At 39.5% G+C, this 494,815-nt stretch overlaps 2 protein-coding genes, 6 long non-coding RNA genes and 1 pseudogene across 81 annotated transcripts, besides 19 other annotated features; 5 read left to right on the top strand and 4 right to left on the bottom strand.

Moving 5' to 3' along the window:
- Window positions 7,899-8,483: an enhancer, noted in NCBI's record as "OCT4-NANOG-H3K27ac-H3K4me1 hESC enhancer chr18:5684410-5684994 (GRCh37/hg19 assembly coordinates)". NCBI's record gives its function as "activates a minimal SCP1, AML or CMV promoter by ChIP-STARR-seq in primed H9 embryonic stem cells {active_cell/tissue: H9 hESC(primed)}" and the evidence as "EXISTENCE:reporter gene assay evidence [ECO:0000049][PMID:30033119]".
- Window positions 14,274-14,775: an enhancer, noted in NCBI's record as "NANOG hESC enhancer chr18:5678118-5678619 (GRCh37/hg19 assembly coordinates)". NCBI's record gives its function as "activates a minimal SCP1, AML or CMV promoter by ChIP-STARR-seq in naive H9 embryonic stem cells {active_cell/tissue: H9 hESC(naive)}" and the evidence as "EXISTENCE:reporter gene assay evidence [ECO:0000049][PMID:30033119]".
- Window positions 62,037-62,266: a silencer, noted in NCBI's record as "silent region_9263". NCBI's record gives its function as "represses an Ori minimal core promoter by ATAC-STARR-seq in GM12878 lymphoblastoid cells {active_cell/tissue: GM12878}" and the evidence as "EXISTENCE:reporter gene assay evidence [ECO:0000049][PMID:35858748]".
- EPB41L3 (erythrocyte membrane protein band 4.1 like 3) lies at window positions 62,231-300,508 on the top strand. 61 transcript variants are annotated; one of them, NM_012307.5, is made up of 23 exons: window positions 148,897-148,981; window positions 203,700-203,893; window positions 214,456-214,653; window positions 247,650-247,754; window positions 249,014-249,056; window positions 254,784-254,859; window positions 258,773-258,991; window positions 259,338-259,425; window positions 264,429-264,581; window positions 268,535-268,632; window positions 269,341-269,516; window positions 273,017-273,183; window positions 276,516-277,076; window positions 282,275-282,328; window positions 285,158-285,193; window positions 285,926-286,117; window positions 294,751-294,873; window positions 295,468-295,836; window positions 296,562-296,693; window positions 297,187-297,285; window positions 297,747-297,827; window positions 298,101-298,217; window positions 299,416-300,508. In NM_012307.5, exons 2-22 carry the CDS (start codon window positions 203,711-203,713, stop codon window positions 298,209-298,211), a joined length of 3,264 nt encoding a protein of 1,087 aa, NP_036439.2. In that variant the 5' UTR covers window positions 148,897-148,981; window positions 203,700-203,710; the 3' UTR covers window positions 298,212-298,217; window positions 299,416-300,508. The 61 variants fall into 61 exon arrangements, with proteins under 61 accessions (NP_001371629.1, NP_001371627.1, XP_047293328.1 ...); NM_001384685.1 differs by having other exon boundaries at window positions 272,963-273,183; NM_001384700.1 differs by lacking the exons at window positions 148,897-148,981; window positions 276,516-277,076 and adding an exon at window positions 62,231-62,517 and having other exon boundaries at window positions 203,733-203,893.
- Window positions 62,703-63,207: an enhancer, noted in NCBI's record as "H3K27ac-H3K4me1 hESC enhancer chr18:5629686-5630190 (GRCh37/hg19 assembly coordinates)". NCBI's record gives its function as "activates a minimal SCP1, AML or CMV promoter by ChIP-STARR-seq in primed H9 embryonic stem cells {active_cell/tissue: H9 hESC(primed)}" and the evidence as "EXISTENCE:reporter gene assay evidence [ECO:0000049][PMID:30033119]".
- Window positions 67,570-68,071: an enhancer, noted in NCBI's record as "NANOG hESC enhancer chr18:5624822-5625323 (GRCh37/hg19 assembly coordinates)". NCBI's record gives its function as "activates a minimal SCP1, AML or CMV promoter by ChIP-STARR-seq in naive H9 embryonic stem cells {active_cell/tissue: H9 hESC(naive)}" and the evidence as "EXISTENCE:reporter gene assay evidence [ECO:0000049][PMID:30033119]".
- Window positions 129,736-150,065, bottom strand: LOC107985145 (uncharacterized). 3 transcript variants are annotated; one of them, XR_007066440.1, is made up of 4 exons: window positions 149,835-150,065; window positions 148,517-148,600; window positions 134,758-134,798; window positions 129,736-132,399 (listed from the first exon to the last, which is right to left on the bottom strand). It is a non-coding gene; the product is annotated as an uncharacterized LOC107985145 (long non-coding RNA). The 3 variants fall into 3 exon arrangements; XR_001753334.2 differs by lacking the exon at window positions 149,835-150,065 and having other exon boundaries at window positions 129,736-131,579; window positions 132,362-132,399; window positions 148,517-148,883; XR_001753332.2 differs by lacking the exon at window positions 149,835-150,065 and having other exon boundaries at window positions 148,517-148,883.
- Window positions 235,987-236,487: an enhancer, noted in NCBI's record as "H3K4me1 hESC enhancer chr18:5456406-5456906 (GRCh37/hg19 assembly coordinates)". NCBI's record gives its function as "activates a minimal SCP1, AML or CMV promoter by ChIP-STARR-seq in naive H9 embryonic stem cells {active_cell/tissue: H9 hESC(naive)}" and the evidence as "EXISTENCE:reporter gene assay evidence [ECO:0000049][PMID:30033119]".
- Window positions 296,262-297,461: an enhancer, noted in NCBI's record as "CDK7 strongly-dependent group 2 enhancer chr18:5395432-5396631 (GRCh37/hg19 assembly coordinates)". NCBI's record gives its function as "activates an origin of replication core promoter dependent on BRD2, BRD4, P300/CBP, MED14 and CDK7 cofactors, with strong dependence on CDK7, by STARR-seq in HCT116 cells {active_cell/tissue: HCT116}" and the evidence as "EXISTENCE:reporter gene assay evidence [ECO:0000049][PMID:35650434]".
- Window positions 300,509-318,142: 17,634 nt separating the features above from the next.
- On the top strand, window positions 318,143-339,089 carry LOC105371970 (uncharacterized). Of its 3 annotated transcripts, XR_935111.3 has the most exons (4): window positions 318,143-318,570; window positions 327,832-328,030; window positions 338,045-338,139; window positions 339,000-339,089. It is a non-coding gene; the product is annotated as an uncharacterized LOC105371970 (long non-coding RNA). The 3 variants fall into 3 exon arrangements; XR_001753331.2 differs by lacking the exon at window positions 318,143-318,570 and having other exon boundaries at window positions 327,671-328,030; XR_935113.3 differs by lacking the exons at window positions 318,143-318,570; window positions 327,832-328,030 and adding an exon at window positions 336,568-337,724.
- A 34,988-nt stretch (window positions 339,090-374,077) lies between these two features.
- On the bottom strand, window positions 374,078-382,537 carry LOC107985144 (uncharacterized). The gene is made up of 3 exons (XR_001753330.2): window positions 382,442-382,537; window positions 381,129-381,257; window positions 374,078-375,643 (listed from the first exon to the last, which is right to left on the bottom strand). It is a non-coding gene; the product is annotated as an uncharacterized LOC107985144 (long non-coding RNA).
- Window positions 382,419-382,668: an enhancer, noted in NCBI's record as "active region_13056". NCBI's record gives its function as "activates an Ori minimal core promoter by ATAC-STARR-seq in GM12878 lymphoblastoid cells {active_cell/tissue: GM12878}" and the evidence as "EXISTENCE:reporter gene assay evidence [ECO:0000049][PMID:35858748]".
- Window positions 395,837-396,522: an enhancer, noted in NCBI's record as "H3K27ac hESC enhancer chr18:5296371-5297056 (GRCh37/hg19 assembly coordinates)". NCBI's record gives its function as "activates a minimal SCP1, AML or CMV promoter by ChIP-STARR-seq in primed H9 embryonic stem cells {active_cell/tissue: H9 hESC(primed)}" and the evidence as "EXISTENCE:reporter gene assay evidence [ECO:0000049][PMID:30033119]".
- Window positions 395,837-396,749: a biological region, named in NCBI's record as "H3K27ac hESC enhancer GRCh37_chr18:5296371-5297056".
- ZBTB14 (zinc finger and BTB domain containing 14) lies at window positions 395,841-403,872 on the top strand. Of its 10 annotated transcripts, none has more exons than NM_001243704.2 (4): window positions 395,841-395,882; window positions 398,893-398,922; window positions 399,567-399,650; window positions 400,690-403,872. In NM_001243704.2, exons 3-4 carry the CDS (start codon window positions 399,648-399,650, stop codon window positions 402,034-402,036), a joined length of 1,350 nt encoding a protein of 449 aa, NP_001230633.1. In that variant the 5' UTR covers window positions 395,841-395,882; window positions 398,893-398,922; window positions 399,567-399,647; the 3' UTR covers window positions 402,037-403,872. The 10 variants fall into 10 exon arrangements, with proteins under 10 accessions (NP_001230633.1, NP_001137295.1, NP_003400.2 ...); NM_001143823.3 differs by lacking the exon at window positions 395,841-395,882 and adding an exon at window positions 396,874-397,081; NM_001243702.2 differs by lacking the exon at window positions 395,841-395,882 and adding an exon at window positions 397,168-397,242.
- Window positions 395,960-396,119: an enhancer, noted in NCBI's record as "active region_13055". NCBI's record gives its function as "activates an Ori minimal core promoter by ATAC-STARR-seq in GM12878 lymphoblastoid cells {active_cell/tissue: GM12878}" and the evidence as "EXISTENCE:reporter gene assay evidence [ECO:0000049][PMID:35858748]".
- Window positions 396,330-396,749: a silencer, noted in NCBI's record as "silent region_9262". NCBI's record gives its function as "represses an Ori minimal core promoter by ATAC-STARR-seq in GM12878 lymphoblastoid cells {active_cell/tissue: GM12878}" and the evidence as "EXISTENCE:reporter gene assay evidence [ECO:0000049][PMID:35858748]".
- Window positions 396,830-397,769: a silencer, noted in NCBI's record as "silent region_9261". NCBI's record gives its function as "represses an Ori minimal core promoter by ATAC-STARR-seq in GM12878 lymphoblastoid cells {active_cell/tissue: GM12878}" and the evidence as "EXISTENCE:reporter gene assay evidence [ECO:0000049][PMID:35858748]".
- Window positions 396,830-397,897: a biological region, named in NCBI's record as "H3K27ac hESC enhancer GRCh37_chr18:5294996-5295682".
- Window positions 397,211-397,897: an enhancer, noted in NCBI's record as "H3K27ac hESC enhancer chr18:5294996-5295682 (GRCh37/hg19 assembly coordinates)". NCBI's record gives its function as "activates a minimal SCP1, AML or CMV promoter by ChIP-STARR-seq in primed H9 embryonic stem cells {active_cell/tissue: H9 hESC(primed)}" and the evidence as "EXISTENCE:reporter gene assay evidence [ECO:0000049][PMID:30033119]".
- Window positions 397,898-398,585: an enhancer, noted in NCBI's record as "H3K27ac hESC enhancer chr18:5294308-5294995 (GRCh37/hg19 assembly coordinates)". NCBI's record gives its function as "activates a minimal SCP1, AML or CMV promoter by ChIP-STARR-seq in primed H9 embryonic stem cells {active_cell/tissue: H9 hESC(primed)}" and the evidence as "EXISTENCE:reporter gene assay evidence [ECO:0000049][PMID:30033119]".
- Window positions 403,873-446,385: 42,513 nt separating the features above from the next.
- Window positions 446,386-454,794, bottom strand: LINC00667 (long intergenic non-protein coding RNA 667). The gene is made up of 3 exons (NR_015389.1): window positions 453,845-454,794; window positions 451,082-451,195; window positions 446,386-449,300 (listed from the first exon to the last, which is right to left on the bottom strand). It is a non-coding gene; the product is annotated as a long intergenic non-protein coding RNA 667 (long non-coding RNA).
- LOC100422274 (transforming acidic coiled-coil containing protein 3 pseudogene) lies at window positions 451,748-452,631 on the top strand (annotated as a pseudogene).
- Window positions 454,279-454,458: an enhancer, noted in NCBI's record as "active region_13054". NCBI's record gives its function as "activates an Ori minimal core promoter by ATAC-STARR-seq in GM12878 lymphoblastoid cells {active_cell/tissue: GM12878}" and the evidence as "EXISTENCE:reporter gene assay evidence [ECO:0000049][PMID:35858748]".
- Window positions 454,679-454,848: a silencer, noted in NCBI's record as "silent region_9260". NCBI's record gives its function as "represses an Ori minimal core promoter by ATAC-STARR-seq in GM12878 lymphoblastoid cells {active_cell/tissue: GM12878}" and the evidence as "EXISTENCE:reporter gene assay evidence [ECO:0000049][PMID:35858748]".
- On the top strand, window positions 454,865-456,170 carry LINC00526 (long intergenic non-protein coding RNA 526). The gene has a single exon (NR_026849.1). It is a non-coding gene; the product is annotated as a long intergenic non-protein coding RNA 526 (long non-coding RNA).
- Window positions 477,690-478,889: an enhancer, noted in NCBI's record as "BRD4-independent group 4 enhancer chr18:5214004-5215203 (GRCh37/hg19 assembly coordinates)". NCBI's record gives its function as "activates an origin of replication core promoter dependent on BRD2, P300/CBP, MED14 and CDK7 cofactors, and independent of BRD4, by STARR-seq in HCT116 cells {active_cell/tissue: HCT116}" and the evidence as "EXISTENCE:reporter gene assay evidence [ECO:0000049][PMID:35650434]".
- LOC124904341 (uncharacterized) lies at window positions 478,578-483,105 on the bottom strand. Its single transcript, XR_007066439.1, has 3 exons — window positions 482,923-483,105; window positions 481,473-481,516; window positions 478,578-478,659 (listed from the first exon to the last, which is right to left on the bottom strand). It is a non-coding gene; the product is annotated as an uncharacterized LOC124904341 (long non-coding RNA).
- Between the last annotated feature and the right edge of the window lie 11,710 nt (window positions 483,106-494,815).

The raw sequence follows: 494,815 nt of genomic DNA, 5'->3' as shown, positions 1-494,815 counted from the left end.
GGTTCAAGCAATCCTCCTGACTCAGCCCCCCAATAGCTGGGATTACAGGCATGCGCCACCATGCCCAGCTAATTTTTGTATTTTTAGTTGAGACAGGGATTCACCATGTTGGCCAGTCTGGTCTCAAACTCCTGAACTCAGGTGATCCACCCACCTCAGCCTCCCAAAGTGCTGGGATTACAGGCGTGAACCACCACACCAGGCCCTAGAATATTTTATGCTTTTTAAGTAAACTGAAAATTCAAGCACAAAAATACTATTGGAAATGTTCAAGTAAGTTGCATAGAACCCACTGGATATCAGTAAGTGGCCTTCAAAGTGCATATGTAAGAAGGTATGACAGCTTCACAGAGACAGGAAAGCACCATGAACTTGTAATTAGACAGCAAGCTGAGACTGTCCTGATCTGCACTGACAAAACTTTCTACACACAGTTAAATTCCTTGGAATGGGAACAGCAAACACCTTACCCATGGAGGGTACTGCTGGTCAATCATGGCACTCTTTTTGCTGAGTCTGAAGGCAGCTTCAGAGGCCTTTTCAACACAGTGCTGCAGCATACAGTACCCACTGACAAGAGACAGAATCTATATGTCATTTCTGACACAGAGCCATACCTGCAATATACAGATAGTACATTGGCAGATTAAAGAATAAATAAAAGAACTAAATTAACCCTCTGAAAGATGGCACACTGAGTCTGGTGTTACTAGTGTCTTCATTCACACACCATCTACCAACTACCTGAAGAGGACCTACATGGTGCTGGGAATACAGAAATGAAGAAGAAAGACTGAGTATCCACACTCTTGAAGCTTACTTTCTAACATAAGAATTCTATTATTCTCAACATACGCATATAATTGCAAATGAAATAATGTCAATATTTAATAGTTAAGATGGTATGGAAGATGTGCTGATGGGGAATGAAGGAGTAGTAAGGAGAGTTTAACCTATTTGTAGGTCATTTTAGGTCAAGAATGGTCAAAAATCAGTGATTTCATACTGTTTAACACATTTTTTGAGAAAGCGGTCAATGTGGCAAACCAAATCCAGCAGCGCATCAAAAAGCTAATCCACCACAATCAAGCAGGCTTCATCACTTGGATACAAGGTTGGTTCAACATATGCAAATCAATAAATGTGGTTCATCATATAAACAGAAGTAAAGACAGAAACCACATGATTATCTCAATAGATGCAGAAAAGGCCTTAGATAATATTCAACATTCCTTAATGTTAAAAACTCTCAATAAACTAAGTATTGAAGGAACATACCTCAAAATAATAAGAGCCATATATGACAAACTCACAGCCAATATCATACGGAATGGGCAAAAGCTGGAAGCATTCCCCTTGAAAACCGGCACAAGACAAGGATGTCCTCTCTCACCACTCCTATTCAACATAGTATTAGAAATTCTGGCCAGGGCAATCAAGCAAGAGAAAGATGTAAAGGATTTCTAGCACTTTGGGAGGCTGAGGTGGGCGGATCACTTGAGGTCAGGAGTTCAAGACCAGCCTGGCCAACATGGTGAAACCTGTTCTCTACTAAAAATACAAAAATTAGCTGGGTGTGGTGGCGGGTGCCTGTTAATCCCAGCTACTCAGGAGGCTGAGGCAGGAGAATAGCTTGAATCTGGGAGGTGGAGGTTGCAGGGAGCCGAGGTCACACCACTGCACTCTAGCCTAGGCAACAGAGTGAGACTCTGCCTCTGCCCCCATCCCCCCAAAAAAATAAAAGTAAAGGGCATCCAAATAGGAGGAGAGGAAGTCAAATTATCTTTGTTTGCAGATGACATGATCCTATATCTAGAAAACCCCACTGTCTTGGTCCAAAAGCTTCTTAAGCTGATAAGCAACTTTAGCAAAGTCTTAGGATACAAAATCAATGCGCAAAAATAGCTGGCATTCCTATACACCAACAAGTCAAGCAGAGAGCCAAATCATGAATGAACTCCATTCACAGTGCTACAAAAAAGAATAAAATACCTAGGAATACAGCTAACAAGAGAAGCGAAGGATCTCTTCAAAAAGAACTATAAACCACTGCTCAGAAGAAATCATAGAGGACAGAAACAAATGGAAAAATATTCCATGTTCATGGATAGGAAGAATCAGTATCATGAAAATGGCCATACTACCCAAACTAATTTATAAATTCAATGCTATTCCCATTAAACTATCACTGATATTCTTCACAAAATTAGAGAAAACTATTTTAAAATTCAATGGAACCAAAAAAAAGAGCCAGAATAGCCAAGACATTTGTAAGCAAAAAGAACAAAGCTGGAGACATCATGCTACTGACTTCAAACTATACTGTAAGGCTACAGTAACCAAAACAGCATGGTATTGGTACAAGAACAGACATGCAGACCAATGGAACAAAATAGAGAACTCAGAAATAAGACTACACACCTACAAACATCTGATCTTCGACAAACCTGACAAAAACAAGCAATGGGGAAATGATTCCCTGTTTAATAAATGGTGCTAGTCAGTTCTCCCAGTACCATTTATCAAGCAGGGAATTCTTTGAAACTTATACCACATACAAAAATGAAGTCAAGATGGATTAAAGACTTAAATGTAAAACCCAAAACTGTAAAAACCCTAGAAGAAAATCTAGGCAATACCATTCAGGACACAGGTGTAGGCAAAGATTTCATGATGAAAACACCAAAAGCAAATGCAACAAAAACAAAAATTGGCAAATGGGATCTAATAAAACTAAAGTGTTTCTGCACAGCAAAAGAAACTATTGTCAGAGTGAACAGACAACCTACAGAATGGGAGAAAATGTTTGCAATCTATTTGTCTGACAAAGATCTAATAGCCAGAGTCTGCAAGGAACTTAAACAAATCTACAAGAAAAAACAACCCCATTAAAAAGTGGGCAAAGGATATGAATAGACAGGTCTCAGAAGAAGACATACATGCAGCCAACAAACATACGAAAAAAAAGCTCAACATCACTGATCATTAGAGAAATGCAAATAAGAACCACAGTAAGATATCCTCCCATGCCAGTCAGAATGGCGGTTAATAAAAAGTCAAAAAACAACAGATGCTGCCAAGGTAGCAGAGAAAAAGGAACACTTTTACACTGTTGGAAGGGTATAAATTAGTTCAACCATTATGGAAGACAGTGTGGCAATTCCTTAAAAACCTAGAGGCAGAAATACCATTTGACCCATTAATCCCATTAGTTGGTATATACCCAAAGGAATACACATCATATTATTATAAAGATACATGCACATATATGTTAATTGCAGCACTATTCACAATAGCAAAGACATAGAATCAACCTAAATGCCCATGAACAATAGACTGGATAAAGAAAATGTGGTACATATACACCAAGGAATACTATGCAGCCATAAAAAGGAATGAGATCATGTCCTTTGCAGGCACATGGATGGAATTGGAAGCCATCATCCTCAGCAAACTAATACAAGAACAGAAAACCAAACACCACAAGTTCTCACTTATAAGTGGGAGCTAAATAAATAGATGATAATGAGACCACATGGACACATGGAAGGGAACAACACACACAGGGCCTGTGGGGTGGGGGTGGGGGAGGGAGAGCATCAGGAAGAATAGCTGATGGATGCTGGGATTACTACTTTGGTGACAGGATGATCTATGCCACAAATCACCATGGCACATGTTTACCTATGTAACAAACCTGCACATCCTGCATATGTACCCCTGAAGTTAAATGTTGAAGAAAAAATAAAAAGAAAGTGGTCAGTGTTTACCCCTGTAAGGGGGTGACACTTGAACTAATTTTCTAACAATAAGAAGGCCTACAACATTCAGATTCAGGAAATACAGAGAACACCACAAAGATACTCCTCGAGAAGAGCAACTCCAAGACACATAATTGTCAGATTCACCAAAGTTGAAATGAAAGAAAAAATGTTAAGGGCAGCCAGAGAGAAAAGTCGGGTTACCCACAAAGGGAAGCCCATCAGACTAACAGCGGATCTCTTGGCAGAAACTCTACAAGCCAGAAGAGAGTGGGGGCCAATATTCAACATTCTTAAAGAAAAGAATTTTCAACCCAGAATTTCATATCCAGCCAAACTAAGCTTCATAAGTGAAGGAGAAATAAAATACTTTACAGACAAGCAAATGCTGAGAGATTTTGTCACCACCAGGCCTGCCCTAAAAGAGCTCCTGAAGGAAGCACTAAACATGGAAAGGAAAAACCAGTACCAGCCACTGCAAAATCATGCCAAAATGTAAAGACCATTGAGACTAGGAAGAAACTGCATCAACTAACGAGCAAAATAACCAGCTAACATCATAATGACAGGATCAAATTCACACATAACAATATTAACTTTAAATGTAAGTGCACTAAATGCTCCAATTAAAAGACACAGACTGGCAAATTGGATAAAGAGTCAAGACCCATCAGTGTGCTCTATTCAGGAAACTCATCTCACATGCAGAGACACACATAGGCTCAAAATAAAAGGATGGAGGAAGATTTACCAAGCCAATGGAAAACAAAAAAAGGCAGGGGTTGCAATCCTAGTCTCTGATAAAACAGACTTTAAACCAACAAAGATCAAAAGAGACAAAGAAGGCCATTACATAATGGTAAAGGGATCAATTCAACAAGAAGAGCTAACTATCCTAAATATATATGCACCCAATACAGGAGCACCCAGATTCATAAAGCAAATCCTGAGTGACCTACAAAGAGACTTAGACTCCCACACATTAATAATGGGAGACTTTAACACCCCACTGTCAACATTAGACAGATCAACGAGACAGAAAGTCAACAAGGATACCCAGGAATTGAACTCAGCTCTGCACCAAGCAGACCTAATAGACATCTACAGAACTCTTCACCCCAAATCAACGGAATACACATTTTTTTCAGCACCACACCACACCTATTCCAAAATTGACCACATACTTGGAAGTAAAGCTCTCCTCAGCAAATGTAAAAGAACAGAAATTATAACAAACTATATCTCTGATGGTAGTTTGTATTTCTGTGGGATCGGTGGTGATATCCCCTTTATCATTTTTTATTGTGTCTATTTGATTCTTCTCTCTTTTTTTCTTTATTAGTCTTGCTAGCGGTCTATCAATTTTGTTGATCCTTTCAAAAAACCAGCTCCTGGATTCATTGATTTTTTGAAGGGTTTTTTGTGTCTCTATTTCCTTCAGTTCTGCTCTGATTTTAGTTATTTCTTGCCTTCTGCTAGCTTTTGAATGTGTTTGCTCTTGCTTTTCTAGTTCTTTTAATTGTGATGTTAGGGTGTCAATTTTGGATCTTTCCTGCTTTCTCTTGTAGGCATTTAGTGCTATAAATTTCCCTCTACACACTGCTTTGAATGCGTCCCAGAGATTCTGGTATGTGGTGTCTTTGTTCTCGTTGGTTTCAAAGAACATCTTTATTTCTGCCTTCATTTCGTTATGTACCCAGTAGTCATTCAGGAGCAGGTTGTTCAGTTTCCATGTAGTTGAGCGGCTTTGAGTGAGATTCTTAATCCTGAGTTCTAGTTTGATTGCACTGTGGTCTGAGAGATAGTTTGTTATAATTTCTGTTCTTTTACATTTGCTGAGGAGAGCTTTACTTCCAAGTATGTGGTCAATTTTGGAATAGGTGTGGTGTGGTGCTGAAAAAAATGTATATTCTGTTGATTTGGGGTGGAGAGTTCTGTAGATGTCTATTAGGTCTGCTTGGTGCAGAGCTGAGTTCAATTCCTGGGTATCCTTGTTGACTTTCTGTCTCGTTGATCTGTCTAATGTTGACAGTGGGGTGTTAAAGTCTCCCATTATTAATGTGTGGGAGTCTAAGTCTCTTTGTAGGTCACTGAGGACTTGCTTTATGAATCTGGGTGCTCCTGTGTTGGGTGCATAAATATTTAGGATAGTTAGCTCCTCTTGTTGAATTGATCCCTTTACCATTATGTAATGGCCTTCTTTGTCTCTTTTGATCCTTGTTGGTTTAAAGTCTGTTTTATCAGAGACTAGGATTGCAACCCCTGCCTTTTTTTGTTTTCCATTGGCTTGGTAGATCTTCCTCCATCCTTTTATTTTGAGCCTATGTGTGTCTCTGCACGTGAGATGGGTTTCCTGAATACAGCACACTGATGGGTCTTGACTCTTTATCCAACTTGCCAGTCTGTGTCTTTTAATTGCAGAATTTAGTCCATTTATATTTAAAGTTAATATTGTTATGTGTGAATTTGATCCTGTCATTATGATGTTAGCTGGTGATTTTGCTCATTAGTTGATGCAGTTTCTTCCTAGTCTCAATGGTCTTTACATTTTGGCATGATTTTGCAGCAGCTGGTACCGGTTGTTCCTTTCCATGTTTAGCGCTTCCTTCAGGAGCTCTTTTAGGGCAGGCCTGGTGGTGACAAAATCTCTCAGCATTTGCTTGTCTATAAAGTATTTTATTTCTCCTTCACTTATGAAGCTTAGTTTGGCTGGATATGAAATTCTGGGTTGAAAATTCTTTTCTTTAAGAACGTTGAATATTGGCCCCCACTCTCTTCTGGCTTGTAGGGTTTCTGCTGAGAGATCCGCTGTTAGTCTGATGGGCTTTCCTTTGAGGGTAACCCGACCTTTCTCTCTGGCTGCCCTTAACATTTTTTCCTTCATTTCAACTTTGGTGAATCTGACAATTATGTGTCTTGGAGTTGCTCTTCTCAAGGAGTATCTTTGTGGCGTTCTCTGTATTTCCTGAATCTGAACGTTGGCCTGCCTTGCTAGATTGGGGAAGTTCTCCTGGATAATATCCTGCAGAGTGTTTTCCAACTTGGTTCCATTCTCCACATCACTTTCAGGTACACCAATCAGACGTAGATTTGGTCTTTTCACATAGTCCCATATTTCTTGGAGGCTTTGCTCATTTCTTTTTATTCTTTTTTCTCTAAACTTCCCTTCTCGCTTCATTTCATTCATTTCATCTTCCATTGCTGATACCCTTTCTTCCAGTTGATCGCATCGGCTCCTGAGGCTTCTGCATTCTTCACGTAGTTCTCGAGCCTTGGTTTTCAGCTCCATCAGCTCCTTTAAGCACTTCTCTGTATTGGTTATTCTAGTTATACATTCTTCTAAATTTTTTTCAAAGTTTTCAACTTCTTTGCCTTTGGTTTGAATGTCCTCCCGTAGCTCAGAGTAATTTGATCGTCTGAAGCCTTCTTCTCTCAGCTCGTCAAAATCATTCTCCATCCAGCTTTGTTCTGTTGCTGGTGAGGAACTGCGTTCCTTTGGAGGAGGAGAGGCGCTCTGCGTTTTAGAGTTTCCAGTTTTTCTGTTCTGTTTTTTCCCCATCTTTGTGGTTTTATCTACTTTTGGTCTTTGATGATGGTGCTGTACAGATGGGTTTTCGGTGTAGATGTCCTTTCTGGTTGTTAGTTTTCCTTCTAACAGACAGGACCCTCAGCTGCAGGTCTGTTGGAATACCCTGCCGTGTGAGGTGTCAGTGTGCCCCTGCTGGGGGGTGCCTCCCAGTTAGGCTGCTCGGGGGTCAGGGGTCAGGGACCCACTTGAGGAGGCAGTCTGCCCATTCTCAGATCTCCAGCTGCGTGCTGGGAGAACCACTGCTCTCTTCAAAGCTGTCAGACAGGGACACTTAAGTCTGCAGAGGTTACTGCTGTCTTTTTGTTTGTCTGTGCCCTGCCCCCAGAGGTGGAGCCTACAGAGGCAGGCAGGCCTCCTTGAGCTGTGGTGGGCTCCACCCAGTTCGAGCTTCCCGGCTGCTTTGTTTACCTAAGCAAGCCTGGGCAATGGCGGGCGCCCCTCCCCCAGCCTCGTTGCCGCCTTGCAGTTTGATCTTAGACTGCTGTGCTAGCAATCAGCGAGACTCCGTGGGCGTAGGACCCTCTGAGCCAGGCGTGGGATATAGTCTCGTGGTGCGCCGTTTCTTAAGCCGGTCTGAAAAGCGCAATATTCGGGTGGGAGTGACCCGATTTTCCAGGTGCGTCCGTCACCCCTTTCTTTGACTCGGAAAGGGAACTCCCTGACCCCTTGCGCTTCCCAGGTGAGGCAATGCCTCGCCCTGCTTCGGCTCACGCACGGTGCACGCACCCACTGGCCTGCGCCCACTGTCTGGCACTCCCTAGTGAGATGAACCCGGTACCTCAGATGGAAATGCAGAAATCACCCGTCTTCTGCGTCGCTCACGCTGGGAGCTGTAGACCGGAGCTGTTCCTATTCGGCCATCTTGGCTCCTCCCCAACAAACTATATCTCAGACCACAGTGCAATCAAACTAGAACTCAGGATTAAGAATCTCACTCAAAACCATTCAACTACATGGAAACTGAACAACCTGCTCCTGAATGACTACTGGGTACATAACGAAATGAAGGTAGAAATAAAGATGTTCTTTGAAACCAACGAGAACAAAGACACAACATACCAGAATCTCTGGGACGCATTCAATGCAGTGTGTAGAGGGAAATTTATAGCACTGAATGCCCACAAGAGAAAGCAGGAAAGATCCAAAATTGACACCCTAACATCACAATTAAAAGAACTAGAAAAGCAAGAACAAACACATTCAAAAGGTAGCAGAAGGCAAGAAATAACTAAAATCAGAGCAGAACTGAAGGAAATAGAGACACAAAAAACCCTTCAAAAAATTAATGAATCCAGGAACTGGTTTTTTGAAAGGATCAACAAAATTGATAGACCGCTAGCAAGACTAATAAAGAAAAAAAGAGATAAGAATCAAATAGACTCAATAAAAAATGATAAAGGGGATATCACCACTGATCCCACAAAATACAAACTACCATCAGAGAATACTACAAACACCTCTACGCAAATAAACTAGAAAATCTAGAAGAAATGGATAAATTCCTCGACACATACACTCTCCCAAGACTAAACCAGGAAGAAGTTGAATCTCTGAATAGACCGATAACAGGAGCTGAAATTGTGGCAATAATCAATAGCTTACCAACCAAAAAGAGTCCAGGACCAGATGGATTCACAGCCGAATTCTACCAGAGGTACAAGGAGGAACTGGTACGATTCCTTCTGAAACTATTCCAATCAATAGAAAAAGAGGGAATCCTCCCTAATTCATTTTATGAGGCCAGCATCCTCCTGATACCAAAGCCAGGCAGAGACACAACCAAAAAAAGAGAATTTTAGACCAATATCCTTGATGAACATTGATGCAAAAATCCTCAATAAAATACTGGCAAAACGAATCCAGCAGCACATCAAAAATCTTATCAACCATGATCAAGTGGGCTTCATCCCTGGGATGCAAGGCTGGTTCAATATACACAAATCAATAAATGTAATCCAGCATATAAACAGAACCAAAGACAAAAACCACATGATTATCTCAATAGATGCAGAAAAGGCCTTTGACAAAATTCAACAACCCTTCATGCTAGAAACTCTCAATAAATTAGGTATTGATGGGACGTATTTCAAAATAATAAGAGCTATCTATGACAAACCCACAGCCAATATCATACTGAATGGGCAAAAACTGGAAGCATTCCCTTTGAAAACTGGCACAAGACAGGGATGCCCTCTCTCACCACTCCTATTCAACATAGTGTTGGAAGTTCTGGCCAGGGCAATTAGGCAGGAGAAGGAAATAAAGGGTATTCGACTAGGAAAAGAGGAAGTCAAATTGTCCCTGTTTGCAGACGACATGATTGTATATCTAGAAAACCCCATTGTCTCAGCCCAAAATCTCCTTAAGTTGATAAGCAATTTCAGCAAAGTCTCAGGATACAAAATCAATGTACAAAAATCACAAGCATTCTTATACACCAACAACAGACAAACAGAGAGCCAAATCATGAGTGAACTCCCATTCACAATTGCTTCAAACAGAATAAAATACCTAGAAATCCAACTTACAAGGGACGTGAAGGACCTCTTCAAGGAGAACTACAAACCACTGCTCAAGGAAATAAAAGAGGATACAAACCAATGGAAGAACATTCCATGCCCATGGGTAGGAAGAATCAATATCATGAAAATGGCCAGACTGCCCAAGGTAATTTACAGATTCAATGCCATCCCCATCAAGCTACCAATGACTTTCTTCACAGAATTGGAAAAAACTACTTTAAAGTTCATATGGAACCATAAAAGAGCCTGCATCTCCAAGTCAATCCTAAGCCAAAAGAACAAAGCTGGAGACATCACACTACCTGACTTCAAACTATACTACAAGGCTACAGTAACCAAAACAGCATGGTACTGGTACCAAAACAGAGATATAGATCAATGGAACAGAACACAGCCCTCAGAAATAACGCCACATATCTACAACTATCTGATCTTTGACAAACCTGAGAAAAACAAGCATTAGGGAAAGGATTCCCTATTTAATAAATGGTGCTGGGAAAACTGGCTAGCCATATGTAGAAAGCTGACAGTGGATCCCTTCCTTACACCTTATACAAAAATCAATTCAAGATGGATTAAAGACTTAAACGTTAGACCTAAAACCATAAAAACTCTAGAAGAAAACCTAGGCATTACCATTCAGGACATAGGCATGGGCAAGGACTTCATGTCTAAAACACCAAAAGCAATGGCAACAAAAGCCAAAATTGACAAATGGGATCTAATTAAACTAAAGAGCTTCTGCACAGCAAAAGAAACTACCACCAGAGTGAACAGGCCACCTACAAAATGGGAGAAAATTTTCACAACCTACTCATCTGACAAAGGGCTAATATCCAGAATCTACAATGAACTCAAACAAATTTACAAGAAAAAAACAAACAACCCCATCAAAAAGTGGGCGAAGGACATGAACAGACACTTCTCAAAAGAAGACATTTATGCAGCCAAAAAACACATGAAAAAATGCTCACCATCACTGGCCATCAGAGAAATGCAAATCAAAACCACAATGAGATACCATCTCACACCAGTTAGAATGGCAATCATTAAAAAGTCAGGAAACAACAGGTGCTGGAGAGGATGTGGAGAAATAGGAACACTTTTACACTGTTGGTGGGACTGTAAACTAGTTCAACCCTTGTGGAAGTCAGTGTGGCAATTCCTCAGGGATCTAGAACTAGAAATACCATTTGACCCAGCCATCCCATTACTGGGTATATACCCAAAGGACTATAAATCATGCTGCTATAAAGACACATGCACACGTATGTTTATTGCGGCATTATTCACGATAGCAAAGACTTGGAACCAACCCAAATGTCCAACAATGATAGACTGGATTAAGAAAATGTGGCACATATACACCATGGAATACTATGCAGCCATAAAAAATGATGAGTTCATGTCCTTTGTAGGGACATGGATGAAATTGGAAATCATCATTCTCAGTAAACTATTGCAAGAACAAAAAACCAAACACCGCATATTCTCACTCATAGGTGGGAATTGAACAATGAGAACACATGGACACAGGAAGGGGAACATCACACTCTGGGGACTGTTGTGGGGTGGGGGGAGCGGGGAGGGATAGCATTGGGAGATATACCTAATGCTAGATGACAAGTTAGTGGGTGCAGCGCACCAGCATGGCACATGTATACATATGTAACTAACTTGCACATTGTGCACATGTACCCTAAAACTTAAAGTATAATAATAATAATAATAATAAAAAGAAAAAAAAGAAAAAAAAAAAGAAGGCCTAGGCATGTAAAACGACCCAAAATAGAGTAATCTAGGCAAGAGAAGTGTGGAGATGATGAGGCAGGAATACGCAGCATTGAGAGGTAGATGGGCCAAATGACTGAGTTACAGAGTACCAAAGAGAGCTGAGTAGGAGACACAGCTGACTAGATGGATAGAGGCAAGGCCTCTGCAGTTGTGATGGTTAATACTGAGTGTCAACTTGATTGGATTGAAGGATACAAAGTATTGATCCTGGGTGTGTCTGTGTAGGTGTTGCCAAAAGAGTTTTACATTTGAATCAGTGGGCTGGGGAAGGCAGATCCACCCTTATTCTGGTGGGTACAATCTAACAACCTTCCAGTGAATATAAAGCAGGCAGAAAAACGAGAAAAGGAGAGATGGGCCTAGCCTCCCAGCCTACATCTTTCTCCTGTGTTGGATGCTTCCTCTCCTTGAACATTGGACTCTAAGTTCTTCAGTTTTGGCACTCGGACTGGCTCTTCTTGCTCCTCAGCTTGCAGACAGCCCATTTTGGGACCTTGTGATCCTATAAGTTAATACTTAATAGACTCCCCTTTATATATAATATATGTATACATCCTATTAGTTCTGTTCCTCTAAGAAAACCCTGACTAATATAGCAGTCTTAGGTAAGGGGTATGAACTTCCTTTTAGGTACATTGGATGTTTTAAATGAGAGAGTCATAGGATCTGATAAAAAAATTATTAAAGATGGCCCTGGCTGCTGTATGAGGAATAGATTTAAAAAAGCATGGAAGCAGGAAGATGGTTCAGAAAAGTACTGAAGAATTCCAGGCCAGGGATGACAGTGGCTCGAACTAGGAAGGCAATGGAGAGGCAGGTAAGGCTGGCTGGATTCAAGGTACATTTTGACAATAGAGCTGACCAGCCTCATGATAGTAACAATAAAAATTATAATAGGAATAAGCATAAGCAAAACCCATAAACAAGTATTTTTCATCAAATACTTGATATATGCCAGGTCTGTTGCTAAGCATTTTGCATATATTTATTTTAATTTATCCAAAAATCCTATAAAGTAGTTAACTATTATTAGCTATACTCTGCAGTTGAGGAAACAACTCAGAAAAATTAAGTATCTTCTCCAAAAACATATGGTAACTAAGCGATGAAACTGGAATTCAGCATAAATGTGTGTGATCAAAAGCAGAAGTTCTAGACTATTCTAAGTCCTCAGCATCAAATCAGAAGTCTATGAGGTGTTTATCATATGTAACAAACACATAAATGGGGAGAATGAAGTCAGATAAATTTTCATAGAAGGCACTCCAGAAGTGAAGAAGGGTTGGAGGGAAGGACAGTAGCGTCGGGAACTAAAACAAGAGCTTTAGCAAAGTCCTCCTTCATTCCACCAGCTAATGAGAATGGAACCCTGAAGCAAGTGTGGTTCATGAAGCTTACAGCCTTTGATCTGCTAGTTCCTGGTTCAGTGATACCTAACTAAGCATCAAGATGTTTCTTTTCTTCATCAACTCTTTCCCACCCTATAAATGTGCATTGATTTGCTAATCAAGCAAACATATACTACATTCAGATACAGCCTCTTACCCTACCATCTACTGACCCATTTTCTATAAGACTTAAACTTACCCAGACATGAAATTTAGTCTCTTCCCTACTTTCATCAGAGTTGGCAGGAAAGCATACTAAAATTTAAAGGAAGACCACAATTACCACCAACAACATGCTGTAATATATCCCATTGATTTGCCTTCAATCTCTTTTTGCCCCTGTACACTTCCAGGGGGTTGGATCCAGGCTTATTCTGGGTGAGCATGCTCCTTTATTCAACAGGAGGAATATGTTGAATTTAAGAGAGTTTACAACAAGAGATATAAACAAGAAAAAAGATCACTTGAAATAGGTAGCATAGTTGCAGTGTTTAGTGGAACCAAGTTATCAAAGAGAACAGTTACTTTTGCATAAAAAAAGAACAAAAAAGGAAAGGCTCTTCTTTATCAGAGGCTTTAGGCCTCCTAATGGGTGGCAGGGCTACAGACGGTGAAAGATGCTGAAAACACAGCGGTGGCTGAATATGCAAGAAGCCCAGAGCTGCCCACAGTGCAGAGAGGACTGCAAGACCCTCTCCCTGCCTTCTCTGTAGTAGTTTCATCTTTGGATTTAAAGGACATGTTATAGTCAGTTCTTAATCCATAACTGGCTTATCTCCTGTATGAGTGAGCTACTGTCACCTGCTTTGCACTATTCAGGAGCTGACAGTAGGACCTGCCTTGGAGGGGAGACTAAGTGGAGCTGGGGTTAGTACCTGAGCATATGCACATGGCTGTATCCCATAGTCTACGAGTAATGTATCAGGCTATCTCCTTGAGTAATAGATGCCTTTGTCCTTCAAGAAGAGTGGCATTCAGCAGTGATATTTACATATAACTGAATATAGTCCTTCTTTTAACATTTATTTGCAAACCTAGTGCCACTCTGTTGGGATTAGAGAGAACTGTTTTGTTAAATTGCTCCTCTGTTGGTGTTTCCGATAAATCTGACTTCATATGAAAAATAATGTGATCACCAAACTATCTTCCCATCAAGACTCCAGGTTCCATGCCAGTTTTACATGTTCACATCAGACAGCAAAATTAATTAACTCACAGCATTCAGAGGTCTGGGAACTTGATGAGTCAAGGGTCACGGAGAACTCAAGAAAACCTTGATTATAATGAAATGTTAACAGCTAGAGATACATCTGAACAGGAAAGATCAATGTGACACTGCAGAGGCTCATTCTCTAATTGCCTAGTGGAGCAGCAAAATGCTCCATAAATGAAAGTGGCAGCACACAGACATGATACTGGGAATGTTGCTTCTAAAAGCAACCGGAAGGTGCAAGGCAACAGAGGCTGTTAAGCAACATGGGTTTTTACCTCTGTCCTATTGCTGACCGAGGCACTTGGGCAAGGCACTTATCCACTCAGCATGAGCTTCTTCATGTATAGGAACATGCATAAGTCAATCTAGTGATATGCAACCATCAATTACAATCACACTGCAGCAAGTCATTGACCTTTATATGCTAGGTTGTAGGAGCTTGTGAAGAATGCGGCTTCTTTTTCAGTTGTCTGTGATTTTTATAAAACCAAAAAGAACATTTTAGTCTGAATCATCAAAGGATGTGCCTTCCCTCAATTGAGAAAGAATTGCAATGGAGGTGGCACCATAACATTAATCCCAAATAAAGCCTCTTCATGCATGTAATCGAGACCAATTTGCCCCCTACTTTTGTAATGATGGGGGAGAGGGCTGCAGTGAGATTAGCTGTAGCAAATGATTCCTGAATAAACCTAGGTACCCACTTATAGCCCTGGAGTCAGCTCTGATGTGTAGTGACAGAAATTCACGAGGCTTACGGTAAACATCTGCTGCTTCTAATGGAAACATCTTATTTTCATAACAATGCTCAGCTTATTGCAAAGTCTCTGAATAAAATGGACCATTCTAATAAAGCTTGCTAGGTGGCTCTGCACAGCAGCCCCGCAGAAGCTCCACAGGACTCAGTTCTAGATGGAATGCTATATGCTCAGTCAGGGTAGGCTAACTGCTGAAATAAGTGACCCTCAGACCTCAGTGGCTTTGCCCACAAAGGGCCTCTTGCTAACTCCCCTCAAAGCATTTCATTAGTTGGGTCTTGTGATGCTCCGTTAGAGGATCCAGCCTCCTTTCCTCTCATGGCTCCACCATCTCCTAGGACAGGGCTTCTCAAACTCAGTCCTACTGGGCTGGATGATTCTTTGTTGTGAGGGGCTGTCCTGTGGATTGTAGAATGTTTAGCAGCACCTCTGGGCTCCACTCACTGGGTGCCAGTAACACCTCTTAGTTATGACAACCAGAAATGTCTCCAGACATTGTCAAATGTCATTTGAAGGTCAAAAGCACCTCCTGAACTCCTCTGCCATGGGTTAACAGCCATTGCCCTAGGACTTGGGTGTCCTCCACTGAGACCTCTATATTTGGGCAGCAAATAAAGGAAAAGAGAGAAGGCACATCCACTCACAGATGCCTCAGCTCTGCAGTGACACACCCTGTGGGCTCACATTTCGCTGATGAGAAACTCTTCACCTGCCCTCACCTAGAATCAAGGAGGCTGGGAAATGTATTCCAGCTGAATGCTCAGGAAGAAAAGGAGAGCTGAAATCTGATGGGTGCTAGCTGTCTCTGCCACAGACCATACACAAGCAAGAAATGCAGACACCGAATAGGCATATGGGACAGGGAGAAGGTTATTAACAAGCAAGTCTCCAGGTTTTCTGGGCACCATGATCTTTGTTCATTCCATTCCTTCCCTCCCCATCCCTTTCTTTTTAAAAAATAAATTGTATTATGTACATTTAAGGTATACAACATGATGTTATGGGATATGTATAAATAGTAAAATGGTTACTGTAGTAAAACAAATGATCATATTTATCATCTCACATAGTGACCCTTTTTTGCTTTTGTGGCAAGAGCAGTTAAAATCTGCTCATTTAGCGTGAACCCCAAATATGGTACAATTCTATCAGGTGTAGTCCTCACGTTATATATTAAATCTCCAGACTTGTTCATCCTACATATCAGCTACTTTGTATCCTCTGACCTGTATCTATCCATTTCCACTCCACCCATCCTGTCTCTGGTAACCACCGTTTTGTTCTCTCTCTCTGTATATTTGTTTTTTTTTTTTTTTAGATTCCACGTATGAGTGAGATCATTCAATATTTTTCTTTGGGTATGGCTTATTTCACTTAGCATAGTGTCCTCCAGATTCATCCATGTTGTGACAAATGGAAATATTTTGTTCTTTTTTAGAGCAGATTTATTCTGTTGTATATATATACATACCACGGTTTCTTTATCCAGTCATTCCTCAATGGACAGTTAGCTTGTTTCCATCTCTTAGCTATCATGAATAATGCTGCGGTAAACATGGGAGTGCAGGTATCTTTACAAGGTGATGATTTCATCTCCTTTGGGAGATGAAAGGGATTGCTGAGTCATACAGTAATCTCATTTTTAATTTCTTTAGGAACCTCCTCATTAGTATAGTGGTAAGTAACCCTGCCTGTCCCCATCCTTTTCAAGAAGGGTTCCCTCTCAGCCAACTGGTTTCTTCATCCTTCTAGATGCAGAATTAAGGGACAAGAAAAGAGGTTAAAAGGAGAAATAGGCAATCTAGGGCTGTGGAAGAAGTTTTAGGTTAAGCAGCTTTTCAGAAACTATGAGGGAGAAAGAGTTGGAAGTACCATGGAATGTGAAGAAAATAGATGTGAGAGAAAGAAAAAGGAATTTTACAACGTGATCACTTCATGATATTTGAGAAAAACAAATGTAATTCATGTTGAAATTACTCTTTAGTTGCTGGACTATGTTCCCTTGACCACACCTCATGGGTATGCCTTCAGTAGGGTTACAAATCACTAGGATTCAGGTGTATGTAAAGACTGAAAGAGTTACAGCAGTCCAGTAGAGAAATAAAAACAGGGAAGGCTTGGTCCACGACTAGAAGAACATCCATTTCCCTACAGTTACTGGGCCCAAAGGAACCCAAGCATGTGGGAGCCAACATGCAAAGGCCCTTGTTAGAAAGTGAAGTGGAATTTTGGTGGTCAAGTCGGATGTGTGCACAGAATCTCGGAGGTCAAGTAGGCTAATACCTCCCAAACTTTCAGATACATATAATGTGAATCCACAGAGGATCTCCTTAAAACAAAGATTTGGATTCAGTGTGTTTGGGATGGGCCTGAGGATCTGCATTTCTAATGAGCTCCGGGATGATGCTGAGGCAGCTGGCCCAGGAACCACACTGGAATGGTGAGGAAGTCGGATGACAGATGAATTCAGTATACAGGAATGAGGTAGATCCTGGTGAAAGAAGTCATTTTTCCAAGTAGACTCAGAAACTTCGATATCTTTCAGAACTGGAAGGAATCTCAGTTCTTTAAACAATTTCTGTCTGTGTTAAAGGTGGTTCCAAGGTTTATGAACATCTGAGCAACACAATATCCCAAGGTGAAAGCGAAGGGAAAGGGAGCTGAGTGCCGAGTCTCAAGGTAAACTGGAGAGCAGTGTAAAGCGACAGAGCATTTTTATGAATAAATGCTGGAATGACATGTTCTCACATTTCCTCTTTCCCAGCAACAGGTGTTATATAGTTTTAGAGCAAGATGGCACTGCTCCTGAATACACCAATCTGCTTGCAAGCCTTTATGACTTGAGTACTCACCAAGCCATATGAGACCCTGATGATACAATGAATACTTGATATGCCAAAACTTCTACCTCAAATTCTCATGTCACTGTGACTTCAATTTGCCATTGGAGAAAAAAAAACTGCACTCCATTATTAATACCTTTAGCCATTGCAAGGATTTCACATGGTTAGCATTTTTAATGAACAATTATAGCTATTTGCTCATGTTTAACCTTTCCTTTATTAATAAAAACATTAGCACCAGATTCTATTTGGTTCCAAAGCAATTATAAAACAGTTAAACACTGTTATCCTAGGGATGTTTTCCCAAATGTACTCTGAAATTGTCCATACTCAGAACTATTATGAGAATTTCAATCATAAATATTATACTTTCTAACAGGCCAGCTCTTTATTTGCCTTTCAATATCAGGGGTGATGATTCCTATTCCCTCCTCCTAGGCTAATAACTGATCCATTTGTCGTAAAGATAAATTGCAATTATTTTTGTCTGTGTACCCTTATTACTATGCAAATTTCTCTCTTATTTATTTTCAGTCAGTGACAATTGCCTGGACAACCCAGATGAGATAATATCATTGCCACTTACCAGAACTGAGTGATGTTAAAAATATGTCTTGTAAAAGCAACAAAATAAAATCAACAGAATAAAAAAAGGCAAAATCTTAGAAAGCCCTATTAAAAAACAGGAATTCTATGCATAGGTGCTTTGCTGAAAAATGAAAGGTAGCTCCAATATGAGTGATTACAAACTTTGGGGGCAGAACAGCTTCTCTTTGTGCTCTGAGAATATTCCCTCCTTGTTCCATCAACAGAACCCAGAGATTCCGACAGCTACAGAGGAGGAAAGAACCCACAGCAGCTGATGTTAACTAGTTCAGCTTCTGTGCATCTCTCCTTTGAATGTCTTGGGAGATACACATTTGTGGTGGTGCTGTCACAGGGAGAACCCCAAAATTGGGTTCTTGGCTTCTCACAGGAAGAAATTCATGTGTTGGTGGACAGAGTGAAGTGAAAGCAAGTTTGTTAAGAAAGTAAAGGAATAAAAAGGTGGCTACTCTGTAGGCAGAGCTGCCCAAGGGCTGCTGGTTGGTTATTTTTATGGTTATTTATTGATTATATGCTAACCACGGGGTAGATTATTCATGAGTTTTCTGGGAAAGAGCAGGCAATTCCTGGAACTGAGGGTTTCTCCCCCTTTCACACCACCTAGGGTAACTTCCAGAGGTTGCCATGGCATTCGTAAACTATCATGGCACTGGTGGGAGTCTCCTTTAATATGCTAATGTATTACAATTACTGTATAAAGAGCAGTCAGGATGGCCAGAGGTCCTTTTCCTTGCCATCTTGGTTTTTGGCAGGTTTTGGCTGGTGTCTGTACCACATATTTTATCAGTGGGGTCTTTGTGACCTGTACCTTGCAAAACCAATCCTGCCTAATTCCTACCTCAGTATCAGGTTTGAAATTCAAAGATATTCCCCATTTCTTTTTTTTAAGTTTAACTTAATATGATTTTAGATTCAGGGGACACATATGCTTGTTTGTTACATGGGCATTACATTTGTAATGGTGGGGATTGGGCCTCTGGTGTACCCATCACTCAAGTTTTGAGCCTTGTACCAAGTAGATAATTTTTCATTCCTCACCTGTCTCACACCATACTATGCATCTATAAAAAAGAACAAAATCATGTCTTTTGCAGCAACATGGATGGAGCTGGAGGAGGCCATGATCTTAAGTGAACTAATGAAGAAGTAGAAAATCAAATATCACATGTTCTGGCTTGTAAGTGGGAACTAAACAAAGGGATGTAAAGATGGAGAAGAGAGACTCTGGGGATCCAAATGTGGGGGAAAATCACAGAGAATCAAGTTCCTGTTGGCTTAAACCAGCACTTACAGAATCTTAGGTTTGTGGCCACATTATAGTATTACTGATTATTTGAAGTCCTGGCTGTCAAATTACATGATATTTTTGCTAGCTGTCTAGTTTTATGTTAACAACATTTAATGAACACCTTAGGATAAAGATATCTAGATCTATAGTGATTATTAAAACAAGTTCTTGGAGTTTAAAATAATTTTTATATTATCTATTAAGAAATAACTACAACCTGTTTTTAAAATTAAAAAAACCTTTAGCTATTTAGGTAGCTAGTAAGGAAAATGAATCCCAGGATTTTGTAATAGCTTTAGCTTTTGTGTATATAAATACGACTTAAGAAATAAAATATCATTTTGTTTACAAATTGCACAGAAGGAGACAGCAATCTTGAGACATTACCAGGACAAAACAAGAACCAAGGCAATCTCTTTGATGAATATAAATAAAGGTATAATATCTCCAAGTGTTGGACAAATTCTCTTTTTGTGAGAAGGTAAAACCCTGAAGAATTGACATGGTACCAGATACCTCTGAAAATGTTATAGTGTAATTCCAGACCTCTTCAGGAAATTTGGGGCTTTGGTTAGCAATACTTTTCCCTTTCTAATACAAGATAGATAGATTAGCTAGAAAAATGGATTATTGATAGATAGACAAATAATGCACGTGCACGTGCGTGCGTGCGCGCGCTTGCGCGCTTGTGTGTGTACATATTATTTTCTTTGAATTTCAGCAAGCTTGAGAATGGCTGCATCATGGTGGGATATGACTTACAGACAAGTAATTTTCATAACATTTGGCTTGAGTCTTTTGTGATTTCATTTAAATTGTGGTTTCTTCTAGTGTTTTCCGTTAATTCCAATCCACAATCCTCATTCTATTTCAGAAACTCACCTAATAATAGCAGTAACTAAAACCTTCGTATAGTTAATGTTATTTGCCCTTCTCATTTTGGGTTTCACTGTCTTCATTAAGTTGCAACCAGATGATCTCAACGATTCTGAGCCTATAATTTTATTTAGGTTTGAAGCTATAGATGGGGAAAAGAGGAGGGAAATCTAACTCATGTCTTTGAAATGATTCAGCTTCCCTTGGCACAGCATAACCTGGCCTTTCAGTGTTCTGGGTGGGGGAGCAGCAGCTGAGGCAGAGGGAGAAGAAGGGCTTCCTCTGACTGGTTCCTAGGCCTATTATTGGGCAAGTAGGGAGAGCCATTTTCGGGCATTGGCAACCTAATATAGAACCTTATGAAATATTTATTGTGCTTTTATGGTGCTGTTCTGGGTGGTGAGAGAGTAACCTCAAGGAGTTCACAATCCAAGGAGAGAAACACATAAAATATTTACCTTTTTTTTTAGACAACTAACTCTAAGATTTTAATCCTAAAGAAAAAAAAAAAAACCCTGAAAGGAAACTGTTCTCAAATGCCAATCACAGGGTCTCATTTCTTCTGGCTGATTGTAGATTCCCTTGTCAGCTAGTGCTTCTTAAGCACCTGCACTGCACGCAGCTCTGCGAGGCTCTGTGGGGCTGGGAGTCCAGAGTAGGGGTGGGTTTCCTCCCTGAGGTCCAAGAGGTATAGCACCCCGTCCCCTGACCTAAGCCCATGGCAGCACTGAGGCCTGGATGCTAACGGCTGTCTACTGGACTGTCTCTCCCTCCCATTAGGGACTCTCTGAGGGAAAAGGCTTACCGTTCCATGGGTGTGTAGTCCCCACGCCCCACACCCCAGTTCAGAGCAGGATAAGGGAGGCCATCAGTAAATGCTGTTGAGTTGAAAAGAGGCGTTTACTGGCCTCACGTGTCTTTCTGCTGATGACCAGCATTCTGGGGCCGTGGAAAAGGACCTGGGCTCTGCAATCAGGAGACCCGAGCTTAAGTTTGTCCTGCTGATGGCCGTGTGATGCACTCATGTGAGCCAGCCTCCCTGAGTCTCATTTTCACAGTCTCTGACACAGACATGGTAACAGTGACACTCAGTTGTGAGAATTAAATGAATCCGAAAGCACTTTAAATCTATAAAACATCATAGGCATATGAACTCCACAGATAGGCACTTCATCAGACCAGAGGCTGTGCTTGGCTTTCTCTCTGGGATCAGTGTCAGCCCAGACGGTTGTGTTTGGTGGTGCCAGGCCCTGACGCTCAGAACTATTACAGAGGGTGGGATTTTTGTCCCTCATGGGGTTTATGAAATAGAAGAAGAAATAGTTGTGAGTTGTTTAAAAGGGCTAATGTAGCCTTTGCTATCTGGAAGACAAACACAGCAGAATATATAGACCCTCTTCACTCCACCCACTCCATTCCTGTAAGCCTAGCACGCTTGGAGCCAGGGGCTACTGTGATCTTGCTCTAAACTAGGCATTATCTGTACAGTGGATTATTCCCCTATTCGGACAGAAGTTATATAGGCCAGCTCAATAAAGATTCACAATCAAAGTTTGAAATCCTCTTGTGGACTTGGATGGGATTAGAAGAGGAATGAGAGCAAAGACAAGAGATATTTTTCCTTGAGTTGAGTTTGAAGTCTAGATTTTGGAATGCGGGCCAAGATGGTGTTCATGCTATATACTACTTAGGAAAAAAATGAATCCTCACATACATGCAGGATAACAAGTAAACTAATCTAGCTTTGAACTAAAATTAGGAGGAAAACCATTTGACTTCCATCTACACTGAATCAGTCTCCATCTTGATGTGAACAATCAACGTGCATTACTCTTTCAAGGCTGGAGCTGACACTTTGGCCTGCATAGTTCATCAGATGATTGTGAACTGTCTGTTCTTCACTAACCCAATCTGGTTCTTCTTCAGAGGGCTTGTCTGGTTGGACAAGTCTCAGTGGGAAAGGAGTCCTGTTAAATACAAAGTCATCAATGCATTGCAACTAGGTTCTCAACTCTCTGGGGATCCACGCAGTTCTGTACCCAGGCTGGGAGGAGCAGAAGGCATCCTGAAGCAGAATGAGTGACTGATTCTCACTCATCCTGACGAGTGAGAATTTCCAGGTTCAGATGGCCTGGATTGCCATGGAAAGCCTCCTTGGAATACAGCTGACTCCAGACGCACCCATCAGCCCAAAGCTTGCTACATTTCTGTTTGATGATGACACTTTCATTTATGCAAATTTCAGTAAAGTTAATCACTGTCATTCTCTACCTTGATCTTATCCCTTGTAGCCTCAAAGATTTTTTTTATTAACTCCTCCCTAAATCCTATTGCTAAATATATTAATAAGCTTTTCCTTTCAAATGGAGTATGTCTGTGAGCCATCAGGTTCTCCAATTATACCCATTCCTAGCCTCTTCCTAGGGGGGACAGCGATCAGCCTGTCATGGGACAGCTGCATGAGATGGGAGTGAGGGCTCCAGGACACGCCACAGGGGGATTCACACCCACTCCTCTGAGAAAGCCAGAAGCTCTACTGACAGATGATTCCTTCTCCCACTCCAGAGCCCAGTTCCATGCACCTTGCAAACATCTCCATTTTTTGTTTTGACACAATGTCTTGCTCTGTCACCCAGGCTACAGTGTGGTGGCACAGTTATGGCTCACTGCAAACTTGAACTCCTTTTACCTCAGCCTCCTGAGCGTCTGGGGCTACAGGCTCACATCACCACACCCAGCTAATTTGTTTTTTCATTTTTAGTAGAGACAATGTCTCACTGTGTTTCCAAGGCTGGTCCTGAACTCCTGGGCTCAAGTGACCCTCTAGCCTTGGCCTCCCAAAGTGTTGGGATTATAGGTGTGAGCCACTGCATCCAGCCCTCCATGTTCTTTGGATGATAATTTGGATACACGCACTCGGGGACTCTGGGCTGAGGTCATTTCCTCTCTCCCCACCCCAGGAGACATTACTGTGCCAAACTCAGAGGGGTGAATTCTGGCAGTTCATCTGAGAGTAGAATGTGAGATAAAACCCTTTCCTCTTTTCCCTTTAAGATGATTTTTTTCTCTCTTCTATTTTTGTTCCCTTCCTCCTTCTCTCATTTCCTCTCATCTTTCTGTCCAAACTTCTTTTCTCTTTCCTGTACTTTCTTCCTTCCTTTAAGCACTAGAGCCCTTAATTAAAACAAAATTGCACATTTCAAATACATATGTAAAGTGATTAAAAATAACTGCTCTGACTAATGCAGTGAGTGACAAGTTGTCAGCTTCCTTCTCTTCCTGTTCTCCCCTCAACCACAGTATGCATACCTGCAAACACACACACCTATACACAAATGCACACCTGCACTCACGCACACAGCTATACACATATGCACACCTGCACTCACACACACAGCTGTATAGACACACTCCTGTGTACATATGCCCACCTACACTCACACACATACCTATACACATATGCACAACTGCACTCACACACACACACCTATACACATATGCACACCTGAACTCACACACACAGCTGTATAGACACACTCTTGTATACATATGCCCACCTACACTCACACATACACCTGTATACATATGCCCACCTACACTCATACATGCATTAACACATATGCACACCTGCATTCACACACACTTACAATACACACCTGCACACATACACAACTGTATACATGTACACACCTGCACCTCACACACACACCTGCAATACACACCTGCACACATACACAACTGTATACATGTACACACCTGCACCTCACACACACACCTGCAATACACACCTGCACACAGACACCTGTACCCATATGCACACCTGCACTCACATGGACACCTGCAATTCACACTTGCACACACACAAGTGTACACACATACACACCTGCACTCACATACACATTTTCAATACACACCTACACACACATTACACCTGCACACATATACATGTGGGTACACATACACATGTGAACACACACAAACACATGCACATGTGCACACACATGAACACACACATGCACACATTCACATGGGGACACATATACATACATGCATATTGTGCAATGAGACCTGTGAAGGCTCGGAAATCCGAAGGACTTCTTGAAGCCTAGTCTGAAAACCACACTTTTAGGACATTTTGGAAGTGCCACTCAGGGTCATTCCCACTAGGATTTGGGGATACAAGCATACCATGTGTTTTATTGTGCTTTGCCTTATTGTACTTTCCAGATAATGCACATGTTGAAGGTTTGTGGCAACCCTACATGGAGCAAGCCTGAGCACCATTTGTCCAACAGCCTGTGCTCACTTCAGGTCTCTGTGTCACATTTTGGTTATTCCTGAAATATTTCAAATGTTTTCATTATTATTACACCTGTTATGGAGATCTGTGATCAGTGATCTTTGATGTTACAACTGTAATTGTTTTGCGACACCACGAGCCATGCCCATAACAGATAGGAAACTTAATTGATAGATGTCATGTGTGTCCTGACTACTCCACTTACCAGCTGTTTCCCTATCTCTCTCCCTCTAGGGTCTCCCTCTTCTCTGAGACATAACATCATTGAAAGCAGGCCAATTAACAACTCTACAATGGTCTCCAAGTGTTCACGTGGAAGAAAGAGTCATACTTCTCACAACTTCAATCAAAAACTAGAAATGACTAAGTTTAGTTAAGAAGGTATGTCGAAAGCTGAAGAAGCTAGGCATTGTGTGCCAAACAGGTAGTCAGGTTGTGAAAGCAAAGGAAAAGGAAGGAAATTAAAAGTGCTACTTCAGGGAACACACGAATGATGAGAAAGCAAAACAGACTTACTGCCAATATGCAGAAAGTATGAGTGGTCTAGATGGAAGATCAAAACAGCCACAACATTCCCTTCAGCCAAAACCTAACCCAGAGCAAGGCCCTAACTCTTAAAGTCTGTGAAGGCTACAGGAGGTGAGGAAGCTGCAAAATAAAATTGGAAGTTAACAGAGGTTGGCTTATGAGATTTAAAGAAAAAAGCCGGCCTGGTGCAGTGGCTCATGCCTGTAATCCCGGCACTTTGAGAGGCTGAGGTGGGTGGATCACAAGGTCAGGAGATCAAGACCATCCTGGCTAACATGGTGAAACCCCATCTCTACTAAAAATATAAAAAATTAGCCAGGTGTGGTGGTGGGCGCCTGTAGTCCCAGCTGCTCAGAGGCTGAGGCAGAAGAATCGCTTGAACCTGGGAGGCGAAGGTTGCAGTGAGCCGAGATCACGCCACTATACTCCAGGCTGGGTGACAGAGAGAGACTCCATCTCAAAAAAGGAAAAAAAAAAGAAAAGAAAAGAGCCACCTCCATAACGTAAAAGTGTAAGGTGAAGTCAATGTGCTAATGTAGAAGCTGCAGCAAGTTATCCAGAAGATCACTGATGAAGGTAGCTACACTCAATGACAGATTTTCTGTGGAAATATAACAGTTTCTATTGGAAGAATGTGCCATCTGGCCTGTCATAACTAGAGAGAAGGCAATGCCTGGCTTCAAAGCTTCAAAGGACAGGCTGGCTCTCTCGTTAGGGGATGACACAGCTGGGGGACTTTGGAGCCAGTGCTCATTTACCATTCTGAAAATCCCAGGACCCTTAAGAATGATGCTAAATCTACTTGCCTGTGATCTAGAAATGGAACAACAAGGCCTGGATGAAAGCACATCTGTTTACAGCATGGTGTGCTGAATATTTTAAGCCCATGCTTGGGACCTACTTCTCAGAAAAAAAAGATTCTTTTCAAAATATTACTGCTCATGGACAATATATCTGGTCACCCAAGATCTGTGGTGGAGATGTACAAAGATATGAATGTTGTTTTCATGTCTGCTAACACAATATTCATTCTGTAGCCCATGGGTCAAGGAGTAATTTCAACTTTCAAGCCTTATTATTTAAGAAATACATTTCATAAAGTTACTGCTGCCATAGTGATTCTTCTGATGAATCTGGACAAGGTAAACTGAAAACCTTCTGGAAAGCATTTACCATTGTAGATGCTATTAAGAACATCCGTGCTTCACGGGAGGAGGTCAAAATATGAGGATTTACAGGAATTTGGAAGAAGTTGATCCCAACTCTCACAGATAAGTTTGAAGGGTTCAAGACTTCAGAGGAGGAAGTAACACAGATGTGGAAGAAATAGCAAGAGAACTGGAAATAGAAATAGAGCTTGGAGATGTGACTGAATTTTTGTAGTTTCATGATAAAATTTTAACTGATGAGGAGTTACATCTTAAGGATGAGCAAAGAAAGTGGCTGGAATCCACTCTTGGTGAAGATGCTGTGAACATTGTTGAAATGACATCAAAGGGTTTAGAATATTCCTAAACTTAGTAGATAAAACAGTGTCAGAGTTTGAGAGGACTGACTCCAATTTTGAAATAAGTTGTACTATGGGTAAAATGCTATCAGACAGCATTGCATGCTACAGAGAATCTTTGGTGAAAGGAAGAGTCAATCAAGGTGCCAAACTTCAGTATCTTATTTTTAAAAGTTGCCTTGGCACCCCAGACTTCAGTAACCACCATCCTGATCAGCCATCAACAGGGAGGCCAGACCCTCCACCAGAAAAAAAGATTAGGACTCACTGAAGGCTCAGATGATCATTAGCATTTTTTAGCAATAAATTGTTTTTCAATTAAGGCATGTACATTGTTTTTCAGACATAATGCTATCGTACATTTGATGGACTACAATATAGTGTAAATATCACTTTTATATGCACTAGGAAACCAAAAATTTCATGTTACTTGCTTTATTGCAGTGCTCCGGAACTGAATGTGCGATATTTCTGAGGTATGTCTGTAAAAAATTTTGAATGAATTTGTTTTAAGTTGGATAACCTGCTCTCCATTCATGGAATCCACTTTTCCTTAAACTAGACAAGGCCAAATCCACACACAGCCATATGGAGTAGTTAGAGTCACAGATCTGTCTTCCAGATTTCACAAGATATGAGGGCATCGCACATATCACAAAGCCAATGGTCATTGGAAAGGCTCACCCATGTGATGAAGTTTTCAAGGAACTAACAGGTTGATCCCGGGGCGGCTAAGGTGTACTTGGCAGATTCTGCTGTGGAATCTGGCTCATCCATTATCTTCCTGTTTTCCCAGACTTACCTGTAGCCCTGAGCTAGGCAAGAAATTTGTCAAGAGCGACTCCTTCCCTGCACAGGGGATTCAGGGTGCAGAGTGCATTACTGGTCCTCCAGGACTAGGTTACACAGAGAAATGGGGCCTCCCTGTCTGTGTTTAAAAGCTCCAGCTCCTACAAATGAGGTAAATTTAGCATTAAAAATGCTGCATAAAACATACTATTAAGCTTGGTTCCCTGGAAAAACTCATAAAGATGTGTTGCAGCTTTTTTCTTTTTATCTGCAGCATGATATTGCAGTGAGCATCTTTTACATTCCATTCTAAACTTCAGAGAACAGGTGGCCCAATACTGAAAGATATATCATCTTATTTTTCATTAGGTCATGTTTTTAAGAGAATATGCAGAATTTGCAGAAGAGTAACTTAAGGTCTTGTTTTTATTTCACAAGAGTAAGTGGAATCTGGACCTTCCCTAGAGGAAGCCCTGACTGCAATAAAGTACAGATAAAATTCATGACAATGACTGAGATGGAGGCAGAAAATCATGTATGCCAGCCTAATGGGTTACCCTCAAAGGTATCCAGCCCAAGTTACCATCAGTAATAGTTCCTACACTAACAGTGCCTGAGCCTCCACAGTTCTCAAAAGCAGTAGTAACTACCAATCTCTCCAGCTTCCTCCCACCCATAGCTTTAGACTACTGATTTCCCTTAGTTTCCATAACATTGGCTTGTATAGGCATTTTTCCTTCCTGCTCACCCCAACAGTGATGCTTAACAGAATTTGGCCACATACTCCCCCCAGGCAAAGGATGCCTTGCCCCTGTCCAACTCAGATCCCAATTCTCAGATTGCACACTCTGGTAATGGGGATGTTAATTGGTGCATGAGGCAGGGGTGAGAGGTGTTGAGGTGGTAAAGCCACTCCTAACAGAATCTGCAAGGCATTCTTGCTCACATTTTTATTCTGGAGGTGAGGGAGAGGCCTGGGGAAGGGCTTGGAGAGAAGGTGAGAAGGCAGATGAGAATTAAGTAGGCATACATAAAATGTCCTTTCTACGTTTCTTATTGCCAAGCTGACATTTAAGAGATAGCATATAAGAAACAATTAGGGTTCATTGGTTGATCATGGCAAACCCTTTCAGAAGGCCCATGATGAATAGTGTGGTACAAATAGTTTTAACATAATCCAAGAGTCATAAGAGAGATGCAAGGTCACTATATAGAGAGTTGCAGCTGCACGTGGCCAGGAGTTCTGTGGTTGGTTTGAGTGTTGAAGAATGGGTTCAGAGCGCTGGGAGGTTTGTGCATGGAAGACCTTACATGAGGGAACATGCGTAGAATACCAGAAACATAGCATTCAGGGATGAGAGTATTGTTGGTGAATATGCTGCAAAGGTTAAGCAAGGGCTCTATAATCAGGCTAAGTAATTTGAACCCATCATGAATAAAATGGGTCTATTGATCCAGTCTCCATTTTAGAAATACAATTTTAGTAACGATCTAGTGCAAAGTACACAAAGTTGGTGGGCAGTTAAGGGGAAGGAGACCAATGAGGAGATGGCTGAAGGCAGGCCATGCAGGAGTAAAAGACCTCATGGCAGGCAATGGCAAGGTGGGGAGAAATAGGTGTATCTGGGAGAATCTCGGAGAGAGAATCCGATGATGTGGAGACTGATTGAATGAGAGGTTTAGGAGTGAAGGAGGAGTTGAGGATGACAGCAGGGTGTTTGACTTGATCAACCAATTGTATTTTCTCATCAAAGGCATGGGAGGGAAACTGAGGGAGCACTTGCTCCCTTTTTAGATCTTGAGAAGGACAATGGACATCATCTCCCTTTCCTCACCCTTCCAGAAGAGATACATAAAACCTTTTCAGAACTCCCAAGAGAAAGGGATTCATTATTTTATTCATTCATTATATTATTTCCAAATAGAAAGCAGATCTAGACAGGGGCAATAGCTTTATTTCTACCAGAGGACAATGGCTACCCAGTGAAGTATTTATTACGGGGTCAGTCTTCTTCAACCTCTCATTTCATTTATGAGATGGGGGAAATGAATTAGAGTTTTTCTGCTGGAAATATACACTAGATTTTCTCTTGGAAATAACTGACCAATAAACATTTAAAGATTAAGCCCTTGTTCCCATCAGCACTGCACCATCTGGAGAGTTGGCATTCAGAAAGAACAGGGCCCTTCCTTCCCTGTGACGCTTGGGAGCCTGCAGTTTTCCAGTAATGCAGCCCTGGGCAGTTGAAAGAGTCTCTTTTTGGTTTAATTGTATTTTTTGGCTCAGGAGATCTCACATTGTCTGGTAGAGTCCTGGCTCATCACCAATTACTAATGGACCGTCTTGTGGCTATTGAATGCATCATTGGCTTGGTATGATTGTTCAAGTTTTTAAGAGTTGACTTGTAAACAGGTGGAGGGGAATGTTGGACCTTGGTCCATGGACACAGCCAAATATTGCAAGTTCTTTCTACAACAACAAACTGCTCATGAGGCACCTATTCAGGTGGTTTTGAGCGTCTTTCAATTATTGGTAAAAATGCTATTTGTCCCCCAACTCTTCCATTTGCCACAAACTTTTACATCTCATAAAACCATCTTCTCCATTAAAAATGATTTTATCCCCTTTCTAGTTCACTGTATGAATCTGGGCTAATAGAATAGAAACATCTCTCTTCAGCAGTCATGTTGACAAATACTCCATAAATAAAGATTTTTATAAAAATTTGAAAAAGAGAATATAGTACAATTATTTCAAGTCTGCTACCTGGGTTTTATTGCACTTAACTCCAGATAAATTTTAGTGCTGGGGTCATATTGATTTTTATCCATTGCACTGTGATTTCCAGCCATTAAAAAAGTCTTCATTTTCAAATCCATATAGAAGTCTTGCCTGTTACTGTTCTGGGTCTCCATCAGTAAAGCATGATTTGAATGAGCACACATGTTTGTGAGATCCTCTTAGATAATAAATCCTTTCTCTTGAGAGTTCGGATATCTTTGAAACTGAATACATCTACAATGTTTTTCACACAATCTAGTTAGGGCTGCTGGATTTACCAAGTAAAAACACAAGATGCCTGAAATTTGGATTTCGGATAAATAAATACTTTGTAAGTATGCCCTATGCAATATTTGGGACACACTTATACTAAAAAAAGGTATTTCTTATTTATCTGATGCTCAAACTGGGTTTCTGCTATCTCATCTGGTGAACCTAAACTTTCCATAAATTGAAGGTTAGCATATAAACCCAATAACTGGCTTCCTCAACATTTCGTGTCTTTGCACGAGACAATTTAAACCACCAGACTATTTTATTTTGAAGGATATCTTTTCTCTGTGTATATTTGGAGAGGGCTGCTGATAGGGCCCTGTCATATTAGATTCTTAGTAAATAAGCATATGGACCATCCTTATAGGATAAACCCTAAACGAACCTATAAGAAAAAAAAATACGAGTTTTTAAGGCCACATGGAAAGATGGGTCTCTCTCCATTTCATTCATGGCATGCAAGACAGAATGGGGATCTAATATTCTGGGTCACCAGAGAGGTTGGGTGTAGGTTTCACAGTCATTCAAATGCTAAGGCATTTATCGAACACCATTCTTAGGTTATGAAGATCTTAGCCAGGTCTACAACTAGGACTCTAACATGTTTTAAATTGAGGTCTTTTGTAGCCATTTCTCTAAATTACATTTGACAGAGATGAAGGATTCCACTTACATTCCAATGAAAATTGCTTTACTATTAGACAGACCCTCTTAAGCATGTGTCACTTCACAAGGAGAAGCTAAGGACAGCACTTAACATTCTTTTCATAGGTTTGCACATAGAAAAAGATTCCTTTTTTTTTTCACTTCTAAATTCCTTTGGAAAGTTGCTGACCTTAATTTTCCCTTCTCTCCCAGGATGAGAATATTAAGGAAAAAGAAAAAAACTCATATGTTCATGAGGTAATTTAAATACCCAGGACAGCCCAGTTAATAAAGACATTATATGGCATCCGTATTAATCCAACCCTTAATTTGCTATAATCCTAGGATTACTTCCTGAGTGGTGGTTAGGATTATGCACAGACCGTGGAGATGGAGCTCAATTCTGCTTTCACAGGCGAGGGAACAGATGCCCAAACAGGGACATCCCTCCATGAAAATCACACATCAAATATAAGATCTAGTGAGTGTTGCAAGCAGGTTTCCTGAATCTCTTTTACCACAATATTTTCTGTTAACAATTTACTCTTTATGCATAGATGAAAATCATTTAGGTATATTGTTGCTTAAACACGAAAGCCAGTGCACCCATGTTCATAACAACATTATTCACAATAACCAAAAGGTGGAAGCAACCCAACTGTCCATCAAAAGCTAAATGGATAAACAAAATATAGCATATACAGATGATGAGATATTACTCAGCCTTAAAAAGGAAGGCAATTCTGACACATGCTACAACATGGATGAATCTTAAGGACATTATGCTAAGTCAAATAAACCAGTCACAAATGGACAAATACTATATAAATCCACTTATATAACATATCTAGAGTGTCAAATTCATAGAGAAAGTTGAATGGTGGTTGCCGGAGTTGGGGGAGAGGAAAATGGGGGGTTATTGCTGAATGGGTATAGGGCTGGAGGTAGATGGGTGGTGACGAATGCACAACAACGTGAATCTATTTCATGCTACTCAGCTGTGTATTTTAAAAGTGTTAAAATAGTAAATTTTATGTTATGTGTATTTTATGTGACTTTTTTTTTTTTTTTTTGATGGAGTTTTGCTCTTGTCGCCCAGGCTGGAGTGCAACGGCAAGACCTCGGGTCACCGCAACCTCTGCCTCCTGGGTTCAAGTGATTCTCCTGCCTCAGCCTCCCAAGTAGCTGGGATTACAGGCATGAGCCACCATGCCCAGCTAAGTTTTGTATCTTTAGTAGAGACGGGGTTTCTCCACGTTGGTCAGGCTGGTCTCGAACTCCCAACCTCAGGTGATCCACCCACCTCGGCCTCCCAAAGTCCTGGAATTACAGGTGTGAGCCACTGTGCCCAGCCCCAAATTTTTTAAAAAGAGTCTTCACCAAACAAAAGGAAGAAACCTGACTTTATGGAAGTCCAAGGTGCCCACTTCAAGTGCTTGCTAAGAATTGAGTTTAAAACTGAGAATAGATCTGAAGCATTCATCTACATGGAGGATACAAAAATGGTTAAGAAATCTGTTTCTAGGACAGACATGGATGACTTTTAAGAAAGTAGGATGCAATGTTATTCAGGTGGCCTAGAGTGGGGTAAGCCAGGGAGCTGTAGGCAAGGGCATTGAGAAGGCTATCCAATCCCAGAATATCTCCTTGCCCTCTGCCATTTCATTTGGAGATTCAATTTGGTCCAATAGTTTCACTTTTAAAATACAAATGCCCTAGAAGAGTTCTATATCCCAAAACCCCTGGCACAACACATTTAGCCTTCATTTCCGGACTTCCCAACTGCTCATTCTCCAACCTACCTCCCCCAATCCATTCTCCGCACTGGAGACCCCTGTTTATAACTCCCACAGCATCCCATGCCCTTCCTTTAAAGCACTTGGCAAACATGTGTGTGCGTTATGTGCCGTAGTTATTTGCTTAGTATCTGTCCACTCCAAGCTTAATGAATGTAAGCATGGTATCTCCTTTGTCCTTCTTGTGGCTCAGCACCTAGCATAGTGTTTAGTACAAGAGCAGGCCCACCATAAATAACTTCTAAATGTTTGTGTCAGTCAACAAGCAGCTTAGAAGGCCAGTAGGTCCCTGAAGTTCACTTGGGCAATAGTTAAGTGAAGTGACTGAAGTAATCACTGCAGTTCTCTCATCCATCTGATCAGTAGTTGTAAAATGGGCTGTTCTACCCATGCTTCCATTGAAATATCATATGAAGAACGCCTACCAGAAGCACTAAAAATGAAAAATTAACTTAAACATTAAATTTCCAACTTTTAAGATACTGTATGTCAGAAAAATGAAAAGCATATCTTTTAATTCTCCATATTTCAGTCCTATTTAATAGTCACAAGTAAAACACTGTAAACTTTTCCTGTTCAAAGCCTAATGAGAACCAGCATTTATAAAAAACAGAAATAACCACATCATTCTTCCAGTATTTTAGCAGAATGTAATCACTGTGTGTGTGAATATATATGTTTTCAAAAGACATTTTGCCAATGCCCTTAATACTTGGCTTATTAAATACTCTATGTGAATTAGAATGTCAAATAACAGTCCTTTGCATAATCCCTCTTTGTGACCACTAACATCCTGTAGATTTTCTCTGTAGAAAAGGAACTGTAAGGAAAGAGGACAGGTGATTAGACTGTGCAATGTCCTAGGGCTGAGTTTTGAGATTTGCATCAGCGTTAGAACTCAAGGTATTATACACCTGGTAAGCCTCTTAAAATTGAATCTAGGCCCATATTGTAACTAAAATTAATTCACTGCCTTCTTCCTCCATAGAAAAGCTAAACGAGCTAATGGCTTGTTGTACTACAGTGATTTTAACAGAAATATTTTCCATTTTGTCATTTTTCTCCTATGAAAAAATTAATTATAAAGATCTTTGTCTTAGGCTGAAGGGTTACAAAGCCATTTGAAAACTCTGGTTTTGAAGGTTGGAAATTGAGATTTTTTAAAAAAAAAATTCACCATAAACCAGGAAACATTTAATTCTCTACTTTCTTCCCTTCTACCGAATAAAATACCCAAGGATTTAATAAAAACTAACAAGAACCTAAAATTCCTCTCTAGGTTTAGGAAACTACTAATGAAGATGAAACCAACCAGTCTTTTTTCTTTCTTTCACAGGCAGACCATAACTTAAACACTATGAAGAAACTTCAGATAAATTTTTGATTGGATGAAATAAAATAGTGGCCAGGCACAGTGGCTCACGCCTGCAATCCCAGCACTTTGGGAAGCTGAGGCAGGTGGATAACCTGAGGTCAGAAGTTCCAGACCTTCCTGGCCAACATGGTGAAACCCTGTCTCTACTAAAAATACAAAAATTAGCCAGGCGTGGTGGCAGGTGCCTGTAATCCCAGCTACTCAGGAGGCTGAGGCAGGAGAATCGCTTGAACCCAGGAGGCAGAGCTTGCAGTGAGCCAAGATTGCGCCACTCTACTCCAGCCTGGGCGACAGAGCAAGACCCTGTCTCTAAATAAATAAATAAATAAATAAATGAAATAAAATAAACAAACAAAATAGTGGATTTTTTGTTGTTGTCATTATCAATTGGCTTCATCTTTAATGGACATTTGGTGTTTTTCCCAAGAATTCAAGAATACTTCCTTTCTAAGGACTTCTTGTTTCTGCTCCTTCCCATTAGTTAATGGAGAATCTGGAATCAATGGTTCCTGTGACTCCTACTAGGTTCCATTTAGTCTATGTGCCACCATGAGACAGATCCCAGGAGGTAAAGCTTTCACTGTGAACTATGCTTGAGGGCAAAGTGGGCAGTGCCTCGCCTGGAATTACACAATCTGATAGCATACTACAAGACTTTCCAGTCTGATATTTAAAAACTGAGAGCCAACATCTGCTCTCCTTGGGGTCTAAGTTAATTCCTCTTAACTCACAAAATTACCTTTTCATTCCTCCTCCTAGATCACTAGTTTTTTATAACTGACAAGGAATACTCATCACAATATCTGTAAGGCAACGATTTCTTAATTGATGCTAATGATTTCCAGATGTCCTGGTATCTCCTCTCTTCTTGATCTAGCATTTTAACATTTTCTTCAGCATATTTAGATTTTTATAGCCAAAGTCTGTTCTTCATGAAATGATCACAAAAATTAACAGGGTCAACCTCAAGTATTGCCATCAAAGATGAACTCTAGGTGGCAAGTATGCAATACTTAATTATATAACTCATATCAAGGTGAAAGCCATAAAAATACACAGAAATAATCTTTATGAAGAGAAGTCCTCCCTCAAAAATAATGTGGTGGTTCCGCACAAAGTTAAAAATAGAATTATCATATGACCCAACAACTCCACTCCTACATATACACCAAAAAATCCAAAGCAGAGTCTTGAAAGTATATATGTGAACCCATGTTCACTGCACCATTATTCACAATAGCTGAGAAGTAGAAAAAACCCAAGTATTCCTGGATGACTAGATAAGCAAAATGTGGTATATACATTGAAGGGAATATTATTCAGCCTTAAAAAGGAAGAAAATTCTGACAAATGCTATAATATGAATGAACTTTGAGAACCTTATGCCAAGTCAAGTAAGATGTTCACAAAAGGACAAATACTGTACAATTCTGCTTGTATGGGGTATCTAGATTCGTCAGATTCATAGAAACAGAAAGTAGAACGGTGGTTGACAGGAGCTGGGGAAGGGAAAGGAGATTTATTATTTAATTGGTGCAGAGTTTAGTTTCAGTTTTGCCAGGTGAAAAGTTCTAGAGATGGATAATGGTAATGGGCTCACAACAAAATGAATGTATTACACTACTGAACAGTACACTTGAGGTCATGAGTTCGAGACCAGCCTGGCCAACATAGCAAAACCCATCTCTACTAAAAATACAAAAATTAGGTGGTGGGTGCCTGTAGTCCTAGCTATTTGGGAGGCTGAGGCAGGAAAATCTCTTGAACCTGGGAGTTGGAGGTTGCAGTGAACCGAGGTAGTGTCACTGCATTCCAGCCTGGGCAACAAAGCAGGACTCCATCTCAAAAAAATAAAAATAAAAAAAAAAAAAGAAAGAAATGGTTAAGGTAGTAAATTTTGTTAGGCACATTTTTTACCACAATGTTTTAAAAAGGCTTCCCTCATCACTTTATCTGGAGGAGCGCATTGTACTATTCCAAGGGAGCATGCCCACGAAGTATCCTAGGATGAAAGCAGGAGACTGATGGAAAGGGAAGGCAGGACTGGCTTAACCTGGGCTGGGGAAGGAACATATCTGTGTGTCCCTGGCCAGCGAAGTGGACACTGGTCCAAATCATAAAGCTCAGACACGGGTATGGCGAACTTAAGGGTGACAAAGACAAGTGTTAACAAATAAGAGGAATGGGGAGGATAGAGTGGGGCACAGAAGCAGAAGTCTCTAGATAATAGACAGCCTCCAAGGCTGGCAGGTGGCAGCAGCAGTGTGCCCTGGGACCTCTGGCTAGGGAATGGGGCTCAGGGGGAATCTCCAGGAGGAGACCAGCAGGATTATCAGAGCACGATTATTAGAGTCCCCTCCAGTCAGGCTGGAATAGAAGAGAGCTCTAGCCTCTCAAAAGGAGCCTGATGGAAATCAGGAATTGAGAAAGAAGAGCAAGCAATTAATATTTTTAAGTGTTTGCTGTTTGCATTATATTCCTTATTTTACTTAATTCGCACACCATTCATAACAGCTATCAGTCACGTTGCCCTTAGTAGGTACCACGCATAGTTAACATGTTTTCCATAGATTGATTCATTTAATATTCACACAAATAAGTGAGGTAAGTCCTGTTATTATTGTTTTATAGATGAGGAAACTTAGGCACAAAAAGGACATCATGCTGTAGGTCAGGGGATAGAAACTATTATTATCTGCATTTCAGATAGAGAAACTGAGGGCTGCAGAAGTTGAGTAAGTTGCCCAGGTCACACAGGAGATGTAGAGTTGCGCTTTAAAGCTGGGATACTCATTCCAGAGGCAGGATCGGAATTACTCGGCTATCCTGGCCCTTGGGCAAACTCCAAGGAGGCTTAGACAAAAGCCACAGCTCAGGTACACAATCACTCCCAGGGATCCTTCAGTATTGGGCTGATGACTCCAGAACAAATTCAAAACTCACCCCTGATTCTCCTTTCCTCACTCACCTAGTCCCCAGTCCCTTAGAGACAGAGTCAGCCTGATCTGGCCAAGTCTGGCTCAGGATCTGGGTGGGCAGGGTGCAGGAGCACCCCTAAGGGGAGCTGGAGGGATGGAAACTCACCACACCGTCTGACAAGCACACACATTCTTGGTAGATATCAACATTAACTAGCTGTTGCCATAACATAAACTACTGATTTCACTTTATTTTAATTTCCTTTTCCATTTAAAATTGTATGCCCTCTCATCTAGAAATGGTTCTTATTCCAGGAGGAGGATGCCTTAAGCCTAGCAGTGTTATCAATTTTACTCTATTCATAAATCCTCGAGCCTTAAGCATATATTCGTCTAGCTTACTTCAGAGCATGAATCAGAATAGAATATGCTAAATCTTTAACTAAAATAATTTCTAACACTAAATCTTGTCCTTCTGAGCCTAATGAAAAGAGTCTCTGTATCTAGATTTTTGGCCTATCCCTTATGATAAGGCCTCAGATCATGGACATAGAAAAATGTAAAGAGTTCTGTAAGTGAAAGTTCATTAAGAGCAGATAATAACGTGGTCAACATAGAAATGAAAAAGAGGTGTTCCTCATTTCTCTTATCTACCCCTCTAAGGGCTATTGGATCAAATTCTGAGAATGTGTGACCTATGCCCTCTAATACTGTGCTCGGAATTTAGTTTAAACTTAATGGCCTAAATATATAAAGCTGTAGCTATGTTTAACATTCTGGAAGAATATCCTCTTTTACTGAACAATACGTAGTAGTTAAAATACTTTATATTCTTCCTCTATATGGGTACTGATTTAAAATTTGAGGCACCCGCACAGATATCATCATAACATTGTTTATGCCATTTTGATTATGAAGGACAATGTTATATTATACTTTGTCATATACGCTGTCAATCACATGTGGATTTCTATGTATTACAAAGGACTAATAACCATTATGCAATTACAATAAGGCTCGTGGCCTGAAGAAATTGATTTCAACTTTGTAAGATTGTGAGATATTGATAGAAGTTTATAAAATCTCTCCCTTAGTATTCTACTTTTTCTGATAACAAATTTACCAGACATTCAATACTGGAAACTGTAACATGGTTGGGGAAAAGTTGCAAGCTGAGAAACCACACCAACTGATGTGTCTGGTTCTTATATTCAAAAAATTTCTATGGAGTGTGATAATCTACAAATGTTTAAACTGAAAATGAGAGGCTGACTCCAGAAGTGAAAGGTATGTGGGAAACAGGTCAAGAGTTGGTGTTACTGTTCTTTTTCACAAGGGCCTTTCTACCTTTGCTACTTTCGTCAGACCAAGAACCAACTCTTGAGAAGTCTATTTTAGCATCCACAATCATGGCAAGAGCTCTTTCAATTAGCAGAACAGAAGCAGCTACAATAGTAACGTGATTTCAACCAGAAACCCGATTTGCCTCCAGGGGCTGACAGCAACTCTGTGCATGCTAAATTCTGCATGTGACTAAGATCTGCTTCCCATTTATTGGGTCTGAAAGATAATAAAATGTATATCTGGATTTTTAGGTCCTTTATCTGTCATCAGGAGAATACTTTAATGAGTCTTATGTAATTTTTTAAAGGATGACACCAAGAATAACCTGCAAAACTTACTCGCTTAGACTTGCTCAATTTCATCCAAATATAGCATTTAGCATTATTGCCTCTATCTTTTATGACCTGAAATATTCCAAGTTTGACTTGAGTGTCACAATAAACATTCTTCATTCCGTTATTTCCTTACTTCTGAGCAACTATTTGTTATGCGTTCTTATTGATGAGACTTTTTCTAAGAGTGCCTAGCGGGTGCTTCTAGGATTCTCTTGAGGGCCTTTAAAAAATACAGGAGCCCAAATCTCTACTCGAGTTCAACCGAATCCACATTCCTGTGAGTAGGGCTCAGGCCTGCGTATTTGAAAAAGAGCCCCACATAATTCTGATGACCGCCCTGGTTGAAATCATTGCATTTAATAGTGAAATATTTTTTAAAGCCTTTAACATGGGTATTAGGTAATAAGGTATGATGGGGACAAGTTACTCTTCATTCTTTTTGTGTAAATCATGCCTCTTCTGCTGGTGTGTAAAAACAAGCAACAGTGTGGAGATTTCACTACTATAATATAGCTACTTACTTAAAATTCTAGTTTGAAGTATGATGCCATTTTTGAAGGCCCAATATTGCTTTTCAGTACATCCACAAATGGACTCTTTGAGCTTGTATTCCCAAGGTCCTATTTTCCAATTTTTTCTGTTTGCAGTTTGGACATACAATATATTCTTATAATATCTTTAAAAACTGCTTCCAGGTTCTCTGAACAGGACCCTAGAGAATGCTACAAAATGTGCATCACAAGTTCTATGTGACATAGATTTTCTTTTTAATTTTATGTTGCATCATTGGTTTTTGAAGCAGCTGCTTGAAAAGAAACACTTTGCCTTCTCCCGCCTCAAATAAATAATACGTAAAAGCTATTTAAGACGCTGAGAGATCTGGGGAAATAGGAATCATAGGAGACTTAAATGTCTCAGCAATGTAGACCTTCTGAAAAACAGAATAGATAATTCAACTTTTAGAGAAATTTATGTGTTACAAAGAAAGCTGCTCACCCTCCACTTCTCCCCCGACACAAACAAAAAATAGAATATTTTGCATAGAGTATCACAGTGAAGATGAAACCTATAAAGTGAGCTTAATATGTGATGTAATAATGGGAGATTACAGAGTGAATATTGTGTACTTGCATTACATAGAGGATTAGTAAGCTAAGAAGTCTCACACATTACAACATTAAGATGAATTGAAATGTGCCATCCCTATGTCAAGAAAATTCTTTATTAAATCCATTGTTTTACAGACTCTGAGCTCCAGCTTCTGCTAATGGTAAAATAACTTGATAAGACATAACTTCCTGATACAATTACAAAATCTTGACAAATAAAAAATCAAACAACTATTTGAACTATTTGAAATGGCCAAACACAGGCAGAACCTTGAAAGATCAACTACAGTGGGTGAGATTTGCAAGTGTGTGATTTTTTTCTTGGAGATAATCCTCAATCTCTCTGTATTTAAGTGGCAGAAATCAGCAAACTTATTGGCTTAAGGTGCCAGAGGACAGAGTTAAGGCTCAGAGAACTCAGCAAGTTATGAGGCTGGAAGGAAGGGAGTCTCAGAAAATGTGCATAAAAATCTATGAAGAGAAATCTGATTAAACTCTTGGCAGACTACTAACTAAACATGTATGAGGGAGATCTTAGGGGAGGCCAGACCAAAACCAAGAGCTAGAATCTGAAAGAACTGAGCTGAGATTTCACCTGCTGCCCACCATATGGGAGACAATTGGTTGTTCAAAACCAGCCAATTCAATTGCCAGCTAGAAAAAGAAAGCTGCTCTTCAGAAGAATGTCACAGATTGCAGAGTCCCAATAACTTGTCATTCATAATGCCCATTACCCCATGAAAAATCACCAGATTTGCAAAGAAGTAGGAAAATGTGACATTTTTAAAAAGATAGTCAATAAAGACAGATGCTGAGGATATCCAGATATTGCAATCACCAAACAAAGGTTTTAGACCTGCTCAAGGAGGCAATGTGGTATCATCACATTTCAGCCTTTGAGTGATAATATTGACATGAACAATAGTTACAACTTGCTGAGTATTTACATATATTGTCAAATGATTTCCAACAAGAGTGCCAAAACCATTCCATGGGGAAAATAGTGTTTTCAACAAAAGGTATTGAGAAAACTGGATATCTATATGCAAAAGGATAGAATTGGACCCTTACTTTATATAAAAATTAACCCAAAATATGTTAAAGACCTAAATGAAAGAGCTAAAACTATAAAACTCTCAGAAGAAAACATAGGGGGAAAGCTTCATGACTTTGGATTTGGCAATGATTTCTTAGATATGATAGCTAAAGCACAAGCAAAAAAAAGGAAAAATAAATTGAGCTATATCAAAATTTAAAACTTCTATAAATCAAACAATACTCTCTAGCTATGAAAGGCCTAGATGGCATCTTACTCCAATAGAAGGCTGTTTTGCTCACACTGAATATCTGTTATCCACCTCGCCAATGATCTTAGCTACATCTTCTGGATAACTCGATGCATCTTCTCTACTAGCACTTATGGCTTCACCCTGCACTTTTATATTAAGAAGATAGCTTCTTTCCTTTAACCTCATGATTTAATCCCTGCTAGCTTTGAACTTTTCTTCTGCAGCTTTCTTACCTCTATCAGCATTCACAGAGTTATAGAGAGTTAAGGTCTTGCTCTGGATTAGGCTTTGGCTTAAGAGAATACTGTAGCTGGTTTGATCTAACCACACCGCTAAACTTTCTCCCTATCGGAAATGAAGCCCTTTCATTTTCTTATCATACATGTGTTCACTGGAGTAGTACTTTTAATTTCCTTCAAGAACTTTTCCTTGCATCCACAACTTGGTTATTTGGCACAAGAGGCCTAGCTTTTGGCTTGTCTTGGCTTTTGACATGCCTTCCTCAATATGCTTAATCATTCATAGCTTTTGATTTAAATCGAGAGACACATGACTCTTTCAGTTGAACACTTAGAGGCCATTGTAGAGTTATTAATTGGCCTAATGCTAATATTCATGTGTAAGGGAATAAGGAGGCCTAAGGAGACAGAGAGAGACTGCGGAACGGCTGGCGGTGGAGCAGTCAGAACACACACATTTATTGATTAAGTTCACTGTCTTATATGGATGCAGTTCATGGCGCTCCAAAATAATTCTAATAGTAATATCAAAGATCACTGACCACAGATCATCATAGCAGATACAATAATAATTTAAAAATATGAAATATTGTGAGAATTACCAAAATGTAACACAGTGACATGAGGTGAACACAGCTGTTGAAAATATGGCCTGATAGACTTGCTTAACTCAGGGTTGTCACAAATATTTAATGTGTACAAAATGCAATATCTGCAAAGTGTAATAAAGCAAACTGAAATAAAACAAGATATGCCTGTATTATGTGTATTTTACCACAATTTTAAAATATTTTAAATAATTATAAAAAATCTGTCCTTTAGCATAAGCTTGGATTTGTAAACAAAATTTAAATATCAGAACACATTTTGTGTTTTACTCAAATGTATGAGTATCAGCCATTTTTAAAAGGATCACTATAATTAAAATTCATTTGGCAGAAATGTCCAATCACCCATACTAAATGATGGAGGAAGAAAGGGATTGTAACTCGTTTCCACATGGCTAGAGAAAAACTCTGAGATTACTTTTAATGACAGAACAAAGTTTTGTCGTATCTCTTTTATGTGGAGGCACACAAAGTCTACATACATTTCTGCTTTTCCATATGTAATGAATTGCAGCAAAGCTAAGACCAAGGAAATAAAATACACTGTCTTCCCATTTCCCAACCATACCACCACCAAGATTTCTTCAGTTAATGGAGTGAGGGAGTTAACCGCAAAGCCAAGAATCCGAACCTAGGATCTACCTAGGAAGAAAAACGTAGGACTCGGTTTTCTACAACAGTGGTTTTCAAAGAGTGATCTCCAGGCCAGCAATGCTGGCATCACTGGGAATCTTATCAGAAACTGTGAGTGGGGCCAGCGATGAGTGTTTAAAGAAGCCGTGCTGAAGTTTGAGAACCTGATTAGTGTCAATGCCATTACCCCTCAAGGCGTAAGAGCCTGTGAGGGAGGAGAAGGGCAGGAATTCAAAGTGAAAGCTTGGGTGAAAATTTAACATTTGCTTTTGAAGGAATGAAATGGGAAAACAAATAACTAAAAGTAACAGAAAATTGCGTCAATAAAAAGATCTTATGTATATATTCGTCTTTAAGGTTTGTTTTTAAAGAGCATCTCATTCAATTAATGTTTATATTTTATTGCTGTTTTCATGAACATAACCTTTATTCAAAATTTTAGAATCCTTTCTGAATACTATATTGATAAGCCCTTTACAAATGGCTTTAGGTGTGCACCTCACTTAGTCCCCACAATAACACCATCAGGTGGGCACTACTATTGTTCCTATCTTACAAATGAGAAAACAAGTTTCAGAGGTTAAAGTATCTTGCGTGTGGCTATAGCTGAAAGAAGCCATAAAGCTTGAATTCAAACTGGGTCTATTGACCCAGAGCCTCAGCCTGCCCAGCATGGAGTGCTGCCTGTTGGGTAGACCACCCTGGACAATGAACTTGAGTATAGGGTTAGTCCCTAACCCAGAACCATTAGGGACTCATCTTGCACCTTTACCACTTGAATATTAGGTTGTTGCAAAAGTTACTGTGATTTTTGATGTTATTTTTAATGGCACAACTGCAATTACTTTTGCACCAATTTAGCATAATCTGCTCCTGCCTTCTGTCCATTATTTCTACTGAAAATCCCTACCTCACACCTCCCGCTTCAACCCAGGCTTCATTGTGCAGACAAGTTAGTTTTCCATAAACATAACTTTCAACGTGTTAGAGCCCAGTTCAAAACCTCCTAAATATCCACTCTCACCTCTCTTAGTCTTCATGTCCTCCACCTGTCAGGTCTCACGCTGTATTCATGAATTGAAATTCCCTACACCCTACTCTGCTCCCTCTGACAACAAATCCGTATCTGTTATTCCAATCTCAAGCACATTCCCTCCTCCCTAGACTGGTCAGTCTCTTTCCAGTCTCAGAAACATTCTGTGGCCACTGACCTCCATTTTTTGGCTCCTATTGTCTTTCTGGACTGGGATATTCTCCCCTCTCCCACTCATTTCAATTCTGCCCCTCCTTGCCTCTTGGCTGGAGCCCACATTGATCTATTTCTCCCCAGGCTCCTTCAGCTCTCACTGCCTGCTGCAGGGGTCTCTCAACTCTATTGAACAAGATCCCCACTGGCAAAACATTTATGTATGCCCATTTAAAAACTATATAACTGTACTACCTAATGGGCATTGTAAATGCATATTTTAATGCATCATGAAAATAGAAATCAAAAGATAAAAGTTAAATGTGGGTGATTTTCATATTTTCTTTCTTCATCTCAAAATATTATCTTTTATATTTTTCTTTTTTTTTTTTTTTGAGACAGAGTCTCACTATGTCACTCAGGCTGGAGTGCAGTGGCACAACCTCAGCTCACTGCAGCCTCTGCCTCCTGGGTTCAAGTGATTCTTGTGCCTCAGCCTCCCAAGTAGCTGGGATCACAGGCACGAGCCACCAGGCCCAGCTAATTTTTGTACTTTTAGTAGAGACGGGGTTTCGCCATGTTGCTCAGGCTGGTCTCTTAACTCCTGGCCTCTAGTGATCCACCCACCTCGGCCTCCCAAAGTGCTGGGTTTACAGGCATGAGCCACCACGCCTATCTTGAGGGCCCTGGGGTTCCTGTGTACAGTCCGCAGCCTCTGACCAACGCTTTGTTACTTTATCTTTTGCTGCCAGCTTTCCTTGTTCAGCTTGTCAGGTTTCCTTAGTTCATTTTTTATTTTTAATTTTTTGTAGGTCCTTAAGAGGAATGAACTCTGCTTACAGTGACTAAAATGGAGTGCCATAGAGTAGGTGCCCAATTCATTATTGATATCATTCCATTGATGTCCATGGCACCCAGCTGGCAGCTTCTGGCCATCGTGCAAAACAGGATGGTAGTGGTTTAGGTTCGTCTAACTTCAAAGGAAAGTTAGGTAGTTAATGCATCCAATGTCACTTGGCCAGTTCTTGCAAAACTAAGGATTTCCAAAAGAATAATCTGACGTATAGCCCAAGAGAGAATAAAATATCTCACCAAGTCTTGGTGAGTTAATAATACTGTGGTATTTTATTTTCTTCCCATCTTCCTTGCCTCTCTTTAACCCTGTTTAGATGTCCCTGAAGCACCTAGCAAAGTGAAAGGTGACACTATGAACCCTGACCAACATCTAACAAACAATGTAATGTGAAAAAATCACTCTTTTCCTCTAATAAAAGTTTCAGCTGATCATTGCTCCGAATTATAACCTTTGTTGGGAAGCACAGGGAATCCTATTACTAAGGTGTGCTTTTCTTCCTTTATCCTGAGTGTCATTTTCACATCTTTAAATGTACTCTTATGTTATTAAAAAGTCCTGAAACATGTCTCATTTCTTTCTGTTCTCCCCTTCATGTTTTACACCTTTGTTAATGATCTGGGAGATGGAGAAAGTAGCACATAAGTGAAATTTTCCAGCACTGACAAATTAGATAGTTGCAAAGGCTTCAAAGAGAGGGAGGGAGGGAAGATGAGCAGGAAATAAAAAGTCACACTATTCTTAATAAGTAATGAGAAAATGTCTAGCCACTGCCATGAGTGACTCATCTGAAGTGTTAACACCCTAACTTAGACATGCGATAATAACTGGCAGGGAAGACGAAACTCATCTGCAAGGCCTGTCTTCCAAATTCCCTCTTCCACTTTCAATGGAAGGCAGTGGATGCTTTCACTGACCTCTTGGTGAAAGAATGTTACCAACCAAGACTGTGGTCTTGCATATGATTTTGGAAAGCAGAGTCTGGCCGGGAAGGAGCCACTCTCCTGGCCCCTGGAGAACAAGTTTTGGGATTATTCAAACAGTGGGACCCCTCCCCGTTTACCCCCCAGTCCACTCTCATGCTGAGCATTGCAGAGTCTGGCAGTATCCGCAGGCACCTGCAAAACAATGGGGGTGATCTTAGGGTAAAGGGCAAGTCGAGGGCCAGGGTGGGGAGCAAAGTTGCAGGTGTTTCCCTTTCCCTTAGATTTCTGGAGGTCTGTGGAGGTGAAGAGTGAACAAAGCATCATCATGATCACCATGTGTCTTTTTATTTCCTGTGCATCTTCCCTGCTATTGCTTATTAAGCAACTGGCATGTGCAGAAACTATTATGTCTACTTCTGGCCATCACAGGGCAAGACAGTATTAGAATGCTATTCTGCAGAAAAGAAAGTAGTTCAGAGAGATTAAGTAATTTGATTACTTAATCTAGATTCACACAGTCAGTCGGTGGAAGGCCTGACAGCCTGACTTCTAAGCACAGCCTTTTCCCTTCCCTCTGCTATTTCTTGCCTGCATTATTGAGTACCGACTAATTTGTATGTGCTCAGTGTAAATAAAGATCTACGCACCTTTGCCTGCCACCCACCACATGCTGGCCCAATTCCTCTAATTCCTAAACCCAGCACCTTTCCTTGAAGTTTTGTTGTTGTTGCTGCTGTTGTAGTTTAGTTCCTTCTGGATCTCTGTGGCTTCTCTCTGAAATCTCCAGCAGCAAGCCACTCTGACGGCATTTTTCTGAAATGCCAACACTGTTCCCCCTACCACATTCCCTGCAGAATGATTACCCAAAGGAGGGATGTTTTCTCCTTATTTTGATTGTATGTCAAACACGGGGCTCAAATACCCACAAAGTCCATTAACTAAACTTCAACACAATCAATGGTGGAAACAAGCTTAGTTTTATTTACAGTTTTATCTGCTATTTCTATACCACAATTTTTTAACTACGGCTGAAGACTCTAGTCTTGACAGAGGACTAACTTTGTGAGATGTAGGCGGTGGGAAAAAATAGACAATCTAACTCCAAGAAAAGTATCTTGAAGGGAAAAAACTTCCTTTTTCAAGCACCTTTGCCACCTACACTTCAAGTCAAGCAGAATGTTACCAAATATTGTTTCCTAAATATGTCCTTTGGATGCTTTGAAATAGTAATGTTTTTAAGAGTATAAAAAAACTAAAAAATGAGAATTTATTCTAGGACAGTGGTTTTCAAAATGTGGTCTTGGAAATGCTGGGCAGTGGCTGAGACCCTTTCAGGGAATCTGCGCAGTTAAAACTATTTTCACAATAAAATTAAGACATTATTGCCTTTTTTTACTCTTATTCTCTTATGAGTAGACTATGAAGTTTCCAGAGTCTACACGACATGTAATGATGTCATTGCTCTGGCAGCTTGTATTTAGATATTTTTCACTTTCTTACATTTATTCTCTAATGTGATAAATACTGATGCAATCCACGTAAGCAGAAGTTCTTTGGGGTCCCCAGTAAAATTTATGAGTGTGTCTTGGTTCATTTGGGCTGCTGTAAAAAAATACCATAGGCTGGATGCCTTATACACAACAAATATTTCTTCCTTTCAGTTCTGGAGGCTGGAAAGTCCAAGACTAAGGCACCGGCAGATTTGGCATCTGGTGAGGGCCTGTTTCTCATAGATGGCACCTTCTGTGTGTCCTCATATGGCAGAAGGGACAAAGAAACTCCCTTAGGCCCCTTTTATACGAGCATTAATCCCATTCATGAGGGCTTCTCTCCCATGACTTAATCACCTCCCAAAGTTCCCACCTACTAACAATATCAATTTGAGGGTTAGGATTTCAGCATGTGAATTTGAGGGGCACAAACATTCAGATTAGAGCAGAGTGTAAAAAGATCAGGAGAACAAAAAGTCTGAGAGCTGCTGCTGCAAACATACTTACTCATTTGAACTTAGCCCCTCATGAAATATTCAGGAAAAAGACAACATGTCACCAGGGTGGGGAGCGTGAATGTAACAAGAAAGAATGTAACCTGAGTTCCAGTATTCCTGTAGACTGCTCTGAGCACATCAGGCTGGGGTTCACACCTGGCCAGTTCTCTCTGCACAGAGTAGCAAACTGAAGGCAGGAAAACAAAACAGCAGTGGTCTATTCATGATTTGCACACTCATTCAGAGTTAACACTTAGAAAATATGAGGGGATTCACATGGGAATTCAAATGAAAATGGGTCTGCACACATGTTGGGTTTCCTGGTTCATTTGGCCATGCACAGGTACCCGGAGAGCCATCTGAGGCACGTTGCACGAATCTGCAGTGTCTGTCTGTGCTCTTTGAAGAGAGCACAAACAGAGAAAAAAGGCATGTATGCCTGGCACTGGCTCTTCTTTGCATCTGAATGAAAGACGTGGAGGCATGATGGCTTTACAGAGAGCCCACCTGTTCAATCTTGTTGAGGATGGCACTCCCAGAACAAGTAATTGAGCTCAGTCTCAAAGTTGTCTCATTGCCTGTCATGCAAATGCAGTCTGATTGGTTATTCTGAGTGCAATCAAACATAACAATACACTTTTGGTGGTTAATGTTTGCACCTGAAGTTGCAATTATCTGATAAAATAAGAAATAGCACTGAGGTCCACTGCTTCAGAACTCTGGGACGTGAAGAGAGGAAGAGAGTGTCCACTTCTAAAGGTCAAGTTCTGCAACAACTGTCTCCTGGTATTGATCAATGTCCTTAATACTAGCAGCTTTCTATAAAACTCTCTGCTCCTAAGTAATAGTGTAAAACTCAAAATCATTCTAAATAGTCATCCCAGACAATATCAGAAAGTACTTTATCTGGAATAAAATTTCCAGCATCCAGAATTACCAAGTACTTCTGGTTAGCCGCGTGTTCTCATCAGTCACTGCTGAAGGGAGAAGAGCATCCAAGGAGAAACAAAACAAAACAAAACAAAACAAAACACCTTAGCATAGTCCACGTTGCTGCTTAACTCAAAAAGTTTCAAGCAAGGATTGCACAACAATGTAAATGTACTTAATGCCACTAGGCTGTACATATAAAGTGGGTAAGATGGTAAATATCTATATTATGCCACAATAAAAAAGTAGGGGAGATTTCCCAAGCTGCAGTGAAGAAAAACTACTCCAACTCTGCTCTCAGCTGCCTAAATCAAGACAACGATCAGGATTAGGCAGGTAGAATGTGGCAAACTACATTTGATATGGCCTGATCTCAGCCAACAGGAATCCATACTCGGGCAATAAAATGGATATATACCTGTACTTCGAACAGAAGGTTATTTTAATCGCTATATCTGCAGGTGTTTTAAAAACAACCAAATAACAAATGACAGACTTTTGCACCCTGGACTGCCCTTGATTTACTGAGGAGCTAACCTAACCTAACGCTTTGTAAGAGTATTGCTTAGCTTCCATGTTTGACTGCAACATTTCGTGAGGCTTCGTGGACTGCTTGGACTCGTACTCAGACCTCAGTTTGCAGAGTCAGTATTTCAGCACTTGAGCCCTCGAGAAACAGGATCTAAGAATCAGAACTATGGTTGTTGGCTTTTTTTTTTCCAAAAAGTAAAAATTAGACTTTTCGAACAGCAAAATGTTCACAATACTTATTAAATGAAAATAATCAGGTTAGCACGCAGTACATACAGTAAGGTTTTATTTTTATATTTAAAAATATATACAAGAATAAGAGTGTCAAAAATTTCAAACAGCAAATTTGACAGTGGGTGGGATAATCTGGGGATGGGGAGGTGGGAAGCTGTGGAATAATATAAAGGCTTATTTTAAATAAAAACATGGAACTTAACAAATAGCAAATAAATTGGCTTTTAATATAAAATAGTTCTATACAGCTAAATTTAGCCTTTGAAGGATAAACCAGCCAACAACTAAGGACATTAATTATATTCCAATCTTCTAACCAAAATAGGTATGGGTTTGAGTCACTAAATTAAGGTGTAATTTTATATACAAAAGCCTTTTCAAAACTCAGTAAAGCAGGTAGCTAAGTCATGCCCTGTTCTGAGAGAAACTGCAAACTATTGTTATAAAGCAGAGGTTAATTTTCTTCAATGTTCACTGTGAAGCCTGCATACATATATATATACTTTTTTTGTGATGGGGTCTCACTATGTTGCCCAGGCTGGTCTCAAATTTCGGGGCTCAAGGGATCCCCTGCCTCAGCCTCTAAAAGTGCTGGGATTACAGGTGTGAGCCACCACGCCCAGCCCATATGTATACATTTCATAAAAAACAACAATAGTAACAACAATAAAAACAGAACAACTCTCCAGGATATGATATACCTATATTTTAGAAATACTCAATTATTTTGCCCAATTGTAAAGTAAATAATCACATATCCAAATCATGGCCATTAATATATTATTAGAGAAACCATTCCAACATAACAAGCTACCTTGACCTAAGTGTCATAATGGTTCATTCTAAATGTTGTGAACTAGAAAATGATAAATACGCTGTAATAAATGATGGACTAGTTACAGAAAATAATGACAGAGATGCTTTTAGCTTAAAAAGAGACATCGCAACCATAAACAGCCAAGGTTTGAGTAGAAACAAATGTTCTTTTCACTATTCTTTCTATTCGTGTAATGGATTTATTCACTTAAAGAAAAAAGAGACCAAAAACATAGATAGCTAATGTTAATTTAGGCATTTTTTTCTGATACCAGTCAAGAAGCTGGCAATTTCTCTATGGCAATGTTCCTAATAAATATATTTGTTCTCTATGGCAATGTTCCTAATAAATATATTTGGATGATGGCAAACATTATCTGAAAAAAGGAACAAAATGGCTCTTCTCTCTTTGTTAATTATCAGAGATTTTCCAGGTCCTTCTTCTATTTTTCTATCAAAAGAAGTGCCAAATTTGGGATACTGTGTGAGCCATCATTTTATGCCTGAACTGTGATGGGAAGGCAAAGAAAGTGTCAAAAACAAAATCCATTACAACTCTGAATTGATATTTTAAAAAGTACAAATCTGGCACTTTCGATGCTGTTTATCATATCTTTCTTGACTAAAAAATGTAATTCTTAACTAATTATGTTAACCAGGAGGATTTTATTATTTTATCTATTATAATTATATAATACATATTACTAATATGTATTACATATAACTAATATATAATACATATTACTAATATGTATTATATAATTTAAATCAAGGAATAATTATCCAAAATGAGGACAAAAAATCTATGACAAAAGTAGAATAAATCAATTCATTTTTTCAATAAAAAATATTTATTGATTGTAAGAATACCTTATAATAATAACTAACATTGTTTACCAGGTGCTCGAAATTTTCTTAAGTGCTTTACAAATAAGTGTTAGGTAGTCCTTGCATTGCTATAAACACCTGACACTGGGTAATTTATAAAGAAAAGCGGTTTAATTGGCTCAGGGTTCTACAGGCTTTACAGGAAGCACGGTGCTGACGTCTTCTCAGCGTCTAGGGAGGCCTCAGGACGCTATGATCACAGCGAAAAGTGAAGGGAGAGCAGGCAAAACGGGGGAGAGCAGGAGCAAGAGAGAGAGGGTTGGGAGGAAGGACCGGATCTTGTGAGAACTCACTATCAGGAAGACAGCATCAAGCAGTCTTGGGGATCCGCCCCCATGATCCAAACACCTCCCACCAGGCCCACCTCCAGCACTGCAGATTACAATTCAACAGGTGACTGAGACAAATATCCAAAGTATATTAACATACGAACTAAGCGAAACTTCGTAATTTTGTACTGTGGAAGGAGCCTGTCATTATCCCCACTTGACAGAAAAGGAAATCTAATGGTATGGGTACCACAGTGGTCCGTTTGGGCTGATAAGGAAGTTGACATACAGAGGTGCTGGTCACTTACCCCAGGTCAGAAAGACAGAGCTGGAACTAAACCCAGGAAGTCTCGCTCCAGAGCTGGTGTGATCGACCACAATGTGCCACCTTCTCTCCAGGTGAAGGTCGTCTACCTGCTGTAGACAAAGGGGAGAACAAATTCTCACTGTCTCTGTCTTCACAGATCTTGCGGTCATCTCAGGGAATGTCATGAATCGGCCACTACTGAGTGTCCAGAGCTGGGGGTGGGCGAATATACAGGTTATGTGGAATTTAACTGAAATTGAGAGGTGCAAGGGGAGAGCCAGCTCCCCCTGAGGAGGTGAGTCAGCAATTGGGCTTGAGGAATAAAACAGGCCTTAGCAAAATGAAGAGATGGGAAAGAGGAATCCAGGCAGATAAAACAGCCAGTGAGAAGGCCCGGGGTAGAAAAGAGCTCTTTGCAATCGTAGAACTCAGAGTAAGCCGCACTGGGGCCTGGTGAGGTGAGAGGAGATGAAGCTGCTAGGTAGGCAGGTGGCAATCCCTGCCTGGGCTCCATTGTGCATTTATGCATTGCATCTGCGGGGAATGGAAAGTCACTGAAATGTATCAAGTAAAAGAGGGACCTCTCTGGATGAAATGCGGAGGATAAGACAGAAGGCAGCAGGGGTGGGGAATAGTCAGGAGGCTACTGATAGTCCAGGCAAGAGAAAACAAAGGTTTGGAAACTGCAGGACAGAAGAGGTGGGCATATTCAAAACATAATCTGAAGACAGATCTGGCCAAACCTGATAAGTCTCCAGGTGACTCAGGGTCCTACAGGAATCTTTGCTATGTGCACATAAATACAGGTTTTAAAGTTGAAACACTGGGAGAAATGTCATTTTCTTATAGGTTTTAAATTCTAGATTAGCTTTTAAAAATAAGCATTGTCCCTTTTGTTGACCAATGATGTGGGAAATATGAGAACACTAACAAGTTTACTTAGAATCTGATGACTGAACAATTCTCTGGAGCAAATTCTTCCCTTTAAAGTGTCAGTGATACACTATTTACGGAGGAAACAACTCATAATTTAGTATCTTACAGTTCCAAAGAAACCCTTCATGTTTCTGGGATTCCTGTGTGATGCCTGCATGATACCTGTCTCAAATCCCTTTTCACAACATCGCGGGTCTGGCAAAATCTTGCATCAGCCTCTTCCACTGGGGACAATCCAACCCCCACAAACAACTACATCAAGCCAGGTAAGACAAGATCATAAAAGTGAGGGTTAGGTCAGAGATAGAGACTGACAAGATCTAGGAGCCACACAGTCGAGATTATAGGATACTATCACTACAGAAATCGGCTAGTCTTGCTTTGACCTGAAGTGACCCCAGCTGACTTCATAAGAGTATTATAAAGTTGCATTAAAAGGGTAATAATTCAACCCATGGATTATCCATTTTAGATCTATAGAATGACTGTTCCAGCAAAAAGCCCTTTGTCTGGCCCCTGTCTTGATGAGCTTTGCTTCTTCCCTTTCTTGCCTAAACATTAGTTAAAGGGAACTCAAGTCTCTGCTACCACAAAACCTCAGGGACCACCAGCAAGCGTAGAGTTCCTGAAATCAATCAAAGTGAAGGGTTAACACTGCATAATCAGCTACTGCTAGATGTCGGTGGGACCTGAATATATAGATACATGACTTTAAAGCCCCAGACAATACAAGGGGGCCAGAGAGTGCCAGGACCCAGCCAATTGTTTGCCCTAATACAAGATAGCTTTGTGCCTGCGGGGATTTATTTTCAGAAAAGACAGCCCTTTGGGTTAGCAGTGACCCAAATCCCAAGTACACCTAAATCCCAAGTACAGTAAAGGATATGATCATCACCCATCACCTAACAAAACTGGAGGAGGCTCACACCAGCACAATCCAAGGTAATTGGAGAAAGTGGTTGCCTCCTTTAGAAACTGGGCTTCTGATCCTAGTTTCTAGCTGAATGAAAGATATTCAATGATTTCTTTTAGGAAAAATTAAAATGAACTCAATCTCAGTAAATGAAATATCAGCTAAAATGCATGGATTTTCATGACCAAGAGCATGGCTGTCATTTTAAAAGATAAAAAGCATAACTCAGATTAACTTTCACTCCAGTTACCAGCATTGGCTTAAGGTGATACAGATGTCAACAGCTGCCAACTTACATGTATCAGTCTTAGGTTGTATTTTGAGCATTTCTTGCTTTGTAAAATTTGACAAAGAATTCACTTTTCAGATAATAAACTTCAGCTTACTGCTGAGGTTGCATGCGTTGCTCCAGATCAGAAAATAACCTCACTGGTTTCGGTCTCCTAGAGTGCTCTTTTCAGAGGCTGGCATGCATCAAGCAAAGAACAAGGAAACGACAAGTGCTAAATCTTTACAGTGACTTTACGATCTGCAGTTATGTGGAAGGCTTATTGATCAGTCACTGCTGTTTGATATTTTGCTGCAAAGGGCAGAGCTTACTCTGGAACTTTCTGGTATCAGCAACTTGGTTAAATTTTTATTTTAATTTAGGGACAATTTCAAAGAAACCATTCTGGGGCTAGTTCATGCCATGTCAAATGTAACATGTTCTGGAGTACAGAGAAATCACTGAGAGGTCAATTGTTTTAAAAAGTAGAGTAGGACTTCACTTAGGGAGAAAGCAGGATTGTAGCATCTAGAGAAGGAGAAGGAGGAGGAAGAGGTGGAAGAGGAGGAGAGGCTTCACATTTGAGAGCACTTTAAAACTTCTGTCATTGCTCACCATAGGTAGCCTCATGAGGAGGACGATTGTGAACTTCATAGTTTTCAAAGACCTTTCACCAAATTATTTTATTTAATCCTACCTATTCCATAAGATACTCATTGCCATTCCCAACTCACATAAGGGAATTGAGATTCAGAGAGATTAGGCTGAGATCACACAGCTAATAAAGGAACAGCATGAGCTAATAAAGGAACAGCATGAGGCAATAACTTAGGAGGCATTTCAAGAAGTCTTAGGTTTATTTGACTTTTTGCGTAACATTCACACTTTTCAGTGCCAGAGTAACAGCATCAGGAAGAAGAGATTTATGCTGCAAGGGTCAGTCTCCAGTTTGTGCACGGGTAGGCATTGGACACCAGCAATGAGCTTTGCCAGTCATTGTGTTAGCAGTGATGGCTCCTTTGAGTAAACATGGAAAGGTCTTCCTTGCAAAAGATCCTTAATGCACAAACCAGATAGCTATTTTTGCAGAATCCAAAATTCATTTTGAAAGCTACATACTAATGAGATAAATTTAAAAGAAATAACTCTCTTTCCAACCACCTCAACATTCCGTCAAGGATGTGCTGAAAACCTTTAAAAGTTAGAATACCTAAAATTTGTATCAGAGTTATATTTTTCATTCAATTCATTGAGCTCATTGAAATATCCCAAATGTATAGCTATATATTTGGAGAGATTTATAGAAAATAAAAATAACAACTTTTGCAATTGCAAATATAAGTATCTTATGTGTTGTCACTAAGCACCGTCATTAAATAATTGTAAGACTGGCCTCAGTGAAACTTGCTTTCTAAACAGTTTTCAAATGTGCACTCAGAGTCTTCCAAAGTATGCAGAATGAGGTACATTAAAAATGTGATGACTAATCGATGCTGAAAATTTGTCCAATGTGTATGAGTTTCCATTACATTTTATATAAATGTTTTCTGAGGACTTATGCCTTATAAAGGACCAAGTTGGACCTAGGTCTTTAATAATGAAAGAAGAGGCTTTATTTCCCTTGGTGAACTGAGTGGATGCCTTTAAAGAAAGAAGAAGGTACTAGATTTAAAATTTCCTGAACCCCTTTAATGAGTTCTTTCTGCTTCTGTTTTCATAGCAGAAAAATATGTCTAAAGCCTGTGAATAGAATAGATGATTTTAGAGACTGTGTTTGGAAATATTTCTAGGACTTTTGATTTTAATGCCTAATGGTACATAATTTGGTCTGACAAGTGGTTAATTGATGCCTGATAGCCCCTGTTTCCAGATTACGTACTCTAGTTCATAATCATCAAACACAATGAAGCTCAATGAGCTGAATGAAATGTGTTTTATTCTGTCTTTACATTTTTGATAGCCTTTTACTATACTCTGCCTTTAATGTGTGTGCAGAATTCCTTTCTGTGAAACCTTTCAGGTTAACACCATTTGGCCTCAGACTCTCAAGTCACATTGGCAACCACTTAGCATGGGTATATGTATAGTTACTCCTAAATACATTTCTGTATTTTTGTAATTTCATCCATTAATTTAACCAATATTTATTGAGGATCTCTTATATATCAGGCTCTGCAATAGGCACTGTGGAGTCAGCAGTAAACAAAACGGGCCAAACTCTCCCTTTTCACGGAGTTTATAATCAAGGCAGGAGGGCAGGGAGGCTGCAGACTATAACTGGATCAAGACAATATATAGTATGGTAGACTGTGATACATGCTACACAGAAAAGCCAAGCAGGTGAGGGAGAGAAGGTAAATCGGAAGGAGGGAGTGCAATGCTAAATATGGTGCCCAGACAAGACTTCACTGAAAAAGACATGTTTGAGCAAAGACTTAAACGTGGTGAGGAAGAGAGATATGAGGCTACATGGGGAAGAAAGTCCCAGGTAGAAGGAAGGGTAGGAAAGCCAGCGTGCTGAGGAGGGGACAGGTGGAGAGCAGTAGAAGACAAGGTGAAAGAGGCAGATCGTTAGGATCTGCCCATGTGGACGCCGTTGAGCAAGGAAGTGAAATGATGCGGCATATTTTGAAAGTACTATTCAGGCTACTGGACTGACAATTGTCTTTAGGAAAGTAAGGAAGGGGTGGTGCAGGGGATCAGTTAGGAGACGATTACAAAAGTCCAGACAAGGCCGGGCGCGGTGGCTCAAGCCTGTAATTCCAGCACTTTTGGAGGCTGAGGTGGGTGGATCACCTGAGGTCAGGAGTTCGAAACTATCCTGGCCAACACAGTGAAACCCTGTCTCTACTAAAAATACAAAAATTAGCTGGGTGCAGTGGTGGGTGCCTGTAATCCCAGCTACTAGGGAGGCTGTGGCAGAAGAATCTCTTGAACCCGGGAAGCAAAGGTTGCAATGAGCCGAGATTTCACCATTGCAGTCCAGCCCGAGCAACAGAGTGAGACCCTGTCTAAAAAAAAAAAAAAAAGTCCAGACAAGAGATGATGTTGGCCAGAGCCAGGGAAGTCATGGTGGAGATGGTAGAAAGGGTTGAATTCTGGGCCTATCTGAAGGGAGAGCAAACAGAATTTGCTATAGATTGGGTACAGGATGTGAGAGAAAGAATATTATGAAGGATAACTTCAGGATTTTGACCTGAACAACTGCAAGGACAGCAAAGTCATTTTACTGAGTGGGTGTGGTCAGAAGCTGAGGAGGCAGCAGCAGAACCAGGGACCAAGGAGACATGTCACAGAGGCTGTGGTGGAGCCAGAAGCCCAGGGGCAGGAGGATCAAAGGCGCAGCAATCGGAGCAAGAGTGAGGAGGCGGCTGATGTCGTCAGAGATTGTTATATAAGGCCAGATGGAGCAAATAAGTCAATATACTCAAGATAATGGGAGTCAGGTTTCTCTCTGTTTGTTGGAGAAGAGATTTACAAATATAGAAAGGAGAAAGGCTAAAAAGAATCCTGACGTGTTGGCTTGGAATGGAAGGTATTGATGTGAATCCACAATATAGTGATAGTTATAGAGATATAGAGGTACACATATATTTATAGATGGATACAGATACAGATATCCACACATATAGTAACAAACATACATGTGTATGTGTGGTTGTGTGTGACCCTGTATCATTTATTTCCTAACTGTGTCCACTGAAAGGGCCTAAAAGTCTGACACCCCAGCAGTAGTAGCCAACCAAGGGTCCAGATCGGGTTTTTAAATGCCATCTTCCACTGAGAGGAACCAGGCCTCTTTGGAGAGTGGGGCTGATTTCAGGGCAGGGGCAGGGAAGGTACAAAATGAGCCTGGAACATCTTGATGTGCCACAAAGTAAGCGGTTGCTCAAAACACAATGGGAACATGTCAGAGGGACCTAAGAGCCAGCTTGAGAAGACACCCACTTGCAAAATCTGGGACAATTTGGGTATCAAAATGAATAATGAAAGTAATGGAATGCAACCCATAGAATAGACTAGAAAACCATAAGCCTAGACTACAATAAGTAAATAAGTGCAGGGAAGGGCAAGATGTTCTTTATGGAAGGATGCCGACTAATAAATGCCAAAAACAAAAAAAAAACAAAGGTGCAAATGGAAAATTGCCATTTGGCAGCCATCACAATGGTGACTGATTTAGGCAGGCGCTATCAATGCCCGCCAATACTGGCTGTGTGAAGTTTCAATGTGGACAGAATATGGGTGTAACCTCAGAGCATATTCCAAAATACTTATTAATTACCAGTGGGAAAATGGTGACTTTATAATGGAGAATCCCAGTATCCACTAATCCAGATGTTAAAAGTTAACATCATAATGGTGGTTCTGTTAAACTGATACCACATGCCTTTTAATGTCATGCACTCTCAGTGGTAAAGTATCATTTCTTTGATGTTCTTGATAAGGATGTATGGCCTGGATCAGATATGAAGAAACAGTTGATGTACCCAAGTGGAGCAACAGCTTACAGAATGAAAGGTATATGTTTTTAAAGCCATGAAGGTCATGAAAGTTGGGGAACAAACTGAAAAATTGTAGCAGATTAAAGGAAAATAATAAGACATGTCAACTAAATGTAATATGTGATCCTACGCTGGATTCTGGACCATAAAGAAAAACAGACATTCAGGGGAAAGTTGGCAAAATTTGAATAGATTCTATGGATTTGTGGATGGTGTTATCTCAATGTTGTATTATGCTCATGTAAGATAGAATCCTGGTTTGGGGGAAATACACACACTGAAGTACTTAAGGGTGATGGAGCAGCATGTCTGTACCTGCTCTTAACTGATTCAGAAAAAAGAATATTAATCATGAGTATCTATCTACCTATCTAGATATATCTAGAGACATATCAAATATAAAATAATAAAAATTAGGAAAACTAGGAGAGACAGATATTGAATTTCTTCACACCACTTTCCCCTATTTTTTAAGTTTAAATTATTTCCAAATAATTGTCTTAAATGGACCTCATTAGTCATTTAGTCTAATCTTCTCCTTTTACAGAAAAGAAAACATTAAAGGACAAAACTAGGACTCCTCCACAAAGTTATGCACAAACAGTAACATATGAAGATACATGAGTTTTAGTTCTCAGGAAACTCAATGAGTATCAAGAGTGTGACTTGCCCATTCAAAAGCTACACTGACAGCAGCATGTTGAACTGACGTGTTTTGCTAGGAGGACTGGGCCGAAGCAGTGTGTTTATATTTTAAGGAGGTCAGAGGCAATTTGGAGGGTAAGAGATGAGGAAAGATTGTGAAAGCAGATCATGTGAGGAGAGACCAAAGGGACAGGTCATGTTTAGCCTCAACAAAAGAAGTCATGCAGAGCATCTGTGATTTGTTTTAAACAATTTGGAATGCTTTTTTGTGAAACACAGTTTACACATTTGGAGGACTACCATGAATAGAAACAGAACCAACTGGTAAAAAGGGTAGTGAGACACATTTTACCTTCAACTATGGAAAACGAAATTCCATAGTTTCATATTTGACTATGTTCCACTATGAAATAGAAGACTATTCAGGGGTAATGAGACTTTCTTTTTTATTTTATTTTATTTATTTTTTTTGGTAGAGGCTGGGTGGCGGGGTGGGTTGAGGTCTCACTTTCTTGCTCAGGCTGGTCTTGAACTCCTGGGCTCAAGTGATCTCCTACCTCAGCCTCCCAAAGTGCTGTGAGCCATGACACCTGGCCTGAAGGTAATGATTCTTATCACAGGTAATGCATAGGCAAGAGGGGCATTTGGTGGAAATAGTCTAGTGGCAACAAGTGTTGGAAGTGATAGGTGACCTTTAAGCCCCTTTTAAACACAGCTTATAATAGTAACTACTATTTATTGAATGCTTACTATACGCAGAGCACTGCAGATGCATTATCTCAGTCAGCCCTTACCACAGCTCGGACAGGTAGACACCCTTATCTTCTTTCCGCATATAAAGAAAATGTTTACATAAAGTGTCCCACATGCAAATTCAGCAAAACACACACAGAGGTGTTGGAGAAGCTGTTCCAGGTCTCAGTTTCCACACTGACTTCCTTCACATTCTCTTTTGTCTTCTTCAGAATCTTCAGCCACAGGGGCTCCAGTGTCCACTGATTTCTCCCACTGTCAACAGACTCTCCCATTTTCTCTTCCAATCCTTTCTCATTCCTCCCTCTTTCCTACATCATACTTTCTCATTCACACCAGTCTTCAAGCTCTGTCTCTAATATGAAGGAACATTGTTTTCCTGAGGAAGAACTTTTCATCACTTCTATGCTTGGCACAGCACTCCCAGAAAGAAATCCATCTTGTCTAGTTGTGCCTCACCTGGCTACCAACGTAACAGACACATATCTAGTTTAATAGTCACTGCTACCCCCATTACCCACCCTTCTGCCCCTATTTTTTTTTATCAGCTATTCCTCCAGTTATTGAATCAATCTGGACTTAAACTTGAGCAAGCCACACCTTCATTCTACTCATTGTTTTACCTAATTCAGTTCAAGGTGCGATTCATAAGCAAACATTTAGCCTGGGGTATTGAAATATATGACTGTGAATGCTTTGCCACTAGACTGCTGTCTTCAGGAGTTTCAAGAGGAAAGGCGAGGACTAGCTTGCCTCTTTTGAGAGTGGCCAGAGTAAGCACTTGGCTGCAGGGAAAAAAGTTTGCTTTTAATTTCCAAAGTGGACCCAAGATGATAGGGTCTCATGGAACAAAATCTTTGCTTTGATGCAAGGAACCAGTGGTATATAGCGGTCTTCCAAGTTACTTAGCAACAGTTGACAAGGTGTGGCTTCTTGACTGGTGCCAACTGTTTCCAATATGCCCTTGTATAAAGCCACCTCTGACATCCTATAGAAAGTCTCTTTCCTCTGCCTCAGCCTGCTGAGGATTGCACAAAACACAGGTAGATGTGAGCTGCATGTGCACACTCCAGTCTCACTTAACAGTGCAACACCTGCACTCTCAAAACATAGACATTTCCCTAATGGGCTATAAAATGTGCTATTTGGGCAGTTAATTTTGAAATGTTATTAAACTAATAGGCACTTGGCAATGTACCTCTTTCACATAGATACACCCAAGAGTCAGACGTTTCTGGTTGATTGGATGGCTTTCCAGACTTGTGATTGTCATATTTTATAGCTTTTCCTCCTCCAGAAGGCTTTACCAAATCAGTTTTCCAGAAAGCACACCTCTAGGAGCTACTAGGAGGCAGAGTGAGTGAAGAGTGGCCTGAGTGCCCAGGGACAGACTGTGCAGTGAACTCTTGTCCAGGTCTTTGGGGCAGAAGTGGAAGGGAAAAGAAAGATAATGTTCCTTTTGTTTACTTAGAAGGTCCAAGAGTTGTAGAAAGCACAGATCTCGTTTGTGTGTGCACGGGCATACATTCTGATGGCCTGGACTCACAGGCCACAGAATCAAGCAAACACGCATGTGACACGCTGAGCCTTCAGGCCTGGAAATCCCGTGGGCACCAGTGGGGATGGCTTTGCAGGCCCTGGAACGCCAGGGTCCTCCGCTGCAGGGGTGCAGGCTGGGTGAGAAAACGGTGCAAGCTGCGTCTACACACTGCTCTTCATATTTTGGCGCTTCATGTGAAGTTGGAAGATGCTTAAATGAAACAGCCTCCAAGCCACTTTCTGGCCTACATCCCTAGACTGCCGCTGTGAAGTTAACTCTTTTCAGAGATTGCAAAAATTTAATACCAGCAAAAGAAACCAAGTTACCAGGTCCCCTTAAGGCACACGAAGGGACATTTATCATAGCCTCTCCCTTCCCTCCACTCCCTATCTACACAAAATTGTGTGCGTGTGTGTGTGTGTGTGTGTGTGTGTGTGTAATTCTATCCCTGCTTGCAGAGCCCGCTGGCTATAAAGCCCAGGGAGGAGGCCTGTAAGGAGACCCATACTTTGCGAGCGCGCGGCTGGGAGGCGGGCTCAGGGCGGGGCAGAGCGCGGGGACCGCCCGGGCACCGGGCGCAGCCAACGAGCGGACGGGGAGGGCGGGCCCGCGAGGGCTGAGCGGCGCGGGCTGTCACAGGCGCCCGAAGCGCGCTGCAGGTGGCAACTTGGAGGTGCCGCCACCGCAGCTGCGGGAGGAGCCCGGGTCTGGCGGCCCCTTCCAGCCTCCAGGAGCTCTTTCCCGCCGCCGAGCCCGAGACTGGACCCCGGAGAATTCGAAGGAAAGAGCCCCTGCGGAGGGACCTGTGAGCAGCCCTACCTCTCTCTGCCCTTGCGCTACTTTTTTTCTCCAAGGAAGGTTGTGCCTGCGGGCTGCGAACAAGCTCCGGGAGGGGCCCCAAAGGAAGGCTTCGGTGACTCAGGTGAGCGCCTTTCTCTTCTTGGCAGCCGGGCGTAGGCCGGGAGCGCCGCCTAGCCCCGTGGGCAGGGGCGCGGGTGCGGGCCGCCTGCCCTTGGCTCGAGGTCGATGGGGGAGAAAGCGAGGAAGGGGCGAGGCTGGCCCGACCGGGGGCTGCCTGGCCGGGTCCGCCCGGAGGCGACAGGGACTCTCAGACGGGCACCTGGAGACTAGGGACGAGCAGAGAGGTGCTTTGAGGGGGACAGAGGGCTTGCGCCCGGTTTAAGCTGACCGGGATCGACCGCCTGCGCGCTGTGTTGGAGCTGCCGCGGAAGCCGGGCGCGGCGCCTCTGCGAACCCCAGAGCTAGTGCGCGGGGCCCGGCGAGCGCACCAGTCTTCGGTTCCTCGGAGCCCAAGGCCCTGGAGGACGTCATCCCTCTCCGCTCGGGCAACTCCTCCTCCGCCCCCTCTTGCCTCCACCCCTCCGCGCCGGCCGTTTAGCCTATTCCGAGACTCTGTGCTTTTGCCAGCGCGCGCTAGTTGCTGCTGTCACTCCCCTCCCCGCCCTCGCCGGAGTTGGAGCGACCTGGGGTCTGGCTCCCCGGTCCCGGCAGCCTAGTTGTGGGCTGGACGCGAGTGGGGCTGGCCAGTTCTTTGCGAGGAGGGCAGGAGTGAGCGCGGGCTCTCTCTCTAGTGCTCCCTCCGAATCCGTCCCCGCCCCCCTGCAGCTCGAACCGCTAGCCCAGAGAGCGGAGTCTCAGAAGCTAGACCTTGCTCGCCCTGGGGAAACGCGGGGGAGGGGGGGGCCTTCCGGGAAGGTGCGAACCTCGCAGATGAGGCCAGAGCCTCCGCCTCCATCTCAGCGTTTCAGCCCCTGCTTTCCTGCTTTCAAGTGGACAGTGGCTCTGACCTCCGCATTCCGGCTTGTGGCGTGGGGGGCGCTAGCGGCAGTGTGTGTGTGTGTGTGTGTGTGTGTGTGTGTGTGGTGTGTAAGGATGAGCGAGTGCGATCCTCCGGGAGGCAGAGGCGCAGGAGCCAGTTCCCCCAGCCCGGCGGAGCCGCAGGGACCGCCTCCCCTCGCCGCCAGCTGCGCGCAGCTGCACCCCGGCAACTCCGCGCTGCCGGCTCCTCTCCTCCAGCTCCAGCTCCCGGTACCCCCACGACCAACGCGGAATCCCAGGATTAAAATCATCTGGCCAAAGGGTGCGGGTGGGGGATCGAGGCGTTCCCGAGGCGAATGAGGCTGTTTTTCAAAATCCGGGAGGCGCCCCTCGCCCGGCGTTGCATCTTCCCGTGGCTCGGCTGTAAGGACCTGCGGTGGAGGCTTGGCGGAGGCGGGCCCGCGCTCCAGAGAGAGCGTCACGTCACCCGAGAAGGCGACGCTGGGGGCTGCTGAGCCTCCCAACTCCCTTTGGCGCGTCCTGCTCAGAAGCCGGGGAGCTCCTGGCCGGCGGCTGGCGGGGAAGCGCGGCGCGGGAGGTGGGGTGGCCTGGCTGGTGCTGCGGGAGGGCGCCCCGGGCGCGTCAGGGGCTGCGTGCCGCGGCTGGAGGGCGCGCCGGGAGCTGCGGCGGGCTCGGGGCACCCGAGTGGCGCTGGAAGTTGAGCCGGGGTCCGCAGGGCTCGGTGACCGCCCTGGCGCCGCCGCTGCGGATTCGGGAGCAGCAACCACGCGGCGCGTTCGGCCGCCCCCTCGGCCCGCCGGCCGCGTCTTTCGCTTTCCCTCTGCAGAAGTGAAGCCGCCGCCTGGGCTCGCTCGGGCTGGCGACCTTTGCGCCAGAAAAGCCTGAGGTGCTGGAGGCGAAATCCTCCCGGGAGCGAAGGGCGGCGTCCACAAGACAAGGAAAGGGAAGACGCCGGGCTCTGGCGGGTAGCGCAGTAGCGGGAGGGCGGCGCTGAGCGCCAAGGATCCCGGAGGCGAGGCGAGGCCAGGCGGACCCAACCCAGCCAGGAGGTGCTGCCCCCGCCCTTGGGGCTCTCTCACAGGCACCTGGTGTTAGTTACAGACCCCCGCCCCCGCCAGTCCGCAACTCCCTCGTAATTCCCTCTGAAGTGCGATGGATTAAGACTGGGCCGCGAGAGGGCTGGAAGCCACTAAATGAATGAAAGTAGAAACGATGGTAAATCCCAAATCTAACTGTGGTTTAAATCTAAATTCCACGTGATTAGAAACAGATTCTAACCCGGTAGAGCAGGGTCTATGTGGGATCTCCTATATCGCATTCAAATAATGGCAGTTACCGACGGGCCCCGCAAGACTTGCCCCTCCCAGGCTGTAATTGTGCTGCTTTGCGGCGTAGGAGCGGGGTGGGCTCCAGTGTGCCCATATCGTTACACATAATCTAGAACAAGGAAAGAGTCAAGTTCAGGTCGGTTCTTAAATGACCTTGGGAGTCTCCGTCTTCACTTTCCCTTACTGGCCATAGGCAGTTCCCAGTTGGATCAATTACAGTTCAGACTTAGTGACACCAAGGGGTCAAAGAGCCTCTCTTGTTAACTATTAACATTAGTTAATAGTCTTCTTAGAATGTGTAGTACCTTAGGAAAACGTTCTCAGTACTGAGGAGCAGAGGTATAAAACCGAGTTTGCAGCTAGGCTATGACCTCTCAATCCCAATAATGGAAATACAGCTCTTAGTGGAATGTTAAGTTATTGAGGGCAGGGCTCTTTCTCATTCTTTTATTCCCAGAGTCTGGCATTTAGTAGGTGTTCAACAAATGTTTGTGTAGACCAGGGCTTATAATTAAAGACACTGCACTGAAAATACATTTAATAATTTTTAGGTCAATCATTATTAAAATCAGAATATTAAACTATATATCCCAAAGAGTTTAAAAATAGAATTAAACCATGCACACTGGTCCTCATGAGTTGTGTTTTTAAACTCTTTGGGATTGGTGAAATCACTTCAAATAAGAAGGCACTTAAGATATTGGAAATTTAGAAGTTACAGAGTGGTAGAGTTGCATGGTTAAAGTCCCTTTATAACAGTCTCTGGTTGAATACCTAGAGAAACTGGGATCTCACTACTTTCAGAAGTGTTTGATTCCATTTTAGAGAAATTTTGTATTTAAATGTTAGGAACACGGGGATGAACATGCCATGGTTCACATCTGCCCATATGAAGCTCACATCCTAGTTGGTAGGCCAAAAAGGAAGGAAGCGTTATGATTTTGAGGCTATTGTGTAGATACATGAGAAAGTTAAGGGATCTCAGCAAAGTGACCTCGCACTTTGAACAGCAACAGCAAGGGAACTTCACAGAGGATGGGTCCTGTGGTCTGAATTTGAAGAAAAGTTCTCCTGGAGCACTGCGTAAACAGACTAATGAGAAGTCCGCGGAAGGTCAGCCTGCATAGCTTTCCCTTCCTTCCAGTTCCACCTTCTGAGCTATAACACCCTGCCTTCTCTCTCTTCTACACACCCACCATTTTTCTACTTAAGAGCAGTTTCCATCTCTCTCTGTTTCTTCTTTTCTCCAGGCCAAAGAGCCACAGATTCTTCATGCTACCTCCAATCCCAAATTACCTATTCTCACAATACACTGAACATTGGCATGCTTTCCTCTTGAGGAATTAGGGAGGGAGAAGCAAAAACTCAAGCAGGGCAAGATTTTTGTAGGATTTTAAGTGAGGGAAGTTGGCTGTGAATGGTTTATTAAAAAGATCCAGGAAGTGAGATAAGTCACAGTCCACTCTGGGCAACTACTTCCTTATCTGTAAGGAGAATAGTAATTTTCACCTACCACACTGTGAGAATTAATTTGTGACTTCAGAGTTATCTGAGTTACTTGGAAGCAAAGTGTGAGACCTAGCACATGGGAACATAGAATTTTCCAGTGCAGAGCTGGTTAATCAAGAATAGCAAGAAGCACAATTAGTAAGGAAATATGACTTTCATTGGAGAACTGCTAAAGAGGCTAGAGATTTTAAAAGGTATTGAAACCCGCTATTTATATTAAAGATTAAAAAATAAATATGGCTATTAGAAAATGTGTATGATTGGTCATTTTGTCAGGGAGTAGAGAAAACTGGAATGTAATACTCAAAGTAGCCACCAGATCACTGAAGAGATGAAAATAATTTGTTTTGTTTTCATGCAGTTCAGTAGTATGTGAGGTTTTTATTTGGGAGGATTTGGTGTCACGATGATGTCTTGTGAAAAAGCAGGGCTGATTGATGTCTAGTGTGCATTCTGAAGTGCTAAGGGTCTCCTAGCCCAAAACTAATGCAAGCACCAATGTTCCAGTGGGACTGTGGGAAGAATGCCAGATGTGGGAGCTAAAAGGACACTGTCTTGGAATCCTAAATAATGAGAGAGTGAGCAGCAAGTTGAAAGCAGCGACGAGACAGGGGAAGGGCACTGAATATAATTGGGGCTGATTGGGTGCGATTTCAGTCAAGCAGCATAAATGAAGATCAGAATGGAGAAAAGACATGAATGGACAAAAAAAAAAAAGCATGGTAGAACTTACATTGGGGACTTTGAAATAAAAAGAGAGAGAAAGCTACCATTTCTTTGTGTGGTGGGAAAACAAGGGTGAATAAGAACTTGGACACCTCCCTTCTGAAGTCAGCTCATTGTATAAGATCTCTGAGCCACCAAATCCTCATCAGTGAAATGGGGATAGGAATGCTTTATGGTGAGAAGTCAACAGAAGAACATATCAAACACCTAGAATATGACCTGGCTTTTAGGTGAGCTGCTCTGGCAACAAGCTACTGGTTTTCTAGAACCAAGAGTGTTGGTTGGCTGGATGCATTATTGCCACATCTTTATTTTAACTCTTAGCCTTCATTAGAAATCTAGTCTCACATTTGAAACTGGCAAGGGGATACTTTACCCAGTTATTCCCCAGTCATCTCAAACTGAATATGTTTAAAAATTTCATTCATCAATTTCATACTTTCCTCCCTTACCGTAGGACCACCATGTCCTGAGTCACCTGTGTGGGAGACCTGGTCTTCATTTTTTTACACCTTTCTCTTCTCACGTTGCTCCCTGACAGACACACACCACGGAAACGTCAGGGTCCCCGTGGTGTGGTGGTAACTCCCACTGCCACTTCCTTTCTATCAGATCCCCACCAGTCCTGGCTCTGGCTCTTGCTACCTCCTGCTTGGATTGTTATGGTAATTATCCCAGCTCACTCTCATTCTGCCTTCCTAACTTCTGCTTCCAGTTCAGTTCTTTTACAGTGCTCCTTTGGTTGTATCACTCCCTGCTGCAAACCTCAAGCCACTTCTGTTTCCTAAAGTATGAGTGAAAACTCCTTTTGATTTGTATTCAAAGCCCTGTGTTTGCTCTCCTGTATCTAAGTGTTCAGATCTCCCGAGGCCCCAACAGGAAACCCATGGCAACTCTCCCCAGTTCCTATGCATGCCTTTAGGTTTGATTTCTCTGTCTTTCGCTCACCCTATTTCTTTCAACTGAAATGCCCTTCCTCCCCTTTCTTCACCTTGAAATCCTGCACTCAAACACCACCTCCCTTGTGATGTTTTTCTCGATAATTCTCAGAAGAGATCTCTCTCTCTCATCTTTCCTTCTGTAGCTCTTTGCTCCTTCTGCTCTCGTGGCACTTCTCATGTATTTATTCTTTGGTGTGTTTTACTGATTGAGAGCTGTGACTTCATCCTATTCACCTTTGTATTCCCCAGTAAGTTTTGTCCGGAGTGGGGGCTCCACGGTAACTTGTCACTGAGAGGATGACTGTCTAGAGACATCTGAGGAGAGTTTATGACAGAAGAAGAGAAGAATGTTGTTCCAATCCCATGTCAAGTCAGTATGAGGAAGAAGTAGCCAGGCCTTGATGAGGTCTTTCAAGACAAAGTGGAAAAACAGGCAATTATCTGGAAACTTCAAAAACCACCCTCTACCCACATTGGCCTAATTTCATGAATAATTTATGCCTTGGTAGCTGGAAGAATCTGTAAAATTGGCATTCTTCATTATAGTGATGAGATTATAGTCATGTGAGCTAGACAGAGATTTCAAAAGTAGAATAGAATGTGGAGAGTCTAGCTGATAGTGATTGGGCTGAAGGAAAAATGAGATATGCTGGGCAAGATGCCCATAAAGTACTGAATGCATTCCTAAATACATGAGCGAGGCCAGACACCGTGGCTCACACCTGTAATCCCAACAATTTCAGAGGCTGAGGTGGGATGATCATTTGAGGCCAAAGACCAGCCTGGGCAACAAATTGAGATGTTGTCTCCACAAAAAATTAAAAATTAGCCAGGCATGTTGGCACAGGGCTGTAGTCCTAGCTTCTTGAGAGGCTGAGGCAGGAGGAACAGTTGAACCCAGGAGCTGAAGGCTGCAGTGAGCTATGATTGTGTGCCACTGCACTCCAGCCTGGGTGACAGAGCAAGACCCTTTCTTAAAAAAAAAGTTTATTCATACTTTTAGAAGATTCAATTTCTTATGGTCTCATACATTTTTTTTTATTAAAAATGAAAACATTGCCTATAATCCCAGCGCTTTGGGAGGCTGAGATGGGTGAATCACTAGAGGCCAGGAGTTAGAGGCAAGCCTGGCCAACATGGTGAAACCCTGACTCCCCGACTCTACTAAAAAATAAAAAAATTAGCCTGGTGTGGTGGCTCATGCCTGTGATCCCAGTTACTTGGGAGGCTGAGGCATGAGAATCACTTGAACTTGGGAGGCAGAGGTTGCAGTGAGCCAAGATTGCACCACTGCAGTCCAGCCTGGGTGGCAGAGTAAGACCGTCTTAAAAAAAAAAAAGAATGAAAAGATAAAGCCATGTCATTCCTCATGTGTATACTATATATTTGGGGTCAGGTGAAGAAATAAATTATTATAAGAAGATGACCAGCTTCCATATTTCAGGAATGAAAATGCTTCCAGACTATTGAATATACAATAGCCTTCAAATTGAGAGGATAAATTCACCCTCCTCAAATAGTTGTAAATAGTCCATTGCTCACTAGGAATGAGCAAAAAGAAAAATAAACAGGCATGATCAAGTACCGAGGTTTTGAATAGTTAGGAATTAGATACTTTCACGTAGTGTTAGAATTAGGTACTGAAACCTCCTGAGTTATGAGAAATTGAATGGCTCTGAATGATTAAGAGCTGCTGTATCTATGTTGTATGGATTTTGACACATGGTATTTATAAAATTTACACAAATATGTTACAAAATGGAAAAGATGTTGGCTATCCACTATGTGCAAACATTTGGTCACACGTGTGTGATTCATATCAAAATGCTGTTCCATACCCAGCTCATCTGCAGCTTACTAAGCCTCTCTTGGCCTCAGCTTTCTCACTGGCAAATAGAAATAACAGAATTCCCTGCATCACATACAGGATGAAAAAAATTTAATGACGTCAGCTACGTGACTGTAGTTTATGAGTGAAAAAGTGAGACCGAATATTTTAGTTACTGGTCTGATAGCTAAAAAAAAAAAAAAAAAAAAAAAAAATCAGCATTATGCCATACAAATCTCTCTGTCTCTGTAACTCCTTCAGTATAAAAACAAACATGGAATGTTCACAGGAACAAATTCAAATACAAACAAATGTTTAATCAGAGACTCATATTCACCTTTAAGTAAAAAACATACTTCTTTCCCCCTAATAGTCACAGCATTCTGCAGAGCTAAAGAAGGAGACCAGGAGTCTGTGGGAGCAAAGATCATTTTGTGAAGCTAGAGGTCCAATTTAAAAGCAGTTGCTGCTACAAATTAAAACATATTTGCATTCTGCCTAAAATAGTTGTCTCTTTGAACGTTGGGTGCCTTTTTTAGGTTGCTTTGTGAATAATATGCACAAAATGAAAATGTTAAAAAAAACATGTAGCCTGCAAACCCTAAAGAGCAGAATAAACATGGTGATACAATATAAAATGAGCAAGATTGCCTTACTATTTAGCTCACTGCATACTGGGATGCGTAGCAACTGCTAGACTCACCCTGCTGCAGTTTCAGTACCAGTAGGTACTAGCTGGCTATCTGGCGACAAGTCACCTAAGTTTGTTGAGTCTTCATTTCTTCTGCAAAACAAGCTTAGTAATACACATCTAGCAGAGTGGTTGTAAGAACAAGAAATAATATTTAGAAAATGGCTAGCGTATTGTAAGTGCCCAAACAAGTGTACCAGTATCTTTTTGTCATATAATGCATACCTTGTTAACATTTAATTCAGTCTGAAAGTCCATATTTAATGGATCACGTTTTACTCTCAACATTTATGTTTCAAGCCCTTCTTGGCCCTGACTGTGTTTATTTACTTTTTGATGATTTAAAAAATAAATTTTAGTCCTGAGTATATTTAAATGTAATTTTCTTTTGCCCTTTTTCATGTTTAAAAAAAAAAGTAACCAAAGCAAAATGCAGTTAGGAAGATAAACCTGATAATCCTACTGCAAAATGTTTCTGCATTTTGAAATCAAGTAGAAATTAATATTTTGTTGATCTACCTCCTCTGTATCTGTATCATTCAAGCAGAAAAAGTAATGACTATCATAGATATTTAGCCTTGCTTATTCTAAAGTAATCCATGAGAAATTAATTTATACTTTTTATTCTTGAAGTGATCTACATTGATCATTTAATTACCAAAATAATTAGGAAAAACTGTTACACTTTCATGTTTTCAAATGGACAGGGATGATCTGCTTTCTTTTTTCTTTTGTGAGACAGGGTCTTGCTCTGTCACCCAGGCTGGAGTGCAGTGGCACAATCACAGCTCACTGCAGCCTTGACCTCCCAGGCCCAAGTGATTCTCCTGCCTCAGCCTCCCGAATAGCTGAGACCACAGGCACATGCCACCATATCTCGCTATTTTTTTTCTTACTTTTGTAGAGATGAGGTCTTGCTGTATTTCCCAGGCTGGTCTGGAACTCCTGGGCTCAAGCAATTCTCCAGCCTTGGCCTCCCAAAGTGCTGGGTTTACAGGCATGAACCTGCTTTGATCTGGTTTTTAAAAGAGCACTTTAGTTCATAGTGGATACAAATGTAACCCATGTTTCCTGAATTATAGTAACTACACAGCTTAATAACTTTAATAAAACTGTACTTCTTTGACTCAGTCACCACTCACAAAATAGTCATTCTAACCATAGTCAGATTTCTCCCAACTGGGTTTAGGGATCACTGGAGATCTCTCCCCTGCTTGCAAAACTGAATCCTCTCTGAGCCACTTAGACTAAGCAATTTTTACTTGCTCCGATTTTGGCCACTACAGTGACGCCTAACATCAAATATCTGAAAGGATGCTACTAAACCCATTGTGGCCAGCACCCAGCAGAGAGTCACTAGGACTGCCGGGAAGTGAGTGATGTGTTCTCCTGCTTCCCTGAGGTCTGGAGGCAATAGAGGTTCTGGACCATTGACACCTGTGGCCTCATGAGGTCCAGCTGGCATATGTAAATGTTTAGACAAGGGTTACCAACTTGTAAGCTCAAGAAATTTTAAAATTGATCAAATAGGCAATGGGGAACCATTGAAGGATCTTATTGCAAAGGAGTAATATGGAGAGATTAGATAGGGAAAGGTTACTCTGACTATGGGTGGGGAAAGTTTGATGGCCTAAGAGTACAGAAAACCTTGGCGCCAAGGTTTGTACCTTGATTTCCTTTTCTCTTTACCTGGGTTCTTTCCCAAAAGACTCCTTACTTTTTCTCTAATAGTTAGATATTGGAATATCAAAAGCTAAAAATATATAGATCTTATTTTTAAAAAGGTCAGATGGCATATTTTTAAAAGATCGGATGATGTAGATACTTTCTTTCACAAAATGTATGAGTCCTGGGGAATATTGTCATGTTACAACATCATCTACATTATTATAAAGGATGAGTAATTTGTACTATTCTTAGCTATTATTTGCTTCCTTTGAAAACATATTTTAGATAGAAGAGAATTAGGTAATGCAACAGTGAGTAATATGGCTGAAGTGTATGTGTGACCCAGTTGCCAAATATTTTCACTAAGTGAAAAAGTATCATGACGTTTTGTTTTGTGTCTGGTACTTTAATAGATGAGTATACTCTTTCCTTTCAGGTTACTCCACGTGTATTTTTCTTTAAGTGTAGCATTGGTCTCTGTAGTATACAGTTAGAACATAACTAAGTGTGTTTCAGGAAAAGTAAGCAGCAATGTCATTTTCCAGATTGTGGGTTCATCGTCACTTAATTTCCCTGGATGATAGTTTATTCATCTTTGTGATAGAGTTACAGCTGCTTCAGCTTTCAAATCTACAATCCTGAAGCATTGTCATAGATTAAAAACCTTTTTTTTTTAAACTTGATAACATAGCATACACTTCATGATTGTTTTCTTAGCTCAGGGTTGTTGAAACACAATTTCGACATGAAAAAATGGAAATATCACTTTACACAGGTTTTGCTATGGAAAAATACTAAAGAATTCTTTAATAATAATATTGTTATTGTTAGCTCAGGTAATATAGTTTTTCATCTCTGGATAATTGATCACATTGATCTAATAACAATCTATTGCTTTTCTGAATTAACTCAGTACTTTCACTGTTTACCGTGTTACCTGGAATCTCATTTTATTATTTTCCTTTCCTTTTACGCATCATCATGGATTTGGATGAATTCAAAGAGGTTCTGGGTAATCTTTTCAAAGCATAACAAGAGGATTTATCTAGATGGCTCCCATTAAAATAAATAAAAAATAATACATGGCTGAAGTATAGTACATATCTTAAAAACACTTTCTCTTGACCTCCATTTGGCATAAGGAAAGGGGGTGTTTGTTAAATTTGATTAGCTGTTAGTCTAGAGAAAGATAAAAGTCCACTAGACCTGGCTGGAATATCGCAAGTGGCACATTCCTGCCTGACTCTGACCTGCTTATATAATGCTTCAAGGAACAGCTGAGCTGAATCATGAATGGCTGAATGGCTTTTTGTGGAAGGTGCAGTTAACTTTGTATCTGGAAATGAGTTGATATGGGAAAAAGTGTCTGACCCACAAAATTATTTCTCTGGCTAAAAGTATAATGTTAGTAAGACTAAGGAAAAGGATTAATAATAGAAAAAAAACATAAAAAAGAAAAGAGCCATTTTCATACATTAGACTTCACTGGGCTGCATATGGATGGAAGTGAGTGCTCTGTACCAGGGACTCAACAGAACAAGTTGCACTGTGTTCACAAAAAACTAATCAGAGTGAAATGTGCTCTTCTTCTTTTCTGCCTACTGCTTCTGAACTTCATCCTAACCCCCACCTTCCCTGCCCCCACCCCAACCTCTCTTAATAGTCAAGAGCCCCATTCTTGTGGAGTTGTCCTTGTATTATACATACATCACACAGTAGGGGTTCAGTAGATACAAATCATTACAGTGTGGTGTTGTAAAATAGAACACATAATAATTGTATTTTCAAAAAAGTTTTAGTGGCTGAGTTAACTAGGGTAATATTTTAAACATATCTTATTTAACAGCAAATACCCTGTTTGGTGTTAAAGGTGTAATCAAACTGTATATTGAAGTTGCAGAGAGAGGTTCAATAGGAACCTATTACAACTTTAACACCAAACAGGATGTTTGTGAGCACATGCATTCTACTAGGGCTGAAAATACCAAGTTCTGTTCTAAACACATTATTTTTTTGATGGTGGGATGGTTTTGCTGTTGTAGAGACAAGATGAATTTGTCCGTATGGGGTTGCTTGTTGGAGATTTATGGTGTAGTTTTTTTTTACCACTTTTCATTGACTTTCGTCTGTTCACAAAGATACACATTGAATTCAGAAATTTGTTTTTCACCAATGACCTACTAAAGTATCAGTTTGCACATGATATGAGAAGGAGCATCAAAGATGTGGGGAAGCCAAGGTCAATGACCTCCAAATGTTTAGAAGCCTTTTGTTTTTCCACTGAAATCCCGTGGGGAGAAACTTGGTCTCAGTTCTGTGTGCTCTTTAGACGTAGGTTGAGCAATGTCGCTAAGCTATTCTCCTTCTTTAGTCCATGGTCTTACATTAACTTTTTTACATTTCCCGCATAAGGAATGCATGTTTATCTCATATTTTGGGAGGTATTGGCACTCTCTTTCTGAATATTTTTCAAAGCAGAAGACAAGCAATGATCAAAGAGTAGTTTATGAATGTTGTAGATTTTGTTTCTAAGAGCATAGGAATGCTTCTTTTCTTCAGTCTCTGGCTTTTTTAGCCTTAGGGTGAAAAGACTAGAGTGATAAAAGGCAGAGACCTACTTTCTGAATATAGGCCTTCCCCATTTTACAGCTGAGTCATTTTTTGAAAAGTGTATTTGTAAGTAGTTGTTTGGAATTTTGAATTATTTGCCCGGAGAGAAGAGATTAAAAATTGTGTTTAGGTTTCCAGGCTAGTCCAGACAACTATATTAAACCTATGTTATGAACAGATTTTGGAACTGCAGTATTAATATTACTTATGGGACCTTGGAACAGGAAGCCAAATGGTACCTCCCTAGATGGATAGCCTACTGTGAAAAATTTTGGATGAGTATATAGTGCTTTGCAACTTCCTTCTTGAATCCCTCATCTGTCTTCTAGTGCCCATTTCTTTGGACATACTATCCTAAGTCAAACTGTTTTGCTCATAGTTAGGCTTTCTTACTTTCCAAAATATACTCCTTGCTCCAAATTTATTACATTCTCTTTCTCAAATAAAACTACATTTTTTTGTTCTTCTGATCAAGTAATAGATAGGAAATTAGTGTGATTGAATTAATTATATTTGCAGAAAGGATTGCTGACCCTATAATCCTTCCTTGTTATTTGCGTTTAAAAAATAGAATGACTTGGGCCGGGCGCGGTGGCTCACGCCTGTAATCCCAGCACTTTGGGAGGCCGAGGCGGGCGGATCGCGAGGTCAGGAGATCGAGACCATCCCGGCTAAAACGGTGAAACCCCGTCTCTACTAAAAATACAAAAAATTAGCCGGGTGTGGTGGCTGGCGCCTGTGGTCCCAGCTGCTTGGGAGGCTGAGGCAGGAGAATGGCGTGAACCTGGGAGGCGGAGCTTGCAGTGAGCGGAGATGGCACCACTGCACTCCAGCCTGGGCGACAGAGTGAGACTCCGTCTCAAAAAAAAAAAAAAAATAATAATAATAGAATGACTTGTAACTCAAATCAAATACAGGTTGTTGTATTTTCTTCAGTTTGATATTCATTTATCATCTTTTATAAGCAAGGTACTGTTACACTATGAGAATTTAAATGTGAATAAAATATGGTGCTATCATTTTATAGGGAGGCCAGTATATAAAAACAATATAAAGTGTGATAATGATGAATGGTGAAAGAGAATTTTATGAAAATACCAAATCTTATACATCACTGGAGGGAAGAAGGTAAATTGATACAATAATATTGAAAAACAGTTAGGCATTATCTTTTAAAGATATGCATACTGTCCAACACAGGAGTTTTGCATTTCATTATATATTATAGATAAACTCTTGCACGTATACACAAGAAATGTTTCAAAATTCTCCATAATAGCAAGAAATTGGAAACAACACAAATGTCTATGGACAAGAGAAGATAACTGAAGTATGGCATGTTCACTAAATGAGATACCATACAACCACAAAAATGAACCATAGCTATCAACCAACCACATGATGAATCTTTAATATTGTTGATTTTTTTACATTGCAGAAGATTACATGATATAATAGCATTTTTATAAGGCTAAGAAACTGAAAAACATAACAATATTGTTTAGAAAAATGTGTAGGAAGGCAGGAGGACTGCAGAGTAGAGGCAACCACATTGGTGACGTTCTCATTGTTAAGTGAGAGTTCACAGGTGTTCATTTTGTTATTATGCTTCATCTCTTACATATGTATATGTATTTTAAGCAGTTGTTTGGAATTTTGAAAAAATAAAAACCTAAGGAGTTTATTATGCAATATTATTTATATAATATGTATGCATATGGATATAATATATATAATATTGCATAATAAAAACACTTGTATTGCATCATAAAAACACTTTAGGTGCATTTTTTTAGTGATCGCTCCAGTTCTGGGGAATCATCAAAGAGGAAGCAGTTGATTTTGACTGGGAGACTGGGAAGGATTCACAAGGGAGGCTGAGTTCACCCTGGACTTGAAGGAAAAGTAGGGTTGTGGGGGTCAGGCAATGTTGAGTGCTGGAAAATGGAGAAAGAGTGCAGCAGGCATACACGTAGTGGGCTTGAGATGTAGAACAGTTGGAGTGATTCACGGGCGGGCTGTGCAGGAGCCGGGGTAACAGCTGAATTTGGGAGAGGTGAGGGAAGGGTGGTGCTGTCATTGTTCTATATTTTTGTGGAAGGCAACTATAATCCTCCTGCAAAACCCATGAGATTACCAAGGGAGATTGCTGAGAATGAAAGGAGTAGCACCTGGAGAAATCCAGGGAAACCAGAAGAGAACAGAAGACCTTCCTTCTGGAAGACCCCCAGAAGGAAGGGTTGAGGTTCTGGAGGAGAACCTGAGGGCACAGAACTAGGACTTCCCAGTTGGAGGGGATTTCAGGCCTGTGAAAGGTGGGATTTCATGATACAGATAGGGGTTGTCCTTCAAGAAAAAAGGAGTACTAAGAAGCCATGCTCTCTTTCTGTTTCTCTCTCTGTGTTAAAAATTTTCTTTTTGTATGCATATAGATCACAGTTACCTAAAAGGAAAACAGCTTTTGGGTGACTTATTGTGACAGAAGAAAAAGAAGAGACAGAGAAAAAGAACTACCATTTACTGAGGGCCTACTATGTGCCAATATTCTGCCCTGAGGGCTGGAAATATCTTCATTTCTGGCCTTTCCCACAACTTCTGGAGTATCTAATGTTAAGAGATAAAAACAATCACACTCTTTATTTTCGAATGTACGGTGATGTTATTTTTGTATAGTCACCTTCTAGTGTTCTCAAATAGTAGGTCTTACTCATTCTAAGTAGTTTTTTTGTACCCATTAGCCATCCCCACCTCCCCCATGTATCAAAACATCTCATATACCCAGTAAATGTGTACATCTTCTATGTACCCACAAAAATTAAAAATTAAAATAAAGAGATAAAACCAAGGTTCACAGAGGGTGAGTCACTCACCCAAGCCAAAGTCGATTCATAAAAGACAGACTACCTCTGTGAAATCACAGTTTCTCTCCTTGCTCCATGCTTCTCAAAAAAAAGGAGAAGAAAAAGGAAAATATAAGAAGCAGTTTAAAAAAAAAGTCTGAATTAGATACACTGAGAATTTCAATTTTGTGCTTTTTTTTTCTCTGATATCTTTAGCATTTTTAAAGCTCAGTTCTTTTCTCTTGATGTTTAACCATCTTAGTCTTGATGGGAGGTTCTAACACCTTATTGGTTGCTTCCTTTAGGGTACAGACTGTCCACTCAGTTAGCTATGTTCTAGCAGGTGTCTCTGGAGAATGTACTTAAATAAAATTTTTGCAGTAACTAGCCTTGTCCCCTGGCCATGTTCATACTCTCTTCATACACATAACCTGACCCTGACATAGCTACAGATTTGTCTTTTCTCACTGATTTTACTAATGTATAATTATTTTCTTTTTATTAAAATCATAATCATGCTTTTAGTTACTATTTATTCCTGGAAACTGCATATTAAAATAATTATTTTTATCTTGCTGACACTAAAGTTACAACTCACACATTTCGTAATCATAGCGCATTAATGTTAACTCCAGAGTTTCCTGCCTCTGGTTTCTCAGTGAAGCTGGAAGTGGGGTTTTTTCCTAAGAATCAGGGGAGTACAGAAGGGGTTTGAGAATGGATAAAGTTTGCAACAACTTCAGAGGGCAGAGGTACAAAAGAGCCAATGAGGGAGCACAAAGAGGATTTCTAAAGCAGCAGAGAAGGCCTTCATGAGGTTAGAAAAACCCATCTCTTGTAGAAGTGGCCATGAGCATGGCTCCATTTCCTCCTGCTTTGCGGAGAGACTCCAGAGCAGGAATGAGACACTAATTCTGATTCTACTTGAATGTAGGAGGTATTGGGAGACAAAAGAAGCTCATCTATAAACATTTTCCATGAATCAAGCAGAAACTTGGGTTTTAAAGGCAAGTACAATTCAGATATGCATCTGATCATGTAAGGGAAGTTATTCATTTTGAAAATAATTCTGAGATTCATTATAAGGTGATGAAGATTTATGGATCAAAGTGGTGGAAAAGTAAGGTGAACAATTAATAATTCTGTACAACTATTGCATACAGAGAAAGGGACTATAATTCTAGCCTCCTACACCTGTGGACTATTCCAACATTGCTCTTGGGTAAAGACCAGAATTCTTCCCTTGGCCACATGGTTTGCTCCCATCCATTTCTGCAGCCTCATCTTGTATCATTTGCCCTTCTGCTGTGTGTTCTAGATTATTAGTTCTCAACTGTTTTGGTCTCAGGACCTCTATACATCCTCAAAGATAACTGAAAACTGCAAAGAACTTTTTATACATGTTATCTATTGATATTTACTGCCTCAGAAATTACAACTGAGAACGTTTTTGATATTTATTTTTAATTCACTTAAAAATAACAATAATAAATCCATTTCATGTTAACATAAATATTTTTATGAAGGTTAACTGTGTTTCCCAAAACAAAAATAGCTTCGGGTAAAGGCTGTCATTGCAAATTTATTTAATGCCTAGCTTAGCAGAAGAGAATGGATTCTCATGTCTACTCCTGCATTAGAAACTGAGGGTGAGATATCACACATCATGTAGCTTGTAGAAATTTCTACTCTAAGCTTATGGGAGAATGAAAGTGAAAAGGCAAATAAGGTCTCAGTATAACCAGGAAAGTGGCTTTGACCTCACGGGTCCCTGAAAGGATCTTAGGGACTTCCCAGTCCCTGGCTCCTACTTCAAGAATCATCTACCCTAAACCCATGGGCCTTTGTTTGGTTGGAGGGGTCAATAGGGTGACTGATGGGGATAACGGGAAATAGGGCTAGGAATTTAGGTTGAGACTATAGCATACCTTGTCGCATTTGGACATTCCTCGTCTCCTGAGAAGGAACTGAGCATTACTGCCAAGAGGCAGGCAACAGTTGGAGATGTTCGAAAGTTCACTCTGAATTGACACGGCTTTGTGTTTCTCAAAGGTCTTTTATGGGCATCATTTTTGTTACTGTAACTCTATAAAAAAGCCAGGACATTTATTATTTCTTCCCTCAAGAAAACAAATGTCTAGTGGCTTGGTCAAGGTCACTCACTTCCTTAAGAGATGACTGAACTCCTACCTCATACTCCCTAAGTCCCTCCTCTCTGCAAGTGTGTCCTCTCACTCAAAGATCAACTCACCATAAAAGAGACCCATGGATGCCAGGGACTAGTGATGAAATGTACAGGCAGAAGTTGTTTGGAAACATGCTGGGCACAGTGGCTCATGCCTGTAATCCTAGCACTTTGGGAGGCTGAGGCGGATAATCACCTGAGGTCATGAGTTTGAGACCAGCCTGGCCAACATGGTGAAACCTCGTCTCTACTAAAAATACAAAAATTAGCTGGATGTGGTGGTGCACACCTGTAGTCCCAGCTACTCAGGAGACTGAGGCATGAGAATTGCTTGAACCCTGGAGGCGGAGATTACAGTGAGCCAAGATTGTGCCACTGCACTCTAGTCTGGGCAACAGAATGAGACTCCGTCTCAAAAAACAAAACAAAAATGTGTTTGAAAACAGATATTTATGCTTACCTCCATGACAGTAACTCATTTATGCACCAATATATTCCTTTTTTTCTGCATCTTTAGCAAGTAAAAATAGTTAATTACAAGAGAGGATTAACTGTGCTCTTCCTGGGTTCTCTTCGGCCAATACAAATACAGTCTGCATATCTGCAGTGAGATGAACATTCACCATTCATTATCAGGACTAAGGAGAGTAGGTTAAGAAACAAAATGCTATCTGAAGCTCAAGTTGTTAAACTTTTAAAATATTCAAAGGACATCAAGAACACCTGGCATGGACGCTTTTCCAGGATTCGCATAGAACGGGATGCCACAGGCAAGGACAGATCCCCTGAGGCTGTGGAATGAGTGGGGACATCCCCGCCCATCTCTGGTCTTGGTAGGCATTTCTGTCATGATTTCTTCCAGTGTCTTTTAGGCAACTACTCTCATCCTACTATCTGCTGAGAATAAGACAAAATTTCTTGAATTAATGCTAGGCAGCTTTTTATTCTATTACAAATTGCAGTCTTTTAACACTTTACACCAACTGTTGACTTCCATTCATGCTTTCCTTTCAAGATTGGGTCTACACAGGGTGGCCAAATAGTTCCAAAACCATTCTGATAGTAGTGGTTTTTTTTTTTTTTGCCCTAATTGTGGCAAAATACAAGTGTCATAAAATTTACCATCTTAACTATTTTAAGTGTACAGTTCGGTAGAATTACATGTGTATATATTTTTATGGATTGAGAACTTAACAATTTATTTATTTGTTTTAGATACAGGCTTTTTCTTTGTCACCCAGGCAGGAGTACAGTGGTGTGATCATGGCTCACTGCAGCCTCAAAATCCTGGGCTCAAGTGATCCTCACACATCAGCTTCCCGAGTATAAGAAGTACCCTGTCTCTACTAAAGTACAGGTGTACTACAGGTGCACACCACCATGCCTGGCTAATTTTTAAAAATTTTTTGTAGAGACAGTGTCTCACTATGTTGCTCAGGCTGGTCTCAAACTCCTGGGCTCATGTGATCCTCCCACCTCAGCCTCCTAAAATGTTGGGATTACAGGCGTGAGCCACTGCACCTGGCCAAATTTTATTTATTGTGCTACTCTCTAATGAAGCTTTTCTTGGTATGCATGTCATAAAAGTTCAAAATAAATAGTCTCGGCCTCATTAGTGTATGTTGTTTTACAACTAATCTCCAGAACTCACTTCATCTTGCGAAACTGAAACTCTACACATTAACCAACAGCTCTCCATTTTCCTTTCCCACAGCCTCTGGCAACCACCATTCCACTTTCTGTCTGTATGAATTTTACTACTCTGTATACCTCATGTAAGTGTCTGACTTGTTTCACTTAGCATAGTGTCTTCAAGCTTCATCCATTCTGTGGCATGTGTCAGTATGTCCTTCCTTTTGAAGGCTGAGTAATACTCCATTGTACGTACATACCACATTTTGTTTGTCCATTCATCCATCAATGGACACGTGTAGTTTCTGCCTTTTGACTATTACAAATAATTCTACTGTGTACATGTGCATGCAAATATTTCTTTGAGACCCTGCTTTCAGTTATTTTGAGTTGACAGTAGCATTTGATGGAACTGATTAGTAGTGTACATCTGTAAGAAAGAGGCCCAGGAGGCCTGAGTGGACCTGAGGATCACAGAATTCCTCCAGCATGACCTTGACAAAGCCTGGTTTTCCAAGGTGACTGCTCATGTGGAAAGCTTATGACAGATGAGCTATTTTACATGAAAGCTCAGTTTGGGAGTTCCATCTACTTGACAATATGTTCTATGTGATTTTATGCTGCAAAATTTCTTCCCTGATAGAGCAATTATCATGGTTTGTAAGATTAAAAAACAATGCATCCTAGAAATTTAATGACATGTTAATTATTTTTCCTGGGCCTCTATAAAAAGATAATAATAACTTATTTCTTTTTGGTATCTTCTTTGAAGAATGCAAATTCTATTCTGTGGTTCTGACTGGTAGCACAACTAAACTGGGTTATAATTTATATTCTTTGTGAGTGTGTAATTAGAATTGTTTTAGTCAAATGCTTGTTGGAATGTGTAAATCACTTTATACTAGATTTTCTGATTATTATTTTGAGTCAGCCTAAGTCTATACCTTGCAGAAGTCCCCCCATCCCCATTCTAGTCCAGACTTGTTTTATTTTTATGATCCTGTATGTTTATACAAATCTTTCCTGTTATCTTTCTGGAAACATCTATTGCATATTCAAATGTGGTTTGGGTGTATATCTCTTATTTGCATCTGTTAATGAAAATGTTCATGAGAGATCACTTTGGATGTCTCATGAATTATCTACCCTGTTTTTCTACAGAAACTTTCTCCTTAACTCCCACTGTATTGGCAGTGGGGTGGCTTCTAGAAAGGAGGGAAGTGTCATTCTCGTGCTCAGAATGGGATAAGGTAGCATCAGTTGTTGAACAATGTCTAAAGTATTTTTTTCTCTCTCTTTTTTGCTCACCCTTCTTGTCTCACTTGGAACATGGAATATGGACCTGCCAATCATCTGGAAATACGTTACCTTTGCTTGTTGGGACGTGGATAATGTGGGTGAGTCCTGAAATCTGTGTTTAAGCTGTTGACTTCTCTTTGTTTGGGGAAGAAGAAAACTGTCAGATGAATCGTTTGATGGGAAACTATCTTCAGCATCCCAGTGCCTGTGAGCACACTGCCCAGGCACCTCCAGTTAGACTCAGTCCTCCTGCATCAGAGAGGGAAAGCTCCTGAGGTGTCCTTTCAGCAGCACCCAAACTCAAATGAAACGAAGATGAATCATATTCAATGGCAAAAGTTGCTATTTAGACTTTAGCTGTTGTTTTTTTTTTGGGTTTATACCACATTTAATAATGCTTCTTTATGACAAAGCAACTTGAAGATATCCCACATGTCTTGACACTGTGTTTTCTAAGACTCTTGTTCAGTTGTTTCTATAAATCACACACCTCTTATCTTCATATTTACCATTTGTGGCAGATGCACATGTATGTATTTTTGTGATACTGAAATTGTTTCTAATATAAGTCCATTGGAAATTGTACGTTGTTGATGTGTTGATATAAAATGAGTCATGCATCTTGACATGACTTCCCTGCTCAATTAGTCCTTAGTAGGTGATGTCAAAACTCAAAATAGCAAAACTGTTAAATATTAAATTCTAACTTTGTTCTTCCAAAGCTGAGCAATAATGATGTACTGGACCCTCCGTGGTTTTGCATGCAGGGCCAGGCCTGGGAAGGAGGGTTGTGGTCTGCTGGTAGATTTCTTGCTATAGAATGCAGAATAGACAGCAGGAAGATTTTGAATACAAAAAAATGTTTTTCAATACATATTTTTCTAGTTCTCAAGGATGTGGTAAGAAAGAGTCTAGGTAAAGCGTTTGATTGGTATGATATTATAAAGAGGCTGGTCTAGGATTATCTTCTATACTTTTCTTAAAGGGTTTAGCATGGCTGATTTAAAAAAAGAAATAAGTTGAGGCATACCTCCATAGGAAAATTATTGTCTTGATTATCAGTTACAGTTTCATCCTGAGCCTCTCTCTCAATAAATTTGAAACTGCCATGTCACTGTCTTAGCTGGTGGAGGTAGCAGGATTTCACTTGCTTGGAGCAAACACATTTGTTGTTGCAATCTGTTATTTCTGAAATTTCTAAAAATGTATTGAATGTTAGCATGAAATTTGGCATTGGTGTTTGTAAGATTTTCTATTCTGGTGTAAGTAATTTGGGAATCTTTATCTTAGATGATTTAGTTTCCCATAAATATCCTTAGGAATATGTGTCATTTGAGTTTAATCTGTTGAGCCGTGAGCTGTTGATTCGACACAATTATCACCTAATCAGCTGTTTTGCTTATTGAGTTATGTTATGATTCTTTAGTTCCACATCTAAAAATCTCCCTTTGGGATTCACATGGTGTGTTTTCTTCTGTGTGCACTTTTGGGTCTTCTCATCTCCCCTCTCCTCTTAGGAAACAATAAGTACCTGGATATTTACCCTGAAAAATAATCTAATTTTCTCTTCCAGTAATAATTGGTAGCCAGAGCCTACCCCCTTTAAATTGATTATGAGCCAGGTCTTGTGAATTTTCCATCTGTCTGGGACCTTGAAAGCCTTCTGAAGATAACACTTTATTTGTGAGATGATCAGGAAATCCTCAGAAATCTCTCATCCTAAAAATAGCGAAGTGCAAGAACAACAGGGTTTTACTCAATTATTTTCTCCTCCCCAACTCTGTTGCAGTGTATGATGTGCGTGCTCATGTGCCTCTCCCTCTCTTTTTCCGGACTCTTTCTGTTGAGGGGTCTTCTCATTTGGGGATTGTTTGGTTTTCTTATTTGTTTTTTTGCATGTATACGTTGCTAGCTGTATGGCATAATGCCTACTGGTTTGGTCAGTAAGGGATTGCTTTCTTAACAACAACAACAACACATCTGGTGTGCCCGTCACACTGTCATGGCTTACTTTCTGGGGTGCACAGAGTCGCAGCATCATCACCACCTTCCTTCCACCACCATCCCGATTGCTTTGTCTCCACCAGGCACTCAATTATGGACTTTCCAGGAGTCTCATCTAATTTTCCTACAACCTGATGATACAGGAACCTTTTTCATTGTCTAATATTGTGGATGAACAGACTGCAGCACAGCTAAACCTGCCAGAGGCCACTGAGCAGTAGAAGAAGGGGTCTGTTTTTCATCCAGGAGTCTGATTCTGGAGTCATATCCATTGAAATATTTTCACCAGACACATTTCCTTTTAGCCAGTTTAACATACTTTTGGACTCTTCCTGGCCCTTCAAAGGTAGAATTTTGGTGCATCCCAGATAATGTTTTGCCATGCACATCTGAATTTGTCTTTTATCTGGCAGTTACGTAAAGTTCTTTCATGAGTCAAAACTGACAGTTCCGTGGTGGCAAGGTTGGGGAACAGGGGGGATTATATTAAAGAAATATATGATATTTCTGTCTCTAGATAAGTGAAGAACTTTGCACCTGATGGTATAAACATATTTTAATGGAATGGATGGTAACCTAGGAGTAAAAGTCAAACTGTGTAGAATCTAACTTTTTTCTAAATCCAGACAAACCCTTGTACCTGCAAATTTTATTTAGATTTTCAGCTCTTGTTATTGAGTGTTGGGGCTTCAAAATCTAATTGTGAGTCCTTCTCTAATAGGTAATTCCTGCTTTATTAGTCAGGGTAATATGGCCTTTCTCAAAAGCAGAGGGACATGAAAAGCAGAGAATTATCTTGGTCAGCTCGTCTTGCTTGCCTCTTTCAAGGAACTCGACTGTCAAGTGTAGACACTCATAGAGCCTCGCCGTGGAAGGGCTCAGCCAGAATGAGGCTGTTTTCCATCGCCTGACACTGGGCAGATCCTCATCATATCTTTCCTGAGTTTTGTGACAGCTTGCTAAAGACTTCTCCCAAAACATCTTTATCCCATCTTCTATCTGACTCCAGAGAGACAGGTCCAAGCTATAACTCTGACCATGCCTCGCTCTTGCTTTCGACATTCCAGTGGCTTCACATGGCTTCTAGTAGTTCCTCTCCACGGTAGTATTCAACAACCTGGTGACTGTTGATCATATGTGGGTGTCACGAGTAATGTGTTACTAATAATAAATCTGGTACTACAGTTTAAAAATTATTTTTCAGTAAAATAGACTGGATTCACGTTTACCATGATAGCAATGTTATTCACCCTTTTTTTCCTGTATTATTTCTTTGTAGGGGGTTGAGGGAGAGAGAGAGAGACGGAGAGAGAGAGAGAGACAGAGAGAGAGAGAGAGAGAGAGAGAGAGAGAGAATGACGCCATGGTGGGCAGGTGTTAGGGACTGTGTAAATTCATCAGCCTTGCTTATTTATCCCATTTCCTAATGGTTTCTGGTACACAGCTAATAACTGAGGTTCTCAAGAGCTTCTGTAGTACTTGTGAGTTATGATTTTTACCAGTTATTAATTTTGTCTAGTAATTTTACTAATGGACAATTTCTAGATAAGAAGGAGGGCAAGGATAGATGAAGAAAGCTCAAATATTTATATTGTATTAATGATGCTATGAACATTCTTACTTATGACAAATAGTTATGACCACCAAATAAATAGAAAAATGATACTAAAATTAAAATGTGCAAGAAGATAAGTCATACGAATAAAGGGTTAAAGTTTGTACATTTCCTTTATTTCAATAATAATAAGTAACATGTATACTCATCAATAGTACATTGTTGTTTGCCTTTTAATATTATCTATGTAAGGGAGGCCTAAACAAAAAGAATGATTCTTTTTTTCAAAATAGAATGAGATGTTCAAAAAATTTTATGTGTTGATAATTTTTCTTCTGAAACAGATGATTTCATGTTTAATAGATGTCATTACTCACATGCTCATGTAAAGATGTTATCGATATAACCCACCTGCCCTCCCAAAATGTCTGTGTTGCTGCTCTTTGCTTTATTTTCCCAAATTATTTTGGTGGAGGTGAGGATTTGGAAAAATCTGGAAGTATATGTTGCATGGAAAGGTCATTGGCCTTATGTCTCAATCTTAAAAAAATTGGCCAAGAACCAAGCTCCATAGGATGAAGTGCAAGTTTTTCCCTGATGCTATTACTGCCTACTGGATGCATCTGTCATTTTCACTTTTGCTGTCACTTTCATCCCCTGCTTGTCACCCCCACATGCCCATTGGTGTGTGTGCCATTAGCGTCCCTGGAAGCCTCAAGCATCTGTGATTTTTTTCATCCTCCTCCTTCTGCCTCCAACTCCTTACTTCGTCTTTACCTAGCTTGTCTTTTACACACAGCTCCTACAAGAAGTCAATTCTGATAACCTCCTGCCTCCGAACCCCTCCTGGTACTCTTACAGCATCTGGTGTGTGCCTTTCTCACACAACTTCGCATATTATGGGAGTGATGAATGTACTTGTATTACCTGCCTTCATTGTTTTCTAAAATCAGAAAGAGGTTGGACCTAGTGTCTCACACCTTGTAATCCTAGCACTTTGGAAGGCCGAGGTGGGAGACCACTTGAGTCCAGGAGTTTGAGACCAGCCTGGGCAACATAGAAAGACCTAACAATAAAAAATAAAAACAAAAATACTAAAAATTAAAGAGAACTACTAAAAATAAAATAAAATAAACATCAGCCAGGTGTGGTGGTGTGTACTTGTAGCCCCAGCTGCTTGGGAGGCTGGGGCAGTAGTATTGCTTGAGCCTGGGAGATTTAGGCTGCAGTGAGCCATGAGTGCACCACTGCACTCCAGCCTGGGCAGCAGACTCCATCTAAAAAAAATAAAGAAAAATAAAATCAGAAAGAACTGGGACCTGATCTCTTAGTGATGTCTGTGTACCTAACACTTGAAATTTGGTAGGCTGTCATAGATTGTGTTTCTTAAGATGTCGGCTGTGAGATGAACATGGGTGGCCAAGGTGTTGATTGAGCTCATTACTAAGGAAGAAAGCAGGGCTGGGCAGAGGGAGAAGTTGGGCTGGTTGTAGTCCCAGCAGAGGCCTCAACCTACCTTACCTGGGGAGTACTGGAGTGGGGATGACTTCCAAGTTGTTTCTAATTAGAGTAAGAGGGCTGGAGCATTTCTTCCCCCACAGAGACTAGTCATTTTGGATGTTGGCCCTCCCCAGGAGGAGGTGTGACCTGAGGTAAGCAGTTGTCTTCGGCAGAGGCAATCCCCACAGATGGTTGACAGCTAAGGGCCACCTGCTGGCAGCACTTTTAGCAGCTAGAGGATTATAAATCCTTTATTCCTGTAAGGGGATCTGGGAGGTATATCATAGTGTCCACCATATGGGCGTAACTTTTTTGTGAAATTAGCTGAAAAAAAGCAAAATGCCTGTGGCTTTGGGAAATTAGGGGATAAGGAGAGGAAATGAAACATGGGCTATTTCAATCTGCTTTATTAATAGAAATGGTTTTTAAGGCCGGGCACAGTAGCTCACACCTATAATCCCAGTACTTTGGGAGGCCAAGGTGGGCAGATCACTTGAGGCCAGAAGTTCGAGACCAGCCTGGCCAACATGGTGAAACCCCTTCTCTACTAAAAATACAAAAATTATCTGGGAATAGTGGTGCACATCTGTAATCCCAGCTACTCGGGTGGCTGAGACACAAGAATCACTTGAACTCGGAAGGCGGAGGTTGCAGTGAGCCAAGATTGTGCCACTGCACTCCAGCCCAGGTGACAGAGCAAGACTCTGTCAAAAAAAAGAGAAAGAAATGGTTTTTAATAAAATGGATTTCTCTCTGAATAAAAAGGTATGACTTTTAAAGACCCCTGAAATTTTAGTGAAGGCTTCCAACTCTAAAAGCAGCAAATGGCAAATATTTAAATTTCTGCTACTTATTCTGTAAACATTTACTGAGTGCCCAAAAAGGGGACAGCACCACTGTTGCTGCTATGGGATCATTAAAAAAAAAAGAGTAAGTCAAATACCAAGGAGATTTCAAGCCATTGGTGGGTAAGGACATTTAAACTATTGATCATAATACAAAGCAGAATGAAAGAATGATTCTAATACTATTACAAGCAGAGTATACTAGAAAAGATGCATTACATCAAACTTGGCTGAGTGGAAGTTACATGTGTATTTATGTGTATGTGTGGGCATGTGTATGCATGTATGTATATGTGTATGTCTGTGTGTGTGTGCACGTGTGTGTGTGTGTGGACACTTCTGGAAGGAGATATCAAATGAGCTAAGCTTTGAACTTCCAGAGATTTGAGTTTGACCCTTCCAGGAAATGTTAACTTTTACTTTTCTTACCCAAATAATATCTCATTCAACTTTTTTTTTAAATTTTAATTTTGAGACAAGGCCTCACTTTGTTACCCAGGCTGGAGTGCAGTGGCGTGATTGATCATAGTTCACTGCAGCCTCAGCCTCCCACCTCAGTCTCCCAAGTAGCTAGGACTATAAGCACGTACCACCATGCCAGGCTATTTTTTCCTTTTTATAGATATAGGGTCTTACTATGTTGCCCAGGCTGGTCTCAAACTCCTAGGGTCTAGTGATCCTCCTGCCTTGGCCTCCCAAAGTGCTGAGATTAGGCGTGAGCCACCATGCCCAGCCTTCTTCAAATTTTATAGCTCCTGCAGTTGCTGACTTATATCCATTGAAAGGAGAGGCACTCCTGGCAAAACCCGTAATTGCCCAAAATCAGAATTATCACTCTTCCTCTTTATTCCACTCCCAGACTCTAAAAGTACAATGACCGTCAAGACTTGCAGGTTGGTTCCTGTAGCTGAGCAAGGTTCCAAAACACGGGAACATGCTTCCGTTCCAGGGCTGAGCCTGCAGCCTTGTCCAAGTCTTGCCTTCTGACATTGTCCTCTAAGAACCTCCCATGATTTGGGTTGGAGGCGGGCCTTAGCTCATTTCCACCCAGTCCAAAAGAAAGTGACTTTGTTCATTTTCCTCTCACTTAGAGAGGCTTCCCTTCCTTTTAATGACTCCTATGTATATGCACGTCCTTTGTTTTTTCTACCTTATCTTTAATTATTGCTCAGATGATAACAGTCCTGATGAATAAGACATTAAGTCTCCCTTTCAAAGTATTAATGAAAAGGAAAAAAAATTGAAGCATACTGAATTACAACAGCAAGGTTCTAAATTATGCTTATGAGGCAGTGTTGATGATAGGGAAGTAGTTAAACATTACTTTGCTTAGAAAGAAATTGTTCTCAGGACCAATACTGAGTGTCAGCAAAATGAAAAACAATTGATTCATGAAGTTCTTTCTTCCCTGGCATATAGAGAATGAGATTATTAGCTAGAGAAATTTATTCTAAAATCTATTTTAGTCTGTAGCTTTCCTTATCAACCATTTTCCTGTCAGTCCTAAAGTCCTATATTTAAAAATCTTTAAACATCGGTTACCTATCCTCTTCTTCTGGACTTGTCACCCTAGGTATCAAGGGAGGAGGTGAGGTGAGGTGCAGTGGTTCATGCCTGTAATCCCAGCACTTTGAGAGGCTGAGGCAGGAGGATTGCTTGAGGCCATGAGGTCAAGACCTGCCTAGGCAACAAAGTGAAACCTCGTCTTTACAGGGGAAAGAAAAAGTTAGACGGGCATGGTGGCACATGCCTGTAGTCCCAGCTACTCAGGAGGCTGAGATGGGAAGATCGCTTGAGCCCAGGAGTTTGAGGCTACGGTGAGCTATGATGCATACCAGCCTGGGCAACAGAATGAGACCTGTCTCAGTCAATCAATCAATGAGTGAGAGAGAGCAGAAGACAGAAGGACTGTAAATCTGTGGAGTCCCTATTGATCCTTCCAAGTGGATTAGCATCACCTTCCTGGTATTGTGCCACAAGTAGGCACAAGGTGCTCAGCTTCATCTTTTAGGGAAACAATTTGTATATAAGCTTTGCTATGATTAATACTGGCAGGAGGGATGGAAAACGTGCAGCATTTAGGGGAAAATGAGTTAGTGTGTATACTACAGGACATGCTGCTAGTTCCCCCACACCCCATGTGAAAAACTAATTGAAACACTTGATGTTATTGTAGCAGAAGGTCAAACTTCTTTACCATCAAAATGAGAACTTGGTATGAAAATATACAGAGTTTAAGGACCAATTTTACATGAAAGCTGCGGACAGGCATTGAAAAATCCTACTTAACATAATTTGTTTAATTTGTCCGATCTTTATTTTAGGCAATAAATGGCTGGAGAACCTGAAGCCACAGGTCCTCTATACTAGCTTCATTTCTTTTCAAAAAATCACCTCCGTCATCAAAGAAAATCAACCACTCCGAAGTGCTATTCTTCTTTATCCCTGTTAGTTTTGCTTTTATAAATCATTTATGATAATGGAGTTACAGTTTAATTTAGTAATTAGTTTGCAAAGGAAAAACATTCAGCTTGCATATGGAAAGGATGAGGAAAACATCAAAGAAAATTTGTTTTTCATAATCATTTTAGTGTAACAGATGTAAATACCTACTTAAGAATGGAACTGGATTTCTGGGATAGTTCTAACTGCCTTCATGCTTATCTCACCCCTGATACAACCAGTTTCTTGGACTTTCTGGGGGAAATTTATGTGAGGTCAATGATTCGTACTTGTTCAAAGGTTACTCTGCTGCGTAATTCAGCTGTCAGCAGAAGTTTGTCTTGCCTGGCCCAAGATTTTGTGGAAATCTGAAGGAAAAAAACAACAACACACACTACAAGGTTTTATTACACAGTGAACTGACAGATCCCTGCAGGCTATGTCAGCAGAAGCATGGGGCAAGAGTTCTTGCTGCTGGTCTGAACTTTGCACTTCCAGCAGGTTGGGTTGCAAAGCCAGCCCTGGGATAGCACAGGGGGAGGCAACTTAGCAGCATTGGAGGGAGGTAGGGGTGGTTTTATCCTACAGCAATGACTGATCACCTAAGTTTGATGGTGTTATCTCTGAAGCCTTATCTCCTTCTCTAGTTACAGTCCATTAAGAGTCTCAAGACTTAGAGCCTATTTTTAACTGCAGGTCCTGCTTAACCATAATTGAACATGTGATTTGTTCAGTTCAGAAGCCCTTCCCCCTCCCAACGTCTTCAAATGCCTGCATATTCCTATATATCTGAATCATGGAAAGCAAAGAGCAAAATATCCATGTATTTTGGATATTTTGCCATTTGTTAGTGCTCTGGTGTTTTTTAAGAGCTGTTGTTGTTGTTTGACAACAATGTATCTCTAACTGGAATGCCATGAATTAGCTGAGTACTATGTGCCCTTTACAGCATGAGAGCATTAACACGGTTAAAACATTTTTAGAAGTATCCAGAGAAGATTTTATCTTCCATGCCTTTTACACCTCCGCCCCAACTGAAATTTAATGTTTGCATTGGAATTCAGGGCCTTCTAGCTCTTGACTCTGCAGCGGCAGCTTGGTAACTACTTCTTCTCTGTAGTAAATGTTAATGGTACTCTGTATTCATTTTAATGGTTTTAATGATTAGAAAGAACATTGGTTTTGTTGGTACTGTAGATTTTAAGGATATATTTTTAAAACGAAAGGATGAGTGCCTTTTTTGGTTTTGATTGTAATTGTAATGTTTTTTTCTTCCCTTTGCTTTTTTAAATCTCTCCCAATCTTGGACAAGGGGCTCCACCTAGTGTAAGTTTTAGGTTAAAAAATAATATGGATGTAAGTAGTATAGAAGGGGCAAAAATTAGTTGAATATACTCTTTTTTTATGATGAGACTGTAAAGCAAAAGACTGATATTTTATAAAGTGCTTTTATGGTTCAGATCATTCATGTGATTTATACAGACATTCCTTCTGATTCTCTCATTTCTCCACAGATTCTTATTTTTATCTACTTTTTAAAAAGGCAAAATTACATCTCTTATGTGTCCAAATATAATTTTAGGTTGTAAACATTACCTTTGCCTGTGGTGAATGAATTTAGATCCAATTTTCTAGCAGTATGACAAGAGAAGAATCTTAAATGAGACAGTTTGCCATGCCTCAACCCTTGGTAAACTTAAGAAAGTTACTGCCTGAAATTTTTTTCTTTCTTTTTGTAAACAGGTGCTTAAATTTTAGATCAATGATTTTATTTAATAATTTTAAGAACATCATCTAACTACATTTTGAAAGTTTTTATATTGAATCCAGCCTTAAGATTCAGAATTGTTTACTTAGCAGCCACTAAGTGGAGTGTACTACAGTTGATGGTACAACTTTTTACAGCTTTGAAAATATCACTGTATCACGGTATTCAATTTTTAAATATGTTTTTCTTATAGAGGAGAGTTTCTGGTGCTTATATCTGTTGCCCGTGAGTTCCAAGAAGAGAATATAAATACGTCTCTAAAGGACTGTATGAATCCATGCAGTGCTATAAAGAAATACCTGAGACTAGGTAATTTGTAAAGAAAGGGATTTAATTGGCTCATCATTCTGCAGGCTGTACAGGAAGCATAGTGGCTTCTGCTAGGCTTCTGGGAGCCTCAGAAAACTTACAACCATGGCGGAAGGCAAAGCGGGAGCAGGCACAGTCATATGGCAAAAGCAGGAGCAAGAGATAGAGCAAGGGGGAAGGTGCAACATACTTTCAAACAACCAGCACTTGTGAGAGCTCATTCACTATCACGAGAACAGCACTAAGGGGATGATGTTAACCCTTTCATGAGAAACAAATGCATGATCCAGTCACCTCCTACCAGGCCCCACCTCCAACACTGGGGATTACCATTCGACATGAGATTTGGGTGGGGACACAGATCTAAACCATATCAGGGACTAAATACTGGTCTGAGGTGCCTAAACAGGAAAATGCCCTACCTTGATGATGACATCAACAGCCAAGGGATACAGAGAATTGAGACGTTTCCTTAAGAAATGTGTCCCCTCAAATATTTGGCTTTTCTGATGTGAAGAGTTTGCTCTCACTTTGGCCCATCGCCATTACAATGGGAGTAATATTTCCTGTGTGCCTACCTCAGGACAGGTGTTGGGCATACATGATGTATTTAATTCTCCTAACATTATGTGAATTAGGGACTCCTGAATCTATTTCATAGATTAGGAAACTGACACATGGAAAAATCAAATGATTTATCTAGGTTGTGTCAGAATTTGAACTCAGATCTCTGTTCCATAATACATGTTTGTTTGTTCTCCATAGTACATGTTTGTTCTTCTGCATCGTATTCTGCATGTCAAACTTCCAAAATCCTCATGGCATGAACTCTTCTTTCCTTCTCCAGTTAATCACTGTTCTTATTCAAGATTTAAAATGTGCTAGATTCCAAGGGAGTTGATGCTGTCCGTGTCCTCAAGAAACTTTCAGTTTAACCGAAGAGACTGAGCACAAGTGTATTTTTAATGATCCTATATTCCCTGGTGCATTTAGTTAAGGCCACATACATGGTATACTCCTAGAGAGAATAGCTGCAACAAGGCAGTGATAGTGTTAATTGACAAGGCAGAATTCTAAAGGCAAGGACATCTGCTTTTCTGCCTCTTCTTCTCCAGCAATGAGAGCCTTCCTTCTGGAATGCAGGTGATACAATGAAACCATGGAGTATTATCTAATGTTGAATTCTAATACTGTATTATCTAATATGGAGGTTCTCAGACTTTTGAGGGTTGACACCGTTTTTCACTACTGAGAATCCACAAAGAACTTTTGCTTAGGTAGATTATACCTATTGATATTTACCATTTTGAACATGAAAACTAATAATATTTTAAAATATTTATTAATTCATTTAAAAATAACATTAGTAAACCATTACATGTTAACATAAACGAATGACATACTTTTATGAAAAGTAATTACATTTTCCAAAATAGAACAATTTAATGAGTAGAATGGCATTGTTTTACATTTTTATAAGTCTCTTTAATGTCTGACTTAATAGAAGACAAGTGTATTCTCATCTGCTTCTGCATTCAATCTGTTACGATACACTGTTTTGTAGTATAGTAAGAAAATGCACAGAAAATCCAACTTCACTCAGAAATGTTGCTGGAAAAGGGAAGAGTATCTCAATTAGTCTTTTCGGGCAATTCTTTGACCTTGCTGTTTCAGATAAGGGTTTCAAGGAACCCCCAGGGGTTCCTGGGCCTCAGTTGGAGAACTGCTGGTATAAGTAAGATGAGGCCTACTTTCAAGTCTCAGCTCTTTTATTTCCCAGATCTGAAGCCCTGAGAAGTTACTTCATCTTTGACAGAACTGCTACAGGAATTAGAAACATTGTGCATGCAGGATCTGGGACAGAGAGAGCACTCAAACACGTGGTGGAGATGCCCATGGTGATGAGCTGCTGCTGCTACTGCTGTGGTTTCCATGGCTGGTGCTACTCTCCTGGTCTTGAGTGGTGTGAAGAGCAGCTTCCAGAGTTGGAAAATGAAGTCACACCCCACTTGGGGGTGTCTAGGAGTAAGACTGTGTGGAAGACAGTGATACCATAAATTGACAAGACAGTATCCATCTTTCCTAGGTTATTTGACTTCTGCTGTTCCCTTCCAGAATGAGGCTGATTTGCAGGATTTGCAAAATCTTCCTAAATTCTGAATTCACTACACTTAGAGAACCATTTATAGTGGTTATTATAACAAAATAGAACAAAGGTGGGTTTTATATTGTATATTCATCTCTTACAAAATTCATTGTTTAATGTATAATGAATAATTGCAAATTTTCCTAAAATAAACAGTAGAATACAGTTACCATGGGATTGGGAGAAAATAAAAACCCAGAAATTCTGAGAAGGTTTTACAAATACATTGTAAAACCTCAGAATTTTCGGATGAATACATTGTAATGTAATGCACTAATGGGATGTAGTCAGATCTCAGCAGGACACTGGAGGCTGCTCCTAAGGGAGTGTCCTGAAGCCAAGTCATATCATAGAGAGATGAATTTGGATATTCTGGGTTAGAAAAATCTGAGGTTATGAGACAGATCCAGAATAAGGGTCACTGATCTGAGAAGCAGAATGACTAAGGAGCAAAAACCAAAAGGCACTTGAGGAGGGTCTGGTGGCATGAGGGGGAGATTAGGAACAAATGGTAGATTGAAGCTAGACCCAGATTGAGGTGAGGCAAGGGTGTGAAACAATTTGGTCCAAGCCAGTCTTATAGACTATTCCTTTTCTTCCTTTTCCTTCTTTTCAGAGATGGGGGTGTCGCAAAGTTGCCCAGGCTGGCTTTGAACTCCTAGACTCAAAGCAATCCTCCTGCCTCAGCCTCCTGAGTAGCTGGGATAGACTATGCTTTTATCTATCATGTTGATTATTTATGTGGAGAGCTGGGAGAGGAGATTTCAAAATGCTGGAAAATAAACTCCTTAAAAATAATTTTTAAAATATATTTAAAAGGCTTATGGAAAAATACCTCATTATTAAAACGCTATGAAAATGACCTCACGAAAAGAATCTTCTTATTGCATTGTCAGAAGGATGATGTAATGTTTTTATTTTAAAAGAACATTTTAGCCACAGGAATAAAACTGCCACAGGATATTTATCATTTAGAGGAAGAAAAAGAAAAACAACAGAAAATGTTTCTCAACTTTGCTTGGGATGAGCAGCCATAAAGGTGGATTCTTTTCTCTTTATAACCTCAGCAATATCAGGTAAAACTAGTATTGCCAACAAGTATGAGTGTCTACGGCTGAGACACATTTTTGTGTCTTGGTGTTTATCTGCAAGTTTCAGAAACTCATAGGAGACCTGCTTAAGAAGACCCTGCTAATCATAATGTGGTTAGACCCTGGGCGTCCTACTTAGCTGTTACTTTTGGTGGGTCACACCCAGCTTCTGAAGGCCTCAGTCTACTTTTGTAATATAGGAAATAAGGTTAGATAAGTGGTTCTCAAAGCCTGGTCCACTGACCAGCACGTCAGCCTTACCTGGGACTTGTTAGAAATCCATTCCTTGGCCCCAGGACCTACAGAAGCATAGACTGCAGGGGTGGGACCCAGAAATCAGTGTTCTGCCATGCCCTCTGATGTGATCGCTAGGAACACTTCTAGCTTCAATGATCTAAGATTCTCAGAAGTCATATGGCTCATTCTGGCCTTCAGGTAAGTGGTTTTCTGGACCAATCCGAACAGAGAAATATTCAGAGGATGGACACTATGTGAGGTGGCTCATTCCATTGTTTAAGCATCTCAGGAAGCTCTTATACCTCATTGTTTAAACACAAATAAATTTAGAGCAGTGAATTTTAAATTGCTTTTTGGATTACAGTTACCTTAAAGACTTAAAAACGGTTATAAAGATTCCCCAGAGAATGTGGGGATGGAGTGGAAGATGGGAGCCACCTACTGGAATATACATTAAATTAATATACAATTTTTGGAGGATTACAGATTACCCCCAATAGTATTCCATGATCCCCATGGACCTGCTTAAGAAGCACCGATTTAGAAATTTTTTGGTGGACAGTTAAGGAAAATAAGCACATGTCCAGGAATTCTGAAATGGAGAATCGGTCAGTAAATTTACTACAGTTGCCTTTTTTTAAAAATCAAGTATGTAGTATGTATCAAACACTTACTGATGGGGAAGGCACTGTTTGAGCTGCTGGGGTGGGATGCATCCTACTCTCTGAGCTTTCACACAATTACTGCAGAAGTGGGCACATCAGATAACAAATAAGCAACAGATTCCTTCTGCCAGGAAATGTTCCCAAAAGACATGGCACGTGAGATGGCCCCTAGGGTAGACCTCAAGGTGGAGAGGAGGTACAGGAGCTCCTGCTTGCTGAGAGGATGGCATAAGAAGGGGCTGGAAAATGGAAGGCTGTCCAGGAGACAGTGTATTCCTGGCTTCTGGGGAGGGCGTGCACAGCCCAGACTGATGGAGGAGCAGTCAGTGTGGAATCTGTGGCTCCTGCTAAGCTTTCTTCCAGGGCTACATATAAATCTCTTGAAGGAGATGAAGTGGAATCTTTCCTTCTGCACTTATTTTAACATGGACAGTTGTCAATTCTCTGCTTTAGCTCCAAGGATTCTCTTGGAAACAAAGCATTTCTTTCAATGGAGGGTATTGGATCTTAAACAATTAGGCTGGTTCTCTTTACAGAGCAAGTTATAACCATTTGCCCAGAAGTCAATGCCCAGAATTTTGAGCTATATTTTTACTTCAACATTAGAGAAGCCAAAAGCTGGGTCATTTTTAGAGATCTAACAATGAATACATTGCATATTCTCTATGTGCCTAGTGTGGATTGATTAATTCTGTATACTTAGTAGTTTCTCATAAGGCATTGCCTTATAGTCTTTTAACAAGATTTTTATTAATTCTTGCGGGAAAGATAATTTTCTCCTTATTTTCCGTATGTTTCCTATTACAATTTCAATAGTTTTGTCTTGATAATCTTATGTAATCCAACATCATGTCCTGGTTGTTTAATTCCAGAAGAAATAGGGCTGTGTGAAAGTGGTTTTCCAACTTGATCAAATCTTCATCCTTAGTATTCACTGCTAGACTAGATTAAGGCTTCAGTACTGCCAAATGCTGCTTAAATTCACAGTGAGGGGAGCAAACAATTTAGAAAGCTGGTTTTTTAGTCTGCCTTCTAAAAGGTTGGGTGAAGGGAAAATGATGATATTGCCTAGTCTGAAGCTGGAAGATACACAATCTTAGGAATTTAGGGTGACATAATTAAAAGTTAAATTACCCTTCTTGAAATTACCAATTAAATCAATTTTTATGAAAACTACATGTTATTTTTTTCCGTATATTTTATTACAATGCAAGGCCTTCAGAGAAAAAGTATTTTCTTATGTACCTCTTAAAATGAGGTCACACAGGATAAAATATTCAATAACTTTACTTTGTGTGCATTAAATGTAATTGAGAGGTTTACCAGATTGGTAATGTACCAATGGTGGGTAACAGATATTTAAAATTTTGCGGGGGTGTTGCGGGAAGTCAGGGACCCCGAATGGAGGGACCGGCTGAAGCCATGGCAGAAGAACATGGATTGTGAAGATTTCATGGACATTTATTAGTTCCCCAAATTAATACTTTTATAATTTCTTATGCCTGTCTTTACTGCAGTCTGTAAACATAAATTGTGAAGATTTCATGGACACTTATCACTTCCCCAGTCAATACCCTTGTGATTTCCTATGCCTGTCTTTACTTTAATCTCTTAATCCTGTCAGCTGAGGAGGATGTATGTTGCCTCAGGACCCTGTGATAATTGCGTTAACTGCACAAATTGTAGAGCATGTGTGTTTGAACAATATGAAATCTGGGCACCTTGAAAAAAGAACAGGATAACAGCAATATTCAGGGAACAAGAGAGATCACCTTAAACTCTGACCGCCGGTGAGCCGGGCGGAACAGAGCCATATTTCTCTTCTTTCAAAAGCAAATGGGAGAAATATCGCTGAATTGTTTTTCTCAGCAAAGAACATCCCTGAGAAAGAGAATGCGCCCCTGAAGGTGGGCCTCTAAAATGGCCCCCTTGGGTGTGGCCATTTTCTATGGTTGAGACCTTAGGGATGAAATAAGGCCCAGTCTCCCATAGTGCTCCCAGGCTTATTAGGACGAGGAAATTCCCGCCTAATAAATTTTGGTCAGACCGGTTGCTCTCAAACCCTGTCTCCTGATAAGATGTTTTCAATGACAATGGTGCCTGAAACTTCATTAGCAATTTTAATTTCGCCCTGGTCCCATGGTCCTGTGATCTCGCCCTGCCTCCATTTGCCTTGTGATATCCTATCACCTTGTGAAGCACGTGATCTCTGTGACCCACACCCTATTCGTACACTCCCTCCCCTTCTGAAAATCTGTAATAAAAACTTGCTGGTTTTACGGCTCAGGGGGCATCTTGGAACCTACCAAAATGTGATGTCTCCCTCGGACGCCCAGCTTTAAAATTTCTCTTTTGTACTCTCTCCCTTTATTTCTCAAACCGGCTGTTGCTTAGGGAAAATGGAACATACATGAAATATCAGGGGTGAATTTTGCCCGATATCTGGCTGAATTTCCCCCGATACAGGGACAGGGGGGTGGGGGTGAGGTGGGTGGGAATTATGCATCGGAACCGTGTCTACGCAATGCTAAAAAAGAACAGTAAAAGGTCTATGGTTTTGTCAGTGGTTCTGATCATTACAATCAACTGGGCCCCATTGATTAAGCTAGTATCTCTGCAGATTGGGCCCTGGCACTGGTTTTTAAAGCCTTCTGAATGACTCTCAAGCATAGCACTGCCCTACATGATACCTGCATAGCTGTCATGTTCGGGCAGTGATGTGACTGATGGAAAGATGCTGACAGATACAGCCGAAAGATACAAAGTTGTTTTCTTTTTTAATTGCAATTGATTTGAAGACATCCAGAGACTACGACAATAAAGCAAGATATAACACAGCACTTGTCTAGAGATCTGACTTTCCAGGCCCCCACAGGTCCCTAAGATGATGCACAGTTGCAGTTGGTAACACCCATGTGAAGTGAGGACCTCCCAGGTGCAGGTAGAATCACTGGCCACTCTGACCTGAGCTGTCCAGACTTCTGTCTCACCACCGGATGTCCCAACCCCTCTGCCTCTGTTATGGGAAGCCTGGCTCCATATTTGCTGCTCACATGGTGTAAGTAGCTGGCACAACCCTCCCTCCTCTGCACAGTCCTGGGTATGTGCTACAAGACTGCAAAGGAACTCCTGGGAGAATCCCTTAGCCAGCCTAGCCAGGATTCCCAGGGTGTATGGTCTATTCCTGCCACAGCCAGTTAGCAGTTTATCTGACTTTTATTTTGCGGTGGCTCACACCTGTAGTCCCAGCACTTTGGGAAGCCAAGGCAGGTGGATCATGAGGTCAGGAGTTCGAAACCAGCCTGACCAACATGGTGAAACCCTGTCTCTCCTAAAAGTACAAAAATTAGCCAGGCATGGTGGCATACACCTGTAATCCCAGCTACTCAGGAGGCTGAGGCAGGAGAATCACCTCAACCCGCGAGGTGGAGGTTGCAGTGAGCCAAGATCATGCCACTGCACTCCCGCCTGGGTGACAGAGCGAGACTCTGTCTCAAAAGAATAAAAATTTAAAAATTAACAAAATAATAAAGACTTGAATGACTTTTCTAATTGCAAGTTTTTGTAGCATAACTTTTTAGGTAAATTACTTATTATAATAGTTGATTAGCTCATTGTTTTTTTCTGTTTTTAAGAGTCAAGATGCTGAAGAAATTTCACCATGGTCTAAAGCATTTTTTTGTAAGTCCAAACCATGCTTAGCTTAGAGTTTCTTTATAGGAAAGAAATCTAGAAAGTCCCTCAGACAACAGTTGACCCAGCAGTTGCTTGGCAATTATTTCATTTTTCTGGGAAGGGTAGTGACTATAAAGGATTACATCACATATCTATTTAATAGTGTTCTCTTTCCTGAAAATGGTAGATTGAAATATTTTGAAAGTTTTTGTTGATTTCACTTTACTTTTACTCTTGACATTTCTTGTTTATCCTTTACTGAGGGGTCGGAATAAAGTGAGATTCTCATATGTTTTACAAAAGAAAAATGACACATCCAAAATTTTAGCAATTGTTGCTGTGCTCTTTGAAATTTTATATTCTAATATTTCTTCCACTTTTCTTCCTCCAAGAAAATATCTTCCCTTGCTAGAATCTGAATGTTTGTATTTCCCCAAAATTCATATGTTGAAATCCTAACACCTGCAGTGATACTATTAGAAGATGGGACCTTTTACGAGGTAATTAGGTCATGAGGGTGGAGCCCCCATAAATGAGATTAGTGCCTTTATAAAGTGGGCCCAAGGGAACCCCCTCACCCCTTGCACTGTATGTGGACACAGTGAGAAGGCACCACCTGTGAACCAGGAAATGAGCCCTCACCAGACACCAAATCTGATGGCGCTTGCTCTTGGACTTCCCATCCACCAAAACTGTGAGAAATAAATTTCTGTTGTTTATAGGTTACCCAGTTTGTGGCATTTTGTCATAGCAGCCCAAACAGACTGAGACATTTCTCTTAAGCTTGAAAAGTGAGGCATTGAAGTGTGCAGATTCCATGAATATTTACGAATGGAAAAGAGTAGAGAGAAGATAATATATAGATTGTGTTTTCATTTTGGATATTTAATTGATTCTTTTCTTCCTCTGTCTCTCTTTAAGACATCTTTTTACTTTTAATTTTATTTTTAAAATATAGTACAGCAAATTTGATCTTCATGTCTGTACTTCTGTATGTACAGATTTGTGAGATCACCAGCACAATCAGGATACAGAGCAGTTCCATCACCATAAAAAACTCCCATGTGCTACCCCTTCGTAGTCATACCCATCCCCCACCCCAGCCTCTGGCAGCCACTGATCTCTTCTCCATCACTAGAGTTTTATGTTTTCTAGGGTGTCAAACAAATGGAATTACTTGTATGACATTATATGCAACCTTATGAGACTGACTTCTTTCATTCAGGTAGCACCTTTGAGATTCATGCAAGTTGTTGCATGTATCAATTATGTTTCTTTTTATTGCTGAGTATTGTTTCATTATAGGCATATACTGAAGTGTATTTGCCCATTCCTCAGTGAAAGACATTTAGATCGTTTCCAACTTTTGGCAATTATTAATAGACCTGCTATAAATGTTCATGTGCAACATGTGTGTTTGTGTGTGTGTGTGTGTGTGAACATAGTGTTCACTTCTCTAGGGTAAATGCCCAGGAGTATAGGATTGCTGGGTCTTATGGTGAGAACTTTGTAAGAAACTGCCAAATTTGCAAAGTAGCTCTACCATTTTGCATCCTCGACAGCAGTGTATGAGAGTCCCAGGTGCTCTGCATCCTCGCCACTGCTTGGTATTGTCCATACTTTTTCTTAAGCCATTCTAATACACATACAGTGGCCCAGGATTGGATTTTAAAGGAGGAAAGGAACAGACCCTTGGTACTATCTGAGCTACTGATTACTCTGCAGAGTCAGAGGTGCACTGGGACCTCAAACAGAACTGCTCTCCTTGGGAACCTCTGATATAGGCAGCTCAGAGGTCCCTGTCCTGGACAAGCTTCGAAAGCCCAAAGCGAAGGGGATGGGGAAAGAGATGAACAGGATCAGAGGCCGCTTCAAAAGAATGGAGCAGTGTGTATTGTCCTTCTTCTTTCTCCCATTTTCTCCTTCCTCCTTCGCCCTCAGTGGAAAATAAATGGATGTTTCTCCTTTTATTTCCGATTCAAATTTTAATTTTCACTCCAATTCAAATGTGGAAATTGCTCCTTTTAATTTAAATTGCTTTCTATCCCGAAAAGGACAAAACACAATTTTACTCCACTGAACAGTGATGGAAGGAAAAAGTTCTAGCAAGAAGAAGTTGAAATAATCAAAGGATCTCTGTGTGTTTGTCTAGATCACTGTGCCACCAGCTATGAATCTGATTAATGTCCTTGAAGCATCAGAAAGTCACTCTCCTGCCAGGAGTCCTCATTTAAAACAGCAGCAGACCCCAAAAAAGTGTGCATAAAATTATGAGGACTGGCGTAACTTTTTCTTTTTCAAAATATTGGAATAAAAATATTGGCAAAATTTAGAATTTAGAAAATTGATAATTAAAGCATAGGTATGGGAAGACTGGGGTATATATAAACAATGGAAAGGTTTCTCTTCTTTTCAAACATTTTCTTTTTATAACAGATTTGGATAAGACTACACTGAGATAAAGACTCATCTAAACACAATTAAGTGTGCCTAATGGAGCACCATATCTTCATATGTTTTATAGCCACATGATCAAAAAAGATATATTAAATTACTTGCTTTATTGCTATATTTTTCCATTGTCAGGTCATAATCACCTTGAGTTAAGAGATAAATAACTGCATATTATTATAAAACAAATACCATCCTTAATCATCTTTTACAAGAGATTCAAGTAGTTTAGTAATTTTTTAGGGGTGGGGGTGGTGGGGAGTGTTACCTGGGGAGTGTTGACAGAGAAAGAAGTCTGATATGGTTTGCTGAATATTTTCATGGTTTCCTGTAATCATTAGCATTTATAAGAATACACTGTGTAATGAGTTGACACCATAAAATTAGCTTTGAATTCTCCTCAATGGAAAGAGGAAATTACGGTAAACTCTTTTTATGTCTTTAGTTGTAATAAATCCCCAGTATCATGTGCCTACTCATTTAATTATTTGTGGGAACATAGTGTGCCTACATCCCTCTAAGTGCAATGTAGTACAAGTATTGAAATACACTTTCAAATTAAATACACTTTCTCATCTACAGAGTAATCATTTTTTTTTTATTGAACTGAGAAGTCATAAATCCTTGGGTGCCTGGAAATACATCTGTAATAACTGGCCCTACTCTTTATTGTCTTCAGAAATAAAATCATCATATTTATTAATGCAAGTCTCAAGATTTTACTTAGATGCAATTGCTTTTTTCAACTCATCATAAAGCCTAGACAAACAGGAAACTGTTGCTTTAATTACAGTGGAGAGATAACCTTTAGTTCTTGGAGGCACAGTCCAGGTAATGGACTCTTGGTGTTTGCTCACCACCAAAGCCTTTGTGACCTTGGGCAATATACTTCACCTCTAACACTGTACTTTTCTCATTTGAAAAATGAACATGGGACTAATAATTTGTTGAATAAATGAATGGATGGATGTACTGTTTCTACTTTTCCTCTCAAGATTTATGTGTATATATATATATACACATATTTACATACACATAATACACATAAATATATACACATATTTATGTGTATATATATGACATTTAAAATATTTTTAAATATGTATTGTGTTTAATATGTATTTAAGTATATGTAGTTTGTGTATTAAAACGTTGTTTTAGTGTTATAATAATATACCAGTTTTAGGTTACTCATTTATAATTAGGAAAAGGCCATTTCCACACTATTAAGGGCATGTTTAAAAAATTCCTATTCATATAATTTTGTTGTTTTGAGTTCTATCTTCAGGATACTGGTTCTAAAATTGGAATTCCCAAGTCCCAGGCTGGAATCAATATTCTGGCTCTTACTGACTATTGTGTGGTTGTTTTCCAAGTTTATTGCACTCATTTACAGGAATGTATATGACTCCTTGCAACTTCTGCCAGTGTTAGATTTATTATTTTAATTTGTGTTTCCTAGCTCAGTAGGTATGAGGTAGTACCTTATATTTATTTAAAATTGTGTTGCCTTCATTGTCTGTGATGCTGAATATTGTTTTAAAGTGTGCCATGTTAGCGTTCTTTTGCGTGATCTGATCTGCATTTTACTCTTGTCTAAGTTGAGGTTAGGTATTATCTTAAGGGATTTAAGGTTATTTCTAAAAGGTTTACATTCCTAATATGAGAAGCATTATTGTCATAATTGTATCTGTTTTTATCATCATCTTAGTCCTTATTTTCATGTCATACCAAATTATTTCATTTCATTAAATTAGAGCCATATAATAGATGAATCAAACAAACAAACTCTAGCTGCTCTCTGGAATTAAAATTCTGTTATTCTTTTAACACTTTGTTGGTTGTTGTGACACTATTTGGAAATCATTGTGAATGTCATGTAAGTAACAGAAGCATGAAGGGCAAGAAGGAATTTTATGGCTATTTGTGGTCTATGCTACCAGTGTGCCTTCCCTGGGATAGTCTTCCAAATACAGTAGTGCCCCATTATCCTTGGGGGATGCATTCCAAGACCCCCAGTGGATGCCTGAAACCTCAGATAGTACTGAACCCTGTATATACTCTTTTTCCTATACATACATACCTATGATAAAGTTTAGTTTATAAATTAGGCACAGTAAGAGATTAAGAGTAACTAATAATCAGAACAATTATAACAATATATTCTAATAAGAGTTATGTGAACATGGTCTCTCTCTCTCAAAATAATATTTTCAGACCACAGTTGACCATGGGTCAACTGTGCAAAACTAACGTGCAAAAGCTAAATGTAAAAGAACGTGCAAAAGCTAAACTTTTAGTAAAAGCTAAAAGATGAGAGGGGACTGCTGTCTAACGCCCACGGTCATTTGATTAACTTCTGCCCTTCCCTGCTTCTTCCTGAATATTCCTATTTCCACAAAGCTGCCTAAGATTTTTCTCCTTACAAATTGATTTTTGGCAGATATAGTAACTTATACGAGTTAATTTCCATGCCCAAGATATACATTTGCACCTATTTTAGTAAATTTTGTAAACATGGCAAACTAAAATATGTAATTTATTCATAATTACTCAGGATCTTTTAATATGTTAGGGTCTTACTGCTTATTCATGCACAGGTACAGGGTGAAAGAACTGTGAGGTTTCTGAACAGATTAAAAACTGATGACTATAATTACCTGGGACCCTTAGGGCTCAAATACTGAGTCTGTTTTTCCAACACCTGCCTGTAAATGTGTTATGTTGTCAGGCTTCATAGAGCAAACCGAATAATCAAGCTGCCAAATAGTTATCTTTTGAAATAACTTAAATTACAATACATGAACTCCTATTTATCTTAAATAATACCACACACAGAAAATCACAATATAAGTTTGGCACTGTAGCTCATGCCTGTAGTCCCAGCAATTCAGGAGGCTGAGCCAGGAGGATCACTTGAACCTAGGAGTTTGAGACCAGCCTGGGCAACATAGTGGGATCTCATCTCTACAAAAAAAAAAAAAAAAATAGTCATGTATGGTGGTGCACATCTGTGGTCCCAGCTACTCGGGAGGCTAAGGTAGGAGGATCACTTAAGCCTAGAAGGTCAAGGCTGCAGTTAGCCATGATTATGCCACTGCACTCCAACCTGCATGACAGAGCAAGACCCTATTTCAAAAAAAAAAAAAACAAAAAAGAAAAAGAAAATCACAGTATAATACATTGCTTTAAAAGAAATCATTTAGACTATTTACTTATAATATCTGCCTCTTGAATCTTTCAGCTTCTCTGTCTACTGTCTAGTGTGGCTTGGTCAAATAAATGCCCTTTTAAAAAGTCTGACATATGCCAAAATATAGAATTTTGCTGTAACTGAATTATTGAAGTAAGGAACAAATTTTACTATCTATTGGCTTAATTTCTGGATGTATCAATTAGGACCATCACATCATAGGAAGCAGAGGCACATTTAGCTGTGAGTTTTGGAGAATGGAATGCAGGGAATTTTATAGAGGGGTATGAAAAAAGAAACTGACATTGGTGTTGAGCCCCAAGGGCTAGTAATGGTGGGAAGTTGTTACTGCCCCTAGGGCTGAAATGGTAAGGGGAGGTAATAGTGTTAACTGAGCCCACTAAGAGCTGACTTCGTAGAAGGTCATTTAACAAGAGCTGCCCTTGCCGAGGGATGAGGCCACTGGCAGAGGGATGAAGCCACTGGCAGAAACATGACACCCAAGCAGGGAGGAAGCCTGGGAGAAATACCCCCGCTTCTCAGGCTAATTCTTTAGTCTTCATAGTGTCTCCCATTGGCCAAAGCCAACCCACACCAGAGGGTCAGAGAGCCTGAGTGATGCAGTTCATGAAGTGGACCATCCCCCTAACTCCATAGCACAGTGCCTAGCAAAGAAAGGTAGGAGATAGATCTGGGGACCTAATGGCATAAAATAAGCATAATAGAATTTTTAGGTTCTCTTTGAGGAAATCGCTTGGTTAACACGTTCAGAAGAGCAGCATTCAATAGAATCTTTTAAATAGATCTGGACTTGCATTGCTTGTTTTAAATTACTTGTTGGCCAGCCTGGCCAACATGGCAAAACCCCGTCTCTACTAAAAATACAAAAATTAGCCAGGCATGATGGTGCATGCCTGTAGTCTCAGCTACTCCGGAGTCTGGGGCAGGAGAATTGCCTGAACCCAGGAGTCAGAGTTACTAGTGAGCCCAGATCGCACTACGGCACTCCAGCCTGGGCGACTCAAAAACAAAAAACAACAACCAAAAAAACCATAAATATTTAAGATCTTAAGATCCTTATGTCTTATTCGAGTAGCAGTAACAAGTAGAGACACGATCACACATTAGCAATTGTTTTAGCACAGCTAAAACTCAACATCCACTTCTTGTAGCTTAGAAACACAGATTCCAATCAGAAAAATTGGAAGAACTCAAAGAGAGCAAAAGCTAAACTTCAACTGCAGAAGCTAGGCATGTTTATTTTCCTTTTTCTTTTAAATTTCAGTTTCTGAGTCTTCTTTCTTGAAAAGTATCAGACAATTCCTGAAGGGATTAAAAAGATCATTATGTTAATTTTTGGGAAACTGTACCTCCTCTACACAAGGCAACCATTGACTGAGACAGTAAGAGTCACACAGTCCTGCAATCCAATTTTCTGAGTCATCGTCTCATGCTGTATATTCATTTTTTTATTTAAGACAGTCTTCTCTTTGAAGCTGTATGCCTTTCGTTTCAATTTGCTACAGATTTTCACTTTGAATCAGATGAAATAATTTGATACTTTGGGATGTCTCACCATTGATGGTTGTAAGTTATTTTCATGTTATTTGTTGATTATAGTGGTAAAATTCTTCCCTTTGCAATAAAAAGAAGCATCAATTTTACTCAGAGAAGGTAACTAACATTTATTGAACATCTATTACGTGGCACAATCCTTTTATCTTTTTGTTTAGTCTTTTCTTCATACCTCATTTTATTCTACAAAGAATTTGGGGATAATTTTTGTCAATGGGTAACAAGCTTTAGAGCACCTATATACTGTAGGTACCACTAAATTCACATTACAGTTGAGGAAAAGGTTGGGAAAACTTAAGTAACTTTATAAAACTATGAAATGACCCATCTATTTATGTTAAAGCTTACTGTCTCCTTAATAAATACTAGATGATCTGCTAATGTTAAACTGAAACCATGAAAGCAACAAAATATGACTTTCACCACACATATTGAATGTTTCCAGATTACACTTGCTTCAGACGGGTTACGTTCTGTTGTAGCAAATCCATGCAAGGAATGTTGGATCTGCAGCATAGGCCCTAGCTGATCCTTAGGGATTTAATCTCAGAGGTAAAGGACCCAGCTATTGGCTGTCTTGGCTGTGCTCTTATATCCAGTGGCATTATGGGTAGAGAACCCATACATCAAAGGTGGAGCCCAGGTCAGAAACATGTTGGAGAAGCATTTAAGAATTATTTTCTAGGCCAGGCACAGAGGCTCACACCTGTAATCCTAGCACTTTGGGAGGCAGGCGGGTCATCTGAGGTTGAGGGTTCGAGACCAGCCTGACCAACATGGAGAAACCCTGTCTCTACTAAAAATACAAAATTAGCTTGGTGTGGTGGCGCATGCCTGTAATCCCAGCTACTCGGGAGGCTGAGGCAGGAGAATCGCATGAACCCGGGAGGCAGAGGTTGCGGTGAGCCGAGATCATGCCGTTGCACTCCAGCCTGGACAACAAGAGTGAAACTCCGAAAACAAATAAAAAAAATTATTTTCTAGACCCACGTCCCTTTAAATGGCTAACTTGAAAGTTTCAAAGGCATTTATCATCTGAAAAAAAAATATAGCTCTTCAATTTTAAGATGCTGTATGATTACCCCATCAATTTAATAACAGCATTTAAGGGGAAAAACACTATTGCATTAAATATATGAATCATTTTCACATCCTGATTTCAGACATGTTGACGTATTTGCAGAAAAGTACATGCTAGAAATGAGGAAATAAGAAGTTGCTCCTGGCATAATTTTCTGGAAGTAAACTTTTCCCCTTGCAGTCAGTTGAATCCAGATAATGTTCTGAAAAGAAAAAGGAAGGAAAACAATCAAAGCCTGTTGATTTTGAATTGTGCTACTCTTAATGACCTGTATAGACTGTGGTTCCGGTTAAAGAGTCATGACTGGGGCTGTGGGCTTTCTGGACAGGGAAGAGCTCTTGAATTAGGTAGACATGGATTAAAATTTGGACTCAGCCATGGGGTCACTGAACTTCTCCAGACTTCCTCTATGCAGTGAGTAGCAGAATGCCTATTTCACGAGGCCTTTGTGAAGTTTTGAAAACTACCATCTGTTGAGTACCTTGCCTAGTATCTGGCGGGCGGTAGGGACAGTTACTGTGTTCTATGACAGTTGTCTGACTGTCTCAGCCACCCTACCTGACAGTTAAAATAGTATAGTAAAAATAGTCACAGCATATTATTTTCCTGACTCATCTCTTCAGCTGCGTCTCAGAAATTCCAGAATCTTTCCAACGTTCTCCCACCTCTTTTCACCAACTTTTCCCCCACAGTGATGAGGGCTGATTCATCCGCAGGGTCCCTTCCATCACCCTATGGTAGCTGTTTCCCCAGCCCCTGCTGTGAAGTGATGTCTGCAGTGGCTCCTGAAAGTGGCTGCCCCCACTCCCGGGCATGCCTCACTGCCTCTGCTGACGCTCCAGCTTCTTAAGTTTGCACTGACACTATGTGACAGCCCCTGTCATTCCATGGGATATTTAAATTTTTATGAGAGGTTAAAATATTTACAGTGAAAATGACCACATAGATTCTACTTATAGCTCAGTCATAAACAATTTGTGTAGAATCAATAAGTCACTTAGCCATAGGGGACTCAGTTTCTTCCTTTCCAAAGTGGGAGCTAGAATAGCTCATTGCGTGAGTCCTTTCTAGCACTCATGTTCTCTGTGTTAAAATCATCATGGACCTTGTAAAAAATACCAAGTTTCATTTGTAATATTTAGAAAACATTAGTTTTAGAATATCCTTAAACATATACTGTTTAGCATTTAAAAAGTAAACATCTGTTTAACGTTGGGAGAAATTAAATTGTAGGCTCCAGATGTGGTTCAATTCTCTGTGGAGATAAATATTTAAATCACAGATCTCTAAGCAGCCTTGAGGCAGCTGCCAAGTTCTTGGTCCTCCCCCCACCCCATCTTCTTTCCTTTACCTGTTTTCTTCTAAGATGAGGATTGTGTGAAGCAGGCCCAGCTGCTCCGTTGTCTTCTCCTCTCCTGTGTTGGGCAGCTTTCTAGCCTGGTGTCATGTTACAGCCTCCTCACTGCATTTCCCAAGATATACCAGCAAAACGGAGTGACCAGGGAGCCCCACTGCCTTGAGATTCAATTTGAGAAAAAGCCTCTGTGGTCTTTGAATTCTAAATCTACTCGGGCTTTCTACTAAGATACCATAAAACAAATGTTTCTAGTTCGATGTAAAACGGAACATCCCAAACCTTTATTTATGTTCCTTTTCATCCTTTTGTGTGAAACCACAACATCTTAATCTTTTTTGTTTGTTTGTTTTTAAGACAGGGTCTCCCTCTGACACCCAGGCTGGAGAGCAGCGGTACAGTCATAGCTCACTGCAGCCTCAAACTCCTGGGCTCAAGCCATCCTCCTGCCTCAGCTTCCCAAGTAACTGGGACTACAGTGCATGCCACCAGGCTGAGCTAATTTTTTCATCTTTTTGTAGAGATAGAGTCTCGCTATGTTGCCCAGGATGGCCTTGAACTCCTGGGCTCAAGCAATCCACCCATCTCGGCCTCCTAAAGTGCTGGGATTACAGGTGTGAGCCACCATGCCTGGCCTTAATCATTAAAAAGTTTCATTTCTGTGTTTTGAAGACCTAAACTATGTTTGATGGAATAAGGCAGAACTAAACTGTGGAGTGGGTATGGCTGTTGGAGAAGGCTCACATTCACCTTTTCCCCTTGGAGTAACTGTATTTGGTTCTTATATGTTGAGATATTAAGGGTTTAGAGAGGTTTGAGTTTGTTTGTTTTGCATTTCTTTATTTTATTTCTAACTCTTACCCATCCTACTTACTTACATAAACAAAAAATATTGAAAATGATAACGTATTTACCTTCACATTATTCTCTAGAGTCTCTAGTATCTTAAAATTTAGTTTAACAGACTGTTTTTGTAACTGAAATTAAACTCACTGGTGTACCTTATATTAGACACTATAAGGGTAAACTCCCAAAAGTAAAATGCTCAAAAATAAGATATGAAAAGATAAATTTAGCAAAACCAGATTCTCCAAAAGTAATAATAATATTCTTATTTTTCATAATTATATTGCTATCATTCATTAAACACTGGTTACATTTTAGACTTCATCCACTACATGTTTATGTAAATAATGCTACATTTTTCTTCATTTGGTTGTGTCACACCACAAAGACTTGGTGGATTTTTTGAAAATTAGAAAAATCTGATTTCAAATATTGGCTATTAAGCTTCCTCCAAATTCACTTTGTGTGGCCAATCACAGACCCTCAGAGAGTCACTTAGTCTCCAGAGAGGCAGAAACTGAGATACAATAAGAGGCTGCCATGGCCACTGATGTGGAGGGACAGGTCATGCTAAGAAGGCTATGCTGCAAACACAAATGCTGGTGTGAGTAGCAGCCCCAGAATGGACGTTATGAGGCCAGGTTCTGCAAGGGGTTTACATTTATTTTTAGGTGAGTTGCTTCTTGCGTGGACTACTCTATGTGATATGTGCTGGAGGGAGACGAAGCAGGAAGTTTTAACAACAGTTAATGAATCTCTTGAGCAATGCCGGAAAAGCTAGGCAGCATTTTGTGTGTATTTGTGAATACATATGCATAAGTGTGGGCATTTATGCATATGTGTGTCTATACATATGTCTGCATGAGCATGTATCTATATATATATGTGTGTATGAATATGTGTTGATACTAATGGATATATGATTGTATATGTGCGTGTGCATATATATGTATACTTATCTATATATGTATACATATTTGCATGTGAATATGTATATATACATGTGTGCCTATATGTGCATATGAGTCTGTATCTATATATTTGTGAGTGCATCTATACATGTGTGTCTATATACATGTATGTATATGTATCTATATATGTGTCTATACACATGGCATGAGTATGTGTCTATACCTGTGTGCCTATACACATGTGTATGAGTATGTATCTATACATGTGTGTCTATACATATTTGTATGGGTGTGTGTCTGTGTGCTTGAGTGTGTATCTGTGTGTATAAGTGTATCTATACACATGTCTATACATATGTGTGTATGAGTGTATCTACCCCATTTTTGTGTATCTATACATGAGAGTATATGTATACATATGTATTTATCCATAAATGAGTGTCTGTTTCTATACAGAAGTGTGTACTTATCTTAGACGTTTAGAGCATGGGCAATGGAGCCAGGAGAGAGCCAGCCATCTTTCATCATAATTGTATGACCTTGTGGAAATTTCTTAAGCTCTTTTTCTCTCAATCACCTTACCCTTAAATTGGGATTAATAGTAATTCATGCCTTATAGGTTGCACTGAGGGTCATATTTTAAAATGTTGATAAAACTCTGGCTTATAAGCAACCAACAGTGTCAGTCTTCGTGATCATCATCTTCACCGTCATCTCTAATCCTCACATCCTAAGGTAATTGAGGCTGAGAGAGTGAAACATTCCCATCTAGAGACATTGGTTACAGTATGTGGTAGGTCCAGGATTCTAGCCTAGCTCAGACTTTCTGTTGCCCAGAAGTCTCTGTCAGATTGGTAATATCTTTCTTGTCTTTCTACAGTCCTGGAAAAAATAAGTTTATCAGCTCTGGCTATGACCTATAGACAAGGTCACTCATCATCATGAGAGAATGGGAGTAACTTGTATGGCTTTGGATCTCTAGTTCAGAAAGGAAGAGCTTGGGCTTTGGAGCCTGGCAGGACTGAATTTGAGCTCCTGAAGCATCACTGGATGACTTGGGCCTGATTTATGTTGATTTGTTGTTTTTATCTTGGTCCTTTGGGTGTTTTTAGGACCTCAGAGGTACAAAATTAGATTACTAATAATCTTTGGTTAATGATATGTATTCATCGGTGTTTCCTCTTTACTTATCTATTAGACATCTTAAATAAGAAGCACCTATGAACCACCTGCCAAAACAACAGCTAGGATTTCGACGATAACCTTCATCTCACCATTTGGCAATTTCCTTGTCTTATCCTCTCTCTCCACCTAACAGAGACAGCATCCTGTCTGGCATGTAAAGTATGCCTTTACTTTCCTGTTTATGCAATCTTATTACACTCTGAAAAGAAAATTTTAAATTTTAATTGTGTTTAAGTTTTTAAAAAGGACATCTTGTTGTATATAATTCTCTGAGATTTTTTATTGTGAAGTTTCATCTACATTGTGATATGCTGTAATAACATCTGTTTTGTTCTATTGTTTAATATTCCAGTGTGTAAAACATACTGCAGTTTATTTTTACAATGTCTTCTTGATAAGCATGTGGGTGTCTTCACGATTTTGCTATTGTGGAGGGAGCTGTTTCAGCACTGTTGAAGGTAACTGTAACTCCTATGCACATGTGCCAGTTTCTCTTGGGTGGGAATAGAATTGCTGGGTAGTAGGGCGTATGAATGTTCAACATCAGGAGACAGTACCAAATTGTTTTCCAAAGTGGTTGCCCAGTTTTTCACTCTCATTAGAATGTGGATTCACATTCCTTCCAACACCTGGAATTGTGAGACTTTTTCATTTTTTGCTAAGTGAATGGGTATAAAATTGAGGCTCTTTATTGCATTATGTTCTCTCTCACTGGGGTTTAATTTACATTTATCTGACTACTAATGGTGCTGACCACCACTTCTCATGCTTATGGGCATGATGTGCTTTCCCTGCCACAAAATGTCTATTCTTATCCTTTGATCATTTTTCTGTAAGATTGTCATCTTCTTATTGGTTTGCAGGAGATGTGGGGCAAATTTCTTGGTTTCATCCATTTTCATTTCTGGGTTTTTCTACTAAAAACTGAAAAGCAGAGCTTTCAAATCAGAGAAAAACTAGAGGACAATTAGCATAGCAAAGCCATGAATAACAAACATTTTAAGAGGCATCATGCATTAAAGAAGAATTCCACATTTCCCTAGTTGAATTTACATGTGGATTTTGTTTAAATATGTATCCAATGCAGAGTTATAATCACTAACAGTAACAATTTCTTGATCATTTTGAGATCTTTTTTTATCTGTAAAAATGGGGATGTGGATAATACAATGTTCACTGAGTTGACTTAGGATTAAATTAATGTTTACAAATGGAACTGTAAGTGCTGGCATACAGCATAATAGACAACCAAAAAAATGTTGTTTTTTGCTCTCTCTGGGCCCTGTCCCACCCCGCCACCCCCCCAACCCTGGAGCCTCCTATCAGTGGACTGGCTTGGTTGGAACTGGCCCTCTTTGCTTAGTACAGATTGCTGCTTATCGGTGTGGCCAGTGTAGTCCTACTAGTATTGTTGAACTTTAGAGAATAAAGCAAGTTAAATGAGCTCAGACTCCTTTGAAGGAAATATGAAGAAAGAAAGTACAAGGGGAGAATTTCAATGCAGTCTTTGGCAAAATTAAAAGCAAAAATCAGTATAATTATCCTGTTGATCTCAGTAGCCCTATCTGTAGATGTTCAAAATGTGTATTAATATGACAATTGTGAAAGATAAGGATAACAATATATACATAACTAAACTGAAAATTCAATATCAAGCAAAATGATGATGCTCAGAAGCCAGTGGTCATAGGTGGCCCCATGACACTTTAGGTTTTCTGTTTCTCTGCTGCTGGGATCTACAGCACTTTGCAGAATGCTGCACAGTCATGCGGAGAAGCTACACTGGGAACCAGGGGAAATATTAGAAGAAGAATCTGAAGGACACTATAAAATACTGTGCAGTTATTGCTTCCTGCCCCGGCTTGATTTTTGGAGTGTTGAATTTAAGGAGAGAATCTGGATGTGATAGAAAGCAATTGCTTTTACCTTTCCGGGATCTTTCTGTGTTTCACAGAGAATATTCCTGGAGGAATAGAAGCCGGAGAGTCAATGCTACAGTAACTTTGAAATTGCTGCACTGCAGCATGCCATCTTTCATCTGTCTCTATCTGTGCTCAAAGTCTCTCTTAGGATTTGGAGGTAAAATTTTCGGATTGCTAACATTAATGTATGCTTGTGAGAAGTGGCCATTGTTAGTGATTATAACTCTACATTGGATACATATTTAAACAAAATCCACATGTAAATTCAACTAGGGAAATGTGGAATTCTTCTTTCGTGCATGATGCCTCTTAAAATGTTTGTTATTTATGTCTTTGCTACGCTAATTGTTCTCTAGTTTTTCTCTGATTTGAAAGCTCTGCTTTTCAGTTTTTAGTAGAAAAATCCAGAAATGAAAATGGATGAAGTCTAGCTACAGCATATCTCACCTTTCCCTTTGTCCTTCTTACTTAGTACATGCCAGCCTGACCAATTCGTCAGAAAGTCTTTGCTCTGGGGACATTCACTTGAGGAGTTTGGAAACAGCTTTCAGTTGTGATGGCAACTTCAATTTAGGGGATGGTTAAAAGTGTGAATGCTCTCCAAAGACAAGAATGCCGTGTACTTATGCTTAGACTTTGCAATCCACAAGTTGTAATTCACTTTCCTTTGTGCCAAGAATTACACAGAAGTATAGTGAAATATAATTTCAGTTTATTTTGTAAGTAATTGTAAAAACAACTGGCCACGCAACTTCATTGAAACATGGATGTTACTTAAACCTCAGAGGCATGGGGCTGCCCACAAGCCCAGCTCAGGAACCTATTTAAGGCTTCAGAGTCTTACGTATGGGTCTCTTAGTGGGTTTGCCTGTCTTCTGTTGATCCTTGGGAAAATATATTTCAACAATAAGTGGTATTAGAAGTGGCTAATTAGCAAGGTTTGTAAACATAAGCAGTAGTAAATAAACTCAGAGAGGTATTTCATTAGGCTCTTTTGTTGAAACCTTTTGATCTTGATATGTATTTAGCTAAGGGGGTTCTTAATGTTTCAGAAGGGACTGTTTCTTATCTGTGTCACCTGCCTCATCCTGAGGGACGAGGGTCAATGTCTGGACAGGAACCCAACCCCTTTCCTGCCAACTACTAAGTTGCTGATATCTTTTATTTATTTATTTTTCTGACATTAACTTTCAAAAACAATCCTACTATTTGGGAAAAGTAACTTGTAGTAAGATATTTTAAGTATTATTCCTATTTTATAGCATATTACATTTTCTTTAAGTGTCTAATTTTCCTTTAAATGTCTAATTTTTCGATAATTCTAGAAACTTTAACAAAACTATATAAAAATTACTTTCCATAATGGAAATTACAGAGAAGATGAGCCTCCCTTAACAGAGCTGTTTGACTTTACAATAAACTTTGATAGAATATGCCTTTTAGCAGCAAACTGGTAAGAAATTACTGAAAATCAAAATTATACGTATGGATGTTATTCATATTTGTAGTTGTATTCAGATCTTAAGTGTAAAGATATTGTTTAGTTTGTTTTGTGCTGCTATAAAGGAATATCTGAGGCTGGATAATTTATAAAGAAGAGAGGCTTATTTGGCTCACAGTTCTGCAGGCTGTATTAGATGCTTTTTTTTTGAGACGGAGTCTCACTCTGTCACCAAGGCTGCAGTGCAATGGCACCATGTTGGCTCACTGCAACCTCCGTCTCCTGGGTTCAAGCAATTCTCCTGCCTCAGCTTCCCAAGTAGCTGGGATTACAGGTACCCACCACCACGCCTGGCTACTTTTTATATTTTTAGTAGAGATGGGGTTTCACCATGTTGGCCAGGCTGGTCTCGAACTCCTGACCTCAGGTGATCCACCCACCTCGGCCTCCCAAAGTGCTGGGATTACAGGCATGAGCCACAGCACCGGGCCAACTAGATGTATTTTCTTCTGGTGAGGCCTCAGGAAGCTTACAATGATGGAGGAAGTCGAAGAGGGTGCAGGGGTGTCACATGGCAAGAGAAGGAGCAAGAGAAAAAGAAAGGAAGTACCAGCTGTTTTTAACAATCAGATCTCATGGTAACAAACAGGGGCGAGAATTCATTACCATGAGGGCAGCACCAAGCCATTCATGAGGGATCCACCCTCATGACCCCAACACCTCCCACTAGGCCCCACCTCCAACACTGGAGATCACATTTCAACCTGAGATCTGGAGGGCACACACATCCAAGCTATATCAGCTATTGAGGATATTTTATAGGTAAGGATATTAAGACCAAGAAAGATTGCGAATTACTCACAATTAAACAGCAAGTGGCAGAACAAACAGGGAACTAAGAACAGAAACCAGTTTTCATGGCTGAGAACCACCCTCCCAAGAACTGCCATTCCTTACTTCATAAACCATGATGTAACCCTAGTTAGTAGTGGGCACATGCTCATATCCAGTGGTAAAGCTTGCAGAAGTGATGGTACAGGAAGTGATGAAGGGCTCCTCAAGTTAGACAGAAGAGGCTAGAAATGATGTAATTGCTGTGAGAGCTGTGTCAGGGTCCCAGGTTTGGTGATTGGCTTGGAGGGCTCTTATAGGACTCAGCATATGGTCATACTCACAGCCAAGTTCTATTACAGGGAAATGATACCAAGCTAAGAGAAAAGGTGCACAGGGGCAAAGTCTTGGGGGAACCAGGCACAAGCTGCCAAGGTCCTCTCCCAGAATAGTCATAAGGGATATGCTTAATTCTATAGCAACAAACTGTGATGACACGTGATATGTTGGGAAGCTCATTAGAGACTCAGGGCCCAGGACTTTTACAGGGAGCAGGTCACATAGGCAGAGCCTCTGCCTGGTATGTATCAAAATTTCAGATTCCAAGAAGGAAAGCAGGAGTGTGCAGCATCAACCACATTGTTTAGCATGAGGAGGGGAAACATTCTAAGTTCTGGATATACGGACTCTGAGATGACAGAGGGAATCAAATTAGGAAGATTACACTTAAAAAAAAACTGATTCTACTAAAATAGAAAAATAATAAATAAATAAATAAATAAAATCAGGTTGAGGTAGGTCTAATAAGGTTGAAAATAGAAAAAAAAAAAAAAACTGATTCTAGCCAGGCTCAGGTAGCATGTGCTGATAGTCTCAGTTACTCTAGAGGCTGAGGTTGGAGGATCATTTGAGTCCAGGAGTTCAAGGCCAGTCTGGGCAATGTAGCAAGACCCCATTTCTAAACAAGAAAAAAATCTGACTGTAATATAAGGTTCATATCCATGGTACATCTAGTGTAATCACTAGCGAATTAAAGTAAATTATATGATTAGAGAAATAGAATAGAGAGGGAATTTTGACTTTGTATTAGCTGTGAAGGACACACTGTTAAGAGATAATCTTAACATGAAAATATTAATATTATTAAAAGGTGGTGCGTGCCTGTAGTCCCAGCTGTTTGGGAGGCTGACGCAGGAGAATCGCTTGAACCCGGGAGGTGGAGGTTGCAGTGAGCCGAGATCGTGCCATTGCACTCCAGCCTGGGCAACAGAGCCAGATTCCGTCTCAAAAAAAAAAAAAAAGGTATATATATTAGGTAAATTTTTTGAAGTACCTGAATTCACAACTGCTCATTGAAGTTAGGTAATTCTTCGTCTGAGCTCTCTAACCTATTCTTGACTTTTTAAAAACATAAGTAGTTAATTTTTTCTTATTTGTGTAAGCATAATGTGACTGTAATAATATTTATAATAAAAAATCTCTAGAGGTTTGTTTTCTACATGGGATGAGGGTCCTGATGGGTATAGAAGTAGGAAAGGAACATAGGAAATGGTGTCTGCTGAAGTGCTGAGGTGCCTGCTAGTCTTTGAACCAACCCAGTGAACTGATGTGTGTACCTAGACTTCTAAACATTCTAACATAAAACCTCTTCCCCACTGATGATCTACATATATGAGTAAATGTTAGCTACCTAGGGATATCCCTACCCTGTCTCTAGCCATAGTGGCTTCTAAGAGTCCATATTTATAGTTACATTTCCTCCGTATAGCTACTGAATTATTCTAGTCCTATTTATTGGAGGTATATGATTGCTTTTGATTGGCAATATTACCATTTTACTTAGCCAAGGCAATTTTTTAAAATTCCTCATGTGTTTTGTTTTCTAATGAAGCTGTTCTCTTACTTCTGTGGGTAGAAAATATAGTAACAGGTTTGAGATGACTTTGAATTGCGTCTGTGTGTGGGCCAAGTGGTGATGCAGTAGTATTGTAGTTAGATGAAGAAAACTGCTTCATAAATATGCATTCTGGAGATGACATTCTTATGTTACACAAATTGGATGTGTCAGGATTTTAAATGTCACCCTTGCATTTAATGCAAGAAGTTCCTGACTTGCACTTTCTTGACTTTCCTTAGACGTGACCGTAGAAACTTACTTTCTTCCTTGCTGCCAAAGAGTGAGACATCCTTTATTTCCCTCTTCTGCACCCTCCTGGCTCCCCCTTATTCCTTTTATGCCCAGCTCTCAACATCTCTCTAAATACCAGGGCTCTCAGCAGCAAGAAGTGGGGAGAGGGCATGGGTGTCCTTCTTTCCACCTGGATTCACAAAGCAGAAGAGCTGACAGATACAGTGGCTCATGCCTGTAATCCCAGCACTTTGGGAGGCCAAGGTGGGAGGATTGCTTGAGGCCAGGAGTTTGAGATAAGCCTGGGCAACATAGCAAGACCCGGTCTTTACAAAATTTTAAAAAATTACCTGAGTGTGGTGGTGTCCACCTGTATTCCCAGCTACTTGGGATACTGAGGCAGGAGGATTGCTTGAGCCCAGGAGTTCAAGGCTGCGGTGAGCCACGATGACACCATTGCACTGCAGCCTGGGCAACAGAGTGAGACCCTGTCTCTAAAAAACAAAACCAAAACCAAAACAACAAAAACAGAAACAAACTCAGAAGTTCAAATAAGAAAATCAACTTCTCTCTCTTCCATGTGACTGTTTTGTTTGTTGTTAGTTGTTTAAATTCACATCCCACTTTATTCTAAAACAAAGGCACTCTAGGTAGGCATCCCAATTATTCCAGTAGCATAAATAGTTGACGATGTCAGGATGCAAAGAAAATATGGGAAGCAAAATTAAAGCCAAGGAAAAATAAGTAGGGTAAATGTATATTTTTAATGTCTTTTACAGTTGACAAAGGTGGGTTGGGAATTTGGCTCTTAGATTCCTAGCAGTGAAAGTGAAGAGGAAAACATGAACGTGAAGATATGAAATATCTGTAACATAAAACCCCAAGTTTTCCTAGTACTAAAACCTAAGACAAGTTTCTTCCATGGATGTTCTTAACTGGTAATGTAAAAAGCAACAACTTAGATAGCATCCTTTTCACATGTAGAGTGGGAGACTCCCAAGCCTACTGGTGAGACTGTCGTCTGACTCTGACCTCATCAATATATGGTTATTTACGTAGTGCACAAACCTAAGCAAGGACAAGCAGTTCTGAAAGGGCTAATGATTCCAAGTACGCAGGTCTAGCCAAGAGTGAAATGCAGGAAATTGTGAGGAACAGGCAGTCCCTATATCCTTCAGGCAATTACTTTCATGGATATATTTTTCCCAACTGGGCTTTTGAGAAGAATTATCCAACCCAGAGTCTTGGCTTATAGTCTCTGACTGAAACTTGGAGTGCAGTGTTGCCAACATATTTGGGAATGGAGGAAGGGTGGAGTTATTTTGCCCTGATGAAATGTAAGGACATATCCCTCAATGGATAGCCACTGTGGTTTCTCTCAGAGATGAAATGAAGGAGGATCAACCAGCAGGGATAAAAATCTTTCTCCAAAAATAACTCTGGATCCACTTTAAACCAATGTGGGATATGATTCTAACTCAGGTCGCTTAACCTTTATAGCAGTAATTTGTAAACGTTTAAAATTTGGGTTAGGACTCATGAAACCAACCCACTGCCTAGAAATGAAATGCCATGAAAGCCTATTGTGCTATCCCCACTGGAGAAGTCTTAAACTGTGTCACGCTGAGTACAATTAATCACCTATGAGCAACAAATCCTTAGGAGCCTTGCATTTGGTACAGAATAGGCTGAAAAAAATAAACTCTAAAGATGATGCTTAAATCTTGGTCACATTCCTTTCCATTTCAAAATAGAGACAAGAGAACCTATAGAACATTTTGGGTTCCTTTCTCTAAAGAATAATTTTCTAATAGGCAGGCCAATGTATTTGAAAATAGAATTTAATTCAACATTAACTAATGGTTCAAAGTGAGGATATTATTTAGAGCCAATATTTGTTTCTGATACTTCTTGGAATGCTTTCAAATGTGTTCACAACTACTTTTGGCATAGTACATGGCTTCAGAATGCCAGTTTTTCACTTTAACCTTCAAAGTATGCTAGTGTAATAGAGAAGCCCATTTCAAAATTTCAAAGCAATGCACATAATTATAATTCTCCATGTGTAGTGGACTTATATTCAGAAAGAAAAAAATGTCTCTAAATACTTGGCATTTGATAAGAAAAAAATTACAGACATTTGATACAATGAAAACTATTTTATTTCAAAGATTACAAAGTTAGATGGAAAATGCTGATAAGAGCTTGCTTTCCATAATGACTTTAGTCTGCTCCTTAACCTCTGACATCTCTTGCCACATCTCCGTTGCCAGGCAACAGCAGAGAAATAAAACCTGTGTGAGTAAAGGAAGTTCCCAACATAAGAATGGGGAGTGGGGGAGGGATAGCATTAGGAGATATACCTAATATAAATGATGAGTTAATGGGTGCAGCACACCAACATGGCACATGTCTACATATGTAACAAACCTGCACGTTGTGCACATGTACCCTAGAACTTAAAGTATAATAAAAATAAAATTAAATAAAGTAAAATAAAATAAAAGAAAAGAAAAAGAAAAAGAATGGGCTGTATTCTAGAAGCTGGTGAGCCAGTTGTTTAGAAATTTAAACACAGTTTTTATGTTAAAAATATTATAAATGGTAGTTTAGTACCCAAGACAGCCATTGCAAGCCTAGTTAACTCATAATTCCCTTTAAGTAATGAAAAGCAACACCTTTCCTCTTCAGTATAACTTGATTCTCTTGTGCAAAATGCCATATTCCAGGAAATGAGAAAATGCCACTGAACAGCCAAAATAGATGTTATAAAGCCCTTGTGTTACAGCATGTCCTTCTTACTCAGAGGGAAAGTCAGATGAAGCCACAGACCATGTATTCTCATTCTAAATATAATTTTAAAGCTTACCTATTTGATTTGAGGGGTGACAGAGGATGGTAAAAGGAGGCCTGCAGAAAAAATAAAGATGTGATCGCTGACAGCCTAAAGGCAGGATAGGATAGAGGAGGCAGACCAATCAAAGCACAGTTGTCTGTCGCCTTTTCCAATAAGGTAGGCAGTGCTGCTTACCTGTAGACCTCCTGAGAGCATCACTGTGTAATATCTCCTTGTAAGAATTACAATAACCATCCCATAGCTGACAAAATAGTGCTTTTTAACAAAACTCAGAAGTGTGCATTTTAGAAAACTTGATACATAAATAGCTAACATTTAAAAGAAAACAGCATTGACTACACATTTGAAAGGAGTATGCATTCAGCTCCAAGCAAAGTTCATCGAGCTAGAGTAACAAAAATCCGAGCGTTCTGCAAAGCCAAAGTTTACTATTAAAATACAAACTAATTATACCTACACTTTATAAGATGTTGCCATGGAGAAATATATTATGAATTCCAATTAGGAATGCCGGAAAAACCACTACCCACCTGAAGGCATGGAGAAGTAGCTGTAGAAAGCTGTCTGCCCTTAGCAGAGGTACATAGAAAAAGAGATATTTTCCATGTAAGAGAGAGTCATGCCTCTATGTCAGTCACCAGCGTGTTACCAACAGGGCAGTAAAAGGCATTTGCCCTTAAGGAGACCATGAATTTGTACCTTTCTCATCCTTCCTCTCATCCCTCTCTCATCCCTGAGGTGATCACTCATGTGGCTGCTCATTCACAATGGGGGTATCTCTAATTAGGGGGACTACTTTATATATTACACCTCAGCAACATTTTAATCTAATTGTTCATGAGCCCTGCTGACTCTTAATTACTGTTTTAGTCATGTACACAGCAGCGACAGTAATTCCAAATTAAAAGGTGAGTGATTGGTATTAAGCATTGGATTAAGTTTGTATAATAAATACCAATACTTGCTAAATATACTGGAGCCAGCTGACCACCTCTTTAAGATGCAGCCATCTAACTAAAAATGTTCTATTTACCAAAAGGGAGTTTAATGTTACTGTTTTGTTTTGTTATTTCTTCCTTTAGATTGCCTCTGTATCTGCAGGAATAATTTTGAGTGCTCCTGTTCAGATGACTGAAAATTGTTCTAAAATGCTAGGCAGTCCTGTTGAAGGAAACATTGTCCAATCAAACCTACAGATTGTAATCAAGAGGAATTTTGTAAGATTATATTGATAGAAATGTTCCTTAGAGACTGCATAACCAGCATTAAATCAATCTTCAAATAGTTTCTTAAGTTTTAATGAAAGTTTTGGGTTTCCTTCCCTAATTATTCAGCTTGAGCTTTTTATAGAATTTCTTGAGTTCAGAACATATTAGGGCCATGTGAGGGCTCTTCCAGTATCTGGTGAGAAGTGATTAGCACACAACAAAACATATCCTGCAACAACTTCTAAATTCGGAAAGTTAGGGGTCTGAAACTATGGGCCTTAGGAACAAAATATTTAACCTGCTTCCTCCATTCCAGAGCCAGTGAATGTTTTGAATATCTATTGCTAGGAGGATGCCTTGGGGAAAGTTACTGGAACTTCCTTAGTTTCTTCTCATGTTGACAAATAATCAGTATCACCCACAGACGTGTTGCATTTAATTAGGTCTTGCGTGTACTCTGTGGGGCCCCTAGCAATGTGGCTATACCTCTGGGAAATGGAGATCCTTATTTCACATTTAGTGTTTCAAAAGGATTCTTTGATGTGTCAACAAAGCCTTTGCTTTCTCTCATACTTTTTTTTTTTTTTTTTTTTTACTATCCAGAGGAATTGGTAGAAACCATAGAGAAGAGAGAAGGGAAGCTCTTGGGGAATGGATGGAGATGGTACTCTCTTGAGGACTAATGGTCTTCACTTTTCACTTATGCGCCACCTAAACAACACTGAAAACCTACGTACTGCATGCACATTTTTAAGTTCACACCTAAAATTTTTATCTTAAATTTAAATGATTATATAGCATGTAATTTCAGATATTATATATCAGTTATACTTTTTATGACCAAACATCACTTTTATGTTATCTTTTAAATACTGTAGCAATTTTCTATCCATCATCATATATTTCAGAAGCACAAGAACAAACTTTTCTCTTACAGATATTTTGCATCATTTCTTTTCCTACATAAACTTCTGTTTCCATTCTACTTCCTCCTCAAAATATTACCCTAATGTAATATTTTTATGCTTGAAAATATTTTATTGGTTACCATCTGCAACAAAATGGGTATATAAATTTAAATTTAATTTTTCATTCTATGTGACTATAATATTCTCAGTTTTAAAAAATATTCTCTGGATTAAGTGATTGTTACAATGATTAGAAGTACACACTTAGACATAAATGACACAAACATATTACATATTATGACAAATAATTATTACACATAAAAAGTAAAGTGTTATTGGAAAATAATCTCTTAGTAATACAGGCAGAGCATTTTTTTCCCCACTAGCTCATGTATCTGTTGATAAATATTACATATTGCTAAAATGAAACAGGGTTTAGCAACCCCTCCCTTCCTTCCTTCCTTTCTTCCTTCCTTCCTTCTTTCCTTCCTTCCTTCCTTGCCTATCTCTTCTCCTTTCTTTCTCTTTTTCTCTTTCTCTTTCTCACTTTCTGAGATAAGCACAAATAAACTCGAGGTACAAACCTACAAAACTGGATGGATAGAAATGGAAGGAGAACCATATGACAGCGTACAGCCTCCAATTTGAATTAATTTATGAGTTACTTCATATTCTCCTTCTTCAATTTGATTGAAAGGAGAAACTTAAAATGTATCTACCTCAGTGGCTAACAATTTGTTAATCAGTCATTGAAGTAATTCTAATTATTGAAAAAAATTGTTTTCTCGAAGTCAGCACCAATCTCTTAGACAGTTTCTTCTTTCTGCCCACTAGAGGTGTTGTGTCCTGGGACAGTGCACTGTCTGCCTTGGGGATGGGGCCGGTTTGCGTTTGTATTGCCAAGTGGAAGGAAGAGGCTTGTGAGAAAAGAAAGGCTGCAGATACAGCCACTTTCTTCAGCAGAGCTGTGTGAGGATCCAGAAGCTGAGGCTCTAAAAACTGAGTCTCCACCGGGCAAGGCGGCTCACTCCTGTAATCCCAGCACTTTTGGGGGCCAAGGCCAGCAGATCACTTGATGTCAGGAGTTTGAGGCCAGCCTGGCCAATATGGCGAAACCCTGTGTCTACTAAAAATGCACAAATTAACCGTGAGTGGTAGTGTGTGCCTGTAATCCCAACTACTCGGGAGGCTGAGGCAGGAGAATTGCTTGAACCCGGGAGGCAGAGGTTGCAGTGAGCCGTTGGCGCCACTGCACTCTCAAGCCTGGGCATGAGAGTGAGACTCCATCTCCAAAAAAATAAAATTAGAATGGAATGGAATGGAATAGAATAGAATAGAATAGAATAGAATAGAATAGAATAGAATAGAATAGAATAGAATAGAATAGAATGGAATAGAAAAGAAAAGAAAGGTCAGGTAGTGTGATGCTTCCAGCTTTGTTCCTTTGGCTTAGGATTGACTTGGCGATGCAGACTCTTTTTTGGTTCCATATGAACTTTAAAGTAGTTTTTTCCAATTCTGTGAAGAAAGTCATTGGTAGCTTGATGGGGATGGCATTGAATCTATAAATTACCTTGGGCAGTATGGCCATTTTCACGGTATTAATTCTTCCTACTCATGACCATGGAATGTTCTTCCATTTGTTTGTATCCTCTTTTATTTCATTAAGCAGTGGTTTGTAGTTCTCCTTGAAGAGGTCCTTCGCGTCCCTTGTAAGTTGGATTCCTAGGTATTTTATTCTCTTTGAAGCAATTGTGAATGGGAGTTCACTCATGATTTGGCTCTCTGTTTGTTATTGGTGTATAAGAATGCTTGTGATTTTTGCACATTGATTTTGTATCCTGAGACTTTGCTGAAGTTGCCTATCAGCTTAAGGAGATTTTGGGCTGAGATGATGGGGTTTTCTAGATATACAATCATGTCATCTGCAATCAGGGACAATTTGACTTCCTCTTTTCCTAATTGAATACCCTTTATTTCCTTCTCCTGCCTGATTGTCCTGGCCAGAACTTCCAACACCATGTTGAATAGGAGTGGTGAGAGAGGGCATCCCTGTCTTGTGCCAGTTTTCAAAGGGAATGCTTCCAGTTTTTGCCCATTCAGTATGATATTGGCTGTGGGTTTGTCATAGATAGCTCTTATTATTTTGAGATACGTCCCATCAATACCTAATTTATTGAGAGTTTTTAGCATGAAGTTCTGTTGAATTTTGTCAAAGGCCTTTTCTGCATCTATTGAGATAATCATGGATTAAGAAAATGTGGCACATATACACCATGGAACACTATGCAGCCATAAAAAGTGATGAGTTCATGTCTTTTGCAGGGACATGGGTGAAGCTGGAAACCATTATTCTCAGATTCTCAGCAAACTATCGCAAGGACAAAAAACCAAACACTGCATGTTCTCACTCATAGATGGGAATTGAACAATGAGAACACATGGACACAGGAAGGGGAACATCACACACCGGGGCCTGTTGTGGGGTGGGGGGAGGGGGGAGGGGGGAGGGATAACAATAACATTAGGAGATATACCTAATGTTAAATGACGAGTTAATGGGTGCAGCACACCAACATGGCACATGTATACATATGTAACTAACCTGCACGTTGTGCACATGTACCCTAAAACTTAAAGTATAATTAAAAAAAAAAAAAGAAAAGAGAAGAAAACCTGAGTCTCTCTTTTATTCTTTTTTGGAGACGGAGTCTTGCTCTGTTGCCCAGGCTGGAGTGCAATGGCACGATCTTGGCTCTCTACAACCTCCACCTCCCGGGTTCAAGTGATTCTTCTGCCTCAGCCTCACGAGTATCTGGGATTACAGGCACACACTGCCATGCCCGGCTAAGTTTTGTATGTATTTTTTTTTTTTTTTTAGTAGAGATGGGGTTTTGCCATGTTGACCAGGCTGGTCTCGAACTCCTGGCCTCAAGTGATCCACCTGCCTTGGCCTCCCAAAGTGCTGGGATTACAGGTGCGAGCCACCGTGGCCAGCCCAAAAACCCTGAGTCTCTTCAAACTAGACAATTGCCAGCATATGCCTTTGAGAGAAGCTGTGTGCTCCCAGGGGCATGCGTGCTCCAGTCTGAAGATCATTATTGTAAATAATAAATATTTTGCTATGTGGCCGTTTATTTTGAGGGAAAAGTTCTCATTATGAATTTAGTTGCCCTACAGATGCTACCATTATATTTAAAAAGCCGAATCAGGTAGAGTTCTGGTATCTGTGTGCCACCTTGCATTGTCCAGTATCTCCCCCAACCCACTCAATACACAAGCCTTCATCGAGCTTGTGAGTAGCTGCAGGGAACTGGGGTCCTGTTGGTGGCAGGGAGTCCAGTAGGAGTGGGAGGAGTTGGGGAAGGAAGTGAGAAGTTTGATTTCCTTGGGCACTGAGATGAAAAGCTGAGGTGATACAGTTGACCTATCTCAACTTCCTGACCCATTTTGTAGGTGTTTATTGATAAATGAGCTCATCTTCCTTCTGATTTCTGAGAAGGAGAAGCCCTCAGTTCAAGGGCATTACCTCCGCCTGTGCCTTGATCCCCTCTCCTCCAGAAATCTGCCCTGTGACCCACCATCGGCTCCATAATCCCAACCTTTCCATCTCTGTGATTCCTTTCCCTGTAGTTATGATTATGCTCAAGTCTGTCTTATCCTTCAGAAACAAAGCAAACACAAAAACCCCTTTTCCTTGATTAATTTCTTGCTAGCATCCTATCTTTCTCCTTCCCTTTCCTATTTCCTCGTCTCTAACATGGCAGAGATAATAGAGTTATTGAGGGAATTAAATGAAATAATACCTGCAAAACATACAAAGCCCTATCTTTACCTGTAAGACATCAGTAAAACATAGCAATTATTATTATTAGTAGTAGTATCTATAGTCATTTATATTTAAATATCTCCATTTCTTTAAATCTTTCACTCCTTGATACACAGAATTATTAATATTTATCCCCAAAACTCAACTGAAATCGCCCTGGTGAGGCCGCTTGTGACTACATTCTAAATCTAGTGGACTCTTCTGAGCCCTTCTTTTTGTACAAGACTTAGTTAGATCTGCTGTCTCTCTTTTCGATACTTCCTTGTTGGTCTTCCTCAAGACAGCGCTTGTTCAACCTTTACCTGTTGGTGTTTCCTAGGGCTTCATCTTTGACCCAAGTTGTTCTTTTTCACCATACTGCTTTGGGATGAGTCTTAACTTCTCCCTAGTCTCAACCTCTCCTGAGCTGCAGGCAAATATTTTACGGATTGTTAGAAATATGAATTAGATGCCTCATGAGCAACTCAGCCTTAAGCTGTACACAACAGAATTTATCATTTATCTTGTACTCTTTCAGTCTTTCCAACAACATATTTCTCCCCAATCCCTTCTCCTTTATCAAAAAATGGCACCACCCCCAGTTGGGTGCCATTACCAGCAGTTACCTAAGCTAGAAAGCAGGATTCAGGGCAGACTCCTCCTTTCCTAGTCAGACTGTTGGTGCAGTCAGCACTAGTGCATTGAGTGGAGGCTATGTGTCAAGTAATGGGACGTCAAGTCCTGTCAGTTTTTTCCTCCTGCATATTCCTCAATCCATCTTGCTTTTTCCCACCTCTACTATTATTGCCCTAAGAATAATTTATTCATATAATAATGATAATAACTTCTTTGTTACTATTAATATTATTATTTCTTGCTTAAAGAATGGCAAGACTCTCCTACTTGGTCTTCCTGCCACTAACCAGTCTTACATTTCTCCAGTCTTTTCTCCAGAATGCTGTCAAAGTGGTAGCTCCAAAATACAAATAGAACTGTGTTGCTCCCCTGACTACAATCCATTGCCCACAGGGTAAAACTCAAGGACTTATCTCAATGTGCATAATTGTCAATCACTTGGGCCTTACCTGCTTCTCTTCAAAATGTTCCCGTCCTCTCTTCTTACATATTCCCCATACTAATGACTATTTCAAGGATCCTGTGGCTTTTCTAATCCATTTGATCCTTCTGTCTGGAATCCCTTCCCCTCATCCTCTGCCCATCCGTCTGGTAAGACTCAGCTCAGGCTAGGTTAGGTGCTCCCATACTACCTGAGCTTATTTCCAGCAAAGCATTCCCTGCATTAAAAGAAAGGATTGGTTCATGTAGCAGTTGTCCCACTAGACAAGAAACATGTCCATTTCTCCCTCCAAAGCAGAGACCCACACTTTTATTTCATCTCTGTGTTACTGCTACTTAATACTGTACATTACTAAGTCACGCAGTAAGTGCTCAATAAACATCCGAAGAAGGCTGGATGGGAATACAGAGAAAGTATCAGAGGGCTCTGATGGGATCTGCAGCAGTGTGGGGGGATGAGACATCCTCAGGGGCTTCGTGGAGAGAGAGGGTCTGAGCTAGTGGCTGTCACATACAGGCTGTTCATGTTCACTGTCATCATTGTCAATACTTCCATATCATCACCACCACCATGGTTAACATTGATTGGGTTCTGACAATGCGCCAGGCACTATTACATTCTTTAGATAGCTGATTTTGTTTAACCTTCATTTCTAGCTTTACGAGGTTGGTACCCTGACCCATCCCCTTTATAAATATCAAAAAACTTACAGAAAAGTAACTTTAACTTGTTCTAGGTCACACAGCTCATAATTGGTTGAGGGAGAAATGGAACCAAGTCATATGACTAATGCTTCTCTTTTCTAAGCTACTTACGATCCCTACTCTCATTGTTTAACTCCTGACCATCCTACAAGTTACCACTCAATGTGGACACAGAGCAACAAAGCAAGTTATATTTTTTAATCTTTTTTTTTACCTTTAAACTTTTTATTTTGAAATAGTTTTAGACATACAGAGGAGTTATAAACTCAGCACAGAGTTCCTATATATACCACATTCAGCTATCCCTAATGTTAGCATCTTATAAATACACAGCACAATGGCCAAAACTATGAAACCAACATTGGTAACACACTATTAACAAAATGCAGACTTTGTTCAGATCTCGCAATTTTTCCACTGATGTCCTTTTTCTGTTCCAGGACCCAATCTGGGATTCCACTTTGCATACTAGTTGACTCATTAGGATCTCCTTGGTCTCCCATCCATGGCGGTTCTTCAGTTTTCACCTGTCTTTCATGACTTTGACACTTTTGAAGAGTATCTCATCATTTCGTAGAATGTCCCTTAATTTGGATTTGTCTCATGTTTCCCCATGGTTAGATTGAGGGTATGCATCTTGGGAAAGAATCTACAGTGGTAACGTGCCCTCTGTCATATCGGGGGCACATGATATCTATGTGTCTTGTTACTGATGATGTTAGTGTTGATCACTTGGTTAAGGTGGCGTCTACTGGCTTTCTCTACTGTACTGTTAACATGTTTCCCTTTGCGATAATAAGTATTTGCGGGGAGAAACTTTGAAACTATGCAGCTTAAATTTCCAACCACTAACGTTAGCATTCATCAGTGGATCTTCTCTGTAGCAATTATTACTGTGGTTTTCTAATGGTGATTTTTCTATTTTCTTCATTCATACTACAACTATTAATTGGAATTAGTCTATAAGGAAGAGTTGTTTCTTTTCCTCCTTTTATTTTTTGGTTCATTTATTTTTAGGAGTATGGACTCATGGGTATTTACTAGATTCCTTGTGTTATAATCCAATACCTTCATTTCATATTTTTGTTCAAATTCTTCAATCTTGGCCATTAGGAGCTCTTTCAGGCTGTCTCCTGTGTCCTTTCTATATCCCCCTGTCCCCTTTTTAAAGCATTTCTTTACTTTCTGGCACCAAAAGGATGCTCCAGGCTGAGAAATGAAGCAAATTTAAAAAATTAATTACAACTGGCCAGGCGCGGTGGCTCACGCCTATAATCCCAGCACTTTGGGAGGCCGAGGCGGGCGGATCACGAGGTCAGGAGATCTTGACCATCCTGGCTAATACGGTGAAACCCCGTCTCTACTGAAAATACAAGACATTAGCCGGGCGTAGTGGCGGGCGCCTGTAGTCCCAGCTACTCGGGAGGCTGAGGCAGGAGAATGGCGTGAACCTGGGAGGCGGAGCTTGCAGTGAGCCGCGATCGCGCCACTGCACTCCAGCCTGGGCGACAGAGCGAGACTCCATCTCAAAATAAATAAATAAATAAATAAATAAATAAATAAATAAATAAATAAATAAATAATTACAACTATGAATCATATGAGAAAATTAAAATTTCTCATTGGACATGTCATGCAGCCGATCACTAGTCTTTTAGAAGCCTGGTGCTTCTCATAAAGGATTTGCCTCATGTGACCATAAGGAAGCCACAGAGGGTAGTAAGTCCTTCGTTCTCCCCACCCCCCAAAATAAAGCCTTGGAAGTTACCAGGTAGAGTATGGAATGTTACATTCCAGTCACATAACAATACTTGCCATTTAATTTCCTCTCAATAAATGTGCAAATGTTCCCTTTCCTGATCAATGTACCTGAACAAATGTCGGTTTTCAGAACGGTGCGGCAAATGGTGCAGCAGGCATCCTGCGGTGTTCTCTAGGAATTTTAGGATCTGCATGCTCAATTCCCCTATCTAGAAGAACTTGTACTTTACCTGAGGCTTTGACTTAGTTCATAACCAGTTGTCTCTTCCTGCAAAGTGAATTAAGTTTGAAAAAGTTAAAATTAAAAAGTTGCTCTTATCAAGCTGATTGTACTGCCAAAATAGTTTAGACTTTATGTATCTCTGAGGAAGCTTGTTCTTAAAAAAAAACTTTATGGTAGGGATGAGAGTTCTTCACTCTTAAAGTTGCTGAATCTAGATTAGTGTCAATTATGGCTGTTCTTCACCCATCACTCATCAGGCTGTTGCTATGCCATTAATCAAAGGAACCCATCTAATTTTAGGTTTAGCTTTAATCAGCTCTTGTGCTATTTCCATTTTTATATCATCCTTTTATACAAACACCTTAGATTACTTTCAGCATTTTTGTAAGTCATAGTTGCAGAAAAACCTAATCCAGCAAACGAATTTTGAGAGGACTTGTAGGAAAACAAAATCATATTGGGAATGGTCGTATTGTGTAAGGTCAATAGAGGCATATTTTCACATCTGGATGGTGTCATAGTAACTGAGCCAAAGATCAAAATACAATGAAAAGAAAAATCATATAAAGGAAGGCTAAATAACATGCTCATTCTACAGAGTGCATAAAGGCAAAAATTTTAAATGTAGTAACCAAGGTCATAGTATAGGTATGGTAATAACAACTTTTTTCTAGTCCTACTAGGAAAACTGTCAATTATGTGGTAGATGAAAAAGATTTTATTTGGATTATGTACTGAGAATCTGAGATAGTAATTAAACCATCCATAATTTTGTTTAGCTTTCGTAGGATTTTTTTCTAAGGAGGTAACCCAGTAAATGTTGTATGATTGATATGAACTGCAAGAGGGTTTCAAATTACATCAAATAATCATGAGTTTATAAAAAACATCCATAAGTTTATTTGTGGAATGATTATTCGGAACTCAGAAGATATTTTCGTTTAGAAAGACTGTTTCACTTCTTGGTGTCCAAGGTGATTGGATAAGAGCCTAATTAATCCATGACATGCTTAAAGTATGGACAAACTATAGTGTTTCCATTACAAAAAATTGCCATTTTTTGTATTGCTGCTATGACGCTCTGCCTTTAGCATCCTATCTCTAGTGGCTATTGAGTTAGCTGGGTGTTCACAGCTCCAGTGTAAGATTTCTCTGTCCTTGCAAGGCGGGTGGAGAAGTAAGGACTTCTCCCTTTGTCTTTTTGCCTTTGCAAAAAGTCTGTGTTCCAAGTTAAGAAATCTGAGAAATTTCCCTCCTCCATTTATTTGTAAAGAGGGCTTTTAATAAGTCAAGACTTAATGATATAAGAACATTTCATTGTCGAAACCTTTATCATCTGTGTTCTTAGTCTGCAACTTTGGTGTAACTGTTCAACTGTATAAAAGTAAAACTGTAGCCAAATATTTTGAAGATCAAAATGTCCTCTCCAGAAAAAAAAATTGTTTATTCATCTTTATAAGGAGCACATGCCAAATTATTCTTTTTTTGAGATCTTATACAGAAATGGTCCTGGACACTTCACTTTAGCACCAATCACTTAATTAATTCCAGACACTATGTAATGTTGGCAAGGAAAATACTCATAATATTCAAAAAACTCATACTTGATGTAGTCTAATTGAATTACAACACTGCTGTTAAAGACTAAGTACACTTGTAGAATATGAATGTTTGTCCTGTTATGTCCTCGTCTAGAGAATGACTCTTAGGAAAATTAAAGTAATGTATTTTTACTTAAGTATTAATAATAGTAGCTAACTGGTATGTGCCTACTATGTGTTAGGCACAATTGGAGGAGCTTAATATATTTGATGCTGAAAGAACCCCATGAAGTGGGTAATGTAGTCATTTCCATTTTGCAGTGAAGACACTGAGGCCTTGAAGGTTAAGAAACTTACTTCACAGCCAGCAACCTCCAGATCCTGGTTTAAACTCAACTCTGACTGACCAGGCTCATCTCTTAACACCCAGACCATGCACCTTCTACATACCTAAATAAATATATCATCATTCTGCATACTATAGGCGTACACTCTCCACAAAAGTATAATGGTGTCTGGATACCAATGTCCCTATCTGTCACCCATTTCCAAGTGTTTGTTAGGCTCATTTCTGCTTCCCATTTAAAAGGGTCTCATAATTGTTCCTCTGGGAATTGGGATACATTTGCAAATCCCTGATCTTAGTGGTTTGGGTCCAGACTCCAATAAGTCCTCATATCTGTCAGAGTGTTCTGTTTCTGCATTGATGAAAAGAAACTCAACCATTAAATGATGATTTTTTTAAACAAATGTATCAGAGTGCATTCATTCAAAGGAATGTTGTCTTCTGGCAAGTAAAAATCCATGCAGATAAGCTCAGTTCTATCATTTACCTGGTTGTGACCTCAGAGAAGTCACTTACCTTATCTTCTGTAAGATGGGTATAAGAGATTGGCAGGTTTCCTGAAACGTAAGTGACAGAATGTATGTCAAATACTTGCAAAGTGCCTGGCACATACTAAGTGCTCAATAAATTAGTTGCTATTGTGAATGAAGATGATTCTGTTGTTCAAAATCTTGTTGGAACTACTTTTTGAAGTCCCTTCCAAACTAGTACATTAAACTATTCTAAAGAATTTAGTTGAGTTTGTTTATAGTTAAAACTCAGGGTTTTGTTTTGTTTATTTTGGTGCTCAGTGGATCTGACCCCATTGACCCCCTTATTTATTAGCCCAGTGCAAAATCATTTTGGCTCCTTCCAAAAACCAATCCATCTCCAATATCATGAGTATTTGCAATTTTTTAAGTGATTCCAAATGAGGCCTGTATTCTTGAGAGAACTTCTCAAGTAAATGCTATAAAAATGTTTTGAGTGCCTGGGCACAGTAGCTCACACCTGTAATCCCAGCACTTTGGGAGGCCGACAGGGGTGGATCATTTGAGGTCAGAGTTCAAGACCAGCCTGGCCAACCTGGCGAAACCCCATCTCTACTAAAAATACAAAAATTAGCCATGTGGTAGTGGCACACGCCTGTAATTCCAGCTACTCGGGAGGCTGAGGTGGGAGAATTGCTTGAGCCTGGGAGGCGGAGGGTTGGGGTGGGCCGAGATTGTGCCACTGCACTCCAGTCTGGGCAAGAGAGTGAGACCCTGTCTCAAAAAACAAAAACAAAACAAAAAAACAAGTGTTTTGAGCCATTTTTAAACTTTTTTGAATTGTGTGTGCTACAAGACAGGAAAAAAACATGTTAGGAAAAGCCCACATGTCGATATCTATTTTTATATGCTTTTTTAAATATCTGAGGCCTGTTACCTCAGAGCAGATGCCATTTCCTGCACTTAGCCCTTTCCATCAGGCAATATTATCAAGTCTGCAGACCCAGCAGACTAATCAGAATTCCTGGCTGCTTCGTCCCAGCATTTCTAGGAAATGGATCTATAAGCTCAGCACACCTCCCAGCAGTCGAGAGCCACCTCCTTTACTTTATCAAATGGGCTGGTTCTCCAAGGGCCTTCCTGCTCAGCTTTTGCAGCTATGTGTCCACAGAGGTGAGAGGAAGGAGGGAGACCCCCGGGGCCCCCCAGCTGTGCTGGCAGAGAGAGAGTGGCCATGTGGTATTATTGTGAGCCCCCGTCATCACCGTGACACACCATTATATGGCATTGAGAGCTTACTGAGTGCTTTTTTCATGAATTATTTCATTTAATCCTCTCAATGATCCTTGAAGCAGGTTTAGTCACTCAGTTTATAAATGAGAGAGCAGATGAGGCAATGCAATCCAAGCCAAGGTCAGAGAGCTGGGAGGGAGGAGCGGGGCAGAGGGCAGGTCTGTGGACTCCATGTTTCCTGCTCTGTTCCCCACAATGGTCCATGGACAGACAGAAAAACTCATTGTCTCTTGGGGTTTCCCTCAGTCCATCACAGATCGCTGTACAAATGTCGCTTATTTTTCTGCCCTCTAACTTTCCTAATGAGATTAATCACTGGCATCCAGGGAGCAAATGTGAATCAGTATCAAAGTTTAGAGTCTGATCCTCTGAATTGAAGAATAGTTGAGTCATTCTCCCGCCTCTTGTGGCAGCATTTCAACACCAAATGTTCCTACTCCAGCAGCACCGCTAGGGAAAATTAAGGTTTTGGTTCCTGGAAGATAAAGTGTCGTCAGCAGCTCTGGCTAGTCCCCTACCCAGAGTAGCTGCTCAATCCATGTTTGCAAAGGATATTGATAAATATTTGAGTGTCCATTGCAAGCTTCACTTAAATGTCCAAGATCTGAAAAGCCTTGTTGATTTTCTGTCTTTTTGTTTGCTTTTTCCTTTGTATCTAGCAGAAGTAGTGAGCCCCTGGCTACCAACTGTGGAGGCTGAAACCTAACCATTATGTACTGTCCTGATTCCAATAATGACAGTCCATCAACATTTATTTATTGCAAATATTCACTGAGCGTCTCTTACATGCCAGGCAGTGTGCAGGTTGGGGACACAGTGGTGAGTAGAAGCAACCCAAGTTCCCTATTGGGACTTGCATCTAGTGAAGGGAGACAATGGTTCATGGAATCGCCACACACACAAACGCATAGGTGCAATGTTTGAAGCAGAGGGACTGATGCTACCAGAACCCTTGCTGAGGATGTGTGATCTAGTTAAGGAAGCTGAAAAAGAGGAATGGAAAGATGGCTGGGCCGACGGGAGTGGAGGAAGGGAACACTTACAGCATCGAGGCTGCATTTGAGAGTGTTGTCTTCACCTGAGAACAATGGGATTGGAAAGTTCTAGGCAGGGGTGAGAGCATCACCTTTGTATCTCTGAGTGCTCACTCATGTCCCGGGAAGCTGGATTAGAAACCTGAGAAGAGACTATTTCAGGATAGGATGTTGGTGTGGAGTTGGGGAGATGTGGACAGAGCCCAGAGATTATTTAAGGTGAAGTACAAAGGGCTTGGTAATAGATCTGACAAGAGGGTTTGGGAGAGAGAGTAAGGTGTCCAGGAGATGCCTGGGTTTCTAATTTGCATGACTGGGGATTTGTGGTTTCATTCACTAAGCTCTCTACTACCTTGTGCTAGGACATTTTTCAGCTCCTTTTAGGGCTAACGTGCCATGCTACTTATTCTGAAAAATACAAATGTGAGTAAAAGAGACCCACTGCCCTCACAGAGCTTACAATCTAGTGGGTCAGTACAGGGGGATTGGTTAAGATACACCTCTACCAACTCACTGTCTCCTTATGTTTTCTTGAAGTATGGAGGTTGCATAAATTTGGCAATGGTCAACACACATGAATGCCCTCTCCAGAGAGTGACTAGGGGATGGGAGGTCCTGGAACTTGGGTGCCCTGGTGGAGGCAGAGGTTGGGGATAAGGAGATCGATGAAGGAATGACCTGGCGATGTTTGAAAGGGCACTATGGATCACTGAAGAAAGCTTAATGCAGACCAAATGGAAAAACACAGCACAGGCTTCAAGCCTGAAATGACAGAATCTAACACTCATCTTTAGTGGGCATGTGAAGCGCAATCAAAAGAAGTGAGCCATGTCATGGGAGCAAGTGGGATGACAGTGATTTGTGAGGACGAAGGGTGGATTGCGACGTCTTCTCTTCCAACAGCCCCGTAAAAGTATTCACTGCTTGATGGTGGCTAAATCTTTATAAATATCACCATGGCAACCATTGATATGAGAAATAATGTTAGCCTGGACACTTCTGCTTCAGATGCTCTGACATTTTGCACTGCAGTGGTCACTGCCATTGTTTGTACACATGAGCAAAGAGGGCCCTGCTTGAATCCTGTCACATTTTCTTTTGTCCTCAGAATATAAATGCTTATTAAATTGCCCCTGGTGTTAACAATGGCCCAGTGGCATTTGGGGAGGGGTGGCTTTACCATTCTTCCCTCTCATCTCTGGGTGTGTGGTGGAAGAGGAGCCCTACTGGTGTCACCAGGGTTGGCTCAGGAGTAAGGAATGGGGTTTTCCTTAGGGTGATTGGGAGTTGCTGCCTAAATTAGTTCCATGGTTGGAGGGAACCAGTGTATGTTGCATATAACTATGTCACATTTTTATCATATATCCACCATTCCCTTAGATTTAGTTTCTTCCTTCCAAATCTCCTTCCTGTGTCTAATCCCAATCCTGGGCAAGCTAATTCTTCAATTTTATACTTGTATCCTTCTGATAATCCTTCCAAAAGAGTCCCATATTTTATAATCTCTGAGCTTTTTAAAATTCTTTCATTCAACACACATAGATTGAATGCCTTCTCCATGCCAGGCACTGTTCCAGGTGGCTGGACCCCTGTTTTTGTGGGACTTATGTCTGGAATGACAGAAGACAGACAATAAACATGATAAATAAGGAAATGATATGCCATGTTAGGTCATGGGAAAAAAGGAGAGTGGGATAAGAGAATAGGTGCTGGGGTAGCCCCGTCACAGTTTTGCTTTTACTGTGTATATTTAAGGTGTGCAGGGCAGGCCTCTCTGAGAGGCGACGGGAGCAAAGACTTGAAGTAGGCAAGAGCATTAGTATTTCCTAGAGAAGAGCTGATTCCAAAGCTGACGGTGAGAGTGCACCTGGTTGTGTGAGGAACAGCAAGCACAGAGTGCCTGGAGTGGGACGGGGAGTGTGGCTGGCAGATATGTTCAGAACGGTGGGGCTGGTTGGGGTGAGGGCAGATAACACGGCCCCCAGAGGCTTTGAACAAGAGTGACGTGATCTGGCTTATGTTTTACCAGGCTGACAGTATCTTCTGTTTGGAGAATCACTATAGGGGTCTCAGGGTGGCAGCAGAGACAGATGTGCTGAGGTGTTGCAGGAACCCAGACAGGAGATGGTGATGGTTTGCACCAGGGTGCCAGAGGCAGGTGCAGTGAGAAGTGGCTGATTCTGGGTATGTCCTGAAGGTAGAGCCAGCGGGATCTACTGATGGATGAGAGCATTCGCCTTTGCCCTTTTTCTCAAACTCTTAACTTGTAGACTGCTCTTCTTGGTCAAATGGATACATGTTTATACAATGACCCCATTTTGGGCACAGCTTTTTGAAATTAATTTCCCTTTTCTGTAGAGGAAATTCCAAGGGAACCTTATGTAATTGTGTAGGGGCAGTTTAGCATCATGGTTAAGAGCATGGACTCTACAATAAAATTGCCTGGTTCTACTACTCACCAAATATGAGGCCTGAGACAAGCTACTCAACCTCTCATTTGCCTCAGTTTTTTTAATCACTTGTAAAATATGGATAATTATAGTTCCTACCTCATAGAATTGTGAGGAACAAAGAGATAATGTGCACAGAAACCCCTTAAAACACTGTGTGGCACACAGCAGAGGTAAATACAAGTTAACAATAATAATTATAATTTTATTAGCGGTTGCCTTACAGTCTTTTAGTAGCTTCTTAGACTATAAACAACCTGCATATTCTTTCTAAATTAGTGACTTTTTGGAAGACTTTTTCTGTTCTTTAATGTGTCCATAGTAGTAGAAATAGTCTTTTCTTAACTCTGTTTCTCTTCTTTGTAGCCAATGCAATGTGTTCTCATTGGAGTATATTATTGTACTCTAAAGTTACTGCTCTGAAAGTCAAAACTGTTGAATATTGGCAATTTCATATGATTTAACTGAATATCTGTGTGTATGTATTTATTTGACTGTCTACTTAGAGGCTTTAGAGGACTAGCTCAGAAGTCAGACTACCCGAGCTTGTGTCCTGGCTCTGATAGTAAAACCTGTGTAACGTCGGGCACCTTATTGAAACAGCTTCTGCCTCATTGACCTCTTTTGAAAATAAGGGTAATAATAGATTCTACCTTGGAGGGTTCTGGTGATGGTGAAAGTTATTTAACTGGAACAATAGCTTGTAAAACAGTTCCTCATACAAGATAAATGCTCAGTAAATTTTAGCTCTTAGTGAAAACAGATCCCTGGGCCAGGCATCGTGATGTACCAGTATCCCAATGCCTGAACACACCTGGGGAAAATCGCTAGATCCAATTCATAAAACGTCAGGTTATAGTCACTTAGACACAATTTCCTACTGGCTCCTCTAATTTTTCAAATATTTTTATCTGTTTCATCAAAAAGTACCTGCTGGAACCTTCTATTATTCATCATCTGAGATAACCACAAGTACGCGTGTGTAACTTCTACACATTACACAGAAACTTGGAATAAAACCACAAATGATATTTTTTTCTTTTGGGTGTTTGAAGAGTTGTTGAAATTCTAGTCACGATATTTAACGTGTGATGAGTTCTTTATGCCTGTTGTGAAATATGCCAGCATTTTATTGACACATTACTATGAACTGGGTAGCCAGCTACAGTAATAGGTTTCCCCTAGGTTGTGAGAATCAACAAATCTGATGGCAGGCACTGCCAAGCAAACCCAGCCTGTTCAAAATTGACTCACTTCGTAGAGAATGGGCACATGCACATGTCATCCAGTGGCTTCTACAAGGACTTCAGGTAATTTTTTAAAGATATAAATAAGTGCTTGTTATCAATGTTTATTTTTATAGCCTCTCTCTTTTGAGGAATTCTTAACATTCAATTTAAGTATGTGCTTTAGTCTTCTTTTACCTGTTTCTCAACTCCATTTACTCCTAAAAGTCACTTGGGGAATGCTGAAAGATACTGCTGCCTGGGTCCCACTCTCCAGAGGTTCTTATCTAATTGGTTTGGGATACAGCTTAAGCATCAATATTTAAAATTTTTTAAATATAAACTTTCAATTATGAAACCTTTCAAATGTACACGAAACAGAGAGAATTGTATAAGTCCACATGTACCTATCACCCAGCTGTGATAATTCACTTCAGTGCCTTAAAAATTTTGTTTTGTTGAGATAGGGTCTTGCTCTGTTGCCCAGGCTGGAGTACAGTGGCACTATCACAACTCACTGCAGCCTCAATCTCCCAGGCTCAAGTGATCCTCCCACCTTAGCCTCCTGAGTACCTGGGACCACAGGCATGCTCCACTACGCCAGGCTAATTGTAAAATTTTTTGTTGGGGTCTCAATATATTGCCCAAGCTGGACTCAAACTCCTGGGCTCAAGTGATCCACCCGCCTCGGCCTCCCAAAGTGCTGGGATTACAGGAGCGAGCCACCGTGCCCAGCCTTCAGCGGATGTTTTTTAAAAAATCCCCCCACGTGATTCTGCTAATGTGCAGCTGTGGTTGAGAACCACCCGTCTGTGCTAGTAAAACAGAAAATGGAGGGAATATTTCAATGAATATTGATATCACATCAAGAGAAGTGGAAATTTGCTGAAGGTTATACAACGATTTTCAGATATTACTTGGTGCTCTGTTCATCAAGCTATAATGGCATTCAGGAGGATGGCATGTACTCACTGCACGCCTGTTTGATTCTGTTAAACAGTGGGATAATTTGGGAATAGGCATTGAGACACCCAGGAAAAATTCCAAAATAGACTTAATGATTTCCCATTCAGAGTATTTATACCTTGACTCCAAAAGCAATATCATGCCCAGCTACTTATGTTAATTCACCAAAGCTTGGCTCAGAGGTAAAGAAAGGTTTGATTAGAGAGGTTGAGGACTTGTATAAATCTAAGCAGATTAGAGTTGATGGATCTGAGAAGACGTGGGAGGGGAAGAGGTGGTGGAAACTGTCATGAGATTTATGGAGAAAAAGCAGGGAACCAGTGACAAATTAATCTCAACCTATAATTGAGAAGTTGTTGGGGATTCAAAGACCATGTACATATGTACATGAGTGTTCCTTCATGAAGTCAGTGCTTGAGTTGCTACCTCAAACAGGGTAGGCAAGCCCTGGTTCCAGAGTGGCAAACATTTGGAACACAATTTCATCTCCCAGTTGGACAGGAATTTATAGCTGATTTTGCCCAAGTGCCCTCCTGATAGAAGAAGCCTTCTGGGGCATTACTAACAGATGTCATCTGGTATCTCCTTAAACATTCTAACTGGAAACTCACTGTTTATAAAACAGCCTGGCCCATATTAGAATGATGGTCCTCTTTTATTGAGCTGAAATCTCATCCTTTAATGAAAGAAAATATTTCTAAACATATATGGATGTAAAACCAGATTTAAGTTTATAGGGCTCATCAAGTATAAAACCAAAATAACCTTAATAAATTGATAGGAGAAATGCAAGGCCTGAACACTAAAATTAACAACACACTAATTTAAAACGATAAATGATATTGTTTTTCTGAAATAAAATTCCTCATGTTGTGCTTTAGAAGGATGGAGCCTCTGGTCAGTTTCCTTATTTAATTTGGTTCACTAAGTTTTACTAAGCAGCCCAGGGAATGCTTGTTTGCCTAAGTATGGTATACCAAAATGTATTGAAATTCTCTATTTGCAGGGTTTAAGATAGTCAGATCTCAAAGTTAACTAAAACTGCCGGCAATTAGTCCTCAATTTCCCATTTTAATGAGACATCCCTTGGCAACTTTGTAAAAACTTGGAAATTAAGGTCAGAGTTGCAGTGTTACTGCAATCTTTAATAAATAGGCATCTAATCCAATTATTGCTGGAATTGGGAACAGGACAATCCTTTATTGTTATTTATTACTATACTTACTGCTAATGAACTGCTGCTGCAGACTGATGCATGCAATGACAGGATCCAAGCAATAACTCCTGCAAACTGTGAATCGTGTAGTGTAGATTATCTTCAGTTCAGCTCTCGTATATGTCTGAGTGGGCTGTTTTTCCACCCGTTTTCGGTTCCAACTTCTATGAAACATCTATCTGAACGCACTTTGTCACCTGTGGGATTTTTGGTATGGACTGGTCGCCTAGATCAATGGTTCTCAAGATTTGGTGTGATTTATAATCACCTGGGGAACTTGTTAAAAATGGCTGCTCCCTGGACCCCACCCCAGAGCTTCCGACTCAGTTAAGGCTGGACCCCAAAATTTGCATCATTCACAAGTACTTTGAATGATTCTGATATCAATGGTGTGCATCTGGTAGTTTTATTCTTTTTAAGATTTTTATTGACACAGAAATGTAAAACTTAGAAAACTGTTCACAAATAAGCCAGTTTGAGAAACTCTGGTATCCTCAGATTTGTATCATTTACAAATGAGTCAGCCTTGGATATCAGACAAATCCCTAATAAACATCTTGCATAGGAAAGTGTTAGTAGCCAAGGCTTTCTTTCAAATGGCTTTGACCTATTGAACAAATTTATTTTAAGGGACAAAGATATTCTAGATGATGTTCTCAGTGATTCCCAGAGCATTCTGGAAGCTGTGGACTACAGTGGAATGACATTTTCAGGTTGTACCCTCACTGTTGAAATCTGCAAGCCAGTGAGACAGTTGGAAAGGGGAAAAAAAACATGCTGGAAAACAGGAATTAAATTAAGAAACAAAGCTAATGCTTTTTCCTTAGAGTAGTTATTGCTGTATGTTTATTAGTTTATAAAGTTAACCATCACACATTTTCCTAAAGAGGAGATAGCATTAACAAGTTAATAAGCCCGACTTCTGAATGTGTCTTACTATCTATTATTTCTTCCTCTGTTAATTTTTGTTGATAGCTTCTGGGGTGAAACATAATAGCTGATTAGGATTACTTACAGCTTTACAGGGGATGGACAGGCTTGCTGGCATTTATTTTGTCTTTTGGGGGAAAAGTGATTAAAATGTTAAGTGTCTTAGCATATAATTCAATAGTGATCATGTGGTTGAGAGCTGAATTTAATATTACAGATTAACAACTTCCATTCTTTATATTCTAGCATTCATATTTTACCATTCCATATTTATACTAAAATCCTAAATAGAAAACATTCTCAGTGGATTTTTTATTTTTACTTAAGAACAGAATCATTGAGCATTTACATTTAATGAAGAATTGATCACTAGAATAACCCTTACAATTTTATCGTTTAAAAGTACTGAGACTTATTTCTAAAATTTACTGGAAATGGAGAAAGTAAAAAAATCAATAAGGATATGTTTTAATACAATAAAACTTACATACTATGTATGGGTCCACCTTTAAGTCTATTCTTTATATAAGAATACAAAGATAAAAAAGGCAAATATGGAATTCTGATGAATAGGAATGATTTTAAATGGTGTTAGCATGCCTAAACTTGCTCCATCTTATGTATACTTTTCATACATTTTGTGCTACATTTATACTTATCAATACTTTATTTCGTTTTGCATCTGTGCCTTGCATGTAGACAGACCCCTGAAATGGGGTATACAAACTCAATATGAAGAGAGCATCTGGAAGCCTTAATGAGCTGTAAACTTAAAGCTATTCTTAGAACCTAGAAACTCTTCAATGAATTTTTATTTCAGAAGAATAAGCTTGTTGCTTTTGAATTATGCATTCATCCCTGTATTTCTCTTATTTATGGTCCCCAGTAACGCTGTGGCTGAAGACTTTATATCCTGATTTCAAGAACTTGATATGCAATTCAGGTGCCTGACATTATTCTGAGCATAAAATAAACCTCAACTAGTTATTGCCAGTGTTGTCAACATTTCACTAAGGCAGCAGATCAGGTTGAATAAATGAGGCCAAATGAGTGTGAATGTCTATTAGGGTGGCATTTGTAGGGTTTGCTCAAGCGTCAATATTTCTTCAATTTTCATGTTTGAGAGCAAAGTTCAGATAAGTTTAACCAGACTGATTCTCTATTATTTCTTTCTGGAGTCTCATCCATAAGGCTGACAACATGGCTGTCAATACAACTGCAAATTCTGTCCTTGTCTTGGCTATCAGGTTGGAATTATCATTGCTGTTCAGGTAGCAGAATACCAGTTACTCATTCACTCAAGAAGTCAGTACTCTATTGACATTTGTGGTGGAATAGAGGTTCATGGGGGATCCAATCTCTTCAGCTTGGGATGAATTTACACACATATCTTACCTGAAGTAAGCTGCACCCTTTTCTCTGCACCTTTTCTCTGGCTAGAATTCTTGATAGCTGGTGACCTTCAGTGATATAAATTATATAGAGTAATTTCAGGAAGTCCATAAATAAGATTAGCGTAGAGAAAGCCCAAGTTAAGGTAGTGGAGATCAGAATGGGCATCCTAAGACCTAGGCTAGAGTCATGGAATCTTTCCTGACTTTCCATGGATTGTTTCAGTATTTGCATAACACTCTCTTTAGTACTGTGTGGACATAGTAAATTAAGAATCTGAAGAACTGAGTTCTCATGCCAAATTGGCACTAATTCTAGGACTGTGTAAACGGCATTTACTGGACCCAAGAACTACTTTTCTATAACTTATTGAAACAGCACCACAAGGGGGGTTACATTGACAAGAATAAAGAATTCTCTGGGGCTATAGTGGCTTTATTTTTGGTAGTGAGAGGGAAAAGGAGAGAAGTTAGTATTCTAAGAAAGCAAGCAAATTCAATCATAATTGTATCTTCACCTTGCTTTCTACTTTATGTTCCTTCTCCTTTCTGTGTGGAAGAGCTCATTATTTCCTGATGAGAGCTAAATAGTAGGGTTTTCATTATTGCTTTTACTTAGTAAGAGGTGATACATCTTTTAGTTTTATAGGCCCCTAATATTATTGAACCATACAGAATTTTGGAATCAGTCCCTTTTATACATGAGGAAGCCGAATCCCTGAAGAAAAGTGACAGCTTAGTTCATTATTCAATGTCCATTCATTCAGTTAGCAAAAATGTGAAGTGCTTGGCTTGCAATGTGCCCAGTGAGGCACTGTGGGGAGACAGAGAGGACTAAGAGAGGATCCTGCATGGGATTCACAAGAAAGAATGAAGAGATCGCTATTATCAAGATGCAGGCAAGTTGCTGAGGGAGCTATGCAGCTATGCACCCCTCATGAATTTGACGTTTCTTTTTCTCCCTGTCTGTGCTAGGGGGAAAAAAATAATAGAGGAGAGACTTGGTTAAATCCAGAGGATTCCAAAGTAATTGCTTCCAAGATTTCCTATCAAACTATGCAGCAGTATGGTTTTTACTCCAAATTTTCAATTCGTGGAATATTACCATAATTAGGGTTTTGTTTGTTTGTTTGTTGTTGTAGTTTTTTGAGACGAGTCTCTCTCTGTTGCCCAGGCTAGAGTGCAGTGGTGAGATCTCGGCTCACTGCAACCTCTACCTCTCAGGTTCAAGCAATTCTCTGCCTCAGCCTCCTGAGTAGCTGGGATTACAGGCGCCCACCACTATGCCCAGCTAATTTTTGTGTTTTTAGTAGAGACGGGGTTTCACCATCTTGGCCAGGCTGGTCTTGAACTCCTGACCTCGTGATCCACCGGCCTCAGCCTCCCAAAGTGCTGGGATTACAGGCATGAGCCACTGCGCCTGGCTTAGATAGGTATTTCTAATTAAAAAAATACTTAGTTGTCTAACATTTTTCTCCCAAGAAAATTGCCATTCAGACACTATTGCTGATTTTCATCACCACAAAGATTAAGATTCATGAGTCATAAGAAAAAGTTTGCTTTCAATTTTAAAGAATAGCAAAAATACTGCAACAAAATGAATGAAAATATGGAGCCATCTGTGTCTTGAATGATAATGCCAAATGAGTGTTTATTGTAAACAATACAATTTATTCAAGTCCACTTTCAATGGAGTGCTTTAGTGTACATGCAAAAAAGGAAAATGAATTCTTTCTTCATTCACAGACCTTATGTGCTACACACACACACACACACACACACACACACACACACACACACACAGAGTCATACAGGTGCGTATGTGATATGTGCATATATGTCTCTAATACTCATACGCAACACTTTCTGACAGGAAATGCAGTTAATTCCCAAACATCCACTATTGGAACTGTCACCTTTATCTGTCACCTGAAAGACAATTCAGGCCCTCATTACCTCTGGTAACTGTCTTAATACCATAGTCTCCTCCGAACACCAACCTGGTATTTGCCCATCTGTTCTAGTCTTTGCAGAGCCATAAGATTAGTTTTCTTAAAACATTACTTAAGTCACACTTTCTTGCTCAAAATTTCCCAAAGCTACACATCTATAGAATATAGTCCCATAAACTCCATAGCAACATAGTAACTATAATTTTCCAACCTTCTCCCTCTTCAACATGAAAAAACCCTTCCACTCCAGCCAAGGAAATCAAATACCATCCTCCTTTCCTACCAAAGTCTTCCCTATTCTAGAAACCTGCGCCAAGTCTCCCCACGTCTCCGGGCCTCACTGACAGATCAGGCCCACTAATCTTTCCCAGAGGCACGTGTTCTGTATCTTGTCTTTGGCACCCAGTAGCAAATGCAATATTTTTGTGAATCCATTTTTTTCCCTCTTTTAATGAGTCCCTGAGCTCCTGGAGGGGCAACCGGATGATTTGGAGAAGGCTCTATTTTAAAAAAATTAATAACGTACAACATGAAAGGGATCTGATGTACAACACGAGGACTAGAGCTAAGAAGTGTCTTGTATTCAGGATTTTGCTAAATGAGTATATTATAGCTACTCTTGCCACAAGTAGAGGGGTGTTGGGGGAAATGCATAACTATGTGAGTTGATAGATATGCTAATGTGTTCCACTATAATAACCATTTTACTATATATGTATCTTATGTTGTATGCCTTAAATATACATACAATTTATTTTAAAAATTAAAAAAATTTAATATTTTATTTTCAATTTTTGTGGGTACATAGTATGTATATATGTTTATGGGGTACATGAGATGTTTTGATACAGGCATGCAATGTGTAATAATCACATCATGGAAAACAGGAAATCTATCCTTCAAGCATTATCATTGGTGTTACAATTCAATTATACTTTATTTTAAAATGTACAATCAAATTATTTTGACTATAGTCACCCTGTTGTGCTATCAGATGCTATGTCTTATTCACTCTATTCTTTTTGTGCCCATAAAAATATTTCTTAAATATCTTGGTTAGTCGGTTAGATCTTAAGATATTGTGAGATGACCAGGAGTTACTTCTTTCACTTACAAGTCAGTGAGCCACCTCCGCTCTTTAAAATCAAGGTAAATTTCGGTGGAAAGCTTTATAGATACTGGAGAGGACGGAGTAGCTGAGTTGCTGAAAAATGGGCGACTTCTCTTATCAAGCATTAATTCAGATCTTCTCTATTAACATGACTTGAAGACACCACCAACTTGATTTTATTTTCTTTCCAAAAAGAAAAAAAAAATACTGCAGTCCCTAGCCAATAAATAACTCACCTGAAGGTCAGGAACACCCTCTCCCTCCTTTCTCACAGGGGATGTCTGGGAGGGGAGAGGGGTCTGGAGAGGCCAGGCCATCATCTAAGTGGGAATAAAGGGCTAAAGCTATTGGCATTGGCAGCTGTCTCCAGGCGTCGTCCGCGGAGCCTGACCCTGCGCCAGGACGGAGGAGGCTGTGCCCATGTAACTGTCCTGAAGTACTGCGGTGGCCCCCTCCCCCGCGGCTGGGAGGGCAGGCAGGACGAGGTTGGCTTTCCTCGCACGGTCTCTGGGCGTGGGCCCCCGCCGCAGCTCCGCGGAGCCTCGGTGTCTCCTGCAACAGGGGGCGGGGGGAACAGCGGCGAGCAGCCCTGGGCTGCGGCTTCCTCCCCACGCCCGAGTCTCCTGCGCACCGCCGCCGAGGACGCGCGCCCGAGCCTAGTCCCCACGCCGCGGCGCGCCCGGGCTCCCTGCTGATCCCAGGTAACTTTTCCGCCTCTCGGAGTGGGGGACTGCGAGGGGGTCTCGGCTTTACGAGGTGCGGAGGAAGAGCCCGAGGCCTGGGGCGAGGCGCGCGGGACAGTGGGGCTGACGCGTGGCTTCGGCGCCGCGCGGTCTCCCGAATCCCGAGCCCCGCGCCCGGCGCGGCCGGGGTCCCCAACCGCCCTCCCGCTCGCCGGGACCCCCACCGGGCCGAGCCTGCGCGCCGCGCCCCCCGCCCGCTCCGCCCGCCGCGGCGCAGTAGTGGCTGGGCCGGCGCGCAGAGCCTGAGCCCCGGCCTCCGGCCTGGGGGCCTCCCTGGGATCCCTGGCCGAAGGGGCGACTCGGTCCCCGCGTCCCTTCTCCGCCAATTTGCACAAATCCCCCGCCCGGGGCGCCATGTTTTAAGTTGCCCCTCGGGCTGGGGGCGAGCGCGGGCCGGCCCCTCCCCCGGGGAGGTGCGGGGGACAGGGGGCGACACTGCGGCGCCGCCCGGGCGGGTGGCGGCTGGCGGGCCGCGGGAGGGGCCCTGCGCTCAGCGCGCGGCGGCAGCGGGCTCGTCCCGGGTGCAGGCGCGGGCGGGCGCAGCGCGGGGCCGATAAGGTGCGCTCCGCACAAAGCATCCCCGCTGGGCAGGGGGGCCGGCCGCTTTTATATAACTTGCCTCGTTCCCCAAACTGGGGCAGCGGCCCCCGGCCGGTGGGGGAGGAGGAGGGAGCGTCCAAGCGGGGTTGCCCTGGGCCTGGGCACCTGCCGGGGCCCCTCGCCTCTGGCACCCGGGCGCGGGAGCACGGGCGGGCCGGGGGCGCCTGGGTCGGCCTGCCGTGGCCCGGGGGCTCGGGGCGGCGCGACTCACCTGGCGCCCTCGGGGCCGCGATTCTCCTCGGGAGGTGTCTGCGAAGGCGGCTCTGCCGCGGTGGGGGTGGGGAGGCTAGGGCTTCGGACCGCTGGAGTTGGGGTCGCAGCCAGTTCCTGGCGAGTGTTTCCTGGCTGCTGCCGCAGGGGCTTGCTTTTTCGGATTTCCCCTCTAATCTCGCCGGACTTCTTCCCCTTCCCCCCCACGCCCGCCAAGTTCATGGCTTCTGCAATGCGGTGGGTGTGGTTACCTAGTAAATTGTAACTGTGGTCCCTTGCAATGAGAGTATTCTTTTCAATTTTCTTTTTATATTACGGATCTGAAGTTTTCTAGGGTTTTTCCGTTAGTTGCAGCCCAGGGTTAAAGTTGGTAGAGATTGTTGCGGAACAGAACAAATAGAATGATAAAGGAAACATGTGGTGTTAATTACTTGTGGAGGTTGGGCTGGGAGGTCCTGAGAGGGCCGGGCAGTCCTGCTAATGCAGTGCTTCCATTGCGTGTTTAAGTTGTTTCAGCTTTTTTACATTAGTCTCGCGGAATTGCTTTTGCAGATACCCTGCCTGTCCTTTTTGTTGAGGGGGGGTGGGGAGTGGGGCACAGTGAGAATTTTAGGCTGCCTGAGGTGGCCAGGTGTGCTGGAGTTTGTCTTGGTAGCATTAACTTCTATAGTACAGGAAGCGTCACACCAAGTGCTTAAAAACATTGTTTTTGAAATTTACCTTGATTTTTAAAGTCTCAAGGAAACAAAAATGATAAAATTCTGCTTATGTCTGTGAGCCATGGACGTAGTCCCAATTACAGCAAATTAAGCAGAAAAGCCCTATTAAGAAAAGAGAGCAGCACATCAAGCTCCAGTGAACTCTGGGGACTGAGAGGTGATTTCTGTCTTGGCTCAGAGTGAGTGTTTAAAAAATGCATGTTAATTTTGGTATCAAACTTTAAAAACTTTAGTTGGAGTAACAAAATTAATGTGAGAGGGAATAAATACTAAATTGGAGAAGCGTGACTTCAATTTGTTAATTTGCAAGGCATTGATAGCTGAATGCTGAATACTGTCTCATTTGCATTATGGTTTTCTGGTGGTTTAGAAAAGCAAAATATCAGATGCACAACTTACTGCATCAAGTTTATTTAGTTAATACACTTTAGCCAAAATAAGTTTTTCAAAACAGAACATGTTTTGTGAATAATTCATCCATAACAAGAAGAGTAGCCACTTTAATTTGTAAACCGCTTTTAGCTGAAGGATTCAGGAGCTGTAGGTCAAATGTCAGTGTCTCAATGAAATATTTGCGTTTAATTTTTAAGACATTTCTTCTGCATGAATGCGATTTAGGTTAAAAGCAATTTTTTATCAGTTCATGTACACTGCTTGGACTTTGGACAACTTTGTGTTGAAATAAAAGATCAGGATTTTTTTTAACTTGATCGGATGCAATTTTATTTATAATTGTTTTTTAAAAACTGGTTGGTCAAATGTATTAAAGGGCCACCTAGGTAGAAGAGAGGCAACTATCCATGTACTGAGAGATGTGATGCTGTTATCTTGTGAATCTTTTCTGGACTTATATAGTATATTAGATTAAGTGTGGCAGGAACTTGCTGTAAAAGTATTTTCTTCCGTGTTGTATGATGTGCATTCATCTTTTAAGTTAGTGCTTTCCCTAAAATTCACAAATTAGAATTCATGTCCACTCCAGTAAAATAGAACTCCAAGAGTAGACTGAAGAATAAATGTTTCCTTTCTGTGAGAATTTGAGTATATATAATGAAGAGAGAGACTTTTTTTTTTTTTTTTTTTTTTTTTGAGATGGAGTCCTTCTGTGTCACCCAGGCTGGAGTGCAATGGCACGGTCTCCGCTCACTGCAACCTCCGACTCCTGGGTTCAAGCAATTCTTTTGCCTCAACCTCCCGAGTAGCTGGGATTATAGGCGACCACCACCACACCCTGCTAGCTTTTTTTTTTTTTTTTTTGAGACGGAGTCTCGCTCTGTCGCCCAGGCTGGAGTGCAGTGGTGCGATCTCGGCTCACTGCAAGCTCCGCCTCCCGGGTTCACGCCATTCTCCTGCCTCAGCCTCCCGAGTAGCTGGGACTACAGGCGCCCGCCACCACGCCCGGCTAATTTTTTTGTATTTTTGGTAGAGAAGGGGTTTCACTGTGTTAGCCAGGATGGTCTCGATCTCCTGACCTCGTGATCCACCCGTCTCGGCCTCCCAAAGTGCTGGGATTACAGGCGTGAGCCACCGCGCCCGGCGGAGAGAGGGTTCTTGAGTAATCTACCCTGGCCGTCTTTAATTCCCATAGTCTCCCCTAAGTACCCCATCAGTTTTCCGTGAAATATAGACTCACCATTGAAACCTATGAATCAAATTTATCTTTAGCACCACTTCAGTTAGAGAGATCCTTAATCGTGCAATCGCTGCATCTATTTCTTTCAAACGGCTAGCTAGCTGCTGATTTGTTGGGAATTCATCAGGCACTCAGCCCGGGAGGGTTCTGCTGTTATTTGATTTGCCTTGGCTGTGGGGAATTCTGTGCTCAGAAGCAAGGACTGGAGCAGTGAAGTCATTGTCCTGCCTGGTGTTGTGACATCACTATGGCTCAAAGGAAACAAGGGTGGGGCAGGCAAAACCAGACCATCTGAAGCATCTTGCTGGCTTTAAAACTTTGCCTGATCAATCAATGAGACTCCTTTCTCAAGTTGAACTGCATTGCGAGGTATTGTTTGGAGAATTGAAAGGTGTAAATGAATATAAGACTGCATGGGAAAATGTGTCTCCAAGAGTAAGGAAGGAGACGTTTTTTGTTTGTTTGTTTTTTGTGAAATAGTAGAAAGCACTGAATATTCCTTTTGTAGAGAAAACTGTAATTTTTTAGAAGGGCCATTTACAAAATTAAAGAACAAGAAAAATGAGTATATTTTTATTTATATATTGAGGCAACATATTTCTTACTGTTCTTTGTACTAAAACAGCATTCTTTTTAAATTCTTGATTTAGGTTATTAGTAATGTCTTTTAAAAAAAGTATGTGGTCTCTCTAAAGATGCAATTTACTTATTGGGTAGGCAATGTTCTCATTTATTTTTAAGTGATGTGATTGCAGTTGGCAATAGGAAAAAATGGAAAAAGGTGTTTCATAAGTAGAAGATATCTGCAGTGATTTGGAGTAATTGATTTCCATTTCCATTTTTGTTTTATGTACTAATTATTTTATAATTTAGCATTTTAATCCTAATTTAGAATTCTAGTGCAGAGATGATCAGAGACATATTTCACCCAAATTAGTGTTGAATAAATGATAAGACTGAAATTCGGAAGCAATAAAGTATATTTCATGTTTTCCTTTCTGAATTTATAGTAATATCAGCATAAAAAATGAAGAACCACAGAATGGCTGCAGATGTTCCTTGTCTTTTCCATGACTGACATTTTTCATGTGAGTGTATTATGTATGTAGGAGCTCTGGGCAGTTCTTTCTTAACTATGTAGCAATTCCAGAGCACAGTTTCAAAGCATAAAGAAGAAACAAATTGGGAAGAATGGCACAAGAAGACAAGTTGAAATTAGATGCCAGAACTGCAGATTACTTGGTTGAAATGTCTTTGGTGTTGCATTTTTAGTCCTTGCGATGATTGGTTAAATTGCATACTTTGGAATTGTAAGCTTCTATTAGCACCAATTCTTTTGTAATTTGCAGTACAGAGAAAAAGCTGACAACTTAATTTTTAGATTGCTGACATTTTGATACATTGTTCTTATAACCCTGCCTTACAAACTAAAAACAGAGAGAGAGAGAGAGAGAGAGAGAAAGCAGAAAGGTCTATATTAGACCTAGAAAACAAATGTAATATTTAACCTGCCTTGAGTATATATTTTTCTCTCCAGTTATATTGGGTGGGTGCTTGATGAGGATAGGGAGTTATTTCTCTTCAGGTTTCTTTCCCAAACCAAGTAAAGGTCTAGACACTTAAAGCATTCAGTAAATACTTACGAAATTGTATAAAAAATGGGGCCATTTGTAACTTACGCTTTACTACCAAAAAAAAAAAAAAAAAAAAAAATCTTGGAGAAAGCTTAAAAAGCACTGCTGCTTTATTTAAAAATGAGAATTACCAGACTCATGTATGTAGTCATTATTTTTAATGGCGTGGTCCTCTTCATAACAAGGTTGTTACCTCTGTCTGTAGCTCAAATTGGTAGATCCTAGAGGTTTTGCCATATCAGGGAAGAGAATTCTGCAGGTACCAAGAGAAAAGAAGAATGGTTTCTTTGAGGGAAGAACTGCAGGGAGTCGGTTTCCTTTCCTGCCAGCTCTAATTGGTGTCATGGAGGACATCAGTGTGGAGGGTGTCCTCTGAAGAGGGGAGGGATCAAATGGTAGGGTGACAAAAGCTGAAAAGGATTAGTGCTGGGAGATGATATTGATCTCCTAGCATTCAACTAAAGAGAGGAAAACTATTTTCTGTTTTAGCTCTCTCTTCTTTGGTCATTTTTGTACATGCCTGTGTTTACATCCTCAAATAGCGAGTTTCTTTGTATTTGATTCAAGCCCCAAATTTCATCATTTCTAAAAGAAAGTTATTTTTTCACATTTAACATCTCTGAAATTGGGATATGTCTTACATGGCTCTCAGCCATGTTGCAGAGAAAAAGCTGGCAACTTAATTCATTGTTTGTGAATATGCATCAAAAATTGGACATTGGATGTTAGTGGATTGGAGAAAATCCTGGAGACAGTAATGGAGCACTCTTAAGTGATACATTTCTAGTGCTCGTGGTGACCCAAGTTGATATTGTGTGGAAAAGCATAGACAGCAGTAACTCTTAGTTGACGTGCAATTTGGTAGAGTTGGATTCTGAATATGTAAGAATTTTTGGGAACACCTTGGCCAATCTATTTTGTTTATATTTTCTTTATGCGTTGAATAACTCAATCAGAGTTCTTTAGATAAGAAGAAAATGAAAATTCCAGTTTCTAAAAATGTGTGAGTCATAGCTTAATTGGCAGAGTGCTATACAACATGATGTTATCTCTTATAATCAGTGTCATGAATCTTATGAAATATGGTTTATCATTTGGCTATGCAATTTTTTGAAATGTACTTTATAATATGTAATGCTTATTTTACACTGTCCATTCTGTGTATCAGTGATTGTTTTTCTATGTATTATTGATTGTTTCCTATAAAAGGATCCTTTTATAGGGAAAATCTATTGAAAATTCTTCATTTCCCATTTTGACTTTCCATTTTGGCCTTGGGAAGATGACTGGATTTTGATAGAGACTCTCAATTAGTCATTGAGAAGACATTCCAGATAGGACATTCCAGAAGTCAAGAGACCTGCCTTTAGCTGGAATATAGCCTGTATGCTGGGGAGTAATGGGAGGTGCATCTAAGTAGGGAGTGTGAGGCCTGATTGTGGAAGGTTTTTGGATATGAGACTAAGGGATATTTGGGGCTTTGCTAGGTAGTGGGGAGTTATTGAAAGTGGTTGAGTAGGGAAGAAGAATATTTTTTCTGGTGATAAGTGTAGGATGAGTTGGAAGAATAGGAATCTGGAGACAGATGGTCTTTAGTTAATGGAGTTATCCAAAATTTTGCAGAAATTGAATGTGATGTTTTTTTCTCTCAATGATTGATATTTTGGCAATTCATTCCATCTTTTTGTGGGAGTATTTAACTGAGGATTAAATACTACTTTTGGATTGTTTAAGGTAGAAAATGAGATATACGAAATATGGGAAGATTTTCCTTATCCTTTCAATGAATGTATCTCAGTTATTTGAGATATTAAAAATAATACATTCTCACTTTAAAATATAGTCTAACAATACAGAAAAACCAAAAAAGGCAATGTCATTATCTACCTTTCTGAATGTATTACGTATCAGAGTGGAATAGGACACACCTGGGTTGGGCTCTCGGCCTTGCTATTTAATAACTATGTGGCATGGTTCTTTTAACTTCCTAGAGCCTGTTTGCTCGTTTATAAAATGGGCATAATGCTTATATCTGAAGGATATGAGGATTAAATGATGTAATACATGCAAACACTGAGCACAGTATCTGGTATATCACAAGTGCTTCATAAATAGCAGTAGCATCATTTTGTACATATACAGACTCATATGTAGATTACATAATATTTTACATGAATAGACTTCTGTCTTAAATACTTCTATGTAACCATTTTTTGTTTGTTTGTTTCGTTTGTTTGTTTTTTGAGAACAGAGTCTCACTCTGTTGCCCAGGCTGGAGTGCAGTGGCACGATATCAGCTCACAGCAACCTCTGCCTCCCGGGTTCAAGTGAGCCTCCCAGGTTCAAGCGAGTCTCCTGCCTCAGCCTCCCAAGTAGCTGGGATTATAGGCAACCGCCACCCTGCCCAGCTATTTTTTTTTTTTTTGAATTTTTAGTAGACATGGGGTTTTACCACGTTGGCAAGGCTGGTCTCGAATGATCCTGACCTCAAATGATCTGCCCGCCTTGGCCTCCCAAAGTGCTGGGATTACAGGTGTGAGCCACCGCACCAGGCCAAATTTTTTTTTTTTTTAAATGTAACAGTATGTCTCGGAGGAGCTTTTTCATGCATGCAAATCTATACCCACATCATTATTTTTAATGGTAAATAAATATTTTCTTTTGGTCTTGTGCAATATTGATAAAGGATCATTACCTTAATGATGGTGTTGATGTGAAGCCTTGTTGTCCAGCCCCTCTGCCTCCTTCTGCTTGCTGCCTACACTTCATGACTCTCTTCTAATATACACATCAGGAGGCTTGTGGTAAAACAGGATATTTAAAAAAATTAAAATCTCTGATGATTATTATGTATATCTCAATGTTGTGTGTGAATATTGAGTTCTAACAAACTAAAACAAGCAAATTTTCACCATAGATTTCCTGACTTTTTTAAATTTAGATTTTAATGTCATCTCTTTATAGAGGGGCGAGCTCATCCAGCAAAGCCTAACCTGAGTTCCTGGGTGCCCATCATTCTCCCATGTGCCTCTTGGCATGCCTCGAGGGACAGCAGATGCAGCAGTCTGGACCTGAACTAGACTCTCCAGAATCAAAATATCCAGGGTCTGGGATAGTTTAGTAGGTGTACGGGGTCACTGGGCTCCCAGAGATGGAAAATATTAAGCTTCCTTTGATCTCTCTCTGAGTTCCCAACCCTTCCTTCGTCCTCAACAACAGAATGGTAACAAATGTCATATTCCATTCACAGATTTTATGCCACCTCGTCAGGGATGTGGGCTGCTCTGTTATGTTATTCACAATCCCATGATTTTGACTGATCTTGGATTTACTTGGAATCCAGTCTTCATTCACCAATTTGGGGAGAATAGCTTTATGATCCTGAAGGTGGTGCTAGCTGGAATGGTGCACCCAGGCTTCTGTGAGATGATGCCATCGGGGCATCTAGAGGTCTCAGGCTGGCCCGGACAGTTGCATATTTCTACGTAATTTTTTCCTAGAGTTACTAACATCCCAGAGATATAGGGAGTTTTGGGTAGTTTCATTACAGAGAATTATTCTTGATGAATTTTGGTGTTTTATACCATTTTGTGCTACTCAGTGACAACTTTTATTAACTTTAGAAGGAATATGCTTACTGGCTAAGTATAAGACTTGGAAAATAGAGATTGACTAGGTTGTCTGCTCAAGAAGTCTGGAAAACTTTTCCTCTGAATTCTTGAAATGAGAGCAGTAATTCATTGGGGGGAGTTATATTGTAGAACAGGGGTCCCCAACCTTTTTAGCACCAAGGACCTCCATTTTGCTTACCTCCTGCTGTGTGGCCCTGTCCTTGGCACAGAGGTTGGGGTTTCATGGAAGACAGTTTTTCCATGGACGGGGGTTGTGGGGGATGGTTTCAGGAAGAAACTGTTCCACTTCACATCATCAGATTCTCAGAAGGAATGCACAACCTAGATCCCTCACGTGTGCGGTTCACATTCTCACATTCTCACTCAAGAATGTGAATCAAATGCCACTTCTGATCTGACAGGAGGCGGAGATCAGGTGGTAATGCTGACTCACCCACCGCTCACCACCACTGTCCTTGGCCCAGTGGTGGGGAATCCTTGTTGCAGAATAAAGAAAATACAAAGAGCTAGAGAAGATACAGATGGAAACATCTGCTAACCTTGAGCTAGGTAACTGTGGGAGGAGTACTCTATTTCTCTAGGCAAGGTTCCCCAGAGTGAACAGATGACGATGCTGCCTACCTCCAGGTTGAAATGAGATCTGTGTTTGAAGACATCTAGAACCAGTCTAATGAGAGTATACACATAGTACATGTTTTCTCATTTCAGTAGTATATGCTGTTGTCCTCTTTGCTTGTTTTTAGGGACATGTCTTAGTAATTGTAAGATCCAAAGATGACCCTCAGGATGAGTGTAGAATTTTGTGACATTCCACCACAAAACCCGTAATCCAAAAGATGGCCCTCTATGAGAATGCAGAATTTTTTGAGTATGAAACTCCAGATAACAGTAGAGGTTTGCAAAGAATGAGACACAGTGGTTATACAACAGAATTACCTGATGAGTTTATTAAAAAGGAATTTTTGGGGACCAATCCACGGATTATCATCTAATAGATCTGCAGTTGGATCCAGACCTCCTTATGTCCCGACAAGTACTTTGGTGAAATCTGATCCAGGTGGTCCCAGGACCACATTTTGAGACACACTGTCTTAACGACTTTTGTCTTAATGACTTTCCAGCTTCTTCACTATTGTCAAATGAGCGTTTAACCTGGAAAGAAGATATAATATAAATAAATAGTACTAAGGTTGAAGAAAATGTTTAGCATAGAGCAAAGAAACCTGGCCTTGGACTCAGAATGCTTGGGTTTCTTTTTTTCTTTCTTTTTTCTTTTTTTTGAGACGGAGTCTCGCTCTGTCACCCAGGCTGGAGTGCAGTGGCGAGATCTCGGCTCACTGCCAGCTCCGCCTCCCAGGTTCATGCCATTCTCCTGCCTCAGACTCCCAAGGAGCTGGGACTACAGGCGCCCGCCACCACGCCTTGCTAATTTTTTGTATTTTAGTGGAGACGGGGTTTCACTGTGTTAGCCAGGCTGGTCTCGATCTCCTGACTTTGCGATCTGCCCATCTCAGCCTCCCAAAGTGCTGGGATTACAGGCGTCAGCCACGGCGCCCGGCCTTGGGTTTCTTTATGGCTGGTCCATAACTTCTGTGGCCCTAGGAAATTATGTAAAATTTAAAAGGTTAAGGAAGTAGGATAAAAGGTTAGTTTTCTTATCTATTAAATAGGGATAATGATAATTATGTAGCATAATGGTCAGAATGGTTGAGTAAGAATCTAAGTGAAAGTACGTAGCTCTTAATATGTCTTCAGTTGGGGTTAATTTTCTTGCTTTGTGATCGGTAATAGAGTAAAATGGCCTTGAAGAAGAGATGCTTCTATGAGTAAATGTGATCCTGCTGGTCAAAATCATACTGAGCTATGTGGGTCTTACAGATACTTTTAAGATATTATGAAGTTCTTCACTTATATATGTGAAACTTGAGATGATTAAAAGCTTTCTTTACAAATGTTGCTATGTTTAGTGACATTCATATCAATGGTAAATGGTCAGACTACATTATAATTTATTAGCATTTTTTCCTATGCTCATATCCGAGAAGGACACACACACTCACATAATCCACATAGGGGGACAACAAAACAAAAGTCACTGTATATCACATTTGAATTGCATCAGTTTCTTAGACTCCGGAGATAAATTCAAGAAGGAACTTCAGTCTTTGGAGCTGTAGTTGCCATTCAGCCTCAAGGTCTTAAGCTTTTCTGACAGCATGGCCGTGTCTTGGCGCAAAGAGGCAGCAAGCCCGACAAATTGTGTAACCATTTTCAGACGTTGGCTTTTTTCCCCCTCATTGAACCTCCCCCAGTTGTCATCAAAAATTGCGATTTTGGAGTTACCTCTGAGAGGGTTTTCACATTAAGACAAGACATGTGAAAAGATCTTTGACAAAGGGTGAATATACATATATTAATAAATTAAATTTCATTTCTTTTTTTTTGCCCAGTGTCCAGTAAAATGTTCCTCTAAAACATTTAATGGCTTTATTGACTTACCATCATACCTCTTATTTCTCCATGCTCTTATTTAAGAGTTGGATTCCAGCTTGATCTCCTTGTCTGAGTCTTCTCCTGACTAGAACTGTAAAGCATTTTATTCGGTCATATTAGAGTGTGTAAGGGCCTTCGTGCTGCTCAGATCAAGGACAATCCCCTAGGCGCCTTATCTCAGTGAATGCTTTATTGACCCCCAAGATGAATCCAGGTCTTCTCTACTCAAACCAGCTTCTGAATGATCTCTTCTCCAAATATTCTAGTTCAAGCATCTCCCAGCATAAAGAACCAAGCAAAATTAAACCAACCCATCTTTTGACCTGGTTTCCTCCTTAAGCTTACTGCCAGTGTTTCTTCCCAGCTGCTTGGTTGTCAAACGCATGTCTTTGAAATTAAGATTTGTCCAGGCAGGATACTCATTTGGCACCAGTGATAGTTAAAAGACTCATCAAAGTACTGAGATACACACTGAAAGTGAAAAGACGAGACTGATGGCATGTGCCAAAATGTGACTCTTTGAGCCTTTGTAAAGTTTTGTTCCTTTCTCTGTTCTTTTATCTGTTTGTTTTTTCCACAAATACTTACGGAATGCTTGTTATGAACCTGGCACCGTGCTCAGTGCTGGGGTTACAGTGGTGAACAATCAGGTTTTACTCCCCTGGAAACTGTATTTTAAACAAGGGGATGAGTAGTAAACAAGATTTCAAATACCAGTGAACACTGAGCATAATCAGAGCCCAGAGACTTGGCATGTGGAATGCTCCTGTAGATACTATCATTTAGGGGATGTTTAACATTTTACCAAGTCTTTCTTTTTGTTTGCACCCCTTCTCTGCAAGTGTGGTGTCAATTCTAGATTGTAAGTGGAACCAGGCAGGGACCATGTCTAATCATCTTTGTGTCTTTGAGCCTGGTACAGTGCCTCACACACGGCAGGCCCTAGTTAACTGCTAAACAGATAGTTCTTACTCTTACCACTCTTTTTTCTTGTACCTTGCCTTTCCTTGTAATAGTGTTTTGACTTAAAATACACATTCTCTTCTTTCTTTTCTAAGCTCAGTTTCTTCTACTGCTCCACTGACATGTGGACTCACCTCAAGCTAATGAAGCTGAAACTTCAGGACTTCTTCCTTACAGAATCATGTTCCAAAGTTTGCACCAAAGTTTGACTTTTATAACCTTTTTCTTTCTTCCTTTTTTTTTTTTTTTTTTTTTGAGACAGGGTCTTGTTCTGTTGTATAGGCTGGAGTGCAGTGGCGGCATGATCTTGGCTCACCGCAACCTCTACCTCCACCTCCCAGGTTCAAGTGATTCTCGTGCCTCAGCCTCCTGAGTAGCTGGGATTACAGGCATGCACCACCACACCTGGCTAATTTTTGTATTTTTAGTAGAGACAGGGTTTTACCATGTTGGCCAGGCTGGTCTTGAACTCCTGGCCTCAAGTGATCTGCCCACCTCATCCTCCCAAAATGCTGGGATCCCAGGTGTGAACCACTGTGCCCAACCTATAGTCTTTTTTCTTAAAGGTTTCCCAATTGCAAGAGCTTTGGCACTTAAAAAACCTGGATCTATCTCTGATCCTAACCCATGTTAAACTGCCCCTTTTCTGAATTTTGACTGCAATTCTGGCTAACCAAAATCCAGAATTTGGCTGTGACAACTCCTCCTCTTTTGAAGTATCTCATGGTCACACATGAGAAACACATCCAAAGGCTTGAATTTGTGATTTGACTAAAACACATCAGTGAACCTCTCAGAAACATACACTCATCTACAAATGTGCAGAACAGCCATCTCTTCTTTTTTCAGAACTATTGTGAAGATCAAATGGTGTAATTGATGTGAAAGCACTTTTCAAACTGTAAGATGCATGAGAAAATAATGGACACTGTTGTCAGGGAGTAGAGCTGGAAAGCATTCAGGGGAAGGAATGTCTGATTTCCTTAATGCTCTGCTCTGCAGCCTGTGCCTCCGTCCGTCTGCCTAACAGTGGAGTATATCTTGAGTACATACATATTTCCAGCACTACCCAGGCACCCAGCAAAATGAATGTCACCGCCCATTTTTGCGGGGCTTCCTGTCACCCTGAGCACAGACATAATTAATTGTTGCCTCCCAAGTGCTGTGATGGGGAATTGGGGCATGAAAGGCACACAAAGGAAGCTCACCTACCAGCTGTGGGTGTGTGGCTTTGGACGGAGAGGGAGTGGTGTCCAACCTGAGACCTAAAGATGACCAGGAGCCATGCGGTGGAGAAGGGGGAGAGCTGGATAGAGTCTGGAGTCGGCTGGACAGGAGGGTGTCGGAGGTGACTGACCAGCGTGTACAGAGGCCAGGAGGAAAGAGGGAGACATTCGTGTGGCTGACGAGTAAGATGGGCTCCGAGGGCAGTGGGAGAGATGAGTCTTAGGGGCAGCTGGGGTCAGAGTTCAGGGCCCTGTGCACCATGTCATCCTGAGGGTGAGGCAGAGCCAGTGAGGGGTGTTACCTTGTTGGAAGACGTGGTCAGATGTACTTTTAATATGGCTTTTTTAGTAATCTAGGGAGTTTACTTTTTTGAAGGACAATATATCATTATGGTAAAAATGAGTGTTTTTTGAAGGAATACATGAATGACTCAGTGAACTCCTTAACAGTTTCTGGCACCATAGCAGTCTAGCTTTATGCTTATAGGACACATGTTTAAACTTAGAAACTTCACTTTTTTTCTATAAAATAAAAGTCACAGTTAATATCACAATATATCAATCTATACAGCAACCCCAAATATAAGTACTTTGCACATAAGTACCCAATAAATGGTGCTAATGTTACTATCCAGGGAAGAATTGAGGATGATCTGAACTAAGGAAGTGGTAGAAGAGATGGAGAAAAATGAATACTTTGAAAAATGTTTAGGAGGTAGAATTTTGAGACTTAGTGACATGTTGGGTATGGTGGGAGGTGAGGGAGAGGGGAATGGCCCCACTTGCTGTTCCCTGAGATACACACACACACACACACACACACACACACACATATATGAGTTGATGGTGGGGTTGGTGATGGCATGGTCAGGAGTTTGTCCTGAAGTTCCTGTGGGACATTTCAGAACCCATGTCTAGTAGCCTTCATGTATCAGCCAGCAAGCCAGAGAGGTCCAGCTCAAAGATCAAGACTCAGAATCCTCCAGATAGGAAGGTAATGAAAGCCATAGAAGCTGAGGTCACTAGAGAGAGGGCAGAGTAAAGAGAATCTGCAAGGGAGAAGTAGAAGAGGAAAAGGTCTATGGAGCTGGGGCAATGTGATTTGGAAAGAGGTAGTGTTCACTGTGGTTCTTGAACATTTAAATGACACGAGAGCTGCAATGCTCCCTTTGCATTTAGCCACGCTGATGTTGGTGAGTTCGCCATGAGGAGCTTGGAGGAGGAGTACCAGTTTTCCAAGCTTGTGCACTGATTCTTTCACCTCTGCTTCCCTTTCATCTTCAACCCCCTGTGTTCTGAGGGTGGAAGCCAGGCTGCAGTGGGCTAGGGCTGAGAGGAGGGCGGTGCGCACAGAGGGGGGACCTGGTGCTCAGGAAGAAACCAAAGCACAGATGTCTTTGCCACTGTAGGTTAGGTAAGATATATATATATATATGTATGTATTTGATGTAATTTTTATCCACCGTGTTTTATTTTTTAAAGAAGTATATTGAGAGGCAAAGGTGACATTGTTGGAAATGTTTACCTCCTATGTAGCTGAGGGGCTGTATTTAAAATTGTGACAGGCAGCTCAGCTTAAAGCACTAAACATAGATTTGCAGTATTTTCTTTTATGCAGCCCTTTTCTGTAGATCATAAAAGGCTCTAATGTGTCGTTTCGGAGCAGTGCCAGGGCAGTGATGACAGCTGTTTAATTCCCTTAATATGCTCTCTTTCTTCTCATGATCATGGAAATGATTCCACCAGTGGTAGCATATTCTTGATCACAGATGAGCAGAAATAGTGCAGCTGTATTGACCATTACTCAAAGGTAAGCAGTAAGCTTCAGTTCAATCCAATGGTTAATTAAGAAACTAGAGGATGGGCCAGGTGCGGTAGCTCATGTCTGTAATCCCAGCACTTTGGGAAGCCAAGGCGGGTGGATCACTTGAGGTCAGGAGTTCAAGACCAGCCTGGCCAACATGGTGAAACCCCATCTCTACTAAAAATACAAAAATTAGCCAGACGTGATGGTGGGTACCTGTAATCCCAGCTACTTGGGAGGCTGAGGCATGGGAATCACTTGAGCCTGGGAGGCCTAGGCTGCGGTGGGCTGAGATCACACCACTCTACTCCAGCCTGGGTGACAGAGTGAGACTGTCTCAAAACAAAAAACAAAGAAAAGAAGCTAGTGGATGCAGGAATGGGGTTGAAAATTATTTTACAAAAATATTATGAAATATTTCTGATACACAAAAGGGTTGATTGAAAAGATGATGACCTATATACACAGCCTGCACAAAATGTGACCCCAGCTGGGCTCAGGGTCTGTAATCCCAGCACTTTGGGAGGCCAAGGCAGGAGGATCACTTGAGCTCAGGAGTTTGAGACCAGCTTGAGCAAAATAGTGAGACCCCACCTCTACAAAAATTTTTTAAAAAAATTAGCCAGGCGTGGTGGTGTGTGCCTGTAGTTCCAGCTACTACTGGGGAGGCTGAGGTGGGAGGATTCCTTGAGCCTGGGAAGTCAAGGCTGCAGTGAGCTATGATTGCACCACTGCACTCCACGCTTGGGTGACAGAGCAAGATCCTGTCTCAAATAAATAAAATAAAAACAACCCTAAATTGCTAAATCCCCTGCATTCTCTGCATGTGCACCTCTCTCCCTCTTAGAAGAGGCGACTCTTCTGGATTTGTGTTTCTCATAACCATACGTGTCTTTCTTCCTTCCCACATCACTATTTCTAGCATTACTAAACTATTTGTGGTATTGTTTTTAATGTTTATATTTTTTAAAATAGTATACTGTGCACATCCTTCTGTAGCTTTTTGTTGTTGTCTAACAGTCAGATTGAGATCCGTGTATGTTGATATCTGTAGTATTCTATGGTGTGTTTCTTATTAGTTGAAGACTGGACGCTTTATGCAAGGTTTGTGGCTTCCTCACTGAACCTTGAACTGAGTCATGCTTCTCCCTTCTCCCTCAGAGGCATTGGACTTGCCGAGCCCTCGGCCTGGAACATTCTTCCTCTGCGTTTTCACAGCTGGCTCCCATGCCTTTCTTCATCCTTTGCCGCTTAGTGTAGCCTTGCACAGACCTCCTCCCAACCCCCACAACATCCTACAAAACCTGCTCCTCTTCCCTGATTACTTTTCTTCATATCACTACACATTTTATGTTTTCGTGTTTCTCCCTCAACCAGAATATCAGCTTCATGGCAACAGGATTTTTATCCATTTTGTTCACTGCCATAGACCCAACTTTTAGAACACTGCTCAGCACTTCTGTAGGTGCTCAGTAAATCCTCAAATGAAAGAGTCGTTTAAAATATAATGTGAAAAAATCCCACGAATTTATGAGGGAAAATTGCAGCTCAGTCTTTAACATTTTATTTAGCAGGTATGGTTTTATTAAGATTGATTTAACTTTAAATTGTAAATATAACTTCAAAATGTGAGACTCCGTGATGAGAAGAGCTTGCCTGTGCTGACTGCAGGAGCTTCTTGGGATACGAGAGAATCAGTGTGTGCTGGACTAAGACCTTACCCCACCGAGCAATGAGAGTCATGCTGCTCAGGGTGATGGTTGTGTTTTGGTCATTTTCAATTAACTTGGACTTGGGATTCTTTATGCTTTTTGGGATAATTTCTCCCCCTTAAGAATGAACACTTCCACGTTGTTAATACTTTCCCTGATATACCATCTGGCCTGCCCCTTTGTTCCCTTTCAATTTTAGCACAGTCTAAGGTAAACAGTTTTTTTTTTTTTTTTAACCAATGAATATTCTATTGTCTTGTAATTTGGAAAATAATTCGTACTCCTCTCATTTTCACTGTCTCTATTCAGTGCTGGGAAAATCAAAGTGCAGTTGGTTTTTAATTCTGAGCTCTTCAGTTAAGCACCAAGTAGATAAGCGAGAGTTTGATTAGGTGTGCATGCTAATTAAAGAAACACGAATGATAATTTTTCATTTGGACCACTGTAGGAAATTATTCTGAAGTATAAAGATAGATATTGGTGGTTTTCTATTGGCAACATCATTTATAACTTAGTTTTGAAGAATTTCTCATTCACAAGAAAGCTTCCATTGCTGGCTTATTTCTATTTTTTTAATTGAAAATTGAATTTTTCTCCAGTCAGAGAATCTGTATGCATTTTGGTAGGGCAGAGATCTGGGGAGAATCTGTCTACATGTTAGGAGGGCAGAGATTTTTCTTTAGCTCCAGGTACTCAGTAGGTATTGGTGAAATCGAATGGTCTCTCTTCATTTTTAAATTTATATTCAGTTACAGTCCTTTCTTCCTGATGTCAGTGGAAACTTGTTCTTGGAGGAGGCACTCGGATCAGTGCAATGATTTGAATGTGTCTCGTTGATAAAGGGAAGTTGATTGAGTGGTAAAGAAGATGTCAACTTAGATATTTTCTAATAAGTGAAGGTGTGGGGACATCTGGACCCTCCATCATCATTTCTTGTGAACTACCTCAGTGATGATCCACGTGAATTAAGTTTGACCAAGAAATACAGGCGCTTCTCCTCTTTGGCTCCATCTGTATTTGATTTCACTGATTTTAGGATGTCTGATAATAACTGTTCTCAATTGGATGTTATTACTCTTTAGCATGGACAGTCAGGATTATGTCTCAGGCCTGGAACAGCAAATTGGATGTTTTGAAGCTCTTTTTAAAGAGTCTCTAATGACATAGATAATTGTTTTTATGGTTTTCTGTAAAATGGAATTGCCTGATAGAGCTGTCTCGTTTCTTGGTGGCCTTTTATCTGATACTGCAAAGAGACTGAGGTGGCAAATTTCTCAGTAGAAATACCAGCATCATTACCATCCTTATAAGCACTAAATTTGCATTGGTTGTTTCTCCAATAGAAGACATCTTCTCAGATGGAAGTACAAGGGTTCCTGCAATTATTTTTATGCATCTGCCTGATAAAACAAGTTGTTTGAATGGTGGAGAAGAATATCTCAATATCAATTTAGATATTCACTAACAATGGAAAGAGAATGCATTCTCTAATATCATTTTCTTCATAACTCCAAGTTCTGAGAAGATATTTGTTAATTCTCATTTCATATATTACATAATAACTATGCATATGTATTATAATATGTCTATAATAATCATATGTGTTATAATCATTGTGGAAGTTTTAGATCAGATTTGGGATATGCAGTGTTATCATTATAAATTTATATAATCTCTACATATAATCCCAGCTCAGTAACTTACTAATATTGCAGCCATAGGCAAGTTCTTTAGTATCACTTAATGTCAGTGTCATCCCCTGTAAAGTGTGCATAGTAATACTAGCCTCATTGGATTTATGTGATGTTTATGTGCATATTAGTGCATATAGAAAATGGGAATTGTAGGAAAGCTGGCCTCATTGTGTTACTGTGTGTTATTAATATTACTATTCTTTGTAGAGTTTGTTTCAAAATCCCAGTGCTGGCGTCTGTGAGCGCTTTCCTAGGGCCATGGCACGCCTCTTGGATAACTCCTGGTTGCTTTGGCTGTCTGGGCACCACACTGACCAGCTCAGAGCGGGTGGCTGCTGGGCTGTCAGGGGCCTGCTCTACTTGGGTCCAGCTTGGAGCAAATGTAAGAAAGGTCATCAGGGATCAGGGTAGAGGGGACTTTTGTCACTTAGCTTCTCTCACTTTTGCCTGTCGTTTTAGATTGAATAAATTGAAATATGGCATGTCTGTGTTAAAACTGGGTTTTCTGCCACGAATGAATGATTAGAAATGAAGAACTGAAATAAGTTCAATCAAGAGGTTTGAGCTCACAGTGGGAGCTTTTATTGTGTGCATCTTTCATTTCAGACCAGCCCCTCCCCCACTTGCTTTGGAGAACTGCTCCTCACTCCTTTGTGGGGATGACTTGGGGCTGTCAACACAAGGAGCCATCTGTTCCCTGGCTAAATGATAGGCAGGTGACCCAGACCTGGCCAGTGCACTGCTGCATTCCCTTTTGCATGTGATCCACGCTAGCTCCACACATTCTCCACTAGAAACATTCCCCATGGATGGAGAAAAGGTGGCCCTAACTTTTTGAGTGGTTAAGATAGAAGAATTTGGCCTTCTTGCTTGGCCCGGAGAGCAAGATGCCAAGAAGAGAGATTGAATTACGTTTTAGCGAAGTGGAATCCCTTGAGATCTCTGGCACAGCCTTATTTCCTGCAGATGACCAATGGAAATGGCCAAAAGGATTTTCTGTTTATATTATAGTAGGAAAGCAACTGTTAGCTGTGTACTATAGTAGTTAAGAGTCCAGACCAGGTGCAATGGCTCACGCCTGTAATCCCAGCACTTTGGGAGGCCGAGATGGGTGGATCATTTGAGGTCAGGAGTTCGAGACCAGCCTGGCCAACATGGTGAAACCCTGTCTCTACTAAAAATACAAAAAATTAGCCAGGCGTGGTGGCAGGTGCCTGTAATCCCAGCTACTTGGGAGGCTGCGGCGGGAGACTTGGTTAAACCCGGGAGGCGGAGGTTGCAGGAAGCCGAGATTGCGCCGCTGCACTCCAGCCTGGACAACAGAGTGAAACTCCATCTCAGGAAAACAAAAAACAAAAAACAACAACAACAAAAAAAAAAATGAAAAGAGTCCGGCCAGTTACTCTGTATGACCAGAGAAAAGTTAAATAACATCTCTGTGCCTCTATTTATTCAGTTGGGAATAATAATAGTACCCACGTCAAAGGTTTGTTGTGAGAATTAAATGAATTATTATTTGTAGGGCACCCCTAACACACACATATATACACACACATATATATGTATATATAAACACATACATAGAAATATTCATAGAAATCATATATATATAGTCATTTAAATATCTACTTGTAGAGCATTATATATAGAGATCTATTACTTTTGGAATTTTTTTTTAAAAAAGGTTTTTAAAACAAGTAGAAAGGACATGATCTTGGACAGTTCTCAAAAACAAGTGTATACCAGTAGGTGTTAATTTTTTTTTTAAACAGAGTTTTACTCTTATTGCCCAGGCTGGAGTGCAGTGGTGCAATCTCGGTTCACCACATCCTCCGTCTCTATGGTTCAAGTGATTCTCCTGCCTCAGCCTCCCAGGTAGCTGGGATTACAGGTATGTGCCACCATGCCTGGCTAATTTTGTATTTTTAGTAGAGATGGGGTTTCTCCATGTTGATCACTCCTGACCTCAGGTGATCCGCCCGCTTTGGTTTCCCAAAGTCCTGGGATAACAGGCGTGAGCCACCATACCAGACCAATAGATATTAAAATTTTTTAAGTTGGGTATATTTTAAAACTTCAAATGAGGAAAAATTAAATTTTATTTTTCAACAAGATTGTATGTAAATTTTTATATCAGATTTATAGTATTAATGTTTCTAATTTGGAGTGTTGGTTTATTGTTTCAATTGACAGAAGCCCAATTTAAGCTAGTTTGAAGAAGAAAAGAAACAAAGGAAGACTTGGGGAAACAAAAGAATTGGAAGGGGCCCACTCTTGAAAAGCTTCTATTCAGAAACCATTATGGATGATTTGAGTAGCCATGTCTAGCATCATTTGATGTTCAATAATTCTGTCCTACCAATCTGTGAAATCTGGAAATCACTGTTTTCAGGGACTTTGTGGCCCTTGTGTGATGCTTACTGCATGTATGTCTGTTCTAATGGGAGATTTTAATGGGAATTAGTCATTTTGCATATCCCTGTTTGCTAAACTTGTGATGCGTTTGATACTAGGTCCTTGAATTATTTTCATTGCTAAAATATTTTTTATGTACTCTCTACATATAATACCAGCTCAGTCACTTTTAACTAGTATTGCAGCCATGTTGCAAAAAAAAAATTTTAGCAATAAAAGTAATATCATTTTCCGTTTATTCACTTATTCATCAAATATTTCTTGAGCACCTATCATATGCCAGGCACTTTTCTACCTAGCAGTAAGCTGCATTGTAGTACAATTAAAAACTTGTCTGTTATTTTGTATCTGTTGCTTTGGTTTATCATTTTTCATTGTTTAAGATTTGCCCTCAACCAGAATGGCTTCCAAGAGCAACTTCAGTTATTCATTTTTTTCAACTCCTTAAATGTAGACATTGGTCAAAAACATTCAGTGTGTTCTCTGAAGGCTTTCAACTCTCATGAAATTTTATGGCATGAAGACTAATGCCTGTATTTGTATATTTTTAAGCTGAGTAGAAAAAGATGAAATTTCTACAGGCTGTAAGAGATACTCTATTGGGATGCCTTATATGACAAATAACATTTTTCATTTAGATCACAATTTATTCTATAGATACAGATTGACTTTATTATGATGACTATCATGGAAGTTTAAAAATAGATTTGGCGGCCAGGCTTAGCGGCTCACATCTGTAATCCCAGTACTTTGGGAGGCCGAGACAGGCAGATCACTTGAGGTCAGGAGCTTGAGACCAGCCTGGCCAGCATGGTGAAACTCCATCTCTACTAAAAATACAAAACAAACAAACAAACAAAAAAATTTAGCTGAGCATGGTGGCGGGTGCCTGTAATCCCAGCTACTCGGGAGGCTGAGGCAGAAGAATTGCTTGAACCTGGGAGGCGGAGGTTGCAGTGAACCGAGATTGCATCACTGCACTCCAACCTGGGCAACAGAGTGAGACTCCAGCTCTAAAAAATAAATAAATAAATAAATAAATAACGATTTGGCATTGGAAGAAAATACATGTCTGTTCTAAAGATAACCCTTTTGCTTGTTGTAAACATCGTTTTGAGGTGTGTTGATAGTTTTTAATTGCATTATTGCTACAAGTTAAAATTTTAACTGTATAATTAAGGTTTTTATTATGGCTAGTGTTGAGATTATCAATATTTTATGACCAAGTGAATTTCAATAATATTTCAAGTGCCCACTGAGTTAGTCATTTTACATTTATTCACTTATTCATCAAATGTTTCTTGAACACCTATTATATGCCAGGCACTTTTCTATCTAGCAGTGAGCAAAAATCCCAGAAAATCCCTGCCCATGTAGAACTTATATTCTAGTGGGATCTTTTGTTATCTCTAAGCCTGTAACATCTGTGTTAGGTAGATATTGTCTCCTCAGTTTATAGAGGAGGGAACTAAAGTTTGAGGAGTTAAATGATTTGTCCAACAACATATGGAGAGTAAATGCAGGTTGGAATTTGAACCTGAGACTGTCTCATTCCAAAGCCATTTTGTCAATACAAATACTGTACTCATTCTAAATTTCAAGCATTTCTTATGATATCCTCACTGTTTAGCCAGCCATGCTCATCGTGGTGCTGTTTCTTTAATAAATGATTGAGTATCAGTGACACACGTGACCCTGACAAATTCCTGGCATTTGGTACTAAGCTAGATAATGTTGGGGGTTAACTTGATGAGCTGAATGTTAGCCTACTCTGGACCTGAACTGTAATCTTCCAGTGGACATTACTAGGCATGCGCCATTCACCCAAGAAAAACTGAAGTGAATCCTAGATAGGATCCTTTTTTTGTGTGTGCTCAGGTGAGTGCCTTAATGACGTATATTCAGAGTTAGCTAACAATGTAGATAAAATGCTTACAAAGCAAATCATTGTCATGTAGTTTCTATACCAGACTAGTTATTGAAAATGCTTCTGTTTGAATAATAAAATGGGACTGTGGCTTACAGATGGTTCTCTGTGTAGTTAAAATCCTGAAGCATTTAGGAACCATTTTATGCATTGTTTTGACCAGGGACAAGGATTTCAGTTAATATTGATAATTATTCATAATATTTTATCTTCTGCCTAAGGAGTGGTGTGTGGGTTATGGAGCACATCTCTTTCTGCGTTTGTTTTTTATGCCACCTATACTGAGTTTATGTTTTGGCAAATATTTACTCAGAAGGCAAATTATGCATTCTTAAAGGTTTCTTGTATTAAAACTGAAAGGCCCTTTGGAAGTTATCTTATTCAGTGCTTCCATTTACAAGTAATAAAATGGAAGTTCAGGGTGACCAGAGGCCTGCCTAAGGCCATGGGCCTTGTGGGTGGGAGTTGAGGTCTCCCTGGCAGTGCCTCTGTTCTGCTGATTTAATGATCCCCTCATGATAGCAGGAGTTTATGACATGTTTTAATTTTTTTGTGGTTGCCCCTTTTTATTTTTATGTTTTGTTTTCATTGTCTGCCTTTTGTAAGTCCTGAATAGAAGCCCTAGCCTCATCCTTTTTTTTTTTTTTTTTTATTTTGGGAAAGTAGGGGAGGCGAGCATGGGTGATACAACTTGGAAGGAAAAAGACCAAAATTAATTAGTGCAGCATTTTCTATTTGTGTTCTCCCAAATAATAGATTGTTACTAAGAGTGTTACTCTGTGTAACATAGTGAAAAGCTGGTTCAAGGTTTTGCTACTTGTTTTATTATTAGATCCTCATATGGAAAATATATTATTATACTTTGTTATTTTCTAGCCAGAACATTTTAAATCACAGGGGAGGTGCTTAACTACCCTAGCTCTGGTCCCTTCTCTAAAATGAAGCAGGCAGCTTGATTGTCTCTTCTAGATTAATACACTATGACTCAGAAACATGTCCAACTTATACAGCTCAGAAATAAATCTGGTGACCTAGTTTATTTGGCCTTGATTATTTTCTCCTTGATTTGAAGCATATTTCTTTTTGGGGCATCTCTCATTTGACATCTTTGAAACTCGAAATTGTTGTCGATTACTGTATATTGCTTTTATTACGAAGTCCCTGGAAGTGTAGCAGAGAACCATGGACAAGCTCCTTGGGTTGCGTCAAAAAGCAAAACAGTTCCATTCCTGAGAATCAGTTGCTGCTTTAATGCCTGCAGACATTTTAGGTTTGAGTTGTCCTAGCCAACATTTGTACAGTGCTGTGCAGATAAGGATATTCGTCATTCTAGTGATTTCCTTGAAAACTGAACAGTGTAAATCTGTGGGATAACTACTAGAGGAAAAGTTATCAGTAACTACTCAGCTAAATCCGCAAATGTAGGAAAGAGAAATATATCCTTTCTAAGGAAAAACAAAGACTGTCCTGCACGCTGGGTGGATCAGTGATTATGTAGCGGTTGAAAGCAAGATTTGTCCCGGTCCCCTCTGGCAGAGGCTCTGTAGTCACTCGGTGAGAAAATGCCAGAAGAGGCATCCCTCCACATGTAGCTCTGCAGTGCCCCTTAGGGACTCCTGGGCTGGGGTACACAGCCAATGGATTTGCATCCTCTTTTGAAAAAGGAGTTCAGCAGTTTGAAAGGCACCAACTTCTGCTCTAAACAGATCTTTGGCACTTGACTGGTTGTGGTAGAGTGATTCTTGGGTCTTGGTGATAACTGAGTGACTATTTTCTTTGAGAATTTTGGACAAGGAGAAAAATAGGAAGCAATCCGGATAGACTGGGGAGTAACTGAGGTCCAAGATGTGTAGAGGGACAGCACTGAAGGACAAGGAGTATAGTCGCGATGGGTTTCCCATACTCTCCTGTAAGATTAGCAGTTTGACAGCCTTCCTGAGCACACGCAGGGGCGTCTTCTCTGTACCCATGAACAGGGATACATGCAGTACCCGGCAACAAGGACAGTTTTTGCTACAAGTGTGATGCACGCCTTCACAAAAAACAGCTATTGAAGATTTGTTGTTGTTTCACTCGTCGTTTTCTTCTCCTGAAAGCTTAGGATGAGTCATTTTCCCTGCAGTTTTTCTGTCTTATCAGTCCTGTAATTTCATCATAATAATTCACCCTGGGATGTCACTTGACACACGATCTGAGATGACGTCTTTGCCGAGCAGATTGACTGTTAATTTGCCAAACAGACGGATTCAGACACTTTTTAGTGAGCTCCTGTTTACTCCTGTTACGTTTGAGAGATTTGTATCAAAAGAAAAAGCCCAAATCTTTTAATTTGCGTACTCCTTTTTATCTGCAAATACTTGTCCATGTAAAAGGATGTTCATTGCGGTCCCATTCTTAAGCAGCGAGAGTCTGGGGGCCCTGTGTGCCTGTCAGGAGGGGACTGACCTCACCAATCTCTACATCCCACGGTGGACACCCAGTCCTGTGCTGAATACAAGGAGGTCATTTTAGCCATCTAGTAAACTGTTAAGAAATAGTATAAAATACATTATTCTTTCATTTGTTTATTCAACAAAGACTTTCTGATTGCCTGTGGTTAAGTCCCAGGCATTCTTCTAGGACTGAAGATGGAAGAGAAGCAAGCAGATACAAACCCCTGCTGTTCTGGAGCTTCTATTGCACAGGCGAGAAACAGAAAATAATCAAGACGTGAATACAGCACAGAGGAGATCAGACAGGAGTTATGGGGCAGAATGAAGTGGGGCAAGGATCAGGAAGGGTGAGAGGATTTTAGGGAGTAGTTAGGGCAAGCTTTGGAGAGAGGTGCATTTGAACACTGTCCTGAAGGGCGTGTGAGGGAGTACACGGGGTGGGAGGTGGGTGGCGGTCTGAGGAAGAATATTACAGTGCGAGGCTCTAGGGTGGGAGTGGCAGGGAAGCCAGTGTGGTTGGAGCAGAGAGAGGGAGGGTTGGAGGTGGCGAGGATCCAGAAGAAACGGGGCCATGGGTGGCAGGGCCGTGTGGACCCTTGAAAGGCCATGGTCTCCCTGAGGGGGCCTGATGTGTGCATCCCCTGACCTGACCTTAAATTAAGAGAGGAGCTCTATAGGATGAGTAAGGAATAAATAGACCTTGTGGGGATGGAGAGAGGAGACGGAGCAGGGAGACCCCTTAGGAGCCCATTATGTCATCTAGCTAAGGGATGCTGGTGACAATATCTAGAGCCAGGACGCCAGTTAAGCTCTTCAAAGACTGAGCATAGGTATAGAAGAGTTCCAAGGACCAAGCCCTGTGGTCCTCCAGTGTCCACAGACCAGAGTGGTGGTCAGTGGGGGAGGAGGAAAGCCAGGAGCTGGTGCTGGAATCCTAAGGGAGAAAAGCGTCTGGTGGTGGCGGGGAGGGAGGGATGACCCGGCCACATGCTGCTGATGGGAAAACATCAAGTGGAACTCTGTGGATAAGATGCTTCCTGGCCAGGTGCAGTGGCTCACACCTATAATCTCAACACTTTGGGAGGTCGAGGGAGGAAGATTGCTTGAGGTCAGGAGTTCGAGACTAGCCTGGCCAACGTGGTGAAACCCTGTCTCTACTATAAATACAAAAAGGTTAGCCAGGTGCACTGGTTCATGCCTGTAGTCCCAGCTACTCGGAAAGCTGAGGTGGAGAATCGCTTGAACCTGGAAGGCAGAGGTTGCCGTGAGCCAAGATCATGCCACTGCATTCCAGCCTGGGTAACAGAGTGAGACTCCATCTCAAAAAGAAAAAAACATAATAAATGTCCTTTTTATTTATTTTTTAAGGGGAGGGGTTGTATACATATTTGTGCTGGAATATGATTAGAACATTTCTGGGGAGATACCCAGAAAACTTGACATTGTTTCTTCTGTGGAGGTGTCCTGGGGCAGGCTCCAGGAACGTAAGCGGGAGACCTTTTCAGTCTAACAATCAGAATTAACTTTAATGGGACCCTTCTGATCCCTCACCCTGTCAGACTCTCAGGTTTGCGGTTGCTGCATCCTCTGATTTGTTCATTCATCCATTGACAAATATTGAGTGCCTCCTATGTGCCAGAGACTGCTTGAAACGTTCAGTGATAGACGCATGAACAGAACCGACAAGACGATGTTGCTCTGCCCTCAGAGCAGCACCTAGTCCTCCTCCCTGACAGCTAATCCCTGCTGGGTTTAGGAAGAACATTCACATGCATCTGTGAGACTCGACTAAGATATTGTTGACTTGCAATCTGGCTTAAGACTTTATAGACAATCTTTGAAACTTAACTGTGATTTATAATACAATTTCTGTGGAAAATGGAATTTTTGGCATGCAACCATTTTACAAGTAATGTTTTGGAATATAATTAACTGGCAAATTGAGGCCTTTCCATACTCTGGTTTTAACTGTTCTGATCAGCAGATTTTGTGTGCAGTTATCAACTGTTAGTGATCTCTGCTAATACAAATATATAGTGGGCTAAATGTATATATTTTAACTGCTGGGTTAAAAAAACCAAGTCTGTCTTGTTAATTATTTTGCTTAGGCCAATCCTGCAATGAATTTACATTCCCTGTATTCATACCAGCTGATATCCACGACAGTCATATAGCTGTGGCTGTGGAAAAAGGAAATGCTGGAAGTTCACAGTGGTTAACATTTTTGCCTTCAGCGGACGTGATAGTGTTACAAACACTGTCCATTAAAGATGGTTTTAAAGCCCCTTTTTCTACTGGAAGGAACAGACTTCAGCTTACTGGGAAATTCACTTGGAGAACAACTGATAATGTCAGGAACCAGTATGAGTATTACTCTCTCCTTAACCATTTGGTTTCTGGGTTAAGAAATCCTCTCACTGGGAAATAGCACGTAAGGAGAACAAGAATCCCTATAATCGAGATAAATAATGAGCGTCCCCTTGCTTTTGTCTAAGCTGGGCATTTTTAAATCCTGCCAATTAGATGAGCCCTTGGAAAGTTCCTAGTAATGGCCAGGTGTCAACCACCCAGGAGGAGCACATCCGTAGTGGAAATGAGGTGTGAGTTTCGGGAGTATCTGCCCCTGGACTTGGGGCTCTGGATGTGGTGCTTGGATCAAGGGCATCTGCGGCACCTGGGCTTTTGTTGGTAAAACTATCTTTCTACCCTAAGGACTCCACATCGGCTATCAGCTGTTAGCATGTCTAACTTTCTATGGGCACTTACTTGCGTTTGGTTCATTATATTAGCAGCTTTTATAGTCAGGGAAATGATGACTTCCTGAGGTTGAGTGAGGAGGATCTGTGTGCACAGGCTTCCCTCTCCCATTGCAGCAGGTCCTCCTCTATTGAGAAAAACCTATTTCTGTGCATTTGCTTCCTGTGAACACCTAGGCTGGAATGAGAGGGGTGGTGGATAGTGCTCTGTGTTTTGAAAATGTTTTCATTTTCTAAAAATCAGACTTCATTTTGTTTTAAAGAGTTACTCCAATTTAAAGCTTGCTGCTTCCTCTTATTTTTTGACTTACAACTGTGTTTCACTTTCACGCTATCTTTTCTGGCATTGTTGACCTTAAGGATTTTGAGACAGGAGGGGGAGATTTTTGCCTGTTCTTTCTTACTTCCTTTTTGCTGTGCTATTTCAGTTAATCCTGGTGATGGTGCCTGGGAAGAAGAATTATGTAAAAGACCAAGAGAGTTGTTGTAACTGGTTCAATACTGATGTTCTCTGCAATTCTGAATCAGGAAGTTTCTAGTATTGCTTTCTACTTCCCTGTTTTTTATGCTTAGACTCAATTCCTTTCCCATATGACTGATGCAGAGTTCATTTCAAAGCAAACCTTACTTGTGGAACAGACTTGTTCATAGCAAATGGTTGAAGAATTCATATTTGCTACCCAAGCTGAATACCAAACAATGTTATTTCAGCAACACCATCTTGAAGAAGACTTTTTAGGGAATGCTACAAAGCAAAAAAACTCTCAGTAGCACCCCGCAGTGTACATGGTGGCAGCTGGAGAGTCTAATTATAGACTGGGAAGCCCCTTAGGAATTACAGAAAGTGTTAGGAAAGGCTTGCGGTAAGTGACAGCTGTTTGCTGTGGGCACCAAGGAGCCAAAGTGCATATAGAATAAAAATAAAATGTCCTCTCCAGCATATGTTGGTTTTAGACACTTGTGAAAAGCACCCCACTTACTGTTAGTAATAATAGATAGATGGCCAGTCACTGATACAGTGTTGGCTCAAAAAGCTCTGCAAGGGAGAACACACATTTATTTTATAGGTCAGAATTGTGTTTTAAAAATATTTGACTATTCAGCATATGTTGATTTAAAGATAGCTTGGGAAATAAACATTATATACCTGTAATTTGGAAAAAGAGAATATTATGGGTGCAGCTGTACCCTGTCAGCACTAATGGATTCTAGGGCCAAGGAAATCCCACCTTCTTGTCAGAAACATATGGAGTGAGAAACATTTCGTCTATTTTTTTTAAACCTCCAGCATCCAAGTAATACCAAGGAAGCGATAATGATTCCTCTAAGTGAATACATTTCTGAGACTTAGCATTTTTCATAAGAGGTTCATTTGAAAATATATTGTTTCTCTGTAACTTTCATTAATGTTTTGACATTTCTTGATAAAAATAAAGCAGATACACACATTTAGTATCCAATGTGCGTAAGGTGGTGTTTGTGGACTTGTCTTGTAAAAAGGAGAAAACTACTTTGGAAATAATTATTTGCTGGTGGATTATAATATTTATGTACAAATAGAGGAAGAAAGTATATTCCAAGAGCAATCCAGTCATATAACCTGTATTTTTACCACTTATGCAATGTGATGTCTTATTTTGGTTATGGTTTTAAATTACATATAAAATGTTGGAGAACATTTTGTGCCATTTGTGATTGGCATCACATATAAAAACATATATGAACTTAACGTTTTGCATTGCTTTATCCTGTGAAGGGAAGATGAACTTTGCACTATAATCAGTGGTGAGGACTATGCTATATTAACAGCTGCTCTAGTGTTCTGTTTCAATTAAGTTAGGGCAGGAAGGAGGAACAAGTGTTTCATACTGAAGTAATCACTGCATAAGGGTTGATGTCAGCTATGTTGCTGTTCACAGTTGTAATTTAATACACAAGACATACTGGGGAAAATCCTCATTTTCTTCCACTTTTGTAACCTTATAATTATGCTTTGGCCTCTGTAGTAACATGACCAAAGTCATTATTACTTTTTTAATTGACATGGACTTCAAGTTTTAGAATGCAGCTTTGGCTTTGCTATATCATATTTTATCATCAGACTTCTGGTAGGACATACATTAAAATTATCTTGATTTTCTGTCCTGGATGAGCCATAATGACTATAAGAGACAATATTCTGTATATCCTGGGTTTTGTAATCTGAAATATAAATAAGTAGGGGCTAATGTCTGAGTACTTAAGATATGCCAGATCCTGTATAAATTATGTGAATTTTCTTACTAAATCCTCATAAGCTGGTGAGAAAGGAATGTTAACTATCCCCATTTTGCTGATATGATTAATATCACCACTTAACTAAGCCAAGGCTCAGAAAAGTTAAGTTACTTACCCAAAGTTACCCAGCTAATTCATTGTGGAGTCAGTTGAGCCCAAGTAGTGTGACTGTAGGAGATAGACTCTTACCCTCTAGGTTTTACTGTGTCTCTATAATAGGCGAAGACCAATGGACAGTGTGCACAGTTTCCTGGCCTAGTCACAGAGGAGATGCTCCATGAGTGTGTAAATGAGAGAAAAGTCTTTCCATTTTCTGCACTGTCACCTTCTCTTTAACCTTGCTATCCTACCCTTTCCTTTTTTCTAGGTACTTCAAATTTGGCACAAACATAACTGGCTTTCTCTTTTCTCTACATAGTAGATTTGTGGTCCTCTCCAGCTCAGTTGATTAGCGTAGGTTAGGTTACGCTGCTGTAGCAACGCTCAAATCTCTGAGGCTTCAAAGAGCAAATTCACTTCTTGCATGAGCTATGTGTGCACTGTTGTTTGGCAAGAAGCTTTTACTCATAGGAATAATGGAGGGACCCAGGCTGATAAGGAAGTGTGATCCTACTATGTGCCTGGAAAGAGGAGAATCAGAAAAACTTGGGAGAGAGAATGACAAACGACTGCAGCTGCATTCCCTAACCACAGGGATCGAACATACCATCCACCAGATGCCCAAGCACCCTCATGCATGCTGTTTTCCTCATCCTGCTATATTCTATGGATTCTAATCTCTGCAGAAACTGCTTACTGATGCTTCTTTAGTGGTGGATCCAGCATTTACATATAGGCAGGGCTTAGCTAGGTAGGCTGTTGGGAAGTAGGGAACTAGAGGATTTATCCTAAGTCTACGTTTGCAGAGCCAGCCACTTGAAATTTTGACGATGATAATGATGATTTTAGGGTACCTTATGGTAGGAGCTGGAACTAATGGAGCTACTGGGGAGGGCTAAAGCTCCCCATCCTCCCTGCCTTCCAAAACTCCTCTCCATTTCTAGGATATTATAATTATTCAACCCCTCATCTTCTTTCTGCTGGGTCATCAAAACGCATTCCTCAATGGTCCTCCTTTATTTACTTTTGACCTCAGGTCTGTTCCCTAATCCATTCTCCATTCTCTAGCCAGTGTGGTGTGTCTGAAACACCAATCTACCTTTATTGTGCTCACCCTGAAAATCTTGAACTCGTTCTCCATTGCTCCTAATGTGCATTGATGAGTTCCCTTTGCGGTCAGATCGCTCGTGACCTCTTGAGCCTCCTGTCTTACCATCACCAGCCCCCACCCAAACAAAGACACTCTTTCTTCACCTTGCTGTATTCTTTGGATATCAGATTTCACTTTCTCTTGGAAGGAAACCCTGATCTCCCCAGTCAAGGTTGAGTGCCCATTCTCTATGTCTTCTAGCATCCAGTTCTCTATGTCCTGTAGCATCCAGGCCTTTTTAATGGCATTTCTCAGCTGTCTTAGAACTGTTTACTTGGGTGTGTTTTCTCTAAATTATAAGGTTTTTGAGGATGGGAATTTATATCCATGTCTTTTTTGTTCATCATTATGTCCCCAGCATTAGCATACTGTGCTGTGTTCATTACAGGAACAAGCAGCTGGGTGGTCTGATCCAGTCTAATTGTCCTCTGATTCTTCTTCCAAATCCATACCTGTTTTCTTACATTGCTGAACTTGACCAGAAAGAAAATTCTAATGCTACCTGATCTCCTTGTCTTATTGAAAGCGATTTTGAAGTAGTTATTCTCAAATATTACTTTACTCTGGAAGCCTTTTGAAACTGCGAATCTGTACCAGCTTAATTTTTGTGCATTCTTAATCTCCATCCAGGTGGTTCTCTGAATTTTGTTTTCATCCCTGTCTCTGGCACACATCTCTGTCTGTATGCGTCTGGAAGGTTGCAGTATTGAGGAACTAAGCACTGGGGATCACCTCTCTGTCTGTATGCGTCTGGAAGGTTGCAGTATTGAGGAACTAAGCACTGGGGATCACCTCTCTGTCTGTATGCGTCTGGAAGGTTGCAGTATTGAGGAACTAAGCACTGGGGATCACCTCTCTGAAAATTACTCTTAAATTAACATTTTATATGGTAAATGTAAAAAATAAGAGACCCTAAAAAGCTTCAGTTTGGTATTGTGAAATATGGATTCAATATTTGACCAAAAATCATGTTGATTTTGTTAGACTTATTATGAAAAAACCAATCTGGGCCAAAGAAGGGAGAACCCAAGTTTTGATCCTTTGCCCTTAAGGGAAAATTGGGTCTACATACAAAAAAAAAAAAAAAAAAAAAAAAAAAAAAACCAAAATACCTCCACAGCTATTAAAGAAAGGGTGAGACTTGGGACCTTTAACCATCTCTGCTTGCTTCTTCAAGTCAATTTTTCAAGGGAGATATTGGAGAGAAATCAAATTAATTCACTTTAATTTCATGTACTTTGTTTTTTCCTCCTGTCTCGGTGCTGGAAGTCTCAGGCAGATCAAACTGACCAGAATTTCACTGCAGGCAGGAAGAAGTGGGAGGCCTGTGGATGATAATCTGTTGTCTGCCTCTGGTTAATTGAGAATGAAGGTCTTAGGTCAAACAAATGACTTTGTTCTTTGCTCTTTCACTGCATAACAGGTATTCCAGAGTTTCTGGAATACCCACTGGTTGAGGAGCTCAGTTATTTCCCACTTGAATAAAGGGACAGTACACAGGTACCGTGTAGTTATTTCAAAGTCTCCTCTTTTGTTTTTTTAACTGATTGCCTACAATGAATTTTTATTCCTCCTTTATTCCTCTCCTAAATAAGTAGGCAGATAGAGCTAGCTTTTAAGGTAAAAATATTGATGTAGACTTAATGATTTTACCAGATAAAATTTGAGGGTGATGGGGTATACTTTAAAATAAAACAACTAGATTATTCATTGAATATATGCTGAAGAAATATGCGAACTATGTGCTAGGCATTAGGATAGAAAGCTAAAAACTGCTGCTCTCTGCTGAGGAAGAGCCCATGGTCAGGCTGGGCAGTGGCTACACAGTGCCGCAGACGTTCCAAGAATGCGGCGCAGGATAATATATAGACCACTGGAATGGAACTGATAGTCCAGAAATAAAGCCACACATTTGTGGTTCCCATACATACCCCACTGACCTTCACTGCTGAACTACTGGTTTGTTCTGATTTTTCAGATTGTGCATTCAGGATGCTAAATGATTTTGAAAACAATTACCCAGCCCTGCCTGTCAGTCTCCTACACGTTTGTTTTTTTATCTCAGCTGAGATCATAGGGCTATTAGGTAAATGTTACGTGGCTCCACCTACCATACTCCAGCCCAGATTGGGGATCTACAGCTGCCTGGGGATGGGGCTTGGTTTTATGTAAGGGATGATGCTATACCAGGGTCCTTAGGGAAGAAAGTTGGGACTTCCTGGCTCACTCATCATGCAGACTTCCCATTACTAAGTGTAGTGAGTCAAACTGTGTCCCTCCCTGGACTACATGTCATGGGCCTATTAGCAGACCAGAAATCCTTCAGATGCAGGTGTTGCCTGAGTCATTGATACTAGTTTTATAACAAAATCACAGTACGTACAAAGTCATATCCCATTAACATCTTTCTTCAAATGAAAAGCTCTTTCTCAGAGGTACGAGCCCTCAAGTGTTAAACTAATTCTGCAATACCAGCTTTCCCTGATCTCCATATTAAATTACTGCATCTGTAATATGGGGTGAGTGTGTGTTCTAGGAGTATGGGTTCTTCCCAACCTGGCTCTAGTTTGGTGGTTAGTTGTAAGTCACTCATTTGCATGTGTTTAGCTATTTTAATGATTGTCATGTGTAACTTGTTCAGTGGTAAAGATCAAAAGTAGTAAAATTGCAAACAAGATAACAAAGTCTCCTATTTTCCTATCCTTGGGACCTAGCACATAGTATATGCATACTACTGAATGATAGATTCAATGAGTGAATGATTATAAAGAAAATTATACACCCAAACAAAGCAGAATGGTAGCAAAAACAACATATACCCTATTGGTAGGAATTTACTTAAGGTGATTTGGCAAAGGTAAGCAGAACAATTTGACTCTGATTTCACGGTTTCTTTGTGTGAAGCCAGTGCCTTTGGTTTGAGCAGATGCAGTTTGGGGCTAGCTGACTTACCTTTTGATCTCCTTCGATTCCTTTTAGATTAGTGTGATTCTAAAGTACCAAACCGTGAAATAGGAAGATTAATGTTTTTACTCCCATTTAAATTGCAAACCTTTTATTCTTCCTACCACGTTTAACTCTATTCTCTCAGGACCTTGCTACCCATAGGCAGCCGCTGACACCTCTGATGAGCTAGTTGGTGTTCCCCAGGAATGGACACCTTAGTGTGGTCCTTTAAGATGCAATTCTCCAACTCAAGAAAATGAATACTCACCTCCAAGGTTGAGAGGGTGTTGTTTGGGCCAGGTGAGGTCCTGAGCCCTCCTCTGCCATGGGGGCTGGCCACCTTGTGTTCTTTGGTTTATTTTCTCTTCTCAGAAATCCTGAAAGGAGCTCTTTTCTGTTAAAAACATCTTCTTAGGCAAGACCAAACCAGTTTGAATGTTTATGAACAATTTCTCAGCATTATGCCAGTGTCCGATGATGAAAACTGTTGGCTTTATTACCTTCAAGGGTGTTTTCCCTACTGGCCTCTGAAGCTGGCCTCTGCTGCGTTGGTCTTGTAACACTTCCATGAGAGACTGCTCAGCACTCCCAGGCAGATGGCATTGATTAGAAATCTCTAAAGATTGTCTTTGTTCTCACAATTAAGCAGAGTTTGCTGCCTTTTAAAATGTTTATGTATAATCTGTGCTTAACTGGCCTGGGTGTTGCTACCAGACTTAAGTAATGGACACATCAAATAGCTGGTATTCTTACTAGATTCTTTTTTTTTTTTTTTTTTTTTTGAGATGGAGTCTCGCTCTCTTGCCCAGGCTGGAGTGCAGTGGTGCTATCTCGGCTCACTGCAACCTCCACCTCCCAGGTTCAAGTGATTCTCCTGCCTCAGCCTCCTGAGTAGCTGGGATTACAGATGCCTGCCTCCATGCCCGGCTAATTTTTTGTATTTTTAGTAGAGACGGGGTTTCACCATGTTGGCCAGGATGGTCTCGATCTCCTGACCTTGTGATCCACCCACCTCGGCCTCCCAAAGCACTGGAATTACAGGCATGAACCACCGTGTCCAGCCTCTTACTAGATTCTTATACATAAGAAGCAGATACATGGTGATAAGGAATGAGTAAATGTGTTTGGAAAATAGGACAGGAATACTTTGCAAAAGTTTTGGCATTAGACAGAGATAGTTCAGTGGAAAATATGTCTTCTTTTGGGTTGTACAGTGTTAATATAAAAATTATACTAATAGTAAATCATTCCCTTTTGTCCCCATCACCAGGGGAAAACACAGCTTGGAAAGTAAAGAAGATTTTTTGTTATTGTTTTATCATGCCGTTTAGAAGCTAAATGAAGAAGACAAAGTATTTATAGTATCAGATAAGAAGTTGCTCTGGTAATTATTATTTTATACTTGTAGTTCCTTGATGCCCAGAAAATTTATTTTCATTGTCTTTCTGGCTAACCAAGGGCATCACTGTCCCCCATAACCTTTGTCTGAACTCCTTGTCCCTTATCTCCCTCCTGAGAAAGTCCTGGGGTAAGTAATTATCTCCCAAGCTCAGATTTTCAGTGGAGTTCATGTAAGCACGTTACTGGAAATGACAAGTGCACAAAAGTGATAGATGCTACTGTTATTTTTCTGACAGAGTGGCAAGGAGAGAGTTCAACCTGTTCCTTAATTTGGTTTATTCATTATGATTTTATTAGCACTCGTGATCTTAAGGCCTAGAAAGCTCTAAAGGAGGAGGTAATATTTCATAAGTTTTAAGGAACTTGGTCCAAATCATCATTTGATTTTAACAAGCTGTTCATTTTCTTTTTTTAATACTGGAATAAATTCTAGCCAGGAGATAGTATCAAAAGGAATAGCTCTACTGGTTTAAAAAAGATGGCCCATTTATTGAATGTCTCCAATGTGTGTTGTGCTATATTAATGCTATGTAGTCAACAATGTTAAGGTTAGGTATTTTATCTACATTTTTCAACTGAAACAAATTGATTTTTAGAGAGTTTACGTAACTTACTCAAATTCACACAGTTGGTAGGGGACACAGCTAACTCTGAACATAATCTGTTAGATGTCATCACTTTTGTAGGAGATTGGTGACTGATACCAATTGGCAACAGTGATTAATAAATGGCATTTATTAATGTCTGAATATCTTAATGTGTTTTTGGCTTTTATTGTTAATCCTTTTTGAAAAAGACAAGGCTCATATCAAGTTGCTTACTGCTAATTATAAACTAGGTAGTTTATATTATGCTTCCTGGATATAACATCCGTGTTTTAAATATCGATTGATTGCTCTGTATGTGTGTGTGTTTGTGTTTGTGTGTGTGTTTTAATGTGTTCTCTTTAGTTTTAAGACAAGCAGAAGTCTGCCTATAGCAGACCCTCATTCATAAGGAAGATAAAATAAGGAACATTAGGGTCAGGATTTAGGATGGATGGGTCATTCTCCAAAGTGCTTTTCTGAATAATAAAGACATGTTTGCCTGTTTCATTTTACACGCACACTTAATAGGTAGTAGGGCTAGAATTCTAGCCCATGTCTGTCTGACATCAGTGACTATGCACTTTTCACTAGGTTGGACTGTCCTTATAAAAAATGATTCTAATAATTTCAGTAAGTTTGTTTATCATAGTGTCATTTTGCCCAGAAATTACCTATAATACAAAGCACAACTTAAAACTATCTTTTTAAGGATATAGCAGTTGGGTGCCCTCATTCAGCAAACATAATCTAATGAGGACCTGCTAAGTGCCTGACACTTAGGATTTAAGGGCCTGGAATCCCAAAGCTGAGTTCATACATTCAGCAGATACTCTTTGAGCACCCACTACATGCCATGCACTATTCTAGATGCCTGGGATACAACAGAGGGGATATGATAACTAAAAATCCCCCACTTCCTGGGGCTTAGAGCCTCTGATGGGAGGAGACAGTAAAAACCAAAGTAAGCAGCTGAAGTAGGTAGCGTATTGGACTAGTGATGGGTATTAGGGAGAAAAGGGGGCAGGAAACGGGGACAGAGCCAGGAGGGGTAGACAGGGAAGGCCTCGCTGAGAAGGAGAATCTGAGCAAAGACTTGAACACAGTGGGTGAATAAGCCAAGGAAGACATATGTTCCAGGCAAGAATAGCAAATGTAGAGGCCTCGGGTGGGAGGAGTGGTGGGGAGGACGCTGAGAAGGGAACAGAAGTAGATGATGAGGGCGTTGGAGTAGCGCTCTTTCAGGCCAGCGTATCCAGACAGTGGAGCTTACTCTAAGGGAAATGCAGAGTCATTGGAGGATTTTGAGCCAAGACGTGACATGTTTTTATTTATATTGTAAAAGGATCAACCTGGCTGTTGTGTGAAAAACACAGTACAGAGAGTGCAGAGGTAGGGAGACCAGTTGGGAGGTACACTGGAGTAACTGGGCAAGCAGTTACTGGATGGTGAGGTGGTAGGCGAGGAGAAGGCGTGATGGCTAGTGGTGGAAGTAATGTGGCGGGGTAGGCTGGGGCAGAGGTGAGGGTGTGGCAGGGAGGGGTGGAGGTGAAGTTACGGCTAGTAGTGTTGGAAGTGAAGGTATGCAGAGAAGGGGTGGAGATGAAGGTATGGTAGGGAGGGTAAGAGGTGAAGGTGTGGAGGGTGGGGATGGAGGTGAAGGTGTGGAGGGTAGGGGTGGAGGTGAAGGTGTGGAAGGTAGGGGTGGAGGTGAAGGTGTGGAGGGAAGGGGTGGAGGTGAAGGTGTAGAGGGAAGGGGTGGAGGTGAAGGTGTGGAGGGAAGGGGTGGAGGTGAAGGTGTGGAGGGAAGGGGTGGAGGTGAAGGTGTGGATGGTAGGGGTGGAGGTGAAGGTGTGGAGGGAAGGGGTGGAGGTGAAGGAGTGGAGAGTAGGGGTGGAGGTGAAGGTGTGGATGGTAGGGGTGGAGGTGAAGGTGTGGACCATAGAGGTGGAGGTGAAGGTGTGGAGAGTAGGGGTGGAGGTGAAGGTATGGTGGGGAGGGTAAGAGCTGAAGGTGTGGAGGGTAGGGGTGGAGGTGAAAGTGTGGAGGGTAGGGGTGGAGATGAAGGTGTGGAGGGCAGAGGAGGAGATGTAGGTGTGGGGAGGCAGGGGTTTAGGTGGAGGTCTGGTGAAGGGGGACAGAGGCGAAAGCGTGGAGGTGATGAGATGATCACATTCTGGAGATATTCTGAAGGTAGAGCCACAGGATTTGCTGAAGGACCATGTGGTGCATGAGGAAAAGTTACTTCTTGATGTTTTTGTTGGTTTGTATTTTCTTTGGCGTCAGACTCTGGGAGGATGGATTGATTGACTGTTCTGGAAGACTCAGGGATGCCCTGGTTTGGGGAGAAACTTCAAGTGTTCACTTTTGGACATCATAGGTTTGATGTAGACTTTTAGTCAACAGAAAAGAAAATCCCGCACTTGTCCTTAAGACTCTTAGGTCTGGTGGCAGAATGACAGATGCATGGTCATAGGGATACATATGCCTGCACTGGATGGAGGAGACCGTTTCATGGGGCAGAGGGAACTTGGGCAAGACTGCTGAGTGAAGGTGGTGTTGGAGCGAGCTTTGAAGTATAGGGTTAAGGAGTGCTTGGGGAAATGGGTGGACTGGGGGCTTCTAAACACAGAAGCAGCACAGCACGTTCAAGGGCACTGGAGACTTAGAAGCTCACTCAGCACCTGGAGCACTGCAGGTCATTGGGTCATTCATGACTGTTGAAGCTCGTGTGGTGAGGATGAAGATGAGGCTTGGGAATCAGGAGTAGCGGAGGACACCTGTGGTTGCCTTTACTGTTGTATGAAGGAGAAGTCAGTGATGGGGGACAACTGAAAATACTTCATTTCTTAGAAAGAAATAGCTTGTCGATTCCACAGCTGCCAGGACCCAGCTGGAGAGGAATGCCAGTAGAAAACAATAGAGCAGATGCTCATCTGTGGCCCTATTTGGTTACTCTTTTATACTCTTTTTCCAACCAGTGTTTCTCAAGCTGTAAAAATGCTGGGTTCCTAGTCCCTAGTTGTGCTAAAGTATATCATAGACTGAATTTGGTGAATGGCCCTTGAAATCCCTTTGGACTCACTGCCGGTCCCACTCCTGTGTGACTCTGAAAAGCTCAACAGGGCTGTCTGGGTGAAAAGAAAAGAATACAGTGAAGATATTATGAGAAGATAATTGGACAGATTTTCTTGACATTCAGGATTGAGTATATAAGAGATTTGATCTAAAATAAAATTTCTCAGGTTCTAGAAATTACCTGGGGAAAAAATTAAAAAAAAAATCTGTTAGATGACCAAGACCCCAACTCAGGGTGAGTGTTCAGCAAGGTTTTGTGGAGTTGAACTGAAAGTCCTGGGTAAGGTCTGGATAGGTGTCCAGATTGGAGTTGTCACTAAGGCTGAAACTGAAGGTAGCTGGGAATTATCATTAGCAAAGTTCTATTGTTCCCCCTTTCCTGTGCAGGCTTCTCTCTTTTTCTCTCCTATTCTCCTCAATGGCAAGCCTATTCCAATTAAAGGGAGGCACTTCTTTGGAAAGAAGAGGAAATAAGATGTTTTCAGCAATAATCATTACTAATATAGGTGGAGAATATCCTTACCACATATGATTACCTAATATTCTTCTCAAGAGAGATTGAGCATGACTGAGATGGAAAAATATCTCCATTGTGAAATATAGCTTGAAATGAGTAGTGCATCTTATTAACCTTAAGATCTTAAAATTCAAGAGTGTAGTCAGCATATACCTTCCAAATAAACCAGAAAAACAAAATGGCATATCCATCTATGAAACACAGAAAGCATTAAAATTGCTGTACCAACTTTGTCATAGTAATCAAAATATGCACGAATTGATAGCCTTGACTAGGGAATGGTCTTTTGTTTTCTACTTGTCATTTCTGTCTTCAAATGCAGCTATTCAGTAGCTTTGAGGTGGAGAGGGGCCAGTGGTTGGCAAACTTTAGTTTGTGGAAGAATCACCTGTGTGCTTATTAAAAGTGCAGATAATGCGATCTCACCACTCTCATTCCAGGCTGCATTTTAGAATCCTACAGTAGCTTTTAAAAATGACCTGTGCCTGGAGCCTTCCATCAGAGACACTGTTTGAATTGGTGGACGTGGAACCCAGGCATGTGTGCTGTGGAGATTCTGTACACCTGCACTTAACATGTTTTTTTCGGGCACTCCGGATGCTCCTGCTCCAAGTGGTCTGAGTTTCATCCTCTGCAGACCTTAATTCTTCACTGATTTGCTCCATTTGCTAAATAGTGGCATCCAGTTACGTTAATGTAGGATGAATAGTTAGGTGTATTTCAGATGTATTAAATTATATTATAATTAACTTTTTCTATAAAAAACTAAGTTAAGACAGTAGAATGGCCACCTAGCCAAAAGAGTATTTTAAAAAAAGTGATAAATATAATTTGACTACTATTCATCTCTAAGAAGAAATACTTTCTTGGTTTGATTTCTCCTAATCATAAAAATAGTACTTTTGTAGAAAATCTAAAAAAGTGAGTCAACCATCCAGAGGTGATCACTCTTTGACATTTTGACTTATCACTTAAGTCTCTCTTTTCATGGTGGGTCTGGATGTGGAAAACCGTGGGCTTGATCTGCAGCCTCGCCAGGGTTAGTAGCTAGTGTTACCCTCTCCAGCTGTCTGGCGTCTGATGGTGGCTCACCTCTTCCCTCCAAAAGAACTACCTCCCTTTCTCAGGGAATAGTTTGATCTGTCTTCCTCTGTATCCTCATTTTTTCCTATTTTAGGTCAGAAACTCAAGTGGGGGCCCAGGAAGCTCTCATCTAGCCCCAAACTTGTGACACTTTCCAGGACAGACAGAGCTCCCTGGGAAAATGTGTTGGGACCAATGTTGTCCACTCTTCCCAGTCTCTGTTTCGCTTCGAGCGGCACCCCTCCTTTTCAGCTTCTCCTCTTCTGGACCTGGTTCCATGCATGTTTGAGGAACCCTCTGAACAGAAGAGTTTAAAATAAGGCATCAGTGTGGCTTCTTTACTTAACCACATATAAAGCTTCCACTTAGACAGATTTACTTTGTGTTCATTTTAAATAGACGAGCTAAAGGATTTAAAACTAATTTCATTGTGAAAACTACAGTAGTTAAAAAAATTATCAATATACAAAGTGAAGCAGGGTTTGCTGTGATTAAACCTTAGAAAAATACCTAGACACAAAGAACCTATAAAAAATTTTAAAAGATGAACTGCATTTCAGCCTTTCAGGTTTTTTTTTTTTCCAAATTTATTTCTGAGTTAGTCTCCTTTGAACTGGAAATATGTGGATTCAAAAATTGAAAGAGCTATTTATTGGCTTTGTTGCCCAATGGAGACAAAGAATTTAAAATGGAACATCACACCTGTAGCTGTTCTGTCACTTTTGTCCATTGTGTGGGACATTCAACTCCCGTAGTCAGAATATCAGAAGGCAGCCCCAACCACAGGGCCGTCCTTTTATCTGCTGAGCCACCTCAGAGGCAGGAGGCAGGAGGCAGGAGGCAGGAGGCAGGAGGGAAGATGGCGACTGAGCCAGCTGTCTCTTAACGCTTTCATAACAGAGTATTTGAGGCATAAATGGGGAGCCCTTTCAGTGCTACAGGCCCACAGTGAACAGCCCTGGAGTAAGGAATCCTCTCATCAGCACCTTCAGAGAACTTGATGAGGCACTGCTTTCAGGCGACTCATTTGTGTGCCAGGGAGACCTTTGAAAGAACATTCTTTATAGTCTCCATCCATTGCTGGTGAAGAGATAAAAGTGGATGCATTACAGTAAAAACAGAATAATTAAACACTTGGCCTCACATTTGTATTGAAGGATGAAAAAAAATGCCAACAGTCTGTCAGACTCTCCAAGAATGCCAGAAGAGTCCTCCATTTCCTCCCTCTGTAAGAATTGTGATAAATTCTATTGTGAACACTTAGTTAATTAATTGTGGGGCAACAAAGTCAATGATATAGAACTGTGGGGAAAACCAAATTCCATTAATTTGGCTTTGGGCTACAGAAATGGCCTAGAAAATGTTGAGATCGAAAGGAGTGGGTAACTGATCAAGTTTAGCATATTCTATATGAGGGAGAGTTGAAAGCTATTAATTGGTGTTCGTTTCTGTTTAGTGCAGTATACCATAAAACAGCCAAGGGGCTTTAGGGGTCAGATTGAATTAGATCCCATTTCCCAAGATATCATTTGTAGACTTGTGACTTAGGACACATTTAGGTTAAATGAAGCTGATACATTCATTCATTCATTCATTCATTCATTCATTTAAATACTTAATGACCCCCAGTCTGCTGATAATGGTTACTTGGTAGGATTTTATAAGTATTAAATAGAAACAATAATAGAATACCTGGAATTTTTCTATGTATTTTATTTCTTTTCTGTAGCGATAGAATTGGCTTTTTATCATATTTCTTTATTGATTTGATCAAACATTATTCATGCTGTGTGAGTCTTCAGTACTCACCTCCTGGCACTCCTTTAAAAGGCAAGATACAAATATTTACAGGCAGCTTGTCTTCCTGGATCCCTAAAAGTTCCTACTCCCCCTCCTTTGTTTTCTTTCTTGTTCTCACCACACGTTCTTACAGTGACTAGTTTTGGGGACCTGCATGAAGCTTACCATTAGGAGGTAACCACAGAGATAAAAGCCTTGAGACATGTGTGCAGTTACAGAAAATGTCCAGGGCAGCTCCTTGTTCTGCTGTTCGTTTGAATTTACAGGGCTCCTAGAAATAAGTACTGTACTGTACTGTTACATTCATGAGATGCAGAAACACAGACTGTTCATTCATTCATTATTTGTTTAGGGCTTATTTGTATGTAAAATTCTCCTGGACAGACAGGGAATTAGAAGCACGGATTATTTGTGCCCAGGTCATTTTGAGACAGCCATTTTTGTTGTTCTCTCTGTCCTTCACCCCGTGGTACTGGCACCTACAAAGCGAAACCTGAATCGTGGATTCTTGGCCAAATATCCCCAGATAGCAGACAGTATATTGCCCCCTCGCTAAGGCATAAAGTTGGAGTTTTTTGCCATAACCTTTTCCCTATTTTTAAAATTAGTGTTTCTGTGAAAGAGAGACCCATTTCAGAAGGAGTTGGAGAGCTCTTATTTGGTGGTGGATGACTGTACAAAGAGTCTGACTCTGTTTTAATTTATTCACTCTCTGTGGTTCACACCTCCTTTCTCACAGATGCAGAGTCAGATGTTGGGGAATAGAAAAATATGCTCCTGAATTAAGGTGCCAAAGATATCTTTTTGCTAATAAGTTCTTCTCTGAATAGAATTGGCGAAGAATATAGATAAAATATGCTACCTTTTTCTCTCTCCTCTTTTGATTTTAGCAAAGGAATGCTTGGAAATTTTAAACAGGGTTGGACATTTATATCTTGAAAGGTACTGACTTCTTATCAATTTGAGGTTTCCCACTAATAACAGCTTCAAAATCGTAACTGATTAAAATGTAGGCTCAGTCTGTTTTAAAGCTTAAAGCCGCCATAGTGGAAAGTTATGAGTTATTGAGCCTCGAAAAGCAGACTCAGTGCCATTCATGTTTTCTGTAGAAACAACAGTGAGCGTTTATTTTTTGTTTCCCAGGAATAAATGTCAACCTGTGACAGAATGACAGGATCTTAAAGATTCACACTAGATTAACTTTTTCAGCAAAGGAAGACACTAGTGTTGTAATGCCATATATATATATATATATACACACACATAGTAAGTATGTAGTAGGGAATATAGTCTTTAAAACAAAGTTTTTTTTTTATTTTGAGACAGAGTCTTGCTCTGTCGCCCAGGCTTGAGTGCAGTGGTGCGATCTGGGCTCACTGCAAGCTCCGCCTCCCAGGTTCACGCCATTGTCCTGCCTCAGCCTTCCAAGTAGCTGGGACTACAGGCGCCCGCCACCACGCCCGGCTAATTTTTTTGTATTTTTTTTGGTAGAGATACGGTTTCACTGTGTTAGCCAGGATGGTCTTGATCTCCTGACCTCGTGATCCACCCACATTGGCCCCTCAAAGTGCTGGGATTACAGGTATGAGCCACCGCACCCAGCCAAAACAAAGTATAATTTTACAAAAATTTGAATTGATTAATATTTGACTTACAGTGAGTAAAAGGATAAGGTGGCATATTGGCAACATGCAACTGTAGGTGATCCCATAAAGCAATACCTTTGATAAATTGCCCAGTTCTGAAAGAGGAATAGGAGGTGAAGAGTAGTACCGCATACCAATGTACATGACTTGTGTGGGATAAACAGCTCTGTTATTGGAGGCAGAACTCAGATTTAATTCTTGATGCTGTGCTCCTTATCCTGTGACTTAGGCGAGTTGTTCACTAACCTGGCTGAACCCCTGTCCTGTTGGGGTGAGCTGAGCATGTAGAGAGCAGGAGGGAGGTGACTAACTAACATCCCCACCTGTGTCTTCCGAGTGACTAGCTTCCTTTATGTTCTCAGGCGTCATCCCTGTTTAACTAAAAAGTAATCACACCATCACACATGGCTTATAGAGAATTATTTCTGTCAAACTCATGAAGATCCTGTGCATTTTAGACACAACTTTCCTTTTAGGGAACCATTAGGGAGGATATGATCAGATTTGTTTAAAGTTTAGTTAAGAAGCAAATATGCAGTATTTAAATTATGCCTGGCACATTGAGGGCACAATGGCAGTTTCTTCTTCACAAAGGGTGATTTACGGTTAACAGAAAATGGAGAAAATAGTTGCTATATTTAGTTTATTCGCTCACTCTTTCCAGGATTCGGTTTAACATAAGGGCTGAATACTTTTGCTCTTATGTATATCATTGATGCTCTGAAATGTCCACTTTGATTTGATTTTTTTGCTTAAAACCTCAAGGATGCTGTTGTGAGGGTGCCTTTGCTAAGGGAAATGATGTCATCAGTTCTGAAGTCCATTTTCTTTTTTTTTTTTTTTTTGAGATGGAGTCTCGCTCTTGTTACCCAGGCAGGAGTTCAGTGGTGCTATCTCGGCTCACTGCAACCTCCACCTCCCAGGTTCAAGTGATTCTCATTACTCAGCCTCCCAAGTAGCTGGGATTACAGGTGCCCGTGACCACACCCAGGTGATATTTGTATTTTTAGTAGAGATGGGGTTTCACCATGTTGGCCAGGCTAGTCTTGAACTTCTTACCTCAGGTGATCCACCCGCCTCAGCCTCCCAAAGTGTTGGAATTACAGGCGTGAGCCACGGCGCCCAGCCGTCTGAACTCCATTTTAATGATAGGGAACACTAATGAACTGCTATAAGCACAGCTATCAGGAAGCTCAATTGGAATATTTGTGTTAACTCCTGGAAAAATTTTTTTTAGCAGTTTTGTATCTTGGGAACAAGTATTTCTGCTGTGTTTAGAACAATATGTGAAAATGCTTGTCAAGTGAAAAAGTTTAAGTATGTTCTGGGAAACACTGCCCTGTGCTTAGTGAGGTGGTTCTAAGTCCAACCCAGGGCAAGGCAGGATTCACGTGTAGACTAATAGCACTAACAGAATTCTTGTACAGACCACATAGAAACTTTAATAGCAAGTTTCTGATAATGGCAGCATCAGTGATAGTCACGTTAAAATTTTACGGAGACTAAAATTCTCTGCCAAATTATGTCGAAACAAATGTGTAAGTACAGATGTCATTTATCCATTAGTTGGGTTCTCAGATGAAGTCTAGAAGCACATTCTCTACTCAAGAGTCCAAACATATTCATGTTAATCTGTTTTAAATTTGCTTTTTTGGAAGACTGGAGCTGTCACTTAAACCACAGGAATATATCCATTATAAATGAAGGCAGGCATTACTTTTCACCTGAACTGGATGATTTTTAGAAGTATTGCTGATGATATCGGGTTCATGAATGATTTCCCGTGTTAAAGGTGATGGAGCATCCAGTCTAGAAGAATAATTGTTGAAACTTGACGCTTGTTTGTTGGTAGTCTCCCTGCCTTAGGGCCTATTGGAAACAATATTTTTGCCACTAGGGATCCCTGTGTTTTAAGAGACCTAACACTTGTGGGAGCTTTGTCCTACCAGCTTCGTACATTTCTCATCTCTCACCAAAGCTGCAGTGAGAGCTTCTGATGGGTGCTGGACAGGCACCACTTACCTTCGTTCCCTCACCTGCTACCTTGCTCTGGCATTTTCCCTCACCTGGACTGTTGCCATCCCCTAGTCACTGGGTCCCCTGCTCCTACTTGCACCTGCACTCAGAAGCCAGAATGACCTTTTAAAAGCATCCATAAGACCCTATCATTCCTCACCTCAGAATGCTCCACTGCATTTAAAATAAAATCCAGCTCTGCAAACCCATGGGATCTGACCCCTCCTCATATCTACCTTATCTTGTACCCCTCTTCCTCACACCCCCTGCATTCCAGCTACCCTGGCCTTCTTTTCATTCCTTGCCCAAGCCTGGGCAATCATCTTCCTCACAGGCTTTATCGCCACTGTGCGTATCTGCATATGGCAGATTCTTCTTGATATTTCAACACTGGTTAAATTTTTCCTTCTTGGAGAAGCCTTCCCTAACCATCCAGTCTAGAGCAGCCAGCTATTTCCTTTAAGTGGGTTATTTAACAGCATCTATCTCTGACACTTTTTATTTCTTTTCCTCCTCCAATTAGAATGTAGGCTCCACTACAGCAGAGACCTTGTTCATCTTTATCTGATGTATCCCTAGGCCTCAAAACAGCTGTTCAGGAAATGTTTGTTAAAGGAATGTATTAATGAATGAAGCAATGATGTAGCCAGTATTTCTAAGTTAATTGATAAGTTTCCAACATAAAGCAAAAAAGCCTTGTCAGTGTGTACAGCCATGTCACTGCTGAATGTACACTTTCCTTTAAAATAGCAAAACGAAATCTTAGATAATCAGGCCTCCTTTGCTGAACCTCTGAAGTTCAGGAATCCTAGTCTGGGAACTTCCTTGCTTTTGACAGAGTGTTCACAGTGCAGAGATCCTAGAACAGAATTTGAATTGGTTCTTCTGCCACTCCCTCAATAGACTTAATTTGCAAGTAGTTTTGCCCCCAGGGGAACCCTGCCTCTCCTATTAATACTGTCACTGAACTCTATTAAAGTTCTCTGCTAACATAGGTCCCCTTCCTTGAGTAGGGGCATCAGCTGCTTCCTTTGCTTATTAAAATGTATTTGGGTACATGTGGGATCAACCAAAGATTCTTGGTGTTTCAGAAGCATAGGCAAATTTATGCGCTGGCATTTGGTACCTGTTGGATTTGGAAACATGAACATATAGTGGTAAGGTGGATGCTTCCATAGTCACCATATCTCTCTCTATATATTCTAAACTATATTTGTTGATTTTTCTGCTCACGCATAGAAGATCTAAACATTTTTGAACTTAAAAGCTAAAAGCTTACTGCAGATAAACCAGATTTTCCCAATCTATTAAGTGTTTTTTTCAACTTTTTCAGGTTATCTGTGTAAAGTATTGCTTCAGTGAACTAAATAAAACCTTTATAGACTCAAATAGTTAATGAAGCCTTCAGCCTGACCCACACAGTGGTGGGAGAGGTCTGTGCTTGCTACAGGGCTGGCGGCTGCCTGCCCTCAGACCTTTATGCCCTTGGGCCTTGTCAGTAGGATCAGGTAGTATCTGTCTTCACTTCGCAACATTTCTTTAGATTTCTTGCTGTGAATATAACAGTGTCTTTGGTTCTCAGGAATCCTAGAATTTTGGAATTTTAGAACAGAAAGGGAAGCCACGTTCTGTTAAGGTCACAGAGCATATGGCAGAGTTGGGCGCGGAACCCACTTTTCCTGCCCCGTCACAGTGCCTCCCTGCGCTCTTATTTATTCCTGATTTCCCTTGTATCTTTCTGAAGTAGCCTGTGATGTTTGTGTCTAAAGTTTAAAACTAGTTGTCTTGAGACTGAAAGTTAGTGATTTTTTTTTTTTTTAATCAGACAAGTGTTCTTTCCTGTGAAAATCCTTTCTGTCCCCACAGACTTGGTTAAAGCCCCCTCTCTGGGCTGTGTTCTCAACACCCTGGGCATGGTGCTTGGCTTGCTTCTTGAGGTAACCTGTCTGAATGTGCATTCCTTGAAGCAGGGGACTGGGGCCTGTGGCCTTACTGTTTCATTTAGTTTTTTTTTTTTTTTTTTTAAGTTTCCAATACTGATTTGTAAATGTGCAATTCTGTTATGAAATCTTTGTCTCCATATTGATGAATCTTGGTAACCCTTTGCAGATTTACAGTGGCCATTGTGAGATTAATTTTTGAATTATTATGTCTTCATAAAAATCCTGACTTTCTGCTTCTTACATAATCTTAAAAAGTCAGTCAGCTCCACAGGAGCTGGTGTATTGGCCTTCAAGATTTGAACTTAGCATGGCCAAAAAGCTTGTTTTTTACAAACCATCAGAATTGTCCCTGCATCTCAACCCTTTATTGTCAACTTTTTGAAGATATTTAATAATGACCAGTCCTGAATTTTACCATTTGGTACTTTGAGGAGTAACTTGTCCCGGCTGCCCCTTCAGGGCCTGTGTGGTCTCTGAGTTTGGCCTAGCTTTGAGCTGAAACAATGGAGAAGCCCAGTTAATGCTTTCTGAGGTTCCCATGTCTGCCAGATGATCCCTGAGTAACAAGATGATGTCTCCTTAGCGAGGGTCAGGCGGCCTTGCAGGACCTGCCTGTGTCCGTCTCGCTCTCAATCCCTTTTCCTCACCTCTCATCACTCTCACGCACCCCTTCCTTCCTGCTACATCAGACCATGTAACCTCACGCAAGTAAGTGCATGCGATCCTCCATGCTGTTCTGCTTTTGCTTGATTGGAATCCTCTGCCTAGAACTTTTTCCATTCTTTCTTTTACTGTTTCTTTTTTTTTTTGGGTGGGGGGAGGGTGGATGGAGTTTCACTCTTGTCACCCAGGCTGGAGTGCAATGGCATCATCTCAGCTCACTGCAACCTCTGCCTCCCCGGTTCAAGCGATTCTCCTGCCTCAGCCTCCCGAGTAGGTGGGGTTACAGGTGCCCACCGCATACACAGCTAATTTTTGTACTTTTAGTAGAGATGGGGTTTCGCCATGTTGGCCAGGCTGGTCTTGAACTCCTGACCTCAGAGGATCCACCCGACTTGGCCTTCCAAAGTGTTGGGATTACAGGCGTGAGCCACTGCACCCAGCCTCTTCTACTGTTTCTTTAAACACAACTCAGGAGGTGATATTGCCAAGAGTGAGGTGGATTGGAGTTAGGCATAGGGAGGGAAGTGCTGTCCCAGTCCCAGCATGAGCCTCTGGACAGATGGAGGCCACCTGCTGCAATGGGGAGGACAGGAGTCAAGCAGATTGGGGGGTTGGCAGCAGGCAGGGGGTGGTGCAGAGATCAAAGGTTTGGATGGAAAAATGTTCGGTTTTAGGTGCTTCTGAGATATCCAGGTAAAGAAGTGAGAAGAAGAGTTGTATTTATGGATCTGAAGCTCAGTGAGAGGTCACAAAATTTGGAATTGTCATTGTATTTGAAATGAAGTGGATGAGCTCTCCAAGAAAGAGAATTTAAAGAGTGAGATGGATTTGTAAAGAATTGTGAAGTTTAGAAATAGAATATGAGAAATGGGATATGCAGAGACAAGTGGAAATGAGGAAGAGTAGCCAGAAAAGATAGAAGGAAACCAAGAGGGTGTCAAACCTGGAGAACTGAAAGATGAGGAGGGGTGCCACCTAGGATTGACTGGCTTGTGGGGAGGTCATGGTCACCTTAGCGAAGTTACTAGAATTATGAGGAATATACTGAAGTGTGAGTGAGTGGGAGGATGTGGTGACAGCATGAGAAGAAAATTCCTTCCAGAAGCTTGGCACCACAGAAAAGTAGAGAGGTAGGGCCCTACTAGAGGGAGTAGGAGAGTGGAAAGTGAGACCAACAGCAGGTTGTTTTGGTTTCTTTTTGGGATTTTCTTTTTGGATGGATGATACTAGGGCATTTTTTTTTCATGCAAATAGAAAAAATTCAGTAGAAGGGCCAAAGAATATTACTGTCTTCTAGTTTGCTAGCAACTGATGGTTTTTAGCAGACTGGTGGATAGTACTCTATAGTCACAAATACTTATGTTAAGTAAGACCCACTTCTCCTATAAATTTACACTTGAAATATAAAAGAAAAAAAGGTTGATGTTAAAAAGTTTGTCCATTTGAGTCCTATATACTCGTTAGACAGGTAAATGGTACGAAGACGTTTTCTTTTATGAAATGCTTTGTTATTCTGTAGGAATCCTGTCTTACACATAAATGACAGAAATTTATATTAAGCATTTTCCTTCACTAAATCTTTAGTTTGTGTCTTTTCATAAAATGCCACTGAATTTTTATGTCAGCAAGAGAGGTAGATAAATTTGAATACAGAAACTAATTTAGCAGTCATTTAGTTAGGAGATGGAGATTTTAGAGCTGCCACTTCTAAAAGTGGAAAAGATGAGGATTAACTGACTTTTTTTTCTTGCTTCTGTGGAATAAAAAATTAGAGCTGAAAAGGAACAAAGCCCAAAATGCATGGCAATGACCGTCTTTTTATAGGTGAATTAGATTGGGGATTGTGAAGATGATTTCATTCACACCTGCACATGCATCCTTTGAAGCTCATTACCATTTCTTTTGGTGTTCATTTAATAAATATATTCCTGAGAGAGGGATATTGAAATATGATTTACGTTTCTTTAAAAAAAAATTAAGGACTCCTCTTGCCATCTGCCTAGCATACTTATGAATGTCCTTACCCCAACTTTTAGGATTTGGAGTTTCCAGGAATCCAAACCTTTAAAGCCTGAGCAAAACACAATTTTAAGGTAAATTTAGTATAAGGAAAGGACAGTTTCAGTCAAAACTAAGCATAAATACATTTTGTCTCACTTTCTGTTTGGGATTTCAAGTGATGATGTTTGCTTCCAGTAACCCAAATAATTGGCAGATAGTTTCGTGCAAAGTGAACCTATCAGAAGAGAAGGGAACCTTGGAAAACAATAGTCTTTAGTTAGTTGGAAAGGGAAAGCTGTGATTTTAAATGGCAGCACCATCCTAGAAAGCAAGGAATGAGTATAAGAAAAAGAACCAAAGCAATGTAAATATCTTGAAAATCTAGTTTAAAAGAAATGTTTTGGCATTTGGGTTTAAGAGTGAAGGAGAACACTAAAAGCTTATTAAAATAACGAGTTAAAGTTAGGCATATTATATTGTATTGTATTTATTTTTTTGAGACCGAGTCTCTCTGTGTCACCCAGGCTGGAGTGCAGTGGTGCAATCTCGGCTCACTGCAAATTCTGCCTCCTAGGTTCAAGCAATTCTTGTGCCTCAGCCTTCCTAGTAGCTAGGATTACAGGCAAGCACCACCACGCCTGGTTAATTTTTGTATTTTTAGTAGAGACAGGGTTTTACCATGTTGTTCAGGCTGGTCCTGAACTCCTTACCTCAAGTGATCCACCCGCCTCGGCCTCCCAAAGTCCTGGGATTACAGGTGTAAGCCACTGCGCCCAGCCAGACATATTGTATTTAGATGTTGATATTAGTTTGCCATTAAAAATCAGGTTATTGCTTGCTTACATTGGTATATGGGTGGGGAAGAGGAAACAAGTTTTGAAATAGAATTTGCTGATCTAGGCCATCCATACTGGTTTATTTGTAGGAATAATAAGAGCTTATGTCCTTTGAGAAATGTGGAATTAGATATTGATTCTAGTGAGATTCCAGCATTAAAAAAGACGTACATTTTAAAGTTTTATTACTTTATCTCTCAGTAGCCTTGACAGTTTTATTTTATTAAAAGTGGCCAAAATGGCAACAATTTGCATTTATTATATTATGCCTATAGTGCTGGAAAATTAATATACCTAGGAAATATATGACAAGGGCATAGTAGATGATTTTGAGGTATGAGCTGCTGTGAGTTGTGTGATATACAACAGGTAAGGTATTATATGGTACAGTCATAGATGGTAATGGTACATTATTTTATTCTTTAGATTGTTGGTAGGTGGTTGTTGGGCTCTATCCATTTTACATTTTTATTTAGCTTGTGTACTGCTGGCTCTCTGCTTTGGTGATGGTCCTGGATTTAAGACAAAAGCAGGTGCAAAACGGTTTCCCGACTAGGCTGATAACACTAAAATCATGGGATATTCATTTGCTCAGGAAATAGAATAAGCAATTTCCTGAGCAAATGAACACAAGCTAAAGTTGTTGATTTCTGCCTTACGTCACAGTCCAGAGTAGGTGGGTCATGGTCCATGAGGTCATCCAGAGACCCGTGCTGGAAGGGGTGGCTCTGTCATTCCCCTGAATGTGACATGTCCAGGACTGGGTTTAAGACCTGCACATCCAGCCAGTGGGAAAGGGAAATCTAGGGTGAGTGGCTTTGTCTTTATGAAGATGACCTAAACATTGAGTGCATTTTTCTTCTGTTGTCTCCTTGGTCCAGTCTTAATCCACAGCCACAGCTCATTGTAGTCTCAGGCTGGGTGCAGAGGCACCTGCTAGATCTGAAAGCTTAGTTACCAAAAGAAGATGAAGAAAATGGATTCCAGAGAGCATATTTCCGGCACAGACTAGGAGCTCCTTGAGATGGGGGGTAGTGGTTACAACAGATGAATCTCTGTTTCTAAACCACAAGCAGTGCTTGGCTTATATTTGGTACTCAGTAAGTGTTTGGTGGGTTGAATTGACTATTAAAGCTAATCCTTTCCCTTCCAAAAGATGGAGTTTGATCAGAAGCTCTAAATTCTGCAGCCCTCCACAACCTTTCCTCCTCCTCTACTGTTTTCTCTATATATTTATGCCACTTTCCAGGATAAGCATACAAAAGAAAATATAATATTTACTTTTAAGATTTGCTCGAAAATCTAAAATGTATTATAACAGGAAAAAAGAAAGTCTGTTCATTTTATTTGCATCACTACCTTTCTCTGTATTCAGACTCGATATTTATATATGCTTTGGGCAACTAAGCACATGCCAAATTGATATGTCTCTTTTATTCAACAGAAAGAATATCTGGTGATTGTGAAAGTAACCCTAAATAGAAAACCCAGATATAGCATTTAGTTTATAACCTAGATTGGTATTTGTGATGCTCCCTTTTCTTCAAATTATTAAACATATTTTTATATATATTGTGAAGATAGGAACTAAGAGTTACTAGTTTTATTTTTGCACAATTCTATATTATACCAATTATATAATTTGCCTAAAGCACTACACTAGTCCTTTGCTCATACTTTTACTATAAAATTATAATTAGGAAGGGAAATTGTATGACAATAATGAGATATTTGTACTTGAGATACTTACTCCATATACCTAAGGTAAGTAATTGCTTAAAATGACATGGGATCTACTTGGCGTAATAGCAGCTCTCTTGCTGCTTAGAGCAAAAATCTGCTTTAAAAACATTGTGGCATATCTTATTAGTAGGAGAAAAAAATGTAATAGCAAGAAATAAGTTATTTAGGTATTATCACGTTCAGTGTCCTCATTTGGCACATGTGGAAACTGAGGCACGAAATCCTGAAACATCTTGACTTGCAATCTTTGGGAAGATGTTCATATTTTAGAAGGTCTTTTTAAAGGATGTATCAGCAGATTATTATATATTAAGATCTGTTGTTTGAGTTCCCTATGAGATATGAGATAAATTTACCTTTCAACACTCAATGGAAATAGGGGGAAGCCAGGAAGAAGATGAGAATTAACTTGGGAGGGAAGGAGAGGTGATCCTGCCTGTGCCCCTGCAGCTATGGCCAGTGGGACAGATCCCGAGTCCCTGAAGAAGCTGCTGTTGTAGCTCAGTTGCTAACTCAAAGAGGGATAACTGGATTAAGAGAAATCACATGGGAAAGGCATTTGTTCCTTGAAGTATCTGTAGATTCAGGGGGTTGGGAGGGCCCCTGTATAGAGATAGGAAGGGGGAGGGAAATGAGAAAGAATGTCTGCTTCCGTTATTAAATCATCCTTCCAAGGGATTGAAATATATATGCAGGTGATACAGCAAATTTTTTTAATTGAATGTAAGATATTTAATTATTATGACATTTCTTTAATGTCATTTAACAATCCGTTGTGGCAAAAATCTAATAGGAATAAAGCCTGTGATCATTACAGATCAACTTTTCCTCCTAGATAAATGTTAGTTTTGAGTGCCTGGTGGGCACCCATCTCAGTGGTGAAGTTGACAAGTCATCTGTCCAGTGTGTGGAATAGGATGGGGTTTGGTAGCATCTCCCTCTCTGTGGTTCTCTTGAGCCTTTCACGGTGAGCATCCTAGTTTTCTTGCAGAGGGAAGGTAGTGGCACGGAGTGACCTGCTCTTCCCTTTTTTCTGCTTGCAGAACAATCAACCATGACGACCGAATCTGGATCAGACTCGGAATCCAAGCCGGACCAGGAGGCCGAGCCCCAGGAGGCGGCGGGGGCGCAGGGGCGCGCGGGGGCGCCCGTGCCGGAGCCGCCCAAGGAGGAGCAGCAGCAGGCCCTGGAGCAGTTCGCCGCCGCTGCAGCGCACAGCACCCCGGTGCGGAGGGAGGTGAGCCCAGGCCAGAAAACTAATGACGCAGTGTTTGCTGAGCTGCTCCAGGATCGGCTTTAACCTTGGTCTCTTAGCCCTAGAGGCAGCTATGAGGGGTCATCTGCTGTTCCCCTTCTAGCCCCAGGCAGATGAAAATGTATGCTATTTTAAGGCTTTCAGTGAATGACATTCCACAACCTTGCTTGGTAACTCCTTCTTTTAATTAAAACACTGAAACTCACTGAAGTCCAGACTGGAGATTATTGGTCCTATCTGGATTTAGAGGAAAGATAGACACCAAACTGAGAGCTTTAATTATGCTTGTGGTTGCTTTTTCTTTCAAGTCTAAGGGCTAGAGTGAGTTTGCATTTCCCCAGGCATCACCCTGGCCCTAATATTGCAGATCTGCTTTTATTATTATTATTATTATTATTATCATCATCATCATCATTATTATTATACTTTAAGCTCTGGGACACATGTGCAGAACGTGCAGGTTTGTTACATAGGTATACACGTGCCATGGTGGTTTGCTGCACCCATCAATCCATCATCTACATTAGGTATTTCTCCTAATGCTATCCCTCCCCTAGCCCCCCAGTCCCCGACAGGCCCCAGTGTGTGATGTTCCCCTCCCTACGTCCATGTGTTCTCATTGTTCGACTCCCACTTATGAGTGAGAACATGCGGTGTTTGGTTTTCTGTTCCTGTGTTAGTTTGCTAAGAATGATGGTTTCCATCCATGTCCTGAAAAGGACATGAACTCATCCTTTTTTATAGCTGCATAGTATTCCATGGTTTCTTAGTGGATCTTCAGGTAGGTCTTTCCCTCCCTATACACATCTACATTTTCAACTCTTTTTCCCTGTACATGTTTGAGTAGTCAGGAATAATGCATTACTTTTAAAAGTTTTAAAGTATGGTTTTACATGTGGGCCTTGAATAAGTCCATATTTAAATGTCTTTTGTCTTAAAACTTCAAACTTGGAATCAAAATGTTTTAGAGTGCCGATTTGTATGTGGTAAAGCAATCTGGAGTCCCCACAAGTGATTGGCCTCTTATATGTCAGAAGTGTTTCAAACTAGAAATTCTAAGATGTTGAGATAAGAGATATAATCAGCATATTAGTGAAAATCTTTGGAAGTCACAGCATTAAACTGTATATTTGCAACCTGATTATTTTATTTCTTTACCTAGAGTATTTGCAGGTTTGCCTTTTTTTTTTTTCAATTTTATACTTATTAAAAATTTGAGGCCGGGCTCAGTGGCTCATGCCTGTAATCCCAGGACTTTTGGGAGGCTTAGGAGGGCGGATCACCTGAGGTCAGGAGTTTGAGACAGCCGGGCCCAATACAAAAATTAGCTGAGTGTGGTGGTGCACGTCTGTAATCCCAGCTGTTAGGGAGGCTGAGGCACGAGAATCACTTGAACCCAGGAAGTGGAGATTTCAGTGAGCCGAGATTACACCACTGCCCTCCAGACTGGGCGACAGAGCAAGACTCTGTCTCAAAAAAAAAAAAAATTTGAGGTAAAATATACAAATAAAACTTACTATCTTTTTTAAGTGTACAGTTCAGTGGTAATAAGTACATTTATATTTTTATATAAAAAATATATATATTATATTTTGTATATATGTATATTTTTTAAAAATTCCCTTCATCACTCCTCCTCCCTACCATCCTCCCTATCCTTCCCAGCCTCACGTAATCACCATTCTACTCCCCATCTTCATGAGATTCCATTTTAGCCCCCACATATGAGTGAGAAGATGCAGTATTTGTCTTTTGGTGCTTGGCTTATTTCACTTAACGTAACAGCCTGTAGTTCCATCCGTGTTGGTGCAGATGACAAGATTTCATTCCTTTTTTATGGCTGAATAATATTTCATTGGGTGTATATACCACTTTCTAAAAATTCATTCTTCTGTTGATGGGCACTTAGGTTGATTTCATATTTTGGCTGCTATGAATAGTGCTGCAGTAAACACTGGAGTGCAGATGGCTTTTCTATATATTGATTTCCTTTCTTCTGGACATATATCCAGTAATGGAATTGCTGGATCATATGATAGTTCTATTTTTAGTTTTCAAGGAACCTCCATACTGTTTTTCACAGTGGCTGTATGAATTTACATTTCCACTAGCAGTTTATGAGGATTCTCCTTTCCCCACATCCTTGCCAGCATCTATTACTGCCTGTCTTTTTGATATATGCCATTTTAACTGGGGTGAGATGATATCTCAATTGTGGTCTTGATTTGCATTTCTCTGATAATTAGTGATATTGAGCATTTTTTCATATACCTGTTGGCCATTTGTGTGTCTTCTTTTGAGAAATATCTGTTCAGATCTTTTGTCAATTTTTAAATCTCATTTCTCTTGCTATTGAGTTGTTTGAGTTCCTTAGATATTGTGGTTAATAATCCCTTGTCAGGTAGACACTTTGCAAATTTTTTCTACTATCCTGTAGGCTCTTTGTTAATTTTTTCCTTTGTGGTACAGTAGTTTTTTGGCTGCATGTAATCCCATTTGTCTATTTTTGTTTTGATTACCTATGCTTTTGAAGTCTTATACACAAAAAAAACTTTGCTCAGACCAACCTCCTGGAGCATTTCCTCAGTGTTTTCTTCTAGTGGTTTCATAGTTACAGGTCTTACATTTTTAATTCTTTAATCCATTTTTATTTGATTTCTGTGGATGGTGAGAAATAGGGGTCTAATTTCATTGGTCTCATACAGTTATCCAGTTTTCCCTACACCCTTTACTGAAAGGACTGTTCTCTATTGAATGTTCTTGGCACCTTTGTCAAAGATGAGTTGGCTGTATGTGAGGATTTATATCTGGATTCTCTATTCTGTTCCATTGGTTTATGTATCTATTTTTATGCCAGTACCATGCTGTTTTGATTATTATAGCTTTGTAGTAAATTTTGAAGTCAGGTAGTATGATACCTCCAGCTTTGTTCTTTTTAGTCAGGATGACTTTGGCTATTCGGGGTCTTTTGTAGTTCCATGTAAATTTGAGGACATTTTTTCTAATTCTGTGAAGAGTGTCATAGGTATTTTGTTACATTCAATTTACATTGAATTTGTAAATTACTTTGGGTAGTATTGCCATTTTAACAGTATTAAGTCTTCTAATCCATGAGCATGGAATATCTTTCCATTTTTTGCATTCTCTTCAATTTCTTTCATCAGAGTTTTATAGTTTTCCTTACACCGATCTTTCACTTCTTTGGTTAGATTGCTTCCTAGGTATTTTATATTTTGTAGCTATTGTAAATAGGATTGCTTCTTGATATCTTTTTCAGATAGTTTACCATTGACAAATTTAAACACTACTGATTTTTGTATGTTGATAAATTCTACAATTTCACTGAATTCATCTATCAGTTCTCACAGTTTTTTGGTGGAGTCTTTAGGGTTTTCTAGGTATAAAATTATGTCTTCTGTGAACAAGACTAAGTTGACTTCTTTCTTTTCAGTTTGGATGCCCTTTATTTCTTTCTTTTGCCCAATTGTGCCAGCCAGGACTTCCAGTATTATGTTGTATAATACTGAAAGTGGGCATCCTTTACTTGTTCTAGTCCTTAGAGGAAAGGCCTTCAGTTTTTCACAATTCAATACAATGCTAATTTGGGTTTTTCATATATGGTGTGTATTATTTCGGGGTATGTTCTTCTATACTGATTTTGATGAGGATTTTTAATCATAAAGACATGTTGAATTTTATCAAATGCTTTTTTGACATCTATTGAAATAATCATATGGTTTTTGTTCTTGATTCTGTTAATGTGATGTATCATGTTTATTGATTTTTGTATGTTTAACCATCTGCATCCCTAGGATGAATCACATTTAATCATGGTGAATGATCTTTTCAGTCCCCTTTTTAATGTATTGTTGAATTCGGTTTGCTAGTATTTCACTGAGGATTTTTGCATTAATGTTCATCAGTGATATTGGCCTGTAGGTTTTGTTTGTGTTGTATCTTTGTCTGCTTTTGGTATCAGAGTAATATTGACCTTGTAGCATGAGTTTGGAAGTATTCCCTCCTCTCCAATTTTTTTTTTTTGAAGAGTTTAAGTAGGATCAGTATTAGTTTTCTTTACATGTTTGATAGAATTCAAATGAAGCCTTCAGGTCTTGGGCTTTTTTTGATAGAAGACTTTTTATTATAGCTTTGATCTCATTACTCATGACTATTTTGTTGAGGTTTTCTGTTTCTTCATAGTTCATTCTTGGTGAGTTGTATGTGTCTAGAAATTTATCCGTTTCTTCTGGGTTTTCCAATCTGTTGCCATATAGTTGTTCATAATAGTCGCTAATGAGTCTTCATATTTCTTAGGTCCCAGTTGCTATGTCTCCTTTTTCATGTCTGATTTTATTTACTTGGATTTTCTCTCTTTTTCTTAGTCTAGCTAAAGGTTTGTCTATTTTGTTTATCTGTTCAAAAAACCAACTCATTGTTTTGTTGATCTTCTGTATTTTTTTTTTATCTCAATTTCATTTATTTCTGCTCTGATCATCATCATTTCTTTTTTTCCTAATTTGGGGTTTGGTTCATTCCTGCTTTTCTAGTCCCTTGAGGTGCATCGTTGAGTTATTTATTTGAAGGCTTTTTACTTTTTTGATATAGACGTTTATTGCTCTCCACTTCCCTCTTAGTACTGCTTTTGTTATAGCCCACAGATTTTTTATCTTGTATTTACATTTTCACTTGTGTTTTGATAATTTTTTTTTTAACTTCTTAGTTTCTTCACTGACTCGTTGGTCATTCAGGGCATGTTGTTTAATTTCCATGTGTTTGTGTATTTTCTGAGGTTCCTCTTACTGATTTCTAGTTTTATTCCATTGTGGTCAGGAAAGATACTTGATATGATTTTTTTTTTCTGTTTTTTTTTTTTTTTTTTTTTTTTTTTTTTTTTTTGAGTTTGTTTGGACTTGTTTTATAGCCTAAGACATGGTCTGTTCTGGACAGTGTTCCATGTGCTGATGAAAAGAATGTATTCTGCAGCAGTTGGGTGAAATGTGTAAATGTTGGTTAGGCCTGTTAGATCTAGTGTGTAGTTTAACTCCACTGTTTCTTTGTTGATTTTCTGTCTGGATGTTCTGTCCCTTACTGAGAGTGGAGTGTTGAAGTCCCCTACCATTATTGTACTGCCGTCTGTTTCTCCCTTTAGATTTACGAATGTTTTATATACTTGGGAACTCTGGTGTTAGGTGCATAGATATTTGTAATTGTTTCATCTTCTTGCTGAATTGTCCCCTTTATCATTATGTAGTGACCTGCTTTTTCTCATTTTAGTCTTAGATTTGTTAGTCTCTCTTATATAAGTATAGCTACATCTGCTCTTTTTTTGGCTTCTAGTTGTATAGAATGGTTTTTTTTTCCACCTTTTTACTTTCAGTCTGTGTGGGTGAAGTGAATTTCTTGAAGCTAACATATAGTTGGTTCTTGTTTTTATATCCATTTACCTACTTTAGGCCTTTTAATTGGAGAATTGAGACCATTTACATTCAGTGTTATTGATAAGGACTTATTACTGCTGTTTTGCTGCCTGTTTCTGGTTGAAACTCCTCTTGTTCTTTTTTACATGGTTTTCCTTTGTGGCTAAGTGATTTTCTCTGGTAATGTGTTTTAATATGTTGCTTTTTATTTTTAGTGGATCTATTATAGGTTTTTGTGTTGTGGTTACTATGAGGCTTACCAGAAACATCTTATAGATACAGCAAGTTATTTTAAACAAATGACAACTTATCTTAGATCACAAATTTAAAAACAGAAACAAAGGCTAAAAAAAACTACACATACACACATGCACGCACATACACACACACCCCAATTCTATACTTTAACTCCATCCCCATTACATTTTGACTTAGTTGTCTCAATTTGCATATTTTAATATTACCTATCCCTTCACTGGTTGCTGTAGGTATTATTGTTTTTGATAGGTTGTCTTTTGGGCTTCATACTAGAGTTATGATTGTGGTAGTACTAGTAGTACATTGTACACTGCAAGTACAGTAAGTACAGTAATAGAGTATTCTGGGTTTATCCATGTACTTGATTTTACCACTAGGTTTGATACATTGAAAGGTTCATTTTTATTTTTTGCACATTAGTGGTTTTTTATTTCAGATTGAAGAACTCTCTTTAGCATTTCTTTTAAGATGGGTCTGGTGGTGGTGAATTCTCTCTGCTTTTGTTCTTTCGGGAAAGATTTGATCTCTCCTTTATATTTGAATGATAATTTTGTTGGATGCAATATTCTTAGATGACAGTTTTTTTCTTTGAGCACTTTAAAAATGTCAGTCCACTCTTTCCTGGCCTGTGTGGGTTTTCTGTTGAGAATTCTGTTACCAGGCAATTTGGAGCTCCTTTACCTGTTATTTGTTTCTTTTTCTCTTGCTGCTTTTAGGGTTCTGTCTTTGTTCTTGAGCTTTGAGAGTTTATTGCTTTGTGGTATTCTTATTTAGGTTGAATCTGTGTGATGTTCTCAGACTTCCCTGTACTTGAATATTTATATCTTTCACGAGTTTTGGAAAGTTTCCTGTGATTATTTCTTTGAATATGCTTTCTACCCTTTGCTCTTGCTGAGCTGCCTCCTGAATACCAATAATTCTTAGGTTTGGTCTTTTGAGGTAATTTTCTGTACCTTGTATGCACTCTGTTCCTTTTTGTTCATTTTTCTTTTTTCTCTGTGTCTTTTCAAATAGCTGGTCTTTGAGCTCACTGAATCTTTCCTGTGCTTTGTTCATTCTACTAAGAGCCTCTAATGAGTTCTTCAGTTTATCAAATGTATTTCTCAGTTCTGAGATTTCTGTTTGATTTCTTAAAAGTATTTCAATCTCTTCATCAAATTTATCTGATAAATTTCTGAATTGCTTTTCATTTTTATCTTGAGCTCATGAGTTTCCTTAAAATTGTTATTTTGAATTCTTAGCTCACAAATCGCCATCTTGTAGGGTTGGATTTTCCCTTGTCTTTTTGGGGAGGTCCTGTTTGCTATTGTTTCTTGTGGGTGGGTGTCTGTGTCTTTGTATAGAAGGATTAGTTTTAAATTGCAGTTTTCTCTGTCTGGCTTGTTTTGTTTTTTATTGGATATGTTTGCTTAGAAATTTTTTACCGCTAGGCCTCTGCCACCTCTTTGGCGCTAGGTGGCCTTTAAGCCCAGATCACCTTGGCTCTCGTAAGCGATGGGAGTGCCGCTTGTCCTGAATGAGGGATTATCCTGGCAATGTGGGATGGCTGACTAGGAGTTTGTGCCCAAGGGATCTGTGGAATGTGCCTTCTCCAGTGTGGTGCTGCTGAACAGCCACTCTGATTCAGTGTCTCCTTTGGCCAAGTTACAGAGCAGAGTGTCCAGGACTGGGGTGGTGGTCCCATCTCCCGGCTTTTTCTCCGCCTGTCCTCGGGGATATTTCTCCCTTCAGAGAGTCACATCACTTCCTTCCCATGGGTTAAGGCAAGGGCAGGTCTCCTGCAGGGAATCCCAGGAAGGTGGGAAAGCTGGTTGGCCACCTCAGTCTCACTTTTCCAGTATCATTTTTCTACGAGTTGGGGGAAGATTTTCTGCACTTTTATTGCCGGGCAGAATCAAGGGGAGGGGCATCATGACTATGGAAGTCCAATTCTTACACCATCTGCATGGAGTTTTTCTACTTTTCTGTGGCCTCAGGATCTGTCTCGTCCTCATATTTGAGTTCCAGGTTGTTGCTGGTGAAAATCTTGTGCTGTATATTTGTTTTAGGTTTTCTGTGGAGGGATGGGAGGAGGGAAACCAGCTTGCTTCTGTGCCACCACTTTAAAATGAATGTCACAAGTTCTGCTTTAAACAATATTAATAAATAACAATTATTTTCACTCTATAAATAGCTGCTCTGTCTCATCTCAGATGCTTTGTGATGGAGAGCAGGGAGATCCCATCCCAGCTTAGTAGACAAACCTAAGGAACTGTTGTAGCCATCATGGTTTTCTTTTACCTTTTCTTTTTGTGGAGGAATGATGATGATAGTGTCTGGCTTTCTTTTTGTTTATTTTGTTTTTTTTAATCTTCAAACATTTAAAATTACTAAAGTAAATGTTTGCTTTTTCTTCCTTCTTTCCTCTTTACTCTGAAATGAAATAACATGAAAATGGGAGATAATTATAGAAAAGTATGAATATCTATACCTAGACATGATTAAATATACTTTATTTATCTTCTGCAGTCAGATACAAAACAAGAGAAATGACACTAAGAGGGAGAGATGACTGGCTGCAAAAGGCAGAGACCTTGAAGTCCTGTCTCTTCTAGTCATTGTTTTACCATCTTCGGAGAACTCACGCAAGTCCCCAAGCCTCACTTGGTCTACAAAATGAAGAGTTCAGAAAAGATAATTTCTGAGATTCTTCCACAAAATTCTTTGATTCAGGCTAGGAAGCTATCTGTTGGAAGTAAAATGAAGCTGATTTTGGTACATAGTAACGATTAGAACATGGGTTTGGCTAGATTTGAATTCCATTCAAATCCATTGAATTTATGCCTCAAGAGTTTCTTAGGCTCCCCATGTCTCTCTCTCCTTATATGCAAATGAGGGTAATAATACCCATACCATAGAGCTGTGAGGATTAAAAGAGATTGAGAATTAGCTAAAATCCGATATTTAAAATTAGAACGCATCATATGACTATGATTGACATTTCATTTGAGGTACTTAGTCTGCTATTTTTGAGTTCTTAAAGTTTTTTTAAAAAATGTATGTAAGGGCCTTAGTGTTGGGTTCATGTTTCCAGTGTTCCCAGAAACAATGCCTATCCTTTGAAAGTTGGTGCCTTAAGATGCCTCTGGAATTGACATTTAAAGTAACCCAGAAGCTTGTTCTCATACAGATATTTTTATTTTAGTAAAGGAAAAGCGACATTGTATCTTCCCTGTTACATAGAAAATGTTGATTTCAGGTAAAATTTAAATAAAAATGTATTAATAGCTTCTAATGACCTTTGCCTATGAAGAGACAAAAATAAAACTTAAATGTTCATAATTTGTGTAAGTTATAAAGCACTTAATGAATATGTTATTGTTGTTGATATACAATACCAAAGTAACCAAACTTCTCTGTCAATTACCTCAAGGCCAAACTTAATGACAATTTTATGATTTTCTTGCACTTACTATTTTAATACTTTGCTATAGAAAGACAGTGATTAAAAAAGTAGGACTGAGTTGCCAGAGCAGGTTTTCTTTAGTTTATTTACTTTTTTTTTTTTAAGCTAAAACTTGCCTTCTCAACTGTTTTGGCCTTTAGAATTGGCTATTCAGTTTTTTGTTGCTTTCTTTTCATAAGCTCAGCAGATTGGTCTCTTTCAATTCTTAAGAAGTTCTCAAGACTTTGCCTTGAAATCCTGGGCAAGATAGAATTGGAGGAGAGTACTGTATTAGCAATCTTTTGGATGGAAAACAAGATAGAAAATGAAGATAAAGCAGAAATCTGTACCTAAAACCCAAAATAAATATACCCAAATATCTTTGTAATTATATTAGTGTTATAAAAATGTAGAGGCTAATAGAAAAATTAAGATGATAAACCATCAATATTGTTTTTACTTTTCGAGCCCCTGAAAAGTAAGGGCTGATAGTATGTACACGGGAAAGGAAATGCCATGCTTATTTCAAAGCCCTAAACAGAATTCTGGTGCATGTCTTCCTTTGGACTGTCAGCACATATTTGCAGACTAGTGGCAGTGGTGGCGCAGCCCAAGGATCGAATTTGCAGTACTACCATTGGTGGCCATTTAATAGGTAGAAGATGGATGTACAGAGAGAATAGTTGGAGATCTGTGTGCACATTTCCAAAGAGATTGGTATACGGGAGAATGTTACTGTTACTTAAGATGTCCTCTGCAGTTTTATAACTAGCCTGGACTAGTCTGTTATGGTTTGAAAGCAGATTAAAGCTATTGGACAGATTTGATATGTTCTTACACTGGTTCATTACAGTGAAGGGAAGCAGACATAGGGGATTACTTTGTGATGAATTTCAGTTCTGCTGACTTCATTGAATTGATTGAGAGCTAAATTAAACATTTTAACAGTTGTAAAAGTACTGAAAAGATTAATACTTGAAGCTCTCCAGGTCTTAGAGTTTATCAGATATCTTGTATATGTAGGGATGAGGCAGCTGTATAACAAGTTGTAGAGTATAGAAGGATCTGGTGAATTAAGAAAATAGAACATGTAAGATGAAATCTAAACAGTATATTTTAGAGGCCTATACTATCCAATCCTTTTTAAAAAGTCAGGAGTCAATTATTCATTGTTTGCTTAATGAAATCTTGATAGCATTTGCTAACTCAGTGGTTCTAAAGTAAGTCCTGGAGTTAAAATGAAATAAGGCCTTATTGATACATTTAAATGGCAAACAGTATTTAGGCAAATATTATAAATATCTGTATATTTATATCTATTCCTAATATCCTAATTCAATACCTCTCCTCTATGAAATAGAAAGCAGTTTTGTGCTATTGCATGAGCAATGCAATATTTATTTCCCACCTTGCAATGAAAACTGTTGATTGTTTGCTCTTCACAGGTCACTGACAAGGAACAGGAGTTTGCTGCCAGGGCTGCAAAACAGCTCGAATATCAGCAATTAGAAGACGATAAACTTTCTCAGAAATCATCTAGCAGTAAACTCTCTCGGTCTCCATTAAAGATTGTCAAAAAGCCTAAAAGCATGCAGTGCAAAGTGATACTTCTCGATGGATCAGAATATACCTGTGATGTAGAGGTAAGTGTGTGTCTTAAGACTTTTCTGTCCTAGATATTGAGAGCTGGGGAATGTTGGTATAAAATATACAAGATGCCTCTTTATTTTTCTAGGACTCTGGAAAATTACTCAAACCCAGTCTCTAAATATAAAATTATTTCCCTAGTCTGTAACAGGGGATCAGATTAAAAATATGTATAATGTCCCAAAATGTTACAATCAAAAGTAAACTGTGACCTTATATTTTTTAAAAGACAAAGTCTCCAACAATATGGTAGGAACAAAAAAAATTTTGAAAGCTTTAAAAATAGACTTTAATATCCTGACTGCGAGCTATTATTTACATGAATTTTATCCTTTTTTGCATAATTTATGGCCATGTCACTTGTTACTTGGTAGAAAACTTACAAATTCTGTACATAGGGGTGGTGGGATAATTTGAAAATGTCCATGACCTTTTCTTGCTTGGAGAATGAGTAATTTTTAAAAGACACGTTGTGGTGGGCATTGTAGTTTCGGTGTAAAAGGGTATACCCTTTGTTTTTCTTTGTAAAGAAAACAGATTCCTCTCAGAGAAAGGGCGGTTGAATGCCTTTTGTCAGAGATGTTTGTCAAGACCAAATTAGCAGTTGAGAACACAACCTGTCTGGAACTGCAGAGACAGCTGACTGTTGAGTTCTCTGAGTATCAGGGAGGATTCACGCAGGGCATGAATTCAGGCTCTATGAGCAGGTCTGTGTGTGCACCAAGATGGAATGGCTTGCACTTTTAGCAAGGTTTCAGATGCCATGTCTTCATTCAAAGAGCTCATTCTTCCTGCCTCCAGCTCCTGCCCTTGTCATAAAGAGGGCAGGGTATCACACACATCTCCAAGCCAGCCCCTCTCCCCCTTCATTCCACTGTGCTTTCAGAGTCCACCCTTTCCTCAGGCTTGTGCTGAGACTCTGTCCCAGGCAGCACAGGCAGTGCACACATGTGTGTCCTCACATATTTCTCTTCCTCGTCCCTCATGACAGCTAATACCAAGCCCACCTATTTCCCATGTTCCCATTTACTCTGCTTCCTCTGTCTCCCAACCCCCATATCATTCCTGTTATGTTTTTATAATGTGCTCATGCACCCAGTGTTTTTCTTGGAACAGAAGATTCAAATCCATTTCACGCTGAATTCATTTAGGATGGGGATGAGAGGTAGGTTACTAAATTGTTACAGATTGCAGGAACATAGAAAAAAGTCTATATGGTTTTTGAAAATAAAGTCTTACATCAAAAATTATTTAGTCTGTTGTATACCAATTTATAGAAAATTTAGTCATCCAGTATCCTTATAAACATGGATGGGCTGCTGCAGGAATCCCCAAGGACCGTGCACAAAACTATTTCTTGCCTTTTTCTGGCTTTGATTTTGTTTCATTTCTTAGGCCAGCGTGTCCAATTACTCATCTAGATCTGAATTCTGGAAATAGGCAGCTCCAGTAATATACTTCTAGCTGGGTTTTACTATGAAACTTATGGAACTTTTGTAACCTTGAGAAATACTGTATTTCTTCAGTGTAGATGCATTTTCTGGAAAAATTGATCCAAGTCAAGAGAAACTTTTCCTCTTAACTTTGAGGAGAGTCTTTCTATTTTTTGCATTTATGTAATGGAATAAATAGGGTAAACTGGCAGTCTTCGAGTCCTAGCTATCAGAGTCTTCCAAGAGTCTAGAAGAAAGTTTATAGTGTTTCACATAGAGAGGATAATGCCTTAGGGCTGACCGAGGTACAAGTATTGTTGAACATTTTGTCAGATTTAATTTATGTCTGTGCTTCAGATTCATTACTGATAATCACTGTGGTTACAAATTTTTTATTTTTTACTTACCTTTCTTTTAATGTCACTGTGAACATTCTGAGTGGCACAGCAAACTTGGCCAGTTATTTTCTTCTATAATAAATTATTTTTATACATTTGACAGATTCTTAAGAGCAACTTTTTTCTGGGATATAAAAACTTTTGCTGGTAGAATTTTTTTCAGTTTCACCACAGACATTGATATCAGAAAATACATGTTCACGGCTGACATCTTTGTGAAGAAGATGGAGAAATTTGGACATGGTAAAGTTCAGTGGATTAATTTGTAACCGATTGGTTGAATGAGAAAAATGTATTGTAAATCAAGCAGAGTGATTCTCAAGGAGGCAATGAGGTGCTAGTTGAAAAATAAAAAACATGTTACAATGGCTCTTGCGTTTTGATATAAACAATGGAAAGTAAAGTTTGGCTGGTGAGCTACACACGGGGCATACTAGGTAAACAGAGAAGGGGAAGCATAGGCCAGGGAAGGTGTGCTTCAGTGTTGGCTCTCCTTGAAACTGAATCTGTATCAAAGACTTGACGAAGGCACAGAAACACAGCTGAACAATTATTTTTAAGCAATGTAGAGCTTTAAAGCCTATATTGCTTATTTAAAGAGATTGATGCCCCAAGTGTCAGACTCCAGTTTTATTATGAAATGGACAGTGTGGGACGCTGAAGCAAAGCAGGAAAGCTAACATTTAGCAGGAGTGGAGGTAAAACTTTACTCTGATAAAAGGGATCAAGTACAAAATGGAAATGTGTTTGCGAGAGGGGCAGTCAGCCTTGGTAACAATTTGAGTAAAACTCATCTTCAGCTTTAAGTTCATTACAAACTCATCGTGAACCAACAGTGTGTTACAGTTGTCAAAACCATTTTGTAATCACAGGCTGTTTCCGTGGAAGCATAGTGTTAGGTTTGCAGAAGGCAGCGAGCCATCCTGTTTCCTGCGTTGCACAGATCCAGCCTTCAGGGCTGTGTTTCAATCACATGCGATAAATGCTCTGAAGCCACCGGACTGGGGAGGGCTAATGGTAACCCATGTGGTTTCAAGGAACTTCCTTAAAGTTTCTGAACCTAGGTTTCCTCAACAGAAAGATGAAGGTGAAAATACTTGCCTCGAAAGGCATTGTTGAGAAGATTAGAGCAACTAATTTATTTGAACACTTTCTGGGATGTGGCATATTCTTAATAAATGGTCCCTGTTTAATAATGATAATACGAACAATGGACTTTGACTTGAGCATATTCAGCGAGAATTATAGGATGGTGAATGATCTGGAAGCTTTCATATGAGGAATGGTTAGAGAAATAGGATGTGTTAAATATGAAAAAATAAGATTGGTGGAGGATAGGAAAGCTATTCTCAGTTAATTGGAAAGGTGGAGACTGAAGGGTTATCATAACTTTTATGTATAAAAAGAAAAACTAAGGTAGCAGTTATAGGAAGTCAGATTGTAAGTTAAAAGGAAAATAATGTCTTTAATGATCGCTGTCAACCTTGTGATGATGTACGCACTGCCTGGGAGGGTTCCCGTAGAAACTGTAGGTGCAATTATGGAAGCCACTGATTCCTCAGATGCTGCCTCAGACCATATCACATCCAATGCCCCTTCCTACTACCACTCATGGACAGAAGAGACATGCAGACACAAAGAAACCAGACTGAAAGAGGTGGAATTGTTTCCCTAATCCCTCTCTCCAATATGTGTAGTTACAGATGAATTAAGAATGAAGGCGATGATAACAGATGAAACTTTTTTTTTTGCATTTAATAAGGCATCAAAAAGAGCATTTTATTTTCATAAAATTGTGATGTTTTTCTCCATGGCATATTGAATGCCTTCATCACGTCAACTTAAAATCATTAAGGCTCAACTGTGCCATGACGGTAGCATGAGAATTTATAGTCACCTGTAAAAGACTCCCTGGCAACACACCTCCACACACACACATGTGCACACACAAGGCTACAGTGGGAGAGACCCATCGACCCAGAAAGCAAGATAGAAGGAGTAGTTATCTGAGAGCAATGACTAAACACTTACTGCCTGTTTGATCCCCAACATCTCCCCACCGATGTTTCTATGCTAGCCTTTTCAGATCGTGCTTTCTCTAACTTCCTTCTAGCAGTTGGCTTAGATCATTGTAGTGTTCAGTGCTTTTCCATTTGAGAGATTTTTTTTTTTTTTTAGACAGAGTCTGACTCTGTTGCCCAGGCTGGAGTGCAGTGGCGCGATCTCGGCTCACTGCAAGCTCCGCCTCCCATGTTCACGCCATTCTCCTGCCTCAGCCTCCTGAGTAGCTGGGACTACAGGCGCCCACCACCACGCCCGGCTAATTTTTTGTATTTTTAGTAGAGACAGGGTTTCACCACGTTAGCCAAGATGGTCTCGATCTCCTGACCTCGTGATCCACCCGTCTCGGCCTCCCAAAGTGCTGGGATTACAGGTGTGAGCCACCACACCCGGCTGAGAGACTTTCCTCACTAATTTTTTTTCAAACTCAGTCTTGATTATTTAAAATATAAGAAAAGATCTTATTATAGCGAACTTGATATATATTTTTGAGAAATATTTACACTCTGCCAGATTTTCATGTATGCCAACAAAATCACTATGTGATTCTCCTCTTGTTGTACTGTTAGAGAATGCAAACAATGTCCTTCAGCCAGTTTGTTATTGTTGTTGATGCTTATTTCTCAAACTACATTTTAAAAGAGAAAATAAATAAAAATATCTCTGTTCCATGCAATGGAGGTAACAGTCCTCTCACTCATCTCATTTATTTTCATTTTGCTGCTTCCATGTTTGGCAGACTGATTGGAGTCTCACTGATTAGTGTACAGTGTATTCGTAGTGACTATCGAATTAGGACTTTGCTTTCTCTATTTGGGCACCATTCTAATCTAGTATGATTTTGTTTTAGGAAAATAAGTCAAGCTTGATCTCAAATTTCGGTCCATATTTCATAAGATAGGTTTGCTGCTGCATCTATCAAATGTTTAAGCCATTGTGTGGTGCAGTTTGGTTTGTTTCCCCAAAAAGCCCTGTTGGTGGAGGTGTCCAGAACATTACTCTAAGAGTGGTAGGTGTTACTCAAAGGGCCCTGCCATGTTTCTCTCCTCATGTGAAAGTCAGTTTATTTAGCCCCTAAATATTGCCAATTCAATAATGAGGGCAATTTACTGCTTATAGGACCCAGGTACATCCATGCTGGGCTAGTATTCCAGGGAAACATGCCAGCGAATGGGCCACACTGGAGAGAGATTTGCCTCCAGATTGGGGCAAATCAATGAGAGCAATTTAAATGCAGCCATAACACATAAAAATCTGGCCCCTAGATTACTTAGAGCTTGTCTAGTGGCCTGTAGTGGAATGGGCTCAGTAACTGAGGACAATTTAGATCCCTCCAGGATAGGCCTGGAATCTGAAGTACAGAAACGGTCATCTTGACTCCAACAAGCATTGTTTGAGACCATCCAGAGATGCTTGTAAGGGACCAGAGAGGATAAGGAAATTTATGGAAGTATGTTTCTAAGATGCTTTTGTTACCTTCTAACTATTGGTCAGTAAGGGACGGTTAAAAACTTGCCTAATACTCTGTCTTGCCTGTGATTCAGTTAATTGTGTAAATCTTACACTGTTTTATGCTGTACTTATTGAGATTCAACATCGTAGCCTTCCAACTTCTATAGGTTACATGATTAAATTTTTTCCAACCCCTTTAGAAGTGCTTGACCAGAGAGCAAATAGAATTGCCATAATGTAGAAAGTTAGAGTACCTTTTGCTTTTCTTGAATTACAAGAATATTAATTGTAAACCATAAAAATAAGGACTGTTTTAAACCAATACAGGTATTGTTCATTCACCAAACACATAAATCACAGAGCTTTTGATTCCACGTAGCTCTGTAAGTTTCCAGTTTAACCTATAACATGCCACCCTCCTCCATGGATCTCTGCTCAACTGAAGAACTTACATCAAACCATCCATCGCGTGCTGTAACCAAATGGCCCCATCCAGCAGCAGCAGTAATTTCCTGCTTGAAGAATGATGCCTCTAGGACTCTGGAGGATGGAAGGACTTTAATTAACGTTGTTTCCTAGTGTGATAGCTCTTTGGTGCAACCATAGGAACAGTTACATACAGGGACTGTTAACATGCAATGTCTCATTTACACAATTACCATTAAATCTTACGGTATTGACATTTGTCTCAATAAGGTTTCATTAAAACAGACTGTTTACTAAAACTGTTAAATCCATTTTCCTGGTTTTCATTTTTAAAAAGTAATAAACTTTAATAGTCCATCATGAGTGTAGACAAGGCCTAATAAATATTCTAAACAATATAAATATTAAAAATGTGAGTGTATATATCAAGAAATATAAACAGTAGGAGTCCTATTTCATCATACTGTAGGCTGTGTTTTGGAAGCTGAGTGACTTTGGAACTTGAGTGCCTACGTGCGTTCGATGGTCGATGCTCTATGTGAGATAAAATCCACTAAGGCATTCTTTTTGCTAACTCCCAGTCACTCCCAGTTGTCACATTGTGTGAAGGCCTAACAGGATTCATTTCCCAAATGTTAGTATTCTGACATCGTGATGCTGAAGCCCTAGGTTTGCCTTTTCGTGCAAAGCTAACTCCTTTGAGTCTTCAGGCTTCCAGTGTGTTTTATGGCCACTTTGTGTTGCTGATGTCATGAAATGGACTTTCCTTCCCTATGCCCAGGCAGAGGGACTCACAGGTAAACGCTCTGCTCCATCGTCTTGCCTGTTTCAGAGGACAGTATCTTATCTCTGGATTTTGTACAATACTATGGTTAATTTTTCACATAGTAGATATACATGACTTACTGGTTTAATGCGGAAAGCAGTCTTCCAAGTCTGAAAATATTCCAAGTTTTCTAGTTTTCACCATCCTGTGACTAAGATTTCACGTGATACTTCATATTTTTATCTCCAGTTGACTTGCTTGAAGTTCACCTCTGTCAGAATCTTCCCTAGCATGATTCCCGAGAGTTTTCCCATGAGCTGTGGAAGAAGTCCTTTAAATTTCCTTACTCTGCGTGTGGCTTTAGTGCCACAGAGCCCTGTGAGATGGTGACTTGGCCACTCAGAATTGCCACTGACACCTTTCCCTGGGTTCAGATGGCGGTGCTGCCCTTTCAACTGCTTCTTCAGAAAGAAAGCAAGCTTTCCCTAATTCCCCATAGCATACTTGAGTACAGCCTTTAAGGACAGACAGTATAACAGAAAGCACACCGGCTACATCATGTAGCCTTTGTAGGAGTCGTAGAGCTCCTGATCAATGTCTTCCTGCCTGACGCCCACTCTGCTCCTGCATGGCAGGTACCAGCTCACACCTACTGTAGGATGCTACCCTTTCTACTCCTCAGAGTCCAGGCCCCCAGTCAGCTCTAACCTCAGGGAGAAAAGGAAGCTTCCCACTTTAGTCCAAGGCATTCCTTATTTACTTCCTCAGGAAAAGAGTCTTTCCAGCATGGTAGACTTCAGCCAACTCCTTGGGTGGCTACAGTGGCCTCCCATCTGCACAGGTTTATCTGGTGCCCCATGACCCCAGTACAGGACTGTCTGCTACCAATGCGCTTTACCCGACTTCTTTCTAGAAGTAGATCTATACTTATAATTTCCAAAAATCCCTTAAGGTGTAGTTTCTATCAGGTACACCTTTAGCTTGTCTGAGCCTACTTCCTCAGCAGTTCAACGAGGTAGGAGACAAGGTTATTTTCATTGTCCCTTCCGGACATAAGTCTGTTTGACTGTATGGCAGAGGCAATCTCACATCTAACCTTAAGCCTTTGCCTCATTTGGTCTTCATTAAAATCTTTGCATTTTCTAGAATGCATTGATCAATTTGTGCATTATAAGCACTGAACTATTTTTTTTAACAAGAGTGAATCCTTTGGGTTTTAATTATTATTTGTCTTAATGCATGTTGGTTTTTCTTCTTTACAATTTTAATCCATAAAACATGTTACCACATTGTGTACAAAAGATACCAAAGAGCTGTACTCATTTTGCAGGGACTTTAATGTAAAGTTTTGCTTGGGCGCTTGTTACATTCCAGGCACTGAAGACCAAATGAGCCAAAGGCTTGAGCTTATGTGTGAGATTGTCTTCACCATAAAGTCAAACAATTTTATATCTGGAAGGGACATTGGGAATGACCTTTTCTCCTGCTTTGTTTCACTGGTGAGGAAATAGGCACAGGGAAGCTAACAGTGTGTCTGAGGACACACAGAGAAAGGCTAGAACCCAGATCTCCTGCTCTCTGTTTCAGAGGTCTCTGCACTACAGAATTAAAACATGCAAAGTCAGCCAGACACGGTGGCTCACGTCTATAATCCCAGCACTTTGGGAGGCCAAGGCGGGTAGATCACGAGGTCAGGAGTTCAAGACCAGCCTGGCCAACATGGTGAAACGCTGTCTCTATTAAAAATACAAAAATTAGCTGTGCATGGTGGCGCATTCATGTAATCCCAGCTACTTGGGAGGCTGAGGCAGGAGACTTGCTTGAACCGGGACCCGGGAGGCAGAGGTTGCAGTGAGCCAAGATTGCGCCAGTGCACTCCAGCCTGGGTTACAGAGCAAGACTCCATCTCAAAAAAAAAAAAAAAAAATTCATTCTACAACAGCAGAAGGAACGATCCAAAGTATAGTATTTGTCTCCAGCGTGGACTTGTGTTTTAGTAGTGTCACAGGATCTTTCGGACGTTCCTTTTCCAGCCGGAAGCCTCTAGGGCGGGTGGCGCCTATGCTTGATTTTTGCTCAGGCCCATTGGGCTCATTCCGCCCACTCGACTTGCAGGCTGCAGTTGGCTCATGCTACTGGCCCAGATCCCACACCTGTCAAGGGCAAGCCAGGTGTGGAGTGATGATCGGTGCATGAGCAAGCAAGTGCGGGGTCCAGCCACTACACACAGCCAGGCATACACACAGCCAGGCATGCTGGCTGCTATGGCGGGGCAGACAGCTCCAGGCACTGGCACAGGCACCAGCTCTGGGCAAGCCTGCGGCTGGATCGGATGCACTGGAAACAACTTCTGCTGTGGGTACCCATGTCTGGACAAGGGGAACGCAGTGACACCCGGAAGCTTGGAGATGCCAGAAACCACAGACCCCCCAAAGAGGATGTCACAGCCCTGGCTCAGGGAGGCTCTAGGTCTGGGCTCCCAGAAGGGGTGCAGCCCTTCTCTCCTTCTTGTCACCCCCAGTGTGGCGAGGAATAGGGATGGGGTGTTTCAGCCCTGTGTGTGTTACAGCTTTTTCAGTTATGCTTTTCAGCAGTTCCTGAGTTCTTGTTCCATGTGCAGGAAGAATGAGGTACGTGGGCAACTGGATGGGGAGCAGGACAAAGAGGTGCTTTATTGAGTGACAGTACAGCTTTCAGGAGACCTGAAGTGGGTAGCTCTTTTTCCTCTTTTTGTTTTTTGTTTTTTGTTTGTTTGTTTGTTTGTTTGTTTTTTGTTTTTTGTTTTTTGAGATGGAGTCTCTCTGTCGCCCAGGCTGAAGTGCAATGGCATGATCTCAGCTCACTGAAATCTCCACCTCCCAGGTTCAAGCGATTCTCCTGCCTCAGCTTCCCAAGTAGCTGGGATTACAGGCACATGCCACCACGCCTGGCTAATTGTTTTTGTATTTTTAGTAGAGAGGGGGTTTTGCCATGTTGGCCAGGCTGATCTCGAACTCCTGACCTCAGATGATCTGCCCGCCTCTGCGGGTAGCTCTTTTCACAGGCAGGTTATCCCAATGGGTGCAGCTGTCAGCGGAGAGCAGTCCTGGAGTGGGTAGCTCCTGTCTGCAGGCCGGTCATCCTGTCGAGTGTGCAGCCCTCAGAGGAGAGGAGACTGCCATGGGCAGCTCCTGTCCCCTAGCAGGTCATCCCAAAGTCTGTGAGTCTGGCTGAGTCTAGTTTTTATGGGCTTCAGAAGGGAGGAAGTACGTGCTGACTGGCCCACCAGCAGCCATGGGCAGGCCTGGAAAAAGCACCGTAAGTTATCACTCAGGGGGCCGCGGACTCCACCTGGAACTGAGAGCCTGGCCCACATGTTTCAGACCATCCCTAGCTGGAGGGTGGGACTTCACCAGGGACCCACCCCTTTCTGCCAGGAGCCTGCCGGCCTCCTGTCACCATCTACATGTCATCCAGGGTGCCCAGGCTATTTGTGCTGAGGGGCACCTGCAGGCCTGTGCCAAGCTGCCCTCAGTGTCCCCCTTAGCCTCCTTCCCATGCTTGTTGGCACAAAGTCTGGAGGGGTCCGAGGCAGCAGGGGACTTGAGTGTCAGCACCACCTCAAGTGCATGTACACCTGCCTGGGTCATGACAGCCCAGGCTCAGCCACAACTTTGCTCTGAAATTGGAGTGGGTGCCCAGAACAAGGAGAAGCCAGGCAGTGGGAGCAGGCACTTACAAGCCTGTAGGGGCAGGGGGGTTCCTGTACCCCTGAGAGTGCAGGGATGCCCAAATCCACAGCTGCAGCTGGGCAGGAAGGTGAGGCTCCCACCTGTTCCTGGCTCCTGCCGGCTCTGTGGAGCGTGCAGTCTTGGCCGCGCCTCCCCTGCTACAGCTGGTGTCATGGCAGCGGCCACTCCAGTCAGGCCACCACTGCCATCGATAGGAAGAAAAAGGAAACAGAAGGAGAAGGATCTACTTCACAGTTTATGAAGCTGAGAAAATTAAGTTTCTGATTACCTCCTGTATTTGTAATTCTGTACACTTTTGACTTCAAAATTGGTGAATTTTTCTAATTTAACTTATATATGTAGTTTTTGGGTAGATAGATGGAAGAGAGGCTACTAAAGTCTTTACCTACTATTCACTTTCTCCTATTTTCTTCACTTGCCGTCTTCTTGTGGCTGGAAGTCTTTGAAATCTTGAAGTGCATCTGCAGTGGACGCTGTAGTGGGTATCCCGTTTTAATAAACAGGGCAGCTTGGCTCTAGGCCTGCAGTGGATTAATCAGGAGAAAAGGGGCTCAGATCCTGTTGAAGAGAAACAGGTTTAGTCAGTGGGCAGAGTATCATCCCCTTAAGTTTTCTTAAACCTAATTTCTAAAAATGACTGCTAAAGCTCTGGTTTATACTCTCATGATTATACTGTCCCATGAAATAAGCTACTATGTAAAGAATAAAGCTTCGAAGCAATGCATTTTGAGTGAGAAGAGGAAAATAGCTGGAAAGATATAACATAGGAAGTCTTCAGAGTGGTGTATGGAACAAGTTTCAAGGCTCGACAAAGCTCTTTGCCTTCATATAGAATGATTATAAGCAAGTTCTATAGTTATCACATCATCTAGCTTAAAGTGGAAAAGTGAGTCAAACCTGGGGACCCTAACCTTCCCTTCTGGAGAGAAACAAGTTGCACCATCTAGTGATTCTTTTTCAATTTTCCTGATCAATTGCCAGTTTGTTTCATAATTACAGCATTTCCCCCGTGAAAGGCAGGTTATAATTTTCAGGATTGTAGCTTATCTCCCCTTAGTTAGCATTTCAATTCATGCCTTCCTTTTTGTGGAAGTACTGCTGGCCCTTCAGGAAGTTTAGGAAGCAGGCTGCTGTCATCAGCCACAAGATTAGAAATCTTTTCATAGGTGGATAATATCCTAGGAAAAGTTTCTACATGATGGATAGTCACTTGAGTTTTTGATCATCTCTTTTTTGGTTAACTTCCATTTCAAAGGAGGATGTCTTTTAACTTTGTCTCCATATTCTGAGGCTTATCAACAGCATCTATGAGCACTTTTTGACACAGAGTTGAGGTCTGGTGAAAACACAAGTTCTTAGAGTTGAAGGAGAACACAAAGTCTAGTTCAGCCCTGTAAAATGTGTATGTGATGTGTGTGGCGTGTTGCGTGCATGATTTCCAACAAAATGTGGAAGTAGGTTCAGGGAAGAATGAAATATAGTATGCTGTTGAAGGCCCTGTCGTGGAGACATGATGAAATATTTACTAAGAACCAGCATTCATACAACTACTGACACGCACACTGGCTGATGCAGTCTGAACAGGAAGCGTACACTGGCAGTAATTAGTTTCAGGATTTGGCTAACACAAATGCCCTACAGTCCAGTGTCTGATTGGCATGTGGAGAGAGGTAACACTTTTTTGACTTTTATCACAAAAGGAATATGGTGCTATTCGTTTGAAAAAAGTTTTTAAGTTAAAAGGAGATATTAAAATGCAGTGAAATACCTTTTGTGGTTTTACTATTTTTATGATATTGTTAATTTTTTGCAGCAGAGGAGTAAGGGAAAATCTGGCATTGTTGTATTTCAGTCCAATGTTGTTTGCTGTTTGGAAATGGCAATTACATAATTCAGTGGGAAATGGAAAAAATGATAATGAAATATAGAGAGGAAAATGCTCTGCCTAAAGGTTACATACTGATATTTGATAGTTTTTTTCCTACTTTTTTTTTTTTGTTGGTGGTGGTAATACATATGGATCACTCACCCCCAGACTGTTAAAAATGTGTGCTTAAAACTCAGAATGTAGATACCCTAACAGTTGAATATCTGAATATCTACAGGAATTTCATGAATTAAATGAGACTGGAGGATTGTTAATATGGTAGAAAAGTTCTCCCATTCCACTCCATAAAGAATTGATTTTTGAACTTAAGAATATTAAATTTTAGGAGGCAGCACATCAACTATTCATCCCCAGAAGTCCTCAGTTGTCTTATCTGTGAAGTGGAGCTCACAGGGTTGTTGTGAGTGATAGAGAGAGTGAATGTTATGTCTGCAGGTGCCAGGGACCTTTTTTGGGTCTGCAGTGGCTGGCAAATTTGAAAGGTTCTTTAAAGTTATGGAATTTCCACCCCATAAAACATATATTCCCTTCTAAGCCTTTGTCTTTAGGAATATAAATATAAAATACCATACAGATTGGTGGGTTTTTAACATGAAAATAGGATCAGAACCTTCATACTATTTAGAGATTTACTTTTATCGCCTAATAATATATAAGACACCGAAAAATATTTCTTAAATCTGAGAATGTAAATGTCTATGTAAATGTGCCTCTCAATTTCTCATTTTTGTTTATTTGTTGTTTAACCTGGAAAGAATAGTATTTGTGTTTTCCCATCAGCTACTCATTAATTTGGCAGTTCTGGAAGTGCTGAACAATTTTATTAAATAAGAATAGGAAGCAACAATTGTGCTTAAGATTGTTTTAAAAACCCACCTACCTAGAAACTGGTAGAATTGAGAAGGTGAGCCGGAAAATGTGGGAAACTTGCTTTTTTTCTCACACTGTCCTGTTTGAACCTGCTGAGATTAGACAGAAGATGTAGCTAAGGTTCTGTTGCTGTTGTGTCAGAAATCAGTAGGTGTTTAACAAGCCTGAATATATTTTGAAAGTAATTACACACACGCCACTTGTGACTTTCAGTGCTTGTCTCTTATCCTGAATGGACTCACATTTTATAGGGAACAAGTAGGTATAGTGTTCCTTGGCTTCAGTAATGAACTCACTCAAATAATGTGGGAAAGTCTATTAAAGAAAGGATCTGAGGAAGTCAACCCTCTTTTTCTTCATCTCTAGTCCCTCGGGACGTTGGCAGAGGACATTCTTTCTAGTTCTGCTATGTCTTCTGATTTCTTACTTAGTAACTCTGAGTGGTGCATTTGAAGAGACTTCATATTGAATTTGATTTCAAGTACCTTTAAAATTACGAGTTATTCTATATTTGCCCTTCCATAGCAAGTATAGGATAAGGTTCTTTTTTGTCTCCTATCATATTTGGAGTTCTATGTTAGTCTGGGTTTTAAAAAAATGACTAGGGACTCAATAGTAGCAGCTGGGAGGAAGGAAAGAGATGGAAAGCGACCCAGCTCACTCATTTTCATGTTGGGACACATCCTCTACTGTCATAGAGGACTTTCTCTTTTGCCCTGAAGAAATTGGGAGTAGCTGTTTGAGGCACGTTTCCTGGATTCTTCTTTCTTTTTTAGGGGCCAGATTTTGAAACAGGGCTGATGTGTAGAAAGCCTGACCACAGATCTTTGGCTGGCTGTAAATACCTTCTTAGGAGTAAAGATTCCTCAGTGGTGGTTCAGATTGTGCATAATGGGTAAGCAGGTCCCCAGTCACCTTGTGGCAGGTAGATATTAATTGTTAGAAAATGTTAGCTGACTATCCCTGTAGAGGTATTTAAGGCAACATAAAATCAAGTAGTATTCACATATTTTAATTTAGTTTAATTCTTTAAATTTCCGGAATAGTTCTAACTATGTGCGTGATATTTATGTAACATTGCTTAGCACTTTCATTGTTGGGGCAGATGAAGAGATGTGAGAGCAAGTGTTGAGTATGTTTGAAACACCATGGGCAGGAAATGAGCTGGAGTGGAAAGCCCTGGGACCCATGGGCAGGAAATGAGCTGGAGTGGAAAGCCCTGGAGTGGAAGGATCGGTTTAGTGTGCTCACAAGGTTGGATATTGTTCTATTGGTATATTGGTTTTCTCTTGTGGCAAAACATCGCGTAAACATAGTGGCCTAAAACAGCACCCGATACACATAGTAGCCTACAACCGCATGTGTTTATCATCTCACGTTTTGCATAGGCCAGGAGTCCAGTGTATGTCAGTTGGTCCGGTGTTCAGGGTCTCAGAAAGCAGAAATCATGTTGTTCACTGACTGCATCCTCATGGAGACACTGGGCTAGGAACAGATCAGCTTCATACTCCTTAGGGTTGTCGGCATAATTCATTTCCCTGTGGTTGTGCAACTGAAGTCCTTACTGTCTTGCTGGCTGTTGTCCAGGAACCGCTCTCAGCTACAGAGTCCACTCTCGAATCCTTCCCATGAGGCTCCTGTAGCACAGCAACATAGAACCTCCCTCACCATGATTTGTCTTCTCAGGAATCTCTGACCTCACCATCGGCAACCAGCTAGAGAAAAGGGCTCACATGATTAGGTCAAACCCGCATGGATAATGTCCTGGTCTTAAGGTCAGCTGTGCCCTCCAGCATCACCTCATCACAGGAGTAGGATCTACTTTATTCACAGTTTCAGGGATGGTGCAGGCATATACACCAGGGAGGAAGGAAAGCTTGAGCCATCTTAGAATTCTGCCTGTCACAATAGGGGATGAGTGCTTCTGAGGAGCTTTATGTAGGGGAGTTATTTGGCTCATTCATGTTTTAAAATGTTCTTCTGTTGGCTAAATAGCAATTGGAGGCTAAGAGAATAGAACAGGGACACTAGTCAGCTCTATTGTAAAGAACCAGGCAGGAGATGCTGAGAACCAGAACCAAGGCAATTGGCAATGAGGTAGAGAGAAGAGAGTAGATTTTAAGGAACTATCCTGAAAAGGAGCAGGCCTGATCAATTGGATATATTAGGGGGATGTGGGTAGTGGTAAGAGCCAGTAACTGATAATGACTTCGAGATTTGTGGACTAAGTGATTGCATAGAGAGTTGTACTACCAATGGATGTAGAATACAAGAGAAAAAGTTTATGGGGGAAGACAGTGAATTTAACTTAGATGCGTTGAATTTAAAGTGCCTGGAATATGAAAGTAGCAATCTACTATTGCAACTGGGTATACTGTTTGTCATTTGCAAGAGATGTCAATTTGGTAGACTTTGTGGGAGCCATTATCTTTTATATGAATTCAAACCTGGCAGTGAATGAGGTTATGCAGGTAGTGAGCGAATGAGCAAGAAGAAAAGAGCCTTAATAACAGAGCTCTGGGGGATACTAACCTTTGAAGTAGGGAGTGGGGACAGCTTTGACAAATCCCCCACCCTCGGGTTCTTCCCCACACCGAACCTGTTTTCCATTTTTGCCCTGTTCCAGCTTATGAGCTGGGAGTACCTGATCCTTTGGGGAAATTGCAGTAGTGATTGTGACCGTATGAGGGTCCATCAAACAGTTCAAAAACAGAGAGTGCGTAGAAAAGCATCCTGATATAATTTTCTAAGTGCCATGCAAGGACTAGAAAACAGGAAGTGGAAGGTTGCATAAGGTACCATTGTGGAGAAATAATTGAGTGTTGTCATGCTCTTTGATTGATTCTTGTGCCTTCTTTCAGTTCATTGCCAGTTCTCCTTTTATTTATTTAATTTGGCTTTTTGCTGTCTTTCATACATTAGAATTTCAGCTGTACAAAGTGGTAAGAACCATAACATTACATGTTTATGAGGACCGACTGATGTCTGATTCTCCTTTGAACAACTTAAGATGAATATTAGAAGTAGCTTTACATCAGCATACTGCATAATTGTGATTTTTAAGGTACCATTATTAAAAAATGTGAAGAGTGGTGTGATTCAGAAAGTTCTCTTAAATGTTTATCTGAAATTAGAAAAAAATAAACCCTTTAAGTGTAGCCTCCAGCATTTTTCTAGTTTGGGGCTGTAATAATACCCTGCTCTTACCTTCTGGCCCTGGCAGGAGGCATCTGGTGCTGAACTATTGGTCTCACTCCCTCTCTGCACAGCAGAGAGGCAAAGGATTCTTTTTTTCTCTTCCATTTTGTGGCTTGTTATCGACCAGCCAATGCACCTTAAGCTTTTTATTTATTTGTTCTGTAAGGGGTCACAGACTTCCAGTTGTGGGAGTTTTTTGTTGGAACAAATAACATTTCCATCAATAAAGTTAGCTTCCTAGAACTTGCTGTCATGATTTCCCTTGTCAGATTGCTATTGTGGATATTTTCTTTCTGTATAAATAGAATTTAGGATCTTCCTGTTGCTTCTCTTGCAAGACTGACCTATTTTGTTAGCATTGCCTAGTGACTGTTTCCTATAATCTAGGTCAAGGATAAGTCTACCATAGGCAAATCAAAATGACCAGATTAGATATTAATTCATGAAATGCTTTGATTGGTGCAGGTTTCTTCTTGTCAATAAACAAGATATCTTTGTTGTATAAGAATGTATCTGTTCAGCATGACAGACAGCTGTGTTTAACATGTATGTACATTTGGAGTCCTTTTCTAATAAGCACATGAGAAAATTCTAAGTCCTATTTGCACTTAGGAATGCACCTCATTTTCCCTGCTGCTGCTTATAGACATAAGTGATGGTTTGCAGACGCACAGGCAGCATAAGGAATTGGTTCTTGTTATGGTGTTTGGAAAACTGGAAGGAATACAGAGACTTGTTATTTTTTATGGAATGCCATGGTGACAGCAAATAAAGTCACTAAAGAGGCACCACATTCCTTAGGGAAATGCCATTAGACTGAGCTTGTAAAACACATGAATGGTTTTAAATGATTACCCCAAGCAAAATGCTCCAGTTAATGTCTCCAGTTATTCCTTTAGAAAAAATACTGCCCAGACGTCACGACTTACAAAACTTTCTTTAATAGTATGATGACTGCAAATTCCTCATGATAGGGGGGAAAAAAATAAAACACCACCACCAGAACTGGAAATGTAATATTTCAAAAGTGAATTTTACTTTAACTTGGGGTTTCTATTATTTAAACCCCACCGTGTTCTAGCAAGGACTTAGGCTGTTTTACATAAATGCACCCAGTATAACAAAGAGAAAATAAATATGTAGAAAGCGGACCAAGAGAAAATGAGAGTAGGAAGCCAAGCATGAGGTTAATCCACAAAATGCATGTTCTGAGATCTCTAACAGGCACAGAGGAGGAAGCCTCAACCCGGTGTCCATGCCACAAAAACAACTTGGTAGGTGAAAAGAAGTGAGTTTATTCCAGGGCCAGTTTAAGATTAAACTCTCTACTGCAGCTCTCTGATAGCTTATTCAAGGAGTGGACTATGAACAGCCATCAGAAACATCTCACTGATTGTTCTTCCTCTCAAGCAAACCTTTAATAACCATTAAGTAATGATTCATCAGTTTGAGATTATGCTCCTCATTATGTATGTGAGATGCAACTTGTTGTGATGTTTAGTACACATAACACATCCACATACACACACGTACAAATACATATCTATGTGTATATATATATCACATTTTTTAGACACAGGAGTTTTGGTATGGATAAAACTGGAGAATATGGCATGGACATGGGGCCAAAATGGACTTCCTAGTTCCTTCCCTAACAAGTTTAGATGGTGGGAGTATCACAGAAGATGGGATGTGCCTGCAGTGTGCTGTTTCCCAGACATCACCCTGAAGGATCATTACTGAGAGAACCCAAATGAGAGGCCACTCATGTGTAGCAGCCATGAACCCACTGATCCAGTCAGCAGAGAAAAGCAGCCAGTGATTATCCTCAGCAAACTAATGTAGGAACAGAAAACCAAATGCTGCACAATCTCATTTATAAGTAGGAGCTAAACACTGGGCATACATGGACACAAAAATAGGGACAATAGACACTGGAAACTCCAAAATGAGGGAGAGAGGAGCAGGGAAAGGACTGAAAATGACCTATTGGATACTATGCTCACTGCCTGGGCAACAAGATCAACTGTACCCCAAACCTCAGCATCATGCAATATCCCAATATAACACATCTGCACATGTGCCCCAACTCTAAAATAAAAGTTTAAAAATAAAAGAGAAATTTAAAAGTCATCTTCTAGAGATAATTTTGTATAGTCTGCAGTCTTTCCTTCCTTATGATTCTATGATAATAGTTTATTTTAGAAAAAAAGGATACATTTTGATTGCATTCATTTGATATGTGCATCATGTATAATCAAATGCATAAGTATGTCTGTTACACACTGATATTATTAGCAGAAGAGAAATCAGAATATCCCAGGAATATATAATTTCTGAATTTATTTCCGTAAGAGGATTGCAGCTTAAAACATTCTCATTCAGTAGATACAGATTAAGAACTTCCTTTATATAACCAGAAATTTTCATTTTAATTAATGAAAGATTTAAAAATACATTTATTTTCTCTTTTTATCCTCAAAAAGATCTAAAACAGCTACCAAGGTTATAGTTAAGTTATGGGTATGCCCAACACTCAGTTAGAAAACTTAAACAAAAAGCAAAAGTCAAAAATTAATAATTCATAATAAATCTGATAAGGCCTTCAAAAAAAAAAAGAGACCAATGGACATTAGGCTCTCAATACACAAATTAATTGGCTTCCTACTAGAAGCCAATGAATGGGATCCAGATGGTTACAATATCTAGGCAATATTTCAGAGCTATATATTCGTTGGTTTCTTTTCGAAATGGGGTCTTACTTTGTTGCCCAGGCTGTACTCCAATTCCTGGGACCAGGCAATCCTCTTTCCTCAGCCGCTTGAGTCGTTGGGACTAAAGGCATGCTCTACCATGCCTGAACTCAGAGCTGTATTTTAAAATATCAGAACTAGAGATGATGGGCATCTTCTCCTGAGAGGTGAGGGCTTGACTAGAACATATTCACAAAGAGAATATCACCCTCCTGCAAGGATGTGGTTCATGGAAGTGCCTGAGGTTAAAATATACCTCAAAAATTTGGATCTAGGCCATTTTAGAGACAAAGGCATACTCAAGATCCCAAAACTGTACTTTATAGAGCATGACTTCAATAATTTTAACCCATGAAAATTTTAAAGCACTCATAGGACATTTAAGCTTGAGCAATGTAATTTTTTCTCTAGTCTTCAAGATAACCTCAAAGCAAAATACGTGCCCAGTTATGTCAATTAGTTCATTTCGTTTATAGGATTATTAACTGTTAGTCCGCTAAATATGGTGACTGCTACAAAAATATCAATTTCAGTTTTAGAACAGTCTTTTTAGGTACAAGACCAATTACATATTTAATAGTTAATGCTTCCAAACTGTTATTCATGTGTTTTTTTCTATAGTTAGATAGGGCGAGAGAATATTTTTCCTAGTTATCCAGGAGTTTGAATTTAAGAAGGGAATCCAAGACACATCCCCATACCATGCCCAGAACTGCTGTCTGCATTCATCAGATGATCACACCCACTAATCAGATGGTGTCCAGATCCAGGTGTGTTGATAACTGGGCGATTCGAGTGGCCTAATACAGTTTAGCCAAGACCTCTCCTTAGAAACCATGATCCATCATGTATTTTTCTATATTGTGAAGGATAAAATGTGTATCAAATCAAAGTAATAGAGTAAAACCACAGTTTAAGACCACTTACTCCTTGGGGAAAATTTGAGAAGTTTATCGGGAAGTTAACCTTTATATGATGTTTGAGGTGGAACATTAAAAAACAGGTTTTTCATTTGTGGGAATAAAGTATTCTCTTTTTACAAGAATGGGGGTAAAAATTCAACACTGTAGTTCTAGCCAGAGAAGATTATACCTGCATGGTAGAGAAATATAAACAAATTGGTCATGAACAAATTTCAAAGATTAGAGCAGTTGTTCAAGAGTCTTAAAGCAGGAAATGAACCCCAGATGCATTTATTTAGCTTGATTTTCTTTGATATTTTTAAAAAAATGTTTCTGCTCGATGCCCGGCACTGTAAGAATACAGTGGTGAGTGGATATAGCTTACAGGTAGGCTACCCCGACCACAACTCAAATTCTAATACAAACAAAAATAAAAGTGCCCCCCTGACAGTGGCAACGCAGGAGCTATGAAAACAGCTTCCCTGAGATGTAACCTAGTCCTGCAGTTCAGGGGTGGAATCCTGAGGAAGGGGTGCTTGAGTGGTGGAGAGAAGGACGAACGGGTAGAAGGCTTCGGGGCGTGGAGGTGTGTGTACAGTCTCCTCTTTGCAGGAGAGAGCCTCACAGGGAGCGAGGTGAGGTAGCAGGGAAGTCACAGAGGCAGGCAAGCCTGGGAGGCCCCTGCAGGGTCTTTCCACAGTTAGGCTTTTGCTGTCTGTGTACCAGAAGCATCTCTCACTACTGAATCTGATAGCTAAACCGTGATGTTGTCATATAGCTTTCTTCTCCCTGAGATCTGTGTGTGTGTGTTTTTTTCTTTTTCAATGGTAAAAACAGAAGTTAAAATAAGTGATACAGTCTCAGGGATGACCTCCCTAAATTTTCACTTCACTGCCTACTGTGCCATCCGAGATCACTTGTTCCACCAGATGAAAGCAAGGAGAGCTGGTTTATAGGATCAGCAAGACTTCCAAAAAAGCAGGGGAGCAGAGCTTCCCGAGCCCCTCAGTCCTGAACCTTACTCAAGTTCAGCCCCGAGGGCAGATAAGCTCCAGGAAAGACAATTGCTTTATCACAAGCAGAGAAAAAACAGTGCAGTCTAAACATGTATGGAATCTTTTACTTTTGCTTGAATAGAATGTTTGCGATTTTCCTACAGATAAAAGAACGGTAGAGTTGTTGCTTACAGGAAAAGGCTGTACCTATCTTGAAGCCATGTTGAGAGTGCGGTTTGCCTTATGGTTTCAGTTTTTATGTGATTGTTATTTACTACCATTTGCAAATGCTACTCATATGTTTTACAGATTGTAACCACAGAACTTAAAGGAATAGTCATCTGAGATTCGGGAAGGAGCAGTGACTACCATTCCCTGCAGGTTGCTGAGCCACGGGATCGCTGCAGTGAGCGCGCCTCCCTGCTGCTCCAGCTTCTCACTGGGCTGAGCCCAGAAGACAGGGCCTGCCGTGTCTGGTTCTCGAATTAGACCAGGCCTCCCATCTTCTTAGCAGGGTTCAGCAGCTTCCTCCTTACCCCTGTCACAGGAGTGGGAACGGCTGGGCAAAGAGGATTAGCACTGGCTTTCTGGGATTGTGGGTTCACGCAGTATTAAGCCAGGATGCCCTGATAGAGGAATGTTAGAAAACAATACTGACCTTTGATGTGTAGACCCAACTATACCCCTCAGTGGCTCAAACAGGGTATTACATGTATCAGAAACAAAAACCAAAAAGTATACAGAATCAAAATATTTAATGATTGAGAAGGTTTTTTCTTCCCCTATCTACTGGACTTTAAATACTCATCTAAAATATGATATGCGCAAGTGCAGACAAGACTGAATGAAGCATCATTTACAGTGTGAGCATGTCCTGTTTTTTTAACCACTTATTTACATTTCATTACAGGTCTTACATAGATTATAAGATCATTTTAATTTAAACACATATTTAACTGGTGAAATGATATATCATTACATCTTTAAATATGCTGGTGGTTTATGTAATACCTTGATATTCTTTCTCTTTCTATTTATTCTCAGCCTTGCCCTACTAATATAGGCTTAAACAGTTGATGGACAGGAAAGGACACAGATTCACTTAGTACATAGTTTTTTAAAGCAATGACAATATTATTCTCATGTTTTTTGATTATCAGTGTCTTACAGAATTGAAAAGTGACAGTGCTACAAATTCATACTCATTAAATTCATATTATTGAAAGTGGTGTTTTTATTGTCTATATTTGAGTTGCATATAGCTCTTCATTTGACCAAATGAATTATAAATCACAATTCAAGTTTTGTTTGTTTAGGGGTTTTTTTGAGAATTCTTACAAAAGAAGTTAAGTACTTCCTCTCACAGGAAAATTCTCAAAGTTTCACGTCATTCAGAATTAGCTAATATGATTATTTTACGTGATTCAGGTTTAAGTACGTGTCTGTTTCAAACATTCCTCCTTCTTAGACTTCCTTTTCTGCGTTCATTTTGCATGCGTTGGCTTAGTGACCTGAATCCACAGCAGGAAATGTTGTCTGACAGTTTGCTGCCAACATCTCGTATGTGTGATGTGAAACTCTTTGCAAAAAATCAAGCCCAATGTTTCTGCTAGCCAAGAAGAAGCGTGCTTCACTGGAAAGCCATCATCTACCACAGTGCACATCTCTGAGTGCAAAAGTCTGGTTTCAAGTAGAGACGGAAATTACAACAAATGAAGGCAGGAACCAATTAAAAAAAAAAAAGCACCTTTAAAGAAAGGTAGATGGGCTTAATATGTAGGGAGGTACTTTTGTCATGTATGTACTTGAAGTGTTTGCGCACTGAATCTAAGTCAAAACATAGGTCAACTCTACTGCATGTGAACAGCCCAATCTAGTTTGGACATTGCTATATGGCTTACAATGCATAATACCAAAATGTGCCAGTATACCCAATATGTATTTAAAACTGTTCTGGGAGTGTGTGTTTGAAAAGAAAAATTGAATGTAGACTCAGTTTACTAATATCAATACTATTTTTGAATAATTTCCCAGTTTTACCTATGTAAAGAGAAGGGATTTTTTTTTTTCGTAAGAGTAATGGTATGATTTGTTTTCTATGATTTCATTGTAGAATAAATAGGATTTTAATAGTACATCAGTCTCTATTCCAAATTCAGCATTAGAAACCTTAAATTTATCAGGCTCCTTATGAAAAAGGCCTAATAATAATCACCCGCATTTATTGTTGATGCTTCCCATGAGTTAGGCAATGTGCTTTCCAGTGTTTTATCTTAATACAACAATCCTTTGCATAAGTACCAGTATTATTTCCATTTTATAATGAAAACAATGAAGCTCAGAGAGGTTTAAATAACTTGTCTAACATTACAGAGCTGATTAGTTGTAGAACCAGAGTCCAGCCTTGGGACTGTCTAATATACTGCACTTGAATAATGGGAAGACAAACTTTCAGTGGGTAGGAATATCCAACTTAAAGGTGTTTAAATAATGCCAGATGAATTCTCATCTCTAGATAATTTAGACCTGGAAATTAAACACACATGTTCACTATTTTGTTTATAAATTTACCAAGACCAGGAAGTAGTTTCATATTCCTATTTTAACAGAAGGCTCCAGATCATTATTGCTAACTTGATTAAATGAGAATGTGATAGAACAATTATTGATTGACTGATGAATGTTTGAAAGTAGTTACCCTCATGGTTTTCTGAAGAGCTGATTGCTCATGAATTTAAAGAAAGGACTGACAATATATGTGCCATCTAGAGAGAAGAAATGTGATCTCTGCCTCTCATGTCAGCCCTCTATGAATATGCTGCCTGGACCACATTTGGGATTAGTACATAGGCTGAAAGATCCCATTAAGTCCTGCCTCTTGAGAATGGATTCTGGCAGTAGTGATGTGGATAATGGACTTTCCATGCTTATTAAACGTGGCATTGCATGTACACTTGAGACAGCCCAAAAAGGCAGGAGATTCACATAGGATAGCTGGTGCCTTGTCTTTCTTCTTAGGGCTTCCCAGCTCCAGCCCTTTCTAAGGCTTTATGGACTCTGTTGTCCCAGACCAGACACCATCATCTTTTGTTCCTGGGTTTGACCACGGCGCTTTGGCATTTTCCAAGTATGGATTAAAAAAAAAAAAAAAAAACAAGGAAACAAAAAAAAAACACACTCTCCGCTTAAATTTCAAGGCAATGTTATAGAGTATTTTTCTATCAAGAATTCGTTAGAAAAAAAGGAAGCCCAGGAAAGGTGACTTACACAGAGTCCAGGTGTCTGATTTGGGCTCAAGCTGTGGCCCAGAGAGTTTGCCGAACTCTTTAGAGTCTCCATCCTTGAGGTAAATGGTAGTGCAGTCATTTAGAAATAAAGACAAGTTCAAGTGACCTTTAAATGTGAGGAAAATGAAAAGGCATTCAGTGAGGAAAAATGCAATTAGGGCAGGAAGCATGGGGGGAAAAAGATGACATTTTGTTAGATTCGTCCAAAATAATGTGAGAAGAAATTCTTTCTTGAAATTCTTGTCAGTAGCACTTCTTAGACACATAGATCGAATGCCTGCTGTGTTCAGGACACTGTACCAGGGCAGTAAAAAGGACAAGCAGTTTTCCATCCTCAGGGAGCAGAAATAGGAGTTCACAAAATACTATACTCATGAAGAAATATAACTTCCAAAAGAAAATCAGGGGTCTATTTGAGGAAGATAGGTGATGGAGAGAATGAAGTACTTACGGTGTAGACAGCCCCTCAAATAAGGATACAGAAGCATCAGTTTTGCTGGAAATTTTCAATATTGTAGCTCTCCATATTTTCATGTATTAACATGAGTGGGTTTGAGCCTAAGCCAGCATAGGCAGGAGGCTTTTTTATTTTCATTTTTCAACGTTATTGTCTAAAGAAATGCATGCATGCATCCTGAAGAGCCTTGCCAATGCACACACCTTCTGATGCAGGAACCCCATTCCTTCCTGAGCAGCAGGGACTGCTGCTTAGCTCCAGTTCTCATGCAAAACAACTTGCTCTCCTCATTCTCTTCATGATTGTACAGCTTCAGATAGATAACTGTACCCTGTCTTCCAAGGCTAAAAGACAGTTTTTGACTTGACAGATTTCTCTAATTTCAGCTGTGCCAGAAGAGGGCTTCACTCAGGCTGATTCATAGCTTTGTAAGACTGAAGAAAAAAACCCAAACACATTTTATTGTAGTCCAGTGCTGAGACTTGGCGCAATTTGTGCCTTCCTGCTTTTGCACTCATTGTCTTGGGCACAGACTAAGAGATGATTTATAGGGATTCAGGAATGGAGGCAATGCCCATTTTGGAGAAAGCTGTGCCAAGGAGAGCTGTCCTCCCTGGCCTCAGTGCCAGGTGTTTGTACCCGTCAGTCACCCCAGTCACCTGCTAGGGAAGATGTGAATGCTCCTGCTCTATTAGAAAAGGGGAGATCAAGACATTTATTAACCTACTAAGGGTCATTCTTTAGTAATGTGACAGGATCTTGAGTAAAAGTGTATTTTAACTATACAAAGGGAAACTGTCTCCGTTTTTTAAAAACACACACACACACACACACACAACAAATTTTTAAACATTTCTGGTTTTCTTATATTGTATTCATAGCTTTAAATGGAAGTTAGTGTTTTTGCGTTTCTTTCGAGAGTTTAGTGGTTTTTCTCATTTGTGTCATTTTATTTTAGCATTTGGCCAGTTTATCATTTCCTGAGAACTTTTATTTTTCAAGAAAATGTGTTGGAATGAATGTCTTCAGATTTTAAGCCTGGGGCAGCATAGAAAGACCCCATCTCTACAGAAGAATTTTTATAAGATTTGCCGGAAATGATGCTACATGCTTATATGCTAACTGGGAGACTGGGGTGGGAGGATTGCTTGAGCCCAGGAGGTCAAGGCTGCAGTGAGCTGTGATTGCACCACTGCACTCCAGGGTGACAGAGTGAGACCCTGCCTCTAAAAAAAAAAAAAGGATTTTAGGCACTTGTGTCTGTGTAAACCAATTTTACTGTAATGCAACTATGAATATTGGCCTAGACGAAATCCGAAAAAGCTATATACTTCCTCCCAAAAAAGTAAAATATTTTTAGAGTCCTCATATTTAAAAATTTATAAGTTGCAAACATATTTTAATTTAAAGTGACTGTTCAGCCATACCAGCATACCAGCATGCATTACCTGGGTATATTTAAAAAATGCAGATGTCAGCCAGGCGTGGTGGCTCATGCCTGTATCTCAGCACTTTGGGAGGCCGAGGTGGATGGATCACTTGAGGTCAGGGAGTTCGAGTGACCATGTCTCTACTAAAAGTGTCAAAACCATGTCTCTACTAAAATTACAAAAATTAGCTAGACGTGGTGGCGGGCAGGTGTAATCCCAGCTACTTGGGAGGCTGAAGCAAGAGAATCACTTGGACCCGGGAGGCAGAGGTTGCAGTGAGCCGAGATCACGCCACTGGACTCCAGCCGGGGCAACAGAGTGAGACTCCGTCAAAGCAAAACAAAAAGCAGTTGCCTTGGCCCAACTTCAGAAATTCCAATTTAATTGACCTGAGATAGGGGCCTGGACATTGACATGTTTTAAGTGCCCCCAGGATCCACTGTTGAAAACCACTAGTTTAAAACATTGCTTCGGTGTCATTGCTTACGGCTTGCTAGTGAGAAAAATACTTTTGTAAAGTTTCATCAAGTTACTGTTTTAATCTCTCAATGGCATTTGACAAAGAAAGAGGCCCTGTGAAAGATGACATGCAGGAGGCCCAATGCCATTGCAAATGTCTTTACGGTCAGGGATATGAAGTGAGTGCCCAGAGACACAGCTGGGATGTAAGGCAGAATATAGAAAGTGCTGCCATAAAGTGCCACAAAGTCCAAAGGAGAGAGAAATCACATTTGTCTGGGAAGACAGGAAATGCTTCAGAGAGTTGGCACTGGGGAAACCCCTTGAAGGATGAGAGGACTTAACAGGCAAAGCAGAACATGTGGGACATTGAGAGCATCATTATGGGTAATGCCTGAGATGGATTGAAACACATCAGAACTGTTTAACTCAGTGAGCTCATCATGATAGTATGAAGCCAAAAGATCTAATTGGTGACTTTGGGTGATGCTAGGGAGCCAACTCATCATCTTGAAAATGGATAAAGGGAGAGAAACAAGCATTTATCTTCATTTTCATAATTAAACTGTGTCACTGGGTAAACAAATAGTTTTGACAAAAGGAAATACCTCTTTATAAACATGCTCCAGTTAATAAATGAAGAAGGAATGATTCGGATTAGAATATCACCATTTTGCAGTCTGGAATGAATGATACAGGGCAATGGTCATCAGTGACTGCTAATGTCACACATGTAAAAAAAAAATCAGGCAGTCACGTAGTGCTTCCTAATGAAGTATCATTTATGGAAAACAAACCGGAACCTGACGAAGTTTCTAGATGTAACTCCCACTTCAGGGGCGATTCAGGAGACTGGGAGAGCTGGTAAATTACACCATAAAGATGCAAACAGGAGAATCTACACTGAAAGAACTCCACAGGCAAATGACATAGTTTCTTAGGCAAGTTAATTTCAAGGGGAAAACCAAGATAAGTGGAGAATTATCAGGTTAAGTTTTGAATTTTCTAAAATGTCGATTCAATGAAAATTTTAAGTTTGTATTTACTCATGATAAAAGTAAAATCATTTGGAGGTTAACTTTTTTTTTTACTAACCTTTTTAATTAATTATTTTATTAACAATTTAAACTAAGAATGTATTTTTGTCTTTCTCTTTTTAGTTAGTAGATGTATGTTTTTGGAGCAGTTTTAGGTTTATAGAAAAACTTGAGCAGAAAGCACAGAGTTCCTATATACCCCCTCACACTCTTCCCCTCACCCCCCCCAGTTTCTCTATTTTTATTTTTTGCTATTTCTTACAGGAAGGATCCCCTATTTTTAACATTTTGCATTAGTGTGGCACATTTGTTACAACTGATGAGCCAATATTGACACATTATTGTTGACTAAGGTCCATAGTTTACATTACAGTTTGTTCTTTGTGCTGTTCATCCTGGGGGTTTTGACAAATACATAATGTCATGCGTTCACCATTTCATGATCATACAGATAACGGACTGTTTCACTGTCCCCCACATCCCCTGTTAGCCGCCTATTCATCCCTCCCCACCCCCAAACCCTTAGCAACCATTGGTCTTTTTGCCTTTAGTTTTGCCTTTTTCCCTTAGTTTTGCCTTTTCCAGGATGATATGTACAGTAGTCCCCCCCATTATCTGCAGTCTCACTTCCCCATTCTGTTTTCCACGGTTTCACTTACCCACAGTCACAGTCTGAAAACAGGTGAGTTCAGTACAATAAGATATTTTGAGGGAGAGATAGAGACTACACTCACATAACTTTTATTACAGTATATTTTGTAATTATTCTATCTTACTATCACTTATTGTTAATCTCTTACTGTGCCTATTTTATAAATTAAACTTTATCATAAGTATATATGTATAGGAAGAAACAGAATATGTAGCATTCACTACTATCTGTGGTTTTAGGCATCCATTAGGGGCCTTGGAACGTAAAATCCCATGGACAATGGGAGACTGATGTCGTTGGAATCACACAGTATGCATCCTTTTCAGATGAACTTCTTTCACCTAGCAGTATGCATTTAAGGTTCTTTCATATCTTGATAGCTCATTTTTTCTTTTATCAATGAACATTATTCCGTTATCTGGATGCACCACAGTTTGTGTCTTCATTCACATAAAGAAGAACTTCTTGGTTGCTTCCAAGTTTTGGCAATTATGAATAAAACTGTTATAAACATTTGTGTGCAAGTTTTTGAGTGGACATACGTTTTCAACTCATTTAGGTAGATACCAAGGAGCATGATTGTTGAATACTGCAAGAATAGGTTTAGTTTTGTAAGAAACTGCCAAACTGTCTTGAGTGGCTCTACCATTTTGCATTCTTGTCAGCAATGAATAAGAGTTTCTGTTGCTCCACATCATCACCAGCACTTGGTGTTTTTATTGTTCTGGATTTTAGCCATTATAACATACGTTTGGAGGTATCTCGCTGTTGTTTTAATTTGCAGTTCTCTAATGATGTTTGATTTGGAACATCTTTTCATACGCTTATTTGCTATCTGTATATCTTTGGTAAGGTGTAAGTTCAGATATTTTGCCCATTTTTAAATTGGATTGTTTTCTTACTGTGTTTTAAGAGTTCTTTGTATATCTTGGGTACCAGTTCTTTATCAGATACGTGTTTTGCAAATATTTTCAGCCAGTCTCTGGCTTCCCTTTTCATTCTCTTTAAGTTCTCTTTTGACAAACATCTCCTAACACCTAACAATTTCAAGAATCAATTTAGAAAATTTTTTAATTAAAGAAAAAATGTAAAAAGTCATGAAACTTGTTTAAGTTGCTTGGAGATATGCCATTTTTAGGACATTTCATTTAAAACTTTCTTGATTGTTGGACTCAGTATGTCCATTTACTCTATCAGAAACAGAAATGCAATTTGTCAGGGGAAATTTTAAGAAGAGGGCAAGCCACCGTTGGTTTGTTACTCTAGGAAAGTAAAATCACATTTTGGGGATGATATCATACTGAATAGTATATACAAACTGAATGCTTTTGAGTCAGAAATAACCACTCATAAATAATTGTAAGACCAAAATATCAGTCTTTTCTGATTAGGTAATTATTCATTAGTTTAGAATACCTCTATCCATTTTTTTAAAAAATATACTCAGTTCTTGACTCATAGTATAGCATGTAACCACACCCAATGATTTGATCACTTAAAGAACAACATGTCTTTTGGAACCATAATAAACATCATTTCTCCAAAATTTCCAGTCTGATTGATTGTTGAGATTTAGTCATATATGGTAAACATGATTACCTGCAGGCACATGCAGATATCAATAAGTAGAATTAGTTGACTTGAAAAGTTGAATAATATGCTAGAAAAAAAAATCATCTGGGTTAGAAGAATCAAGACATTTTTAGAGTTGGGAGAGAAGGGATCCAGTCCAGGGCTGGAAAATAAGTTTCATGTCATGTCCCACCTCCATCCGTTGGCAGCATCTTTCTCATCATGACGTGTAGAAGGATGCTGATGCCCGATCTGGGTGCAATGGGAGAGAGTGCCTCAATCCATTAGTGGTTTGCAAAGGGAAGCCCAGTTAGAGCCTCAAGCCCATAAACATCTTGCTCAGTAGAATCTTACATCCCCACTCAAGGATGAGAAAATGGAGGCCCGAATAACTTAAAAGCCTTTTCCATAGTCATCCAGCTGGCTGGTGGCCATGCTGATATTTAGCAGGTAAGAATTTCATTGCTTCCATCCCATGATATAACCATCTACAGCTGATACCAGACAACTGGTCTTAGCTCTAAGGATTAGAAAAAAAAAATCTTCAGTGTGGACTAGTATGTTATTGTCTTTAAAACCAGTGTTTAAAATATGTTTAAAATATTCAGTAAGAAAAGATCTGGTCTATTTAAGAGAAGGATGGGACTCATTAATAGAAATCAAATTGCGAGGAACCAGAAAAGTGAGAGCCAGGTAGCATTAACAGTCTGTGTTTGAGCTAACCCATGCCTCTTGTTAGGCAAAGGAAAGAACACAGCAGCCAGAAAGTGGCGAATTGGAACTGTAACCAGGGCGCCTGCAGCATATTCAGAAACGATTCCTCCGTTGAGAAATGGCTGTGGTCTCTTGCGTCAGAAAATGTAGGAGGCATAGGGTCCAGTGAAGCCTTGTAGAGAAAAGTTTTTGTATTTGCATTTGTTTTGGTTTTTGTTTACACATAGAGAAAGTATTTGGCCAGACACTGATATGTATTTTTCTACGTTGTGTGTATGTAGGTAAAAAAAAAAAAAAAAAAAAAAAAGTAGTCTAGCTAAAGCAATTAGGTAGTAAGCAGGCATCTAATATCTAAAGAGTGGGACATGTTAATTATAAAGCTGCTTATTGGCACCACCAGGAGTTGGATATGTGCTCCTATAGAAAACACGCATAATAATCTGCTCTACATTAGTTATTCTACTGTTTGTCAGCCACCAGGCTATAATAATAGCTGACATCTATGGAATGCTTAATATATGCCACCACTAGGCCACATTTGAATACATTATTTGATTTTAATGTCATCCATTCCAAAGAAGTAAGTAGTGTCATACCCATTTTACATAGCTGCAAGGGACATCCTGAAGATTCAAGCACAGGTTTACTTGATTCTAAAGCTACTTCCCAGGTCATCACATAAGTCTGCCTCTCTCATCCAACTGCTTTGAACCTCTGTTCTTACCTGTGAACTAGAGATCATACCAATAGAAGCATCAGAAGAACCAATTTTTGTGAAAACTTCATAATTTGTGAAGGCTTATTCAGAAATAATATGCTGTTATTTATAAATATTATTCAGAAATAATATGCTGTTATTTATAAACAAATGATTTAAACCAGCAAGCAGGCGCTTCATTGTCGAAATATTTATTCATAGCCGATGAGCAATGTTATTATGTAGTTTTGCTAACGAGTAATTTATTTTCATAATACTTTATGGAACTGTTTTTTCCAAATACATCATCGATTATTTAGCTAGCTATGATTTAGGCCTTACTTTTCTACCATAAATTTGCCTTTTCTCCTAAATAGTCATGCTTGAGGGGACTGCGTAATTGCTTTCAGCATAATTACAGCTGCACTATAACACAACACACGACTCACAGGTCTTTTGAATGCTTATTATTTTGGCATAGACATAGTTGATCAATTTTCATATTTCTCATTGGTATTACATTAACTCTTAAAGACAAATATGCTTAATGTATTAGATGTAAAATGTTAGTAGCGCACAAACAAAAAACTCATTTAGTTTATTTGTTGTCAGTTAATTCGTCACAGACTTCATGACTATGTTTAAAGGCCTTTGAAGGATTAGGTGAAAAAATGATACGTCACAATAAATTAAGCTGATGAATTTTTTTTCCAAATGACCATCTTTTTCTCCAGATGCTGGCTTGATGGTCAGAAATATAACTCATATATCCCTATTTTGTATTTATATATGATAACTCAAGTATTCTTTAAACTGAATATTTTGTTATGTTTAATAAGGATTTGCTCTAAAAAAGTTAAGAGAAAAACTCTGTATAAACTGAAATTTGTGACAAAAGAAAAACAAAACAAAAATAATGAAATTTGTTTAATGGATTTTAGAAAGTGGTCCTTAGAATTTCTAACTAAGGATTTGGGATAGGTTTTAAGTGAGAGTCTGCCTAAGACAAGGAGCAGGGTTAATTCTTCTCAGGCTCAGAAGTTTATCTCATAGAGCTGCGGTCCCCAACCTTTTTGGCACCAGGGACCAGTTTCATGGAAGACCATTTTTTTTCTATGGACTGGGGTGGAGGATGGTTTTGGGATGAAACTGATCCACCTCACATCATCAGGCATTAGATTCTCATAAGGAGCGCGCAACCTAGATCCTTTGCACGCACAGTTCACAATAGGGTTCGAACTCCTATGAGAATGAAATTCTGCCACTGATCTGACAGGAGGCGGAGCTCAGGTTGGCAATGCTTGCTCGCCTGCCACCCACCTCTTGCTGTGCAGCCCTCTTCCTAACAGACCATGGACCAGTAACCGTCCATGGCCCAGGGGCTGAGGACTCCTGATCTAGATAATTGAGTTAGGGCACTCTGCATTATGGCTTTTGTTGGTTTGTTATGTACTCTTTCACTGTCAGAATTTTTATGTTTCACATATTTAGGCTTCCAAGCATCACATTATTTTCCCCAGTTGCTTCCATTTAGAAATCACCCACTGGTCACCTGTACATACTAAGTAGCGCTGTTGATACTTTGCTTTTGTTTATTTGTGGGGTGGGCTTTTGTAGGTTGAAGCCTTCGCCCTCCCCTGCCATTTTTTAGCCATTTTTGCACTTAAACAGGAGATGGCAATGTGATCACACTGTTGGTCACTCCCTAAAGTTACACCAAGCAATGTTTTAAATATTACCTGGTTTTATCTCTGATATTTGGGAGAACTTTCTTTGTGTTGTATTGACTTGCTTTGCTATTCTGTTTTCTGTAGAAACGCTCCAGAGGACAAGTGCTGTTTGATAAAGTGTGTGAACACTTGAACTTGCTAGAGAAAGACTACTTTGGGCTTACGTATCGAGATGCTGAAAACCAGAAGGTGAGTGATCAAAAGCAATGCAAAATAAGATGGCTTGAACTGCTCATTACTGCCAGAAAGTGAACTGAAACTGAATGGGTGGATCACTTTCTCCACCTCCCTTCATTCTCCCACACTTTCTACTTTGAGTCTGTAAATGCTGTTAATCATCTATTCCTTGATGAAGGAAATCACTGACAGCTTCCTTTAATCTTGAATATTCTGGTAACAGTAAATGAAGCCTTGTTTTTCATGCTTGAATTATTTGTGGTTCCTGGAAAGCATTTTATGTGGTTCCTTTTGCCGGGGTGGGGTTGGGGGGAGTAATGTGTTTCAGTAGATTATTTGAACCAATGAAAATCAATTGATATTTATGTAAAAATCATGCTCATATCCCAAAATTCTATGACGATATTATGATTGTAACCCATAAACTGTCAGGGCAGTTCACCATTGCTGCTGTCCTATTTTTCATTTATCTTTTTATGCTTTCATAATGTTTCTGAATCAGAATATGAGGGGGATTGTGTGCTGACCTGACACTTGTCTAATATGTTTAGTAGATGTTTTATGTTTAATGCAATACCTCTGTAGACTGTGTTCAGGGCTGTATCTCCTTAATCCACGCAACTACCTGAGAAATACAGAAAAGGAAATCGTTTCCATTGCATTGACACTGGAAGCTGAGTCAGAAATTTTGCTCATAGTTGTTACTCATTTTGGTGTTGTGCCATAAATCATCCTTAATACCTCCTGAATTCTCCAGACAATGCCTCACTTCATTATTAAACATCTGATTTTACCAATGAGGAAAATCGGAAATCACAGGCAACTATTGATTTGTTAGGGAAGCTTCCTAGGTAGATGCCTAAGGATCTTTTATTGCAGAAGTCTCTAATGTGGAACTGAATGGCTAGGATATCAGTGTATCCAGTTACATATATTTTTAATTTATCCTAGTAACTTGTCTGAACATAGACTCTTCTGTCTTTTCCCCTCTTTTTCTGTGCTAGCTTGAATCCCTGAAGGCAATGGTTATAAAAGAAAAAGACTTTTGTCAGGCCCAAACTGCATACATGTGCATTTTCTCATTAGACCAGTGCCTGGGCCCTTGGAGGGCTTGGCAGAGGGGCACCAGATGTGGGGGAAGGACCACAGTAAGGGAAGCCTTCCCACGACCACTAACTCCGCACTGCATTTAGGGAGAGTCTGTACCTAATCAACATTAAGTCATTTTTATTCTCCTCTGATTCAAATTCAAAATGTCATTTCCTTTTCAGAATTGGTTGGACCCTGCTAAGGAAATAAAAAAACAGGTTCGAAGTAAGTTCTTTTGGATTATTTTTTGTGGAAATGTGAAGGTTTTCAGAGAGCAAGTTGTCTGAATTGGTAGCCCATACCTAAGTGGCTAGTGTGAATACAAGCTTTTCTTATCTCAAATTTGATCTGGCAATTCCGATAGTATTCATTTTGTAGTTGTCACAACTTGGAGTTAAAGGGACCGTGATGCTTGGCCTGTTTCTCTGCCTGTGAATGGATGTCAAGTATATGATTTAATCAACTGATGTTAGAATTGGCAATTAACCATTTAAAACTTCCAAACTGAATTATTAATGTTCCAACAGTCACAAAAGTATGAAAGGCCAGATGAAAGTCATAATCATTTCATAGCTTTGAAAAGGAATAACAAGTCAAACTGAGGTTTACTGTCTGGTAACAACCTCTTTTCCTGGTCCCCTGAAGGCAATTTGAAAAATACGTATTTTAATGGACCAAACAATTGCATGAGCAAGTCACAAATTTAAAATACAAGTAGCTAATAAGTCTTAAACAGTTGCTAAATTTTACTAATGATTAAATGCAAATTAAAATGACACATTTTTCACCTATTCAGATTAACAAAGAATTAGGGTTTAATAATAAACTATAGCACTTATTTACTCAATTGGTAGAGTAAGTTGGTTCAATCATTTCAGAGGGCAATTGTCAATATTAAAATTTAAGCTGTACTTTTTGACCCTTAATTTCACTTGTGGAAATTTATTCAGCATATCTATTAATGAGGAAAATGTGCATTTGTATAGCAAATGAAGTTTCATTATATTACTATTTACAGTAGCAGAAAACTAGAAGCACCTTAATTATCCATGTATAAAGAAATTATTAAGTCAATCATGGAAGAGCCATATAAATACATCTTAGCTCTCTTTAGTGGAAATCAGTTTGCAAAATATTATCTATAGCATAATCACGTTTGTTTTTAAAAAATTATGTCTGTATAGATGCATGGAAAACTTTTGGAAGGCAGGAAGGTTTTAATAGTAATTACTCCAGCAGTATCATCCAGTGTCGGGGTTGAGAAGGAGGAGTTTTTAAAATTTTTTTACCCTTTCCGATAGCTCTTACTTTTGCCGCAAACATGGATACTAATTTAAAATAACTACGTTTTTATTCATATTTTTGTCAGTAAAGTCTAAATTCTTCCAAACAACTAATTCTAGTTAAAGAACACATTTAAGAGCAGTTTATTAATAAGAACATCATTCCCATTTCAATAAGTAAAACTTTTCAACAGTTTACTATTAAAAGAGCAAGCAAATACTTCTCAGTGCCTTTGAAAGTCGTGAGCTATCAAAATAATACCCCAAGTACTAATAAAACATAATCACTAGTGAGCAGTTTGGAAATGGTTCAATACTAGGTAATATCCCAGAAAGACAAAAGTATAACCATACTTCTAGATATAAGAGAGTCGGGTGATTATTTATACAATTAAGACATCTTTACCGTATGTTTGAGGGAAATTTGATGTATCCACTACCCAGAAACTTGATAACAAATTAGGTTAATAGAAACAGTTAATTGAGATGGAAACCAGGGATAGCTGTAGTTGTGATAAATAGGTGAAAACACTACTTATTTTTTGTTCTGAGGAATCCTAAGAAAAAAATTAAGATAAATATTTTTCTAAGGAGTATTAAAGAGTTACTAAAATAGACATGCTGAATATATATCCTAACATTTTGTGTGCATAAAGTTCTCTTATTCATCTAATTAATGGAATACTGAGCTGATTAATAATTGCAAAGTACTTTGAAAATATATAAAATGTTCAAGGATAAGTCATAATACCATGACAGGAAAGGCTGTATAAACTAATTTTCTTTTTTGTTATTAATAGGATTCATTTTTTCTTTAACTTCCCATTTATAGTGTCTTCTACCATCCTTTCAAAGAGAAGAAAGCTAAAGGGACAAGACAATCAAAACAAGAGTTTTAAAAGATTTTTTTATCATGCAGATTAGGCAGTGTATATGACTTTGCCATAAAGAAAACTGACAGTCTTGCAGATAAAGGAGATAAGGAAAGTTGGAATTTCTTTAAAAATGGAATTCGAGGCCGGGCGCGGTGGCTCACGCCTGTAATCCCAGCACTTTGGGAGGCCGAGACGGGCGGATCACGAGGTCAGGAGATCGAGACCATCCTGGCTGACACGGTGAAACCCCGTCTCTACTAAAAATACAAAAATTAGCCGGGCATGGTGGCGTGCGCCTGTAGTCCCAGCTACTCGGGAGGCTGAGGCAGGAGAATGGCGTGAACCCGGGAGGCGGAGCTTGCAGTGAGTCGAGATCGCGCCACTGCGCTCCAGCCTGGGCGACAGAGCGAAACTCCGTGTCAAAAAAAAAAAAAAAAAAAAATTGGAATTCGATATTTTTACCTGTATTCTTTGTTGTTTCCCATCCACTAAAATGCCCTCTTGCCACAAAATTTTACATTCAACCAAGGCAGAGAAGTATTACCTTATCTAATGTAATTATTGTACCATCATCTCCACTTCCAAAATATAAATGATAAAAGGATGTTTCCATGCTTTTTATGCTGTGGGCTCACAGTATTCCTTTAGAATGAGATCTCTAAGAAAATGGAAACCGAGCTAACAAATATCTTAAGTCCAAATTTATGATAAATAGAAAATTCTAAAACTTCATGCCTGTAATCCCAGTTCTTTGGGAGGCCAAGACAGGAGGACCACTTGAAGCCAGAAGTTCAAGCCCAGCCTAGGCAACATAATGAGACCCTGTTTCTATTTTTTTAAAAAATTGTTTTAATTAGCTGAGCGCAGAGACACATGCCTGTAGTTAGTTAGTCCTGGCTACTAGGGAGGCTGAGGGGGTTGGATCACTTGAGCCCAGGAGTTCAAGGCTGCAGTGAGCTGTGATTGTGCCACTGCACTCCAGTCTGGGTGTCAGAGTGAGACCCTGCTTCTAAAAAACAAAATTTTGAAACTGAAGAGTTCTTATGAAAAAAATTCTTATTCCAGTCATCTTTTAAGCATGCAGGATCTTAAAATTTCTAAATAGACTATATTTTGTGATTTTAAGTATGTTTATGATACAGTAATTTTATGACATAGAGCATATATCGCACTTTTATGATATAAATGCAGTATATTAGAAATTTTAAGATTTGTCTGGCATAAAAGACTAACATTAGAAATTTTTCATAAGAATGAACTATCATCAGTGTTATAATTTTCTATTTATCATAAATTTGTAACTTAAAATTCCACATCAGCATTATAGAAATATTCATTTTAATGTGTTCAAGCTGTTTCATTTCCTCTTTCTAACTAGGGCCCTCATTTGAGCAGATGTAGAGTTGCAAACTTATTTATTGCGTAAGCACTTCCTTCTCAGTGGATTTGTTTCTGTCATATTCTTTATGGGGATATGTATTTGAGCTTTAATCTGCCTCTCTCCTTAATTTCTAGTGTTATGCCCCATTTAACTGGACTTTTTTTTCTTTATTGGGGTGTAGATTGTATTATAGTTTCTGTACACTTTCCCATTGTTTCAAAATACTGTCCTGAAAGATGTGTTTTTTGTGTGTTATAACCTTAGGGAAGTAGATTCCTTAGTAGCAGTAGTGATTTTCAAAATGTGGTTCCAAAGCCCATTTTTATTATTAGAAACATAAGGAAGCTTATTCAAGCCATCGATTCCTAGGCCATACTCCAAATCTCTGGAATAAAAATCTCTGGGGTGGAGCCTGGGAATTGGCATTTTTAACAAGTACCTCAGGTATTTCTTCGGCTCACTATAGGTTGAAACTTGCTTTCCTAGAATGAGGATTTTTGCATTAAATGTCTTTTCTGTATTTTTTATTACTTATTAGTGTCTAACTTGGATATTTATTATAAGATTGTATAATTACATTGCTAAACTATTCATTGGATTCAGGGCCTGCTTTGAAGTGAATAAAAATTATAAAAGAGCAATAAATCCATTTCCCATAACTAATCCATTAGTTTTAATTCCACTTGCTTGGGGGAAAGCCAGATCTCATTATGAACCTTACCACTGGCAAGCGTTGAAGGGATCTATTTTAATAGGAAGTGAATAGGAATCAATAAGAAAATAAAACCAAATCAGAATATTTTTGGAAAAGCAGAAGTACTTTTTTGAGAACAGTGGGAAAAACAATTACGAAAATGTGTTTGACTGACAGATATATTTTGAATGGTTTAAAAATGATATTAAGTTCCCACTAATGCCTGGTCCTATGGTAAATCCTTTATAGGGCACCTCAGGTAGAGTTCCTGCCATGTGGAATCTTAAATGTGATGTCAATGGTAGTGTTAAGAATTAACTATAACTAATACATGGATGGATCTATGCCATTTATGACAGAATGTAAGAAACTGATGAAGCTAAGTATTGCCTCAGATGCAAGAGAACAGTTCAGAGAAAGGAGCTAGGAAATACAGTACTGTACCTTCTTCTGAATGTTTGGGAAGGGCTCATGGAGCAATGGAGTTTCCAGAAGTCATTTAATGGAGAGACAGGGAGATTTGGAAGTCTTGGGAGAGTATTGGAAGCATAAGGGGTGGACTGTGAAGTCAGAATCCTAGAGTAAGGGCAAGTCGGTGGCCGCTGGGTGAGGCATGGGTGAAAGACCTCCAGGGTGGAAGCCTGGGGGACTGGGAGGAATTTTTCAGTAAACCATTCGAAATACAAGCAGGACCTAGGCTCTAGTGTACCTCTTGGGTAGAGGGAACAAATATGAACAGCACCACAGAGAAGAGATACCCAGACTTTGGTAAGTTACTGCATTTGAAGGCCGGAAGAACAGAGTGAATACAGTAATGATCACATAGTAAATGTGGAAAAAAAGAAAAGGGTATTTTCCATGTTTATATTGATAAACCATATACAATTAGAGTTAGTGTTAATGAGATGTGGAGCTTAGTTAAGGCTTCATAATGTTTCAAGGATATGTGTTGACAATACAGAGAGTAGATACTTGTGAGCTGACTCCTGGTTGACCCTTTTCAGTGCTGGAGAGGCCTTGAGTAGAGGCCACAGGATAAAGATTGCAAAGCATAAAGAGGATCTGGCTAAGTCTCAGGCTGAGGAGGTGCAGGTGCAAAATTTGGCAATATGCAGAAAATACATTCAAGTACCTATTTCATCAAAAATTTCCCTGAGCAAGAAAATAATTTTCAACAGCCCACAGAGCAGCCCACTTACTAGAACACTGTTCACTGCAACAAACCTTTCCCATAAAATAAACGTATGTTGAATAGTCCCTTGACATTTATTATAATTGGATATGACCTGTAATAACAGAGCAGAAAGGACAAAGAAAATGGGAATTATGATTGTGGTGTTGATCTGTGAGCTATGCAGAAATTCGCAGCAATAAATCCAGCCACTCCCAGACTTATCTGATTGAAGATTATTCGTGTCACTCATGTTTTTTCCTTCTTCCAAGTGCTTGCTTACCTTTGATTCTGAAAAGGGTAGGAAGTTTGATCAGTTTCCATACTAGTTAAAAGTACCAATAAAGGATTTGATTGGGAAGAAGATTAGAAGTTAGACAAGGTTTCAGACTTATCTGTAGATTTCATGTGACCAAGGTTTCCCAGTTTTCCATTAATGGTCAAAAGTTGCCTGGGTGTTAATGCTTGGAGTTAAGGCAGTTCTGGCCATCGATTAGAGTCATAAGAATTTCTCAAGGTTTTACTCTAATTTTTTTCCATCCTTGCAGGTGGTGCTTGGCACTTTTCATTTAATGTGAAATTTTATCCACCAGACCCTGCCCAACTATCTGAAGATATCACCAGGTATTTGAAAGTTGGCTATGCAAAAGACAAGCATATTGGGAGAGTTGTGCTTCTCTTAAATGCTCCGGAAAGAGCGTGCTTACATCTGGTAGCCTTACAATCATCCACGCTCAAATGGCAAACAAAAGGCAAATGAACGAGAGCAAACATCTGATGAGATTTGCCAGTTCCTATCTTTTCACTGTTGAATCTTTGGTGCCAGGCTGATATTCCCTCTGCTTGACCCTGGTGGGAAAACTTGCAGAACTGAGATACTGTCATCCACCTACCATAGTCAAATTGGATGGAATTCAGCCTTGTATGATATAGCAGCTCTTAGTTTTTCTGCTTTAATACTTAGAGTAAAAATGTCCTTGGATGCTTGTGCTTTTTATATAACCAACACATACACACACACATAAATTTAAGTGTTTAATTTCTATGTCCTGTATATACAAGGAAAATGATTAATTTGTTTTCTAGAAAGAAGATATTAAGCAAGAAATCAAAACATTAAAATATTTCAGTTTGGTAACAGCTTTGAGTGTGAAAGGGGATCTCATTATAAAGCTGTACTGGATGTCTTAGTCTGGGCTGCTGTAACAAAATACTATAAAGTGGGTGGTTGATTGATAAACAATAGAAACTTATTTCTCACCATTCTGGAGACTAGAAGTTTGAGATCAGGGTGCCCGCAGGTCAGGTCCTGGTGAGGATCTGCTTCTGGGTTGCAGAATGCTGACTTCTTACTGTGTCCTCATGTGGTGAAAGGGTGAGGGGGTCTCTCTCTCTCCAGCCTTTCTTGTAAGGGCACTAATCCCATTCATGAGGGCTCCACCCTAATCACTTCCCAGAGACCCCCACCTTGTGATCCCATCACCTTGAGGGTAGGATTCGAACATATGGATTTGGAGGGGAGGAGACACAGACACTCAGTTCATTGTTCTGGTGTGCTCTGACCTTCTAGGCTTCTCTCCATTCACCTTAGAACCCCTACTCTCTTGCTCAGCTCCGTAGTAAGTTTATGACCAGTCAAAGCAATTTTGTGCAGTGTATGCAGAATTTTCTGTGTAAGCTTTGCATTCTTTTTGGAGGGCTTTACAGAAAAGGGAAATTACTCAAAACAACTTCAATCACTTGCTACAGTTAAAAATAATTTCACCAGACATATTAAGAGAAGGGTAAAAATTAGTTCCAGAGGATTTTTTATATTGCAATAAATCAGAGAAAAGTTATAATTTCTTATTTAAAGATAGTTTTTAGTTGCTATTGAAGAACTGTTTTATTTTGGCTAATTTGTGGTTTTAGAGCCCACATATACCTGGATTTGAAAATGTAGTTCATGGTGGGCCAGGCACGGTGGCGCACGCCTGTAATCCCAGCACTTTGGGAGGCCGAGGCAGGTGGATCATGAGGTCAGGAGATCAAGACCATCCTGGCTAACACGGTGAAACCCTGTCTCCACTAAAAATACAAAAAATTAGCCGGGCATCGTGGCGGGCGCCTGAAGTCCCAGCTACTCAGGAGGCTGAGGCAGGAGAATGGCGTGAACCTGGGAGGCGGAGCTTGCAGTGAGCCGAGATCGCGCCACTGCACTCCAGCCTGGGCAACAGAGTGAGACTCCGTCTCAAAAAAAAAAAAAAAAAAAAAAAGAAAGAAAATGTAGTGCATGGTTTCTTTCTGTTGACTCATGTAATATTTGTAGAGCTGAGGCTGTTAAATGTTTAAGGATTTTTTTGTCATAATTACATGGATTTATGTCACTTGCCTAAAATCATATTTAGAGGGGACCTTTAAACTTTCTCATAGTCCTCTGCTTCCATAGATGAACAGTTCATTTCTTATATACAAGGTACCAGGTGTGCTTTGTTCTATCCATATACTAGGCTGTGCTTGGGATTATTAAAACTCATCAATGTTAACACTTACCTTGGGGTCTTTGGCAGTTAGTAATTTATCTGTAAGTCTCAAAAGCAAAATAACGGAGAAGACAAATCAACATATTTTTATGTAGGTCATATTTTTATGATATGGCAAAATTATATGGAAAATGTTAATTTCTCCAGTTTAAAACTGTTTATTTATGGGGACAAGATTCTCGAATTTTAAGGTAGGAATTCTTTATATCTTAGATAGATTTTAAGAAGCTATCTAAATTCTAAAAATGAGAACTGAAAACAGGAGAAATTGTGTTATTATAAAGAGACTACCTCATTAAGAATGCAGGAAATTGAGAGTGAAGTTTATAATGACATAGCTATTGAGTTACCTGAAATCTGTTTTGCTCGTATAGTAAGACCTGTCACCTTAATATCAAAATACTTCCATAAGGCTAATTGGGGCCTAATAATCACACAGTCATGTCACTTAACAATGCGGATACATTCTGAGAAATGCATCTTTAGATGATTTTGTTGTTGTGTGAACATCTTAAGAGTGGACTTGCACAAAGCTAAATGGTAGAGCCTGCTAGTCATCTAGGCTCTAGGATAAAGCCCATGGCTCCTAGGCTAGAAACCTGTAGAGCATGTGACTATACTGAATACTGTGGGAAATTATAACACAATGGTAAGTATTTGTGTATCTAAACATAGAAAACGTACAATAAAAATATAATATAAAAGATTTTTCTTAATGGTACACCTGTGTAGGCCACTTACCATGAATGGCGCGTGCAGGACGGGAAGTTGCTCTGAATGAGTCAGTGAGTGAGTGAAGAGTGAATGGGAAGGCCCAGGACATTACTGTACACTACTGTGGGCTTTATAAACACTGTATACTTAGGCCACATTAAATTTATTTTTAAAAATTTCTTTCTTCAATAATAAATTAACCTTAGCTTACTGTAATTTTTTTACTTTTTAAACTTTTTGACTCTTGTAACACTTAGCTTAAAACACACATCATACAGCTGCACAAAAATATTTTCTTTCTTTATATCCTTATTCTGTGAGTTTTTTTCTATTTTTAAAATTTATAATTTGTTTTTACTTTTAAAACTCTTTTGTTAAAAACTTAAGACATAAACACATATATTATTAGCCTAGGCCTACACAGGGTCAAGATCATCAGTATCACTGTCACCGCCTACACATCCTGTCCCACTGGAAGGTCTTCAGGGACAGTAACACACATGAAGCTGTCATCTCCTAGGATAACAGTGTCTTCTTCTGATACCTCTGAAGCACCTGCCAGAGGCTGTTTTACAGTTAACTTTTTATTTTTACAAATAGAAGGAGTACACTCTAAAATAATGATAAAAAGTATAGCATAGTGAATACATAAACTAGTAACGTAGTCACTTGTTATCAAGTATTAAGTTCTGCACATGATTGTATGTGCTAGTCTTTTATACATGTAGGTTTGTTTACACCAGCACCACCACAAAGGCGTGAGTAATGTGTTAGGCTATGACATTAAGATAGCTATGACGTCACTAAGCAATAGGAATTTTTTAGCTCCATTATAATCTCATGGGACCACCATCTTATATGTGGTCCATCATTGACTGCAACATCGTTTTGTGGCACATAACTGTACTTAAGAACATTTTTACATTATAATTCCCCCACCCAAGGATTTCAGGAACTGTATTGGGGACTGTTCATTTGACTTTAAAAGTTATTTTAAAAGATGTTAGAAGAATATGTCTTTAAGTTTCTTTTAGACTGTGCTTTATTAATAAAACCCTATTATGAACGTCGACTTGCTTCTAAATGCCTTTAAATACTGTCTTTTGTAACCAAATATTTTTCCCTTCTATCTAGAACAAGTATGTATGAAGTAAATATCAAAATATATAGACGCTAGAAAATTTATCCTAGAGAGGCTGTTCTACAGGGAGAAATTATTTGCCCACGATTTTTACCAAGCGACCTCCTTTTCCTGTATCCTCATGCTGCCTTCGTTGTGTTGTGCTTTTGGTTCCTGGAAGGTACTACCTCTGCTTGCAGTTGCGAGATGACATCGTGTCCGGAAGGCTGCCCTGCTCCTTTGTTACCCTGGCCTTGCTGGGCTCCTACACTGTCCAGTCAGAGCTCGGAGACTATGACCCAGATGAATGTGGGAGCGATTACATTAGTGAGTTCCGCTTTGCACCAAACCACACTAAAGAACTGGAAGACAAAGTGATCGAGCTGCACAAGAGCCACAGGTTAGAGGCAGAAAGGTGTTCATTTAAGTTGTGCCTTGATGGGAGAGTGTCCCGCACACAACCCACCTCTTCCCAGTACTGATTTCAGTCCATTAACGGCGAGACGTGAGCATAGTGTGGGTCCATGCACAGTAAAATTCTGAGATGGGCAAGCTCTCACTCAGAGCATCCAGGTGTTCGTTTGTAGTGCTTTCTTGCAAAGCCCTTTTTCTTGTTATTCTTTTCTCATGTATCTGCTGGTGCCTCCATAGGACTTCTTATGAGATAGCATGGAACTAAGTGGGAAATATTGCAGCCTACCAGGGAAGGGAAAAGCATCATTGTAACATATTTTTCTTCTCATCAGAGGAATGACGCCAGCAGAAGCAGAGATGCATTTCTTGGAAAATGCCAAAAAATTATCAATGTATGGGGTAGATTTACATCATGCTAAGGTATGCATCTTTTTAAACCCTAAACTTTCAATTTAATATTATGTAACTTGATGTTGTTATTACTGTAAGCTGGTGATTTTTACTTCAGTTAATGTAAATGAAACCTCTGAGAATTCAAATCTCTGCTTGTCTTTTAAGCCCTACTCCACGATACAACAAATGTAGCTTTCTGATATTTACTGAGGGGTTTGCTCTTTGTGTCTCAAACTTGCATTACTCCTGGGCACAGCCTTCTGAAAGCCCGTGATAGGCAAAGCCTCTGATTGCCTTTTGATGCAGTTAGAAACCTACCTTGACATAACAGACTTTTACTTCACCCTGCCTCCCCATCACAGTCGTATTTCCCACTCTGTGCCGTCACATAACCTTTGCTCCCATCAGACTCTGTTTCTACGCTTTCCCTGACTATGTCCGTCTCTGGACTATCCTCCTCTTTCCTATCTGTCTGTCCGAACTCAGCCGATTGTCCAAGACTCAAGCATCACATTCATTAAGTGCCAGACACTGTGTGTGGCCCTACCTTCATACATACCAGGCAGTCAGTAAATTCATATTGAATTTAAGAAGTCTACCTCTAAAGTTTAGGCACTCTGACAAATAATCAGAGCTCTGAAATAAGGTTGTTGTTTTAAAGTTCACCTAGGCTAAGGTTTGCTTCGTTGACTGGTGATCGATGAAATGTTAAAGGTGTATCTTGGGAATGGAGTCTTGGGTACAAAGAATTTGGGTTGAGACTGTAGGAGGGTTACAGTCGTGAGGATACACAGAGCAGCTTTGACTCTGTGTCATGCTTTTCCTGGAATCTTCGTACTTTTCAGTAGTGGTAGAATGAAGATAGGACTACTAGTCTTTTTAAACAGCCCAGAATAAAAGTCTTGTGGAAATACAAGGAAGCTTTTATGAAAACTTTTATTAGCAAAACATGTAAAATGTGTTAGGATCCTAGGTTTGGATTCTGATGCATTAGCAGTGTTAAAAAGGTCAATGTTAAGGTCAGAGGTTGTTTCTTCTGACTGGGTCCAACAGGATGACATTGTTCCTGTTTAGGGATGTGTGTTTGACTTTTATGGACAGAGTTAGTCACCGATTTCATGGTCTGAGACTCACAGAATGTGCAGTTACAGGTTTCCAGGCCAACGAGTGTCTTAAACAGTCAGGTTTAGGGCCTGGAAATGAAGAGAATTTCAGCTGGCTCCATTCGAGCAAACACCTCAGCACCCCTGCGGACCCATTGCAGGGAGCTCTGTGATCTGTAGGTTCTGTTGATACTGGAAGTTGGGCTGCACTTTGGTTAGCTTTTGGAGAGCAGACTAATCCACAGGGATTTGGGGAGAATAGTGGCCCTTGAATCTGTGCAGGTTTGATTGGTTTTGCCGCGGATCACTCTGCACGTCATGCAGGATGAGCTCTCCAAGGCCTGAGCACTAGCAAAATCTCTGTGACTTGGCGGAGGTTCACACCAGGGATGTGCTGTTATGTTGAATGCCAAGCTCTTTGACATTTGTGTATAATTACAACAGCAGGTGTAGCTCTGTTTACTTGCCAGTTCATTATTACACTTTTTCACCTATTTTGCACTCAGATAACAAAGATGTTTTCTATTATATGTTAGGTACAAGGTAGAGTGAGAATTTCAAAATGAAAATAAGAACAGACATTAAGATTTTTAAATTTCTCTTAGTGTTTCCCCCTAAGAGGCTAAAAGATAAGGAAACAAGAAGGAAATGAAGGGAGCCTGAGAATTTGAGTGAATCTGAAGCTATTTTTGAGTTACATCACACACTTTGATTCTCTTACTGCCCAGAAATAAATAAATAAATAAGTAAATAAAAGATTAGGATATGCATTTCAGGAAGTGCACCTCAGGATGTATCAGTGTTTCTATCAGTAAATATAAAATCACTTAACATTGCTATAGCTACAGAATTAAAATAGATGGCTGCCTTTTCATTTAATAATGTGATTTCAAATTATGCCAATTAAAAAGAAAGAATTAAGCAAGCGCAACTGTAGCATTATAGGAATTTTTCTGAATATTAAGTATAACAGATAATTCAGTTATAGACTCCATTTTCCCATGCAGCCAAACTCCATCATTTGAAGAAGCAAATTTACTGAAACAAATTGGAACTAATCTCCGGTTATGAGCGAGATGCCTCGCTTCTGTTGACGGTGTGAAAGACCCTGAGCTTTACAATCCATTTAAAAATTCTGATCTGGAATCCTGTATGAAGAATAAATACCCATATTACACAAAGGTCCTATGTTTTGGAAAACCCAAATGCTTTGTTTTTTCTTTGTACATCTGTCTCTGCTTGTTTGTCACTTAATGTGCATCTTGATAGGCTTTGTCAGAGTCATTTATTTTATGTAAGATTCTGAAATGTAGATATAAGTCCATATAGGATATACCACAGAGCAGGATGGCAAAGTTCAAACACTGATGTTGAATTAAAGAAATCGTATGCCCCTTTATTTTCATGATGACAGAGACTATTTGGGTACACCCCAGTGCTCCTTGCTAAAGGGAGTGCACATGTATTTATTGATAGTGGAATGCACATGTCCTTAAGAAATCCTGTTGTCATAACTTTTAAAACCAAAGATTTCTCAGGCCCAGCAAGGTGGCTCACACCTGTAATCCTAGCACTCTGAGACAGGGGGATTGCTTGAGCCCAGGTGTTCGAGACCTGATAGAATAAATGTAGCAGAACCCGATCTCTACCAAAAAAAAAAAAAATGTCGAGTGTGGTGGCACGTGCCTGTGGTTCCAGCTACTCAGGAGGCTGAGGGAGGAGGGTTGCTTGAGCCCCTGGAGGTGGAGGGTGCAGTGAGCCAAGATGGCACCACTGCGCTCCATCCTGGGCAACAGAGGGAGACCCTGCCTCAAAAAAAAAAAGAAAAAAAAAAAGATTTCTCAAACTAACCTCAATACTGTGGGCTGTGGCAGAAAATTTGAGATGAAAAGTATCATTTTTTTTTGCCGTGCGATTAATGAAATGGAGACTTGCATCCAATTTAAAACTGCACTCGTTTGTGCCGTTTTCATTTTTCATTAACCTCTATTTCAACAAATGTGTAATGGCTTCATGCATGCAAGGTAGGCAGTGCGCTGGCCGTGAGATTACAAAGATAAACAGAGCTCCTGCTCTCAACCAGCTTTTGTCTCCAGGAGAAGGAAGACAAGTGGTAGTTTATTTCAGTGCCATTTGCTAAGGGTGTACTAGAGATAACAGTTTGATTTGGGGACACAGAGAGGTGTGTTTTGGAGGGGACAAGAAGAGGAGGCATCGGAGCCTTCTTCATCTTCCTCATGAAGGGAGCTACTGTTTTCTTAAAATTCAAAGAATTAACGGGTGATTAAAATTTTTATTAAAAGTTTTATTGTTATCTAATAATGGAAAAGGTTTCGAATGTCCTTTCCCTCAGTAGGTTAAAGGTACACTTCCTAAAGTCCTGTTCTATAGTTACCAAAAAGAAAATGAGTCAAAGAGCAGTGATTCTGGCAGTGCGTCCTCGTTCCTGCACTCTGCCGATGGCGTAAGGTGGTCATCTCTGAGTGGTGGCGCAGACAGATTGGCTGGTTTTAAAGGATCAGTAATGCCAGCTGTGTGTCAGCATCAGGTTACAGCTCTTTAAATCACTCTTTCAAATTAAAGTCCTAGATAAATGGTGGGCAGTTTCCAGTCTTTGAGTTCTCCTCAAATTTTATTATATTGTAATATCCTGCCATCAAATATTTCCACTCCTGCAGAGTAATTCAGTGTGTCATGGAGTGATACGTTTCCAAAGTAAAATATTTCATTTTAAACCAATTATGCTTTGTTGGCAAACTTACATGTCCCAGAGATGGACCAGTATATGTATTTCTGATTCTGGAAATTTCCATCTCCTGCCTTGCATTGACAGCAGACCTGGGCATAGCTTCCAATGGATGCTCAGCTCATGACCCTTTCTGTCCCCTGCTTCCAACAATCAGTGGGACCAGGGGTGGACTCTGACCTCACTTACAATCCTGCCTGTGTCCTGTCTTTTTCCTTCATTCATGGCCACCACAAATGTTCGTTTTACCCTGACTTAAAGCATGGGGAAAGACTGTATGTGGTACATCTCCTAAGCTTGATACAACGTCTCTGATGACCTCTGGACATCACACATCCATAGGAAATTACCTAAACATGAAATGTGCAAGTAGCAAAAGGAAATTGCAGTTCTAGGATGATCTCAGGTTTGTTTCTTAAAAAAAAAACTATACACATATTTAAAAAGTATTTATATTTATATATGTGAGCCATATTGCTAAGTGTGATTACCACTGGGCAGTGTGTTTGTGTGGAGGGAAGGGCGGTTGTTGGGGAAAATACATTCTTACATTTTTTTATTCATTCATACTTTTAAAAAAACTATTTCGTATTTAAATTTTACTCTGACAATAATGGTATATAAAAAATATCGGGGCTCTTTTTAAAGGAACAACAACCAAAACCCTCATAGGAAAAGACAGGGTCCATCTTGTTAGCATACGTGTTGGTTAAGAGTGCTGCCTCTGGAACCAGGCTGTGTTCAGCTGGAACTCTGTACCTATTTTCTCATCTGTAAAATGGGAATAATAATAGTGACCATCTCAATTACAGTGAATATTAAAAGAGTTAATATATGTAAAGCAGAGCAGTGCCTGGCAATTGACAAGTGAGAACTGTGGCTACTATTATTACCGTTATTAACATACCTTCATGAGCTGGGCCCTCTTGGTGTGCAGTATTTACTTTGTAAGTCTGAGACACCTGGGAGAGCAGATTTTATTCTAACAAACCTCTCCATAGTGATAAACATCTTCACCAAAAGGCTAATGTTTAATGGTAATGTTTTAAAAATGGCTGCATCATTTTGCATAAGTAAACCAGCCATTTATAGTTTCTGTCGTGGATGCTTAAATACTTTACCCAGCAGAAAATGGAAATAAGTTAGATACTGATCTGTTGTTTCTTGCTTTTATTTTCCAGGACTCAGAAGGGGTAGAAATTATGTTAGGAGTTTGTGCAAGTGGTCTGTTGATATATCGCGACCGGCTGCGAATAAACAGATTTGCCTGGCCCAAGGTTCTAAAGATTTCATACAAACGGAACAACTTTTACATTAAGATCCGGCCGGGAGAGGTAAGTATACCCACATTTGCCTGTGCGTTGGGAGGAAAGATCCCTGATAGCAAGCAAGCATTTAAATTATCTGCTTATGAGTTCTGAGCATTGTGGGACACAGTGAATGACATCTAAGTGCCTGAGAGAGTTTATTGTAGGTTTGCCCAATAAACAGTAATAAATATTCTCTTCTTTATTATATTGTTCCAATATTTCCTACTGCATACGTTAATTGGAGGGTTTTTAAAAACATATTTTAATATAAAATCCAGTCTCGGCCGGGTGCGGTGGCTCACGCCTATAATCCCAGCACTTTGGGAGGCCGGGGGCGGGGTGGGGGCGTGGATCACAAGGTCAGGAGATCGAGACCATCCTGGCTAACACGGTGAAATGCCATCTCTACTAAATATACAAAAAATTAGCCGGGCGTAGTGGCAGGTGCCTATATTCCCAGCTACTCGGGAGGCTGAGGCAGGAGAATGGCGTGAACCCAGGGGGCGGAGCTTGCAGTGAGCCGAGATCGTGCCACTGCACTCCAGCCTGAGCAACAGAGCGAGACTCCGTCTCAAAAAAAAAAAAATTCCAGTATCATTAATAATTTTGTGTATATTTCAAGCAGTAATGGATAAATCTCTTCCTCCACATGCTGTTGTTATTTCTCCATGCTCTTTCTGTTTGTCCTGCAAATCTGGTTGTACTTTAAAGTGAACAGTTTAGAGGTCCTGTACTTCAAGGTACAAGGAATATTAGAACAAAGGACAATTAGTGTGAATTATATCAATGTTCTATAGCTCAATATATGTTTGTTTGTTTGTTTGTTTGTTTTAAGTCAGAGAAGCTAATGAGACAATCAGAATTGTTAACTAGTCCTTACTCCTTGGACAACAGCCTCCATGATCAACTTACGTTTATATCTTCCTTAGTGGTTTGTACATAATAGTAACACATATCTACTCTTATTTACTTAAGAGATAGTTAATAAATACCTCAAATTTCTAATTGGTATGGTTAGTATAACAGAGGCAGTCAAAGCTCAAAGATTCTAGCATACTTATATCTCTGAACATTTTCTGATATGATATAGAATTATCTCTTATCTTCAAAATCTACTTCTCTACTGGAGTTTCTTGGTGGAAAATGCAATTTAAAAAATCAGAATATCGGCTGGGCATGGTGTCTCATGCCTGTAATCCCAGAACTTTGGGAGGCCAAGGGTGGGAGAATCACCTGGGCCCAAGGATTTAAGGCTGCAGTGAGTTTGATCACACCACTGTACCCCAGCCTGGGTGACAGAGCAAAGACCCTGTCTCAAAAATAACAAAAAAATTGAAACATAAAGCATGTAATGATGTTTAGTATGAACATAACATCATACCTATCTATGATAACTGAAATAATCTGTAAGCTTTTCATGTAAATAACTAAAATTATAGTGTTTTAAAAATATTTCCTAAAGATTGTATATTAAACTTATAGCCAATAGATAGTCATTTGACTTCATTGAACATTTGTTAAGTGAGCACCTATTTATTGTCAGACATTAGAAATCTAAAGACAAATATGACCTTGTTCCTTGTTAAGGGATTTTCTATTTAGCAGAAAAACGGACTCATATACTTTGATTGTAACAGCATGATGCAAATGAGATGATATTCTGTAGACATGGAGTGAGCATAGTATTGTGAGATGCCAGAGGGGAGAGCTAGAGAAATGAATCAGTGGACAACTAGTAAGTCATGGGAGGTTTTAAATCAGGATGTGACACAACTAGGTGAATATTTTGGAATGATACATTTCTTAATGAAATTCAACGACTTAGAAACATGATGTGATAAGACCTAAACTAGGGCAGAGGCTGTGGGAATAGACGGGAGGGAACAAATGCAAGAGAGAGGTTTCAGAGGCAGAAGCAGCAGGTCGTAGAGACAGGATAGAGGAAGTAATTAAAAGAGGGAAAAGTCCAGGATAATCAAAGGTTTTCAGTTTGCATGATTGAAGCCAATGGAGATGACATTCGGCAGGAGGGAAAAGGGGGAAAATTTCAGAAAAACAACTGAAATCCCTTTGAAACAGATTTTCAGGGAGTAACTCTTGCATAGGAAGGAGTTGAACAGAGTTATCAACTGTATATATTTTATTCAAGGCCTTAGACATGGAATAAATTACTCAAAGAGCAAGGCAAGTTAGAGAAAGAAAAGGCCCAAAACTAGAACTCTGGATAATACCACTATTTGAGAAAGGGCCAAGGAGCTGAAGAAATGACAGCCAGAGAAATAAAAGAAGAAACAGGCTGATGGATGACCAGGAGATGAGTTTCAGAGGAAAGTGGTTAGCTAGCAGTATCATATGTTACAGAAAGGGCACGCAGGATGTGGACTAACAAAAGTGTGTTGAACTTAACAGTCAGGCCCCATGATGACATTTCAGAGTTCAGAAGGGCAACAGGAGCACCTGCCAGGTGTGTTGAGGTCAGGAGTAGGTAGCAGAGGCAGCAGGTCGTGGCTTCTGCTTCCTAAAGTTTAGCAGTGAGGAGTGAGATGGGGTTGTGGTGCTGGCATAAGCAGGCTCAGAGAGAGCTGGTTTTTCACTCCTCTTCTCTCTGCTTTTACAATCCTATTTACAGCCTGAGAAAAGTGAGTGAGAAGAAATTGGAGACACACAGACTCTGAAGAAGTTGAAAGAAATTGATATAAAACACAGAGAAATAGATATTAATAAACTATTAATACCTATTCAGGTAGTCTAGGAGCCTGCATCATCCTTGCCTACAGAGGTTGGCAGAGACTCTTCCCAGCTTCTTGCAGCAGAGTGCAAGCTGACTCTTCCATATAACCCCTGGCATTGGCGTAATATGTGCATATTAGTTGCAGGATGAATAAATGGATGATGATTTAGTCACAAGCCACACTATGTCTGTCTTGGCTGAGTCCCTTAGACAGTAGTGATTTTTACAAACACCACTGCACATGAACATCCAGAGTGAATAAGAAGTTGGGAAAGGCAATTGCGGTTGAAGCATTTGTGATGTGTTTCCCACTTCCCCTAATCATCCTCAACAAACAAGAAATAGAGGTCAAACATGATTGTATCTCACATGCCATGCATATGACCCCTCACCTCGGTTCTTTGCCATATAAATGATTTTTGCTATTGATTATAGCAGTAGTACCCATTGTGTGCTCTTTGGGGAAGCCTTTACTGTTTAAGATGATTGCCCTCTGGTGGTCTGATGTGTACCTTCTTCAGAATGTGAAAACCTGTGCATCTGCAGTAATAAAGTATATTATGCAGGAAATGAGATGAGTATTTCACCTCGAAAAATCAAATGGCTGATAAGGCATCATCTGAAGTGTACATGCTGAAAAATATGAAAATATGTTCCCCCAATCTCTGATCTTACGTATGATATAGAGAGACGTTAGCATTTAACACGATAATCCATAGCGGAACACACAAATAAAATCAGCAATCTCTGACACCAAGTTATCAACTACCTAAGAAATACACATATTTCCTGCCCAGGTATTAGGAGAAAAGTCTCATTTCTAAGAATGCTGTAGACTATATTTGTAAACATTTTGTTCATTTCTGTACCTTGCAGTTGAAGTCATTGTGTCATTGAGAAACCATGAAAATAAAAGTTTAAAAGTGATATCAGGGCAAATTGATTTCTGGAAGAAATCAAAAAAACCCCTTTTCGTGTTTGGTTTTCAGTTGTATCATAAGATACACACTTATTCAGAAGACATTTTACTGTATGCATAAAGTGGCTATTTATACCTGCAGCATTTTAAAGACACATTTTTGAAATTAACAAATGAATCTGTATAGCATGAATTATGCATATAGCAATTGATCTAGTAAGTAAATTTTTAAAATTCTGGTGGCATCATGATTCTGTAATTTATTTACAGGGCTTCTGTTATTTATAATTTTAAACTTTACTCTTCAATGTATTTTTTTTTATTTAGTTTGAACAATTTGAAAGCACCATTGGGTTTAAGCTGCCAAACCATCGAGCTGCCAAGCGTTTATGGAAAGTATGTGTTGAGCATCATACATTTTTCAGGTAGGAAGAGATTATTTTGTTTTTTCCCTAAGGAATAATTATAATCACTTATACTGAAAAAGATTGTCAATAAAAAATATGGAATTTTATTCTTTCTATCCCTTCAAGTTCATTGTCACCATATTTCTTGATAAGAAATCCTAAGAGAACTAGAAAAAGACTAAATTTGAAGGATTTTCCCTAATTTGTCATGTACTTACATGTCCCAAACCCCCCTTCTTTAGTATCTTTAGTGTGTTTACATTATTTTTAGGGTGTCCACTTCAAATATCCAATCCATTCCTTACTATTTCAATTCCTTACTATTTCAGTGATTTCTCAATACCCTGAATCCCTTTACCTACCTATGCATGGTACGAGACCCATCAAATTAGGCACCCAACACCAAATTGTCACTCTTCTTCTTCACTAATATCAAACTATTTAGTAGCTGTTTGGGCTTATAGAACCATAGACTGTCCACTTTGCGTGGAATGTTAAAAATTCATCTAGTTCAGTACAACCCTCATTTGCATATATCCTCTCTACAATATCCCTAGTTGATATATACTATATGCATTCTTTTATGAAATCAGATTTATTTAACTGCAAGTTGTGCGTTAAATGTTTAGCATGCAAAACACATGACCTCTCAGAGTAAAAAGTTTAAAAAGCACTCTCAATATTGGACTTAATAGTCTTTCTGCTGTTTTTCTTTATTCTCTTTAGACTACTGTTACCAGAAGCACCTCCCAAGAAATTCCTAACCTTGGGTTCCAAGTTTCGTTATAGTGGCAGGACACAAGCGCAAACGAGAAGAGCCAGTGCGTTGATAGATCGCCCAGCACCTTACTTTGAACGCTCATCCAGCAAACGTTATACCATGTCTCGCAGCTTGGATGGAGGTAGGCATCGCTTACTGGCCCTTAATAACCTAGTACCTACCCCAAAAAGAATGTGAAACTGTCATGAGCTTTCAGTAAGTATAGATATTCCTGGATATTGTATGTTGAAAAGCAGTTGTTGCTTATTGACTGAATGGCACATTTTTAAGTCTCCCCCAGCGAAATGAAAGTCCCTTTGTCAGTCTAACATCTGCAGGTTTATGTAAAATTACATAAAAGAATGGCACTTCGGGAATGAAGAAAATAGCTTTCATAAGCTGACACCCTGAATTTGGAGAAAGATGCTCTCATTCTAAATATAGTAGTCACATACTCTGTGATTTGATTCTCTTGCCAACAGGTCTTAAAGGATTGGTAGGTTTAAGACCATTTGTTTTATAAATCTATAAGTTAAATTTATTTCTGTTTCTAAAAAATCTTTATGAATAAAGTGTGACCTTTATCAGTCAGTTGATAATAGCTGGTAGAAAGGATGACATTCAAATAACAGAGCACAGGGTTGTAAGTTAAATTCTCCTAGTTGTGCTAATTACTACCCCAGATGGACTGGGAGAACAGTGCTAGGTAGGGGTTCTGTACTGCCAAGTTAAATTAGTCAAATGGAGAGATGATCATTCAAACTACCTTTTTAGGGGATAACACAACAGTGAATTTTTAGTAGGGTTTTGTTTTATCGAACAGTTTCTTGATTGCTCTCTGAAGTAATATGGAGGTACACTTTCTGCTGCAAGGCGTGCCCGCTGTAACAATACTCTGGAACTGAATCATGTCTAGGTCTCTGTCTTCTCATTTGGAGCACCTGGAGATTTGTTGTTTTTAATAGAAGATCTTATCCTGTGCAAATAAAAAGAATTAGGAGTTTCTGGTATGCAAGTATGGTTTAAATAATAAGGAAAAACATAAATAAAAATAAACAAAAGTTACAAGTGCATGGTACCATCTCCTTTCCTACCTTTTTTGCCACTGTTCCCCTGAGAGTCTCAGCTCTGCCTTCCCCATTTCACTAGCCGGGTGATTGATGGGGAGAGGTGCTCCTTGAATCTCCCAACTAAAAACAACTGTCTTTTTCTAATGGAATACTTTATGAACAGTTTATAGAAGAAATCAAAATGGCATTATTAGTGCTATATTATGTATGTTACTAGCGAGGTGGAAACTGTACTCTTGTGGCATGGGTAAATCCAGATTGAAGTCCAGGCTCTGCTGCCCTCTGTCTCTGCGGTGGTTGACAAATGATTTCAGCTCTCCAGGTCTGTTTTAGTCATCTGTATAATAGGAATAAGGCCGCCTTTGACGGGGCTGTTGTGAAAAGCAAGATATATGTGAAAGCACTCTTGTTACATAGGTAATTATCTCAATAATCATATTGATAATTACTCTTTTTTCACATTTTTTTAAAATTTCAGTAGCTTTTGAGATACAAGCAGTCGGTTTTTGGCCACATGGCTGAATTGTATAGTAGTGAAGTCTGAGATTTTAGTGCACCTGTCACCTGAGTAGTGCACATTGTACCCAATATGTAGTTTTTTATCCGTCACCACCACCCCCGCCACTGTCTGCCTTCTGAGTCTCCAGTGTCCATTATATTACTCTGTGCCTTTGCATACCCATAGCTTAGCTCCCACTTATACATGAGAACGTATGGTATTTGGCTTTTCATTCCTCAGTTACTTCATGTAGAATAATGACCTTCAGCTCCATCCAAGTCACTTCAAAATACATGATTTCATTCATTTTTATGACTGAGTAGTATTCCATGATGTATATATACCACATTTTATATTCATAATTATTCTTACAGGCTTTTGTGAGCTAGCCTAGGAAGTTAATTGCCATTGTGTGTCTTCTAAGAGTTTCCAGAATACCGAACTTAGAGCCAGCCCTTTTGAATAAAATAATTACCAGGACTGTTTCGAGCTGAATTAAGATATTGAAATATCGATGTTAACATTGAAGCTTTTCTTTCTGGTTTATCCTATTGACTCTTGTTTCTCCTTTAGAGTGTCTCTATTACCTATTTCTATATGTTATCAGTATTTGAGGAACTTTGTAGAATCGCACTTTTTTTTTCCTGAATATCATCCACTTTGTTCAGTGACGTGCACCCCAGGGAACACATTTGTTGTGAATGTTGTTTTCCTTATGACCTTTAGTGTGATAATGACTGCTGAGAAGACAGAAGACAATTGTGAAATCAGTGTACTAATGTCATGCTGTCTCTTTCTCCCTGCCCAAAAGTGATGTTAGTATGTGTTGTCTCTCACTCCTTGCGGTCCTGCCAGCTCTAGTATGTTTTCTGCTGCTGTTGAGCTGGGTGGCACAGCTGCATGTTGCAACATAAACTGCTTTTTTGCAAGGTTGCATCTCACAGAGAATGGCCTAACTGGTCCATTAGGAAGTTGTGTCTCATATGAGCTTTTTCAACGGTGTAAAGAGATATAAAATGTCTTAGTGAAGATATTTTAGTGACATAGTTTAGCTATCGAAAGCATTTCAGAGAGGATTTCATTTCAGAATCCTTTCTTTTATTTACGTTTTTAAATTCCTAAAATAATAATGTAGATATTTTGTCTGTGATTAGTTACTGTGTATTTGAAAAGCAACATTTATAAGTTTTAATAAATTTTATATCTAAAACCTAAAATAATGAGTACCAACTTTTAAAACTTAATTAAGCATCTTTTCACTAAGACGTTTTAGCTGGGATGAAAGGCTCTGTCTTATTCTCTTGAGTTTGCATGTTTTGCATTTGCATGAATTTCATTTAGCAACATTCATTGTGTTTTCCCAAAATATTAGAGATGAGTAAATGTATATGCATATTATGGTAGTCTGTTTAAAATGCAGTAGAAATGAAAACATTTCTGTACTTTAGGTGAATGGAATTGCCATCTGATTTTTATAATCTCTACCAAGATGGTTAATATTTGTTATTACCCATGGAGCTTTTATACTGTAAGAGTGATAGACTTTTCAACATTAATAATAATAATATGAAAACCAATTCAGTGCTCCTTGGTGAATGGCACTTCCAAAGAGCCAAGTGTATTAGAGCAATTGTGTACTGCAAAGACTGCTGTTAGGTGTGGAATTGGCCACTACGAGACTGGTGCCAGTGCCAGCCAATGGTGATAATATGCCCAGCGGCAGCCTCGCCTCATGACCCTCCACTCACCTCCACACTTACACACATCCTCAGCAGAGAGTCTGAGGATAGATGAAATTCCAAGACATGAGCATTTCACGAATTTTAAAGCACTCATATAGGAAATACAGGAAGGTCATGCTCTCATGAAGGTCCCTGCAGCACTGATTTGTTTTTTCAAGGCAAACCTGGTATTTTGTGTTGGTATTTTTTTTTTCAGTAAAGATATAGTTGGTATTGTTCATGTGTCTTCTGACCTAACTATTTTGGATTTTATTTCTTTAATTGTATTTGCTTTTAGCATCAGTGAATGAAAACCATGAAATATACATGAAGGATTCTATGTCTGCTGCAGAGGTTGGTACTGGCCAGTACGCCACAACAAAAGGCATCTCTCAGACCAACTTGATCACCACTGTGACTCCGGAGAAGAAGGCTGAGGAGGAGCGGGACGAGGAAGAGGACAAACGGAGGAAGGGGGAAGAAGTCACGCCCATCTCGGCCATCCGGCACGAGGGAAAGGTATAGCTCCCAGACTGCCTGCAAGAGCTTGCTCCAGCTTTTAAGAATGACTAAATGATGCTGAGGCTGTAAACCAGGAATGTGCTCAGATTTAGGATAAATCATATGTCAGCACTGGTCACATTCATATGTCAATTTTTAAATTATGATTGCTGTTTCAACATTTTTTCTCTGAAAGGTTCATTCATAGCTCTTTGAAAATTTTTATTTTAATAACTTGTGTGCTATGTAAGACTTTCAATAGCTGTCCTGTATGTGTATCTTAAAAATACTTTTGGTGGCGTATTACACTTTTCTGTTTGGGCTCACATTTCAGAACTGTCACTAAAGCTGTTTTCTTTGTTTCTGGCCCCATTCTCCTACCCAAGTACAGCATATTTTTCTAGATATACAATTATCATATTGCCATTCTTCTGACTGTAAGTACATGGAGTGACCACAGCCTACATATTTATACTTACGCCTAATCAGCAGAGTAGTGACTGGCCATGTTTTGAAAAGGGATCTTAAGGCAGAAAGTTGCAACAGGAGATAAAAAGGGAATTTGGCAGCAGCTTCTTCTTTCAGTGTTGAATTCATTAAACTTTGTAACATTGTTTCACCCCAAATTAAATATCTTTTTTAACACCATTTTTAAACACTATGTTTTTTTCTGGTGATCCAGCACTACAAAGCAACTTTTCAGAAAAATAATTTAAAAGTCAAAAAACCCTTCAGGAGGCTTATACCTAATAATAAGGGAAAAACAGAGTGGCTCCTGGCCTGTACAGAGCATAGAGTAAGAGGAAATAGCAGAATGAAAATGCTCATAATAACCCATGGGTTATCCTAAAATTTGAGTAAATTTGATTCACGAGTGATCTTTTGTACATGGGCTCTTCAAATAGAGATGGAGAATCACTACCCCGAATTCTATGGAAAGTGTTCCTTTTGATGAGAATTTAGCAGTGACATCTTAACATAGACAAATAATTTTTGTAGTTATGCTAAAATATTACAAATGGCCCAATCCATCATCTTTTATTTTTTGGGATAAGATTATTTATTTGGCAAACACAAAATTAAGCAGAGAGTAGGAAATAATGGCAGGGATATTTCGATAACTTTTGCTGTTAAAATGTGCTTTGTTCTAAATTTTGTTTTTACACTCTTCCTGTCTGTTCAGTCAAGGAAGGCTTTAAAGGGGACAGAAAAGAATATAATCCACCCAAAAAACAAATATGTGGTTCTTCTTCTTAGTTATTCTAACATTTTATAAACTCGCCATGCCAACATAAGATTCCCATGGATGTATAAGTATTGAAGAAGTGACACATCAATGTAAGTGATTTTTAGTTTTGCTCCCAAGATAAGGCCGGACATTTTCACTTTATTTGCTTTTAAAAGACCACCAGTTTGTTTATATAAAACGTAGCACTAAGCTGTCCTCACTTGGTGCCATTTGTGATGTGGGAAAAGACAAAGGACACTACCAGCCTCATAGCCTGAGTCTCTGAGAAGCCAGCACTCTGGGCAGAATGTCTTCAGGAAGTCTGTAGCTGAAATCTGGTGCTCATATAGGTGTGGGCTGGCTTGGTTTCCCCAGTGCAAAGCTGTCTTCTAGAAATGACTTTAATAATCAGCATGGAAGGTTAAACCTTAATTTTATCCTTCTCCTTCTTCAAAAAGTAACGCAGAGGGTACTTACTTTTCAACCAAAATGAAAGTGTATTACTGAAAATAGTTCTTGAAAGGCTGGTCCCCTAGGTTGCCTGGGAAGGAGGCACGTTTCCCAGGCTGGGATCCCCTGGGTCATGGGGCTGCCTCACCTCCATGCTGGAGGACAGTTGTCTTCATGCAGAAGTTAATGTGTAGCAGCTACATTATTCTTAGTTGAATGAGATTTGTGCAGGTTCCTGTTTAAAGTGCCGTCTTTAATGTCAAATGCAAATGTGTGGGAAAAGACATACTTCTCTCATCGTAAAAAGAGACCCTTCAAAGGCCGAAGAGCTACGATTTTATTTGTGCATTTTCTTTCCCTCATGCCTCAGATGTAACTTTATTTGTGCATTTTCTTTCTGTCGCTATATTTACCACTTCTCCCCAAGTCAGGATTGCATAACCACACAAGGCAGGCTGGGTAATTTCCATGCTGTCAGGCCACTGGGCAAAACACACACATACACACACGCAGTGACACAGACATCAGCAGAAGTCTAATTACTTTCAGGCTTGGATTTCCCGGCCTGCAGCAGCTGCTGTACCTGCCCAGGTCCTGCTTGGGGCTTGCGTGCTTTCCTTCCTCCCCTTCTTGTCCAGCAACCCCTCCGCCACCTGCAGAGGAAACTGGCCCTGGTCGTGGAGACTTCCAGGACCCAGAGAGGAGGAGAAGCAGATTCACTTGCCCCATAAAAGCTTGAGCTCACCAGGGGAGCACCTGTGGAAAACCCTGCTTTTATCATTATATTAAGGACTCAAACCAAAGATCTAAATATGCCCTTTATCTGCTAAGAAAAATCAGAAGGCTGGGAAATTATATCTTTCTGTTATTATGCATCATAAATAATAGAAAGTAAATACTGGCAAAGCATGTTACAAGAAAACACATTGTTTTTGCTAGTTAGCTTGTTGAAATCACTTCAGTTGAAGTTCCACTAATATCCTAAATAAAGGAGCCAAAATAGAGCTTTCAAGGGAACTTCAGTTCTTTTCTGAGGAGTGAGATATTCAGAAATGCTAACTGTCGAATCCCTGATTGTAACTACTTATCAGATAGGAGTGGGGCCAGAAACTTCTTGATTTGGAATGTAAACTCCTTGTTTTGGATGTAATTGAATAACCAGGGAAAGGACTAATGCTAGAGATTGGTTTTTTTTTTTTAATCAAAATCTGGATTGGATTTCATCTTCATTTTTAATCTAGCTGAACTATAGTAACAGCTCTGCTACCTGGAAATCAGGAGAAGGCTATTGAAAGTCTTCATGTTAAGTTATCAGATTTACTTATGTTTGCTCCCCAAAACCTGAAACTTTCTAGAGTTGTTAGTCTAAAGGGAAATTTTTTGACCATGTGAAATGTGTAGACTTTGGGATTGCCCACAAATACCTTCTGTTCTGAGTTTTTAAAGAATTCCACCTGTATGTGATAGTCTCATGGGAGAAATGTAGCCGTTCGTGGCAACAGTGGCATGCAGCTTGAATACTTTAACATTCATGAGCAACCCTAGTGCTAAAATTTTTGTTTTACAATTTTATATTGATACCCATAAGAAAATTAACTAATTGCAGTTTTCTTTTTGTCCTTTTGCACCTCTGTTTGCTGCTTTCTGTCTCTTTCTGTCTCTTTCACATCAGTCACCTGGGCTTGGCACTGACTCATGTCCCTTGTCACCCCCATCCACCCATTGTGCCCCCACATCTCCCACAGAGCTCCGTAGGAGGTGTAAGGAGAATGACTGCAAACTGCCAGGTTATGAGCCGTCCAGAGCTGAGCACCTGCCTGGAGAGCCCGCCTTGGACTCTGATGGCCCAGGGAGGCCTTACCTAGGGGATCAAGATGTGGCTTTTAGCTACAGACAGCAAACTGGCAAGGGGACCACCCTGTTCTCCTTCTCCTTGCAGCTCCCTGAGTCATTCCCCTCCCTCCTAGATGATGATGGATACCTCTCTTTCCCCAACCTTTCTGAAACCAACCTCCTGCCCCAGAGCTTGCAGCATTACCTCCCGATCCGCTCACCGTCCCTTGTGCCCTGTTTCCTCTTCATCTTTTTCTTTCTGCTGTCTGCCTCCTTCTCAGTGCCATACGCTCTCACTCTCTCCTTCCCTCTGGCTCTGTGCCTCTGCTACCTGGAGCCCAAGGCGGCCTCCTTGAGCGCCTCCCTAGACAATGACCCGAGTGACAGTTCAGAGGAAGAGGTGTGTACCTCGGCATAGAACACGCTTCCCCTTCGTGTTCCGTGCTTGAGTCCGAAACAGTGTTAGCTGGCTGCTGCCATAGTGGTCCTACTTTCAGAGCCTCATTTATTGTCTGTGCCAATATGTTGAGGTTTCTGTGTGTTGGGGAGTCCAACCTGGGCCCCAGGGTTAGGCACAACACCATGTGGATGTAGCAGTCTGAGCCCAACCCGGAATCGTTCTGCTACCCACTGAGTTCTACGTGGGATGAAAGACTCAGCCAGAAGTCAATTTTATATAACCCGTCAGCTGTGTAAAAGATCAGGGCTAAGCTAAAGGTTCTGATCAGTTATGGTTTAATAAGGTAAATCACATATAAGACAGATGATGAGTAGTTTTCAACTTAAATGACAGTCAAGGAGAGGTGGAAGAGTGCATCCCCGGAGGGGATGTATCATCATCACCTGGGTAGCTTTCTAAAGTTGCAAAGGTATCTCCTCCCTGGAGATCCTGAAATGTCCCCACCACCCTCTGCTCATCATTGCCAGACAGTCATTGTTACTCACAGAGAGGTCAGTCAATCAGATCCCGCATTGTATTGTGTCAGAGCAGTTTAAAGCACCCACATGACATCAGCCATTGGTAAGGGCAGAAACAAGCCCAGAAGCAACGGCATGCAGTGCAGCAGTGTTCAGACACAATCAGAAAAGGACTAAATTGAAGTTTTCAAACAATGTAAAGGCAGGCTGAAATTTCACCATGCTAGCAATGCCAATGCAGATAATATGACAGCGATTCTTTCAACTGCAGTATGAGTCTCAAAATCCCCCCATTTTCACAGTGTGCTGAGGCTGGGCCTCTATGGCTGCCAGCCAGACATGGACATAGTGGGCGAAAGACCCTGAACTATCAGCCTCCATCCTTGAAGGCATGCTGCTGCAGGGCAGGCTCCTGTCCCCGACTCGAGCAATTGGGCGAGCTGACATGGTAGCCAGTAGTTTTTCCTGTTAATTGTTCTCCTTTCCCACTGCCACACAGCCCAGTGAACAGCCCAGCAGTTTCTCTTTCTCCAGGCTTCAAATAGAGTGCAGGGAAGAATAATAGAAGCTGCCACCAGAGGCCCTGGCTGCTGTCATGCGCGCCCCTCCCCACTCCTCTCCCCAGGCTCCCTGCAGCCCTCCTGTTCCCACAGAACAAGAGCTGTTGTGATAGGAAAAAAGCAAAATACGCTTAGCATTTTTTTTTAAAGTCACAAAGTCAAGGCAATGCTAAAAAAGGAAAGAAAGTCTAAATCTGTGCTCAGCTAGAAAGTCATAATTTGAGCTGCACCTGTGAGTATATAGTATTATATGTTGAGGGTGTGCGAGTATCTATATTTAGTGGAATTATGACCATTTCTTTGCAGCAGAAGGAAAAAAATGTGAATGGTCTCACAGGTGTTTTAAGTAAAAGTCTACACTTTTAATAGATTTTGCATAAGAGACATTTTCAAGGTTCTTGAGTTATATATAACGATTTGCTCCAACTGATATATAAATAACTTTTTATACATGGAAAATATTTTGAGAACTACTTGAAATCCTAGGCTTTAATATCACTATTTCTCATATTGGCAATATTATCAAATAGTGTTGGACTAGAACATATTACAGTTAAGAACACAATATTGTCTACAAATACAATGTTATTATTTATTAGCTGATTTCTAACATGGAGATATATTTTTCCTTTAACAGTCGAGTTAGTCATCAAGCTAACATAAGGCAGAAAAGATTGCTGTTTTATGCTTTTCTAAATTCAAAATAAATATTTCAACTTTTATATAGCAAACCACACAGATCTTGTGCCTAATCCAGGGTATACATCTTGTTGTAATCAGTGCATGAGAATTAATGTTAAACTTGGGCATGTCTGCATTACATTGGCAAAACAAATCACAGCAGTTAATTGTTACAAGCTAGCGAACGTGTGATTGGAGCTTCCCAGTCATAACTGTCCTTGTTATTGCAAACCTCCAAAACCATGAATTAGCACTGACCACTGGAGTCTTCATCACCCTTCTCCGCAGCCCTAGTCAGCCTATATGATAGCTCTCCTGCCATCAGACTCTGTAACTAGCCATCTGTTCAGTGTTGTCTCTTGAAGTGTTAAGAGCTGTGCATTCTAGTTCAGGCTGAGCTAGAGAACTCATATTGAGGTCATTCTGGTCTGTTTTATTTAAATTGCCATTTGCTTACATGGCCTGATTTAATCTCTAGGCCTCAAGCACTGTGGCAGCTACACTGAGTGACTTCTTAACATACAATTCAGCCTTGTCACTTTCGTTTTGCCAAGTCACTACTAATTAATTCTTTTTAAATATTGTATCATCATTGCTTACTTTTTTAACATGTTATGGTGGCTTATTTCCAGCCTTTCTAAGAGTGAAATCCAGTATAAAAAGGCTTCAATATTTCACATTATAAAGCTGTTGACCAGTCATGTTTTTTCTTTTGTACTTTCAGAATGGTCAAATAAGGGGCAGGATATCAAAATATCCTATCAAGAAACATGAGATGAACTTACCTCCCCAAACCATAAAATGCAATTACATGTGTATTTCTGAGTAATTTTTTGATAATACAAAGAAAAATAGAGATAAGTTCAAATAAAGAGGAAGAAAAATTAACTGATTTATAACATTTTAAATTACATAAACAGTATTATATGATAGTTTATGATATGTTATATATTTGCAGTTTTATGTAGTCATCATACATTATAGAAATACCAGTTGCTATAAAAACTGTTTTATTCAGCCTTATTCATTTATTGACTCTTGATCAGGCACTATACTACTGACTGACTGACTAAATGCTAAGTAGGAATTCAAGAAATTTTATATGTGGACTATGCTATTTGTGTATGGCTGAGAAAAATAGGAATAATTATATAATATAATTGTTATAGGCATTTTTTTTTTTTTTTTTTAGCTCTGAGTGTGTCAGGCATTATATAGAGCACTTACTATCCATTACCCAATACAGTTAGGGCTGTTATTTTCCCCATTTTATGGGAAGGAAACTGAGATTAAAATATGAAAAGTGCCCAATGTGCCACAGGTTTGAACAGAAAGGATTTGAGCTCATGTTCATCTGACGTTAAACCTTTCCCTCTTAACGACCACTGTCCCCTAATGCTAAAATGCTTGCAAGTTACTGAAGTAAATTTTAAAACCACAAGGGAAATAAGCTAAATAGGAGGAGAAGCACTTTCAAAAATTTTAGAAGTGTTTGACACAGCTAATTAGAACACTAAATGCAAGTCATTCGAGCTGGGCGCGCGGTGGCTTACCCCTGTAATCCCAATACTTTAGGGGGCCGAGGCAGGCGGATCACTTGAGGTCAGGAGTTTGAGACCAGCCTGGCCAACATGGTGAAACCCTGCCTCTACTAAAAGTACAAAAATTAGCCAGGCATGGTGGCATGCACCTATAGTCCCAGCTAGGACTATAGGGAGTCCTCCCTAGTCCCACTAGGGAGGCTGAGGTGTGAGAATCACTTGAACCCAGGAGGCGGAGGTTGCAGTGAGCCAAGATTGTGCTACTGTGCTCCAGCCAGGGTGACAGAGCGAGACCCTGTCTAAAAAAATAAAACACTAAGTGCAAGTCATTCTTATTTATTCTTGAAAGCCTAAGATCTTTGAGTTATTCTGTACACCTGAACAAATAACTGGTCTCTCTTACTAATTCAAACTGGCCTTTCCCAGGGCTGTCACTCGGTACAGCCATACTAATCCCATAACAACAATCACCTTTATATGAAAATTAACAGCCACCTCCTGCCCCCAGTTGTTAACCAAGCCGGTCAGGTCATGAAAATGGGTCAACACGCTTTCCTTACCAACCTACAGAAAATTATTTTCCACTTAGACTTGGTAGCAAGGGTGCCAGAATGGTGTCCTCAGGTACATGTGCTGAGCATGTGTTCAGCCTCCCTTTCTTTTAGGAGTACGTAACATGAAACATGTGGCTAGTGCCAAGAAATCAGCATAGCCAGAGTTTAGTTTTGTCAGTGGAAACAACACTGTCCCAGTTGCCCCTTCCTGACATTTCTTGTTCTTTGTAGTGGGAGGTTATTTTAAGAACCAGATTCACCATCATAGACTCGCCTCCCATTTTCATTTTTGTTTTCAAAATATTAATCACAGATATTTGATCAAGGGAACTTTATTAATGATTAGTTGATATCTGTGGAGGGAAAGTCAGTTAATATTAGGGCATTTAGATGTCCACAGCTCTACTCTACTCGAGAGAAAACAGTTTTTAAGCCATAAACCCCTGTGAAACAGATTAAAAACCAGTCCTGAAATTACTGTTCTCATTCTCCTCAAAACCTAGGCTCTGTCAAATGCTGTGCTTTGTTTTATTTGTTTCTAAGTAGATGTTTCTCTCTTTCTCTTTCTCTGTCTATTGTTTTAACAATTCTTCTTCTTATTTGCTTCATTTGAATGGTATTTTTGGAGCAAGATGTTCAAATACATACTTTAATATACTTCTTTATATTGGAGGGTGGGGCAAAATAAACATAACATTTAGTCTTAAAAAATACCTAGTTAGCGACGCTACTTGAAAATTGAGTTATGTTTTTCCCATAAAAAATATATGCCTGTGAGTCACTGGCATGTGCCTTTTATAATTGACAGGTAATGCAGACAGCCTGATGGCCCTAGATGGATATAAATTATCATAATGGTATAAATGAGAGGCTGAAAGTCCAGTGACTGTTACAGTAGCTTTTTCTGTAAATTGACATTTTCATTTACCTTTCAAATATGAAATATTACTAGAATAAAATATATATAAACATCAATTTTATTTGCATTAAACATTTTAAGGAGATGTTGCTTGAGGTTTTTAGTTAAAAGTTGGAGGAAGGGTGTGGGGATGACAAATCGGTTTCCCTGAGACATAGAACCAGACAGGTCAGTGTGGCTCCCCAGCTCCTGCAGGCTGAGTGTGCCTCAGGTATTCCTATGAGTTGGCTCTGTTGATGACACCTAGCTCTGGCCCTTCTGTTGCTTTGCTTGAACTTGTGTTCTTGTGAGAAGGTAGTGTGACACAGAGAAATCACAGAGAAAGAAAATGACCTGTCTGACCTGTGCCAGAGCGTGTTTAACCAGATGGTTTACTTTCTGTCCCTGCCTTCCTCCTGGAACCTGATCACTTCTGTGGTCAACAGACTGACAGTGAGCGCACGGACACCGCAGCCGACGGGGAGACCACTGCCACTGAGGTTGGTATTTTGGCTGAGAGTGGCTGGTAGTGGCATACCGAAAATGCCTTGTGGGGTGGCTCTGTGTTTAAGAACTCCACATATGAGCTGTTGTAATGGAGATCAGTTCTAACTTTAACAGTTGGAGTTAAATATGTATTTTGTTGTCTAGACCAGTGGTTCTTAAACTCTGGCCTACATCAGAATTACCTGGAGGATTCCAGCCTCATGTTTCTCATTCAGAAGAGCTGGGGGTGGACTTGAGGATTTATATTTCTAACAAGTTCCCAGGCGATATTGACTCTGCACATCTTAGGACATATTTTGAGAACCACTTGCCTAGACTGATAATACATTTTTTTTTTTTTTAGAAAAAAATTCTATCTCAAATGAGAGGCTACAGATGTATAATAGAATGAATGGGAAGAAGGTCACAATTAACTAGTATTTTGGCTTGATACAGATATATTTTTAATTCCCCAATGGTGAAATAATTATTGTTAAAATAAGACTTACCTGACTCATTTTTGTAGCCTTTGACTGTAGCCTCGGTCACTCATAAGAAATGAATTTTTAAATTACTGTTAGTACTTTATTTTTAAAAAATATAATCACATTAAACAGTGATAGAAGATATACTGTTATTTCTCCTTTTTTCTTTAGGGTTAAAGAAACACATTAAATGTGTGTGTGTGGCTTATATTGTTTTTCAAATCTTCTCTACCATTAAGTAGTTAAAATATCTTTAAAAATAATATCTGTACTAATGGAAGTCAAGACATTTATTGATGTTAATTCGGCTACTTTTTACTAGCAGAATTTAGTTTTTACTTTGTAATAATGTTTATTTTAGGTTGTTTATATGTTTTTTTTTGCATCATCCTATTATAATAATATTTTCTAGTTTGGTATTTAGAAAAAACTAAAAATATTGTAAGTGGTATCTGTATATCACTTAATTGAAAATATCTTCAGAAAAAATCTTTTGCGATGGCGTTTTATTAGGTTTCTTCCTTTAGAAATGCCAGAGTTCAATCCAAAGCTTGAAAATCATAAGTTTTTAACATTAAAGATGATATTGTTAAAACTATTATGCAGATTCTTTTAAGCAATCATATATAAATCTATTACAAGTTGGTAATTTTCTTTGCCAACTATAACAAAGCTACACCTTGATTTTATAAGAGTTAGTTACATGTAGCCACAGGGTAGTACATCCAGTAAATTTCATTGGAATCTTAATGTGTGCTATAAATGAAAAATATTTTAATAATAATACCTTAAACTTCTACAGTAGTTTTAAAATGTATTATGTAACATTTAAAGCATGCAAGGGAGTACCTATAACATAGGTAGGCTTTGAAGCTTAAAAATAAAATGAAGAGCTGTGAACCCCCTATGCACTGAAGAATGGGTGTGTCACCAGCACATTAGCACTGTGTTTAAATTTCCTGTTTGCCCCGTGATACTGATGAAACTCTGTCCCATCTATAGGTGGCCAGCACAACAGTGGTCAGTGTAGAATATGAAGAGTAAGCAGTCTTGTCCCATTGGCAAATAAGAAGAGGGAGACCTAGATAGACTAAATGATTTTCTTAAGGCACCTGACTCAGTGTGATCCTTTTCTCACCTAGAATTTCATTCTGGGTCTCCTCTTCTAGCACAAGGGCATAAAGCCCCAGTCCTGAGTCCAAGAGCCATAGTGAGAGACACAGCTTTGCTGCTACATGCACATGTGGCTTGGCCTGCTTACTAATTACTGATACTCAGAAAGCAGTCCAGGGATTAGACCACTCCTTGAAATTAGAAAAATCAGGAGAATGAGGTGGCTTTGGGATAACTGTATTTTTTCAAATTTCAAAAATTGTCCCATCTAAAACCTTTAAAAGAAATCATGCTGTTGTTAATAGTAGCTGACTTCTTTTAAAAAAAAAAAAAAACTTTCTTAGTTGCCCCATATTTGTCTTCTCCCCTCCCAAATTTGTTTTTAACTATATACATTCAAGAAAATTGGCTGGGCGTGGTGGCTCACTCCTGTAATCCCAGCACTTTGGGAGGCTGAGGCGGGCAGATCACTTGAGGTCAGGAGTTCAAGACTAGCCTGGTGAACATGGTGAAACCCTGTCTCTACTAAAAATACAAAAAATTAGCTAGGCATGGTGGCAGGCGCCTGTAATCCCAGCTACCTGGGAGGCTGAGGCAGGAGAATTGCTTGAACCCAGGAGGTGGAGGTTGCAGTGAGCCGAGATCACGCCATTGCACTCCAGCCTGGACAACAAAGCGAGACTCTGTCTCAAAAAAAAAAAAAAAAAAGAAAAAAGAAAAGAAAATCAAGGTCTCAAGAAACTTTAAAATGTGGGAACCTCTGTGTAAAATTCTTCATATTCTTTGAGCATGGGTTCTCTGGTCTACAAATTGGGAATCATAATCACTAACCTCATAGGGCGGGATTCATACACTACATGTGAGCTCTCATTATTGTGTCATCATAGCTATTCTTACAAATTTTAATTTTAATCTGGCTCCCCCCACTTCCTGAACTATTTCTAATGTTCATCAAGAACAACCTGCCACACCCTTGCTGTCACCTTCTCAACCACGTGTGTCTGCTGGTCAAAATGCCAAAGACCCACCAGGCAAGAATTCTTCCACTCCTATATTCCTATATTCTTATTAAGCTTCCTAATTGTGTGTGAGAATGTTGTGGTTTGTGTATAAGAAAGAAGTGGCATCCATATGCAAGAGCGTACACGTGCCCACATTTAGCAAGTCTATGTAGACCATAGTTCTTCAATCTTAGAGTAAATTGCATGTAAGACTTTATTTCCCACTCTTTCTTGATGCTGGCAGTCGGACCAGGAGGAAGATGCAGAGCTCAAGGCACAGGTAGAAAATTAAAAATAAAACAAACAACAACAACAACAAAACAACAGTGTGTGATAAGTCATTGTTTGTCTACAGCGTTCAGATCTTTCAGCATGCTCTGTAGCTGGTTACCATGTTGTTGGTGCAGTGTGTAGGTTGGCATTTGTTCCCTTGACAACTGTGTCCTTTACTTTTCCCTTTCTTCTCCACTTTTTTCAGAATAGTCTGATTAAACGAATAAAGGGTGAAAATGTGTATGTCAAACATAGTAATCTTATGTTAGAGGTTGGTATTGGTATATACCAGTGCATGTCTGTGTGTGTTGTTTTTCTTTTAGTGTAATACCTGTGGGCTCGTATTGTGATGCATGAACTGTGTGCTCATCCATTAATAAGTGGGGATGACTTCTCAGCTTCTGATTTGTTATTCGCTCCTAGATATAGATCCCTTTTCCTGTGTGTATATTTATTTTAATTCTCTCAGGATACATGTGAATTGTACTCTTTATAGTTTGCCTTCTAAAATTCTTTTGGTATCCATGTTTGTGTGAACTAGATTTTTTTTTCTGTTTCCTTTCCATGGGAAAATCACATTTTCACCAGAGTGTTTGTGGTAGTGCCATGAGCCTTGATCAAAATTTTGTTTTATTTTGACTACTAATAAGATTGACATTACTTTTAAAGCAAACAAAAGAGCTGAAAGGAACACAAATGTAAAACATTGACTGTTGGATACTTTATGTTCTGAATATAGGAGCTAGAAAAAACTCAAGATGACCTGATGAAACATCAAACCAACATTAGCGAGCTGAAAAGAACCTTCTTAGAAACCTCAACAGACACTGCCGTAACGAATGAATGGGAGAAGAGGCTTTCCACCTCCCCCGTGCGACTGGCCGCCAGGCAGGAGGATGCCCCCATGATCGAACCACTTGTCCCTGAAGAGGTCAGTAGTCAGGTTTGTGGTCAGACTCGTATTCTGTTTACCCGCCTTCCTTCTCTACAGGGTGTGGAATTGCATTTGACAGTCTTCTGGGTAGAAAATCTCTCTTCCTACCTATGTTTAACCTGAGCTGAGATGCTCAGTGCTCCAACAGAAAACTGCAAAATAAAATGGTTAAAGTGGCTGAGGAGTGAGTAATAGCATCAGATGGTTCTTAGGGCGGGAAGCCACAGGGAGACTATCGTGAAAAATCAGCTGATTCTGACCATAAACCTAGATTTATAGCTGAGAGAAATCAGGGTATTCTCTTCATGCATTGACACTTTTTCCGCATATGCTTTCTACTTTTGCTTGAGGCCCATTGAGATTGTTTGACTAAATGGTAACCTGAAGTTGATAGCATTTCAGGACAATTTTACTCTGAGATATTACACCAGGCTTTTATTGATATAACAAGAGTTTTATTTGATTTTTATTTATAACTGATTATCTTAATTGATTTATATTACGTTTTTTGTTTTTTGTTTTTAAGACAGTGTCTTGCTGTGTCACCCAGGCTGGAGTGCAGTGGGGTGATCTTGTCTCACTGTAGCCTCCGCCTCCCAGGTTCAAGTGATTCTCCTGCCTTGGCCTCCCAAGTAGCTGGGACTATAGATGCCCTTCACCACACCGGGCTAATTTTTGTATTTTTAATAGAGACGGGGTTTTGCCATGTTGGCCGGGCTTAAGACCACTTAAGTTTTCCCACTTAAGACCAAACTCCAGGTCTTAAGTGATCCACCCACCTTGGCCTCCCAAAGTGTTGGGATTACAGGCGTGAGCCATCGCACCTGGCCAAATTTATAATCGGTTCCTAGTAGATGTTTTATGGGGAAAGTAGTGGCCAGAAATTTTTTTTTTTAAGTAAGGTTATTTCACACTCTTTGGCTGTACATTTAAAGAGATTTTTTTTTTTTTTTGAGACATAGTTTTTTTTGTTTTTGTTTGTTTGTTTGTTTGTTTTTGAGATGGTGTTTCTCTCTGTCGCCCATGCTGAAGTGCAGTGGTGTGACCTCCGCCTCCTGGGTTTAAGTGATCCTCCTGCCTCAGCCTCCTGGGTAGCTGGGACTACAAGCAGGCACCACCACACTTGGCTAATTTTTTTGTATTTTTAATAGAAGTGGGATTTCAACATGTTGGTCAGGCTGATCTCAAACTCCTGACCTCAAAAGATTCACCACCTCAGCCTCCCAAGGAAGCTCTTTTTAAATGTACAACCAAAGACTCTGAGGATTCAGCTGGTGTTACTTCAGGGCTCCCATTGTGTGGGAACCAAAAATTACTGTAGTGCTAACTTGACTGTCTACTGTTAGACATCATGTTGCTTTATCTCTGTTTCAACAAAAGTAGTTTTTGAAAACTGCATCTTTTTTAGCATTGTATTGGTTAACCTTTTCTGTAAGACCACTTTATGGGGAAATATCTGTTCAGGAAGCTGACACAGAATGGAACATTAAAACTTAGGCTTTGGTGAGAGAAAAATTCTTTAAACAGTGGTCTATATGCAGTGCTTAAGTCCTTGCAGTAAAAATAAGAATTCAATTACACTTATTGTTGATCATGTTCTAAACCTTTGAAAGCTGTTTATCAAAAGTAATCAAGAACTCATTATCACTATGTTCATGACAATCCCAAACCTAGCTAATAAGAAATAGGTCTATATCCATTTGAATGACTTAAAAAGGACCCTTTTATGCAGAATAAGTGAAAAGTACGACTACCACCATATTCTTGTACCATTACACTTCAGTTCCATTCAAACTACTGAGTTTCAAGAGACAAATTTCACATTGATTGATTTAAATATAATAGTCCTTACAATATTCAGTTATGCTCTCATGAATTTTATTGTAATTGGTTAAGTTTGGCTTATCCTATTTCTACTACCTCTTTTGGAAATAATTTACTGGCTCTAAAGATATCAGATACTGGATTAAGTTACAAAAACACAAACTAAATAGCCAACCCAAACAAAACAAAACAGAGCAAAACTAAATGCTAAGTGATCGCCACTTTGAATGAAAGTTTAGGGAACAACTTAGAGAATTTAAAGGGTGGTGCTGATAAACAAGGGAACTTCATAAGTCCAGGCTATTAGACTAGTAAGATATGTTTTTTTTACATTTATAATACCCTAAACATTAGAGAATTAACATTTGATAAGCCCAAGGATGTTAATAATTTAAGGAGTACTTTGAATATACTGAACTTTCCCTGGATATTAATGCTTTTTCTGTGTTAGTGCAGAAAAACTGGAGAACGCCAGGAAAGGATTTTTTCAGCATAATTAAGGAAGAAAAACATGCCCTCTGCAGAATGGCAAAGCAGTTTGGTTATTTAAACTGGAGAAGAGCAAAGGCTGGCATACTCACTGCTTTCAGCGTCTGCAGGGTTGTTTTGTAGTCCCTCAGTGCTCCGTCACACTGTGAATGGAGACATAGCAGAAAGAGCTTGACTAGATATAGAGAACTTGTTAGAAACAGGGCTGATTAACCCTGCTTATCAAAGGAGCCCTGAAAAGCATCTCAAAGGAGCTTCAAGTCCCAGGGGAAAAGGGATCTCTTTAGGTGTCAGGGTGCTGTGCTCCCCATGGCAGCAGGGCCAGGCAGAGTGGCCTGTCCTCTCTTCTACTCTTCTCCAGGACCTCATAGTCATCGATGACATCAAGTTTATACTCCAATTGAGGGCCCTGTAGGTAGCCTTCAGAACAAACCAGAAAGTTCTTTTGCTCTAAATTATTGCCTATTTCTATATTAAAACCATGGCTTCTGTTATTTTTGTGTGTGAAAAGCACAAAAGATAATTTTATCCTTTTTTTAATTGTTTGTATGTTATGCACATAGAAAACATACTGGTTTATAAATATATAACCAAACGATTTTTATTTTGGAGGGGATATTTTTTAAAATAAGTTACTAATTTGATATTACTCTATTTTATAATAAAGCCTACTTCAATTAAACAGTAGTCAACCAGTTTAGAAAGAAATCCAGTTACTTCCAAATGGAAATATTTAACTCAATTTTTAAAATTGACATCTCTAATAAAGTAGTGGTTATTTTGTGTCAGAATCAGAAAGAAACTTAGATTTGGTGACCCCAAACTTATGACTTCCCAAAGCTTAGTTGTTGTTGTTTTTTTTTTTTTTTTGGTCTCAGTGACAAAATGGTACTTTGAAGAAAAAAACTAAAGATTTCTTGAGTTTTAATGTTACCATCTTTTTTCTTTATACTGTTGTATCTATAGTAGTTAAATTGTTATAATAATTATTTCTATAAAATGCTACCAATTTATGAACAATTCAAAGAAAATTATAGTTAGAATTATATACAGCAAGCTAATAATGATGTTATGTTCTGAGAATTTTATGTTTGTTTCCTATATAAAATGGAAAATTTGATTGCCGATTGTTTCAAGTTTCAGATATTTGAGTTAACAGCAGACAAGTAGCAAGGATGCCCCAAAGCAGCAAATAATATCTAAATCTCATTTGCTTTAGAAAATAGGCAAATAAACCCACACACAGGGCCCACCAAACATAGGAAGGGTAGACATGTGGTATGTACAGCGTGCCAGGTACATCCTCTGTCCACAGACCTTTCCCATGACAGACTTTCATGATGCATCTAAGCCTTGTCCATGTTAGAGTTATATTCCTTAGTGGTTACTTGAATACCAAAAGTTTCCAAATCACAGTAAAAAAGCAGTATCTGCTAGTATGTATTCTGCGCCGATATTGTCCTCTCTTTCATATGAGTGATAGTTTTACAGGCGTGTTCACTGTACAGTAATTCCTTGAGCTAGATGATTACTATAGTCAGTTCCCATGATTTGCAAATTCTGTATTTGCAAATTTACCCATTCCCTAAATTTTATTTGTAGAAACCTTTAATCACCCAACAGGAAATGACACTGTTATGAATTTTGTGCGCCAGTATAGGGCCTTGTTTTCCAATTATGATATTAAGATTAATAACTTATAATGTTTAAGTAACTAAATGAAATGGTTGGGCTATATATCTGACTATATCCTAACCCCTGATAAAAGTGAATTTTTAGATCACCTTTTCTTTATCAGTACCTCTTCACTTCTCTATTAACTAGGCTAACTGTATTGGGAGGTTGACCATATACAGAATTACATTTTAAAATCTCCCTATGTTACCTGTTTATGTTATTGGACATACACAGTTTGGAATGTAGACACTGTTAATATTTTCAATTATAAGACAGAGGCATTTTTTAAATTAGTTGGTTTCAGACACCAGGATATGCTGAAAACCACTGTTTCGCTGGGGGTTTTGTGAAGCTTTTATCTTAGGAATAATATTTAGCTCAGTGATTATAATTAGAGACCTAGCACTGTTATTCTGAAAAGTACCTATAATTTTGACCTTTCCTTCCTGTTTCTCATTTCTGTTTGCAAAAGAGGCTATGATTAAAAGCAAAAAAAAAAGGAAAAGAAACAAAATCCACATTTAATGATTCCACATGGTACATTTTATCTTTTCCAATACCGTCCTCCAAAATGCAGTGGGATAGAGATTTTTGTTGTTGTTGGGTTTTTTTTTTTCCTCCTCTGAAAATGGCTTGTTTCTCATTAGAAAGAGTCATTTGAGAATGATACTATCAAAATCTGTCAGGGTAGGTCCTGCAGAATATTCCAGATGTTCCCCTACAATCTCTTGCAAACAAATGATTAAATGTAGTACTGGTAGATTTTTAGACAAAAAGAAATTTTAAATAGCTCTCATAAAATTACATTGTTTGTAATGATAAGATGTATTTTAAAAGTTCCATTCTTCTAGAAACCTTGAACTTTCCATCGTTATTTTTCAGTTAATCTTCCAGAATATCCTTTCTGTCCCTGCTCTGTGAAGTTGAACGCTTGGTTCAACTTAGGCTTGGTAGCTAATGTATTGCCACCTGAATTGTGCCTATTTAATACTAGAGAAAAAAATAAAAAGAAGTTAAAAAGCAAAAACCTAATTCCTAACATGAAATACTTAATATTTCTTAATTTTTTATGTTAAAGTATGAATTGATATACTTAATTTTCCAGCAAGATATTTTGAAATTGACTTTAAAAAATTATTAACCATGTTATAAAAGTTCAAATAAAGCCATTGAGTATTTTTTCTTTATTTGTGGGCAATAAATCAATCCATCTAAGTATAACTGGGTTTATTTAAATTAGTGGCTAATGCAGTGACATTGTATGCATTTCACTACTCTGTAACAGGCAGCACCTAAATGGGGAATACAATAAGATACTTGTCAGAAATAGAAATTTTAAATTTTTAAAAATTTCTTAATGTTTTATTTTAAATACCCACTTTTTGATACCAACATAAACATGGTTTAAATGCCAAGAACGAATACCTTTATATTGTTCTTGTATGCTCTGTGTTTGTAGAAATGAAGAACATTTGAGTTATATAAACACCAAAGTTAACCCCAAAGTTTCAGAAAATCTGAGCTCTTTGGAAAAAACTAAATTTTGAGGTAGTTTCAGATCATTTTTCAAATGCATAAACAATAATTTACTCCTTCAGGAAGAAAATGAATGAATATTATGAGAATATATGAGATGATAGATAGATAGAGATAATACAATGAAAGAACTCCCTTCCTAACTTGCCTTTTTGGAAACTGTCTACTTCCTCTTCTCCAACCCAACCCCCTTTATTCAAACAGACCAAAGAAGAAACAGAGATTTCTGAAAAAGTTATATTTTTGCAGCAAGGAAGCGCTCCATTCCTTGAGTCTCAGGTAAAAACCAAACATAAAGGATTTTCCAGAAGAAATTGGTCTTCAGACTTCAGTGTCATTAAAATGCTCTTAGTTTTTATTTTCCCTTTAACATTTATCTTGTTTAAAACCAAGGTAGGTACATAATTTTGATTTAGATTCTGGGGAAGGGAAAATTGAATTTTCTTAATATTTTAGTTATCAGTTATGCATCATTTCTTCATGGCTTCTAATCCAAGCTGATTTTTCTCTGTATGTTGTCATTGACTTACTTTCTGATAATAATCTTGCTGAAATGTTGTTTTACTGCCTGTTTTTACCTGTAGAGTCGTGCTAATTTAGATGAAGTTGACTGATTTTGAAAGTTCTGAATTCTTATTGGTTTCCCCACTAGCCAAGTGTGATAAAGAAAATGCAGGAAGGAGACTCTGCTGACTCTGTGGTTACTTCTCGTCAAATAATTTTCCAGAAAACTGTCCCATCAACCCTAGAGGTTATTCTTTCAATTCATTTCATTTAATCTAGCAACAACATGTAGATCAATCTGTAGTGGTATTTTTAAAGGCACACGTATTTCTAGATTTAAGTTTTCAGGCTGTAAAAAACAGAAAAGTTTCTAGAAAACATTCTAGTTTAAAATGTAAACCAGGGCACTCACCTGCTCCTGGTTTGATATCTCTTCCCTCTGTAATCTGTGAAGCTATTAACCTACCTGGTCATATTGTATTATGCCTCCCTGAATACAAAAGTTTCTTAGCTTTCCTTTCTTTTGCCTTATTGGAACTAACACTAAAGAAAGTGAGAGAGAAACTCCTGAGACAGTGAACTTCAGTTGTAAATAAGATTGGAGCGGGCACAATGGCATGTGCCTGTAGTCCCAGCTCCTGGGGAGGCTGAGATGGGAGGATCACTTGAGCCCAGGGGTTCGAGGCCGACCTGGGCAACATAGGGAGACCCCATCTTTTAAAAAAAAAATGTAAGACTCGAACACTGTACAGATCACTGTAAGAGGCTCTAATAGTGTCCTATTTGTGGGAAATATTTCATTACAATGCCTTGAACACAGTCACACTCAATATTTATTGAATAATAAGTGCTATTATGGATTCATTTCCCTGTATAAAGAAATACAATTTACAAATATGGAAAATATTTACATAAATTTGTAGAATGTTGGGAAGCTCTCTGTGATAACAGTATATGAAGTATAGATTATATTTAACGAGGAAAACTTTTATCCCCACACATGTAAAGCTAAGTAACTTATAGAGCAACATCAATAATGTTATTTAATCTTGAAATATAAAATGATCCAAAATTTATCATAAGAGCAAATCTGTTCTTCAAAAAATTTACTGCAAAGTATGTTCCAGTTTAAAGAAGTTGCAACTCTACCTACCGAATGTATTCTGAGCTGAAGTTTATAGTTTATCATTTCAGAGGAGAAGAGATTGCAGCCATAATTATTAGATAATAACATGAGCACTGTATGGTCCCATCACAGACCTGCATGTAGCAGTTGCCCTGATTTTCTTAAAGGATTCTTATTTTAGAAATGAGATACCATCAGAATTTCTAATTTAGCTTTTATATTTCAAATATAGGGCACAGAGGATTGGGTTATTGTAGACAGAATACCAACTGAGGTAGTTGATGGTGATTTGAAAAAGATTGTGACTTACAAGGTGGTGACCGTGAGCAGTAAAACTGGTGATCTCCCAGCTGACATGTTAAAATCTGGCACTATTAAAATGCAAAGCTTCGAAGAATTGGCTCGAGAAATGCAACTGAAAGAAGACAGCAAACAGAAAATATACACTCTAGGAAAATCCTATGACACTGTCTCCGGGAGAATTGTTACTATGACTGGGAAAGCTAAAGAGGGTGAGAAAGTGGAGCAGCCCTCCACTACAGAAGCACTTCAGAAAATGGAGAAAGAAATACCAGAGTCCATGAAGATCATTCCCGGCCTGGCAGAATATGAGGTCCTGGAAACCCTCGCTGATGAGAAATCCAAGAGAGGACCAGAGGTCCAGACGACACAGCGGAAATTGTCCGAATCCCTGGCCCCCATCAAGGAGGCCGAGTCTCGCCGGCAGAGTCCTGAAGAAGATGACCTCAAGAAGGCTCCACAGCTGGAGAAGGATGTGGCCGTCCTCCCTGGCCTGGAAGGCAGACGCTTCAGCAAAACAGAGCAAGTGCCCGAGAGTGAGGTCTTAAAAGTGGGCCTCTTTGGTCCCCGAAGGAAGAGCCTGTCCGAATGGAGATATTCCCAGGAACCAGCCTTTACCGTTGCTACTGCCCATTACGTTACTGAGTCATCCGCCTCCCGAGTAGTGGTAACCAGTGTCACTCATTGGGGCCACAGTTTGCAATTCCAGCATGACAGTTTTTGAGGCAGTCCCCTTCCACCCCAAACCTTTCCGTTTCTCTTGCTGCTTGGCTTTATGTTGAGAGCAGCCAACCCAGCTTCTTAATTTTTTTTCATGGTTAAATCAATACCGCAGTGCAAAGTCAGCATTAAAACACTTTCCATTTTATTTCCAGCTCCCTGTTCCCAAGATGTGATAGTGCTGCTGTGGCTTGCAATGAAGGGGAAAAAATATATATATCTGCTTAAATCGGCGCCACCCTGATCCTAATAACCGTCTCTGCTTTACCAAACAAGAGCACCTGGTTTTCTATTTTATTTCCCATTCTTTTCGTTTCCAAACTCTGAGATTCCTTCGTTCTTCCTCCTCCCTGTCTCCTCTGCCTACGATTTTGTCTAACAAGCTGTGAATGTTTATGTGCCTGAGTTTGTGTCTCTCTTTTGTGCTTGACTCTGCCTCTCTTTGTTCACTCAGACTAAGCAGTCTTCTGGGGAAAAGCTCATGGATGGCTCTGAAATCTTCAGTTTATTAGAGTCTGCGCGAAAACCAACAGAATTCATAGGAGGGGTTACTTCTACTTCTCAAAGCTGGGTTCAGGTGGCCATTTGTTTTCGTCCTTGGTGTTTCTGAATGTGCCCATGTGCCTTTCCTTACCCTTTTTTTGGGCGTGAGTGTGTGGTTGCATCCAGCTGGCTTTGCCTTCAACATCTCAAAGGTGTCTTCACTTATTGTCCTTTGTGTCTGCTTGGCATATCTGTCACATGCCTTTAGTTGCATCTCAAGAATGTACTTCACTATTCGAAAGGCGATCATATTGAGAAATTTTAATAGAATTAAATATCTAAAAGCATTATGTCTCACCAGTTGAGTCTAAGAAAGCAGCCAAAACCAACGTGAATGCGCTGCAATGCTTTGGTTTTTGTTTTGTTAATTGCACTTTATCCTGCCTTCCGTTTGTTTTGCGGATGTCCTGAAGCAGCAGCGCAGGTTCAAGTGCATGCACCAGGGGCAGGGGCAGGCATCAGAGATTTCAGTGGGAGAAATGAAAGCTAATTTATATTTTTCGTCAGTGTTTCTGGTTATAAGCACTTGCTGCTGGCTTTAGACATCCTGGCGAGTGGCAGCTTTAGTTATTTTCTGACCTTTGGTTTATGGATGGTCACACTGATGCCACAATCTCTTCCCATGCAGAAAATGGAAACCAAGACGGAGTCCAGTGGAATAGAGACGGAACCCACCGTGCACCACCTGCCGCTTAGCACTGAGAAGGTGGTGCAGGAGACCGTGTTGGTGGAGGAGCGGCGTGTGGTGCACGCGAGTGGGGATGCTTCTTACTCGGCGGGAGACAGCGGGGATGCTGCAGCACAGCCCGCATTCACAGGCATTAAAGGGAAAGAGGGCTCTGCCTTGACGGAGGGGGCTAAAGAGGAAGGAGGGGAGGAGGTCGCTAAAGCTGTCCTGGAACAGGAAGAGACAGCCGCTGCTTCCCGTGAGCGACAAGAGGAGCAGAGTGCAGCCATCCACATTTCAGAAACTTTGGAACAAAAACCTCATTTTGAGGTAACTAGTAGTAAATGTTACTTTTATCACTAAAATAAAACTGATATAGGATGCCTGGAAATTTAGATCAGCATAAAGGTGGAGCTAAGTTTAATTTTCTGCCTCTCCCATGTATAGTGTATTTCTCCTCTCATTTCCTTCTTTCATACCTAGTAGGAGTCTCCACACTGATTTCCAGCTTTGGTGTCACATGCAAACATATCTCTTAATTATTAATAATATGGCACCAGGAAATGGTTTCTACTCTCACTGAAATTATTATAATTGGCAGTAAAATTGGGAAATGCAAAGTTGGCCAAGATATTAGAAAATGTGATACATTTATTTCTTATCAGTGCACTTTTCCAGAAGCACCAAAACCATGTTTACCCGGGTCCTAAATGCCAGAACTTTATTCTTTATCCTCTTTTATTGAGATTCCTGAAGTATTTGGGGAGTTAATGTCTCATTATTAGTTTCTTCTTTCTAAGAAGTTATTAAATAGAAAACTTTTTTTTATTGCCTTCAAAATGTTTTGCTTTACTTGGAGCATTTCATATAAAAGTGCTATGAGAGTCCAGGAGACTGACATGTGCATGTTGTATGCCTCATTCCCCAGCTTACTCTCTACATAAACATTTATAGCATACTAACCTGTGCTTATAACCACCAAGAGAGGAAAAGGAAGAAAACAATGTGTTCATGCAAACTATAACAGCCACTCTGCTTACTCCCCTTTGGCACAGTCCTCAACGGTGAAGACGGAAACCATCAGTTTTGGCAGTGTTTCACCGGGAGGAGTAAAGCTAGAAATTTCCACGAAGGAAGTGCCAGTAGTTCACACCGAAACCAAAACCATCACATATGAATCATCACAGGTGAGATATTCTGTGAAGACCAGAGCCCTGGCTGCTTATTTCACCCCTCTATGGCCTAGTGTGTTTACATAGAACTGCACGATATTTAATTCATGAGACTTAGAGGATCCAGCAGCCAGACCATTTCTATTAAAAGTGATGCAATAATGGTCATTTTATTAGTGATCAGGGAGCAGCAGATGACTTAACCAAGTCTTTATGTGTCTTGAAGTGTAGAAAAAGGCTCAGAAACCTGTTTCCCTAGCCACAGAGAAAGAAAAATATTCACTCACCCATCCACCACTCACATTTCTGAAACCTTAGTTTTTTTAATGACAGTTACCTGTGGTTGCACTTAGTACTTATTCTTGGGAGCAGCGCTCAGACTCTGAAGAGCATAATGATTGCATAATAGGAGATAGTGAAATTGTCGTAATGCCTTAAATAACGTAGCCAACTTCTGAAGAGCAGATGTGAGCACCTGGATGAGGGGTCTATGCCTCTGCTGCTTTAGGTCGATCCAGGCACAGATCTGGAGCCAGGCGTGCTGATGAGTGCACAGACGATCACATCTGAAACCACCAGTACCACCACCACTACGCACATCACCAAAGTAAGTGGAGTGAGAACCGAGAAGAGGATTCCTTGAGAGCGAGCTGGAGGAAGGTGCTTGTTCAGAACTCCTCACAGGTTGGGCTGCACAAGCACAAGGTGGCTTGAAGCTCAGGACGCCGGGATAGCTGCAAGGGGAGCTTTTACAGCCCCTAGATTTACGATGCACTTGTCCTCACGTGCGAGTTCCCCTTTAGGAATATACATTCTGATATCCTAAGCTTAATGCTTACTCCAGTGCTTGGCATGTGGTAGTGTTCCAGAAACATGGGCCATCCAGACCCAAGGGCCTCCATTCCGTCCTCACCTCTGGAATTAAAAATGTGAAATAAGTGCCATAGAACTCTAATTTCAATTCTCGAAGAGTGAATGATGTCAGCATCTTCGGCCATTTCCCCCTACTGAACCATGATGGTTTCTCCCAGTGAGTAAATTCATAAAGCTTCTCTACGTGTCTTGCAGACTGTGAAAGGGGGCATTTCAGAGACAAGAATTGAGAAGCGAATAGTCATCACGGGGGATGCAGACATTGACCATGACCAGGTAGTGTGTGTGAGACGGTAAATACCCTGGCAGAGAAACAAAGAAAAACCTGTTGGTCCTACAGTTTCAATGCTATTCCTCTAGTCCAGCATGTATTCCGAAGAAAATTCCGAATTAACTTTCCAATATATGATTTATGATTCCTTTTGTAATCATTGTACCTCATTTGTAAATTGTGGATATAGATCTAGCTCATAAGTCTCCACCTCACCACTGATCATGCATGTTCCACCTCCTTTTTGTTTCTGCCCTTCTGTGATTTCCCGGGGATAGGCGCTGGCTCAGGCAATTAAAGAGGCCAAAGAGCAGCACCCTGACATGTCAGTGACCAAAGTAGTGGTCCATAAAGAGACAGAGATCACACCAGAAGATGGAGAGGATTGACCAGAGGTAAGAGGTGATGCCGATTCTCTAGGCTTGCCTAGGCTGGCATGAGGCATGGGGCACTTCCCTCTCATCCTTCACCTGATCCCTCCTTTCCTCTGTTCTCTCACTGGCATTTGTTGGGCTGGTTACCAAGAGGATGGAGAATTGGTTTATGGGTTTGTCTCACATTTGGAGCTTCCATTCTTGTGGAGTTTTTGCATGCACTGCCAGTTAGAGGATAAAGGAAGAGCAGAGTCTATGCTTCTATGCTTGTGTGGTCTTCCTGGTGTTCCCTTTTATTCCATGGCCTGCACTCTTTGATTATCCAAATTTGTAATGGCAAATTTGATTTTACTTGCCATGTGGCCTAATTGGAACAAAGGCAGTTTTGCTCTGAGAGGCTCAATTTGTGTGTTCCAAATACTAGGGAAATAATATATACCCCTTTCTCCTTCTGATGGCAACATTATCCCGTCGTAAGCTTTCTCTTCAACTGTGTTTGATTGTAACCTGTTTATGCTTTTGTCTTTAGTTTTGTTTTTTTAATTTGAAAGCTGAGCACTCACTTTCTTTTTGGATGTCTTATATTTCCTGTATTCTTTGGGATGATTTTTCTCCCTAGCGTAGCACTGTCTCAGAAGGAGGCAAAAAAAATGCAGTCTTGTGGTCCTGTAGAAAGCACATACCTTTCCAGTGACTGTTTGGCCAGCATCATGAGCAGACTATATCATCTATGTGAGCACAGACTTGTCATGCATAGTCACCTGCCATGCAAGATCTCATGGGGCCATGAGCGTTTCTGAGAGGGCTTTGAATGCTGAATGCAGCAGTCGAGCGACTTGCACAACTTGGTGATGTGATAAAATGTTTAAGAGATTTCATATATTAGTAAGTTTTCTAACATCGGTTTAAGAAACAAATTGATGAGTGGCATCTCTTAAAAGAGAAATATAAAAAATACTCATTTTACTCAAATGAATAATATATTTTGGACGATAGCAAAAAAAATAAAACAGATTTCTTCCATGAGCTTCAGCCACTTGGGCGTTGTTGTAATTACTTAAGAGAAAGCATGTAATTGGCAGTGACTTAACGCTGGAATGTCATGGCATCTTGTCCAAACGAGCATTCTAACTTCCAGGATACTTTTTTTGTGTCCTTGATCTGAGAAAATCTTTCAGTTGTTTTCAAATGAGTAACTAATCAAATGTCTTTTTTGCAGGAATAACTTAGCTTGCACATGAATGCAGTCATGCAAACCGTTAGGAAAACCAGAGCCTATATGGAGTTCCCTCTTCTAACCCAACTGACTTGTATCTGTCCGTGGAAAATTTCAGTCCAGAAGAATTGACCTTGACCATTAATAAAGACACTGGCAGAGAGATCTTCCCATAATAAAGCAATCTGATTCAGCATCACTAAACCGATAATGCATGAAGCAACGATAAAATTACAAAAGAGCAGCATTTTTAATTTTCACAAAATGTCTCAGTTTTCAGCTATACCTGCACGTTCATAACCAACAATATAAACCGTGGTCTCATGTAACACATAAACAATTCATGCCTTTCATAGTTTATTATTATTAAAGTCTAAACAAAATTGCAATTTCTTAGGTAACCTTATATTTACAATAAATGAAGATTACCCTCAAATGCTAGAAGCTGTCTAGGTCCGTCCGGTGTGTCAGATTTTCCTCAGATTAGATGTGCCAATAACCAAGTTTATTCAGTAAACAACTTGTACTTGTTTCATCTGGTTTTATTACTCTCACCCATAAACAGTAATGACTCTCTGACCCTCTGGAAATATGTAATGCTTCCAATCTTGCTTTGTGTATCTCATTTAATTTGTTATAAGGTAGTACTGATTTTAGCATATTAATGCGATTTCTTCCTTGTTGTTTGCTTTGGTCTGTGTTCAATCCAGAGAGCTTAAATTGTCATTATTTTGGGAAGAAAACCTGTATTTTTGTTAGTTTACAATATTATGAAATTTCACTTCAGGAGAAACTGCTGGGCTTCCTGTGGCTTTGTTTTCTTAGTTACTTTTTCCGTGCCGTGTATTTTTTAATTGATTTTTCTTCTTTTACTTGAAAAGAAAGTGTTTTATTTTCAAATCTGGTCCATATTTACATTCTAGTTCAGAGCCAAGCCTTAAACTGTACAGAATTTCCACTGTAATTAAAACTATTTAGTGTTAGTTATAAATAGCCTTCAAAAAGAGAGATTCTCCATTACACGATCACCTGCATCACAGCCCATGGTGAATGTATGTTTCTGCATAGCGAAATAAAAATGGCAAATGCACTGAAAGCTCTAAGTTTGTATGTTTAATAATTTCAGTATTGTATGTGTTTAGTCCAGAAGTAATATTTGCATGACATCAAAGGCCTTATTCAGCTGCACGGTAGAGATATCCTGTCTTTACAAGATTGAAAAAAAAAAACCCCACAGAGTATACAGTATGCAGTGTCTGTACCCTTTGAGGGATTGAAGATGGGAACAAAGCAGATATATTTAAATATTTGGTTGCCTAAGAAGGCTTTAAAAAATACATCATTGAATCTCATCCTCAAAGTTTTAGGTTTTTTTTTTAATAAGAGACAAGGCTGTGCTATGAAACAGGGTTGCTCAGCCTGCAATCTCATGACCTGTTTTAACAATCACTGTCCCCGTCATCCATTTCCTTCGTTATATCCATCTCTTCCCAGCACATCCATTGCTCTGTTAAGTCAATGTCGACCCTAGTTGTTTTAAAAAATCAACATGGAGTCTGGAGTGTGAATTTGAAGTTGCTTCTAACTTACAAATGAGTGTTACACGTTCCTTCCATTAAGTGCTTTTTTTTTTTTTTTTTTTTTTTTTTTTAGTCTTTCTTACTGCTTCAAATTAACCGGTATGGAAGTTTCTGCCTTGGGTTGCCATAGAGGTGGCCCTGTATTTTAATGGGCATTTACTCATGAAGTAAAATTGGACTGTTCCATTTAAAAAAAAAAAAATTGTGACAGGCCATCGGTGCATGTAAAATTGTGTTCTCAGAAATGACATTTGTTTTGACAAATAGTTTCTTATCAGAGCTGTGTAAGCTCTGAAGGAGGGTGACAGAAGGACCTGATCCTCCCCCATGAGTGTGGCTATTAACACACGCATGCATGCACGCATATGCTCTGCTCAGGAAATGGGGATGGGACAGCAGAAAGACTGGCTCCGAGGGGCTTTGTCGTGCCCTATCTCGACATCACTCCACTGTTGCTGGTACAGAACACCGTCATGTGGTTTAATGCCACAAAATTTCAGGGACACTAAAAGACATCTAACTTGATAACAAGAGGTCAATTCTAAGAATAAACCTTACAAAGAAGTAGCTATGAATAAAAACAACATTCATATGGGTGTTCTGTTCATCCTATTACATGAGTCAGAAACCTGGGAGACTTGGGCACCAGTGTCTTTCTTGCCCATCATTTTCCCAGCCTGCCAATAACATTTCTTCACAGTCTCTTTAATCTAGCCAAGGCAGTGTACCTAGATTATTCCAGTAGCTCACTGACTCATGTTCTCACATCACTTCAGTCCCTTACACTGTAGCTTGCAATCTTTCAAGAAATACAAATGTAATCTTCTCATCCTTGTGCTTAAAATGTGTTTTTGGCTTTCTATCGCTTGTAGTATAAAGACCTTAATTTTTTTTTCTTCAACTTTTAGATTCAGAGGGCACATGGGCAAGTTTGTTGCATGGGTATATTGCATGATGCTGAGGTTTGGGGTATGATTTAACCCAGCACCTAGGTAACGAGCATAGTACCCAATAGACAGTTTTTCAACCCTTGCCTGCCTCCCCCATCTCGTAGTCTGCAGTGTCTATTGTTCCCATCTTTGTGTCCACGTGTGCCTAATGTTTAGTTCCCACTTATACATGAGAACATGCAGCATTTGGTTTTCTGAATCTGTATTAGCTCGCTTAACAATAATGGCCTCCAGCTGCATCCATGTTGCTGCACAAGATGTGATTTTGTTCTTTTTTATGGCTGTGTAGTATTCCATGGTGTGTATGCAGCACATTTTCTATCCAATCCACCATGGGTAGACACACCTGGGTTGATACCATGTCTTTACAATTGTGAATAGTGCTGTGATGAACGTATGCATGCATGGGTCTTTATGGTAGAATGATTTATATTCCTTTGGGCATATACCCAGGAATGGGATTGTTGGGTTGAATGGTAGTTCTATTTTTAGTTCTTTGAGAAATCTGCAAACTGCTTTCTACAGTGACTGAACTAATTTACCTTCCCACCAACAGTGTATAAGTGTTCCCTTTTCTCCACAGCCCACCACGATTCTGGTTTTTGTTTTGTTTTGTTTTTGTTTGTTTGTTTTGAGACGGAGTCTTACACTGTCACCCAAGCTGGAGTGCAGTGGCACCATCTCGGCTCACTGCAACGTCTGCCTCCCGGGTTCAAGTAAGTCTCCTGCCTCAGGTTTCTGAGTAGCTGGGATTACAGGTGCGTACCACTCATGCTGGGCTAATTTTTGTATTTTTAGTAGAGACGGGGTTCCACCACATTGGCCAGGCTGGTCTCGAACTCCTGACCTCAGGTGACCCGGCTGCCTTGGCCTCCCAAAGTGCTGAGATTACAAGAGTGAGCCACTGCGCCTGACCTTTTTTTTTTTTTTTTTTTTTTTTTTTTTTTTTTTTTTTTTACTTTTTAATAGCCATTCTGAATGGTGTGAGGTGGTATCTCATTATGGTTTTGATTTGCATTTCTCTGATGACTAGTGATGTTGAGAATTTTTTCATACGTTTATTAGCCACTTGTATGTCTTCTTTTGAGAATTGTCTGTTCATGTCCTTTGCCCACTTCTTAATGGGGTTATTTTTTGCTTGTGGGTTTATTTAAGTTCTTTATAGATTCTGGACATTAGTCCTTTGTCAGATGCATAGTCTGTGAATATTTTCTCCCATTCTGTAGATTGCCTGTTTACTCTGTTGGTAGTTTCTTTTGCTGTGCAGAAGGTCTTTAATTAGGTCCAACTTGCCAATATTTGTTTTTGTGGCAATTGCTTTTGAGGACTTAGCCATAAATTCTTTGCCAAGAAAGGCTTCAATTCTTCTAACCTGGCCCGAAGCCTTGCATGGACTGGCTGCTCCCCACCTACTTCTCCAGCCACAGATGCAACAGTGTGTCTGCTTACTCTGTGATCCCTGTCCGCCTCCACCACACTGGTGAAGTGCTGGAACTATTCTCAGCCCTGTTTTACTGGGCCCCAAATTTTGTTATAGGTTTGAGCTCAAATGTTCCCTTCCTGATTTTACAGATCAGCTTTCCCTATTATACACTCTCAAAGCAACATTTTTAGTAGAAAATTTCATGATTGTCATTTTTATTTATCTGCCCAATTCTTTGAATGAATCTCTTCTGCGTGCCATGGGTCTCACAGATGGCCCACATCCAAGCATAGTGCCTCCATAAGTGGTGCTCAATATTTGTATGAATGAATGAACACATTGATAAAGGTTACTTTGCTAAGATAAATTTGAAACATCAGTTTTTTTCCGAGTTTTCTCTGAAGCCCAGCAAGTGTGGGGGAGTGGCTCCCCATGGAAACAGTTCCTATTTCAGGTCCCTCAACAGCTCTCATGATTATGCCATTGTCATTGAGTCAGTCACTGGGAATCACCCCCTCAGCAAATGATGGTCTCTCCCAGAGATCTGCCATTCATTAGATATGACGGGTTGGGTTCAGCTCTCTGATTAGAAGGGGTTACACATTATTTCACATGTACTGATGTCAGCCTCAGTTCAGTTGACATCCGGTCAAGGTCTGTTATTGTTGAGCTCTAAACTTTAAGTATATTTGAAAGTGGTCTTGGAAGCTGGAGTTGCCCTATTTCAAAGAGTCGAATAGTAAATTTCACTAGATACACCATTTGTAGATAATGGAAGTCTTAACCACTTCATAATATCTTTCTTTCTCAAGTTCATTAATTATTCAGTCTTGGCATAGCAGAGGTAAGAGAGTAAGTAATACAGGCTTAAAACCCTGGGGTTAGTTTCAACTCCTTTATTTCCTTTGCAGTGTGAAAGATCCATTACATGTAACCTTCCTTTACCATCCTACTTTAAGCCCTCATATCTCTCACCTGGACTGTTGATCAGCTGCTAACTGGTCTCTAGGTTCCATTCATCTACTACTACCACCCCACCCCAATGCCCCCTGCTCCCCACACCCCAAGTTCTTTAGGCTGCTCATTTGTCATTCTTAAAGGTGCCATCATGACACAACTAAAAAATCCTTTGGGGATATCCCTCACTCATTCCCTAAGGCTCAATTCTGAACTCCTAAACTTGAGTTAAAACTACGTATCGGCCAGGTGCGGTGGCTCACGCCTGTAATCCCAGCACTTTGGGAGGCCGAGGCAGGCAGGTCACGAGGTCAGGAGACCGAGACTATCCTGGCTAACACAGTGAAACCCCGTCTCTACTAAAAATACAAAAAAATTAGCCGGGCATGGTGGCGGGCACCTGTAGTCCCAGCTACTCGGGAGGCTGAGGCAGGAGAATGGCGTGAACCTGGGAGGCGGAGCTTGCAGTGAGCCGAGATCGCACCACTGCACTCCAGCCTGGGCGACAAAGCAAGACTCCGTCTCAAAACAACAACAACAACAACATTAAAACTACATATCCTGTATCCCACCTTTCTTTCTGCCACATTATACAAGATGAACTTTATACTTGTATTAACATGAGATATACCAATGGTCATAGCAGCATTATTTACAGTAAATGGTGAAAACAGCCCAACAGATGAATGGCTAAACAAACTGAGATATATACACGCAATGGAATCTTATTCAGCCATAACAGAGAATTAAGTTTTTTTTGTTTTGTTGGTTTTGAGATGGAGTCTCACTGTTGTCCAGGCTGGAGTGCAGTGGCACGATCTCGGCTCACTGCAACCTCCACCTCCTGGGTTCAAGTGATTTTCCTGCCACAGCCTCTCAAGTAGCTGGGATTACAGGTGCGCACCACCACACCAGCTAATTTTTGTATTTTTAGTAGACACAGGGTTTTATAATGTTGGCCAGGCAGGTCTCGAACTCCTGACCTCAGCTGATCCACCTGCCTCGACCTCCCAAAGTGCTGGGAGCCTCCCAAGTGCTGGGAGCTTCCCAAGTGCTGGGATTACAGGTGTGAGCCAACACTTCTGGCCCAGAATGAAGTTCTTACAGGTGCTACAACAAGGATTGCCCTTGAAAACTTAACCAAGTGAAATAAGCCAGACGCAAAAGGGCAAATACTATATGGTTCCTCTTATATGAGGTACCTAGAGTAGTCAGATTCAAAGAGAAAGATCATGGTTGCCAGGGGCTTCTGGGAGGGAAGAATGGGGAGTTATTGTTTAATGGGCACAAAGAGTCTTGGACAATGGAAAAATTTAGGAAATAGTAGTGATGGTTATACAACATTGTGAAGGTACTTAATGCCACTGAAGTATACACTTAAAAATAGTTAAAGTGACAGACTTCGTGTAATATTTTACCATAATAAAAAATACATTTGTCATCTCAACAAAGAGCTTTCCAAAAGTTCTTACTATCAAGATCAATGCTGGCCAGCCCCACCATGTGCTCCATGGTCCCATCCAGCTTGATGTTCTTATGAGCATCAGAGAAAAGCCTCTTTTGTGGAAGGTACGACCAAGAGAAAAAAAGACTATGCAAGATGGATTTTTTTTAAAAAAAGGAAAAACTCTTACGAATAGCCTCAGATCAGAGAGGACACCACATCCATGAAAAAAGACCAGAGAGCTACAGAGGAACATTCAGAGAAGAAAGAGCTTTTACAAATTGAAACATATTGGCAGAAATGAAAAATTCAGCAGAATGTTTGGGAATTTGGGGAAATCTAAAAATGCAGCAGAAAAAAAAAATGGAAAAGAAATGCAAGAAAAGATAAAAGCAAAGCACTCTAGAAGAAGCATACAAATAACTGGAGTTCCAGAGAGTGAAATGTTCATCACCATTATCAAAGTTCCCAGCTTTGAAATCGTGGGTTGGTTTCCGAGTGGCAATAGAGCATACCCTTTCCTTACACTGCTAAGTTCATGCTGGCTGCCCAAAAAATGTTTGTTTAGGGAAAGCTATGTAGGTGGTAAAACTAAAAGGCAAAGGAATGACTAATGCAAAAGTCAGAATGGTAGTTACTTCTAAATCAGGGAAGGAGGGTTGTGATAAGGGAGGTTCCCACTGGGCTTTCTGAGGGTGCTAGGCAGGAATGTTCCTTAGGTTAGTTACTGTTCTTTCACCTCTATGCAAACATTTTTTCTGTACTGTGTTTAACTTCAAAAATACATATTTTTAAGCCCTCGTCTTTTATTGTTGAGACAGGGTCTCACTGGAGTGCAGGCTGGAGTGCGGTAGCGCGATTAGGCTCACTACAGCCTCAATTTCCTGGGCTCACGTGACCCTCCCATCTCAGCCTCCTGAGTAGCTGGAACTGCAGGAACATGCCACCCCACTTGGCTAGTTTTTGCATTTTTCACAGAGACAGGATTTCGCCATGTTGCCCAGGCTGGTCTCAACCCCCTGGCTCAAGCGATCCTCCTGCCTCAGCCTCCCTAAGTGCTGGGTTTATAGGTGTGAGCCACTATACTCGGCCTTCTTTTACTTTTATGAGAGGAAATATGTCCCAGGACTAAAGAAACTTGGACTAAGAAGTCCTGGTTAAAGCGTGAACGCATCGATGATTAGATTTGAGATCTTAAAAAAAATAATTGACTTCTTTTATATATATATATATATATATATTTATATATATTTTATTATACTTTAAGTTCTAGGAGGAGAACATCACACACCAGGGCCTGTTGTGGGGTCGGGGGAGTGGGGAGGGATAGCATTAGGAGATATACCTAATGTAAATGACGAGTTAATGGGTGTAGCACACCAATTGACTTCATTTCTCTGAGTCTCAGTTCACTTATTCATAATGAAGAAGTTGTACTAGCTGATCCCCAAATGTTCCATCGAGTTTCATGTTCCGTGATGCCAGCTAAGCTATAACTGAAAATGATGGCCTAGGAAGTAGGCCTTTTCTGTCCGCAGGCCTCTCACCACAAGGTTATTAGTGATGCTCAAAAATCAGAGAAGGTTCAAGCTCAAAAGAATCTTTAGGACCATGGAGTTCAGGCAGCTCACAAAAGCAGTCCTTTAACATTGCCTTTGCCCCGTGGAAAGGTTCTAACTTAGAATCCTAAAGTGGAATGGAAATGGGTTTCTGAATACAGACACACACACACACAGAATAGCCTCTCAAGTTTCTTTGAGATAAATGTAATCTGTTAGAGACTGGCCTGTACTGCAAGTTTAGAAATATTGTTTCCATATTACAAGTTTAAGGAAAAGTTTATCTGCCAAAATAATAACATGGATTTCTAGAGCACCCCATACCATAAGGAGGAGCCAGAATATTTTCCAGCTGAATTCCAGTCTTACTCATTTTCCTTGAATGATACTGAAATCTAAATTATCCTTGAACACAAACAATGACAAAGAAATACAAATGTTCATGCAGTGTAATTTTCAACAATCAAATTGGCCAATCTGATTCTAATTCTAAGCTTTGCTGAGGATGCCAAGCAGAAGCCACGTGAGCACACTGCTGGTGAGTCTAAGTTGGTGATTTGGAGTAGGATTGATACCAATATAGAGTTAAATTGTGCAAAGTTCTCAGCCCAGCAAATCCAACTCCTGGAATTTTTCCTAAAGACACAGAGGTAGACAGCAGTTAATGTACAAGGATGAATAGCTCAATGTTGCTCATAAAAACCAAAAAGTTTTAAGTGGTCTAAATAGCAAAATGGAAATCTGTAAATAAATCATGGCATTACATAAAATAGAATACAGTGCAACCAAAAATTGTACAGTAAGCCAGGCGTGGTGGCTCATGCCTGTAATCTCAGCACTTCGGGAGGCCAAGGTGGGCAGATCACTTGAGGCCAGCAGTTCAAGACCAGCCTGGCCAACATGGCAAAACCCCGTCTCTACTAAAAATATAAAAATTAGCCGGGCATAGTGGCGGGCGCCTGTAATCCCAGTTAATTGGGAGGCTGAGGCAGGGGAATCACTTGAACCTGGGAGGCAGAGGTTGCAGTGAGCCGAGATCACGCCACTGCACTACAGTCTGGGTGACAGAGTGAGACTCTGTCTCAAAAAAAAAAAAAAAAAAAAAATTGTAGAATACCAGCCTGATAGAGGAAATCATCTTAATATGTTAAGTGAAAAAGTGAATAAATGAGCTTATACATTATGGTGCTAATTAGGGACAAAGCTTATCTCTGCACAGAAAATACCTGGGAAGATGTATACCAAAATGGTAGCAGTGATTTTTCTCTGAGGAGAGAGTGTATAGTGATTTTTTTCTTCTTTGAGCTGTTCTATTTTTGTAAACTCTTGTTCTAGGCAAAGTTTCTTCAAATGTCTATCACCATTATTATATTTTTTTAAAAAAAGAGTTTAAGAAATAATGTCAATAATTTTATCTAAGAACTGAGACTAATGGTGAGTGAGAGATACGTAAATGAGAAGAAAATTGGAAAATTGACTTTTTCCAGAACTTCAGTTATTATTACAATCTGCAAATGTTACAAATGCTTTTGTTAAATGCTTACTTCCTTAGTCACCTTCTAATTAGAATGGTGATAGATTAGTTTCTATTACAGACAATGAAGTTAGTAACACTTGATGCTAGATCTTTACAGATGTAGATGCTTCTCCTTGGATGCACGTTAGCAGTTTAGTCTGCATTTGCTTTTTAAGGGTGTTATTTCGTATACCATGTAAGTAATTTTGTGTCACTGTAGTATAATTGAAAATTTTCTATGTTTGCTGAACTTTTACCTCCCTCTACATAAAGCTATCACTGGCCCTGTTTCTGTTTGATCAACCATGGCCTTAAAAAAGCAAACAAAAACCATAGACTCTGAAGGCAGCAATCCTGTGCTTTGCCACTTACTAGCTCTGATACCTCAGGCCAATTATCTAGACACTCTGAGCCTCAGTTTACCCGCAGTTATAAAGGGAAGCACAGCCAGCTACACAGGTGGTTGTAGTTGTGATGAAACCCTTCAGCCATATGAGAAAGTATATGAGCAAGTAGGACATTCTTCGTAAAATGTGGAATGGTAGTTTGATGTAATAACAGTATTTTTCCTTCTCTCTCCTCAACACTGTGCATCATTTATCTATATATGAGAACTCAAAATGGTTTATCTCAAGAATAGCAATTGCCCCTGTTTAAGAAAAAGTAGCCCTAAGCTTGAGGAAGTTCCGTTCAGAAGCTGCAAAATCCTTTTCTTGGGATGTAATTCAAGTGATATGACTGTATCTAGGATCCTTCCCTGTAGCAGGGTCAATATTCACTTTATACAGGGACAAAAAAGAAATGTATGATTACTTATACGTAGGTGGTTCATGCTTTTCTATGGTGAGAGTTTAATATTGTCAGTGAAATGGTGAATCTGAGATGGCTGGCACAATGCCTGGCCATATTAAACAGGTAGTAAATGTGCACTGTTTATAAATCCAAAACCTAAATATGCAAGATCCTATGATTATTGCATTGCATATTGAAAGGTGTATATATATAAGGGATTGCATATATTTGTAGGTTAGAAATAATGATTTTCTATATAAGGGTTTATAATTACTTTAACACATTTTGTATGTGTTTGTAACTGAAATAACAAAAAGTCGGAATTTTCCAAGGAGGCACCAATAATAATCAGAAATAGTGTAATGATGCCCAAAAAAAGGGCTTCAGCGTTCATTTGTTGTAATCACCCTAAATAGGCCTTAAATGTGGGCTCTTCATAAAGCCTTAAAATAAACTAATGTGCAAAAGAATGAATCATGGCCACTTATAAAGATGTTCATAAAGAAGAACGTGGGAGAACAAAAAATCAACATGCAATATAATGAGCTAGCAGGTATAATAGTGGTGAGTGGAAATTAGGAGCCTGGAGGAGAAAGAGCCTCTCCTAGGTGGGATGGAAGAAGTGACATTGGAAGTGATGCTTGAAAGATATATAGTGGTCACCAGACACCAAAGGAGGTGGCGGGGTGGGGATCAAGACTCTCAGAAAATAGAAGCATCTCCTGCATAGGTCAGGTGCCCTTTGCCTTCCAAACAGCCATCTACTGCCGGTTCTGTCCCCTACTCTGATAACTGGGAACCTTAACCTACGTGAGCATTGAATGAAGACAAGCAGGGCTGTAAGGGAAGTGTCCCAAGAGTAAGAACATGAGTGCAGATGGCTGGGTACCAACTTGTGGTTGCAACTCCTGCTGCCAGAAGGAGCAGAGCCTTGGGTCTGAAGTCAACACTTTAATGAGAAGATTGGCCTGGAGGCAGAGGAAGGATTTCGGTGAATTGGGGCAGGTGATTGGGGTAGGGGGGAATCTTATCTCTAGTGATGGTAACAGAAAAACAAATCATAGAATGCAAATCACCCTTGGGGAGTAGCTTAGGATACCCTGCAAGAAGATTGGGAGGACTGGATTTCTTAACTAGTAGTCTGCCCCACTGTGTAATTCTAGATTTATATCATATTAGTGGCAATGTTTTCATGTAAGGAGAGTTTTAAAATAGAAGAGCTGTTTCTTGAAGTACAATGGAATAATAAGTGAAACTATGTGAAAAGATAGAACTTATAATTAAATGGATTTTTTTGTATTCAAATTCTCCATTAGCAGAAGTGGTTGGGATAGAGTATTTTGATTAGTTTAAACCATATATTTCCTACATGAGTTACAAATGTTTAAAGACTGACAATACCATGTCATATTCTAAGTGCAATAACACTATAAATAATTTCTTCTTTGATGATTCAGAACACCCAGGATCTTTCCATGTATGGCAGCCTTCATGTGAGTTCTCTTCTCACCATACAATGTTGTGGATACAGAAGGGAAGGAATTGGATTTGGATGAGTACTGAGCACCGATCACAGGACAGAGCCTCAAAGTTGCTTTTTGGAATAAATTTCTTATAGTAGCCTGTTCATCATATGACCTTCTCATACAAGTGGAATATAAAATGCAGTTCAGGCTGGGTGCAGTGGCTCACACTTGTAATCCTACCACTTTGGAAGGCCGAGGCAAGTGGATCACTTGAGGTCACTAGTTTGAAACCAGCCTGGGCAACATGGTGAAACTTTATCTCTACAAAAAAATATAAAAATTAACCAGGCATGATAGGGCATAACTGTAGTCCCAGCTACTTGGGGAACTGAGGTGGGAGAATCCCTTCAGCCCAGGAAGTTGAGGCTGCAGTGAGCTGTGATTGCGTTGCCGCACTCCAACCTGGGTGACGGAGCAAGAATCTGTCTCAAAAATAAATAAACAAAATGTAGTTCCTGTGCAAACATTAAGTACTTTGAATTTTTAAGAACTTGGATTTAAGGCAAAGGAAAGTTTCCTGCGAAAAGAAATAGGGTTGACTGATTGGAGCAGGACATCGCCTCCCTTGTGTCCCCAGATTATCAGGCGCATCTTGGGGAGCTGGCCAGCCTGGGATGTCACTGGCAGTGATTGAGATGTTGTCACTCAGATCTTAAAATAATGAGACTTTGCTTAGCCTCGAAGGTGTCCTAAGACAGGGCAGGAGGAGTGAAGGCAAGCATCGCTTCCCTGTGTAGGAATGATTTCTCAGGCTGCTTCTAGTCATTTCTGGGAAAGGAAGAGTTTTCTACCTATCAATGCCAGGGGTAGTAGACAGTGGAGAAAGGTGGGCACATTGGGATCTAGGGGCAACTGGAGCAGGAGGCACCAAGAAGCACAGTCAGGTCTGCACCTGGAGTTCCCTGGAGGGAATTGCAGAGGTTAGAGTGAGCCAGGCACCAGGCGACAGTCACAGGTGAGCACACATGCATACTGCAGGTCAGAGCTGCACAAAGGCTTGGTTCCAGGCAGGCATGAGGCAGGAGGGCCGAGAGCAACATCAGGCTTGACTGGCTAAATCCAGGAGCTTACCAAGAACTTGCAGCTCTGGATATAGGTGACTTTTAAAAAACATGGTATGAACTTGTTTGTCATTCCCCTTCCTCCTAAAGATAAACTAGTAGTGAGTGGGAGATGAAGGGGAGACAGAAATCTACTTGAGCATGCTGGTCAGTTGGGTACCCATTAATTAAGGATTGGTGATAAATGAATGTTATTTAAGAACTCATGACTAATATCTAGCTGTCATTCGGTTTCAATAGGCTATGAAATGCCTGCTGTGCCCAGAATGACTCCCGCAGAAATTTTTGACAAGCACTATGTGTTAAAAGGAATAAATACCTGACTTCAGTTCTTTTAGACATGAAAAAAGAAAAATGCTATTGCCTCTTACAAGGCCATGCATGAGTAGTGGTGACTTTTTTTTCTTTCTTTTTTTTTTTTTTTTTTTAAGAGTCTTGCTCTGCCACCCAGGCTGGAGTGCAGTGACATGATCTCGGCTCACTGCAAACTCCGCCACCCGGGTTCAAGCGATTCTCCTGCCTCAGCCTCCCGAGTAGCTGGGATTACAGACGCATGCCACCACACCTGGCTAATTTTTGTATTTTTTGTAAAGATGGGGTTTCACCACGTTGGCCAGGCTGATCTCAAACTCCTGACCTCAAGTGATCCGCCCGCCTCGTCCTCCCAAAGTGCTGAGATTACAGGTGTGAGCCACCACACCCAGCCAATAGTGGTGACTTTTAACCTCTCCCATCCAAAACTCCTCCCAACCTCTCATATTTTGCTCATTTCACCCCTTGGCTTACAGCTCCAGCCCCATCCCCAGTGCCATCACCCCACTCTAGGATGGCTTTTCAGGGAGCTCCTCCATTCTTGCTGGTTTCCCTTAACCCTATTTGTAAAGTGTTTCCTCCGATGTTGTCAGCCATCCCCAACACAAAAGTGTTCCATTTGTTCCTGCAAGAACACTCAACCTGTATAGCCACTTATTAGCTTTGTGATGTGAGGCAAGTTATTTAATATCTTCTTTCAAATCCACAAGGTGGGAGAATTTGTAAAATGGTCATTTAAACCATGTGAAAATGATGGTATATGACCAGCTCTGACCTACAAAAATATCAGTCTAGCTCTGACCTGCAAAAATATCAGCCTCCTATGCTGTGAGAATTAAATGTAAAGCAATTCAAGTAGCACCTGACAAGTTGTAAGCTATTATTCATTTCTACTATGACATTCAGACTGTGAATTACATCTTTGCCCAAGGCCCAAGGATAGCAAATGGACCTGTGCTGCCTCCACCTCCACCCATTCCCAAGAAGCCACTATTCCTTTATTGTAGGGCTCTTTTTCACTGAGCCCACGGGCCAATTGACACCCTTGGAGGATAAGAATCCCTGTCTCCCAACCTCATGTCCTACTCTTCTGGTCTCAAGAAATTTCCACGCTCCCTGTCCAGCTAGTCTATCAAAAGGGTCTCTCCTCTCTCTTGCGGTAAGGCACTGTGTGCTCCTGGCATTTTTCCACGGAATTTTTTTCATATAAATATTCTACATGGTGGTAAGGTCTTAGGTCACTGTTAATGCTTAGTGGCACTGCACTTACCTTTGGGTTAAGTGAGGTTTTCTGGACTTCTCTGGTGACTCAAGAACCTTTGTGTAATTTTGGTTTTTTGGAAGATATGTTCTGCATTTCAAACTCTCTACAAATCAACGTATCCTGCAGGTCTTATGGGCAGGGAAAAGGGAGGTGGTGAGCTCCCTGATTGGCTGAATATGACCCAAACAGGGCTAAAGAATAGCTTAATCTGTCTGTGGAAGTTATGTTTTGGCGGTGGGGGGGTGGGGGTGGGGGCAGTGGTTCCATGGATGAGTGTACTCAATAAAACATGCCCATGCAGCTGCTTGTCCTCCAACTGTCTTCACTCTAACAGTAGCCCAGCCTTTGCCACTCAGTTGTTTCAAATCTGCCCTTAATCTGTGAGCTGTCACTTCTAAATATCACAACTTCCCAAAGGTCATTCCTTAGTCTCTGAATTCACTCATAAACCTTCTGACTCCTGCCCTTCAATACTAGGTCCCAGCACAGTTGAATTAAATCTGCAACATATTTATGAAAATGAAATATTACAGAACTCAAGCCTATCTGTAACTTTGAAGAATTGAGGCAAGATAATAAAGATATAACATCCCTCCCCTCTTCTGAAATAATATGCTGAAGTACAAACTACATTATTTTTTAAAAATAAGGCCAGTGGCCGGGCACAGTGGCTGACACCTGTAATCCCAGCACTTTGGGAGGCCGAGGTGGGCGGATCACCTGAGGTCAGGAGTTTGAGACCAGCCTGGCCAACATGGCAAAACCCCGTCTCTACTAAAAATACAAAAATTATCCAGGCGAGGTACTGCAGGCCTGTAGTCCCAGCTACTCGGGAGGCTGAGGCAGGAGAATCGTTTGAACCTGGGAGTTGGAGGTTGCAGTGAGCCAAGACTGTACCACTGCACTCCTGCCTGGGTGACAGAGTGACACTCCATTTCAAAATAATAAATAATAACAATAATAATTAGGCCTGGTGTGGTGGCTCACATCTGTAATTCCAGCACATTGGGAGACCAAGGCAGGAAGATCAATTGAAACTGGTAGTGAGACCCTGTTACTACCGGTGAAAAAAAAATTAGCTGGGCATGATGGTGCTGCCTTTAGTCCTAGCTATTCGGGAGGCTAAGGGAAGATGATCACTTGAGCCCAGTTCAAGGTTATACTGAGCTATGATCAAAAGAATAGTATTAATGAGGCCCACCTTTCTCTGCTTTTCCTGAGTCTATTGCCAAAAGAAAAAACAGTTTCCAGTCATGGACACGATGGAGGCTTTTGTTTGCATGCCACAAACATCCTTTACAGTCCTGCTATTGTGGCAGAATGCATGGCTTCCCTATCATGTCAGCAAAATATGTTAGGAATTAGCACACAACCAGAAAAGCACCCAATTTATGTAGCAAATTAATTTAAAGTGGAAACATTTTCTGCACTGTTACTAAGGGGTATAAACCCAACCACCCCATCTAGGGTTAGGTGAAAGGAGGAGAGTAACAGCAAATATGATTCAGGCTGAAGATAGGGTTATTTGGCTGGTTCTAGGAATGAGAAGCTAATAAAACAATTCACTCAAGTAGCTTTTTGTGTGTGTCTACTAAAATTAACTCAGTTGCCCCTCCATCAACTTCATTTTGCATACACAGTTGGATAATTGCGTATTTAACATTTTGATTCATTTTTACACTGAGAAAGTTTGTGCATATTTTCAAACTATATCCTGAATGCAAACTTAGCATACTATTTAAAGGATATATCATTTTGCATATATAAGGTATTCCAAAGAGTGGTGACATTTTCTTTTTCTAACTCAAAGAAGAGAAGATACTAGCCCTGGATTTTAGAGCCTCTTCAGGTTCCTTCTCATCTAACCCAGGTTTAGCCCACTCAAATATCACATGCATTCTAAATTTAAATGCTGCCAGATTTGTATAACATCTCACTTCTCAGTGTATTTGCAGCAATGTTGCAAGACATCGCTCTATTCCAGAGATCATTTTGCTCGGCTTTCAACAGTTTTTTAAAGAGGCTTGAATTTTTCTGGGGACGTGCTACCTAGGTTGATTTCAGAGGAGTTGTCCACGAATGTTGAGCAGCCAAATGATACAAGGCATTTGGGGACCAGAAGGACACTGAGCTAGCTGCCTCCCAACTAAATGAGAAGGTGCTGCCTACATTCCAACCCAAGTCTGCTGTTTCATAAAGCTGACTTTCAAATTCCCCCTGCTTATGATTTGTGGTGACTTTTTCAATTAGCCTCGACTGCTGGATGAATGCTGCTCCAGATGTGGGGCTCAACTCTGATAATCCCTTGAAGAGCACAAACAGCAAGAAGCTATTAATCAGCAAATCACAAAATTCTAATCACCAGGGCTTGACTTTAGACGATGGGCTGCTTCAGCCCCGTAGCCCAAGACCTGAACTATGAAGAGCCACCCTTTCTACCGAGCTCTAGAGAAGCCTCAAATCCATCCACATCTTGGCCTGTCTCCATCAAGTGGATTTTAGCGTGGGAGGCAGTGCAGTCTGGATTGGGGGCAGGAAATGACTCTGGGCTTGAATCCTAAAGGATCTCCAGTAGAAAATCACATCTATACAAATAATGGCCCCTGAAAATATGTTGATATTATTGGGCCTTTGAAATGCCTTCAGTGTGGTCTATTATTTTATGAGCAGCATTTGCCACAACTCGTTCTACCCCCGTGAAGTCCAAACTTTTCATTGTGGCATTCAAAGCCACTTATAGCCGAATCTATCTACCTTTCCACTTCAATTCCAGAGACTTCCCAGCTCAACCCCTAGCTTGGAGTGTAGACACTGTTGGGCCCTCATCCCTCAATGCGAAGCCCATATTCACACTTGAGGGCATGTGTTCAGGATGAGCCCTCTGTGTTAGAGCTTCCAGACCGTTTAAAATTAATAGCCCATGAAAGTGGTCCTTTCGTATTCATAGGTTCTGTATCTACAGATCCAACCAACCATAGATCAAAATGTAGTTAGGCCTATAATGGTTGTGTCTGTAACTGAACATGTAGAGACGTTTTTTTCTTGTCATTATATCATTAGAAATTGCAAATATATAATTATGATAATTTTGCATGGCAAAAGGGGAAAAAAAGAAAGCATTTTAAGATATCTGTGGGTTTTTGTGAAAAATTACTTTATATAATTATGCTAAAATATAAAGACTATATCATGGAATATAATTATGATTTTAAAATAATATTTTAAGTAGAATATTCTAAAATATTAATGATCAATTTAACATGGTTCTTGTTTTTATTTTTAAAATATCTGTTTTTAATGCTTGACATGGTTCCACATTATTCCTGAACAATAAATTTTAGTGATTATTTCTTAAAATTCTGATAGTCTCCAATGATGAGGAACTTTTTCTTTAAACAACTAGGTAATAAAAATTTAAAAACCATTGATTCTGTGATCATTCGAAATGTATAATGTAGCTGATTATTATATTTAAATATTCTAACAACTCTCATATTGATGAATATATTTTTTTAAATTCTGGAGATAATGTTAATGGGTTTTTTAATTTAATTGAACTTTTTAATGTCAGTTATTTCAAAATTTATTCATTCGTACAAAAAATGTTATTGATCTTTTATTATTTGTCAAGTTGTACTCTAGGTACCAGTGATTCAGCCATGAACAATTGTAACAATGCCGCAGCCCTGCCCCCATGGAGCTTACTCCTAGTCAGGGGAGACAAATGATTAACAAAATAAGTAAATATTTAGTAATCAATATGCTAAATAGTATGTTAAGTACTATTTAAATATACTTAATATACTAGATAAAGTAAGTGATATGGAGTAAAATAAAGTAATGATAGGAGATACTGAGCAATGACAGTGCTGGCCAATTTTGAATAGTGTGGTCAGGGAAAGACCTTAGCAAGGTGATATTTGAACAAAGACCTAAAAAAGAAGAGCGAATGAGCCAAGTGGATACATGGAAGAAGAACGTTCCCAGCAGAAGTATGAAGCCTATGCATGGCCCAAGGCAGGAGTGTGTCCCACTTGTTAAGAAACATCATGGTCGCTGGGCGCAGGGGCTCACGCCTGTAATCCCAGCACTTTGGGAGGCTGAAGCGGACAGATCACGAGGTCATGAGTTAAAGAACAACCCGACCAAGATGGTGAAACCCTGTCTCTACTAAAAATACAAAAAAGTAGCTGAGTGTGGCGGCCCACGCCTGTAATACTAGCTACTCGGGAGGCTGAGGCAGGAGAATCGCTTGAATCCTGGAGGCAGAGGTTGCAGTGAACCGAGATCGTGCCACTGCACTCCAGCCTGGGTGACAGAGCGAGGCTCCATCTTAAAAAAAAAAAAAAAAAGAAAAAAGAAAAAAAAGAAACATCATAGCCATTGTACATTAAGCAGAATGACCATGGTGGGCACTAGTGTGATATGCAATGAGAGAAATCACAGAGGTCAGATGATGCAGAGCTTTGAAGGCCATTGCGAGAACATTCTAAACAAGATGGGAAGCTGACACAGGGTTGATAGCAGAGGAGTAATAAACCACAATACGTTTTTACATTTTAAAGGGTGCCTTCTGTGCTGTGTTGAGGACAGACTGTAGTGTGGAGAGTGCTGCAGCAGAGAGAGAACTCTTGGGAGGCTCTTACAATCATTTAAGCTAGAGACAATAGACTAAGAGGGTCAGTATTCCACAACGCACCTTCTGGAGCACACAGGTGCCTTGCCACACCAGTCGGGAACTTCTGCTCTGCAAAGTCCAAAGACTAAGCTAAAGGTAGGTACCTAGGGACCTATAAGTGTTTCCATTCCACATTTTAATTTGCGTGTGTCTCAAGGATCCTGAATCAAAGTGCCCCAGTTCCAGTACCCAAACTAGAACTCTTGAGCCCAATGTAATTGAAATTTGCTGATTATCTTTCCTCACGGCCTTAGACTGGTCTGTTCATTCTCAAGGACAAGCAACAACATTAGGCTCTGACACAGGCACAGCTGTGTTCTCATCCCGACAAAGCATAGACTTGGCCGTTCTATCTGCCCTCCCTGCATTCGCACTTGTCCCACCTGGAAAAAAATTTTTCCTGCATCCTCCTCTGTGTGGTCCTCCCTATTCATACCAGCAAGACCTTTAGTCGACAGTTTTTGTCAGCCCAGAGCCTAAGATAAATAAAATATGATAAAGATATGAGTGCATTATGTGACTGGGTCAAAAAGAGGTGAGGACACCAAGAGTCCACTGTTATTCTCCAAAGCCTTGGTCCCCCAACCCTGACCCAAATTCATCTCCAGCTTGACTTCAGTTCCTATGACCCACCACCCATGCCAACCTATCCACACAAGAAGGTTGGGACCTGTCCCAATCCTTTGCCTACATTTATGCTATAGTAAATGAGGTGTTGTTCTCTATGTACTGACTGATGTGCCACAACTCTGTGACTTTATTCATGCTGCTCCCTCTGCCTGGACCCTCTGTCCCATTTTCTTCAACAGATTGACTTTCACTCATTCTTCAGGGCTTAGCCCAGGCATCATGGCCAAGTGTCCATGGCTAACCTCCCCAAGCAAACTGTCCCTTTGCATTTCTCTACTGTTAGACATCCAACATTATATTAAAAGTATTACTGTCTGTCCTACCAGAATTGAAGTTTTTGTGGTCAGAGATATCTTATCTACTAAATTCCTAAGTCCTGCTGCACTTAGCTCAATAAATGTTTGCAGAACTCAGCCTCCCCTAACTTGTAAAGCTTATTCAACAACTTCAAATAGTCCGAAGTGATTTTTTCCTTGTCTGAATTCCAATCTGAACCAAATGACTTAAAACTTAAGTATTCTCTAATTTTTAAATTATTCTGTTTGTTTTTCATCTACTGCTCAAATAGATTTAAGTTTCATGTACATTGGGACTATGTCATGTGTTTCAATATATAATGTATCAAGTACATCTGGGATAGCAGTAAGCAATACTATAAATGCAAAAAACTACAGATTGTTTTATAAACTCTACTTTAACTTTCATTCTGCTAAATGAGGAAAGTTGACTAGCTTCTCTGCTTCAGAGAGTGATTATGAACATTATTTAGTAAATATTCAAGACTACATTTGAATTATTTGCATGATATATGATTTACATCACAATGAGATTTTGTATTCTTAAATATCATATTCTTAAATGTTATATTCATATCATATTCATGTTCTTTACAACAAGCAAAGAGAAATCCACAAAGATAATATAGAGTGAATCCCAAAGGAAATGAAATCAATATGTTTGATCACACTTTTCTTTTTTTTTATTTTATTATTATTATACTTTAAGTTTTAGGGTACATGTGCACAATGTGTAGGTTAGTTACATATGTATACATGTGCCATGCTGGTGTGCTGCACCCATTAGCTCGTCATTTAGCATTAGGTATATCTCCTAAAGCTATCCCTCCCCTCTCCCCCACCCCACAACAAGGCTGTGAATCTTTGAAGCTTCAATGCTGGAATTGCTATAAAAGCCAATTTTTAGGTATTTACATGTTCCACGTTAATATATGAAAACATAATATATAATAAAATTAATGTTATCCATATTTTGTTTTTTGCTTTTCTTGTTTTGGACACAAAAATCAGCTTACTTAGTAATTCAAAGAGGAGAAATAGTTGCAATTTTTCAGGTGTTCTTGTCTAACAACATTTGGAAATTTATCATATGCATTATCTTAGTTCACTTGAGCTGCAATAACAAAATGCTATAGACTGGGAGGTTTATAAACAGCAGAACTTTATTTCTCAGTTTTGGAGACAGAGAAGTCCAAGATCAAGGTGCTGGCACATTCCTGTGTCATAGGTAGCTGTCTTTTTGCTGTAGGCTCACAGGGTGGAAGGACTGAGGAAGCTTTCTGGGGCCTCTTTTACAGGCACTTAATCCCTTTCATGAGGACAAGAATCCCATACATGACTTAATCACCTCCCCCTCAAAAGGCCCTACCCCCAATACCATTACCTTTAGCATTAGCATTTCAACATATGAACTTGGGGATACAAAAATATTCAGTCCATAACATATGCCTAATGATAGTATGGGGGAAATGCTTAAAATATGATTTAGTGCATTTTATTGTTATGAAATATTATTGCTTTTTTTTCTTTTTTTTTTGAGATGGGAGTTTTGCTCTTGTCGCCCAGGCTGAAGTGCAATGTCATGATCTCAGCTCACTGCAACTTCCGCCTCCCAGGTTCAAGCGATTCTCCTGTCTCAGCCTCCTGAGTAACTGAGATTACAGGTGCCCACCACGATGCCCAGCTAATTTTTTGTATTTTTAGTAGAGATGGGGTTTTGCCATGTTGGCCAGGCTGTTCTTGAACTCCTGACCTCAGGTGATCCACCTGCCTCAGCATCCCAAAGTGCTAGGATTACAGGCGTGAGCCACCAAGCCCTACCTATTATTGCTTTTTTAAAATAGAATCAGAATGATAACAATACATTTTCTAATCTAGAGATAAGTGCAAACTCTTAGCAGCCAGTAGAGTTTTGAATAAGACTCATTTAGGTAGCTATTTTTAGATGCTTTATTACTATATCTAAATTTATATTTAACAACTGCCCCGTCAAATCTCTATACATGTTTCATTTCGCATACTTAATACCAAGAACTTTAAAAATTTAAAAATAACAATTATAGAAGAGTTTTATAACAAGAAAACTTACCCTGGAAACACTTTTGTAGTGGCTAAAGAGCAATCAGCATATTTACTCATAATTCTAGCATATTTTTGTAAAACCATCCTTCCAAGTGACTATACTTTTTTTGTTTTTGTTTTTTTGAGACAGAGTCTTGCTCTGTTGCCCAGGCTGGAGTGCAGTGGCACAATTTCTGCTCAATGCAGCCTCTGCCTCCTGGGCTCAAATGATTCTCCTGCCTACCCTTCCATCTAGCCAGGACCACAGGTGTGTAGCACCATGACTGCGCCACTGCATTCCAGCCTAGCCAACAGAGCGAGACCCTGTCCTCCATAAAAATTTATTGGTAGACACAACTGAGACAAGACACTTTGGGTCCTCAATTATTTTAAGAGCGTGAAAAGGTCCTGAAAACACAAAGTGGCTTAGGACATATTTTACTTGGCTATTTTTTGTAGAGACATGGTCTCACTTTTTTGCCTAGGCTGGTCTTGAACTGCTGGGCTCAAGTGAGCCTTTCACCTTGGCCTCCCAAAGTGCTAGGATTACAGGCATGAGCCACTGTGCTGGGCAAGTTAATATATTTTTTAAGCAAAAGTTTTAGTCACACTTCTGAATAATCTGTTATGTTAATGCAAAATATGTGTCATTCTGGCAGTTTATTTTCTATCATTATAATAAAATATTTTAAATAACCATTTCTTTAAATCTACTCCTAAGGAAGAGATCAATAGAAATAAATATTTCCCAAGTTCAGTTCTAAAATATTCTTTTAAAATGCTCTGAGATTTTTTTTTTCATGGCCTGTCTGAAGAGTGAATACATGGAATTCTGGAATTCTGGATATGATGCTAGATCTTAGGTAGTTCCAGCCCTGTTATAGCAGCTACTGGAGCTGTCCATGGTGTTCTGTCACAAAGTTCAGAGTATGTCCTAAGCCAGACACTTTGCTTTCAGAATCTTTTCACACTCTTGAAATAACTGAGGACCCAAAGAGAGGGATCTTGTCTCCGTTGTATCTACCAATAATTTTTTGTGGAGGACAAGGTCTTGCTCTGTTGCACAAGTCTTCCACTGGACCTTTTTAATTCATATCTCTTTGTTTCTGTTCTATCTCTCTATCATTAGCTTTGCTAACCGGAGATGCATCATACACCTTCCTTCAGCCTATACTTACATTCTCTGCCCTGTGAATGTCTAACTTCCAAATACCCTTTCCTCTGGTGAGCTTCTGAGCAAAGGCCAGCACTATTGTCAGAGCATTGCTATTAACATAGAGGCTGTGCATGTGGCTACACTAGAATTATGGTCTAACAAGGGCAAGGAGACCAACCGTGTACTGGATAAGCCCTGTCCAATGGAACCTTTGCATGATGGAAATCTTTTATATCTGTGCTGTCAGGTAGAGCAGCCATGAGTCACAAGTGGCTATTGTGTACTTGAAATGTGGCTACTGCAGCTGAGGAACTGCATTTTAAATTTTATTTAGTTTTAATTCATTTAAATTTAAATAGCTCTATGTGGGTACCATATTGGACAACAAAGTCATAGACTCTACTTGAAATAGCTCCTTTAATTTGAGGATCAAGTGAAGTCATTGTTAATGATGTCACTGTGTAGACATTGGTACTGCTCTTCAGCACAGGAGTCTTTTCCATTTTCTGGGCACACAGAGGAGGACACTTCCCAGCTCTCTTGCAGGGAGGCAGGGTCATGTGACTATGACCATGTGATGCAGCTCACTTCCGGGCAAACATTTAACTGCAGTACATGACGCTCCTTTTTTCATTCTGCCATGGTAATGAGAATGTTCCAGACCATGGAGTCTCTGTGATCCTGGGTCCAGAAGGACTGTAGAACAGAGCCCCCCACTCCATTACAACCCACACTGGACATGAATGTGAGTAAGAAATAAACTACGTGGCGAGCCACAGGAAATTCAGGATTCCTCTATTACTGCAGCATAACCTAGACTTCCTGGCTGATAAGAGTCCACACAGAATCACCTGAGCAGATTGTTAAATCTACATATCTAGAGTCCATCCCAGGTTGGGAACTCGGCATCAGTATTTTTGGTTCAAAACAAAATAAAACAAAAAATCTCTCCAGGTGCTTTGAATGCATACTAACCTGGTTAAGAAGCAGTGCTGAAATACAATGTCATTGTTACTACAGATAGTATAGAAATGAGTCCAAGAGCGATAATGCTAAATTTTGCAAAGCCACTTGACTGCTACGAGAGGGAGATGAAACGTGACCTGTGCTCTTTCCCCGGGCTGTGCTTCCTTTCCTCTTGTTCTAAGTGCTGGGGATGGTGGGAGAGAACAGATTGATACGTCCTGGACTCCAAATTGAATTTGTTAATGCTTTTATCCTTATTATAATACTTTCACACACAGTGATTAGTTCCACAAAAGCCTGTTTAATCCAAAAAGTAGTATTAAGAGTGGCATATACTGTAGAATAGCCTAGGAATCTAACTTCTACTTAAAAATATTGTTTCAATCAGTAAATGTATTCCAAGTTTGAATAATATGTGTAAAAACAAGTTTTAAAAGTTAAAAAAAAAATCCATTTTTATTGGATAATAGGCTGTGGAAAATAGGATCAGCATTGCATATTGCTCGATTAGCATAGCAGGTTGTTAGTAACAACTACTCCACTGACCATATAATGTCTGCCTTGAAATGTCTTTATTCATCTTTTAAAGTGATGAGCCTTGGATGTTGGTTATTTCATTTATCCAGCAAATGTTGATAAAGTATCTGTCATATACCAGCCACTGTGATATGCACTGGGTACAGAGTGGTGAATAAAATAAACAAAATACCTGTCTTTGTGGAGCTTCCAGTTTAATAGGAGATGTAAACAATAAGCAAATACACTATTAAATATACAATTACCAATTGTGTTGATTTCCTCAAAATTAATACATAAATTTAATGTAATTTCATTTATAATTCCAACTTTTTTGAGATAATTCTGTAATGTGCTGATAATGTATATATGGAAGAATAAAAGACAAGACAAAGATTAGCCAAGAAAAGGGGATGAACAAGTACAGTGGTGGGGGGTAGATTACTGTAGGCATCAGTTTGAGTCCTTTGATGGGGGAGTGGGTAGTGCCTGTAAAATATGAAAGGGAGCAAGCAAGGCTGAGCAGGGAGAGCTTCAATCCTGATCATACCTCACATGTGTGAAAGGAGAGGGAGGAAGGGTCCCTGAGGGCCATGTACCTATGATGAAGTCCTGGCCAACCTAGTCAAGAGCCCTGGAGCAAAAACTTTGCCTTTGGAGGAGTCCCGCCCTGGGTAGAAATGGCCAGGCCCCAATGCTTCTGCCATGCCAGTCATTTGCTGGGGGCTGCCCAGCTCCAACTTTGCAGGGCTGTCAGCTCACTGGGGTCCATGCAGTGAAAGGCCAGTTTTTCTGATCAGTGCTGAGGCCCCAGGCTGTACAGTAGCACATAGAATAAAGCTACTGTCTTCAAAACAGCCTGGTATTGGAATAAGAAAAGAAAAAAGATCATGAGATAGAATAAGGAGCCAAAAATAAATAAACAAATAAATGACTTCAGCGTCAGTAAATGAGAATTACTTTGTGGAAAAAAGTTTAATTCAATGGAGGAAAAGGTTTATTTGATAAATGGTGCTGACATAAATGCCTGTCTTTTTGGAAGAAAATAAAAGTGGGTATCTCCATCTTAACCATAGACAAAAATTTATGCCAGATGCACCAAACACTTAATTATACTTAATAAAATATAAAAACCTTACAAGAAACTATGAAATTCTGTCTATGTAATCCAGCAGTAAAGATCATAAATTATTCAAGGCTGGAAATCCAGAACCTATTTAAAAAAAGGGCTGTGGAATATTCAAAACTTTACTAGAGAAAAGATACCATAAACAAAGGCATGAGACCAATGACAAATCAGGAAAATCATTTAACTGAATAAATGATTAAAAATCTTTCAAGCATTTAGAGCACTGGCTTACAATATTGTTCAGCCATAACAAAGAGTTTGATTTCTGTGAGCCAGGAATGAAAATCAGTTATGTGTTTTACAGCCAAAAGGACATCTACTGTTTATATTTTCCATGTGGGTTCAGTGAAGAAATGCATATATAGGGATACATTTGATGGACTGAAATCTTAAATGATCTGTGAGGAAAGCTATGTTGACTTTCTTCACTTCGCAATTCTGTTGAACACAAGAAAGTTGGGGAAAAATATGACTGTCCTGCAGTGAAATGCTCCCCCTCCACAGGCACACCTGGCATTGTAACTCTTTTATGTATAATGGGGTTTCTGCATTATACTGTATCCCGGGAGAATGAATGCTTGCGGATGCCTGCTAGAAATTTCAAAGCCCTCTGGGAAAGTCTTATCTCGCCCTGGAAGGTGAGGTCATTTTCCATTTCAGGGATACATGAAAGAAGTTAGTCCTCAAGAAATTAAGTCTACAAAGGCAGGCCTCAAGTAGGTCAGGAAAGGCTCTCTCTCTCTTTCTCTTTTCTTTCCTTTTCTTTTTCTTTCTTTCCTTCTTTGCTTTCTTTTTTCTTTCTTTTTCTCTTCTTTTCTTCTTTCTTTCTTTCTTTCCCTCTTTCTTCTTTTGTTGAGGTTTTCTTCCCTCAATTATGGATACCAATGAGTGTAGATGTCTTTGAAGTGGGCTTGTTTGGTAGATAATAAGATGGTCTCAGATAATAGACCTGAAAGGGTCTTAAATACTAAGCCACCAACAGAAGATGCATAAGCTATATTTACCAGGCTTTACTAAGACAGATATTTAAGTGTCACGGGTCTCTGTACCTTCTTCCCATTTGTTTTCCCAAAGCTTTGGTAAACATCTGCCTTGTCCCTGCTGGGTAAAGCCACTGTGAACCATATGAGAATGCCTGGATGTGGTGATGAGCATCTGCCCTGGTGGCCAAACGTGGATAATCTTCTATTGTTGAAAAGAAGTGGCGATTTCCTCATAATACTTTGCAATAACAACCTAGAGCCTAATGCTTTATCCCTCTGAAAAAATCCCAATAATTGCCTATATATCTGTGATCCATTAGTTTATCCAGTCCATTGGTAAAGCTATTTATAATTTCCATTTCTACTGTCTCTGCCTCCTAGGATAACACATCCATAATTTTACTATTTCTTAAAGCAGGACTACATTTATTTGTCCTCAGTTTGCTTTTTCAAGCTTCAAGGGATACTCCCTTACCCTAGGATGACAAAATTTAGTGGATAAATATTTGGTGAGTTCTTTTTGATCTATATAAAACAAGTGTGTGTACACATATATACATAAGTATATATGCACATATATATCCTCAACATAACATTTTCATATTGAATTGTACATTGTTGTGGTTGTAGTTTAAGCTTTTTAAATATAGTATTCCTCACCTCATTCTCAACCCCCTTATCTTTAACATTTTATATTGTCCTACTCTTTAACCTGATATAGTCAGATACACTGAATTCTAAGACCATCAAAATGTATTTGAAATAAATTTGTTTGAAAACATTCCTGTAATAAATAAGCTTAGTTATCAGAAATACTCTGAACATCAACATGTAACAATAATTTTCATTAGATTTTTCTTTCTTTAAAATGTGAAAGAGAAATATATCTTATCCATATCTGTGATGACTGCAACAACAATAGAAATGGTAGCTTAAATTCCATATTTATAGGGACATATGAATATTCTTGTATTAGTCACATGATTTATGAATAGTATATTCTGTTGGGGTTAAAAGAATGTGGAGCCTAAAGGCACAATTACATTTTAATTCTAATTTCTTTCAAGGGGTTTTCATTTACATTACAAGTTTGTCATCTGCGGAGACAAGGCAGCTCTTGTCTGGGAAGTGTCTGGTTTTAATTTGGTATGTTATAAACTGTAAGGCAAGGTGGGAATGGATAGAAAACTGGATCAGGAATTGTTAAAACCTGTGGTGAGTAGCATTATGCCGTGGCCGGGCTTTGCAGCCCCAAATCAGCTTTGATCTGGGCTCTGCCATTTGACAAACAATTCACTGTACTTGGGCAAATCACATCCCCTCTCTAAACCTTAAGCAACCTTATTTGTGAATTGAGGGCTGTGGGGAGAGTTCAGGGAGAGTAGCCAGAGAAGCACTTGCATGACCAGCGTGCACAGCGGGTTCTCTTCTCAGTGACAATTGTCCTGGCTCTACCACGAGCTCTGAGATGCCACGTTAGTCACAACCTGTAAAGGCGTCAATTTCTTTATTTGCTAAAAGGTTAGTTTGCGGAAATTCTAAATTCCCTTTTAATATTGCATTTTATACTCATACCTGAAAGGGACTTGTGTTCACCATAGCCGTCTCCTCTTGTTTCAGTTTAGCCATTCTCCACTAAGTCCTCCATGGCCACCACGCAGCCACACCTTCAGACACCAAGACAAGTCCTCCTTCTCCGTGTCCCACAGTGCCTTGTCTCCTGAGATGACAAGCTCCTTGGCACCAGAGATGGTATCTTTCTCATCTTTGCCTCCTCGGAGATACAGTACACTATACACTGTACAGTGCATAGTACACAGTAAGTGCTAAACAAGCGTCATTTGACTGACTGAATGAATGAATGAATAGGCACAGGGAGATAGGTGAATGGATAAGGTACTAGTTTACTATGGCTGCCTTAACAGGTACCATAAAATGCACGGCTTAAAACAACAGAGGCTTATTGTCTCACGTTTCTGGAGTCTAAACATCTGAAATGAAGCCATTGGCAGGATTGTGCACCCTTGGAAACCTGGAGTGGAGAATCTTTCCTGTCTCTTCCTGGCTTCTGGTGGTGGCCGGCAATCCTTGGTATTCCACACTATATGGCTGCAATGCTTCTATCTCTGTGTCCCTTGTCACATGGCTTTCTCTCCTTTTGTGTATGTATGTGTGTGTGTGTGTGTGTGTGTGTGTGTGTGGTGTGGTGTGTGTGTGTCTTTCCTTCTTATGAGGACAACAGTCATATTGGATTAAGGGTTGATCCTATGACAGACGACCTCACCTTAACTAATTTCATCTGTAACTGCCCTACCCAAAGTCACATCCACAGGCACTGGGCATCCCCAAAAGAGAATGACAAGATTCTCTCCTTGATCAAATTCTAGCCAGACTCCCCTGAACTGTCTTCTCAAGTAGGCCTTGGCTTTTGGATTTCTGCGTTCATCTCTGAATTTGTCCAGTTTTAGCAAGAATCCTGCTTAGTCAGTTTAGTTGGAGTCCCCCATTGATCACCCTCAATATCTGATCAGAACCCTCATCCTCCGCCGTCCCCCAGGTGATGGTTGATTACACTGGTCTCCTTCAGCAAAAATGTTGTTAGGTCAGTTTAACAAAGAATTGCCCTACCTGTTAGTAATTTTTTATCCACTGACTTCCAAACTGCTCCTTGGGTGTAAATTCCCACGTTACCTTATTATATTGAGTTAAGTCCAATTTTTCTTCCCTATCCTGAAACCCCATTGTAGTAGCCTCCCTTGAATAAAGTCTGCCTAACTCAGATGGTTGCAGAGCAAAAAGCGTAATCATCTTCAACAAAATCTTTCTGCAGCCCAGATAGAATTTAATGTTCCAATATATTTAAAGTCTTTAAAAAGTAAAGATTAAAAACTAAGGGAGAGAAACTAAAGTGGAATGAGGTAGAAGCCAGAAACTTCAGAGATGTTTACTCTAAGTCTCTTAGAGTAGAAATCTTAGCATAGAATTAGGGAAAAGACAGTAAAGAATCCGCTGTAGGCTGTCCCAGTGATATGGGTCTCTAATAAAGTCTCCTGTGGAATGATCCTCCAGCTGGAGGTGGAAGACTCACTGCACACTTTCTTCTCCACCTACAACTTGAGCCTTCAGTTATAGGACTCAGTTCTAGCATGTCTTTGAAAGTTCAGTCCTTGGCCGGGTGTGAGTCTTCATGCCTATAATCCTAGCAGTTTGGGAGGCTGAGGCAGGAGGATACTTTTAGCCCAGGAGTTCGAGACCAGCCTGGGCAACATAGGGAGACCCAGTCTCTTAAAAAATAAAATAAAATAAAATAAAATAAAATAAAATAAAATAAAATAAAATAAAATAATAAACTTCGCCCCTTTATCAGATGTCACTGAAGTTACAGGCAATGGAAATGAAGTAGAATGGGCTGAGTGTGGTGGCTCATGCCTGTAATCCCAGCACTTTGGGAGGCCGAGGTGGGCAGATCACCTGAGATCAGGAGTTCGAGAGCAGCCTGGCCAATATGGTGAAACTCCATCTCTATTAAAAATACAAAAAAAAAATCTGGGCATGATGGTGGGCACCTGTAATCCCAGCTACTTGGGAGGCTGAGGCAGGAGAATTGCTTGAACCCAGCAGGCGGAGGTTGCAGTGAGCTGAGATCATGCCGTTGCACTCCAGGCTGGGCGATAAGAGAGAAACTCCATCTCAAAAAATAAAATAATAAAATAAAAAGTAGAATGACCGACCTCTAACCCACTTCCTATTTAAGTACTATAATACACATTATTATGAAATACCGATTTGTCCTTGTTTTTAACTTGCTACATTATTTTATACTGGATAGGAGCTGTGCTGGTAATTTTCTTTCTCCTTTAAAGCTCTGTCCTTAAATTACACATGCACAAATGTAATTTTATTCTTTATTCAGTTTTCCCTTGATCTTTATATGCATTCAGAATCTAGGTCAAAATGCAATAGGAGAGTGTGCAATGCACAAGAGAGGAGCAAAGGCAGACACAGCTGGGGATGGAGGTGAAACTGGCAGGCACCTTCTTCCATGCTACCTCCATCTGCCTTTTGTAATAGTAGGGTAAGGGAGCTCTAGACATGGAACTGTATGTTATTTCTTCCATATTAGTGTTTTTGGAAGTATCAAAAACGCAGATGGATAATTCATAGTTAGCAAAGTGATAATCTGCTGCATGGATCAGTACAGAAGTTTCTCCAACTTGGCCCTGACCACAGATTTGAGAGTGCAAACGTGCTGCTCCCTCAACTTCTCATGCCCCCTGAGGCAAGGCCCTCCTAAGAGTCTCTATTCTACTCCAGTCTCACACTGAAACTCCTTCTAGTATTAAGAAGTCTATTATTCTTTAAAAATTAGTTAAATGTAAAATATGCTCAGAAATATACAAACCTTATTATTTTGTCTAACTAAAATAAACAAGTAAACTATATTTATTTTTATTTTACTTTAAGTTCCAGGATACATGTGCAGAGTGTGTAGGTTTGTTACATAGGTACACATGTGCCATGGTGGCTTGCTGCACCTATCAACCCGTCATCTAGGTTTTAAGACCTGCATGCATTAGGTATTTGTCCTAATGCTCTCCCTCCCTTTGCTCCCCACCCCCAACAGGCCCTGGTATGTGTTGTTCCCCTCCCTGTGTCCATGTATTCTCATTCTTCAGCTCCTACTTATGAGTGAAAACATGTGGTGTTTGGTTTTCTGTTTCTATGTTAGTTTGCTGAGAGTGATGGCTTCCAGCTTCATCCATGTCCCTGCAAAAGACACGATCTCATTCTTTTTATGGCTGTATAGTATTCCATGGTGTATATCTACCACATTTTCTTTATCCAGTCTATCATCGATGGGCATTTGGGTTGGTTCCACGTCTTTGCTATTGTAAATAGTGCTGCAGTAGACATATGTGTGCATGTGTCAGGAAACAATAGATGTTGGCAAGGCTGTGAAGAAATAGGAATGCTTTTACACTGTCAGTGGGAGTGTAAATTAGTTCAACCATTGTGGAAGACAGTGTGGTAATTCCTCAAGGATCTAGAACCAGAAATGCCATTTGACCCAGCAATCCCATTACTGGGTATATACCCAAAAGATTATAGATCATTCTACTATAAAAACTATATGTTTTTAAAACTAGTGAAATGTTTCCCAATGTGTGCTATTGTTTGAACTTAGAAAACAGAGGCATTCATCAGTACAAGCCTTTGCCAAACAATTTTAAAAGGGCTTTAAAATAAACAATGTATGTATCACATCACATACACATCACATCAGGAAGGCTTCCACATCGCTTCCACGATGTCTCTTGGTTCTGTGTACTTCACCCTGTCTCCACCTCCACCATCCTATGTTACTCACTGGGAAGTTTTTCAACAGCCTCCCAGCTGGTCACCTTGTGTCCTCTTTTGGTCTTCACCAGTCATTGCATACAAGGCGATCTTTAGAAGGTCAAATCTGATCAAGACAACTGCCATACTCCTGCTTCTTCTCCCTTCTCCTTTCTCACAAAAATGTGTGTGTGGAGTCTGATAAGGTGGTATGGACTGAAGAGGGAAAGCATTTAAGTTCCATCTTTTTCCTCCTCAAATGCTGCCTAAACATCACTGGGTTTATAGGGACCTTAATTTCATCCTCATCATTCTATGAACAAATGTTTGCCTTAGCACTGTATGAACATTTATACGAATGCCCTTTAGGATTCTTTTTAGTCCAAGATTTCCATGAAAAAAGAGACATATTACAGTAGGTCCTATGAAAAATATTCTATGATACATACCATGTATCTTAAATTCTAAGATGCATTTTTCATATGCTTAAAATCTCTGCAGTCAAGATGTGTATTACAACTGATGATGGATCCTAGCTTAACCAGCAACACTTTTCCTTTCTTAAATTTTCATAAGATCATTGTTCGTCCCGCAGTCCAGGATATCTTAATTAAAATACAATACGTGTTCCTTGGAGCACCAGTAAAAGTCTTATTTTGCCATTATAAACTTGTCACTCTTGTGCATTTCTTTTTAAATACACAATCAAGTCAACAACTATGTATTGAGCACCAACCAGCAACTATAAATTTTCATACAGTGCTAAGGCAAACATTTGTGCATAGCATGATGGAGATGAAATACACAATCAAATCAACAGCTATGTATTGAGCACCAACCATGCATAAGACACTGGGTTAGTTACTACTGGAGATAAAACATCATTTATTCATTCATTCAGCAGGCAAATATTCAATACTTATTATATGCCAGGTTTTGTTTCATACACGAGGTGCATTGTGATTTAGACAGATAACATCTCTATCTTGGTGGAGCTTATGTTCTAGTATAGTAGAGAGTAAAAAGCTATAAAACATAAATGTAGCAAGGATGGATTGTAAATGTTGTTATGCCCACTTTTTGATGGGTTATTTGTTTTTTATTGTAAATTTGCTTAAGTTCCTTGTAGATTCTGGATATTAGACCTTTGTCAAATGGGTAGATTGCAAAAATTTTTTCCCATTCTGTAGGTTGCCTGTTCACTTTGATGATAGTTTCTTTTGCTGTGCAGAAACTCTTTAGTTTAATTAGACCCCATTTGTCAATTTTGGCTTTTGTTGCAATTGCTTTTGGTGTTTTTGTCATGAAGTCTTTGCCCATGCCTATGTCCTGAATGGTATTGGCTAGGGTTTACTTCCAGGGTATAAGGTTTTGGGTTTTACATTTAAGTCTTTAATACATCTTGAGCTAAATTTTGTATAAGGTGTAAGGAAGGTGTCCAGTTTCAGTTTTTTGCATATGGCTAGCCAGTTTTCTCAGCACCATTTATTAAATAGGGAATCCTTTATGAACAGACACTTCTCAAAAGAAGACATTTATGTGGCCAACAAACATATGAAAAAAAGCTGTACATCAATGATCATTAGATAAATGCAAATCAAAACCACAATGAGATATCATCTCATGCCAGTCAGAATGACAATTATTAAAAAGTCAAGAAACAATAGATGCTGGTGAGGCTGTGGAGAAATAGAAATGCTTTTACACTGTTGGTGGGAATGTAAATTAGTTCAACCATTGTGGAAGACAGTGTGGTGATTCCTCAAGGATCTAGAACCCAGAAATACCATTTGACCCAGCAATCCTGTTACTGGGTAAATACCCAAAGAAATATAAATCATTCTACTGTAAATATACATGCACATGTATGTTTATTGCAGCACCATTTACAGTAGCAAAGACATGGAACCAACCCAAATGCCCATCAATGATAGACTGGATAAAGAAAATGTGGTACAAATACACCGTGGAATACTATGCAGCCATAAAAAAGAATAAGATCATGTCTTTTGCAGGGACATGGATGAAGCTGGAAGCCATCATCCTCAGCAAACTAACACAAAACAGAAAATCAAACACCGTATGTTCTCACTCATAGGCAGGAGTTGAACAATGAGAACACATGGACACAGGGGAACCACACACAACAGGGCCTAGTGGTGGGTGGGGGCAAGGGGAGGGAGAGCATTAGGACAAATACCTAATGCATGCAGGGCTTAAAACCTAGACAATGGGTTGATAGGTGCAGCAAACCACCATGGTACATGTATGCCCATGTAACAAACCTGCATTTTCTGCACATATATCCTGGAACTTAAAGTAAAATGAAATAAAATATTGTTATGAAGGAAATTTATATTAAAATTTAAAATACAAAGTTTTATTGATCAATTATTTTTCTGTCTTTCCTATCTCTGAACACATTTCCTCAATGTTCCAGAGCATTTATGGATAAATCTTTGAAGGCCCTGTTCCTAGAAATACTTCAGTACAAGCTGAAGCTCAGAAATCTGGGTGTTTGCTCTAAAAACAAATCTACTTCCTACCATTGCTGTTTTCTTTTAGCCACTGATTACTCTGCAAAGATGTGTAATTCTGGATGATTTGCAGACATACTTCTAATGGTTTTACAATGTAAGTATGGGAATCAAATAAGAAGCTGATAACTTATGACTTACCTTTTTTATTCTTCTACATTACATCTTAGATACCAGAACATATCTAGATTATATAATACCTTTACATTTAAGGCAAATGTGAATCGTGTCTTACTTACAAAAGGTCTTTTTGTGTTACTTTATCCGAGACGATGCACAATGACTTGCGGTCTTTAAATGACTATCTCCTAAACTCTCCTTATGAGGATTCTCTGCGATTGTTTTATTGTCGTAAAATACACATAACATAAATTTTACCATTTTGGCCATTTTTAAGTTCAGTGGCATTAAATTCACTCCCTTTCTCTGCAACCATCACCTCCGTCCATCTCCACAACTTTTTCATCATCCCAAATTAAAACATAATACCCATTAAACACTAACTTCCCATTCCCTCCTACCCACAGTTCTTGGCAAGCACTGTTTTACTTTCTCTATGAGTTTGGCTTCTCTAGATACCTCACATAGGTGGAATCAAATAGTATTTGTCCTTTTGTGACTAGCTTATCTTACTTAGCATAGCATCTTAAAGGTTCATCCATGTTGTAGCATGTGTTAGAATTCCCTTCCTTTTTAAAGCTGGTTAATATTCTGTTGTATGTATACACATTTTGTTTACCCATTCATCCATCAGTGGACACTTGGATTGCTTCCACTTTTCACTGTTGTGAAGAATGCTCTTATGAAGATGAGTGTACAAGTATCTTTTCAAGACCCTGCTTTCAATTCTTTTGATGAAAATTCTGTTTTTAATTTGTTGAGGAACTATTGTACTGTTTTCTATAATGGCCACACCATTTTACCTTCCCACCACCAGTGCATAAGGGTTCTAGCTTCTGTGCATCCTTGCCAATACTTGTTATTTTCTGTTTTTTAAAAACGATAGTTATCCTAATGGGTGTGAAATGATATCTTATTATGGTTTGAATTTGTATTTTCCTAATGATTAGTGATGTTGAGCATCTTTTCATGTGCTTATTGGCCATTTGTATATCTTCTTTGAAGAAACGTATATTTAAGTCCTTTGCCCATTTTTAAATCAGGTTTTGTGTTTGTTCTGAGTTGTAGGAGATCTTCACAGACTCTAGGTATTAACCCATTAAGAGATACATAATTTGCAAATGTTTTCTCTTTCTGTCCATTGCCTTTTCATTTTATCAATAGTGACTTTTGAGGCACCAAATTTTTTATTTTGATATAGTCCAATTTATCTATTCTTTTGTTATAATTGCCTGTGCTGTTGGTATCATATTCAAGAAACTGTTGCCAAATGCAATGTCATAAAGCTTTCCCCCTATGTTTTCCTCATAGAGTTTTATAGTTTCAGCTCTTATATTTATGCCTTTAATCCATTTTGAGTTAATTTTTGTACATGGTGTAAAGTAAGGGTCTGACTTCATTCTTTTACAAATTGATACCTGATTTTCTCAAAACTATTAACGAATGGTTAGCAAATGGAAAGACGTTTTCCCAATTGAATGGTCTTATCACCCTTCATTTAACTGTATATATGAAAGTTAATTTCTGGGCTGGCTATTCTATTCCACTTATCTGTATGTGTGTCTTTATGCCACTACCACACTGTTTTGATCACTGTAGCTTTATAGTAAGTTTTGAAATCAGGACGTGTTAGACCTCCAACTTTGTTCTTCCTTTTCAATATTGTTTTGGCTATTCAGGTTCCCTGTGGTTCCTTATAAATTTTAGGGTGGATTTTTTTTGTTTCTGCAAAAAAGGTCATTAGAATTTTGACAGGAATTGCATTGAATCTGTAGATCACTTTGAGCAGCGTGGACATTTTGACATTTTAAGTATTCCAATCCATGAACTCTGAATGTCTTTCTATTTATTTTTGTCTTCAATTTATTTCAGCAATGTTTTATAGTTTTCAGTATACAAGTCTTCTGCCTCCTAAGTTTTATTTATTCCTAAGTATTTTACTCTTTTTGATACTATTGTAAGTGGAATTGTTTTCTTGGTTTCCTTTTAGATCACTCAGTGTTATTGTATAGCTTATTTACCTGCAAGTTTTAAAGAAATTGTCTTAAGTAGGTTAGTTCAACTTCCCACCTCCTACCCCATGTCTCCAGTCCTGCTGGGTTGTAAAGACAGCATACAGTTGAAGAGGTAGTTCTTAATATGAAGTGATTTCTAATGTAATTATGTCATATTTTATAGATTATTTTCTTTACCAACCCCCACTTTCTGTTATGCTTTTTTATCTATTGGAAGAAATAGGTGCAAAGACACTATAAAAATACACATTTGAGCCTTTCTTTTTTCTTTATTTCTTCCTTTCTGTTTTTTTTTTTTTTTTTGTGGGGGGTCATGGTTGGGGCGCACGGGGAGACAGGGTCTGGCTTTGTCTCCCAGGCTGGAATGCAGTGGTGTGATCACAGCTCACTGCAGCCCTCTGATCCTTTCTAATTCCATCCTTGGGCTACACACAAATGACTATTTAGTGGTATTTCCTATATGAATTTAAGCTCCAGTAAATCATTTCCACTCCCTGTGTCTGATTCTTCATCTATGAAAAGCATTCTGCTTACTCTTTTAGTGGAGGTCGGGGGAAGGCAAGATGGGGAGGTGCAGTTTCTACCTAACTGGAAACTTAAACAAAGGATGACATTTTTCACTTACACCTGTCATTGGAAATTATAAACTGTTCTTCCAGCCCAAGACTAGGCAAGTCTTCGAAGGAAGTGGTTGTAGTACTGCCTCTGGTATCAAGCTAAGAGACATTATCTTGGAATGCTAACCTGAATATGTGAAGAAATTTTCATTTCCAAGAGTCCAGAGAGGCTCTCAAATACATTTTTCTTTTTTCACTTTAATGTGATTTTCTTTTAATCTTGACATATGTACTACAGATAAAATCTTGCATAATTTGATATTTTTATTTGGACTATAACCTCTAGGTGACTGTCAGTATTAGTAAAGGAATGATTCAGTGCAGGAATATTGCTCAGCTAATCTTGTGACATTTTGAGCATGAGTTGTCATTTTTCTGGCATGGTTTGTTATTGAACAAATTAGATTTCCTAAGAACACGGTGGCCATTACTTTTTCTGATGTAATGAAACACTCGGTTAACTTGTTTTAGGTCGCCTTGCAAATCTGCACTACATTACTTTCATTTTCCTCAAATCTCACAAATCATTTGGTCTGAGAGCTTGAATGAGAATTCTCCAAAGTAAACTTGAAAGCTTCAAGGTCCCACAGCAATATTCTCCAAGAGACTACTTGGCCACATCTGCAGAGGGCTGAGGTTTTGGGTGGGCTTCACAGTCTCTAAGGCCTCCTGTGTCCTATGGCCTTGGTGAAGGCTCTTATGTGGTTCTCAAGAAGCCCATGTTTTAAGAAGTCCACCTTTTATTTCAAGATTCAGCACTACCACTGAGGAAGGAGCATGACAAGCAAAATTTATTTGGATAATTCAGTAAATGACATATTTGATTTGGAAGCATAGTTTGTCAGAATGCAGGAAACAAGGGAATGACAAGGCAGCATCATGTGCAGGTAAATAGCAACGTACTCCCTGAGCCCTGCAACACACAGTGGGTGAAATCAGCCAGGCACATGAGTAGATTACCACACTGTTTACATCTTCAGAGTTTGGTCCTGCCCCCAAGTCTCTGATCCTTGCACACACCAGGAGGGAGAACCTTTGCTAGACACAGTGGGGCAGTGAATTATACTCCATTTTGGCTATCAACAGGGAAAGGGCCTGTCCTTGGATGACTGACCCCTCTCTTTGATTCTAACTGGTGGTTGCTTGTGGGTTTTCATTTGTTTGTTTGTTTTTTTACCTTCTTCCTCTGATGCCTCATCTGCCTCAGGGAGAAGAGGCACAAGAATGTGGAATATGTGACCCATGTACATGAAGATATTCCTGGTTCACTCAAAAGTACGATTTTGAGAAGCCCACCTAGAGGTAAAGATAACCACAGTTATTTTACAAGGCAAGCTATTGTGTTTCAAAATAATTTCTATACAGAAATTATCACATTAGAGCCTGCCAGATTATTCCTTAAAATCCATAAATATTATAAATGCTATATAAAATGAAGTGGAGATCACTTTATAGCAAGAACAATTACTACAATCAGATCTATTAAGAATAGTCTTCAATGACTCATATTGGGACTGATTTAGTCAATTAGTACTCAGTCGTGCTTACCTGATCAAAAGAAGGATCCTTGCATAAAGTTATTTTCTTTTTGGCTATCAGAATTCAAGAATTAAACTGTAATAGTGAGTAATGAGGGAACTTTTAAAGCAACACAGACCAATAAAAAATTTGCTTGAAGTAGTGACCAACAAAAAAATTATTCCTAATTGTAAAAATGTAGAAAGCATGTGTATACAAGGTAACGATGGAAAAAAATCTAGTCAAATTGGGAAAAGAGTAAAAGATAGGTGAATTTGGAAGAATTCTTATTTTTGAGTTTTACCTAGACTGGCCTCACTAGTGCTATAGCAGCTTTTTCCAGAGGCAAAAATTACATTTAGCCATTGAGTGAAAAAGGCAGTGAGACTGTTTGAACGTATCTTCCAAAGAGCATGTGTTGGAAACTTAATCTCCATTTCAATACTACTGAGAGGTGGGACATTTAAGAGGTGATTAGGTTCTGAGGGCTCTGCACTCATGAATAGATCAATGCCATTATTAGGGGAGTGGGCTAGTTATTGTATGAGTGGATTCCTGGTAAAAGGATGAATTCAGCTCCCTTTCCTCTTGCTTTCTCTCACATGCTCTCTTGCCCTTCCATCTTCTACCATGGGATGACACAGTCAGAAGGCCCTTGAAAGATGCAGACCCTCAACTTTGGACTTCCCAGCCTCTAGAACTGTAAGAAATAAATCTCTGTTCTTTGCAAATTACTTGATCTCAGGTATTCTGTTAAGATAGGTGGTATTGTCCAGCATCTCCTTAATATGCAACCCATGGGCTTCCTCACACTGTTGGGTCTCTGGGGCAGAATCCTCAATGAGCCATTTGGATTAAAAAGCCCTGGAGTATAGCCTGGCTTGCGATCTGATAATGTAGATAATTTCTCATGGAAATTTTGGTAGAGACTAAATCCCCAGAAGTGCTTAAGTTGAGAAAGAAGGTGTTTGATATCCAAGGTGCATTTAAACAAAAGACCCAAGCCTAATGTGGAAGGTGTTCTTTCCCTCATTGGAGTCCAGGGGACACCCTGCAGACATAATGTAATTACACAGACATGCATCCTTTACCATGTTGCAGACCCACCTCTGATATTGGTAAAGCAATAATGCTGATATCAGGAAGAGCAGTAAGGCTTTCTCAGCTGATACAGCAATTTAAGGTTTGCACTCCATATCTGACACTGCCATAAGTACTAGAAATACAAAGATGAGTACAATAGTTTTGTGTTCCAGGAGGTCATATCTCCTGGGGGAGATAAACATAGAATACAATATAGGATGTATTGGATAAAAAGTAAAAGAATAATGATTGAAGTAAATAAGAATAAAGTGCAGCAGTGATCATGGATGGGTACAGAGGGGATCAGGAAAAAAATTATAAAGGAAGACATGCTTGATGTAGATCTTGAAAGATGAGTAGAGATTTTTCCAAACACCTGAAAAAGAAGAGCCACAAGGAAACACAGCATGTTTGGAAAAGTCTGAGGAATTCTGTGTTGCTGGAGCATAAGCTTAATAGTCCAAGAAGCGAGAAGGAGAGGCCCTCTGGGGATAAGGGGAAGCAACCAGAATTGGAAAGCCTGGCAGGCTGTGCCAAGGCATTTGTACTTTATCTTACATGTGATGGAGAGCCATTCAAGCCTTTTGAGCAGGGGGAAAAGATTATTATATTTGCATTTTAAAAGTTGATGGTGGTGTGGTGTGTGAAAAATGAAGTGGAAACAAGCAAAACTAGCATCAGGGAGGCCAACTGGGAAACTAAACACAGTGACCCATTTCAGTGATAAGGAGGCCTGTTTGTGGGGTGGAACTGAGAAGATAAATTATGAAAGACCTCAAGGAAGCATATCATCAATTTTCAGGATATGAGAGACCACTGCAACAAATAATACTTTGAATGGAATGCACGAGTGTAGTCGGGGGGAGGGAGTTGGAAGCCAGTGGACAGAGGAAGAACTACAAAGTTAACTCAGGAAATTTGATTCGGCTTTCACACTTTCCACTCTGTCCACAGCTGCTCCTCTGCTTCCCTTCCCTCCCAGCTGCTCTGCCAAGGTATCAGTCCTCATTATCTACTGCCTCCCTGAAGCATCTGACACCATGAAAATCTCCCTGCTGGAAATATTTTCTCTCCTTAGCAGCCATGACACCACACTCTATTGGTTTCTTTCCCTTTTATTTGGGTGCTGCTTATGATTTTTTATTAGCTCATTTTTCTCTGCCTAGTTCCTTCAGATTTATCCTAGACCTCTTTCTCTACTTACATATTTACCATGCAATCCCATTCATTTCCATGTCTCTAATATCCATGTTCATGCCAGGGACCTCAAAATATGTATTCCCAGGAAAGATCTGTCTTCAGAATCTTATTTCTATATGTGAGACTACCTACTTGATCTTCTCTTTTGATATCCCATAGGTACCTCAACTAAACATAGCAAAAACCTCAAAATGATTATCACCACCTCTGTCTAGCTCACACTTGTTCCTTTCCCTCTCTTTCTCATGGGTGTAAGACACATTCTTTACCACATATCTGGAAACCATCCTTGACTCATCGTTGTGCCTTAGCAACCACATCTGATCAATCACAAAGTCCTCTTCATTCTACTTATGAATTGCCTCCAAAATCCATCTATTTTCTCTCCATTCTTACTGCTGCTATTACAGGACAGGTCATTGCTGTCTAAAATCCTATATGACTGCACCTGATCTCTTTGACTACCATCCTGTGATAGATTACCTATAGACTCTCTTACATGCTGGTTCTTCTTCCTGAAACGTTATTATTACACCTTCTCCCACCAACTTTGATATTTCCAACTACTATTCATTCCCCTAGTTTTAGCTCATTCATTACTTTTTGCTAGGAACCTTTCTCGACCCTCTCCTCCCTACTTAGTTGTCACTCAAATGAGTTCCCACAATACTCTGTTTAAAAAGTTTTACTCTCTTGCTATGCTTACATCATAAAGATGGCCTATCTCATTCCTTGCTGTATCGCCAGTGCCTAACACAGTGACTCCATGCTTAATAAATATTTATGGAATGAACACATAAATATATTCAAGTAATTTTATTGAAATATAACATGCATAAAGAAAAGAGCATAGAGAAGCACACGTCCCAACAAATGAAATATCACAAAGTAAACTCATGGGTGTAAACCAATTCAAAGATAGAACACCCCAGAAGCCCTTCGTATAACCAACCCCAATTATTAACCGCCTCCTCTTTTCCAAAGGTCATTTTTACTCTGTCTATCATAATAGCTGAGTTTTGCCTGTCTTTGAAATCAATATAAATATAAATATACTCTTTTGCATATGGTCTTCTCACTAAATGTTTGTGAGATTGATCCATGTTATTGCATATAACAGTTCTTTCATTTTCATTGCTATCTTGGTTTATCACTGCATGAATATGCCATAATTTACCAAAATTTGTTCATTCCACTTTTAAATATCAATAAAGTTGTTTTCGATGTGAGACTATTATATATAATATTGCTATGAACATTTATTTATATGCTGTTTATATTTCTGAACATATATATGCATTTCTGTGTGGTATATACCTAGGAATAGAATTGGCAAGACATAGTGAATGTGAACTTCCAAATATAATGAAAATTGCTAAACAGATTTCCAAAGTTATATCATTTTACACTTCCAGCAGTTAATGAGATTTCCAGTTGCTCCACATTTTTGCCAACACTTTCTGCTAGTATTTTTTCTCTTCTATTTTAAAAAAATTAGCCCTTGCGATGTGTATTGTATATAATGTTATTTTGAAGCCAGGCAAAGTGGCTCATGCCTGAAATCCTAGCAACTTGGGAGGCTGAAACAGGAGGATGGATCACTTGAGCCCAGGAGTTAAGGACAAGCCTGGGAAACATAGAGAGCATCCATTTCTAAAATATTTTATATATTTTTTAAATTTGCCAGGCATGGTGGCATGTGCTTGTAGTTCTAGCAGGCTGAGGTGGGAGTATCAATTGAGCCCAGGAGTTTGAGGCTGCATTGAGCTATGACAGCGCCACTGCACTCCAGCCTGGGAGGAAGAGCAAACTTGTTTCCCCCCACTTATTTAATTGTTTACTTATAAACTCCTATTTTAGGTTCAGGCATACATGTGCAGGTTTGTTATACAGGTAAATTGTGTGTCACAGGGGATTGGTGTACAGTTTATTTTGTCACAGGTAAAAAACATAGTACCCAGTAGATAGTTTTTCAATCCTCACCCTCCTTCCACAATGCACCCTCATGTAGTGTCTATTGTTCCCTTGTTTGTGTCCATGTGTACCAGTGTTTAGCTCCCACTTACAAGTGAGAACATGTGGTATCTGGTTTTCCGTTCCTGTGTTAGTTCGCTTAGGATAATGGCTTCCAGCTTCATCCATGCTGCTACAGAGGACATGATCTTTTTATGGCTGTGTAGTATTCCATTGTGTACATGTACCATATTTTCTTTATCCAGTCTACCATTGATGGACATTTAAGTTGATTTCATGTCTCTGCTATTGTGAATAGGGCTTCAATGAACAGAAACGTGCATGTGTATTTATGGTAGAATTACTTATATTATTTTGGGTATATACCCAATAATGAGGCTGCTGGCTTGAATAGTAATTCTGTTTTAGGTTCTTTGAGAAATTGTCAAACTACTTTCTACAATGGTTGAGCTAAGTTAAATTCCCACCAGCAGTGTATAACCTTTTCTCTGCAACCTCACCAGCATCTGTTATCTTTTGATGTTTTATAATAGCCATTATGGCTGTTGTGAGATGGTATCTTATTGTAGTTTTGAGATGGTGTCTCATTGCGGTTTTGATTTGCATTTCTCTAATGATTAGTGATGTTGAGGATTTTTCCATATATTTCTTGGCCACGTGTATATCTTCTTTTGAAAAGTGTCCATTCATGTCCTTTGCCTACTTTTTAATGGAGTTGTTTATTTTTTGCTTTATATTTTAAGTTCCTTACACATTTTGGATATTAGACCTTTGTTGGATCCATAGTTTGCAAATATTTTCTTCTATCCTGTAGGCTGTCTCTTTACTCTGTTGATAGTTTCTTTTGCTGTGAAGAAGCTCTTTAGTTTAATTAGATCCCATTTGTTGATTTTTATTTTTGTTGCAATTGCTTTTGGTGTCTTCATCATAAAATCTTTGCCAGGGCCTATGTCCAGAATTGTATTTCCCAGATTTCCTTCTAGGGTTTTTATAGTTTTAAGTTTTACATTTAAGTCTTTAATCCATCTTGAATTGATTTTTGTATATGGTATAAGGAAGGGGTTCAGTTTCAATTTTCTCTATATGGCTAGCCAATTATCCCAGCACTGTATATTTAATAGAAAGTTTTGTCTTCATTGTTTGTTTTTGTTGCCTTTGTCAAAGATAAGATGATTGTAGAGTTGTAGGTATGTGGCATTATTTCTGGGCTCTTTATTGTGTTCCATTTGTCTGTGTGTATGTTTTCATATCAGTACCACGCTGTTTTGTTTACTGTGGCCCTGTGGTATAGTTTGAAGTCAGGTAGAGTGATGCCTCCAGCTTTGTTGTGAATAGGGCTGCGATGCTTTTGCTTGCTTTTTTTTTCTTGCTTATGATTGCTTTGGCTATTCGGGCTCTTTTTTGGTTTCACATGAATTTTAGAATAGTTTTTTAAAAAGATTCTGTGAAGAATGTCATTGGTAGTGTGATAGGAGTAGCATTGAGTCTGTAAATTGCTTTGGGCAATATAGCCATTTTAACAACATTGATACTTCCTATACACAGGCATGGGATGTTTTTCCATTTGTTTGTGTCAGCTCTGATTTCTTTCAGCTGTGTTTTGTAATTCTTGTTGTAGACATCTTCCACCTCCTTGGTTAACTGTATTCCTAGGAATTTGATTCTTTTTGGTGCCTATTGTGAATGAGATTACATTCTTGATTTGGCTCTCAGCTTGGATATTTTTGGTGTATAGAAATGTTACTGATTTTTGTACATTGATTTTGTATCCTGAATCTTTGCTGAAGTTGTTTATCAGACCTAGGAGCTTTTGGGTAGAGACTATGTGGTTTTCTAGATATAGAATAGTATCATCTGCAAACAGAGATAGGTTAAATTCCTCTCCTCCTATGTGGATAACTCATTTCTTTCTCTTGCCTGATTTCTCTGGGTAGGATTTCTAGTACTTATGTTGAATAGAAGTGGTAAGAGAAGGCATCTTTGTCTTATTCTGGTTCTCAAAAGGATTGTTTTCAGCTTTTGCCTATTGAGCATGTTGTTGTTGGCTGTGGGTTTATCGTAATTGGCCCTCATTATTTTTAGGCATGCTCCTTCAGTGCCTACATCATTGAGGGTTTTTAACATGAAGCAATATTTAATTTTATCAAAGGCCTTTTCTACGTCTATTGAGATAATCATGTGGTTTTTGTTTTCAGTTCTGTTTATGTGATAAATCACATTTGTTGATTTGTGTTTATGAACCCAGCTTGCATTCCAGGGTAAAGCCTACTTGATTGTGGTGGGTTATTTTTTTGATGCGCTGCTGGATTTGGTTTGCTAGTATTTTGTTAAGGATTTATGCATCAATGTTCATCAAGAATATTTGCCTGAAGTTTTGATTTTTTTTTGTTGTGTTTCTGCCAGGTTTTGATATCAGAATGATGCTGTCTTCATACAATGAGTTATGGAGGAGTCCCTCCTCCTCATTTTTTTGGAATATTTCATTAGAAATGGTACCAGCTCTTTTTTGTACATCTGGTAGAATTTAGCTGTGAATCCATCTGGTCCTGGGCTCTTTCTGGTTGGTAGGCTTTTTATTATTGATTCAGCTTTGGAACTCATGATTGGTCTGTTGAAGGTTTCAATGTCTTCCTGGCTTAATCTTGGGAGGTTGCATGTTTCCAGGAATTTATTTGTTTATTGTAGGTTTTTTAGCTTGTGTACATAGAGTTGTTCATAGTAGTCTCTGAGAGGTTTTTTTTTTTTTTGTATTTGTGTGGAGTCAGTGGCAATGTTCCCTTTGTCATTTTTTTATTGTGTTTATTTACTTGGGTCTTCTTTTTTTCTTTGTTAGTCTAGATAGCAGTCTATCAATCTTATTTATTCTTTCATGTTACAAATATCTGCATTCATTGCTCTTTTATGTGGTGTTTCATGACTCAATTTCCTTCAGTTCAGATTTTGTTTTTTGCTTGTCTTCTGCTAGCTTTGGTGTTGGTTTGCTCTTGTTTTTCTAGTTCCTGTATGTGTGATGTTAGGTTCTTATTTTGAGATCTTTCTACCTTTTTGTTGTGGCCATTTAGCACTATAAACTTTTCTCTTAACACTGGTTTAGCTGTGTCCCAGAGATTCTGTTATGTTGTGTCTTTGTTCTCATTAGTTTGAAGGAATTTCTTGATTTCTGTCTGAATTTCATTGTTTACCATTCAGGAACAGGTTGTTTAATTTCCATGTAATTGTATGGTTTTGAGCAGTCTTCTTAGTATTGACTTCTATTTTTATTGCACTATGGTCCAAAAGTGTAGTTGGTATGATTTCAGTTTTTCTGAATTTGCTGAGAATTGTTTTATGGACAATTGTGTGGTCGATTTTAGAGTGTGTGCTCTAAAATCAATGTAGATGTGAAGAATATATATTCTGTGTAGATGTATGAACACCATTGACAATCAGGAAAATGCAGACTAAAAGCATAATAACTTTTTTTCAGTCACAGTGTGTAGATGAGAATATATATTCATTGCTTTTGGGCAGAGAGTTTTGTAGATATCTGTTAGATCCATTTGGTCAAGTGTTGAGTTTGGGTCCTGAGTATCTTTGTTAGTTTTCGGCCTTGATGATCTGTCTAATATTATCAATGTGGTGTTGAAGTCTCCTACTATTATTCTGTGATTATCTAAGTCTCTTCATAGGTCTCTAAGAACTCACTTTATTAATCTGGCTCCTGTGTTGGGTGCATATCTATTTAAGATAGATAGGTCTTCTTCTTGAATTGAACCCTTTACCATTATGTAATGTCCTTCTTTGTCTTTCTGTTGTTGTTGTTATTGTTGTTGTTGTTGATTTAAAATCTGTTTTGCCTGAAATTAGAATAGCAACCTCTGATTTTTTCTGTTTTCCATTGCTTGGTAGATTTTTCTCCATCCCTTTACTTTGAGCCCATGTGTGTCATTGCATGTGAGATGGGTCTCTTGAAGACAGCACACAGTTGGGTCTTGCTTCTTTATCCAACTTGCCACTCTGTGCCTTTCTTTTTCTTTTTTTTTTTTTTTTTTGACAATCTCACTCTTTTGCCTAGGCTGGAGTACAGTGTACTATCTCAGCTCACTGCAACCTCTGTCTCCCCAGCTCAAGTGATACTCCTGCCTCACCCTTTCAAGTAGCTAAGACCACAAGTGTGTGCCACCACACCCAGCTAATTTTTGTATTTTTTGTAGAGGTAGGGTTTTGCCATGTTGCCCAGGCTGGTCTCAAACTCCTGGGCTCAAGTAGTCTCCCCAACTTGGCCTCCCAAAGTGCTGGGATTACAGGTGTGAGCCACCATGCCTGGCCCACTCTGTCTTTTTTTGTTTGTTTGTTTTGTTTTTGAGACTGAGTCTCATTCTGTCACCCAGGCTGGAGTGCAGTGGTGCAATCACGGCTCACTGCAACTGCTGCCTCCTGGGTTCAAGTGATTCTCCTGCCTCAGCCTCCTGAGTAGCTGAGATTACAGGTGTGTGCCATCATGCCCGGCTAATTTTTGTATTTTTAGTAGAGATGGGGTTTCACCATGTTGGTCAGGCTGGTCTCGAACTCCTGACCTCGTGATCCACATGCCTCAGCCTTCCAAAGTGTTGAGATTATAGGAATGAGCCACTGCACCTGGCCCACACTCTGCCTTTTAATTGGAACATATAGCCCACCTTCATTCAAACTTAATATTGATATGTATGAATTTGAACCTGTTATGTTCTTAGTTGATTATTATGCAAACTTTATTGTGTAGTTGCTTTACAGTGTCAATGGTCTATGTGCTTAAGTGTGTCTTTGTGGTGGCCAGTAATGGTCTTTTATTTCCAAAGTTAGCACTCCCTTAAGGACCTCTTTTAAGGCAGGTCTGGTGGTAATGAATTCCCTTAGCATTTGCTTGTCTGAAAAGAATCTTATTTCTCCTTCACTTATGAAGCTTAGTTTGGCTGGATATGAAATTCTGGGCTCGAATTTCTTTTCTTTATGAATGCTGATTATAGGCCCCCAATCTCTTCTGGCTTGTAAAATTTCTGCTGAAAGCTCTGCTGTTTCCTGATGGAGTTCCTGTTGTAGATGAGCTGACCCTTCTCTCTAGCTGCCTTTAGATTTTTTTCTTTCATTTCTACCTTGAAGAATCTGAAGACTATGTGTCTTGGGGATGGTCATCTTGTATAGTGTCTTGCAGGGGTTGTCTGCATTTCCTGAAATTGAATGTTGGCCTCTCTAGCAAGGCTGGGGAAATTTTCATGGATGATATTTTCAAACATGGTTTTCCAAGTTGCTTGCAGAAAGAGACTTTGACTGAAAAAAAAGTTATTATGGTTTTAGTTTGCATTTCTGATTATTAGTGGTGTTCAATATTTTCATGTGTCTATTGGCCATTTAGGTTTGTACTCATTCAAGTCCCTAATTTTTCCTATTTTTCTTTTGGGATGTTTTTCCACAATTTATCAAAGCTAAATATATACATATGTATTCCTGATTCAAGATCACTGTTACACATATACCATACAGATACACACATGCACACATCCACACTCTGTGGCTTATTTTTAAACTCACAGTGGTGCATTTTTAATGAATAAATTTCCTAATTTAAATACAGTCCAATTTATTCAACTTTTATGAGCATTTTTATTGTCCTCTTTAAGAAGCCTTTTCCTGTATCATATTATAATTTTTATTATATTTTCCTTTCATATTGAAGCCTACAATTCACCTAGAATTGATTTTTGTGTATGGTGTGGTGTAGGAGTTAAGATTCATTTTGTGAATTTGGATACCCAATTGTCCCAACATCTTTCATTGAAGAGCATTCTTCCTTCACTGGTCAGCAGTGTCATCTTTTTCATAAATCAATTATCTGTATAATTACAGGGCTGACTGCAGATTCTCTACTCTGTTCTTCTAGTATATTTGGCTATGCTTGCAGACAATACTCTTAATTACCATAGCTTTATAATAAACCATGTTGACCAGTAGAGTAAGTCATATTGTTTTTTTTCTTTTTTCAAGAGAAAAACTTGACCCTTTGAACAGAAGGAGAATATAATATTGTATCTCTTTCATAATCAAAATACATAAAATTATGTATTCAATTTTTCATGGAGTTGCAGAAGTTTGGTTTCTTTAAGCAAAAAAATAAAAATAACTATTAGTTTGGAAAAAAATGTTCATAGAAAAGAACTCTGCTAGCATTTTTTATTGGGATTGGATTGAATCTATAGATCAATTTGGTGAAAATTGACTTCTTTAACACATTAATATGGATTCCAAGGCTTAAATTTAGTAATTCAAGTTTTTAATTCATTTTTATGTTATGCCCTTACCATTCATTTAGGTCTCAATAACTTTTTTTAGTTTTAGATGAAATGGTGTTGCATATCTTTCATTTGACTTATTTCTAAATATTTGATATGCTTAATATTTTAAATTAAATCATTTAAAATTAAGTTTTCTAATTGTTTACTGCAGGTATAGAGGGATGCTTTTGGGTACCTGTTGATTTTGCTAAATTCTAATAGTTTATCTGTATATTATTTTGGATTTTCAACATGTATAATTATGTCATCTGCAAATAGCATTTTTATTTTGTATTCTATTCATTATAACTTTTCTTTCTTTTATTTGTTTGTTTGTTTGCTTTTTTTTGCCTTACTGTACTGGCTAGGACACATTACAATGTTGATTATACAGGGTGAGAGTGGGCAACCTTGTCTCATTCCCCGTTTCAGGAAGAAAGTTTTCTTTCATCCACAAAGGATGATGTTTACTAGAAAGATTTTAATACTTTTTGTTAGAAAGGAAGTTCCATTCTATTACTAATTTATAAAAAAAAATTATCTTGGATGTTGAATTTTATCAAATGCATATTTCTACATCTTTTCATATAATCATATGAGTTTTCTTCTTTATCACAATAATGGAATAAATTCTAATCATTGCTTATTGGATGTTAAAACAACTTTATATTCTTGGAATAAATCCAACTTGTTTGTGATGCATTGTCATTTTTACGTAGTTGGATTTGATTTACTATTTTTTTTGTTTAGAATTTGTACATCGATATTTATGAGAGGTATTGACTATACACATTCTTTTATTTCATTTAAACTTCTCTATAGCAGCATGTGTTAATACATTTGCATCACTATAAAGGAATACTTAAGGCTGGGTAATTTATAAAGAAAAGAGATTTAATAAGCTCTTGGTTCTGAAGGCTGTACAGGAAGTGTGGTGCCAGCATCTGCTTCTGGTGAGGGCCTCAGAAACTTACCATCATGGTGGAAGGTGAAGGGGGACCAGGTGTGTCACATGGAAAGAGTGGGAGTAAGCAGGGAGGAGGTGCCACACTCTTTTAAACAACCAGATCTCACATGAACTCAGAGCATGAACTCACCAATTATTGTGAGGATGGCACCAAGTCATTCATGAAGGATCTGCCCCAGTGATCCAATACCTCCCACTAGACCCCACCTCCAACATTGAAGGTCGCATTTCAACATTAGATTTGGAGGGGACACACATCCCCCACCATATCATAGCAACAATAATTTAATGCTTCTCAATAAGATTCTCTTTGTACAAATAAAAATTTTGTCACCCAAATCCAAAAAAGAGAGACCTAAGATCTCAATGATTATGTATTCATCTCTAAGTGATGTTAACTGCTTTCCTAGCTCATTTATAATCCCACCTGAATATTCTATAATAGAAAAACTAGATTGTAAAGTTAATCACCATGCAAATTCTGTATATAACATAATACAGAAAAGGAAGATGGTAAATGTTTAAAATATGCAAATTAATACTTAAGAAGCAAGGATGAAAATATGCTTAGCTGCTACAATCCTCATTTCTATTAATGGCTGTGAGACTGTATTTGATACTTATAACTTTTTTCTGCTTCTCATTTCATGTTTTCTGGGCCTTCAGCCAGCACCTAAGCTAGCTGTAAATTTTTACTTAGTGCATTAATTCAAAGTTTTATTTCTGAAAGTCCTGAGTTCATACTGATTCTGTCTTTGCCGAGTTGCAGTAGATACACGTTAATTTGTATTAATGAACAAGAAAGTGGTAAGAGGTGTGCAGAAAAAAATCTTCTCACATCTAGACATTATTTTCTGATACCATTTCATAAAGTAAACCAAATTCTCACTTACTAGATAATTAGAACCAAATTCCTCAGCTAGTTTCTGTTAGTCTAGAGACATGAGGAGCCCAAAAGGGCCAGATGGTAGTCTCAACTTCCACTTCAGTATATCTATTATTGTGTCTCCTGGTGGAAGCATTTCTCCCTTCAGAACTAAGACCTTTAAAACAGCAAAAGCAAACCTTTAGAAATTAAAAGCAAACATTCTGTAGTGGATTATTAGATGTGAGAGTGAGAGGAGCCATTTTCACATCTACCTCTTTATTTCCAGACCATAGATTAGGGCACTTGGTGAAATGGCATCTTATATTGGTTGCTGCCTCAAAGCATATTCTGTAGGCTATTGTCCAATTTCATAAAATGTTGTCTCTTCACTGGCAGCATACTAATCTTCCTGAAGCTATCCAAGATCTCCCTCAGACTAGATGCTTCTCAGTAATAGGGTGCATGGTAAGACCAGTGAATTGCACGGCATGAGTTCATTACTGCTGTGAATTGCTTTTTTTTTTTTTATCAGAAGCAATATTGTGTGGGATACTTTGGTGATGAATAAGTTGTTTCCTGTATCAGTGAGAAATATTTTGGGTGGAAAAATTGTGAGCAAGGAAGGTAAATCCAGATCCAAAATGAATGGTATGCCATTGCAGATTAATTACTACTATTATCAGGATTAAAAGAGTTTAATATAAACAACCTACTATCAAGTGGTTAGTTGGTCTTCCTTGGAAAGACATCACATTGTCAGTCATCATACTGTTGGCAATGGTGTTAGGTTAGGCACCTGGGATGGTGTTACCAAGATCAGACTTAATGAAGGGATACGTGCTTAATGAGCTAATTCATAACCTCCATCCCTTTTGCCATGTATTTTGTACAAGAGCCTATTCATTAGGAACAAGGGTGGCTAGAAAAATGTGAAAACTTATACCCACAGAATGGGTCATTTTGTCAACCTGACTATTGAGATCTTTATCTGCAGAGGAAAAAAAGTAGCTTTACAATGGAAAGATGAGGCTGACCAACTGCCAAACTGATCAAACAGTATTACTAATCATGAGCAATCTGACATTGTGTGCTCTGAGGTAGTGCACTATGAACTACAGAGCATTACCCAAGAAATATCCTTGCCAAAAATGTTTCCCCTGAATCTAATTAAGCCTTTAGATCTAATTTACAATTTACAGGAATACAGGGGATAAAGGGAAAAGGAGATTGACAACAAAAGGAAACAATCAGACAAATGAAGAGTGTGGAATGATTTACAAGATAACTGCTCTTATGTCTTCCCAAAGACGATGTCATTGAAAAAAAAGAAAAGTGAGATGTTGTTCAGGCTTAAAAGAGATTTTAAAAATATAACAATCAAATGCAACTCATGACCATTGCCTAGATCCTAGATATGTTTTTAAAAGGAAAAAAAATGATATTTGGAGGCAATTGGAGAAATTTGGTTATGGACTGGATATTAGATGATATTACAAAGTTATTGTGAAGCTTCTTAGAAGTTGTAATGGTATTGTAGTTATGAAAAGCATAAAAAAAGTACTTAGGGATTAAGTTTCATGCTACTTGCAACTCCCTTACAAGCAACTCCCTTGTTTATTCATTTCAAATAAAACAAAACCCATCCATATAGATAGATAGACACACAGAAAGATAACAGTATGGCAAATGTTAACACCTGTTGAATATAGGTGGTGGGTATATGTGAGGTATTTTAAATTACTTCAAAAATTCCATATGAGTAAGAAGTACGATAAAATGGGCTGGTTAAAGATGAAAATTGGAACAAACTTTCAAAATATATTCTGAAAATTTCTAGTAAAAGACAGTTAAAATACAGAAAATTTTATGGAATCTGCTAAAAACTATTCGAATTTAGAAATGAGTTCAGCAAGGTTTCAAAATACAAGATCAATATAAAATATCAATTCTATTTTTATATGTTAATGGTAAACACATCAAAACTGAAAGCAAGAGAACAAATCCATATACAGTAGTATAAAAATGAACAAAGTACTTAGGTATAAATTTAACAAAACAAGTGCAAAATTCATACACTGGAAAGTAAAAAACATAGTTGAAAGAAATTAAATAAGATTTAAATAAATGAAAAGGCATTCAATATTCATGACTCAGAAAACTTAATATTGTTAAGACAACATGACCTACATTGATCTACAGATTTAACTTAATTTTCCTATCAAAATCCCGGCTATTTTTCCTGCAGAAATTGACAAACTGATTCTAAAATTTATGTGGAAATGTAAGGAATACCGAAGAGCCAAAACAATATTGAAAAAGAACAGAGTTGGAGGACTCATGCCTCCTGATTTCAAACTTTACTACAGTAGCTAATCAAGACAATGTGTTATTGCGTTAAATAAGCAAACCCAAAATGGCCCCTGTATGTTGACCCCTGTATTGTTTACTTTTTCACAGCAGGATAGGACTTTTAGCTCAAAGCCCTCTGTGCTATTCTTACACATCCAATTTCTTTGAAGATAGCAAAAATAAACATATTTTTAGGTATGTAGAGTCTGCCTGCTTTATGTAACTTGTGAAACTGCATCCAGCACCTACTAACCATAGGCAAGACAAACTCTGTAGTGGTAAAAGACCCCAAACCATTGCTACCCCTTGGAGCTCTCTGACTTAGTGTCTCCCTACCTTGCTGCTGAGCAACATAGAAGTCCTTTCTTCAATTTTTCTCTTTTTCTGGACCTTGCCCTGTCCCCCTACTGCATGGTGATATTGTTCCACTGTTTGGAAAGTTTGCTCTGAGGCACTTCTGCTCACATGCAACCCTTTCAGTCACCACCCAATAAAACTTGATGTACAGTACTGCCTTCTTGTGGTCTTTTAGTTTCCTCGATTGGTCCCCAAATTCTTGAATTCAGCACAATCTGGCATAAGAATAAACATATAGATTATGGGAATAAAATTAAGGGCCCAGAAATAAACTTTTATATTTATAGTCTGTTAATTTTTGACAAGGGTACCAAGAAAATTCAATGGTAAAGAATCATCTGTATTGGTTCATTTTCACATTGCTATAAAGAACTATCTGAGACTGGGTAATTTATAAAGAAAAGAGGTTTAATTGGCTCATGGTTCTGCAGGCTGTACAAGAAGCATGATGCTTCTGCTCAGCTTCTACCCAGCCCATTTTATCATACTTTTTAATCAAGGAAAGTTTCAAATATATGGAATTTTTAAAGTAATTTAAAATACCTCACATATACCCACCACCTATATTCAACAGGTGTTAACATTTGCCATATTGTTTATCTATCCGTGTGTCTATCTATCTATACAGATGGGTTTTGTTTTATTTGAAACAAATAAACAAGGGAGTTGATGTTTCTGCTCAGCTTCTGGGGAGGCCTCAGGAAACTTACAATCATGGCAGAAGGCAAAGGGGAAAGCAGACATATTACATGGCCAGAGCAGGAGCAAGAGAGAGAGAGTGGGAAGGTGCCCCACACTTTTAAATGACCAGCTCTCACAAGAACTCAGTCAGTATGGTGAGAACAGCACCAAGAGGATGGTGCTATACCATTTATGAGAAACCCACCCCCATGATCTAATCACCTCCCATTAGGCCCCACCTTCAACATTGGGGATTACATTTCAACATGAGATTTGGGTGAGGACACATGTCCAAACTATAGCAAGTGTTTTCAACAAATGGTGTTAGTACAACTGGATATTCATATCCAAAGAATAAAGTTGAAACCCCAATCTCATACCACACACAAAAATTAACTTCAAATGATCATTATCCTCAATGTAAAAGCTAAACATATACAACTCTTAGAAAAAAACATAGGAGTTAATTTCAGTGACCTCGAGTTAGGCAATGATTTCTTAGATGAGACATCAAAAGCACAAGAGATAAAAGAAAATATAATAAGTTAGATTTCATCAAAACATTTGTTCTGCAAACAGTACCATCAAGAAAGTGAAAAGAATGGGAGAAAATATTTTCAAGTCATATTTCTGATAAGGGACTTATAGCTAAGCTATTAAAAGAACTGTTACAACTTAATAATAAAAAGACAAATAGTACAATTTTTTAATGACCACAGGATTTGAATCAATATTTCTTCAAATGTCAAATATTCAATATACAAATGGTATGTAAATTGCCAACAAATGCCTGAAAGATGCTCAACAACTTTCTGATGGTTAATTTTATGTGACAATTTTGCTAGTCCATGATACCCAATTTTTGATCAGACACCAGTCTAGATGTTGCTGTGAAGACATTTTTTAAATATAACTAATGTTTAAATTAGTAGAATGAATACTTTGAAGTATCCTCCATAATGTGTGTGAACCTTATCCAATCAGCTGAAGGCCTTAAAAGAAAAGACTGAGGTCTCCTGAAGAAAAAGAGATTTTTGCCTTCAAACTGCCTTTGGACTCAAGAATGCAACATCGACTTTTCCCTGTTCTTTAGTCTGCCATCATGTCCTGCAGATTTCAGACCAAGATAGGCAGATGATAGAGAGAAAAATAGATAGATAGATGATAGATAGATAGATAGATAGATAGATAGATAGATAGATAGATAGACATAAATACAGATGCATAGATATATGTGCACATACACACTGTCTATTTGTTCTATCTTTCTGGAGAACCTGGAACATATTTTGATACCAAGAATGAAGTGGTTCCAGAGAAACAGAATCTTCATGATGAGTTTTCATACTGGGGTTTCTGGAATTGGTTCTCTAGTCCGATTAGGTTTAAAGATGCTAATGACACTATTTCCCATAGTAAAAAGAACACTGATAGTCCATGGCATTATGTGGCAATGGAGATAAACAAAATATCACCATTGGATATTCCTGATCAAATATGTATAAGGGGCAAGGTCCTAGGTGGCCATGTGTTGGATACCTTAGAGCATTTTTGTCAAACTGATGAGTATGAGATTGGCTGGTTGCTCCAATTGGACTGAACAAAATGGGGGAAAGAAAGTTTGAGATGAGGATTCAAATTCCTAGCTCAAGCACTACATAAATGACCTGAAAATTTCTATGTCTGCCGTACAAGCAACCCTTATGACCTGCAGCCACAGAACTGAGACTGCTGAATATCAAACTGAGTCTCATCCTGTGAGTGTCTAAATTACAATGCAAATTAAATTCTCAAGTTTATAGAGTGTCTGCTGTAAAGTGAAGGCTTTTGTGGGGAAAGAATTGGATCCTAAACACTGGAAAGGGGCTTACGGGAAAATCCTGATGAAGCTTGTGACGTTGAACCCCCTACATTCTGATTAGTCCTCTTTGTCAGTAGAAGCAGCAATTCCATCCCCATCTGAAGAGATTAACCTTGCTTTTCCTGAAGAAACTGTATAGACCCCCTGAAGGTAATTGCATTGCAAGACACTGCTGATTCCTCAGGGCCTACCCGCATCACCCCTCTTGGCTTCTAAACTTATAATGAGACTCAAGTCCCAGCAGGCTCCTAAACCAGAAGTCCAAAGTGTCACCCATGAGCAGGTGCGCTAATAAGAACTACACAATTTTTTCCAATTTATAAAGGCAGAAATCTGGGAAATATGTGTGGTGAAGGATCTTAAAGGTGTAGGATAATCATGGAAGGAACATAATGTGGCATCAGGCTGGTATGTATCCACTAAGCAGAGAGTCTGGATTCAATGTTGTAGTTCAAGGAATTAGAAAGAGCTCCAAGAGTTTGATTGGTTGGTGACTGAAGTATGAACTGAAAGGTAAGCCTACCCTAAATGAAGTTGAAATGCCAGAACTGCCTTGATACACTGTAAAGGAAGGTATCCAAGGCTTAAGGAGATTGGGATGTGGACTTATCATTTAAAACCTGTTTATGCACCTTGGAAGGGTCCAGAAGACACAACTTTCACCAACACTGTGAGAAATAAATTTGTGAGTGAAGCCCCAACATCTTTGAAGACCTTTGTGATTCATCTTCTCTGTAGGTCAGAAACTACGGTGGGGGCCAGCTGCCTCTGAACTGGGAAACCTAATTGCAATGAATATAATTGGATCCCAAGGTGACAGGGACCAAGTGGTGCCCTTAATTAGCAGAGGCGGAGATATATGGAAGTCATTTTAAGTATATATTTTCATTGTTTATTTTTATCATATGCTTTGACTACTAAAAAGAAAAATTAAAACTAATAACAATGGAAGATATTCTGAAATTGTGAAGATTAAAACCAAACTCAAGTTCAAGTCGTATTTGAATATGATAATCTGAATTTTGCCACCATTAAAAAGTACTATGTCAACACAAAAAGAAAGGAATCCTGTTATTAATAAAGATCAAATCGTAGCAGATTTCAACATTAGCGATTTAAAACATTATCCAAGATGTGAATAACATTTAACTGAACTGTATTCTTATTTATTTTTCTTTTCTGAAACACCTATTTTTGTTATACTTTATAGATGGTATTTTTTCAAATAGTTAAGGAAAGGTAGAAAATAAAAAGCAAACCTGTGCAGCTCCTCACTCCACCAATATCCACTTCATTGATAAATACTTTTAATTATTGCTCATTTTAGTTCTTAGAGGTTAACAATATTAAATCCAATAGTACATTTATACTTCTATTTCTTGATGTATCAATTTTTATAAACAGGGTCTACTGAGTTCCCATGTTGAAAGTTGAAGGAATGGCTCAATTTTCACTGGCTTCTAACTTTTCTCCTCTTCCAAATTTTATTCGTGCTGTTATTTTGGTTGTTGCATTTCTGCTTGTGTTTTCCTTTATAACAATGAATAATAAACATCAAATATATTTGTGATCCACTGATTTAAGCAGAAACTTTTAATTGGTTTAATATCATTATTGTCTACCCACCTGAAAAATAGACAACTTAAAATCAAGGAATACAAAGCCAATATTACCATAAGCATTTATTTTTAAAAAACCATATGAGATGCATAGCAGCCTGACAATGAAGTCTCAATTGCATTTGCATAGCTGTTTTATGTATTGCTAGAAAATTCATAGCCAAGAAGGAATGTAAAATTGAGTAATTTTGGTATTAAATGAATGATGTTTTAAAATTGTTTTAATTTTACATATTTTTACAGCTATTTGTTTCATACCTGAGAAAAAGTTAAGGCAACCTGAATAAATGAGGAAGTCTTGAAGGTCGATGTGACACTGTGGTGCCAGTATTAATTAGCATTTCTAAGATGTGGTAATGACATCCAAACAGCTAATGAAAAACGTTGTATGCATGCCCCTGCTCCTCACATCTGTGAACCAGATTACTAAGAAAAAAAGCTGGTTTTATTCAGAATGGTGGTGTCTTTTCTCCTCCCAGGAAACAAATGGTTCTGGAAGGTGGGTGTTTCCAGGCAAAATGGACTTTTCCTGCTTTGCTTTTCTCTACTTGAGACACAGAAAGAAATTCAATCAGAAGCGTGAATTCTGCTTTCCCAGGAGGCTCTATGCTAACAGTTTTCAAACTTTACTTGAGAAATGGTCCCGAGGAACAAAAGCACCTAGAAGCAGTCATGGCACGTGTTTCCATGGCAATATCATACTGAATGGGCAAAAACTGGAAGCATTCCCTTTGAAAACTGGCACAAGACAGGGATGCCCTCTCTCACCGCTCCTATTCAACATAGTGTTGGAAGTTCTGGCCAGGGCAATCAGGCAGGAGAAGGAAATAAAGGGTATTCAATTAGGAAAAGAGGAAGTCAAATTGTCCCTGTTTGCAGACGACATGATTGTTTATCTAGAAAACCCCATCGTCTCAGCCCAAAATCTCCTTAAGCTGATAAGCAACTTCAGCAAAGTCTCAGGATACAAAATCAATGTACAAAAATCACAAGCATTCTTATACACCAACAACAGACAAACAGAGAGCCAAATCATGGGTGAACTCCCATTCACAATTGCTTCAAAGAGAATAAAATACCTAGGAATCCAACTTACAAGGGATGTGAAGGACCTCTTCAAGGAGAACTACAAACCACTGCTCAAGGAAATAAAAGAGGACACGAACAAATGGAAGAACATTCCATGCTCATGGGTAGGAAGAATCAATATCGTGAAAATGGCCATACTGCCCAAGGTAATTTACAGATTCAATGCCATCCCCATCAAGCTACCAATGACTTTCTTCACAGAATTGGAAAAAACTACTTTAAAGTTCATATGGAACCAAAAAAGAGCCCGCATTGCCAAGTCAATCCTAAGCCAAAAGAACAAAGCTGGAGGCATCACACTACCTGACTTCAAACTATACTACAAGGCTACAGTAACCAAAACAGCATGGTACTGGTACCAAAACAGAGATATAGATCAATGGAACAGAACAGAGCCCTCAGAAATAATGCCGCATATCTACAACTATCTGATCTTTGACAAACCTGAGAAAAACAAGCAATGGGGAAAGGATTCCCTATTTAATAAATGGTGCCGGGAAAACTGGCTAGCCATATGCAGAAAGCTGAAACTGGATCCCTTCCTTACACCTTATACAAAAATCAATTCAAGATGGATTAAAGATTTAAACGTTAGACCTAAAACCATAAAAACCCTAGAAGAAAACCTAGGCATTACCATTCAGGACATAGGCGTGGGCAAGGACTTCATGTCCAAAACACCAAAAGCAATGGCAACAAAAGCCAAAATTGACAAATGGGATCTAATTAAACTAAAGAGCTTCTGCACAGCAAAAGAAACTACCATCAGAGTGAACAGGCAACCTACAACACGGGAGAAAATTTTCGCAACCTACTCATCTGACAAAGGGCTAATATCCAGAATCTACAATGAACTCAAACAAATTTACAAGAAAAAAACAAACAACCCCATCAAAAAGTGGGCGAAGGACATGAACAGACACTTCTCAAAAGAAGACATTTATGCAGCCAAAAAACACACGAAGAAATGCTCATCATCACTGGCCATCAGAGAAATGCAAATCAAAACCACTATGAGATATCATCTCACACCAGTTAGAATGGCAATCATTAAAAAGTCAGGAAACAACAGGTGCTGGAGAGGATGTGGAGAAATAGGAACACTTTTACACTGTTGGTGGGACTGTAAACTAGTTCAACCCTTGTGGAAGTCAGTGTGGCGATTCCTCAGGGATCTAGAACTAGAAATACCATTTAACCCAGCCATCCCATTACTGGGTATATACCCATTACTGGGTATATACCCAAAGGACTATAAATCATGCTGCTATAAAGACACATGCACACGTATGTTTATTGCGGCACTATTCACAATAGCAAAGACTTGGAACCAACCCAAATGTCCAACAATGATAGACTGGATTAAGAAAATGTGGCACATATACACCATGGAATACTATGCAGCCATAAAAAATGATGAGTTCATATCCTTTGTAGGGACATGGATGAAACTGGAAACCATCATTCTCAGTAAACTATCGCAAGAACAAAAAACCAAACACCGCATATTCTCACTCATAGGTGGGAATTGAACAATGAGATCACATGGACACAGGAAGGGGAATATCACACTCTGGGGACTGTGGTGGGGTCGGGGGAGGGGGGAGGGATAGCATTGGGAGATATACCTAATGCTAGATGACACATTAGTGGGTGCAGCGCACCAGCATGGCACATGTATACATATGTAACTAACCTGCACAATGTGCACATGTACCCTAAAACTTAGAGTATAATAAAAAAAAAATAAATAAAATAAAATAAAATAAAATAAAATAAAATAAAATAAAATAAAGGGATAATCTGGCAAAGCGTGCTTCACTTAACTGGGATACCACGAGCATAGGAGAAAAAGTTACACCTGGCCCTCCCTTCTCCTCCGTCTTCATCTTCACTCTGCTTTATGACTTAGTCCTGTACTACAGCCATGCCATCTCTAATAATCAGTGTTTCATTTACCCATTCCTCATGCCTTAGTTTCTAATTCACTAAATTATTATCCTTTCTGATTTTAAATCTATTAGTAAATTGTGCTTCAAAAGATACAAAAGTGCGTGTACTTTCTACAGTCAGTGAAACAACACAAAAACAAGAAAACCCTGGTAAGTTCTGTCCCCAACTCCTCCCATCCACCCGCCCTTGGGGACATAGTGTTACTAGCTTGGTGTGTGTCTTTTTTCACCCCTTTCTCCATATATAAGAGGGATTTTTACTTAAATGAGACTATTACTTAGCATCTTTTCTTATTTCAAAATTCATGGTGGATATCCAGGCAAATGTATGGACATGGAGCTAACTCATTTTTAAAATAACTGCATATATCAGTCACTATTTAACAGCCATTCTCCCCTGCTTCTCTGTGAAAATGACCTGATTTTATTTAGGTATTAAGTGACCAGCAATGTGCTCAGGTGAGGTCAGCCTCTCCTTAGTCCCAAAGACTAGATGATAGACCAATCATCACCATAGTAACCCCAGTCATGGTAACTCCATTCCTTTGTTTCTTTTTATATAAATTTTATGAAGTATAATATTAATACAGAAAAGTACATAAACGTCGATTACTTTTTACCAAGCATCAATCCCATATAAACGTTACACAGATCAAAATATGAAACATTACCTGCATCTCTGAAGCCTACCTCAGGGATCACTGTCCTCCAAAGTAATCAGCATTTGATGTCTATAGATTAAACTTGCCACTTTTCACATTAGATAATCGAATCATACAATATCTAACCTTTCATATCTTTTTTTATTTTTTTTTGAGATGGAGTCTCACTCTGTTGCGCAGGCTGGAGTGCAGTGGCGCGATCTCAGCTCACTGCAACCTCCTCCTCCCCGGTTTAAGGGATTCTCCTGCCTCAGCATCCCAAGTAGCTGGGATTACAGGTGCCCACCACCATGCCCAGATAATTTTTTTTTTGTATTTTTAGTAGATATGAGGTTTCACCATGTTAGCCAGGATGGTCTCGATCTCCTGACCTAGTGATCCACCTGCCTCAGCCTCCCAAAGTGCTGGGATTACAGGCATGAGCCACCGCACCTGGCCTGTATCTTTATTTTGTTGTTCAACATTGTGTGTGTGATGTTCACCCATGTACTTATAGTAGTAATTTTTCACTGCTGTATAATATCCCATTGTGTGACTATAATACAACTTATCTGTTCATTCTGTTATTAATAGAAATTTGCTTGTTTCTAGTTTGGGGCTATTACAAACAATGCAGCTATGAATATTCCTGTTCATGTCTTTTTGGGGTATGTATTTATGCATTTCAATTGAGCATACATCTAGAAATAAGAATTACTCAATTCATAAGGTAGGTATATGGTCAGCTTCGTAGAAACTGTCAAAGAGTTTGCTAAAGTGTTTGTACCAATTTACATTCCTACCAACACTATGTAAAACCAGCAGTGACTCCACATCCTCAATAACACTTGTTATTGTCACTATTGTTTATTTCATTTTAGTCACTCTTGTGAGTATCTCATTTTGGTCTTATTTTCTTTCTCCAATGACTAATGATATTGAGCACCTTTTTATATACGTATTGTTCATTTGGATGTTTTTATAACGCACCTGTTCAGCCTTGTAAATTTTTTTATAAAGCTGTCTGTTCTTGTTGATTTGTCTGAATTCTTTATATACCTAGAAACAAAATATTTTTTCAAATATATGTATTAAATATATTCTACTCTATGGTCTACATTTTCACATTGTAATACTAAAGTTTTAAATTTTAATAAAATCCAACTCATCAATCTTTCCCTTTATAGTTAGTGTATTTGTGTTTGGTTTAAGAAAGGATACTGACCTTGAAGAGATTCTTCAACAGTGTCTTCTAGTAGCACTTTTTGTTTTAATTTTTTGTTTAGCTATATACTCCAGCTGGAAGTGCTTTTCCTATCTGATGCGATGGAGGTCACAATTCATTTGTTTATTTATGGATATCTAATTGTTCTAACATTAAATACTGAAAAGGCCATCCTTTCTTCCAATATGCTGCAGTGGTACCTTTGTCATGAATCCAGTGCTTGTAAATATGCAAGTCTATTTCTATACTCTCTTTTTTGTTCCGTTGTTTTATTCATATATCCATGTGTGGATGCCTTACCATGTTAAATATTAAAATGTTCAAGTAAGTTTTCATATCTGGTATTGGAAGACCAGATAAGTGGTCTACAGGAAACACTTTAGAATTAAGTAAATAACATGTATCTCATCAAAATTTCCTCATATATATATATAGCATGATTAATGATTCCTAACTAACCTTATCTTTACTATGTTGGTTGCAAAATGATACTTTTTCAACTCCGGCACCCAAGTAGGAGGTCTTTGTAATTTATTTATTTCCCTTCCTCCTTCCCATCTAAGAGTCTGGCAGTTGTCTTCAGCTGGGGACCCTAAGTCTGGAAATAAGTCTAATAAATTCATTTCAGGTCTTCTGTCCTCTGGTGATAGGAGTTAACAAAGAACCAGTCACCAAGCCAGCGTGAGCTCATGATTCTCCGTTGCACTATTTTCCATTTTTTTTTCAGTTAGTTTTAGGCATGATTCTTAGAAAGACCATTCCACTGGATTTTTAACTTTTTAGCCCAATCTGACAGTTTTTGCTCTTTGACAGTCCTTAAGACTGTTCATATTTAGCTTACTATTTGATATGCATGATTTTATTCTTTGATATTTTATAGTTGCTACTTATAGTTACCACTTATTTAACTTTGCTTCCCCTTTTTCCATGTTCTTACTTTTTTGGGGCATTGTAGAGTGTCTATTTCTTCCTTCTTTCTAACCCTTGCTAATTTTGGAAATTTCCTAACTCTTCAAAAATACACAAATCGTTATTTTCTGTTTATGACAATCATAACTAAAAATATATTTCTCCATTTTATAAACATAATCATATACCTTATCAAGACAGCTTACTTGAATATTGCTTCCCAAATCCCATCAAGATGAATTTTTAGATAAATTACATCTCCACTCTCCTCCCACCCTTAAGAAAATTTATCTTAGCTTCTCCCCACTCTCTGTACATTTTGCCCCATACAGGTTTTATTTGGGTAATTAAAAACATTTAGTTCTGGCCGGGGGCAGTGGCTCATGCCTGTAATCCCAGCACTTTGGGAGGCTGAGGCGGGCAGATCACTTGAGGTCAAGAGTTCGAGACCAGTCTAGCCAAAACATGGCGAAATCCGGTCTCTACTAAAAATACCATTAGCTGGGCATGATGGCACATGCCTGTAATCCCAGCTACTCAGCAGGCTGAGGCAGGAGAATCACTTGAATCTGGGAGGGGGAGGTTGCAGTGAGCCGAGATCGGGTCACTGCACTCCAGCCTGGGCGACAGAGCAAGACTTCGTCTCAAAAACAAACAAACAAAACAAACAAAAAAACCACTTAGTTCTATCCTATTATTTAGTTTTCTTTTTTAGATGATTCTGTATTAGCATTTCTATTTATTTTATTTTATTTCAATTTTTCCGTCAACTGTTATTTTAAGTTCCAGGGTACATGTGCAGGATGTGTAGGTTTGTTTCACAGAAAAACGGGTGCCTCTGTGGTTTGCTGCACAGATCAGCACATCACCTAGGTATTAAGCTCAGCATCCATTAGTTATTCTTTCTGATGTTCTCACTCCCAGTCCCCCCTCCGACAGGCCCCAGTGTGTGTTGTTCCCCCTTGATGTGTCCATGTGTTCTCATCATTCAGATCCAACTTATAAGTGAGAACATGCAGTACTTGGTTTCCTTCCTTCTTTCCTTCCTTCCTTCCTTCCTTCCTTCTTCTTCTTCTTTTTTTTTTTTTTTGACAGGGTCTCACTTTGTTGCCCAGGCTGGAGTTCAGTGGTGGCACGATCTCGGCTCACTGCAACGTTTGCCTCCCCGATTCAGGCAACCCTCCTGCTTCAGCCTCCCGAGTAGCTGGGGCTACAGGTGCGCGCCACCACACCTGACTAATTTTTGTATTTTTAGTAGAGGCGGGGTTTCACCATGTTGGCCAGGGTGGTCTCAAACTCCTGTCCTCAGATGATCTGCCTGCCTCCACTTCCCAAAGTGCTGGAATTGCAGGCATGAGCCACCACACCCAGCTGGTATTTGGTTTTCTGTTCCTGCATTAGTTTGCTGAGGATAACACCTTCCAGCTCCATCCATGTCCTTGCAAAGGACATGGTCTCATTTCTTTTTATGGTTGCAGAGTATTCCATGGTATATAGATGCCACATTTTCTTTATCCAGTCTATCATTGATGGGCATTTGGGTTGATTCCATGTCTTTGGTATTGTGAAAAGTGCTGCAATGTACGTAAGTGTGCATGTATCTTTATAACAGAATGATTTCTATTCCTTTGGGTATATACCCAGTAATGGGATTGCTGAGTCAGATGGTGTTTCTGCCTCTAGATCTTTGAGGAATCACCACACCATCTTCCACAATGGTTGAACTACTAATTTACACTCCCAACAACAGTGTAAAAGCATTCCTTTTTCTCTGCAACCTCACTAGGATCCATTGGTTCTTGACTTTTTAATGATAGCCACTGTGACTGGCATGAAATGGTATCTCTTTGTGGTTTTGATTTGCATTTCTCTAATGATCAATGAAGTTAAGCTTTTTTTCATGTTTGTTGACTGCATGAATGTACTCTTTTGAGAAGTGTCTATTCATGTCCTTTGCCCACTTTTTAATGGGGTTGTTTCTTTTTAACTGGTAAGTTTGTTTAAGTCTCTTGTAGGCTGTGGATATTAGACCTTTGTTAGATGGATAGATTGCAGAAATTTTCTTCCATTCTGTAGGTTGACTGTTCACTGTGATGATGGTTTCTTTTGTTGTGCAGAAGCTCTTCAATTTAATTAGATCCTATTTGTCAAATGTTGCTTTTGTTGCAATTGCTTTTGGTGTTTTCATCATAAAATCTTTACCTGTGCCTATGTCCTGAATGGTATTGCCTAGATTTTCCTCTAGGGTTTTTATAGGTTTGGGTTTTCCATTTAAGTCTTTAATCCATCTTGAATTACTTTGGACATAAGGTGTAAGGAAGGGGTCCAGTTTCAATTTTCTGCTTATGGCTAGCCAGTTCTCCCAGCACCATTTATTAAATAGGGAATCCCTTTCCCATTGCTTGTTTTTGTCATGGTTGTCAAAGATCAGATGTTTGTAGATGTGCAGTCTTATTTCTGAGTTCTCTATTCTGTCCATTGGTCTATGTGTCTGTTCTTGTACCAATACCACGCTGTTTTGGTGACTGTAGACTTGTGTATAGCTTGAAGTGAGGTAGCATAACGCTTTGTTCTTTTTTTTAGGGTTGTCTTGGCTATTCGGGCTCTTTTTGGTTTCATATGAATTTTAAAAGATTTTTTTCTAATTCTGTGAGAATTTCAATGGTAGTTTAATGGAAATAGTATTGAATCTATAATTTACTTTGGAAGTATGGCCATTTCCACAATATTGATTCTTCCTATCCATGAACATGGAGTGTTTTTCCATTTGTTTGTGTCCCCTCTGATTGCCTTGAGAAATGGTTTGTAGTTCTCTTTGAAGAGGCCCTTCACTTCCCTTGTTAGCTGTGTTACTAGGCATTTTATTTTTTTTGTAGCAATTGTGAATGGGAGTTCATTCATGATTTGGCTCTCTGCTTCCCTGTTGCTGGTGTATAGGAATGTTAGCAATTTTTGCACATTGATCCTGTATCCTGAAAATTTGCTGAAGTTGCTTATCAGCTTAAGAAGCTTTTGGGCTTAGACAATGGGTTTTTCTAGATATAGGATCATGTCAGCTGCAAACAAAGATACTTTGACTTCCTCTCTTCCTATTCAAATCTTTCCTTTGCCTGATTGGCTAGGGCAGAACTTCCAATACTCTGTTGAATAGGAGTGGTGAGAGAGGGCATCCTTGCCTTCTGCCAGTTTTCAAGGGGAATGCATCCAGCTTTTGTCCATCCAGAATGATGTTGGTTTTGGGTTTGTCATATATGGCTCTTACCATTTTGAGGTATATTCCTTCAACACCTGGTTTATTGAGAGTTTTTAACATGAAGGAATGTTAAATTTTACCTGAGATCTTTTCTGCATCTATGAGGTAATCATATAGTTTTTGTCTTTAGTTCTGTTTATGTGATGAATCACATTTATTGATTTGCATATGTTAAACCAAGCTTACATCCCAGGGATGCTGTCAAGTTGGTCATGGTGGATAAGCATTTTGATGAGCCGCTGGATTCGGTTTACCAGTATTTTATTGAGGATTTTTACATTGATGTTCATAAAGGATATTGGCCTAAAGTTTTCTCCTTTTTTGTTGTATTTCTGCCAGGTTTTGGTATCAGGATAATGCTGGCCTCGTAAAATGAGTTAGGGAGGAGTCCCTCCTTTTCAATTTTTCAGAATAGTTCCAGTAGGAATGGTACCAGATCTTCTGTGTTAGAATTCAGGGGTAAATCCATTGGGTCCTGGGCTTTTTTTGGTTGGTAGGCTATTTATTACTGCCTCAATTTCAAAACTCATTATTGGTGTGTTCAGGGATTCAATTTCTTCCTCGTACAGTCTTGGGAAGTGTATGTGTCCAGAAATATATCCAGTCTTCTAGATTTTCTAGTTTATGTGCATACAGGTGTTTATAATATTCTGATTGTTGTTTGTATTTCTGTGGGATCAGTAGCGATATCCCCTTAACATTTCTGATTGTGTCTATTTGATTATTCTCCCTTTTCTTCTTTGTTAGTCTAGATAGTGGTCTATCTATTTTATTAATTTTTTTCAAAAATACAGCAGCTATGCTGCATTGTGGGGGACTCCTCCTTCTCTGGACCGCCTGGACTCTCTGGAGCCAGCAGGCTAGAATGGCTGAGTCGACTGAACAATAGTGACAGTGGTCGCCCCTTCCCACTAGAAGTTGGTCCATCTCAGGCAGTCTCTCCAGCCTGGTGTAGCTGGCTGGCTGGAATTCCAAGCCAGTGGATCTTAACTTGTGAGGTGTTGCGGAAGTTGGGCCTGCAGAATGATGCTGCTTGGCTTCCTGGATTCCACCCCCTTTCTAGGGTAATGTACAGATGAATCTCCCACCTCACCGGGATTTCCGGGGCTGGAGTATGTAAAACTCCTGGGTCTCTGTGTGTGCCTGAGCGGCTGCTCTGCCAAGATTCTGGGCAACGCTGTGGATCAGAGCCAAGGCCCTGGTAGTATGGGCTCACGAGGGGATCTCTTGATCCATGGTTTGCAAAGATCCATGGGAGAAGTGTGGTTTCCTGGGCAGGGTTGCACAATCACTCACCACTCCCCTTGGTTGGGAGCAGGAGTTCCTCTGGCTCTGTGCTGCTCCCAGGTGGCTTGTTGCCCCACCCCGCCTTTCTTCATTCTCTGAAGGTCAAGTTGTCCACCTAGTCAGTCCCAATGCAGGAACCTGGGTATTTCTGTTGAAGGTGCTGAATTCACTCACTGTTTTCATTCTTCTCCATGACAGCCATGGACTGCAGCTTCTTCTAATCTGCCATCTTGGACCCTCACACAATATGCTCTTTTTCTTTCAATATTTTCATTACAAACATATATATGTGTATATATATTTATTGTGCACCTTTATGTTCTGTCTTCATCATTCCCTATCTTGAGATCTATGTTCTGATTTAATTGCACTCAACTTTCATTTCACTTGATTTAATTGCATGCTTCAGTAAGTTCCTTGGATACGGTATTTGGGCAGCATAAAATATGTATATTGGCTTATCTGAAAATGCCTTTTATTCTGGAAGAGATGAAATATAGCTCTGATGTATAATGGTTTTTTTAGATCTGTTCTCTTTTCAACTAGTGTTACCAATGAGAAGTCTGACATTAGTCTGTTTTTTTCTCCTTCTGTGTAGTATCCAATGTGTTCTCTTTAACTTGGAGCTCAGAAGTTTTACTAGGGTGTGTGTGTGTGTGTGTGTGTGTGTGTGTGACCATTAATCCTGATGGGATTCATTCTGTCCTTTCATTATATTCTCAATTTTTTCCCTTCAAATTAGAAAAAAGAATTCTTCCTGTTAATTATTCTTCTCTGTGTATTACTTTTTCATCTTTGAACATCCTATTCCTTGAATATATAGTCTCCCAGGCTTCATCTTTTCATACCTCCTATCTTTCCTCCCACAGTTTTCATCTCTTTATATTTCTACCTTATCTACTACTATTTCTTTCGATTGATCTTCAGATCACTACTGGTTTTTTCAGGTCAAATACAAATTTTTATTTTAGCTGGTTTTCTTAGATGCTCTAGTAGTTTTACCACGAAAGTAATTTTAAAGTATTTTTTCCTGCTTTTCTATTAGCTAACTGTACTGAGAGTCAATTTCATATACCTCTGGTTTCTAAGACTTCTTATGTGATTTGTTTTTTGAAGCTGGTTATGGTTCAGGATTGCCTCACTCAAGCCCTGAGGGTCTCTGGAGCAGTGTCAAACAATTAATAGTGGAAGAGACAGAAAATTCTATTATCATAAATAGGTGGTTAAAATAAACCTTGTCAGAATCCAAACACCCACTTAAGACAGAAGGAAGAACCCTCTTTGCTGTCAGGCCTTCCTAAGAATAAGATGTAGCTTTTCCTCAACAATGGACACTAAATAACTCAGTCACTCAATAGACTTTCCTTCAATGGACTTGAGTGAGCAAAGGCTGACAGACCCTTCTAGGGTAACAGGAATACAAATAGTGTTAGAGACATCTGGACCCTCTGAAATCACACGATCTGGTTTTTAATCTCTGGCCTCAGTGACAATCAAGCACTCTACTCTGAAGGTAATTTACCTTCTTCCTGAGATCCTGTTAGACTCTACAGCTTCATACGTGTCCTAGGTGCTCTGCTAGCTTTCATCCTTTGCTGAAGTATCCCTACAGAAAAGGAGTTAAGAGGGAGTTGAAGTCAAAGGTACGTGTTTAAGTTACCATCTTCACAGGACTCCATCACTGAACTTTCCTTCCTGCCATAATTGTCTACTTTCTCTTCTTGTCAATCTGAGCAACTCCAAGCTCTTTAGATCTCAGTTTTCTATTGATTTCCCATATCACTTCTCCAGCATTTGGGATCAGAGCCATAACCAAACTTCCTGGGCCCCAGTTACAGAATCAGGAAGGTGGCTATGCAGGTATCCCTCCTCCCTCCCTGTTCCACACTGTCTAGAGTGCAAGGGCATCTTTCCTTCTGCCAGTGCCTTTTTGCCCCGAGCCATTGTTTATCCCGTTTTCCTTGTTTTACTTTCTCAGTCTAGATGCTGAAATATTTTAGTTTGGTTATTTTTCATTAGGTTTCTGGATATCCTCTTACTTCATTTTTCCCCATTGTCACTCTCAGGGAAGCCCTTTAAACTCCCTTCCTTAAAGTCAACTTGATACCTTTTTAAAGAAACATACCTGACAGAGGATCACATGAGGTCCCATCCTCAAAGACCTCACTGTCCAATGGGGGAATTGGGAAAATAGACTCCTTCATTACGGTATTATAGATGTTATGACATGTAGTGAGTTGAATAGTGCCCCCCCCACCACAAAATTCATGTTCAACTGGAACCTCAGAATGTGATCTTGTCTGGGAATAGTAGCTCATGCCTATAGTCCCAGTGCTGAGGGAGGCCAAGGTGGCAGAATCACTTGAGGCCAGGAGTTTGAGAACAACTTGGGCAACACAGTGAGACCTCATCTCTACCCAAAAAAAACTATCTGGGGCCAGGCGTGGTGTCTCATGCCTGTAATCCCAACACTTTGGGGGGCCAAGGCAGGCGGATCACGAGGTCAGGAGATTGAGACCATCCTGGCCAACATGGTGAAACCCGGTCTCTACTAAAAATACGAAAATTAGCCAGGCGTGGTGGCGCACACCTGTAATCCCAGCTACTTGGGAGGCTGAGGCAGGAGAATTGCTTGAACCCGGGAGGCGGAGGTTGCAGTGAGCCAAGATCACGCCACTGCACTCCAGCCTGGCAACAGAGTGAGACTCCATAAAAAAAAAAAAAATTATCTGGATGTGGTGGCACAATAGTCCTAGCTGCTTGGGAGGCTGATCAGGGAGGATCACATGAGCCCAAGAGTTCAAGGCTGCAGTGAGCTAGGATCACAATACTGGACTCTTGCCTGGGCAACAGAGCAAGACCCTGTCTCTAAAAATAAAACTTAAAAAAGTGATCTTATTTGGAAATGGGTCTTTGTAAATGTAATTACATAAGATCAGTTCACACTTGATACTAACAAATACTAGTTTGTATTTGCCACCCCAGAATCCATTCTTCCCCTTTGCTCCCCCACCTTTCTTTCCAGTATGGCACGTGGCTGCGCATCCACGCACCGCATTTCCTTGCATTCTGAGCTGCTTGGTAGGGCCATGTGACCAAGGTCTCACCAATGAAATATGAGTGAACTGATGTGTGCAAATAATATATCATTTCCTTAAAAGAATGCTTGGCTCTCTACTTTTTTTTCTTCCCTTTTTCCTGCTAGCTGACCAGGTATGTAGTACTGTAAATCAGCTTTTACCATACAGAGGAGGATGATACACTATATTCTAGAACAGCACTGTTTCATAGAAATATAGCGTGAGCCACAAATGTAAGTAAAAATTTGTAAGCTTTAAAAAAATACAAAGAAATGGATGAAATTAAATTTAATAACATTTTTAACTCAGTACATTCAAAATATTATTTCAAAATGCAATCAATAGAAAATTATTAATGAGATTGATTATGCCTTTTTTTATTCCCACCAATCTTTTAAATACAACATTTATACTTACAACATATCCTAATTTGGACTAGCTACATTTTAAGAGCTGAATAGCCACACGTGGGCGTTGGCTGCCATATTGGATGGAGCAGCTCTGGAGCATGGCAGAGCATCATGGTAGGAGGAAGTTGAGTCCATGGTGCAGACCCCTCCCCCGTGCAAGCTCCCCTGAACTATCTAACTATGGCTATTATATACAAAAACAAACTTTTACCTTGTTGGGGCCAGTGGGTTTTTTTAGTTTCTTTATTGTAGAAGCTTAGCCTGTATCTCACACTTACTTACACTTAATTTCACACCTGTAGCAATACTAATATAGTACCTCATTGAAAATGCCTTTGTTCAAGGCAGCTAGAAGGTTTATACAATATCTAAAATGTAAGGAATTATAACTGAAAGTCTCTGGTAATATAATGCTTGAAGAAGTACCTGGAGGACCAGATATTTCATAGTAAACTATGTCTCACTTCCATCTATTTTTTATTTTTTAGCTGTCTGTTGACTTCATGCGTCCATTGCTTCTCTCTCATATTTTTCTTTGGAACCCTTGTGTTTTATAGGAACTGTTTATGACTGAATTAAAAGATGTTATGTACAGGATATATTGTAGGTGCAATAAAAACTCAAAGGACAGAAAGTGAAGTACAAATAAAGTTAAACTAGAAAGAAGTTAGTTGTATCAAATTAGGGAAAATTTAATTGTTAAAAGAGAAAATCATACAAGCACATAATTGCATTTTCAAGAACATTTAAAATTTCTGCTATATGCTAGACATTGAATTAGACAGCAAAAATTCAAAGATGAGTATTACATGGATCCATCCTCAAAGACCTCACTGTCTGATGGGGGAAATGGAAAAATAGACTCCTTCATTACAGTATTACAAATGTCATGACATGTAGTGGGTTGAATATTGTGCCGCCATAAAATTCATGTCCAACTGGAACCTCAGAATGTAATACTGTCTGGGCACAGTAGCTCATGCCTATAATCCTAGTGCTGAGGGAGGCCAAGGTGGCAGAATCACTTGAGGCCAAGAGTTTGAGAGCAGCCTGGGCAACACAGTGAGACCTCATGTCTCCCAAAAATTATCTGGGCTTGGCGACACACATCTGCAGTCCTAGCCGCTTGGGAGGCTGATTGAGGAGGATCACATGAGCCCAAGAGTTCAAGGCTGCAGTGAGCTAGGATCATACCACTGCACTCTCACCTGGGCAACAGAGCAATATCCTGTCTCTAAAAATAAAAATTAAAAATTTTAAAAAAATTGTGATCTTATTTGGTAATGGGTCTGTGTAAATGTAATTACTTAAGATCAGGTCACACTTGATAGGCCCTAAATCTAATGACTGGTGTCCTTATAAGGAGAGGAGATGACACAGAGAGGATCAGGTGAAGACAGAGGCAGAGATTAGAGTGAGGCATTTGCAAGCCAAAGAACATCAAGGGTTGTCTGGGATACCAGGGGCTAGAAGAGGCAAGGAAAGAATGTTCCCTGGAGTCTTCAGAGAGACACTGTGATTGTGGACTTCGAGCATCTAGAACTATGAGAGAATAAATTTCTTCTGTTTTTTGAGACAGAGTCTCACACTGTCACCCAGGCTGGAGTGCAGTGGCATGATCTCAGCTCACTGCAAAGTCGTTCAAATGATTCTCATGCCTCAGGCTTCTGAGTAGCTTCAATTACAGGCATGTGCCACCACGCCTGGCTAATTTTTGTAGTTTTAGTAGACATGGGGTTTCATCATGTTGGCTAGGCTGGTCTCGAACTCCTGGCTTGAACCAGTCTACCTGCCTTGGCCTCCCAAAGTGCTGGAATTACAGGCATGAACCACCGCGCCTGGCCAACTTCTTCTATTTTAACCACCCAGACTTGTAGTAGTTTGTTGTGGCCATTCTGGAAAACTGATGCAAGGTAAAATGAAGCAGTGACCTTGGGGAGCACATAGGAGGAGCAGCAACTTGGACTGGGCACCGAGAAAGATTTGTAGGTGGAGAGGACTGAGTCTTGAGACATGAGTACAAGTTGGGCAGCTGAAATGGGAAACCGAGGATTTGTGAGAGAATTCCAGCAGAAAGGATAAGCAGGTGCAAGGTTCCTGTCAGCATGAGAGCATGGCACATTTTTGAGACCTCAGGCATTTGTTTTAGCAAAACTCTAGGATGCAACAGAGGAGAGAGGTTGGAGATGAGATCAATGAGGTATGGAAAGAATGGCTTTAAAAAGGCCTTGAGGTCCATGGCAAAGAGGTAAGCTTTATCTTATAGGTGCTCTAGAACCTGTACAGGTTTTCAGTTGGGTGTCACGGGTTGGTGGCTGACCAGATTAGATCTGCCTGATAATGAAGATGACACTAAAGAGATGGAATTGATATGATTCAGTGACCAATTATAATTGAGGTGTGAGGAATGGTGAATTTAAGTGTGGTGCTAAGATTTCTGTTATCAATGATTAGGTACCTGCTGATCCCCCCAGATGAGAAAGAAATAGAGGGTTTAAACAGCATAATGATGAGTTCAGTTTTGGAAAAGTTAAGCATATTGGAAACTTGGTATGTAAATCCAGCCAGGGAATAAGAGCCTGGAACACTACCCTTGGGGATATCAACATGTAAGGAATAGACTGGGTGGTAGGATGGAGGGGAGAGAGCAGAAGGGGAGACAGAGATCATAAAAGCCAAGAGAAAGGTCATTTCAGAGCACACATTTTAGTGCAAAGTGCTATTAGGCCTGTGGGCTAGAAAGTGCCGACTAGATTTAACAATAAGACAGGTGATGACCTTAGGAGGTGCTCGCTGGGGTGTTGGTAGCAGAAAACAGATAGAAGTGAGTGGAAGAGAGAATTAAAATAAGAAAGTGGAAATGATAAATACAGACTACTCTTTCAGAGAGCTTAAGTCTTAAGAAAGGAAACAGCAGGAAAGGGCAGATAAGAGAGGGTTGTTTTTTTTTTTTTTTTTTTTTTTTTTCTTAAAAATAGATGATATAAATATATCATGCTGAGGGAATCTTCCGATAAAATAGAAGAGAAGAAAGTTATCTCGTAGAGCAATGATAATGAAGCATCATCTAGGGCAAGATCCTTTTCTGCTGAGACAGGAAGAGGAAAACAATTAATGCATTGGGAGTGAGCCAGCAGAGCAAACCAGGAGGGACTTGAGGGAGTTCCCTGACTTCTCTAAACTGAGGACAGGGCCTTTGCTGAGTGAGGGTGGGCTGCTGGCTAGGGATCTGGTGAGGCACTGACCTCAGTGGTGCCACTTTCTCCTGTGGTTCTCAGTTGTCCAGGAGTTGGTAGTTCAGAGATTAGAAATAGTTGGCATGATTGAGGGTTGGGCCTTTGCCAGGTAGGCATGGGGGAAAAAGGGAGGCAAGGGAATTGAGGTTTTGGGGAAAAAATAATTGAATTAAGTTTCTTTGGAGTTTAGCCTGACAGAGAACGCACCTGTTTAGTCTTATTCAATGTCTTCATTCTACAGAGGGAGAACCTGAGAAATTTGCCCAGGCCAACGTTAGTTGCTGGCAGAGTTGTGTCCAAAATTCTGACCTTTTAATCCTATGGCTTTTCTACTGCACTGACTGAGGCACTCTATTCCATCTGTTTCTTGCTGCATGCTTGGCCAAACTCCTTGGTGGAGTATTTGAACACAGCTGTTAACCATTTGGGATAAGGCAATTGCACGTTGTCTCTCATCTGGCTTTTGAGCATTATTGAGTGGTGCTCCATCTAGATGTGGGTTGCTTGAATTCACCTATTGGTGTTTGGAAACCTTGCTCTTTCTTCTGGTTCCCAGGAGATGTTGAAGAAGCACAGTTAGTATGACAGGAAAGGAAACTGTGTAAGGCATGAAGTTTGTGATTGTAGTGTGCCCTGTGATGGAGTGCTTTCAAAATCTTTTTCCATTTTTTTCCAATCACCATGAAGTCTTTTCTAATGTCAACCCCTTTCATCCCACTTTGAATATTTCTCCTTTGGTGTCACTGTCTTTCTTTGTTGCAAGAAGAAATTGCCATCACTAGGATTAAGGCCATTGTGAAATAGCAAGAGACTGACTCCTTGCCAATATTGCCACAGATATTTCAACACCACCTTCTTGATAGACACACTGAAAATATATCATCATACCTCTGCACCAATCACTTTCTGAAATAAATGCAGTCTCAGTCTTTCAGTCTCTCTATGATTGAAAGGCTCATTCTGAAAAAGAAAAGAATTTGCTATCAATTAGAATTATTCTTAAATAGGGAAGATACATATTGTAAGTACTTAAAGCTTAATTACAGTGATATAAATTATGTAAATAATCACAGATTATTATTAAAATAATTTACATTCTAACAAGTAAAAGATGTTACTGAAGTTTACAGATCCCAAAATAATATAAGCTGAGAATACTGTGAAATACAGACCTTTAAAATAAGAAAATTAACATTAGAACTGGACTGTCAGTAGAATTTATTTAAGTGTTTAAATTGGGTGAACGTTTTATTTTGTTGGATCTCATCACTTTACTCAGGATTTAGGATTAACAAATTTAGCAAGTAAAAATACAGGATGCTTAGCTAAATTTGTATTGCAGATAAACAACCAATAATTTTTAGTGTAAGTATGCATACTTGCATACAAATATATTCATTGTTTATCTGAAATTCAAATTGTACGGGAATGTCCTGGGTTTTATGTGGCAACCTACTCAGGGCTCAGTTAACTTCAGCATGGCAGAAAAACTACCTTTGTCACCAGGCGTGGTCCTGTGTGTTTGCTTCTCAGGAGCCGCCCCTCCCTGTCTCTATGTCTTTGGGCTCACGTGAAATTATCTTTGGGCTGGTGTCTGCTACCTAGGCTGGAAAGTGGATGAAGAATTCAGCCATTTCCACAGAATAAGGACATGTGGACGGTGGCTGGGAAGCAGGAGAGCAGGAGGCTGAGACAGTTCCGAAGGAAAAAGACCCAGGGCCCTCAAATTGCTGGTTTGTCCTCCTATAAAACCTTGGATTGTCATGATTTCATCAAAGCATATCCTTTTAATACTCCTCTGCTGGAACTCTCTTTTTTGAAGTCAGCAAACAGGGTTCAACTTGTTTCTGACTTTTTTCTTTTTTTAGATATGGCATCTCGCTGTGTTGCCCGGGCTGGTCTTAAACTCCTGGGCTCAAGCAATCCTCCCACCTTGGCCTCCCAAAGCTCTGGGATTACAGCTGTGACTAATATTAATACACTTGTATTAATGAAAGTTTCCCAGCCCTCTCCCACCCCCGCCAGATGTTTATTTTACATTCCCGAAGTCTAAGCCAACCTAAACTATGAAGATTTTTCTTCCCCCACCCAACCACCCCCACTCACAAATGGTGAGGGGTAAGGGTTGGTCAGAGTATTGGAAAGAAAGTTATCTAGTAACAGGGTAGAAGAAGGTGGGGGTTTTCCTCAGACTTGAAAGTCTGTGGGTAGTAGGGTGAGGAAAAAGAGAGGGGAGTGGGTGGTGCTATCTGCCTGGGGTCCAGCTGTACTCCCTACCCCATCTTAAAGAATACCCCAGGTTCTGAGAAGAATGTATATTCTGTTGATTTGGGGTGGAGAGTTCTGTTGGTGTCTATTAGGTCTGCTTGGTGCAGAGCTGAGTTCAATTCCTGGATATCCTTTTTAACTTTCTGTCTCGTTTGGTAACTATACTCTGGGTATGATATGGTTATGATAACTGACACTAAGTCAGATAATGGCTCTTTTAAAACATGAAGATAAGTGTGAGTGTGTAGACATATTCACACACACACGTACATATTATATATACATTTGGAAAAAACTTCCAGGCTGCAGTGCAGTGGTGCAATCATAGTTCACCGCAGCCTTGAACTCCTGGGTTCAAGTGATCCTCCCGCCTCAACCTCCCGAATAGCTGGGACTACAGGAATGAACCACTGTGCCTGGCCCAATCTTTTAAAGAATAAATGTAATGTACATTTATTACTCAGCCTCCTGAGTAGCTGGGATTACAGGCACACATCACCACACCCAGCTAATTTTTGTATTTTTAGTAGAGACGGGGTTTCACCATGTTGGTCAGGCTGGTCTCAGAAAATTAGCAAGTGCCAAAAAATGTTAAAAAGGAAACAAATCAGCCACAATTCAGAGATAACTGCTATTAATATTTTGGAATACTGTTTTTCAGTTTTTCCATGTGTAAGTGTTTTAAATATTTGAAATCACACTATCTCACTTAATGTTGAATCATGATCATTTCCCATTGTCAGGCCTTTTCTTTCTTATAAGGAGACCTGTATGTCATATGCAAGATATTTAGAAACATGATATGGGAATTTATCAGTCTCTACAACTCTCCCTGAACATCTTTCTGAAAGAGAACTTCCCTTAGCAGTGATGACCTTTGACTTCAAACTTGCAGCCTAAAATTCTCACCAATAAAGAATTTGTCATTTTTGGAGGGAAAAAATGTATGTAAACTTCATAATATGCCTTTTTTCTTAGGTTTTACAGCTCATACTCTTAAAATATTGCACAAAAAGCAGCATTCTCATGCAAGCATCTTGACCACTCTCGCATCATTTGCATTAGGTTAATTCACCATGTACACTTCTGAAGGCTTAAAGCCTAGCTTAAGGAGCCAAGCACTGATTTTATCATGGCACTTTCTGCTCAAAAGGCAACACTCTCTGTCTGATGTCTCTGCCCCATAGTCAACCCAGTCCCTCTCTGCTTCTGACCAGATGTATGATTTAGATAAGTCTCTGCTGCTCTAGGCCTCAGTTTCCTTACCTATAAAATAGAGGCTTCGACTAGATGATCTAAGGGTTTTTTTACCTTGACATTCATGATTAAAATTAGAGACCAAATTAAGAGAAACGTTCTTTTGTCATTTTCCAAAGGATGTCCAGGAATCTGGGCCCAGAGGCATGGAATGGATATGTAAAACCATGAAGTCTGGTAGAAATAGCACTGGGGACACTGAGCCCAAGGAGCCATTTCCACCTTCCAAACCTAATACCTGCCATCATGAAATAGCTCCACAGTGGCAAGGATTCCTTAGTTTCCCGTCTATTTTGAAATCATGTGGATTCCAAATTTCCTTGAAGCCTATCTTTGGTTGCTCCACATCAACTGGGAATGCATTAGAATTCAATCAATAATGCCCATTGTAACTTTTGGGCGCTTTTCTCTGTGGAAACTAACCTAGGCTCCAGGAAGTCAGATATTAAACAGAAATTCAGTAAATGTTTATTTAATAACAAATGAATGATAGACTACCTAGGTATACTTAGGTTCATGCATTTTTTTTTTTTTTTTTTTTGAGATGGAGTCTCACTCTGTCACCCAGGCTGGAGTGCAGTGGCACTATCTCAGCCCACTGCAACCTCTGCCTCCCAGGTTCAAACAATTCTCCTGCCTCAGCCTCCTGAGTAGCTGGGATTACAGACGCATGTCACCATGCCAAGCTAATTTTTGTATTTTTAGTAGAGACGTGGTTTCACCATGCTGGTCAGGCTGGTCTTAAACTCCTGACCTCGTGATCTGCCTGCCTTGGCCTCTCAAAGTGCTGGGATTACAGGCATGAGCCACCACGCCTGGCCAGGTTCATGCATCTTTTTGGAATAAGCCTTGTGGCACTGGATTGTGAAAAGAATATATTTTTCACAATTTTCTAAATGTAAGGTTTAAGCTATTTGCATGTATAAATTACTAAGAGATTTTCACTCTAGTAGGCAATTTTATATGCTTCTATCTAAATTCATCGTGATAATACAGATGTTGGACCAGATAGCTATTATATTTAGAGGATGTGTATTGCATTCATCTTAGCCTTGTTTTTTTCATGATTAGCCTCTTGGCCATCATTGCAGTGCACTGTAAATACAAAATAAGTGTCCCAAATGCACACAGAGGATGGAATATGATCATATCAAGGGAATGGAATTTACCTTTTGGATTACCTTCCCTGTGCCAGGCACTGTGCATATAGCAATTTAATTATCATTAAAAAGCTCATAGCAACTGGATGAAGTGAGTTCTAATTTATCTGATTTTCTGCATGGGGGAAATATTGTACTTTCCTGAAGTCACATAGCAGGCAACTGAATTGAGGTTCCATCCTAGGTTGATAAAGTTTCAAAGCTCACACAATTTTCACTGTCTGAGAGAAAAAGCAACATTAGACAAAAGGGCATCTTTATCAAATGGAATTGGTTAAAGGAGTGGAAGAAACCTAAGGGACTAAAGACATCAAATAAAAGGGATCTAAAATAGGGGAAAGGCAGAAGACAAATAGGACAAGTTAAAGGAAATGTAGGGCCAGGAGCAGTGGCTCACGTCTGTGATCCCAGCACTTTGGGAAGCCGAAGCAGGTGGATAACCTGAGGTCAGGAGTTCAAGACCAGCCCGGCCAACATGGCAAAACCCCGTCTCTACTAAAAATACAAAAATTAGCCAGACGTGGTGGTGCATGCCTGTAATCGCAGCTACTCAGGAGGCTGAGGCAGAAGAATCGCTTGAACCTGGGAGGTGGAGATTGCAGTGAGCCAAGATCGCAGGCCACTGCACTCTAGCCTGGATGACACAGAGAGACTCCATCTCAAAATAAATAAATAAATACACATTTTTAAAAGGAAATGTAGCTGAAGTCAAAGAGGGGAGAAAGCAGTAAGAGGAAACCAGTAACTGAGTTGCAGCCTGCTAGTGCTTGAAGACTGAGCCACCTTGTGTGGCTTAGTTCTTTACCCAAGATCATGGGGTTTTGGTTTTTTTTTTTTTGAGACAAGTTCTCACTCTGTCACTCAGGCTGGAGTGCAGTGGTGCCATCAGGGCTCACTGCAGCCTCGGCCTTCCTGGGCTCAGATGAGCCTCCCATCTCAGCCTCCCAAGTAGCTGGGACTACAAGCACGTGCCACTATGCCCAGCTAATTTTCTGTATTTTTTGTAAAGACAAGTTTTCATCATGTTTCCCAGGCTGGTCTCAAACTCCTGAGCTTGAGCAATACTCCTGCCTTGGCCTCCCAAATTGCTAGGATTACAGGCCACTGCGCCCAGCCAATCATGGTTTTTTTTTTTTTAAGGTAACAGATTAATGGTCAAATATGTTTATGCATCCCAGCAATGAGATCTTTTTGTGAATTGTCCAACACATTACCTCTATTTTTAACCTTAGCTGTCTTTGGCTTGTTGGGGGACCATGGTATGAGAAGGGGCAGTGGTCAGGGAGTCAGGAGATTCTGACACTTGCCAAAGGCCGCTTGCTGCCTGTGTCACCCTGGACAAGCCTTCTAGCTTCTGAGTCTTAGCTTTTCCATTTCTAAAATACCTACTCTTCCAACCTGTTAATGTTTTGTACATGTACATAAAATGTAGAAAACCCGAGTGAAATACATGCATGCATGTTGATTACACAGCACTGTACAAAAATATCATGATGACTGTTTCAACTAAAAGCTCCTGAGAGTAATATTTGTTCTTCTAACACAAGTGTAGAGAGGAAGGATTCAGGTTACATAAAGGATTCTAGAGATAATTTGGATATAGAGTTCAATCTGGCCTCTCTGGTGACTACAGTGATTTTGGAGATATTGGATTAATGTGCTTTGTACTCACTGAGGAAATAAATCACTTTATGAGTCAAGATTGTATTTAACACCCTCTACAATAAAAATGAGGAATTTCATATGAAGCAATGATTTACTTGTGACTAGAGCTGGCGTCATTCTGACCAAGTTACTGAAGTTGACAGCGGAAGAAATATAAGCATCCAACAGTGAGTTGTTCCAAGTGGAAACGACCATGCTGTTTCCAGAAACATTTGGCAAGCAATCTGTGTGGGGAGAAAATAATAGCAAAGGCAAAAATGAACAAATGACAATCTAGCCATCAATGTGTGCCCCATAGAGTCACGGCAGCTAAGGGAGAGATCTCCTGATTTCAGAGTCATAATTCCTCCTTTTGACTGCATGCAAATAAAGACACGTTGGCTTAATGTGAGCAGATCAGGGAATTTATGAGTCAGCAAAAATGAATAAAAATGCCGGCTAGGTAATAAATAATTGTTTCTATTTACTGCCTAGCTGCTGGCTCTTTAACTTATGTCAGAGGCATAAATAATAAAATCTGAACAGTATAAATGCATGCATATTACCTGGGCTTGAAGTTTAAAGTACAATCAGCATTCCACAATAAAGATTTTTGTAGAATCTATTATTAGATCCCCTTTTGTAGACTTTATACTATTAAAGAATATATTATAACTTCCCTCTTGCCAGCAGATAAAAACAAAATTGTTTCTGGCTTAAATCTCGGGTACTAAAATATTTTCAACTTCCAGAGATTACCAGGATATTCCAAGGTACTTTAGAAAATTTTTGTTTTGGGGAAATAGAGGCTTGTTTGGGGGCAGAAGAAAATGTATCTAGTCATTAATTTCAAACATTGTGCAATTTGCTTTTCCTCACATACAGATATGATCAAGTCCTTTCTCTTTGAAAAGTATGAAACAAACTTCGGCACACAGTTTTTAAAAAATGTTAAAAATTGTCCTTCTGTTGAAGATAAATGAACTAACTGTTACAAACCATTGTGTCTTACATTAGCCATTATTACTGTATTTATTACTTTCAAAGTCATGATCACTGTCTCTCTTCTAAAATGTTATTACAACTCTATCTTATATTTAATTGTGTACTTATTAACCTATTGGAGACTACAGCCCATGATTTGCTATATCATTTTTTAAAAACAACTGATCCTTTTGCTCTTGTATTGTAAAAAAATTTTACCTCTACCATCCCAAATTCCTCACTTCACACCATGACTAAGTTATAGTCTCCTTGAGAGCAGGGATTATAATCCCTTCTGCATAACAGGTGTTCAATATACCTTTGTGGAGTAAATGGCTGGATTGAAGCAGGAGCCTCTTTTCAACGTGCTATGAAAGGGAACAGTGTAAAGAGAAGTTCAGCAACAGCACCAAGTGCCACAAGAGATAATATTATTTCAGCTTACCTTGGGAAAATCTCCAGGTTCATTGCATCTAGCCATGTGAAACTCCTATGCATGCTTAAGACAGTAACAACTATTTAAAGTTTTCTATTCGTCAGTGAGAAAATGAAACTAAGAAAGGAGGAAATCAGCATCTGAGTTCAGGCGTTTGGCATAGTGGTTAAGAGGCACTGGGGTGTTGCAATCTGGGTTCACATCCGAAGCCTGCCATTTGCTAGGTGTATGATGCTAGGCACACTTGTTTAATTTCTAAGTGCTCCCATTTCATCACCTGTAAATGGGAAGACCCACCTCACAGGGTGTTGTGGGAATAATGAGTTAATATGTGTGAAGTGCTTGAAACAATACTGATCTTGACCCATGACAAGTACTGTGTAGGCATTCACTGCTGGCTTTATTACTCTAAAGAAGCCAGCTAGCAGGCCTGGAGAACTAGAGGACCAGAGATTACGTCCATGCTCTGCCGCTAACTAGCTGTGAGTGCTAGTTTGACATCTCTAGGTTTCTGTCTTTGAATCTGTGAAATAAGGGTGTAGGCTACATGGAAGGGCTTCTGGATTTCAAATCCTATCATAATTTATCTGGCCCTTCATTTCCTCCCTTCTAAAATGGAATTGTACAAGGTTGCTGCAATGAATGTGTATGCAAATGCAAAGCAAGTATAGTGTCAGTTTTTAGTGTCAATATAGGGTATATTTGGTGCTATATTCACTACAAAAGCATTTCAATATTAATTTCCAAATCTACTAAGTCCCAATTGCACTGCAAGTATAAAATTAAGTGGTCATAAAAGAAAATAAAGCAACTACAAAATCGTTTTGATAGGATGGTTTGCCCACTGAGCAGCGGCTTCCTCTTCCTTCTCATCTCAAACTTTTCCTCCTGTTTTCACTCAAGGAAGCATGAATTTCTGGAGTGAGAGACATCTTTCTCATTCTTGGTGTCTCTGTAATTTAATACACTCGTATCCTTTTAAAAATTGGATTCTTCATTTCTTTCCTTTTGTTCTAGAAATATGTTTGGCCTACTAATATATTTGCCTCAATTGGGTAAGTTTGGCCCAAGGGTGGGAATATTTAGTAGACTGGTAAAATCTTTCATAGATCTGTAAATGCTGGAGATCCATAGAGAGCACCTGATTTTTGGGAAAAGGATAAAGTAAATACACTATAGTTGATGAACTGATGATTATGTGGGTTTCCTTTACCTGCTGATCACTTGAGTGTAACTAGATTTTACACACACAACAGGTGGGTTTGATCACCTGGTGGGTCACACACTAATGACTGCAACCGAGGAAAATTTAACAAGGGGATTTTATTATTTGCAACAAGTAAGAAGGGCACCAGGGATAGTTCTCAAAGCAGTGCCTCCCAGAAAAATGGTGAAAACAGAGCTTGTATTGGGCTGGTTAGCTGAGTCATTGCATGTAGAGGCAGAATAAAGGTAGACCAGGCATAGACCTGATCATGCTTCTACATATGTCACATGTATAGAACATGGCTAGTAAGCTCCTCCCTGAGCAGGGATTTAGTATGGTAATGAGTGGAGTTCCCCAAAGTTCATCTCCAACTCAGGTACCTCTGGATCCAACCAGTTTCTGTTTTTCCTGAGTTGAGCTTCTCCCTGGAACTTTTTGAAACAATGAGAACTCAAGGCGCAGCAGTTTTAAGTTGGTACTTTTTCACAGTGTGCACCCAAAAACCTGGGGACCCTGGGCTACAGACAGGCAAAAATTTACAAAACTGGAATATATATATATATGTGTGTGTATATATATATATACTATATATATATATGTGTGTATATATATATACACATATATATGTGTGTGTATATATATATACACATATATATGTGTGTGTATATATATACACATATATATGTGTGTGTATATATATATACACATATATATGTGTGTATATATATATACACACACATATATATGGTGTGTGTATATATATGGTGCATGTATATATATATGGTATATATATGGTGTGTATATATATGGTATATATGGTGTGTATATATATGGTATATATATGGAATATATATATAAAAATAGCTACATGTTATATATTATATATATTCCATATATATAATATATACATGTTATATATTATATACATGTTATACATGTATATATGTATGTATACATATACATATATATGTATATATGTATACATATACATATATATGTATATATGTATACATATACATATATACGTATATATACATATATGTATATATGTAAGTATACGTATATATACATATATGTATATATGTATGTATACGTATATATACATATATGTAAGTACATATATGTATGTATAGGTATATATACATATATGTATAGGTATATATATGCATGTACAGGTATATGTATGTACATATATATGCATGCACATATATATGTATTTATATATATGCATGTATATGTATATGCATGTACATATGGATGTATATATGCACGCATGTCTGTACATATGCATGTATGTATGTACATATAAATGTATATATATGTATACATACATGTGTATATATACATGTATATGTATGTATACGTACATACATATGTATGTATACGTGTATGTATACATACATATGTATGTATGCGTACATACATATGTATACGTACATACATATGTATGCTTACACACATGTATGCTTACACACATATGTATGTACGTGTACATACATATGTACACGTACATACATATGTACACGTACATACATATGTACGTGTACATACATATGTACGTGTACATACATATGTATGCATACATATATATGTATACATATTGTATGTATGCGTACATACATGTGTATGCATGTATACATGCATATATGTATGTATGTATACACATATGTATGCATGTATACATATATGTATGTGTATATGTATATATGTACATGTATGTATGCATATGTATAAATGTACATATATGTATATGTATATACGTGCATATATGTATGTATATGTATATACGTGCATATATGTATGTATACGTATATACGTGCATATATGTATGTATATGCATATGTATATATGTACATATATGTACGTATATGCATATGTATATATGTACGTATATGTACGTATATGTATGTGTATATGTACATACACATATATGTATACGTATATGTACATACACATATATGTATACGTATATGTACATACACATATATGTATACGTATATGTACATACACATATATGTATACGTATATGTACATACACATATATGTATACGTATATGTACATACACATATATGTATACGTATATGTACATACACATATATGTATACGTATATGTACATACACATATATGTATACGTATATGTACATACACATATATGTATACGTATATGTACATACACATATATGTATACGTATATGTACATACACATATATGTATACGTATATGTACATACACATATATGTATACGTATATGTACATACACATATATGTATACGTATATGTACATACACATATATGTATACACATATGTACATATATGTACATACACATATATGTATACATATATGTACATACACATATATGTATACATATATGTACATATACATATATGTATACATATATGTACATACACATATATGTATACATATATGTATATATGCTGAGCTTTAATTATATATGTATATACATATATAATATGTATATACATATATATACATGTTATATACATGTCATATAATATATATATTCCATATACATATGGCTAATGTATATCCAGATATATATATTCCATATATATATGGCTTATATATATATATATTTGCTATATAAAATATAATGGGGCTAGGCGTGGTGGGTGGCTCACAACTGTTATCCCAACACTTTGGGAGGCCGAGGCGGGTGGATCATGAGGTCAGGAGATCGAGACCATACTGGCCAACACAGTGAAACCCTGTCTCTACTAAAAACACACAAAAAATAGCTGGGCATGGTGGCACGCACCTGTAGTCCTAGCTACTCGAGAGGCTGAGGCAGGAGGATTGCTTGAACCTGAGAGGCAGAAGTTATAGTGAGCCGACATCGTGCCACTGCACTCCAGCCTGGTGGCAGAGCAAGACTCTGTCTATATCTATATCTATCTATCTATCTATCTATCTATCTATATGTATATATATATGTATATATATGTATGTATAATGGGCTGTATACAATATATGATCATAACATTTTAGAACTGGAAAGGATCTTAAAGCTTACCTAATCAAAATATGGCGATTTAAAACTAGTTCAATGATGTGACAAGAAGGGTACTTCACCTTGTGCTATTTTTTCTAAAATCTCATAACCCCAGTCTAATCGTGAGAAGAATATCAGGTGAACCTAGACTGGGGGAATATTCTACAGGATGCCCAGCTGGTACTTCTCAAGACTGCCAAGGTCATGAAAAACAAGAAAAGACTGAAGAACTGTCACAGACCATATGGGACTTGGGAGGCATGACAAAGAAATGCAATGTGGGACTTTGGATTGTGTCCTGGACCAGAAAGAGAACATTAATGGAAAAACTGAGGAAATACAAGCATGTCTTAAGTTCAGTTAGTAGTAATGCACCAATATCAGCTTTTTAAATGTGGACAAGCATACCACTGTCTTGTAAAGTGTTAACAATGGGAAGAATGAGCTAGAGGGGCATATGGGAGCACTCTGTACTCTCTGTGTAACTTTCCTATAAATCTAAAATTAGTGCAAAGTAAAAAGTTTATTTAAAAATAGATAGACACTTCTTTTGGGAGGCCAAGGCAGGAGGATCAGTTGAGCCCAGGAGCTCAAGAACAGCCTGGGCAACACAGCAAGACCCTGTCTCAAAAAAAAAAGTAACTAGACACTTCTAATGAAAAATAATTACTTTTTTGGTGAAACATTGCTCTAGTGCTGGCCTAGAGTATATGGACTGTTTCAGAGGTCAAACAAATATATTAGTAAATATGTAACTCCCTTGGATGGGAAATTTAACGTAAGCATACTTAAATGTTCCACTATTATTAAGAATTTGTAGGCCTGGCGCAATGGCTCATGCCTGTAATCCCAGCACTTTGGGAGGCCAAGGCGGGTGGATCACCTGAGGTCAGGAGTTCAAGCCAGCCTGGCCAACATGGTGAAACTCCGTCTGTACTAAAAATACAAAAATTAGCCAGATGTGGTGGCAGGTGCCTGTAATCCCAGCTACTCGGGAGGCTGAGGCAGAGAGAATTGCTTAAACCCCAGGATGTGGAGGTTGCAGTGAGCTGAGATTGTTGCACTGCACTCCAGCCTGGACAATAGAGCAAGACTCTGTCTTGAAAAAAAAAATTGTTTGCTTGCATCTTTCCCCATGAGTGTTCATTTTAATTATTCTAAATACAATTTTGCAAATGGTAGAATGAAATTTTGCAAATATCTTTTTCATATTAAATATAGTATAGACTTTTCCGAAAAGATCAGTTTAGAAAGATAAGCTGTTTCGTTCTGAAATTGAAGGCAAAGAATGAGAAGCCAATGACATATTTTGTCTGATCATTTCCTTTTCCATTTACTTAAGTGGTTTAAATATTAGCTCTGAAAAGATCTATATGTCTTTATAAATTTCTTAGGACTCTCATTGAATTGTTTCTTTTTTTAACTGTGGAGATTAAAGCCATAACTTTTATTAATATCACATAAGAGATGTATGGGAAAATATATTAGCTTGTTCCCCAAGCGTAAAGATAGTCATGTAATATTTAGGGTCATCCATTAGTTTTATTATGCTGCAGTTTGAATATAGTAGCAGCTAATAAATTAACTTGCTTAAATTCATGCTTGGCCTGTTCATCACAAAGAAAAACTGGAATTTAGATCCAATGTGAAGGTTAGTTATGCAGATAAATTTGATTGATTCTGAAACAAATTGTGAGAAGAAAACGAACCTTCAACTTATCCAAGTTGACCTCATCTCTGGTCATATTTGCAAGACAGGGAAGGTAAAGGATGCCAGCTAATCTCTAGACAGGACTTTGGACTGACCATGGAAAGTTGGAGGTTTGCATAAAGATACCTTGAATGGAATAAATAATTTAGTGGAGATGTCCTTATCCCTTTCACATCAGTCCATCCTGCAGAACAAAGTATCACCTTCTTAGGTGTTCCAGAATTTAATAATTTGAGTCTGAATTGTTCTCCCTGGAACCCTACTGGTGCTCCTCTTTGGAGTAGAGCAGGACACCCTCCTTCCCTTTCAAGCCTTTCCCCCTCCCTTCTCTGTCAAAGTCCCTAGCTATGACTCTCAGATTATCAGACTACACAATTTACCACCCCTTCCCTGCCACTGTCACTCTACCTCATTCTTGGAAGATTTTAGTTCCTTGACCTCTCTCTCTTAAACCATGCTAGAATTTGCCAAGAAATATGTAAAATTATTGTTATATCAGCATGTGTTACGTATTTTTCTGTTCAATAAACATAAACATAACATCTCAGTAGAAAACAGAAACAAAAACTCTCACACTGTCATCTGTCCTGCATAGATGGGTGCAGGGTGAGGGTGGGCACATGTGTTTCCATGGTACTCTTTTTTTCTAGCTCTGCTTTTGCTGTTTGTTCAAGACAAAAGGCATGCTTTCACCTCAGGACCTTTGCACTTGTTGTTTCTGTCTTCCTGGAAGGCTCTTCATCATTATCTGCACCTGACTGACCTCCTTCACCTCTTTCAGGTTTTTGCTTAACTATTTCCTTCTCAGTGAGGTTTTCCAAACAGCTTTATTTAAAATTGCTTGCCTGCATTTCCAGTCTTCCTATTTCCCTCCACCACATTAGTTTTTTATAGCATTTATCACCAGGTAATGTAATATATATTTCAACTAGGTACTTGTTTGTAGCCTGCCTCTGAGGCAGATACATTTGTGTATTTTGTTCACTGCTATATCCTCAGTGCCTAGAATGGCTGGCACAAAACAGATAGGAAGTGACATACAGCATGCCCTCCAATAAGATCATTCAGTTCAATGGTGTTTCATTATAGCATTGATGGGAAAAAAAAAGAATTGGTTTCTCTATGGGTCATTTTGCTTAAAGTTGCAGTTTCCAAGAATCTTCACAATCTTAAGTGAGGACTTATTGTACTCATAACTATGTATTGAATTAATCAATTAACCTCATGAAGTAGGTACTATCTTTATTCTGATTGTACACATAAGGAAACTAAATTTTGAACCATGAAGTAACCTCTCCAAGAAACATTGGCTTGTAAGTGGTATTGGTTGGACCCAAATCAGTACCCAGACGCTGGGCAATTTGTACTCAGGGGTCTGCACTGCTTTGCTTTTCCTCTGTGAATTAAGTGGAGGACTTGTCTCCTAACTTTGTAAAGGAAGGCTGAAATTTGAGGTAGTAGATAAGAAGCTAAAGAATATTACATTATGGGCTTGAGCTGTTTCAATAGCTATTTGTCCAGCTACTAGGATTTTTAGTTAGACAATGAGAATCTGAAATATATTTTAACATTGTAACCTGAATATTGCAGAGGTACACAAGGTCCTGAGGAGGAAACATGCCCACTCTGCTCAAGGAAGAGCAAAGACTAAGTATGGGTGGCGGGGTGGCAGGGGTGGCAGCAGTGGTACAGAGAAGTGACATGCGCTTTGCACAAACCTATCAGAACAGATGCCGATTGGAGAAATTTTCATTTTGGTTTTTCACTGACTAATGCTGAGAATGAAGTCTTTATGGTTGAGGAAACAATGTAGCTTTTTGATTGTCCAAAATGGGAAACTGTAATTTTAGCTCACCATAACTATGGCTAAATGCATTGCAGGTTTTTTTTCGAGTTTTAATAATTCTTGGCAGTGTGATGATAATTTTGATGAAATAAAATGTTAAATTCTAAACCACACTGATGAGTTCATTCTATATGCAATAGGCGCATTACAGTAAACAGTTTACTAAACACCAGAAATAATGTAACACAGTTTGCCAATTACAGGCGGAAAATGTTATGATGATAGAAGACCAGTTTTGAAAAAAGTAGCAAAAAAATGATTATAAACAGTTTGGGTCACAGAGAAAATAATTTGATGTAAGTAGAATTTGGTAGATATTTCTATGAAGCATTAAGAACAGATTTAATTTGAATGCCAGCTGCAAGTTAGAAAAGCATCACTCCTATAGAGTGCAATGGTTCAGACATCCTGGAGTGTCATAGGTCTGGATACCTTCCCAGAGTAGAAGAGTAATTGACAGGTATCAGCCCATATGATGGATGAAGAGATGTTCCATACTTTGAAAGTGTTCACATTTTTTAAAAAAATGCCCAGAGGAAACTAATTTCAGCTTCAATAACATGCTGGTTCAAAGAGAATAAAATATTTTGAATATTAATATAAGAATACATGTTTCACTCTAGCAGATGAAATATTCTTTGCTCAAGGACAAAAGTCAAACCTTAACGTTGGTCCTCCAGAAAAGAAGAAAACTCTCAAGTGTAGCTGAGTGCTCTACTCTGCTGTAAGTGAAGTAGCTGAGCTTTGTAACTGAGAGAAGAAAAAAAGGTAATCAAAGTTATCCTGAGTTTTTAGGAACGAGGACTATAATAATATAATGGTATTCTTGGTAATGGAGAAAGCTACAGCAAGGAAGAGAGGAAGTCTTTCCCTTGATGTACTAAACTTAAAATGATGCAAACACTCTGATACAGGTGTTTTACCAGAAGACAAATCACAGAATATGAAAAAAGAGCAGTGTTGGTTTTGAAGAATATGAAACAGGTTTACAAATAAAAAACAAAGGGCAGATCCATGAGTAATTTTGCAGCAGGAAAAAATTGATATACATTACAATACACATTATTGAAACAATTGGTAAAATTTAAATATAAACACATTAGATAATAGTATCGTATCGATGTTAAATACTTAATTTTGACTATTGTATTATAGTCATGTAAGAGTGTCCTATTCTAGGAAATACACACTGAGGTATTTAGGTGAAAGAAGGATATTTGTACCTTACTCTTAAACGATGGCTCAGTGTGTGAGAGTGTGTGTGCCTGTGTGTGTGTGTGTCTGGAGACAGTGTGCACGTGTGAGCACAAATGATTAAGCAAATGAAGGCAAAATGTTACAACTGGTAAATCTGGATAAAAGTAAAATGCACACAGGACTTCTTTTTTACTATATTCATGCAAATTTTCTGTAAGTTAGCATTATACCAAAATAAGAAGTTACCAAAAAAAGATAACTCAAAAATATTCCCATGTAATTGGAAACAATATCATAAAATCATACATTACATTGGAATATTTTGGGTTAGTAGCATTATTAAATAACATGAATTTAAAAAGTAATGAAGAAACCAAAGAAATACATAGAACTGAATATAAATAAAATAACATGAAAAAAATACGTTGAAAAGGAGAAAGCAGTCCTTAGAAGGAAATTTACAGCTCTTTAAAATCAACATGTCAGGAAACAAGAAAGCTTATCACCAAGCCAGCAGGGAATTTACCATTTTTTTTCCTTCTCGTTCTTCTGCCACTTGGCTGTAGATTAGAGTGTAGCCATGGAAGTGCCCCAACTTTCTGGATGTAGGATCAGAAAAGGGAGTTCCAGGAAGGTAGAAAGTACCAGGGAAATCAGAAGAGGAATGAGCCCAGGAAAGTGAGCCCCTAAAGTTGTTTATGAACCTCTAAGCTCCCCCTTGAGCTGCACATGCTGGGTCTGAGCCTAGTCAGCACATAAAAGACTTTGAGAATTGAACTAACAGATCATCAGATCCTAGACTGGCCAATGCCTGGAGCATATGAAACAGATCCAAGTAGCAGTCCGAAACCATCAAACCACAGCACACAGAAAGTGTGTTAAAACTGGTCACCAGAACGTAACCCGATTGTCTATTAAAATTAAAATATCAACATTTGCCACAGGATTTAAACAAGACCCAGGGTATTATAACATAATATTTAAAATGTTCAAGATGCAATCCAAAATAATTCAGCATACAAAGACCCAGGAAATCTCAACTCACGTATGAAAAAACAATCAACAGATGGCAACATTGAGATGACAATGATGTTGGAATTAAGTAAAAAGACTTAGAGGCAACTATTATAAATTCTCCAACAAGCAATTATGAACACTCTTAAATCGAAAAATAGGAAGTCTTAGCAAAGAAATAGAAGATATAAAGAAAAATACAATGAAAAAATTTAAAACTGAAAAATACAAGTGAAACAAAAAAACTCACTGGACAGGCTAAATGGCAGGGTGGAAACGACAAAAGAACAAGTCAGTGAATTGTAGAGAATCAATAGAGACTATTTCATCTGAACAACACAGAGAAAATATTTTAAAAAATGAAAAGACTTATGGTCCTATGACATAATTTTTAAAAAACTCAACGTTCCTGTCATTGGAATCTCAACAAAGGAGAAATAGTATGCTGTTGAAAAAAAATGTGAAAAAAATAATAGCTGAAAGCTTCCCAAATTTAGAGAAAGATATAAATAAACCTATGTATTTAAGAAGCTCGGCAATCCCCAAACAGTATAAGCAATGAAATCCCTACTCAGAAAACACCATAATCAAAATGCTGAAAACTAAAGACAAAGAAAAAAATCTTGAAAGTATCTAGGAAAAAATAATTACATGAACAGGAATAATTTTCGTTTTACAATAATATTGGATTTATGGAAGAGTTGTCAAGATAACACAGAGTGTTTCCAGAAACTCTTCACCCAGTTTCCTCGATGTTAACCCAAAAGGCAATGAGGAAATCTAAATGACCAGGTTCCAGAGGAAGAAGAAACAAGTGTCTGGTGCCCAGAGACGACCAGATGCCCCACCAGTTCTGATCCATAGGAGAATGATCGTTCCACATGGCCAACTCCATCCTCATGCAGCAATTCCTCCACAAGCACAAGACAAGCTTGTCCTGATGTTCCTTGCCCTGGCAGATGTTCAGGACCTTCCTTTGATTCAACCCCTCCACCTAAATGGCCCAAGCTTTCGGGGCTGTCATTGTGAAGACCCCTTCCTATAAACCACAAGGCCCTACAGGTGCTGGACACTGTTGTTCTCACAAACACATCTCATGTCCACTTTTGCAGAGACTGAGGTACTTCAAGCTCCTTCCACCCTTGCATTCACTTTGTTCCTGTCTCTGTCTTGAAATGCTATTTCTTCCCCCTCTTTGCGAATCTCTCCCTCATCTTTCAGGTCTTAAATGTATGCCTTTGAAGAAGCTTTCACTGATTTCCCAGGCAAAATTAATTCCTCCTGTTCCTCTTTTTCATCACATTCTGTGTTTTTTAACTTTCTATAAAAACACTTATTGCAATGTGCAATTGTGTAACGATGTGATTATTTGTTGAATGTGCACATCAGTATCTCCATGATGACACGGATTGGATCGGGTTTTTGTTCATTTGCTGTATCAAGTGTTCTCAGAGTCACAGGGGGAAGGTGGTTATGGCATTGGGTGTGACACTTTTCCTTGCACAGATGTATTAGATTTTGTTCAGTAACAAAGCATAAAACCCAACCTCCCAGTGGCTTATAAAACAAACATTTACTTCTCAGTCATAGGTCTGTGGGTGAGTTGTCTTCTCTCTAGGCTTGGCTGTGCTCAGGTTTTGGGTTGGCTTCATTCTCAGGTCTGTTTGTCATTCAAGGGCCCAAGCTGAAGAGGGGGTTGTGGCCTAACCATGGTCGTGTTGTGCTGGACGTCACAGCAGAGGAGGAGGCGCAGAACAAAGGCTGCTCTCAAAACCTCTACTCAGACCCGGCCCACTCTCATCTGCTGGTATCCTGCTGTTTCAAAACCAGCCAGAGGGCCCAAGGTCAACATGAGGGAGAAATCAACCTCCCCCGCCTGTGAGACATAATGTTTCCAAACGGTCCCTTACTGGGCTGCTCTGTAACCACATCAGACCCTGGCACCCGGGACTGCACACTGCGGGCCCCATGGCCTGGGCCTCACAATTCTTAGAAACAGGTTCCACTCAGGAGGCCATGGGTGTCCCAAGTGAGGAACAACGTGCTCCAAATGTCACCCATCAGAGTTGTCGGAAAAGGAGGAAAACTTTGTCAAGGACCTTGGGTCAGTGCATTTCAGGAAAGCCCTGCCCCCGCGTTGACGCCACAGTGTACTTTTACAAAGCCCCTTAGTATCAAATTCAAGGTTGTCACTTACTGTCCGCTGATGTTTATTGAAAGCCTCTTGGGTGCTGGGAAGTGCACTTTTGGGTGGCGACACAGGCGAGAAGCCAGGCTTGGGTCAGGCCTTTCCTTTGTGGTTTCCCATCCCTCCACCTTCCCACAGAGTTGTCCCTTTAATTTAGACTCATCCCCACAACCCCTGTGAACCAGCAAGGGACAGCCAGGCAGAGCCCAGGTGACATGAACATAAAACAAATGAGACAAGAGGATTCATTGATACAAAACCAGGATGTCAGGAACCGTCACTTGAGAAATGCATTCTAGTGCTTTAGAACTCTTGTGAATTATGTTATCGGGTTAGTGGAAACGTGGGAAGTCTTTTCCTAGCCATATGCGAAAAGATTGTCTTTACACAGTAGGCAGACCAAAAATACACGCAGAATGAGTGGGAAACCCCATATGTGGTATGGGAGAAGGGGGAGCGCCAGCAGCAGATGCGCCATGACTTGAGTACTGGCCGTGTCCACACATTGTGCTAACTGCAGTGGCTGCTTTACTGCTTGGTGACGCAACCCTATGACAGAGTACTATTATTATCCCCCTATAAACACACAGCATCCACAGGATTGAAATGCAACTTCAAGAGCTACGCAAACAAGAATAAAGCGAGTACACGGTATCATGTCTGATGAGTGTGAACTTTCGTGGCAGAAGACTTGGTTCTGGTTCTGTCCAGGCCACTGGAACCCACTATCTGTGGGTGCAGGTGATTTTCCATCATGGAGCTAATACCTTAGCTGGGCATTATTTCACTTAATCCTTACAAGTGCCTTATTAGGTGCTTTCCATAGCTCTCCTTCAGCTGAGGTTTAGAGAAGTTAAACAATTTACCCAATATGTGAACTGGATATGTCTGACTCTACAACCGGTCTCTTCCATCCTATTTCCTCCATATAAGCCGTAACTTGGGTGCTTTTGTGAACATCAAAAAAGATGCGTATAAAGTCGCCTTGGGGAACGTTAAACCAAAGTCAATTAACATTACAAAATCAACTGAGGCCATATAGAACTTCCTTTAGAAAATTAACACATCCAATCATCATATTATTTCCCAAATGTTTACTTAGGTGCCTGTTGCAAGCACTATCTTATGTCATCTTCAATAAGCCCAAGAGGAAGCTTCTGCTCTAATCTTTAGATATTAAATTACGCGTTTCGGGGAAACTTCGCGTGTGAGGTAAAGCAACATGAGCGACTCTAAGGCGGCGCGGCATTGCTGTCCGGCCTCCTGCATCTCGGTGAGCAGAAAACGCGGGAGCGGGAGGGACTTCCCAGCTCCCGACGCCAGACACAGGCACAGCCGCCGCGTCAGAGGGAAGGCGACGTGGTTCAACAGCAACGGAGCCATTACTGGCGCTGAGCAGGGATGTTAAGGACAGAGCCAAGTTATCAGAGCTCTCCGAATCGAGTCCAGGGTCTGGACTGCCACAGACGGGTCGCCGCCTCCAGCCCCTGGACTTTTCCTTGGAGTGTCCGGGCGCGGACCTACTAGCTCCGAAGCCCTATGGGTGATCCCTTTCTGCTGGGCAACTGGGGTTGCGCTTTACACTACAAATCGAAGACGTCGCTTTTTCCATTTGTTCTGCAAGTGTTTATTGTGCACCGTCCACTCCCCCACAAACTCAATGTGCCGGCGGCAAGAGGCAAGACCGCAGACCCGTGGGCGCGCCTCCCGGTGTCGGCCGGTGTGCGCGGAGGGCGAAAGTGGCCGGGGCGCCCGCTCCGAGACGCGGCAGAGCCCCGCAGCCTCAGCGCCCGGCCTGCGCGCGCCCGGGGGAGGCTCTGGCCCACGCACATGCACACGCACGGGAGCGCTGGCTCCCGCGTCCCCGGCGCTGCGCCGGCGCCGGGCGCGGGCGGAAGCCCACGAACCAGGGCGGGAGGGAGCTTGAGGCGGGGCGGGTGTCCGCGAGCAGCGCTCGTGCTTAAGTTCCCTGGCTCCCGAAGCCCCGCCCTTGCCCCGCCCACTCCTTCTCCCGCGCGCGGGCTCCGCGCGCCCCAAGCCGCGCGCGTGCGCGCGCGTGCGCAGGCCAGGGCCCTCCGGGGGCGGCCCCGTAGTCTCCAACGAAAGCGTCGGCAAGGGCCCGGATTAACCCTTTCTTTGCTCGCCCACTTAGAGACCCGGTCGGGTTCCGTGCCTGCGCAAGCCGGCGGCGCGCCTTCCCCCCAGCCCGCACCGCGCATGCACGGGAAGGGGGGGGCGGTGGGGGTGTTCACGGCCGGCTAGACATTCTGTGCTCGTGCAGGAGGAGGGCTGCTACCATCAGGGACGTGCACGATTTCCCCCACCCCGCCCCCTCCCCAAACTCCAAAAAAAAATCCAAAACACACTGCCACCCACCGTGCCCCCGCGCCCCGAGCCCCTCCGGTCCCGGCCTGCGTTTGCTAGCGAGCGCGGGGAACCCACGGCAGTGTCTGTGCCTGTGCCAGGCTGCAGGTAAGCGCGGGCCAGGGTGCGGAAGGGGCTGGGGCCGTCCGCAAGGCGGGCGCGGGGGCGGCCGGCGGCTGGCGGGGCGGCCCGGAAGACGCGCGTTCTCGCCGAGCTCTGGGGCACCAGCCAGCTCCAGGATGTGCGGCGGCCGCCAGCGGCGCGGCGCGGTGCGAGCGGGGACGGGCGTGGGCCAGGGTTGGGCGTGGGGCCGGGGCGCCCCGGGGGCCGCGCGGGCCGGCGAGCGGGCTCGGGGAGCGGCCAGGCGGCGGCGGCCCCGCGCGCGCGCTCGCAGAGCCTCGGCGGCCGAGTTCATGGCCGCCCCCGCTCGCACCGCCGCAGTGCACCGCGGTGGGGGTGGGGACGGCCCGAACCCAGCGCGGAGCGCGGCCCGCCGGGCGCCGCCCCTCCGAGCCGCGGGCCCCGCCGCGCCGCCTACAGCCGCCGGCGGAGGAGGGGGCCGGGACCCAGCGCACGCACTCCCGGGTGCGCCCGCGGAGCTTGGGTTAGCCGGCCGCGCGCCGCCCCCGCCCCCGGCCGCGGGAGGGCGGGGGAGGGCCCGGCGCGAGCTGGCCGGGGAGTGCGCGGGGCGCGAGCTCCGGGCTCGCGGGCGGAGCGGGGCGCGGCGCGGCGCGGGGCTGCGGAGCCGGCCGCACGCCCGCTCCCGCTCGTCGCGCCGCCGGGGCCGCCGCGGGCCGCAGTCCCTCCCTGCGCGCTCCGAGCCGCGGTCCCAAGCCTGCGCTCGACGTCTGATTATGAAAGGGAAAGTGGCCCTTTCACCACCTGGCTCCCAGGCTGGGAGCTTTTGTCTGGGAAGGAGTGCAAACGGCCTCCTCCACTCCCCACCTCCCAGGCCCAAAGAAATTGAGAGGGAGGACTCGATACGCCTTGAGGGCTTCTTGGGTCTGCGCTTGGCTCCCTGCTTCCTCCCGACTCCGAAGTTGCAAGCTTGCAACAAGGAAGTCGTGCAGCCGCCATTGTCGGGCTGCCCGGGGCAGGGGAGGCGGCTGCAGCTGCTTATGTAAGTTTTTGGCTTTGCGGGAAGCCCGGCTCCCTGCACTGTAACGCGGCTTAGCGCGCCCGCAGTTTGGAGAGCAATTAGGAAGGGGCAGCCTTATTATGAAGGTGGTGTTGGGGCTACGTCTTTTCCTACACCTGCCTACACAGATGCTGGCAACAGCTGTCTTCCAGTTTTGACTCACCTGAACTGAGCAATTGGACATCTCAATGGCAAGGGGGGCGGGGCGGGGAGGAGGCGGCTTTGGACACACATGGTCTCTCTTCCAGGTCTCATACATCTTGAGAGAGAGAGGGGAGAGGGGCGAGTGGCCAAGTACACACTAGCCAAAACAACAACAACACATTGATATGTTGTCATAGCTAGTCTAAGGCCACTCCTCTCTCTGGTCCCATGCACTTTTATCCCACAAGCCCTAGGACGAGTTAGTGACAACAGTAGTAAGTGTCACAGTGTAAGGTTTTTGCTGGGCTGCCTAGCCTCTGGATGATTACAGGCCTGGGTGCTTCTAGGGAATAGAGAGGCAGAAACACGTAGAATGATCAAGTCAGAATCATCTTTTGGAAATGTTGCCTAACCTCAAACTTCAGATGAGACATCCCGCTTCTACGCTGGGTAGCTCGGTGTGTTCACTTTTCTTTAGAAGGAGCTTATTATGGGTTTCAAGGTGTTGGTCTCCAGGTTGGAGTCTTGTTCCATGGTTTTTGTGTAAGACTGTTACAGCCCAGTCCTTTGCTCCTACCACACCAAACAACTTATCTGTGTGGTCACTGTTCAGTAGAGGAAACTTTTTGTTTTTCAGGATATGGGTCTGCAGGATGGAGTTCTTCCGGTAAGAGTTAAAACTCACAAAAAAGCTGAAATTCTTTCACCCTTATTGTAGGGATAGAGGTAAAAACACCTGGATTTATCAAATACAATCTTAAAAACAAACGTGTATGCTATTAATACATCACACAGGTGCAGAAAGAAAAAGCAATCATTGTTCCCTCTCCTCCCATGTTACCTGTTGGGTTTATGTACTTCTATAGCTTTATTTGTAAGGTATATACTTCTATAGGTTTGTATGAGCCGAGAGAAAAATGTAGAGGGCTAACATACCCAGCGGGAAATGGGATAGGTGTAGGGGGCACGGTGCACTTGTTTTTTTCTATATCTGTGTAGCCATCAATCTCTGTACAAATATGGACATGAGCTTAGTGTGTGAGGAGAAATCCCTTAATGGTTCTCCAACCCCTCCTTCCAGTTCCTAGGGCACAGCCCCTTTATGCCCGAGTGCTACAGCCCTTATCTGTTCTAGTCCATATCTGTTCAGAACTGCACTTGATGTACCAGCTACCTACCTGCCACTCTCCCCAACCTGAAAATGCACAAAAGAGGGAACAAGAAAGTTTATTTTTAAAAAATCAATTCTTGGTTTAGGATTTGGGATACAGGAAGATCCTACCTCATTCTTGTTTATCCTTTCCTCTGTAGGTCTGGCGTGCTCCTGATCAGAGTTACTCTGATCTGAAGATTTTGGCGTTCAAGGCATTAAGATAATAGCCTGAGTTGTTCATGGTAACTATAACTTTGGATATTAAATCTTGATGAAAATGACTTGGCATTTGCTTTAAAATATATATACCAATTCTGATTGTGCATGAACACTTCTATTTGTCTGGGGGAAAATATTAGCCGAATAAAAGTAAAACAATGTTTTTAAAAAGGAAACATAGAGAATGCTTTAAGATGACCAGTTTTTTAACATGATGACAGAGATCTTTCATGCCAGTTCCAAATTTTTGCTTATAAAATACTCTCAGCACTTATCAAGTACTTACATCTGGTGTTGATGGCACTTTTATCTGGATGCAGGTAGATTGGCATCTAGAGAGAACAAAGCCACTTCCCAAATGTCATCTCATTCTCTTAAGGTCAGATTAAACCTTGACCTTCATTTAGAAGTGGCCCAAAAGTGCTGTGGAAAATCTAGAACACAACACTCAATGGGATATTTTGGCAGTAATGTTCCTCTCTAGTTCTGCAATAGTAATTTGTTCCTTCTGTCAAGGAGGTATAACATAATTATTTTGCTGAATCCTCCATAGAGTAGATGGAATAAGAGTAGGTGCAACAGAGAGGACTAGAGGATTGTTCCCTTGAACCTGTTTCTTAAAACTTGAGTTTGAGTTATTTGATTATCTCTAGTCAGGAAGCACTGGTTTTGCAGCCAGATTGTCTGCATTTAAGTCCCAGCTCTTCACTAAATAGCTATAGAATATTGGGCAGATTTCTAACTTTGTCTCTAAAATAAGGATAGTGATACGTACTCATGAGGTTACCTGAATATTAAATTAATTAAAACATGTAAAGCACATAGAACAATGCCTGGGATATAACTAGGCAAATACTTAGTAAATTGAAGATGAACAGGAGTAACAATATGGAGATCCTTGAGTTGGGATCAGTCTTTTCTACCCATATTCAAAGACCACTCTTAACATTGACTTTCTGAAATTGTTAGGTTCCATAGATTGACCAGGAAATGAAAATGTGACTGTGTTCTCTATATGGAAAAGTACTATTTATAATTACTAAACTTTTTTTTTTTTTGTAGGAGTTTTTCATCAGTATGTCTGAAACCATTAAATATAATGACGATGATCATAAAACTCTGTTTCTGAAAACACTAAATGAACAACGCCTGGAAGGAGAATTTTGTGATATTGCTATTGTGGTTGAGGATGTGAAATTCAGAGCACACAGATGTGTTCTTGCTGCCTGCAGCACTTACTTTAAAAAGCTTTTCAAGAAGCTTGAGGTTGATAGTTCTTCGGTCATAGAAATAGATTTTCTTCGTTCTGATATATTTGAAGAGGTCCTGAACTACATGTACACAGCAAAGATTTCCGTGAAAAAAGAAGATGTTAACTTAATGATGTCATCGGGTCAGATTCTTGGTATCCGATTTTTGGATAAACTGTGTTCTCAGAAGCGTGATGTGTCCAGTCCCGATGAAAACAATGGTCAGTCCAAAAGTAAGTATTGCCTTAAAATAAATCGCCCCATTGGAGATGCTGCTGACACCCAGGATGATGATGTAGAGGAAATCGGGGATCAGGATGACAGTCCTTCTGATGACACAGTAGAAGGCACACCCCCGAGTCAGGAGGACGGCAAGTCGCCCACCACAACGCTCAGGGTTCAGGAAGCGATCCTGAAAGAGCTGGGGAGTGAGGAAGTTCGGAAGGTCAATTGCTACGGCCAGGAAGTAGAATCCATGGAGACCCCAGAATCAAAAGACTTGGGGTCCCAGACCCCTCAAGCCTTAACATTTAATGATGGGATGAGTGAAGTGAAAGATGAACAGACACCAGGCTGGACAACAGCCGCCAGTGACATGAAGTTTGAGTATTTGCTTTATGGTCACCATCGGGAGCAGATTGCCTGCCAGGCGTGTGGGAAGACGTTTTCTGATGAAGGCAGATTGAGGAAGCATGAGAAACTCCACACGGCGGACAGGCCATTTGTTTGTGAAATGTGCACAAAAGGTTTCACCACACAGGCCCACCTGAAAGAACACCTAAAAATCCACACAGGATATAAGCCCTATAGCTGTGAGGTGTGTGGAAAATCATTTATCCGTGCCCCAGACTTAAAGAAGCATGAGAGAGTTCACAGTAATGAAAGACCGTTTGCGTGCCACATGTGTGACAAAGCCTTCAAACACAAGTCTCACCTCAAGGATCATGAAAGAAGACACAGAGGGGAAAAGCCTTTTGTGTGTGGCTCCTGCACCAAGGCATTTGCCAAGGCATCTGATCTGAAAAGGCACGAGAACAATATGCACAGTGAAAGGAAGCAGGTTACCCCCAGTGCCATCCAGAGCGAGACAGAACAGTTGCAGGCGGCAGCGATGGCTGCGGAAGCAGAACAGCAGCTGGAGACGATAGCCTGTAGCTAGAGGCGGTGGGACAGGGACACTTTGCCTGGAAAGTGGAGACTGAGATGACGTGGATCATAATGAGTGAATGCCAGTTACAATATTTTTGTGGAAACGTATGGAACATTGTACTCACTGGACTTAAGGCAGTGCTTGGTTAGCTATTTTTAAGACTTTTCAAGGAAATGGTGTTCCTCAGTTCTGACCAAACCGTTTCACTGTCTTGTCTGGTGTCTAGTATTAATGTTGCCCAGTAAGCACCTCTCTCCCTTTTTTTTTTTTATTATTTTAATTTGAGAACTCCTGTGTCCAGTTTAGAAGTGAGAGACTTCCATTTTTAGTTCCTTTACACTCACCACCCTAGCAAGTGCCCTGCACAGAGTAATAAGTAAATTGATTTCCTAATCACAATTCTATGTGACTTATGGTCAAAAGAGCAGTTTTAATAACTTTAAAAGTACTTCAGATAGACGCAGAAAATTGGTGAGTGGTTGACCAAGAACACTGCACAAATATAAAAAAAGTTCTGGAAATGCAGAATGGCGTTAGATTTATATTTGGTTTGTTAATTTTATATCACTGTTTTTCACTGTTTTTGTGGACAAATAATGGTTGCTTTGCTGAAGTGTTCTTCCTCAATCTTGATTGCCCTGTACCTACCCAAAAGCTGTAGTCACACATCCTAAAGGCCAAGCAAACCCACCGGGATGGTGGGGGGTCTTGGAGCCAAGCTCTTAGGTTCCTCTTATTTGGGGCAGTACCAGTCCATACCAGCTGCGATTTGTGAGTGGACCTGTGGTAAGAAGAATAGAAAAGGCTCTCAGAGATAAGGTTTTTTACATGTGTAACAATCCCAAGATTTCCTAGATTAAAATCTTAATTGATTTTGAAATTGGATTTTTATTTAGAATCAAAATTAGGACAAGAACAGATAACTTCTTCAGATACATTTGTGTAACTTTACAGAATGTCATCAAGCTTTGGGGCTCTGTGGGGCACATGATTTATCCATAAAGGAGATGCAGTATGCTTACTTAAATTAATAAATTTAAAATCTTTTAAGTGTGTAAATAGTAGTGTTGGTCTTACGTATTTCAAGTAAAAAGTAGACAGCTGCACTTTTTTTGCACATTGGATTAAAATAACTTCCATCAGCAACAAACATCAGACTGTTTTTAACAAATATTAAAGATTGTCAGACCAAATGTTTATGTTTTCGAAATATATTTCATCACTGGTTACAGTTTTAAATAGAAGTTGATTGCCTTTTCATAGCCGTAAATGAGAATTATAAACTCTATTCCAGTTTTGGTATACTAAATGTTCTTTTAACCATCTTTAGGAATATATTGAAATGCCAACAATAGTTTGAATTGTGTTCTGTAAAAAAGTATTAGTCAATTATTTTTCAAAATGTAGAATTGTAGAAAATGTCAATTTTTCAAACTCATTTTTCATTGCTAGGATTTCTTTTAAAAAAATTAAAGTAATTTCACTTCATAGCTTGTTGCATTAACACCTGTAATTCTATTGTGAAAGAAATTTGATTTTTTAATTGGTGTGTGTTATGCCCAAGATGTTAGGATGAAGATGCTACCTTTTTAAAAATTTTAGTTATTGGTAAAATGTTTAATTTTACTTAAAATTAATTTCTTTTCTTGAAAGTTGTTTATTCTGTTCTAAAAGTAGTCCTGTCACTGTGTTTTTATGCTACTTATAGAAGGGGAACTGATTGCCGTTCCTAGGCTGTTTTAACCAAAGCAAAGGAAAAATAATTTTAACATCTTGTCAATAGCTACTTCAACAAACCATATTTTGGGACTTCATTTTTTGTATATAAAAGAAAATATACTTCTATCATTCCTCTTTTCATTTTTTCATAGCAACCTTCCACATACCTAGATTTCTACCAAAATGTATTTTGTATGCTAGCTTCATCCTGGCTTTACAGAGTTGAAGTTAAACATGTGATATTAACCTCCTTTGAAACCACATAGTCATGGTGGTAACCCCCAAAAAGAAAGGTTAATTTTCAGCAGTCTATGTGATGCAAATATTTATCATTTAGCCTATTTTGCATGAGAAATGTATTTGTGTTATTTCTGCCACTGGTACTGGGTTTACACGTGTGTTAGGGCACCTGTTTCCTTTATATATTTTTGGTGGCAGCAGAATCCTATCATGGCAGCTCTCCTGTCTGCTGGGTCCTGGTCAGTAACACTGCCTCTCTACACCTGGCTGGATTTGGTAGTCCTCTGCATAGTGGAGCCATCGTGTTAGAGTCTTCAAGTTACCTCCAACACCCTAGGGAGTTAATTCTGAAATGTGGTTACTCTGAATCTGTAATGTAAGAGGAAGGTCAAGGCTAAGTGTCAACATTACTACCTTTTCATTACTTACAAATCATTGACTTTTTTCTGTTTTTACAGAGAATGCTACAAACTTGATGTTAGCTTTTGTGCTTAATTTGCATTGTATTGGCACTGATTGAGGAAGAGAAATTTAGGAAGTTTAAATGTAAAGTAATTTGCCGGCCATTAACTTGATCACTAATTTAGAATTGTTAGAAAATACAGAGGTCGCCATCAAGTGAGGTTGACACTAACAAATTCACCCTATTTTGTTAGGAAAAAAAAGACAAGATGAGGGAAAATGATGCAAATTTATGTAGTTTCCAACTTAATGGGTTATTTTGTGTAGTTATCTGTAAGTCATTTGGAAGGTGGGATTCATTGTCACATAGTAATGCTATTAGTGGTGTTTTGTTCTCAGGATTAGCAAGCCTTAGGGTGCAATTGTAGTAGAGCTGGCACATAGTAAGGATTGTGGTGCAGGGTTGAGTCCTAGGCGGAGGCAGAGAACTGTTACAGCAAAGAGAACGGAAAGCTCTCACTCCCTTTGAAGTCTGTCTCCATTTTTGCTTACCCTCTTGTAACTGGAGCTCTTTCCCCCTGGGAACTATTTATAATAGGGTTAATCCTGCATCTACTTAAGGTATGTAAAGATAGCATGTTGCCTACTTGTGTTGAGCATCATATGCGAGGCACTGGGCTGGACCCTGGAGATGCAAAGGCAGAAGCAGTTTGGTCCCTGGCTGTTAGAGTGAGTGTGCCCCTTCCCAGTCTGGTCTTACATGTTCTTTTTGAAAATGTTTTTCCATCACCTGTTATCCATGATTCCTTAAAGGTTGCCATACTGATCTCATCTTAGGGGCCCTGGGTGTAATTTATCTGGATTGTGACAGATTTTAGCAGTTGGGTGTTTTCATGATCTCTTCAAAAGATGTTCCCACCTACCAATACTCATTTAAATCTTTTCAGTATAACGAGGAGGTGAGGTTTAGTGGAAAGACTTTACAAGACAAACTTAGATTTGGATCCTGGTTTTGCCTCTCAGTAACTGCAAATTCAGACAAGTTCTTAACTGCCTTCAGCCTGAGTTTCACCATCTCTAAAATACTGGTATTTCTGCCTCACAGCCTGCTGAGGATTAATGTGATGGCCAGGAAAAAACATTAACCCCAGCATCGACACTTTTTAGGTTCACTGTAAATGTTCCCCGCTTCCTAAAGAGCATTCCCAATGGAGTAGACAGAAGCTGAGAAGCATCTCTCAGTTCTACAATCATTGGCCCTCAGCTGTAGACCTAGACCTCATTAAGTGTTATTAACTGAAAATGTCTACACTGTGTTTGTCTTAGTATTTCTGTAAGCTTCGGTCCATTTGTGGCTCTGGTCTTACAAACTTGTATATTTGTCTAAATGTTGTCTTTGATTTTGTAATTTCCCATCGTGTACATTTTAAAGTAAATCATTGGAATGTAGTCGGTGTAAACACTGGCCTCTCTGGATGGCTCCCTTCTCTTCTTTGGGAACATCTGTGATGGCAGAACCAGAATGGCAGAACCAGAATTGCAATTTTGAGAGCTGGCTTTTGAATCTCATACATGAAATCATACATTAAGATATTTTTGCAGTATGCTTTTCTAAAATTGGGTGCATTTCAGGCTGCACCCAACTGTTCCCTTTCTAGTTAATTCCAAGATGATCTGTTGCTTTCTCCCCAGAGGGGCCTAGACTACATCCATTAATTCCATTTTTTTTCCCTTTAGTTCCAGAATAACAGTTTGCTGAGTCACTCTGCTCTTCTTTGGGGGATATTTCTACTAACCTTACACATAAGTACTTTTTATAGCCTAAGATTAAAGTATGTCAGTCATTGAATGCCTTGTATGTGCCTGGCATTTGACTATGTGCTGGGAATGCAACAGTGAGCAAGACCAGCACCATTCCTGCCCTTCTGGAGTTATCCAGTGTGGGATGCTTATCTTTCCAAGTTTTACAACATTTTACAAGGATTTACAAATAATGTAATGATCACAAATAGGCAAACTGCTATTTTAAAAAAAAATCTGCCATGTTATGTATTTTAATCCAGTTCATGGAACATACTTTAGAAAGTAGGAATTTTTAATAAGTTGTCATGGGTTAGTGGTTAGTGGTGCCAACATAAACATTCTTAAATGACTTGGGAATGTATACTGAGAAAATAATATCTATTAATTATTGCCATTTCCATAGAATGATTCTCATTTTCCCTGATACTGGATTTCAACAAGAGGAATAGTAATAAGAGGCTAAGATATATTTCTTTAAAATAATAGATGCTTGCATCAAGAAAGATACTGATGCAAATAAAATGAGAGGAGTAAAGAATGATAACCTGGGCTCCAGTGACTTTGGGCAAGGATGGTAATGAGGGTTTGAGGGAGGAAGCACCATGAGCAAATAGAGTATGCCCAGTAGTGTCTGAGACTGCAGATGTTCCCTTAGTGCCCACTGACCAGTTAAGGTTGACAGTCTTGATAGGATAACAAGCAAGCTAATGGAAATCTGAAAAGAAAAAATATGTCTTCTGATGGTTTTAGATCAGCTGCTGCTTGTCATGTTGATGGAGTTTTGAGAAAGCGTTCTATGCTATTAAACTCACTTGGAATTGACTCATTTTCTGTGTTCAGCTGAAAGGCAGGAGCTTCGTATGGTCATTTTTTTTTTTTTTCTACTGACTTTGAACTTCAGTCACAGGAGAGATAGTCAAGGGGTTAGGATTTTAATGATAAAACCTAGTATATGTTGAATATTTGCCAGGTTTGGCACTATATACACAATCACTATGTTTTATGACAAGTCTGAGGTAGGTACTCATTACCACTAGTGAAGACACCAAGATTCAAAGAAGTTAAAAATCCTGCCCAATATCAGTCTTATCAGAGCTGGGACAGGAAAGCAGGTCCATCTGCCTCCAGAGCCTGTGCCCTTAGTGACCGTGTTGTTGGCCTCAAGCCACAAAATGTGCAGCTGTGGCCCCACACACATCCTTACTGAGTTCAGACCGCTGTTTGGCAGATGGCAAACACTCTTCTCACTGGAGAAGAGAGAGGCATTTATGCAGACAGCTGTCTCTATGTCTCTGTGCTAAATTGGTCCTTACATTTTTATTTCTCCAAAATGTCTCCCATGCAGGGTACTAATCCTAAACCAATATTGTTTTACCTTGCTTCAGGTGTACAGGCTGCCCCCACGTGATACGAAAAATAAACTGCCGGTAGAATGTCACAGATAATTGCAATATAACACAAAGCTACCAGTTAGCCTTCTTCACATGTTCCATTATGTGGCGAGCCAAGCAAAACCCACAAGACCGAAGGCCATCTAGTCGGGGGCCTATGTAAAAATGGTCTTCTGTGTTAGGAGATCTCCCTATCTATACTCTCCTCTCCTTGCCGCCTTTCTCTCTCTGAAAGGTGTTAGAAAACTTGGATTCAGATTCTGCCTCCACTATTTTCAGGCTATGTCACCACCTTAGGCTGGTTGCATAATCGTTCGTAATTTCTGCCAAAATGCAAATGATTCACTGCCCCATGTACACCATTCTTGCTTATTATTCCAAAAGATAAACTCACTTTAAGGGATAGATAAGAAGTTCAGCCTTAAAATCAGATATAATTGATTTAAAATATTACTGACTTCAAATAGGACGGAGATGTCTAGAAGTTTGACATTTGGGAAACAGTATTACATTTCATTCTTAGGCTGTTTACATTTAATTTAATTTAAAGTATGTGTAATGTTTTGGCTATTCTGTTTCTGTAATCTTCCAGCCAATACAAAACAGGAAATATTAACCAGATTGGAAGGCTACTGGATCAATTGGCATTAGTGTAAACAAGATTACATTTAATAGTCTTGATACCCTGTAATAAAATGTGGGATTGAGAAAAGAGAAATGAAAAACAGTAGGGGTAAATTAATTTTGGGTGGTATATAATCATTATTTTCCCAAACTTCTGGGAGTTACAAAATCATAGGACTTTAAAAAAAAATACATTATGTACAGAAAACAATTTTAACTTTGGTGATACAGTAGAACTGAACTGTATACTAATTAAACTCTGACATCTACAGAGTGCTTTACAGTATACATTATTAAGGTAGCTTACAATATTATGAATAGGTATTACTATTCTCATTTTACAAACTGAAAAAAAAAGAGCTCAAACCTAGGTTCTGTGATTCTGGTGTCTGAATTACAAGCAGCCTGAAATAGAATCCTAAATTGCATATAGGATCTATTTATTTCATTTATATAAAGCTTTTGGCTCTTTCTAAAATTATAAAAGATTAAGATTTGAAAGACTGCATTTAAAACTCCTAAGTTCCTAAATTTGCTTTTTTTATTTTTTTACTATATATTACTGTTATTGTCTTCCAGTATCCATACTACCCTTGTTCTGCTGCATTTTAAATTTGGCATTGTACTTCTGACTCTAAAATCTCAGATCAGGTTTTTTTTTTTTTTTCCTACTGCAAAACTTTGAAAATATTTGTATTGGTAAAAAAGCCAGTGTAGTGATTTAGAATATGGGCTCTGGATTCAGACTGCGTGGGTGTGAGTTCCAGTTCTACCACTACCTGGTTGGCCTTGGGCAAGTTATTGAGCCTTTCTAAGTTTCATTTTCTCATCTGTAAAATGTGATAATAATGTTGCGAGAATTATGTGAGACAAGCTATAGAAAGTTCTTATATATGACCTTATAATTGTGTTATTTCTACCAATCAAGTAAAAGGTAATAACACTTTGATTTCAGTCACCACTCACCATTTAGCTTGCTTATAAGAACTTTGACTAACTGATTTCACCTTCATGAATCATTTCCTTGTTTTAAAGGAGGTGATTGCACTTGGTGGTCTTTAAGGTTATTTCAGGATTCAATTCTATTATTCTGTAATTAATTAGTTGGAGTAACACACCAAAAGCGCTTTTAATGTAATTACTTGAAGTTTTTCGTGCATCTAACACCAAATGAGCACTAAAGGTGATCACAAGATGCAGGTTCCTCAGTACCTTGAGAGGTCACAGGAGAGGGATGTTCAGAGACTGGTCATCATCTCTCAAGCTTTGCCAGAGTTTAAAGTGGGAGGAATGTGGATGATTCCATGCAAATTGTCACAACTCCTAGCAAAATAATTCAAATCACACTTGATGTAATCCACATAAACCTGGGATTTCCTGCTCCTATTTTAAGGGCCTTCTCAGCTTTTGGAGATGCATCCAAAAGAAGTAGAAATCTTACTCTCAATAGTATTGAAAAATAATGTAGTTATTTACTGAAGTTTTTCTGAATTAGTGTCAACAAGTAGATCACACAGCAGCACTTCTTAACATTTCTTTTTATATTTCTCCATTTCTTTTAGCAGCTTCTTCTCATCTTTTCCTTTCTCTCTCAGCTGAATCTAAAAAAGTCATCTCACTCTCCCATGGTTTGGGAAAAACACTAACCACATTTCCTCTCCTCTCACACCACAACAATCATAAACACAAAAGACTCTCATAACCAATAGTTGGGTGGGAGGGAGCAGAAATCCCCCCACCAAGTGAGTAACCACTTCTGCAGCTCAGTGTCCTCCAATTTAATTCTGACACTACCTGGGGATAGCATCAGATTCCACAGATTGAGGTTTCAGTCCCCAAGACTGCCCTCCATCAGACGCCACTTACAAGTCCAGGCCTCTGGAACTTCTGACCAAGCAACTTCAAGCTGGGCTTCCCATGACCCCCACTTTAGATTTGGAGGTAAGATTAATTTGCTGGAGCAGCTCACAGAACTCAGGGTAACATGTTTACTGGTTTATTATAAAGGATACTTCCAAAGATACAGATGAAGAGATGTGTAGGGTGAGGTATGGAGAAAGGAGCATGGAGCTTCCATGCACTCCCTGGGTGCCATCCTCCAGGAACCCCCTTTTAGCTCCCCAGAGGCTCCCCAACCAAGTCCTCTTGGGTTTTTATGGACTACCATGTGGAAATGTGATTGGCCTCCAGGGTATGAGGTAAGACCCTCTCTGGAATTATGATCTCATGACCTGCAACTGGAAAGGCGGGGGAATATTAGAGTCCTGCCTTGGGACAGGTGAAAGAAGGACAGAAGGTCAGAGAGATTCTATTTCCTGAGGCCCGACACACCCAACATTATAACAAAAAACTATAACAAGGGCTATGGAAGTTGTGAGCCAAGAACTGTGGACAAAAACCTATATCTGTATCTCTCTTTTTTTTTTATTATACTTTAAGTTTTAGGGTACATGTGCACAATGTGCAGGTTAGTTACTATGTATACATGTGACATGCTGGTGTGCTGCACCCACTAACTCGTCATCTAGCATTAGGTATATCTCCCAATGCTATCCCCAGAGTGTGATGTTCCTCTTCCTGTGTCCATGTGTTCTCATTGTTCAATTCCCACCTATGAGTGAGAATATGCGGTGTTTGGTTTTTTGTTCTTGCAATAGTTTACTGAGAATGATGATTTCCAATTTCATCCATGTCCCTACAAAGGACATGAACTCATCCTTTTTTATGGCTGCATAGTATTCCATGGTGTATATGTGCCACATTTTCTTAATCCAGTCTATCATTGTTGGACATTTGGGTTGGTTCCAAGTCTTTGCTATTGTGAATAGTGCCGCAATAAACATACGTGTGCATGTGTCTTTATAGCAGCATGATTTATAGTCCTTTGGGTATATACCCAGTAATGGGATTGCTGGGTCAAATGGTATTTCTAGTTCTAGATCCCTGAGGAATCGCCACACTGACTTCCACAATGGTTGAACTAGTTTACAGTCCCACCAACAGTGTAAAAGTGTTACTATTTCTCCACATCCTCTCCAGCACCTGTTGTTTCCTGACTTTTTACAACTATCTGATCTTTGACAAACCTGAGAAAAACAAGCAATGGGGAAAGGATTCCCTATTTAATAAATGGTGCTGGGAAAACTGGCTAGCCATATGTAGAAAGCTGAAACTGGATCCCTTCCTTACACCTTATACAAAAATCAATTCAAGATGGATTAAAGACTTAAATGTTAGACCTAAAACCATAAAAACCCTAGAAGAAAACCTAGGCAATACCATTCAGGACATAGGCATGGGCAAGGACTTCATGTCTAAAACACCAAAAGCAATGGCAACAAAAGCCAAAATTGACAAGTGGGGTCTAATTAAACTAAAGAGCTTCTGCACAGCAAAAGAAACTACCATCAGAGTGAACAGGCAACCCACAAAATGGGAGAAAATTTTCACAACCTAGTCATCTGACAAAGGGCTAATATCCAGAATCTACAATGAACTCAAACAAATTTACAAGAAAAAAACAAACAACCCCATCAAAAAGTGGGCGAAGGACATGAACAGACACTTCTCAAAAGAAGACATTTATGCAGCCAAAAAACACATGAAAAAATGCTCACCATCACTGGCCATCAGAGAAATGCAAATCAAAACCACAATGAGATATCATCTGTATCTCTCTATAACACCACACCTACATAAATATTTTCCCAAGTATTTCCACTATTCCTTCAACCTTTTCCTCTACCATCCTTTTGCACATAAAGCAGTTGTATCTGTTGTCGGAATCTGACATTTGCTCTCTATCCCTTCTTGGAATTAATTAAGGCCTAGGTCTGCTTGCAGAGCAAGTAGGAGGGAGGAGGTATTACAGTTACACAGATTTATTTTCACAGCTGTCACATTATTAGTGTTCTGGTCTTACTATTCACCACTCTCCCCCTACCCTCCCCAAAAAAGAAAAGAAAAGTTATTGCATTATGTTTTACATTATTATCACAGGTCAAATCCCATTACGTCAAAATAGGTCACTTCTAAAGTTCAGTTTTATTTTGGCTTTTAAATAGTATAATCTGCCCTCCTATATTGCAGAAATGTAGAAAAATGCTTTGAGAAAAGCACTAAATGGAATAGATTTATAATATTTACCTGGAAGAAAATAATTATAGTTTCTAGGAATTAGAAACTACCTCCTTAAGTGGGAGAGATTAATGCTTGTTCAATTTCAACTATTTTTAGCGCTAAATTTGGTATTTTTCTCTATTATGTTGCTTGTTTTATTTCTCAAATTTAGACTTAAATCTATTGACTTCCTATGAAGATCTTTACCTTCCTTACATCTTGTACATATATACATTTGTGTTCCTCCTGTACTGCTAGTACAGTTTCATCATCATTTTGTTAAATCAAAATTCATTGTTTATAGGATTGCGATATGTAAATGCTGTTGCAGCTGAGCCACCTAGCATACTATGATATATTTTCCTTGCTTGCAAGTTGTTTCCCTGCAGCTAAGAACTTTTGTTTCCTTAGGTTTTTATGTGTATACCAGTAATTCCACCCTAAACTCTGTGCTAGTTGTCTAAGTCTCCTGTCCGTATGTCAGTTGTGAGGTATTACATCATTTGCATCTGTTTGAAGAACTTCATCTCAGAGAGTGCTGGGCACTGATATTCTGGGCCTCCCTTGACCATTATTCTAGAACTCCATTCTTGAATTGGATTACCAACTATAGATCTCACCTTGTCTTTTCCTGATTTGTTCTCTTGTTTTGGTGAAAGAACAATGGTATGGTTTGGCTCTGTGTCCCCACCAAAATCTCATGTTGAATTGTGATCCCTAATATTGGATGTGGGGCCTAATAGGAGGTGATTAGATCATGGGGGCAATTTAGCTCCCATGATTGTTTAGCACCATGCTCATAGTGCTGTCTTGTGACAGCATTCTCCTGTGATCTGCTTGTTTAAAAGTGTGTAGCACTGGCTGAGCATGGTGGCTCATGCCTGTAATCCCAGCACTTTGGGAGGCCAAGGCGGGTGGATCATGAGGTCAGGAGATCGAGACCATCCTGGCTAACACGGTGAAACCCCGTCTCTATTAAAAAAATACAAAAAAGATTAGCCAGGTGTGGTGGCAGGCACCTGCAGTCCCAGCTACTTGGGAGGCTGAGGCAGGAGAATGGTGTGAACCCGGGAGGCAGAGCTTGCAGTGAGCCCAGATTGTGCCACTGCACTCCAGCTTGGGTGACAGAGCGAGATTCCGTCTCAAAAAAAAAAAAAAAAAAGTGTGTAGCACCATCTCCCTCCTACTGGCCATGTGAAGATGTGCTTGCTCCCCCTTTGCCTTCTGCCATGATTGTAAGTTTCCTGAGGCCTCCACAGAGGGAGAAGCCTGTACAGTCTGCAGAATCGTGAGCCGACTAAAGCTCTTTAAAAATTACCCAGTCTCAGGGATGTCTTTAGAGCAGTGCAAGAATGGAATAATTCAAACACATCCTCAATTGGAAGAGTGAATGAGAGGTGAACTTTTTGAGGTCCATTTTGCCTTCATGCTTTATTGATGGTTTGGCTGGGGGTAGAAAATAATTTGTAGGGAAGTGAATAATTTCATGTTTCTCCATAGTTAGGGCTTTCCGAGTGCTTTTAATAACACCTACGTTGAGAAACTAGCCTGGGAAGGGTAAAATTGAATAGCCAGAGACTTGCAGAAAGATTTAGAGACTTACCTCCAAATGCATTCAAATTTCAAAGGGGGATGACCCCAAGAGCCAGTTATTCATGTTCCAAAGGATGAGGAATGACTAGGGAGCAAAGGTTTCTCTGCTTCTCTCAGATGATGATAGGGCCACTGGTGGCCTGTATAAGCCCCCCAGATAATTTCAGGCAGATTCTCATATGTGCAGGGTGACGTGGCTTTCATCATGTTTTGTGTAGATACTGGGGATGGGGAACTCTTGCAGTGATTGCTATAATAGCAACTATGAATTCTGCTTCCAAAATCTGACATTTACTTTCAGGATAGAAATTTGAGTACAGATATTAAAACCTTATAATAAACCTTTAAAATTTTGAAAATGTCTTGAAAAGTCTGATGCCATTCTCAGTTTTGATCCCTTATGTGCAACCTATGGATTTTTCTCTCTTCAAAGTTGGAAAAATCTTCCTGTCACCCCCTATATTCTAAAATATGGTGATGTTTCCTAGTGTGGATGTACTGGAAACTGGTAGGTCCTTTCAGTCTGGAAAATATATCCTTCAATTATTCTGGAAAGTTTTCTTGAATTATTTATGATTTACTCATTTTTTTTCTTTTTCTTCACTTTTCCTAGACAAGCCCTCTAAATTTATTCTTATTGTTTATTTTTCATCTCTTTGTCCTTGATCAAATTTTTGAGAAATTTTCTTAACTTTATGTTTCTAACATTTATATTTTTTAAAAAAATTCATTTTGAAATAATTTTAGATTTAGGAAATATTGATCAGAAAATAAGTAGAGAATTTCCCAGTGAACTTCTTCTAGTGTTAGCATCTTACGTAACTATAGTACAATGATGAAAACCATGAAATAAAATTGATGCAATTCTGTTAATTAAACTATAGACTTAATTTTGAATTTCACCCTTTTTTCACTAATGTCCTTTGTCTGTTATTAGATCCAGTCCACAATTTCACGTTGCAATTATTTCTTACATTTTCTTAATTTTCTCCAATCTGAAAGTTCCTTATTCTCCCCATGTCTTTCATAGTCTTGATACTTTTTGGACAGTACTGTTAAGTTACATTTTAGACTGTCTCAATTTATTTTGTCTGATACTTTCCCACATTGCATTGAAATTATGCATTTTTTGGCAAGAATACCACAGATGCAATGTGCCTTTCTCTTAATTTATCTTAACATTTTTGTGTATGCTCTCCAGATTTCTATGTATATATATATATATTTAAATATATAACATGATCCCATATTTATTTTTTATCATGCTTCTTTCATTAAATGGCATAAAACAAAACACCTTTCAATAACAATATCCTTGCATAGTATGATTTTTATTTCTGCATAATATACCATTGTTTGGAACTTACCATAATTTATTTAAGCCTTCATTTTAACTGTTTTTATATGCTTAATGCTTTGTGTATATAAAGCATACCACTATTACTAACTCTTTGTTCACATCTCTGTGCACAGTATATATCCTTGAGATAGATCTTAAGAAGTAGACTTATTAGGTCAATATAGATGAAAAATTATAAGGCTTTGTTATCCACAGTCAAGTTGCCTTTAAAAGGTAATATTATTTATACTTCTTTCAGCTGTGTCATACCTTTTTAAACATTTACATTCATGTGTATTCATATTAACATCTGTGAATACTATGGGAGACCAGAATATGCCTTGTTAAAATATAGAGGTTTGTTGAGCAGAAATCAAGAAGAGGCAGATAAGGAAAGCTCTCTGTCCTTCATTTGTTTCATAGATTTACGAAGACAAAAGGTATCCTGCTGCCCTTTCCTGCTGTTCTACGAGGGAGAACAAAGTTAAGTACCAACAACTTTGGACTCTTAGCCTGGTCATGGCAACAGAGGAATCTACATTAACAAGCTTTACTAACCAGCCTTTATCTGCCAGTTATTTGCCTTCCCCCTACATTGCTACCTCTAAAGACACAAAGTTCCTTCCTTTTGACCTGTTACTTCGCTAAAAATGTATGGCTCTTTGTTGAAGATGCTATATAAGTTGGAATTCACAGCCACCTCTTTGAAAGCTACTCATTTTCTGGGTGTCTCCCACGTGTATATGAAATATGTATGTTAACAAACTTATGATTGTTTTTCTCTTGTTAATTTGTCTTTTGATACAGGGGTCTTTTCCAACTAAGAACCTATGAAGTTTGAAGAAAAATTGTTCTTCCCCCACAATACATTTATTTAAAAAAATGTAGTTCTTTTAACATTTTACATTATAGGAGGTATTAAAAACATCAGTTTTTAATGATAAAACTGAAGAGTCTAGTAAGAGTTTAATCCTTTTCTTTAAAGATAGAAATCTTCCTACAAAGGACATGAACTCATCCAAAAGAAAAAAATTAAATGGCAAAAAAAAGAAAGATTAAAAAAAAAAAGAAATCTTCCATTTTCACCCTATCACTTTATCTGTCCCTAACTGACTCTAAAACTTTGTGAAAGTTAGGTAAACATGGTGGAATAGACCTTTCAGTGGTTTCCTGGAGATATATCCAGTATATATCCTAATATACTTTCTCATACAGATACATTCATTGGGGTGTATATGTTTTCTACAAGAAATTTTAAATTTTATTTTTATAATAATAATGAAAAGTAATACCAAATATGTTTGGGAAGACCATCTTATAAACAAGAAATAACTGCCAATCACTTGCAAATCCCACATTTTTTGCTTAGGATTCTATAATGTCTTAGTCCTTTTGTTCTGCTATAACAGAATACAACAGACTGGGTAACTTAAAAAGAGGAGAAAGTTATTTCTCTCTGTTTTGGTGGCTGGGAAGTGCAAGATCAAGTTATAGGCATTTGGTCTTGTGAGGGCCCTCTTGCTGCATCCTCTCATAGCAAAAGGCAGGAGGGCAAGTGAGCTAAATCCTGTGTGAAGCCTCTTTTATGAGGGCCTTAATCCCATTAATGAGGAATGAGCCTTCATGACCGAATCCTCTCTTAAAGGCCCCATGTCCTAATGCCATCACATTGGCAATATCTGAATTTAGGAGATTAAGTTTTAACATGAATTTTGGAGGAGACAGACATATTCAAACCATAACACATACTACAACAAAGAAAGGTACTATCTGTGTTGTCATGGAATAATAAGAAAACCTGATGAAAGTAGATTCCATAAGTAGAGTTGTATTCTTGCAAATGGCATTGAACAAATGAAAGTTTGGTTGTGTTAATAAAAACACGACAAAGTAGCATCTATCTTAAGCATTTAAATGTAAGTCATTTAAATGTACCTTTATTTACCTGCATTTTGATACAGGGCCAAGGTCTTTTATGTGAGCCCAATGTCTAGATTCCATAATCTATTTTTTAAATAATTCATACTCATAATACTACTGCTTTTCTCAAATGGAGAGGGGACTTAAATCCATTGTGAAACAATTATTACATCTCAGATTTTTTAATTTTTGGGGGTCAATATTTTATATTTGTCTCATCTATACATAATATAACAATTTAACCATTCAAATTTTTCCCAAAGAGCCAACAGATTTTTAAAATGGAAACCACCCTTCTCTTTCTTCTCATAATTATTTATCAGTTTGTGAAATACTTAATTAAATTTCATATTTAAATTAACAAGTACAACTGGCATAACATGTCTGGGGTGGAAATAGAGGAAGACAACAAACTCTTGGCAGGCATACAATTCAATTTATAGAGGCAGACATATGTGAATGTTCTAGACAGTAGCCCACTAGCCGTGAGCGTATAGTGGGCTATAGGTGTCAGACAAGGGAATATATAGTGTCATTTATATCAGAATCATGTCATATTGTGAAGAAGTAATCTATTTTTAGCAAAACACATCATAATTCAGCTTTAATTCATGTTCATTTGAATTTCGTTGGTTTTGAAATTTGGTTTGTTTTTAACTGGAAATTTTAGTACTTGCGTGTTACAAGCATAAGTATTTATAGTTGGTTTAAGTTGAATATGTTTAAGTAATGTTCTTTTTTGGGGGGTTGACAAACAGGTATTTTATCTTTTAAATTTTTATTTTAATTTTTGTGGGTACTCAGGTGAATATATTTATGGGAGACATGAGATGTTTTGATACAGGTGTGCAATGCATAATAAGCACATCATGTAAAATGGGGTATCTATGCCCTCAAGCATTTATCCTTTGTGGTAAAAACAATCTCATTATACTCTTTTAGTTATTTTTAAATGTACAATTAAATTATTATTGACTATAGTCACCCTGTTGTGCTATCAAATGCAAGGTCTTAGTCATTCTTTTTAACTATTTTTGTACCCATTAACCATCACCACCTCTACCCACGACCACCCTTTCCAGCCTCTGGTAACCATACTTCTATTCTTTATATCCATGAGTTCAATTGTTTTGATTTTTAAATCTCACAAATACATGAGAACATATGATGTTTGTCTTTCTGTGCATGGCTAATTTCACTTAGCATGACTTCCAGTTCCAACTATGTTGTTGCAAATGACAGAATCTCATTCTTTTTTATGGATGAATAGTATTAATACTTCACTGTGTATAGGTAACACATTTTTCTATCCATTCACATGTTGATGGACACTTAGGTTGCTTCCAAATTTTGGTAATTGTGAACAGTGCTACAACAAACATGGCAGTGCAGATATCTCTTTGATATACTAATTTTCTTCTTTTTTGGGTGTATACCCAGCAGTAGGATTGCTGTATTATATGGTAGCTCTATGTTTAGTTTTTTGAGGAATCTCCAAACTGCTCTCCATAGTCATTGTACTAATTTACATTCTCACCAACAGTGTGCAAGGGTTTCATTTCTCTACATCCTTGCCAGCATTTTTTATTGCCTGTGTTTTGGATATAAGCCATTTTAACTGGGGTGAGATGATATCTTATTGTAGTTTTGATTTGCATTTCTCTGATGATCAGTGATGTTAAACACCTTTTCATATGCCTGTTTGCCACTTGTATGACTTCTTTTGAGAAATCTTTGTTCAGATCTTTTGCCTATTTTTCAATCTTATGATTAGATTTTTTTTCCTATAGAGTTGTTTGAACTCCTTATATATTCTGTTTTTTAATCCCCTGTCAGGTGGGTAGTTTACAAATATTTTCTTCCATTCTGTGAGTTATCTGTTCACTTTTTTGATTGTTTCCTTTGCCATGCAGAAGTTTTTAACTTGATGTGATCCCATTTGTCCATTTTTGCATTGGTTGCTGGTGCTTGCGGGGTATTAAGAAATTTTTGTCCATCTCAATGTCCTGAAGAGTTTCACCAAAGTTTCCTTGTGGTAGTTTCATAGTTTGAAGTCTTAGATTTAAACCTTTAATCCATTTTGATTTGATTTTTCATATAGCATAAGATAGGGGTTTAGTTTCATTCTTCTGCATATGGATATTCAGTTTTCCCAGTACCATTCATTGAAGAGACTGTCTTTTCCCCAGTGTATGTTCTTGACACCTTTGTTGAAAATGAGTTCATTGTAGGTATGTGGATTTGTTTCTAGGCTTTTTGTTTTGTTCCATTTGTCTGTGTGTCTGTTTCTATGCCAGTACTATGCTGATTTGCTTACTATAACTGTGTAATATAATTTGAAGTCAGGTAATGTGATTCCTCCAGTTTTGTTCTTTTTGCTTGGGATAGCTTTTGTTATTCTGGAACTTCTGTGGTTCTATATAATTGTTAGGATTTTTTTTTTCTATTTCTGTGAAGAATGTCATTGGTATTTTGATAGAGATTACATTCAATCTGTGGATTGTTTTGTGTAATATGGACATTTTAAAAATATTGATTCTTCCAATCCATGAATATGGGATATATTTTTATTTTGTGTGTGTCTTCTTCAATTTCTTGCATCAGTGTTTTATAGTTTTCATTATAGAGATCTTTCACTGCTTTGGTTAATTCCTAGGTATTCAATTTTAATTTGTGGCTGTTGTAAATGGGATTACTTTTTAAATTTCTTTTTCAGATTGTTCACTGTTGGCATATAGAAATGCTACTTATTTTTCTGTGTTGATTTTGCATCCTGCAACTTTACTGAATTAGTTTATCAGTTCTAATAATTTTTTGGTGGATCATTCAGGTTTTTACAAAAATAAAATCATATCATCTGCAAACAAGGATAATTTAACTTCTTCCTCCAATTTGGATACCCTTTATATCTTTCTCTTGTCTGATTGCTCTAGTTAGGCCTCCCAGTACTATGTTGAATGACAGCGGTGAAAGTGGGCATTCTTGTTATGTTCTAGATCTTATAGGAAAGCCTTTCAGTTTTTCCCAATTCAGCATGATACTAGCTGTGGATCTGTCATTTATGGCTCTCATTATGTTGAGGTATGTTCCTTCTACACCCAGTTTTTGAGGGTTTTTATCATGAAGAGATGTTGAATTTTATCAAATGCTTTTTCAGCATCAGTTGAAGTGATAATGTTTTTTGTCTTCATTATGTTTTCTCATATTGATTTATATGTGAATGTTGAACCATCCTTGCATCCCAATATGGTTTGGCTCTGTGTCCCCACCCAAATCTCATCTTGTAGCTCCCATAATTCCCATGTGTTGTGGAAGGGACCTGGTGGAAAATGACTGAATCATGGGGGTAGGTCTTTCTCATGCAGTTCACATGATAGTGAATGGGTCTCATGAGATCTGATGGTTTTAAAAAGGGGAGTTTCCCTGCACAAGTTCTCTTTTTGCTTCCTGCCATCTACGTAAGATGTGACTTGCTCCTCCTTGCATTCTGCCATGATTGTGAGACCTCCCCAGCCATGTGGAACTGTAAGTCCAATAAACCTCTTTCTTTTGTAAATTGCCCAGTCTCAGGTATGTCTTTATCAGCAGTGTGAAGATGGTCTAATACAGTAAATTGGTACCAGTAGAGTGGGACACTGCTGAAGAGATACCCAAAAATGTGAAAGAGAATTTGGAACTGGGTAACAGGCAGAGGTTGGAACAGTTTGGACGGCTCAAAAGAAAACAGGAAAATGTGGGAAAGTTTGGAACTTCCTGTAGACTTCTGGAGTAGCTTTGCTTAAAATGCTAATCATGATACAAACAATAAGGTCCAGGCTGAGGTGGTCTCAGATGGAGATGAGGAACTTATTGGGAACTGGAGCAAAGGTGACTCTTGTTATGTTTTAGCAAAGAGACTGACAGCATTTTGCCCCTGCCCTAGAGATTTGTGGAATTCAGTTTCATAAGGGAAGCAGAGCATAAAAGTTTAAAGAATTTGCAGCTTGACAATGCGATAGAAAAGAAAATTCCATTTTCTGAGGAGAAATTCAAGCTGGCTGCAGAAATTTGCATAAATAATGAGAAGCCAAATGTTAATCACCAAGACAATGGGGAAAATGTCTCCAGGGCAAAATGTCAGAGACATTTGCAGCAGCCCCTCCTACCACAGACCCAGAGACCTAGGAAAAATAATGTTTTTTTGGGCTGGGCCCAAGTTTCCTCTGCTGTGTGCAGTCTAGGGACTTGGTGCCCTCTGTCCCAGCTGTTCCAGCCATGACTAAAAGAGGCCAAGATACAGCTTGGGCTGTTGCTTCAGAGGGTGGAAGCCCCAAGCCTTGGCAGCTTCCATGTGGTGTTGAAGCTACAGGTGCACAGAAGTCAATAATTGAGGTTTGGGAACCTCTGCCTAGATTTCAGAGGTATGGAAACACTGGATGCCCAGGCAGAAGTTTGCTGCAGGGGTGGGGCCTTTATGGTGAACCTCTGCTAGGACAGTGTGGAAGGGAAATGTGGAGTCTGATCCCCCACACAGAGTCCCCACTGGGGCACCACCTAGTAGAGCTATGAGAAGAGGGCCAGTGTCCTCCAGACCCCAGAATGGTAGATCCACTGACAGCTTGCACCGTGTGCCTGGAAAAGCTGCAGACACTCAATGCCAGCCCATGAAAGCAGCCAAGAGGGGAGCTATACCCTGCAAAGCCACAGGGATGGAGCAGCCCAAAACCATGGGAACCCACCTCTTGCATCAGTGTGACCTGGATGTGAGACATGGAGTCAAAGGGGATCATTTTGGAGCTTTAAGATTTGACTGCCCTGCTGGATTTCAGACTCGCATGGGGTCTGCAGCCCTTTTGTTTTGGCCAATTTCTCCCATTTGGAACAGCTATATTTACCCAGTGTCTGTGCCCCCATTGTATCTAAGAAGTAACTAACTTGCTTTTGAATTTGCAGGCTCATAGGCAGAAGGGACTTGCCTTGTTTTGGATGAGACTTTGGACTGTGGAATTTTGAGTTAATGCTGAAATGAGTTGAGACTCTGGGAGACTGTTGGGAAGGCATAACTTGTTTTGAAATGTGAAGATAAGAAATTTGAGAGGGGTCAGGGGTGGAATGATATGGTTTGGCTCTGTGTTGTCACCCAAATCTCATCTTGTAGCTCCCATAGTTCCCATGTTTTGTGGGAGGGACCTGGTGGAAAATGATTGAATCATGGGGGTGGGTCTTTCCCATGCTGTTCTCGTGATAGTGAGAACACGAGTGAGATCTGATGGTTTTAAAAATGGGAGTTTCCCTGCACAAGCTCTCTTTTTGCTTGCTGCCATCCATGTAAGATGTGACTTGCTCCTCCTTGCCTTCTGCCATGATTGTGAGGCCTCCCCATCTGTGTGGAAGTGTAAGTCCAATAAAACTCTTTCTTTTGTAAATTGCCCTGTCTCTGGTATGTCTTTATCAGCAGCATGAAAACAGACTAATACACATCCCAAAGATAAATTGCACTTCGTCATGATGATTTTTTTCACATATTGTTGAATCTAGTTTGCTGGTATTTTGTTGAGGATTTTTATATCAATAATCATCAGATATATTGGCCTATAATTTTTTTTGATATGTTTTGTTTGGTTTTGGTATCATGGTAATACTGGCCTTACTCATACAATGTTTGGAGGTATTTCCTCCTCCTCTATTTGTCAGAGTAATTTCAAGAGGATTGGTATTAGTTCTTTAAATGTTTCATAGAATTCAGCAGTGAAGCCATTGGGTCCTGGGCTTTTTTTCACTGGGAGACTTTTTTTACAGCTTCAATCTTTTTACTTGCAATTGGTCTGTTCAGGTTTTGGATTTCTTCCTGGTTCAATCTTGCTAGGTTGTATATGTCTAGGAATTCTTCCATTTCTTCTAAATTTCCAATTTATTGGCATATGGTTACTCATGTACCCACCAGTGATCCTTTGAATTTCTGTGGTATCAGTTTTAGTCCTTTTCACCTCTGATTTTGTTTATTTGAATCTTCTTTCTTTTATTTTTTACTGTGGCTAAAAATTTATTAATGTTGTTTAACTTTTCAAAAATCAACTTTTTGTTTCATTGATCTTTTTTATTGTTTTCTTCATTTTACTTATTTCTGCTCAATCTTTATTATTTCTTTTCTTCTATTAATTTTGGGTTTAGTTTCCTCTTGTTTTTCTAGTTCTTTAAGATGCATCTTTAGCTTGTTTATTTGAAGTTTTTCTTATTTATTAATGTAGGCACTTATATCCCTCTTAGTACTGTTTTGCTGTATCCCATAGATTTTGGTATGTTTTGTTTCCGTTATCATTTGTTTACAAAAATATTCAATTTTCCTCTTAATTTCTTCATTGACCTACTAATCATTCAGAAACACATTGTTTAATTTTCAAGTATTTGTAGTTTCAAAAATTCCCCTTGTTATTTGTGTCTTGCTTTATTCCATTGTGTTCAGAGAGGATCCTTGGTAGTATTTCAATTTAAAAAAATGTTTTCAGTCTTGTTTTGTGACCTAACACATGGTCTGTCCTTGAGAATGATCAATGTGCTGAGGAAAAGAATATGTATTCTGCAGCCTTTGGAAGAAATGTTCTGTAAATCTCTATTAGGTCCATTTTTTCTACAGTGCAGATTAAGTCCAGTGTTGCTTTGTTGACTTTTCCATCTGGAAGATCTGTCCAGTGCTGAAATTTAAGTGTTGAAGTCTCTAGCTATTATTGTATTGGGGGTCTATCTCTCTGTTTAGCTCTAATAATATTTGCTTTATATATCTGGGTGCTCCAGTATTGGGTGCATAAATGTTTACTATCATTATATCCTCTTGCTGTATTGACCCCCTTTTCATTATACAGTGACTTTCTTTGTCTCTTCTTATAGTTTGTCTTGAAATTTATTTTATCTAAGTATAGATATTCCTGCTCGTTTTTGGTTTCCATTAGCATGAACTATCTTTTTCCATTAGCATGAACTATCTTTGTTTTCAGCCTATATGTTTCCTCATAGGTGAAATGTCTTTCATGTAGGCAAAAGATCAATGGGTCTTGTTTTTTATTCATTCAGCCACTCTGTATCTTTTGATTGGAGAGTTTAGTCCATTTACATTCAATGTTACTATTGATAAGAAAGAACTTACTCCTGCCATTTTGTTATTTGTTTTCTGGTTGTTTTGTGGGCTTCTCTCCCTTCTTTTTTTCCTTTCTGTCTTGCTTTTAGTGTAGGTGGTTTTCTCTGGTGATATGATTTAGTTTCTTGCTTTTTATATTTTGTGTACCTGTTGTATGTTTTTTTGTTTGAGGTTACCATGAGGCTTGCAAATTCGATCTTATAACTCATTCTTTTAACTTGATAACAACTTAACACTATTTGTATAAACAAACAAGCAAAAAGAAAACTAGTAAAAACTCTACACTGTAACTTTGTCCCACAGCTTTTTAACATCTTTTTGTTTCTATTTATATCTTATTGTACTATGTCTTGAAAAGTTGTTGTAGTTATTATTTTTGATTGGTTCATTGTTTAGTCTTTCTACTTAGGATAAGAGTAGTTTACACATCATAGTTACAGTGCTATAATACTCCATGTTTTCCTGTGTACTTACTAGTACCAGTAAATTTTGTACCTTCAGGTGATTATTTATTGTTCATTAATTTCTTTCTTTCTGGTTGAAATACTCCTTTTAACACTTCTTGTAGGACAGATGTTGATAAAATCCCTCGACTTTTTCTTTTTCTTGAAAAGGTCTTTTTATTATTATTAAGTTCTGGGGTACATGTGCAGGATGTTCAGGTGTGTTACATAGGAAAACGTGTACCATTGTGGTTTGCTGTACCTATAAACCCATCACCTAGGTATTAAGCTTAGCATGCATCAGCTCTTTTCCTTAATACTCTCCCCCTCCTCACCTGGCAGGCCTTTAAGTTCAGGGATACATATGCAGGTTTGTTACATAGGTAAACTTAATATATGGGGGTTTGTTGTACTGATTATTTAATCACTCAGGTATTAAGCCTAGTATCTATTAGTTATTTTTCCTGATTATCTCCCTCTTCCCAGCCTTTACCTTTGGATAGACCCCAATGTGTGTTGTTCCCCTCTAGGTGTCCACATGTTCTCATCATTTAGCTCACAGTTATAAGTGAGAATATGCAGTATTTGGTTTTCTGTTTCTGTGTTAGTTTGCTAAGGATAATGGCCTCTAGTTCCATCCATATCACTGTGAGGAACATGCTGTCATTCTTTTTTATGGCTGCATAGTATTCCATGATGTATATCTTCCATATTTTCTTTATCCAGTCTATCATTGATGGGCATTTAGGTTGATTCCTTGTCTTTGTTATTGTGAATAGCACTGTGATCAACATACACATGCATGTGTCTTTATAATAGAATAATTTATATTTCTCTTGGTATATTCCCAGTAATGGGATTGCTAGGTTGAATGGCATTTCTGTCTTTATATCTTTACGGACTTGCCATACTGTTTTTCACAATGGTTGAACTAACTTACACTCCCACCAACAGTGTATAACCATTCCCTTTTCTCCACAACCTTGCAAGCATCCTTTTTTTTTTTTTTTTAACTTTTTAATAATAGCCATTCTGGCTGGTGTGAGGTCATATCTCATTGTGGTTTTGATGTGCATTTCTCTAGTGATCAGCGATGCTGAGCTTTTAAAAATATGTTTGTTGGCTGCAAAGTTCTTCTTCGTGTCCTTTGCCTACTTTTTAATGGGGTTGTTTCTTTTTTTCTTGTAAATTTAAGTTCCTTGTAGACGTTGGATATTATACCTTTGTCAGATGCATAGTCAGCAAAAATTTTTTCCATTCTGTAGGTTTTCTGTTTGCTTTGTTGCTGGTTTCTTTTGCTGTGCAGAAACTCTTTAATTATATCCCATTTGTCAATTTTTGCTTCTGTTGCAATTGCTTCATCATGAAATGTTTGCCCATGCCTATGTCCTGAATGGTATTGCCTAGGTAGTCTTCCAGGGTTTTTATAGGTTTGGGTTTTACATTTAAGTCGTTGATCTATCTTGACTTAATTTTCGTATATGGTGTAAGCAAGGGGTACAGTTTCAATCTTCTGCATACGGCTAGCCAGTTATCCCAGCACCATTTATTGAATAAGGAGTCCTTTCCCCATTGCTTGTTTTTGTCAGCTGCATCAAAGATCAGATAGTTGTAGGTGTATGGCCTTATTTCTGGGTTCTCTATTCTGTTCTATTGGTCTATGTGTCTGTTTTTGTACCAGTACCATGCTGTTTTGGTTATTGTAGCCCTGTAGTGTAGTTTGAAGTCATGTAGCATGATGCCTCCAGCTTTGCTTTTTTTTTTTTTTTATTATTAGGGCTCTTGGTCATTTGGGCTCTTTTTATGGTTCTATATGAATTTTAAAACAGTTTTTTTTCCTAGTTTTGTGAAGAATCTCAGTGGTAGTTTAATAGGAATAGCATTGAATTTGTAAATTACTTTGGGCAGTATGACCATTTTAGTGAAATTGATTCTTCCTAACCATGAGCATGTAATGTTTTTCCAATTGTTTGTGTCATCTCCGATTTATTTGAGCAGTGTTTTGTAGTTCTCCTTGTAGAGATCTTTCACCTCCCTACTTTGCTGTATTTGTAGGTATTTTTTTCTTTTTGTGGTAATTGTGAATGGGACTATGTTCCTGATTTGGATCTCAGCTTGACTGTTGTTGGTGTATAGGAATGCTAGTGAGTTTTGCACACTGATTTTGTATCCTGAGACTTTGCTGAAGTTCTTTAGTAGCTTAATAAGCTTTTGGGCTGAGATTAGGGGATTTTCTAGATATAGGATCATATCATCTGCAAACATGGTTACTTTGACTTTCTCTCTTCCTATTTTGATGTCCTTTATTTCTTTCTTGTGCCTGATTTCCCTGTCCAGGATTCCAATTCTATGTTGAATAGGAGTGGTGAGATACAGCATCCTTGTCTTGTGCCAGTTTTCAAAGGGAATGCTTGAAAACTTTTGCCAGCTGTTGCCCATTCACAATGATGTTGGCTGTGGGTTTGTCATATATGGCTCTTATTAATATGAGGTATGTGCCTTCAATACGCAGTTTATTGAGAGTTTTTAACATGAAAAATGTTGAATTTTATCAAAAGCTTTCCTGCATCTATTGAGATAATCATGTGTTTTTTTGTCTTTAGTACTGTATATATGATGAATTACCTTTATTGATTTGTGTATGTTGAACCAACCTTGCATCCCAGGGATGAGGCCTACTTGGTTGTGGTGGATAAGCTTTTTGACGTGCTGCTTGATTTGGTTTGCCAGCATTTTGTTGAGGTTTTTTTTTCCAAGAATGTTCATCAAGGATATTGCCCTGAAGTTTTCTTTTTTTGTTGTTGTTGTATCCCTGCCTGGTTTGGGTATCAGGATAATGCTGGTCTCATGGAATAAGTTAGAGAGGAGTCCATCCTTCTTAAGTTTTTGGGCTAGTTCCAGTAAGAATGATACCAGATCACCTCTGTACATCTGTTAGAATTCAGCTGTAAATTCATCTGGTCCTGGGTTTTGTTTTAGTTTGTAGGCTATTTTATTACTGCCTCAATTTCAGAGCTTGTTATTGATCTGTTCAGGGATTTAATTTCTTCCTGGTTCAGTCTTGGGAAGTGTATGTGTCCAGGAGTTTCTTCATTTTGTCTAGATTTTCTAGTTTATGTGCATAGAGGTATTCATAATATTCTCTGATGGTTGTTTGTATTTCTATGGGATCAGTGGTCACATCCCCCTATTGTTTCTGATTGTGTTTATTTGAATTTTCTCTTTTCTTCTTTATTAATGTAGCTAGTGGTCTATTTTATTAATTTTTTCAAAAAACCAGCCTCTGGATTCACTGATCTTTTGATTTTTTTGTGTGTCTTTTTCTTTCATGCAGCTCTAGTTTTGGTCATTTCTTGTCTTCTGCTGGCTTTGGGTTTATATTCTCTTGGTTCCCTAGTTCTTTTAGTTGTAATGTTAGGTTAATATGACATATTTCTAACTTTTTGATGTGGGCATTTAGTGCTATAAATTTCCCTCTTAACACTGCCTTAGCTGTGTTGCAGAGATTCTGGTATGCTGTATCTTGTTCTCATTAGTTTCAAAGAACTTCTCAATTTCTGCCTTAATATTGTTATTTACCCAAAAGTCATTCAGGAGCAGGTTTTTCAATTTCCATGTAGTTGTGTGATTTTGAGTGAATTTCTTAATATTGAATTCTATTTTGATTGTGCTGTGGTCTGAGAGCTTTTCATGATTTCAGATCCTTTTCATTTGCTCAGGGTGTTCTACCACCGATTATGTGATTAATTTTAGACTATGTGCCATATGATGAGAAGAACGTATATTCTGTTGTTTTGGGGTAGAGAGTTCTGTAGATATCTATCAGGTCCCTTTGATCCAGTTCTGAGTTCAGGTCCTGAATATCTTTGTTAATTTTCTGTCTCGATGATCTGTCTAATAGTGTCAGTGGGGTGTTAAAGTCTCCCACTATTATTGTGTGGAAGTCTAAGTCTCTTTCAAGGTCTCTAAGAACTTGCTTTATGAATCTGGGTGCTCCTGTATTGGGGTGGATGTATATTTAGGATAGTTAGATTTTCTTTTTGAATTGAACACTTTACCATTATGTAATACCTTTCTTTGTCTTTTTTGATCATTGTTGGTTTAAAGTCTGTTTTGTCAAGAACTAGGACTGTAACCCTTGCTCTTCCATTTTCCATTTGCTTGGTAAATTTTTTCTTCATCTCTTTATTTTGAGCCTATGTGTCATTGCATGTGAGATGGGTCTCTTGAAGACAGCATACCACTCGGTCTTGGTTCTTTATCCAATTGGCCACTCTGTGTCTTTTAATTGGGGCATTTAACCCATTTACATTTAAGGTTAATACTGATATGTGTGGATTTGATCCCATAATTATGATGTTAGCTGGTTATTTTGAAGGCTTATTTATATGGTTGCTTTATAGTGTCACTGGTCTGTGTACTTTAGTGTTTTTGTAGTGGCTGGTAATGGTCTTTCCTTTCCATATTTAGTGCTTCCTTCAGGAGCTCTTGTAAGGCACATCTGATAGTAACAAATTCCCTCAGCATGTGCTTGTGTGGAAAGGATCTTCTTTCTCCTTCACTTACGAATCTTAGTTTGGCTGTATATAAAATTTTGGTTTGGAATTTCTTTTTTAAAAAAGAATTTTGAATACTGGCTCCCAATCTCTTCTGGCTTAAAGGGTTTCAGCTGAGAGTTCCACTGTTAGTCTAATAGGATTCTATTTGTAGGTGACCTGACCTTTCTCTCTAGAGCTGCTTTTAAGAGTTTTCCTTTCATTTTGACCTTGGAGAATCTGATGATTATGTCTTTGGGATGATCTTCTTGTGAAGTATCTCACTGGGGTTCTCTACATTTCCTGAATTTGCATGTTGGCCTTTCTAGCTAGGTTGGGGAAGTTCTCCTGGATGATATCCTGAAATACGTTTTCCACTTGGTTCCATTCTTCCCATCTCTTTCAGGGAAATGAACTAGTTGTAGATTTGGTCTCTTTATATAATCCCATGTTTCTCGGAGGTTTGTTGATTCCTTTTCATTCTTTTCTCTCTATTTTTGCCTGCCTGCCTGTCTTATCTCAGGAAGATGGTCTTTAAGCTCTGAGATTCTTTCCCCAATTTGGTCTATTCTGTTATTAATACTTGTGCTTGCATTATAAAATTCTTGTAGTGTGTTTTCTTAGGTCTATCAGGTCAGTTACATTATTTTCTATACTGGCTATTTTGTCTGTCAGCTCCTGCATTGTTTTATCCTAATTGTTAGCTTCCTTGTACTGGGTTTCAATGTACTCCTGTAGCTCAATGATGTTCATTCCCATCCATATTCTGCATTCTATTTCTGTCATTTTGGCCATCTCAGCCTAGTTCCGAACTCTTGCTGAAGAGGTGATATGGTCATTTGGAGAAAAGAAGGCACTGTGGCTTTTTGAGTTTTCAGTATTCTTGTGCCAATTCTTTCTCATCTTGCGGGCTTATCTACCTTCAAACTTTGAGGTTGCTGACCTTTGGATTTCTTTTTCTCTTTTACCCTCTTTGATGACCTTGAAGGTTTGATTGTGGTATAAAGTGGATTCAGCTGACTGGTTTCATTTTGGGGAGATTTTAGGGGGTCAACACTCAGCTCCCAACCCTAAAACTGCATGCTCTAACTCTGGGGGACTTGTATTAGGCCTTGACTTGGTACTCTGGCTCCTCAAGGTTTGGAGTCCACTGTGCTGGGAGGGCCAAGGTGTGGCAGCTTCAACAGAGTGCTGGCAGATGCAGGGGTTCCATCCTCACTATGGGCATTCACCATATTGGTGGAGGCAATGCAGCTGGTGGGGGGTCCTGTTGGAGACAGTGTGCATAGTTGTACTGGAGGTAGTGTTGGCTTGGGGGTCAAGGGCTGGCCAGTGCAGGTCTGGGTGTCTTCTCTGTGCCCTGCAAGCAGGAATGATCACTTAGGATGTGGGAAGATCTGCTGTTCTTTGTGTTGTGTTAGTGCAAAGGCAGGGTGCTGGTGGTAGTGGGGCTTGCTGGCCCTGTGCCCACGAGGGTCCATCTGCAATGGTGGTTGGCAGGGAGAGAGAGGCAGACTGAATTCCTATATGCTGGTGGGGCAAGTAAAGCAAAATCCACCTGTGTAGACATGCACCAGAAAACTGATGTGGGGAGTTGCTGTGGGTCTAAAGGAAGCTGCAGTATGAGCGGGGAGCATGTGGGCTGTTGCAGGGATGTAGTAGCTGCCTAGCTGGAACTCTCCACTGGTCAGGCATGGTCCTCTGGTGCAGAAGCTATGATCTGGGCCCCAGGGACCCAAAACTTCCCTGTAAGCAGGTGTGGCCAGGCTGGGGACCCAGGAGAGTCCAGTAGACCACTGAGTGCTCAGGTTGGGCAAGCCCCATCTGATGTGCAAGACCACCATGCAGAGATTAGGTCTGACAGTTCACCTAAGGCTAAAGTCTCTTGTGGGGACAAGTCAAACCTAAGAGGATGGCCATCCCTGGCCATACTCCACTACAGATAATCCCATACCAAACTCTCTGGGATCCACATCAGCTGACTTGCTGCTCCAGCCACTTCTCTAAGCAGCTCTCTCTGACACCTCAAGTGTCCATGGTGGCAGAAGGGGTCCCCTTCTGCCAGGATCCCACAGGCATGTGGCAAGAGCAGGTTGCTCCTTGCCAGTTCCTCTCACCGGTTCCCCCTGAGCTGTTGTGTTTCAAAAATGAGTCCCAGTGTGCAGTAGCCTGTGCTGGGTTCCCAGATTTCTCTCCCCTCACCCCAGCTTCTCTGTCTTTCCTCCTTCCACCCTCAGCGACTTCCCTCTGAAGATCTGTTAAAAGCATTCCAGTTGTCTCAGCCCCTCCATGGAAGCTGTTCCACTTGTCTGTGTCTAGTCAGCCATCTTGTCCTCTGTATTCTGGGAAGGTCTTTATTTCTCCTTCATGTTTAAAGGATGTTTTCACTAGCTATACTATTTTAGGGTAATTTGTTGTACCCTAGAATAGTATATATTTAAACTATGGCATATTTAAAGTCGTGTCACTCCCACCTGGCCTATAAGGTTTCAACTGAAAATCTTCTGCCAGACATATTGGAGCTCCATTGTATGTTATTTATTTCTTTACTCTTGCTACTCTTAACATCCTTTCTTTATCTTTCACCTTCGGGAGTTTGATTATTAAATGCCTTAAGGTAGTCTTCCTTGGGTTAAATTTGCTTGGTGTTCTATAACCTTTTGGTACTTCAATATTGATATCTTCCTCTAGGTTTGGGGAGCTCTTTGTTATTATCCCTTTGAATAAACTTCCTACTCCTATCTCTTTCTCTACCTCCTCTTTAAGGTGAATAACCCTTAGATTTGCCTCTTTAAGGCTATTTCCTAGATCTTGTTGGCATGCTTTATTGTTTTTTATTCTTTATTCTTTTTTCTTTTGTCTCCTCTGACTGTATTTTCAAATTGCCTATCTTCAAACTCACTAATTGTTTCTTCTGCTTGATTAATTCTGCTATTTAAAGACTCTGATGCAATCTTCGGTATGCCAGTTACACTTTTCAGCTTCAGAATTTCTGCTTGATTCTTTTCAGTAATTTCAATCTCTCTGTTTAGTTTGTATGATTGAATTCTGAATTCCTTCTCTATATTATCTGAATTTCTTTGAGTTTCCTCAAAACAGCTATTTTGAATTCTCTGTCTGAAAGACGACATATCTATATTTCTCCAGGACTTGTCCCTGGTGTCTTATTTTACTTCATTTGGGGAGGCCATGTTTTTCTGGATGGTCTTCATACTTGCAGATGTTCATTTGTATCTGAGCAATGAAGAGTTGGGTATTTATTGCAGTATTCTCAGCCTGAACTTTTTTGTACCTGGCCTTCTTGAGAAGGCTTTCCAGGTATTCAAAAGGACTTGGGTGCTGTGATCTAAGTTGTATCTCTTTTAGGAGGCATCCCAAGCCCAGCAATGCTGTGGTTCTTGCAGACTCATAGAGATCCCACCTTGATGGTCTTGGACAAGATATAGAAGGATTCCCTGGAGTACCAGGTAGAGACTCTTGTTCTCTTCCCTTACCTTCTCCCAAATGGAGTCTCTCTGTTCTGAGCCACTTGGGGCTGGAGGTGGAGTGACACAAGCACTCCTGTGGCCACCATTAGTAGGACTGTGCTAGGTCAGTCTTGAAGCCGGCACACACTGGATCTCGCCCAAGGCCTGCTGTAACAACTCCCTGGCTATGGCCTGTGTTCACTCCAGGCCACTGGGCTCTATAATCAGCAGGTGGCAAAGCCAGCCAGGCCTGTGTTCTTCTCTTCAGAGTAGAAGTCCCCAGGCCCTGAGTGGGTCCAGAGGTGCTGTCCAGAAACCAGAGACTAGAGTAGAAAACCTTAGAAGTCTACCTCGTGTTCTACTCTACTGTGGCTGAGCTGGTACTCAAACCACAAGAAAAAGTCCTTCCCATTGTTCTTTTCCAAAGGCAGAGGAGACTTACCCTGTGGCCATTGCTACCACAGGCCCATGGGGAGTATTGCCACACTACTATCAATGTTCCCTTAAGGCCCAAGAGCTCTTCAGCCAGCTTGTAGTGAATGCTGTCTGGCCTGGGACTCACCTTTCAGGGTAGTGGGCTCCCATCTGGCCCAGGGCAGGTCTAGAAATGCCATCCAAGAACCAAGTCCTGGAATTTGGAACTTCAAGAGCTCTCTTCAGTTAGCAAGTGATGAATCCTGCCAGGACTGGATCCTTCCCTTCAAAGCAAGGAGTTCCCTTCTGTCCCAGGGTATATCTAGAAATGCCATCCAGAGCTAGAGCCTGGAACTGAACTCTGATCAGTTCCCTTTTCTGCTCTATTGAGCTGGTATCCAAGATGCAAGACAAAGTCCTTCCTTCTCTCCTCAAGTGGAGGGTATGAGTCTCTTTTGGAACTGTGAGCTATGTGGTCTGGGGTTAGAGGAGTGGTGATATCAGCACTCTCTTAGCCACCCAGGCTGGTGTCTCAGTAGTTCGTGTGCCCTCCTAGCCCACTGTTTCTGGGCCCAGTTCAACACTAGGATTTGCATAAGTCTTGCAGTTCTTGTGGCCTAGACTGCCTTTCAAGTATATTTAGGGCCCCAGAGAGCCTTAGCCTGTGGTGGGGAGGCTTGCAGGAACTCAAGTTTGGAGACCATTGGGATCAGCAATTCCCCTCTGGCTAGGCCTGGTTTAAATGCTCCCTCTGTGGGTGGGCATCAGCTAAGTTTTGTTCAGTTTTGTTTTCTGATCTAATAGGGCAGCTCTGAGTTCAATGTGTCACAACTGCTGCTCTCTCTCTCTCCCCAGTGCACAGAAATGCTCTCCATACCACACACTGCTGCTGGGGGATGGGGGAAAGATGGCTTCGGTAATTCAAGACTGGCTTTCTTCAGTGCCTCTTTCAGCAAAATGATGTTAAAACCAGGTACTGTGAGTGCTCACCTGATGTTTATTTCTTATGAAGTTGCTTTTTTGGGTCTAGCTAGTTGTTAAAAGGGTGTCATTGCAGTGGGGATGATCAGTGGAGACTTCTATTCTGCTGTCTTGCTTTGCCCCAAGTTCTAAGTAATATTCTAATAAAAAGTATTGAAATTAGCATTAGGGATAGATGAGGACTTATTTTTTTCAGTTGTATAAAGGGGTTCTATAATACTTAGATACTTGAATAAGAAACACTTTCATACGAACTAGGAAGAAACTTGTAAGAACTAAAGTAAAAATAGCACATATCCATACCTAACAGACACATGAATTTACATTTACTGCTGCACTTGTATCCCCTGCCTCCCCTTCCATTGCTCAGTGGAGCACTCAAGCCATCAAACTAACAATCTGAACTCTAAACTAGGCTGGGAAGGCAGAGGCACAGTGGATACAAAGTTGAGTTGGTTCTTGCTCTCAATAAATAAGTATACAAAGGGAGAAAAAGTATATAACTACTAATTCAGACAAAAATTACTATTTAACAAGGCAAGAAGATAAACTGCCATGAAAGAAGTAGAGGTGATTACTGTGGGAATCCAGAACATGGTCCGATCCCGCTGCTACTTAGTTTTTGCACAATGAGTTGCCACACTAAAATTTGTGATTTGTAGCCTTAAGAGTGCTTTGTTCTGAATTTGCCTCTCTATGAATTAAAACCATTATAATGGTGATGTAGGGGCCAAGGGATTTCTCCCTCCCTCTCTGAAGGTTTGAGTCTTTAAGTCTGCTGAAATAAACTGGCAATGGACAGATTAGGAGGACTATTTTATTAATCTGCACATATGCACAGAAGCCACACAAAATATGACACTCAAAAAAGAGGCCATACAGAAAAGAATAGAGGTTTGGAGCTTCTTGGTGGAGATGATGACAGGCTATGAGAGGTGTAAGGGAAGAAAGGTTTGGTGAACAAAGGCTGTCTTGTTATACAGATAAAGGCTCTCATATAGTAGCCCTTGAAAGACTAGATGGTAACCTATGGTACCAGTTTCTCTGTCAATTCTGTAAAAGTGTCAGGACTTTAGTCTCCTTTTCCTGTGAGTCAATCTTTCCTAGATTTGGATAAGGCAGATAAGGAGGCCCTCAAGAAAGCCTGTTTGCATCTGCTGTTTACTTCACTAATATAGATTTCCTCTACAGATGCAAATCTCCTCCACAAAAGGACAGCTTTTCAGAACTACTCCTGTGTCTGCAGCCCCTTTAAATAGCCATACTGAAATATGCCAAAGAAACATATTTTAGGGTGGCATATTTTGGTTTCCCAGTGACAAACTGTTCAATTCTCAGTTGTTATCACTGCTAACATTAGCCTTTATTATACGATATTGCTTGCAATTATATTCTTTTAGGCCCACATAAGTGTGTTGAAAGGAAGTGTGCGTGTTTGTGCGTGTGTGTGTGTGTGTGTGTGTGTGTATTTAGTCCCTTTAAGTATGAAAGTTATATTTCTCCTGAGGAACTGAGATTAAATCATAATCTAAATATGAAATTGATAGTTAAACCATTAGTAATGAAGGGTATGATTTTTAAATTTAGGTTTTTATAGTCTTGATAGATGTTCATGTAATAGATGTTCATGAAACAGATTTTCCTAGAGTACTATATGTTTGTATAGTCAAGGAAATAATGCATGTAGTGTAGTCCTGACAGAAGTCAACAACACTAACTTCTCTTTGCCAACATCAGGAAGGAATCTGGCAATTATCCATGTATTTAACCAGAACTCATTGTCTCAGAACAGAAAGAGGACTTAGTCTGAGAGGTTGATTTGGGAAATAAGCAGGATAATCAGATAAATTGAACCATGAGTCTGGTCTTAAAGACCAACTCAGAGATAAGGAATTAGAAACTTGGTGGCTGAGCTATTAAGAGGCTCTTGATATAAAATCTCCTCTGTTCATGCGTGGGTCAGAGATAGGCAAACCAGGCGAGTAGTGGGGGCTCCTTAGGGTATTCAGTCTTAGGAGTTTAGGAAGACAAAAGTAGAGGCAGTTCTGTCTGATAAGCCTTAATATGTCAAAGAAAAGGCAAAGCTGGACAGTAGTAAAAGTGTTAAAAATATATTTTATTCAAGACTATTGCAATACAGGAAAAGAGACCTCAGCATAAAACTGGGCTCACAACTATGTAAACCATGAGCAAGTGGAAATTTATAGCCAAGGAGCAGGGAGGGTTGGTGGAAATAAACCATGAGAAAATTACTGAGAGGAAACATCAGAAACAAGGGAGATTCTGGCTATACCAATCTAGCAGGATTCTTGCTGAAGACAGGCCAGGATGATGGAACATCACCTCAGAGATGGTAAAAGATGAATGCTGTGATTTGAATGTGTCTCTCAAAGTTCATGTGTTAGAAATTTAACTCCCAATGCAACAGTGTTGGGAGGTGGGAATTTTAAGACGTGATTTGGTCATGAGAGCTCTGCCTTCATGAGTGGATTAATATCATTATTGTGGGAATAGATTAGTTGTCACCTAGGTGGGTTTGTTATAAAAATGAGTTTGACCCCCCTCTTGCTCTCTTTTGCCCTTCTGCTTTCTGCCATGGGATGACGTGGCAAGAAGACCCTCACCAGATGCGTCTGGGTCTTGGACTTCCCAGACTCCAGAACAGTAAGAAATAAATCTCTATTATTTAAAAATTAGCCTGTGGTATTCTCTCAAAGCAGCACAAAACAAATTAACACAATGAGAAACTCAGTTATATATTTATTGTCTTAGTCTGTTTTATGCTGCTGTAACAGAGCTATATTTATCAATCAGATAGTGAAGGTGATCAAATAAAGAGGATGGGGGATTCTTGCTAAACTGACTGAGCAATGTTCTTGCTAAAACTGGGTTTTTACGTGGAACTACACAGATGGACCTAGAAGAAGTTTCAGCAACCTGACTGAAGCTAGGTCAAGCAAAGAATATCAAATGAAAGAACAAAGTGTGTCAGAATTTGACAATTAGTTCTTAAGGATGGTCAGATTAGTTTATTGAATTTGCAAGGGGAGGTGAGAGAACCACAGCTTTTACCATACTGGCAAGTTCCTCACCACCTAAGAGATGGAGAGGAGTGATAATATTTTTTTCTCTTCATTTTCCTATATTTTATATAGGAAGTATAAAATATAAGAAAAACGTTCATAGTAAGCATGTTTCATTTTATAATAAGAAATTAAATTTTCTGTGAAATATTCAAGTGCTGTGTTATACAATTAAGCCCAAAAACAAAGTAAGCAAAGTATCACATACTATATTTGAATGTCATTTAAATAATGTTATTTTTGGAAAAACCTTTAGAAATAAACCAATCTAAACTCTTACCCAATAAAGAGGAAACCACAAACCTAGAGAGTTTATATTTCTCACATAGTTACTGACATATCTAGAACTAAGCATTTTTTCTTGTATTCTAGTGCTCTTTCCCACATATTGTCAAAATTATATTTCTCTGAGATAGAGTTTTATATAAATAACTCCATTTGGAATCATTAAATTATGTTCAAAAGTAATCTAATACCATTTTATCCTAAAAGATATTTCGGGAAAAGTGAAATTGATATATATCCTTGAAAGAGAATAAGGCAGTAATTTGCCATTACAGTATTAGGAAGGCATCTGCTATTGCTATATTCCTAAGCATTTTGGGGAAAAGTGACTAAAATTCAAATAAATTGGTCTAAATATTATTGTCAGTTTGGAAATTAATGATAAAGGATCATCTAACAAAATCTTCTGATTGGTGAATAATAGAAATAGGTTTTAGCACTTTCCTTGGGTTTTTTTAATTTATTTATTTTTGGAACGGAATCTTGCTCTGTCGCCCAGGCTGGAGTGCAGTGGCATGATCTCAGCTCACTGCAACCTTCGCCTCCCAGGTTCAAGCAATTCTCCTGCTTCAGCCTCCCAACTAGCTGGAATTACAGGCACCCACCACCACACCCGGCTAATATTTTGTATTTTTAGTAGAGATGGGGTTTCATCATGTTGGCCAGGCTGGTCTCAAACTCCTGGCCTCAAGTGATCCACCTGCCTCAGCCTCCCAAAGTGCTGGGATGACAGGCATGAGCCACCACACCTGGCCTTTTCCTTGGTTCTTAAAAATCCTTTTGACTATGGGAGAATTTTTAGATTGAATGTTCAAGTTTACAAGGGGATCAAAATCGTTAAGGAGATGCTCAAAGTTAAGTTGTATGCAAAATAACTTTGGAAGTGTTATTATTATTTGTAACTCAAATATCTTTTTAGTTTGGCATTCAGAGGTATTAATTAAAACAAAAAGTATCATTCACAATCTATAATATTTTTGTTAAAGGGTCTGTATTTTCACTTCAAAATTTCCTCTCAAATCTATCATATTTCTTTGTTCTGACCTGGTCTTTCATCTTCTTTCCTTTGGACTATTAAAAGTTTGTTTTTTCAACTGATCTGTCTTTAGTTTATACCCTGCAAAATCCATTCTCTAGACTGTTTCCAGATTTATCTTTCTTTTTAACATATTTGATACAGTAATTTCCCCAAAACATGAATCTGATTATATCCTGTCTTCCTCATACACTGTTAATTTCTCAGTGTCTGTGTCTCATGGTTCCCACTTCAGATGACTTGTGGCATAATCAGGGGAATTCCGATGCAGGCATTGAAGGTGAAAGCACTGCCAGGGACTCAATCTTGGGAGTTAGTCTGGGGTGAAGCTGGGTCCAGGATTGAGCCTTTGCCATTTGTTGGTAGGTAGGTGGGCACAAAAATGGTGTCACCTAAGGTACACTTTTATTTATTTTTTTAGTTTTAAAAACCATCAGGCCAACGTATTACCTAAGACATTGTTGAGGATGATCTTACTTGGAATGTGCTCAGAAGGAGCAGTTTCTTCATTCTCAACACTCCTCCCCACCCCCACCTCAAGCTACCTCTCCTTGAAGGCCATGATGAAAGATCTTTGTCTATATCCTAACAGCAGTGAACACCCAGTAAGGGATTCTGAGAAAGCAATTGACAACAACAGAATATACACATCTATTTCTGATTGGAATCAGATAGATACCTGATCTCAATCATTTCCCTAGAACCTTCCCTAACCTGGGGTAGTTGCTATCACATCTCTGTTAAACTCAATTTCAAAAGAAGATTTGGAATTTTTTCATCAGAGGCAGTCTGCCATCCTACTTTCTCCCACAGCCCCAAATTGTCACATTTTACTGATCGGGTGATGTTTTGCCAGTTAATCAACAATGTAACATTTTTTGCAACCTTACTCCACTCGTAATCTGTTAATTTTGATGAACTTTTTCTACTGATCTTAGAGCAAGGCTTCTCTTGCCCTTTGAGAACTGAATGTTATTAAATATTCCTCTATAAATCCCAAGATAATTATACACATTTTCTTCTTTAGCTTTTTGATGTAGTACATTATGTCAGTAGATTTTTCTAATGTTGAACTATCCTCATATTCCTGGAATAAGGAAGTCCACGCAGATTATGAAGTGGTATTTTAGTTTTTTAACATGTTGCTCAATTTTATTTGTTACTATTTTACTTAGATTTTTGTATTTGCTTTTAGTGAGATTGGTCACTACTTTTATTTTCTTGTATTGTCTGTATACTGTTTTGTTATCACAATTATGTAATTCTAATAAATAAAGTTGGGCAAATATCTCTTTTTCTCGTAGCTTTCAAATTATGTGTCAGGTTGAACATTGCAATAGACTGACTGTTTACGTCCCCTCAAAATTTATGCATTGAAATCCTAACCCCCAAGATAATGGTATTAGGAGGTAGGGCATTTGGAAGGTGATTAACTCATCAAGGCAAAGCCCTTGGGAATGAGATTAATTCCCTGGAGAGATCCCTCAACCCTTCTACCACATGAGGACACAGCATGAAGGCATCATCTATAAGCCAGAAAACGGGTTTTTATCAGACACTAAAACAAGGTGTCAGTAGGGCCATGCTCCCTGTGTGAGGTTCTGGGAAGAATCTGTTCCATGCCTGTCTCCTAGCTTCTGGTGGTTCCTTGGCTTGAAGCTGCATCTCTCAATCTCTACCTCTGACATCACAGGTCTTTCTTCCCTATGTGCCTCTCTGTTCTTTCCTCTGCTTAAAAGGATACCAGTCATATTGGATTAGGACTTACCCTAATCTGTTATAACCTCATTTTAACTACATTTGCAAAGACCCTATTTCTATATAAGTCCCTGCTATGGTTTGAATGTCCCATTCAAAATTTACTTTGAAATTTAATTGCTATTTTAACAGTATTAAATGGTAAGACCTTTAAGAGGTGATTAGGCCATGAGGGATACACCATCATAAATGGATTAATGCTGATTTTTATAAAAGGGCTTGAGGCTCTGAGTTTAATTTCTTGTTCTTTCTCATCCCGCCTTTGCCCTTCTGCCACGGAATGATGCAGTAAAAAGGCCCTGCCAGATGCCAAACCCTTGATTTTAGACTTCCCAGCTTCCAGAACTGTGAGCCAATAGATTTCTGTTCATTATAAATTACCCAGTCTCAGGTATTCTGTTATGGTGGCACAAAATGGACTGAATCACATTATGAGTTTCTTAGCAAGAAACCCAGAAATGTTCATTGTTGTGTACGTGAGTTCTGGGGTGACATTATTCAACTGAGTATAGACCTCTTTCTGTTTACTCCTCTTTTTTTCCCCGTTTACCTCCTTTCTTCTTAGAACTTTAATCAGTTACAAGACAGGCAGTGAACCGGTTGTGTTCCTACTTGCTATTGATGACCTTTTAGAAATCATTCCTTGCTATGTTTTTCTTAGTACTCATGAATTATAAGATCATCAATAACTCATGAAGATACATTATTTATTTTAAACATGCTCACTAGACAAGCTTCATATATTTTCTTGGGCTTTTTACTCGTCATCTTTAATTATCTTGCATTATTTGGGCTTGCTTGAACTTTAAAGGTCAGTCAATACATTTTTCATAACTTTTAATGGATGTTTTTGGTTTCGTTTTTAGTGTCATTCAAAGATGGATAATATCTCCATCAACCTTTTCTCATGTTTAAAACAACTGGTGATTCTATGAGGCTTTATTTTTTGATGCAGATATTCATGGTTACCTGATGAAGGGGTAACTCTGAACAAGAAAGTCCAGTGAGAGAAGTGTGAGATATACACAATATATTGTAAAAAGAGTGATGCCATTTTTACATCGAAGTGAAGAGGGAACTTCACTGGAAATGTTTCTTAGCAATATCCTCATTGCTGTAGGCCAAAATTAGACTTTCAAGTCTCTTCGAGTAAATCAAATGAACTATTTGGGGAATTTTTTTTTTTTTTTTAAGTAATCATGACCAGTGTGAACAATGGACTAGAAGGGAGTAAGAACGACATGGTTAGGAGGACACAGCACAGCGCCACACTGCAGAGTGAATAACAAACACCAGAGGGACAGCTGTGCCTGCACCCAGGAAGTGCGTCCCCTCACCCCACCCAAAAGGAAAAGAGGGTTCAAAGATTGTTGAGCCCTGACCAATCACTTTATCCCCTCCTCCTCCCTTAGGAAAGACCATGAAAGGCGATGAAGAAAAATGGAAATGTACCCCCAATATTCCCGACTGGAGAGAGAAGAAACACTTCCCACATCCTGTTTATCTGTAAGGCCTGCCATTTCTATCTTCAAAATATACCACAAATCTATCCCCCATCTCTACCTCTGTCATCTGCACCTTAGGCCAAAATCCTTTCCTTTCTCATTTGGATTATTGTAATTCAGGCCTCAGCTGCCTAAAATTCAGAGAAGAGGGTATATGAAGGCTTATGTAGACTTCAAGTAGATTAGAAGCCCAATATAATAAAGTGTTTGCCTAGGACTTAAGAGATGATGCTTCCTTATTTCCATTTGGCAATTTACCACTTGTGTATGCCCCAACAGTCAGAACCCTGGAAGGAAGAGAGTTGAGTCATACTTTGAATCCCAGTCCAGCAGATGTTTGAATTTGAATTTCAGAGTACATGACTCTGAAAAGTGCTCCCTTTTTTCCTGTTATATGCAATAACTTAGTATTAAGTTGGAGCCCAGATGACATGTCTTGCAACTGACAAGCACCTTCTCATCTTATCACATCATTATAACTTTTTCCTCTATCCATAATATATCAGCTTGATAATGTATGTAGAGTTATCCACTATTACATAAAAAATTGCCCCAAATCTTTGAGGATTAAAACAAAAATAAATACGTATGATTTCACAGTTTTTATATCAGTAATTCAGGAACAGCTTAGCTAGCTGCGTCTGGCGTAAGGGTCTTTCATAAGGTTTTGGTCAGGATGTTGGCCTGGGACCACTATCATCTGAAGGCTTGACTGGGGCTTGAGGATCTTCTTCCAAAATGATGTCCTCACGTGGCAAGTATATGCAGCCTGTTGAAGGTCTCAGTTTCTCACCACATAGACTTCTTCCTAGGGATATTTGAGTGTCCACTCTACATAGCACCTGACTTTGCTTGAAGCTAATAATTCAAGGGAGATCAAAGTGAAAGCCACAGTGTCTTTTATAACCTAATCTTATAACCCACATGCCATCACTCAATCTATTTATTAATAGTAAATTACTCAGTCTGGCCCCTACATAAGGTGAGGGGAATTAGACTCCATCTTTTGAAGAGAGGAGAGTTAAAATCTCCACCATGTCTCTTCTCTTTTTGAATTCTGGCCTCTCTTCCCCAATTCAACCTTCTTGCCAATTCCAAATCTCCTGCCTTCCCTCATCTCCAAACGTATGCACATACTAACTTTATTTAACAGATTTTTCAAATTTCTTTCTGGTATCAATTAGAATCAGTTTTGGCTGTAGCAGCAGCAAACTACAAAATAGTGGTAGCTTAAATCACATAAGGTTTATTTCTACCATGCATAGAAAACATTTGTAGGTAGGCAGTCCAAGGCTGGTCTGGTGATATTGTTATAGTTTATGACCTTCATCCTCATGGTTCAAGATATCTGCTAGGGTTCTAGTTGCCAAAGGTGAAACCGAGGAAGCAGAGTAGAGAAATACAAAGTTAAAAAGTGTGTGCTAGCAGTTGTTTAAGGTTTCCTGGAAACCTTACTGTACAACACATTGCCTCCCTCTCCGCATCAGCACTTAGTTACATGCAAATGTATGACATGTAATATGGAAGCATAAGATGTACAAGCTAATATGCTAAATGTTGTCTTTATTTGCAGGTATGTGATGGTTAATTTTAGGTATCAATTTGACTAGATTAATGGGTACCTAGATAGCTAGTAAAGCATTAATTCTGAGTGAGGGTGTTTCCAGAGAAAATGGGCGCATGAGTTGATAAACTGAGTGGGGAAGATTTGTCTTCAATGTGGGTAGGCACCATCCAATTGGCTGGGGCCAAGATAGAACAAATAGACAGAGGAAAGGCAAATTAATGCTTTCTCTTCTGGAGCTGAGACACCCTTCTTCTCCTGCCCTTGGACATCAAAACTTCAGGTCCTCAGGCCTTTGGCCTCAAACTGAGAGTTATACCACTGGCTTTCCTAGTTTGGAGGCTTTTGGACTTTTACTGAGCCACACTATTGGCATCCCTTGGTCTCCAGCTTGCAGACAGTCTATTGTGGGACTTCTCTGCTGCCATAATCATATGAACCAATTCCCCTAATAAATGCCCTGTCATCTATCTATTATCTATCTATCTATCTATCTATCTATCTATCATCTATCTATCTATCTTATTATTTCTGTCTCTCTAGAGAACCCTAATGAAAAGTGATTATATGCCCAGCTAAAAATCAGGGAGTTTCTTGCTAAGGAAGATGGGGAGAATAAATATTGGCCATGGCTACGTATATATTTTTGGCTACCCGGACATCTATGAGCACTGTTTTCCTATGTAGGGTGCTGTGTGTGCTCACTATATGGAAGTTGGCTTTCCTCAGAGCTGATGATCCAAGAAAAGCCAGGAACACATTTGCAGAGTAGACATTTACTCTTTCTCCAAGGCAGAAAACTTCAAGATCTTCCTGAATTCCTGCTCCATGTTCAGGATCTCTTAATCATATGCAGTCCCTTCCTTGGGGTCATGTGTACCTTCTTGTGGTCTGCCAGCAGATACATTGAAAAACATATATGGATATGGAAACAGGACACCACCGTAAAAACTATTTGAGAAAGGGGAGGAGAAACTGGTAGTGGTCACTGGTCCATATCAATGATCAGATACCTCTGAGCAGAAAGTACAAGCTCCCTCCCCTAGTAAAGGAGGGTATTCTTTGCTTAGCTATTTGGTAGTCCTCAGTTAAGCTCTTGCCCATTGTATTTTGTGGTTCTTATCTCTGCTTTCTAGGACGTGCATTATATTACATGGCTGCATGAGAAGGGGCCATGGGGCAGAAGCCCCTCTGTGGTGGTTGCCATTGCAGAAGCTCTCTTCCTGCTAGGGTGAATATGGGGACCCAGAAACTGTTTTAGGAGCTTGATGGTCACAGGCCAGGATTGAAATTTCTTTTGAAGAACAATTTCCTTAAAATTTAGTAATCTTCTGGTATATTTGCTTTCAGTTAGTTCCACGTATGTTAGTAGCCAGAGATCGTAATGTCTAGACGATTTCTAAGCCTGAGACATTTTAGTGTGATGTACTTCTTGGGAGAAAAGCTGAGTGTTGGGAGAGACGCGGAGGCAGGACTTGCATGTCTGACATAATGTAAAAGAGTCTCGGAACATGTCTGGGGTCCAGGGTCTAAAACCCCTTGTGGCCTCTGGAACACCAAGCTCTGTGCTAAAGGGTGGAAGGCTGCCCTGACACACCATAATCTAAGCCCAGGGCATAAAACCTCTCGTGGCTTGGATAGAATCCAGGGCTCGTGGCTTCTGGAATGTGTCTAGACTCGCTGGCTCCTTGCTCCTTGCTCTCCCAGGATTGACTGTATCTTGAGTTAAAAGAACCTGCTCTCCACTATCCCAAGTAGTAGAGCATATGCTAAACCATTGCAGCTATAAATCATAATGCGATGCAAATCATAACGTAATGTAAATCATAATGTGCTTAATGCAACGCTCCCTTTCAACCCCACATTCTCACCACCTGTTTCTTTGTTTGAGCACCACCAATAAATAGTCTGGGCTTCCAGAGTTCAGGGCCTTCGCAGCCTCCATACTTAGTGTTGGCTCCCGGGACTCACTTTCTCTCTCAAACTGTCTTTTCTCATTCCTTTGACTACGCCGGACTTCGTCACCCCTATGACTCGGTGTTGGGTCTGATCACCCCAACAGTACTGGCATCTAGGCTCTGCCTATTCTTCCCTATACCAAGCTCAAACACCCTATCCCCCCAAGAAGTGTTGGCTATCTTGAGACATTTAAAAATAATAGGCAAAAATCACAATCTGATCTTTGTCAATGCACTAGGTTCTACTGACTGACAGTTGCTTAATGGAAAGTATTTGAGAAAGACTAGGGGCCTAGGGTACTTTAATTGGATTAATGACCCAAATTTTTGCCCCTCTCTCTAACTATACTCTTTGCCCTAGCATATTGCAGCGTCCTCCTACTCTTGGGGGAACCTTCTGCCCAGTAGCATACTGGTTAAATGTTTCTTAAAAAATACTTTATACATTATGTTATAAATTTTACTGAAAATATGTGTAGCACACATTGACAAATAAGAAAATATGCAATAATCTTTTCTGTAAGTTCTATATAGCCAACTCTTACTGAATGCTTTATTTGACTTTCACTAAATTTTCTTATCCATAGCCAATCTACAGTTGTAGTTCATGAGCAAGTGTAGTTCTGACATGAATGTTAATTGATATTCTCATTGTCAGTAAGAGGAAAGTAAAACAATAAAGAGGTAGCTGAAACTGCAGTTGTTTGTAAATGAGGTGACAACTTTGCAGAATTAGATAATAGTTTTCAAAGAACATTTCCTCAATTATTTTTTGTATTTGCAATGTAACGGCCGCAGACACAACACGCTTTTAAATTTAATCTGCATTAATGTTTTCTCTACCACTTTCTTAAGCCAGACAATTAACAAAACAAATCAACAAGCAACACTTCATTTGTAGCTTCTATCAATTTCTGTGGTATAAACACTCCAACAGTGGCTGATTTCAAGCTACTGGTTTGACACAACTGAAACATGAAGTAGTGTTTCCACCAGATACACTAGAAACAAACACCTTAAGAGGACAGACAATAGTAAAATATAATAAAATAACTAGAAAGTCATGAGTTTTGAGTACCTATTATCTTTGTTTTAATGTAAATTATTTAATTACAAGTACATAAATTAAACAACAGCTGTGTTAACAATCAGCTTGCCAAATTTCTGAAAATTAAACGGTAGACCCATGGGCTGGTATGAGTTGCCTCCTAACACCACAGGTTCTGCCCGCCCTTTCACCTTAGGCTTGGAAAAGTGGTTGCATATTATTCTTTCTTGCTTGCTCTTATGCTGTAAACATGGCAACATTTCTGGGCTGGCCAGCTGAAGGATAAGGCAGTGGAGGAGAACTGAGTAGTCCACCTGTCTCAGCCAAGACAATCCTAGACTAGTAAAGCAGCTGATCCTAGACATGTGTGAGATCCCAGCCAAGATAAGAAGAGCTAGACCCTGCAGCTGACTGGGTACAGGTGAGCCCAGCCAAGACCAATAGAAATGTTCACCCAACCCACAGATTCATGAGCTAAACAAATGTTTAATTTTTTGAAATCACTGGGTTGTAGGGTGTGTACATGTGTGTATATACACACACATATATTTATATACACATATACACACACACACATACATATACACATATATGCTATATATGATGGTTAATACAGAGTTATAGTTTCATCCCATAAGATTACCTCCTTGCAGTCACTGCTGGTAACTACTTCAGGGGTATACGAGCACTTGTATTCTTTACTCTTTCAAAGCTCAAATACAGGACCTAGTCAAACTAGACTGCAGGCCACAGACAGAGTACTTCCTTAGTACGGCTGTGTTTCCTTCCAATTGTAACTGTAGACTTGCTTAATCTAGCCTGTTTGTCCTTCTTTTAAGATTGGCAAGAAGGGGTTAGAAAACATGAACATTTTGGATTTTCCTTACCATTTTCCCCAATCCTACATTCTCATCATTTGCCTCCCAAGACACAGCACATGAAAATGTGATCCATTGTTTTGCCATCACCTAATAAAGACCAACAGCTTTCTAGCCTCAACAAAGCCTGCAGCACCTACTGCTTGACTGTCTTCAACAAACCAATGCCACATTTAAAATGTTTAAACATTAACCTTCCCAGTCCCAGGTATGATGCTTTGTGTTACTTGTGGTATCTATCTCTCTCTCTCTCTGTCAATCACACACACACACACACAGCCTACAGGTAGGTAGTCCAGGGCTGGTATTGTCATTCCACATCTAGAATCCAGCTTTCAGGTCCACCCTTCCTGGGGAGTGACTCTCATCTTCATAATCTAAAATGGCTGCTAGGGTGTTAGCCATCACATTTGCATTCCAGGCAGAAAAATGAAGAAAGGAAAAAGAAGGCAAAGGGCAATGTTCTTACTGTCTTTAATAGTTTCCTAACACTGCCACAGAAGATATCTGCTTATATCTCACTGTCTAAAGTTCAGTCACATGGCCACAATCTCAAGGAAGGCTGGGGTACTTTAATCTTTATTGAGGGCAGTCATGTGCCCAGCTAAAACCAGGGGTTCTATTACTAAGAAAGATACAGCTGCCCCCCACCCCAAAACAATTCAATAAAAATACAAATAAACAATAGTGTAGTAACTATTTTCATAGCATTTACACATTCATTATTATAAGTAATGTAGAGATGATTTAAAGTATATGGAAGATGTGCAAAGGTTATATGCAAATACTGTAATATTTTATATAAATGACTTGAGCACCTGCAGATTTTGGTATCCCTGAGAGTTCCTGGAACCAATCCCCTTCAGATACCAACGAATAACTGTACATGTTTGGTAGAGAACTAGTTGTCTCTACCTAGTCTCCATTCTGGTCACTTCTTTAGTTTCCTAATTTCAGAGTAAGGCCAGTCTCCTTCTGTGATGGTTAATTTTGTGTCAACTTGAGTGAACCAAGGGATGCCCAGATACCTGGTAAAACATTATTTCCACGTGTGTTGGTGAGGGTGTTTCTGGAAGTCATTGACATTTCTACTGGTAGACTGAGTAAAGAAGATCCACCCTCACTAATGTGGATGGGCATCAGTCCATTCAGTGCCCCATATGAAACAAAAAGGCAGAGGAAGGACAAAATCAGCCTCTCTGCTTGTTCTGGGACATCTATTTTCTCCTGCTCTTGGATATCAGTACACTTGCTTCTCTGGCCATTGGACTTGACTGAATTACACCTCCAGCTTTCCTGATTCTCCAGCTTGCAGATGGCAGATCGTGGGTCTTCTCAGCCTCCGTAATCATATGAGCCAATTCCTACAATAAACCTCTCTGTCTCTCTCATTCTGTTTCTCTGGCAAACTCCAATATTCCCTCCTAGGGACAGGAATTTTATCACTCTGATGCCTTATGGCTACTATTCATGGACGTTTCTTATAGCTTTGATTTTCTTGCAGTGTATATCCCAGGTAAATACCTTTCTCTGCTATTGGAGTCCCCTTTCCTCCCCTTATTCTTGTTAACTTTTGGCTTGGATTACATTTTATATGAACTAGGCCTTACCAAAAAATTTTTAAAATGTCTGTCAGTGAGGAAAGGATAGGTCCAGTGTATAACTTAAAAGACGCTATGAGGCAGAGTTCTGTTTTTGTTTTTGTTTTTTTTTTCTTGAGACAGAGTCTCGCTCCATCATCCAGGCTGGAATGCATTGGCACCAACTTGTTTCACTGCAACTTCTGCCTCCCAGGTTCAAGCGATTCTCTTGCCTCAGCCTCCCGAGTAGCTGGGATTGCAGGTGTGTTCCACCATGCCCGGCTAATTTTGGTATTTTTAGTAGAGATGGGGTTTCTGCCATGTTGGCCAGGCTGGTCTTGAACTCCTGGCCTCATGTGATCTGCCCACCTTGGCCTCTCAAAGTGCTGGAATGACAGGTGTGAGCCACTGCACCCAATCAGAATTCTTTTTTATTTTGATAGCTTTGACTGCTTTGATAGTTCTCCATCAAGGAAACTGTTCAAAATGAAAAACAGAACATGTCTTATAGGAGGACTCTCTAAGTCCAATATTAGTGAAGACGATAAGGACAATTTCTTCCTAGAAATAATATATTTCTATCTTCAGCACAAGAGGAATTAATTCCACAGCACTAATAGAAACTGTTAATAGTGTAAATTACAAACAATACAACAAAAATGAAAGCAAAACACACTCCACAGAAGTATGTCAGAAATAAAAAAAAGAAATTCCTTAAACCCTCAAGCCAGCATGCTTGATACAAATTTATACTTTTTTTTTTTTTTTTGAGATGGAGTTTTGCTCTTGTTGCCCAGGCTAGAGAGCAATGGTGCAATCTCGGCTGACTGCAACCTCCGTCTCCGGGGTTCAAGCAATTCTTCTGCTTCAGCCTCCTGAACAGCTGGGATTACAGGCGTGCGCCATCATGCCCAGCTAATTTTGTATTTTTAGTAGAGATGGGTTTATACATTTTTAAAGAATGGACAATGATGCAGATGATTTGTGAGCATTTTGATGAGAAAGTGGTGATTAGAAGGATACAGCATAAATTTAATTGTAAACATGCTTATCTAGCTAACCTAATCTGTTTCTGTAGAATTACTGGCATGGGAGATTGGATAGATGCCTAACCTATCTCAATTTTAAGTAATGTGAGCAAGTCTTTAAGGTATACATAATGATAAAATGGAGAAACATGACCAGATGATGATGGTCATGTAGGTAATTAGATGGATTTGTAGGTGGTTGAAATTGTATCTAAGCATAGCAATCTGGCCTCTGTCTACTCTCCAACAGAATCAATAATCATTCCACATCCCTCTGCTCCAACCATACTGAATTATTTGCAGTTCTCTAAAAACATCATATTCTTAAACCCCAGGGCTTTTGCACATACTATTCCTTTGCCTGAAGCAATGTTTTCTTGCTCCTTTACCTCATTCTTACTCATTCTTTGGATATCAGCTTAAATTTCGTAAGTTGAAAATGCACTTAATACACCTACCCTACTGAACATTAGAGCTTAGTCTAACCTACCTTCAACATGTTCAGAACACTTACATTAGCCTACAGTTAGTTGGGCAAAATTATATAACACAAAGCCTATAATAAAGAATAAGATATTGAATATCTTATATTCAATATGTAATTTCTTGAATATTATACTGAAAGTGAAAAGCAATGGTTTTGCACCATCATGAAGTAAAAAATTCATGTCATGCACTTTCTATAGTACTCAAGAGAACTTGGCAGCACCATTTGTCACACAGAGTTCACCCTAAATTCACCTGGTAATTTTGGTGACCCTCTGCTAGTTAGTTGCTTTTGTCCAAGGGAAAAATAAATTTCTTGTATCTTTATGACAGAAGATAGCTTTGTAATGGAGCAAGGTGCCTAATAAAGTTAGGCTCTTATGTTTCCAGGAAGCTGAAAGATAGGGGTACTATTTTTCTCAATGATTAAATTTCAGTGAGATAGCTCCCAGGTCCTTGAGGAATTCACATTCTTAGGTTGTAAAATTGGCAAAAGCCTAATTTAGTTTTTGGAAAGATTTACAGGCATTTCAAAGAGGCACAGAAAAAGCTTACAATTAAGTTTCCTAAAGTAAATGACCAAAGAAAAGGATGTGGAGGGTAAAAGTCTCTCTCTCTCCTTTGCACCAGGCAGAATTAAATAGTTTTATTTCTAATTTGTACTCACCCTTACACCAACAGTGTGAGCATCGCCTAGGAATTTTTGTTAGAGATGCAAATCCTCAGATCCCAATGCAGACTTACTTGATAAGAAACTCTGGGGATAGGGCCCAGGAATTTGAGATTTTACATAAGCTCCCTAGGTGATGCTGAGAATCATTGTAGAGGATTGTTGATAGCAGGCCATGTGCAAAGGATCTGGGGAAGGCAAAGGATTTAATTTTGTTTAAATTAGTGGTTATCTGAGGTTTGCATAAGTAGTTATCTGGTCTGCTAGTATGTTACCTTCAATTAATTGGCAAGAAATTAGGATATCAAAAATAAAGATATTAGATGAGCCTTAGTTTAGCCAAGACAGTCAAACCTCAATAATTTACACAATAGAGAACAAAAACTAAATGATTATTTTTAAACTGTGCTAATTCGGCTCTCAAGTTCATTCTCTAGTTTACGAAGAGTCACCTGATCAAAATCATTTGAAAATCATTTGATTACTAAATCAAGTAAGCCATAAAAGCTAAACCCAAGTGAAACTAGATAATTGTGCAATTTTCTTAGATGGACTCCTTCTTAAGTTCACCTGGCTCTCTACTGGGGACCAAATCTTATATTTCTCAATTATGTATGCAAACTGGAATCACCTGAAAATACGTTTAAAGACAAAAATTGCAGCAGAGAAGCCAGGGAAGGGGTAGAGTGGATTCTTCCAGCACATGAGTTCACATGACTGCTTCCCCTTCTCAACAGGGGCCAGAGCCTGCCAGGACCTCAAAGAGGAGAGCTTCAGAGGCCCAGCTGACATACTAGGCATAGGGGCCAAAGAGTCTACCTTGAGAAAGGTTTTTATATCTCAAATTTGACCCACTCTTGAATGACAGCTCTAAGAAACTGGCTTCTCAGGAAACTGAGACAAACAGCATCTGTGATGCTACCATGCCTTCCTTAGGAAGTCGGCCTGAAGCAAAGCCGGTGGAATCTGATTTCTAGCGACTCCGGGTGTTCGTGTTCCTGTGATAGGGCCTCCCTTATGTGTCCATTGGCCCCATTGTGGATATACTGCAGTTTAGCCAGAAAGACCTGGATGTGGAGGTTAAAGCCACACAAATGGATAAACTGGAATTAAAAAGCATGAGGAGCTTTCCATGAAAAATGCCTGGAGATGGGGAAAATCATGGATGGGATTGTAACCCAGGTGATGGAGGTGTCTCAGAAACAGAGGAAGCTTGCCAAAGCTGAAATCCAGAAGGTTCTGAAAGAAAAAAAAAATCAAGACCAACTTACTAGACGTGAACTCCACGAAAAAAAAATCTCATCTTTTCAAGGGATTTGAGAAGCAGGAAGCTAGTGAAGCCTACTACAAAAATGAATAATGGCTAAAATTATTATGCTAAGCATTACATATTAGGAAGACCAGAGATACCAAGCATTAAAAGCCCACACATAAAAGAAACCCAATCTAGTAAATGAGGAAATTATGCAGGTCCAGAGGAAGACCTGAGTGGATGACTTGGCTCTTCCAGGTGAGCCTGATAAACAGGTATGGATCCGTTCCCTTGAGAGCATTCAGCAGAAAATAAAAGACTAAAGAAAATGATAAACTGATCAGAATCTGTAATTACCTGTTTTCAGAAGTATAAAAACCTAAAATCACTGACCAGTGACCTTCTGTCCCTCCATGTAACTCCATCTCTACAAGCAAGCCTTGTGTACCTTCTCAAAAAAAAAAGACATCTGTATGAGATATTTTGACTTTCATGTTCTGACTTATAAAATGGTGACGGCGAGCTTTCATTAGAAAATCCGTGTATTCTATCAAATGTATGCTCTTGTGAGGTTTACTGAAAAAAACTTGTTTTTTCCTTTGGTGGTGGTATCCTGTAGGTTTTTTACTATGGAGGAAAAAAAAAAACGCTGCTTTGAAACTGTCAGTAAATACGATCAAGACTCAATTTAAAACGGGACTCAAGCGTAGTTCATATGAGGCCAAGTTAATGGGGAGTTCCTTAGGAACTTTTGTAATACTAACTGGCAATAAAATAACTGCTACAACATGTCTTTATTTCGTCTTTCAAAAACAGTGTTTTCCCCTATCATCTTTAGGTAGATAAACTGTCCACGAAGGAGAGAGTGATCAGTTTATCTTAACATAAAGATTCCTAACTAGGAATTCAAAAAGATACTTCAGTGGGACGATATTGATCATCAGAATGACAAACCCATGAACGTTTTAGGAAAGGCAGTTTCAGATTTTTCTCCTTAGAGGGTTTCAAGAAACCCCTTGATTGAGAGGAGGGCACATATCCTCCTCTTACCTTCTTTGTTCCCAAAAGAGACTCAAAGAATTGTGAACCAAACTTTCATAATATAAAGTCTCTAATTACCTGAGAAAACTGCAGCCCAAAAATCTAAAGTGGCTTACCCAAAGTGAGGAAGTTAATACTATTCCTTTTAGTCCAAGAGAATAATGCCAACTGGATACAGCTCAAAGACTGCACCATTCCCATTATTTTTTGCCATTAGTTACGTTTAATTTTAAATATACCATCTTTGGCAGCAAAAATCAAGCTGGGCTTTCCTTCTCCTTTATAAATTGCATATATTTTTAACATATATTAACACTTTAAAACCGTGGGGTGGAAAGTTTAAAATGCCATAAAATAAGAATCATATATGCATTCTTTACACTGTAAAGCATTTTACCAGACATTAGAATCTGCATTCAGAATTCTTTCTCAGAACGTAAGTGTTCTTGAAGACATATATTTTGTCTTACTAATCTGTTTCTTCCAAGCACTACTGTACTAGGCATACGGTAAAGATATACATTCAAGTTTTAAAAGTAAATACTTTTTCCTGGTAGTGGCCAGGGCCTGCGTTCCTCAGACCAAAAGGCGCAAACTGGCATTGCTGTGATTTCAGAAGAGAAGTGAAATGTATAAAACGAAGTAATTCTGGGGAAGGAAAATGTCACAATTTTTCTTCAGTGTTGTCAGGCACACTAACCCGGGAAGCCGTCTCTGGGCCTGAACTATCCAAATTAGTGTCCGAGGAAGTGTGACAAATGCAGGCCCTTCCAAGTTTGACCCTGATTCTCAAAGGTGGCCAAAAGCCGTCTCTAGAAACGGCGGTGGCAGCGGCGTGATTCTGGGAGGTCCATTCAACTTTTAACAGGTCCTGGGCAGTGACCGGGTTGCTGGGCAGTGCAAAGGCATAGAGATTGGCGAGAACAGGCGGCGATCAAGCTTCCCAGCGAGGGTCAAAGTCCAGCAGCTTGGAACTAGTGAGCCGGGCTTGTAGGAGTGAAGCGGCTCGCGCGGGCCCGGCCGGCAGCCGCTCCCCAGACACCGGGGATCCGGCCCGACTGTTTCCTACCCACGACGGCGAAGACCCGCTACAGCGCGTCCACGAAGCCCCAGTACTGAGCCAGGACGGGGCTCTCCCTCTCGATGTAGGCGACTACGAACTGCTCCGCCAGCCGGTGAGGCAGCTAATTAAGAAAGCCACCTTCAGGATGTCTTTCGAGAATCTAGCCTCGAAGAAAGTCATGTAAGAGAACGCCTGCATCAAAAAGTCGGGAGGCCGGGCGGAGTCGCCGTTAAACGTCCAGGGAAAGCCACCAGGTGGGCCGGCGAACGCTCCCGGGCCAGCAGGTAGGCTTTCTCGCACAGCAGCCCCCGCACCCGGTCCGTAAGCTCGTTGTTCTCCCTGCGCCGGGCATGGTTCTAGGTCAGGAGGTCCTACATCATGACAGCCAACGCGTCCATCCTGCGCCTCCCCGCAGGCCTTGCTCCCCGCTCGGTCCCTCCCGGCCGCGGCGCTGCCGGAAGTGCGTGTCGGCGCGGGGGCGGATCCCGGTGGCGGCGAGGGGCGGACTCCGCGGACAAGGCCAGGCCTAGCCTTGAGCTCCGTCGGGCAGGGCCGCCGGGATTGGTGTCCGGCAGAGCGTGAGCCCAGCGGGCTGGAGTCGGCGAGCGGGAGTGAAAGAAGAAAAGCTAGAGAGCGAAGGCAAAGCCCGAGGAGAGAGGGCCGCGGTCGGCGGAGGAATCTGACTGCACGGTTGCGTGCGCTCACTCCCGGAGGGCTCCCTCAGGCGGGCGGCTCCGCTAGTGGCTAAAGGCAAAGCATTCCGGGGCGCGGCGCATGAAGTTGAGCTTCGTCCCTGCTAGCCGCCGCTTTCTCCCCAAAAATACATCCTAGCCTTAATGTTTATGCCTCCATTGCCCCAGTTCTTATCTGTTTTGCTCAATGTCTCATAGCTACAAGAAGGCAATTTCTGACGAAGCCCTCCGTCCCTTCCAAATGGATTATTTTGGCGGGCTTCCACCCGGACAGTATGCCACCCGAATGACTGGACAAGTGCACGGGAGCGGCTGTCATTTGCGGAGTGCGCCTTGCGATCTAGGCGCCTCACAGCGCAAATTATCCAGTAATTTCTCTGAAATCGATGCTGGTTTGTTTTCCCAAGGCAAATCAGCAGCTTATACAGACATTGGGGCCACAAAGCCGGTGGAACAACGGGAGACGGCTTCCTGAGTGTCAGGTCCTCCAAGATGAGCTTAAACTTCGGGTGGTGGGCAGGCTCGGTAGGCGGGAAAGGCCCGTGTCCAGATGAATGCAGTCCATGTTTATATTGATGAAAGACACGTATACCATTTGGTCCAGCTCAACCATTCTTAACAAGTGCTGGCTGTGAGCACTGGTGTGTGTGTGCCTGCGTGCAACCAGCAATGTAAGTGATGACCAGCTGCATGATGCCTTAATTTGAGTGGACAAAGTCGGTCAAGAACCACTTTCAGGCTTCTGGGTCTCCAAGTCTTTGTCTCCCTGTATCCAAACGAGGCATTCCAAGTTTGACAGCATGGAACATTGCATGTCCGAAATACCAACCGTGAAACTGGGTAAAAAGCTTCAGGAGGTGATATTGATGTGTATAGTTTAGGAAATAAAACCCAATACTTACTTCAAAGAACGTAATTTGTGGCTTTTTAGAGAGAAGGATACTTTGACAGTTTTCATTTGTCGTCTACATGTATATGGTACGTTTCATTCTGCCTTTTAATTAATTTGGTATTTTACTATGAAAACTACTTTGTATTAATAAAATAATGTATTTCCAATGTTATAAGTTGTGTTATAACAGTTTCAAAAGCCAAATAAACAAGATGCATTTTGATATCAATTGTTTAAAACGCGTATTTTGAGGAAGAACAAATTCATACTCAAAAAAGTTATCTTTGGGTGGAGTATTGTGGAAAATTTTTACTTTATACATTTCTAGGTTTCTGAAGTGACTGTATTCATTTTATAATTATAGAAACAAGACGTTAAATCCAGAAAACAAAACTTAAGCTTAACCAACTAGAAACTGTCAACCAACTTCTCACTAGGGACTTCCCAATTTAACCAAATATTTTTATTTGTTTTGTGTCTGCAAACATCTTACAAAAGTTTTCCCTTTTTGCCTCCACAGTGGAGCACTGAACTGCTTGTGGTCTAGTGCTGACTGATTCATGAATCACTGGATGCTCAAATAAACTCTAAATTAAAAAAGACATTAAATGAAAGAAAAAGTTAAGAAAATAGAAATGCTTTCCATTTTTTAACAAATGCTTAAACGGAAGGAAGGATGCATGCAGAGGTTAAGTAAGACTGCGTTTCAGATCTGAGGCTCGATCTGAAGAACATGTAGTATATGCCTATTCCTTTATAGCTAGACGTTATTTTCTTTGCTGAGGGAAAAGGAACATGTCATTATATTCAACTCTTCTAAAAAAGGAAAGCCATCTACCGAGTCAGTATAATTTATGGAATTTATCTGGAGCTAAAGGTAGTATCAAAATGCCATTTAAAGTTGCAAAGCCAAAATGAACTCTTACTTTGTCCTTTATAATTTACATGAAATTTATGAAGCAAATAACGAGACTAGGCAGTCATGCTCAAAACACTCAGGATGTGCCTACCACTGACTAATGATAGCTACATATATTCTTTTGTAGGTATATATTAGAAAATAAAATTTTAAAACAACGTGGCCAGATATATGACAGATCTTCAATAGGTATGCAATGTCTGTTTTTAAGTAATGAAACAAAGCAAACACTCCTGAATCTATGGCCCATATGAAGACCTAGATTGTTGAATTTACTGTTATTCCCCTATCCCATCTTTACAGAGTTAACCACTAACCTGAGATTTGGGTTAATCATTATCATACCTGTTTTATTTTTTAAGTGTAGTTTTATATCTATCGATCAAGATCTATATATCTACATACTTTTAAAAGTATGGTTTACATATAAGTATAGTGCACACACATATATGTGTGCTTAATGTTGCTTGTTTCTGAGATTTATACAATTAGTATGACTTTCAGATTTCTGCAACTTGCTTCACTAATTCAAGATTGTTTCTATCATTCCTCCAAGTTGTGCCATGTAGTATTAGTTCATTTCTTCTTGTTGATACATAATATACTACTATGAATATACCATAGTTTATGTGCCGATTTTCCTGATGTTTGGACTGTCTCTAACCTTTTGCTATTACAATTATATGATTATTCTTTATATGTCTTCTGGTGCACATGTTAAGAATATTTGTAGGGCATATATTTAGGAGTGGAATTGCTGGGTTAGAGGGCATGTGGTGATGCTACAGTGTTTTCTAAAATAGTTGTTTCTACTATTGTAGTTGTTTAAAATACAATATTTTAAAAAGTTTATACTTTTACCAACACTTGGTACTTTCAGAACTCTTAAATTTGCCAATGTAGTAGGAGTAAAGCTATAGCTAATGAGTTGTTTTAATTTGTACTTTCTTGATTATTAGTGTGGCTGAGCATCTTTTCATATGTCTTCAGGTACTGCTTGTTCTGTGCCATGCTTGTTCATGCATTTTATCTGTTTCATGGAGGTGTTTTTCCCCCTAATCAATTTGCAAGAGTTCTTGGACATATCTTGGACATGAAACTTTTGTCAGTTATGTGGATTGAATATCTCCAAGATTGTGGCTTTCCTTTATAATTTGTTTTTATATCTTTTGATGAGTAGAAATTACTTTGATTTAGTTGAATTTATCTATCTTCTCTTGTGTTTAACATTTTTAAAATGGCTTTAAACTCTTCCAACCTCAAAGTAAAAAAAAAATTCTGCACTTCTTTTTTAAAGCTTTAAAGTCTTGCCTTTTTATTTTAAGTCTTGGAATTAACATTTTGTGAGATCAGATCCAATTATTTTGTCTTTCTTCTTATTTATTTATTTTTGGACACAAGGTCTCACTCTGTTCCCTAGGCTGGAGGGCAATGGTGTGACCATGGCTTACTGCAGCCTTGACCTCTCAGGCTCAAACGATCCTCCCACCTCAGACTCCCAAGTAGCTGGGAATACAAGCATGTGCTACCACATCCAGATAATTTTTTCATTTGCAGAGACAGGGGTCTCACTCTGTTTCCATGGCTGGTCTTGAATTCCTGGGCTCAAGTATTCCTCCCACCTTTGTCTTCCAAAGTGTTGGGATTACAAGCATAAGCCACTATGCCCCACCCAATTAGTTTTTCCTTGTGACTGAACATTTGTTCCAAGAATACTTATTAAGTAGTCTCTTCTTTACTCACGGGTTTGCTATGCCATCTTTCTCATATATCAAGTTTCTATGTATGTGTGATTCTGAGGTTTCTATTCTGTTCTATTTATTTGCTTGTATTTCCATAAATACCAAGTTGTCTTAATTTATAGAGCTTTATGATAATTTAAGAAGAACAGTCTTCTTCTGTCTTATTTGTCTTCTTCAGGAGTGTCTTGGCTATTCTCAGGTCTTTGTTCTTCTATATACATTTTAGAATCAGCTTGTTGAACTATTAGTCTAATTGTTTTATCCCCTTGCCTGTAAAAAAATATTTTCCTTGCCTTTGGGGCTACGGTTTCACTACAAACTGTCTAGGAGAGGATATATTTGTATTTAGCTTGTTTAATACATTTGTGTTTCCTGTATCTGTGGGTTTATGACTTTGCTTCTGAAAATATCCCAGCTGTTATGTCTTCAAACATAGCTTCTCTTTCATTCTTTCTATTTTCTCTGGCTGAAGCTCATATTAGCAGTACATTAGATCTTATTATTATTCCAGTCTGTCTTTCTCTTAATCTCCTACAGTTACTAGATCCTTATCTCTCTGCTACTTCTGGGTAAATTATTTGAGCTATCTTTCATTTCAGTTATATTATCTACAGTTGCTTTAAGTTTGCTGCATAACCTATCGATTGCATTCTTAATTTCAATAGTTATGTCTTTTATTTCTAGAAGCTTATGTAGTTATTTTTAAAGTAAGTCTATTTTGTTAATCCTATGTCTCTTGCTCATTTATTTTTTCATTTTATTAAACTTTTCACAGATATTTTATATTCTGTATGTGATAATTCTGAATCCTTGAGAATCAATATCTGTTGTTTCTGATGGCTCTCATAATGGCATGTTTCTTTATGTGTATCATGAGTTTATATATATGAACAATTGTCTACTAAGTCTTTCACTAATATGGGATAAACAAGTTATAATAATAATAACTTATAATAACAATAAGTTATAATAATCAGCCATCCTCAGTTGCCTGGTCCATGTCACAGTTATTAAGTGGTAGAGTTCAGAATTAAATTCAGGTCTGTCTGACTTCAAAAACAACTTTTGCTCTCTCGGCCTTAGCGCCATCTTCTTGGAAACTTCTGCACCATGAGAGCCAAGCAGAGAAAGAAGTGAATGCGCAGGCTGAAACGCAAAAGAAGAAAGGTGAGGCAGAGGGCCAAGTAAACTGCTAGCTTGTGCACCCGCGGAGGCCACAGCAGCAGAAACATGAAGTGCCAGAGGCTGGGGATGCTGGCACAAGTTGTTGGACTGCATGCTACTGTCTAGAGCTTGTCTCAATGGATCTAGAACTTTCATTGCCATCTGATCGCTGAGACCACCTCTGAGACCCACCTTGCTCATAATCAAAACTGTCCATCTTGGTCCTTTGCCCTGGAACTGTGACATTCTGTACTACTTCTGTATTCACTTGTGGACGGGTGTAACAATCATACAATAAATCACTTCTGCTGCTGCCTTAGCCGAAGAATTAAAAAAACAAAAAAATAGAATACTTAACCAGGTGTCCCAAGGGCAAGTTTGCAACCTCCTTATAGGGCCACAGCTGATGTACTCTTGAAAGTGCCACCTCCTGGCTGGAGGCCAACCAACACAAAACCAGTGCACTAAACAAAAACACAACCAAAGACCCTCATGGAGTCCACTTCACTCCCCTCTTACCTCCACCAGAGCAGGTACTGGCATCCACAGCTGCAGGACCTGAAATTGGATCACATCACAGGACTCTTTGCAGACATTCCCCAGTACTAGCCTGGATCCTGGTAGCTCTGCTGGGTGGCTAGACCCAGAAGAGAAAAAAACAATCACTACAGTTTGGCTCTCAGGAAGTCCATTTCTAGGGGAAGCAAGAGAGCACCACATCAAGGGAGCACTTCATGGGACAAAAGAATCTGAACAGCAGCCCTGAATCCCAGATCTTCCCTCTAACATAGTCTACCCAAATGAGAAGGAACCAGAAAAACAATTCTAGTAATATGAAAAAACAAGGGTTTATTTTGTTTTGTTTTTTGTTTTTTTGTTTTTTGTTTTTTTTTACCACCCCCAAAACATCATACCAACTCACCAGCAGTGGATCCAAACCAAGACTAAATCTCTTAATTGCCAGAAAAAGAATTCAGAAGGTCGATTATTAAGCTAATTAAGGAGGCACCAGAGGGTGAAGTCCAACTTAAGATAATCAAAAACATGATACAGGATACGAAAGGAAAATTCATCAGTGAAACAGATAGCATAAATAAAAAACAATCACAAGTTCTGGAAATCAAGGACACACTTAGAGAAATGCAAAATGCAATGGAAAGTCTTAGCAATCAAACTGAACAAGCAGAAGAAAACTTCAGAGCTCGAAGACAAGGCTTTTGAATTAACCCAACCCAAGACAAAGAGGAAAGAATTTATCAAAACAAACAAAGCCTCCATGAAGTCTGAGACTATGTTAAACATCCAAACCTAAGAATAATTGGTGTTCCCAAGGAAGAAGAGAAATCTCAAAGTTTGGAAAACATATTTGAGGGAATAATTGAGGGAAACTTCCCCAGCCTTGTTGAACTAGACATCCAAATACAAAAAGCTGAAAGAACACCTGGGAAATTCATCACAAAAAGAGAATTGCCTAGGCAAATAGTCATCAGGTTATCTAAAGTCAAGAAAAAGGAAATAATCTTAAGAGCTGTGAGGCAAAAGCATCAGGTAACCTATAAAGGAAAACCTATCAAATTAAGATTAAGCAGATTCCTCAGCAGAAAACCTACAAGCTAGAGGGGATTGGGTACGTATTTTTAGATTCCTTAAAACAATTAGCCAAGAATTTTGTATCCAGTGAAACTAAGCTTCATAAATGAAGGAAAGATACAGTCTTTTACAGACAAACAAATGCTGACAGAATTCACCACTACCAAGCCAGCACTACAAGAACTGCTAAAAGGAGATCTAAATCTTGAAACAAATCTTTGGAATACACCAAAATATAAGCTCCTTAAAGCATAAATCTCATAGGATCTATATAACAATAACATGATGAAAAAACCCCAAGGTATTCGGGCAACAAGTAGCATGATGGACAGAATAGTACTTCACCTCTCAATATTAACGTTGAATGTAAATGGACTAAATGCTCCACTTAAAAGACACAGAATAGCAGAACAGATAAGAATTAACCAACCAAGTTTCTGCTGTCTTCAGGAGACTTACCTAACACAAAAGGACTCACATAAACTTAAGATAAAAGGATGGAAAAAGATACCCCATGCAAATGGACACCAAAAGCAGCAAGCAAGAGTAATTATTCTTCTATCAGACAAAACAAACTTTAAAGCTACAACAGTTAAGATAGACAAAGAGGGACATTATATAATGATAAGAGGACTAGTCCAACAGAAAAATATCACAATTCTAAATATATATGCACCTAACACTGGAACTCCTGAATTTATAAAACAATTACTACTAGACCTAAAAAATGAGATAGACAGCAACACAATAATAGTGGGCAACTTTAATACTCCACTGACAGCACTGGACAGGTGTTCAAGACAGAAAGTCAACAAAGAAACAATGGACCTAAACTATACCCTACAACAAATGCACTTAACAGATATTTAGAGAACATTCTACCCAACAACTGCAGACTATACATTCTATTCATCAGCACGTGGAACATTCTCCAAGGTAGATAATATGATAGGCCACAAAACAAGTCTCAGTAAATTTAAGAAAATTGAAATTATATCAAGTACTCTCTCAGATCACAGTGGAATAAAATTGGAAATCAACTCCAAAAGGAACACTCAAAACCATGCAAATACATGGAAATTAAGTAACCTGCTCCTGAATGATCATTGGGTCAACAATGAAATCAAGATTGAAATTTAAAAATTCTTTGCAGTGAATGGTAATGGTGACATAACCTATCAAAACCTCTGGGATACAGCAAAAGTGGTGCTAGCAGAAAAGCTCATAGCAGTAAATGCCTACATCAAAAAGGCTAGAGAGGACAACTAGACAATATAAGGTCACACCTCACAAAACTGGAGAAACAAGAACAATCCATACCCAAACCTAGAAGCAGGAGAGAAATAACAAAGATCAGAGCAGAACTAAATGAAATTGAAACAAAAAAAATTACAAAAGATAAATGAAATGAAAAGGTGGTTCTTTGAAAAGATAAATAGAATTGATAAGACCGCTAGTGAGATTAACCAAGAAAATAAGAGAGAAGATCCAAATAAGCTCAATTAGAAATGAAACAGAAGATATTATTACTGATACCACAAAAATACAAAAGATTATTCAAGGCTGCTATGAACACCTTTATACACACATAAACTAGAAAACCTAGAGAAGATGGACAAATTCCTGGAAATACACAACCCTCCTAGATTAAAACAGGAAGATATAGAGCCTCTGAACAGACCAATAACAAGCAGCAAGATTGAAATGGTAATAAAAAAAATTGCCAACAACAAAAAAGTCCAGGATCAGACAGATTCACAACTGAATTCTATCAGACATTCAAAGAAGAATTGGTACCAATCCTACTGACAATATTCCAAAAGATAGAGAAAGAGGAAAACACCCCTAAATCATTCTATGAAACAGTATCACCCTCATACCAAAAACCGTTCTATGAGCCAGTATCACCCTAATACGAAAAGAAAGAAAACTACAGACCACTATCTCTGATGAACATAGGTGCAAAAATCCTCAACAAAATACTGGTGAACCAAATTCAACAGCATATCAAAAAGATAATCCACGATGATCAAGTGAGTTTCATACCAGGGATGCAGGGATGGCTTAAGATATGTAAGTCAATAAATGTGATACATCATATAAACAGAATTAAAAACAAAAATCACATGATCATCTCAATAGACACAGAAAAAGCACTGGACAAAATCCAGCATCACTTTATGATTAAAACCCTCAGCAAAATCAGCATAGAAGGGATATATCTTAAAGTAATAAAAACCACCTATGACAAACCCACAGCCAACATTATACTGAATGGGGAAAAGTTGAAAGCATTCTTCCTGAGAACTGCAACAAGTCAAGGATGCCCACTTTCACCACTTCTATTCAACATAGTATTGGAAGTCCTAGCCAGAGCAATCAGACAGGAGAAAGAAACAAAGGGAAAATTGCTAAAGAGGAAGTCAGACTGTCACTGTTTGTTGATTATATGATCGTATACCTAGAAAACCTTAAAGACCCATCCAAAAAGCTTGTAGAGCTGGTGAATGAATTCAGCAAAGTTTCATGATAAAAATTTAATGTACACAAATTAGCAGCTCTGCTATCCACCAACAGTGACCAAGCTGAGAATCAAATCAAGAACTCAGTCCCTTTCACAATAGCTGCAAAACAAAACAAAACAAAACTTAGGAATATGCCTAACCAAAACAATGAAAGGCCTCTACAAGGAAAACTACAAAACACTGCTGAAATAAATCATAGACAACACAACCAAATGGAAACACATCCCATGCTCATGGATGGGTATAATCAATATTGTGAAAATGACCATACTCCCAAAAACAATCTACAAATTCAATGTCATTCCTATGAAAATACCAACATCATTCTTCACAGAACTAGAAAAAACAATCCTAACATTCATACAGATCCAAAAAAAAAAAAGCCTGCATAGCCAAAGGAAGACTAAGCAAAAAGAACAAATCTGGAGGCATCACATTACCCAACTTCAAACAATACTGTAAGTCTGTAGTCACCAAAACAGCATAGTACTGGTATAAAAATAGGCACATAGAGCAATGGAACAGAACAGTGAACCCAGAAATGAAGCCAAATACTTACAGCCAACTGATTTCTGACAAAGCAAACAAAAACATAAAGTGGGGAAAGGACACCGTATTCAACAAATGGTGCTGGGATAATTAGCTAGCCACATGTTGAAGAATGAAGAATGAAACTGGATCCTCATCTCTCACCTTATACAAAACTCAGCTCAGGATGGATCAAAGACTTAAATCTAAGACCTGAAACCATAAAAATTCTAGAAGATAACAACTGGAAAAACCCTTCTACACATTTGGCTTAGGCAAAGACTTCATGACCAAGAACCCAAAAGCAAATGCAATAAAACCAAAGAAACTAGATGGGACTAAATTAAACTAAAAAGCTTCTGCACAGCAAAAGCGTTAATCAGCAGAGTTAACAGACAACCCACAGAGTGGGAGAAAATCTTCACAATCTATATATATCCAACAGAGGACTAATATCCAGAATCTACAAGGAACTCAAATCAGCAAGAAAAAACAAACAAAGAATCCCATCAAAAAGTGGGCTAGGGACATGAATAGACAATTTTCAAAAGAAGATATACAAATGGCCAAGAAGCATATGGAAAAATACTCAACATCACTAATTATCAGGGAAATGCAAATCAAAACCACAATATGATACCACCTCACTCCTGCAAGAATGGCCATAATAAAAAAATAAAAAAATAATAGATGTTGGCATGGATGCGGTGAAAAGGGAACACTTTTACACTGTTGGTAGGAATGTAAACTAGTACAACCACTATGGAAAACAGTGTGGCAATTCCTTAAAGAACTAAAGGTAGACCTACCATTTGATCCAGTAATCCCATCACTAGGTATCTTCTCAAAGGAAAAAAAAAGTCATTATACAAAAAACATACTTGCACAGGCATGTTTATAGCAGCACAATTCACAATTGCAAAAATATGGAAGCAGCTCGAATGCCCATCAATCAATGGAGTGGGTAAAGAAAATCTGGTATAGATATACCATGGAATACTGCTCAGCCATAAAAAAGAACGAAATAATGGCATTCACAGCAACCTGGGTGGAATTGGAGACTATTATTCTAAATGAAGTAACTCAGGAATGCAAAACCAAACATCCTATGTTCTCACTCATATGTGGGAGCTAAGCTATGAGGACACAAAAGCATAAGAATGATACATTAGACTTTGGGGACTTGGGGGGAAAGGGTCCGGGGTGTTCAGGGATAAAAGACTACATATTGAGTACAGTGTACACTGCTCAGGTGATGTGTATGCCAAAATTCTCAGAAATTACCACTAAAGAACTTATCTATGTAACCAAACACTACCTGTTCCCCAGAAACCTATTGAAAAAAAAACCAAAAACAATGGTTTTCATCTTTTTTCCCCAGTGTTTTCCATGTTTTAGTTATATAAATAGCACCTTCATAATTTTTGACATATAAGTATTGCATTGACAATTGATGAAATAAGTGAGTATATGCAAAATAAGTATATTGATTAAATGAGTATATACATTACTATATAGCAAATAAGTGTTTGATAATGCCAACTATTGTTATCTTTATTATTTTTCTTTAAATAAACTTTATTTAAAAACTTATTTATCTACTTTAGCGTTACCCTAAGTAATACTATCTGTGATATTACAGTTTTGATGTCTAACATATTTGTTGTAATACAATTTAAGGCACATACTTAACAATTACTAGTGTTTATATCCTCATATGCTTCAAAAAATCTTTTGTCTCATTAGTGTTAACTGTACCACACTGATAAACACCACAGGCACTCAATAAACTCTTTTTGACTAAATGTGTGTTTAATTCTGTTGCTAAACTAAAGCATAGTTAACAGCTAAGCTCATTTGAGGTCCATTTACCTCCTATTTGACTTTGAGCAATTTAGTCTCTTCATCTCGTCATACCTCAGGTTTTTTGTTTGTTTGTTTTGTTTTTTTGTTTTATTTTGAGATGTAGTCTCAAAAGCTGGAGCAGAGAGAAAGAGTGCAGGTCCTCATTGATTTCAGGCTGGGATGCCCTGCTTTTCTGCACCAGCTTAGGAGGGGGTTGGACCCAACAAACATTAAAAAAATAATAAAAACAATCTATTGAATGTTAGATTTTATAATAGTTATGGATGAGAAAAAGGGATCATTTTCTTTTTAATTATTATGTTTAAGCATTAGCACTCTACAATAGAGATCTTAATGTTTGACAGAACAAAATGAAGATTAGTGTGCATTTTCTATTTCAGCTATAGCCCATGTATAACTCAAACCACATGTCATCACTCAGAAAAACAGAAGACCTGCCCTTGACTAAGAAATGGCCATAATCAAGTGCTATCATCCTCTAATTAGAGGATACAGATGCAATGCTTTTCTTTTTTCTTTTCTTTTCTTTTCTTTTCTTTTCTTTTTTCTTTTCTTCTCTTCTCTTCTCTTTTCTTCTTCTCTTCTCTTCTCTTCTATTCTCTTTTCTTTTCTTTTCTTTGAGACAAGGTCGTGCTCTGTTACCCAGGATGGAGTGCAGTGCTGCCATCTCAGCTCACTGCAACCTCTGCCTCCCTGGTTCAAGCGATTCTCCTGCCTCAGCCTCCTGAGTAGCTGGGACTACAGGTGCCCACCACCACGCCAGGCTGTTTTTTTGTATATTTAGTAGAGACGGGGTTTTGCCATGTTGGCCAGGCTAGTCTCAAACTCCTGACCTCAAGTGATCCACCAGCCTTGGCCTCCCAAAATCCTGGGATTACAGGTGTGAGCCACCCTGCCTGGCCCATACCTCAGTTTTTGAAGGTAATGATGGATATTATTAAGGAAATAATGTATATAAAACTTTTAATATAATTTCAGATACATAAGAAGGGCTCAAGAATGTTAAAAAGCATTATTACCTTAGTTTAAAGTCTTCCAGGGGAGAAATTCTAACACTTTAGAAATGTAGCATTTGAATAATCCTCCTGGAAGCTAACAATCTATATAGGGGTATTATTTTAAGGATCTTTTGTTTTGTGTATAATTTTTAATATTTCAGGTGAAATTTACATAAGATTAACCATCTTAAAGTGAACAATTAGTGGCATTTAGTACATTCGCAATATTGTGCATTTTCATCACCCCAAAAGGAAACCCTGTACTGATACCATTTGCACCCAATTCTTCTCCCTGTCCCTGGTAACCACTAATTTATGTTGTGTCTGTATGGATTTTCCTTTTCTGGATATTTCTTATAAATGGAATTATATAATAGGTAAACTTTAGTATCTGCCTTCTTTCATTTAGCGTGTTTTTAGGGTTCACATATTGCAGTACGTATCAGTACATCTTTCCTTTTTATGGTTGATATTCCATTGTAGGTATATATCACAATATGTTATTCCATTCTTCTATTGGTGGAACTTTAGGGTGTTTCCACCTTTTGATTATTGTCAATAGTGCTGGTAGGAACATGTGTGTACTTATACTTGCTTGAGTACCTGTTTTCAGGTCTTTTGAGTAGATACCTAGTAGGAAAATTGCTAGGTTGTATGGTAAATCTATGTTTAACTTTTTGAAGAACTACCAAACTGTTTTTCCCAGTGGCTGAACCATTTTACACTTCCACCAGCAATGTACAAGGGTTTCAACTTCTCCACATCCTCCCCAACACTTGTTATTTTCCATTTAAAAAAAAATTAGCCATCCTATTAGGTGTTGAGTAGTACATCATATGGTTTTGATTTGCATTTGCATTTCCCTAATAACTAATGACGTTAAGCATCTTTTCATGTATGTGCTTGTTGGCAATTTATGTATCTTCTTTGGAAACATATCTACTTAGATCCTTTGACCATTTTTAAAATTGGGTTGTTTGTCTTTTTGTTGTTGAGTTGTAAGTGTTCTTCATATGTTCTGGATTCTACACCCTTGTTAGATAAATGGTTTGAAAATATTTGCTAGCATTCTGCAGGTTGTGTTTTCACTTTCTTGATAATGCCTTTTGCACAGAAGTTTTTAATTTTGATGATGACCAATTTATCTATTTTCTTTTGTTGGTCATGCTTTTGGTGTCATAACTAAGCATCCCTTGCCAAATCCAGCATCATGAAAATTTACTCCTGTTTTCTTCTAAGTGTTTTATGGTTTTAGCTCTTGTACCTAGGTTGTTGATTCATTTGAGTTAATTTTTGAATATAGAATGAAGAAAGAGTTCAACTTCATTCTTTTGCATGTGGATTTGCAGTTGCCTCAGCATCACTGGTGAAGAGACTATCCTTTCTCCCATTGGATAGTCTTAGCACACTTGTCAGAAACCAATTGGCCATAGGTTATTTCCTGACTCTCAATTCTATTCCATTTATCTATATGTCTGTTTATATGTCAGTATCACACTATTTTGATTACTGTAACTTTGTAGTAACTTTTCAAGTGAGAAAGTGTGAGTCTTCTGTTTTCTTTTTAAACAAACAAACAAAAACATTGTTTTGGGCTAGGCATGGTGGCTCATGCCTGTAATCCCAGCACTTTGGGAAGCTGAGACAGATGGATCACCTGAGATTAGGAGTTCAAGACCAGCCTGGCCATAATGGTGAAACCCTGTCTCTATTAATATACAAAAATTAGCTGAGCATGGTGGCACATGCCTGTAATCCCAGCTACTCAGGAGGCTGAGGCAGGAGAATCACTTGCACCTGAGAGGCGGAGGTTGCAGTGAGCTGAGATCGCACCACTGCACTCCAGCCTGGGTGACAGAGCGAGACTCTGTCTCTAAATAAATAAATAAATAACAGTGTTTTGGCTATTTGGGTTCCTTCATAATTCCACATGAATTAGAGGATTGGCTTTTCCATTTATGCATAAAAGACCACTGGAATTTCGATCAGGATTAGAATAAATGTGTAGATCAATTTGGGACATCATTTGAACAATATTAAGGTTTCCAATTCAGAACATCGTATGGCTTTCCATTTATTTAGATAGTCTTTAATTTTTTCAATAATGTTTTATAGTTTTCAGTGTACCATATCCTTGATTAAATTTATTCCTAGGTTTTTTATTGTTTTGTTTGCCATGGTAAATGTAAATTTCCCCCTTATTTTGTTTGGATTTGCTTTTCAAATTGTGCGTTGCTGGTGTATAAGATACAACTGATTTTTGCATGTTGATCTTGTACCCTGCAACTTTGCTAAATTGATTAACTGTAGTGGCTTTTTTGGGGGGAGGGGGATTTTTGGACCATCTGCAAATACAGATAGTTTTACATCTTTCTTTTCAGTTTGTATTTTTTAATTTATTTTTCTTGCCTCATTTTTCTGGCTGGAACTTCTAGTACAGTGTTGAGTAGAAGTGGTGAAAGCAGCATCTTTATCTTGTTCTTGATACTTGCATGGAAACTTTAGTTGTTCACCACCAAATATGATGATAGCTATGGATTTTTTCATATATGCCTTTTATCAGCTTGAGGAAGTTTCTATTCCTTGTTTATTGTTTGGTTGTTTAAAAATCATAAAAGTGGTTAATCTTGTCAAATGCTTTTCCTGCATCAATTAAGATGATCATGTGATTTTGTTCCTTCATTCCATTAAGATGGTATATTACATTCATTTTCATTTGTTGAACCACCCTTGCATTCTTGGGATAAATCCCACTTTGACATGATGTATAATCTTTTTAATATGCTGCTGGATTCAGTTAGGATTTTGTTGAGAATTTTTATATCTGTATTTAGAAGGGACATTGATCTGTAGTTTTCTTCTTTTCGTATCTTTGTCAGATTTTAATATTAGGGTAATACTGGCCTCATAGAATGAGTTAGGGAGTGTTCCCTCCTGTTCTATTTTTTGGAAGAATTTGAGAAGGATTGGTATTAATTCTTTAAATATTTAGTAGAATTCACCAATGCAGCCATCTGGTCCTGGACTTTTTGGGAGGTTGTATTTTGCTTTATTTTGCTTCTTAAATCACCAATTCAGTTTCTTTACTTGCTATAAGTCTGCTCCGATTTTATATTCCTTCTGGAGTCAGTTTTGATAATTTGTATGTTTCTAGGAATTTATTCATTTCATCCAGGTTATCTAATTTGTTGATGTATAATTATTCATAATATTCTTTTCTAATCATTTTTATTTTTGTAAGGTTGGTAGTAATGTCTCCATTTTCATTTCTGACTTTAGTTATTTGCATCTTCTTCTTGATTTCTTTCTCAGTGTAGCTAATGTTTGTCAATCTTGTTGATTTTTTTCTGGGAAAAAACATTTGGTTTCATTTATTCTCTGTTGTTTTTATATTATCTCTTTAATTTATCTCTGCTGTAATCTTTATATTTCTCTCTGCTATTTTTGGTTTTAATTTGGTCTCCTTATAAAAAATGTTTGAGTATGTATTCTGAACTAAATTATGCTCCCCCATTCATATGTTGAAGTGCTAATCCCCAGTGTGACTGTATTTGAGGATAAATTCATTAGAGAGACAGTCAAGGTTAAATGAAGTAATAAGGGTGGGGCCCTCGTATGATAGGATTGGTGTCCTTATAAGAAGGAGAGACATCAGAGCACTCTCTTGCTCTCTGTGCATGCATGCACAAAGGAAAGGCCATGTGAGAGCACAGTGAGAAGACAGCTGTCTGCAAGCCAGGAAGAAAAGCCTTATCAGAAACCAACTCTGATGGCACCTTGATCTTGGACCTCTGGCCTCCAGAACTGTGAGAAAATTAATTTCTATTATTTAAGATACCCAGTCTGTGGTATTTTGTTATGGTGGTATTAGCAGATGAATACGAGGTGTGAAGTTAAGTTATTGATTTGAGACCTTTCTTCTTTTGTAACATAGGCATTTACTGCTATAAATTTTCCTCTGAGCATTGCGTTTGCTATATCCGATAGGTTTTGTAACATACATCTCTTTTAATAAATTTAACTTGCTTTACTACAACCTCGTTATTGTCCAAGGCAATAGTGTACTAGTATTCAAAAATTTTTTGTCATAAGCCTTTAAAAACATCTTGGAAAGGTAGTAGAACCACACATACATGCACAAAAATTATGGTCCCAGTTCACATTAGTTATAAGCATTTTTTTTTTGCTGGGTAGGAACTACTTGAAAGATATCTTCCTATAGATATACATCCATGAAATATACTCTTGATTGAAGAAAATTTAGAAATGAATATGAAAGGAATGTGTTAGGTTCTCCAGAAAAACCAAACCAATAGGACACACACACACACACACACACACACACACACACACACACACACACACGAGAGAGAGAGAGAGAGATGGGGGAGGGGAAGGGGAAGGGATGGGATATTTTTGTGATCATAGGGACTGAGAAGCTACTGGACAAGCTGGGAGGGTGGAGATTCCAGTAACAGTTGAAGTTGCAGACCTGAGTTTGAAGTCTGAAAATTAGGGCAGAATTTCCATGTTGCAGTCTAGGACAAGAATTTTTCTTTGGAAAGCTTGTCTTGCTCATTGTTTTTAACTGATTGGATGAGACCCTCCCATATTATGGAGGGTAATTTGCTTTACTTAAAGTGATTATAAATGTTAATCACATTTAAAGAAAACCTTTATAGCAACCCATTGAATAGCGTTTGACCATACAACTGGTCATCATAGTCTTGCCAAGTTGACACGTAAAATTAATCATGTAAAAATAAAATGAATAGTATTTGAAGATATTAGAAAGAGAGAAGGCATAAACAAAAGTGGAAATTTATGAGAACTCATCTGAATGTCGGTTTTTAACTCATGATTATTTTAGAAAATAATTTATATCAGGAAGATTTTAAAATAGTTACTTTTTTAGGCATGTAAATTCATAATATACCCCATCTGTGAGGAGTTAGTTATTCAAAATATATTTGAAACTTGCTAAAAGCGATTGTGACAAAAGATGGTGCAACTGTCAAATAAATAGTTGTTTTTGTTCAGAATGCATCTTTTATCAGTTGCTCACTCTGTTTGGGGGATTATTTATAGTGACTCGAATTGTGAGTCAGGATGTAACATGTCCCTTGATGTCACATTAAAAAGACTTGTGAGACTTACAAACTACAGAGACTTGATGAATGGATGACCTCTGGGATTGAAGTAACATTTTAAAATGAGTATCTTTTCCTTGAAGATGTCTTTGGGAGACAGTTCTCCTGCCTCATGGATTTTGCTTTGTTTTGATGTGGGCCCAATACTAATGTATTAGCCCTTTTTGATAGTTTGTCAGTATGTCTCAAGCCCCTATTATGTTCACCAACCATGTGGATTTACTAGGGGCATTAAATGAATAATGCACATGAAAACAACTTTGGAAGGAATAAAAAAAGTAGGTTGATTATACAGGTAAAACCATGTCTTTACCAAAGAGATCATAAAATGTCAGAGAATTTATCAGGAGCCACTGGTAGGTTTTAAAATTTCATACAACATCTAGATGAATTTTGGCATTTTAGGTGGTAAGGATGATTGTGTTGAATTTTAGAGCTTTCATTGTGGGAAGCATTAATGAGTTTATTGAATTCAAAGTTTTATAAAGCAGAGGGAGGCAGTAATATGGCTTATGTGACTGTCAGTTTAACAAAGATGAGTGGTCATTAGACAGAATTCCAAGACCAACACTGTGGTTTATTATATAAAATACTAACCATGAAAGTTTTTGAGAAAGTCTTCTTTTACCATTTGACCTGTCTTTTTTTTTCCCTGCCTTTCTTTAAGTGTTGCTATTCCCCATTCCAGGGCTTTATCTCTTCTTCCTCTATACCCTCTCCCTATATAATTTTAATCAGGACCAGGGCTTCAGTCATTTATATTTCAATAACTTCCAAATCTTTGCTTGTACTGTGGACTACTATTTGTAAATACATGGGTGTGTTCAAAGAATCTTAAACTAAATATGGCCTAGGTTGAACTCTTTACCTCCACATCAGCTTCTGCTCTGAATCTCAATCTTAGTTAGTCTCACCACATCATATTAGTTAAGTTAACCCTAGCTTCTGGGTAAATCCCCAAGACTTAGTGGCTCAACACGGTAGATGTTTGTTTCTTACAAACGTGAAGTCCAGTCAATAAGACCGGGATATGGGCTCTGCTTTCAGGGATCCAGGGTAACAGAAGCTCTTCTTTCATCACTGTGTGCACTGACATCTTGCTGACAGGGGAAGAGAATGGAAGATAGAGTGGGGGAGATTTTTATTGATGAAGACTGGAAGTGGTGCTCATCATTTTTGCTCACATTCCCTTGACTGTAATTCAGTCACATTGCCACACCTAACTGTAAGGGAGGCTGGGATATGTAATCTATCTGTGTGCACAGAAGTCAGAAGGAATGGGTTGGTTGGGAATACAACAATATCTTCCGTAACTCATCTTATCTTTCAAATTAAAAACATTCTCATCGAACACATGGACACATAGAGGGGAAAAATACACACTGGGGCCTACTGGAGAGTGGAGGGTGGGAGGAGGGAGAGGATCAGGAAAAATAGCTAATGGGTACTAGGTTTAATACCCAGGTGATGAAATGATCTGTACAACAAATCCCCACGACAGAAGTTTACCCATGTAACAAATCTGCACAAGTATCCCTGAACTGAAAATAAAAGTTTTTTATAAAAAACTCTTCTCATCTTTGAGTTTTCCTTTTTTAAGCCATTAAATTTGATAAGTTAACCTATATTTCTTACTTTATAACCTTATTGCTGCTATTCTGTTCTGGACCTTGATCATTTCTTCCTCAGACTTTGGAATAGTTTTCAAAATGACACTCTTGATTGTGTTGCCAACACTGTCTTTCATAATACCTAACTAATGATGTCACTCTAATGCTTAAACATGCTTCAGTAGCCTCAGGATAAAACTCTGTGGTAAGGCATCAAAGGTACTCAAATTGTAGGTCCCAGAGTTCTACATGGGGAGCATCTACTTGTTGCTTGTATCATGTCTTTCTCAACGGTCCCTATCGCCTAGAAGAAGAGTTAATTGCTTCTTTCTTACTGTCATTTCATGCCTTCAGAATAAATGTATAGCACATTTCACCAGGTTAGAAACTCCACAAAGGGTAATTCACTGCTATATTTCTAGGGCCTAGAAATCTAGGCACTTAATAAGCCCTCAGTAAGTGTCCAGCAAGCATTGAATGAGCAGATTATAGTTTTTTTGTGAACATATCTGTTTGCCATATTAGATTATATAAAAGTTAAAGATGAAGATTATGCCTATTAATTTCTAAATCCCCTATGTCTGGAACATGGCACATGCTGAATAAATTATTACCAAATTGAGTAAAATAGGTCTTAGAATACAAGAGATACAATTACTGAGAATGGTTGGCTTAAGATGCAGCAAGATGCTTCTGAGGAAAGAAAGCACTGGACATACACATGTAAATGACACCATCACTTGTTTATGAAAATATACTTATGATTTCTAATTATATGCCAAGGTTGTCCTAGGCACTAGAAATGTAGTGATGAATAGAAAAAAGATATAGTTGGTGCTACATGGGAGCTCATGATCCAGATACTGCACACTAAGAGAAAATTAAAATTAAGATAGCATATGATGAGGGATCACACTTCTCTGTAGAGTCAGATAAATGGTCCTGAGAAAAAGACACTTAAGTTGAGATTTGAAGGATGTGAAGGCACTAGCCAGGTGGAAGGGAGAAGACGGGTGATTTCCACAAAGGCAATAGGCAAAGCCTCTTTTGGTCAGAAGAAGCATGGTCACTTGAAAAACTTTGCCCTTTTTGTTCCCTCTGCTCAGGTGTCCATTCTGATTTCTTCTCCACCATTTTTAGGTCTTTTTTTCAAATTTTGCCTTCTCAATGAAGCCTTATCTGAATCTTACTTAAAGTCTCAGACTTCCTTCCAACACACTCTATTCCCTTCCTCCACTTTTTCTCCATACCATTCATCACGGTGAAAAATATATTTTTATGTATTTATGTTTTTGTTGATCTCTCCCCAACTTGACTGTAAACTCTATGTGGGCAGGAGATTTTTATGTTATGTTTACTTTGTATCACCAGCCCTTAGAACAGTACTTGACCCATCATAAGTATTCAATATTTGCTAAATGAATGAATTAATGAATCCATGTGTGCGTAGTGAGTAGGCAATTAGATTTAAAAGTTTGTTGCTCAGAGAAGAGTTCTTCAGTGGAAAAATAAATTAGAAACTTATTGGCATGTAGATAGGTTGACAATGTATCCATGTTGGCCCTGAAAAATCTGGGCATAGTTGCCAATGGTACCCCTCCTTTACTCTTAAAAATGCTCTCTGGCTTGGAAGATTCCTTTAAAAATACATGGTAGTTGAGGCCGGGCGCGGTGGCTCATGCCTGTAATCCCAGCACTTTGGTAGGCCGAGACAGGCAGATCACGAGGTCAGAAGATCGAGACCATCCTGGCTAACACGATGAAACCCCGTCTCTACTAAAAATACAAAAAAATTAGCCAGGCATAGTGGTGGGCTCCTGTAGTCCCAGCTACTCGGGAGGCTGAGGCAGGAGAATGGCGTGAACCCGGGAGGCAGAGCTTGCAGTGAGCCAAGATCGCGCCACTGCCCTCCAGCCTGGGCGACAGAGCGAGACTCCGTCTCAAAAAAAAAAATAAATAATACATGGTAGTTGAAACCATAGGAGTGGATGGAATTGCCTAGAGAAAATATAGAGAATGAAAACAGGAAAGGATCTAGGAAGAGCCCTTAGGTTCTCTCACTTACAAACTCATAAAGGAGAAGGACTGAGAAGAAGCTGTCAGAGGAGAAGGAGGAAAGCCAGAAGAATGTTAAAAAAAGAAAAAAGAAAAAAAAACACAGAGAAAAGAGCAGTTCAAAAAAAGGGGATGGGCCAGGTGCAGTGGCTCATACCTGTAATCTGAGCACTTTGGGAGGTCAAGGTGAGACGATCATTTGAGCCCAGGAGTTCAAGATCGGCCCGAGCAACATAGTGAGACCTCATCTCTACAGAAAATCAAAAAATTAGCTGGGCATGGTGGCATGTGTCTGTGGTCCCAGCTACTTGGGAGGCTGAGGATTTCCTGAGCCCAGGAGGTTGAGGCTGCAGTGAGCCATGGTGGCACCATGGCATTCTGGCCTGGGGAACAGAGCAAGACACCGTCTCAAAAAAACAAAACAAAGCAAACAAACAAACACACACAAAAAAAAACAGGAATAAGGTGGTCAATAGAATCAGTCTATTGAGAGATCAAGTAAGATAAGGACTGAAATAGCTGTTAGATGTCTTGGAAGTCAGTGATAGCTCTTTTGGTGGAATAATTAGGGTAGAAGTCAGATAGATGAAATAAAAGGAAGAGAAATGAGGAATTGAAGGCAGCAAGTTATAGAAAATTCAAATGAATGGGGAGAGAATATACGACAGCTGGGCGTCAAAAGGGAAAGGGAAGTTCTGGATCTTCCATTTAGCAGATTGACTACATGCTTAAGGCATTAGCAAAACAGGAACACCAAAACAACAACAACAACAAAACTTGGAAATAATTTAGTATTTGACAATTTTAAAATGAGGAACTAGAGGAATCTTCATCAAAAACCTCATACTTTAATAGAGCTTTTTCTCAGTTATCTTTATGTTTGAATTACATATGAGAAAGATCATCTCAATACTTAGGTTCTCTGAAGACTCTAATCTGGTCCTGAATATGGTTATAGGTGGGATGAGTGTGGCACTGAGAAAAGTGGTTTTCTGGTTTTGTTTGGAAGATATTTGAGCTTGTTAAACATTGATAGGAAGAATCCAGATGTGGGAGGTCAGCTGAATACACAGGGGAGGGAAGAGGTAATTGACGGTAGTGTGTTATCTGAGAAGGTGGGAAAGGATTGATCTGAGGAGAGATGGAGGACCAATCTGAGGACTGGTTTCTGATAAGAGGAAGGACACCTCTTCTGTTGTAACCGAAAGAATGAAGGAGAAGCTGGTGTGTCTATAGCTGAGTGTAGGGTTGGATATGGGAGGGAAAGTGCTTTTTTTTTTTTTTTTTTTTTGGTGGAGACAGGGTCTTGTTCTGTCACCCAGGCTGGAGCGCAGTAGCGTGATCATGGCTCATTGCAACCTGGACTTCCCAGGTTTGAGTGGTCCTTCCACCTCAGTCTCCTTATAAGCTGGGACAACATGTATGAGCCACCATGGCTGGCTAATTTTTAAAATTTTTTTGTAGAGATGAGATCTCACTCTGTTGTCCAGGCTGGGAAGGGACATTTCTTTCTGAAGTCTTCATTCTCTCTGAGAAGAAGGTAAGACCACCTGAGAGTGAGGAAGGCTTCTACAGCTCAAAGCAGTTAGAAGAACGTGAAAGTCACAAAGGAAACAATGGTAAGGGTTCTTCTGAGGTTAGCTATTATGAATCATCAGTAGACATTTCTTCAGTTACCCAGGTAATTACAGGAAGTAATAGGCTTTTTCTTTGATCAAGTAAAAATCACTGAGCGAAAGGTACTTCAGTGCTTAAGTGTGGCATTACTCAAGTGGCTAAATATCCAGTTCTCTCCCTCTCTCTTTTTTTCTTTTTCTTTATTTTTATATTTTTTTTGGGCTATATAATGGGTCAACAGATGCATGTGAAGAAAACAGTGGGGATAGCTTGGAGACAAATACTCTGGAAGACAGCTTAATGTTTTGTTTTGTTTCTTTTTCAGGAATGAATGAAACTGAATACCTTCTTCTCATAGATAAAGTCCTTCTTGGACTGCATGGGAATCAAGAGATCTGAGTCATAGTTCTGGTTCTGCCACTTGTTAGGTTTCTTTCTCTGGGATTTAGTTTCCTCTTCACAAAGCTGTGAACAGATGATCTTATTCTTCTTCCACTTTTAATATCTCTGAGTCGATGGCATTCTGTCTCTTTTTTGGCTTCTGAGTGACAGGCAGGAATGTAAATCATGGACTTCTTTTTAAAGTTGAAAGTATTCTTGCAGACCATAGGTGTCTGAATTCATGCTCTAATATACTGGGTTTTGAGGTGGCCTGATGAACTGTTGATCTTCTTGCTGGCCAGAGTTTTGAGCCAATCAGGAGATAAGGCAAAGGAGTCAGGCAGACAGATTAAAACACTGTCTTTATTACTGGTAAATCTGATATTGGCAAATGTGTCTTAGAGCTGCAGACAAATGGGCTTTATAATACTGAATTCCAGAATGAGGCAGACTTACCCACCAGAGTCACAGGCAGCACAGAAAATCACATGCTTTGTTATGCTGTCTCTGGTAATTTTCACATAGGGAAGCAGAGCAGAACACAGGCTTTCTGTAGGCAGCCAGCTCCTTAAAGGCAAGGAGAGAAGAAGGAGTGGGACAATCCATGATCAGGTTTTCCTCCAAACTTATCAGTGAATTAAGTTATTCCTTCAGGCAGAAATAAGAAAGAAGCAGAGAGACAGAGGGAGAGAGAGAGAAAAGAGGCAGTGGTATTAAGCTACTTCATTGACTGCTTCTCCTGTCTCCTTTATTGGTTTCTCCTCATCTTCCTAATTTTCAAACACTGGAATATTTCAGATTCAATCCTTAAAACTCTTATTTGTCTTATTCTCTTCCCATTTGCTCTCCTCGAGTCTCATGGCCTTGTCTATGATGATCCCAAAATTATATCTCCAGACTGAAATACTTCTTTGAACTCCAAAACTTCATATTCTTTTAGGTCTTTACTCAAATGTCCTTTTCTCAGCTTTCCCTAACTATCCTATATAAAATATCTGGAACCCTCTACCCAGCACAGTCTATCTCTTTACTCTATTTTCCTCCATAGTACTCTTCACCCCCCGCCCTAATATATTCCTACTACTTGTTTATCCTCCATAGACAATGTCTGTATAATGAAAATTTCATGAAGACAGGGTATAGAAAGTGCCTGGCATATGGTAGTCATTCAATTAATATTGGTTGGTTGACTAAATTAGTAAATGAAAGCTAAGGTGCGTCTCCAACTGGGAAGGAAACATTAAGATTAGGGAAGACGCATCCTCCCTCACAACATCATACCAACAGAGCCTAGGCTGCAAGGCAGTGACTGGGGTACAGTTTGAATTGGGCATTGGGGTAGGGGAGAGACTTGTCCCAGGGGGAAGACAGCTGAGCACCAAGTGTTCAGGGGCGAGACTGAAGTTGAAAATCAGGTAATGGAAGAGGACTTCCACTCAGGCTGGATCCAGGTACAAGGAAACAAAACACTTAGAGGTGCATCTAGTCACCATGCTCAAAGACCACCAGCTAAGACATTTTGGAGAGTTTTCCTTTTTACTCCTTTTTCGCTTGAAGGGAAAAATAAGAAAAAGAAAGAGTGGAACTATCCATGCTCAGGTCCTCACCTAAATTTATGAATCAACAAGTAAGTCGTCCCTTCTCACTGTGATGCCCCTGCCTTTGGGCATAGTAAATTATTTCACCACTTTATTGTGCTTATTATGCTGACATCATTATTCCTTTAAAGTCGCTCTCTTCCACCATAGGGTGAACTTCTTGAGTGCAGAGAGTGCCTTATTCGCATTAGTATTTCCAGGGTTTAGCACAGAGATATTCACAAATGTCATTTAAATGAAAGAATTTTGGGGATTGTATGCTGGAGGGGGAAAAGAAAGTTAAAGGGCAGGAATAGCTCAATCTTGGGCTCAAAGCCTCTATGCGGAAATTCCCAAGAACACAGTAGACCTTTGATTTCCCTAACAGCTTGCAGTTTAAGACTTAGTTAAATTGAAGCATGGGGCTGTTTGCATAGACAGAGGGCCTGCAGAAGAGATAAGATGTGAAGTCTTATTTTAAAGATAGCATCTCACTGGTTTTTGAAAAGAATTATTATTAATATTGTTCGTTATTATTTTACCTCAATACAGATTGATTATCCCTTGTTCAAAATGCTTGGAACCATAACTGCTTCAGAGTTTGGATTTTTTTTTCTGATTTTGGAATATTTTCATGTACATAATGAGATATCTTTTCATGTACATAATGATATTTTCATGTACATAATGAGATATCTTGAGATATTTTCATGTACATAATGAGATATTTTCATGTACATAACGAGATATCATTGGGGATATAAGACCCCAATGTAAACACAAAATTCATTTATATTTCATATATACTATATATATATATATATATATATATATATATATATACCCTTAAGGTAATTTTTATGCAATGTTTTAAATAATTTCATGCATGAAGCAAAGTTTGTGTTAATTCTACTTACGTAGAATTTTCTACTTGTGATGTCATGTGATATGGTTTGGCTGTGTCCCTACCAAATCTCAACTTGAATTGTATCTCCCAGAATTCCCACACGTTGTGGGAGGGACCTAGGGGGAGGTACTTGAATCATAGGGGCCCGTCTTTCCTGTGCTATTTTCATGATAGTGAATACGTCTCATGAGATCTTATGGGTTTATCAGTGGTTTCTGCTTTTGCATATTCCTCATTTTCTCTTGCTGCCACCATGTAAGAAGTCCCTTTCACCCCGCCGCCATGATTCTGAGGCCTCCCCAGCCATGTGGAACTGTAAGTCCAATTAAACCTCTTTTTCTTCCCAGTCTCGGGTATGTCTTTGTCAGCAGCGTGAAAATGGACTAACACCTCATGTCAGTGTTCCAAAAGTTTCCTGTTTTGGAGCATTTTGGATTTTGAATTTTTGGATTAGGGACCATCAACCAGTAGTAGTTTTGGTAAATAGAGAATCTCCTTGACTGGGGGCTAGGATATGTTGTAGCTACAATAAGCCATTGCTTATAATGAGAATTTATTATCTCAAGAGTTCTAGCTGGGGGCCGGGGAAGGGATAATCAATGATGTACATAGTCTAACTCCAGGGATCCAGAGAGGCAGAAGACATTTAAAAGTTCCATTACCAAAACACAGTGTCATCACAGCAAGATTACGGGAATGGACACTATCCTTTCCAAGATGGGCTAAAGATGAAGGTTGTGGTGGTGTAAATGTGAACTCCAAGCAATTGCTGTTCTCTGCCTGGCATTGCAGGACAGTCTTGAAAATATAACATATACCCATATAAGTATGTCTAAACCTGTGAGTTACAATATAGACTCAGTAGACAATAAAATTATGTTGTTCAAAACAAATACCTGAAAATGTTGGTGGTGTTCAGCTTTTCCTCTATGTTGGGTTGCTGTTCATTCAAAATATCAAATATCAGGACCAGAGTCAAATCAATGCTTTTCCATGGACAAAGGCACATGTATCTATGGATATTTGTCTATTAAAGTAAACCTCTACACATTTTTTTTTGCCTGTGATTCTCTAACTTTAACTTATGTAAAACTCATTTCTATAAAATTGAAAGTAACCTGTCCATTGTTTGAATTCTATGGTCTTTCTTTACATGGTTATATGGCATTTAATTCTATTCTGCCCTTCAATATAGTGATTTATATGTATTTCTGTCTCCTTTATTAGATTTTAGTAACCTTGAGGTCAGGGATCCTGTGATCCTGTGTTATTTTTATATCTCGTACAGCAATTAATCTTCTGCCTTGTATATAATATTCAGTAAAGATGTCTCAATGAGAATTTAATGAATAATCTTAAACATCATTTATCCATATAACTTTACAGTGATTACATATTCATTTAGGTTCAACTCATTTTGGTAAGAAGCAGCTTTATGCAGAAAAAAATATTGCATAGATTTTTGGACTTAAGCCTGGTCATAAAACTTGATATTAAATAACAAAAACTACTACTATCTCTGCTATGCTACTAGTACTACTGCCCCTAAGTGCTGTTCATTGAGCAAACACTGTATTTTGTCATTTGTTGCATCACTTAATTTTCTTCCAAACTCTATGTGTTGGCTATTAATTTCCCAATTTTAGCATGTAGAAAATGGGGGCTCAGGAATATGCATTCATTCTCATAGCTAGATATTTAACCCTGTCTTACTCCTAAGTTCTCATTCTTCTATACTACATGGCCCTTTTCTAGTTTGTCATAAAACTAAATTATATTTTCAATGTGTGTCTTCATAATGTGATAAATAATCAACAAATGCTCATTCAAAATGGAAATAAGAATAGTATCCTAAAGAAATGATAAAGTTCAGGCCATAAGTATTGCTTTTCTTAAGCACAAAACCTATACTTATGAATATATAAATATATATTATATTAAAATTTAGTTGAAACATATTTTAGGAAGGTACACAAAAACTTTGGTTTGGCATTTAAATGCTTAGATTAAAACCTGACCTTTGTAATACATTATATTAATTTAAAAGTAAACAAGTATTTCCTCATTGCCTAGAAGGTCTTGGAACCATGGCCTCTGAGGAACATGAAAGAAGGTCCATCAGATACTTTCTAGGAACTTATGATATTGCCAAGGAGATGGCATTCAGATGCAAAAGCATGAGACAAGGAATGGTAGTATGATGGTTAGTTTCATGTGTCAACTTGACTGGATTAAGGGATGCCTGGATAGCTGGTGAAACATTGTTTCTGGGTGTGTCTGTGAGGGTGTTTCTGAAAGAGATGAGCATTTGAATCAGTGGAGTGAGTAAAGCAGATCCACCCTTACCAGTGTGGATGGGCATCATCCGGTCCACTGAGTGCCCAATAAAACAAAAAGGCAGAGGAAGGGAACACTGGTGTTCTGTATTTGAGCTGGGACATTCATCCACTCTTGCTTTTGGACATTGGCATTTCTGGTTCTCAGGCCTTGGAACTTGGACCAAGACTTCACCATTGGCTCCCCTGGTTCTCAGGTCTTCAGGGTTGGACTGAATTATACCACCAGCTCTCCTGGGCCTCCAGCTTGCAGATAATAGATTGCAGGACTTCTCAACCTCCATAAGCATGTGAGACAATTCCCATAATAAACCTCTTTACATATATATACATATATATAAATATATGTATATAATTTTTCTTTTTCTCTGGAGAACCCTAATACAGGGGGATTAGTTGATTAGGGGCCCCAATGAGCCAATGTTCCCAGGGCAATTACATTCTGGTCCCTGCTGGCAGGCAGCAATGCGGTCTGGAGTGTGTGAAAATGGAATCTGAAGAACAGGTAGGATTGTAGTCCACTGGTTACCATGACTACTATTCCAATTCCTCTTGTTAAACATTTATTGTGTTTATTATATATATGTTTATGTATTTTAGCACCTCATCATTTGGAGAGTCAGGGATAAAAGAATAAATATTCTAGGTAGTTAATTCTTACTTATATTTCAGATTTCAGACCAAATGTCAATTATTCAGGTAAGACTTTTCAGTCCCATCTCTCTCTACCCTAGAACTAGGCCCGGTGTCTGGTAATAAGCTCTTTTCAAATACAGTGGCTTTTCTCCTACCACTTAATCATGATTTACATTGATATATCAAGATGTAAGCTCCCTTGCTAGAATGTAACTTCCACAAAGTCAGAGATCTTTATTTTCACTGATGAATACCAGATCAGTGCGTATTACACAACAGGCACTCAAAAATGTTTGTAGAATAGGAAATAAAAGCACTGCTTAATCTCCAGATATCTCTCACCTTTGTATTGTTTTTGTCTCAAATTGGCATGTTTTTATTAATAACTACTAACTCTGGGGTTTTCAGACAAAGAAGAAAAAGAGACAAAGCCTCCTTTGGTACATGGGCCTTAAGCTAAGAAGTCACTCTTGGTTGTGTAAAAAGCCCTAGTAGTGAAGATGCTTTGTCCTGAGGCTTTACTCAGGACCAAGGCACCTTTCCTTCATCCATTTCTTGCTCTCACTGTGAGCCGAGGCCCCTTAAGCAACACACAGGGGAAAAGCAGATGAAACTAAATGGCTGATAACTAAGGTAGGGCCAATGAGAAGTGGCAGGTCCTGTTGACAGAAGAGGATACAATGTTCAGGACAGGAGTAACCCCTAACTTGAGGATGAAGACTTTCAAAAGCAGGTGGTATAAGGGTAATAGTATGGATAATCCATTCTCTTCACACTATTCAAGGTAGACACTGTATGGTTGCTAATAGGAAACTTGAACCTGAATTAAAGAACTGTTCTTCACATACTTCTGAATCCTATGTGTGTAATCATCAGTCAGCTCACGGAAAACCTTGCCCTCAGTAATGAATATGCCAACCAAACTTCTGAAGTTAAAGGCAAGTTACAGGTGAAATCATACACTATCTTAGCTTTAAGCATAAACTTCAATCCCTTTGTGCACTTCTGTCCTCATTTGTCCTGTGTTACAGCATTGCATTAAGCAGCGAACAGTTTCATGCTGAATAGTCATAGCAAAGGTGCCAGATGCTTGTGTCAGGGAAATGTGCATAGTCAGGATTTCTTATACAAATTTGAGAAACAAAGACATTCCAAAGGTAAAAGCATCAGAAGGTTTAGGAACTGACAGTCTTGAACCATCCTCTATCTCTGCACATTACATGTGCGAATTGCTGAGCAATCTGACATTTCTGGCTATTTTAGAGATAAAGAAGCAAGCATTAGAGGGTTGCACATGCTGGCTCCCCAATAGTCCCAGAGACAGCTCCTGAGGCCTGACCTTGTCTTCAAAGGGCCAGAATCCTATGACTGGTCTGCCAGCTCCTTGCAGTGTACACATTGTTCCCTGCATCAAGGGCCCGGCCAGAGCTTTGAGCTTTTCTGGAGAGAAAACTCTCCCGAGGATGCAGGGCTCTGACAAAAAGGGAAGAGTATGCACAGTTTTCTCTTTGACCACTATATCCCTGGACATACACTTCTGTTTCAAAAGCCTGGGTACTCAAAGTGCTTAATTTAACCATCTTTATCTAAATTAGGTAAGAAATGAGATCACAGTGATTGCTGAGAAAGCTAAGATTTTATCTGCACACTGGGCTTAGCCTGAGCCCATTCTGAGTGGAGAGAAGAATTCATTCTACCTCTGCTGCTAGAGATGGCACTGATAGGAAACATTCTGTCGAGGTTATCTGCAGGGGTTTTCCAGTGTAATCCATCCCTGTCAAAAACTAAGAAACAGATAAATGCTTAATGTACTAAGAAAAAATAACCACTCAATCTAGAAACCTGCTCAGTGAAACTGTTTTTCAAGAACAGTGGTGGAATAAAGACACTTTAGATAAACACGATCTAAGGGTTTATTATGAAAGATCATACATAAGGGATTTTAAAAGTGAGCTAGCTATTTGTATATAGGTTAATAAGCAAATGTTTATTCTATAAAAACTAGAATAATAACATCTAATTTTTGGGGAGAATGGCTAGAACTAAAATATTTGATACTAATATGTAAATGTTGAGAAGAGTGTGATCAGAGTTAAAGCATTTTAAGGATATATTGTTGTTGAGAAGAATAAAGATACTAATTTTGATTACCTTCAGATACAGTTAAGAATAATTTTTAGAGGCATGATAGTAGTGTGATTATATTTAAATATTTAAATCCTTAATTTTTAGAGATATGTACTGAAATAGTTTCAAGTGAAGTGGTATAGTATCAGAGGTGCACTTCAAAATATCTGGGGGTGGGAAGATTGGGTGTGGGTATAGGTATAGATGGAACAAGATTTGCCATAAAGTACTAAATACCACCACTGTATGAGGAGTAAATGGGGAAAGAGTTCATTATATTTTTTTACTTTTGCATATATTTGAAAATTTCCATAAAATTGTTTAAAATACACATGATTTCTAATAATACATTTATATATACATACATGCATGCACACCTTATATACATATAATAAAATATGTATTTCACAGAGACAATGCTATGTATTCACCAAGCCCTGTTTCATTTATATAAACTATCTTAAAAATAATAGTATTTAAATGAATTCATTAGAACGTTCATGTATTCAATAAACATTTATTTTTAAAATATTTATAATTTTTATTATGTGCTGTGAAAAGTGCTGGGCATTGGATTGAAAAGATAAGACATAACCAACCTTTCCTTGAGGAACTCATAGTTTAGTAAGGAAGGCAGCAGTTCATTATAGTCCAGTGCACTACTCACACAGACATGAACATAGGGATTCTTGCAAGACAGGGGAGGGACACTTAACCCTGCATGGAGCACAGAAAGCTTCCAGAAGGAGGCCTGGGCCTTGCCTGGAGGAATAAGTAGGAATTAGCCAAGTGAAGAGGAAATGTGAGTAGGGAATTCCAGGCAGGAGGAAGAGCATGGTAAAAGATACCAGATCAGGAACATCAGATGATGTGGAAACAGTGTTAGAGGAATATGACATACAAGCAGGGAGTGGTGAGATACAAAGTTAGACATGAGGCAGGGGCCGGATCAAATTTGTAGGACATGTTTATGAGTTTGGATCTCTCATAGACAAGGATGGATATGACAATATAGATTTAGCAGGTGGTTTGGGCTTCCAAAAAAGCAGACTGAGGCTACATCTCAACGTTGGTCAGTTGCAGGAGAGGTGGGACCTCAAGGGGGAAAATAACTGGAGGCCCAGATGAATTTGGAGACATCCCAAGACCTTCATTTTACTTCCAAGAATATATACAGCTTGAAAAATGTCAAGCTGATGCTAGAGAGATAAAATATCAATAGCAGAGTAGGTGTCTGGGCAGATGAACTTGAGGCCACCTTCTAGGTCCTTCTTAACTCCAGAGCTCTGAGGGATCAGGGACCAGGGTGAGATGTGGACATCTAGATGATAGATCAGGAACCAAGTTCCACAAGCAAAGAATAGACAAAGTCACAGTCATATGGCATGACTTCCTGAGGAGAACAGTGTCTCCAAATTGGCTGCTTCACCCCCTTGAGTTTAAATACAACCTCTGAGGAAAGGCATAAAATGAAAAAAAAAAAAAAAAAGAAAAAGAAAAAGAAAAAAAAGAACTCTTGCCCTGAAGCACAGAATGAGTTTTCCAGCAAAATAAAACAACAAAAAAACATTTCCTTCCTTCAGGGTAGAAAAACTGGCAATACTTTTGTGGCTTTTATCTCGTCACCTCTGTTCCTCTTTGACACTTTATGTTTTGACCCCTTGAGGTTAGGAGTTAAAAAACCTACCCGCTCCTCCTCCAGCCACACCACCCCTCACCCTGGCATTTATGAAAAGCTTGCTGTTCAAGACTTTAGTCTCTGCTCCTGATTTGAAGATCATATTTTAAAATTCAGAAGCCAAAAATTTGAGTGTTTATTTTCTAAATTGAGCTCAGTCTGTTCCTGAAACAATGCGTTTCAGCCTAGAAGTCTACTTGTCTACTATTGCTATGAAAACTGGTATAAAAAAAAAAAAAAGGAACTACTGACTATGAAAGCCATCGATTTCAATTTCCAAACTTTATTATGCTACATAAACATTGTTAGCTTATTCAAAACTCTTTTGACTCTTTTTATCCTTACATTTATCTGGCAGAAACTTAATATTTATAACTATCCTCCCCCACCCCCATTCATAGAAGAGAATGCTGTGTGTTTCACCGTCTTCTCCTCCACCTCTGTGCTCACCCATTATTCAAGGTGACTCGACAGCCCCAACACTTCACTCTCACGGATCTTTTACTTCCAAGGCCACTCTCAAGACCTTATTGTCATCCAGAAGGGCTACGCATCGGAAACTTTAAACTCAGAAATCCTGCCTGCAGTCCTGCTAGCCTTACTTCTTTGTTTTCATCAAGCTTAACTTTTGACATCACAACCTCTAGTCCAGAATGACTTTTATTTTTCTTACTTTGTTAGAGCGTCCCTCTTGGCTAAACTTCCTTCTCTCCCCAAATTGGATCTGTGTTACACTGTTCTTGCATTGTTATAAAGAAATACCTGAGGCTGGGTGGTAATTTGTAAAGAAAAGAGGTTTAATTGGCTCACAGTTCTGCAGACTGTACAAGCATCATGCCAGCATCTGCTGAGCTTCTGGGGAGGCCTCAGAGAGATTTTATTCATGGCAGAAGGTGAAACAGAAGCAGGCACATCACATGGCAAAAGCAGGAGCAAGAGAGTTGGGGAGGTGCTGCACACTTTTAAATAACCAGATCTCCTGAAAACTCACTCACCACCTTGAGGACAATACCAGGCCATGAGGGATCCATCCGCCCCCTTGAACAAAATGCCTCCCTGCAGACCCCACCTCCAACACTGGGGATGACAACTCAACATGAGATTTGGAGGGCACACAGATCCAAACTATATCAGGATCCCACTGGTTTAGTGGCATTCTCATCTGTACCCTGATTTCATATGACCATGCCACCTGACACCTCCATAGATAAATATTTGCTGGCCTCAGCAGGGTCTCAGTGTTCTTCCCTCCCTGCTCCTCTCTCCCACACTTTTTCTCCTGTCTCTTTTTTCCGCTGGACTCTAAGCTACTTGAAAGTACACTTGTGTCTTATTGCTCCAAATCTTCAGTATCTAATACTGTTTGTAGTATATAATAGGGATCAATAAATGTTTGCTGAATAAATTAATGAAGACAATGGTAATGATTAAGTTGCAACATATTATATCTATTTACTCATTTTTCAGTCGTTCATATTGGCTAAATACAATAATCCAAAATGTTGAGGAGAAAATGTGAAATTATTTTAGATTTAAAAAAGATTTTTTTAAATTAGGAAAAACCGAGTTAACATACCTTTAGAATTAAGGTTAGCTCTCAAAATATTCCATGTTTTGGATATTCTCACCCATATTTTTATTTACAAAAATATTATACTGTTATAAACTTATTTTTAGATGAAATTCTATAGTAATGCATTATATAAAGTAAAATGCATCCATTATAAGTGAACAGTTCTATGAATTTTGATATATTTATACACCCATATACCCACTAGTACAGTCAAGATATAGTACATTGCCATTATCCCAAAATGCTCCTTTATGTCTCTTTTTAATCAGTTCCAATATACCTTTCCAAATTTCCAAGCCCCAGATAATCAATGATTTGCTTTCTGTCAATAACAAGTTAGTTTTTCCTTTTGTAGAATTTCACATAAATTGAATTGTAGAGCATACACTGTACTCTGTTGTGTCTGGCTTCTTTTGCTCAGCGTGCTTTCAATATTTATCTGTGTTGTTGCATGTATATGCCACAATATGAGTATCCATACACAGGTTGATGGACTTCTAGGTTGTTTTCACTTTTTGGCTCTGATGAATAGAGCTACTGTTAGCCATTCATGTGTAAGTCTTTATGTGGACACAGGTTTTCATTTTTCTTGGGTAACCACCTTGGAGTGGAACTAATGGGTCTTATGGGAAGTGTATATATAATGTTACAAGAAACTATAAAACTGTTTTCCAAAGTGCATGTAAGCGTTTTACATTCCTACCAGCAATGTAATACAGTTCTAGTTGCTCCATATCTCATCAACGCGACATTGTCGGTCTTTTTAACTCTTGCCATTCTACTGGGTAGGTAATTGATACTTCACTGTGGCTTTAATTTATATTTCTCTGATGGTTTATGATGTTGAGAAGTCTTCATGTGCTTATAGGCAATTCATATTGTATTCCTTTTGTGAAGTGTTTGCTCAAATATTTTGGCAAGTTTTAATTTGGGTCGTCATCTTAATGAATTGCAAGAGTTACAAATACGTATGTCAGATATACGTATTGTGAATATTTTCTCCTAGTCTGTAGCTTGCCTTTTCACTTTCTTAGCAGCATTTTTCAAATAGCAGAAATTTTTAATTTTGATGAGGTTCAGTTTATCTATTATTTTATTTTATGACCCATGCTATTTGTGTCTTATCTAGGAAATCTTTGTCTACCCTAAGGTTGCAAAGAATTTCAATGTTATCAGTTGATTTTTAATAGAAGCTTAAAAGTAACCAGTTAGTCACTATTGCAATGATCTTAGCTATCATATTCTAAAGAAGAATTCTTCTCCGACACTGAAATCCCTGTGTAGAGTACCATGACTCTCACCAATTCTGAATGGAGCCCTTGAATAAAGATGAAGAGCTTTCAACAATTGCCTTAAAATTAATAAGTGTTTCCAAAGATAGTGATTAAGTTTACTCTCAAACATACAGCCTAAGTGAGCAGGATATGAGAAGAGCATTCAGTTTCTCAATTTGGACTGTATTTAGGCTCTCCTGTTTGTGATATTTTAAAAAATTATCTTTTTTCTCTTTCTCCTATTTTTTTAAATCTCTTCTATCTCAATATGCATCTTTTCTGTCTTTTGTATGTTTCTCCCTTATGCATGCTTTTCCTTCTTTTTCTGTTTCCTGCCTCTTTTCATTCTCCTTGCCTTATTCCTTTTCCATCTTTTAACTTCTCTCTTCACTTCTTTTCTTTCCATTTTTCTCTTTCACTTTTTTCCATTGTTTCTTCTTAAATTGACTTAGAGTGGAAGCTATAAACAGATTTATACATTCAGAATTTATTGGATAAAGTTTTATAATGTGTATTCACAATTTTGAATATGAGTTGAAAGCTAAGTTAGTTGAATGCTTTATGCTTCTCCTTATAAACTAACCAAATAGGTTTTATTTTCAATGTTGTCTTCAACTAATCTTCCATCTCCTGTCATCTAATAGAATAAATAATAACATTTGGTGATTTGGGAAAAACTTTTCTACAGAAATGAATATGGATACATAGCTCTTTGGTAGTGAAAAAGGTCTTCAAAGGCATTTTTTTCAAGAAAATATTCATTTTGTATAAACATAACGCAAAATATTAACTATTCTAATGAAATTTTTTTCAATAAGAAAGTTTTGCTGATGTTTTACTTTCAGAAAATACAGCTTTTATATTCTCTTTTAAAGCATCCAGCAGGACTCATAAACTGCTTCATAAAATGCAAACCTACAGAGACATTGTTCTATACTCTTCAAACCTGCAATATGCTTTAATATTTTCTATTTTTTAATGTAGTAAGTTATGATTTTTATTCCCCATTCCTCTATATCCTACCTTCTATCTTTGTTTTTATTTTCTGTTCATGCCATTTCCCTCTCTCTATCTATTTTTACCTCACTTTCTTTAAGTCTTTATAGATTGAATAGCACAAAGATTAGTTTTTCAGTCTTCTTCCTTATTCAGTTTTTCTATTTCCATCTCTCTGTGTACCACATTCTCTCATTCGTTTTTTTATATTTCTGTTTTACTTCACTTCTGTGTCCCCCTTAGGTGCAATTCAACATCTTCCAGCAGTTTTTAGAAAAAGAAAATCGTTATTTTCAATCATTTTATTTCTGTAATCACTGAAACCTATAAGCCAAAACATTTTGGAAACAATTATAGTTTAATGCTTTATAATGAAAATGCCTCTTTTAAACCTATTTCAACTTCCTTAGGGATGCTAAAATTATTTTTAAATTTAGTGGATTGAATGATCTATTTAAAATAAGCATACAGTGGAAAGAATCAGGGAATGGCTGGAGTCAAGGTATGTTACAAATAACTGGGGCAATTGGAATGTTTCAGGATGTGTTTTCAACATTTTTTATTTGCTTAAGCTCTAAAGAGAGAGTATAATAAATGAATGTTAGAGTGAATGGATACAGACTTGGAGAAATCTGAGAGTTATAGCTCTAATCTCCCTATGGTGATTTCTTTAGGGTCTCCAATTTAATGTTTATATATCACATACATTTTTATTCTATTTTATAATGTACCCATGCTCACTTTTTAATTAAAAATTTTCCCAAATTTCCAAGTAAAATCACTGGTTCCACAGGAAACTTTTTCCTCCTGTGCCTTCTCATTCATTCAGCACCCTGTTAAGCATCTGGTGGATGCCCCAAATTTGTTTACTATCTTGCTTCCTATCACTATTCCCATAATTGACCAGATATGACAGTGCTAAAAGTCAGAATGGGGTACATGGTGGTGGTAGCTGACTCTCTGACAAATGGCTGTCTTCAAATGCAGTGGACTGTTTGAGTAGAAAGTGAGTCATTCTGAGTGGAGGTGTTAAAACAGAGAGCAAAATATTATTGAGAACCTCATTGTGGGGTAAGACTGGATAAATGGTCTATCAAAGAGAATCTTGTTCTTATCCTAGTAGAATAAGAGGAGGCTTTCATTTTCCTATCAGGCATTCTATTGTTAAATTGATCATTTATATTAAGATGTAAAGACATAAGAAAAAATCTAAGGCCTTGGCAGTGGCTCACACTTGTAATCCCAGCACTTTGGGAAGCTGAGGCAGGTGGATGGCTTGAGCTCAGAAGTTCAAGACCATCCTGGGAAACATGGCAAAAGCCTGTCTCTAAAAAATGCAAAAATTAGCTGGGCATGGTGGTGTGCACTTGTAGTCTCAGCTACTTGGGAGGCTGAGGTGGGAGGATCTCTTGAGCCTAGGAGGCGGAGGTTGCAGTGAGCCGAGATGGCACTGCTGCACTCTAGCCTGGGCAACAGAATGAGACCTTGTCTCAAAAAAAAAAAAAAAAAAAAAATCTAGTAGCATTATTGGGGTGTTTCAATAAAGCTAACAGAATAATAACCCAAGTAGTAGTAAACATTGGAGATAGTATTGTTGACTGTAACATTTACTGGTGAAATAAATGAAACTGTAAAATAGAAAAATCACTGAAGTACCTCGGTTTTATTGGAAATAAAACAATGGTTCTGACTAAAATATATGCACACGAAAATTGGATTGGGAATATATTGTCCTCTGGCTAGTGATGTTGGGTAGAAAAAAATGAAGAGGTGATTGGAGGATGAAGGGCAGAAAACAGCTGAGGATGGAGGTGAGAAGAGTTGTTTTTTTTTTCTCTGTTCTTGACCTGTTGAGCTGGATTCTTACTACCTCCTATTGCTAATCAAATAGCCCAAGGAGCCCCAGACCATTTTCAGGCATTCTTTCTTTCTACTACCATCTTGGCTACTGTTTATCTTGGTAGTCTATGGGAATCCATCTGGGTTCCTTCTTTGTTTAAAACTCAAAAAGATAAGCTCTGAGGTTGGGAAAGATACAAGTAATTTCCTTCTGTTTAAAAGCTGATGCCTCTAATACCTTGCTAACCAAGTTTACTCCATAGACCAGCAGCATGGACATTACCACGGAACTTGTTGGAAATTCAGAATCTCGGGACCTAACTGCTTGTATTAGTTTGTTTTCATGCTGCTGATAAAGACATACCCGAAACTGGGAACAAAATAAGGTTTAATTGGACTGACAGTTCCATGTGGCTGGGGAGGCCTCAGAATCATGGCTAGAGGCAAAAGGCTCGTCTTACATGGCAGTGGCAAGGGAAAATGAGAGAGAAGCAAAAGCGGAAACCTCTGATACTGATAAACCATCATATCTCGTGAGACTTATTTACTATCACGAGATTAGCATGGGAAAGACCGGCCCCCATGATTCAATTGATTCGTACTGGGTTCCTCCCACAACATGTGGGAATTCTGGGAGATACAATTCAAGTTGAGATTTCATGGGGACACAGCCAAACCATATCACTGCTGAATCATAACCTTTTTTTTAAAACAAGATCTCCATAGGATTCTTACGCACATTAATGTTTGAGAAGCACTGGTCTAACATATTTTGTTTGCTTTCCCATAGGGTGTACTCTACTCCCAGGGTGCCAGTGATTTCCTGGAATGAGTTTAATTGAGGCTGTGCTCTCTCTTAATTAATCTGTTAATCCATCTCACAGCTAATCCTTACAACAAACCTTCAAGATACCTTAATCCTTATATTGCAGATGAGACAGGACAGGTTAAGTAACTTATTTAAGGTCATGCATCTAGTAAATGATGAGGATGTGGTACCTGGGTCTCAGTCTGATTCTCAAGTCTTTTGTTGTTGTTTTTCCTATACTATATTGCTTTTCCTTGAACTTAATCATGGGTAACTGTTTATGTATTGGGAGATGAAAGCCCATTTAAACATAAGGGCTGTAAAAGACAGCCCTTTTGAGTGTGTTACAAGAAAAACACCTTTCATTCCAAAATTATTTTAAATACTGTTTTACACTTCCCGTGGGATGAAGAAAAGAAGACAGAGTGAAGCATCATTGGAGAAACTTGGCAAAATGGGAGAACTCTATCCTGTCATGCACACGCTTTATCCTGCCCATCAGCTGACTTTCATCTTGCTGCTGCTGGGGTAGGCCCCATATGTTCAAGCCTGTGTTGAGCCAGGTGCTAACAGCAGTACTGATTGTATTATGTTGAGGCTGCCCATATGCCTTCATGCAAACTGTAGTTCAAAAGCTGTAAAACTATTTGCATTTTCAGTCTATCGGATGGCTTTAAAAAAAAAACAGTGCCAATCAGTCTATTTGGATGCTTTATATTTGCCAAAAGACTGTAGAACTTATTGCCATCAACCAATTATCAGGAAATACTTAATTTTCAGAATAGTTACATTTTCCAGGGATAGTTGCAAGTGAAGAAACCCCATAAAACACTGGAGATGACCTTGATTACCTTTGTTCTTGGAAAACCTTATTTAGCTGGAAAAATAGGGGAGAGGCTGGAGGATTCTGGGTGGCTTTAGCTTTGGGTTTGTAACCCACATGGACCTGTTTCAAGCTGGGTGACATCTAGT

This window comes from Homo sapiens, chromosome 18, assembly GCF_000001405.40.
Source record: "Homo sapiens chromosome 18, GRCh38.p14 Primary Assembly".
NCBI classification, from domain to species: domain Eukaryota; kingdom Metazoa; phylum Chordata; class Mammalia; order Primates; family Hominidae; genus Homo; species Homo sapiens.
This window is presented reverse-complemented; position numbering and strand designations above follow the sequence as displayed.

What these genes read in the sequence shown, in the direction of transcription:
- EPB41L3 (XM_047437358.1), top strand. Translation starts at nt 203,711, where the DNA reads ATGACGACCGAATCTGGATCAGACTCGGAATCCAAGCCGGACCAGGAG. An exon ending in AATATACCTGTGATGTAGAG is followed by an intron (nt 214,654 to 247,649) that starts GTAAGTGTGTGT and finishes TGTTTTCTGTAG; the next exon opens with AAACGCTCCAGAGGACAAGT. An exon ending in TAGATTTACATCATGCTAAG is followed by an intron (nt 259,426 to 264,428) that starts GTATGCATCTTT and finishes TTTATTTTCCAG; the next exon opens with GACTCAGAAGGGGTAGAAAT.